Raw genomic sequence first — 576,716 nt, forward strand, 5'->3', positions numbered from 1 at the left:
TATAAAACATATTAACCTTCCTAATTTGCCCCAGTCTAGTAACATTTGCGAAGGTTGGCCACAATCTGAGTAGCATTCCCCGTATTTATACTGTTACATTTGCTGACAGTGATCTGTTACCATTCTTAACCACTTGCCCACCGGGTTAATTCTGGCACTTCTCTCCTTCATGTAAACATCACAATTTTTTTGCTAGAAAATTAATCAGAACCCTCAAACATTATATATTTTTTTTTTAGCAGACACCCTAGGGAATAAAATTGCGGTCATTGCAACTTTTTTTCTCGCACGGTATTTGCGCAATAATTTTTCAAACGCCCTTTTTTGGGAAAAAAAACGGTTTCATGAATTAAAAAATAACAAAACAGTAAAGTTAGCCCAATTTTTTTGTATAATGTGAAAGATTATGTTACGCCGAGTAAATAGATACCTAACATGTCACGCTTTAAAATTGTGCACATTCATGGAATGGCGCCAAACTTTGGCACTTAAAAATCTCCATAGGTGACGCTTTAACATTATTTAAAGGTTACTATTTTCGAGTTTCAGAGTAGGTCTAGTGCTAGAATTGTTGCACACGCTCTAACGCACGCAACGATACCTCACATGTGGGGTTTGAACGGTGTTTACATATGTGGGCGGGACCTGCATGCGTGTTCGCTTCTGCGCGCGAGATATCGAGGACAGGGGCGTTTTGAATTTTTATTTTTTAATTTTTTTTTTATTTTACTTAATTCTTTTTATTTTTACACTTTTAAAAAAAATTAAATAATTGGATCCTTTTTATTCCTATTACAAGGAATGTAAACATCCCTTGTAATAGGAATCAGTGTGACAGGTCCTCTTTATGGAGAGATATGGGGTCAATAAGACCCCACATCTCTCCTCCAGGCTTACAAGCATGACATCGGTGAAAAAAGAATCACCGATCACATGCCGACAGCCGCGATTGCGGCTTTGTTTACTTCCGGGTACTGGGCGTGATGTCATAACGTCGCGCCCGGTCCTCCGACGGTAATAGAGATGACTGTGACCATCTGGTCACCAGTCATCTCTATGGTTCTGCAGCGGACGCCGACCGATTCGCTCTCCGGGCCCCCGATGGCACGGGAGAGCCCGGAGAAGCACCGGATGGCGGCGGGAGGGGGGGGCGTCCCCTCCCGCTGCCTATAAGAACGATCAAGCGGTGGAACCGCCACTTTGATCATTCTTATGGTGCAGAGAATCGGCGGCTGAAGACGGGGATATCTGAATGATGCCTGTAGCTGCAGGCATCATTGAGATATCACCGCTCAAAGTGGAGGACGTCCTTGGTGGGAAAGAGGTTAATTGTTCAATTACTGCACTATAATTTTACAATTTAAGCAATATTTTTCATTTGCATACGCCCCAAGCAGTGAAAATAGAAGATATAGCTTATATGAGTCCTGGCATGCTATGATGCCTAGAGAAGTTCGAGTTACATTAATATTTCTATATGAATCACATGGGATTAAAAGCAGAATTATATTTTTTGCATAATTACGTTGGTCCAGCTTGGCTAAACGTAAGGATTGTGAATCCCCAAATTTGGAAGAGTGTTTATCTCTCCCAAATTGTCTCTTTTTTCTTTTTATTGTAAGTATTGTGAAATTCATGGGGTTTTGCCCAATTGCAGTGCTCTTCTAGTGAGTTCACTTCGGCCTGGAAATACTCTTGTTGGCCCACGATTATTTAAAAAAAGTAAAAGTTACAACAGATCATTTGCACTTACAGGGGTTTTCACCATCACTACAACAAACACAAAGGTAAATGGCCTCTTGGCTCACGCTGGCAGTGCCACTGCTCAGACCTCAATCTTAGGCCATTTGGCTGGCCTCTCAGAATGTTACACAACACCGCAATGCTCATGTGCAGCTCTGCACCTTTCTCTCTTGGCTCTCCCTGCTGCTCTGTCCCACTCCCTGGCCTCTGGGCAGTGGACCTCCTGTCTCCAGGTGGAGCCCTGAACTGCAGACAGCTCCTTGATTATAAAGGGTGTGCATCCCTTCAAACCCAGCCTTTAACCCTGGACACAGGGTTAAAGGCTGCTTCATCCCTCCCAAGGCTCCTTGAAGTCTCCAAACTCCAGAATCCAGTACCCAGAAAACTGGAAGACCAATTTTAGAGCAGCCATTCTGGATCCCCTTTAATCTGTACTTGTGAGAACCTTGTGTACCTTCTACCCCTTTTACCACAGTGGCAGGGTCTGAGGTGGTCTCAGTATCCATATCTGACATCTAGTGGGGATGCTGCAAATCACTGTGGCGGTCCACACTTCATGCAAAGAGATCAATAATCTTCCGGGTGCTGCTATGGCAGCTTCCCTTCTGCACATTGCTCATGGGGGTTACTTTCTCAGCACCTCTGCCTTTCAAAGAAAGCCTTGTATATTTTTTGATGCATACTAAAGGCTGGATGCACACTGCCGCACGGAGCGTCTCAAAGCTGGGGTCCGGTGCATCCCTGTTTACCATTTCAGGTCCAATTTCAGCCTGAATTTTTGGCTGAATAAGGACCTGAAACAGATCTGAAGACGCAAAGGACTCCTGTGCAATTCGCACCGTAGCCGCTCCGGAGATGTGTAAACTGGCTCCATTAAGAGATGATCAAAATCTCCTAACATGCGAATTGGATGCAGAGAAATCCACATCCAATTGACAATAGTGTGAACCCAAGAGGAGGGACAGTCATGATATTGACCTTATTCAAACAGAAAATGCTTTGAGTTCATGCATAAAAAATACAAGACGTTCTATGAGTGGCAGAGGTGCTAAACTAGTAACCCCCTTATGTTCAATGTGCAGAGGGGAAATCGCTTACACAGAACTCAGAAGATCTTGGCTCTCATTGAATGTAACGCTGCTTACTACAGTGAATTATGGTATCTCCAATGGCCCTCCTGATATTAGATCTGCATACTTACACATACATTATTAGTATGCAAAAAATATAATTCATGGAGTTCAGCTTTTACATCACACTGACGACAGCAAACGACACTTACTGCTGTGAACTGCCATACTGTAACACTGTACTGTCTCTTAGCAGATATAGGTAACATGAGTAAATATACAAGTCCCAGAAGACCCCCTAATTTCTCCCCTGCCCTCTACTGCAGCTAATTAAGCACAGATTTTATTTGATTAGCTGCTTCCCGGTAGCTGAGAAATGCAGCTCTGAAACCACAATTGACAAATGCTCAATGCTTCTGGGTTCATTATTCAGAGGGGTGTATCGGGGAACGAATGTTCCTTGATGTCCTCCTTCTTCCACTGCCTGGCCAGTTTACTGCGGACCCAAGTTCTCTGAAGGATTGGGACAGCCTGGGAACCACTGCGAGCAACAATGAGATGGGAAGGGGTCTAGCTTTGGAGATGGTGCTCCTCACTCTTGTACAGGTATTTGGGCTGTAGAGTGACCCAAACACCTTTATTAGTTGTAGGGGAGATTAGAGAACAGATGTTCCTTGATGTCCTCCTTCTTCTCCCACTATTTGGCCCATTAACTGCGGTCCCGAGCTGAAGGTCGGAAGAGGCTGGGAACCATTGCACACAACAGCAGGGAGGGTGGAGGAGGTCAGGGTTGCCGTTTCTTACTACTGTAAATGTGATTGGGCTGTAAAGCCACCTGGATCACTTTTACTGGACAGCCGATCACCGGCTAAAAGAAATGACACCAAGCTCATGAGCTTGTGTTAACCACATGAAGTTCACAACATTTTAAGACGGCCCAATGACATGAAGTGGTTAAAGCATATCTAACTCAAAAACAAAAATGCAGCAACAATGCAACAGTATTGCAGCTTACCAGTCCTAAATGTGGTAATATATCACACAGAACTAGCAGGTAGTGTGTGAGTCAGCGACCATCTGGCAGCTATAAGGTGGATCATAAGGGATCAATAACAAGGAGGGGGGCAAACAAAAAGATATACCCAAAATGAATTAATAAGAATTAGTCCATACAGTCCATAGTAGTAAGTCATATCAAGAAGTCCACATGATGGATCCACAGGTGGATGGGGATTGCACACACCGTCACCGGCAGCTCCTCAGCAGGAAATTCTTTATGCTGTTTTTGTTTGTGTCCCATTTCCTGCTGAAAAACGTTCTGCTGTTTTTGTTTAGTCCTAAATGTGGTGGATATATTAGTTTCCTTTATTCAGCCTTTTCTTTAGCTTTATTTTCACCTAATGAGCCCATGTGCCAGTAACACGCTTCCTGTCTTACGGTGACAAAGCTCTCCCAGAGTACTATATCTATGGAGAAGGAATGTTTTTGCCTTTTCTATGGCACTCATGTATAGGCTGTCAGTGCTGTTCAGTAAAATAATGCTAAAGCCTGGGCTGTGTGATGACATCCCCCGGGGGTATGTCCATGACAGCCTTGACTCACAAGAAGGCTATGAATGATGTTGGCCATCAATCAACCTGGAAATGGAGGGCAACGAGTGGTGAAGGAGGATGCAGAAGGCAGCACTGGAACGTTAAGAGGGTGGGTATTTAATTTATTTATGGCCTCTTTTATCTTTAGGTACAGGGATCTGAGTTAAAAACTGTAACATTCTATGTTTGAGTGCTGCTGCAGCTAAGAGTCAGGCTCAAATGCAATATAGTGAGTGTACACAACCTGATAATACGTCAATGACTAAAGTTCTCCTTTCAGCCTCTAAACAGATAGATGCCTGTATTAAAAATTTACGTAAACATATAACCTTAGCATGGAAAAGCATTGAAGGTTACATCGCTAATTTCTAAGCCTTCATAATCCAGATCGAGCATCACAAAAGGAACGCATGTTATTCCAAGTACAGTTTGTGCTCCGATTCCGGATGTTGGCTACAAGTGTTCTCATCACATTGAAAGGCCTTTGTTTTTCTGCATTAGGACGGCCGTCCTCTTCTGTCTATTGTGTGGCAGACAGCTTAGTGAGCCGCATGCCGCGGAAAGACGCACTAAGTCTAATGAATAGCAAGGAGAGCGGTGATAACAGCACAGTTACCTCCTGAGGCCTGCAATCCTCAATTCTATTTAGCTGAGAAGAGCGGCTTTCTGTCAAGGCTGGAAATGTTACTTTGTATCAGGAAAACTGTTGGTCTATTGCTTTGTTTTTCATCCCGCCGCCTTGTAAGCAATACAGATTTGTATGGCTTTGATGCCTTGGATTTGGAATGTAATGAGTAGGCGGGAGGTCTAACGACTTGATTACCTTGCGTAACCTTTTCTTCTGTCTCCCAGAATAGCACCGAATCTTAGCCTACTGCAGGAAGATAAGTAATCCATTATATAACTTTTATAACAACACTGTGTGAATTCAGACACTTTTTTTCCAACAAATATTTACTTTTAAGGGACAATGTCGCTAATAGATGACTGGCTCATTGAACAAGGCTGTGATATGTAAAACACTCAGTATTGGTTGGCTGGTAAAAACACCGGTCTACTCTTTAATCCTGTAAAGTTGCATTCTGTTCTGTAGCCAGTAGTTGTTAGACACATAGGGGCCTGGATTCAGAAAGTTTATACGCTGGCGTATCTATTGATACGCCGCGTAAGTTTTAAGATGCGCCGTCGTATCTCTGCGCGGTATTCTTGAAGCTAGATACGGCTGAAATCTGGCTTCAGCCGACCGACGTAAGTCTTAGTACGCCGTCGTATCTTGGGTGCATATTTACGCTGGCCGCTAGGGGCGCTTCCATTGATTTACGCGTCGAATATGCAAATGACCTAGATACGTCGATTCACAAACGTAGTTCTGTCCGGCGCATCTATATACGCTGTTTACGTAAGGCGTCGGTCCAGCGTAACTTTACCCCTCATAAATCAGGGGTAAGTCATGTTAGGTATGGACGTCGGAAACGTACGAACAGCGTCGTATTTTACGTCGTTTGCGTAAGTCGTACGTGAATGGGGCTGGGCATAGGTTACGTTCACGTCGACAAAGCATTGCGCCGATGTATCTTGGGGAGTATTTGCGACGTGACTCTGAGCATGTGCGCGTATGCGCCGCTCGATTGCCTATTCATTTGCATGGGGTTACGGCTCATTTCAATACAACACGCCCATTGCCTGGATCATTTGAATTACGCAGGCTTACGTCGGCCCATATACGCTACGCCGCCGTAACTTCGGGCACAAGTTCTTTCTGAATACACTACTCGCCTGACTAAGTTACGGCGGCGTAGCGCATATGAGATGTGCTACGCCCGCCTAAAGATACGCGCATCTTTCTGAATCTGGCCCCTGATGTCTATGGGCAATCTGTAAGGGCCCATTCTGACCAGTCCATTTTTGTGTGCTGCATTATTGCACATGCGTTACCATGTCTTATGTGGTGTTAATGCATATAACAATACTGCATCAAAAAATTGGGCACTACAATCTGTCAGACCCACATATGTATTTTCAATTTATCAATATTTTTGTCAACCTGAAACATGAGCTCCTTTCGTTTGCCCTTGAGCTGCCTATCAGGTCTCCTAGAAAGTTCCCTCTAAAGCCAACTGAAGTCTTTTGATAGTTAAAGAGTTCTTCAGACAGTAAAACAAAAAAAAACTCAGCATGTGGGGAGGTGCGGCGGCAGTAAACACTCCAGAGTCCAGATGCAGTAACAGAATTGTATTGTAATGAACGTTCAACAAGCACAACTACCCGTCGGGAATGCAACCCAACCGAGAGCACTCACAGGATGTTGTAGCAAACAATGTAGCAACAGATCTCGGATTCTCAAACAGAGTCTGTCTTGAGGAATAAGGATGTGGCACAGCTGGTCTGTGCCCAAACAGGGAAGCTTTTAGGAAGGATGGCGTGTCTCTGTTCTTTCCCTACTTATGGAATCTCTCCCTACTGCGAATACTGTTCTAGTCAAATGGGTGACTGGTGTTCATACACTACCCACATGCCAATTGTGCACCAAGCCTGGGAGCCAGGGTCTTAAATAAGATCTGCCTGACCCAAGATGACCACCAGAGTCACATGGGGCGGCAGCATGCAACCAGATAGCTCCCCCAGTGACCCAGGAAACCATAGGGGAACCATGTTCCTCTTGACTCCAACTGCAATCTAGCTATGGTTGAGTGCCACCTGCAGTGGAGAAATAGACTGCACTTGCCTACAAGCAGCTACAAATACTGAAGCTGCTGACTTTATTAAAAAGACACTTATGCCCTGTACACACGATCGGTTCGTCTGATAAAAACAGACCGATGGACCACTTTCAGCGGACGAACCGATCGTGTGTGGGCCCCATCAGTTGTTTTCCCATCGGTGAAAAAAAATAGAACCTGTTTTAAAATTTTCGTATGGTTAAAAAAACGATAGAAAAAAACGATTGTCTGTGTGGAGGTCCATCAGTCAAAAATCCATGCATGCTCAGAATCAAGTCGACGCATGCTCGGAAGCATTGAACCTAATTTTTCTCTGCAAGTCATTGTGTTTTACGTCACCGCGTTGGACACGATCGGATTTTTAACCGATGGTGTGTAGGCAAGACTGACGAAAGTCAGTTTCATCAGATATCTGATGAAAAAATCCATCGGTTCGTTTTCATCAGACGAACCGATCGTGTGTACAGGGCATTACTGTACCAGTTCAGGGATCCATTTCTGACCTCACCCGAGCCCTTGGGTTCCTGCCATCTAGGATGTGGGAAGCCGGTTTAGACTCCCTGCAGCTTCACAACCAACTTCCCATTGCTCTGTGCTTTGTGAATAGATCTTTAGCATCCTTGGACCTGTAACGTGTCCCAGGGAGGGAGGGGAGGAGCCAAACTTCTGCTCTTACCACCTCAGTGGTCTAAGCAGAAGTGGGGAATTTTCAGAAATAGGTGCCTGCCCCCCCCCCCCCCTTAAAGTATGAATAGTATTATGCCGCGTACAGACGGTCGTTTTTTGCGATGAAAAAAAACGACGTTTTGAAAAACGTCATTTCAAATGACCGTGTGTGGGGAAAACGTCGTTTTATGTCTTGAGAAAAACGACCAAAAAAAAATTCGAACATGCTCGAATTTTTTGTGTCGTTTTTCAAAACGTTGTTTTCTGTGTCAATTAAAATGATAGTGTGTGGGCAAAACGACGTTGAAAACGACGTTTTAAACCCGCGCCTGCTCAGAAGCAATTTCTGAGACGGGAGCGCTTGTTGTGGTAAATCTACTGTCCAGAATGGCTTCAGCACATTCGTTCGTTTTAATAGTAATGAAGAAAAGACTGCGCAGCATTTGACACAATGCATTTAAATGCTACACTAAAACCCTAGTTTGTTGTGGCTCATCTTGTTACATAGTTCTGACAACCTTTTTTGTTTTTGAATTATTTTTGTTAATTTTCTTTTTTTTTGTTTATGCACATCTCCATGTCCCTTTTTTATTTTGGGTTGTTTAATGTATTTGAGCAAATGAATACCATGTTTAATGTTTGTTATTTTGGAGTGTGTGAAGTCACCACAACAACATAATATCTTATTATGCAAATTACCCACAAGGAGGTTGTTGTCCCTTGTTAATTTTTTTTTTTTTTTGGTGAAATGTGTTTGCCTCCTCACTAATGATCTCTATATATGTTTAAAAAAAACACATGTGAACTTTTTTCAGAAACAAACAAATACATTTATTCATGTATAAAATAAATAAAATAAACTTAAACACATCTGTCAAACCAAAACATATCAAAAAAAAAAAAAAAAAGCCCGGAATAAAGTAAAGGAGACCCTGCTTGGATTTTGCAAGGCAAGGGTCCAGCAAGCAAATAATCCAGGCTGGCAATGCCAATGTTTTGGGATTAGGGGCACCATCTCCTCACTTCTTCCTCTTTGGTTGAGGCTTCCCTGCAGGCTTCCCTGCAGGCTTCCCTGCAGGCTTCCCTGCAGCCTTCCCTGCAGCCTTCCCTGCAGCCTTCCCTGCAGCCTTCCCTGCAGTCTGCCTCCTCGGGGGCTGGGTTTCATGAGCCAAGTTTGTGGCAGGAACCAGAGCAGGCTCAGGAAGAGGAGGAGAAGGATCAGGAGCAGGAGAAGGAGCAGGAGTAGGAGAAGGAGCAGGAGTAGGAGAAGGATCAGGAGCAGGAGAAGGAGCAGGAAGAGCAGAAAGCACAGGAGTGGGAATCAGCCCAAGATCTATATTTTCATGTAGGTTGCCCAGTGAGGCCATGCTTATGGCCTTGAATATGATGTATTCGCAGCGCACACGCTGGGCCCGCTCTAGATTTTGTAGCTTGGCTGCGATGAGCGCTGCGAATCCCTCTTCCTCAGATGGTTGTTCTCTGATGGCCGCAGCTGCTTGACGGAGAATGGCCTGGGTCTCCTCCTCCATTTGCATCAGTCTCCTTGTTCTTTTTCCTGGAGCGCGAAAAGGAGGGATCTGGGAGATGCAATCCCGCCTGCGTGACTCCTGTATCCCACTGGGGCCTGCCACCTCCTGGCTCCGAGTGGCCTCTGCCTCACCCTGTCTCCTTGTTGGGCCTGCCACCTCCTGGCTCCGAGTGGCCTCTGCCTCACCCTGGCTCCCTGTGGGGCCTGCCTCCTCCTGGCTTTGCTCTGTGTGTGTCTACAAAAAAAAGGATCTTATTTAATTTTTTGGCTTCATAATCACACACATTTTACAAATCATGACATATGCGAAGTGAATGCGGAAATAGATTTAAATGAGGCCCGCCATCCCTAATTATGTTGCCCCTTACCCAGCTTCAGATATTTGCCCCCTGGAGTTGTGTGGGGGGGGGGGGGTTTGATGCTGACTGAACCTGCTAAGTAGGGTGCGTTTCTCAAAGCTAGGAATGTCTGTTTAGTTAAAAAAAAGTAGAAAAAATGTTAATGAACACAAAGTTTGTTAGATATCTGGTGACCCCTTCCAGGTGTCTAGCGTTTACCCCCCTAATGGCGTAACATAAAATTACCCACAATCATTATGACCTCTGCATTTATGTATCTTGTCCCCATTCTGTTTTGGGCCGTATTGGCTATTGCTATTTAACCAATGTTTTGACAACTCAGCTAAATTTTACAAACCACTTGTAACCTACATTTCTAATCATTATTATACTTTGCATTTCATTAATTAGTATTAAAATGCAATACCTGGCTCGATGGGTCACAATCTTGTCCTCCATGAAGTCTAGATCTTCATCAGATGTAGCCTGCACTTGGCTGCCGGAAGACTGACTGATTCCTTGGGGGAAGGGGTAGACACGGATGCCCGTGTTTCGAGCTGGTCATCAATGAACTGCATCTGACCATAGTACCACAGGTTGGGTTTGTAGATGCTGTCAGCTGCAGCTCCAGATCTCATAGAGGCCAGGACTTGTGACCGTTGGGGTCCTGTAGGTGCCCCTAATCGAATTAATTTGTTTTTGACCGTGTCAGTAGTTGCGTGTGGAGCCTTGGGCTAACAAATGCAAGCAGGGTCTCCGTGCTTGCTTCCTGGCATCTTTGTTTTTGTTTTTTTGCTTTTTGTTTGCCAGAGCACAGGAAGTTCTTTCCAGCGTTGTATAAACTCCGTGAAAAATTCTGGCTCCTTGAAGGGGTCCATAATTTCTGTATGTAAAAATTAATAAAAAACAAGTGTCAGTAAAGCCACTACTACTACAACAAGCTTTTACCCCAGGATCTGCAATTAGTGGACCTACAGCTGTTGCAAAACTACAAGTCCCATCATGCCTCTGCCTCTGGGGTGTCATGCTTGTGGCTGTCAGAGTTTCACTATGCATCATGGGACTTGTAGTTCCGCACCAGCTGGAGGTCCGAGAATTGCATTTCCCTGTTTTACACCATATCATCTAGCCCACAAACTGATCCACTCTTCAGTAATAGAAATGTCAAAAATAGAGTTACGTACCGTCGTATTTCACGATCGTTTACTTCCGCCTTTTTCTTCAGACTGTTTACGTCGCTTTCAATGACGTCGATCCCTTTAAACACTGCGCACGTGTGACGCAACGCACGATAACCCCGCCCTGACGTTCCGTCTCGTCTTTACACGCCCCCTTTCTCGTTCTTTTTTTGTGGGTGTGATTTATGGTGTTGGAAGACAAGCAGCAAAAAATGTCAGCTCAAGACATGAGGTAGGCCAGGCCCAGGCAACAGGAAGATCCAGGCGGAGGTACAAGGCCAAAAACATGGCATTCAGGAGATGGTAGAGATGGTCACCATCTTCACTAATGAAGATTATGATGGGAAGCACGGGCCTTACCTGCACCCCAATAAGGTTTAAGGCGGACATTACTGATAAAGTAATCAGAAGGCTCCGGCAGAAATTTGGTGAACGCAGGTCAAAAGAACAAATAAGAAGAGGTGGTCAGACCTGAAAAAAAGAGAGCCAGAGCAACTTCGGGCAATAAAAAGATTGATTCGAGCAAAAAGTAAGTGAATTTTATGTTCCCTAATTTTAGGTGTTTGTTCTTTGTGCCATGTGCTTTTCCATTCAGGTTGAAATGTATTTGTGTGGGCACTAAAAATTGTCGTATGTGTTGTCGTTCATTCGTTAATTTAACTAATATAAAACGACGAGATTCCCGATAATTTGCAACATGCCTATTTCACATGGACAAATTGTAGTGCAATCACTGTATCAGCCACAAATAAAAACGTATTTGTCTGATTTATGTTATAACGAACGACGACTCATACGACCATTTCCTGTGTTCCCAAATATTCCAGTTTCAAAAAATTTATTGGGTTTAATGTGACATCAATTTGTAAACATTTATGTACATTGTTTACCTAATTAGATCTTAATAATTTCGATATAAAATATGCACAAAAAGGACAGTATACTCAGCAGAGGATTTAGTACACATAGGGATTTATTTGTTTGAAAATTGTGAGCTAAAGTTTCATCTAAAATTTTTTCCATTGTGTTTTCCCTTTCTTCAATCTCGTAGGGCGAAAGGAAGCATCAAGGCAGGACGCAAGTTCACAAGCCACACCCCCGAGGGATCTTGATGAATGTGAAGCTGCCACCACATCTGGTAAAGTATCATATTCAAAAGATACCCAGGTAATGTAGATGTAGGAGAAACATATTTGTAATACATGGTTTGCTTGCACATTTCAGGAGCAACTCGTGCTGGCTCCTCAATTGACAGGGACACTGCCCAGCTCCTCATTGCCGAAATTTGGTCCTGCCGGGAAAAGAATGAAGACCTACAGATAGCAGCCCGGAAAATAATAAAAAATGCAAAAAGTGTTGAGGTCCAGTTGAAAAATTTACTGGATGTTTTGGGTAGGGTGTGAAAAAAACCAAAAAAAAAATTAAAAAATGATTTCATCTCATTCTTGAATTTAAAAAAAAAAAAAAAAAAAAAAAAAAAATTTTATATGTTTACTGATCAAAAAAATACAAAAAAATGAAAAAATAAGATTTTATATGTTGATTGATCAAAAAAATACAAAAAAATGAAAAAAGATGATTTTATATGTTTACTGATCAAAAAAATACAAAAAAATGAAAAAATAAGATTTTATATGTTACTGATCAAAAAATACAAAAAAATGAAAAAATAAGATTTTATATGTTTACTGATCAAAAAAATACAAAAAAAATGAAAAAATAAGATTTTATATGTTTACTGATCAAAAAAATACAAAAAAATGAAAAAATAAGATTTTATATGTTTACTGATCAAAAAAAATACAAAAAAATGAAAAAATAAGATTTTATATGTTGATTGATCAAAAAAATTACAAAAAAATGAAAAAATATGATTTTATATGTTGATTGTTAAATAAAAAAAAACTAAAAAAAAAAAAATATGTGATTTACTTGTTCGACCACCAAAAAAACCACATGTGAGACTGAAAAATTGGTTTCACAAAATATGTAAAATAAAAATTATGCAGATCAATATATTTGTGGCTTGTTATTTTAGATCAATGATGACATTAAACCTAAAAAAAAGTGAAATTTAGGCTGGGAACATAGAACGAGGAAGGATATTTTAGTCCATCCAAAACACATGCAACTATGATAACCTAGGAGACAAAGAAAATACACAAACATCAAAACAATAAGAACAAAAAATACAATGTTTCTTGCATAAAATATTTATTATGTTCATGTCACCAAAGATCAGGCATTGGAATGGCCCCCTACCCATAAAATAGTCAACATATGCCTGGCGCACTGCACGTGCGTTTCGGGGGGCCAAGCCTGGATGGCCTGCCTCATGGGCCGCCTCTGGGACATCAACTCCTCATCAGGCAATAATGTCAAATAATTTGAAGAATGTCTTCGTAGAAAGTTATGTAATATACAACAACATAAAATAATATTGTTCCACTTATATTCTGCCATGTTTATGGGCGGTTAAAAACAAGCGAAATCGACTGACCATAATGCCAAAACGCATTTTCAACCACTCTTCTGGCTCTTGGCCAGCCTATAATTAAAGACCCTCCTCTCATGGGTGAGGGCACGTTGGGGAAATGGCCTCATGAGGGTGGGGACCCAAGGCAAATGCCTCATCACCAATAAAAACGAAGGGCAGCCCCTCTTCATTATCCTCCGCACGTGGCAATGCAAGGTCCTCCGCCTGAAGCCGTTGGGCAAACTCGGTCTCGGCAAAAGACCCCGCCGTCTGACATCCGCCCATTTTTCCCCACATCAACATAGAGAAAGTCATAATTGGCAGACACCACCGCCATCAGTACGACACTGTGGAACCCTTTGTAGTTGAAATAATGGGATCCAGAATGGGGTGGTGGCACGATGCGGACGGTGCTTGCCATCAATAGCTCCTCCACAGTTTGGAAAATTCCATCGCTGAGAGAAGTCCGCTGCCACAGTCTGCCATTCCTGTGTGTTGTGGGGAACTGTAAATAAAGCAGAAATTTTTTTTAAGATAGTACATTACTAACAGAATATCAGCAAAGATTATTGGATCCTAAAAATAAAAAATATTAGTTCAGGTATTATTGTAAAAACAACAATATTAAGGGATCACTAAGCAGATTAATCACACCCCTCTCGGGTAAGAAAAATTAAACATAAAGAGTGTGATGGGGGCCCCCCCCAAGATCAGTTTGTGACCTCCAAAAAATGATGGTTTAACATCAAATTAATACAAATAGACAGTTACAAAAAATAACATTGGGGGGGGGGGGGGGGGGGGGGGGGGGGGGGGTTGGTCGTGCACTACAATGGATGAAAAAAATCAAGGGGGATAGAGGGACTAAGCGAGGTGGGTTTGGCCACTATACAAAATACCCAAATGGACACTGTGGGGCTAGATAAAAAATGCGAGGATGTGTGAGGAGCCCAAATAAAAATACAATAATACATGCATGGAGCACGAAAGGGTAACATGACACCAGGCATATTATTAAAAAAAGGTGTAATTAGGGACTGTTTAAAAAACAAATAGAAGAAACATAAGTCTATTGCATTTAAAGAGACTGAACTTACCATTAAATATAGTCGCGCCTGCAAAACCTGGAGTTATGGGCAGAGACACGTCTCCGGGGATTATGACGACCCAGAGGACTGGGGGGAGATGCCCGTCGAGAACGTCAAGTCCGCTGTCAGACTTCTCCCTGTTGCAAGGTATCGCAACGTGAGCAACTAGCGCTGGCTCAGCAGTTATGGCTTCCCGCATATTGGTGTCCTGCCTGGTGATATATGGCGACACCGAAGCCAAAAGCTGGCTGGAATTACGGGGTCAGACATCCGAAGAAAATTCCTGAAATCATCAGGGTTATTTTCTTGATCTCCCCGCAGCAGAGGCATATGAGAGAACTGGTCCCTGCAAAAGAAACCAGTTCTCTTGGCCCACAAAGTCCTTCTCTCCTCCTCCTCAAGGACCGGAGCCGGGATGCAGCACACATCATAACAACATGCACAGCACGATCTCGGCGACGAGAACGTACCCGCAACATGGCTAGAAAACGGTCGTCAAATCAGATCGGACTAAAAATTCTGCCTGAAGTACAGAAAGGCCCTCTGAAGAACGACCTGCAAAACAGCAACGTGCACACAAGAACGCACTTGCAAAACAAATACGTCCTAAATACAAGCACTGTATCACAGATCCGACTACAAATACACAAACTGTACCGACAGAAAACGAAATTTTAAGCACAATACACTGAAAACACGAATCGTCTCTCACCAAACTTTTACTAACACGCAGCAAACACTATATCAGCAAAAGAGGGGCGTCTTCTGCATGCAAATTACCCTTTATAGTCCCGTCGTACGTGATGGACGTCAGCGCGGCATTGCTAGAGGTTTTTCAAAAAACGATGGTCTGTATGCTACGTCGTTTTTGAAAATGAAGTTTCAAAAAACGTCGTTTTTTTCATCACATCAAACGTCGTTTTTTTTTTTCATCGCAAAAAACGACCGTCTGTACGCGCCTTAGAGGTGGGGAGTAGGATTGCCCTTTTAGGGAGGGTTTCTGCTTTAAGTTTCTTTTATTTCTTTTAAGTTAATAGCTGTCGGCTCCTTATTTCTAAGTAAAATTACCATTTGGTCTTCAACTACATAGACATCGCAGTCCTGCCAGACTGACAATCAGAAGCCCCCCCCCCCCCCGTTTAGTGATGGGAAACAATAAAAAATGTGAAATAAAGTACACTGAGTTTCAGACTTTAGAAGTTCACTAAATGACACATCAGGACTATATACATGATGTACAGACAAATTGCAAAGGATCCATAGGCCTGTTAACCTTAACAACAAGTAATTTACTTTCTGACCTGTTCAGACATACTATTTGCTCTGCCTCCTCCTATTGCAGGCAACTTGTTAGGAGGCCCCATACACACGAGAGAATTTTATCCGCGAATATACGGTCCAGCGGACCGTTTCCGCGGATAAATCCTCTCGAGGGATTTGTGCGGATTTTCATGCGATGGAGTGTACACACACCATCGCATTGAAGATCCGCGCCGAAATCCTCTGGCGATGACGTGTCGCGCCGTTGCCGTTACGACGCATGCGGGGGATCCCTTTAGACGGATGGATCCGGTGAGTCTATACAGACCAGCGGATCAATCCGTTGGGATGGATTCCAGCAGATGGATTTGTTTAGCATGTCAGCAAATATTCGATCTGCTGGAATCCATCCCAGGGGGAGAAATATCCGCGGAAACAGATCCGCTGGAGTGTACACACCATAGGATCTATCCGCTGAAACCCATTGCTGGGATTTTTCAGCGATGGATTCTATCGTGTGTACGGGGCCCTTAGTCCATCCGCTGAAAAATCCCAGCGTATGGGTTTCAGGCGTATAGATTCATGGTTGTACAATCCAGCGGATCTGTTTCCGCAGACTTTCTCTCCCCATGCGATGGATTTCCAGCAGATAAATATTTGAAGACATGTCTTCAAATCTATCCGCTGGAAGATCCATTCCCAACGGATTGATCCGCTGGTCTGTACAGACTCACCAGATCAATCCGTCCAAAGGATCCCCCGCATGCGTCGTAATGATTCGACGCATGCGTGGAATTCCTTATATGAGCTGCGTCGCGCACGTCGCCGCGTCATCATCGCGCGCGACGGCGCGACACGTCATCCGCCAGAGGATTTCGGCGCGGATTTCGATTCGTATGTGAGTACACTCCATTGCATCAAAATCCGCGCAAATCCTTGAGAGGATTTATCCGTGGAAACGGTCCGCTGGACCGTATCCGCGGATAAATCCTCCCGTGTGTACGGGGGGGCCTAAGGGTCTGCACCAATGGGCATTTGTTTGCTGAAAGCATGTTTTGCATTGCTACCTGCATTTTGAATGCAGATTAAATGCACATTTTGGGCCAGATTCACGTAGATCTGCGGCTGCGTAACGTATCTCATTTAGGTTACGCCGCCGCAAGTTTTACGGGCAAGTGCTTGATTCACAAAACACTTGCCTGTAAAGTTGCGGCGGCGTAGTGTAAATCCCCCGGCGCAAGCCCGCGTAATTCAAATCAGACGGGTAGGGGGCGTAGAGCATTTAAATTAGGCGCGTTCCCGCGCCGAACCTAATGCGCATGCGCCGTCCCTAAAATTTCCCGACGTGCATTGCGCTAAATGACGTCGCAAGGACGTCATTGGTTTCGACCTGAACGTAATTGACGTCCAGCCCTATTCAAACGCATAACGCAAACGACGTTAAATTTAAAAATTTTGACGCGGGAACGTCGGCCATACTTAACATAGGATACACCACCTAGGGGGCATGTTTATCTTTACGCCGGGTATCACTTATGGAAACGGCGTATCTTTTCTGCGACGGCAAGCGTAACGTTCGTGAAATCGGCGTAACTACTCATTAGCATATTCTATTACGCCGACCTCAAATGGACGCGCCACCTAGCGGCCAGCGTAAATATTGCACCCCAAGATACGCCCGGCGCAGGCCGTCGTATCTTTAGGCCATGTTTAAGTGTATCTCAGTTTGAGAGATACATTTAGACATACGACAGGCTTAGATTCTGAGTTACGTCGGCGTATCTACTGATACGCCGGCCGTAACCTCTTTGTGAATCTGGGCCCAGTGAGTCTGTAATTTATTTGAATGATCTTAACCTTCAGGTTGATAACACTGACACAAGCCCAAAACCCATCGACATAGACCCTAAGGCCCCATACACACGAGAGGATTTATCCGTGGATACGGTCCAGCGGACCGTATCCGCGGATAAATCCTCTCGAGGATTTGCGCGGATTTCCATCCGATGGAGTGTACTCACCATCGAATCGAAATCCGCGCCGAAAATCCTCTGGCGATGACGTGTCTCGCCGTCGCCGCGATGATGACGCGGCGACGTGCGCGACGCAGTCATATAAGGAATTCCACGCATGCGTCAAATCATTAGGACGCATGCGGGGGATCCCCTCGGACGGATCGATCCGGTGAGTCTGTACAGACCAGCGGATCGATCCGTGGGATCCGATTCCAGCGGATAGATTTGTTGGCATGTCAACAAATTTTTATCTGCTGGAATTCGGAAATATCCGCGGATAAATATCCGCTGGAATGTACACACCATAGAATCTATCCGCTGAAACAGATCCGCTGAGATTTTTCAGCGGATGGATTCTATCGTGTGTACGGGGCCTAAGGCTTCATTCACAATGCATACTACAGTGTACACCTGTGCAAGGGCCATGTTTACCCACATGGGGATGACAGCTGGTCTGTGCATCCCCGTACAGGCAGTCTCATTCATATCAGTTGCTGCACAGACGCAATAACTGCTCCCAATTTGACATCTGTGCGGGTGCATTGCCCTGATACAATGTGAGTTGGTGGCGCTGCACCCATATGGATTTCAAATTGGGAGCAGCGTTTATGTCTGTGCAGAAAACTAACATGAATGGTCCTACCTGCATGAGAATGTATGCAACACCTGTCATCCTAGTGTGGGTAAAAATAACCCTTGCATGGGTATACACTGTAGTATGCTGTGCTAATGAGACATTATTATTATTGCATTATTATTATTTTATTATTAACCCCCCTGACGGTAAACCCCGAGCGTGACTCGGGGTTGGTTTTACATGTTAGGGATCGGTAAACCCGAGTCACGCTCGGGCTGGACTGGGCTTACCTTCGCTGGATCCACAGGCTTGGTTTACTCACCTTCTCCTGATCCAGCGATGCCACCCGCTGTGTGAGCGAGCGGGACCTCCCTCGCTCGATTCACAGTCCCCGTGTGACGCCCGATCTCCGTTCCCTGCGACGTTTACTACGCACGGGGACGGAGAACGGCGCCAAATTCAAAAAAGTAAACAAACACATTACATACAGTATACTGTAATCTTATAGATTACAGTACTGTATGTAAAAAAAATACACACTCCCCCTTGTCCCTAGGTGTCTGGCCCAGTGTCCTGCATGTACTTTTATATAATAAAAAATGTATTTTCTGCCTAAAAACTGTAGATTGTCCAAAAGTGTCCCTTTATGTCAAAAATGGGTTTTAGATCAGCTAGAAAAACAGCGATAATAAATTATAATCACTGCAGAATGTGCGATAAGCGATTTGCGGGGAAATTCGTCATAAAAAAAATAAAATAATGACAGCGACAATTCTGCAACTGCAAATTTCAGTGATTTTGAGTTTGATTACATTATTGAATAAGTTTTTATTATAATTAAATTATTATTTGTTATAATTAATTTATAATTATTTATTATATTATAATTTATAATTTTGTTTTAAAAAAAAAAAATCATACCCGGGATGCCTACAAGACTCTTGCTTGGTCAGATTTAAGTGAGTTATTTCTAAAAATTACAGGCCTACAGTAAAAAAACGCCAAATTTCCCTTGCAAAATAAATGTACTGCTTTTGGTACGTAATTCCAGACAGAATCATACCGCCAGGGAGGTTAAATACTATTACAATCAATAGTCATACCTGCTGAGCAGCCAGTCACCACCCTACCTCTACACCCCACCCAATCAGAGAACACTTTCCATTAATTTGGAAAATGCAAAGCATTCTATGAATGGTGCCTTCCGGTACCTGGAAGCAAGTGGAGGTGACTGGAGTAAAAGTGTTTCCTACAGTGATTTCCAGCTTCCAGGGGCATCCGCCAGGTCTGCTATACGCACAGTTACATTGATCCAAGCTGGATAAACGTAGCTATGTATAAAATAATATCCATACAGTGGCCGCGATTCAGATACATTGTCGTATCTTTGAGCGGGCGTAGCACATCTCATATGCGCTACGCCAACGTAACATAGAGAGGCAAGTGGCAGTATTCAGAAAGCACTTGCTCCCTAAGTTACGACTGGCGTAGCGTAAAATGGGCCGGCGTACGCCTGCCTAATTCAAATGAGCAAGGCAGTGGGCGTGTTGTATTAAAATGACCCATGACCCCATGCTAATGAGGGGCCGAACGAACGGATGCATGCGCCGTCCGTGGACGGTATCCCAGTGCGCATGCTCCGAATCACGTCGGATAGAATGCTTAGGATAACTTACGCACAGCCCGACGTAAAATTTGACGCTTGTTCCGACGTCCATACCTTAACATTAGCTGCGCCTCATATAGCAGGGGCAACATTACGCCGGACGTAAGCCTTACGTAAACGGCGTAGCTAAATCTGACGGGCGCAAGTACGTTCGTGAATCGGCGTATCTAGGTCATTTGCATATTCGACGCGTAAATCTACGGAATCGCCCCTTGCGGCCAGCGTAAATATGCACCTAAGATACGACGGCGTAAGGAGACTTACGTCGGTCGTATGTTGCAAAATTCAGGCGTATCTCAGTTTCTGAATAAGCGCATAGATACGACGGCGCGCATTTGGACTTACGACGGCGTATCTGGAGATACGCCGTCGTAAGTCCTTTCTGAATCTGGGCCCTTGACTTCATCTTTAAGAACCATTCTCAGAGTTCTATGACCCGGACGTGCAGCTTTTGCACATTTATACGGTTGGTGTTCTCCTTGGTGAATCTGAACGTCCCTGTTATTTACAATGGGTCGTACATTATCCTATTTTTTTTATTGGTTGAACTAAATAAACTTGTGTCTTTGTTCTACCAGACTAACAATATAACTATACACAGTACATAGTCACTGGTTATCTCCATCCCTTCTTTTCGAGACTGATATCGATTTTTATGAGCCATATCACCTACCTTGTCCTCCAGATTTTTCACTCTTTAGACTCTCGACCTTTCTATGTGTTCCTCTCCTGGAACACATCATTAGATCTCATTTTGTTTTTAATTTTTATTAGGCTGCTCCTTTACACGCTTAACGCTACATCTTCCTACTTAAACAGGCATAAGCCCGTTTTTAATCTTCCAAAACCCCTGATGATTAAGCTTTTACCAGCCATTCTTAACTGAACCTCAGCTTTACCTTCAGGCGTCCTGTGAATGCTAATAGAAGTTCTATACCTTCCATGTAATAATGGGTTTAGATTTATGAATAATTGCTATTATTTAAAGCTGAAATGTAATCTGCTTATAAGTTGCCTTTATTGGTACACCCCCCCCCCCCTTTTATAAAAATGATAATGATATGCTTAAATAAAACACATTTCTATGACCGCATTATAGACCTTATGATGTCATAATTTGGTCTCTGTGCTTCTTAATGCAATGCAGGGAGATAATGGCTTGTGGGAGGGGCCGACAGGATGTTGTGCTTTCTGAAAACATCACAGCACTCTGCCTTAGTACTTCTCCTAAGAGTCCTCAGCCCTGATGCAAGCAGTGATGTGGCACTTGGCCACAGTTGTACAAAATTATAAACGCCTTGACAGGTGGGTGTCTGGCATTGGAAAAAACAATAAAAAAAAACAATATATACCGTATTTATCGGCGTATACCGCGCACTTTTTCCCCTTAAAATAAGGGGAAAATCGCGGGTGCGCGATATACGCCGATACCCGCTTCCCGCGCTCACTTTGAATGCCTGCGCCGACATATACCGAGTGCAGTACACTCGGCTACATTCGGCCGGGCTCGGCTTCGCTCATGCTCACGCATAAACATCACAGAGCGTGAGCACGAGCGAAGCCGAGCCTGGCTGAATGTAGCCGAGTGTACTGCACTCGGTATATGTCGGCGCAGGCATTCAAACTGAGCGCGGGAAGCGGCGATTCGATGGGGAGACAGCGCGGGAGAAGCTGGGAGGACACCACCGAAGCCGCAGACGGATGCCGAATCCGACGAGGCCGCCGCGAAAGACACCAAAACTGTAAGTACTGTAAGTACTAAAATGTTTTTTTTACAGGAATTGCGGGTCCACATTAGGGGTGCGCGCTATATGCCAGAGCGCGGAATACCCCGATAAATATGGTAGTTGCGCTAAATGAACTGAAGTGATGGTAACTATATTACAGGTATTGTTGAATCAAACACCAATATATAACCATATATGAATGATCATAGTAGAAAACCTCTACAAAAAGAAAAAGTGAAAAATAACCCCCCGTGACAGACATCTCTGTCAAAAAGGTAAAAAACACTAAATATATGTCAGGATAAATGAGTGAATCAGAATAGTGCTGAAAAATGTAAAAAATACAAAATTAAATGTAAATAAAATCAGTGTCCAGTGAGGACAAACCGTGAAAAAGTCCAAGAAAATATATTTTGGAAATATAAATAAAATAAAAACAAACAAAAATTATTGTGTACACAGGTTGATAAACAGAAAAAATCCTAGTTCAAAGAAAATATAGGCCAAATTCCACACGAAGGCAGGTAAGTGAAAAGGATAGAGAGCAAGGCTGTCGTACACCTCCACCACACCGAGACTTTATCCGGTGTTACACAGAATAATAAGGGGGTACCCTTACCAGATGGATGGGACCTCGGATGTCAAGGTCAAATGCGCTTCTGCAGAAACAAACCTCTGCAACAGTTGTAGGGCAAATTGGATCGTCCAAACCCCTCAGGATCTCCTCCTCTGAAGACAGCAGTGGGGATATGATCTCCTCCTCCAATACGGGTAAGCCCGTGGACCATGGATATGGTAAAAAATAATAAGGGCAACAATGTGCATTACCTCTAAAAAGTGATGGTTTATTCGTAAGGCTCGCAAAGCATTACAGACAAAAAACATGAACATTTTAAAAAAGCCGGCATAAGCTTAAAAAGTACGAACGCCTGTGCATTCGGGTCACGTGAGAGCGTGGTGACGTCAGGGCGGTGCTACGCATAAACCTTTAAAGCATGTTAAACAGCACAGTGCGTGTGCTGTGTCATTTGGCCCTCCGTATCATCTGAAATACCTGGGTGATCCTGTCTGGTTCTGCCCTCTCCTCTGTAAACTGACCATGGTTTATCATGGTTGCTGAGCCCTGACACCGTGGTCAGTTTATGTGCATCCGTCATCCGCAGCTATTCCCCTCTCCATCCCTGCCTGTCAGCTTGTGACAGTGCCCACCCCTTCCCCTCCTGCTGCTGAAATACATTTTAATGTGTCATATAATCCTGTGTGTCCGTCTCTGTGTTTAAAAAAAAATAAAAATGGTGTCTATACCTGATTTAAGAGCACCGCTTGGCGCTCACATGGCCGGCCGCCTCTCTTCTCCTCTCCTGACTTAAGCAGGGTATTTTCAGCCCCACCCGCACTAGCGGCCGGTCATGTGAGCGCCGAACGGTGCTATAAAATCAGGTATAGACAATTTTTTATGAATAAAACACAAAGATTGGGGCATACAGGATTAGGAAACAGAGAGGATTATATAAAGATATGACAGTGGTTAACAACCACTTTAAGGCATACATGACAAGGTCTTTATGGCCAGATATAATAAAGGTGCAAAATAACTCATTCACCAATTAATCCCACAGAAAATTGAGCCTTTATCAAACAGAGGTTTATATTAAAGCGGAGGTTCACCCGCAATTTTGACTTTGGCTCAAGTAAACTAGCAGGCAGAGACAATAACTAATCCATTGTTTTTTTTTTTTTTTTTATGTATTGTTAGAATTTTTTTTAGGGTGAACCCCCGCTTTAAAGACTGTAGATACCAATCATAATGTAGCATGGCCAGGAAAGGGAAGACAAAAATCTTTGGTTATTGGGTGAATGTACTATTTGTAAGTGCAGAAAGGTATGTGGACACCAGGAGTCCCCTTAGAATACAAAATCAATATAAAAGGGAACATAAAAAAGTCAATATTAGATTAAGAGCTCATCCAACTGGCATATGCTTATTTTCTGTATGGAATGCCGGTTCCTGCTGGCAGAGCCAACAGAAGGTCCTGCGTGAAGTATGCACCTAAAGTACTCACATTTAGACACAGTTAGACACATACAATTTTTCATTCATTCCAATGCATGTAAATGCAGCTGTGTGTATAAGTTCATCAATTACTATAGTGCTGCATTTAGATGTGCAGAAAACTATGCACAGTGCGCCTCTAAACCCATCACTTTTTCTGCCCGTGTGAATGAGCTCTAAGGATGAACTTTGGTCACCCATTAAATATAAGCATTTTGTAGCCCCTCTTCCTGGATAATAGGGGTTAAATGCTCATTTTGTCAGGGGAGGTTAACGTAGAGGAATACTTACCTTATTCCTTTATTCCCCAACTCTACTCTCTACGGTGCTCTACTCTGTGGGTGGGCCCTGGATGTTCTCATAATGCAGGACTGCTGCCACGTGACTGGCGAAGTGGTGTGGCTTCATGGACTTGGTCGCCTGGCAGTAAAGAAGTCTATAGCAGTGTGGAGTAAGGTAAGTGCGCCTCAGCTTTACACCCTCCCTAGACTAAATCAGCATTTAACCACTACCATCCAGAGGGTAAGCCATAAAATGCATATATTTAAAGTGTCCCTAAACCTACATCATAAAAAATTATCAATAAATGCTGTATCACGTGCTGTTCATACTCAATCAGTCATTATGATATTCGTTTTCTGTATTCTGTAACAACCCCTTCTGTCCATGTCCCCAATTCAGCTAGGGATTTTACAGCTGTGGTGGCAACTCTGCACATGCTCAGTTTTCAGTGAGTTTCTATGCTGAGCATTTACTCACTATCACATCTGAGCAGCCCATGTGACTATAGAGTCACACATGTGGGTGTATACACAGTGGTAACTGACTGCCCACTCCTCCCCTCCTCCTCCATGCCCACTAACCAGCTAAACACAATGGGGGTGGAATATTACAAGTACCATATTTATCGCGGTATAACGCGCTCCCGCGTATACCGCACACCCCTAAAGTGGCCCCCAATCCTGTGGAAAAAAAGTTTTTTAGTTTTTTTGTACTTACAGTTTTGGTGTCTTGCGCGGCGTCCATCGGCGGCCTCGTCGGGTCCGGCGTCCTTCTGCGGCTTCGGGTGTCCTCTTCGGCGGGTCCGGCGTCCGTCTTCGGCGGGTCGGGTGTCCTCTTCGGCGGGTTGGGGGTCCTCTTCGGCGGGTCGGGGGTCCTCTTCGGCGGCGTCCTCCCCGCTCGTTTCCCGCCACGAGTTTGAATACTGCGCCGGCATATACCGAGCGCAGTACACTCGTGAATCTTCGGGCAGGCTCTGCAACTGTCGCGCTGACGTCCTGTACGCTCAGGACGTCAGTGCGAGAGGCGCCGAGACTGCCAGAAGATTCACGACTGTACTGCGCTTGGTATATGCCGGTGCAGTATTCAAACTCGTGGCGGGAAAGCGGGTATCGGCGTATATCGCGCACCCACGATTTTGCCCTGATTTTCAGGGCAAAATAGTGCGCGGTATACGCCGATAAATACGGTGGATTAATGGCGGCTTCATCTCCTTCATCTCTTAATATGAGCCATATTATCAGCAGTGGGTTTTCTTTCTGGGTTCACACCGTCCCCGCATGCGGCTCACAGCAGGGGTTTGGTGCTGGCTGGTTCACCGAATTTTGGGCTGAAATAGAACCTGAAAGGCACCAAAAAAGTAAGCGTTTTTTCCAGCACACCGCACCAGACCCGCTTCAGAGATATGTGAACCAGCTCCAAAGAGAGCCAGTCACATTCTGCTGCTATGCGAATTGAATGCGGGGAAATGCATTCAACGCATAGGTGTGAACCCAGCCTAAAAGAATGTACAGCATTATAGAAGGCACTATAACTGCAACAAACCTTTCTGTGATGGAAAAGCAAGAACTTGTCCCCATATTATAATCATACTCCTAAGAGGCTATGTACTGGGGACTGATCAGGTATTAGTGAATTGTACAAGGCTGCAATACAATACTTACTGTGGTGATACCCATTCAATGAATTACAAAACTGGCTGAACATGTCAGGGCTGGGCTCAGCCCTTCCTTCTCTGGGCTGGCCGCTCAGCTGTCAGTCAATTGCAAGCTCCAATCTCTCCACAGTGACTTGCCTATTGATGATTTCCTGCCTACTTAAGCTGCCCAGACCAGATGATCTCTGCCTTTGCCTGGTTAACATCACAGAGACTTTCTCCTGCGTTCCTGTTAAAGACTTGCTTGGCTGACATTCCTTCTGGCTCCAGATCCTGCTTGCTGTTCCACTACACTGATTCCTGGCTTCCTGACTTTCTGGCTTGTCTGATTATCCGTTCCGGTTACTGAACTTTGGCTATGTTTTGACTACGTTTGTTCTACTTACTATTATTATTAAACAAGTGTGATTTAACTGTACTTCTGTCTCGGTCTGATTCATGGTTTCGGACAGAACTGAACTACAATTTTTTTGGTAATTAATTATATAGTATTCACTTATACTATAGCAGATTTCCTGGAGTTCTGCTTTACCCAGCACACTTTTTATTTATAGTACTCAGTTAATGCATCTACTTTGTGTCTATGAAAGGCCTCAAAAGGCAGATATCACACGAAAGGGAATTAAGTGCATTAGGCCATGAAATTGCATTCTTCAGGGCAGGACTAATGCAGAGAAACGTATGACGAAAATGCCATGCAAAGAACTGGTATTTACACCGGCTGGATTAAAAAAAAAAAAAAAAAAAATCGAAACATTAGACCACTCAACATATGAGAGCACATGTAAAGTTAGAGTGAAAGTAAAGGCGCTATTTTTTTTTACCCAAAATGAAAAAAAGAGGCTTATACTTACCTGCTCTGTGCAATGATACCTCTTCTTCCAGGGTCACCCCCCATCGCTTTCGGCTCTTTGTTCCTTGTGTGTGTGCCCCCATAGCAAGCATTGGGCCATGTCACACTAGCCATCCTGATGAGTCACCAAAATGCAACTATTACATTTACTAATAAAAGCTACTTCCTTGCTGCCAAGATGCTGCAGAATCCTGATTGATATCAACAAAGTGACATCTCTCCCTTTCATAAACTCCATACAAAACAGAAAGGTTGGACTAAAGCTGGACATACATTAGCAGATTATCAAACGATCATTTGATTATTACTGCACACAGTGACACAGCTCATCTCTAAGGCTGGATTCACACTTATGCGTTTTTAGTGCTTTTTGCATTTTCCAGATTTGCACTACAGTCCATTTAACATGATTTGCTATGGAACACGTTCTGTAGTGCAAAAAGCACTAAAAATGCATATGTGTGAATCCAGTCTTAGTCAGGGAATTGCTTTAACTACTTCAGCTCTGGAAGCTTAACCCCCTTCATGACCAGGTATTTTTTTGCGATGCGGCACTGCTTAACCACTTAAGGACCCCTTCACGCCAATATACGTCGGCAGAATGGCACGGCTGGGCACAATCACGTACCTGTACGTGTCTCTTTAAGCCCAGCCGTGGGGTCGCGAGCGCGCCGCCGGAGGCGTGCTCGCGACACGGTCCGAAGCTCCGTGACTGCGCCCACGGACCCGATCGCTGCCAGTGACCCGCGATCGGTCACCGTAGCTGAAGAACAGGGAGAGGTGTGTGTAAACACACCTTCCCTGTTCTTCGTTGTGGCAGTGTCATTGATCGTCTGTTCCCTGATATAGGGAAAGACAATCAATGATGTCACACGTCCAGCCCCGCCCCCTACAGTTAGAAACACATATGAGGTCACACTTAACCCCTACAGCGCCCCCTAGTGGTTAACTCCTAAACTGCAATTGTCATTTTCACAATAAACAGTGCATTTTTATAGCTGTGAAAATGACAATGGTTCCAAAAAATGTGTCAAAAGTGTCCGATGTGTCCGCCACAATGTCTCAGTCAGAAAAAAAAAACGCTGATCTCCGCCATTAGTAATAAAAAAAAAATATTAATAAAAATGCAATAAAACTATCCCCTATTTTGTAAACGCGATACATTTTGCGCAAACCAATCGATAAACGCTTATTACGATTTTTTTACCAAAAATATGTAGAAAGATACGTATCGACCTAAACTGAGGGAAAATGTATTTATTTATTTATTATAGCAAAAAGTAAAAAATATAGAATTTTTTTCAAAATTGGCGCTCTATTTTTGTTTATAGCGCAAAAAATAAAAACCGCAGAGGTGATCAAATACCACCAAAATAAAGCTCTATTTGTGGGAAAAAAAGGACGCCAATTTTGTTTGGGAGCCACGTCGCACGACCGCGAAATTGTCAGTTAAAGCGACACAGTGTCGAATCGCAAAAAGGGGCAAGATCCTTAACCTGCATAATGGTCCGGGTCTTAAGTAGTTAATTTAACTGACAATTGTGTGGTCATGCTACGCTGCACCCAAAATAAAATGTATGTCGTTTTTTTCCCCCACAAATAGAGATTTATTTTGGTGGTGTTTGATTACCTCTGGGGTTTTTATTATTTGCGCTATAAACAAAAATATAGCAACCATTTTGAAAAAAAACAACAATATTTTTTACTTTTTGCTATAATAAATATCCCAAAAAATAACAGTTTAGGCCAATATGTATTCTTCTACAAAAGGGACATAAATTTTGTTTGGCTACAGCGTCGCACGCAATTGCCAGTTAAAGCGACGCAGTGCCGTATCGCAAAAGGGGGGCAAATCCTTCCGGTCCTTAAGTGGTTAAACATTGGGAAATGTGTTTCTATTGTGAAAATATAGTATATATTGTTTTTTTTTTTATATTTTCTAAGCACATTTTTTATTTTGTTATACAAATGTAGATGTCTTAGGCAGTCGTATTGGTACAACACGATCATATTGTCATATTGTTTGTAATATGATTGTCTCTATCTAGTGGCCATAATTTCCCTGAAATACCTCCTTCAAAAAAAGTTTAGCAATATGGCCACTAGATAGAGCTGATGACTATAGGAGATAATCGTAGTGCAAACAAAAGGGTGATCCTTCCTTGCGCCTGTGCAAAATCTTAAAGCGCTTTTAACCTCAGGTATGAAAAATTAACAAAGCATATACCTCTATAGTGTGTACTTGTCTAAATCCAGAACACTAATGCCGCGTACACACGATCGGACATTCCGACAACAAAACCGTGGATTTTTTTTCCAACGGAAACTTGTCTTGCAGACACACGTCCACACAAATGTTGTCGGAAATTCCGTACGTCAAGAACGCGGTGACGTACGACGAGCCGAGAAAAATTAAGTTCAATAGGAAGTGCGGCTCTTCTGCTTAATTCCGAGCATGCGTAGGATTTTTGTGCGTCGGAATTGTCTACAGACGATCGGAATTTCCGACAAGAACTTTTGATGTCGGAAAAATTGAGAACCAGCTCTCAAACATTTGTTGTCGGAAATTCCGACAGCAAATGTCCGATGGAGCATACACACGGTTGGATTTTCTGACAACATTTTCTGAAATTCCGACCATGTGTGCGCGGCATAAGGCTGCATTCACACCTGAGCGTTTTGTAGCCTGAAGCTATAAAACGGGGAAAAAATACATTATTCTCTATGGAGATGGTTCACATCTCCACTCCAAAACGCCTGACGCCGAACGCCTGAAGCTCAAACAAGTTCAGGACCCTTTTTTGTCGCGCGAATTTGGGCGTTTTTGAACGTTTGTATTCCCATAGAAACTAATGGAAACGCTCGATTCAATCGTCTAGTGTGACAACAAGCGTTTCTACAGGCGTTTTGTCGCTTTAATCTGTTCTGTGAAATAGAACATTCACCCAGGAAGAAGATCAAAACAATCTACAAACATAGCAACAAGTGATGAAAGAGATGATCATTTTTCCTATTGGCTAAAATAAAAAAATGATGAAGTTCAAAAAACGTCGGACAACGCTGTATGCAAACGCGCGAATATGTGTGAATACGTGCGACAAAATGCGCAACAAAAACGTGCGACCGAAAACGCTACGCTCAGGTGTGAACCATCTGATTGACAGCCTCAGCTCTGGTGCTGTGGGAAGAGAGAGTGGGGGGGAGTCCTTTCCCTCCAATCAGCTCTCAGAGCTCTCCTCAATGAACTTTGCAAGGTGTAAGCTCTCTGGCCCCTTGAAGACACTGGGCCAGATTCATGTAGATCAGCGGATCTTTAGATCCGCTCGATCTACATATTTTACGATCCGCCGGTGCAATTTAGCGAGGCTAGTGCAGTATTCATCAAGCACTTACCTCGAAAATTGCATCCTCGGATCGTAACTCCCCCGGCGGAATGCAAATTCCGCGGCTAGGGGGAGTGTACAATTCAAATCAGGCGTGTTCCCGCGCCGATTTAACTGCGCATGCGCCGCCGGCGAAATTTCCCAGTGCGCATGCTCCAAATGACGTCGCTAGGATGTCATTGTTTGCGGCGGGTACGTCAATTGCGGCCATCCGTATTCCCGATCGACTTACGCAAACGACGTAAAAATTTGAATCTTGGCGCAGGAACGACGGCCATACTTAACATTAGCTACCCCTCATATAGCAGGGGTAGCTATCCGCCGGAAAAAGCCGAACGCAAACGACGTAAAAAAAAAGCGACGGGCGGGCGAACGGACTTGAATCGGCGGTTCTCCTCATTTGCATATGCGACGCGTAAAAAAAAGCGACAACACCTATCGGCCGGCGGTAGATTGCAGCCTAATATTCGACTGGTGTAAGTCACTTACACCAGTCGCATCTAAGGGAGATCTATGAGGAATCTGATTCTATGAATCAGCCTCATAGATCCGACCGGCTGGACTCAGAGGTACGACGGCGGATCAGGAGATCCGCCGTCGTATCTCTTTGATGAATCTGCCCCAAGCATTATAAATTCTGCACTTTGTACTGATGTAGAGAAGAGCAGATAAACGGGTGCAACCGATGAAGGAGGATTTGTTTCAGCTCTGTGTATCACCTGAGAATAGCCACTCACTTTACTGGGTTTACAACCACTTAAGTTATCTGCATGACATTTTTTTTTTATATGTAGACTACTTTAAACCTCTTATAAAATATTTTTTTTAGCATATGAATATATATACTTTGCTAATAAAAGATTATCGGGCCACTGTAAACTCCAGGCATCCTTCAATTATAATAACAAATAGAGTGGATAACAATGAAGGATTGACTGATGTCTTCTTTATAAAGCAAAGACCTTTAGCCATGCAGAGAGGCAATAAAGACTGTTATGTATATTAAAGCTACAACATGCAATTTCCACCCGCTCAGCGCTGCGATGGAACCCCCAAGGGTACCGAGCAAATTAAAAAGTTGGATCATTCTCATTCAGAATACAGGCACATTCCATCTGCCTTTCATGATGCTCAGACATTGTCCCCCGATACATATAGAACTTAACAAGGTTTCTGATTTTCCACTGTATGCATTTTCAATGTTCTTTGCAGAACACGAGTAACAAGTGGTAAGAATGGAACACATTACACCAATTATTGTCTCTCCAGACTACAGAGGGCTCTGAACCCAAACATCAACAGAAGTGTTGTGTAGCAATAAAATGTATAATTCATGAATACAGACTTTCCTCCAACTCAAGATGCATGGTCACAGGGCCAAGAAAAAATATTTATATTGAAGATATTTTTTTTAAACTTTTCCACTAATAAAGTGTACCTCCTTTCAATGTTTTCTCACTTTAGATTTGTATAGCATGCCCCCCCCCCCCCATGTTGTGGATATTCCTTCTCCCTTCCTGTCCTTGGGACACAACAGGAAGTGAAAGGGAAATTTCCCTGACAATGTAAAAGATGGCAAATGCTTGACAGAGGTTCTAACATTTTACTAATTTCTATGCAAAGCTAAAAAAATAAGGGCCAGATTCACAGAAGAGATACGACGGCGTATCTCCTGATACTTCGTCGTATCTCTGAGAGTATCTATGCGGCTGATTCATAGAATCAGTTATGCATAGATAGCCCTAAGATCCGACAGGTGTAATTGACTTACACCGTTGGATCTTAGGATGCAATACTTCGGCCGCCGCTGGGTGGAGTTTGCGTCGTTTTCCAGCGTCGGGTATGCAAATGAGCTTTTACGGCGATCCACAACGGTTTTCGCGTTCGTTACGTCGTCGCTAGTAATTTTTTCCCGTCGCAAAAGTTAAGCCTGCTTTAACATGGCTTAACTTTAGATGAGCCATGTTAAAGTATGGCCGTCGTTCCCGGGTCGAATTTCAATTTTTTTTTTGTTTTGCGTAAGACGTCCGGGAATACGAAAGTACGTTACGCACGTCGCCGTTCAAAAAAATTACGTCACTTCGCGCAAAGCACGGCGGGAATTTCAAAACGGAGCATGCGCAGTACGTCCGGCGCGGGAGTGCGCCTAATTTAAATGGTACACGCCCCATTTGAATTGGGCGGGCTTGCGCCGAACGCCTTTACGTTACACCGCCGTAAGTTTACACGCAAGTGCTTGCATGAATCAGGCACTTGCGCTGAAAACTTGCGGCGGTGTAACGTATAGATGATATGTTACGCCGCCGCAAGTATATGTGAATCTGGCCCTAAGGGTTTAGCTGAAATTGTTGTTTTAAGCCTGATTTGTTGTAAATTGAGCCCAGCTGAGCAGGTGAATGACAGGTCCATGTCCGCTCCGCTTAGGCTGGGTTCACACTACTACACTACTTTCATCCTACTTTGCGCTGCTACATCGGTCCTACATTTATCCTACATTGGTCCTACATCCATCCTACTTTCATGAACAGGATACTACTTTGGTCCGACTTCAATGATATTCAATGGGCCTGAAGTAGGATCAATGTAGGACCAAAAGTAGTACAGGGAGCATTTTCAAAGTCGGACTGACTTGTGTAGGACACTACAAGACGCTCTCATAGGGAAACATTGAACACAGAGCAAAGTAGGATGAAAGTAGTGTAGTAATGTGAACCCAGCCTCAGGCTGGATTCACACCTATGCAGTTTTAATGCTTTTTGCATTTTGGAGATTTGCACTACAGTCCATTTAACATGGTTTCCAATGGAACACGTTCTGTAGTGCAAATCTGCAAAATGCAAAAAGCACTAAAACTGCATAGGTGTGAATCCAGCCTTATGAAGAGTGGACATGGGCATAGTCCGCTTTCCTCTATGGGCGGTTAGATGGAAAAGGATCCCCTTTCCATTTACATCTGAATGTCATCCAATCGGATTCCCCATCCATCTGCTTTTAGCGGACAGGATTGGACCAGATGTCGGCAGGTGTAAACGAACACATGTCTGTTTACATCCACTGCTCTATAGAGGGCAATGAATGGTCTGATCAGGTCCAACTAAAACAACTGACAGGCAGACTTTATCAGTGTGAAAAAAGCCTAAGGGCTCTTTCACATGGGTGGACCGTTTAGGTCCACCTGCCAGTTTTTTAGGCAGACCTGAACGGGCGTTCCGTGCTCCTCTATGGAGCCACGGATGTCAGCGGTGACAGGCCCGCTGACATCCGACCCGCTCCGATCCGCCAAAGTGTGATGGAGGAAAAACCTACTTTTCCATCCATCTGGCGGATCGGATCGGGTGAACACAGACAGACGGTCCGTGTTCATCCGATACCCCCATAGGGGAGAGCGGGGAAAAGACAGGGATCAACGGAGCGATGCCCGCTGAGCAACTGGAGGTTCACGGGGCGGATCATTACTGATCCGCCCCGTGTGAAAGGGGCCTAACTGAATGACATTGTACCAAGTATCAAACAATATCCATTTCTTTTATTTTTATTAACCACTTCCCGCCCATAGTCAAATGACGTCCACAGATGGGATCTACCATCCTGGGTGGACGTCATATGACGTCCTGGGCTTCCCGGTCGTCTAGGGAGCGTGTGCCTGTGGCATCACTTGGAACCCGGTGCCCGTGTCCTCTGGGCACCCGCGATTGCCCGTGATTACAGCAGGACTGTGGATCTGTGTGTGTAAACACACAGATTCACGTCCTGTCAGAAGTGAGGATGTGTGTGTTCCCAGTACAGAGGAACACGGATCGGTCTCCTCCCCTTGTGAGTCCCCTCCCCCTACAGTTATAATCACTCCCTAGGAAACATATTTAACCCCTTCAGCGCCCCCTAGTGTTAACCCCTTCCCTGCCAGTCACATTTACATAGTAATCAGTGCAGTTTTATAGCACTAATCGCTGTATAAATGTGAATGGTCCCAAAAATGTGTCAAAAGTGTCCGATATGTCCGTCGCAAGAAAACATATCGGCCTAAACTGAGGATATTATTATTTTTTTTTATATATTTTTGGGGGATATTTTGTGTTTATAGCGCAGAAAATAAAAAGGACATACATTTTGTTTGAGTGCAATGTCGCACAACTGCGCAATTGTCAGTTAAAGTAACAAAGTGCAGAATCGCAAAAAATGGCCCGATCATTGGGCAGTCAATTCTTCCGGGGCTGAAGTGGTTAAATGATCCTTGGGGCACCAACATGCATAGTATACGAGCAAAGAAGAACATCAAACCAATCTGCATCTGCAAAACTCTGCATGGGTCCCATTATGACACCAGTTAATGTGGTTATACTTCCTCAAATGAGTCTATATAGTGTACTACAGTAGAACAATTACATTTTTATTATAAACTTAAATCACAGAATATTGCTATTGGAGGCTCCAAGAAATTGAAAATCAACAGGTTCTTCAACCCACCTATGCCCAGCTGGAGCACAGACTGGATTCACACATTTGAAATAGACTGACGTGGATTATTTTTTTGGAAATCCATTCAATGCTTCTCAATGTTAAATCTAATCACTACTCAAATCTTGTGCGTAACACGGGTTATCCAAATGTTCTGTTTCCTCGGATCCCCTGAATGTTTCCCGGCTTTCCACAATCAGTTGTAAACATCTGCAAGTGTTTCAGAAGAGCTCATATGACAAATACGGTCTCCCAATCGCTCTCAGGGTTGATAAATGTTACTATCACTACCATTTAGCTCTAGAAAAGATCTATCAGTTTTAATGCTGTTCTTCACGGCTGCCAAATCACACTATAGTTCTGTCATTAATTCTGCATCTGGCTTTATTTCAGATAAGACGTCGGTCTATGTTTTCTATATAGCCGTGTCTCAGATTTTCTGGCTGTTTGTTTGGAGTGCTTTTCTGGCTATTTCAAACATACGGGACCAGCTGCTGTTTTGAAAGTGTGTTTTCTTAATTGATTTAATACAGCAAGAAACTATCTTGGAAAAATTCCACCCAAAACGTATTTAAGCCTTCGCTGTGTCTTTATGGTTCTCCAGGCCCCTGGGGGTGGTAATATCTTCCTGAAATCCTGGCATTGTTGATATACACCATTATTCTTCCATTGTTACCGTTGCATTTGAGTCTTAAAGCACACCTGTCACATATAAAGTAACAGGGCTGCCAATGGTGGCTTTGTTTAAAAATGCAAATTACCTTCCATGTGTCTGACTGCAAAGAACCAAAACAAGCATGTCCTCGTTTACTGTTTAAGGTCCAATTTTAGCCCTGATTGTTGGTTGGATTCGGACCCGAAACGGTCCAAAAAAACGCACAGGGCTCCTGTGCAAATCACACCCGAGCCGCTGCGGAGATGTGTGAACCAGCTCCATAGAGAGCCGGTCACAATCTCCTGCTGTGTTAATTGGATGTGGGGAAGCCTTACGCTGTGGTGAAGATGGCTGTAATATGCTTGAAGCCCCGTACACACGACCAAGTTTCTTGGCAGAATTCAGCCAGAAACTCGATCGGAGCCACAATCTGACGAGAAACCCGGTGGTGTGTACACTTTTGGCCGAGGAAGCCGACGAGGATCTCGTCGGGCCAAATAGAGAACATGTTCTCTATTTCCTCATTAGTCAATGAGGAAACTCGGGTCGCCGAGATCCTCGGCGGCTTCACAAGGAACTCGACGAGCAAAACGATGTGTTTTGCCCGTCGAGTTTCTCGGACGTGTGTACGAGGCCTAAAAATTGTGCGGAAACTTTTTGAAGAACCCTCATATAGAGCTGTTTAGGGTCAGTAACTTAGGAAAACCTTAAAGCAAAAGAAAAAGCATGAGCTCAGGAACCAACATTTTCAAAAACAGAGGTCAACTATGGCAGCCTGCATAATTCTCGCAGCACAGGGACACCATATTCCTATAGACAGAAGTTGCAAGTTCCAGTCTCTTGTAAATCTTGCATAGTTGATAACCTAGCAGGATCTGTCATTTTATGCCTTAAACCAGTGGTCTCAAACTGGCGGCCCTCCAACTGTTGCGAAACTACAAGTCCCATTATGCCTCTGCCTCTAAGAGTCATGCTTGTATGCTTGTATCTGTCAGCCTTTCAATGCCTCATGGGACTTGTAGTTTTACAACAGCTGAAGGGCCCTAATCTAAAAAAAAAAATGCTTTTCTGGAGGTGTCTTATGCCGCGTACACACGATCGGTTTGTCTGATGAGAACGGTCTGATGGACCCTTTTTATCAGACCAAACCGATCGTGTGTGGGCCCCATCGGTTATTTATCCATCAGTTAAAAAAAAATGGAACTTGTTTTAAAATTATCTGATGGATACCTAACCGATAGAAAAAACGATCGTCTGTAGGCACGGTTAAAAATCCACGCATGCTCAGACTAAATTAGGGAACGGGAGCGCTCGTTCTGGTAAAACTAGCGTTCGTTATGGAGACATTCATCACGCTATAACAGACAGAAAAGCGCGAATCGTCTTTTACAAACACAAAATCAGCTAAAGCAGCCCCAAGGGTGGCGCCATTGGATTTGAACTTAGTGCCGTCGTATGTGGTTTACGCGACCGCGTTCTGACACAATCGTTTTTTTTTAACCAATGGTGTGTAGGCACGACTGACCATCAGTCAGCTTCATCGGATAACTGATGGAAAAATCCATCAGACCGTTTTCATCGGATTGATAACAGGATGCTGTAAGAGCGGATACGCATGTGTGCTGTGTTTTTGACATGGCGCATTGTTATATGAGCTTTACAGGAATTTTATGTACGCTGCCATTGAACTCTATTGGAATGTGCATTTTCATGAAAGTAAATTCAAGTCCTGCATGCTGCATCTTTAATTCTCTTTCATAAAACCTGCATTCTAATAGACTTCAGCACGCATAAAAATGTAAAACACAAATAAAAATGCGCCGCACCAAAATCACGGAACACACAAAGGAGTTTTACACTCCTCTGCAGGCAAGATGATACGTTCTTCCATAGCGCTCCATTGCATCTTTTAGCGGTCACTAAAAAGTGTTTGCAGAGAAGATAGTCAACTAGGATAGCTACCTTGGCTGTTAATATGGGGTTAAGTATTGTTTGAGTTCGACAAATGTACCTGAGAAGAAATTGTAATGCTCCATACAGACCGGCTGGGCCTTAGCTAATATATATGGAGGGTTGGAATGGTGAGTTGCTTCCAGTTAGGCATACTACAGTTAACATACTGAACCTACATAGCTCTTCAACAGCAGAATGGCAGTTAGGTGTCTAATACTGCGATCGAACAATGCCAAAGTTTGGGGTGTAATTCCCACCACTTAAACCCTCTGCATGGAGCTTGAATGATCTCCATGTGCTTCTATGAATTTATTGGTGATTTGGTTTCCTCACAAAACCCCCAAAAAATCTAAAATGACATCTTCCCAAACTGGGCGTGTTATTTCTTGGTGCAGGACAGACTGTTGTACCTAAAACATGTGGATGTTATTAGCCTATATCCTGAACATTAGACTCTAAGGCCCCGTACACACGACCAAACATGTATGCTGAAACTGGTCCGCGGGCCAGTTTCAGCATACATGTTCGGTCGTGTGTAGGCGCGAGCGGGCCGAATTCCAGCAAACATTTGCCCGCCGGGCCTTTTCCCAGCGGGCAAATATTCCTGGACGTGTTTTAAAACCGTCCGCTGGAATCCTGCCCGCTCGGACATGTACGGTCGTCAGTACAGACCTACCGTACATGTCCGAGCGCCCGCCGTCCCTCGCATGCGTCGAATGACTTCGACGCATGCGTGGAAGCCTTTAAATGGCAGGCCCGCCCACGTCGCCGCGGCGACGACGCGGACACGCCCCGCGTAGTGTTTACGCGCGGACTTCTGTACGATGGTTAGTACAACCATCGTACAGAAGCCCTCTGGCAGGCATGTACGGTGAAAACGGTCCAACGGACCGGTTTCACCGTACATGTTTGCTCGTGAGTACCCGGCCTTAGGGCCAGATTCACGTAGGGCAGCGGCGGCGTAACGTATCGTAGATACGTTACGCCGCCGCAATTTTTCATCGCAAGTGCCTAATTCACCAAGCACTTGCGATAAAAACCTACGCCGGCGGCCTCCGGCGCAAGGCGGGCCAATTCAAATGGGCGTGTACCATTTAAATTAGGCGCGCTCCCGCGCCGGACCTACTGCGCATGCTCAGTTTCGCAATTCCCTGTCGTGCTTTGCACGCCGTGACGTAAATTTTTCGAACGGCGACACGCGTAGCGTAATTCCGTATTCCCGGACGGCTTACGCAAACGACGTTCATTTTTAAATTTCGACGCGGGAACAACGGCCATACTTTATACAGCAATACGATTGCTGTGTAAACTTAAGGCATCAAAAACGACGACTAACTTTGCGACGGAAAAATAGACTAGCGGCGACGTAGCGAACGCGAAAATCCGTCGTGGATCGCTGTAACTCCTAATTTGCATACCCGACGCTGGTTTACGACGCAAACTCCCCCCAGCGGCGGCCGCGGTACTGCATCCTAAGATCCGACAGTGTAAAACAATTACACCTGTCGGATCTTAGGGATATCTATGCGTAACTGATTCTATGGATCAGTCGCATAGATAGAAACAGGGATACGACGGCGTATCAGGAGATACGACGGCGTATCTCTTTTGTGAATCTGGCCCTAAGCTCCTTCAGAGACAGAGAGTGATGTGAATGATTCTATAAAACACTGATAAATGTGTGTTAGATATAAGAAAGATGTTTGAGGTTTTTGTCCACATGGAATGTAAGAACCTTATTGATTCTTCTAATGAGCAAACCAGTTTCCTGGGCACTTGATAGAAATCTCCCTTAGTAAATTTAAGTGTCTTGATTACTAAATGCAATTACATACATGAATAATTATTTCTAATGGGATTTACTAGTTAATGTACTTGGAAAGTCCCAAAGAAGCACACCCAAGCCCAGAGAAATCATATAAAATGTTTCCAGATACCGATTTAATAACTATCACATTCAACATAAAGACCCCATACACGTGTAAAGAAAATGCATTTAGAATGATAATTTCTGTTGGGGATGACTTGTCTCTAAAGAAATTAACCAAATCGTTCAGCTAAATTATTCATAAAGCAAGAAATTACTATTACCAATGAGTACGACTATTGGGAGCGAAATAGCATCTCAAAGAATAGATGTTTAGATCATGAGGAACATCCATCCCTGGTTTCTATTTTTTATTGACCAAATATATGGTGGACAGGAGCTAATGATCTGAACATGTAATGATATTTTGGTCTCTAAACACATAACTTTTTTTCAAATAATGTTTTTAGAAAAATAAAACAGCAGAACATAGGTACAAATGTAGCAAATGCACATAAGCAGGAATGAAGTTATATACATGCCTAGTGAACAAACATTAAAGTTGTGGAGGAGAGACCCTCCTCCGATCTTTGGCATCACACAGTCCAACAGAAATAACAGTGCCTCAAGTAGAGTATATAGTGTACAGTACATTGAGACTGATGCCTTATTTAACTTTCCATAATTATGAGCCAAATAAACAAAGAGAAGGAAAAAAGGAAAAAGAAGAAAAATAAAAGAAAGCAGAGAAAAGAGGGGGAGGGGGGAAGAAAAACAGGGAAGACCAGATAAAAAAAAGGGAAGAACTACTGAGATACCTCTGTATTTCGACTGCCGTATCAGAACGGGTCCTCCTGAGAATGCCATCGCTCCCAGACACTGTTGTGGTTGTCCAGTCTGTCCTGCAATCTGCCCGTAATTTTCTCTATTAGTTCCATGTCTTTGACCCTAGCATAGAGGGCCTCCTGAGATGGGGGCACGGTTTTCTTCCAGAGGAGGACTATTAAGCACTTTGCCGCCGTGAGAACTGTCCATAGAGGGCTGACAAATAGCAGAACACCTTATGTGTCAAACCTCATAGTTCGTTATTTGCTGTGTGATATTATCTAAGGCTGGATTCACACCTATGCATTTTTTGTACTTTTTGCATTTTGCAGATTTGCAACTCAAGGTCCATTTTACATGGTTTCCTATGGAACACGTTCTATAGTGCAAATCTGCAAAATGCAAAAAGCACAACAAATGCATAGGTGTGAATCCAGCCTTAGGCAGTGGTTCTCAACCTTAATCCTCAAATACCCCCAACAGGCCATGTTTGCAGGCTTCCTTTATCTTGCACAGGTGCTTTAAATTAAGAGTCTATGGCTTGGTATCTTGGACAGCTTTTTTACCTAAGAGAAATTCCCAAAACATGGCCTGTTGGGGGTACTTGAGGACTGAAAAATTGGTTGTTGGAGAGGAACAAGAATGGACTTTATAGGCACCAATTGTGATATTAAAATACGTATTTTAATGTCACAATTGGTGCCTATAAAGTCCATTCTTGTTCCTCTCCAACAACAAATTTTCCAATATATGTAGGACGTGGCACTGCACTACTATAGGACACCCACAGTTCCATCCTGTGTGTGGTGTACTTTCTTTTTTTTTTGTATACTTGAGGACTGAGGTTGAGAACCACTGATCTAAGGCACTATGCCTCTGAATGTTAGTCTTACAAGATATGAAGTGAGGTTTGGTGAGGTCACTACTGTACTGCTCACTGTTCTTGCTGGAGTGGAAGTTGTACCTTACCTGGGGATCTGCAGTGCAATGGATCTCCCTACATCTGCTTCATTCATACTTGTACTTTCCAAACCTGTCTTGATGCTTCTTAACCAACACGCTATCTGTCTTGAGTTCACCAGTCATCAGGGGGACAGCTCTGACATGAGGAAGCAAATCCCTATATTTTCCAAAATGGACGTTCCCACAAAGGGAGACGGTGCAAATGATCAGAAGTCAGTAAATGAGAAAGATCAGCTGCAGGGAACCCACAGGCAAATACAGTTGACTAGTCCTATACCCTCTGCTTAGCTTGTTTGGACACAGCAGCCATAATACAGGTCAAGACCTGGTTCACACCTATGCATTTTTTAGTGCGTTTTCAGTTTTGCAGAAACACACTACAGTCCATTTAAAGCGGGGGTTCACCCGTACATAACGCTTTTTCCCCTTAGATGGATGCTCGTTTTGTCTAGGGGAATCGGCTAGTTGTTTTAAAATATGAGCTGTACTTACCGTTTACGAGATGCATCTTCTCCGCCGCTTCCGGGTATGGGCTGCGGGACTGGGCGTTCCTATTTTGATTGACAGTCTTCCGAGATGCTTCCGACGGTCGCATCCATCGCGTCACAATTTTCCGAAAGAAGCCGAACGTCGGTGCGCAGGCGCAGTATAGAGCCGCACTGACGTTCGGCTTCTTTCGGCTACTAGTGACGCGATGGATGCGACCGTCGGAAGCCTCTCGGAAGACTGTCAACCAAGAAGGAACGCCCGCTCCCGAAGACCCATACCCGGAAGCGACGGAGAAGATGCATCTCGAAAACGGTAAGTACAGCTCATATTTTAAAACAACTAGCCGATTCCCCTAGACAAAACGAGCATCCATCTAGCATCCATCTAAGGGGAAAAATTGTTTTATGGGTGAACTCCCGCTTTAACATGGTTTTCTATGGGTCACATTTACATCTATGCATTTTACGGAAAGGGCCAGGGACCAGCAGGTTGTGTTTTTGATCCCATAGATTTCAATGGATCAAAAACGTGTATTGAAAAACCCAAAATGCACATGGAATATACATCAACTGCAACCTGCATAGGTGTGAACCAGGCTTAACTCAACTCTCGTTCAAATGTTGCGTAAGAGCCGATGAGTAACCATTTCTTAGTCAGAACATTTTGATATACAGCCTCTTAATGTTTACAGTATACAGTATGTATAAGGGGGACAGAGAAACATCAGCTAATAAATACTTTTTAAATAAAATTAACCAAGAATAACCATAGGCTAGTAGATACAGTACCTACCCCAAAATAATAGTTAAGGAGATATTCTTGGAGGGAATCATTTAAGAGCAGGGATACTTACCTGATGGTAACAGTTGGACTCATGCAGTCATTCTTTTATTAATGCTTCTACATAGAAGAGTGAAGCACCAGGCACACTTGCAAGTGGATTTTCTATCAAGTTGGAAAACTTCCCAGTGTGATAACAAGAGCCTCTATCCACCATTATCACGTCCTTCAGCTCACTTCACTAAGCTATAGTGATCATTATTCAACATACTGTAATTATTTTATAGGAATGAGTGCCGGCGAGGGCTGCAATATAATGATCTTATTGTTTAAAGTGAACTTGTACTTTGCCTATGCCGGGAAAAGCAACAGGTCTCCTAACTGCTGCCCTGCCCAGCTGCACATCCCTTTTCTTTGTTGCCCAGACCTCCATTTTGCCACCAGAAGTGAAGAAAAATACTTGACATCTTAGGTATGGGAGCATGTGGCTCTGTTTTCTTCTATTTAAGGGCTAAGCTCACTTAAGAGATAATAATAAATTCTTAGGAGCCTGCAGAGTATTACACCCGCAATCAGTCAATAGCAGGTGCACTGTCAGGCTCCTGCAGACCCTCAGTCCAGCTTTCTGTCTGCATCTCTCATAAGGGCTGACACTTACTGAAGTGTCAATGAACTAGGAAACCACTCATCAGCACCCTTGCAGTTCACCGAGTCATTACTGAATAAGATTCCTAATTTTTAACTATTCTGATGAAATAGCTGTTTGTTTCACCGTGTCCTTTCCAGAACAATTCTGAATGGGAGTGTCTGATTCATTATAATCAGCTGGTGCACTTTTAGAGTACTAATGAGAAAACCTGCAGTGTCTGCATTCCTAGAAGTATTTCACCAAAACGTAAGCGTTTGTTACCCCAACATTTTATATTCCTGATCTGTGCCTGCTGTACCATGTACTTGTATGAGAAAGTCTCCTGGTCTCTTTGTTTTGCTTCCTTTATGTGAAATCCTTGATGTTTCTACTAGTCCCCTTTTAAAAACTGACCACATTAAGCAGGAGAGCACATTGTGGTCAGTTCTCTACCTATGCTGGGAACTCATTGTACTTTCCTCCAATGATCAGACTTGTCCTAACATGCGCCCTGCTGCACAGCCATTCATTGAGAATATTAGTGTGCTGCTGCTGCTTCTCCCCCAGCTCTTCTGCAGCTGAGAACAGAGGGGATGTGATCACTTATAAAAAGGAGAATTGTTTTTTATTTATAATGTGTTTTTACATTTATACAAAAATGTTTGTCATTTCTATTTTAAACTGAATGGGTTGTTTAACAAAGTGATTGTTTACAAATCACTTAACATTTCTATGGCAATGTGACCTCTGGGAAAATCAGTGAGCCAATCACACAAGCAGAAAATGCAAATTTTGGGTGTCATACTGCATTGAATTTTACAGAAAATTACAGCAGCTGCAGATTGTATAGACTATATTCATCTTTTTTTTTATTTACTATATTTTTTTAATAAAAGTGCAGTTACCTATTCAAAGTTTGAGCGTTTTTGTGTTTGGATTTTTTGCTTTATGTGAATCTAAAACTAGACACACAGGGCCAGATCCAGAGAGAGAGTACGCCAGAGTATCTACTGATACGCCGGCGTACTTTCAAATTTCCCGCGTCGTATCTTTAATTTGAATCCTCAAACCAAGATACGACGGCATCTGGGTTTTATCCGACAGGCGTACGGCTTGACGCCTTCGGATCGTAGATGCAATACTTCGGCGTCCGCTGGGTGGAGTTTGCGTCGTTTTCCGCCTCGGGTATGCTAATTAGCTTTTTCCGACGATCCACGAACGTACGCGCGGCCGTCGCATTCTCTTACGTCGTCTCTAGTCGGCTTTTTCCGGCATATAGTTAAAGCTGCTATTTTGCGGCGTATAGATAGACTTGCCATGTTAAGTATGGCCGTCGTTCCCGCGTCGAAATTTGTAATTTTTATTTTTTTTGCGGAAGTTGTCCGTGAATAGGGATGGACGTAATTCACGTCTAAGTTAAAAAAATGACGTTGTTGCAACGTCATTTCGCGCAATGCACGGCGGGAAATTTCGAAACGGAGCATGCGCAGTTCATTCGCCCCGGGGACGCGCTTCATTTAAATGAATCACGCCCCCTACCCGCCGATTTGAATTACGCGCCGAGAGATGCACTACGCCGCCGTAACTTACGGCGCAAATTCTTTGTGGATTCAAAGAATTCAAAAGTAAGTTACAGCGGCGTAGCGTATCTCTGATACGCTGCGCCTATCTAAATGTACGTGGATCTGCCCCACAGTGAACTATCACCCCTAGCCATAGGATGTAAATACCGGCAATACAAAGGATCATGTCATATGAATACAATACACATCTAAGGACATGATCCTTTGTGAGTATGATGAATTCCCATGTCCCACGAATCGATGTTTTTCTGCTTACCTGCTTTATTCATATACATCCATATTTATTTTCTAGCATTTTATATGTATTTTTGCGTTTTTCTCTATGTACATCTTTTTGAATAGAACAAACAACCTGTAAAAAAACCCTGAAGAAGGAATTGAATACCTACATCTTCGAAACATGTTGTGATCATCTGTGACCACACATTTACTGTAACTTCCAATTTTGAGGCTAGTGTGTTCCAGCATTCAGTTACTGTTCAATTTGATCGTGTTAAAATGCATTGCTTTTAGGTGTACCTACTTGTGCATTTTCAATATATATGTATATTCAATACATTTTTACTTTTTTACGAAATTACTCCCTTTCATTCTGGCTCATTTTCCTTGCCCATAATATCCCTGGGGCACCTCATTTCCAAAAGTTTTCTATATGACTGGACTACATACTGCCATTACTACTGGTTGCAATGACAAATGTGCCTTGTGTTGTTTCCTATGTTCTGTACTTCTTGCATTGGGACATGATAAAACCTAAAAAGTAAAGAACACCTAAAAAGTCTGAAATATTTGAAACCCTTGAGATTCAAAATACTTTTTTGGGGGTATGTGCTTCTATCGGTCATCTTCTTTAGGTGACTATACAATTTTTTTCTGTGTGTGCCGCTGTCACTCCAGGTTGATAAAATAGGAAGAACTTATCTTACATGCAACAGATAGCAAAGTCTCATTCCTTGCTTCTGATTGGCTGACTGTGTGGCGAGTTTCCATCCTGTACTGACAGTGACTCAAGGTTTACAGTTAAAGAGGGGGTTCACCCTAAAAACGATTTTCTAACATTACTTCCAGCTCACTCTCTACATTGACAGTATGCCGTTAGTTTGCTTTGTTTGCTGTACATACATCCAGCAGGTGATTGACGTGATGATAAAAACGACCTCCACCCGTCGCATAAGGAGCATCACGGGTTGCCGAAAGAAGCCAAACGTCGGTGCGCAGGCGCCGAATAGAGCCGACTCCCAGTTCGGCTTCTTTCGGCAACTCGTGACGCTCCTTATGCGACGGGTGGAGGTCGTTTTTGTCATCACGTCAATCACCTGCTGGATAGGAACGCCCACTCCCGCGGGAGGCCCTACCCGGAAGCCCGGGGAAGAAAATGGCTGTACGAGGTATGTACAGCAACAAAAAAAAAGTAACGGCATACTGTCAATGTAGAGAGTGAGCTGGATGTAATGTTAGAAAATCGTTTTTAGGGTGAACCCCCGCTTTAATAACATTCTACAATGGAAGGGTATATGCTGGTAGGCATGGCATCCTGAAGACCTTAGTATATTACTCAAAAGGCAAATAAACGTATTTGTTCAATTTTTACTTAACTTTAACATGGAATCTTCCTATAAATATATGGCATGCTGCATGCTTTCCAAAGCATTCTGGTGTTGCTGGAAAAAAACAACTTAAAATGTCAGTAGCACTAAGTGAAAGTATAATAAAAAGCCGTTATTATGACAAGTACCTTACATACTGCTGGAGTACAGCTATCTTGTAAGCTGTTAAATTGTTGGCATTTAACAATCCTTTCATAAGTATTTTATTTCTTGGGCATTATCAGCTAATTGCAAGGCCACCGTTTTTAGTGACTGCGCCGTTATCAAATTTATAGTTATTGTGACAAGCAGGCGTAAGTGTTTTTAAATGTCACAAATGTAGTTGTGATATAATCATCTGTTTTGTTTATCATAGACGAGTCTCAAATGTTTTTCTTACATCTAACTGGAAATTGAATTTTTCTAGAAATTATTAAAAGAACAGACTGCCTTAAAAAGAACATGTTTTACAGGCCGGCAGAGGTCATTATACCTATTTGAAGACAGGCGTTTGTATTTTGTTTTATAATGGAGTGCCTCTATAAAGTTACAATAAACCCAGGTTTAAAGAAATCTATTCTATTCAAATTATTATTATTGTTATACAGGATTTATATAGCGCCAACAGTTTACGCAGCGCTTTACAATATAAAAGGGAGACAATCAGGGCTCAAGTCCTGCGGGAACGGAGTTCCTGCACTTTTTTCACAGCAGGAACTCAGTTCTCTTTGCAGGACTAGAGCAGCCGAGCCGCCAGAGCCAATCCTTTCACTAAGCGGCAATGCCCAGCTCGTCACTGTCAGGGGCAAGCGAACCTTAGTAATCCTTTATGTTACTGGCCGCTTCCTGTATATGGAACTTGCTTCTTTCTAAATCCCGTAATAACTCGCGGCAGACCTCCGCAATGTCTCCTGGGAACAATGACAAAAGCTCCCAGGAGACATTGCGGCATCGAGGAAGTGACAGAATACCCGCACACTACCCGATGAATCCATATACAGGAAGCGGCCAGTAACATAAAGGATTACTAAGGTACAGTGGATCGGAAAAAAAAAAACATGCGGTTTAGTAATTATGCATATGAGCATATTTTTTTTTTTTTTTGGTGGGGTAGTGGATCTTGGGTGGGAGTTCCCACACTTTTTTCCCCAGGACTTGACCCCTGGAGACAATACAGTTATATTGCAATAAAATACAAGAGCATTAAAAGGGCCCTGCTCAGAAGAACTTACAATCTAATAGGATGGGGCAGGTGGTACAAAAGCTTGTAACTGTGGGGAATGAGCTGATGGAAGTGGTAAACGATTAGTTGGAGACGTGATAGGCTTCCCTGAAAATATGAGTTTTCACGGATCACCTGAAGGTAGCAAGAGTAGGGGATATCCGACAGGTTGAGGTAGCGAGTTCCAGAGGATGGGAAAGGCTCTGGACAAATCCTGGGGATGAGCATGGGAGGAGAAGACGAGAGAGCTTGAGAGTAGGAGGTCTTGATAAGAACAGAGAGGACAGGTTGGGTGATATTTGGAGACAAGATTGGTGATGTAGCTCAAGGCAGAGTTGTGAATGGCTTTGTATGTTGTGGTTAGTATTTTGAATTTAATTTGCTGGGTGATCAAAAGCCAGTGTAGGGATTGGAGGAGAGGGTTGGCAGACGCTGAGCGGTTGGTAAGGTGTATATGTCTGGTAGCAGCATTCATGATAGGCTGAGGAGAGGATAGCCTATGGCAGGCATGTCCAAAGTCCGTGCCGCGTTCCGGTTTTGAACGGCCCGCCGGGTTATTTAGACATATATATCTTTTATGGCCCCTGACGATCTCCCAGCGCCGGGGCCACAAAGGAGTTGCAATAGTCAAGGCGAGAGATAACTAGGGAGTGAATGAGGAGCTTGGTGGTTTCATTTGTTAAAAAAGGGTGAATTTTAGAGATGTTACGGAGGTGAATTCTACAAACTTTTGACAACCATTGGACTTGAGGCTAAAATTACAAGTCAGAGTCTAGGATTACACCTAGTACCCTGCCGTGAGAGGAGGGACTGGGTGTTGCATTGTTGATTTTGATGGAAAAGTCACGGAGGAGGCACGGGTAGGGGGGTGGGGGGATATTAATAGCTCGATTTTATAGGGATTTAGTTTAAGGAAGTAGTGTGACATCCATGCTGATATGTCAGTTAGTAAGTTAGTAATCCGAGAGGAGACTGAAGGCAAAGACAAATATGTATTATTAACCCAAAATAGTACTTTCTATTGCTGTCATCCTCCTCCAAATCTCTAAATTATATCTATTTTTTGCAGCAGTGACTTCCTGATCAAGCGATTTTTGTGACAGTCAATCACAGGAAGCTCAGGAAACACCCATGATTCAAGTGTTACAATTTATTTTAAATTCCATATAAAGGTTAACAAACAAGATTCAGGCTGGTTTGATTGAAGCCTTGAAATAAATCTAAAGCCCAAACTTGACCTGAACAGGCACTCCGTGCTCCTCTATGGAGCCGCGGATGTCAGCGGTGACATGCCCGCTGACATCAGACCTGCTCCGATCCGCCAAAGTGTGACGGAGGAAAAACCTACTTTTCCATCCGTCTGGCGGATCGGATCGGGTGAATACGGACAGACGGTCCGTGTTCACCTGATCCCCCCATAGGGGAGAGCGGAGAAACGACAGGGCGGTCCCTGCACAGTGTGCGGGGACCGCCCTGTTATCCGCCGGCTCAGCGGGGATCAACGGAGCGATCCCCGCTGAGCAAGCGGAGGTTCACAGGGCTGATCATTACTGATCCGCCCCGTGTGAAAGGGGCCTAAGGCAGGCCAAAAACTGTTCGAGTCTTAGCCAGTTCAGCAGGAACTAGCCTGCTGGATCTTAAAAGCGATTATCGCTAGTGGCTGGTATAGATACTAGCAATAATCACTGTCTTCTCCCAGCAGGGAGAACACAAAGACTCTACAGGAGGAATTTCCCCTGCCAACACTGTCTGTGTTGATGGGGGTATTGAGCAAATTTCTTTCCTGCAACCTGTCATTGCAGGAAAGAAATTTGCACCGTGTATGGCCAGCTTAAGTTTTAGAGATGGTTAAAACCACTGGTAGGCTTTTTGTTGTTACATAGTTACATGGTTGGTAAGGTTAAAAAAAAAGACACCAGTTCATCCAGTTTAACCTGTGGTGTGTGTGTGTTTATGTCAATAGTACATCGTATATGCCTGTATGTTGTGATGGTTAAGGTGCCAATCAAATAGTTTTTGAAACCATCAACGCTCCTTGTTGATACAACTGCTTGTGGAAGAGAATTCCACATCCTTACCGCTCTGACGGTAAAAATCCCTCTATGCAGTATAAGGTTGAACCGCTTCTCTTCTAATTTGCATGTCTTTTTAAACTCCCTTTCACAAAAAAAAAAAATTCCCTGCTAGGGTCACCAGTATGGTCGGTAATGGTACATCTTTATTATATCCCCTCTCAAGCGTCTCTTCTCCAGAGAGAATAAGTTCAATGCTTGTAGTTTTCTGTGTTCAATTGAGGAGATTTTTTATTACTTCCAGTTCCAGAGAGTCAACAGGTAATGTTTCAAAACAAGTAGAAATCCCCCCTCTTAGTTTTCAGAGAAACTGGTGTTCCCATTGGAGGATCGCCCCTCTGATCCTGTTCTGGTGACAGTTAAAAGTTTGGATTTCCCATAACTTTTTGTCCTGGTCACCATTCTCATTAATGGGGTGGATTTACCCAATGGGGGCACTGACAGCAATAAAAAGCTGAAAGTACAAGGGGCCAGATCCACAGAGCGAGTACGCCGGTGTATCAACTGATACGCCGGCGTACTTTCAAATTTCCCGCGTCGTATCGTTGTTTTGAATCCTCAAAACAAGATACAACGGCTTCTTGGTTAGATCCGACAGGTGTACGTCTTCGTACGCCTTCGGATCTAAGATGCAATACTTCGGCGTCCGCTGGGTGGCGTTCACGTCGTTTATGCAAATTAGCTATTTCCGACGATCCACGAACGTACGAGTGGCCGGCGCATTTTTTTACGGCGTCTGTAGTCGGCTTTTTTCGGCATATAGTTAAAGCTGCTATTTCGTCGCGTATAGTTAGACTTGCCATGTTAAGTATGGCCGTCGTTCCCGGGTTTAACTTGAATTTTTTATTTTTTTTTGCGTAAGTCGTCCGTGAATCGGAATGTACGGAAGTCACGTCCATGTTAAAAAAAATTACGTCCATTTAGCGCAATGCACGGCGTGAAATTTTGGGACGGCACATGCGCAGTTCATTCGGCACGGGGACGCGCTTCATTTAAATGAAACACGCCTCCTAATCGCCGATTTGAATTCCGCGCCCTTACGCCGCTTGAGATACACTACGCCACCGTAACTTACGGCGCAAATTTTGGGGATTCGAACCGGCCTAATGTAAGTTACAGCGGCGTAGCGTATCTCACATACACTGCGCCGATCTATTTGTATGTGAATCTACCCCATGGTGTTTTTTCAACAAGAAGGTTTACAGCAGAAAGTTCATGTACTTGAACTGTGTAAAATAGCTTTTTACTTATGTTCATCTTAGTTGAATTCTTACATCAAAATTATAAAAGCTGTGGCTCCTCACCATTATCCAGCATTCAAGTTTCGTTATGGACTGCCAGCAAATGTAAAGTAACTGTCCCAACACAATGCCATAATTAGTTGTTCAGCAACATTCATTATAACTGAAAGCAGAAAAGCAGGAAACGCTGAAAAAGTTTTATTGTGAAAAAATCTGCAGAAGTATAAAAACTGGAAATAGAATACTGATGTCCATCTGAGATCCTCCTCAATATTCAGAGATGTTTTTTTTTAGCTCTGTTTCTTCTTCTTAAAAAAAAAAAATTCTCTTCATCTTTCTGACTTCCCCCGTGCACAAAGTGGAAATTTGTACTTGTATTTGGGAAATATGTACAGGCTCCATTCAATTCCAACTTGGGCAAAGCAGTAGAGACAGCTAAGAACTACAAGAGGAACCCACGGCCAGCCTAAAGACAAAATAGAGAAGAGATTACAGTAATGCCAATGTTAAACATTTCTGTGATAAAACAGCTGCGCACACAGGCCTATTTAGTAAGCAAAGCAAGAACTGACAAGCAATACACAAATTCACCAGCACAGTGTCCAGTTACTCAACGCTGTGGGATTTTTGTTTGTTCTATGTATTGCCCTACCCATGTGCATCATTCCCTGGTAGCTGTAAAATGATCTGAGCATACGTCAAGGACCAATAACCAGCATCAAATATGTCTCTGAAGGTTTTTGCTTATCCAGTTCATGGTACAGATATTAGAAGTTAGGCTGCCATAAGGGGTTCGAATCTTGGCCGGTTCAGCAGGAATCGGCCAAGATTCAAACTGTTAATGGGCAGGCTGAATGTACCAAGTTGGTCAATTGATTAACTTGAGCACAACCAACCCGATGGATTCTCTTGCAATTATTGCTAATGGATGCAATAGTCCCTAGTGAGACGACTTCCACCTCCCTTCCCTGGGTATTCTGACTTCGATTGTTGTGAAGCGATCTATCCCTTGTGAGACCTCTATGCCTGGCATGTATAAGCAGATATCATTACTGAGGACAATCCTCATCAGTTAGCTTGAACTCACCAATACCATTTCCATCCACAGAGGTGTTTAATCCGAAACATCAAGTTACAGCGGATGACAGGATACAACAGATGAATATATTGTGGTATTATGCGGTCAAAAGATGATATTGTCTGTAGCTTACTATGCAGAATACATGTGCCCTGTTACATGAGACCTGTTAGCAGTCTCCATTACACAGGAAGTACAAAACTCAGGAAGAAGGGTGGAGCATTACATAGAAAGGAAGTGTGTCATAAATCAAAGAAACATAGAAATACAAATGCATTAACACAAAATGTCACTAGATGGCAGCATGTGAACTATATACATAACTTCCATAGAAAATGGTTCAGAGAAACAATCTATATAACAATTCTATGCCCCATTGGGGCGGCACAAGACAAGAAGAGAAGAAGACAATGGCTCAGCAGGAGGAATTTCCGCATCAAACACGGTCTGTGTTGATCAGGGAATCAACTTAATTCCTTACCTGCAACCCATGGTTGCAATAAATAAATTTGCTCCATCTATGGCTGGCCTTAGCTTTGTTTATAATGTTCAAGGCACTTCACACTCATCTACATGGCAGTCCCAGTTTGAATGAGTGTTTGGAACATACCTCAGGATGCGAAAAGTTCCGTAATTCATTGCAATCAGGTTGTCTTCAATTTGTTGAATGATTTCTGATGATCTCTTAAGATCATAGGAGTAGTGCATTTATGCTTCTCTAGACCCTCTTCCCCATCTTCATTTGCACTGCACAATCCTTACCCAAGAGCTTTCAGAGATATCCACACATGCAATAACTTCAAAGGGAAGCTTGTCTGTCATCCAATTAATGCACTTATCCTTTAAATGCTCATTGTACATTGCCGATTACATACTGAATAAGGTTAGTTAGTGTTATTAAACTGCTGTAAGGTTCAAGTACAATTCAGATTCACTTTAAACAGGAAGTACACCAAAAACCTATTCTGTTTTTGAGAGTGTGGGGATGAGGCCATAACCCATGAGGGCTTCTCTGCTGTTTGGGATCCCAATGTGGTTCACCCATCCAGGCATAGAGATGGAGGAGACCTGGTTTGACAACATGTAGCTCAGCGGAAAACCCAAACTGTCACTCTGTCTTGTTCAGGAAGGGAGAGGCAGCAAATTATACTTTGGCATCCAGACATTGAGGAAACCCCACTAAGATTACCCCTTGCCCCACTTCAACCAACACAGAAAAATGCTTTATTTAGGCCTGCTGTTGCAATAAAAAAATTACACATTTTCTTTACAGGTGGAGGTTAATGACTGTTCTCAAACGTCGGCTTGGCACAAATTAAATTATTTAAAAAGCTGGTTAAGCTCATTACTTAGTCATCTCTGAGCATATGAAAGTAAAAAGATATTCCAGCATCCCAAGGTGACTTTCATGACGACAGTTGCTGAGTGGTGTAACGCTCGGTATAAATTACTTTCTTCTACAAGATTAGAATTGATGCCGTAATATATAATTATGGGAGTCTCAGCTTGTGTATAGATCATTTTACCAATGTCACATGTAATACTCTTATTCTGATACAAGCATCATTCAGACATCAGCCCTCAATGTACAATAGTGGCTCTAGTGCAAGGCTTTACAATTACAGACCCCCAATGGATTACCCTTAATGTCCCCAAACTCTGTTCACCAGACTGTAGAAATCAAATGATGTCCATAGTCTGGTTTTAATTTATATATTGATAGCAAAAAATATAATCTCTAAACATTATTAGTATTATATCTCATTTATTCAAATGAAAACTGCACATTAATAATACATACACTAGCTACAGTTAAAGCTAACTGCTGTTGTGTATGAGCAATAAAACATTTGTCAGTCCTGCTCCTGACAATGTTATAGGCATATCATCTGACACATCAAATCGCTGTGTCTACTATCATTTTTATGTTCAGAGAATCTTGTTTTATTTTTTTAAATCTGAGATCCTGAGGCCCCATACACACCATAGAATCTATCCGCAGATAAATCCCATCAAATGGGTTTCTGCGGATAGATCCTATGGTGTGTACACGCCAACGGATATTTATCCGCAGATAAATCTCCCCTGGAATGGATTTCCAGCAGATAAATATTTGTCGACATGCACAGAATATCTATCTGCTGGAATCCATTCCAACGGATGGATCCGCTCGTCTGTACAGACTTACCGGATCCATCCGTCCAAAGGGATTCCCCGCACGCGCCGTAATGAATAGACGCATGCGTGGAATTCCTTATATGACAGCGTCGCGCCCGTCGCCGCGTCATAATAGCGGCGACGGCGCGACACGTCATCGGCAGAGGATTTCAGCGCGGATTTCAATGCGATGGTGTGTACACGCCATCGCATTGAAATCCTCTGAAATCTTAGAGAGGATTTATCCGTGGATACGGTCCGCTGAACCGTATCTGCGGATAAATTCTATCGTGTGTATGGGGCCTGAGTCTCACAGATCCTATAATATGGTATGCATACCCCGATTGGGTATGGATTCATTCAGTTCAGAACCCACGCTCCAGGAGATCTTTTGCCCTATTTATTCCATGCCGTGTAGATGCCAATTCTCCATTGGCAATATGAAAAAGCCTCCGACTATTTGCCATGTGCAATAAACATCTGAATGTGTTACTCTATAGCAGTAATGGTGAACCTTGGCACCCCAGATGTTTTGGAACTACATTTCCCATGATGCTCATGCACTCTGCGGTGTAGTTGAGCATCGTGGGAAATGTAGTTCCAAAACATCTGGTGTGCCAAGGTTCGCCTTTACTGCTCTTTAGCAACCAATCCGATTCAAAACTTTAATAAAAGACAACATTTGAAACATTAGCTATGGGATCTAATGGACTGCAGTAAAAGCAACACTAACATTTGTAATTTCACGCAATTCTTTCGATAGAACAGACTTTACATTACTTTTGAATGTACACAATGCTCTGATAAACTGTGAAATCAGGAACCATAGGCTAAATAGTCTTCATAGTCCCAGGCTTTATACCCTAAAAGGGAAGGTCCACCCCTCCAACCTCTATGATGGATTTGAAAGTGGAAACTACATGATCTCGGCTCAATGCACAGTTGAACTATATATATATATATATTTATATATATATATATATATATATATATATATATAAAAATATATCTATATGTTTAATTTTCTAGTACTGTAGTTGAAAGAAAAGAAAGGTGATTATGCTTATTCACTGTCCAATGATCAGGTTGGAGGACAACATAGGAAGCCTGAAACCAAAAGGAAAGCTCAATTTTAATAACATTTAATTACAATATGACTTGTGTCGCAATTGTATATGCTATAGTATTTTTTTTTTTTTGCGATTTTCTTTCCAGGAAAGGGAAGTTACCCTTTGCGTGGTGAAACAATAATGAACTTGTATATGGTTTGGTTAATTCTGCGCTTACCCAGATAACTAAATAATTCGTACCATGCAAACTAGGAAATTATAAATTATATTAAAAGGTAAAGGTATATTAGTGCTGCAATCTCTAGCAATTAAATACGTAATTCATAAACAATATATATATATATATATATATATATATATATATATATATATATATATATATATATATATATATATATATATATATATATATATATATATTGTGAGGGGTTAGCTCGGTAGCGGGGTGTGTGACCCCTTGGATGGGTTCACCACACACTGAATTTATACAGACTGGCAGTCGAAGACGGTTGAAAACAAAGTTTTTGGTTTATTTTTCCATCTTGCTGGAAAACAATTGCAAGCATCCAAACAGCATAAACAAAATCAAACATAAAATAAACCCTAGCCACTCTGGGCGTCTACCTTCCACACAGGAACCTATCTATGGAGTCTGACTCAGCCTAGCGCTGGGCAGACAGTGCTGGTCGTACAGCACAAAACAATAGTCTTTTGATTTTTATCACACAGAAAAATCACTCCTCTCCTCCTCAGAAGACTTTCAGTACGCTGCTCTCCTACTCACAAAGCCTTAGGAATGATGCAGCAATTAGTGGTAACCCTCTGGACTTCTTACAGAGGCCTTAATTGCCTCACTCTGAACAGCTGGAGTCTTCCAACGGCCCTTAGCCTTCCTGGCTACATTTTCCAGCCGATGCCTAATAACAATTGGTGTATTGTCTAAACAAGGCAGAAATGTTCCGTCTGTGACAACACCCACAGATTTACCTGACTTCCTGTCACAATATACACACACACAAAAAAAAAGATACGCAAAAAAAAAGAAATTTAATTTTTGATCAAAACCAACAAGTGAATAGGATGATCAAAATAAATGAATAATTAAAGTGAAAAAAAAAAAACACTGGTTACTAAGAATTAAAGTGCAAAACCTTCACCCTTTTGACAACGTGTACTTACACGAAACCCGTCAGGGAAGACTCCAATGTTGCCATCATTTTATTGAAGTGCGCTATATTCTCATATGACATGTAAGTGCAACTTTTAATTAAACCTAAAACTGATTTTTTGACGGTATTACACTATGGCGTCCCCTCTTTTCTTTTTCTACGTTTCTATGTGAATTTTAAACACGGATGACCATCTCCTGCATTCCCTGAGTGAGAGACCTTCCAGTTCTCCCTAGGTTATCGCTTTAAGATCATTCGCTGACCCCTGCCTGAAGCAACTCCACACCGTGGTTTCCAGTTATACCAAACCTGATTGGCTCTGGAAATATACATTTCACAGAGTCCATACGTTCCGGTAAGCCTGCATTCACACTGGTGATGGGATATTTCTTCTTTTGGAGATTCACATTTATTCACTCATCTTTGGAAGATCTCATCTCTCTCTTCAATTTTGAACATTGCTTCATTTAATTTTTTATTTTGTTTATTTTTGGACATTTTTTATTGATAATTGTGTCCTCATATATATGTGCAGTTCACACTATTGCATACTAGCTACACATGGTTTGGATTTTCACTTTCACACCTGTTTTTGTATCAGAGCGCTACACTTTTGTGTCCACATAAAGTGCAAAACCACTTTGTACCAAAAATTGGTTAATTCATTAATTTTAAGTGATCAAATAGAGAATTTTTTTTTTTTTATAATGACAAGATAAAAAAATTATCAAGTGCATAAAAAACTCATATAAATGCTAAATTGAAGTTCAGAAGTGCAGTAATACACTCTACTCAAAAATTCAATTGACCGATTGAATTTTTAATGACGTCCCAATAAAGTTTTAAACCATATAATATAGGTGATAAAGCAAAAAAAAATGATATGGGCATAAAAAATAAATAATGAACTATAAGGAAATAAGGAAACATTTAGACAACCTACCAGCATCTGTCTATAACTGAAATAATAACTGCGTTAGTGTCCACAATTTTTGCAAATAACAGCATTCTAAGCAAGCTTAATATTCATGTAGCCAGCTGTTTAAGAGGCTGTGTAAGCAATGTCTCCATCAAACTGCACTAATTGCAGGCGATCAGAGCCTCCCGCTGCTACAATCAGTATCCCTGCAATGTGCTTTAAGCATTTGGCTGTTTAGCCCAGCACAGTGCAAAGCTTTTGAACAGGAGATGTTCCTTCAGAGTTGCTTTTGCATCCAAGCGGATGTGGATTCTGAAGGACCACTGTCTATAAGGTTTAATAAACCCAATAAGCAGCAGGTGGAGGATCCTTTCCAGAAGCGCAGAGCATACCCTGATGTAAAGCGTCTTAAACATCCGTCAACATGAACCCTTACTGTTGATGAAGTCAATTCTCCCCACATCTCAGCGGGAAAGAGCAGACTAACTACTACATTGTCAATCATTGAGCAAAGACTGAGTCAATCTGCACCGTGTTTGTGTGATGGGAATGACGTTTATAAAGGGATAAAATCTACTTCTTGTGAGACGAGATTAATTCCCCAGATCTCTGCAGTACACCTGAAACGCGCCAGGTAATGTTTACTCATTGACATTACATAACTGCCAGCTTGTTACTGGATGGAGTTAGGTTTGAAGATCTTGCATCTGTGACAAGATCTTTTCGCTGACTGCAGAGGAGCAATCCTGGGAAAAGAGACATTTCAAGTACCAGGAAATTACAACGCCGATAAATGAGATACGTTGTGTCAAACAGAATTTCACTTGATTTCGTTTAATGAGAGTTGAACAAGAAAGGGCAGCAGGAGCATGACACGTTGCTCTGAAGCACGGATTGAAGTGATAGAGAATCTCTCTAGCAATGGGTCAGACAATTTAACAAAAAACTATAAAAGCCACTTATAATACAAGAGCCAAAATTTCAGTTCAGGTTTCCAACTGATAGATTCAACCTGGTCTTTAAAGTGATTTTAAAGGCTCGTAAAATAAAAATAACAAACATGTAATGGGCCGTACAGACGACCGAACATGTCTGCTGAAACTGGTCCGCGGACCAGTTTCAGCAGACATGTTTGGTCGTGTGTAGGCCTGAGCGTGCAGGATTCCAGCAAACATTTGCCCGCCGGGCCTTTTCCCAGCGGGCAAATATTTCTGGACTTGTTTTAAAACAGTCCACTGGAATCCTGCCCGCTCGGACATGTTCGGTCGTCTGTACAGACCTACCGTACATGTCCGAGCGCCCGCCATCCCTCGCATGCGTCGAATGACTTTGATGCATGCGTGGAAGCATTTAACTGGCAGGCCCGCCCACGTCGCCGCGGCGACGGCGCGGACACGCCCCGCGTATTGTTTACGCGCGGATTTCTGTACGATGGTTAGTACAGCCATCGTACAGAAATCCCCGGGCAGACATGTACGGTGAAAACGGTCCGTGGGACCGGTTTCATCGTACATGTTTGCCCGTGTGTACGCGGCCTTATACTTAAAGGGTCGCTAAAGGATTTTTTTTTTTAGCTAAATAGCTTCCTTTACTTTACTGCAGTCCTGGGTTCATGTCCTCATTGTTTGTTTTTGCTTTGATGTTGCTGTAATTCCTCTCTGTTCTGAACACTTCCTGGTTGTCTGTTTCCTGATCACCACAGTACTGGGAGATTTCTCACTGTGGTGACTAATCAAGGAGGTGTGATTACTGTGTGTCTATAACCCCTCAGCACCAATCCAGTTTCGTTTTGCAAAACCTTCAGTGCCCTCTATTGGCTCTCTGGCTCTGTACATCAGAGAACCAGGAAACAACAGCAAAAACGAAACTAAACTGTAGGTACATTATATTATTGTTTTTTATCTATTTTTAATCATTTTAAAAGGAATCAGTTAACTATTATGTCTCTATACCCTGTAAACAGTCATTTCAGCAAAACATTTTTTTTCCTTTAGTGACCCTTTAACTCCTCTCTGCAGTTGGTTTTGCACAAAACAGCCCTGATCCTCCTCTTCTCAGGTCCCTCTTTGCTGCTCCTGTCCCCTCCCTCCTTTGAGAGCCCCTCAGCCAGCAGCTTGCTACAGGTGGCACACAAGTTGAGTCAGAGCTCCGTGTATCCATTCGGACACGGAGCCCCGACCTGATTGGCTGACTAACTTTGATGCATACCATCAGAGTCCCCAGAGAGCCCCTGCCTTGCATCAGGATCCCCAGAGAGCCCTTGCCTAGCATCAGGGTCCCCAGAGAGCCCCCGCCTTGCATTAGTGTCCCCAGAGAGCCCCCCACCTTGCATCAGGGTCCCCAGAGAGCCCCCCGCCTTGCATTAGGGCCCCCAGAGAGCCCCCACCTTGCATCAGGGTCCCCAGAGAGCCCCCGCCTTGCATCAGGGTCCCCAGAGAGCCCCCGCCTTGCCTCAGGATCCCCAGAGAGCCCCTGCCTAACACTTTGATGCATCAAGATAAAAAACCTTCTGCCTTTACAACTCCTTTAATACTGTCTGGGGCTCCAGAAAGAAAATCATCCCTACTCGGGCATGTACTGGCTATTGGGACTCCCGGGACTTTCGCAGTGGGCCGGTTTCAGCGACATCGCTGGGCCCATAGCCCCGAGTCCCATGGGTCCACAACCACAGGGCTGTGGCCCACTACCGGGCCATGGCCTCTCTGCAGCCATGTGGCGGGCATCATGGGAGAGCCAGAGAGCGGGGTGGGCAAGAGAGCAGAGAGATGAGATCATCTCTCATCGCCCACCCTGCATCACCGCTGTTCCGCCCTCACTGTGCAGCCACGGGCAACAGAGAGATTACATCATCTATCACTGCCCCTCCTCTCTCGGGTGACCCTGATGTAAGGAGCAGCACTCTGGAGACCCTGAAGCAAGTGGAGGGGCTCTCTTTAGGGCCATGATGTAAGTGGGGGGGCTCTCTGGAGACCCTGATGTAAGTGGGGGGCTCTCTAGGGACCCTGGTGTAAGTGGGGGCTCTCTGGGGACCATGATGGAAGGCTGAGGCTCTCTGGGGACTCTAATGTTAGGTGGGGCTCTTTGGGGACCCTGATGCAAAGTGGGGGCTCTCTGGGGACCCTGATGCAAGGCGGGGCTCTCTGGGGACACTGATGCAAGGCGGGGGGATCTCTGGGGACCCTGATGCACGGCAGGGGCTCTCTGGGGACTCTGATGCAAGGCAGGGGCTCTCTGGGACCCTAATCTAAGGAGGAGGCTTTTTTTGCGCAATTGCGTATAGTTTATATATGGTTTTTGTGCGTGTTTGCAAAATTAAAGTGGGCCGGTCTGGATGATGTCCAGGGCCACATTTTTGTCCCAGTCCTGCCCTGTCTCACCCCTCCATAGCTGTGATGTGTCAAGCTTGGATATACACCCGAACTATATTTGTCACAGATTAAAATTAAGTGAGCATGCACAGCGCTCTACCCACAATTTATAAACTCCAGTACTACTATAATGTGATTCTAATAAAAAAACATAACACAAAAAATAATGTTAAGTATTGGTGTAAATCTAATAAATGTCCAAATAAAGTGTCCAAATATTGTATACGTAGTATTTTGTTATCGACAAAGGATCTGTGATCTCCCTTAGCTGCATGCTGTAATGATGTTCTTCAAACCAACAACTCCACCAATGCGATCAATTCCCCAGATGGAACTGACCCCTAAATCAACAGAAGGTCAGTAGCATCTTAGGCAGGAAAATCTCCATCATCAATCCTCTTCTTTATTCAAACACAATTGCAGATCTCTCAATTGGCAGGTGCAGACTGACATGGACCTCTCATATTTCTTCTTAAAAACAAAAACGCCCATAACGTGATATTGCAAAAATGGTTTATTAACCATTTCAGTCCCATGTGGCATTTTAAGAAGGCACCTGGACTCCAGCATTGGAACCATGGGATGTCAATGACAGCTAGACTCCAGCACTAAGTCTAGGAGCTGAAACTATCAATTTATACAGCTTAATTCATAGATGTATGCTGTAGAAGGGTATGTAAGCACCATGCTTCCACGCTGGGATTTCATATAAGTGAATATGATACAATCCTAATAATTTTCAGCGATTCTGTTTCTAGCTATCAATTTATTTAAAAAAAAGGCAGACTATTGACATCATTGATGTGGGACCAGTGGAGGGCAGACATTCGGACCCTGGATAGGGAGTCCTTGGAGGAAAGTTTTGAGGATAACTCAAACTAAATTTTACACCTCAGAGGCTGCAAATAATCTACCTGTAGAGGTCCCCTGTTTGTACTCATCACTCTTCTATTGTTACATTTATTCTGTGACATTAAATTGTCTTCCACAACCTCACCTTAGTAGCAGTTTTTACTGTTCCACACCCAGTTTTACACCTAAAAACACAGCTTGTTTCTGTTCCAGTTAATGTCTGTGTTTCAACCTACATTTGAAATATGATGATCATTAGCACCTGTTTTGTATAATTTGTTATGCCCTGTACACACGATAGGTTATCCGATGAAGCTGACTGATGATCAGTCGTGCCTACACACCATCAGTTAAAAAAACGATCGTGTCAGAATGCGGTGTTCAATGCTTCCAAGCATGAGTCGACTTGTTTCTGAGCATGCATTTTTTTTAACCGATGGACGTACCCACAGACGATCAATTTTTTTTTAGCAGGGGTGTGTGACCTCCTGAGTGAGTTCACTACACACTGAATTATACAGAGAGGCAGCCGTGGGTGGTTGAAAAAACAAGGGTTATGGTTTATTCTTCCATATTGCTGGAAACAAGTGCATGCATCCAAACAGCATAAACAAAACAAAACATAAAATAAACCCTGGCCACTTGGGCCGTCTACCTTCACAACACAGGAACCTACCTATGGAGTCTGGCACAGTCTACTGCTGGGCAGACACTGTTGGTCTTCCAGCAGAAAACAATAGTATTTTTGATTTTTCTTATCACACAGCAAAAATATCAACAACCACTTCACCTTCAGACGTCTTCCTCAGCTCACTGCTCTCCTTAACTCAACAAGCCTCAGGATGCAGCATTAAGTAGTCATCCTCTGGACAACTTATAGAGGCCTTAATTTTCTCATTCTGAACAGCTGAAGCTATCCAACGTCCTTAAACCTTTCTGGCTACCTCTGCAGCCGACACCTGATAGTAGTTGGTGAATTTTCTAAACAAAGCAGAAATGTATCTCCCGTCTGTGACAACACCCCCAGATTTACCTGACTTCCTGTCACAATATGTATATATATATATATATATATATATATATATATATATATATACACACACAGCACTGAGCAAAAGTGAGTACACCCCTCATGTTTTTATAAATATTTTTTCATGTGACAACACTGAAGAAGTTACACTTTGCTACAATGTAAAGTAGTGAGTGTACAGCTTGTATAACAGTGTAAATTTGCTGTCCTCTCAAAATAAATCTAACACACAGCCATTAATGTCTAAACTGCTGGCAACAAAAGAGTACACCCCCAAGTGAAAATGTCCAAATTGGGCCCAATTACCCATTTTCCCTGCTCAGTATCATGTGACTCGTTGGTGTTACGAGGTCTCAGGTGTGAATTGGGAGCAGGTGTGTTAAATTTGGTGTTATCGCTCACACTCTTTCATACTGGTCACTGGAAGTTCAACATGGCACCTCATGGTAAGGAGCTCTGAGGATCTGGAAAAAAAAATGTTGCTCTACATAAGGATGGCCTAAGCTATAAGACTATACAACTGAGCTGCAGCATGGTGGCCAAGACTATACAGCGGTTTAACAGGACAGGTTCCACTCAGAACAGGCCTCGTCATGGTCGACCATAGTGGTTGAGTGCACGTGCTCAGCGTCATATCCAGAGGTTGTCTTTGGGGAAATAGACGTATGAGTGCTGCCAGCATTGCTGCAGAGGTTGAAGGGGTGGGAGGTCAGCTTGTCAATGCTCAGACCATACACCACACACTGCATAAAATTGGTCCCAGAAGGAAGCCTCTTCTAAAGATGATGCACAAGAAACCATGCAAACAGTTAGACTAAGGACATGAATTAGTGGAACCATGTCCTGTGGTCCGATGAGACCAAGATAAACTTATTTGGTTCAGATGCTGTCATGCTTGTGTGATGGCAACCAGGTGAGGAGGACAAATACAATTTTGTCTTGCCTACAGGCAAGCATGGTGGTGGGAGTGTCATGGTCTGGGGCTGCATAAGTGCATCGGCACTGGGGAGCTACAGTTCATTGAGGGAACCATGAATGCCAACATGTACATACTGAAGCAGAGCATGATCCCCTCCCTTCAGAGACTGGGCCACAGGGCAGTATGCCAACATGAAAACGATCCCAAACACAGCTCCAAGACGACCACTGCCTTGCTAAAGAAGCTGAGGGTAAAGGTCTCTAACATCCACCAACTCCGTGATGTCATCATGGAGGAGTGGAAAAGGACTCCAGTGACAACCTGTGAAGCTCTGGTGAACTCCATGCCCAAGATGGTTAAGTGAGTGCTGGAAAATAATGGTGGTCACACAAAATATTGACACTTTGGGCCCAATTTGGACCTTTTCACTTAGGGGTGTACTCACTTTTGTTGCCAGCTGTTTAGACATTAATGGCTGTGTTGAGTTATTATGAGGGAACAGTAAATTTACACTGTTATACAAACTGTATACTCACTACTTTACATTGTAGCAAAGTGCCAATTCTTTAGTGTTTTCACAAGAAAAGTTAGAATAATATATTTACAAAAATGTGAGGGTGCACTCACTTTTGTGAGATACTGTTTTTTTTTTAAATGTATTCCCAGAATTAACATTGGCTCAGGCTCAAAATTTCTTCTAGCTTACAGAAATCAAAACCTAATTTATATAAAAAAAAAAACAAGTAAATAAAGTCTAGCCATAACTAAGCAATGCAGTTTACAGACATTGATAAATGTACTGTATGGAAATGCTAAGTCCGGACGGTGCCAAACGGATGTCTACCAAAATGCATAACGTGCTTTTCAAATGTCAATACTACAAATTTAAACCTGTCATAGTTCCCTCTCATCACTCATAACAGCATTAATGAAGACAATTAAGCACTGCATGTCTTAATTAAAAATATGCTTAAGCACTGGCAACTCATTAGCTTTTAATTGAAATAAAGCCGTTTGCCAACCTCCCCATCTGCAAGTCAGACAAGCAACAGACTACCTAAATTTTTGATAAGAAGTCTTCATCAAAGTGAAGCAATAATGAACTTCTTTCAAACATTAAAAATATTTCCGTATTCATCTCTGAGGAGTTCTTATGCTAAACAAGTCAGCGCACCGCCTGTTGGAAGTTTGGAGTTACTCACATGCAGGCCAGTCATTGGACCTGCATGTGAGTAACATAAGACTTGTCGTTCTTATTGTTTAAATTACACCTGTTACTTAATTATTCTAAATTGGCTACAGCAGTGATGGTGAACCCATGGCACGCGTGCCAAAGCTGGCACGCAGAGCCCTCTCTATTGGCACACGAAGATGAAGAGTCGGCCATCCTGTACAAGGTGCATCTCGTCCACAGCTGCCCCATAGAACTACATTTCCCACAGGGCTCTAGGGCCAGGGGCGATGTGTCGGGGTTGTGGACAAGACGAAGCGGTGCTGCCGGGTCGGATGCTGCATCTCTTGCAGGCTGTCTCGCACAGCAGAGGGGCTGGGGACTGAAGACATCTCCCCCTCCTCGGCTGTGTATATCTACACAGCCCGCAGTAAGAATACCCATGCCGCTTCGAGGTCTGTACTACGTTTATTTTATTGTAGATGGATACAGGAGGGGGACAGAGTGACCAGGAGGGGGGTCTGTACCAAGTGGGGAGGGAGGTCTGTAGTGACTTATACATCAACTGTGTTTCTAGATATACAGCGGCTGTGTCTCCAGCATAAGAAAAATGGTCTCCAGAATAGCAGACTTTGGTCACACGGGGAGGTTTTGTGTTGCAGTTTGGGCACTCGGGTTCAAAAAGTTTTGCCATCAGTGGGCTACAGCAATAAATTGTTCTCAGAAGCCCCATATTCCAAGGTATTTTAACATTTAAATTCCAAAACCTGCCTGCTGACCAGCCATGTATAGCTAAGCTTCCTTTCCTATTGACTATTCAAGTGTTACTAAACCCATGACCCTGCATTCACTATATCTCGTCTCCCACAGTACACAGAACATGGAAATGCAATTATTTTTGTAAATATAAATGGCTAAATACCCTTTCTCATTAGCAGTATATAGCAGTCATGACTTATGATCAGTGTCTGGTTAAAGCTTGTTGGAGGAGTTTCAATTCTCCTTTGACGGTCCTATTAGGCTGCATGACTCCTGACCCTCTGTCTCTCTATTTTTGTTTATAGCGCAAGACATAAAAACTGCAGAGGTGATCAAATACCACCAAAAGAAATCTCTATTTGTGGGAAAAAAAGGACGCCAATTTTGTTTGGGAGCCACGTCGCACGACCGCGCGACTGTCAGTTAAAGCGACGCAGTGCCGAATCTCAAAAAGGGGCCTGGTCCTTTACCTGCATTTTGGTCCGTGTCTTAAGTGGTTAATGAATAATACACAAAATGTTATTTAACGAATAATGCAAAAAAAATATGAACAAAAGAAGTACAATAAGCACAGACTCTAATAGCAGCAGACATTAATTAGTAGTTATACCACAAAGTTGAAAAAATAAATCCAACTAAGTATCCATATACAGTGTTAGAATTAAATAGAGCAGAATTGAATTAGATTGTATGAACATTCACACTGAGCCCAATTGTGGCCAAACCAGTCAAAAATAAGAATAAGTCAAAAAGATAAAGGACAAAAGAAAAAAAATAAGAATAGGTAAAGTTTCAGTAGGGTACCATTATCACATAAGACGTTAACAAAAGAACAAAAGAACAAAGGAACTCCTTACAAGAAAAGTCACCAACATTTCAAACTGAGAGGACTGAACAACAACAAAAAAACATGCTGCAAAAATTATTTAAGACCATAGGATGTATTAACCAAGCCCTCCATTTGTTGGCTTTGTCATGGGTTTATTCCTTAGAAGCTAAAAAATGTTCATAATAACATTGGTTATTTAACCATCATACCATTTCACAGAGATTAGGGGTATCTGAACTTTTCTATTTGCTAGTATTGGCATGAAAAAAAACGACGTTTTTAAAAACGTCATTTAAAATCACCGTGTGTGGGCTTCACATCGTTTTTCGGCTTCTGAAAAACGACAAAAAAAAAAATTCGAACATGCTGCATTTTTTAATGTCGTTATTTAAAATGTCGTTTTTCGGGTTGTAAAAAATTATCGTGTGTGGGCTAAAACAAGGTTTTAAACCCGCGCATGCTCAGAAGCGAGTTATGAGACGGGAGCCAATAGGTGTGCCAAGCTTGTAGCATCATACTCAAAAAGACTTGAGGCTGTAGTTGGTGCCAAAGGTGCTTCAACAAAGTATTGAGCAAAGGCTGTGAACACTTATGTATATGGGATGTTTTTAATTTTTTTTTCTTAATTTGCAAAGATTTCAAACAAACTTCTTTCATGTTGTCATTATGGGGTATTTTTTGTAGCATTTTGAGAAAAATAATGAATTTAATCCATGACAAGACCTTCACATAGAAGACCTATATCATTTTACTAATATATGCATTACATACTCAAGCACATGTTTTAATACTGACCCAGAACAAGTATGCAGATCAGGACTGAACTTTTTTTAAACTTTTTTCTGATCTGTATATTTGTTCTATTTCAGTAACTTAGAATGTAGACATTGAAGCCGATATCATGACCACCAGAAAATTAACATTTTTAGGAGGAGGTCAGAAATGACAGCCACCATATCAATTATTGGTGGTCATCGGCACTTTAGGACCTTCCAAAACAATACCACAATCATTGGTTGTCAGTGGCAATTTAGACCTGACCCCCCGCCTTCACCTTCAATATGTCGTGATCCTCCTTCCTAACCGTGTTTACACTTGCAATGGCTATGATTGGTTTACAGCAATCACAAGGTACAGTGCAACTCTAAATTTGCTCTGTACATTGTGTTCCGAGTTGTCCAATGATAGCTTAATCACAGTCATTAACCAGTTGGTAACCGCCCTATAGCCAAAATACGGCTACAGAGCGGTTCCTGTACTCTAGGAGGGCGTCAATGTACGTCCTCCCAGAGACTGCGTTGTGCGCGCCCGAGCGGGCGCGCACACGCGTTTGCCGGTGCTCGCCGGGTCTACGGGACCCGCAGCAACAGCACTCGCGGTAAGGAGCCAATGGAAGCGGCTCCTTACCACGTGATCGCGCCGTCCAATGACGGCGCGATCACTTGTAAACAAACCGGCGTCATGTAATGACGCCGGTTCCTCCCTCTCCTCTCTGTACCGTTCGGTACAGTGTGAGAGGAGAGGGAGGGGGGGGGGATCGGGCGGCAGCAGCAGCCGCCGCACTGTGGGCTGGATCTGTGACAATTGCAGTCACAGATCCAGCCATCCCTGCGCAATACTCTGCAAAATAAAAATAATGATGAGTGCAATACTCTGCAATACCCCACCCCATACTCTGCAATACCCCACCCCATACTCTGCAATACCCACCCTGGGGGGGTGGGTATTGCAGAGTATGGGGTGGGGTATTGCAGAGTATGGGGTGGGGTATTGCAGAGTATGGGGTGGGGTATTGCAGAGTATTGCACTCATCATTTTTTTTATTTTACTCTGCAATACCCACCCCCCCATACTCTGCAATACCCACCCACCCATACTCTGCAATACCCACCCCCCCATACTCTGCAATACCCACCCATACTCTGCAATACCCCCCCCCATACTCTGCAATACCCCCCCCATACTCTGCAATACCCCCCCCCATACTCTGCAATACCCCCCCCCATACTCTGCAATACCCCCCCCATACTCTGCAATACCCCCCCATACTCTGCAATACCCCCCCCCATACTCTGCAATACCCCCCCCCATACTCTGCAATACCCCCCCATACTCTGCAATACCCTCAATACTCCAATACCTTGCAATACGTCGCCTATGGGGATTTTTAAGTAGCAACGTTTGGCGCAATTTCACGAGCGTGTGCAATTTTGAAGGGTGACATGTTGGGTATCTATTTACTCGGCGTAACTTCATCTTTCATATTATGCAAAAACATTGGGCTAACTTTACTGTTTTTTTTTTTTTTTAAGCACAAAACTGTTTTTTTTTTAAAAACACGCGTTCAAAAAATTGCTGCGAAAATACCGTGCAAGATAAAAAGTTGCAACAACCGCCATTGTATTCTCTAGGGTCTTTGAAAAAAAAGCATATATAATGTTTTGGGTTTCTATGTAATTTTTTTAGCAAATAAATGATGATTTTTACATGTAGGAGAGAAATGTCAGAATTGGCCTGGGTGCTCCAGAACGCCTGATGGTGCTCCCTGCATGTTGGGCCTCTCTATGTGGCCACGCTGTGTAAAAGTCTCACACATGTGGTATCGCCATACTCGGGAGGAATAGCAGAATGTGTTTTGGGGTGTAATTTGTAGTATGCATATGCTGTGTGTGAGAAATAACCTGCTAATATGACAGAAACTAGATTTTTTTTTTTTTTTTTACAGAATTTTCAGTCTTTTTTCTTTTATAGCGCAAAAAATAAAAACCGCAGAGGTGATCAAATACCACCAAAAGAAAGCTCTATTTGTGGGAAAAAAAGGACAAAAATTTCAGATGGGTACAATGTTGTATGACTGAGTAATTGTCATTCAAATTGTGAGAGCACCGAAAGCTGAAAATTGGTCTGGTGATTAAGGGGGTTTTCGTGCCCAGTGGTCAAGTGGTTAATGAGCACACTGGTAACCTACTTGTGTTTAACTGCAGTGTCACCCATCTCCCTGCCATTTATTTTACAAAACAGCGCTATTGAGGTGGTTAGCACCCCATTGTTAGTCATGTGCCCGCACATGTTATGATTTATGACAACATTTTCTTAAAAATTCCTTCAAATTGTTATTTTTTTCACTAAAAGGCTGCATTCTGTCTTCTCTCTCCTGTGTTTTGTGCTAGAAAAACTGAGTAACATCGGTATCCTTTACCATAAGTGTCCTCACACAGACTTGTATTGCAGGGAAGGGGAAGGAGTGTGTCTGAACAGGATCTTATGCTGTAGCCCACAGGTGTCAAACTGGCGGCCATCCAGCTGTCGCAGAACTACAAGTCCCATGATGCATTGCAAGGATGACATGTACAAGCACAACTCCCACAGGGAGAGGCATGATGGGATTTGTAGTTCTGCAACAGCTGGAGGGCCGCCAGTTTGACACCCCTGCCTGTAGCCCATTGGACTGCAATCTCATATAACAAATCCTACACAACTGCTTTATCAGGAAAGTGGAGTTAAAGGATTAGTTGACCTTTCAGAAAGAAATGAAAAGGTGACCACCATGCACCCTCCCCACCCCCATTCCCCACTTACGTACTTCTGTGGGTGATGAGCTGCCAGTGTCCACGCAGCCAGTGCAGCAGTTCAATGATTTTAAATCCCTGCTCTTCCCCCTTATACAACACCTTTGGGAAGGATCAGGGAGTTGCTTTGTGCTGGTGCTGATCAATCAGGATTGCTCTGATCCATCTAAGAAGTGCTGAACAGAAGAGAGGGTGAAGAACAAGGATTTAAAATCCCCGGCCTGCTGCACCAGCTACATGGGCACTGCCAGCTCATCACCCATGAAGGTAAGTATGTACAGTGGGAACCAGGGGGTGGGGAGGGTGTAGGGTGTTAGTTCACCTTTCATTTTTTCTGTAAAGTTAAAGTTGGAACTTCCACTTTTTGGAATCCCCCCCCCCCTCCAGTGTCACATTTGGCACCTATCAGGGGGGAGGAGAGAGCAGATACCTGTGTAATACAGGTAATTGCTCCCACTTCCTGGCATAGATCACTGTTGTGATCGCGGTGACCTACGCCACTTCCTGCGCCTACACTGTCCTCCCCCGCTGTCTTCTGGGAGACACACAGGTCCCAAAAGACAGCATGCGCAGTAGGGAACCAGGAAGTGTAGCCGCAAGGCTCCTGATTCCCTCACCGAGGATGGCAGCGGGGGCAGCCGAGAGCTTCGGCTGCTGACATCGCGGGTGCCCTGGACAGGTAAGTGTCCATATATTTAAAGTCAGCAGCTGCAGTATTTGTATCCGCTGGCTTTTAATTTTTTTTTTTTAGGTGGACCTCCGCTTTAAAGTAACACTTTAAAGCTATGGAAATGGATGTTGATGGCACAGTCTATGTGACTGGATACCACGTGACTTCTCCTGGGCCCTCAAGTTGGGTTTAAAGTGGAGTTTCATCCAAAAAAAATGTTTTCATTATTGTGCTCAGACCTAAAAAAGAGAAAAAAAAATGTTTTACTCATCTGGAAATGCCTGTTGCTATGCAGTCCCACGAAATCTGACTTTGGATCGACCTAGAATTCTGACATCATCTCCCTCTAATGCTCCTGGGAAATGTGCGTCATCATTTCCCAGGATGCAGTGCGCTGTCCAATTATCACTCCCCATCCAAGACTTCCAGGAAGTAAGTGCTTGTGAGCTTCACAATGCCCACAAGCAAAATGACAACAGTGTGGACATAGTTTTATAAACTATCTTTTTTGAATAACTATGCGGAGCGGCAGCGGATTGTAAAATAGTAAGTGACCGGATTTATATTATAAAAACGCATGATAAAAGGACATACATTTAAAAAATGCTAATTGTGATTGGAACCCCCGCTTTAAGTTCTCTAATAAATCAGTAGGAAGAAAAAAACAAAAAACATTGTTCTTTGTAGCTTCCAGAACATCTGCGGGGGCTTCTTTTCTAGTGGCGGTACATATAGCGACATCTGTGTGGTCTACTTTAAAAATAAGAACATTGGGCCAAATCCTCAAAAGAGATACGCCGGCGTAACTGCTGTTACTCCGTCGTATCCCTGGTCCTAACTAGGGAACTGATCCACAGAATCAGTTTCCCATAGTTAGGACGAAGATCCGACATGTGTAATTGAATTACACTGTCGGATCTTAGTACCGCATCCGCCGCTGGACGCATTTTGAGTCGAAATGCCGCCTCGGGTATGCAAATTAGGACTTACGGAGATCCACAAAGCTTTTCAGCTTCGTTTTTTCTCCGTAAGTTTTATTTTGCCAACGCAAAATTAGGGCTGCTTTTACAAGGTGTAAACTGTTTACACCTTGTAAAAACAGACCTTTCTTGCTCGCGACGCGATTTTTTTTAAATTTCAAATTTTTTTTTTGGCGCCGTATCTTTTTTTTTTACCCGACGCAACTTTATTGTCCCGTCGCAATCCACAAAGCCCGACGTAACGTAATTTCACGCTATGCACGTCGGGAAAATGACGTCACGAGCATGCGCAGTACGGCCGGCGCGGGAGCGCGCCTCATTTCAATGGTAATCGCCCCCTGGAGAAGAGGAACGCCTTGCGCCGGCCAGATTTAAGTTACACCGCTCAAAATTTCTAGGTAAGTGCTTTGTGGATCGGGCACTTAGTTAGAGATTTTGCGGCGGTGTAACTTAAATGGAAAAAGTTAGGTTGCGCCAGGTTTTTGAGGATTAGGCCCATTGTTCTGAAAAAAATGAATATATTTAAAAACCTTGAAGAGCAGAAATATCAAACACAGGAGAGTTGGACACATTTATTAACTGATCTGGAAATTAGAAAAATAATGTCAGGTATTTATTTCCAGTATAGAAGAAAGGAAGAAGTAAAATCTGCAAAGTAAGATGACATGTATTAAACATTTTCAAGGAGTAGCAGATGTTTTCCAGGAGATAAGGATATTTGCAAAACATATTCTGTTTATCAAGCTCTTGATTTGCATGAAAGTGTTTACTAGGTTTAATGAATATATCCAATTTTAGTGTATGAAGGAGGAGACATGTTGAGGCAAAATGTTATTCTAGAAACTGTGTAATAAAGAGGGTGAAACAGCAAATGAATACAACCATCGCAAATCACACATCAGGACATCCATGTCCGCTCATTCAGATTTCTGCAGGTTTTCCACTTTTACTGAAAAAAAATCCATAAATCTATACGTAGTTTGTATAACTTTTGCGCAAACCAATTAATATACGCTTATTGGGATTTTTTTTTACCAAAAATATACAGAAGAATACATATTGGCCTACATTGATGAAGATTTTTTTATATATATATATATATATATATATATATATATATATATATATATATATATATTTTTTTTTTTAATTTGCATTATCGTATAAAGTGAAAAATATTTATATTTTTTATATTTTCAAAATGTTAGTTGCACGCCCCTGAGCAATGGTCAATTAAAGAAATTAGCAAAAATTGGCCTGGTCATTAAGGGGATAAAACCTTCTCGGGCTGAAGTGGTTAAAGTGATATTAAAGGCATTTAAAAAGAAAAAAAAAAACAACATACATGTTATACTTACCAGACCTGTGCAGTGGCTTTGCACAGAGCAGCCACAATTCTCTTCATAGGTCCCCCGCCAGTGCTTCTGACCCCTCCTTCCTGCCGAGTGCCCCCAGAGCAAGCAGCTTGCAATGGGGGCACCCAAACAGGCTTGCTCCTGAACCATGCTCTGTATGTCCATTCACACACAAGGCTGTGGCTGGGCCCTGCCCCTTCTCATTGGCTCACTGGCTGTGATTGACAACAGCAGGAGCCAATGGCTCTTGCTATTGTCTCAGCTAATTACGAGGGAGAGAGCTCTCGTGCACATCACTGGATGGGAATTGGGCTCAGGTATGTATTAGTGGAGCTGCTGCACAGCAAAGGATTTTTAACTTCATGCATATAATCAGGCCAGGACTGGCCATAGGGCATACCGGGCATATGCCCGGTGGGCCGCTACACTACAGTAAAACCAAATGTCAGCAGTCCTTTTCCTCTCATCCTGAATGATCAAAAGCTTTGTGGCTTGCTACCGTGTTTCCCCGAAAATAAGCCCGGGTCTTATATTAATTTTGGCAACAAAAGACACAGTAGGGCTTATTTTTCGGGTAGGTCTTACCATGTAATGTGCTGTCTTCTCTTCCCCTATCTCGACCTGCCTGTTAGGAATCCCCAGTGTGAACTTAGTTAAAATGCTTGTAAAATCTTGTAATCCACTCTATTACTGTAGTATACAATGTACAATGTGTGTATTTCTGTAATATAATTGTGCCAAATACCTTCATTATAGCACTGCTCTGCGCTTTTGTGACCTGCCGGAGCTCTCTTCCCTGCATTTATGTTACAGAAACACACACATTGTACATTGTGTACTACTGTAATAGAGTGGGTTATAGCATTTTAAACTAGGGCTTATTTTCGGGGTAGGGCTTATATTGCAGTCCTCCTGGAAAATTATGTTAGGTCTTATTTTAGGGGTAGGTTTTATTTTCAGGGAAACAGGGTACATTGGTTAGACACAACCATGATCAATGTCAGCATGGTGATCATGCAAAGCTCGGGTTCTTGCAGGCCACTGTCACCAGGATAGTAGGGCACATTCATTTGACTATGAAGCTCATAATCAGCTGTGGGACAAAAGCAACCTTTAAATCACTTGTTGGAATGATAAAGAATGATCTGGATCATATAGCCCAAAAACAATCCTTTCTGGCTATATGACTATCCGAGAATGAAGATGCAACCATTTGCATTCTCTTCCCTTGTCCTTGGAAGGACTGATTAATAGAGGACTTAATGTCTACCATTGTCAACACAGAGATCAGGCCGGATGGGCTATTACTATCTCAATAACAATACAAGCTCATAAAAGAATAATTAACCTGAAAACTGGAAGGGACAATTAATTAACCTTCTACTTAAACAATTACTGGCAAATAAGTCAATGTAGATAACAGCTATGGGTGAAGGGGGGGGCAGTCTTTATGTCACATCACTTAGTGCACAGACTACAAGAAATACTTAGTAGAATAAATTGAACATGTTCATTTGGGTGTACATAATAACATAATGGAAAATGGAAATGAATGCAATAACCACTGCAAAGAGATTAGTAGGATGACTATGACTGTCCTGTGATTGGTTGCTTTGGGTGTATGCATATCATTGCTTTCTGCACTGTAGTATTAATGCTGAAAGTATAACTAAACGCAAAAAAAAAAATAGTTTTCGTTTTGCAGAGTAGAAAGGGATTGGAACGCCTATTGGGCTTTTGCCGCCTGTGCCCCTATAGGGAGATCCCCCCTCTCTATTTGTCCTGATTACCATTATCATTGAAAGTGGAAGTATAAGAAAATCCCAAATTTTGGATTGTCCCCAGAAAAGTAAAGAGGAAAAATGTTCCAATAGGGACACAAGTTATGGTGATGAGGGGGTCCCCAAGATTTCCGCTAATTTGCAGGGACTTCATATCACTTCATGTTTGGCTATGAGACTTACAGGGGTTATAACCCTCTCTTACGCTATCCAAAATGAAAAAAAGTTTTGCCTATAGTTCTACTTTAAAGAGGAACTGCAGTCTGCTCACATAGTTTGTAATAAAAACATCTTTGCCATTCTAAAGCTTCCCTCCAACCACTTTGCATATTATTTTATATATACTGTGATTCTGTACTTGCCAAATATGCTGCAAAAAATCTCCCTCCACTAAGTCTGGCTGCATCCATTTTAATTGTGGGCAGCTGAAGCTGCTGTCTGTTCACTTTCTGGATTTACACAGACACACAGAGGCACACCTCCAGCTCTGCAGCTCTTATTGGCCCTCTTATGACTTATCTCCCCTCCCTTCCTGGAAAAAGAGTGAGAGAGAGAGAGAGAGAGAGAGAGAGAGAGAGAGGGAGAGAGCTGTGCATGATGTCATAAGCCTAGACTTTTTTCCAGAAAAGAAACAGGAAGTGGGCTGTATAAGGTATTTACTGTCAGAAAAAAACAATGAAATCCATGCGTCCGACGCCCTGCATGTAGATTAGGGGTCGGGCGCATTGGATTAGGGGGGCGGTGCTCCTGCACCCCTAATGGATAGGCTGCCACTGCATCTAAACACCAGCAAACAGGAAACACAGCAGATGTGAAGATACAAGTAAACTACAACCATATAACTAAAGTGCCTAATATCCTAACTAAGAAACAGGAAGCCTAACTAACTATATAAAATATGTACAAGAATGGGGAACGTGGATAAACAGGGAAAACTGGAGATGCAGAGAACAGATGGAAAGAGGGAACCAGGACCGGAATTAGGTACAAGGGGAACGGAAAAGAGGCAGCAGGGTTCAGGGTGCAGAGCATGAGCAAGATCAGGATCTAGGCTCAGGATAAGTGGCAAGCAATATTTGACAGCAAAGCAAAACCCTGAAGTGAAGTGTAATAGTAGAAGAGGGACTAAATACCCTCCCAGCATCAGGTGGAAACTAATTACTGGAATCTGCTGGCTGCTGGGAGACACCTTCCAGCCGGACAGCAGAACTACAACCTCCCACTCTGGAAAGCACAGGTGATCCAGGTCATGACAACTTGTTATTTAAAGCGGAGATCCACCTAAAAGGGGAAGCTCTGCTTGATTGCTTCCTCCCCTCTTCCGATGCCACATTTGGCACCTTTTCGGGGGGGGGGGGGGGCGGGTACCTGTATTTGACAGGTACCCATCCCCACTTCTGGGAAACCTTGCAGGAGACTTTGCCACAGAAAGATGGGCCCCCCCCCTTTCCTCTGCCACCGGGCAAGTTAGAAAGTGCAGTGTGCTTCGTGCATAAGCAGTAGGGAATCGACTGTGAATCCTAAAGACTTCACTGTTTCCCTTACCACAAATGGCAGCGACAGCATCTGCGAGCCGATATGAAAATAGGCTGGGGTGCCGTCATTGTGGGATCCCTGGACAGGTAAGTGTCCACATATTAAAAGTCAGCAGCTACAGTATTTGTTGGACCTCCTCTTTAAGGTTGTTACTGACACAAGCTCTACCATCTATGGGCGGACTGAGGGATGTCATATACTGTCCAATACTACCAAGTAATTTTTTCAAACAGTGCAATTTTTTTAAATTAAATAGCTATATACAGGAAACAGTACCTGTATCAGGTTACACATGCATTGTTGTTTGTGTGCCTTTTAATTATTTTGTCAGAGCTAGGACAATTAGTCCCACATCCTTCAGTGTGTCTATAGTTTCCATTAGGAGCACATGTAATTCCTGGAGCTAGACATATTATGATTTACCTATCTGATTTGCACAAGTTTTTGATTTAAGCTTTCTGTTATCTGCAAGACAGCATTGGATCAAGTCACTGTCTGCTTACACTAGTTAGTTATAGCTCTCATTTATAGAGATCACACTGTCAGTGCTTATATTGGGGAAGCAGAACAACCTGGTAAGTGTGGATTATTGCAGATGATTTTTGCCATGGTTGAAGAGCATCAAAGGAGTTGCAACCTGCCATTCCCATGGACAAAAAGAAAACAGGTGGAAATGCCCAAGTTGAATGACAAGCTCATGTCTTTGGACTTCACCCATTACTGTTGATAAAACGCTCTCAGAAGATACAATTGATTGATCAGGGTCAATCTGGCCATCAACTTTTTCAAGTAACATATAATCAAGTTAAACTTCTGGTCTAGAAGTGTGCTACCTAATCCTGGTTTCGGAGGGTGGTAAAATCGCACACGTTGAGCTATTTAATCTCATCCCAATTTATGAAGGACTCATTATATTGGGTCCAGCTTGTCTGACTGCCCTCCAATGTCTACTGGCAGCTTAGACTCATACGGGGTAAGGACAAACGCTGTCTGTCACTGACATGTGGACAATGTTTGTTACTGGATGCAATTACATTTGGTTTGTCATGCCCATTTAGACTGCATAGATAACGAGTGCAATTAGCTAATTCTTTCTTTGCGTTAGACAGACGCTGCTTATCAGAGATGTGAAAAGAATGACAAGCCACTGTCTGCATTGAAGGTTACATTGTGCCGTTGTCAGGAAGCTCCAATGAATATGTACAATGGTTTTCATGCAGAATTTGATTGCCATCTTGATCACATCAGTATTTAGGACACACAAAATTACTCTGTGTGCAGCTTTATTCATACAGTGATTAACTGCAATAATGCCGAAAAGGTTGACAAAGACATAACTAATCCAAAAGACAGGGACTCCGGCTGTAGGAGTAAAGATTGCAGGTAATGTTAACTCTCTATTGTATTAAATAATTTTAATATTTATTTTGCATAACTAACGCTTGTTAAATATTTAAAGCGTTATATATGGTACTTGTTTCTATGATAATGCAGAAACATGCATTTTTACTACGTGGCATTGTCCATCACCATCCCAGAAGTGGAAGGACCCATGATGCCATATCTTCATCCATAAGACTGCTGGATTAAAGGTATGTATAAAACTAGGTGCAGAGAGCAGGGGGGTGGGGTTGGATGGAGATAGGGCCTTGGGAGGGAAATCCCAAAAGTTGTCCTTCAACCATTTCAAGGCCGGGCCAATTCTGACATTCGTCTCCTACATGTTTTGCTAGAAGACAACTTAGAACCCCATAACACGTATTTTTAAAATGTCTGTCTTATGACGAAACGCGTCTGGGAGGACGTGTAGTGATGTCACCACACCGAGGAGCAATGGCTCCGTTCGCTTGCCAGCCGGCAGATTTTTACATGACTGATTTTAACTGTTTTTGTAAGTACAACTTACATCTTTTAATAAAATATGTTATGCAGAGTTACGCTATGTTGCATCCTCTCTGTTTACACATGACCATTTGGTGGAGCTTGTGGAAGTGAAAGAAGCCAGTTCCAGGAATCTGTAACCTGTGGGTTCATTACAACGTTAAAGGCCACGGCTGGGCTAGCCGACTGCAAACTGAGCTTGCCCTGTCTGGTAAGCGGCTTTGATACCTGGTGGCGGGTTCTCACGAGAGTGTGCATATTTATGATAGTCACGTGGTGATTAGGAGCATATCGTACAGGACTCACAGTGAAAGTGTACCCCGAGGACTGTACACATATGTTTAACAACTTTTAGTTTCAGTGGACTTTTAAAAAAGTTTTTGGTGCATTGGCGCAGCTTTAACCCCTTGTTGTCTTTGTATTTTTAAATCAGAGACCCTAGAGCAGGAGTGTCAAACGCAATCTCATCGTGGGCTGCATCAGCATTATGATTGTTCTCAAAAGGGCCAGTTGTATCTGTAAGATTAGATGTCCAGCGCATCCCCTCCCCTTATATTAGATGTCAAGAGACACCCCACCATCAGAAGTTGAGTCCCCCACTCTCCCTTACATTACAGTGCATCCCCCTCCATTATGCTGCTGTTGGGAAGAAGCTGGATGCGTTGCTTGAAAGCAGAAAGTAAGGGTCTGCAGGAGGACCAGAGAAGGGCTGGAGCTCCCCTGCAGCTGCAGGAGAGGTGCGAGGGCCACATTAAATGGCCTGGAGGGCCGGATTCGGCCCACAGGCCTTGTGTTTGATAACCTGTGCCCTAGAGAATAAAATGGTGGGAGTTGCATATTTTTGTGTTACACAGTATTTGCGCAGCGGTTTTCCAAACGCACATTTTGGGGGAAAATATATATTTGAATGTATTTTGATACATAAAAACACAATACCATACCGAATTTTTTGGTAAAACATGAAAGATGATTTTTTTTTTAATACTCTTGTTTTTACACTGTTTCTTTAATTTTTATTTTTCTGCTTGATCACTTATATTGCTGTCATAATAAATGTAAACATCTCTTGTGATGACATCAAGCAGTGATGGGTCCTCTTTACTGAGACCTCTGGGGTCTAATAGACCCCAGATGTCTCCTCTGCCCTTGAAAGCTTTGGATCAAACTTGGATCAGTTCAATCAGAAGCTCTCCTAAGCTGGCAATGGGCGGTAAATGACAGACAGAAACGAAAGTAACAAAATTCTCCTTGCGTCCGATTTCTGACGTCACACAGGGAGGAATGACATCCAGATGCCAGCGGATGCATCCTTACCTTACCAGGTTCCTCGATTGCGTGTGAGAATCTGGTAAAGGCGGCGGCAGGAGGCATTCTTTAGCTGCTCAGATTTCTTTCAAAATTGCCAGCTGGAGACACTGATAACCGTGGTCATTTCTGCAGCGATGGCTGAGATATCACCCTTGCTACCCAGCGACGTACCGATTTGTCGCTGAAAAGGAAGCGATAAAAGGACCAAGTTCCTTTGGTTAAAGTTTCCCTTTAAAGCGGGGGTTCACCTGGAATTTTTTTTTATAAAAGCCAGCAGCTACAAATACAGCAGCTGCTGACATTTAAAAATTAAAACTTACCTGTCCAAGTCGCCCGCAACGTCGGCAGCCGAAGTCGAGTGGTAGCTCGGCTCTCGGCTTCCCCCGCCGCCATCCTCGGTAAGGGAATCGGGAAGTGAAGCGCTGGGGCTTCACTGCCCAGTTCCCTACTGCGCATGTGCGGGTTGCGCTGTGCAGTTCCCACTGTTTCCCGTTGTGTTCTGGGAGCCGAGTGTTTCCCAGAACACAACGGGAGGGGGTGACACGGAGGGGCCGGACTCCCGCGGGAGTCTATACCCAGAAGTGGTGAAAATACCTGTTTTATGTTTTATCTGCACCCCCTCCCCCCTGAAAGGTGTCAAATGTGACACCGGAGGGGGGGAGGGTTCCGAAAAGCAGAGGTTCACTTTTGGGAGAACCTCCGCTTTAAGTCGTGGCTCTAACCTCTTGAGCGCAGTCCACCTGGTATACTTATTCGGTCCCAATTCCATTAATCTTCACTGTTCATTACTGTTGGGAGCCACTGCATGCACAAGGTTAAGAGGACCAAGTGAGGACACTTTCCCAGAAAAGGATGTGCAACTCTGAGCAGGACCACATACTAAAGATCGCTGGAAGGGGGACAGAGGTAAGACCAAGTAGACTGCACTCAGGGGGATGGGGCCATGGCTTAAAGCAGGGGTCTCCAAACTTTCTAAAGAAAGAGCCAGTTTACTGTCCTTCCGACTCTAGGGGGACCAGATTGTGTCCAGTAGCAGTCAACAATGCCCAATCTTTGGTATTAGGAGAAATAGTGCCCCTTTTTGTTGTCAGTGAAAGGAATATGCCCCATCGTTGGGGTCTGTGGAAGGAATAGTGCCTCGTTGTTGGTGTCAGTGGCAGGGATTATGCCCCATTGTTGGTATCAGTGGTGGAAATAATGCCTCAAAAGCTGGGTAAAGGAAAGAAAAAGGCCTCATCCGGCCCCAGGGCCACAGTTTGGAGACCACTGGCTTAAAGGACAACTTTTGCCAGAGACACAAATGTCCATGTAAAGAAATATGATCTATAAGAAAGAAGGCGGCCTATTGCTGCCGACCTCTACCGCTGAAAAACACTAGCTGTCCGACTATCATGGTATTCTCGTAATGTAATATACTACAATATATCTTAAGGTCCTGACCTGGGCCAGGTATGAAAATCAGTAGTTCTGACTTTACTTGCTGCGTTCCAGATCTGTAATGCCGCGTACACACGATCATTTTTCGGCATGAAAAAAAAAAGAAGTTTTTCGGCATGTAGAAAAAACAAAGTTTTTCCAACTTCATCATTAAAACGATGTTGCCCACACACCATTGTTTTAAAAAAATGCTCTAGCAAAGCGCAGTGAAGTACAACACGTACGATGGCACTTTAAAGGGGAGGTTCCATGCGGATGACGCCACCCTTGGGGCTGCTTTAGCTGATTCCGTGTTAGTAAAAGACGATTCGCGCTTTTCTGTCTGTTACAGCGTGATGAATGTGCTTACTCCATTATGAACGGTAGTTTTACCAGAACGAGCGCTCCCGTCTCATAACTTGCTTCTGAGCATGCGCTGGGTTTTTAACGTCGTTTTAGCCCACACACGATCATTTTTTACAAACCGAAAAACGACATAGTTTAAAACGTCGTTAAAAAATGCAGCATGCTCGAAAAAAAAAATTGTAATTTTTCAGAAGCCGAAAAATTATGTGAAGCCTACACACGATCATTTTAAATGAAATTATTTTAAAACAAGGTTTTTTTCATGCCGAAAAATTATCGTGTGTACGCGGCATTAGAAGTTCTCTTTTTCAGCACAAGGTTAGCACGAGCTGTCTACATATGCAACCTTGGACTGCGAGCAGAATTCGTTCCGGAAACATGCTTGTAATCCAAAGCACTCTTACATCAAAGCAAATTTCCCCATAAAAAATAATGGAATCTCCGCACCGCCGGCTACCACCGCTGTCAGTCTGCAATCATGACCGGGAAGACTATTCTGCAGTAGAGCGATCTGAAAGCGAGGCTTGAAGCACTTGTAGAGCGCATTGTGGAAGGGATGACATAGATGGCAGTGCAGAGGCTGGTCTATGTGGACATCTTTACCCCGGATCCCTGCATACTTAGATGTGCCTGTTTGGATCATCAACCATGTGAGTTGCTAAATGGTGTAACCATATTGCTACACTTAGAGGCACCTCTCTTCTCTTTTATACTCAGCTGTGACATGACGCTACTTGTATATCAAGACATTGCTTCAAGTCAAAATCTATTAAAAAATGTTGCTTGTCTTGCAAAACACTCTCAAACCAATGTTTTAGGCCCCTTTCACACTGGGGCTGGAGGCGCGGTGGCGGTATAGCGCCGCTAAAAATAGCGGCGCTATACCGTCGGATTTGCCGCGGGATTCGGCTGCTAGCAGTGCAGTATTAACCCCCCGCTAGCGGCCGATAAAGGGTTAAAGTGGAGGTTCACCCAAAATATTAATTTTTAACATTAGATTGAGGCTAATTTTAGTAAGCAGAATCGGGTGTTTTTTTTTTTTAATTAATGTAGTACTTACCGTTTTAGAGCTCGATGTTCTCCCGCCGCTTCCGGGTATGGGCTGCGGGACTGGGCGTTCCTATTTGATTGACAGCCTTCCGACGGTCGCATACAGCGCGTCACAAAATCCCGAAAGTAGGCGAACGTCGGTGCGCAGGCGCCATATAGAGCCGCATCGACGTTCAGCTTCTTTCGGCAACTGGTGACGCGCTGTATGCGACCTTCGGAAAGGCTGCTGTCAATCAAATAGGAACACCCAGTCCCGAAGATCATACCCGGAAGCGGCGGGAGAACATCGATCTCTAAAACGGTAAGTACTGCATTCATTTTAAAAAGAACACCCGATTCTGCTTACTAAAATTAGCCTCAATCTAATGTTAAAAAAAAAAATTTGGGTGAACTCCCGCTTTAATACCGCCCGCAATGCGCCTCTGCAGAGGCGCATTGCGGGCGGTATTGCCGCGGTTTCCCATTGTTTGAAATGGGAAGGAGCGGTATACACGCCGCTCCTCTCACCGCTACAAAGATGCTGTTGGCAGGAGATTTTTTTCTCTCCCGCCAGCGCATCACCTCAGTGTGAAAGCCCGAGGGCTTTCACATTGAGTATGCAGTGCAGGAGTTTTTCAGGCGGTATAGCAGCGCTATTTTTAGCGCTGTACCGCCTAAAAAACTCCTCAGTGTGAAAGGGGTCTAACTCTATCTCTCACGACATGGTGCCAAAGTCCATGAGCTAGATTGATTGATAGATCGCACACATACATGTAAACTGCAAAAAAAAGAAAAATGTGCTGTCAAGGCTGATCTCTTTAACTGTGCAGCGACAAATGCGATGTGACAGCAGCTGGCTGTCTGAGGTACATTATATATAGAACAGTCGCATTACGGTCGGGGAGTTTTAAATGGGTGTAAACGGAGGGAAATAGATCAATTTGAGAAAGTGTATTTTCATGATTCAGGCCTCCGAGCAGCCAGTAGTGATTTGCATTCATTTCCTGATCAATGTAGCAGCAATAGGTCTCTATTTGGAGAGTAAATTTAGCATACGACACTGCAGGCGATTTGGTATTCTTAGATAACGCTACAGGCTGTTCTGAATTTCTTACAGGCTGCAATGATCAGTGTTCAACATTTAGCCATGAGGGAATTTAAATTTCCTGCTTTTGATTTGACGCACGCAGAAGCATGCAAAACAAACAAAAAAGTGGGGGCAGGTGTATAAAACATGGAAGGATAACCAAATTGTTTATTAGAGGATCCTTAAAGAGGAGTTCCAACGTCAATTCAAATTTTTTTTTTAAACAATTCGTAACTTTATGTAATTTAAATGTAACACTCACTTCTTTTTTCCAATATATCCCCCGATGTCCAGTTTCTTATAAAAAACAAAGTTATGTAATTACTTCCCGGCCATTTTCATCATGTGAAGCCCAAAAGCAGACAGTTCTGGGATACGGTGATGATGAGCTACCAGCATGCACCGCCCGTATGGCGTGCAGGGCCGTAAACATCCGACGTTGCCATCACAATGGGCGGTGTCGCGAGAACGAGCGACGGCCATCCGCACTGACTCCTGGGAATAAGGACACATAGTTTCCAGGAGACAGTGCGCCACCGGATATGACGCCCATACTCGCGGGTGGCAGAGACCGGAAAGGCCACTGAAAAGCCTCCTAACAAGGTAACCCTTAGGAGAAAAAAATAAATATATTTTGGGGGCACTCGGCAGGAGCCAGGAGCGCCGGAAAGGCATCCGAGAAGTGGAGGATCTTGGCTGCTCTGTGCAAAACCACTGCACAAAGCAGGTAGGTATAACATGTTTGTTATTAAAAAAAAAAACAAGACTTTAGTATCACTTTAGCTGAGACAAGCACACACTACAGATGGATATGCTTTGTTAATATTTTTAATGTCTGAGGTTTACAACCATTTTAAAGTGGTTGTAAAACCCCCCTTTTTTTGCTACATGTAATGCCTATATTAAGGCTTACCTGTAGCTAGCCTGGATATCTCCTAAACCTGCATGATTTAGGAGATATCCCCCTGTGTCTGCATGTGCCAAAGTGATTGGCAGATGCGCATTGAAGCAATGACACGTTGTGCCGTTGCTTCAGTTAGCTGTGCCGTAACCGGCGGATAACGCGTGCATGCGCGGGAGTGACGTCATCTCGGCTCCGGCCAATCACACCGCCGGAGTCTCGATACCCAGAAGCAAGCTCCGCGGCCGGAGGGGGGTCGAGGATGGCTTCGGGGGCTTCGATCTAAGGAAAATTATACATAATGAGCTAGTACGGGTTTACAACCGCTTTAATACTGACACCCACTGCAGTTCGCAAGTGCAGTGTGTTTTGAATGCGGGAGTGGGAAACATGCTTGGAATGCGGGTTTCCCCCAGTGCATTCTGGTGTGAACTGGCCCTAAGAACAGAGCAAAAGTCTCCTATCCACAGCACCAAGTTAGCCTCTATTTAGATCTGCAGTTGCCAAGATACTGCACACATTAGCAGCTGTTAAAAGTCATTTAGTCGCGCTAAAATCGGTTTAAAACTAACATAAGCACACAGGCCTGCTATGACAGTTATCACCAGAAGCATTCCTTGTAGGTAGTGTACACTGTGCGTGTGCTAGTAGGCAGAATGCAAATGAAAACATTGCAGAAAACAAAACTGGCATGTTAGGGATTTAATATGTATTGAACATTTTTAACTTGAGCTCTCTTTTGGGAAACTGGCAAATCGATTGGTTTAGTTCCACTTTAAACCTGAACTCCAGACAGATAAAAAAAAAAATAACAAATTCATGCAGATATGCATCAAAAGGGTGCAGTAGATCCGACAGTGTAGTAATCCCTACGACGCAGCAGATCCTAAGGGGCAGATCCACAAAGCGAGTACGCCGGCGTATCTACTGATACGCCGGCGTACTTTCAAATTTCCTGCGTCGTATCTTTGTTTTGAATCCTCAAAACAAGATACAATGGCATCTGGGTTAGATCCGACAGGCGTACGTCTTCGTACACCTTTCGGCCTCCGCTGGGTGGCGTTCCCGTCGTAATCATCCACGTTGAGTATGCAAATTAGCTATTTCCGACGATCCACGAACGTACGAGCTACCGTCGCATTCTTTTACGTCGTCTCTAGTCGGCTTTTTCCGGCGTATAGTTAAACCTGCTATTTGGTGGCGTATAGTTAAACCTGCTATGTTAAGTATGGCCGTCGTTCCCGCGTTTAATTTGAAAAAAAATAAATTGTTTGCGCAAGTCGTCCCTGAATCGGGATGGACGTAATTTACGTCCACGTCAAAACAATGACATCCTTGCAACGTCATTTAGCGCAATGCACGGCGGGAAATTTAAGGACGGTGCATGCGCAGTTCGTTCAGCGCGGGGACGCGCTTCACTTAAATGAAACACGCCCCCTACCTGCCCAATTTAAATTCCGCGCCCTTACGCCGTAAGGCGCGAATTCTTTCAGGATTCAAACCAAAAAATGTAAGTTGCGGTAGCGTATCTCAGATACGCTGCCCCTAAGTCTCCAATTTCTATTGATAAACATATGTGCTTATCTATGGCCATCCTTTACCCGTACCACATAATCAACGCAACGCATTTCCAAGCGGTGGCAAAAAATAAAAAAATACAAATCTTACGTTAAAGATTTTCTCTCTGTGAGGTTTCTACGGAATGAAGAAAAGGTTTTAAATGTTTAAGCCTGATTACTGCTCTGGGGAATGACACCTATGAGCCACTTTAAATAAAGCTCCTTTTATTTAACAAAGCATACTTATTCTGTATTTAGATACTGGCTTACACTAATCTTCTTTGCCTCCTTGCTAATTTTAATTAAGATAACACAACAGATAACTTCTAAATAAACTGTTTACAAGATTGTTTTTTTTCTTCGTGTGCTGAATTAGCGGCGTGTTTCTGTAATAAAGCTTGGAGCTCACAGGAGAGAAAGCACTTCAAAGGGATGCACTAATCAGAAGACTGTATAAAAAGTACGCCATCGCTTCATACTGGACTCTCTAATCCCTCCATGACTAAGAACTGTGTACGTTGGTGACCAAAAAAAGGATTCCAATGACGTGCAGAAATAAAATATTCAAGTGATAACCAGGAGAAGATCCAATCCAGCTGAAGGTATAAAATGTGCCTCTTCTGAACCGGCTATTTTATGGATAACCACAATAGCTGCAGGAAGCCCCAACCAGTTCTGCAGAGAATGATTACACAGGTTTTATAAATATTGTCCAATACACTACTATTCTCCTGCAGATAAGCCAGCCTCAGAACTCGTTGTCCTCTACTCCCTCTTCTTCAGCCTTCTATATAAACTTGCATGTTTGGTGCACATACTGTATCTATGAAGCATTCTGAAGAGAGCTTTGCCAAAGAGAAATGGGATAGTGCCGAAACAACTGTCTTCTACATTCATGGGTGCTCACAGATTGGGACCCCTATGCAAAGGATCTGGTTAGGCACCCATTGGAGTTTATCATTGTTTCTTCTCATATATGTGCAAAAGTCTCATCAGTCTGTCTGCATCGAAAATTCAATGAGCACCTACAGTGTGTTTTGGCTGCAAAATTATTCAAACTCAAAGAAAATGTGCTGCACATCGGTGACATCTTGAAAAGAGCATTAGCTTTAATGAGTAAGCAAGCAACATACAGCACACTCTGCTGACTTATCGCCTAAGGCCATCCATCAAGTTTCAACCAGCGTTGTTTGCAATAAAGCCCTACTTGGGGCGAAACTCGTTAGAGGGTGGCCTCAGGCAGAAAGTTAACAGTGTGGACTATTAGCCGGATTCAGGTAGGGGCGCGTATCTTTAAGGCGGCGCAGCGTATCGTATTTACGAATGAATAGGGTAAAACTCCTGCGCTGTCTGTGAATGGGAAAGGGAGGGGGAAGGGAAGTGAAGGGAGCACTGCTGCAAACACTAGGAAGGTCTACCTTAATAGACAAAATATGAAATAATAAACAAGTGAAAAGTGTTAGCGCTGTGAAAAAAATATTTGTTAATACTAAAAATATAAGTATGTGAAGGAAAAGGGCACAAGTGACTAAAACTAGTGAAGTATTACAACATGGTAGCAATAAAGTGAACAGTCTCTGAATATACAATGGTGGTACACATATGATCTTAGGCAAGGAAGTCCAAAAACAGAAGACCACACAGTCACTATTAGTTCTGATTCAACTGATAGGTGGAGGAAGAAAAAACACTCAGATGGAAGAAGACCCCGCAACCGAATCTTGTGAGAAAGGCAAGCCGCACACCTTGAAGTATCACACACACCTCTAGTGGTCCCAGCAGCTCACCTCACAGCTGACATATATAGCCTGATCGGAAAACACTTTGCATATGGAAATCTGGTCTTATAATGGATGTTTGTTCTTAGGTCCCAGTACAAGGCAGTACATGCAAGAAAGGAACATACAGCAAGATAGTGTAATACTGGTATACCAGGGAGCTTTGCACGCAACCAGCACTAATTGCACTTACTAAAGTGAAAAAATGTAGAGCTTATCTCCACGAGCAGCGAGCTCGTCAGTGTCCTGCTTCTCCTCTTGCTTAGAATCTCCCCTGTGTCCCGCTGGGGATGCTAAGTGACTCGAGTGGCGATGTCACAAGAAATAGAGGGAAGGAGGGCACATCGCATAATCCAGTATACCAAGTAAAATATTTATTAAAACAGCATATAAAAACTCACATTTGGGCAGGTATATGGTGCATAGTATCCACGAGTAGCGAACTCGTTTGCCGTCCGTCAGGTGCTAGAGTGTGTCCAGCGCTCCAATCCCAACGCGTATCGTCACACCACGTGACTTCATCAGGGGAAGTCACGTGGTGACGATACGCGTCGGGATTGGAGCGCTGGACACACTCTAGCATCTATCGTATCGTATTTACGCTACACCGCCTTAAGTAAGAGAGGCAAGTACTGTATCCACAAAGTACTTGCCTCCTAACTTACGGCGGCGTAGCGTAAATGGGGCAGGTGTAAGCGCGCCTAATTCAAATGAGGATGAGGGGGCGTGTTTTATGTTAATGGGGGTGACCCGACGTGAATGACGTTTTTACGAACAGGGCATGCGCCGTCCGTGTACATATCCCAGTGTGCATTGCTCCAAAGTACGCCGCAAGGACGTATTGGTTTCAACGTGAACGTAAATTACGGACCATTCACGGACAACTTACGCAAACAACGTAAAATTTAAAAATTTCGACACGGGAACGACGGCCATACTTAACATTGACTATGCCTCCTAGGGGGCAGCTTTATCTTTACACGGCGTATCTCTTACGGAAACGGCGTATCTTTACTGCGATGGGCGCACGTACGTTCGTGAATCGGCGTATCTAGTAATTTACATATTCTACGCCGAACTCAACGGAAGCGCCACCTAGCGGCCAGCTTAAAAATTACACTTCAAGATACGACAGCGTAGGAGACTTACGCCGCTCGTATCTTAGCCTAATTTAAGCGTATCTGGTTTCCAGAATACGCTTAAATTAACGCCGGCGTAGATTCAGAGTTACGCCGGCGTATCTACTGATACGCCGGCGTAACTCTCTATGAATCTGGCTATTTATGTTGCTTGCCTGCTCAAAAAGGCAAACTGGATTTTTAAGACATCATTGGTATTTGATGCTGAATTTCATAGCTTCCTTCCTGACCTATTTCAGCTACTCTCAGTGACATCACCAATATCTTTACTATTTTATATGGGAAGCAGAACCCATGAACCAGATCTTATTACAACTATAAAATTGACACTAAACCCAATAAAAAAAATGAAAAACGTCATACCCTTTCAATGATATCTGCAGATAGTCCATTAGAAAATTATATTTGAATTCTCCCCTGCTGCAGTGTCCTTTTAGAAGGTGGCTATGGTGAGTTTACATGGCCCCAATCTTGCTTCCATAATCTATCTTGCTTCCAAGATGGTCTACATTAATGTGATCATACTGTACACACATCCCTGACATCATTGTGTTGGGTCCTCCCACAAGTTGATCAATGGGCTGTTTATTGTGCCAATGCTCTGGCTTCAATAAGTAAAAGCACAGTAAACTGCCCACTAATAAACTTGTAAGAGGAACTGGCATGAGTGATGTCAGGGAAGCCTCTGCAGTAAGATCACCAGTGCAATGATTCATGGGTTTAGTTTGTATAGAGCAGATCATGTGACCTTGTGAGTAAATGGAAGTTAGAGTAAAATACCCACAGTTGGGAGCAAGTGGAGGACTCAAACAACTGAGTTAAAAAACTGTACAGATACAGCTTGTTTAATGACCACTCGAACTTACGACCAGCTCTCTCCACCCCAACGACACACTATACATCATTGTATTGTACAATATAGTACAGAATTTTCATTTGTGTTCTGTACTTATGCAAATTAAAACAACGTTATTGTGTTGAAGTTGTGTGTTTAGACTTTTTTCACAGTACAGTAATTAAGAATGCCTAAAATATTGATTATCTGTGACTCTTCGTTTAACAACCTGGTCATTGGAACGGAATCTGGTCATTAAATGAGGAGTACCTGTATTTTATCATCTTTGCACATTTTTCATAAAGTCCTGTACTAAAGAACACTGTGCAGAATTCAGAGGTTTCTTTTAATTGAATTGCTTGGTGTCACTTTAAACTTAACTCAAACAGTAAAGTTCATGGTTGAAGTGTATTTATGGGAGCTGTCTTACCTGGCAAAAAATCTGTAATTCTTTTCAGTCAGTCAGATCCAGGAAACCCTAAAGCCTCGTACACACGATCAGTCCATCCGATGAGATTGGTCTGAAGGACCGTTGTCATTGGTTAACCGATGAAGCTGACTGATGGTCCGTCGCGCCCCCACACACCATCGGTTAAATAACCGATCGTGTCAGAACGCAGTGACGTAAAACACAACGACGTGCTGAAAAAAATGAAGTTCAATGCTTCCAAGCATGTGTCGACTTGATTCTGAGCATGCATGGATTTTAAACCGATGGTTGTGAATACTAACGATCGGTTTTGACCTATCGGTTAGGAATCCATTGGTTAAATTTAAAGCAAGTTGGCTTGTTTTTAACCGATGGTTAAATAACCTATGGGGCCCATACATGATTGGTTTTGATCGATGAAAACGGTCCATCAGACCGTTGTCCTCTGGTTAACCTATCGTGTGTACGAGGCCTAAAGCTAAGCCAGCTCCTGTAGGTCATTTGCATTGCAGCTAATAGGTCTAGGACCCATCCCAGTCTGTGACTGAACAAAGAAGAAACATCAAAAAAGATTGACAAAGTTATCATTTGTCGCTATCTAAAGCCCCATACACACAGGCTGAATGTCGGGAGACATTGACCGATTAAAAAAAAGAAAACAACCGGCCAACATTCGGCCCATGTGTATGGCACCGGCAGAGGCCAGCCATTGGGCTGACTTCTCTTGGACAAGCATGCTGGAAAACCAGCAGCTCACCAATTCCTGATCAGCGCTCTCTACCAATGGCGGAGAGCGCTGATCGGAGTGCTCTGACAGGGGAGATCGCTATACTAATTTTGCATAGTTAGTACAGCGCCTCTGACTGGAGCGGACAGTTTTTTTTCTGTTCAACCCGGTGGGTGTACCAGGCATAAATCACCCAATTAGCTGCCACCTCTCTCAGCACCCTCTGAGTCCTTCTGTGTGGGAATTTACAGGATAGAAGTATCTAGAGATTTGGGTACTTTTGGCAGATGTACGTTTTTATTTTTATATGAATACACAGCTAGAGCTAATGGTACAGATTAATAGCTGCCTAGAGTTCTGCTTTACAGTTAAGTTTTGTTCAGAAAAAAATAACCTTCAAGAAACTTAAACTGCACAGTAAATTTTACCTTCCAATCTCCATTCCCAAACAGAATACTAACTGGAAGAGTCTGCCTTCATTACAATCACCTGATCTGTCCTAGTGTGGTGATAAGAAAAGTAACAGCATCCCATTAGCAATGATAACTCTTTCCAAACAATCTCTCTAAAAATCAAATTTCTTTCACTGGGGATGCCTATTGGTGCAAATTTCTGGGAAGAATAATGACCCAATCAAAAGGGGATGTCATTCGATTTCTGGGGGTGATCTTTGCACAAGCAATGTACACCACCAAAAGGTCATATTTGCATAATAGAGACAAAGTCATTTGTTTGTAGTGTTAATAGTTGCTGCAGAATGAAATAGAAAGGCAGCTTTTCATATCAATAAATTATAAAATGGTGTCTAATGTTATATATATTGTGGGAGAAGCATCAAATGGCAGGGATCTTACTGTAACAGACCAAGCACAAGTAAAGACAGCAAGAGACAGTCCACGGGCAATGTCAGTTCAAGAGTATCTTACCCACTTTTATTTCTCTAAATGTTAAAAGAAAACTTTCCCTTGTGGGGTATATCAAAAGGCAAACATAAAAGTTCTAGCATACAAGCATTCTGGAGGTGTGATGCCTTCAGCAGCAATGTCAAGTTCTATGTGTACTCCTTGGTTCCAGCAGACTCTCTATGACGTCGGGGAGAGCCTATTTCCAGGGTAGCTTGGGTAAATTAGCTACATAGCATAGATACAGTACTGTATCTATGCTATGCAGCCAATAAGGCTGCTTTCACACTGAAAGTGCTGGTCATTAGTGGTAAAGAGCCGCTTTACTGCTGTTCAAGGGGCTCTTTTGCTTTTTGGCCGCTAGCGGGGTGCTTTTAACTCCAAAAAAGGGGTTAACAACTCCTGTGTTGTGGTGGATCCGAGGCGCTTTTCAGGCGCTTCGGAAGCGCTGTCCATTCATTGCAATGGGCAGGGGAGTTTTGAGAGCACAGTATGTTATTTGCATAGATATACAGTATAATCCTGGATATAGCAGATATACATACAGTACTGTACAAATGTTTTAGGCAGGTGTGAAGAAATGCTGTAAAAATATATATTTTAATTGTTTATTTTTTTGTTATCAATTTACAAAATGCAAAGTGAGCAAACTGAACCATATCAATATTTGGTGTAACTACCATTTGGCTTCAAACCGGCATCAATTCTTACACTTGCACACTTTGTACACATGGACAAAGTCAGGGATTTTGTAGGATTAAAGTCAAGTGTATGATTAGACAATTATACTAAGAAGGTCCTAATCATCATCAATTAAATAGGTAGGTTGAGCCCATTCATCTTGGATGGCTTATTTCGCACCTTTATTTTTACTTGCACTGGAAACGGATCACAAAGGTGATCCGGGTCTGGCAAATGCACTGTGTTTTGGGGTGTCTTTAATGTTCCACTGACACCCGCAGCACAAAACACAGATTGCAATGCGTTGCGGGAAATGCACAGGAATCGCTGCGTTTCCCGCACCAGTGTGAACCGGGGGCTTAGCTTACATATTCAATTGATAATGATTAGCACTTTCTTTGTGAAATTGATTAATCACACACCTGACTTTAAGCCTACTAAATCCCTGACTTTGTGCATGTGTACAAAGTGTGCAAGTGTAAGAATTGATGCTGATTTTAAAACCAAAATGGGTAGTCACACCAAATATTGATTTGATTTAAATTTCTCTCACTTTGCACTTCTATTTCTCAAAGCATTCTTAATTTACAGCATTTTTTTTTTTCAAACCTGACTAAACCTTTTGCACAGTAGTGTATATAATCAATTATTTTTAAAAAGCTGAACTCTGGCCAGATATAAAAGACACACATTAATGTAACTGTGTTATTATTAATACATCTGATAAATTTATTTTAAAATCCACTTGAACAGCACTCACCGGAGTATGCTGAGCAGGGTGTGGTATCAGGCTTCATATGGCCAATTAAAATCTGAAAGTAAGGCTGCATTCAGACCTGTGAATTGGTCCAAAATCAGGGGTTCCTGGCAAATAGCTGTGTGAGGTAGCCCCATTAAAAGCAATCACAATCGAGTGGCTGCCATTAGCTACAGGAGCCACAGCCTCCTATTACTTTTATTGCCAAGAGCCCCCACTACTCGCTGCTTACCACTATTGGACCCATTTGCAGGTCTTAATGCAATCCTAAAGCTGGCCATACAGCATAAGAATTTTATTTGAACAGCGTACTGGAAATTCCAAAAAGTTAGTGGCAATGTATACTGGTGATGGTGGGCAAGGGACAAGGAGCGGGATACAGCAATCCTTTGCTAGCTGGCCAAAAGCACATAGGATGGGCAGACGCATATGGTTCAGTTGATACTTCAACAGTTCAGAGTTTGGATTTACCTCCAATTATTTTGCCAATTATTAGGGTAAAACTAGCCACAGTTTTAGCATGCCAGCAATCCATGGCCCCCAATCAGACTAATGCCGCGTACACACGGTAAAAAAGACACAAAAGACAAACTAGGGGTCTAACCACTTAAAAGCACAAATGATTGTTCCTATACATATTGTCAGAACCATAGCAACCACCCCTGAAGGTAGCGTTTACTTCCCGCATTTAATATCATATACATATAGCGAATAATCGTAATGGACTATATATTCGATAAATGTTACAGCAGGGAAAAATAACTCCTCCCGTACTGACGCATTTCGTCTGTATTGGGTTTTTCATGGGGTTCATGGGATATGTGTCGTTTGGAACAACTGAAAACACACAAAAAAATATACATAATATACGATCCATATACAATGAACATTTAACAACTCATTTACTTTATTGATTGTCCACTAACTTACATTTTAAATGAGAGCAGGACATTTGGCGATGTCAGGAGAGATGCATATAGCCCCCCCACTCTGACGTCGGTCAGAGATGCTGAATGTTGCGCAGAAACAGGCAAAAGTGGGCCAGCCCAGAAAAACGGCTCTACCTCCAGGCCGCAGGCAACAAATGCCAGGAAGTGTGGACTGGTATGATCAAAAGTCCAAAGTTGGTGCTGATCTTCCTATATGCAGGTTTGTTTGGCGACTATTGTTTTCCCCCCTGGTCTAGTTGGCTATTTATTTTTGCGGGGTGATTGCATTAAAGATCATTGACTGTGTATTTATGTTCTTTGTAGTGTTTCCCTGGATCTTTGGGGCTACCTATACACATAAGGGGGATTTACAGTCTATGGTGTTGCATCCAAATTTTGCAGACACATTTAGGAGATAGACTGCCATGTGTGTTATGGTCAATGCATATATTTTCAGATTTTTTCCTTATTGAAATGCTCAGTTTAGGCCAAGTAAAAATGAGGAGATTGACATTTATGTTTTGTACCTTTTTGTATTATTAGCACCAACCTAAGGCCCCATACACACGAGAGGATTTATCCGCGAATACGGTCCAGCGGACCGTTTCCGCGGATAAATCCTCTCGAGGATTTCAGCGGATTTCTCTGCGATGGAGTGTACTCACCATCGCATTGAAATCCGCGCCGAAATCCTCTGGCGATGACGTGTCGCGCCGTCGCCGTGATTATGACGCGGCGACGTGCGCGACGCTGTCATATAAGGAATTCCACGCATGCGTCGAATCATTACGACGCATGCGGGGGATCCCTTCGGACGGATGGATCCGGTGAGTCTATACAGACCAGCGGATCCATCCGTTGGGATGGATTCCAGCAGATGGATTTGTTTGGCATGTCAGCAAATATTCGATCTGCTGGAATCCATCCCAGGGGAGAAATATCCGCGGAAACAGATCCGCTGGAGTGTACACACCATAGGATCTATCCGCTGAAACCCATTTGCTGGGATTTTTCAGCGGATGGATTCTATCGTGTGTATGGGGCCTTAGACTTTTCACTATACCAGTCCGCGCTTCCTGGCGTTTGCTCCCTGACTTTTGAGGTTGTTGCCTGTAGCCTGGAGGTAGGGCTGTTTTTCTGAGCTGGTTAAATTTTGACAGTTTCTGCACACCTTTCAGTATCTCTGACCAGCTTCAGAGATGCTGCTCTCATTTAAATTGTAAGTTAGTGGACAATCAAAGTAAATTAAATAATAAATGTTCATTGCGACAAGATAGAACCTCACAACTCGAATCGCGTTCTGCGATCCACCGACCAAAATCTGGTCAAGGTACCAAAAACCAAATACAAGTCTAAAGGAGAAAGAAAGTTTGCCTTTCAAGGTCCTAGACTATGGAACGCTTTACCAACCAGCATTGAGTTGGAGGAAAACCACCTGACTTTCAGAAGACAGATCAAGACTCTGCTCTTTTGATGGCATGAGACACGAACAACTAGCGCCCAGAAGCGATTCAGTTTGCATGTGCCGCGCTTTATACATTTTTCATTCATTCATTCATTGTATATGGATCTTATATTATGTATATTTTTTCGTGTTTTTAGTTGTTCCAAACCACACCTATCCCCTGAAGAAGCCAATACAGGTGAAACGTTTTAGAACGTTGCCTGCTGTAACAGTTATCGGATTTATAGTCCATTAATATTATTTGCTATATGTATATGATATTACACGCGGGAAGTAAACTCTACCTTTAGAGGTGGTTGCAATATGTGTAAAAACAATCATAGTGCTTCTAAGGGGTTAGACCCCTAGTATGTCTTTTGTCTCTTTTTTACTATTTGTATAATAAATACTTTTTGTATCCTCAATTATGTATTGATTTTTCATTCTGAGAGGGCTGGGGAAGGGGGGGGGGGTTCTAGCACCTCTAAAGTCCCAATCTATATGGTATGTTGTTTTCTAGTCACTAAGTGATGTGGTTCTGTCGTTTTCAGCCATACTCATATTTTACCGGTGGATGATTCACCTACAACATCTGCCAAAACCAAAATACAGGTTCCATGTGAACTGATCCTCTAAAAGAGCTGAAGGCTTAGCAAAGACACAGCAGATGATCTCCGCTCCCCACCATCTGTGATAGAACAGAAAAGTTTCCCCAACCACCAATTTGGCAAGTCTCGATTATCTAAGTCCTTGGAAACAATGGAAACAATGCATAATGTAAAAGGCTTGGAGAGCTGACACATTTGAAGAATTGCACGCCTGCCTCACCTTGATAAATGACATACAAGTTTTATGTATTTAAGTAGGCTAAATCAAACACATGCCCTTGCCTCTCTGATCCAGAACAACTTAAAAAGCAGAGCTGCGGATGAAATGGTTTCAGTTGTTGGACTCTTAAAAAAAAACAAAAAAACAAGCTGAATAATTAAATACATTTTTGCCGAGTGACTGAAGACAAAGAGAACAGCTAAAAGTCATTCAGCTTTTCCCCTGAAGTAAGCAAATGTTAAGCTATGAGTCCTTAAGTGGCTTTAACTAAAGAGTATACCACATTTAACTTATCTGCAGGTCATTTTAACAAAGAACAAAAATGTTTGTGCTACATTTAGGACAGAAATATGGGGACAGCCATTAATGCTGAACTTTGAGCAAACCTCTAAATCCACATATGAATCACCCTCTTTTGGCCCTATATTTGTGGGTCAGCTGACAGCGGGCTAAAGCCTAGAGGTGGCCATCTTGCTAGATCAGGGCTTTTGCTTCCTTTTACGATGGAGCTGCTCCCCTGATGACTGGTGATCTGTTGTCTGCTGAGGAAATATTCAAGAAGTAGCAGGTTTAGAAAGCAAAGATTCATAAATTCAATGAATGAAGCCGACGTAGGGAGATCTGTGCACTGCAGCTTACTCTCTAGCAAGAACAGTGATCAGTACAGTGTTGGCATCACAAAATCTTACTCAAAATCTGGTAAGACTAGCAGTCAGAGGCAGCAGTGCCTTAGATCAGGGGTCCTCAACCACCAGACTAGTGTCGGTCTATGGCCTGTTGGGGGCCGGACCACGTGGCAGGAGAGCAAGCACAGTGGTGTAGTGAGTAGCACTTTCGCCTAGCAGCAAAAAGGGTCGCTGGTTCGAATCCCGACCACGACACCATCTGCCTGGAGTTTGCATGTTCTCCCTGTGTCTGTGTGGGTTTCCTCCGGGTACTCCGGTTTCCTCCCACACTCCAAAGACATGTTGGTAGGTAAATTGTATCTTGTCCAAAATTGGCCCAGTATATATATGTATATCTGTGTGTATGACTGTGTGTCCCTAGCGTGTTGTGATCCTACGGGGTAATATGACCGCACCAGCCAAGCAGACACTGGCTGGAATAGCGCCCAGAGGTGATTCAGTTCGCATGTGTAGCGCTATACAAGTAATTCATTCATTCATTCATTCAAGCAAGGCTTGATTTGTATTTGCGGCAACTTGCATTGCTGCCTGGGATCTACCACTTGATTGGTTGGAACATCCCCTTTCCCTCCTCCTACTGTCATTCCACCTTATTGTACCTCTACTCTCTGTGCCAAGGCCAGGCCTCACTTCCTGCCCCTGGCTCTATTTTGCCTCTTTGCTACTTTGACTTATGATATGCAAGTTCTGCCCAATCCCACTTTGTTTTCCACCCATGCTCTTTCTTTCTGTCAGTAAAGGTTTCTGAGCATTTTCCTTGGGCAGGCTTGAGAAAGTTGGCATCCTCCGACACCCAAAGTCACGCTGAGTTCTTCAACTCCTGTGTGATGGTTTCAGCTTTCCCTGCTTTCCGCTGCACACAGTCAGACTGTTTGAACCTCAACAGATCAGCTTACAATGCTGGCTACCTCCACTTGCTAGCTATGCTGGGCTCTGTAACTGGGTGAGCATCAGGTTCTGATATTTTGACATGCGTTGTACTGCTACAACAGGCGAGAATTGGACTGCACTCTCCCAACTCAACCCCACCCAAAACCTGCCTCCCCCTCCTGGCGATCTGTGGAGGGGTTGTCTTTGGTGAGGCCGGTCCATGGTGCTGGAGAAGTTTGGGACTGCTTAGATGATCTCATGCTGCAGAAATACAGTCAGGAGGCTCAAGTAACAGGAAGTACGCTGCTATTTAAAAAAAAAAATTAAGACAAAAGATAAATGTTTTATGGTACTGCTTATGCAAAATTTAAGGGATACTACAAGGTCAAAATAAAAAAATATATACATATACCAATAAGCCATAACTTTATGACCACCAACTTAATAGTCAGAAGGTCCCCATTTTGCTGCCAAAATAGCCTTGACCCATAGGGGCATGGACTCCACTAGTCATCTGAAGGTATGCTGTGGTCTCTGGCACCGAGCCATCAGTAGCAGATCCTTTACGCCCTGTAAGTTGCGGGGTGGGGCCTCCATGGACTGGTCTAGTTTTTCCAGCATATCCCACAGATTGAATTGAGATCTGGAGAATTGAGAACAAGTCAATAGCTCAGCGCTGCCCCCCCCCTCAAAAAAAAAAAAAACAGCAGCCACCACTAATAAAGAGTTGTACTTGGTCACCAACAATGTTTAGATACCTCCCAACTTTTCGAGATGGGAACGAGGGACACCTATTAGCAAAAGGGGGCCAAATTTGATGTCTAAATATCGTTTACTTAAGGTAAAAAAATGTAGGCTTTAAAACCACTTTAAGTTCCTGTCCACTTTAGGCAAAGTATATACAGCTAAGGTGATGCCAGGAATGCCTTATTTCATCAAACACCAAAATACGTATCCTGCCTTTCTCCTCTACTCTACCTGCCTATTTCCTTTTGTACACTTGTCTGGACACTCAGGTTCACTTACCCTTTAGAAAAGCAATCATGTGCACTAATGCAATTTTATTTTACAGTTGTTCAGAATAATTAGTTTACTGGGAGATTGGTTGTTTGTGATTGGTCGTTACGGGTGGCTGCATTTTAGACATCTCTCCTGGCCTAATTAAACCATAAAGGGCTTACGTTTTCCTCTAGGACACAGGTCTTCCTCTTTTGGCAAAGCAAATAAAGCCCTGGGTTTTGTAAGATTTTACATATAAGTGGTTGCCATGGTAACACACCAAGAGTTTTCTGCTAATTCCACTTATGATGTCAAATGCAAAAGAATCATCTAAGTTAAAAAGGAGCTAAACTGTACTGCATATAAACTAAGTGGACTAATCACATATAAATCTTTCATTAATACCATAGTCTGATCAAGAAAACATACACATGGAAGTCTTCCTGTGCTGTTACAATTTGTTGTATCTGCAAGTGGAAACTATTATGTCGCGTACAGACGGTCGTTTTTTGTGATGAAAAAAAATGACGTTTTAAAAAACTTCATTTAAAATGATTGTGTGTGGGCAAAACGTCGTTTTATGTCTTCAAAAATACGACAAAAAAAATTCGAACATGCTTGAATTGTTTGTGTCATTTTTCAAAACATTGTTTTTTGTTTCACAGAAATTGACCGTGTGTAGCAAAAAACGACGTTTAAAACAACGTTTTTAAACCCGCGCATGCCCAGAAGCTAGTTATGAAGCGAGCTTCAATGGAAAAAAGTGGTGAACGTAACCTCGCTTTGCTAGAGCATTGTGAAAAAACGATGGTGTGTAGGCAACGTCGTTTTTGAAAATTAAGTTTCAAAAACGTTGTTTTATTTCATGATTTAAAACGTCGTTTTTTTTCATCACAAAAAACGACCGTCTGTACGCGGCATTAGTAAGGTTAAAAAAAAGACAAAGGTCCATCTAGTTCAACCAACAGAAAAAGAAAAAAGAATATAGTAAAACTCCACAAAACGAAATTTTCTGTGAAGTAAAAAACGACGTTGCCTACACACCATCGTTTTTTCACAATGCTCTAGCAAAGCGAGGTTACGTTCACCACTTTTTTCTATTGAAGCTCGCTTCATAACTAGCTTCTGGGCATGCGCGGGTTTAAAAACGTTGTTTTAAACGTCGTTTTTTGCTACACACGGTCAATTTCTGTGAAACAAAAAACAACATTTTGAAAAACGACACATAAAATTAAAGCATGCTTCAATTTTTTTTTGTCGTTTTTCACAAGACATAAAACAACATTTTCCCCCACACACGGTCATTTAAATTGATGTTTTTAAAAATGTCGTTTTTTTTCATCACATAAAGTGATGGTGTGTACGCGGCATTATACCCACAGTTGATACAGAGGAAGGCAAAAAAAAAACCCTATGCAAAGAATGACCCAATTTTCTCCAGCAGGGAAACAAATCCTTCCTGATACCCTGAAGGCAATCAGATATTCCCTGGATCAGCAGGGTCTGGTGTTATTACTGATAAATGGTAAAATCCAGTTATATTTTGTGCATTTAAAGCGGAGTTCCACCAAAAATGGAACTTCCGCTTTTCAGATTCCTCCCCCCTCCAGTGTCACATTTGGCACCGTTCATGGGGGAGGAGGGAGCAGATACCCGTGTAATCCAGGTATTTACTCCCACTTCCATGCATAGATCGCTGCAGTATACATAGCAACCTACGGCCCCTCTTACGCCCCCCCCCGCTGTCTTCTGTGAAATACACAGGTCCCAGAAGACAGCAGGGACCAGAGGGATCGTGCAGAGCGACTCACGTATGCGCAGTAGGGAACCAGGAATCCCAGCCTGATTCCCTTATGGAAGATGGCGGTGCCTCCACCCGAGAACCGAGGGACAGATCAGCTTCGGGTGCTGACATCGCGGGTGCCCAGGACAGGTAAGTGTCCATATATTAAAAAGTCAGCAGCTGCAGTATTTGTAGCTGCTGACTTTTAATTTTATTAATTTTTTTGGGCGAAACTCCACTTTAAGAATGCATCCAGCCAGAACAGATTCTTAGGGAAGTCTATTCCACATGTTTACAGCTCTTACTGTGAAGAAGCCTTTCTGTGAGTAATTTAAAGGTTAAAGTGGGTGTAAACTCCCAAAAAACTAAAACAAAAAAACAACCTGAAAAACAAAGGCATAATGAGTATTGCATACTAGCTCATTATGAAATACTCACCTTAGATTGAAGCCCCCCCGCAGCGGTCCACGCACACTGCTCTGCGACATGTCTCCTTGAGTTATTTCTGGGTATCACGGGCTCCGGCGCTGTGATTGGCCAGAGCTGCGCATGTGCCGATGTCAGGTTTAGGAGATATCCATGGTAGCTGCAGGTAAGTCTTATTATAGGCTTACCTGTAGTGAAAAGTGGTTGTAAAAGGTTTACAACCATTTTAGGTTCACCTTTTGGCTCATGTAACACGTGACCCCCCCCCCCCCCATGTAGGGTGTCACATGTAACATGCTCCAGCAGCCCTGCCCTCCCCGATGTGACAGCTCCCCACACCCACTTTCATATTTCAAAACCGTCACGGCTGTGTGGGGCTCTGTCCGCACAGCCTTGTCATTCATTCACAGCAAATGCGCTTGTAGTTCATTCATGGTCTGAAAGCTGCAAGGCTTGTCTTCAGCCTGACTTTGCAGTAGATCAGGGGTGCAAAGCTCTACGGGCAAAATTATGCAGAATGTAATGTTATATACATGTTTTTAGGGTGAACTTCCGCTTTAAGTGATTTTAAACCTAACTTTTTTTTTTTTAAAACAAACATTATACTTACCTGCTCTGTGCAATGTTCCCCCTCTTCTAGGGTTCGCCACTGGCGCTCCTGGCTCCTCTTCTCAGTGTGTCACCATTTTACTCTCATTGTTATGGTGGCATACCTGCAGGCTTGATCCTGAGCCACGATGTCTCCTTCTGTTGATACAGGCAGTGCGGCTCGGCCCAGTTTTGCCCCCCCCCCGCTCCCTTATCATAGGTGTTTCATTGACAGCTGAAAAAGCCAATGGCTCCCGCTGCTATCAGTCTGCCTTGTAAGGAGGGATTAAGTGCAGAGAGTTGGCACTCTTGGCCACTGGGGTTAGCACCCAGGGTAACCCCATCAGGACCAAAGTCCCTGTAAGCAGGGGTTGGAAGTCGCCCCCCCCCCCCCCCTAAAACTCTTAAAACTGCAGAAATTCCAGGCACCTAATGAGGACTTACTAATCCAGAGAGTACTGAAAATCAGCCCTCTCCAACTGGTGTACCCCAGAACCCCTCATCCTGCATGGGTAAAAACCCCTGAGTACTCAGCAATATCTTCAAACCATCCCCCTTAAAGAGACCACAACCCAAATAGTGGGGAGTATACCTGCCGTACAAGTCCCATCCCTGGCATGCTGTACATGGGGTTAAAAATGCTAAAGTGAAATTCCTGCCGAACACTATCTATTCTTAAAATGTTCCCTCTCCCTTTCTGCTTCCTATTCTGCTTTTTTAGTCCACTCCGGTCTCATGATCCCGCAGCTCTGGATCCCCTATTTCAGGGGCTCAACAATTTCGGGAGCCATGATGCCACCCATGGGCTCCCAAATCCCAGCCATTGTCGGCAATCTCTTCTCCCATATCCGGTCGCCGCTCACCAACACAGGGAAGCTGGCGCTGCAGGATCACGTGACCAGACCGAAGCAAACAAAAAGAAGATAAGTATGCAGATCTTTTTTTACACGGGTTAGACAGTATGGGTAGCAGGAAGGGGGAGGAAACAATTTTAAGCAAAGTTAATGTTAGGCACTTTAACTGCTTAAAGGCCGGCACAATGGCTCTCCTGCACAAATCACCGTAGGTGTACGGCGGCTCGCGCAGGCTCCCGCCAGCGGCACTCGCTTGCGCAGGCACCCAGCGGCGGCGCTCGATCGCGCAACACGCTGTGGGAGCGTGCTCGCAGGTCAAGAGGACTCACTGTTTTCCGGCGGCCCGTGATTGCCTTGTACACAGGCAGAATGCCTATGTAGATAATGTAGATAAGGCATTTCCTTGTTCTGACAGGAGACATGACAGGGATCTACTGTTCCCAGTGTAATCCTCTGCACAGCACACTCAGACTGGGGCAGAGGTGTAGGCAGCAATCAGGCTCTACAGTTTTGCATAGTACATATAACAATGGGAGCTGTCTGGTAGAAGTAGGCAGCACAATACAGTTATCATAAGTGTTCTTATGCTCCATGATTGACCAATCGTAGGCTAGGATGTGTCTCAGTATGTACAGGGGAGGAGCAGGACCCTACAATGCTGTCTGGCAGGGCTGCCTGGATCAAAAGATTGGGTAAACTAGGCAGGTACAACAATTCCCAGATTTATATTTAAAGGAGTAAAATGCATGCTTACCTGTTCTGTGCAATCGTTTTGCACAGAGCAGCCCTGATCCTCTTCTTCTGGGGTGCCCCTCCGGCGCTCCTGGCCCCTCCTCTTCATTGACTGCCCCACGGAAATCCGCTTTCCCTGGGGGCACCCACGTGGGCTTGTTCCCGAGCCCCGCATCTGCGTCCATTGACATAAACAGCAGGACTCAGCTCACCCTGATCCTGTGTCACTGGGTTTGAATGAAAGCAGCTGGAGCCAATGGCTCCTTCTGCCATCAATCTGTCCAATGAGGGGAGAGACAGTAACTGGCTGTGCTCGTGCACATCCCTGGATTGGATTGGGTGCCTAGCCGGTGCTCCTGGCCCCTCCTTTTTATCAGGTGCCCCCAGGGAAAACGGCTTTCCCTGAGGGCACCTGATAAAGAGGAGGGGCCAGGCTCGCTTCTAAGTCCCGCTGGTACATCCATTTACAGAGACAGTGGGACCCAGCCCCATCCCCCCGCTCCTGTGTCACTGAATTTGATTGACAGTAGAGGGAGCCAATGGCTCCTGCTGCTATCAATCTGTCCAATAAGGAAAGAGACAGCGGCTGGAGCTGCTGTGCTCGTGCACATCCCTGGATCAGATTGGGCTCTGGTAAGAAAAAAGGGGGGTCTGGGGGGCTGCTGCAGCACAGAAGGTTTTTCACCTTAATGCATAGATCAGTATATAAGACTGCATTAAAGTGAAAAACCTTGAGGCTTTACAACCACTTTAACCCTGTATTTAGCTGCATGCCAAATGCTTAGGCTTTAAAAGAATACAATACATTTTAACTTTCACAGTACAAATTTTGAATGGTATAAGGGAATAGGTTTTTTATTTCGTTTTTTTCAGAAACTTGAAAAAAACTGCTTTGACTTCTTTAAACAGACATACAGCTAATCCAAAAGAGATTCAGTGATGCTAATGCAGGTGACAAATTCCATCCGCATATATTGTGTGGGGGCTGCAATTTCTCCTACGCTGTACATTATCTAATTGACCTTTCCACTCAATCTGCCATATAACCACAAGTTCTCTGCACAGAGCTCTGTCTCCAAAACATTGGAAAGTCACCGCAGACTGTGCAGAGGAGGAGGTCATTTACAAAGAAACAAGGCAGGCATGGGGAGCGTGCTCATTGGCCAGACACTTTACATTTGGCCAAGCTAAAAAATTCTGGCACCTCGTTCTGACCGACATGTCCTTGATTTCAACAAAAGAGTCCAAAGTGGCAAACGACAAAATAAGATAATTGCAACAGCGTTACAAGGACCTGCCGCGATTCGCAGAACATTCTCTCCAGCAATGGAAAACATCACCTACGCAGATTGTGGTTTTACAGTGTGAAGCAACTTTCAATTTGTTTTCTGATCAACTGAAAATGTTCCAAATAACCAAGTTTTTTTTGACAACTGTCAGAAAGGAGAAAACAAAAATAAGTTTTGAAAACCTGATTTAAAGTAGAACTTCATGTATAGAACATTTCTTTCTCAACTTTGTGTGGCTGTCTGTGACCCCCATTAGAGAGATTCATCCTTCACCCTTTAATGCCTAAGCCAGGGGTCTCAAACTCAAATTACCTGAGGGCCACATGACAAGTTTTCATATGCCATGGGGGGCCGCATGCAAACTTTCAAACTTCAAAAACAACAGTACTGGTGTCAGCGAGCGCATTATTACCACCAGCACTGGTGTCAGCGAGCGCATTATTACCACCAGCACTGGTGTAAGTCAGGGTTTGACAAATTTGCTTGGAATCTAGGAGCCAGCTAAAAAAGTTAGGAGCCAGAAAACGCACCCCGTCCCGACGAGCTTGCGCGCAGAAGCGAACACATACGTGAGCAGCGCCCGCATATGTAAACGGTGTTCAAACCACACATGTGAGGTATCGCCGCGATTGGTAGAGTGAGAGCAATAATTCTAGCTCCTCTGTAACTTAAAACATGCAACATGTAGATTTTTTTAAACATCGCCTATGAAGATTTTAAAGGGTAAAAAAGTTTGTCGGCATTCCACAAGCGGACACAATTTTGAAGCGTGACATGTTGGGTATGAATTTACTCGGCGTAACATTATCTTTCATAATATTAAAAAAAATGGGGATAACTTTACTGTTGTCTTAGTTTTTAATTAAAAAAAGTGTAATTTTTTCCCAAAAAAGTGCGCTTGTAAGACCACTGCGCAAATACGGCGTAACAGAAAGTATTGCAATGATCGCTATTTTATTCTCTAGGGTGTTAGGATAAAAAATATATATAATGTTTGGGGGTTCTAATTAGAGGGAAGAAGATGGCAGTGAAAATAGTGTAAAATGACATTAGAATTGCTGTTTAACTTGTAATGCTTAACTTGTAATACCAACGGCCACCACCAGATGGCGCCAGCTCACATCTGGTGGTAATAACTTGTAATACCAACGGCTCACCACCAGATGGCACCATCTAAAAAAAAAAAAAAAAAAAAATTTTTTTTTTTTTTTGCTCCCCTCACTTCCACCCTGCCTGAGGGCCATTTATAACTGGTCCGCGGGCCGCAAATGGCCCGCGGGCCGGTACTTTGAGACCACTGGCCTAAGCCTTTCTGACATTTGGTGCTTACAAGTGTAGCGCCCCCTTACTTTCAGTGTGGGCACTACGCTAAAGTTAGTGGGGAATGGGAGAGTTACCTTGCTCCCATTCACTATTTGGTTAAATTTTGGGACTTCTGTCATTCCAGAAATGTCCACCGGGTCAGTCTGTGGTCCAGGGATGCAATATTATCCCTGGCCAGTAGTTTGCGCCAGAGGGGTTCTGGCAGAGTAAGTTTCTCCAGCAGCCAATCAGAGGAGTTTTTACCTCGCGGGGCGTGCTGGAGAGGAGTATATCTGTGACAGGTGTCATGTGTTCTAAAAATCTTCGCGGGGTCCCGGTTCCAGATGTGGCATCCACCTTCAGGGTGCGCACATCCATGGACCCCGCCGGCGTGGCCCACCTGGCCATAATTGCAGACTACTTGGGACCTCACCCGGAGGTACCAGGGGACCCCAGCGACTTGCTGGGTTCCGATTCTAGTGAAAGGATCCCAGGCTGGGTGCCGTTCGATTGGGGAGTCGGTTTGAGGGGGACCCGGAGGCAGGTCGTCCAACAGAGCCTGAACAAACCAAATGGGGATCCGGTGACCAGAGTACTGACAGGTATGTTTGCTGTCATCTGGTGACCGATGCAGAAATCTACTGGGAGGATTCGCTCCATCTATCTATCTAGCTCAGTTACTGTAATTGGCCTGTGGCAGAGGCCCGAGCCGGGCCTGTGAGAGTGGCCTGTTCCTCCCAGAAATCCTAAGTGGCATCTCGGCTGCCAGGCCTGTAAAGAGAGGTCTGTCCGGGGGCACTTTACCCACTCAGTTGGAGTGGCGACGAGTTAAATTGGTACTACTCAGAGCAGTACTGACTGCTCTATTTAATATCCAGGCCTGATACTGCAAGGTTCTTCCTCTCTCTCTATTCATCAACTTTGTCCTTCCCAATTGATGTTGATGTTGGCCGTGTTGGCCTGGAAAATAAAGCATTGGAAAAAACCTTTGTTCGCTGTCTGGACCTTCGCTCACTGTTTGTTTCTACAATTACACCCCTAGACAACGCCAGGGTAACTTAAATAGGCCGATCCCAAATCAATCAGCGGCTCCTTCGGGGGTAGCGCTACACAAGTTAAAATCTATTTTTTGCTCGAAAAATTACTTAGAACCCCCAAACATTATATATATATTCTTGCCCACACACATGAAATTAACGACTAATGCCGCGTAGACACCATCACTTTATCTGATGAAAAAAAACACGACGTTTTAAATCATGAAATAAAACAACATTTTTGAAACTTCATTGTCAAAAACGACGTTGCCTACACACCATCGTTTTTTCAAAATGCTCTAGCAAAGCACGGTTACTTTCAGCACTCTTTTCCATTGAAGCTAGCTTCATAACTTGCTTCTGAGCATGCGCGGGTTTTAAACGTCGTTTTGCCCACACACTATCATTTTAATTGACACAAAAAACGACGTTTTGAAAAAAAACACAAAAAATGTAAGCATGCTTCAATTTTTTTTTGTCATTTTTCACAAGACATAAAACAAAGTTTCCCCCCACACACGGTCATTTTAATTGACGTTTTTCATCACATAAAGTGATGGTGTGTACGCGGCATAATACTTGGATCACTGTTGATGTTAAGGCGTTATATTCTTGTATACCACATTGTTTAGCCCATGAGGCTATCAAATACCACCTTACACCATACAGTTGCTAGTCAGGATTTGTGCGAATTTTTACTCTTGGCTATTGAGTTTCTATTAAAACATAACTAATTCATGTTTGATTCATCCTTTTATATACAATGCCAAGGTGCCTCGATGGTGGCTAAATTTTCTCCCTCACTGGCAAATTTGTATATGGGTTGGTGGGAGGAGGTCTTTCTTTTCACATAATATAATATTCCTTTCAGAGTGCCTATTGACTGGTACTGTTTCTACATAGATGACCTGGTTCTGGCGTGGACTGGTCCGGTCTCTAAGGTAGATTTTTTCATTCAGTATCTAAATAACAACCATTTTAATTTAGAGTTTAGTCACAATTTCCACTCTGAAAGTATTGATTATTTGGATATAAGACACATTGATGCCACGTACACACCGTTGAAATTTCCGACAACAAATGTTCGATGTGAGCATTTGGTCGGATACTCCAACCGTGCGTATGCTCCATCGGACATTTGCTGTCGGAATTTCCGACAACAAATGTTTGAGAGCTGGTTCTCAATTTTTACGACAATAAAACTTCTTGTCGGAAATCCCAATCGTCTGTATGCAACTTCGACACACAAAAATCCTACGCATGCTCAGAATCAATTAGATGCATGCACGGAATCATTGACCTTCATTTGTCTCAGCTCGTTGTAGTGTTGTATGTGACCGCGTTCTTGACGTTCAGAATTTTGGACAACATTTGTGTGACCGTGTGTATGCAAGACAAGTTTGAGCCAACATTCTGTCGGAAAACAATCCATGGTTTTGTTGTCGGAATGTCCGATAGTGTGTACGTGGCATTATAGTGGCAGAATGACTACCAAAACCTTTAGAAAACAATGCACTGGCAATTCACTTTTGCTCGCTACGAGTTGTCACCCTTCTCATACCAGCCTCCCTAATACTTACCTGAGCCCCATTTCCCCATTTACAGTGATGTCCAAGAGTCCTTTGGCCAGCAGCGGCGCCACTGGCGCCTGCTGCTATCAAAGTCAGTTAGCCAATCAGGAGAGAGAGTGGGTGGGGCTGAACCACAGCTCCATGTCTGAATGGACACACTGAGCTGCAGCTCGGCACAGGTGCCCCCATAGCAAACAGATTACTTATAGGATAAAGATTTGAAACTAATAAAATACAGTATATGTACAGTACTTCAAAGAAAAAAATATTACATATCATTATAATTGTGGTAACATCAGAGTCAATGAGACACAACTGGAAACAGTTACACAAAAGGAAGCCATGTCAATTGAACTTTATGTAATTTAGGAGGTAAAAGCAAAACGTTAGCGGTTTCCACTGATAAGATTTATTACCGTCCGTATTAAACAACCATCTCACTAAGTAGGACTGTGACTTTAAGGGCGAATTGATTTGTGGGTGGAAAAAAGGCAACTTGATTTGTGGGTCTATAATAAAGAGCGACAAATTATACACCAGCTTTGAAAAAAAGACATACGTTCGAAGCAAATGCAATCAGCGGTATTTGTTATTGAAAAATCAAGCAATACTACAATGAATCTGACAGCCAGTCACACAAATTAAATTGGATCAGCAGGCGTGTTTCAATTATATGTGAGAAAGTGAGTGCTAAATTTTTATACGCTATTGAGTTTGTTTTATTTATATAGTGTTGGCATTTTCCACAAGGTTTGACAGAGAACACTGACCTTCAGCCCTTCCACCATAGATGCTTACAGGCCAAAGTTCCTATTATAATCACACATATCCTATGGGCAGATGCCGATTAGCCTATCTTATGGGTAGATGCCGATTAGCCTATCTTATGGGCAGATTCCGATTAGCCTACCAGTATGCTTTTGGTAAGCAACAAGAGGAAAATTGCAGTGCAGCCCCTCTGCTGCTTCTCACATTATGACCTTCCAGTAAAAAAAACTCTATCATGGTTCCGTACAGTTCTGACCCTTGCTGGCTCTCAACCTACAACCAGAGTACAAATCTATAACACTCTTATAAATCAGTCTCTTTGCTGGCCAGTGTAAAAATTATTTACACCCTTTCAAAAAGTTTTGGAAGATAGAATCAAGGCACTTCACCAAAGAACAAAACATACTTTTAAGACAAATAGGTGGATTCAGAGAGAGTTAGGCCAGCGTATCAGTAGATACGCCGACCTAACTCGGAATCTGCGCTGTCCTAAGTTTAAGTGTATTCTCAAACTGAGATACACTTAAACCTAGCTAAGATACGACAGCTTGCGCCGTTGTATCTTAGGGTGCAATATTTAGGCTGGCCGCTAGGTGACGCTTCCATTGAGTTTGGCGTAGAATATGTAAATGACTAGATACGCCTATTCACGAACGTACGTGTGCCCGTCGCAGTAAAGATACGCCGTTTCCGTAAGAGATACGCCGCCTAAAGATAAAGATGCCCCCTAGGTGGCGTAGCCAATGTTAAGTATGGCCTTTGTTACCGTGTCGACATTTGAGAATTTTAAGTCGTTTGCGTAAGTCGTCCGTGAATAGGGCTGGATGTAATTTACGTCCATGTCGAAACCAATATGTCCTTGCGGCGTACTTTGCCGCAATGCACACTGGGATATGTACACGGACGGCGCATGCGCCGTTCGTAAAAAATCATCAATCACGGGTCACAGTTAATATGCATAAAACACGCCCCCCACATCCTCATTTGAATTAGGCGCGCTTGCGCCGGCCTATTCACGCTACACCGCCGTAACATAGGAGGCAAGTACTTTGTGAATACAGTACTTGCCTCTCTGACTTACGTCGGCGTAGTGTAAATACGCTACGCCGCCGCAAAGATGCATGCCCCTACCTGAATCCAGCTAAAAATCTATATAGTAAAAAAAAATTCTATTGTCATCATGGATCTAAATGGAATATTCCATTAAAAAATATTCTATGGATGGTACATCTGACTATCTTTGACTTCCCTTCATTTGAGATACATTCTGGTCAGAATTTGGTAAGATGCAGAGCGTGTATCCCCGGCGCTCTGGAAGCAGAAGTTTTCCTCCACACTTTCGCAACGGTTCTCAAGAGTGCCTAAAAATTCACTCCATTGAAAACTTGTCTGCATCTTTGCATGGTCAGGAAGAAAAATGTAGATGGAAGTGATTTCAATGGACATTCTTTACGTGCACCTGTGAATATGGCAAGGTTCTCGCTGAGCAGGAATGAGAACTCCCTTTTTACTTTTCCCTTCAAACATTTTTTCTTCTCTTTTTTCTTCTTCTATTCTTCTTTCCCCTTTTTTTCTTACAGCTTGCGGCCCCAGCTAAGAGTGGGCCGTGAATTTTCCTCCTTGCTCGTGTTATGAAAAATGGTTTGAACAAGGTGTCGTCTGGCTACCATGTAAAGGTCTCTATGGCTGATGTATTACGGTGTATAATAAATTTCTATGGCCGATACTTGGAAGGGAGCTCTATACTAGTTATCTGATCTTGTTTGCGGTTTGAACTACTGTGGAGACACCTAAACATACTTTTTGACCCTTAAAAAAAAAAAAAAAAAAAAAAAGAATTTGGTATGCTGCAATACCAATACTTAATGAGCTTTAGCTAAGGTGAGCCTGACATCTAGCATTATGTACATGACTAATGAGGATAGAATGAGACAGTTCCAACGTGTATGCCCTATTTTCTTTCCTTGTAGCATTATTTGGAAATCATGGAGAACGTTGTAGCGAGGATAGTTACAAAAAGGTCCCTTTTCTGGCGTAATATATATATATATATATATATATATATATATATATATATATATATATATATATATATAGATCCACTCATCTTTAGAGCCATCATAGTGGGTGAGTTGATTAAAGCAGAGTTTCACCCTACAAAAAGTGTAGCTGCTGACTTTTAATAATCAGACACTCACCTGTCCCATGGTCCAGTGATGCGGGTGAACGAAGCCTCACTCCTCTCCCCAGCACTGGCATTGTAACTGTGGGCGCCTGGCTGTGGCTTCACAGCCGGGCAAGCTGCGCTGCGCACTGTGAATGGCTGGGCTTGAATCTTCTGGGACCTACGATGTGTCCCAGAAGATTGCAGGGAAGGAGGGGGGAAAGGTGAACTTCCTTCTTGCGCCACGGTGCCAGGGGAGGAAGTGGGAGCTGGGTGCCTATAAAAACTGGGTACCCGCTCCTTCCCCAAAAAATGACATGCCAAATGTGGCATGTCAGGGGGTCACCAGCACTTAAAGCGGAAGTTCAATTTGTTGGTGGAACTCCACTTTAACTATCCCGTTTGCATTTCCTTTCTAGACATCCAGCTGCGGCTGTTGCTTTGGATCATTGTTCCCTTTTCCCCCTCTCTCCAATTTCTCCTCTCCTTTTTTTTTGCTTTCTGTGTGGCATTGGTGAGAGCTCCCTTAATTTCCTATTGAGTAGACAAAACAAGAAGTCAGAGAAAATCTCTCCAAAATGATAGAAACAAGTCTGACTTATGGAAGACTGAGGCCGCATACACACGGTCGTTTCAAACAGATTAGAATGGACCGAAGTTCAGTTTCATCGGTCCAAACCGACCGTGTGTATGGCCCATCGGTCTGTTGTCCTTCGGTCCAAAATTTTAAAACATGCTTTAAAATCGAACCGATGGACCGCTGACCGATCGGTCCAAACCGATGGTTAGTACAGAAAAGCATCGGTTCAAAACTTGCGCATGCTCAGAATTAAGTCGACGCATGCTTGGAAGCATTGAACTTCGTTTTTTTAGCACGTCGTGTGTTTTACATCACTGCGTTCTGACCCAAACGTTTTTTGGAACGATGGTGTGTACGCACATCAGACCGTCAGGCCACTTCAGCGGTGAACCGATGGAAACGGCCCGTCGGACCATTCTCATCGGTTTGGATCGACCGTGTGTACGCGGCCTCACCCTCTCTGCCTGTTGCAGTGACAATTACAAATTTTGGACTTTCCCATCCATTTAAATGAAGCGATAATTAGGAGAGACAGGGTGGCAATAAAAACTTAACAGCAGTTCTAAACTTTTCCTACTTTATTAAAAAATAAAATAAAATTGGCCTTAGCTATATTTCAAAGCTGAACTCCAGAAAGAATGAAATGCCAGTTGCAGCTACATACTCATTAGAGGGGAAGACGCAGCGCTCTGAGCCAACATGCTTACAAGAGAGGACAGCAGAGGGATGACCTCACCAGCGTGTATCATCTTTTTATTATTATTCAATAGGCAGGATTGGATAGACTGGTGACCAAACAGTATTGCTTCATACTGATCTCCAGACAGACATAAAATACACAAATTATTGCAGCTCCGAATTCATTAATACATCATTAAACATTTTTTAAATGTAAGCAATGCAAGTATCTGTACAAACGATTAAACTGCAGTGTGCATGTGCTAACAAGGAGGAGAAAGCAGAGCGACAGAGAGATAAACATGATAAATCAGTCTGCTGCTTCCCCATTGCTGTCTAGTTACAGGCTAGGGTTAGACACGTGTGGGCACACACAGGATACATTCAGCTGCCATTTCTGCCCTTGCTGGGTGTCCCTATACCTTTAAGGAGGAATGGGCTCCCTTCAGGAAAACCTACCCTTAATCTACTCACTGCTATATACGATCTCCAATTTGGGAGATTCAAAATTCTAGAGTTAGGACCACTGTAAACTGGGGAGCCTGGATATGGCCACTGCGGCTTACACATGTTTTCAAATGTGTGCGACTAAACCCCTTTTTTTTTCAAATCAGAAAAATCAAGTGCAGTTGTACAATAAGCAAAGATCACATTCAGGAGGAAACAATCAGCATATGACAGTGAAGTCATTACAGTGTACAAAGGACGTACAAGGCTCAGAAAGCTAAGGTGAAACAGTTCTATATATCACGGAGGACAGTAGTAATATCCGTATCCTGAATATAAATGTTATTATCCTGCATACACATGGTGAGCGGACCCTTGAATGACTGACATAAAAATAGTCATATATATACACATATATATATATATATATATATACACAAACGATATATGTAAACTAGGGTTGTCCCGATACCGAGCATTTGCCCAAGTACTTGTAATGCTCCGAAGCTTCACCTGATACCTGGGCAATCAGGGTGATCAGTGCGTTGGGAGAGTTACAAGCACTGATCACCCTGTATAGGTTTCAAAGTCTGTAAGTCATTCCCCCCAGATCAGCGGTGACCGATGCTTGTAACTCTCCCACACACGATCACCGCTGACTTTCCCCCGCATCCTCCTCCAGTTCCCCTCCGTTCTGCTGCTCTGCTGCTGTCCCCCTCCATGCTGATCCGTGTCCCCCTCCGTACTGCTCCGTGTCCCCCCTCTCTTCTGCTCCATGTCCCCCTCAATGCTGATCCGCGTCCCCCTCAGTGCTGCTCCCTGTCTCCCTTCCTGCTGCTGTTCCCCTCTCTTCTCCTCTGTATCCCCCTCTCTTCTCCTCCGTGCTGCTGTCCCCCTCTCTTCTCCCCCTCCGTGCTGCTGCCCCCCTCTCCTCTCCTCCGTGCTTCTGTCCCCCTTGATCTGTCAGGATGAAGAGCGGAGGTAGGAGCCGGTAAATATAGCTCCTACCTTTTCCAAATGTACAGAGTCGGTGATCACTGAGTCTGTCCATTCACATAACTGAAACATCGTAAACTGTGTTTACATTGTTTCAGTTTATGAATGGAGAGGAGCCACTATCTTCTCTCCATTAATTTTCAGCACAACTGAGGCTGCTGAGAAAGGGACTGGGGAATTTGTGTCCCTAGTCCCTTTCCCTGTCTCAAAGGGGAGATGTCAGAGGTCTGTAAAGACCCCTGATATCTCACCAAAGTCCCCAACAGGGCTGATAAAAAACAAAAAATTGCAATAAATAATAAAAAAAATATTGTAAAAAAATTAAAAAACAAAAAAACACACTTACACTGTCCAACCCCTCTTAAAAAAAACATTGTAAAAAAAACAAAAAAAATAAAACAAATTGTGACATTTTTTTTAAAAATACTGACACATGTGACACATGAGATTAAAAAAAAGTATCGGTAATAGGTATTGGCGAGTACTTATATATATAAATATTGGTACGGTACGTGTACTCGGTCTTAAAAAAGTTGTATCGGGACAACCCTAATGTAAACAAACTACCTTCCAACGGGAAGACAAACAAACCGACAAGAAATAGAAAAGTGTGTATTACCATACATACTGCCATGACCAAGCCAGAAGACCCTTAGTTGCAGACTGTGAGAATGACTGCCACTATAGATCTAGAGGCACAGAGAGATTACATCTGGAGCAGGTGTCCCAGTACCAGTTGGGATGGCACTAGACCCGGAGTGTCATGCCATGGCTGCCATATTTTATAGAATTTGTTAGGAGCTTTTCTATGCTGATATGTTAACATTTTCCTTAATGAGAATGGTATCTATTGTATATAATATCAGTCACATTTTTCCAATATCTAAAAAGTTCGGGCAGCGCCACAGCAAATGCACTAGGTCTCCATTAGCTCCCTCCCATTTGGGGCACAGAGGTGAATCCCTCCAACCCCATCTGTGAAGCAGCACCTGAGTGCGGTAAGTTCTATGCAAGATAAACAACTGAGTCGGTGTGACGGGAGAATGAGATGATGGACATAGATTGTAGGCAAAGTTCCCAACCCTCTCCCCTATGTCTCCCAAGTCTTGTTCCCATCTCTGTCTACATGGAAATCAAACCCCTTGTTTTTAACGTAAACTGTTAGACAAGGTCAATTTGTTTTTTTTGCAGGCTAGCTGGTAAGTGAGCTGTGAATTTTTGTTTGTTTTTGATTAGGGTAGACAAGACCTGCAAATGTTTCTGAACCATAGCAGAGAACAATTAGTTTTTCTGTTCTACCAGGCAGAACTGTGCTTTGTGGCAGAGCAGTCGAATCTCAGGACTGAGTTGACAGAAATACAACTTTGGCAGGTAAAACATATCCCACATATATGTAAAAATAGACCAGCTAAACAGATTTACAATTTTTTGGGCAGATTACACAGTTATGTATTTCCACTTTTGTTTCAGCTTTTTCCAAGGAGTTCAACTTTAAACCTTTTTATAAGCTGACTAGGGCAGTGTTTCTCAACCGGGGTGCCGTGGCACACTGATGTGCCATTCTGATTATCACGGGTGTGGTTTGTCTCGATCAGAGATTGATGAGTAATAAAGGGGTGGGGGGGTTCTAGTGTAATAGGGAGACCTCTGATGGGAAGGGGAGCTTTTGATGTGAAGTTAATTTCAATGAAGTGGTTATAGGCATTGTCCCAGGCTCAGGTTTCCCATTGATATGTAACATTTACATAACATTTTTTTCAATTTTAAACTGTGGTGCCTCAAGTTTTTGCACACTGGGTGCAGTGACTAAAAATAGGCTGGAAAATGCTGGTCTTGTTCAACAAGGTCAGAATGGAGAAATACTAATACACTATTACACTACAGATCTACTTTAAAGAGATATCTTCAAATAGCAATCAATGAAAAACCTAAAAGAAAATATTTGATTGAATTTACAAGACGTACAAAGAGCCATGCTTCAGTTCTCATTGTACCAGAATGTATCACTGATAAAACCAGCATTTTTCAGAACGCCATTTGAATGCGATTCACCAATCAAATTAATCTAATCATTGTAGATTTCCAGATGTGCTCACAGCATGCTGTTTATCGTAATGTGTCCTCACTCATTCTGTGTGATAAACCAGTAGAGAATAAGGAAAAAGTGGGAAGCTGGCAGCTTGTCCCAGGAAAAACTGCTGGTCTTCAAAGACCCATAAAAGTGTTGCCGTGTGTGTCTGAAATAAAAGCAGCTCACTAAAGATGATAAATAATAGTCCATAAAAAAACCCAGATAACTTTTGTCTGCTAGACCGTAGACCACATGTTGCCTTTTTAAATGACCAAATGTTATGCAACACCTTCTACGTGTTGAAAAATTACACATTAAAGCGGAAGTAAACCGCCAGACTAACTTCAAAATGTTTCCATAATTTGCAACTATGCACATTTTGGATGCCCTACCTAGCAAAGTGATTACCTCCAGTGCTGTAATGTCAATACTACCCTCCATCACCAGTGCTTCCATCTTATCCTAGTTTCCTTCTGAGTTTTGGATCTTTGGTCTACGGATTGGCTGAGGCAGTATGACATTACTCCTGTACGTGTGCACAGGAGTTATGTCATCCCGGTACAGAACCATGCCGTGACTGCACATACAGGGCCAGATTCTCATAGAAGAGCGTATCTTTGTTCCGGCGTAGCGTATCCTATTTACGCTACGCCTCCACAACTTAGACGGGCAAGTGCAGTATTCTCAAAGCACTTGCTCCGTAAGTTGAGGCGGCGTAGCGTAAATAGGCCTGCGTAAGCCCGCCTAATTCAATGTGGAACAGGGGGGCGTGTTTTATGTAAATAATTTGTGACCCGACGTGTTTGAAGTTTTTCACGAACGGTGCATGCCGGTCGGATCTAATAGAAATCTATGCGTAACTGATTCTATGAATCAGGCGCATAGATACGACCGCTCAGACTCAGGGATACACCGTCGTATCTCCTTTGAGAATCTGGGCCACAGTATGTGGCTCAGTGTACAAAATAATGCTGACAGGCAGATAGAAGCGTCTATGAAACAAGAGACACATACAAAAGCCACCCTACCAGGGCCTCTCCTCCAAAAATATATTGTCACATTAGTTTATAATAAAGTTATGCAGGCCATACATTGGTCAAATTCCAAATTCATTTTCTTTTGAAAATCAGAAATGTCATGCATTTTGTGATCCATTTCGAAATTCGACCAACCCAAGCCTTCAATTTCATCTCATGTTGCTACAGAAAATAATTTTCGTGGCTGGGAATCTTCTTTTCTTTCCAGGAATTCCTTTTCTTGTGCACATTTATTTTATTTTATTTTTACATTTCTCACATAATTCTCCCATGATTAATTCAAAAATCGTTTGTTTTTAAAAAAAAATTCCAACATGCCCGATCTCTCAAATTTGATGGCCGCACGAAAAATTGTCTGTTGCTGTGGTCCACAAATGGTGCGAAATTCAAACAAACATTCTTAAATTCTACAAAGGTTGGCCATGTATGGCCAGCCTGAGTAAATATATTTCATTTACCCCTGGCTTGCACCCCTGGTGCCTAGGCCAGGAATCTTGTGTGATGACACTCTGGCACAGATGCAGGATGGACATTGTCTTTGTCTTCAAGTGAGATTAGGGCTACTAAGCATTCACCAGGATCTCACCAGGAGAATAGTGCTGTCACTCTTGCCTAGGGACCAGAGATGGAAGTCAGGGGAGAGGTAAGTATATTAACTAACTTTCTTCCCCTCCCCCCTACAGATTTTTTTCCTGCAGTGCATGTAGCATTTTAGCAAGGGGTGGGGTGGGGGGAGCTCAATAAATAAGAAAATTGCCTAGGGACCAGAGATGGAAGTCAGGGGAGAGGTAAGTATATTAACTAACTTTCTTCCCCTCCCCCCTACAGATTTTTTTCCTGCAGTGCATGTAGCATTTTAGCAAGGGGTTGGGTGGGGGGAGCTCAATAAATAAGAAAATGTGCAAGTTCTGCTTTATGGACTAGAAAAACACTTGATTAAACCAGTGCAGGCAGAAGAACAATTATAATTAATAAAATAAATAATTGTTAAACATTATCACATTTTCCAAGCACAAACAAATGAAACAAAGACAGTCACCTCATAAGATTTTATAATTATGTATTGGTCAAAATAGAATCAGAGAGGCGTGAACACATCATTTTGTTCAAATGCATGGCTAGGAAATCCTCCCCGGAGTCCAGGCGCATTAAAATTTCTTAGATGGTTCCCTGCTGTCATGGAAATGTAAGAGTGCCAGAGTACAAGACGGGTCTGAGAATTGCTGCATGCCGCGCCTCTCCTGCAGTGCCACATCAAAGAACATGAAATAGAAAGCAGCAGAGATGGCAAATACAGAAAGCACAAGAGGAAAAGGACATAAGATGGGAAAAAGAGAGATAGGCAGGAATGGTAGATCACCATCTGTCATATATCAACAATCTATCTTGACATACGGTAGTAATTTAATTTGAAGGTGCACATGCACTTTGATCAAACATACACAAACATGTATCCACTCTGTTATTTTGAGATACCTGAAGAGAGTCTTCAAAGTGTGCTCCTAATGCAACTTAACGCAATTGTGTGGCTTAAAGAAAAAAAAAAAACTTCTGTAATATATTCAGGCATTTGCAACGCCATCCAAAACAGTCCATTTCTGGGCCATCCAGTAGGGCAGAGCTTAGTTTTTCCTGGTATTGTTGATGATTGTTGTCCAAAAGGCAGCCTATCATAGTAATGGACCAACCAATAAGGTTGTGATGGAGGCATAAAGGCAAGATTTGATGCTACCAAAGATCGTGTCAGCTTTGCCAATCAGAATGACCTGTAATTTGGCTGTATTAGGCTGCTGTGGGTATACCCATGCATCCCTAGGTGCCTTTACTTTTTTTTTATATTTTTCACAAAAAACATACAGTGGACAAGACCTGCATTATGCCCTGAGGTTCAACAGAGGATGGTGTCCACCAAGGCAGCTGTTTCGGTTTGCACTAAGATAAACTCAGACTTGTCCAAATTTTGTTTTAGCTAGATCTGGTGATGATTTTAACTGCCAATCTCATCCAGCGTAAGGATGGAATTGAACATGTCGATTAGCAGGATTTTTTCTTTTGGTAAGTTGGCAGGGGTTCATCATGAGTGTTGAGGATTTACATAGTGGGACATTTAAAAAAAATATATTATTATTAATAATAAAGAACGTGTCATAAAGTGTGGTGTCTTTACTATCAAAATTTTGTGTGCCCCTTAATCACGTAGGGTGTTGGGCCAGTATCACATAGGGGGCTTCCAGACTCTGATAAGACCCCCACCCTGCAGACCCCACCACCACCACTTAGCCAGGGTTGTGGAGAAGTGTCCCTTATCCTCATAAACATAGGAACAAGGTGCTAGGCCAGGAACGAAATATCACCCTAGCAACCTGGTTTAGTGGGAAGTGAGGAAGGGGCGAAAGCTCACCCTCTTTCCTGGCCTACCAGGCAGCATGCTTGGATGAGATTCTAGGACCCAACATTTTTTTCTTTGTTAATGGTTCCCCCTTTAAATTCATACCAGACTAGAAGGGTCAGGTGTGGGCCCCCCCAGGATGGGGATCTGGTATAGATGAAGGCAATCCATGGCTGCTTTGTTTACAAAGTAAAGCAGCTGGGAGCTGTCATGTTCAGTCAATTTAAACATTTATTTTTCTTTGTAAATATGAGTTTTGGTGTAATAGTTTGTGTACAGCGTACAGATATGCCACTTTACAGGCAGGTTAAGGGAATCCCCCAAGCATGTTACCTAAAGAAATTTTGCAATTTTAATATTATCCTTTAAAGTGATACTAAACACATACGGTTTAATTTACATTTTCTCTTCTCTTTCTGTATGTGGATGACACTAATTATAAAACAAGAAAAACATCTAAGTACCTTTTTTCTTAATTGACATACAGCTGTCACATGGCCCAGAACTTTCCCAGCCTGTCTGCAGGGAAACATAAGCAGGAGGAGCTTCTAGTCCTCTGCTGCTGGTCACATGTTCAAAAAAACTGCCTTTGGAATAGAGAGTACAAATAAAACATTGATAAATAATATCAATAAACTTTTTTAAATTAACATACAAATATATATTTAAAATTAAATATTTATTATTTGTGGAAATAACATGGTATAGGCAGATTTCTGGCAGTCACAGACTGTGTCATGCCCCTCCAGCCTATGTCTTAGAATAAGAAGGAGGTGAAGCTTCCATTAATATTCCGTCTCCATTGTGATTAGCGGGGAGGGAGAAGGGAGGGAGTGGGACTCTATAGTCACATGGGCTGCTCAGATGTTATATAGAGGAAATGCTTATAGAAACTCACTGCAAACTGAGAATGTGCAAAGTTGCCACCACAGCTACAAAATCTCTAGCTGAATTAGGGACATGAACAGATATACAAAGAAAAAGAGCCGCTGCTCCAGGTGTATGATGATAACCTGAGGTGGAATATCTCGTAGAGTGCCAGCCCCGGCCCACCTCCGTGGGAAACTTGTAAGAAAATAAATGGCTGCACATCCAGAAATTCCGATTGCCTTTTATTGTTCAAAGTGATAACATCAAAGACACCAACACAAGGTCACGTAGACGCATTTCACACAAACATCTTGTGCTTAATCATTACCACAAAAAATGATTAAGCACAGGATGTTTGTGTGAAACGCGTCTACCTGACCTCGTGTTGGTGTCTTTGGTGTTATCACTTTGAACAATAAAAGGCAACCGGAATTCCTGGATGTGCAGCCGTTTCTTTTCTTACAAGGGACATGAAGAGAAGGTGGAGAAAGAGAGCAGCAGGATCAACCAGTTTTTTTCAGCATTGTATAATATTAATATTTAAATTAGGGGCAAAAAAGTTTTCCAATTTCTTATTATTAGTTTGCTGTAGATTATGGAGGGTCAGTTAGAGGAGTGTGACCCCACCAATTGACTGTATAAAATGACGTAGGTGTTGGGTAGATCTGAAATGTGTTGGAGTCATCTCTCTACTGGAAACAGACATACAAACCCACTAAATGGTTCACCTTGCCACCACACCAATCTATAATATTAACTTTGGGTGGTGATGGCCTTTATGTACACTTGAATCCTTACTCTGCATACCAAGCATTCAAAAAGAGAAAAACATATATATCTGTAATAAATCTTGACATGTCCCATTTCAATGTTTTAATATATTTTGAATTATCAATCATATGCAGTAACTTTCTTTTGCCTCTAGTTGATCAAACTGGAACGCAAATTAGAATATTTTTTTCCCTTTGTCACTAAAAGACCAGGAAATGTCTATTTCATTCCGTCTCCTGTATTCTAATGAATGCTATTGATAAAAGAAGCTTAACTTGAAATATAATACAAACCTATTTTTAAAAGCAGGTTATTTGAAAGAAAAAAAATTATGTGATTAAGTTTCTAGTGAATGAAAGTAATTTTTTTTTGCGTTTGAAGACTTGCTTCCTAAATTGCTCTTATTCACTGAAGTACAAAAAAGCTGTTTGTTCCAACAAAATAATAGGTTGTTTTCAGTTCCCAAAGGTAACGATTTCACTTGAGGCTGCAGCTAGATATTTTCAACATGTAAAAACAATCAGCTACTAAAATATTGTTGCTTTAAAGGGGTTTTCCACCAATTTTTTAAGTTTATTAAAAGTCAGCAGCTACAAAAAGTGTAGCTGCTGGCTTTTAATAAACAGACACTTACCTACTCCACGGCTCCAGCGACGCGCCGGCCGGGGCTCCGCTCCTCGCCCCCCCTCGCCGGCCGGCGTCTTCATTTCTAGTGTGGGCACCCGGCAGTGACAGCTTTCGGCTTCACGGCCGGGCACCCACTGCGCATGCGCGAGCGGCACTGCGCATGCGCGAGCGGCACCGTCCGATTGGACAGGCGCTTGCCTACAGGGAGGGGCTGTGAAAAGGCGATTAAGCTAATCGGCTTTCCAGCCCCTCGGCGGAAGGAGGAAGTGGGACAGGAAGTCTTCACCCCCCAAAAAATTACATGCCAAATGTGGCATGTAAGAGGGCGAGGAGTGGGTTAAGAGGAAGTTCCATTTTTAGGTGGAACTCCTCTTTAACAAGCAACTGCTTAGCATAGCTTTTCTGTTTTTTTTTTTTTTTGTATTTTAACTGCATGGAATAAATGTCACAAAATACTGCAACGGTGTAAATAAAAATTGAAAATATTATTTCATAGACAAGCAGTCACTGAGCTTCAATCATGTGACTTTTCCTAGGCTGGGACGATGTTTTCGGCCTGCTGCATGCAGGAGTGTGGTGCCATTTCATCCAACACCAGATTCCACTGGACCTTCTAGCTCTGAAGAAAGTGAAGATTTGTTCACTGGTGGCTGGACTGGTGAGCATTCCAATTGTACTTTTAAGGGCTGCCATCATTTTTTTTATTTAATACAAACTTTTTATTGAAGAAAGGATTTGAAGCAACATTGGTAGAACATACAAATGTACAATAGTGTATACTAAAAATATGTATACATACAGTGATTTGGCATATCAAATAGGTATACGTTGTTTCATATAACTAATATCATGGAAAAAACAGGTAAAAGGAAGAAAAATAAAATAAAACAACATTAGGGTACAACCATAGAGAAACATCTACTTGTATTCTACGCATTAAATGTGGTTTTGTAAATAAACCAGGGCTCCCATTTAAGGTCAAAGACTTTCCTGGTGTTATTAATTGTATGGAAAATATTCTCCATAATCTTAATCACTTCTGTTTTTGCCAATGTTTGTGCAAAAGGTACAAACATAGATTTCCATTGGAGGGCGATTGTCCAATGTGTGGATTAACTATAAGGCCTAGTACACACGAGAGGATTTATCCGCGGATACGGTCCACCGGACCGTATCCGCGGATAAATCCTCTCGAGGATTTCCACGGATTTGGATCCGATGGAGTGTACTCACCATCGGATCGAAATCCGCGCCGAAATCCCCTCGCGATGACGTGTCGCGCCGTCGCCGCGATGATGACGCGGCGACGTGCGCGACGCTGTCATAAAAGGAATTCCACGCATGCGTCGAATCATTACGACGCATGCGGGGGATCCCTTCGGACGGATCGAACCGGTGAGTCTGTACAGACCACCGGATCGATCCGCGGGAGCCAATTCAAGCGGATAGATTTGTAGACAAATAAATATAAATAAATATCCGCAGGAATGTACACACCATAGAATCTATCCGCTGAAACCGATCCGCTGAGATTTTTCAGCGGATGGTGTGTACGGGGCCTTACAAAGGTATGTATATCTGGGACATTTTTAAACAGTTAAGATGAGTTAGCTCAATGTTTTTACCTGCAGGTCTATTGATAAGGGAAAATACTTCTCCAAAATATGCGGAGGAACGTCCCAGGAAAAGAACATCCTCTATAGCAGTTTGGAGAAAGGGTAGATTACGTTTAGGTGAGAAGGTGTGTATTACCACCTGGTGAAAAGTTTCATTGCTGTTTCTCTTATTGTCAATGATTTTGTACATTTATGTAGATTGATCCACATAGAAGACCATTTTGGGAGGGTCAAATGCAATGGCGGCTGGTGCTCAAAATTTTTGGGGGGGCGCAAACAAACGGAAAAAAAACAATTGCAGCCTTACTGCGCCCATCAAATGCAGCCACTGAGCCCATCAAATGCAGCCACTGTGCCATCAATTGTCACCACTGTGCCATGCCATCAAACGCAGCCACTGTGCCATCAATTGTCACCACTGTGCCATGCCATCAAACGCAGCCACTGTGCCCTTTAATTGTCGCTACTGTGCCCTTTAATTGTCGCCACTGTGCCAATTGTCACCACTGTGCCCTTTAATTGTCGCCACTGTGCCCTGTAATTGTCGCCACTGTGCCCTGTAATTGTCGCCACTGTGCCAATTGTCGCCACTGTGCCCTGTAATTGTCGCCACTGTGCCCTGTAAAATGCTGCCCCCCGCCCAGCACTTACCTTTCTGGGGTCGGCCATCCTCCTTCCACGGTCCCTCGATGTCTTCTCCCACCCTCGATAACGCTTCAGCCAATCAGGTTACCGGTAACCAGAACCAGTGAACCTGATTGGCTGAGACGCCTGTCAGTCTTATCCAAGGAACGCACCCCCCGTGCGTCCCTGGATAAGTATTTGAAAGCCTATTACAGCCTGAGGGCTGTAATCGGAAAGCTGGCTCTGATAGGCACTTCCACAGCCAACCAGCTGCCGTTATTCAGATGGTCGGCGCTCACCAGGGGGTCGGCCATCTGAATAGTCGGCGGAAGCGGCAATACATAGATTCATGCAATGCATGAATCTATTTATTGTATTCAGTGGCGGTGCGGGAGCGAGAGGGGGTGTCGCTCCGGCGCCCTCTATGGACGCACCGCCACTGGTCAAATGTGTATATATTTCAGTTTCCCATTTCAGCATATAGGGTAACTTATCTGTAGGGACATGGGCATTGATATATTTATATAGAATTGATACGAGACCCTTCCCTCTTGGCTTCTTAAAACATATGTGTTCATAAGTAGTCAAAGACGAGCATGGCAGTTTGAGGTAGTGGGTTTCGTAGAAAGTTCATATTTGAGAATAATTATGCAGCTCTGAAAGAGTGGGCTCCTTTCGATGCCTGAAATGTGTTAAAAGAAATAAATGTATCGCCGTTATAGAAGTCAGATAACTTAGTAAATTTGTTATTCATCAACCATTGGAAAATTGTCTGAGGAAAGATAGGCTGATTTAGGTCTAGGATCTCCCAGAAATGGTGTCCCAGGTGAAGGAATAGACATTAAAGTCAAATCTTTTTTACATTTGCTCCAAAGTTTTAGAGAGTGATAAACGATAGCATTGTGAGATGAAATGGAAAGCATTCGACCAGAGTAGACCTGGGAGATAGTATGGAGAGACAAATAAAATCCAAGGTATTGTAGAATTGGGTATATTCCATTGTGCCATTCTAGGGGGCTTGCTATTCCAAATACATTTGTTAATAATGGATTGGATTTTAGGAATATATGCTTTAGTTAGTGTGATTGGGACTGATGAAGAAAGTAATTTTGATATATGCGTTAGTTAGCGTGTATAAAAGTGATCTAAAAAGATAAAGTAATTTTTCTTTAAAAAAAAAATCTAATGCAATAAGCCATCTCTCTATCCGTAAAGCAAACCGTACACAGCTGCATTCCATCAACCTGTATCACTTCCAAAACTTTATGACAAGTGGATAAAAACCCTCTTCTTGGACACTTGGACATCAGTAAAAGATATCTTCTGGAGGGTGTCTGTTCACTTGTTCACAATAAGGTTATTGAAGGATCATGTTTTGATGAAGTGCAGGTTAGTGCTGTTTGCTTTTCCTGGTCTATAGGAGTTGAAGGGCCCCAGAACAAGTGACACACCTGTGGCTGGGCTTGTGGGGCTGCCTTTGTGGGACAGTGGAATGGTATCAGAAGGGGATTATCCAATTGTCCTATCTAGGTTAAGTCCCCTTTCACGCTGATCAGTTTTTCTTCGGCTTTTGCCTTACCAAAAGCAGAAGAAAATGCATGACCATTAAATCCTCTTTAAACTGGTCAGCTGCATTTTTAATAGTTCTGCATGCTGTATTTTTGGTGCATGTTTGGTGCAATGAAAACACTGCACCAAAAGCGCACCTTCCTATTGATATGAATGGGAAACGCATCAAAAACATGGCAAAAACGAATTTAAAAAATGCACCTCAGGTTGGTTTTTTGGAGTCACATGTCCTTTTTTCACAACAGTATGAAAGCAGCCTGAGATAAGCTGAACTGTGTAACCTGTGCACAAATAAGGTGAGCAGAGGACTAAGGACTAATCACCGGTATTGACTGTGGTCCCTCTAAGGCCGATCTTTTGCTCTTTACTGACCTACCATGCCTTGTTTTGCATTGTGTCTCTATATGAAGGCAGCTATCTTGGTAAAGGCATAGCTTTGCTTCCTCATGTAAGAGTTGTCTCCCAATTGCTGGTGATCTAATGACTGTTGTGGGAATATTCCAGAAACAGCAGGAGAGGTGTAGGAAATTGATCAACAGAATGGATGAAGCAGATGCAAGGAGAGCCTTGCACTGCAGGTCTTCAGGTACAGTTTCCTCTCCAGCAAGATCAGTGAACAGTACAGTAGTGACATCATCAAATTTCACAAGACAAGCAGCTGAAGGCTGCAGTTTCTTAAAGTACAACTAACGGCAAAGTTGCTGTTTTTTTGGACAGACTGGAGATGGATTAGAACATCTGTCAGTTTTTATTACTGTCTGTGCCCCCATCAGGGAGATTTGTGAAAGTAAAAGAAATTCCCAAATTTTGGGTTGTCCCCAGAAAATGAATAGAGGGCAAATCTTCCAATGGGGACACTAGTTCTGGTGACCTGGGTGTCCCCAAGGGATTCCCTCAAATTGCAGGGATTTCCTCCCATTTGCTGTTTAGGCTATAGGACAGGAACTGAGGGGAAATCTTCCCAATGGTCCACAGATGGCAAAAAATAAACCGACATGGGTTATGACCCTCCTTTAATGTATCCAAAATGAAAAAAAAAAGGTTTTGCCTATAGTTTTACTTCAAATCAATGGTTTTCAACCACCAGGCAGTGACCTCCCTCCTCCCTGGGACTCTAGCCAGATCCCTGAACCTCCCCATAGAGCCTCCTAGCTTTCATAATGCCACCCAACCTCCCACAGGGGCCCCTCAACCCCACATATTGCCCCCAAGCCCCTTGAAAGCCCTTAGCCGCACAAAATACCACTGCCTTGGAACCACTATATTAGATGATCTCATTCTACAGATATCCAGGTGCAAAGCTTTAGGTACAGGAGTACTTAGGCACAGGAAGGGCACTATTCATTTTTAGGAAAAATTTCAAAGAGAAGTGCAGGATTCCAAAATAGCAAAACATACATACTCACAGGAGCGCTGGACCTAGGAGGGGGCAAGAGCGGCTAGCTCAAGCTCTCAGCGGGGAGCTGAGAGACTGAGCCAGTTGCCAGTCAGGCATCTGGGTGGATCCCAGCATTATTGTCGGGATTACTATAGAGCCTGGACCGGCTTTGTGGCATTAGCGTTAGCCTGCTGTTGGCTGATTCTGGGTTACTAGAGTGCAGAACTAAGTGCACTCCTGTGACCCACAGGAGAAGTATGGCCAAAAGAGCTTTGGCCATACTTCGAACCTAAAGGCAAAAGGTAAGAGTATTGTTTAGGCACAATCCAAATGTTGCCTGTAAGGTCTCTTACATACGAACGTGATCATTTACTTTGCTCCATTACAGATCTTTACATATCTGTGTGCACTGCCCCATTGACCTATTCAGATCTGTTAAAAACAATTAATAAAAAAAAAACTACATGGCTAGAAATGCAGTTCTTTTTTCACCCATGTGCAAGAGGCCTAAGAGAACAAGGTTTCACTTTTTAGTTTGGGTCCATGGTTATCTACATAGGGTTCTCTGCATAATAGGGTACCTCAAGATTTTAAGCATTATCATGAGATTACAGCATTTCCTGAGTGGGTTGGTTCGATCATTCAGAGTAGACAGCTTTTAAGATAAAAAACGGCTCTTAAAATTCAAATAATGTAATGTACTATGAACCTGGCCTGGCTTGCACTTGAATTTATTTCTCTTTATTAGGTTAACAGCCACTTTACTTTTATAAGTCATGTCTCTGAATCATTTCCTGTCTTCTATCAAGGTCGGAATTTTCCTTGCAAATCAACTTCTTTTATGTGGTTCTCTGTTAAAATATAATGTACTAAATTTCTCTATATTTGAGGTTTAATTCAATAGCCATCAGTCTTTTTTCAACCTTATTAAGCATGTAATTCTTTGTATTGTTGTTTTATTAGCACAAAGAAAGTGCCTGGAGGTCTCAAACGTACAGAGATCTTAGGAGAACCTATACCCGTGACCTGTAACTCTCTGTGAAGTGACACTCTTGACATATCACACTGCTTTCAGATTTTTCCTGGTTACACTATTGAATGTAGTTTTTATCAGTCATGTTCTGGTTTATCTACACTCAAAAACAAAAAAAATTCTCTAATGGGTTGGTTGCATTTGATTTTCTTTTTTTCAAGGCAAGTACAATATCTGCAAGTAAAGAAAAATACATGAAATGCAGTGTAATTGTAACATGCCGTGCACTGAACTACTTCTACAAAACATGTCATCAGCTTTCCAAGCTATCTTCTGTAAACTACAAAGCAAACCCCCCCCCCCCCACCTGTGTAAAGAAAATGAGGTGAGGGGGGAGGTATTTTTTTGTCCAAATCAGGAAAGCAACCTATATTGACAACACAGTTCCCTCAATATAATAAAAAAGTGTTACTAAACCCAGGACCCCGCATTCACTATATCTGGTCTCCCACAGTACAAGGAACATGCAAAAGCAAGTTTAGTAAATATAAACTGCTAAATACCTTTTTTCATCAGCAGTATATAGCAGTCTTATGACTTCTATCAGTGTCTGGTTAAAGCTTGTAGGAGAAGTTATAATTTTCCTCTGTCCTTTAAGGCTGCATGAAATGGAAATGGATTGATCCGTTGAAATCGATGATCATGGATGATCATCCATTTACATCCGTTTTTCCATAGAGATGCATTGATGTCCATTTTTCATCTGTCAACGGATGGAGGAAAAATGAACAGGTGGAAAACATGTGTGAAAGGGGCCTTAGAGAGGGAAACTAGTTCCGCTGACCTGAAGGACAGACCCCAAGGAATTCCCTTAATTTGCAGGGTTATAACCCTCCCTTACTCAATCCAAAATTAAGTTTTGCCTATAGGTCTACTTTAATTCTCTCTGCACAGTTGATCCTGTTTGATTTTTTTTCCTCTAGTATGTACAGTATATTGTTAACTGATAAATAAAATCTCTGTATTCACTGTATTATTTTTAACACAGTCTCAATGAACAGCATTCTTTCACAAGTGCCTTAACATTTTGGACGGAATTTTTTGTTGTTATTGGTACTTCAGCTAATGCTTGCTATCTTGTTGATTTGCGTTAACACCAATTTATTCAGATGTTAATTAATGCTGACTGCTTTTCCTTCACTTAATATTTAATGATCGTTTATGTTCTGTTGCAAGTTTTTACAAATACCATTTTGCATCAAATAAGGCAGTTTAATTCATTTCTATAGCTACTGTTCCTGTTATCTCCTAGTTAATTGGTGTGGTAGTGCCATGAATGATGTTTTAAATGATACTAATCAACAACCTATTTCTTATTATGTTGCAAAAACAAAAAGGCTGAAAGGCAGAGTGTTTATAGCAAAAAATAAACATGATTTTGAAGACAAAAAGACAAAAACACAGCTTTTAAACATACCTGCTTGAATTCCTCAGGAGCTCCTGTCACCATTTCCTTGCTATACTCCTCCCTCAGCTCCAACTGTATGCCAACCTCACTATCTTATGTATCTAAATGGAAACAAGATCTTTCCGCCATTGATTTGGCAGATTGGAGTAAAGCCTGGTCCAGTTAAGTGCTCCTTCAATACGAATACTCTGGAGGCTGCCTATAAGGTACTCTTTCGCTGGTATTGGGTCGTAGCCTGCATTGGCAAATCTAACCCATCCTATAAGGACCGATGCTTCAAAGGATGGGGCCAACAAGGAGACAAATTTTGCATCTGGTGGTCCCGCCCCTGCCTGGTGAGATTTTGGTCAAGGGTCTTTAGACTGTTCTTTACCTATTTGCAAATTAGTACGGCTCCACTGCCCGATTCTGGGCCTCTTTTCTTACCAACAGAAGTTGGCCACTTATCTATTTATTGCCGCTAAACGCACAATAGCCAGGGCCTGGAAAAAAATGTCTGTCTCGTTTGCGGAGGTGAAGAGCATTATGAAGACTCTCATGATTAATGAAAAGAAGTGTCCTCCACGACTCCCACGCCAAGTTTCTCAAGGTGTGGGCCCCATGGTGGTCTTACGCTCTCCCTACTCTGCATCTGATCAGCTTGGGCCTGTTTAATTGACCCCACCCATCTCTCAGCCTGGGGGAACTTTCTTCTCCTGCTTCTTTCACTTCTCTCCTTCTATTGCCTCTATTTCCATCTCTCTCTTCCCCCTTACTCCTTGCCCCCCCTTTTTTTCTTTTGTTTATCTCATTAAGCCTGGTCTTCATAAATTCATGTGGATTGTTCCACACCCAGCCCCTGTGCCTTAGGTTCAAGCACCCTGTGTTGACCCCTGGCCTTGCCTGGAGGTTCCCTGTTGATTGACAGTTCACTCTTAAAGAAAAAAAAGAGACAGCACACCTCATAAGTTTAGTTAAACATGTTGGTTTTGTCTTGAGCCTACTGCTGGTATCTGTAAAGAGAAAGGGCCTATTTTAACGTGCATATAACGCAAGGTGATATTGCGAATGCACCTATTAGTGATGTGCCATCGCCCCGATATTGCAGGAATTTAAATAGAAAACTAATAAGTTGGGCTTTGAAGGCACACAGTACACTTTGTATAGAAAACTAGAAATTTAATATGAAATATCATAAAATCAAACGAACATAAAATCAATTATAGAAATTAGGTCAGTGACTGGTACTACAAGGATAATATCAACAACTATACAATCTTGTTATACACAAGCTTCATTTAGAAAGCACAATTATAAATACGATGTTGAGTATATCCCGTGTAGTAATCTGGAGGTTAATGGAGGGCTTGCTCTACATGTTACGCGCTTTGCGCTTCCTCAGGAGCATAAGATATTGCATAAATAGGCCGCATTGGGGGTAAACAAGCGACAAGCGTGCAGTTATCCCCACAGTGGCTGGGTATACGGTTCGTATTAATCCAGCACAATGTAGGTGTATTATCATAAAACACGAGTTAGTAAAAATACTGGTGTTAAGGCGATCAATTGCTGGTAAGCAAAGAGGATTCAGATCCAGGGGTAGTATAAGCGCGGTGATTCAGTGCTAGATCTATTGGGCTGGGCACAATAGGTAGATAGGTATAATTATTAAAGCAGTCCAGAGATCCTCAGTCAGTAAGGCAGAGGATATTGTATAGGACTAGCAAGGCGAAAAATCCTGGAGCCCAAATAAGCACTCGAATCCGCGCTTGTCCCCAATGGAGAGAATGACGCCAATACGGCGTCATTCTCTCCATTGGGGACAAGCGCGGATTCGAGTGCTTATTTGGGCTCCAGGATTTTTCGCCTTGCTTGTCCTATACAATATCCTCTGCCTTACTGACTGAGGATCTCTGAGCTCCTCCATGCCTCTTATCAGTTTGGTTGCCCATCTCTGCACTTTCTCCAGCTCCCCGATATCCTTTTTGAGAACTGGAGACCAAAACTGAACTGCATATTCCAGATGAGGTCTTACTAATGATTTGTACAGGGGCAAAATGATATCTGTCTCTCTGGAGTCCATACCTCTCTTAATACAAGAAAGGACTTTGCTCGCTTTGGAAACCGCAGCTTGGCATTGCATGCCATTATTGAGCTTATGATCTACCAAAACCCCCAGATCCTTCTCCACTACGGATCCCCCCAGTTGTACTAGTACTAGTATTAGGCATGTGCATTTCGTTTCGTTCCAAATCGAAATTCGTACGAATTTTTCATTATTCGGACATTCGGATGCATACGAATTCCCGAATTGCAATATTAATGAATTTACCGAATCCGAACATTTTCGATTCCGAATCGAAAACCCGCGGACGAAATTCGATTTTTTTTTTTTTTCGAATTGCGATCAAATTTCGTCCGCGGGTTTTCGATTTGGAATTCGAAAAAATTATTATTTTTTTTTTTTTTTTAAATTCCGATCGAATTTCGTCCGCGGGTTTTCGATTTGGAATTCGAATTTTTTTTTTTTTTTTCGAATTCCGATCGAATTTCGAAATTATATTCGAAAAGAGACTTTGTTGTCGAATCCGGTCGAAATACTTTCGAATTCGACCGGATTTTTCGAAATTCGGTCGAAAATGAACGAGTTCCGAAAACGAATTTAACACATGTAACGAACCTAACTTAACGAAATTAATTAAAGAACGAATTAAAACGAAACTAAACGAAACAAAATTTTCCCTTTTGCACATGCCTAACTAGTATGTATGATGCATGCATATTCTTAGCCCCCAAGTGCATAACTTTACATTTATCAACATTAAACCTCATCTGCCACATAGTCGCCCAATTAGACAGAGCATCGAGGTCGGCTTGTAAATTGGAGACATCCTGTAAGGACGTTATTCCACTGCATAGCTTGGTGTCATGTGCAAAGACAGAAATGTTACTTTTGATCTCAGACCCAATATCATTTATAAAGATATTAAAAAGTAAGAGTCCCAACACTGAACCTTGGGGTACACCACTGAGAACCTTAGACGATTCAGAGTGAGAACCTTAGACGATTCAGAGTAAGAATCATTAACAACTACTCTCTGAATTCTGTCTTTCAGCCAGTTTTCTATCCATTTACAAACTGATATTTCCAATCCTGTAGACTTTATCTTACACATGAGCCGTGTGTGCGGAACTGTATCAAAAGCTTTTTCAAAATCCAGGTATACCATGTCCACTGCCACGCCTCTGTCCAAGGTTTTACTTGCCTCTTCATAAAAATAAATCAGGTTTGTCTGACAGCTTTTGTCTTTCATGAATCCATGCTGTCTGTTGCTTAAATAGTTTTTTTTCCAGCAAGAACTCATCTATGTGGTCTTTTATTAATCTCTCCAGTATCTTCCCAACTATAGAAGTTAAACTAACAGGTCTATAGTTACTTGGTAAAGACTTTGTGCCCTTTTTAAATATTGGCACCACATTGGCCCTGCGCCAATCCAGTGGTACCATTCCCATCATTAATGAGACCCTAAAAATTAAATACAATGGCTTTGAAATTACAGAGCTCAATTCTTTTAGGATCCGTGGGTGTATGCCATCTGGTACAGGTGCTTTATCCACCTTTATTCTGTCTAAATATTTCTGGACCATATCACTTTTGAGCCATTGTGTATTTGGGGCTTTGTCACTACAACCCCCATTATGGACATGAGTTCCCCCATGCTCCATTGTATACAGAGCTGAAGAAAGCATTTAATAAATTAGCCCTCTCTTTGTCCCCAGTCACCCACTCTATATTATTTTGTAAGGGGCCTATATGCTCAGACCTGACCTTTTTACTATTAATATATTTGAAGAATTTTTTGGGGGTTTGTCCTACTATCTTTTGCAATCTGTCATTTGTTTTGAATTTTTGCATCCTTGATTTCCTTTTTACATATACTGTTATATTCTTTGTAACATTTAAAAGACACTCCTGTTCCTTCATTTTTATATTTTCTAAAAGCTCTTTTCTTATTGTTTATAGTTTTTTTAACTTTGACCGTGAGCCACATAGGTTTTATTTTTAGCCTTTTAAACGTATTGCCCATGGGAATATACTTTGCAGTGAGGTTCCAAACAGTCTTTTTGAAGAATTCCCATTTCTGTTCTGTGTTTATCGATGCCAATATTCCCTCCCAGTCTAAATCCTGGAGAGCAGCCCTCATCCTTGGAAAATTTGCTCTCTTGAAATTTAGTGTTTTTATCTTTCCTGTATGTATTTCTTGCTTACAGCTAACAAATGAAATCATGTTATGATCACTGCTACCCAGGTGTTCCTTTATCTGAACATTAGTAATAAGCTCTGCATGGTTTGAGATTACCAGGTCCAACAGAGCATCATTCCTAGTTGGGGCTTCAACAAACTGGACCATAACATTGTCCTGCAATAGGTTTTTAAATTGTTGCCCTTTAACTGTCCCAGTTAAGAAGAGAAGTATGAAAAATAAGGTTTCTTAGTAGATACCAAAATATTTGGGCATTCAATTTATTTTCTTGCATGTGTTTATAAATCTGTTTCGTAATCCAGATACCTATGCCATAAATAGTACCTGTAGGTTGCGTGGTGAACTTTTCAGTACCTTAAAACAATGAGGCTTGGTCATCACAATACTTATTGGACAATGAGAGACAGCAGAATACTCATGAGGGCATAGAAATAAAGCCTGGCTCTAAATTAAGTCAGGCCTTTTCCATTCTGAGACCTGCTGTGCACTAGATCACAGAAGGATGATAGCCAAGAAAGACTCAGGTACTTGTGGTAATCATATGCAAATATAAATTTAATGACCTATAAAGAACAAGCATAACTTGATTAATGGAGAGCCCGGAGTGTAGCTTCAGATTAGTATTCAGTTGCATTTTGCACTACTCATTCTTTCTATCCTCTGGTGTTACCCTCCACATGTTTTGAATAGAATGACAGGCAGTATCATTCAACCCCTTTCTGTCAACTCAGGCTGTGATAGAAACATGCTTATCAAAGGTACATCATCACATTGGCCTGGGCTCACAGTATTTGATTGTTATTCATTATTGCCAGGAAGAGCATGTCAGCAGGCAAGATGGCTCTTCTATATGGATTTTTGCGGACAGTCGAAAGGCCAGCATACAGTGTTACACTCCACTTAGAGATGGTGCACATGCTCATCTGTGTTCCCAATCACGTGCATCTGTCACTAATGTTTGCAACAGGTGGGCTATTTAACCACTTGCCTACCTATATGTTATCATTTTTTTTCACACAAAAGGAGCTTTCTTTTGGTGGTATTTAATCACCACTGGGGTTTTTTTTTTTTTGCTAAACAAAAATAGACTGACATTTTTATAAAAAATAAACAAACATTTTTCATAGTTTGTTATACAATTTTGCAAACAGATTATTTTTTACCATCGCTGATGTGCGTTGATGAGGCTGCACTGATGGGCATTGAAAGGTGGCACTGATGGGAACTAATAGGTGGCACTGAAGGGCCCTGAGAGGTGGCACTGATAGGCAGCACCGATAGGCTACACCAATGATGAGGTACTTATTGGCAGCATTAGTGGGCACTGATAGGTGGCACTGATTAGTAGCTCCGGTGGGCACTGATTGGCAGCACTGGTGGGCACTGTTGGGACCGATGTCCCTTTAACAGAAGCTGGTTATTGGCTTTCTTCTTCTCTCCGATAACTGGCTTGTGTTTACATCCTGTGATCAGCTGTCATTGGCTGACAGGTGATTACTTGGTAAAGGGCTGCTGTGGTTGGCCCTTCACCCCGATCTGTGATCAGCCAAGTTCAAAGGACTCTGCGATCACACAGCATGCCACCTAAGAACCACAGGTGGTGCATGGGCAGAACGATCATGAGAGGATGTCAATTAATGCCCTCCTGGCAAACTAAGCCTGTGCTGTAGCCGTCTTTCAGCTATAGCGTGGGTGGGAAGTGGTTAAACTGAGCCAGTGCTTAGCTCCAGTGCTGTCTCGTTTACAGCTTTTCCTGTGTGATATGCGACCCGTTACCTGCATTTGATACCAGGTACTGACTCGGCTCATCCTGACCATCCCTTGAACTCTGCCTGCATTGACTTTGGCTTGTTTACTGACCTCTGCTTCTGCCTGCTCATGTTGCTACTATACTGCTGATCCAATACCGACGGTTTGCACCCAGACGATGCTCTTGTTTATGTACTTGTACCTGATCCAATTACTAGTCTCTGACATGTCTGACTCCACTGTTCCTCTACCTGTAAATCTGCTCCAAGAACCTACCTCCAACCAGCCAAAACCTGCTTGCTAACTAGCCAGAGCCTGCAGGTCACCTGCCTACTACCAGTCAGTGCCTGTTCACCACCTGTTTGCTGCCAGCCAGTACCTGCCTGTTTTGGGCTGCTACTTACATCACCCAACAATCCATTCCGCTGTGATCCACTGTTGGTTTCCTTCTACTCCAACTTGAACACCCTGCTTGGTTCTGCTGCTATCAAGATCAACAGGCACTCATGACACTCTGCACTCTTGTGCCACCTGTCCACTCTATCAGAAGCCCCAAGCAGAGGTATAAGAAAGGCCTTCCTCATCACGTCAGGCTCCTCTACAGGTACATAACCATTATATGTTGTTCAATAAAGCAGTAAGGACTGTCCACTGCAAGAAGAGGAGGGGCTTGTGACATCACTGTATAGAAAACTGCAACAATTAAGGTTTGGTATCTTGGTAATATAAAAAGTGAGGGAAGGGTTCAGAGAGGAGGTAAGACATAAGTAATGGGGGCAGAAGATGGGCTTTAAAGTACAACTAAAGGCAACAATATTTTTTGTTTTGGACAGAGTAGAAGAGGATAAGAACACCTGTATTGCTACCTCCGCCCCCTCAAAGGGAGATTCACCTTCTCTATTTGTCCTATATTACACTATACAATATAATATTACACTATATTTACACTATATTATTAATAGTAAAAGTAAAATTAAATCCCAAATTTTGGGTTGTCCCCAGAACTGTAATAGAAGGGAAATCTTCCAATGGGGACAGTTCTGGTGACCTGGAGGATCCCCAAAGTATTCCCTTAATTGCAGGGATTTCCTCTCACTTGCTGTTTTGGCTATGGGATAGGACATGCAGGTAAAAATCTCTCTAATGGGACACAGATAGCAAAAAAAAAACTGACTGGATTATAACCCTCCCTTACCCAACATGAAAAAATAAATAAAGTTTTGCCTATAGTTCTACTTTATTCACTTCCATACCGCAGTATGTCATATGACATTCTGGGCTTTCAGTGGAGATATCTGAATAATTCAGGTAGCTTCAGGCAACATTCAGATATCACATTTTCAGCTAGTGATTCCCTGCACCATAAAAACAATCATAGCAGCAGTTCAGCCGCTTGATTGTTTTTACAGGAGGCGGGAGGGGACGTCCCTCCCCCTCCCGCTGGTGCTTCTACCAGCTCGCCCATGCGATCGGTGAGCCTGGGAAGGAATCCGATGGCGGCGGAAGTTTACCATAGACCTGACTGAGGACCAGATGATCCCATGTTATCTCTATAACTGTCGGAGGCCGGGTGCGATGTTATGATGTCATGTATGGCCCCGGCAGTTGTAAACACTGCCATGTATTAGGCTGGGAAGCCGAGATATTTTTTTTTCTCAGGCTTTCAAGGCTAGAGGAGAGATGTGGGGTCATGCCCTATTTCTATTACAAGGGATCTTTACATTTCAAATAAAAGTGATATAAAAAAAGAGAAAGAAAAATAATAATTTAAGTGTCCTGTCCCCGCGTGCTATCACACAGAAGCAAACGCTAAGTTGCATCCGCAAACAACGTTCAAAGCACACATGTGAGGTATTGGCATGAACGCTAGACCTCCTCTGTGACTCTAAACTGTCAACTTGTAAAAAAAAAAAGAAATTTAAAGAGTAGCCTATGGAGATTTTTAAGTACCGAAGCTGGGTGCCATTCCATGAGTGTGCGCAAGTTTAAAGCGTGTTAGGTATCAATTTACTTGGCGTAACAGCATCTTTCACATACAAGAGAAATTAGGTTAAATTTCGTTTTTTTTCATGAGTTTTAAAAAAAAAAAATACATTTGAAAAATACAGTGTGACTTAAAAATATTGCAATGGCTGACATTTTATTCCCTAGGGTCACTGCTAAAAAAAATCTAATGTTTGGGGGTTCTGAGTAATTTTCTAGCAAAAAAAGGATGATTTTTACATGTAGGAGAGGAATGGCGGAAATCGGTATGAAAGCGGTTAATTTCAGAATCTTTATTCCTCCTTTAATAGATCTATAAACATCATGGGACCTTAGCACAGTACCCACAGTGGTCAGATGAAACATCCAGCCCTGTGTGTGGTCTAGCATTAGACTAAAACTGCCAAGGTGTTTGCTGGCCCAATACTGTAAGCACAAGACAAGCTTGAGTTCATAGTATGACGGGTTCCGATGATTACAAAAGCTTACGTTTATGTGATCATCCATAACGCAGATAAAAAATACAAATTCCTCAGCTTGTCTCATACGTGAATCCCCAATTTACATCACAACACGTTGCAGAGTATAATTAGCTAATTTTGTTGCCAATTTTAAAGACGTGAGCAAAACGGTGAGACGCACACACGCCAGATCCTTTTTTTTTTATCTGCAGCAGACAATGCACAGTAAACATGATTTTAACTTCCAACCAAATGCAAATAAGCGCTACAATGTGTGTAGGAAACCAAGCGTCTAATCCCGTCAGCTATCACATAATGGGCTTTCTGTCTGAAAATAAACATTAGAGAAACACATAAACCGCAAGATGCGCTTCCTAAGATGCATATAAAAGCCAACATTGGGAGATGAAGCACAAAGGCTGCTATCATACATTTGCCGATCTACTGCATATGAGTTTAATGGTAAATAAAAGCAAGCTGAAACCCATATCAGAGAAACAGCTTTATAACTCCCTTTGTCATATTAATAAGTCTGATGAGGCATGCAAAGGGATTTATATCTGTGCTAAGCTAGACAAAATATCTTTAATGAGTTTAATTAGTTTTCTAGAGAAAAAAAAAGGGACAAACAATATTTGAAAAGGATGAACGGAGAAGGTGGTTGGATATTTAAATATTCCCACATTACGTGATCAAGCTTGAATGGCCATTTGGTACGAAAGGAGGCCGGGTTGAAAGATAAGCCCACCCAAAACTGATACAACAACCTCCCACCAATGTCGTTTCATGCCCCAAGCATGATTTTAGCTCAACTGCTTTAATACTTAAATATAGAAATCTAGAAAACAGGGTGGGACAGTTGTCATAATGGAAGTCAAATATACAGGTGCATCTCAAAAAATGTGAATATCATAAAAAATTGTATTTATTTCAGTAATTCAATTCAAAAAGTTAAACTCATATAATATATAGATTCTCTACGCTTCCTCCAGACTCCGGGACCTTGGATTTCCAAAGGAAATGCAAATTTTGGACTTTGGACCACCGAGCAACAGTCCAATCCTTTTTCTCCTTAGTCCAGGTAAGATGCTTCTGACGTTGTCTCTGGTTCAGGAGTGGCTTGACACAAGGAATATGACAGCTGTAGCCCATGTCCTGGATACATCTATGTGTGGTGGCTCTTGAAGCACTGACACCAACCGTAGTACACGCCTTGTGAATCTTCTCCAAATTCTTGAATGGCCTTTGCTTCAGAATCCTCTCAAGGCTGCAGTTATACCTGCTGCTACCACACTTTTTCCTTCCACTCAACTTTTCCATTAATATGCTTGGATACAGCACTCTGTGAACAGCCAGCTTCTTTAGCAATAACCTTTTGTGACTTACCCTCCTTGTGGAGGGTGACAATGACTGTCTTCTGGACAACGGTCAAGTCAGCGGTCTTCCCTATGATTGTGTAACCTACTGAACCAGACTGAGAGACCGTTTAAAGGCTCAGGAAACTTTTACAGGTGTTTTGAGTTAATTAGCTGATTGAGTGACACCAAGAGTTTTCAATATTGAACCTTTTCACAATATTCTAAGTTTCTGAGATACTGAATTTTGGGTTTTCACTACCTGTAAGCCATAATCATCAAAATTAAAAGAAAGAAATGCTTTAAATATATCACTAGGTGTGTAATAAATCAATATAATATGTAAGTTCCACTTTTTGAATTGAATTATTGAAATAAACTTTTTGAAGATATTCAAATTTTGAAATGTATGATGCACCTGTAGCCATCATAGAAGCTTACAGTAATTTAGAACTGGTTTGGAATTAAATATGTTTAGCTGTATTATAAACATAAGCTATGCATTCCTTGGTAACCCACGTAGAGTTTGATCATTTAATTTACAGTATATTACCACAATTTGTGGACACCTGACCATCACATCTACTGTATATGAACTTGCTGGACATCCTATTCTAAAACTATGGATATTAATATTAGGTGAAGCACAACATGGCTATAACACTTCCACTCTTCTGTGGAGGCTTTCCATGGGATTTTGGAGTGTGTCTGTGAAATTGTGTGCCCATTTAGCCAATAGACCATTTGGGTAAGGTCTGGTATTGATATTGGATTTAACCACTTAAGGACCGCCTCCTGCACATATACATCGGCAGAATGGCACGGCTGGGCACATCCACGTACAGGTACGTCCTGTACTAGTACCCGGTCGTGGGCGCGCGCCCGTGGCACGCTCCCGCGACCCGGTCCGAAGCTCCGGGACCACGGGTCCCGCGGACCCGATCGCCGCTGGAGTGCGGCGATCGGTCCCTGGAGCTGAAGAACGGGGAGAGCCGTGTGTAAACACGGCTTCCCCGTTCTTCACTGTGGCGGCTGCATCGATCGTGTGATCCCTTTTATAGGGAGACACGATCGATGACGTCAGACCTACAGCCACACCCCCCTACAGTTGTAAACACACACTAGGTGAAACAAAACTCCTTCAGCGCCCCCTGTGGTTAACTCCCAAACTGAAACTGTCATTTTCACAATAAACAATGCAATTTAAATGCATTTTTTGCTGTGAAAATGACAATGGTCCCAAAAATGTGTCAAAATTGTCCAAAGTGTCCACCATAATGTCGCAGTCACGAAAAAAAACACTGATCGCCGCCATAAGTAGTAAAAAAAAAAAAAATTATAAAAATGCAATAAAACTATACCCTATTTTGTAAACGCTATAAATTTTGCGCAAACCAACCGCTTATTGCGATTTTTTTTTACCAAAATAATACGTATCGGCCTAAACTGAGGAAAAAAAATGTTTTTTTTATATATTTTGGGGGATATTTATTATAGCAAAAAGTAAAAAATATTGAATTTTTTTCAAAATTGTCACCCTATTTTTGATTATAGCGCAAAAAATAAAAACCGCAGAGGTGATCAAATACCACCAAAAGAAAGCTCTATTTGTGGGAAAAAAAGGACGCCAATTTTGTTTGGGAGTCACGTCGCACGACCGCGCAATTGTCTGTTAAAACGACGTAGTGCCGAATTGTAAAAACCCCTTGGGTCATTTAGCAGCATATTGGTCCGTCCTTAAGTGGTTAAAGACCTAGATTGCAATTGACATTCCAATATATCCCTAAGGTGTTCAGTGGTGTTGAAGTGAGGGCTCTGTGCAGGCCAATTGATTTTCTCCACATAAAACGTATTATAACATGTCTTTATGAAAGCTGGTTTTGTGCATAGAAGCAGTCATGCTGGAACAGAGAAGGGTGTTCCACAAGCTGTTGGACCGGAGAGAGACGCTAAAAATTGGATTCTTCTAACTGTGTTGGTGGTTTTTGACCCCCTTTCCCCACACTGGAGGACAGTGGCAATGTTATTTTACCACTTTCTCGCTGTATTGGTGGACAGTTGCAATGTAGTTTAACCCCTTTCCCCCCGCATTGGTGGTCAGTGGCAACTTTTTAATTATCCCCTTCCCACACTGTTCGACAGTACCAGTGTTATTCAACTTCTTTTCCACCTACATTGGTGGTCAGGGGCAGTGTTAGTTAACCGCCAACAACAATGAACAGTGGCATATCGAAACAAGTATTTACAATGTTATCCCCAGCAACTATGCCTCTAATATGTTAAAAGCAGAAAAATAAAAACAGCCCGCACAGAGCATGTAAATAGTCCTGCAGCAGCGCTGCAAACCCCTGGTTTGGAAAAAGATAAAAGCTGTGTAGGATGACTCGATCAGATGTAGCTTAGGTATGTGCTCCAATCACCAAAAAGCATTCACCACGTGGGGGGATATAGGGTCCCCTTCGGGGGAAACACTCACCAGATGGTTTCTTTACACTCGCATTTCCATATAAATCACCTCACGTATCACTTTCAGATGTTTGGAAACTGCATACCCCTCTCCTATCTTGATCACCGTTATTGTATTCACTTCCCGGCAAGTGAATACAATAACGGTGATCAAGATAGGAGAGGGGTATGCAGTTTCCAAACATCTGAAAGTGATACGTGAGGTGATTTATATGGAAATGCGAGTGTAAAGAAACCATCTGGTGAGTGTTTCCCCCGAAGGGGACCCTATATCCCCCCACGTGGTGAATGCTTTTTGGTGATTGGAGCACATACCTAAGCTACATCTGATCGAGTCATCCTACACAGCTTTTATCTTTTTCCAAACCAGGGGTTTGCAGCGCTGCTGCAGGACTATTTACATGCTCTGTGCGGGCTGTTTTTATTTTTCTGCTTTTAACAAGTGACATTTATTTTTAAGCAGCTGCTTTTACTATTATTTTATTTATTGTGTTTAATCGTGTTAGAATTTTTATTGCCTGGACTTTGTTGTTTACTCCTAAAGCGCAGGGTTGTACTATCAATAGAGGGCCACCAATCAGTACTATTTTTTATATGCCTCTAATATGTCTTGCAAAGACAGAGATTTGGGAGCTACCGCAAGTGGCAAGGAGACACTTACACACCTCAAATTATTGGATGCTGAAGATTACTGCAGCGGCTGCAGCTCTTCAGAAGAATGAACATCTGGGGCAACAGGCAATATGCAATACCAATAGACTGTCTTTACAATTTTCTATGTAGCAACAGTTTCACTTTAAAGCCTTTATATAGGTTTGCGCTGTCAAGACCTCTCATCAGTGCCATAAAGTATGGAAGCTGACAATGGACAGGGGCTGGTGTTGCTGGAAAGAAAAATAACTTAATAGCATGCACATTTGTCTGTGGATTGGCGCTATTCCTATGGTATATCCCACTGATGGCTCCCAGCATGACAGAGACAGCTGCATGTCAATCCACACGTTAACATATTCCATATGCAAAAGAAAACTATGCATGAATAATAAATAATTTTTACAACGTTACGGATTTTACTGTGCTCCCTTACTGTGCTTATGGTGATTTTGGACTAATGGATAATTCTAGACAGCAATAAGAAATTACCACTATGTTTGCTTCAAGTTCAACTCTAATAAACTTGAAATGTTAAAAAATAAATTACCACTAACCACGCATAATAGCATGTTACATGCACTGGGTGACTTTACTTTTTAGAAATGCAAAAAGTGGAGACACAACAGAACCAACAAAAGGACTAGGGCAGCCTCGTATAGTACGACAATGGATTAAAACGAATGTACTAAGCAGGTGGTCTATGCTCCATGTATGCATTTTCTTTATTATTCTGACTGGTGTATGCCTATGTTCTCATGGGAAAGGCTGGGGAGTGGTGCTGTGTTGGATAGACTTATTTTGTGTACTAACAAAACACCATATGGAACAAGCAAAAGAAGGGTGGTGCATAGGATATAGGTATGATTTCCTGCTCCAAACATAATGGAATATGACTTTTCTTTTTCTTCACTCTACACCAACTCACACACACCACCATACACACACTATAGGCTATGACCCTTTTGTTTCAAATAGGGTGACTACAAATATTATAGGTTAAAAAGAGGTGCTTCCCTCTTCGAAAAACACTTTGAAATGTAATCTAAAATAGAATTGGACCATAATTATTGTGACTCAATTGTAGGCGCCTGACCCTTTCACCCCCGACATCATTGCTTGCTATTTTGTAGTGTGACTCCTTGTAAGGCACACCAGGAGCGAAGGTGTCCTTTCTTAGAATGCGAATGGCATGAACACACGGGATCATCTGTTTGATTTTAGAGGAACCCTGTCCAGGAGATCTTGTCATCTATTTACCCTTCTTTGGTAAATATATTCCATGAAAATCTTACTGCTTTTAGAATAAGGTAAAAATTGTCTATTGTTCATTTTGTGAAATGATAATAAGAAATGAAAATATTATTTATATATATTTCTTGACAGCAAATTAATCCCCTGAGGAGGCTTTTGACCACGCAGGTCGAAACGCATAGGAAATTTGCACATCATATTGTTTAATATCATACTGCATATTTTTGTATGTGTATAAACTTTTGTGAGATTTAGAATGATGATACATTCCCTGACCAGAGATCATATTTTAAAATGCCTATGTGTCCAGCTTACATTGTGAGTTTGTTCAATAAAGAAATTTTTCTTAATCATTTTCCTGAATCTGTGAAATTTGCTGCGACAATACCCCACTGGGGGACATTTCCCATATTGTAATTCAATTGGGGTGGCAGCACAAGTATCACTTACGTTATGAGTCTTCCCCATGCTATTACTTTTCTCTACCTGAAAGTGCCTCCAAAAACAAAGCAGACATGGACTAAAAAGTGTTATTTATTTTATTTATTGCACTGTATTTTATCTATCATAAATCTGCACAAATATAACATAACATGATAAAAATGTGCATTTATAACTATAGATTTTATTTGTCTTAATTTTGGATAGTAATGAATAATTAAAAAAAAGCATTGTGTGCCACTCAGGCTCTCTAAGCAGGGTGCAAGTCCTGGATATCTACCATTGGGAGTTCTGGCAAAGGAGGGAGCTTGCCTCGTCTCCTGTGAAGAATTGAGGTAGAGAATGATGACTAATGCCGCGTACACACGATCAGTCAATCTGATGAGAACGGACCGATGGACCGTTTTCATCGGTTAACCAATGAAGCGGACTGATGGTCCGTCTCGCCTACACACCATCGGTTAAAAAAACGATTGTGTCAGAACGCGGTGACGTAAAACACAACGACGTGCTGAAAGAAACGAAGCTCAATGCTTCCAAGCATGCGTCGACTTGATTCTGAGCATGCGTGGATTTTTAACCGATGGTTGTGCCTACTAACGATCGGTTTTGTCCTATCGGTTAGGAATCCATCGGTTAATTTTAAAACAAGTTGCCTTTTTTTTAACCGATGGTTAACTAACCGATGGTGCCCGCACACGATCGGTTTTGACCGATGAAAACGGTCCATCAGACCATTCTCATCAGTTTAACCGATCGTGTGTACCCATTATAAGCGCCCAAGGGGTGGAGCAAAACACATTGGTTGCGTGGCCTGGTCTGAGTCCCGACTGAGGTTGCCACTCGCCACATTGATGAAATGTAGAGACCTTCTCTACAAGGAAGAATTAAAACCTATGTCTGCTTTTTTTTCTACAATGAAAAATATTGCGCTTGTTTTGCAAAAATATGTGAAGCTGCGATCAAAAGTGTTATACTACACAAAGACAAATTGTAAAGGGAAGGAGATCGCGCTAAAATTATAATGGCAGTGAATGGTGAAAAAAGTTCAAATCAATGTAGATAGTCCCGCCACACAGGCAAATTCATAAAAATAATCTCCCAGGTGCACCAACGAAATCCACAAGAAGAGTGCTTTAAAGGAAAGATCCTCCACCAAGGTTAAAAAGGGCCTCTTACCGGATGGAATTGATCTCCAGATTATAAGAGATCTCACACAGCATGATAAGAGGTACTCGAATGATATCACATAGGCAGCCACAGCATTGGAATCCTTATCAGAGTAAGTCCTCATTAAGCCAGACGCTCCTCTGCTGCCTCTTCCAGTGATATCTCCTTTGTTCTTCATATGAAGAACAAAGGAGATATCACTGGAAGAGGCAGCAGAGGAGCTTCTGGCTTAATGAGGACTTACTCTGATAAGGATTCCAATGCTGCTTTTTTTTCTGTCTGTGTCCAGTTGGGGAGATTTTTTACTTTACTTCCAGCCCCCTGTCCCGCTCTTAAAAAAGGAAATCTTTCCAACTGGAACAGGTGTCTACATTGGAGATTTACCCTCATCTCCCATACTGGTGACAACTGCAACATTTTGGATTCCCATAACTTTCTGTCCCAATGACAATAGTCACCTAGACACTGGGGCAAATACAGGGAGCAATATAAACCTGACAGAGGTTCTTAAAATTCTGTGTTATCTAAAATAAGAATTAAAGGTTTGGCTAGAGATACGCCTTAGGTTATATGCACATTCTAAACTTTTTTTTGTAAAACCTAAATATTGCCTGGCCCATCTTGAAGAGCTCCGACAAATTAAAGGGTGACCCAGGAATCAGAATGGGTTGGGTTTTACAGGAAAAAGCCGGGATTTGCATGTAACTGTGTATATTTCTAAATATCATTATCTAACTTTTAATGCTGAGCTCCCCGAAGAACACTTGTCAATTTTTTCATAATATGCTCAGTTTCAATTGCAGGAGTTTGTATTGGGTTTACTTTAGCTGCATAAAGTTTTGGAGGACTTTGTGCCTTTAACATCCTTTTTCCCCCCTATGTATTTCCTGGGTATGAAGCATATCCTGCTGTTTCATCAGCAAAGATATTTCACAATACAGACAATGGGCTATATCATTTCCATTTTCTTAAAGGTAATGGAGCATGGTCTGCTACTAGACAGAACGGCCTTCAGCAAAACATAAACCATCCACTTCTAACCTGTCCTTCTCACCCAAAAGCCACAGAACCATAACACAATAAATACATATGGGCCGTCAAAAATTGGAAAACTCAAATCTTTTAAGTGTTCAAACGTTTGCTTGATGCTGACTGCCATTCTAAAGCACTTTTAGTTAGTCAGATGTGCTTTGTCTTAAGGCAGTTATGTAGCATTAAACCTGAAATAACTGAACAGGGAATTATAAGAACTGTGTGTACAGTGTTTAATCTAGATTTAAAGTCTTTGTTCACCAAAATCTAGAAAAGTAAAGTGACCGTATATACAATGGTCATTTGCACATATTTAAATCACAATTTTACAATGTTTTAATCTAGGTCCTGATTAAAAAAAGAGAAAAAACTTAACTTTTGGACTTTTTAGCGCAGAACAGAATTAATAAATGCATAAAATACAATAAAAGCCACTATAGATTTCCTTTAAATAAGTTGTGAATAGGCAAATATAATACTTTAAATGTCCTCTCTTATTCTGTTATAATAGTGCAGCCTTTTTCTCTACATTTATTTGTCCCATTTTTTAAATGTATGATCTCTCTCCGAGGGCTAAAATGTCTGGGGTATTATCTGTAAGCCCCCACAGAGGCTGCCTTCAGTTTCTTTTTAATTGAAAAATGACTGCTTGATTTATCCCCAGGGCTCCTCAAAAGCAGCACGGCCTGCAGGATATGAGTCTTTATTTTGCAATGCACGTGACTGGAGGCATTCCTGAAGTCCTGCGTTCTCCCCAAAGATGGAATAATCTGCATATCCCCCCACCCCACATAAGTTCAGGGGCTTCAAAAGCATGATATATTGTCACATATCAGTAATATCCAACCACCATCTCACAGGGCCAACTTGGAATGTCTAAGCTTATTCCTCTTAGGCTCCATTCACATCTAGGCGAACAAAATCGCGGCGTTTTGTCGCCGCAAATCGCGGTACAAATAGCAGCGTTTTGTACCGCGATTTGCGGCGACAAAACTCCGGTTTTGTCCGCCTAGATGTGCCCCAGATTGACCCCCTCTATGGAGATGCTTCCCATCTCCTAGCCGAACGCCGAAAGACGCCTGAAAAAAAGGTCCGGGACCTTTTTTCAGGCGGCAGGCGTTCGGCGTGGAGATGTGAACCATCTCCATAGAGGGACATGTGTTTCCAGCCCTCTGGCGGCAGCTGCGTAGCGCTACAGGCGTAAAAACGCCTAGATGTGAATGGGGGCTTATTGTCCACTTAAAGCATTTCCAAACCCAAAAGTCTAATTTTAGTAATAAATGTAGGCTTTTTATTGATGTCGGTGTCCTCACTAGGAAGAATATTTATTTTTCTTATTTGTCCTTTTGACTACTGTTGCTGGGACAGAAAACAAGAAGAAAAAAGATTCAGATTTGTTACTAGAATGGGAAGTGCGGGGAAATGTACCAGGGGACAGCTGTCGGAGAGGGAACTTCTATTACTTTATCTTGTACTGTATCTACAACACCTTTTTTGTGACTGCTTCTCTTTAAGATGTATGTGGCATATAGAGAGTTAAAATGTATTTATACCTTGAACAATAGTCCCTAAGCAGTAGTAGGTTATGGAATAATGAACTTCCTTTCTTCATAAATAATTACCTAGGAAAACTGTCAGTCTTAGGACTTTGAAGAATGTTTGTAAGTCAGTGCTCTGGATTGTTGGTCATGCATGACCTAGCAGGCTTTGGTGTACCGATGTGGAAAATGTACAGCTTTTTGTTTTTCTAGGCAAGTAAATGCAGCTATTAATATCAAACGACTTTAACAAGAAAAGTGCCCACGTCTGGGAACGTTAGACAATTCATAGTCTTTTTACAAGATAAGCCCTGAAACAGCTACTTTCACACTTCCCAGTGTCTTCAATAGCAAAATCAGCTTTAAGCAAACTTTAAACTGTGTTTGCGCCTAGCAGACCACTTAGACATCTTTCTGACTCCACTTAAGCCTACTGTCTGTTACAGACAAAACTTCTTAAAAAACAGTGCTAAATAACACTGCTGTCTCTGAGTTCAGAAGCCCATAAAGAAGAGATGAACAAATGCCGAATCTGACCATGGTCTGCTCAAATGATAATATCATGTCTCTGGGCGACACCGTGTCTCCCTACTGCTTTCATGAAAATAGTTAAGTAGAAGACTTAGATAACTGTCCAGATCACTACTGTTCTCCCTCAATAAGTCAATGCAGGCCTCTTCCTCTTTTCAAGTTGTCTTCACATAATCTTGTAAGGCTTGCAAAGTCCACCTTAAAAGTTTATGAAGTACAGTAGAATGCTAAAACACTCCATAGACAGCTTCTGCTGGCATAAACCTCTGCCCTCTAAACTTAGCAGGCTGCTTTACTCTTCAATCCTACTTTTTTTTTACTTCACCCTTACCTGGTTACTGTTGGGTATTATATGCTACTGCCTGCAAAAAAATAGGATTGTAAAGCAAAGATTCATCCAACACTTTAGTTTTCAGTGCAGTAAAAAAGGAGCTTAGATACTTGCATGTTTACTGACCCCTTTCAAGTCTTTCCTTGACTGCTGAAATTTTTGATCCCTTTCATTAAAGCCTATTTTAACCCTTAATACTGGAATGCAGTCAACTTGCATATACAGTAATAAAAATGCTTGTGTGTTTTATATATATATATATATATATATATATATATATATATATATATATATATATATATGCATGCACACACAGTATATACTGTATATACTACAGTATGTGCTGTGGAAAATAGTTATAATACTGTATGATTGCAGCATGCACACTACAAATTCAGTGCCCCAGGTCTCCTATGGTCCAACATGCCCTCCTCCAAAGTGTCCCAATCAACAGCACTGTCCAGGGAGTGTTGGCTGGAGTAGTGTGCTTTAGCAAAGAAAAGCGATACTGACAGTGGGTTAGTGTGCTTTAAAGCCATAGTCAATGTGTTTGGGTTCATTGTGTTTACCTGTATTTAGATTTAAACAGTATATACAAAGAAGAAGAACAATGTAGCATGGAGCCTGTAAACTGCATTGAAACTTAGATATAACACATTTTGGCTCTGTGCCTTTTAGTAGATCACCAGCTAGGTTTGCAGTGAATAAAAGAGAAGCAAATTGAGTAGTAGAACATTTCTTTTTATATATATATACATACATACATATGTATCGGGAAACCGGTCCATATGGACCCCAATTACAGAGTAATCACCATAACATTGGTACAAATAAAAGGAACATGTGTACAGATTACTGAACATCATTAGCAGTGATGAGAAATGTACCCTCTTTCCGGGTAGACGTGTACTGGGAGACAGAACAGCCATAACAGGGTTCTGGTTTTGACCTCCCCATGGGGCAAAACCCCAATGAGAACTATTGGAGGTCTACCTATCAACCTGGTTATCTTGTGTTACTGAAGAAGGTAAATCAGGATGTCATAGCCCAGCGGGCCCGGTTCCCTGTTTGTTTTTTTGTTTTCAAAAAAGAAAACATTACCAGAGAATAGAAAAAGTAAAAAAAAAAAGGGTGGTGCGCTAAAACACATAAAAAATAGATAGAGAAAAGGGGGGGAGGGGTGATATAGGGAATAATCTTGGTAGTAAGGGGGGGGGGGGATTGTTGTCAAAACACTCAAACGTGGGGGGGAAGATTCACGAACACGGTTCCTTGCTGTCGTCCCTAAGCTGTTGTTTACTGTTGTTTGTCGTATAACCTGGCATGAGGGGGTCTATATGGCCGAGCGGGGAGTTGTCAGGTTATCGGGTCTTCTCCTCTGAGGGCCTGACCTTTTGCTGAATATTTAAAAATATACCATAAGTACCATGTTTTGGAGTAGGACTCTCGCCTATCTTGCTTGAGAGGATTAGGTCTTCCGTCTGATTAATGTCATCAACCTTTTTAAGCCATAGGGCAATGGTCGGTGGATGTGAAGATTTCCAATGGAGTGGAATACAGGCCTTGGCTGCATCAAGTAGTACTAGAACATTTTAAGAGGCTGGATTAGGTCTACTGAACGTCACTACCACCCAACTGAAAAAACTGCCAAAGTTCTCTGATGACTTACATATTACAAACAATAATAGTTTCAGTTACAATATTTACTACTGATAATCTATGAGCAATACATTTGTCAGAATAATTTTTTTAAGTTCACAGCTGGAAAATATTGAAAGGAAGTGAAAGTTTTATGAGCTATAGAACATTGTTCAGAGACCGCCAGTTTGACATGCTTTTTGCCAAATGTCACTGAAAGTTGTACTGAAATTAACAAGCAAGAAGCATGCCTCCCCATGCCTATATACATTACTACTGAGGAGCAGAGCCACCAATCACACTGATGTGCTAATAGTAAATCACGTTTGAGTGTTTTGACAACAATCTTCACCAGGCCTCGACAAAATCTGGGCGCCAGGTCGCAATTGCGACAAGAAATTGTGACCTGGTGCCTGGGGAAGCTTAGGGCTGCAGAAGGCCGCAAAGCCGCGGCCTCAATTACCGGGCGGCGTGGGTCACGATTGCGGCGGGCCCGCACCCACCGGTAATTAAGGCCGCGGCTTTGCGGCCTTCACAGAAAGAAGCTGAGGCCTGCAGAAGGCCGCAAAGCCGTGGCCTCAAGATGATCTGGCTTGCAGTGCGACTTGTGTGCTGAGACTCTTGAAGGGGAACCATACCAGACCCTTATCTAAGTATGCAGCCTGGCAGGTCAGGAAAGGGTTGGGGACAAGCAACCATACCAGGCCACATGCCCTCAACATGGGGGGTGGGTGCTTTAATTATGCAATTTGGAGGCCACACCCCTTGTGACGTCATCACTCCACCGTGCCCGATCACAAGGAGCGTGGCCTCCAAATGACATCATCGGGTGGCCCAGTCCCATGCCAATATAAGTCATTGCACACGGCGGACCCAGCATTACACCGGGAGATCGCATTTAGTGAACAGAAGAAGAGCAGTGGGAGAAGACCCAGCAAAAGAGCGAGAAGACAGGGCATGTGGCCTGGTATGGTCCAGGAGGGCGGGGGGCGCTCGTAACCTACTGGGCTGCATGCTCGAATAAAGTTCTGGTATGGATCTTGGGGGGGGGCCACCCACACCGCTTTTTTGAGATCCATACCAGACCAAAGGGTCTGGTATCATTTTGGGGGGAACCTCGCGCAAATTTTTGTTTACGTTTTGACGAGGTTCCCCTTCAAGATTCTCAGCACACAAGTGCTGAGAGGCAGAGAAACACAGCTGAAAGCTAGTGTGGCTAAAAGCGCATTGACGCCAATGCAGAAGGCGGATAAAATCGTGTTTTTAACACCGGTATTTTTCTGGCGTCGGTACTAGCTTTTACAGCCCATTTTTTTAAAACGTCTGTGTGTATGAGGACTTAATAAAGAGATCAATATTCTCCAACTGGCTGGAGTTTCTATTATTTTCCTTTTCCCCCACCTCAAGAGTGTTGACATCCTATAAAACACTCATGCATGAGAAAATACCAGGAATAATGGCCGTCATTTTAGGGGACACAACCCGGCTCTGGGCAGGCTATAGCATTTAGGTATGGATTTGAGGTCTGTATGGCTATTGGGTGGTGCAACTGAAGGTGAGAGTGGGGGAGTAAAAGTGAAATTATGCTTTTTGTGCATTAAATTTCCATCTAACATAACTGCATGCCACTTCAATCTAAATGTTACATAACCTAATTTACATTTAAAATAAGAAACTTTCTTGGCTGCCTACCATCAACATGTAAGGCCCAAAAGCCCTTTGACAAAAAGAGTATTTCATGTTTGAATTACTGTTGCTTAACCAGCACTGATACCCTTTCATTTATTTCTGTGTTTGTTCCGAATAATGATAGAAAATGTGTGGCATGATAGGAAACGTATTTTCCTTTCTTTTACAAACACTAGCGCATCTAAGATCCTCAAACAATCCAGCTGTCTGTATCTTATGAGAATTACATAAAACAAGGGATTGCAAGCAGCAAGGTCTGTGTTCAGGTGATAAGTTCTCATCTGTCTTGTGTTGAGTAATGTTCCCTCTCGCTGAACATTTGAACTATAGCCTACATTTTTCTTCTGTGTTTATCAGTGTTAACTTGTCCTGTGCTGCCAGAAAGGGTGGCAAAGAGGAGAGGGGTACACTCAAATCAACATATTAACCATTTTATATTTTAAGCAAGTTACAAAGTCTTCAGACTTGTAAAAAAAACTAAAAAAACAAAGTGGATGTAAACCCTTACATATCCCAAGTGAAGTGAGCAGCCTCAGATGATACACAGAGATCAAACAAATCCTTTTACATACCTTTTACATGTATATTTGCTGTCTTCATCTTTAAATATTGTTTAGAAAGCACACGTTCTGTTAGAATTTTCTCTTCCCGATTCACCTGTGGGTGTGGATTCTTGCCATACATTGAGGCAGCTGACTGGAGGAAAGGCACACACCCCCCTCCACATAGGCAAAGACTTGTAGAGCTGTGCTATGAACAGACCAGCTCTCTGCTAATCGATTTATAGCTCCCACCCTGACACAAAATGCAGGCTGGTTTTTATCACAGTTGTCGGAGAACTCGCCAGAAGTTATTAGGCTGATAACAGAAGAACCGGGCAGGAGAAAGCCATAGGACTTAGGGCGTGATGAGCGATAAGAAAACACTGCAGATACAGTATCTCACAAAAGTGAGTACACCCCTCACATTTTTGTAAATATTTTATTATATCTTTTCATGTGACAACACTGAAGAAATTACACTTTTCTACAATGTAAATTAGTGAGTGTACAGCTTGTATAACAGTGTAAATTTGCCGTTCCCTCAAAATAACTCAACACACAGCTATTAATGTCTAAACCGCTGGCTAAAAAAGTGAAATACAGAAAGAGAGCAGCACTATTAAGGCTATATGTAAGTATGCCCCAAAGTGAAAATGTCCAAATTGGGCCCAAAAAGTCAACATTTTTCATGGCCACCATTATTTTCCAGCACTGCCTTAACCCTCTTGGACAACAGAGCTTCACATATTGCCACTGGTGTCCTCTTCCACTCCTCCATGATGACATCATGTTAGAGACCTTGCACTCCTCCACCTTCCTTTGAGGATGCCCCAAAGTTGCTCAATAGGGTTTACATCTATCACCTTTACCCCCAGCTTCTTTAGCAGTGGTTGTCTTGGAGGAGTGTTTGGGGTCGTTATGTTGGAATACTGCCCTGAGGCCCAGTCTCTGAAGGAAGGGGATCATGCTCTGCTTCAGCATGTCACATTACATGTTGCCATTCATTGTTCCCTCAATGAACTGCAGCTCCCCAGTGCCGGCAGCACTCATGCAGCCTCAGACCATGACACTCCCTCCACCATGCTGTAGGCAAGACACACTTGTCTTTGTACCCTTCACCTGGCTGCGACACACGCTTGACACAATTTGAACCAAATAGGTTTATCTTGGTCTCATCAGACCACATGACATGGTTCCAGTAACCCATGTCCTTAGTCTGCTTGTCTTTAGCAAACTTGCAGGCTTTCTTGTGCATTTATTTACTAAAGCTAGAGAGGACTGGTGCACCGAAATTTTGGTCGCTAAAAAATATCGGCTGAAAACAGGGTCTTCAGCCTTGTGCCGAAAGAAAAAAAAGGCGGCATTTTAAATTCATGATAATAATTAAAGTGGTAGTAAACTCTGCACTACCACTTTCACCTACAGGTAAGCCTATAATAAGGCGTAGGCCGAGTACTCACGATCAAACATGTCCGATGAAACCGGTCCGCGGACCGTTTTCATCGGACATGTCTGCCCGGGGACTTCTGTTCGATGGCTGTACACACCATCGAACAGAGGTCCGCGCGTAAACAATACGCGGGGCGTGTCCGCGGAGTCGCCGCGTCGATGACGCGGTGTCGCCACGACAATGACACGGCGACATGGGCGGCCTGCCTTTAAAAGGCTTCCACGCATGCGTCGAAGTCATTCGACGCATGCGAGGGATGGCGGGCGGCAGGACATGTACGGTAGGTCTGTACAGACGACCGTACATGTCCGGGCAGACAGGTTTCCAGCGGACTGTTTTAAAGCAAGTCCAGGAAACAGTTGTCCGCTGGAAACCTGTCCGATCCGCCCGAAAATGGTCCGCTCGGGCCTACACACGGCCAAACATGTCTGCTGAAACTGGTCCGCGGACCAGTTTCAGCAGACATGTTTGGTCGTGAGTACGGGGCCGTACCTGTAGGTATAAGGAATATCTCCTAAACCTGTAAGGTTTTGGGGATATTCCCCTCACAATGTGCCGCTGACTTAAGAGGCGCATGCGCAGCGGGAATCCTCGGCTAAAGGCCCGGCAGCGGACGGACCTTGCCAGAAAGAAGTATCCCGCGCGCATGTACGGGAGTGAAGACATCACTGCTCCAGCCAATCACAGCGCTGGAGCGGCGATACCCGGAAGACACGCTGAGGCAAGATGACATCTCCCTTGGCGTGGACCAGGTAAGTTCCCCACACCTCGTTCCAAGGTAAGTATTTCATAATGAGCTAGTATGCGGTGCATACTAGCTCATTATGGCTTTTGCTTTTCAGGTATGAAAAGAAAAAAGAAAAAACAGCAGAGCGTTTACCGCTTTAAAAAGTTGAATATAATAAAATCATATTTTTAAAAAAACAAAAATTTTAGTTTCGGTTTTGACCAAGAGCATCCTGAATTTTCGGTTTCAGTTACATTATTTTTATTTTGGTGCACCACTATTCATGACAAAAAAAGATTAAAATTTCCAAAGGCGGTGAATACTTTAGGCATTTTACATATAGATAAACAGTGTGAGAGACAGATTAGTGCCACATGGCAAAAAAAAAAAAGCGCAGAGACCACACAAAACCCAAAATCATCAATTGTTGCGACCCACACATTAGGGGACTGATATCACGCCTATATATCAACACCTCAATGCAATCCCAAACAACGCACCACCATCTTACACCACTAAATGGGCACAGAACATGGGGCGCACATTCGAGATCGCAGACTGGTCCAATATATGGCAGGCCACTAAATCCTCCTCTCCCAAATGCTTGGCACTTGAAACCAACTATAACGTCCTAGCAAGATGGTCTCTTGTTTCAGCAAGAATTTTAAAATATGTCCCATAATATCCAGGGAATTGCTTTTGGGGCTGCTTTGGAAACCAATATTCTTCCAGACCCAGCCACAGCCCTTTTAAAGCCGAAACCGGTTGAGCTCACCTATACTCAATTCCGATTACTTATCCACCGTACCACTGTAGCCAAACAAACCATAGCCAAGGCATGGAAGTCTCAAACTTTGGTTGTGGCTGAAGCCCAACACAGGATGAGTAGAGCCCCTATCTTCGCTAAAATGACAGCCATTGAAAATGATAAAATAAAGAAATTTGAAAAAATATGGCAACCATAGTTTAAGCACTGCTTACCCCCTGACTTCGACAAGTCTTTGCTTTTGCTCTGGCAATAGAACTGCCCTACTACATACTTGGAAAATTTCCTGATCGGGAGCCACACTACCATCATGGGAGACCCCCCCCCTTCTCTGCTCCCCCATTTCTCTTTCTGTCTGATCTCTAAGGCCCCGTACACACGAGAGGATCTATCCGCTGGAAATTATCCGCGGATCGGTTTCAGCGGATAGATCCGCTGGTGTGTACGACCCAGCGGATATTTATCCGCGGATATTTTTCGGGCCGATGGATTTCCAGCGGATAAAAATTTCTTAGCATGCTAAGAAATCTATCCGCTGGAATCCAGTCCAGCGGATTGATCCGGTGGTCTGTACAGACTCACCGGATCAATCCGTCCGATTCCCTCCCTCGCATGTGTCGTAATGATTCGACGCATGCGTGGAAGTCCTTATATTTCAGCGTCGCGCACGTCGCTGTGTCATCATCGTGTGGCATTATACAGAGGCACTTGTTTGCGCACAAACTTTTAGAGGAACCCTAACCTGGCACATGCCCCCACCTTCGTCTTTCACCCCCTTACTTTCCTACTCTATCCTCGACCATATGGTCCATCTATATGAGATATTCTTTCATCTTTCAAGCTGTAACTTGTTAATGAGGTTGAACACGTACCAATTTACCCCAAGTTATCGATCAATACTTTAACAGTCTAGTATATTACATAGTGTGTGGTGGTATACATTGCACACCCCCATGAACCCTTTCCCTTGAGATAGCGAGATAGCTCATATGATTGCTCCCTGAGGCAATCGATTTCCGGGGGTTCTTATTCCTTTCTGTACCTGCATACCTCTAGCACCACACCTTAATTTTTGGACAAGGCCATGGAGATAATTGACATATGTGCCCCCACCCGTTCCCAGCTTGGTCCCATTAGGGTGTTCGGGTGTACTGAAGGCACATTTATCATCGCCCAGAGGCTAACAGAGCGCCCCTGTTCCAGTCTTTTTGGAGGTCCAGTTGTATTGGTTCTGTATTGATTACACTGTTTGAGCTAGATTCACGTAGCTCGGCGTAAAATAGGGCACCCAGACCATTATTCACAAAGGTCTGGCGCCATACGTTGCGCTGGCGTAGTGTAACTAGGCAAGCGTAAGCCTGCCTAATTCAAATGTGGAAGGTGGTGGGCGTGTTGTATTCAAAGTAGCCGTGACCCCATGTAAATTTTTGCACAACGATCCGTGCATGCGCGCGCATGCTTAGAGTCACGTCGCATATACTCCCTAAGTTACGTTGGCTCAATGCTTTCGACGTGAACGTAACCTACGCACAGCCCCATTCACGTACCACATTTACGTAAACGACGTAAAATTCGACAGCTGTTCCGACGTCCATACTTTAACATTGGCTGCGCCTCATATAGCAGGGGTAACATTACGCCGGACGTAAGCCTTACGTAAACGGCGTAGCGGGCGCAAGTACGTTCGTGAATAGGCGTATCTAGGTCATTAACATATTCTACGCGTAAATCTACGGAAGCGCCCCTAGCGGCCAGCGTAAATAGACAGCTAAGATACGACGGCATAGGAAACTTACGCCGCTCGTATCTTAGCAACATTTAAGCGTATCTCAGTTTGAGCATACGCTTAAATATACGACGGCGCGGAAAATGCATCACAGTGTGCATTGACACCTTGGAATGCACTGCCGTGTTATAGATTTAATTAATAGATGTTGAAAAAAAAAAAAAAGGAAAGCAAAACACATGTACTCCAATGTTTTTTAACAATGCAATGTAGCACACATGTGTTATGTGCACAGGCTGTACTTTGTGAATGAGCCCCAAAAAAAAGACTAAATCTTGTGTGCGAGTCTCTACCATGACCACTCTATTCCATTGGCTGATGGGAAAACTGTTGTAGCTGGATACAGAAATAGATTTCATTTTCAATTAGGACAGGGATTTGACAGCTTTCTAAATTTGTAAACGCCTGGCCTCTCCACCCACAGTCCTCGTACAGAAGGTTCCTTCTGAATAGTTCCATCTTTTGTCATAGTAACAAACAAGGGTGTCAGTGCCTGAAAATATTATGTTTTTGATGGTGTCACAAGTATCATTATACTGATTCTTGCATTGAAATTCTAAATATACCTTTAGCAAAGTATCAGTGAGGTATGGAAGCAGCTTGGCTTCTTAGATAATCACAATTTAAATTCCTTCCAGTTCTGAACTATTTTCTTCTGGTTTTAAGGCAGAAATGAATTTAGGTTTTGGCCAGGGATTACCTTTTACAAAGAACTGTATTAGGTTTTAAAAATCAGAGACTCAAGTTGGAAAGGAGAACGCAGAATGTGGTATTAATCTGAGGCATATGTAGCCAATCTATACACAGATATATGAAATATAAAATCAGTGCGATCCAGTGTTCACAATATAATATACGCATATTAAAAAAGCAACCAGTACATACAGTGCTTTCGGAAAGTATTCAAAGCATTTCACTTTTTCCACATTTTGTTATGTTACAGCCTTATTCCAAAATGAATTAAATTCATTATTTTCCTCAAAATTCTACAAACGATACCCCATAATGACAACGTGAAAGAAGTTTGTTTGAAATCTTTGCAAAATTATTAAAAACAGAAAAAAATCACATATACATAAGTATTCACAGCCTTCACTCAATACTTTGTTGAAGCATCTTTGGCACCAATTACAGCCTCAAGTCTTTTTGAGTATGATGCTACAAGCTTGGCACGCCAATTTTTGGGCAGTTTCTCCCATTCTTCTTTGCAGGACCTCTCAAGCTTCGTCGGGTTGGATGGGGAGCGCCGGTGCACAGTCATTTTCAGATCTCTCCAGAGATGTTTAATTGGGTTCAAGTCGGGGCTACTCTTTATTTTAGCGTTGTCCAGTTGGAAGATAAACCTTCACCCCAGAGCGCTCTGGAGCTAGTTTTAATCAAGGTTATCTCTGTACATTGCTGCATTCATCTTTCCCTCGATCATGACTAGTCTCCCAGTTCCCGCTGCTAAAAAACATCCCTACAACATGATGCTGCCACCACCATGCTTTACTGTAGGGATGGTATTGGCCAGGTGATGAGCGGTGCCTGGTTTCCTCCAGGCATGACGCTTGCCACTCAGGCCAAAGAGTTCAATCTTGGTTTCATCAGACCAGAGAAAGTAGAGTTACCCTTTAAAGGTTGCTGTCGGAGTGGCATACAAAGCAGTAATCCATTTGCAGAGCACGAAAAATATACAGTATATGGCTCTGAAAGCGTATCAAAGGCTTTACGGCCATCAATATTGAGTAACATTGTCTCAAGGGACCTGGATTTGGCCAGACGAACTAACTGCATTACTCGCCCGCACATTCTCACCATTATCTGTATGTATGAAAACTACTTGGTCTTTGTAAATGGGTTTGCCCAGAACCACATTGATTCTGAAGGTAACATTTTTGCCAAATGTCAGTATTCAATGAGATATGCCTATAGCTGAAGCAAGAATGTGGGTTTTGATTTGGTTTGGGAATCATATTGACAGAAGTCTTCTGTCAATTATCTGGTGGATAAACGTTGCACTTTCCAAAGACTGTAACTAAGTGTGGGGCAGTAATATCAGAGAATTTCTTTTTTTATATATAGAATTGAGAATAATCAAAGGGGCCCGCTCTTTTATTCGATTTGAGAGTTTTGATGGCTGTTTTATGATGACCTGAGATGATGATGATGATGATGAAGCTATTGGAAGAATTCCTCCACTATCAGTGGGAAATGGGGGTGGGGGAGCATAAAGTTGAGATAGCTGCCTCTTGGGGCTCGTTTACACCTGCTTCAAAATGTGGCACTGGGCACATTTTTCAAGCATTCTGAATGCCAATCAAAAAGCTAGTCCCTAAATGAAATGGTAAGCTTACAGTCCTGTTCATGTGTTTGCTTTGCTCTAAAGATTATACCCCATGTCGCTTTAATGGTGATTCAAAGCATCTTCAAAGCCTCAATAGAAGTGACAAAATTCCCTTACAGCACCTGCAGCTTTTGAGAGGCTTTTATTCAGCTTTTTTTTTTATCCAGAATAAAGTTTATTGAAGCACTCATATAAAATTACATACATCGAGATTACTTTCAGGTATAAGGCAATAGACTACAATCCATTACAATTTTCAATGATGGTACACCATATCACTAAGCTTTTATTCAGCTTTAGTTTCTCTTCTTTTTGTAGGTATTGCAGGTATGAGATATCCCAGGATGCACTGGTAAACCAACAAGCGAACCAGAAAGATGTCATTAGCAGTCACTTCCAGTTTATGCGTTTATATTGTGGGAGTATTTGGTGCAGACTTTACATCTGGTATGCAGCGTGGAACAGCAGGAAGGTGAGCTGGGTAGGGCCTGGAGTGGAGCAACTATTAGACGGCACACGTGGTGTGCATAACAGGAACACTATAGCAGAAGGTGAACAGTAATCGGAGAGAGAAGAGTGAGCAACAGTCAGAAGACTGAGAACAGATGATCGGCAGAGCTGGGGGACTGGAGCAGGAGAAACTAGAAATGTCACATGTGATGTGCAACATGGGAGCAATATAGCAGGAGATGAGCAGGGATCAGAGCGAAAGAAGGATCAGCAAACCAGAGGATCAGCAGAGCTCGGGGTTACTAATGAGTGGGGCATCAGATGAGCTGGGAGCTACTACTGAGCAAGGGATCAGCAGAGCTGTGGGTTACTACTAAGTAAAGAATCTGCTGAAAGAGGGTACTAATAAGATAGGGATCTGCTGAACGAGGGTACTAATGAGCTGGAGCTATGCTTAACAGGGGTACTAATGACCTGGGGATCTGATGAGTGGGGGTACTACTGGGCCCCTTTAAAACAAATCGAAAATCAACACACACACACACACACAGGGCATTTGCCAAGCTTTGTTAAAGCTTAAAAAATCACCACTGAAGCATCATGATCGCACCACCAACCACCGAAGCATCATCAAAGCACCACTGAAGCATCAAAAAAGCATGTTGAAGTGGTAATAATTTCCACTGGGTTGCTGGTTAGCTCGTTCTGGATGGTGTGGAGAGTAATAAGGTTGTGCTTTCACACTTTGCTAGCATAATGTCAAGTTTGCTGCTCTGTGCCTAAAATTTTTGTTTTGTCCAGCAAAGTTTTTTTTTACAGTGTCTGGTTTAATTCTGTCCCTGTCCAATTGGGTGTGGTTATATAGGTTGGGGTTAACATTGTGCAGTTGTGAGATGTGTTCCAATTCAGATTCAAGATCCAGTCTATACTTATCTCTTTATTTTTTGCATTGGGAAGCTAACTGAATTAAATGTTCCCTAAGAACCGCCTTGTATGCTTCACCCATCACTGCTGGCGAAAAAACAGAATCCTTATTAGTAAAGAAGTATTCCTTAGTAATAAATTTAAGTTTCTCTAGGATAGCCTTTTTCAACCAAGGTGCCTTCAGCTGTCTTCAAGGGTGTCTTGGCAAAACACCTAGAAAGGTGGATCAAGCCCACCTATTAGTTACACAAAATCACAGGTTTCCATTGTGCACCTTACAACCTTCTAGCTGCCAGTGTCCTAACAACCAATGATGTCATTGTTTCATAAGAAGGATGCCGGGCATCTGCACTGCATCCTTGTTTGCCCCTCCCCTGCCCATCTCCTTCAGCACCAGGTTCACGTTAGCTGAGTAAAAGAGAGAAACTGAGGTAGAAGAGAAACATTGAAATGCTAAACTAGTACCAGTGTGCAAACGTGTATTTGCTAAGGAAGAATAAATCACCTCTAATGTTGGGTGCCCTATGCATGTGGATGTTGCTACATTATGCAAAACTAATATGCCCTGTACACACGATCGGAATTTCCGATGGGATAAAATCAGATGGAATTTTCCATCAGAATTTCGTTCAAACCATTTTGCATACACACTGTCAGACCGAATTCCGACTGTCCAAAACGCGGTAACGTAAAACACTACGACGAGTCGAGAAAAATTAAGTTCAATGCTTCCGAGCATGCGTCGACTTGATTCTGACCATGCGTGTTTTTTTTCTGTCAGAGTTCCACACAGACGATCGGAATTATCATCGGAAAAAAAATCAAACATGTTCTAGTTCTAAACTCCGACGGAAAAAAGTCTGATGGGGCCCACACATGGTCGGAATATCTATCGTGTGTACAAGGCATGAGTTTTGTTTTTCACATTTTAGAATAAGGGGTGCCTCGGGATTTTGTGGAATTTTAAAGGGTGCCTTTACTGAAGAAAGGTTGAGAAACTCTGCTCTAGGATCTTGAGATGTGCCAAAAGGGAAATGTTGAGGGACCTTGAAGTCAAATGGGGCCTCAGAAGAAGGGAGTGACAATGTATTATAGCGGGGTCATGGTCTGACCATGGCAAGGATATCATTTTTGCTTTAGAAAGGATGGGGAGAAAAGTACACTTGACCCAGATGTGATATATGCAGGTGTAGAGGTCATGTTGGGAAGAGTAATACATGTGTAGGAGAGGGTTCAGCTTGTGCCAGGCATTAACAAGATCTTATTTAGTAAACGCATTGAGGAAGCGAGTGTGAGTTCAGTTACGTTTCCAAAATGAAAGCTAGAAATTGGTTACCATACAAAGTTGCTTCAGATTCTGTCTGTTCCAGTCTTAGTAAATTCCCCTAATTAATTTTCCCATAACCCACACTTTTTCTGAGAAATTCTGCGGTCAAAACACATGCAAAGCTCTAGTTAGTCAGCGACTAAATACTGCAGTTCCGCATCCACTTCAGTGCTGCCAACTTCAAAAACACTAACACATCTATTCTATGATGATAAATGCCATCAGCGTGATTCAAATGTATGCTTGATTCAATAAAATATTGATCTAAACACACCAATAAACAGTAAAATGCAATGAGTATGCAAGAAATCCGGCTGTCTAACCACAAAACTTGTGTTCTGAAAGTGGTAATTATGATGTTGTAGTCACATTAAGGTGAAAAAAGTGTTAACAATTGCTAAATTACAGCTTGGTTTGCACTGGCAGCTGTCCACCAGGGAAAAGGACCACATAGAGTCTCCAAATAAACAAAAATAGTTGAGCTGGCACAATGTTCTGGAACGACGGCTAGCACTTGCTGAGCTCTGATTTTGCAAAGTGGCTCAGATGTTTGCCAAGAGCGCACCTGCCAGGAGCTGGCGGCTGCCTCCACAAGAATCAGCCACGCTGGAGACCGGCAGCAACAAAGAGAGGAAGCTGATGCGTGCCGAGCCATAAAGGGCTGCAAAGCCCAAACAAAGTATAAAAGAATAATATTGTTTACCAAGGCTGCTCTTAGAATAAATCAACTTTTTAAATGTCAATGTAGACCTATACTCAAAATTAAATGTAACCATACTTAAAGTGGAGTTCCAGCCTTTTAACCACTTCAGCCCCGGACCAAAGACCAGAGCACTTTAACTGACAATTGCGCGGTCGTGCGACGTGGCTCCCAAACAAAATTGGCGTCCTTTTTTCCCCACAAATAGAGCTTTCTTTTAGTGGTATTTTATCACAATTTTGAAAAAAAATTATATTTTTTACTTTTTGCTATAATAAATATCCCCCATAAATACATAAAAAAAATTTTTTTCCTCAGTTTAGGCTGATACGTATTCTTCTACATATTTTTTGTAAAAAAAAAATCGCAATCAGCGTTTGATTGGTTTGTGCAAAAGTTACAGCGTTTACAAAATAGGGGGTAGTTTTATGGCATTTATATTAATATTTTTATTTTACTAGTAATGGCGACGATCAGCGATTTTTTTTTCGGTACTGAGACATTATGGCGGACACTTCGAACACTTTTGACACATTTTTGGGACCATTGTCATTTTTATAGCGATCAGTGCTATAAAAATGCATTGGATTACTATAAAAATGCCACTGGCAGGGAAGGGGTTAACACTAGGGGCGGAGAAGGGGTTAAGTATGTTCCCTGGGTGTGTTCTAACTGTAGGGGGGGGTGGACTCACTAGGGGAAATGACTAATCGCTGTTCATACATTGTATGAATAGACAGTCAGGCATTTCTCCCCTGACAGGACCGGGAGCTGTGTGTTTACACACACAGCTCCCGGTCCTCACTCTATAACGAGCGATAGCGGTTGCCCGGCGGCGATCGCGCCCCCCGGGCGCGCGCGAGAGTCGGGGGCGAGCGCCTATTGGCTGCTTGGCGAGATGACGTATAGCTACGTGATCTCGCCCAGCAGAGCCGACCTGCCGCCGTATAACTGCGGCGGCTGGTCGGCAAGCAGTTAATGTTTATTAAAAGTCAGCAGCTCCACGGCTCACCGTGCCAGGGTTATTAACATGATTATTTGAGGGATCAGTTCTTTATTGCATTATTTTTTCTTTTTATTATTTTTCTGTTCCCCTCGTAGTCACACTACGTTGGCCTATGGCCCAATCCCTCCTGATCCCACGTATTGTGGGAATAGTTTGCATACTTCTTGGCACGTTATTGTGTTTGTACGGACCTCTTGATGCATATGTGGTACATATACTTGTAAAATGTTGTATACAAATAAAAAAAAGTCAGCAGCTACAAAAAGTATAGCTGCTGACTTTTAATAAACAGACACTTACCTGTTCCACGGTCCAGCGATGCGGCCGCACGGAGCGTCGCTCCTCGCCGCTCTTCTCTCCTCGGCGCCTCTATTCACACTCTGGGCACCCAACCATGACAGCTTCCGGCTTCACGGCCGGGCACGCACTGCGCATGTGCAAGTAAAGGAAGCTATTTAGGGAATTTTTTTTTTACCTTTACAACCCCTATAAAGCGGAAGTTCCACTTTTGAGTGGAACTCCGCTTTAAAGTGAATCAGTGCCCACTGACTATTAAAGCTGAGGTTTAATCTGCTTATATTTTGCTTTCCCTGCTTCATATTTTCCCCCTCTTCATCAACATATTAAATTAAACATTTATATAAAACATCTGCACGTTCATTACATATTCTTTTATACCAAGTGGCATTACTGTGAAATAGAAGCCTCTGAAATGGAAATATAGATATTACAATAAAAGGTACTGTAGCGCCCCCTTACTTTCAGTATGGGCACTACGCTAAAGTTAGTGGGGAATGGGAGATTTACCTTGCCCCCATTCACTATTTGTTTACATTTTGTGACTTCTTTCATTCCAGAAATGTCCACTGGGTCAGTCTGTGGTCCAGGGATGCAATGTCATCCCTGGCCAGCAGTTGGCGCCAGAGGGGTTCTGGCAGAGTACGTTTCTCCAGCAGCCAATCACAGGAGCTTTTTCCCTCGCGGGGCGTGATGGAGAGGAGTATATCTGTGACAGGTGTCATGTGTTCTAAAATCTTCTTCACGGGGTCCCCATTCCAGGTGCGGCATCCACCTTCAGGGTGCGCGCATCCATGGACCCCGCCGGCGTGGCCCACCTGGCCATAATTGCAGACTACTTGAGACCTCATCCCAGTGACTGGCTGGGTTCACGGTTCCATTGAAAGGATCCCAGGCTGGGTGACGTTCGATTGGGGAGTCGGTTTGAGGGGGAGGCAGGTCATCCAACAGAGCCTGAACAAACGAATTGGGGATCCGGTGACCAGAGTACTGACAGGTATGTTTGTTGTCATCTGGTGACTGATGCAGAAATCTACTGGGAGGATTCGCTCCATCTATCTATCTAGCTCAGTTATTGTAATTGGCCTGTGGCAGAGGCCCGAGCCGAGTCTGTGAGAGCGGCCCGTTCCTCCTAGAAATCCTAAGTGACATCTTGGCTGCCAGGCCTGTAAAAAAGGGTCTGTCCGGGGGCACTTTATCCACTCAGTTTGAGTGGCGACGAGTTACAAATTGGTACTACGCAGAGCAGTACTGACTGCTCTATTCAATATCCAGGCCTGATACTGCAAGGTTCTTCCTCTCTCTCTACTCATCAACTTTGTCCTTCCCAATTGATGTTGATGTTGGCCTGGAAAATAAAGCATTGGAAAAAAACCTTTATTCACTGTCTGGACCTTCGCTCACTGTTTGTTTCTACAATTACACCCCTAGACAACGCCAGGGTAACTTAATAGGCCAATCCCCAAATTCAACCAGTGGCTCCTTCGGGGGAAGCGCTACAGTACCATCATCCTTAAAGTTTAGATATGGAATAATTTGGTCTAAGGTCCCCAAACCAAAGAACCAAAAGAGAAAAAAGGGGGGCCAATAGGACTATTGCGGTACAGATACAAAATTGGGAATAGAAGTATAAATTTAAAGCAAGAAATACATTTTTTATTGAAACATAAAACAGGACAAAAATACACAATTAAAATGGTGATAACCATTTGCAACACCACTATCGAGGTCCCCAAAAAGGGGAATGACGCAATGGGTTGGAGGTTATCATGGTCTCGACTAGTTTTGCGGACTACACCGCTTCATCAGGAGCACATCTAAAAGAAATCCCGCAAGGTGAGATCAGCGGGCGCGACCAGACAGAATCCCGTGCGGTAGCTATGGGAGATGCATGTGTGGAAGAACCTACTTGTCTGAATGGTGAAACAAGTGGTGATAGGTCTGGGGGTCCTGGAAACAGGAGCCCAATGGTGGCACATGTTAGGATGCATATGAACTCAGTAAAAGATGAGTAAATGTGAAAATGAAGGGGACCACTTAGGGTCCCAGGGCAGCATCAGGGTAATGGTGCTAGCCAGTAGTGCTGTTGGCTAGATGGAGCCGCGGCGGTCCCCGGAACCAGCTACGAGTAAGCATCACATAATGTGAAACATGTCAGCCACCTTTTTCCTGTTGTTCACTTCATTTTGACTGCATCGCTTTGGTTGTTTTTTGGATTTTATTTATACAATAAAGACATTGTTTTAAGGAGTGCGGCAGTCCAGGATTTTCTTCTATCCAATGCACCTGTGCATAGCCAGTATCTTTGTGGTTTAGTGGGATGGAAGCAAAGCCAAGAGATCAGCAGTTTTTAGAGCGGTATCATTTCTCACCTTTAGAAATATATTTACCTAGAAAAATGGTGACTGGTTCAATACAGTACTTATTTTACCTGCTGCATAACAAAAAAAGATGTAACCAATCGTCAGCTTTAGGCCCCTTTCACACATATTTTTTTTCTGATTCTGCTTGCTCAGCGTTGGATTGCTCCGCTGATACCTGCCGAGCTGGCGGATGATGGGTCCGTGTCTGCACACTGTGCAAAGCGAACACAGACACAGTCCTGCTCTCCTCTATGGGGACATCGGATGGAAATAGACTGCATGTCCATTTTTATCCGATCCTATCCAATCCACCAGGCAGGTGAAAAATATGTTTTTTGCAGGCAGGAGCGGTATGGATGGCAACGGGTGTCAAAGGACATGTGGCCGCTAATATGCGCTGCTCGAAAGTGGAGACTGCAAGGTTCGATTAGATCCGCCTGAAAAACTGATAGGCTAGTATGTGTATGTATGAATATGAGTTAGAGACCTTAGATTGTAAGCTCCTTGAGCGCAGGGACTGATGTGAATGTACAATGTATATGTAAAAGTGCTGCGTAAAATTTACAGCGCTATACAAGTACCTGAAAGAAATAAAATAAATAGGCGGATCTGATTGGAAAGCCCTGTGTGAAAGGACACTTAGGCCTAAATACATTGTAGGAGATACTGGTAGTTTGACCTCAAGTATTGTTCAGATGTATGGGGACAACAACGAGCCAATTACAGGAGCAAGATGAGGATCCTGGGATATGCTATAAACAAAATTAGTACTGTTGCAAGGGTTTTAAGGAAAGAAAAATCTGATTTTTATAACTTTTTAATACAAAACTGGCATTTTCTTTTGTTAATTAATATGGAGGAAAATAATAGTGTTCCCGACTAGGGGACCATGTGACACATTGGCAGATGTTTTCCTATCATTGTTCATTTGGAAATAGACATAGTTAATGTATCTGGCATAAATTTGTGAGATGACAAATGAGAACACTGAAATTAATCTGATTTGCGAGTCATCCCTCACGTTCTCATAAAGAATCATCTACGTTATGTAATATCTTGACATACATTTTGTTTTGCCAATATAGAATTTTTTGTGACTTCCGATGTGGTTTTCACATGATTTGTGAGTATATTGTACGTAGCAAAGAATCAACCTATGTGTATTATTAAAATCGGCATTCTTGCATATATGTCCTAGAAGGTATATTGTATTTCAGGTTATGTAATCTTAGCTGGAGAGTTTTGTTCAGTTACACTCCCATTGTTTTTACTGGATTTCTAAATTCTAAAACTGGCCATGCACTGGTAGAATTTTGATTGAAATTTTAAATTTTAAGAACATCTGTTTGATTTTCTAATTGTTAGTGGGGTCAAATTGCCTTTAGTTTTCTACTGCAGTAATGAGAAAAGTTGATGGACCAGGATGGAAATGGTTTCTTGAACAAAAAAAATTCTAATGCCCTGTACACACGATCGGTTCATCCGATGAGAATGGTCTGATGGATTTTTTCATCAGATATCCGATGAAGCTGACTTTCAATCAGTCGTGCCTACACTCCATCGGTTAAAAAAACAATCGTGTCAGAACGCGGTAACGTAAAACACAACGACGTGCTGAGAAAAACGAAGTTCAATGTTTCCAAGCATGCGTCGACTTGATTCTGAGCATGCGTGGATTTTTAACCGATGGACGTGCCCCCACAGACGATCGTTTTTTTCTATCGTTTTTTTAACCATCAGATAATTTTAAAACGAGTTCCTAGTTTTTTAACCGATGGATGGATAAAAAACTGATGGGGCCCACACACGATCGGTTTGTCTGATGAAAACGGTCCATCAGACCGTTTTCATCAGACAAACAGATCGTGTGTACGCGGCATAACTTTTTTTTTGAGAAATTACATTCCTTCCAAATTCGAATGTTAAAAACAAACTACATTTTCAGGGACTTTTGACTGACATTCATCAAGTCATCGACTGCACTGTTTGAAGTTTACTAATGTATGGTGAGCTTAATGTATAACTAAAGGGAAATGTTTTTTGTTTTATATATATTTAGTTTTGAATAGAGTAGAAGAGGATTTGATTACCTGTCAGGTTGTTGCTGTCTTTGCCTTAGTTTGCAAAATTAACACACATTCTCACACACAACAGAACAGGAATAAAAGGGAAAGCATCCAATGGGAACACTAGTTTTGATGACACCCCAGGATTCCCTCACTTTGGAGGAATGTCCTCTCACTTTATGTTTTTGGCTATGGGACAGGAAGTGAAGGGAAATCTTCCCAATTGGACACAGATGGCAATAAAGAAACTGACAGGGGTTATAACCCTGCCTTACTCTATCCACAATGAAAAAAAGCCTTAAAGTGGTTGTGAGGGCTCATGCATTTTATGCATGAAGGTAAAAAAACCTGTGTACAGCAGCAGCCCCCCCCCCTAATATATTAAGCCGCATCTCAAACCAGCGATGTGCACATGAACAGCGTCTCTCCCGGGTCTAAAGGGAGTGACCACTCCAGGTGGGTGTGTTGAGAAGATCAGCAACAGTTCAGGAAATAAAGAGTGCTATGACTAAGCACTAATTGGAGTGTGAAACGCGTAGGCTGTTTTCCTTGAGTTCTGCTTGTTTTGTAGTGCATTTTTTATCCTTTTACAATAAAGACAACCTTAGTTTTTTTTTTGGAGTGCGGCTGTCTATTCCCGTCTTTCCTCATATCAGTCTCTCCCGGGTCTCTTCCCCCTCATTGGCTGAGACAGCAGCGGGAGCCATCGGCCTCTGCTACTGTCAATCACAGCAAATGAGAAAGTGGGGGCGGTGCTGAGCCGCGTTTTGAGTTTAAAAGAATGCACAGAGCAGCAGTTTGGGAGCGAGCCTGCTCAGGTGCCCCAATAGAAAGCTGCTTGCTGTGGCAACACAGAGCAGGAAGGGGCCAGGAGCGCTAGCGAGGGACCAGAGAAGAGGAGGATCAGGGCTGCTCTATGCAAAACCACTGCACAGAGCAGGTAAGATATCTTTGTTATTAAAAAAAATGTAAATCTTACTTTTTTTCCTACCTATGACCATTCTTTCTTTCACCTTCTTCACCTCATCTACTACCCCCCCCCCCCAATCTCTCTATCCTTTTTCAATTTACTCTTTATATAGTTCTGGTTGCATATGTAGCACTACCCCCAGAGGAGCTGCTGGTTTGTTTTGTGTGGCACATTTACCTTGTGGCTCTTACGAATTCCTAGGGGTGAATGGTGCATATAGCAATGGTAAAGGAATGTTCGCAACAAGTGTCTTTTCTGTGCTCTTTATTACCCAGCCGGATAAAAACAAATAAACTTGTGGTGAGGAAAGTAGAGTTGAAGAAAGAAAGGAGAATACCAAATTCATGCGCAGCAATAGGGAAACAGTCCTGCTCCCAAGTGTAACACTTCTCTGTGCCACTACTGCTTGAGTGGGAATAGCGTACCTGGACAGGCCTCTCTCACTGACCTGGCAGCCAGAGTATCACTCGAACCTTTGAGGAAAAGTCTCTGCCACAGACCCTCCTTGAAATGAACGTCAGGGAGACACCTCTGCCACAGGCCTTCTCTGATTGCAGTTACGGAGGCAATCCTCCTTAGGTAAATTACGCCTGGGTCTCCTTCTCAACGTTGTCCAGGTACCGACTGACAGGTGATCAATCCTTCAGTGTCCCGCTATCTTGATCCCCGGTGGTTTGTCGAAATCCTTTTGGACCGCCGGCCTCTCATTGGTGCTCCTCAGACGGACTCCCCGAACAGCTATAATGCTTGGGATCCTCAGAGGTGGGAACCCAGTCGATCACTGGGTCCCCGTCGCTGCTCAAATGTTCCGGACCAACATGGTCCCGGAACCAGGAACACTGCGTAGCACGCACGCTCCAGCCAGGTAGGCCATAACGCCGTAATGTGATAACGCCCGCCACCATTGGAGGCTTACCGGATGTGATGGACCCAAATGAGCTTATGCCCAAAGGATCAATAGAGCTTGAAATCAGTTGAATCATGGAGATAAACCGAACCACATCAGAACGTTCAACCAGCAAACAACGATGAAGTTTTTCACTTAGTAACAGGTGGACAAGGTAACTCTAGTTGGAAGATGGTTCATGGAAGTGGAAAAGCTGATCTCCATGTGCTCATTAGAGGCCCGACCCTGCTTCTCAGGCGATCTGGGGCGATTTACAACACAACTTGAAGTCGTCTCCAGGACAGGAGACTTTCCAGTGGCCAATCAAACAACAATCAGCTCTGGGAGAGGGGGGGGGGGCAGGAGAGGTTTGCCTGAGAAATGTATGTTATCTTCCTGGAAAGTCGCTTCAGTTAAGACGGTGATCAGACTTGGAGGCGACTTCCATTGAAATCAATGGGTACAAATCGCCTACAAGTCGGATTGAAGTAGTACAGGAACGTTTTCTGAAGTCGGATCGCCTTGAGTCGTGTGTATGAACACCGCTCCCATTCACTTCCATTGTTTTTCTCTACAGCGCGACTTGGGACGACTTGAGGCGACATGAAGTCGGATCGCAAGTCGCCCCAGTGTGAACCGGCTCTAAATGTACTTATGTATACTAATTGTTGAAATTCAATAAACAAATTGGACAAGGAAAAAAAAAATCTGCCTTTAATATCACTACTTTAGGCTTACCCCAGTCTCTTACCCGAGGTTTCTCGGTTGTTACATTTGTGTTCTGCTGCTAAAACGGAAAACTAGCAAGCTTATAAAGAGCAAATAAAACCAACCTCATTATATACCTAATCAATGAGCTATAACTAAGAACACTGATCCTTATTACCAACATCGCCCACAGCATTCAGTCTTTGCCTTTTTTATGCTAAAGCACACTAATGACATAAAAGAGGATCTGGCTGCTCAGGGCAGCAAGAAGAGTTCTATCATTTCTGATAATGAAACCCAATACTTTCAATAAAACAAACACTTGCTGGAAATTATATTTTAACATATGGCTTAAAATAAATAAAACCATTATAAATTCTCTTTAGGACGTCACTGCTTGAGAAGCAAGAGTCAATGAATAATTCATATTCCCGTCAATGAATTTTGTGTGTTTGGATCTCCTAAACAGATTAAAAACAAAAAAAATCTAAATCTACAACTTCCAGACCATCCAATAAGCACAAAAAAAGCACATAAATAGTTGAAAGAGCTTAGATACATTATATTTCAATAGGCGCAACATGTCTTTTTTTTTTTTCGAGAAGCCTCTGTAATCAAGTTGTGCCTAACTACACAATGGATGCTGATTTTATGCATTGAAAGTGGCAAGTGAAGTATAGAAAATGTTATTAATGAACCTAGTAAAACATTGCAGGGAAGAGATGGTATCACTGCGACTGGAAATACTCACCTGTGTTATTAGGATGTGGTTCGCTAATCACTTGCTAAGTCTGTTTGATTGCTTGCTTGACTAACGGACTACATACATTCAATGTGAGCATAAATCACAAATATTTACAGGCATAAATGTAGGGCTTTTACAAGGGAAGGGCCATTCATAGAGAGTATGGGACCTGCTTCAGACAGCTGCGCAATGCACTGTGATACGCTGCAGGTGCTGGTTTCCCATCCTCATGCGCCACCGGGGGGGGTCGTCCATAAGTGTGACGCTTTATAAGCCGCATACGGGCCAGTGACCCTGTCCTGGAATGTCGGGTGGCCGAGGTGCTTGTTGAATCTCTTGAAGGCTTTTAGAGGAACTCTGGTTATGAGACTTCTTCCAATACATCATTGATTGGTAACTATGTGCCCTGTTTTCTAAATTGTTTTTAGTAAAGAATTTGAATTGTTAAATACAATCTCTTTACAGAAAACCAATCCCCGTTTGTACAGATCGAAAACGCATCAGTAATGGTATACAGACATTTGTTGCCATGTACCAATTTGTGTTTGCATTTTTGTATTGGAGTATATACCCTTTGTACCAGAGCTCATATTTGAACTGTCACTAATATAACCTATGTTCATTGTCAATAAAGAATCTATTTTTAATCATTACATTTTGATAATTATTCAATCTTTGCTGCCAAGAAAACCCCTTCTGGGGAAAATCTCCCATAATGTACTATTCGGGGTGTGCAGCACCAATCTTCCTCCTATATTTGTCTTTTCCATTCTGCTTCAGACAGCTAACCTTGTTCGCTACATGCTTGTTCTGGGCCAGTGACTTACAGAGGACTGATGGCACTGAAGCTGACAACACTCATTACAATATAGATTGTATTTACATCAATGCTTAAGTTCTTTGTGTCGTTAAAGTAGAATGTATCCACAGCTTTGCAGTCTTCTCTTTCAGATGGGGAATCATTATGCAAGCATTAGAAGGTATCATAAATACAAATGACAGGTACTCACAGGTGATCTTGATAGCAATACTTGTCACCTAACAATAATCCAGAACAGGCTCAAATGTTAGTAAATGCCCCCATTATCTGTTCCCAATGTGTATCCTAGTTGACACATTTCAAGGACAAACCCTCTTCTTCAAGGGTCTAAAGAAGAGAGTACACCCTTAAAAACATGTTAACTAAAATGTACACTGGTGACATCACAAAAAATGGCCCCTGCCTCCACCTATAACTGGCCTTTGCAGCAAGGAGCAGATGGAAGGGTGACGCATGTCAAACAAAACCATAGAGAATTCCCAGCTCAATTTACCGACCAGCCTGCAATCAATCAAATTATGCTGTCAAACAGTATGCACTAAAAACAGGGGTTTAGTTTGCACACATTTGCAAATACATGTGTAAGCTGCATAGCCTCTTCACGGCACCCCAGTATTATCTGCAGTTCTAACTCTAAATTTTGAGAGCCTCCATAGTAGAAGCACATGCAATGTACAGTCAGAGGGAAAGTGAGCCTGGAGGGAGCCCACCCCTCTGTAAAGGCACAGGGGTGCAGTGTGTTCCCTCACCAGTATTCCAACAATACAAACAAAAGCACGGCAGGGGACCTGATGCGTGTGGCTGGTGGGCGCGATTGCCGTTGGCTACCCTGTGATCGCCAGGTAGATCACGATTGACGGGTTGCTGACCCCAGCTCTAGATGGGCAACAAAAAGCTGCTGCTATTGGAATCAGTAGTTCTTTTTAACATCATAGCTGCTAAAGATACTGGAAAAGTAATTTATGAGAAAACCTATAATTCTATAAAAACATACAGTTTTGCTATGCAGAAGATGACCATCCCTTCACCCTACCCTCCTGTTCTACCAGTTGATTAACAAAGATTCAAATTTCAACTCTGTGCTGTTGGTTTTTAGACACACACACACACACACATATAAGATGTGCTCAAAGAAATTTATCAAAAGAACATGTTGCTATACTTTTTACATTTGTAATATTTTGTATTATATTATTTATCCAGTAATTATTTGCCATCTTACTATTAAAGTGTATGTTACCTCAAATGTAAAATATCCATATATATATATTTGGTTATTCACAAAGTAGTTGGTAAATGTGACCTTTAGCTTTTTTTTATATTGGAGATTGCTGCTAAACACCTTGGGATCCTGCCAGTTTCCCATGGTTTGCGTACAAAACTGACCACACCAAGGTGTCCGTTTAATAAACTGTGAAGTTTTTTCTCCGTTCAGTTCACAGCAGTTCACGGCAGTTCTCATGAGGAGAATTATCTCCTCTGCAGCCGGTTTAATAAACTGAGAACTTCAGTTCTCAGATGGTGAACAGAGGTGAAGTTTTTTCTCTGAAAACAGCCGAGATCTGTGTAAAAGTGGGTGGACTGCCTGTAATCTTGTGAGATATTGTGAGATTATGGTGCAGCCGAATTCAAACAGTGAAACTAACGTTTAAAAGAACATGTAATTAATGTTTTCAGACATGTGATAACATATATATATATATATATATATATATATATATATATATATAAATAAAATTACATATATATATAAATACTGTATGTATGTGTGTGTGTATATGTGTGTGTGTGTATATATATATATATATATATATATATATATATATATATATATATATATATATATATACACATATACACATATATATATATATACCGTATTTATCAGCCTATTGTGCGCACCCGCGTATAGCGCGCACCCCTACTCTGGACGTGAAATTCCTGAATTTTATTTATTTTTTATTACTTACAGTTTTGGTGTCTTGCCTGGCGTCCATCGGCGGCCTTGTCCGGTCTGGCGTCCGTTTACGACCTTCGTGGTGTCCTCCCCGCTGCTCCTGCGCTGTCTCTGAGCCGATCCCTGCTTCCCGCGCTGTGTTTGAACGCCGCCGCCGCCGCCGACATATACCGAGCGCAGTACACTCGGGCACGCTCGGCTCCTCTCGCATAACCTAGAAGGGAGCCGAGCCTGGCCGACTGTACCCGAGTATACTGCGCTCGGTATATGTCTGCGGCAGCGTTCAAACACAGCGCAGGAAGCAGGGATCGGCGGCAAAGTTCAAACACAGTGCGGGAAGCAAGTATCGGCGTATATCGCGCACCCACAATTTTGCCCTGATTTTAAGGGAAAAAAGTGTGCGTATACGCCGATAAATACGGTATATATGTGTGTGTGTGTGTGTGTGTATGTGTATATATGTGTGTATATATGTGTATATATATATATATATATATATATATATATATATATATATATACACACACACACACACACGTATATTGTTGTTAATATTCATTTTTAACCCACTGATGTTGAAATTAACAAGAAATAAGCCTTCTTCCTCTTATTACACCAGTTTCTCTCCCAGATTCTCCACCTCTGAGCTGGTGAATCTGGAAGGGAGATATTTCAGGTGAAGAGCTGTGAAATCTTCAGATCACGGTTTATTAAACTGGCCGTTTGTGACAAAACATCCATGTGCTGTGATGTGAAGTGAAGAATGTGTTCTCTGCTCCTTATCACAGTTTATTAAACCGGCAATGCTCTGTGATAAGCAGTGATCAGCCGTGATCATCATGATCTCCGCTTATCACGGTTTATTAAACGTACACCCAAGTGTGGAAGCAGATCCATGATGACGTGGTCAGTTTACATCCCTGAGATTACTGCTAGGTGATCCAAAATGCCGTGCCAACATACAGCCGGTTTTGTGCCATGCCCCCCGCCAAATCCCACTGTTACTAGATATTGGATGCTGTGCATTGCCCTGTATCCTGTAAATTACACGCCCGCCGGGTCAGCAAGGAGAGATCATAGTCTACCCATCACCTGCCTGTGATCGATGGGTAGATTGCGATCGATGGGTTGCCGGCCCCGGTCTAAATGATACATTTATTCTCCTTTTATCTTCAAATTTTTAATTCGGGAATTTGTTTCTGCCTTGCGGCCTAACCAAGGTCACAAAAATATATATATGTATTTAGATACCTTTGTGCTAACCACCGCCATTGTTATAGTCTTACCTCCACCCAACTGTTACAGCATCTGTGAAGGGAGTCTAAATATGACTGTGTTTTTCAATAGGCACCAGAGCAACCAGAGTAAGACCCAATCCCCTGTTCAGACACACCCCCTCTCCTTCCCTGCAAGTCTATATCAGGATACTTGTGCTGATGGGTGTGGCTGTTACTCAGCTCTGCCAGCACAGAGCACTATTAGGTAAAAAGCAGGAGGAGTATTTTAAGGTCATTCACAAATTATAAGATTTGGGGTATAGGACGATACAAAGACAAAAAAGTTGAGATTTAAAGTGACACTAAAGCTAAAAACATTTCGAATTCCTTGCATTTAAGTAAAAAAATATATATATATATTTCTCTGCCCCCTTCCTGTGTGAAAGAAAAGAGGATAGAGGATTTACCAAAAATTTACAACTTACCTAATAATGGACAATCCTGCTTTCTTCCTGCTGCACCTTTCACAAATACCATTACAGACATATAAACACTCAGTCTTATGTCACCTAGTTAACGAGGCCAAGGCGTGTTTTGCTCGATGTTGGAAAGACCCTAGGTCACCAACGATTGCAGTGTGGCTTAATAGGGTCAGAAATGTGGGGGCCATAGAGGACTTGGTGCTCTCGGCTCAGGATAGAAAAGAGCAATATATCAATACTTGGACAATATGGAACTTATTCATATACTCAGAAAAAGGGAAGAGATTGTTGGAGAATACAGTAGGGAATTGAGTCCGCCCTGTTCTTGGAGTCTATAATAACATGGAGGTTCCCGACCCTCCACTGGGAGAGGGGATTAGGGAGGAGTGGGAAGGGGCCCTCTTCTCCATTTTTTTTTTGTTTTGTTTGAGGGGTTTGTTCTGGGGCTGGGAATTTTTTATTTATTTTTTAAGATAAAATTAACCTGTCGTCTAGGGTATGAAAATAAGGACAACAAAAGGTAGAGAGGATTTGGAAGCAAATATATTTGAGCGTATAAAGTTTAACATGTATACATTGAAAGGCATAAGTAGAGAAATGTGAATACCCTATTAACATTGAGAGCTGATAAGTAATGAACTATGGGCCAGATTCAGGTAGATACGTTACACCGCCGCAAGTTTTCATCGCAAGTGCCTGATTCACAAAGCACTTGCGATGAAAACTACGCCGGCGGCCTCCGGCATAAGCCCGCGTAATTCAAAGGGGCGTGTGCCATTTAAATTAGGCGCGCTCCCGCGCCGGACCTACTGCGCATGCTCCCTTTTGAATTACGCGCCGTGCTTTGCGCGACGTGACGTCATTTTTTCAAACGGCGACGCGCGTAGCGTAATTCCGTATTCCCGGACGGCTTACGCAAACAACGTTAATTTTAAAATTTTGACGCGGGAACGACGGCCATACTTTATACAGCACATACGTGTGCTGTGTAAAGTTAAGGCACCCAAAACGACTACTAACTTTGCGACGGGAAACTAGACTAGCGGCGACGTAGCGAACGCGAAAATCCGTCGTGGATCGCCGTAACTCCTAATTTGCATACCCGATGCTGGTTTACGACGCAAACTCCCCCCAGCGGCGGCCACGGTACTGCAACCTAAGATCCGACAGTGTAAAACAATTACACCTGTCGGATCTTAGGGATATCTATGCGTAACTGATTCTATGAATCAGTCGCATAGATACTCTGAGAGAATCGACAGAGTATCTGAGATACTCCGTCGTATCTCCTTTGTGAATCTGGGCCTATGTACGTATGCAATGGACGGTATGTAATGTATCACTTGTTCCTCCTTTGGGTACAAATAAAGAATATTTAAAAAGAAAGGAAAGAGGATAGAATAGACCCAGCGCTGTGCATGGCTACATCTATTCTCCTCTCTCTTCCTCTTCACACAGCACTCAAGCAGTAGCAGGAGCCATTGGCTACTGTCAATCAAATGCAGTGAGGAGGAAGTAGGGGCAGGATTAAACTATGGACCTTGGGAGCGCGTAGACACTGTATGCTTTCATAGCAAGCAGCTTGCTATATGGACACACAGAGAAGACGTGGAGCAAGGATCGCTGCTGGGGTACCCCAGAAGAGGAGGATCGGGGCCACTCTATGCAATACTACTGCACAGAAGAGGCGAGTATAACATGTTTGTTATTTTATTTAGAATTTTTTTTTGTACTTCAGTAACACTTTAATTTGTTCACCAATTTTTCCAGTATTAATTTTATTAGAGTTTAATTTCCATCAACCAGAGCATTCTAAATTCAGTTACAATCATATATAATCTCCTTTTAATGATCTGTATTTAAAAAAAAAGGAACACTTACAATCACTCAGAAAAGAGCAAGAACATAGAAAAAACCCTACAGCGCTGACATATGTCAACCTCAGCATTTTACCATCATTATCCAAGCAAAGTATCTGAACATTTAATGGGTTAGAAAGAAAAATTAAGTGTGCTCAGTCACCAATGAAAAGTGCTTATGCCTTTCATTCTTTGTTTTAAATGATATTTTAATTTCCTGGAGGCAGGTGAATAGCAGGAAGGTGAGCATGAAAGTATTGAACACTTCGCCGCTTTGGTAAAAATCTATCATTTACAAGGTACTCACCGTGTACAAACAGTCTGTCCCAGTAGATCTTTCCAACGTGTTCTCCACCCAGGAACACGAGGTTGGTGAGGATAAGCAGAGCCGTGGAAACAGATGCCAGAGCAGCGTGAAGCAGCCGAAACGTCCTTGGTGACAAACAGCGATCCTGTGTGTACACATAGGGGAGGGTGATCAATTCATCTTTAACTACAGTGCAGTCCTAAAGGAGATAATAACACAGAAGAGGTACTAGCAAGAACATTAAGATAAGATTAACCCTATGGTGTCTGTGGAATTCTGACCAGAATGATTTTGGATATGGGGCTTAGCTTTTTTTCTGATTTTCATTTTTTTAATGGGCTATGAAGTTACAAAAACTGTTTTGCAGTCCATCCCCTTTTGTTTGTTTCACAAACAAAAGGGGGCCCTTCCCTCCTGGCAATCTTCTGGGACACGTGACAGGTTCCCGAAAGATTACGGCCCGGATACGCCGCGTAAGTGCAAATATGCGCCGTCGTATCTGTATGCCGGACCCAGATACGCCTAAAAACAGGTTTCATCCCACCGACGTAACTTGCCTACGCCGGCATAAAGTGGGCGCATATTTATGCTGGACGCATTTGGCGCTCCCATTGATTTTCCATTCAAATATGCAAATGAGGGAGATACGGCGATTCACGAATGTGCGTGCGCCCGACGCAAGTGCGCGTAAGTTATACGTACGTCGTAAAGTTAAGCCCCATAAAGGAGGTGTAACTCAGCAGCATCCATGCAAAGGGCTGCACCAGGGAACAAAAGCCGGCGTATTTTACGTAGTTTACGTTGGACGTCAATATGGCTGAGCGTAGGTTACGTTCACGCCGTAGGCAGTGATCCGACGTATCTTAGGGAGTAGTGCCGACGTGATTCTGAGTATGCGCACTGGGATGCGTCCATGGGACGGCGCATGCGCCGTTCGTTATACGTATCTGTCTGGCGCTCTGCCCATCATTTACATGGGGTCACGCCTCATTTGCATGGCTCACGCCCACTTCAACCTAGGAAACCCAGCGCAGTTTTGGGAGCACTGGCTTTGTGAATTCAGTGCTTGCCTCTCTGCGCTGCGCTGGCGTAGCGTACAGAAGATACGCTACGGCGACATAAATGTGCGCTGCTGTCTGTGAATCCGGGCCTACCTGTCCACTGGGAGAGCGCAGCGCGACTGACTCATGCGCAGTGCATGCCTGGCCGCAAACCTGCAAGCTGTCACGGCCGGGTGCCCACAATTCCAATGGAGGCGCTGAGGAGAGGTGCGGGGCTCTGCGCGGCCGCATTGCTGGAGCGTGGGACAGGTGAGTGTCTGTTTATTAAAAGTCAGCAGCTAAACGTTTTGAAGTTGCTGACTTTTAATAAACAAAGAAAGCCTGGAACTCCGGTTTAATGACAAAGACGACTTTAGGCAACACTATTCAGTTATCTGATCTGTTTAATGAGACACCAGCTAGAACCTTAGATCTCTTTATCAGGGAATTTCTGTGAGACGTCTGGCTAATAGAAAAGCATATCTGCGCAGCAATCTCCACAGAATGGCAATCAGGTGCACGCGTGCATGCAGGAATGCGCACACGGTGCATGTTGTTGCCAGATGGACTATTTAAAGTGATACTAAAGTCTCATGTTTTTTTTTCTTGGTTAAATATAACAAACATGTTATACTTACCTGCTCGGTGCAGTTGGTTTTGCACAGAGCAGCACAGATCCTCCTCTTCTTGGGTCCCTCTTCGGTGCTCCTGGTCCCTCTCTCCTGTTGAGTGCCCCCACAGCAAACAGCTGACTATGGGGGGATTCGAGCCCAGCCACAGCTCTGTGTGTCCGTACAGACACAGAGCCGCCCTTTTTCTCTCTCAATTGGCTGACTGACTTTGATTGACAGCAGCATGAGCCAATGGTGCCGTTCTGCTGTCTCAGCCAATAAGGAGGGGAGTTCTGGAAAGTCGAGACACTCTTGCAACATCGTGGATCTAGATGGGGCTATGGTAAATATTAGAGGGGCTGAGGGGGGCTGCTGCATACAGAAGGTTTCTGCTTCTGCCTTCACAACCACTTTAAGGATGCTTCTGCCTGTGCTCAACTGCTGACTGGTCTTCAGCTGTTCCCGGTGTCCTGCGTTTTTCCAGTGTGTTCTCTTAGTTGCTGACCCGGCTTACTCCTGACCTGATCTCGGATCCTGCTTTTGTCTTGTCACTTGTTCCTGACCCAGTTTGTTCCTGACTTCGACTCTGCTCATGATTTAGTACCTCGCTGCCCACCTGTTGGTTACCCTGGTTAATCCAGTGACCATGCTTCTGTCTCTAAACCTGGCTTCTTGATCTGTTTGAGTGTCCACCTGGCTGTCTTTTGCTGCAGTTCTGCACCCCACTGAGTGGTCCTGCTGCAAGTCTGCTGAGAGCTCTGACCAGCCACACGTTGTGGGCCTGCAGAGCAAATGGATCGCTTCTTTAACCTTGTCTGGGCTACTGTGCAAGGCTACTGTTCCTGACCTGAAGGTTCTCCTCTTGCTTTGGAACCGCATCTCCTGCTGCATGTCCCTCTATCTACATCTGCAGTCACTCATGTACCTGTCCCTCAGTGCCCTCTGTTTCACTTCCAATGGGGCCATAGCTGGAGATACAAGAGAGGCCGACCTCGTAATTTCAGTCTCCTCTCAGGTATGTGACACTCTGCAGTTTTTCCAAGCGTCACACGTGTGCTCACCGATGTATCTATATCTATGAATAGATCTTCATTGATCATTAGAGGAAGTCTCTATGCAGTAATGCAGTTAAATATTCTTTAAGACATGCACTATTTGGGCAAAAGCTGATGGACACCTGCCTATCACACCTATATTGGCTCGTTGGACATATAATTCCAAACAATTTGCAGTAATACATCCCTCTGCCCTTCTGGGAAGCTTTTCCACAAGACTTTGGATTGTGTTATTGGGCAATTGTGCCGATTCAGCCAAATGAATATTTGTGAGGTCAGGTACTGATGTTGGATGAGAAGACCTTGCTTGAATTCAGTGTCCCAATTCATGATCTATGCAGGTCATTCAAGTTCTTCTACACCAGCTTATTATACCATTGGTCATTATACCACCATCTTTTGGCCATATAACGTGCTATCCTGTTTGTCCTGATTACAAGCACATCAAACATATTGTCAGAAAGGTCATGCCACTATGTAGAATAGTGATCCTGTGCGAATATTTATGCTCAGATGCAGGTTTGGCTTATAGCCACACATATGCATATGCAACTTGTCACTAATGCTGGCACAAAATTGGCTATTTAAACGTATTAGCAAAAAATTGTATATATGGCGCTCTGGGCAAACTGGCTCTCTGATCCACGGTGAAATGCAAATAAAAGTCATTGGTGGGCAGAAATTTCACAGACAGGCAACCTGAGATGCACTTCAGCAGCACTCAACATGAGAGAAGCAAACTCTGATAAAAATATAAAAACAAAAGAAAGGCGCTTCTAAGTGCAGTAGATCAGAATTGAATGTGTCAAAGAACGGTTAAAAACGCCAGTGAAAGAGCTCATCAGTTTACAAAAGACGTCTAGCAGGGGGGTGTTCCTGGTTTGACCCTGTGTCCCAAACACAGGAAAGCAGTGTGCAGTGTAATTTCAGGAATGCGGAAGGTGCCGCTGTGTTGCAGGAACCATATTTCGGTGCATGCGCAATAGCTCCTTCACAACCATCCATTATGCTGGTCAGTGTTTGGGACACAGGATCGTCCTGGTAAGACCCCCTTGCTGGACGTCTTTTGGAAATTGATGAGCTCTTTCACAGTTGAGTCTTGTAAGTGTTTTTAACCTTTTTTGACACATTAAATTCTGATGTACTGCACGTAGAAGCGTCTTTATGTGTTTATATTTAAACTTATTAGCTGAACATAACCTGTGCCCTCTTGTTTACAGCATTACAGTACCTGTGAATCTGTGACTTTGCCTATCGGTTTCCGACCAACCTTGCCTTGACCTGCTCTTTATATTCACCTGTACCAAGCCCTGCTTGCACTTGAACTATGCTTCGGCCTGCAACCTCTGTTCCTGACCTGTTTGTTACTGACTCCCACCTGAACTCCGACTTTGCTTCCTCATCTCATCCAACAAGTACAGGAAGCATACAATCTATGCTATTCCCACTTTGTGTTTATGGTTTAGCCTCAAAATTAGCCTTAAATTAAAATGTTTGTTACCCTAAATTTTTTTTAAATAAAACGACCCTGTTCCTTTAAAGCATAATGAACTACATAATGCTTGTGCTGTGTCATTTATCCTTTTCTAAACTGTAAAAAAAAACTGTCTGATCTTGCCTGTTCCTGTGTCCCCCTGTGTGTCCTGACCACGGTATTCAAGGCTGCGGAGCCCTGACACCATGGTAATTTTACGTGCCTTTGTCATCTGCAGTTCTCCTCTCCCCCTTCCTCTCTCCCTGTCAGCTTCTGTGTGTGACCCGCCCCTCCCCTCCACTTCTAGCACTGTTCCAAGCAGTAGAAAAAGTTCTGCACACAATCACTTCTCTTCTAGGCTAATCGGTGAGGGGAAATAAGGGATTTAGAAGAATTTAAAAAAACGACATACACTGTATAGTGCATGTTATCCTAGCATACGGGCTGGCAGTGATTGTGAGCACTGCCTTTACAACATATGTGGAAAAGCTATATAGTGCAAAGCTGACATGCATTCTGCTAAAAGCTTTCTTTACAAAAGAGAACTCCCAAGTGCGTTAATAACTACATTATTAAACTTTATGTACTTTTTTAATGTCATTTTAAAAATGGTAATTTTTCCACAACTTCTGACTTTGAGTTTTTTTTTTAAAGTTGTTCAATTCAGAAAATTGACCCTAGAATATAATATGATGCTTCTTCTGTATGCAACTTGGCCCTATGTGTGTGTTATTCATTGCCAGTATATTTTATGAGTCCCAAAAGTAAGATGCTGCATTTTGTAGTTCTCCCACAAATGGAGTTCTAGCTCTATTCTAGGTCTTGAGAGGCCATGTAGCATCTAAACACTATTAAAAGGGTAGAGCAAAATAATTTGCAGATATTACCTAGAATCAAGACATTCAAAAAGTAGGGTGGACTGGTAGAGTAGAGCTATACCAGGACGAAAAGCGGAAGCCCTTAATTGGCAGTCTCTGTGATCTTAACACTCTACTCAAGGGTTGGGCAACTCCCAAGTCCTTTAATCTCCTCCTTACAGTCCCCCTGATTTTTTTCCAGTGTTTAGTATACACAACTTCTTTACCTGTCTGCCTGCTGGTCATGAGACAAGTGTAGTTTTCTTTGTCTTGTAGCATTCTTTGGTGGTGGGCAATCCTAAATGTTGCAGCGTTTTCTGTGAGTCAAGAAGGATCAATGACACATTCTTTGGGAGTAGTTTCTCGACACCCTGGAATCGCAAGTATTGAGTTGAATGTCGCTGGGCGTCATTCAACCGCAAGAAAGAGTTGGCTGCAGGACAGAGCTATGAGTCGGTGGGGGACAGCACTCAGCTAGCCAGAGCAGATGTTTTATTTTAACCAAAGCATGCAATTACATTTTTAAATCTAAAGCTGCGGTGGGGCTTTAAGGATCAATTTTGGCTAAAGTGCATCTTCAACTTTTTTTCCCTATAAGGTAGTATAAAGACACTTTTACAAGTAACAGCAGATTGTGGGCCATGTCAGTTTATATGGAACAAATTAAATGTTAATTTCAAATTTCTTTTCACTATAAACTTAAAGGTTAAGTTTACCTTTACAGTAAAAGTTCTCATGCATTCAAGCTTCCCCAATAGATAAAAAAAATCACTGTGCAACTTTTAAAGAAAAGGAACGTCTTTTAAATGTCATACCTGCAGGTTGAGATGCGGCTTCTCCCAACCCTTTCAGAAAAACTCCTAACATGAGCGACCCTTCCCTTCCTGCCAAGATGCCAGGACATGCTGTATGTTGAAAACGCACCCCAGGACCACAGGAATGAGCATCCTGTTGGGTCCAAAATCCATGTATGTGAAGTGCTCTCGCTGTCGGTCGCACTATGCTGAGCTCAGCCGCCGCACGAAGGGTGGCTGGATGTTGTGTCTAAAATTGGTCATGCATGGATTGAAATTCTGGCGATCTCTCCTGAACCGGGTAAATTTCGATCCACGTATGGCCACTGTGGTTGAACAGCAGATGATCGAACAATCCACTTCTGTTCAAATGTCTTGTTAGATTTTTGCCACTCAATCAGCGGGCAGTGATGATCACTGCATTCTGATGGCGGTAAAGTCTCCCTGTTGTCAGAATGCAACAGCTCAGCAGGGAGGATTCCCTCATCCACTTTAAATGTGTGGATTGGGGGAATTGAGTCCGTTTTTTTATTTATTCAACCCGCTGGTTAAATGAAAAAATAACTAACTAATGTATGTAGCACATCATTACCTGGCCATCCACTCCAAGCAAGACAATACCATCAGAATTACAGAGTAACATTTTTGGTTTTGGGCAGAATGATTAAAGCAGAACTCTAAAGCAGAAAATTTCCCCCATGCAGTTGGGCTGTCCCCACACTGCATGGGTTAACTGCTTATTTTGTCTAGGGGTGAACACAGAGCTTATATTCACCCGATCCTTCGATCCTCTGGAAAAATACACTCCCCCATGTCCAGCGGTGGACTGTTCCTGCCGTCTATGGGCGTGATGACATTAGGAACAGTCAACTGTTCAAGACCGCTAGGGCAGGTGCAGCAGGGACCAGTCTTGCGCTGGGGGGATTAGGTGAGTATATCTTGGCTCCCCTCTCTCCTAGGCAAAAATTAGCAGGTCTGCGTTAAGGATTAGAACTTTAGGGTTACATGCTTTTTCCTTGGTAGGATTTTTACTAATTTCCTGTTCCTAACACAAGTGTTACCAATACAAGAAGGGGACATTTCCATAAAAAGGGACAAGGACAGCAATAAAAACATATTTGGTTTAGAAGGATGGTGTCACCAGGTTAGGAAGAGAAGGGAAATCTCCAAAATTAAGACACAGCAATGCAAAATCTGACAGCAGTTTTAACCCTTGCCCACTTATTACAAAATGACTTAAGTTTAATTTAGGATAAGCAGTGTGCAGATAAAGCGGAGCTAAAGGCAAACATACTTACCGTGTTTCCCAGAAAATAAGACCTACTCCAAAAATAAGACCTAGCATTATATTCCAAGTGGGCTGCAATATAAGCCCTACCCTGAAATAAGCCCCATTTTAAAATGCTTGTAAAATCCTATAATCCACTCTATTACAGTAGTATATAATGTACAATGTGCGTGTTTCTGTAATATAATTGCGGGGGAAGAGAGCTCCGGAGGGTCACAGAAGCGCAGAGCGGCGCTATAACGAAGGTATTTGGCACAATTATTTTACAGAAACACACACATTGTACATTATATAATACTGTAATAGAATGGATTATAGGATTTTACAAGCATTTTAACTCAGTTCACACTGGGGATTCCTGTCAGACAGGGAGAGAAAGGGGGAGAGAAGACGGCACATTACATGGTAAAAACTACCAGAAAATTAGCCCTACTATGTCTTTTGATACCAAAATTAATATAAGGCATATTTTCAGGGAAACATGATTCCTTAGCTCCATTGGTCCAATGCCCGCAAGGTCCCTTGCCAGTGCTGGCATCTTCTCCCAGGGATTTTCAGGGTGTTGATCCTTGGCTGTTTTGATTAGAACTATGCCAGAATGTAAACTGAGCTCTGTGTGCACTGAGCTCTGTGTACATTTTGGACGAATCGGGAAAAGGCAGGTAAGTGTACTTTATTGCAGAATAGATATTGTCCGTCTCTTCTGCAATAAAGACCCTGCCTGTTTGCAATTTGTTAGTTTTTAACTTTAGTTCCACTTTAAATGCAGGTTTTTATTTTTACAAAAAGACCACCACAATTGATTGGTTATGGTTAAAATGTAATTATTCAGTTGCTGGGGGGTTTTATGGATTATTATCTGTAACAAAACAAACAAGATTTATACAGACTTTACTCCAAGTATTTCCTTTCTGGCTTTTTTAAATCTTTTAACCAATACTTACAATTCTTTCTTGAATGAAGGGCATAGCCAGGAGCTTCTTCACTCCATGTTCTGTGATTATTCCGATCCAGTTGAGTGCTGTCCAGTACCAGAGGTATTCATGGCTTCCATGCCAGTAACACACAAATATAAAAGTTAAGGCGGTAGAGAGCAGCATTCTTTCTATCCCACTTTGTGACCCGCCCATCGGAATGTAAATATATCTGCAGGATAGACAAAACATTTTTCACTGTATATTATTCAGGAATTGGGTACCAGATCATTTTTTACAAATAAAGCCCAATATACATTTTAAGCAAATAATTGTTTCTTTAGAATATTCAGCCAATTCAACATGTTTGCCTTCATTTGTATCTTGTTTCTGCGGTCCCTGTGAGCTGTCTTGAAATCTCCAATGTTTGTACCAATTCAGATCTTTTTCAATGATGGTTGACAAAGCCATATTAACACAGAATATCTTGGCCTGAAAGCTTCCCCTATTATACTATACTAATATGTCCATATTATGATAAAAACATTTGTACATAAGTTCTTAATTTAAATGTATTTAAATGTTATATTTAGAAACAAATTTAAAATGCCCTGTTAACCACTTAAGGACCGGACCAATATGCTGCTAAATGACCCAAGGGGTTTTTACAATTCGGCACTGCGTCGCTTTAACAGACAATTGCGCTGTCGTGCGACGTGGCTCCCAAACAAAATTGGCGCCCTTTTTTCCCCACAAATAGAGCTTTATTTTGGTGGTATTTGATCACCTCTGCGGTTTTTATTTTTTGCGCTATAAACAAAAATAGAGCGACAATTTTGAAAAAAATTCAATATTTTTTACTTTTTGCTATAATAAATATCCCCCAAAAACATATATAAATTTTTTTTTTCCTCAGTTTAGGCCGATACGTATTCTTCTACCTATTTTTGGTAAAAAAAATCGCAATAAGCGTTTATCGATTGGTTTGCGCAAAATTTATAGCGTTTACAAAATAGGGGATAGTTTTATTATTATTATTTTTTTTACTACTAATGGCGGCGATCAGCGATTTTTTTCGTGACTGCGACATTATGGCGGACACTTCAGACAATTTTGACACATTTTTGGGACCATTGTCATTTTCACAGCAAAAAATGCATTTAAATTGCATTGTTTATTGTGAAAATGACAGTTGCAGTTTGGGAGTTAACCACAGGGGGCGCTGTAGGAGTTAGGGCTCACCTAGTGTGTGTTTACAACTGTAGGGGGGTGTGGCTGTAGGTCTGACATCATCGATCGAGTCTCCCTATAAAAGGGATCACTCGATCGATGCAGCCGCCACAGTGAAGCACGGGGAAGCCGTGTTTACATACGGCTCTCCCAGTTCTTCAGCTCCGGGGAGCGATCGCGAGGGGGCGGCTAGAAACGAATAGCCGTGCCCTCGTCCCAGATCAATCCTGAAGCCACGGGAACCGCCGCATGTACGGGGGGGGGGGGGGTCCCGATCGGACCCACGTCTAGGCAGGCACGTACAGGTACGTTGATGTGCCTGTCCGTGCCATTCTGCCGACGTAAATGTACATACGGCGGTCCGGAAGTGGTTAAAATGACTATAAGAAAAAAATGGTTCAACTCTAATGGGGTGTAGGATAATCTTGGAAATGTGGTAATACTGCGCTGTCTATTTGCCTTACATGTGAACAAATGATCAATGATGCTGCAACTTAAAATGTGAGACACACACAAAATAAACATATATAGAAAAACAAGCTGCGCAATGTGAAAATATAAAAAAACAAACAATGTGCGTTAAAATAAGTGAATACATATGCTATCAGTATGTATGAAATCACAACAAATAGGTTCCCCTATTTGCAATGCATTCTAATGAGTCCCAATAGAAAATGAGCAAATAAATGTTCTATTTTTCCAAAAAACATATCAGATGGTGGTCAAAAAAGCTGAAGAAATACTGTCCTCCTATAGGTAAGTTGGTGACATCAAACCAGAGCAAACCAAAGAAAAGTGATATATTAGGAAAGAAATCCTCCACCTTCTTAAATAACTGCCTCTTACCGAAGATGAAGATCCCAACTAGAGATCTTCTATTGGCGTATGGATTATAACCCAGCCTAGGGGTCTATGCAACTGGATGTTGTTTCTCCGGTGCCAGATCGATCCCCCACCACTCACAAGCAGTCTGGTGACACTGATGACAATGCCCGGGGTGTCTCCTGTTTGGGATGGACAGCCAATGTACTCTGCGGACACAGGACCAGGAACTTGGGACTCAGCACAGCATGACGTCACGGACACCGCACTGCTGCCGACTCCATACCCCGCTGCTGAGGGGTATGGAGTCGGCAGCAGTGCGGTGTCCGTGACGTCATGCTGTGCCGAGTCCCAAGTTCCCGGGACTTATATTTTTATTATACCCAATTGTCTTATGCTCAATTGGATTTTGTGCCCCAAAAAGTCCCATTTGAGGGTCTCTGTTTGTTCTATGCTAAAATAACTGAATAGTTACATCCTAAAAGCCATCTGTAGGCCAAAAAATTTTTTTTATGCTTTTGGAAAAAGCGATTAGGACCCTGAGTCAAGTAGAAAATGTTATCTGTGTTCCTATCGTGGGGAGATACCCCTCAATTTGTACTGGGGATCGTCATCACCAGAAAAGAATATAAGGGGAAATTCCTAATTTTAGAAATGCCCCAGAAAACGAGGTTAAGGGTAATCATCCAGTGGGAGGATTTTGCATATGTTTTATTGATAATATAATTAATATTATTATTCAATAGTAAAGCAATAGTAATTACATCTTTATTAATGTGCACTGTTATTCTAAAAATATAGCGAATGTCTTCATTTTGAAGTGCTGAACTTTAGATGACCTCTCTGCTTCATGCTGGTATTTTTTTATGACAGTCACAAGTTTACACAGGTGTTCTTAAAAGTGTATTAGGATAAAACTTCTTGTAACAGGTGGTTTAAAATAGTTATGTGGAATATGGGACAGTACATTAATTAAATTGACAAGGTCAAACAAAGGTCTGCTTGCGCCCTCATTAATTTTTTTTAAACATAACATATAAGGTGGGGTCATTGCAAGTTCATTCTCCCAAAGTCATAAATCTGTTATCCTTGAAGTTGGTAGAGTCTTATCGGGATGAGGAGGATTTGATCTAACACAGCTGGGTGCCATACTGTCTCTACACAGGTGTTTTTAATTGGACAAAACCAGTTATAAATCACTTTAAAGAACATATAGGAATTCTGGGAATAATTAAGTTTGTCTGGTTGTAGGACAGGTCTTACATTGATGTAGATCTTAGCAGCCAATCATATCTAGGAGAGATAGCGAAGATAAGGCTTGTAAAGGTATATAAATGCAAGTTTTACAATTGTTAGGCAGACAAGTCAGATAGGAACCCATAAGGCAGAACTCTATGTATGCTACCCTATTGCACGGGTCAAAGAGATTAGAACCAATGGGCAATTATCTGTTCAGATAGGCTGACCGTCTCTGCAGCCCTATTGCACGGGTGGCAGGCAGTCAGAACCAATAGGCAAATATCTGTCCTTTTGTTGTAACTTGTCTCCTCGTATGAGTCAAATAGAGAAAACTTCTTAACTTGTTCCAGAGTGTGGTCTCAGCTGAATTTCCCTCACAAACTTGGTCGAGCCGGAACCCAAAACCCTGTAAAGGGACAAGACCACCGGTGAGCGTTACCGTACGAGGGAATCTCAGAACCCACGGGATTCCTTATTCCAAAGTCCTCCCTCTGTTAACGGAGGCCGGTCGACCGACTGGTCCCTACCAGGTCACAGGTAACCAAGAATTGGCAGAAAAGACCCATTCTGGCTTAAGGTGAGAACAATTCACAATTGTTTCAATTTGGTTTAGAGGATAAGAATACCTATTTCTAATATGCTTGCATTGTAAGAAACTGTATAAATTAGACCCGTATCTTGTAATACTTAGAACATAAACCTGTATGTTCCCAGCTGTTAATAAACCTGCATTTCTGAAGTCCTGCCTGGTTCGATACTTTATTATTCTACTTCAAAATGCGCATTTGCGCATACGTGTGAGCATGTGCGCACGCATCCACAGATTCTGGCTCCTAGCAGCCTATTTAAACCAAGAGTCTTCCTGCCTAGAGTGCTGGATTGTCTTCAGCTTTGGTTCCTTTGTTCCTGAGTCTAATCCATGTTTGCTAACATTGTTCCTGACCCAGCTACGTCTAACACCTCTCTAGGATCACCCCTGCCTGGTATATATGCTTCTTGCTTATGTTACCGACTCCGGGTTTGATTTATGACCACATCTCCACCTCCTGATTTGGTACTCCACCACCAATACATTACCAACTTCCGCCTGTTCCCAACCTTGAAACTGATCCCGATTCGGCACCTGTCTGCCTGGCTCCCGCTGAACAAGGCCTGTGACCAGACTCCACACCACCACTGGTAGGACTTTTCAAGCTTCAGCTCACTCCTACAGCTGCTAGGCACCTGTACCCTTCTACTACCCAAGCAGTCCCTGTCTCCACTACCAGGGGTGCTTGGATGTTCCAGGGAGAGATGTAGAGGGGATTTCCACAAATTTTGGGACATTGCCCTTTACTTCCTGTTGCATCTCTGGGACAAGAAGTAAAATTTACCCAGACGGCATAAAAATAACCTGTCAGGAGGTTTTACCCTTTCCCTACTCTATCCAAAACCAAAAAGAAAAAAGTTTGGGCTATACATATACTCGAATGCAACATAAAACAGCATATTTGTGATGAAGAATATTAGCAGCCCAAACAGGGATATTTTCAGCAATATCCAAGGACATGGATTTTCATTACAGATTGGGATATCCTTTTTGCCTTCTGGGAAGGAAAACCATTATGTACATTTAAATAGATGCTAAATATGTTAACCAGTCTACGCCCATCACCAGGGTTCTCTTAAGCTTAACTGATCAGTGCCCTGCCACTGTTGTCCTCAAGGGAAGTCCTAAACTGCTGAGATTTTAGTGCTAAAAGATGCCGAGTGGATTTCAGCCCTAATATAATTTTTTTATACCATATATATTAACTAATTATTAAACAAAATCTAAAACAGGCGAACAAGACTGTATGAAAAATGAGAAAACTGCAAATTGCTTGATTAAGTTTCCCATGAAACAGGCCTGGTAATGAGCGTCAGAGCAGATTAGTGTGATTACATTCTGATAACACATTACACTACCAAGAGTACAGAATGAAATGTTTGGGGAAATTAAATATTCAGCAATTGTTCATTATTAGTTGTTCTCTGCTGCTGCTGATACCCTTCAGTCAATGAAGTTTGTTTGCAAAGGGAGAAAAAAAAACAGACAGACAAAGAATATAATCTTCAGAGCAGCAGCTGTGGTTAGAATGTAAACTGTTGAAACAATTCTCGATCACAGAAAATATTGTATATTTCTTTTAAAATTCCGTTTATTGCGGAAAAGAAACAATGACAGAATATTCAATTCATATTGTGACATACAGATTATAGTATAATTCAGTGTCTCAATAAACTATGCTCAGTGATGTCCCAATAAACATAAATACAAACTGAGCATCAAACAATTGTTTCCTGAATTCAAGGTAGCATCATAAGGCTCCAGTTCTATATATAACAACCATAGGGCAGACCCGTACATTATATAGAAAATAGCATGAGAAAACAGTTGTAGTTCCCAGCTTGTTAGAGTGAAGGTAGAATCACACCAGACATCCCAGATTCTGTTGTGTATATGAGGGAAATCCTCTATTTTCGTAAATTACCTTTGCATATGAAATAACTTGATTAACAGTGTGTAATCATTGATGTACACAGGGAGGACTGCAACCATTTACGGGCAATTCATTTATGGCTGTCCCAGTAGACAGACCTCAGGGGTAAATGGGACAGAGGTGGAGATTACAGAGGAAAGTATGTCCACTACATTTCTCCAATATTGGGTTATTGTTGGACAAGCCCAAATTAACCACAAATTAAGCCCAAATTAAGCCCTGGAGGATTTGGCTGCCAAATGACCAGGCCACTTTTTGCGATTCGGCACTGCGTCGCTTTAACTGACAATTGCACTGTCATGCGACGTGGCTCCCAAACAAAATTTACGTCCTTTTTTTCCCCACAAATAGAGCTTTCTTTTGGCGATATTTGATAACCTCTGCAGTTTTTATTTTTTGCGCTATAAACAAAAATAGAGCGACAATTTAAAAAAAAAGCAATATTTTTTACTTTTTGCTAAATATATCCAAAAAATATATATAAAAAATTGAAAAAATGGGTGCATGGGCATGGGCCCGTGAGCCTGCATGGCATGAAATTCAAACAACGTATATATATACATTACTTTGCGCAGCCGTGCCATTCTGCCGATGTAAAAGTGCTTGAGCCGGTCGGCAAGTAGTTACACATACAAAATCAGCCCGTGGTTGGTTGCATCTTATACTGTTTTAGAAGTGGCAAGTTGTTGCATGGCAAACAGTCTAGTATGGGTGGTGTAAGTTTTGTGGAGAATATATAGCCGAGTTCATTTAATATGAACTGCAGAACAGACCACTAGGTTTGAGGAGCAAGCTTCCTTCCAGCTCTCATCTGTGAGAGTAGGGATTAAGGACTGCCACCTAGACTGTACCTGGAGCAGGGCATTGCTAAATTTAATGAGGAGTAAGAGTATATAGTGGAGATTAGTCCTTTAGGTCCCTATGATCTTAATATACCAATTAAGGAAGAAAAAGGACCCCCTTGTTTGGGGGGGCAACAACCACATAAAGGTAAAGTAGAAAATATATTTATTGTTATACATAAAATTTGATCATCCAAACATGTAATAATCGTTAAAAACATGTCATATCAAAAGACAATAAGATAGACAAATAACATGACAAAATTAAATAGCAAGCATGGAATAGTATTATGAATAATCTCTGATTATTGAATAATATTTCTGGCACCCAACGCGTTTCTGGTTCAAGCCCTTCCTCAGGGGTATTGGATAGGAGAATGTGTAGTCATAATTTGTCAAAATGTATGTTCTACTATGCAAACAGAAAGAAATTGATGGAGCACTGCCGAAAGTGGCATCAATGGGAGCCTACCGACACTGCCCCACGGAGTCAAGGATTTCACAAATGGGAAACCTCCATATGCTGGGTGGTCACAAAATAAAGTAATAAGCAAAGTGCAGCGAGGAAGTTGTAGAATACAGTTTATTCAAAGGTTGTAGAGTGATGTTATCCAAAGCTTCAATATAGCCTCTTATTATCCATATATAGCTCACTCAGGGTCACTTGAAAAAAATACCTTCACTTTGATCGGTTCTTCAGCGTTCGGCGTCCATCTATCTCTGCATTGCTCTGAGTAAATCAAAGGTTTCCCTGATATGGTCAAATGAGTGTAAAACATTATTACAATGAGCATCTGAAAGAACAGTCAAACCATGGTGCTGCCAGAAGGAGGCGTCTGGAAAAGCACCCAAGAGAGAACACACATTGGGGATTTCTTAGGTAGGCACACCCTCCTGCCTGCATGCCTGATACCGGGAAGTAAATGCTACATCAATCAATTGCTAGGAGATGCTTTTCAAGGTGATTTCTCAGCAACATAAAGCATGGAGACATGGATGGATGGGCGAGTTTGCTTTGAATATTAAAAATGAATTAACAGAGTTTTTGGTTTGTGGTGCTCAGATACAGTGTAGTTCCGCTTTAAGCAACTTAGAAGACCACTTGGATATTCCTAACATTGTACTACAGGTAAACAATTTCAATACATATTTGAGAGCTGTTCTACATGCCAAATGATTTGCATTTTTATCCAACCAGTTCTGAGATTTACGCAGCTCTTCCTCACAGCACAGCCATGTTGCAGTTTCACTTTCATTTAAGTCCCCCCCCCCCCCCCCCAGAATCTGACTGCACAATAAATGGAGAAGCACCACACTGATTAGCATATCTCTCTGTCACTCTGCTTTCTCCGACTATAAGCATGCTTCTTGCACTCCAGCATTGCCTGTCCTTTGTGCTGCATCCCCCCTCCCCCCCAATTTGAGCTCTACTGTATAGATTGTACACTAGTCTGCAAGAGACCAAGTAAATTTTAGGTACTCACACTGCTTATACTTAACAAATATTCAATGATATATTAATGAATACAGCACCAAATTAAATGTGTGCCTTTTTAGATCTGTTAGCTTTAGGAACGTTGACAATAGCTCAGTAGTCAAATACTGCGGCACAGGGCTGGCACTACACCGTAACTTGTGATGCGCATTTTCCCAGCTGTCCCCAAGGAGCTGTATAGAAATGTTATGCAGTTTAGGACTTTAAACCTCCAACAATACTGGCATGCCAGTTAAAACGAACAAATTAGCATTTATTTGTTTTTAAGTCCCCTGCGGTTTTTCTAGTATGGAAATCCTCTCTGCGCTCACTGTGATGTAAAAAGGATAATCCTATCAAAATGCTTGCAGGAGCTTCTAGAGTCATAATAAAAATAATTAAGAAGGAAAAATTCAAATCAATACTAATCAGGCTCAGCTGCTCTGCGTTCCTTGACTGTGCATCAATAACACGTTTCAGCCTATTGTACGGCGGTCGGGTGTCTGCGCAGACGCAAACAGGCAAGCTACCTAATGAAGCAGACAACACAAGTAATTAGTTTTGTCACAGCTCCAAACAGAATTCGCATTGCCGCAATTTCTATTTCTTAGACAATTATGGTACGTTAAATCTGCGTCCAGATATGATAAACAAAGCAATGCAGGGCATAATAAAGAGCCAGAATAAAAGCATGAACAGAAAGCAAAACTGTATACTGTGCTGTCAGAGTCCTAGAAATCTTGTAGTTTATATATTTATACACTGCATTTAAAGAACACATTTGTGACGAACTGCCTGGCACCCAACCTGGGTGCCTCTGCCAATATGCTACTTCCTCCACTCTGGAACCAGGACCAGGTATTAAGGCTAAGAATTGCACCCAAAAACTAGACGACACTAGCTTAGGTGCAAACTGGAACTTTATTGTAGGACTTCTCGTCATAGCCCCTGGCAAATGACATCCCTCCACACCAGTGTGTCCCCTAGAGAACCAGGTCCACCAAACTGGGTGAGTTTCCGCTGTGCCCACCGCCGCAACTCTGCTTTAATCGCTGTGGGGAATAGCCCCACTCTGCAGTGGTCTCTCAAAGATGTGTCCCAATGGTAGTTTGGAACTGCTCCATAGGGAGGAAGCAAATCCCACCACCTGCCACCAAATGTGACAGATTACCTTTTTCCTTTCATTTTGAAGTGGGGGTTCCCCTCATTTGGGGTGCTCGCCTTTTTTTTTGGGGGGGGGGGTTCCCCTTAAAATCCATACCAGACCTGAAGGGATCCAATTTCAAAACATGAAAGGGTCTGGTACAGATTGGGGTGGGCCTCCGTGATAGGTGTCCGTGATAGGCGAAACACTGAACACAGTGTCTGCTGGGAAACTGAGTGTTCCACCTATCACGGAACAGGACATGGAGGAGCACGACTTTTTTTTTTCGATTATAATTCTTTTTTTTATTTTAAAACAAATCAGTACAACACATATATATAAAAAAAAAAAATTACATAACAGAACATTATTACAAAACAACAGTCACAGTCCATCTTATTATTATACATCCCTTTTACCTTGTTGTCAAAATCAAACATATATCTCCTTCTTACGTATCTCTCCCCTTCCCAAACATCCCTGAGAGAGAAAGAAGAAGAAAGGGAGAGGAAAAAAAAAAAACACAACAACCCACCCTACTTCCCTCTCCTCCGACCCTTCTCCATATTCCTGTGGTTTCTCATTAAATCCCACATATACCCAATCCAAGTTCCCGGGCTCCTTCTATACCATTCAGCCTTATCCCCCTTAACCTTCCCCCCTGTGGTCCATATAGGACTTCCAGGGAATCCAAGTTCTTAAATATTTTTCCTTTTTATATTGTGTTGTCAGGACTAACTCTTCTAATTTGCTTATTGCCCTAACTTTACATATCCACATCTCCGCTGTTGGTGGAACTGGTGACTTCCACCTCTTCGTTATACAGGCCTTAGCGGCATCTAATAGATGGCATATAATCATTTCCCTATAGGCTTTTTCTGGTATTTGGTTTAAATGCAGATCTTCCGGAATCTCATAATCTGAGCAAAACTGTAAAGCACTTTTAATCTCTGCCCAAAAACTCCATAGCATTGGGCACTCCCAGAATATATGTAGCATCGTTCCTTTGCTTCCCTGGCACCTCCAGCATTTATCTGATACCTCTGCAAACATTTTGCTTAACTTTTCTGGTGTCCTATACCATCTTGTGAAGATCTTATAGTTCGTCTCTTGTATTCTCACACATATTGATGTTTCGTGTGTTCGCCTGTATATGCATTGTCGCTGTTCCGAACTGAAGGACTTCTCCAATTCCCTTTCCCATTCCTGAACGCACCTCAGAGGGCAACCTCCTGATCGTACTTATAACTCATAGCTTATTGAAAGACTATGTAGTAATGTTCCTTGTTCGTTACATATTTTCTCGAATTTCATGAGTGGTCTTTCAAAGCTCTCTGGATTTGGCAAAGTGTTCAGGAAGTGAACTATCTGAAGTGCATTCCAGAATTTCAAACGGAATACATTTCCTATTTCCATCAGTTCCGCTATGGAGCACGACTTTTTAACACTGCCCGGCTGCCATCTGAATCTGCATGTCACGGACTCAGGTACACGGCAAAGTTATTCTGCAATAGGCACAGTGAAGTCTGGCTGCAATGGGCACGGTGAGGCCTGGCTGCAATGGGCACGGTGAGGTCTGGCTGCAATGGGCACGGTGAGGTCTGGCTGCAATGGGCACGGTGAGGTCTGGCTGCAATGGGCACGGTGAGGTCTGGCTGCAATGGGCACGGTGAGGTCTGGCTGCAATGGGCACGGTGAGGTCTGGCTGCAATGGGCACAGTAAGGTCTGGCTGCAATGGGCACAGTGAGGTCTGGCTGCAATGGGCACAGTGAGGTCTGGCTGCAATGGGCACTGTTGACCTTCTTTTCCACTTACAGTATCTGCTGCATTCTCACCCTAGGCTTATACTCGAGTCAATACATTTTCCCAGGTTTTTGTGGTAAAAGTAGGTACCTCGGCTTATACTCGGGTCGGCATTTACTTGAGTATATACGGTATTAAAGGCGTCAACTCAGAAAATGTGCATCTGAACCGTATGTAGATTTGCAGCTGAACAGCTTCTTTGGAAATTTGCATTGAAAACAGGGAGAAAATTTGCACTAGACATGTGTGAACAAAGCCTTAGGGAAGCCTGACATTTGAACTCCAGGTCTGTGAACACTTAGGCCACATGCACATGGGGCATTAGAAAAAACAAGCTGCAAAGCCACTACCAATGCCAGGAAAAAGGCTGTAAAAACATGCTTTTAGTAGCTTTTTGCATTGGCGTTAATGCACTTTAAGCCACGCTAGCTTTTAGCAGTGTTTCTCTGCCTCTATTCAAAAGCAATGGTTCCCTATGACAGCCCATTGATTTGAATAGAAGTTCTAACGGCTACCCACTGGTGTGAGGGTCTCAGCCGTTGGAGACGTCCTTTTCCCTGGCAAGCTGCGATATGCAGGTACCGCCAGTATATCCCATCGAACGCCCTTCCAAGAAACGAGACGGGCTACGTTTGAAGGGTCAAGCAGACAGAGTTTATTTTCCACATTTTTCTTCCTTATATCTGGTTACAACTGTACAGAAACAAATGACACTCCCCCCCTCATCACACACTAAGGCTAATTACTAAACATTCTTTAATTAATAACAACAAAACCTTCACCCACTCCGTCTCCTAGGCAGACGTTTCGTCTCCGCATACAGAGACAGTGTTATCACACATAAACAGTTTTTAGCATGCATAATTATAGTTCTGAGAGCAGACCTGGGATTAAGACCTGTCCATTACAACACCTTTATACAAGGACAATGGACTGTCTCCCAGGCCCTGACGCAATTAGCATGTCACTAGACTGAGTCATAGAATATTGACTGGTTGGGGTCACAATTAACCAACATCTTGTAGTCTCTCAAGATCCTGCAATTATTATCAATGTCCAGGCAGAATAGTCCATAATCCGTTACAGAAGTCACACCACAAGTCGGACGCCCAGATCCCAGCCCCCCACCCTATATGAATGAGTATGGGGTACATTGTACTGTCTTCATCCTCTGGTCCTTCTCCTCTCTCGGCTGAGGTCTTCTTCCGCTGCCGGTTCTCCTATATCCGCTGTCTTCTCCCTCTGCCGATTCTCCTGTCTCTGCTGTCTTCTCCCTCTTCGTCCGATGTTCTCCTGATGCTTTCTCCCGCTGTAATGCTTGGTCTGCCATGTGCCATCACTTATATAGCCATGGGGCAGGGTCATCCGGTGAGTTCATCTGGAAGCCCCACCCCTTGTGACATTACAGCCCCGGGTCATGATGGCCAGGCTCGCACCCCCCCTTTTTTACCTGCTAGCCTGTGTGCTCAGATAAGGGTCTGGTATTCCTTCATTTTCACAAGGGTCCCCCTTTAAGATCCTCAGCGCACAAGCTGGATCATCATGATCCGACTTGTGGTGCATCTTCTATTCAAATCAATGGCCTCTCATAGGGAGCCATTGCTTTTGACATGTAAAAAAAAAAACGCTTGACGAGGCTTAAAGCGGCTGTATCCAGCGCTAAGACGGGTTTAGCAACTTTTAGCAGCGTCAGACGTTTTCACAGCTGTAACGTCAGTCCTCAGAACAGCTTGTAGCTTGAAAACGCCTATACCACTTACAGCTCCTAAAAGCCTGTGTGTGTGTGTATGGACACATAGAATAACATGAAGAGACATTTTTAAGCTGCAAAAAAAAAAAAAAAGTCTGACACTGCTAAAAGCAGCTGTAAAAATGCCCTGTGTGCATAAGGCCTTCTGGTGATACCTTTCAGCTAATTGTCTGAGCAAGGAGAGATCATTTTTTTGAAGCTTTTGAAATGATGCATGCCTTTCCTCTGGTTATCCCATCTAATGCGCCGTACACATGATTGGAAATTCCGACAGCAAAAAAGTCTGATTTGAGCTTTTGAATGGAAATTCTGACCGTGTGTATGCTCCATCGGACTTTTGCTGTCGGAACCTCCGCCAACAAAAGATTGAGAGCTGGTTCTCAAACTTTCAGAAAAATTCCCGTCTGTAGCAATTCCGACACACAAAATTCCGACACATGCTCGGAAACAATTCGACGCATGCTCAAAAGCATTGATTGTCATTTTCTCGGCTCGTCGTAGTGTTGTACGTCACCGCGTTCTTGACGGACGAAAGTTCAGAGAACTTTTGTGTGACCATGTGTATGCAAGCCAAGCTTGAGCGGAATTCCGTCGGAGAAACCATCCAAGGTTTTTCCGACGGAAAATCCGATCGTGTGTACGCCGCATAACAGTATGTGTGCATAGACCCCCTTTGTCCTTTTACAACCCACAATTTCAAAACTGCAAAAAAAAACTGTCCTGTGAAGGAATGACAGTTTTAACAGAAAGGTTTTTATTAACAAATCAGCATTACAATATAGTTCACAATCGACATTCAGGTTCTGTAATTACAGTGTCAGTCTGAGATCTGCATTTCCAGCTTGCAATATTTCACAAATCCATAAAGCCTTATTCCTAACATTTCTCAGTCAGTGTATTTCAAGCATCTTCCTGTCTAATGTCCACCCTCAAGTTCGGAAGAGTATACAAATCGCTATCTTCATGGGGAACCCCAAGGTACACAAAAATATTGCGCAAGTAAACTCAGTCCTCATCTGGCAGGATCGGGCGACTCTCAGCGCAGAGTGAGGGGGCCACTGACCCCCGGGACAAACAAGGGGGGAATACATCACTCGGTCCCCCACACCCCGGCCCCTCACCCGCTTGCATCCATCCAAGCCGACCAGACCCTGTCGAATTTAGCAGGGCATTGCCTACTCTCGAATGTAAGTTTGTAAAGGGGTAGCACCGAATTCACTGCCTTTTTCCAGGAGTTAAGGGTGGGGGGATCAACCAATTTCCACAATGCAGCATTATCTCCCTCCTAGCATAAAACTGACATCCACAGACATGACTAGGCACAATGGCAATTCTAGTTTCTGAACAACTGGAGGGCCATAGTTTGGAGACCCCTGTGATAGATGACTAAACCTAATATCCCTGTCCAGGGAGTATGGAGACTTGTTCCACTTGAAGAGAACTTCCCTTTAAAGTACTTTAGTATGGTATTGCACATAGGGGTTGCCTTGGCCATGCAAATTCTAGACCACGAGAACCGCAACTTACATGCAACAGTGAATCAACTCCCATCTATGTGAGCCAACGAAATTAGAGGTCGACCGATATATCGGCTGGCCGATATATCGGTCGATATTTGGCGGTTTTTAATTAATCGGCATCGGCCGATTTGTGCTTTAAAAAAGCCAATTTAAACTTCAGCACCGCGACTTGCAAAAAGCTTCTGTAATAGAAGTCAATGCAAGTTGCCTGAAGTTTACCTTAGAAGACTTCTCTTTCCTGGGCAGCCTGCCAAGTTTTGAGAAAAGATATACAATGTTGCTACTTATCAATGAACTGAACTATGTGTGTAGGAGAGTTCTCAGTTTAACTATTTAAAGGCTAAATCTTTTTTGACACTTGTAGCTTACAAGTAAAAATCCTGTATTTTCTGCTAGAAAATTACTTGGAACCCCCAAACTTTTTTTAGCAGAGACCCTAGGAAATAAAATAGCGATTGCTGCAATATTTAATGTTACACAGTATTTGCACAGCGGTCTTTCAAACACGTTTTTTTGGGAAAAAATATACTTTAACAAATAAAATAAAAAATAACTAAACAGTAAAGTTAGCCCATATTTTTTTTTTCGTCCCAAATTTTTCATTACCTGTTTTTGTGTATTACATTTTATATATATATATGTAATACACAAAAACAGGTCATGAAAATTTTTGAACGAAAAACAAAATATGGGCTAACTTTACTGTATAGCCCAAAAGCGCCTGAAAAATCGGCCTAACATATCGGCCCAAAAAAATCGGCATCATAAATCGGCTATCGGCCGCCGCGATGTCTAAATATCGGCATCGGCCAGAGAAAAACCCATATCGGTCGACCTCTAAACGAAATAACTCCAGAGTTTAGGTACATAGCAAGAGCTTGGATTTCCGGGCCGAAACAGACTCAGGCCACAGCAGCAAGTTGTCCAGTACCTGACTATTGTGATCCCTCTTCATCTCAATAAAGGTAAAGAACGGGCGCTGTTATGCTGCGTACACACAATCGTAAATTCCAACAAGAAAAGTTTGATGTGAGCTTTTGGTCGGAAATTCCGACCGTGTATAAGCTGCATCCGACTTTTTTTGTCGGAATTTCCGACAGCAAAAATTTGAGAGCTGGTTCTTAAATTTTCCAACGTTCTTGTCGGAAATTCCAATCGTCTGTATGCAATTCCAATGCACAAAAATCCACGCATTCTCTGAATCAAGCAGAAGAGCCTCACTAGCTATTGAACTTAATTTTTCTCGGCTCATCAAATTTGTTGTACATCACCGCGTCCTTGACGGTCGGAATTTCAGACAAGATTTGTATAACCGTGTGTATGCATTACAAGTTTCAGCCAAAATTTTGTCTGAAAAAAATCCACGTTTCTCTTGTCGGAATTTCCGATCATGCGTACGCGGCATTTGCTTGGTGAATACCTGGGAAACAAACTAAAGCATCACCTCCTGTACTGCTTTAATCACAAGCACGGAGCAGTATGGCAAACTGGGGAAGTCAAGAAGAGCTTTTCTGCCCCCCATGTCCACCCTGAATGTTCTATCAGTCTTCAGCTGGCAACCTGGCCCAGCACTGAAGAGGGATTGGAAAGTGCGGTTTACACTGAATTTCGGCATTTAAAAAAAGGAAGCTAGCAATGGCATCCACCATATTATTTTCAGTGAACATTTCCCCTAACCGTAGTTAAAAGTTTCGAAAATTTCCTAATAAAAAATAAAAAAAGGAGTGCATCACAAAAAATAAATAAAAAAAAATGGTAAAAAACAATCTCAGCCAGCAATAGTGAAAGGTAGAGCAGGATGTGTCTACAATTTATGAACTAGAGCTCTGTGGATAATCTATCCTTTGACAAACATCCAGTTACAGTATAAAAAATGACAGTGTGCTTAAAATCTGTGAAAAATGATTGGTATAAAACCATAAACTCTGGGAGAACTTTGTTTTTCTTCTTTATAACAAAGAAAATCTTTTGCAGGTGTGTCGGCTTTGTAGTTTTAGAAAGCTTCTCGGAAAAAATATGAATATTAGTAGAATAATGTGCCGAAGAAAGAGACAGACTGTACAAGGAGATGTCATGCGTTGAGTCTGATCACAGAGCAGTCACACACAGAAGAATGTCACGCTAATTAGAACCTCTCATTTTATCTTGTTTATCAGCACCCCAGTCTGCGCAGTTCAGAAATGAACAGGAACTAATGGAAACTGACAATACAACTGACAGCCAAAGCTGTGAGAGATGGAGAGTCAGGCTGCCCACAAAAAGCTTGATAAAAGCAACAGATAAAAATTTGAGTACGTCTTTTAATTATTATTTTTTCTTTGTGCCCTAGGGGGCAATAGTGAGCACCTTAAAGTGTATGTTAACCCTAAAAAAAGTACCTATTGTATTTGTTTTTGGTCTGTTAATTAACCACTTGCCCCCCCCCCCCCCTAATGATCAGGCCATTTTTTGTGATACGGCACTGCGTTATTTTAACTGACAATTGCGCGGTCATTACGCAATGTTGCAATACAATTTATGTCCTTTTTTCACACAAATAGAGCTTTCTTGTGATGGTATTTGATCACCTCATTGGGCCAGATCCACATACAATTACACTTGAGGCGCGTATCAGAGATTCGCTACGCCGCCGTACCTTACCTGGCGTACTTTCAAATCCACAAAGATTTTGCGCCGTAAGTTACGGCGGAGTAGTGTATTTCTGGCGGCGGAATTCAAATCGGCGGGTAGGGGGCAGGTTTCATTTAAATGAAGCGTGTCCCCGTGCCGAATGAACTGCGCATGCGTTGTCCAGAAATTACCCGCCGTGCTTTGCGCGAAATGACGTTGCAACGACGTCATTTTTTTAACTTAGACGTGAGTTACGTCCATCCCTATTCACGGACGACTTACGCAAGCCGTACGCCTGTCGGATCGAACCCAGAAGCCGTCGTATCTTGGTTTGAGGATTCAAACTAAAGATACGACGCAGGAAATTTGAAAGTACGCCGGCGTATCAGTAGATACGCCAGCGTACTTTGTCTGTGGATCTGCCCCTGTGTTTTTTTTTTTTTTGTGCACTATAAATAAAAAAAGACAATTTTGAAAAAAAAAAATAAAAATTTACTTCCTGCTGAAAACATATCCATTAACATGTTAAAAAAAATCGAATTTCTTCATAAATTTAGGCCAATATGTATTCTGTTACATGTTTTTGGTAAAAAAATAAAATAAATTCCAATAAGCGTATATTGATTAGTTTGCACAGAAGTTATAGGGTCTACAAACTACGGGATAGATACTGGAATACTTTTTTTATGCTAGTAATGGCGGCAATCAGCGACTTATATCGGGACTGCGATAGTGGGGCGGACAATCAGACCCTGACTGACACTTTTGACACTTTGTGGGAACCAGTGACACTAATACAGTGATCAGTGCTAAAAATATGCACTGTACTAATGACACTGGCTGGGAAGGGGTTAAACATCAAGGGCGATCAAAGGGTTAAAGTGGACGTAAAGTTGATCTTTAAACAGATGGCTGACAGGCAGGGTATTTATGACAGAAGAAACCCTAAATGCATCCTTCTGTCTGTCAGCTGTCATGTTCATTGAGCGACACATGCACAGCTTAGCGAACATTTATGACCCCCGATCCGTGCCGCGGTGATGTGAATCCCATGCGCAGAAGTGGCGTCATCGCGGTCTAGTCTATTAAAAGGCTAAAAAGCACAGGACGCAGAAGGAAGGCTGGGCGAAGATAGAAGCGCCGGGTGCTCGTCGGATTGGTCCCAGCGCTACGCTGGAGGACACCATATGACAGGTAAGTCTGCCATAATGTACTAATATGCTGTGCATATTAGTACATTATGGCATAGCCCACCTGGGGGGGCTCAATTTTTTTTTTTATAGCAGACTTTACGTCTGCTTTAAATGTGTACTTAGCCAGTGTTTTTGTGTACTGTGTGTGATGCTTTTATTCTCTGCTTTGCGGGGAAAGTAGATCCTTGACATCCCTGCTCTCAGGCTGCATTCACACCTTGGCGTACCTAATCGCAGCGTTTTGTCCCACGAATTGCGGCGACAAATTGCGGCGTTTTGTACCGTGATTTGCGGCGCCAAAACGCCGCGATTGTGAATGAAGCTTACCCCCAGATCCACATCTCCTATGCCGAACGGCGAAAGCCGCCTGAAAAAAAGGTCCGGGACTTGTTTTCAGGCGGCAGGCGTACGGCGTGGAGATGTGAACCATCTCCATAGAGGGCAACGTAAAATCATCCCTCCAGCGTCTTAGGGGCTGCTGCGGCGTCGCTTCAGGCGTATATACGCCTAGGTGTGAACAGAGCCTTAGGACAGAGTTCTGCCTTGTTTACATTCTCCCAAAACAAAACAAAAACTCTCTAGCAATATACATCAAACTGAGAATGTGCAGTTTGCCTCTAAGGCCTCGTACACACGGACGGACTGTCCGATGAAAACGGTCCGCCGGACCGTTTTCATCGGACATGTCCGCTGCCGGATTTTGGTCTGATGGTTGTACACACCATCAAACCAAAATCCCAGCGTACAGGATACGTGGTGACGTGGCCGCGCCGTCGCGGCGACGTGCGTGACCCTGGAAGGTCAATGCTTCCACACATGCGTCAAATCACTTAGACGCATGCGAGGGCTTTCGGCCGAGCGGACATGTCCGGTAAGTCGTACAGACGACCGAACATGTCCGACGAACAGGCTTCCAGCGGACATGTTTCTTAGCATGCTAAGAAACATTTGTCCGCTGGAAACCTGTCTGATCCGCCGGAAAATTGTCTAGTCGGACGTACAGACGTCCGAACATGTCTGCTGAAACTGGTCTGCGGACCATTTTCAGCAGACATGTTCGGTCGTGTGTACGAGGCCTTAGGCTCTGTTCCATCAGAAGATGGGTTGGGGACAGTGGAAGAAGGGGAGGATCAAAGAAGACAGGATCAAACAGCCTTTTTACACAATGCAGAGAATTAACCCCTTAGATTCCACAGTGAGTATAACAAGCATGCTTTACTGCATATACAGACTGATTTTAGAGTTGTGGGTTTAGTAACACTTTTATGTTTTTTGTCCCCCTTTAGCCAAATGTTGCTTCTTTGTTGCTTTAAAATGTATATCATTTTCTTGTGTTCATCTACACTATTGCCTAATTATTTCCTAGTAATACTCGGGCCATTACCATCTTCCACTTACAGCATGGTAATTACAGTAATTTGTAAAGGAAATTGAATTAGTTTAGACTAGATATATGAGGGTTCTATTTTAGGATGTTAAACTGCAGAGAAATAGTTCTGTAAAAATATCAAATAAGTGTCGGAGAAATATCCCTACAGCCAAGCTCTGCGGCTCCTCATGAATAATAATAATTTATCCGGATGATTTATCCACAGAAACCAGGAAGTTACTACCTTTCATTCTGCCGTAGTACAGAGGAATCAAACAAGAATCCTATCCAATACATTCAGAAATAGATAACACAGTTACAATTTTTCAATGGCAAAGGACACAAAGGTGACCTCATCAGTCAGTCTCTGATCATTCACTATCCAATCACAGCCTTGACCAAAATGTTTAGCTTTAAATGAAGTGAAGAAAATAATGGTCAGGATCTTGTATAGTGTCTGGGAGGGGAGTTTAAAAAAAGTCTAACTATTTACAAGTTGTTTGACAGGTAAGACAATTCCCATGTATGTGCAATGTTTATTATTTGCCTACACTTGACAACAGAAGTAATAGTATAAGAACGTATTCTCTCTGGAGAAGAGACGCTTTAGAGGGGATATGATTTAAATTTACAAATACCGTACTGGGGTCACCAATAGGGATACAACTTTTCCGTGGAAGGGAGTTTAACCACTTCAGCCCCAGATGGATTTACCCCCTTCATGAACAGGCCCTTTTTTGCGATACGGCACTGTGTTGCTTTAACTGACAATTGCGCGGTTGTGCGACGTTGTACCCAAACAAAATTGACGTCCTTTTTTTCCCACAAATAGAGCTTTCTTTTGGTGGTATTTGATCATCTCTGCAGTTTTTATTTTTTGCGCTATAAACAAAAAAAGTGTGACAATTTTCAAAAAAAAGCTACATTTTTTACGTTTTGCTATAAAAATAAACCCCAAAAATATATTAAAAAAAACAAATCTCTTCCTCAGTTTAGCCAATTGGTATTCTTCTACATATTTGTGGTAAAAAATAAATCGCAATAAGCTTATATTGATTAGTTTGCACAAAAGTTATATAGGTAGATTCACGTACGGCGGCTTAACTTTGTGCGGGCATAATGTATGTTATTTACATTACGCCGCCGCAAGTTAGAGAGGCAAGTGCAGTATTCACAAAGCACTTGCTCCTTAAGTTGCGGCGGCGTAGCGTAAATTGGCCATCGTAAGCCCGCCTAATTCAAATGTGGAAGAGGTGGGCGTGTTTCGAACGAACGGCGCATGTGCCTTCCGTGGATGTATCCCAGTGCGCATGCTCCAAATCACGTTGCAAAAAGTCAATGCTTTCGACGTGAACGTAACTTACGCCCAGCCCCATTCAGTCAGTCAGTCAGTCAGTCAGTCAGCCAGTCAGTGTCAGAGGTGGAGTAGGGTGCTTCGGACCTTCCGTTACGAGCCTGCTCCCACCCAGACCTGACAGTCAGCTACTAGGCAGACTACCATTACCTGTCCTGCACAGGGAACAGCTACTAGGAACTACTAGGAACCAGGAATCCAGGAATCCAGCTCTCTTCTCTCCTCGTGGACTCCTTCATTCGCCGCAGGTAAGACCCTGCCTCTCAGGGCCTACCATCCAGGGGAACCACTGACGGCCGTCCTTCTCAGGGCAGCCGTCCCTCAGACCCCTCACTGCGGCTCTCTATTCCCCTCTTGGGCTCGGCATCCCCACTCGCACGGCCACCCACGATTGTGGTGGCCCCTAGACACCCCACCTGGGTGTATTTTCGGCGCTTCTCGGCGTTTTTTACACGCCCGCGCCAGCCTGCTACTTTCCGCGGCCGCCGCGCCTCAGGAAAGTCCGCGGCTTCAGCCGCGGCCTACCGGCGCTCCGTCCGTTTTCTCCCTGCGCCTGCCACCAATAGTGCGGGTCTTTCTGATTATCGCCCCTGCACCCCCAGAGGTCCCCTCCACCCCCCTGCTAAGCAACCAGATCGGTGGAATCATTTTCTTACCAACCTGGTTGCCCCCCCCAGCCTGGGTCCTGTGTCTTTGCCTGGCGGCCATCTTGGTGCACCCCAGCAACAGTGACACCCAGCATCCCCCCCCCCCCCCTCTTTTTCCCCTCATTAAGTTCAGCTGTCTTTGATCCAGGGCTTGAGCCGATCGCCTTTGGGATCAGGAAGGAATTTTTTTCCCTGCCGCAGCACATTGGCCAGCTTGCCCAGGGTTTTTTTGCCTTCCTCTGGACCAAGGATTGCTGAGAGCGAGGATTCTGCGAATCCTCTCTCACCGATCACCCCCACCCCCGCCCACGGTGACTGGCAACAATGGTTAAATTGCGATACTCTGCGGAAACCATTTGGGGTCTGAGACAATTCGCAACAATATTACCTGCCGTCACCAAAAAAGCCTTAAAATCAGATCAACTTTTGAGAATCGATCGACGATCGATCATCAAAAATTTCAACCATTCAACACAGCTCAAGCACATATCATGTGCGTTGCTTAACACTAGATCAGCAGTTAAACACCGATCAGAAATCCATGATTTCTTACTACAAAACGATCTAGACTGCCTCTTCATTACAGAAAGTTGGCTGTCAGACGATTGCAACACCATTCTTGGAGAACTGGTACCAGCAAATTATCATATCCTAACGGAAAATAGAATAGGGCAAAGAGGAGGAGGCCTGGCGGTGATTCATAAGTCTCATATTGCAATCACTAAACCGGTCCTTCAAAATCCTCTACCTTTTATGGAAACCCTCACGCTTCAACTTCAAGCTCACTCTCAGGAGACCGTTCACATTCTCCTCTGCTATAGGCCCCCTGGGCCAAAATCGCATTTGATTTCAGCATTAACGGAGTTCATATCCACTTACTCCCTTAACAGCAATCATCTTTTGCTGCTCGGGGATTTCAATTTGTGGGCCAACTCCTCACAGGATCCCATCGCGGATGCCTGTATCGACCACCTGGAAGGGTTAGGTCTTCAGCAACTTATATGCGGACCCACGCATGCTTCAGGTCACACTCTCGACCTAATTTTCAGACAAAATCTGAAAATAAACATTCTGGGTATTGAACCTTTGCCATGGACAGACCACCATGCAATTAGCTTCATAATTCCCAGAATTCCACTAGTCATGAAAGTACCCATGCCGGTGACAATACACTGGGCTAGATCTCAGAGGAAGCTCCACTCGGAACTCTTCAGATCTACCCTGGGAAACCGAATTGGGGCTATTCCTCCTCAGCTAGCAGCCTCAGATACATTGGATGCCATAAATGCAGCTCTGTTACAGTCAGCCGACTTAGCAGCACCAAAGCGCAAAGTCCGCAGCCGGGCAAAAAAGTCCAGCTGGTTCAATAACCAGCTGTCGCTATTGAAGCAAGAGCGCAGAAGGGCGGAAGCCGCCTGGATAAGAAGCCCTTCAGAAGACCGCCTCAACTTCTACAAAGCAGTAACTACACGATATCACAAGGAAATTTTCAAAGCCAAGAAACTTCACTTTTCCACGGTGATTAACAGCGCAATGAATCGCCCACGTGAACTCTTCAAGATGGTCACCCAGACCATGAATCCGGGATGTCTTGAAGTCCCCACTTCAGACACCCAAGAGTTCTGCAATGAACTATCGGATTTCTTCATCAACAAAATTGAAAAAATTCGGGTAAGTATTCGGCAAAACAATACTCCACTCAGCCCCCTCTTCAATCAAAACACCGACGGAACGCCTCTACAATCAACTAAGTTCACTTTGGAACCCATCTCCATTGATACCACAAAAAAATTCATTGGTGCGCTGCGCAACAGCACAGCACCCAATGACATCATTCCCACCAAGCTACTGAAGGAATGTGCCGACATCCTGGCGCCTCCGATCACACAGCTTATAAATCAGTCATTTAAGGAAGGCATAGTGCCTTCCCTGCTGAAAGAGGGCACAATCCTGCCGATCTTGAAAAAACCTAATTTGGATCCTATGGACCCAACTCACCGCCGTCCCATAACAGGTCTAAATGCTCTGTCCAAGATAATGGAGAAAGTGGTGGTAAATCAGCTGCAACAGCATCTGGATACCCACAACCTACTCGATCCATTTCAATCCGGGTTCCGTCCCGGACACGGGACAGAAACGGCCTTACTGAAAATATGGGATGATGCGCTCGAGGCCGCAGACGAAGGAGAATCGTGTCTCCTGGTTCTGCTGGACCTAAGCGCAGCCTTTGACACAGTAGACCATAAATTGCTACTGAGACGACTAACAGAAGTCGCCGGAGTCTCAGAAGATGCCTTACCATGGTTCTCCTCTTTTCTCGGAAACCGTTCACAAACAGTGAAACTGGGATCTTTCACGTCAGAAAAACGCGCGGTGCCATGTGGGGTCCCCCAAGGATCCCCCCTATCACCGGTGCTGTTCAATATCTATCTTCGTCCTCTCTTTGATATTATCAGTAGCCAAGAACTACTCTATCACTCTTATGCAGACGACACGCAGTTGTACTTTCGCATCTGCCAAAAAAAGGATCATCATCTCAGATTAGAGAAATGTCTCTCTTCAATAGAAAACTGGATGACTAAGAGTTATCTCAAACTCAATAGCGCTAAAACAGAACTCTTTATGTTCAATGCCAGTCGGAAGAGTCAACCGACAACAAACTGGACACCTTCGCCCATCCTGGGTCAGACCATCTCCCCTAGCTCCAAAGTCAGAAGTCTAGGAGTCACGTTTGACACCTTCATGACAATGGACGCACAAATAGGGTCAGTAGTCAGCGGGACGCACCATTTGATGCGCCTTCTACGCAGACTTATTCCATTTATTCCCAAAGAAGACATAGCAGTCGTGGTGGGAACAATCGTGAATTCCAGACTGGACTATGCAAATGCCCTTTACCTCGGGCTCCCCAAGTACCAAATCGCTCGTCTTCAAGTCGTACAGAATACGGCCGCTAGACTTGTGACTGGGAAAAAATCTTGGGAATCAATCTCACCTTCGCTGAGATCCCTTCACTGGTTGCCAGTGAAAGACAGAATTGCATTCAAAGCACTCTGCCTGACACATAAGTGCATCCATGGGAAGGCTCCTAGATATCTATGCGACAAGATCAAACCGCACAATTGCAACCGCATTCTGCGATCCACCGACCAAAATCTGGTCAAGGTTCCTAAAACCAAATACAAGTCCAAAGGAGAAAGAAGGTTTGCTTTTCAGGGCCCCAGGCTTTGGAATGCTTTACCAACCAGCATTCGGTTGGAGCAAAACCACCTGTCTTTCAGAAGGCAGATCAAAACCCTGCTTTTCTGATAGGCATGAGACACTAACAACAAGCGCCCAGAGGCGATTCAGTTCGCATGTGCCGCGCTATATAAATTTTTCATTCATTCATTCATTCATTCAAAGAACGAGTTACGCAAACAACGTAAAACGTGAAAAATTTGACGCGGTTCCGACATCCATACTTAACATTAGCGGTTTATCTTTACGCCTGAAAACGCCTTACGTAAATGACGTATCTTTACTGCGAAGGCCGGGCGTACGTTCGTGAATAGCTGATTTACATATTCTAGGTGTAAATCAGCGTACACGCCCCTAGCGGCCAGCGTAAATAGACAGCTAAGATACGACGGCGTAGGAGACTTACGCCGGTCGTATCTTAGCAACATTTAAGCGAATCTCAGTTTGAGAATACGCTTAAAGCGGGGGTTCACCCGAAAAAAATTTTTTACCATAAGATTGAGGCTAATTACGGAAAGCACAAATCGGGTGTTTTTTTTTTTTAAATCAATGCCGTACTTACCATTTTAGAGATAGATGTTCTCCGCCGCTTCCGGGTATGGTCTTCGGGACTGGGCGTTCCTATTTGATTGACAGCCTTCCGACCGTCGCATACAACGCGTCACGAGTTGCCGAAAGAAGCCGAATGTCGGTGCGGCTCTATACGGCGCCTGCACACCGACGTTCGGCTACTTTCGGCAACTTGTGACGTGGTTGTAAAGTGGTTGTATAGGCACATTTTAAACTTTTACCTACAGGTAAGTCTATAAGGCTTACCTGTAGGTAAAAAAACCTTTACGGTTTAGGAGATATTCCCCTTGCAGGGGAGGGCTGGCAGGGTGGAAATCTCCCCCTGGGCTGGTGACACTATGCACAGCCACCGGCCGCCACTACCAAATGCTGTTGCAGAGCAGGAATATGCCTGCTGGAGCTCTGTTAACACAGGTTACGGCTGCTGCTCACCTCCCACTGTGCAACAGTGCCTGTGTCAGCTCCGAGGTAGATGGCTGCAGAGCTGAGCTATGTCTCGTCACACACATAGCTCAGCCTCAGCGCACACCAGCGCTGACATCCCCTTCTCTCTCTGCACAGACACGAAGAGAGATAGAGCTCATCGGCTCCTCCTCCTTCTGAGTCTGCCCTATCCACACTGGACAGGAAGTTTGAACCCAAAAAAGCATCAGACAGCCAGCCTGTGCCTCAGCCTCCATCCTGGTAAGCTCACCCTCTCTAGTCTCTCCTGCCTTCCAGTGTATAAAAAGGGGTGCTCTGTGGACTTTGTTAAAAGGGAAGGGGGACAGGCTTTGGTGAGCAGAGACCCTCTTTACACAATAGTCCACAGCATGCACCCTTAAATCAAGTTTCCCAGAACACCCCTTACATCAGATCTGATGTATATGGGGTCTGTGCGGACTCTGATGTAAGGGGAGGCTCTGTGCGGACTCTGATGTAAGGGGAGGGTCTGTGCGGACTATGATGTAAGGGGAGGCTCTGTGAGGACTCTGATGTAAGGGGGGCCTCTGTGAGGACTCTGATGTAAGGGGGGCCTCTGTGAGGACTCTGATGTAAGGGGGGCCTCTGTGCGGGCTCTGATGTAAGGGCAACACCTGGAAGACACGTCGAGGGAAAATGTCATCACCCTCGGCGTGGACCGGCAGAGATACAGACGCCTCGTTCTAAGGTAAGTATTTCATAATGAGCTAGTATGCTGTGCATACTAGCTCATTATGCCTTTTACCTTACAGGTGGGAAAAAAAATAAAAATGTTATGACTATACAACCGCTTTAAGAACCAGCCCCCACCTGTTAATAGATAGTGAAGGAGAAACAGCAAACTGGCATGGAAGGTGCACTGCTGTCCCCTCCTGTAAGAAAAGTTTTAGACCGACAGCACTGCACAAAGCAATAGAACCCTGATTAGCTCAGAATGCGGTTCCCCCTTTTCCATTCTAAGCTGTACAGAGAATTACAGAAGGTTGATATAAAGGCAGATTCCGGTACTTATAAAAATTGAATGTAAATTTACATTGAATCATATTTGTAATAAATACAAATGGATATAATTGGGTCTCTTTATCTCTGTTTAGAGTCCCTCTATAAAACTAGGAATCAGTATGACATAACTTAATAAAGTAAAATTCTCTTTTTTGTCATACTTCAAATATCTTTCAAGATTATGAAATATAGTAATTAGCAGTTTCCCAGCAAAATGCAGACCTGCCACGCAGGAAAGGCTGTTCTATGGCATCCAGCTGCTGTGGACATTAAATATCAGTCTCATCTTTCAAAGCATTTCACTAATGTTACAAGTACAATGGCGAAGAAAAGAAGATAACGATGGCGGCTGATATGGGAATTTACAAAGAATGTCTTGGGGTACACGGTGATGGTTCTTGTCCAATACTGCATTTGCTATTGGAATGGCAATCACAGCGTTTGACAAGTAAAGGTTGCGTCTGCCTTGCTTTGCCTGAAGTTTATTCCGCACTTCAGTAGGGCATGCTGTGTCCAAAGAAACACGGCACAATGCAAAGCAGGTCCAACTCAGCCTGCGGCATGTATTGTTACACTGAAGTCAGCAGGATTCTGATGACCCGCATCTGACGCGTGTTCCAAACCGTACAACAAACATAGGAAAACAACTCAACATGAGCCCTTACAGTGCGCTTATTACCACCATTCAGTATGAACTGCACTTTTACTGTAACAATTCTTCATATAGTACACCATATGGCTGGCGTAGTGACCAATGCGAGATCCCTGCATGTCTTCAGAGGATTTGAATTTTTTAGACATGCAGCTAGATTCAGGATGGCGAGCGCATACTTGCGGCGGCGTAGCTTAAGGCATTTAAGCTACGCCGCCGTAAGTTAGCGAGGCAAGTACATGATTCACAATGTACTTGCCTGCTAAGTTACGGCGGCGTAGCCTAAAGCGGGCGGGCGTAAGGATGCCTAATTCAAATTTGTCTGAGGGGGCGTGTTTTATGATAATGAGGCTTGACCCGACGTGATTGCCTTTTTTTCTTAACTGCGCATGTGCCGGGCGCCTACATTTCCCAGTGTGCATTGCGGCTAAGTCCGCCGCACGGCCTATTGATTTTGACGTGGACGTAAACGACGTAAATCCCTATTCACGGACGACTTACGCAAACGGCGTACAATTTTCAAATTTCAAACGCGGGAACGGCGGCCATACTTAACATTACTATTCCATCTATTTGATGGAATAACTTTAGGCCGCTAATGCGTTACGTAAACGGCATATCTGTACTGCGTCCGCCAGGCGTACGTTCGTGACTAGGCGTATCTACTGATTTACATATTCTACGCCGACCGCAATGGAAGCGCCTCCTAGCGGTCAGCCTAAAAATTACACTTTAGGATACAAGGGTGTAAGATACTTACGCCGCTTGTATCTGAGCCTAATTTAAGCGTATCTGGTTAACAGAATACGCTTAAATTAGCGCTGACGCAAATTCTGACTTAGGCTGACGTATCTACTGATACACCAGCCTAAGTCTCTCTGAATCTGGCTAATGGAGTCTGCCGCTCTTTAGTGTGCTGGCAATATCCTCTCAATGTGTCAGTGACAGAGCCTCCCTTTGGATGGGTTGGCTGTCCTAAAAAACTGCCCCGGGCCTGTTACATTTTTAATGATCCTCTCTTTTTACACCTGAGAATGTATTTTACCAGTGGCCAGCCACATACTTGCTTTTTGTCTGTTTTAGATGTGTGAGAACCACATTTATATATTTTAAGATATACATATCCTATTTCAGAACTGCCAATTCTTTGGGCATGATGATGTGCTCCTTCCCTATATGTTGTCTCCATGACTTCTAGCTGTGGTTTGTCCGCTCACTTCCCATTTCGATCATCGCCAGTTCTCCCTGCAAGCTCACCCAGGGATTCATCCGTCAGTGTATGGTAGGCTTCCCCCTATGTGGGGATACGTTAATGAATATTTATCGTTAGTGAGTAATCATTTATATCAGGGATAAGAAATTAGCGGACCTCCAGCTGTTGCAGAACTACAAGTCCCATGAGGCATAGCAAGTCTCTGACAGCAACAAGCATGACACCCAGAGGCAGAGGCATGATGGGATTTGTAGTTTTGGAACAGCTGGAGGTCCGCTAATTGCATATCCCTGATTTATATACTCGATACTATGTGGTTGAATATACATGCATGTATGGATATTTGTGTATTCTGTATATATTGTAAGTTGTTTCTTTTATTTCAATGGCAGCACCCTTTATAGAGAAAGAAAACCACCGCTCCAGACAAATGCACTTCAGCTGTGAGTATGGTTCAAAACCTGATGGGTGCAGGCAATGCACAAAGCATAAATAAGAGGGAGGAGATGATGGACAGCCGCACTCCAATAAAGTGTAAAAAATGGTGCCTTTTATTCCAGTAAAACGAAAACTACAGCAGCACCCTTTGAATCCCTAAAGAAGCTCCTTTGCGAAACGCATTGGGACTGAACAACTTCCTTTGTTTTTTTTTCTCTTTGTGATATGGACCACATCAGGTCTCTATCACAAATTGTGGATGTCAGGGATGGGCTCAGCCTTCCTTCTCTGAGCTGGCCGTTCAGCTGTCGGCTAATTGCCAGCTCCAATCTCTCCACAGTGACTCACCTGCTCATGATCCTGCTTGTCAGTCCTGCCTACTTAAGCCGTCCAGCTCAGTTGCTCTTTGCTTTTGCCTTGGTCAACATCACAGAGACTATCTCCTGTGTTCCTGTTGAAGACTTGCTTGGCTGACGTTCCTTCTGGCTCCAGATCCTGCTTGATGTTCTACTACGTTTATCTCTGGCTCTCTGGCATTTGTTTTGACTACGCTTACTCTGTTTATCTTTTTATTATTATTATTAAACAAGTGTGATTTAACTGTACTTCGGTCTGATTCATGGTTTCTGACAGTGAAGAACGGAGCGACGATGCCCTTTCGCTCTTTTTGCACCAAATGCAATGTCTCTCCACAACTCTACTTCCGACATCTGCAGATTGCTCACACCTTCACTGGTCAGTTCTCATCTCAGACAATACACCTTAAGTTTATGTATAATTGTTAAATCCACTCTTAGGAAATATTCCTGGGCTGCTGCCTCCCCTAGAGGTCCCTGACATAAGGGATGTGAATTGTGTAAAGGATGTGTGGTATTGGGGTAAGTGGAGCTGCCCTCCAATTAGATAGTAGTATGGGTAGAGATATGGTTAAATCCTTCCATAGGTTAGATAGTAGTATGGGTAGAGATATGGTTAAATCCTTCCATAGGTTAACTTGTAGTATTGTTATTAAATAAGATCCACTTCCTCTTAAGTGACTATATCCAAACTGATAGTGAACCTTCCAAAGTGGTAGTTATAGTTAATAGTTGTGTCAAAGTGAAGCTTGTTGCTGCACGCCAACTATGAAGAGCGAGTCAATGTTCGGGTCGTTCTTCCTGGGGGCAAATCAACAGGGGATATATATACACACTAAGTGGTTGCTACACGTTCAATCCTCCCTTTAATGCTCTTAAGAAGTGATTGAGCCTCAGAGTTTACAATGTTGTGAAAAATAACCTGAAAAATTATCCAAACTAGTGTCACCTTTTAATAGGTGAGTTTACTGAATTGTGATAAATAACTTGGAAAAGTGAGAATAAGTGTTCTGATCCAGAGGCACTCCTCCACACCCTGGATAAATCAGCTTCAACTCTCTATAGCCATCTTCTCATGTTAGCTCTCTCAGATTTCTCTACTCTGCAACAAAAATGGTTACTTGATATCCCGGATATGGACGATGATGACTAGACGGGAATATGGGATGCGCCTTTCAAACAACTGGTCTCTTTAAGAGATCATAAGATACAATTTAAGATATTACATAGGGCTTACTACACTTCTCACAGGCTCCATCGGTTCAGTCCCACTGTCCCTCCATCCTGCTGGCGATATGATAGAGGGGGGGGGGGGGGTTTCCATATCTTTTGGACTTGTCCTGTTATCCAGGTGTACTGGGCAGCTGTGGTGTCCTTCATTGGTCAAATAACTCCGGTCTCACTCACTCTCTCACCTAAAACCTGTTTACTAGGCCTTGTTGAGGGTCTCTCATCTACAAGAACTCTACAAGGACTTCTGTTATTCTACACCAGGAAGGCTATTGCACCAGAATTCCATAAATAGCCGAGCTGCGAGTCAGCGCTATATGGCGCCTGCGCCCGCCGTGTAGAGCTGACTGCGAAGGCGCTATATAGCGCTGACTCGCAGCTTGGCTATTTACGGAAATCTGGTGACGCGCCTTGTGTGACATGGGAACTGTTTCACCAGACGTCAATCATCTAACCCAGGGATAGGAACGCCCAGTCCCGCGGGAATCAGAACCCGGAAGCCGGGGAGAAAATCACAATATAACGGTATGTACGGCGGAAAAAAAAAAGACCTGCATACTGTAAATGTTGTTAGTATCCTGGATGTAATGTTAGAATTTTTTTTTATGGTGAACATGGTGATACATTTTTCTTGAGCTTTTCTTGCGCTAAAGGTGCCAATAATGGCTGACGATCAATTCATATTCTGTTGAATTGATGATTTGAATTGAAAAGTCAAATATAATACAATTCTATTTAAAAATATAAAAATTTAAAAAAAATGTAATTTTTCGGTTTTCAGCCAAGTGCATTCTGCATTTTCGGTTTCAGTTTCGGTACCAAAATTTCCATTCGGTGCACCTCTACTGTTTACCCTTTCTATTTTTTCTTGAACTTCTCCTCTGCGGTTTACTTCAATTTTTAAGGACTACATATCCCATGCTATCTTGTTTTCTGCAAGCAGTTCCTGCACTGACTGGGTCTCCTGAAAATCCTCCACCTCTGTAGTTCAGAAGGCATGCTCTGTAAAATGTGTGCCACAGCAGTGCCTACTCACAGAGAAATCATTGGTTAAACCTTTTCAACACCAAAGAACATTTGAAATAACTTTACAGTCTCAGGGAACCCCTGCTAAAAGTTTCTATATGTACAACTCGTGATACATTAGACCCCTTTCACACTGAGGCGCTTTACAGGCGCTATAGCGCTAAAAATAGTGCCTGTAAAGCGCTGGCAGGACGCTCAAAATAGTCCAGCAAACAGCATCTTTGAGGTACTGTAAGAGCGGTGTATACACTGCTTCTAAAGTGCTACTGGCCATTGCCAAAGCGCCAGCAAAGCTGCGCTTTTAAACCTTTTTCGGCTGTCAGAGGGGTTAAAATCGACACTAAGGTGCCGCTAAAAATTGTGACGCTTTACCGCCGACGTCCGGGGCGGCTCAATGTGAAAGTGCCCTTAGTGTGATAGTCAGTGGGAAGAATGCTCCTTACACTTGTGGTCATTGGGAAGAATAACCCCCTTACAGACAGCTAAAATCAGTGGCAGAAATTGCTAATTGCTCAAGGAACTCCTAGCATCCTAGAGGAACCCTGGAATTGAGAAACCCTGGATTAAGTCATAGATCATAAATGTGTTTATTGTGCTTTTCTGTAGCCTTTAACTATTCTAACCCACATTCCATATATCAACATCCCTCACTACAATGTCCTGTACTAAGGATATACAAAAAATGTCATCCTTGACAGCTAGCAGTCCACGCTTTGTGCAGTTGCTAACTGTCAAACCCTGCTGTAGGGCATCCCTACAACATAGACACTAATTATTCTGTAGTCCAAAATTTCAAAAGCTAATTATACTCTTTGATATAACACAGAAAGCATGCACAGGAAAGCTCTGAATTTCTGACATGATCAATACGCATAATGTGTGTACATTGAACAGGTATAATAAAACACTAAATCAACTGCTGCTAAACTACTAAAGACCTACATCCTTCCTTCACCCCCAAACATGCTCACGGTTTATCTGCTTTCTCACTAACTCTTTCCACACTAGTTCTGACAACTTAACACACATTCCGGAAGGCAAGTCAGGAATAAGTTGTGGAGAAGTTTAAAGCAGGGTTAGGTTATAAAAAAAATCCCCAGCTTTGAATGTCTCACGGAGCTCTGTTCAATCCATCATCCGAAAATGGAAAGAGCATGGCACAACTGCAAACCTACCAAAACTTGGCTGGCCACCTAAACTGACAGGCCGGGCATAGAGAGTATAAATCAGTGAAGCAGACAAAAGGCCCATGGTAACTGGAGGAGCTTCTGAGATTTACAGCTCAGGTGGGAGAATCTGTCCACAGGACAACTATTAGTCATAGACTCCAAAAATCTGGCCTTTATGGAAGAGTGGCAAGAAGAAAGCCATTGTCTAAAGAAAACCATATGAAGTCCCGTTTGCAGTTTGTGAGAAGCCATGCGGGGGGCACAGCAAACATGTGGAAGAAGGTGCTCTGGTTAGATGAGACCAAAATTGAACCATTTGGCCAAAAAGCAAAATGCCATGAGTGGCGGAAAACTAACTCTGCACGTCACCCGGAACACGCCATCCTTGAAACATGGTGGTGGCAGCATCATGTTGTGGGGATGCTTTTTTTCAGCAGGGACAGGGAAGCTGGTCAGAGTTGATGGAAAGATGGATGGAGCCAAATACAAAGCAATCTTAAAGAAAACCTGTTAGAGTCTGCAAAAGACTTGAGACTGGGGCGAAGGTTCACCTTCCAGCAGGACAATGACTCTAAACACACAGCCAGAGCTACATTGGAATAGTTTAGGTCAAAGCATATTTATGTGCTAGAATGGCCCAGTCAAAGTCCTGATCTAAATCCCAATGAAAATCTGTGGCAAGACTTTAAAATTGCTGTTCACAGATGCTCTCCATCCAATCTGACAGAGCTTGAGCTGTTTTGCAAAGAAGAATGGGCAAAAAAAATCCCTTTCTAGATGTACAAAGCTGGAAGGGACATCCCCAAAAAGACTTGCAGCTGTAATTGCAGCAAAAGGTGGTTTTGGAGATATTGACTACAAATGCCACAAATGCCCGCCACAATTTTCACATATTTATTTGAAAAAAAAATTGAAAATCATTTATCATTTTCCTTACACTTCACAATTATGTGCCACTTTGTGTTGATCTATCACATAAAATCCCAATAAAATACTGATTTTGGTTGTAACATGACACAATTTGGAAAATGTCAAGGGGTGTGAATACTTTTTCAAGGCACTGTATATACAGTACAGACCAAAAGTTTGGACACACCTTCTCATTCAAAGAGTTTTCTTTATTTTCATGACTATGAAAATGGTATATTCACACTGAAGGCATCAGAACTATGAATTAACACATGTGAAATTATACATAACAAAAAAGTGTGAAACAACTAAAAATATATTTCATATTCTAGGTTCTTCAAAGTAGCCACCTTTTGCAGCAGACACATCTCTAGAACTGATAAGAGGAGACTGTGTGAATCAGGCCTTCATGGTAGAATATCTGCTAGGAAACCACTGCTAAAGAAAGGCAACAAGCAGAAGAGACTTGTTTGGGCTAAAGAACACAAGGAATGGACATTAGACCAGTGGAAATCTGTGCTTTGGTCTGATGAGTCCAAACTTGAGATCTTTGGTTCCAACCCCTGTGTCTTTGTGCGACGCAGAAAAGGTGAACGGATGGACTCTACATGCCTGGTTCCCACCGTGAAGCATGGAGGAGGAGGTGTGATAGTGTGGGGGTGCTTTGCTGGTGACACTGTTGGGGATTTAATCAAAATTGAAGCAGCGGCATGCTATTCCATCCGGTTTGGGTTTAGTTGGACCATCATTTATTTTTCAACAGGACAATGACCCCAAACACACCTCCAGGCTGTGTAAGGGCTATTTGACCAAGAAGGAGAGTGATGGGGTGCTGCGCCAGGTGACTACCTCTTGAAGCTCATCAAGAGAATGCCAAGAGTGTGCAAAGCAGTAATCAAAGCAAAAGGTGGCTACGTTGAAGAACCTAGAATATGAAATATATTTTCAGTTGTTTCACACTTTTTTGTTATGTATAATTCCACATGTGTTAATTCATAGTTTTGATGCCTTCAGTGTGAATCTACAATTTTCATAGTCATGAAAATAAAGAAAACTCTTTGAATGAGAAGGTGTGTCCAAACTTTTGGTCTTTACTGTATGTGGGCATATCCATTATGGTATGCAATAATAAGAGAGCACATATACAAGGCTGGTCCTCAGTATATTTTACAACACGTGAAGCTGGATGATTGATATATACCTGTACATATGAAGGGCTTTCACCGGACTGAAAATAGAATTTACAATATAATCCTGAGTATTTTAGTAGTTCTATCTTGCCTCTATTCGTGATAGATGTTTTATTTCTCTCTAGCGAAGTTGTTTTAATCATATGTTAAATATGAGATTTAAATGCATCAATACATTTTTGTAAGATCTTTGTAATTATAATGGTGTCAAAAGCTGTTTGTTTCTTATATAGTTGGCGCACATTGAGTGGTTGTTTGAGTCTGAGCCAGGCTTTTATTCTATTTTGTTTAGCTCAGTGATACTTTTGCATTTAAAGTACTGTTGGTGAACATTGAGGTTTTAAAATTGGAGTTGCAGTCTTATGACTGGCATCCCTGCCAAACAGAATATCTAGGTCAGTGACTTCACTATTTTCCACTTCCATTAAGCAATACAGCTTACTCGCCAGACCACCCCATCCTGCACAATAGACATTAATGTTTGAACGATAAGGTTGCCCGACTTTAGGTTTGCTTTAATAATATTGTCCTGTTGCTGACATAACTAATTTCTAAAACCACCAGCAAACTACAGAGTGGAGAAAAGTCCTGGCAGCTGATTGGAACCCCTCCCCCCCCCCCTACATGTGTGATGGGTAACAGAAATGAGCTCAGTGATGTAAATCCAGCAGGAAAAGAGTCAAAAGACTTATATGTTCATTTGTCACTGAGCTGTGTGATGAGACAAGATCAACTTGTAATACAATCCTCCATAGCAGGCTAAGTTATTAAACACTGATTTATGTTTGAAGGCTGAAGCGATTACAAGGCGATCTATCATACTTTTGTAATTACAAAAAAAAAGAAAGAAAAGATTCAGACAAAAAAGGAACTCAAATTCAAGTGCTATTTTAATGGTGTAACCAAAATATGAAATTACAGCAGACAGCAAAAGAGTAGATTTTTCTTACTAAAATACCGGGGACTCGGATTGGTTGTCAGGCATCAAAAACCCAGATGCTGACGCTACAAGGCAGATCACCCCTTATGACAAAGGAAGTATGCCTTGCTTCACCTCTTCTCACCCGCAATCTGCATATAAACTTATTTCAGCTTGATGATGTCACATGCTAACTATACATCAATATACTGTAAATCACCCCTTTGACAGCTACGTAGCTCCACTAAGGCCCTGTACACACGAGAGGATATCCGATGGAAACGGTCCGCCGGACTGTTTCCAGCGGACATTTCTGCTCCCGATTTTGATCTGATGGGCTGTAGACACCATCAGATCAAAATCCCCGCGGAAAACATACACGGTGACGTGGCCGCGCCGTCGCCACGACGATGACGCGGCGACGTGCGCGACCCTGGAAGGTAAATACTTCCACGCATGCGTCGAATCACTTCGACGCATGCGAGGGATGGGGATCGCTTGGACTTATCCGGTGAGTCTGTACAGACGACCGGATCAGTCCGACGGACAGGTTTCCAGCGGATAGATTTCTTAGCATGCTAAGAAATTTTTATCCGCTTGAAAACCGGTCGGCTGGACAAATGTCCGCCGAAAAATGTCCGCTAGGCCGTACACACGACCGGATTTGTCTGCTGGAACTGATCCGCGGATAAATCCCAACGGACAGATCCGGTCGTGTGTACGGGGCCTAAGAGTCAGGAACCAGTCAGTCAGAGTGGTTCCCAATCATGTTATCACTAGGTCAGCTATGATATAATGATAACATGCAGGCTTGTTCCAAAAAAAAAAAAATGGTTTCAGCTTGCAGAGGCCACCTCAGCATATAAATGCCCTTTTTAATGCTTTAATTGTCTAATACAATTATAGTATTAAAAATGCATTCATTTAACCACTTAAAGACCTTAGGTGTTTTTCAGATTTGGTGTTTGCAAGACTAAAGCATTTTTTTCTGCTAGAAAATTACTTAAAACCCCCAAACATTATATATATATATTTTTTTTCGAACACCTTAGAGAATAAAATAGTGGTTATTGCAATACTTTTTGTCACACCGTATTTGCGCAGCGGGCTTACAAGCGCACTTTTTTGGGGAAAAATTCACTTTTTTGAATTAAAAAATAAGACAACAATAAATAAATGATACCCAACATGTCACGCTTAAAAATTGCGCCCGCTCGTGGCATGGCGTCAAACTTTTACCCTTAAAAGTCTCGATAGGCGACGTTTAAAAAATTCTATAGGTTGCATTTTTTGAGCTACAGAGTAGCTCTAGGGCTAGAATTATTGCTATCGCTCTAACGATCGCGGCGATACCTCACTTGTGTGATTTGAACACCGTTTTCATATGCAGGCTCTACTCGCGTATGCGTTCGCTTCTGCGCACGAGCTCGTCGGGACGGGGCGCTTTAAAAAAAAATTTTTTTGTTTTCTTATTTATTTTTATTTATTTTATTACTTTTTACACTGAAATAAAAATAAAAAATAAAATTGATCACTTTTATTCCTATTATAAGGAATGTAAACATCCCTTGTAATAGAAAAAAGCATGACAGGTCCTCTTAAATATGAGATCTGGGGTCAAAAAGACCTCAGATCTCATATTTAGACTTTTAATGCAAGAAAAAAAAAAGAAAAATTGAAACTGTCATTTTTTCAAATGACAAAAAAAAAAATGTCTCTTTAAGACGCTGGGCGGGACTGACGTTTTGACGTCACTTCCGCCCAGCAAAGCTGAGGACAGGTGGGGGCCATCTTGCCCTCACTCAAGTCCTCACCGCTCAGGCTGCAGCATCCGATCTCCTCCGCCGCTACCGACGGCTCCGGTAAGCGGCGGAGGGCGCGGAGGAGCGGCGGGAGGGGGGGGGCCCTCTCCCGACACCGGCGATCTCGCGGCGAATCCGCCGCGGAGACCGCCGTTATCGTTTACACGGCCGCCCGCTGAAAAGATGGATATCTCAGTTGTGGCAGCAGCTGCTGCCGTTACTGAGATATCCATCTTTAAAAAGAGAACGTACATTTACAATACGCGGGTCGGCAAGTGGTTAAAAAGTGTTTAAAAAAGTAAAACATATACCCTTTGAGTTCCATGTTTGCCTCGCTTACAGCTCAGTTTAATGAAGTATAATGCCGCGTACACACGGTCGTTTTTTGTCTTATAAAAAAAACGTCTTTTTTTATCATGAAAAAAAAATACGTTTTTCAAACTTAATTTTTAAAAACGACGTTGCCCACACACCATCGTTTTCTGAAAATGCTCTAGCAAAACGCGGTTACGTACAACACGTACGACGGCACTCTGTTCCATTCAAGCTCGCGTCATAACTTGCTTCTGAGCATGCGCGGGTTTAAAAACGTTGTTTTAAACGTCGTTTTAGCCCACACGCGATAATTTTGTATGACAAAAAACAACATTTTGAAAAACGACATAAAAAATTGAAGCATGTTCAAAAATTTTTTTAGTCGTTTTTTAGAAGACAAAAAACGATGTGAAGCCCACACATTTTTAAATGACGTTTTTAAAAACGTCGTTTTATTTCATCACAAAAAACGACCGTGTGTACGCGGCATTAAGCTCTCCCACAGTTCCTACATACTCACTATGCAGATTTCTAAAATTATACTGACTTACAAATGCCATGAGCAGTTTGCAGCTCATCTATCTGAAGTTGTCGATAGCAGAGTTGCTACCGACAATGGGTCTTGCTAATACAAGATACAGATTGCTAGCTGTAGAGGTGTTATTAGCAGCTTAACTGGAATAAAGCCAAACTCCACCCAAGAGAAGCAAAAACTGTCTGTACCAAGAGGCATTAAGGCTTTTTTCTGTTTAGACTAACGTGCACAATTTTGTAAATGTTTGTCTTACCTTACAAGAAAACGATGGAGACCAACATCAAAACACCTGAAAAAAATAAATCAAATACAATAAGAAGAACGAAAAATAAAAGGTAATCTATCTTCAATATATAAAAAGGCAAATATGGGACTTTAGATTAAATGAAACATTTTCTAAAATAAGTTTATTGGAAAATGGAATGAAGGTACCTTTAGTATTCCTGTGCCTTTAGCAGATATTTGAAACTCCCACTAATGCTGAACAGTAGCCTGTAAGTCAGATCTAAATTTCTATAAAGTGCATCAAAATCCTCAACAAGCAGGATGCCCTTAAAAAAATAATAATCAGCTCCTGTTGCCAACTTTGCCAGATCCTTTCCTGCCTCTTGTGCCTTTCTAATGGCCCATCATTTTGATGGGTGTCCTCACTATCCAATGGTAAGGTGCAGTAGGGGGACCAGGAAGCCAAATGCATACCAGAGTCTCTGCTTAGGGGTTCCCCAGGGCCCTCTATAGAGAACTGGACCCACTGATAGAAACCAGCACGAGGCAGAGTCCTCCAGTGTCCTCAGTACTCCACAATCTTTCCCAGCAACCATAGAAAATGAACAACAGTATCGCACCACACTTAGTCATGCCTACTCAGTGCATTGCAAAGAGAAAAACGTTTCCGAATATCATGAGACTACATCATGTTACCAATCTGAGCATTTGCAGAAATCCCTCCTATGATGCATCTTTAAAATAGGAAACAGAAAAGGATCAGGTCATCTGATCCTAGAAGACAATTATCTATTTTTTAAATTTACATTGGGCCAGCTTGGTATTTATGTGCCACTGAGGACACTGAGATATACTGTAGTGGTATGCTCTACATACAGTCAGTGATGTACCAGGTGCTGTTGTAGTGACTGTTGTAGTGACTTGCTGTCTGTACAGCGAATACACGGAGTCGCTCGCTCCCAAATCTCTGCCATTGCAGCAAATGTTTTGTATATGTTTTAGTAGTTACAAACTGTTCTCTGATTGGATTAGAAGGTGATTACGACATCATCCACCTCTCCTCTTCACCTTGTCACATCAGAGAAAATCTTGTACTTTGTTAAATGGGGGAGTGAGTGTTCAGTGCGTTGCCTGCAGAAGAAATGTGGCTAATCTTGGAATAGTCAGTCAATTTAGTTCAAATTCAAAATAAAGCCGCGCCACAGAACACTGACAAATATATACTCAGGGTCTGATATGAGTCAAGTCCATAAAAACAATCCATAAGAACAGTGAAAATCTTCATTAGATGTAGTTCATGCAGAGGTAAAAAAATCCTGGAAGTTAACACCACCAAAGTGACATGTATCAACACAATGAGTGATCCCTTCACCGAAGATATGAGGCCGCTTACCAGAGGGCAAGCTTCTATGCGCAGTCGGCTATAGCCCCAGCCGCGGCCTTTGTAAACTCACAAGGACGTAGGGGGAGACAGGTCCCAGAAAGGAACCGCCAGGTACACTCTCAGGCTCATCCGATGATAGGAATAGAAAGAAGATTGCACCATAGCAGAATTCCGTATGTAATGTGGCATTTATTAAAACTTAAATGTACTTACAAACGATTAAAAACAGCATGTAAAAACATACGTCACTGTGACGTCACCACGCTAAGGAGAAAGGGCTCCTCGTATCTGCCGGCCGGCATACGTTTTTACATGCTGTTTTTAATCGTTGAAGGGATCACTCATTGTGTTGATACATGTCACTTTGGTGGTGTTAAGGGCCGGATAATGGTTATTTAAAGGGCCACATCTGGCCCTCGGGCCGCAGTTTGGACACCCCTGCCCTACGTCCTTGTGAGTTTACAAAGGCCACGGCTGGGCTATAGCCGACTGCGCATAGAAGCTTGCCCTCTGGTAAGCGGCCTCATATCTTCGGTGAAGGGATCACTCATTGTGTTGATACATGTCACTTTGGTGGTGTTAACTTCCAGGATTTTTCTTACCTCTGCATGAACTACATCTAATGAAGATTTTCACTGTTCTTATGGATTGTTTTTATGGACTTGACTCATATCAGATCCTGAGTATATATTTGTCAGTGTTCTGTGGCGCGGCTTTATTTTGAATTTGGTCTTTGTCTGTGTATCGCACGCCAGCTGCTGCCTATTTTTAGTTTAACTACCTACACATTAGCGCAGTTTTTTGTTTTTCCTTTTGTATATCCAGTCAATTTAGTTGATTGTTTCTTTGGTATATGAACTTTTAGGCAGCCCATACATGAAATCTTCTTATTTCGTTGAACCAGCAGATTGAACAGAAAAAAAAAACTCTGATTCCTCCATTCACACTTTTAAGATGGATGGAGGAATCGCTCCCGCTTTGCTGCTGAATACCCTGAAAAAAAGCTGGCTATAGCTAGCGGCATGGATTGATCAGAAAAAAGCTGCCAGGCTGGTTGTATAGAAGTTGATCGGTAGATCAACTTCTGTAAAACCTGGATGCCCATACATGGATCAAAATGAATCTGTTCCCTGCTAAGCCAGCTGAATTTCAATCCACGTATGGCTGGCTTTAGACTTTGGATATTTTTCTTAAGCCATTTAGTCATGTGTAACCACCATTGGCCTGCTGTTTGGTTTTTAGCCTGTTAATTGAATTCCAGCAGTTTGTCCTTAGGCATTCAAGCGGCTCTCTATATATGATCATTAAAGTGGAATTCCAGGATATCACCAACTAATCTTAAAACTGCTCACACCCAAGTTCTAACAATTATACTAACTTTCCTGTGGAAGAGAAATGCTAGTACTTACCTATTCTCAGGCCCGTCCAGTCAAGTGATCTCCCGTGTCAGCCAGCGCCAGGTACAGGGAAGAGAAGTGAGAGCTCAGAGAACAGCTGAAATGCCTAAGCAATGACTTCACCCAAAGGATTATTATGTCCCATCCATTGTCAGCGCTATCTCCTGTTCCCTAAAGCTGCTGCTAGTTGACATAGGGGAGCTGATCATGTGACCAGACCAGAGTGGGTTTAAAATAGGTAAATACAGTATATGCATCTTTCTTCCACAGGATAGTTATTATAGGTGTTGGAAGTGGGAGCAGATTTAAGATAGATGTATCCTAGAACTCTATTTTAACTATTTGGGGATAATATCTTTGGTTTAATATGATCTGTTATATTTCTGAGCTTGGCTCTTAAAGTGATAAAGTCTAAAGCCTCTTTTTTTTGCTTAAAAATAACAAACATATTATATTTACTTGCGCTGAGTAATGATTTTGCACAAAGCAGCCCAGATCATCCCCTTCTCAGATCCTTTTTGGAGCTCCTGGCCCCTCCCACCTGACGAGTGCCCCGCACCCTGGCCCCTGCCTCCTGACGAGTGCCCCCACAGCAAGCAGCTTGCTCTGGGGGCACCCGAGCCGAGCCACAGCTCCATGTGTAAATTCAGACATGGAGCCGCAGCTAGGTCCCCGCCACCTATCTTTCCTCATTGGCTCACTGTCAGGACTGGGCTCAGCCCTTCCTTCTCTGAGCTGGCTGCTCAGATGCCGGTTAATTGCCAGCTCCTTTCTCTCCATAGTGACTCACCTGTTGATAATCTGGCTCATCAGTCCTGCCTACTTAGGCCCCTTTCAGACGTCCGCTCCGCCTGTCCGTTATTACAAGTCCGTTAACGGACTTGTAATACATCCCTATGGGATCGCGTCCGTTAGCGGATGGAGCATCCGCTAGCGTCCGCGTCTGTCGGGATCCGGTTTTCGGACGAAAGAAAACCCTATTTTTCTTCCGTCCGGCGGAACGGAACGGATGCAGACGGACAGACGGTCCGTCTGCATCCGATCCCCATAGGGCAGAGCGGAGCTGAGAGAGGGCGGTCCCTGCACTGTGTGCGGGGACCGCCCTATCCGCCGACAGCTCAGCGGGGATCCCCGCTGAGCCGACGGAGACACACGGAGCGGACCCAGAAACGGTCCGCTCCGTGTGAAAGAGCCCTAAAGCCTTCCAGTTCACTTTCTCTCTGCCTTTGCCTTGGTCAATATCACAATAACTGCATTCCTGTTGAAGACTTGCTTGGCTGACACATCCCTTCTGGCTCCTGATCCCGCTTGATGTTCTACTACGTTTTTCTCTGGCTCTATGACATTTGGCTCGGGTGACTATCTGATCTGGTTCCTGTACTCTGGCTATGTTTTGACTACTCTTACTCTGTTTATCTTTTTATTATTAAACAAGTGTGATTTAAAGTGGATGTAAACCCAAAAGATTTCCTACTATCTGTGCCCAGTCTTGCCACAAAGAGTTAATCCAGCTCTGAGCCATTCTCTTTTATTGTTCAGTGATATAAAACAGACTAACAGAGAAAAACCTTGGTCCATTACGCCCCCTTGCTGTGAGTGACAGGTTATTTACGTATATAATGCACTAGCCTGGAGACAGGCATTATTTTTTAATACCCACCGCCACTCCTTTTCTAAAGTCATGTGGTTACTTTTCTGGATTTTGACTGGATGTTAGTGATCATAGCAGAATTCAGTGTAAGTAATACACACGACAAAACGCATGTTGACAAGGGGAGTGTAGAGGTGGGCGGGGATTCTACTGACATCACGACTCCACCCACCGAGCTCCAGACAACAGACCCACCCACAGAATCTGCAGTTTTGCAGTTCTTATAACAGACAGAGGGGAGACATTTGACAGGTAAGGATACATACAGGAGACATCTATATCCTTATAGATCAGCACTATGGCAGTAGTTTAGAAAGGACGAGAGTGGGTTTACATCCACTTTAACTGTACTTTTGTCTCGGGCTGATTCATGGTTTCTGACTTTGATTGACAGCAGCGGGAGCCAATGGCACTCCTCTACTGTCTTAAATATAAGGAGGGAGAGTCCCAAGCAGCCGCGTCTCTCCTGGATAGAGGTAAGTATGGGGGGGGGGGGGGGCTGCATACAGAAGGTTTTTTATCTTAATGCATAGAATAACTTTAAAATCTTTTCTTGCAATATAAGAGAAATTTGCTCTACACCAAAATAAGCTTATACCTGTATTCTTCTGATGTAAATGTTACCCAGGAAACTGCTACATGAACATGAAAAGCTGAGAGTAAAATTAGGAAAACAGGAAAATAGTATGCTATCTAAATAGAGGAAGCTGGACTGTAATGTGATGTTGGGTAGAGAGAGAATTGTCCTCTAGATAAATAAATTAGCATACTGCTGTGTCAAATGTATTTCCTCTAATATGCCCCATCGGCTGTAGATGGACGTCCTCCTCAAACACAAAGGAACTGTGCAGAAGTACAGAGCTGATGAGTCATCTTTTGGAATCCCGCGCAATGATGGAATACGGAGACTCAGCCTTTCATATTAAGATGCTAAAGCAGCCTGCTGGAAGAATTTTGTTTCTGAACATTACCCAGAAGACGGTTTGTATGCACTTTGCAGGAAGCATCACACAAACATATCACCACACTGCAATTTCACCCCTTTTATTTTCTGTCCTATTGAAGATGGTCACCATGACAAATAGTGAGAAGCATCTTCACAGCAAGGACACACACAGCAATAAAAATGTAAATACAGTGGAACCTTGGAATACGAGTAACGCGGTAAACGAGCGTTTCGCAATACGAGCAATTTTTTTTTGTTAAATCCTAACTTGGTTTGCGAGTGTTGTTCTACAAAACAAGCAGGATTCAGGCCTCTGTGGTGCGCAAGTACTGCAGTACCGTTCCGAGCCGGAATCACTCAGAAATACTCAGTTTCCAAGCCTTTTCAAGGGTTTCCGAGTGCATCTGAGTGGTCTCACTCACTGAGTGACATCACGTGACTCCGGCCAGTCACAGAGCCGGAGTTCACACCCCCGGAAGGAAGAGGGGTGAAGATGGACGCTTGCTGCTAGTGGAGACAGCGGTTTCAGGTAAGTGACACATAATGGGCTAATATGTGATGCATAGTAGCCCATTATGCTTTATCTTTGCAGGGAAATAAAGAGGAAGTAAAACCCATCAGGGTTTAATGTTCCCTTTCCCAGGGATGCCATACTCTTTTCCATTCCCAAGATCCCCAAGAACAGGTCAACACCCTCAGGAAGACCTATTGTGTCAGGTATAGGTTTCAATACAGAGAATGCCAGTAGATTTGTAGACTTTTTTCTGATGCCCCATGTGACTGGACTCCTTTCCTATGTTAGAGACACCCTGGATCTCCTTAGATGGGTTGGCCATTCCCCCGATTCGTTGTTCGTTACCTTTGATGTGGAAGCCTTATGGACTAATAGTTATTCCCTTACTACGAACCTGCTGTATGAAAAGTGTGTCACAGCTCAAAATTTTTGATTACTCATGGTACTGTTCAGCTCCTATGATTTACTTTCAAACCCAGATAGCAAAAGTAACAACTGAGGAATTCATTGGTTGCCATGGGCAACATGTTCTACATTCAGAACACTTTGCACACATCAGGTCCTGTGATAAATAAGACCCGCTGTTGTTTCAGTACACGGTGAGCACAGTGAACCTCTACCGTCAGTAAACATTATATTCCTGAGGAATGCAAGTCAATTGATTTACCACAGTTCACACATGATCAAGAGATTTTCCGTTTATTTGCAAAGACCCGCTGAATAAATAATGCAGCCAGGGAAATCAGTAATCTTGTTATCGGTGCCATCCTAACCCAGATACATATCAGGCTTTGGGAGACCATAAAAGTTTATTGAAAATTCAATTCCTTTTCATCGATTCAATAACGTCCTTAAATTCCCACCCGGCCAAGCATTATGTGAGGATAGAAGAGTCCTCTATACAGATTTGTTTTATCACATTATTAATGTCTCAGATCATTGCCAGCCGAAGCGGCCATGTATAAAAATCAGTTTATTGGCTTCTTTAATTCTTGTACTTGATTAGTATGGTCTTAACAACATTCAGGCCTGTTTATGTCAATTGACATATTTTAAATGGAATCTATGGTATGGTAATCTAATCTTCATCACACTTCAACACTGGGCACTTTTACCCCCTTCCTGCTCAGGCCAAAATTCAGCTTTCAGCGCTGTCACATTTTGAATGACAATTGCCCAGTCATGCTACCCTGTACCCATATGAAATTTTTATAATTTTATTCACACAACCAGAGCTTTCTTTTGGATGGTATTTAATCACTGCTGGGATTTTTATTTTTAGTTAAATAAATGAAAAGGCCAAAAAGTTTGTTTTTGTTACAAAATTTTGCAAATAAGTGTTCTTTATAAAATTTAGGACAACGTATATTCTGCTACATTTCTTTGGTGAAAAGAACCCAATTCTGTGCATAATATTTAGTCTGTGTTAAAGTCACAGGGTCCACAAACTATGATACATATCTCAAAATTGATGAATCCTGATGTACTGATGTATTGGAGGTGTGGGGGTGGTGGCGCTGTCTCAACTGGAGGCTAGAAGTACCGGGAAGTTAGTACATGGGTGACTTTTATCTGACCCAATTGAAGCTAATAGCTAGTGAGTCTCAAAGTGAAAAACAATAAAAGTGCCTCAATAGACTGCTCATAAATAAAGCAGTGTGGGATTGGTGTGTACCAGTGATGGTATAAAATAGATGTGACTAGCAGTCACAAGTGGTAAAGTATAATTGCAGATGCATAACATAAGTACCAGTGCAATATATAATATAAAAGACCAAACGTTGAATAGAAATAAACAATAAGTGACGGCTTCCACCTCTCAGCAGCACTGCTATAGGTCAGAGCCGGCAGTGTGGAAGTGACAAATCCAAAAATGAAAAATAAATAAAAATTATATGCAGACAATGCTAGATAAATAGTCCAGTTAGTGTAAATATAGGATCAATAGTCCATGTATATTAAATCAGGAAATGTTCGTGACCAGGTGCATCCAATCAGAGTGAGTAATCACAATATGCAATTATGTGAGTTCACGCAGTGGTTCCGGTGCTCCCCCTCCTGGGTCCCCACTCACCAGAGGCACTCACCCCTGCAGGGGTAAAGCGCATGTAAATGAATAGTATCCAAACGACTCGGCTCCTCGCCTTTCCGGATTCTCCAGGTGAGTTCTCTGGTCCAGGTAATACCGGTCCTCTTAGATATCTGGGTTCCTCCAGGAGGAAAAAAACCTCTAATAGGGTAGTATGTTCAATAACAGGGGTTGATTTTATTATTAGTACCGCCGCAAATGCTGGCGTGTACTCAAAGCAGATATTACAAAAACACGGGGATAAATGTAAAAAATATGTACTAAAAATAAAATATAAAAATGAACTAGGACCAAGTTCCAATAAAATGTTAAAAACAAAAAACAAAAACAGGTGGGCAGCTATCCAGTGGTAGCAAGCCTCCCAGCACAGCACTCGTAGCCGGTATAGGAAGTCAGCGCCAGCCTGGGAACGGCGTGCGTTCCACCGTGTGATCAGCTGGTTAACCCGGAAGTGCGTGCCGGCGTGCGTGTATCCGCTTATGTACTGATGGCCTATCTCATTTCTTGAGGCCCGAAAAGGCCAGGACAGTACAAATACACCCCGAATGTCCCCTTTTAAAAAAAATAGACAGTTCGAGGTATATAGTAAGAGGCATGGCAAGTTTTTTGAAGTTGTACATTTTTGTCATACTTTTTTGTAAAAAAAATTGCACAATTTTTTATTTTATTTTTTACATAGGTCAGCAGTGCAGTACAGCATCGTCATATAACGGGGGTGGCGCTGATCAGGGACACTGACTGGTGACAATGGGGGGAAAAAAACATTAAACATTTCTTGATTTTATATGACATTTTTTTGTTTTTTTTAACACACCACATCATCGTATTTTTTTTACACATTATGATTGCTTATAGCAGTGTATTTTGTTGCTATAAGCAAGCATTTTACTGAATGAAACAGATTCAGTTTGTTTTGATTAGTTGTGATTGGCCAGAACTAATCACCTGGTGCAGATGGGTTGTGATTGGCCCTGTTTGTACCATGTGATCACACTGACCAATCACAGCTAGCAACACAATTGTACACAATGGATGGCATATAAGGAAGCCATCCATTGTTTACGACTGTCATATGACCTGCTGTGGTTGGTCACATGGTACCGGCAGCGAGCCGATACACTGATCAATCAGTCATCGGCTGTATCCAATGGATGCAGCCAGTGACAGATTGTGCCACAGCCCGATCCGGGAGGACGTAATTTTGTTATAGGCTGGGTGAGAACTGGTTAAACACATTATATATTTTTTTAAACCATCTTCGGAACTAGAAAATGTTTAACCCCTTCCCACCCACCACACTGTCCCCTTAAAAGGTTCTGAATGCCTAAGGGGGGGGGGGGGGGGTGTTTCAGGATTGGAAATCATGTGACCCCTGTGATTACATGATTGAGAGCCTGGTCCTGACGGCTACTAATCATTATTGGGGACCGACAGCTCAGTCTCTGTGCCGAGACCTCGCAGTAAGTGCATTCTCAGCACAGAAATGTTGGCTGCCCAGTGATACATATGTGTGGGTGGTGAAGTCAACCCCTTTTCTGCCGCATATGTGGCTGGCAACAGGTTAAAAATCTATTTTATTTTAATCAATGATAAGATACAAATTTATCATTGTTACAATTTTCAGCCAGATCGTGAGCGCCAACCTAGAGCAGCAGATATAGGAAGGCTGTTTGTACAGCTTTTCTGTAAGATTGATCTAAGAAAAGCCATACACCGAGCTAATGTCCGTCTTTCCTGCAACCCGTGGACCTTGCAAGCTTACAAATTCTTTTCTCCTATGTAGTTAGAGAGAATACCTGGCATTTCAAAGTATGGAGGAGCATGTTAGCAAGCAGCAGCAATAAAGTCCATTGCACCTTGCTGCCAGTTTTATAAAATAAAAGTTACCTTAACCGCTTGCCGACCGCCCACTGCAGTTTTACTGCAACAGGTAAACACACAGCTCCCGGTTCTTTCAGGAGGGGGAAATGACTGATCGTATGTTCATACAATGTACTGGGGTAGAAATAAGGTAGAAAGAAGGGGGAATGAAACCTTGAAATACAACTAGGGGGTGAATAAGGTTAAAAAGGGTAGTACTTTTAATATGAAACCAAAATCAAGACCACGGAGACATGACCTCAAACTGATGCCCTGTACACACGATCGGTTTCTCTGATGAAAATGGATCGATTTCATCGGACGAACCGATCGTGTGTGGGCCCCATCGTTTTTTTCCCCATCAGTGAAAAAAAATAGAAACTGTTTTAAATTTTTCTTATGGTTAAAAAACCGATAGAAAAAAATGATCGTCTGTGGGGAAATCCATCGGTCAAAAATCCACGCATGCTAGGAAGCATTGAACTTCGTTTTTTCTCAGCAGGTTGTAGTGTTGTAAGTCACCGCGTTGGACACGATCGGATTTTTAACCGATGGTGTGTAGGTAAGACTGATGAAAGTCAGCTTCATTGGATATCTGATGAAAAAAATCCATCGGTTTAGATTCCATCAGATATCCGATCGTGTGTACAGGGCATAACAGGAGAAAAGTTCAAAACGTATTATTTTACTGAAAGGGTAGTTGATGCTTGGAATAGACTTTGAGGAGTGGTAGCAAGTCAGTCAACAGTAAATGGCTTCAAATATGCTTGGGACAAACATAGATCTATACTCACAAACAAAAGTTAACAAAAACATGTATAAATAATAAAATAAAAAAAAACAGGCAGACTTGATGGACCACTTGGTCTTTTTTCTGACCTCACTTTTCTATGTCCCGGTTTCTATGGATAAGCAAGCTTATGCCACGTACACACGATCAGATTTTCAGTCGGAAAAACCTTGGATGGTTTTCCTGACAGAATTCCGCTCAAGCTTGGCTTGCATACACACGGTCACACAAAAGTTCTCTGAAATTTCGACCGTCAAGAACACGGTGACGTACAACACTACGATGAGCTGAGAAAACTAAGTTCAATGCTTCCGAGCATGCGTTGAATTGTTTCCGAGCATGCGTCGGAATTTTGCGCGTCGGAATTGCTACAGACGATCGGATTTTCCCATAGGAATTTTTTCCGTCTGAAAATTTGAGAACCAGCTCTCAATCTTTTTTTGGCGGAAATTCCGACAGCAAAAGTCCGACGGAGCATACACACGGCCGGAATTTCCGTTCAAAAGCTCACATCTGACTTTTGCTGTCGGAATTTCTGATCGTGTGTACGGAGCATTAGACTACTGAATGTGACAAACAGTAAAGAGCCTCCATGGTCTCTTCTGGAGTTGGTGACGCAGCTAAAAACATGGTACTTTCTTTGTTGCCGAGGACACCCCCTGAGACTTAAGGGCCTTGTAGTTAGAGCAGAAGTGGTCATGAGAACAAGGCATGGATGGAGATCCATCCCAAACTGTTCAGAACATAAGCAGCCAAAAAAAGCCAGGAAAGGAGCTGCCTGGCACTACAGAAAGGTTATTTAGGGTTTTCATTTTTTACAGGATGCCTTACCTTTTAATTATATTTTAGTATAATAGGTCTGCATATTGCTTTTCATCTTCCCGGAGTTCCATCTTATGCAAAAAATAATTTGCTCTCTTATTATTACAGAAATATAAAAAGTTTTAGTACAAAAACCGAGGAAACTTTCTAGTTCGATATTTTCTGAAATGTGCATAAATGGAAGTTAAGCACTGCTCAAACTTATTGCACATTAAAAGAGAAGTATGTCCAAAGCTTTTTTGGCTATACGTCTCTTGCAGGTCACAGGAGCACCGTGAGCTATTGCCCACTATCAGCTGACGCAACAGAGCTGCACAATATTGTCCACCCAGCTGCCTGATTGACAGCTGGTTCTGTCTCAACGTGCAGCTGAGAGTAAAGCCTCGTAGACACGCTCGGTTTACTCGGCAAGAACCAGCAAGAAAACTGCTGGCAGAGCTTTCTTGCCGAGTAAACCGAGCGTGTGTACGAGGCTTTCAGGTTTCTCGTCAAGAAAACTGCCTAAAATCTCAACGAGAAAAATAGAGAACCTGGTCTCAATTTTCTTGTTGTGAATCTCTGCAGTGTTTTCCTGCTGAGAAACCCGAGAGTGTGTATACTTACCTGTCGCTGTGGAAACCCGCGCATGCTCAAAATGACTTTGACTCATGCGCGGTAGCTTCCTAGGCATAGGTAGGGTGCAGCAAGATGGAGGCTACGGCATCGAATGTGACAAAGCATGCTCGTCGTACGCGATGACATCACCGCGTTCTTGCCATTCAAAAAAAACGTGGTTCTTTTGAATGGAGTGTCTGTACACTCGGGCGGCAAGAGATTCTTGCCAAGAATCTTGTCAGGAAAAACAACGTTTTTTTTCTGACGAGATTCTGGCCCGTGTGTACAGGCCTAAAGGAACACTAAAGGCAGATTTTTTTTTGGAAGACGCAATCTAATTGCAAAACGGCGTAGGGCGGAACGGAACGGCGCAGAGACGTCACTCCCCATTTCACCTACTAACAGGAACGAGTTTACCTGCAGGCGACCGGCCGGTACTCTGCAGGTTTAAGGCTGTTTTTCTATTGACTTGATGTCAGTGTGTTTTTACTCCATTTTAAATAAATCCAATACGGTTTTACACTATGGGAGCTTTCTATGTTGTTTTTTTGGCATGATATCTGCTATTGGAATCTATTGAGTCTGTGAGTGTGCTGACCTGAACCATCGTCATTTGGATTTGGCTGGAGAAGACTGAGCTCCTTTAATTCAAGGCTGTCTTTGATCCTCTGTAATGGAGGGTCATTGAGATCTGGTAAGCAGGCATTTCTTTCGGAGGTGGATCTTATCAAACAACTTTTATTGTGAAGGAATCACAGCATATGGAGGAAGGGATTAGAGACTGTTTTCACACGGGTGTTTCAAGCCTCAAGTTTATTTCACAGACTCTTCACAGACTTTATTTTATTGATTTGTGTTTTTCTGGACTTATTTGGTTTATACAATACCAATTTATTTCATGCAAGATTACACTGTTGATTTCACTGGATTATTATATACATTTTTGAGTTTTTACACATTCATGTGCACCAAGTGGGAATAATCATTATTTTTGCTTAAATTTTGCGCAGCCATATTATAGTTAGCGCAACCTATATTTTTATCACAATATGTATTCTTCTACCCCTACCCTAACCCTTAACCCTTACACACACACATCTCCCCGTTCTCGCTCTGTAATTAGCAATCGCGAGTGCCCGGCGGTCATAGCGACTGCCGGGCACTCAAATCAGCTCCGGGGACATGCTTCAGCAACGCATGCCACTGGAGGCGCCCTAAAGAGCCGACATACAGCTACGTCCGCTCGCGCAGGGGTGCCAGCCTGCCGCAGCGGAAGCGGTTAATGACTGATAGGCATATACCATCCAACAAAGGAATGTAATTCAAAAGCCTTGAACACACCAGCTGTCTTCAGTTTGGTCCGGTTATCTCAAAAAGCTCAGCGCCCAGGGTGGTTTAGTCATGTAAAAAAAAGGCTCCACATAGCATGATACCGTTTTAAAGGTTTATACAAGACGACCACCTCCTTAAAATCACATGTACGCAACATAAATTGTAACAGGCATTTGGTTGAATAATCAAACTGTGTGTTATCATCAATCAGTATGACATGCCGCCTACCATCCACTGCGTTGAAAGTATCTGGCTGTTCCTTCCTGGTAGTGACACGCACATGTCACTTCTAGTCGCAGTAAAGCCAATGCTCTCTGATGAAGTTGTGATGATGAAACGCGTCAAAGCATGACCATCATGATTGTGGGCATGTGAAGCTCAATTGATAACTCTTCCTAAATAAGCATGCACAGGAGAGGGAGGAAGTGATGAGGAGCTCCACGGACCAGGAAGTGGCAGATTAGGAGGACTACATAGCAACAAGGCAATTCTGGTAAGTATAAAAAATAAATTTCCTCCAAATGTTTTTTTTTTATAGGTTAATCTGATTCTGAAAAAATAAAATCAGGGTGAAACTCCGTTTTAAGTAGAATCCTTCACCTATCAATTGAACTGTCTCTTAATCAATATAAGGTATACTTAAACATCAATCGCAAAGAAAAGCATGCCGTTTAAAAAATAAATAAATTAAAGGGACACATTTTTTAATGCTGTAGCAACTACAGAAAAAAATATTGTGTTATTACAAGCTGAAACACCGCTGACCCCTCATTGGTTGAATGTGAACTGTCCCTTGACACAATTTTAAAAAGGAGAACTAATCAAAGAAGGACAAAAATATAATCAACGTAAATCACTTTAAAACAGCAGGAGGGTGATAAATGAATCTCCCAGGAAACGTCCACCAGTCAATAACCTGAGATTCACACTACGTGCAGACCTTGTTACAAGGATACACCAGGCAGATAGAGAAGTAAATCAGATTGGTGTTGAGGTTTAAAATATATTGCAAATCAGCAGGTGGTGTTTAACCGCTTGCCGACCAGCTCACGTACATTTACTGCGGCAAAGTGGCAACTCTGCGCGAATCGCCGTATCTGTACGCCGTTTGTGCCCACGGCGATGAGATTAGTTACAGAACCGATCAGTCTACAGGTTCAGGCCAGAAATAATTTTTTGATTTCTGGCCTGGACCTGCTTATTGGTTCTGGCTAATATAGAGCCTCCTCTGCCTGTGCCTTTTCCGTTTGCAGTGAGAGGAGAGGGGACTTCTTTGCTCCCTGTCACTGCGTCAGTTTTCAGATTTTTCACTGATCACTGTAGTGGTGTCACTTGTGATACTAAATAGCATTAGGGCAGTTAGTAGTAGGCCCAGGTAGGTCTAGGGTACCCCCCATTAACCCCCTAATAAAGGTTTAACCCCTTGGTCACCCCCCAGTTAACCCTTTCACCCTCTGTCACCAGTGTCACTCGTACAGTGTACAGATCTATTTTCTGATGCCTGTATTAGTGTCACAGGTGACTCTAGTTAGTTTCACCGTCAGTCTTTTATAGGGCAATGGGTACCCCCATATATTACCCCCTGATCGCCCCCTAGTTAACCCTTTCATCCTGTCACCAGTGATCACTGTATTAGTGTCACAGGTGATGCTAGTATATTTTTTATAGCATCAGGGTACCTGCCGTATATTACCTAATAAAAATGTAGCCCCTTGATCACCTGGCGGGTGACATCAGTTAGGTTTTAGCATAAGTTAGCATAAGCGTCAATCCCAGCAGTGTCAGATTAGTGCCAGTAGCGCTAACGCACACACCATACACTCACTGAGGCCTAGTACACTCGAGAGGATTTATCCGCGGATACGGTCCGGTGGACCGTATCCGCGGATAAATCCTCTCGAGGATTTCCACGGATTTGGATCCGATGGAGTGTACTCACCATCGGATCGAAATCCGCGCCGAAATCCACTCGTGATGACGTGTCGCGCCGTCGCCGCGATGATGACGCGGCGACGTGCGCAACGCTGTCATAAAAGGAATTCCACGCATGCGTCGAATCATTACGACGCATGCGGGGGATCCCTTCGGACGGATTGATCCGGTGAGTCTGTACAGACCAGCGGATCAATCCGTTGGGATGGATTCCAGCGGATAGATTTTAAAGCATGTCTTCAAATTTTTATCCACTGGAAATCCATCCCAGGGGATAAAAATCCGCGGAAACAGATCCGCTGGATTGTACACACCAGGGGATCTATCCGCTGGAGCCGGTCCCCGGATCAATTCCAGCGGATGGATCCTCTCGTGTGTATGGGGCCTTACTAGTATAGTGTCTGAACGGATCAATATCTTTGATCTGATCAAATCTATACTAGCATCCCCAATAGTTTTGTGTTCCCAAAAACGCAGTGATCGGACCAGACAGCTGTTAGCACCTGCCATTAGCCCCTCTGCCCAGCCCACCCAAGTGCAGTATCAGTAGATCACTGTCACTTACAAAACACAGCACACAAAACTGCAGCGTTCACAGAGTCAGGCCTGATCCCTGTGAACGCTAACAGTTTTTTGGTAGCAATTGAAGCAGGCTATGACAACCAGGTTCTCTTTTGCCTGTGAGTCACACTAGCTGTACCTATAAATTTAGAGTCCAAAATGTACAAACAGAGGTACACTATTGAAGAGGCCTACACGTTGCTGCACATGACAGATGAGAGCGAAGGGGAAGACTCGCTGTCAGATTCAGGCTCAGTATATAATCCCTTAGCGGCACCCTGACAGATAGCTCTGACGACGGATTAGTGGTCCCTGCTAAGGTCAGGCATACCTGACCCTGTTCTGTTGTTGAGGTGCCTTTTTTTTTTTTTTGTAAAATCTTTATTTGAGGATGGCATAGCAATACATCACAACAGTTGTCGTAAAAAAGAAAAGCATCTCACATCAAACAAGAAGCCATCAATATACAGTTTTTCAACGTAACATATAAAGAAAGACAAGGCAGTCTTTGGGGGAAGGGAAGGTGGGAGCAACTAATCCCATTGGGGCCCACTACTTATGGGTGCATCACAGGGGGATGGAGGGCCAGGCAGCGGGTCGAAAGCAGAGACCTCCCCCCTATATAATACTCACAAGACATAGGCCTAAGGCACAGGGGCAGCACATCTCAAACATCATATTAGGTAACAAAAAGGGGGGGCATTGAGGTGCCTTTTAAACAGTTTCTCCCCAGCAAGTGTGTCAGATATGGGGTCAAGGTGTATAATAAGCTCTGTGACAAGGCCACGGCTATACATATAGTTTTATGGTTTACGTGGAGCCCCCAACTGCCCCGACTACATAGGGAGCACTGGCAAGATTGTTTGGGACTTGGTATCACACTTATTCGGAAAAGGGTACCACTTGTAAGTGGATAATTATTACACAAGCATTCCGCTTTTTAGTCACCTTTTTGAATGTGGAATAGCTGCATGTGGCACCGTGCGATCTAATCGCCGGGGGCTTCTCAAATGGGCTTGTAAAGACCTGACTTAGACGGGGAGAGAGCCTGCTTGAGATGTAATTATTTGCTCACAGTGAAGTGGAGGGACACATGGAATGTTTTCGATCTGTCCTTCCTTCACGCAGATACGACAGTCCAAATTGCAATGGCAACTGGTGTTGTTGAGAAGCTCTGTGCCCATGATTGCAACCTTAACATGGGAGGGGTGGACTTCAATGACCAGTTAATGGTGTTGTACTTAATTTCCCCTGGAGCCAGACGCTGGTGTAAAAAAAGTGTCTGTATATTTATTTCAATTGGCTCTGCTGAACGCTTATGTGCTATACAAAATGTCCGGACGAACTGGATCCTTCCTTAAATTCCAGGAAGAGATCATGACAACCCTTCTGTTTCCAGATGGTGCTGTGCCTCAACTATTCATTGCAAATGCAGTGAGCTGCATGAGAGGCATTTTCTGGATGTCCTCCCTGGTACCCCTAACCAACGAGCAACCCAAAGAATATTTTGTGTCTGTAGGAAACGAGGATATAGGTGCGACACCCACTATTATTGTCCCTCCTGTCCTGACCAAACTGGTCTCTGAATCAGTAAAAGTTTCCCTCACTGGTCACTACCACACACTAGTGGAATATTAGTGTAGCGTACAGCACTGCACAGCCCTAGGGCACACTAACACAGGGACTCAAAAGATGCCATTACATTTTGAGAGACCTGAACCTGGAACCTTTACAGTTACAAATAAAAGTTGCGTGAGACTTTTTTGGGAGTTTAGCCGCGTACAGGACCCCGAAAACCAATCACCGCCTTCAGGATTTCTAAGGGCGTAAAATGGTGATTTCACTTCTTCACTACCTGTCACAGTTTGTGAGGCCCTAAAGCAGGGGTGGCAAACACAAAGCCCGCAGGTCGAATCCGGCCCGCGAGACCTTGCCATGTGGCCCGTGCAACGGGCCGTCCGTTGCCACTAGTGATGCAACGGATCGTGACCGATCCGTGATCCGCGGAGCACACCGCTGCCTCGGCCTTAGGAAAGGCCGCGGCTTCGGCCTAGCTCCCGAGCGGTCGGCCATCTTGGTACACCCGGCTCCTATGATGGACGTCCTGGAGATCCAATCACAGGACCGCGGGACGTGTGACGTCCACCACAGGCGCCGCAGACTCCAGAAGGCAGCAATTACAAGCCTCCTCGACACCATGCACTAGGGAGCAGAATATGACAACACTAGTGCATGGGCGGGCGGCTCTCCTCTCCTCCCCTCCTTTCTGGCTGGATGCTGTGACACATGATGTCAGGTAGGTCCATGTTACATGTATGTCAGGTAGGTGAAGTCATTGTGTATGTCAGGTAGGTGAGGTCAGTGTATGTCAGGTAGGTCCATGTATGTCAGGTAGGTGAGGTCAGTTTATGTCAGGTAGGTCCATGTATGTCAGGTAGGTCCATGTATGTCAGGTAGGTCCATGTATGTCAGGTAGGTCCATGTATGTCAGGTAGGTCCATGTATGTCAGGAAGGTGAGGCCAGTGTATGTCAGGTAGGTGAGGCCAGTGTATGTCAGGTAGGTGAGGTCAGTGTATGTCAGGTAGGTCCATGTATGTCAGGTAGGTGAGGTCAGTGTATTTCAGGTAGGTGAAGTCATTGTGTATGTCAGGTAGGTCAATGTATGTCAGGTAGCCCATCCCATCCTATCCCACCCCACCATACCCCATCCCATCTCATCCTACCCCATCCCATTCCATCCTACCCCATCCCATCCCACCCCCACCCCATGCCATCCTATACCACCCTATCCCGTCCCCATCCCATCCTACGGCACCCCCCCCCACCCCATCCAACCCCATTCCACCCCACTCCACCCCATCCCATCTCATCCCACTCTATCCCATCTCTTCCTACCCCACCCCATCCTATCCCAGGGTGGATGGAAGGAGAGTGGAGGGTGCAGAGGTCAGATATTGCACACGGTCCATAGCATACTCCTGTATCCTGCATTTCGTACGCAGCAAACTCCTGAATCCTGCGCTCCATAAAACCAGTAATAAACAAATGCAGTGACAATTATTTATGATAATAGTGGACACGTAGTCTTACAGATACAACCGGCCCTTTGAGGGCAACCATACTGCTAATGCGGCTCCCTGATGAATTTGAGTTTGCCACCCCTGCCCTAAAGGGTCAAGATAGCACAAACCCCCCCCCCCCAAAAGTGCCCATTTTGGAAAGTAGACACCCCAATGTATTTTTTTATTTATTTTTTACTTTGTGACAAAAAGAGAGATCTGCAAAATACTCAACGTGCCTCTAAGCAAATAGCTTGGGGTGGCTACTTTCCAAAATTGGGTCATTTGGGGGAGTTTTGTGTTATCTAGGCATTTCTTTGCCTCTGAAACTGTAAAGCCTCGTACACACGATCAGTCCATCCGATAAGAACGGTCTGAAGGACCGTTGTCATCGGTTAACCGTTAAAAAAACGATTGTGTCAGAACCCGGTGACGTAAAACACAACGACGTGCTGAAAAAAAATACGAAGTTTAATGCTTCCAAGCATGGGTCGACTTGATTTTGAGCATGCGTGGATTTTTAACCGATAATTGTGCCTACTAACGATCGGTTTTGACCTATCGGTTAGGAATCCATCGGTTAAATTTAAAGCAGGTTGGCTTTTTTTTAACCAATGGTTAAATAACCTATGGGGCCCACACACGATCGGTTTTAACCGATGAAAACGGTCCATCAGACCGTTGTCCTCTGGTTAACCGATCGTGTGTACACGGCCTGATAGGTAGTGAGGAGTGAAATCAAAAGTTTACTCCCTTAGAAATCCTGATGGCGGTGATTGGTTTTTGGGGTCCTGTACGCAGCTAGGCTCCCAAAAAGTCTCACACATGTGGTATCCCCGTACTCAGGAGAAGCATCATAATGTATTTTGTGGTGTAATTTCACATATACTCATGGCATGTGTGACCCAATATATCATTTAGTGACAACTTTGTATAAAAAGTATTATTATTTTTTTTTTTCAATCACTTTTGACAAACAAATTAAATATTCAATGGGCTCAACATGCCTCTCAGCAATTTCCTTGGGGTGTCTACTTTCCAAAATGGGGTCATTTAGGGGGTTTGGTACTTCCCTTCCATTATAGCACCTCAAGAAATGACATAGACAATCATAAACTAAATGCTGCGCAAATTCCAGAAAATATACCCTAGTTTGTAGATGCTATAACTTTTGCGCAAACAAATAAATATACGCTTATTGAATTATTTTTTTTACCCATAAGACATGTGGCTGAATGCATTTTGGCCTAAATGTATGACTAAAATTAAGTTCTATAACAAAAAATAGAAAATATATATATATATTTTCTAAATTTTCGGGCTTTTTTCGTTAACATCACAAAAAATAAAAATAGCACAGGTGATCAGATACCACCAAAAGAAAGCTCTATTTGTGGGGAAAAAGAGGACGCAAAAAACCTTCCGCATCGCTATAGTGTGAACCCAGGCTTACTCTATGAAAACAAGTTGTGCCTATAGTTCTACCTTAAGAGTAATAATGTGACTTTCTTCTGTACTGGTAAGGTTTTCAAATGCCTACATTTGGTCCTGTGGTCTCAGTTGAATGGGTGGATTGGCCAATCTGAACTTTTAATCAGCAAATGACCACACTCAGAGACTTATGTAATACACGATCATTTTTCGGCATGAAAAAAAAACAACATTTTTAAAAATGTCATTTAAAATGATCGTGTGTGGGCTTCACGTCGTTTTTCGGCTTCTGAAAAATGACAAAAAAAAAATTCGAACATGCTGCATTTTTTCATGTCGTTTTTCAAAATGTCGTTTTTCGTGTTGTAAAAAATGATCGTGTGTGGGCAAAGACGACGTTTTTTACCCGCGCATGCCCAGAAGTTATGAGACGGGAGCGCTCGTTCTGGTAAAACTACCATTCATAATGGAGTTCATCACGCTGTAACAGACAAAAAAGCGTGAATCGTCTTTTACTAACAAGGAATCAGCTAAAAGCAGCCCAAAGGCGAATAGAACTTCCCATTTAGAGTGCCGTCGTACATGTTGTACGTCACCGCGCTTTGTTCATCATTTTTCAAAAACGATGGTGTGTGGGCAATATCGTTTTTAATGATGAAGTTGGAAAAACTTTGTTTTTTGGACATGCTGAAAAATGACTTTTTTTCATGCTGAAAAATGAACGTGTGTACGCGGCATTAGATTCTGAGTTGGAGCAAACTAGGAGCAAATGCATTTATAGTAGTGTTGTTTTATAGGTACAGGCCTGGGCATTGCAGTGCATTATTGTGCATTTACAGGATACCATTTAAATGCATTTCTGTGTGTTTGCAGTGCAGCAAAATGCAGCTTGTACTTTTTTCACTGCACTGTAATAGTGTGAATTGTGGCCATATGATAGCCTGGATTTTGGATGTTCTATTCAGTTGGAGTGCAGTCAAAAATGCATCTCGCTGATTAATCTCATGTGAATGGGCCATAAGGCTGGGTTCACACATTCTGCGGACGTGGTTCAAAGCAAGGGTTCAGGTGTGTCCCTGTTTACCGATTCAGGTGCGAATTAGGTATGAATTTCTGCCTGATTGAGAGCCAAAGACGCACAGGACCCTTTCCAAATACAGACGGTGGCTGCCCCGGAGGTGGGTGAACTGGCTCCATTGAGAGACGGTCACACTCTCCTGTCATGCGAATTGTATGCGGAATAAAACCCACATCCAATTCGCATAAATGTGAACCCGGCCTTAGTTTTACACTGACACATAGGACACCATAGCACTAAACTGGTAATACGCAGGCAGATAGCAACAGTGGGTAGGTGACAACACATGAGCCATAAAAGGGGAAATCATGACAATATGTAGCCAAGACAAGACATGGGCAAATGTGGGAAAGACTGGAGCTTAGTCTGCCTCCCTCCACTCCCATATCAAGCATCACCTGTTCGCCATTTACCCACACATGTCCTCTTAGTAGCCAAAAAGAGATGCTGAAGAAATTGCCTGAGTAGTTGCAGAGACCATGACATCACTTGACATCACATGCCAATCAGCAGATGCGTGGTAGAGTGGTAGGGAATGGTAGCCCAAACCCCCCCCCCCCCCCCCCCCCGCTACCAGAATACAATGACACAGCAGGGATTCGGGACAGTTTTTTTTTTTTTTTTTTTTTACCTGTTAGTCGCACAAAAAAAAAACTGGTCCATCTATGGCCAGCTTTACTCTTTATGTATTTATCCCAGAAAAAATAAATCAAATATATAATCTATATATTACCTATATTTTACAGTTTTAGAGGTAACAGTATGAGACAACATATTGACAGAACTGTGTTATGGAACGCAGATAACAGAGCCTCTAATTTTCAGATATGGCTTTGTTCCCCCGTGTTGTTTTCAACTCAGATCCAAACAGTATTTTTCTTTTTTTTAATTAAACTTTCATCCAAGGTACAGCTCATTAATATTTCACATTTAAATAGAAGAGAAGGGTCTGATGGATTATGATTTCAGCAAAAGAACAAGAATGAACAGTTGTAACGGGGCATCTGTGCTGAGCTGTATGAGAGGTGCTGGTGCCCAGAATGAACAGATGGTGCCGGAGAGTGATTATCCAGGTAGTATTCATAGAAACAAAATCAAATTCAATTATGTTGTCCATTTCACATGAAATGGGTGCATGATCAATGCTATCCTGCGCTGACGTTATGATGTCATCACAGCCCCCTCTAGTTCTGTAGTATAAACCCAGGCCAATGTGGTGGCGCAACCCTAGAGGGTCTGTCAATGACAGGCTGTGCTCCAAGTAAGTGGATTGAATGATGGCCAACGCTGAATCTGAAAGAGAAGCAACAGCTAGCAGGGAGCAGAGTCTCTATAGGGAACAGTGCTGGAGACAAGGTGAACATTGCAGCTACAGCTGCATTTTTTAATTTTTAAAACAGCTGGGCAAATTTTATAAAACAAAAATGAAAAAATAAACAGGATTGATAACACCTGATTCACAACAGCAGCTGTGCTGATCCCGGCGCATTACAGTGTTTTCTTGTTTACTTTTTTTTGTTAGAACTTTATTGAAATGTCATTAAATTCTATTTACATGGTAGCATTAGGATGCAGTGGTTTCTGCTGTAGTCCACTGCGCTGAACAAAAAAACTGCATGCAGTACTTATTCAGTGTACACCACCACATCGCAGTTGTGTGAATTGCTACTGTGGGGCGCAAGGCAAATTGCCTCGTTTTTGTCTGTAGACTGTGCATCCCAATGCAAATAGTGTGAATGGGCCCTTAAAGATGAACTAAAGAGACACCCGAACACTGGCACCCGGAAGAAGTCTGTGAGAGATGCCAGCGCCAAATAGGAACCTAGCAAGACCAATGGAGAAGAAGTAAGTGTTCTTTTAACAGTTCCTTTCAATCTCTCACTACTTATGCCGCGTACACCCGATGGGAAATTCTGACAAGAAAACCTTGGATTTTTTTCAGACGGAATTTTGGCTCAAACTTGTGTTGCATACACACGGCCACACAAAATTCCGACCGACAAGAATGCGGAGACCTACAACACCACAACAAAACAAGAAAAATTCAATGATTCCGAGCATGTGTCGAATTGATTCAGAGCATGCGTGTTTTTTTGCGCATCAGAATTGCATACAGACGATCGGAATTTCCGACAAGAACTTTTCTTGTCGGAAAAATTGAAAAGATTGAGAAGGGCCAGATAAGGGCAATCAAAAGACCACAGTTTTGAAACCAGGGGGCTCTTAGGGCTCATGAACCCATATGCATTTGAGCTAATACCACAAGAATTTTGCGTATTTCCGAGCTCGGGTATTGATGTACAGCAGCCTGTACAAAACAATGACAGACTAAAGGAGACGCCATGGTTGTGCTCATCTGAATGGTTACAGGCATACAGGAACAGAGGAGCGTCTCTAGGCATTAAGGGCCAGATTCACAAAGCACTTGAGCCGACTTATCTCGAGATGCGCGGCTTAATTGAAAGATCCGCCGCGCGTATTTTTGCGCCTGATCCTCAAAACGAGATACGCCTGAAATCCATTTTTTTCCGTCCTACCTAAAAAAATTACGCCGGCGCTTCTTCGAGCGCAAAATACGCTAGACACACCGCTGTTCTGATAGGCAAAGATGCAAATGAGGGAGATAAGGCGATCCACAAAATTAAGTGTGTGCGGCGTAGATTACGCCCTGTGCGCATCTGTTAGTTTCATGGAGTAAAGTTACACTTTATAAAAGCAGCCCTAACTTTGCTCCAGCCGTGTAAATGTCAGCTAAAGCAAAACCATTAAGGAAGAGCTGAGCACACACACTTGCAGGACAACAATCTGTATGCCAACATGCCAGGGGCATCCATGCTCATAGCTATACTTTAGTAACCCAGGGTACCCCCTCTTCTGAGGGAACAGCAGCCAGGAGACGCCTCACAGAATGCATCTTTGCACAGTAAACACACACATTAATAATGTCACAATGAGAATGCATGCCTGCACACCCACTGTGGTCCCTAGCACAGACACATCACATGCACATCTAATTGGATTAGATCCAAGTACCCCCAATGGTACTTGGGAGCAGTAACGCCCCGCCACGGCTCCAATTCTGTTACTGTTCATTCATATACCTTTCACACGGACCTGGGATCACTTCTCCCTGGTCCTGGCATCCCTACTCCACCAAAACTGAGGGTGACACCCTTATTTAATCAGGAATGCCACCCCCACATTCATACATCATTCACACACATAAAACAAATCATAAGTACAGTATAATAAAAAAATAAAAAAAAAGTACCCCAAAAGTTAACGGCCGCGGCGGGAGCTACGCCTGGGCCTGCCACGGGCACGGGCACGGGCAACCAGGGGAGACTCCTGGGGGGGGGTGAAGCAGGGGTAGGAGGAGGCTCCCCTGGTGACTGTCCTCCTGCTGGCCTGCCCTCCAAGGCCACGGCTATTCTGTTCAGACCCAGTGTGAGGGCAGCCGTATTGGCCTGGACAGCCCGGGTGTTGTCCTGGACAGCCTGGGTCAGGGCACTCACCTCCTGGGCCACACCTGTTGTGGCGGTCTGCAGGTCACAACTGCATGTGATGACCGCCAAGGAGTTTGTGGCCACATCACTGAGTGACTCCTTAATTGAACCCAGGCTGTCCTCTATCTGGGTCAGAGTCCGGGTGATCTGACCCAGATGGCGGGTCTGAAGGGCATGGTCCCTCCTCAGATTGGCCGGCAGACACTCGGCCACCCCCCTGGTCTTTTGGGTAGCCTTCCTGCCTGGAGCTGAGGCTTGTGGCCTGGGAGGAGGGGAGAGAGAGACCCTTGTGGGGGAGGCCTGTTGGGGGAGGAGTGGGAGGGGCTACCCCTGATGGAGGCCTGACTGCTGCCAGCCTCAGGGGTAGCCTCATGCAAAGCCAAAAGGATTTCCCTGGCAATCTCCATATCTTCATCCTCATCCTCCCCCCCTCAACCACCTCATGAGGGGAGGTGTGGCCACTCCCCTCCCATGGGGACTCCTGCCATTCTTGGGGCTCTTCTGCAGCCTGTTGTCCTGGGGATGGTGCAGCAGACTGGCCTGATGGCCCAGCAATCTCCTGGCCTGATGGCCCAGTAATCTCCTGGCCATCTGTGGAGGACACAAAACATTCACAGGTTGGAGGATCCACACACTTGGCACATCTTCCCTTCACCCACCCACACATGCTAATCACCAGATAGGAAAACCCAAAAATTACCTGTCCTCACAGGAGAATCAGATTGAAAGCCAGGCAGGCCCACCACATGCTGGCTATGGAAACACCGGGCCACTGCCCATTCCTCCTCAGTCAGCCTGACGGAGCATGGGGGGCCTCCTCCAGTGCCCGTGGCATGATCATTTATTTTGGCCATCTTGTCCCGGACCAGGCTCCTAAGATCGTTGATCTTCCTTTGAATCCCACTGGGGGTCCTCGTCTCCCCCCCCCGCCGCATTAATCTGATCAGTAATTTTTTTTATGATCTCCTTCCTCTTGGCCGGGGTGGTGTTCCGGCTCTCAGAGCCATGTAAATAACGCCCATATTGGGTGATGGCCCTAGCAAGTATCTGCTTCTCTGTGCTAGAAAATTTGGCGCACATTTGGACTTACGACGGCGTATCTGGAGATACGTCGTCGTAAGTCCTTTCTGAATCCGGCCCTATGAGTGCAATAAAATATATGGAATAAAGATATAACCAGAATGTAAAGTTGTAAGCATTTCTGAGTACTGCACACTCAAAGTCCAAAAAGTAATGAAAGAAAGTCAAAATATATATCTCTTGCAATAGAAGTGGCATGCATGTGATCCCCAATCCTTATCTCTCTCTTTCTTAAAAAAATAAGAAACAAAAAAAGAAGAGGAGGGGAGCAAAAATAGGAGAGAAAAAAAGGGGGAAGACCAGAACTGATAAAACCTTATATAAAAGGAGTACACTGCTTCAAACTACTGTGTACTTTAAAGCGGAGTTCCACCCAAAAATGGAACTTCCGCTTATCCCACTCCTCACCCCCTTACATGCCACATTTGGCATGTAATTTTTTTGGGGGGGAGTGGGGGCTTCAGGAGAAGGGGACTTCCCACTTCCTCCTTCCGACGAGGGGCTGCAAAGGCGATTAAGCTTAATCGCCTTTTAGCAGCCCCTCCCTGTAGGCGATCGCCTAGGACACGTCACAGGTCCTAGGCGATCGCCTATCCAATCAAACAGCGCAGCGACGTGCCGCTCGCGCATGCGCAGTGGGTGTCCGGCCGTGAAGCTGAAAGATGTCACGGCCGGGTGCCCACAGTGACAATGAAGACGCCGGCCGGGGAGGGGGGGAGAGGAGCGGAGCCCCGGCCGGCGCGTCGCTGGAACGATGGAGCAGGTAAGTATCTGTTTATTAAAAGCCAGCAGCTACACTTTTTGTAGCTGCTGACTTTTAATAAACATAAATATTGGCTGGAACTCCCCTTTAAGAAAAAATATAAGGAAAACCAGATGAACAACCTCTGCATGTCTAGGTACCAATTTATTAATTCAATGTTTGAGTTCAAATCTATATGACTGTATATGGTGCACTTTGACACTGCATTCCCAAACTCCTACATGCAACAGGTTTAATGCAGTGCAATGAAAGTCCTCTATGACCCCCATGCTATGCTCAAACTGTACTTTGAAAGCTATGGGCTTTTTAGTGTTTTTTTCCCCACGTAGGTGTGAAGGAATTATTTCTGCTCCTTATTCTTAAAAGTCTCTCAGTGTATGAAGACAGAATAATGCATTTGAGTTGCTTATCCTGTTCACTAGACAGTAAGTAGAAACCCTATTACACAGTTTCACATACAGGCTGAAAGAATTAATCAAACGCTGCCCATTAAATTCCCAAGGAGTTACTTGAACGAATTGAGGAGGGGGTTTTCACTTTGTCTGGGCTGGCAAAATACTGCGACTTCGTACATCTATCTTGGCGCTGCCTAAAATAAGTGCAGGTATAGGATTCCCGAACCCGGTGAGATACTATGAAGCTTCCCATTTAACCAGAATAATGGAATGGTGTGTCCAGTCCGAACCCAAACTGTGGGTTGATTTAGAACAAGCGACTATCGCTTCAACCCTCGCAGGTATACCTTGGTCCCCATTAAATGGTTGCCCTGCGACGGTCTCTTTACACCCTACGGTTGGGGCGAAAAACACCTTTTTAGGACCGTTCCTTCTCTCTCTCCAGACCCGAGCCCCCTCACCCCGATATTGTGATCATATGTGTTTTTGCCGGTACTAACAGATTCAAGATTTCAAACACTTCAGAGGCATAATGTTTTACGTTGCATGCATTTCACTAAGAACAATAGGCTTCTGTCCAGTGGTGAAGTCAAGACACGATTTCACAACGATCTTGATGTTCTGCGACGGGCGCAACTAAATGCTCACCTTCAGACGCTCCCAGCGGATCACCAAATCATGCGTCAGCTCACACCACTTTAGCAGATTTGCATGGATGGTGATTGTAACGGAACGTACCACACTCCGCTTGAGTGCTTCCATCATATACGGCTTCCTATCAGTCTGGATATAGATATCAGATATTCCAGCTGCTCACAAGCACACAATGAGACGATACTTGTTTGTCTGCTGAACATAGAGAGTTTAATAGAACCAATAATACAACCTTATATATAGTTTAAAGAGGAGGTAACCAGAACATAAATTAACATGAGCTAATTAACTAATCATTTACCCAGACTAGGCGACTCTTAGGCCCCATACACACGGGAGGATTTATCCGCGGATACGGTCCAGCGGACCGTTTCCACGGATAAATCCTCTCGAGGATTTCCGCGGATTTCTATGCGATGGAGTGTACTCACCATCGCATTGAAATCCGCGCCGAAATCCTCTGGCGATGACGTGTCGCGCCGTCGCCGCGATTATGACGCGGCGACGTGCGCGACGCTGTCATATAAGGAATTCCACGCATGCGTCGAATCATTACGACGCATGCGGGGGATCCCTTCGGACGGATGGATCCGGTGAGTCTATACAGACCAGCGGATCCATCCGTTGGGATGGATTCCAGCAGATAGATTTGTTTGGCATGTCAGCAAATATTCGATCTGCTGGAATCCATCCCAGGGGAGAAATATCCGCGGAAACAGATCCGCTGGAGTGTACACACCATAGGATCTATCCGCTGAAACCCATTTGCTGGGATTTTTCAGCGGATGGATTCTATCGTGTGTATGGGGCCTTAGATATGACTTTTCAGAGTAGACGTCACGTCTCCTGCTATACAATACACATTAACATAAGTGACACAGGACATCTTCACACACTAGCAGGGTCAATACTCTGCCCTGCTGTCAGCACTTCATCTTTGGGGATGGCAATATCCAGATTTTCCACTGCCGATTCTCTGGCATACTGCTGGACAGGCACATTCCTCCATCCAAGATCATCCCATGCGGAAACAGGATCATCAAGGTCAGCCAGCACTTTCTGCATTCGCCATAAGACCTCTGCGTCCATAGCTGCGGGGGCAGGTTGGCAAAGCACACTGTTACTCTGCCACATTGCCGACTCTTCACCTAGGATTTCAGAGTTGTCCATTGGTATTTCCTGATAGTCCCAGGCAAAGGAAGCCCAGCCCTGGCACTGAGCAGAGTCTAGCAGCCGTCAGTAGGCGATCTCCAGCTCCCATTCCTGAACGGCCAGAAACTCTATATCTTCAAGTGCCCAGTGCACTTCCGAGACGTTTAGTAGCCCTTCTTTGAAATCCATGATTTCGTCCAACCGCCACTCCAAATCACTCCCAAAGTTAGCGTCCCCTGTCAGCGTCACATACAACAGTCCCAGGCCACCGAAGTGCTCTGTAGCTCTCATCCAGCCGCATCTCTGCCCAGACCAGCCTGCTTAATTCAGTTGTTTGTTCCTTGTGCGGTTTTTCTCCCAACAACAGCACCCGCAATCCATACTGCGACCAGTACGTTTCCCGGTTGGAGGGGAGAACTTTTCCCTGGTGTCGCTGCTCACTGGCTAGCGCTTCCTTCCAGAGTTCGCAGCGAATAGAATCAAACCATCCCAGCAGGACCTGCACTGATACTGGTCCTCTGTGCTGTATCTGCTTCTCTCGCAACCTCCTTTCCGAATTCCTCTTTCATGGCGGCTTGTATCTGTACCTCTCCTCTCCTGCTATCCGGACCTTGGATCCAGGTGGAGGTTCAATGTCCCCGACTGCAGGAAGTATCCCACTGCTGATCACCAATGTAACGGAATGTCCCACACTCCGCTTGAGTGCTTCCGTCATATACTGCTTCCCATCAGTCTGGATATAGATATCGGATATTCCAGCTGCTCACAAGCACACAACGAGACGATACTTGTTTATCTGCTGAACATGGAGAGTTTAATAGAACCAAGAATACAACCTTATACAACCTTACATACAACCATATATACAGTTTAAAGAGGAGGTAACCAGAACATAAATTAACTTGAGCTAATTAACTAATCATTTACCCAGACTAGGCGACTCTTAAATATGACCTTTCAGAGTAGACGCCACGTCTCCTGCAATACAATACACATTATCATAAGTGTAAACACAGGACATCTTCACACACTAGCAGGGTCAATTAGCACAGAGAACAGACAGATGGCTGGAGGTGAGGACATTAGCATCTAACAGTATGTGTCCCAACGGTATGAATGAGTCACTCTTACAATTAACCCGTTGAGTTCAGAAACAACAAACAGTAACTAGTTCTTTACAGATATCCTGGAATATATTGTGGATAATAATTACATAATAATCACATCTCAGGTAGTCCAAGATATAATTTCTCAGTCATCCTATGCCCCTAGTGGACATAGGATGATTTTAGACATAAGAGGGTCCGGGGATGTCCCGGCTGAATCTGTCACAGTGATCAGCTCCCTCATTCACTTTCAAATTTTTACGCTCTCCTAACAAACTAGGTAGAGACGTTCTAATTAACCTTTCTACATCAATGGGCATTTGACCTCCAAATTACTTTTTATCAACCTCAGAAAGACAGGATAATACTTTTTTCTCACAAGGCCTCCTTGGCCAGCAGATACCAGGAAGGAAGTTATAAACTCCTTACGCGATTATATAGAACTCCAGCCAAATTACATAGAATATACCCGCAGGTCCCGGATACATGTTGAGGAATCTGTGGGGACCCTTCTAAACATTTTCTGGGATTGCCTGAAATTGAATCGTTTTTGGACTGCTGTGAAATCTACTATCAAAACGCTGACTGGGGTCTCACTCTGTAAGAATCTACTAAACGAAATTCATATGTCAAACAAGAAATTTAAGAACTCGTTACTGAGGCATTTGCTTACAGCTGCTAGGGCCTGTATTCCGGCTTTGTGGAAAAGTGCATGTTCCCCCACGATTTCACATCGGAAGACGAGAATCGCAGAGATCCAAATTAAATGAGAGTCTTACTGTGACTTTGAAGGAGCAAGAAGACAAATATTGGAAGATCTGGACCCCTTATTTTTTCTATAGGGACCAGACGCTGTTGGCCTCACAGCCACTAGAATGTTCTGTCGAATGAGCGGGTCAGGGAAGCCCGCTCAGACCGCTCTTCTACTTTGATAGCTTAAAAAGTTTGAAAAAATATTGTTCAGGGAATTCGCCAAAACCTGAGATTGAGCATCTGGAATTACAGGTTGAGGTTTAAAGGGGTTGCAAAGGTTTGTTTTATATTTTCTAAATAGGTTCCTTTAAGCTAGTGCATTGTTGGTTCACTTACCTTTTCCTTCTAAATGTTTTTTTTCTTTGTCTGAATTTCTCACTTCCTATTTCTCCTCAGTAAACTTGCCACCATCATCTGAGCAGTGGTTAGTCAGCCAGAAAAGCTTACTGAGGAGGAACAGGAAGTGAGAAATTCAGACAAAGAAAACAAAGAAAAAAACATTTAGAAGGGAAATCGAAGGAAAAGGTAAAACCAACAGTGCACTAGCTTAAAGGAACCTATTTAGAAAATAAAAAACAAACCTTTACAATCCCTTTAAAGATAACTATTCTTTAGTTCTTTAAATGCTTACCAGTTGATATATTGTGTATTGAACACTAACTATGCCGGAATGTATCTTTTACAGCTCCCTCAATGAGCATACAATCTAGGGTCTATAACGGATCTATTTTTGTACCTTTTTATTCTTTTTGACAATGGTTTGGTATAATTCCTTGACCTTTAAATAAATAATTTAACAAAAAGATAAAATTAAAGTATATCTTTGCCTTTCGTGGCTCATTCTTCCTTTGCTAATACCGTGTTTAATATAAAAAAAAGTGTTTTCTAACACATCTTATTTTAGATCAGGGGTGTCCAGATGTGCACATGTGGCCAACAAAGAAGCACAGACAACAATAAAAATCCGTCAGAGGCTCCGTCCCTTCCCCCATTCTATTCAAAAGTTAAAGTTTTGTTTTCTCATAAACTTTTACTTATAAAGTATAAAATTCAAATTGCCTAAAACAATTTCACAGCATATGTCAATTTGTAAAAAGTCACATCAAAATTGACATGTGCGCTTTACAGTCATTACGTACCCCAAGTTACCCAGCTCTAAAAACTTGCCTATGTTAGTCAAACTATCTTGATAAGAGAACGGTGAGGCTCTTCAATTGTGGCACTCCTTAATCAGACAGTTTCATAGCACCCTATCAAGGAAAAAGTGCAAGTTCATGTTGATGTTGCATGGGCAGCACACCATGCCTCACTTCAGCACTATCCACAGAATATAAATAAAACATCCATTTTAATAATTCAGGATTAAAAAGTATCAGGACAGATATATTTTAATCCTAAATTATTAAGCGCTATTATTTATTCACTACATTTTTGCAGCGAGTGTTTTCTCATTCTAGGCGGACAGCTGCTTTTTAGCCTTCATTTTTGTTACAATAAATGGCGAGAGGCTTTGCATAAAATTAAAAGATGAGTCACATTTTGGTCTAAGAATATTTAAGGACAACTTTAAAGGGATTTTCCACATTACCCTTACATTTCACCAATCCAGTCCAGAGTTAAAAGAAAAGCTTGCCATGTCCCATGGAAATCAGATTTACTTTCTTTTGTTAAAGTCTTGAAGAGACCCACTTCCATTTACATTTCTTCTGCATATTGGAAGGCAGGTAGTTTATTCTAACACATCATAGATAATGGACTGACTCTCTGCCTTTTATTCAGACATGTACAATGTACATGTCTGAGTAATAAAACTTCATTTTTTTGTAATATTTTTTACTATAAAAGTAAAAGAGGACAACATAAAACTAGTGTGATATTGACACTGTTTTTGATAAACTAACACATCAATATCTGGTTGGATGGATGTAGTAGCAATTCTTAATGAATTCTCAAGGTGCTTATCAGATATTTTGGTTCTAATTTTGCCTTTCATGTGCTTCATCCTTGAAAATAATTGCTCACAAATATTAGGTGCTGTCGAAAACTGATACAATGAATAAGGGGTAATTGTGAAGAGTGGAATATTTTTTTCTTTGAGAAGATAACGCTTATAAAAGTGCAGTAAAGAGACACTGTCAAATTGAGAACACACATAAAAAAAAAAAAATCAAAATGTTTATGTACGTTTATGATTTTGTTCAAGAAAGAAAGTCGCACATCTATGGTGTCCTACTGCAATGAATAGAGTGGTAGCGATTTTGTTCTTAGTCGTCTTGGCCCACATAGACACCCCTGTGTTAGTAGTGTTTAATGCAATAAGACTGATGCTACTGGATATAATATCCAGTAACATACTAGCAATGTTCTTCTTATGGTCTACACAGTGGCAAAGTTGTTAGCACTTCTGCCTAGCATCACTAGGGTTGTCAGTTTGAATTCCAACCACTGCACTACCAGCCTGGTGTTTGCATGTTCTCCATGTGCCTGTATGGGTTTCCTCCCACACTCCAAAGACATGCTAGTAATTCAATTGGCTCTTATTTAAATTGGTACTAATATATATATATATGCATGGGAGTTATAGAGCCTAGATTGTATGCTCGTTGAGGGAGCTGCATAAATTGACAATGCTATACAAGTACCTGTAAAAAATAAATAATAAGGGGTAAAGTCCATCTCCAATTTTAATAAAGACCCATTCCCCCTACCATTTCCCTCTTATTTCTTAGTCCAGTGATGTCACAGGTCCTTCTTTTACTTGTCCAATGGCGGCAATTGGTGATCCTTACTTTAGCATTTTAGTATATATATATATATATATATATATATATATATATATATATATATACACACACACACACACACACACACACACACACTATATTACCAAAAGTATTGGGACTCCTGCCTTCAAGTTCCTCCACCCCAAACTTGCTCATCCATGTCTTTATGGACCTTGCTTTTTACACTGGTCCAAATCATTTGGTGGGAGGGGGGATTATGGTGTATGGTTGGGGTTGGCCCCTTTGTTCCAGTGAAGGGAACTCAACACATCAACATACCAAGACATTTTGGACAATTTCATGCTGCCAACTTTGTGGTAACAGTTTGGGGATGGCCCCTTTGTGTTCCAACATGACTGCGCACCAGTGGACAAACAAGGTCCACAAAGACATGGATGAGGAAGTTTGGAGTGGAGGAACTTGACTGGCTTGCACAGAGTCCTGACCTCAACCGACAGAACACCTATGATATGAATTAGAGCAGAGACTGCGAGCCAGACCTTCTCGTTCAACATCAGCACCTCACTTCACAAATGCACTTCTGAAAGAATGGTCAAACATTCCCATAGACACACTCCTAAACCTTGTAGACAGACTTCCCAGAAGAGTTGAAGCTGTTATAGCTGCAAAGTGTGGACCAACTCAATACTGAACCCTACGGACCAAGACTGGGATGCAATTAATATTCATGTGTATGTAAAGGCAGGTGTCCCAATACTTTTGGTAATATAGTGTGTGTGTATATATATATATATATATATATATATATATATATATATATATATATATATATAAAATATGACTAGATTGGGTGACTTATCCCATTGCATGAGAGGCTCCAACACATTAGCATATAATGGTGTCAGGATACAGTAAAGCCCTTGGGTGTCTAGACATTGGCAGCAAATGAGAGCCACAGATGTTAATTTTCTATTTCTGATGTATCTCTGTGGTAAATTTACCATGCCTGATTATAGAAGAAAATACAAATATATGTCAGCTAAGAACATTAACAAAAAAATACAGTTTTCTGTACAACATGCTGACTTTACAGCAGTTTTCAGGGGTTTACAGTGAAAGATTAGCTCACCCTTTCTAAATCGAAGCCGATTTGCAGTTTTATTGGTACCATGGAGACAGACAATACCTGCTGATTTTAATTGAATAAAATGGATAAGCTATGGGAAATGCAGTTTTCATGTGATAATAACAATTCTTCGGGTTATTTCAGTCATCTACCACTTCTTACCATCTCTTAACACTGGGAAGCTGACCTTATAATGATCACATAATCTGAAAGTGGAATCAAATGTAGCAAAAATATAAAGGCATCATGACCATTAATTATGCACTGAAAAAATATTCTGTAGCAAGTGAAGTGAACACGTGGGTTAACAAAATTAATAAAATAAAAGAATCTAAGCTGTTAGCGGATATCTTGTGTTCTAGTATTGTTTCCTCCCAGCACCACTGGCAAGTTAGTTACGCAGAAAGTGAGTCTATGAAAGTTGTGATCCACGTAAGCATAGATACAAATGGTCTTTTAAGGGACTTAGTCACTGCTTAATTTATCTTCAAGTGAAGAAAAGTACTTTGACAAAAGGTATGTGACAAATAATCCTAAGGCTTGGGGGGGGGGGGGGGGGGGGGGGGGTTGTGGTATTTTTTACGACAAGTTTGGTTTAGCCTGAAATTTTACTTTAAATAGACTTAAAACGTTTCTTCTCTTCACATGTGCCATATATCTACTGATTGTAACCAGTTATACATTGAATTACAAAAAACAGGCTTTAGACCTAAGGATAAGTCTGCTAATAAAAAAAACTCTAAGAGTAAGGTCAGACAAGGGAACGTCTCTAGTAGGTTTAAAGTCCAACCTCTGAAGGGCTGAAAAAAACTGGTTAAGTTTCCAATTGGGTCACATAGGAATGTACAGAGGAAGAAATGTGTGTGACACTATGTACAAAGGCCTCAACTAAGGAATCAGGCCAATAGTCTCTGAAACAGAACCGCCAAGGCCAATATTTTCCTTGTGATTGTACTTAAAGCGGAGGTCCATCCGTTTAAAAAAAAAAAAACAGCCAGCAGCTACAAATACTGCAGCTGCTGACTTTTAAAAAATGGACACTTGCCTGTCCAGCGCGCCCGCAATGTCAGCAGACGAGGCTCAGCAATCGCTCGGTCCTCGGCTGCTTCCGCCGCCATCCTCGTTGAGGGAATCAGGAAGTGAAGCCTTGCGGCTTCACTGCCCGATTCCCTACAGCGCATGCGCAAGGATCGCGGCGCACCGTCACTGGTCCCTGCTCTTTCTCCTGAGAACAGTGTTTCCCAGAAGACAGCGAGGGTGTGACGTCACAAGGCTAGACTCCCCGCAGGAGTCAGAACCCAGAAGTGGTGCAAATACCTGTCTCAGGTTTGTGCAATGTTAGAAAGCCTATCCAGGAGACTTTAGGGACTACTCCAAATGTTAAACATGGTTAAACATTAAGGTACCACATCAGTAAATATAGCAGTGGTATCCATAAGTTTTAATGAGAGCCAAAAGATTCTCATGCTGGTCTGGTTTCTCAGAAGTAGAAGTATCTTCCTTATCTACCTCCTCAAGCAGCGAATCAGCTGCACGAGCAAAGCTGGAGATTGACCACGGAAAGACTCTTTTGTGATCCCTGAAATCTATGGCCTCCAATAGGACCGAGCTCCTGCCCATAAAATTAGACACAGTGGCGGAAAAGTCTTCTCTAGATACATGGGAGGAAGGGTGTGTGGTAGAAAAAAAAGTAGCGTTTCTAGAAGAATGCAGAGAATAAAACTGGGGGCAGCTGTCAGAACAGAGGGCACAAGGGTCTTTTTAAGATAGACTAAGGCCCCATACTCACGAGCAAACATGTCTGCTGAAACTGGCCCGCAGGCCAGTTTCAGCAGACATGTTTGGTCGTGTGTGGGCGCGAGCGGGCCGAATTCCAGCAAACATTTGCCCGCCGGGCCTTTTCCCAGCAGACAAATATTCCTGGACTTGTTTTAAAACAGTCCGCTGGAATTCTGCCCGCTCGGACATGTACGGTCGTCAGTACAGACCTACCGTACATGTCCAGGCGCCCGCCGTCCCTCGCATGCGTCGAATGACTTCGACGCATGCGTGGAAGCATTTTAAAGGCGGGCCGCCCACGTCGCCGCGTCATTGTCGCGGCGACACCGCGTCATCGACGCGGCGACACCGCGGACACGCCCCGCGTATTGTTTACGCGCGGACTTCTGTACGATGGTGTGTACAACCATCGTACAGAAGCCCTCTGGCAGACATGTATGGTGAAAACGGTCCGACGGACCGCTTTCACCATACATGTTTGGTCGTGAGTACCCGGCCTAACACTTCCTTGGAGATGTTACTTGCATGTGATCCAACAAAGCCTTCTGTGGCAGGTACTGTAGACTGCTAAAACCCAGGCAGCACCCAAGGATCGCTTTGCTGTACCGGTGAGAACTAAGAGTCCAGGTGCTGACCAAGAGAGCATGCAAAGAGGAATCGAAATGTACGCGCATTGGAGCTCAGCTGACTGCCTGTCGGTCTCCTGTCTCAATCTGATAGCTGCAGAGGGGAGGTGCTGGGAAACCCCCGCTGATGTCAGCAGAGGACAGGAGGGGAGGAGACCGATGGGCAGTCACGTGAGCGCCAAACAGCACTCCGAAGTAAGCTATTATACCACATATTTTTAAAAATGACATCTACCGGGGAGCTTAATATTATATAATAAATGGAACTATAGAAGAAAAACATTGTTTTTTTTTTTAGAGCAGGAGGGGAGGATCGGGGAGCTGACAAGCAGGAAGGGGAGGGGAAGGAGGACAGAGGGAGACACAGAGCAGAGCTGAGGCTGAAGGAGGCACATATTCTGACTACTGATTATCGTGGTCAGTGTACAGAGAGGTATTTCAGGTGATACAGGGGGCCAAATTACACAGCACAAGCACTGTGCTGTATAACATGCTTTAAAGGAACATGATCAATATATATATTTTGGGTTAACAAACACTTTAATCAATCCAAAAAGCTGCCCAAGGTGTGCCACAATGGTTAAGGTGCAGCTAAGAACTGGATAGAAGACTCTTTAGAAAAAAAAACTTCAACATAAAAAGGTAAGTTTCTCTCAATAGAAAAGACATCCATACCTAAGGTTACTATCAAAAAAAACAAAAAGGGAAAAAAGGTTTGCTGGGAGGGGGGGGGTTATATCAGGGGCAGGCAACCTTGGCCCTCCAGCTGTGGTGAAACTACATGTCCCATGAGACATTGCAAGACCCTGGCAATCTCAGGCATGACTCCTAGAGGCAGAGGCATGATGGGATTTGTAGTTTCACCACAGCTGGAGTGCCGAGGTTGCCTACCCCTGGGTTATATAGATGATACCCCTGCAGATTTTTATTTGTCAGTGTCTAATCACCTTACAGTAGCTTTATATAGGCCATAGGTATGACACTGTGTCCTGTACTGTACAATTAAGAAAATAAAATGTGCCCATCCATATCTATGTGTTATTCTACAAAGCCCAAGCCTGTTTTACAGCATACCACTGAAAAAGGTCTCTTTACTCACACGGTTTAAGACATTTCACATACAATTATTTAAGAAGTCCAGTGGGAGTAAAATTTTAATAGTTGTCAGCAATTCCTTCAAGGCTATCAAAGCTAATTTGCCAATTTAGAGTGTGAAGCTGAGTAAATGCAAAACTGCAGCAAACAAGTCAATTAAACAGATTTATTACTCAAAGCCAACGTGTTCCTTTTAAGATTAATCAAAACTTTATTTTTAATTCTTGTTGCACCACCATTAAGACCCGTGAAACATAAAACTGAGCCGTTTATGCTGGATCAAACATAATGAATGGCTCAGTGGATGAAAGCACAGTCTTAAAGATTTAACAGCCTACAACAAACCAAACATGCAGAAAAGTGTGGTGTTACAATGTTCCTAATTGCAACAGATGACCCACTGTTATCCAAAAAATATCATGGGTACAAAAAGTTTGTAAAAATATTACAAGCTAAGAAGAAAGTCCCAAAATTACTTACTATATATTCCACTATATCATATAAGGATGTTAACCAGTTAATGGTATAAAGTCATGCAATATAAGTCCTAAAAACGTTAAACACACAAGAAGTATGCCGAATGCCGTATCCCTCTGCTGCTGTTCCTTTTCTGTTCTAGCCAGCAAATCGCAACTGTCAAAATGACAGCCGAGACTTACTCTGTACCACAGCTGTTGCAATTGCTGTTTAAAATGGAGCTTCTAACAATGAAAGGACTCATTCCTCTGCATATCAAAATAGGGTTCAGATTTAACCCCTATCTAACTCTAATCATCTCTTATAAACCCTGCCTCCTTCTTCTCCCCTTAGCTATTGTTCTGCTTTTTTTTATTATTTCGATTTATTTTTACCAATTATTTTAAACCTTTTTTACTTTTTTTGTAATTCCTTTATTTTGTAATGGGTCAAGTAAAATACAAACATTAACCAGATACATTTAGTCCTAGCCTCAAAATCTTTTTTGCTTTTATATTCAGTTTTTTAGTGCTGCATTAAAAAAATGCACAACATGTTTTAAAAATGTGGCGTTTTAAAAATCTAATTTAATTTGTAAATAACTTTGAAAGCTTTATATATTGTTTGGACCTGTTCACACGGTGGCAATTGAGCTGTGTATTTCCGTACATCACCACACGTGTATGGTGTGAACCGGGCACATAGAAAACAACTGTTATATTGTGCAATTAGCATGCAAGGAGGGACCAATATAGAACTCGAAGGTGATGGGCACTTCATGAAAATGTAGGATAAGAGATACCCTACTCATGAAAAGGTGTTGTCCACACTTGAACAAAACAAGGTAACACAGGGGTGAACATTAATAAAGTGGTACATGCATAAGGTGTAGAGTGCATGGAAGCTATAGCATGTGGTGTTACATCACATGAGGATACACTGTCACTTTATATTTTATATGGTAAAAGCTACAGCCAGATGACCTTTTTAGGCAACACATGTCTAGAGCAACCTTTTTCAACCAGGGTGCCTTCTGGATTCTTCAGGGGTGCCTTGGCAAGATGCCTAAAAATTCCCCCACATTGCTCAACAATGGTCAACAAGCCAGAAGATGGATCAAGCCTGTTTTTTTTTTTTACACAATGTCAAAGGTTTTTATTGTGCAGTGGTGCCCTAGGGCAGTGGTTCTCAACCTCAGTGCTGAAGTACCCCAAACGGGCCATGTTTTCAGGTTTTCCTTTACTTTACAAAGCTGTTTTAAATCAATATCAATGGCATGGTATTGATAAGAGCTATTTTATCTAAAGGAAGTTCTCAAAACATTGACCGTTGGGGGTACTTGAGGACCAAGGTTGAGAACCACTGCCCTAGGGCACCGCGTGGGCCAGCTGAGGACATCCTAACCACTGATGACATCATGGGTTGATCAGGAGGATGTCAGGTGCTTGAAGATATCCTTGTTTGTCTCTCTCCTCAGCACTGGGGTGAGAAGAGAAATGCTAAAATACTAGTACAGTGGAACCTCAGATTACGAGCATAATTCGTTCCAGGAGAATGTTCGTAATCCAAAGTACTCGCATATCAAAGCGAGTTTCCCCATTGAAGTCAACGGAAACTAAAATAATTTGTTCCGCATTGATTGCAATGGGATGCAATACCGCATGCGGGGAGAGGCGGGGAGAGCCTCGGAAATGGCCGAAAAGGCCCAAGGACACTTCGGCTGACCTCAGCAAACCTCGGAAAGACTTCCTACCTGTCCTCTGGCCTTTCCGTGCATATCTGATCGGCGACGTTCGGCTCCGGCACCCCCCACCTCAGGCCACAAGCGGTACTGCACACCGCTTTGGCCTGAATCGTGCTGGTTTTGAGAGACAACACTCGCAAACCGAGTCACAATTTTTAAAAATACAGTGCTCATATTGCGAAACGCTCGTTAACCGCGTTACTCGCAATTCGAGGTTCTACTGTACTAGTGTGTAAAGGTGTATTTGCTTTGTAGGAATAAATCACCTCTAGTGCTGGGTGTCCTACATGTGTAGATGCTGCTGTGTTATGAAAAAAATTATGATTTTTTTTTAATTTTAGAATGTGAAAAATGAGGGGGTGCCTCGAGGTTGTGCAGAATTTCAAAGGGTGCCTTGACTGAAAAAAAAAGGTTGAAAAACACTGGTCTATAGAATAATATTATTCAATGAAAAGGAAGAGGGAGCATGGAGCACTATAACAAAATCTTACATCACAAACATTGTAAAAAAAGATTTGTATCCTGCCCAACTCCCAGTGGCGGACCGCTGATGTATGCATATTTTTATGTTGTTATTGCATGTTTGTTTACTGAGATAATACACAGCAATTGTTCATATATTTTCTCAAAGTAGAACTTTATTCTTTATTTACGGTATTTATTATTCAGCCAGCAAGCCCATATTGGCAAATAATATCAGCTATTGGCAGGAGAGGTGGCTGAAATATCGGTATCGTATCGGCACCGAAAAAACGATATCGGTCAATCCCTAGTCGCTTGATCCCTTCTCTTGGGTGTCCTGCAACACCACCTATAGGAGCATAATTTTTCCCATTTAGTATATAAATCAGCCCTCAAAATTTACACTCGCCTCTCACATTTTGCGAGTAAATTTTGAGGACTGGCGAGTGTCTGGCTGGCTGCTTGGGAGCAGGGGGGGGGGGCGAGCGAGGAGAGGAGAGGAGGAGCCTGCAATGTGGGTGAGGGGACTCTGGCTGCAATGTGGGTGAGGGGACTCTGGCTGCAATGTGGGTGAGGGGACTCTGGCTGGAAAATGGGGACATTTTGCTGCATTGGTAGACATGGGCAGGCTGCATTTTTGGGCACGGATTAAGTTGTTAATATTTATTTCTTAATTCTACATAAAACATTTAAGTGTAATTTCATGAGATTTATGAGGGCGTGTCTAGGGGCGGGTTTAGGGGCGGGCCATGGTAGGGGTTGGGCGGGGCAACTGGTGGCGAGTATGCCTTGAGGCCTGGCTAGTAGCTCAGGACTTGAAATTTGAGCCCTGATATAAATCATCAACAACAATACAACCCACACCAAAATACTACACTTAGGGGATCCCAGGTCTCTGGGACTTTATATCCCCGTTTTACTTACTTTCGTGCACCACTTTTTGGAGTATCTTCCCCATACGAAAGTTAAAACCTGATTGGTTTGTATGGATTAATGCCCATTGCACACCAATAATGAATAGGCCTGTCATGTTAAACACAATAAAATTCAAGATTTACCCAGAAGGTATGCACAAAAGTCATTGGTATATATTTTCTGGAAATAATTATAGATTGAAATCTTGCCTTTAATCCCCCTGTGGAGATTGATGTTGATTTGTGTCAGATTCTTTTGTGGTGATTCAGCACTGCAGCATTAAACTGTCGTGATTTTAATCTAAGCTGTAAATGTTGATGACCTTGACATTAAGAGACACCATAATTAAAAGTACAACACCCCTGCAAAAGTGAGATCTGGAGATATGAATCCCATACTGATAAAATGTTGATGTTTTTCCATCACAGCCAAACTTTTAACTTATAAATGGCCTTTTTTGAATAAATCAAATTTTATCCATATTGAGTGCATTTGGGTTGATAAGTTACACCAGACTAATACAGGAAGACATATCTTGGCCACAATGATTACATCAACATCTTGCAGCAGCAAAACAGGATATCATAGGTCATAAGAAATCTATACAAACTTTATTTTCTGGCTACTCTAACTTAACCACTTCCAGACCAGCGCACGCCGATATACGTCAGCACTTTGAAGAGGGATATCTTTGTTATGGCAGCAGCTAGCTTCCATAACCCAGGTATCCTCTTCTTCAGCGAGCGGTCCGGTTTAAGATAAAAGTGGTCTCTACGGCGGATTCGCTGCAAGATCATTTTATCGGCAGCAGGAGATGGCCCCTCCCGCCGCTCTCTGGTGCCCTCTGCTGCTTATCGGAGCTGCCGGCAGCGGCTGAGGCGATCGGATCCTTTTTCCTCAGTGGCATGGAGAGTATATATTTAATTAATAGTGCTGCAGAAAAAGTGTGAATATGGTGTTTAGAGTAGAAAGGTAAGCTATCCTTAAGATTTCACACAGACATGAGAACATAGTTTTATAAATACAAACGAGAGAGGGAGATCTGCGTGTAAACCTTATGGTCTACACTCAGATGGAGGTACCCTCTCTCATTTATTTTTATATCTGCATTAAGTTTGCTCAAAACCCTCTGAACGGGGATCTGCCACCTTCACTTCAAGTGACTGTTATATTTACTTCATCTTCCACTTAGCACTTTTTCCACATAGTTTTTTTTTAGGTGGGGGGGGGGGGGGGGGCACAGAAGTGCCATAGTTTAAATTCCTTTCTGAGCATGGTTTTATGCTTGGCTAATCTCAGTAAATCAGGTGAAGATCTGTCTACGAGTAGCAGATCACAGTCCTTGACAGCCCCATCCAACCATTATTTTAGGAGTAGGCCTTCATCCGGGGGGGGGGGGGGGGGGGGTGGGGGGGGTTATAACTCTGTACTGTTTGCTTTGAGATTGGAGTCGCGCTGGTCTCCCTTCATACTGCTAGCAAACCCTGAATACATGTTTATAGCAGGATTGTTTAAATAAATAATCTTTTAGGGCGACACAGTGATGTCGTAGTTAGCAGTAAAAAGGTTTGTTGGTTCGAATCCCAACCACAGCACCACCTGCCTGGGAGTTTGCATGTTCTTCCTGTGCCTGCGTGGGCTTCCTCCAGGTACTCTGGTTTCCTCCCACACTCCAAAAGACATGTTGGTAGGTTAATTGGATCCCATCTAACATTGGCCCTAGTATGTAACTGTATTGATGGCGCTATATAAGTACCTGAAATAGTAATAATAATAATAATAATAATATTTTAGAAATCAGATGGCCCTATAGCTGACCATCATCTAATGCAGGGGTCTTCAAACTACGGCCCTCCAGGTGTTCAGGAACTAGAATTCCCATCATGCCTAGTCAAGTCTGTGAATGTCAGAGTTTTACAATGGCCTCATGGGAAGTGTAGTTCCGCAACAGCTGGAGGGCCGTAGTTTGAGGATCCCTGATAAGGGGCCAGATTCACGTAGCGCAGCGGATCTATAGATCCGCTCGTTCTACGTGAATTAGGATCCGCTCCCGCAAGTTTAGGAGGCAAGTGGCTAATTCACAAACAACTTACCTCCAAACTTGCGACGGCGGATCCTAACTTCCCCGGCGGAATTCAAATTCCGCGGCTAGGGGAGTGTACTATTTAAATCAGACGCGTTCCCGCGCCGATTTAAATGCGCAGGCGCCGTCTGGGGAATTTCCTGGCGTGCATTGCTCCCACTGACGTCACTAGGACGTCAGTGGTTGCGACGTGAGCGGGACTTGCGATGCGCGTGTTCGTGAATCGGCGTACGCAAACGACATAGGAAAATTCTAATTCGACGCGGGAACGCCGGCTATACTTGACATTGGCTGCGCCTGATAAAAGAAGGGGTAAGTATACGACGGAAAACCGCTACGGAAACGACGTAAGAACACTGCGACGGGTCCGCGTACGTTCGTGAATTTGCGTATCTCGCTGATTTACATATTATTTATCGTAAATCAGTGGGAACGCCCCCGGCGCCATTTTTAAATTGAAAAAAAGATCCGACAGTGTAACACATTGTAACACTGTCGGATCTAGCCCTATCTATGCGTAAATGATTCTATGAATCAGGCGCATAGATAGGACCAGTGTAAGTCAGAGATACGATGGTGTATCTGTAGATACACCGTCGTATCTCTTTGTGAATCTGGCCCCTAATGTCTAAGGTCAACTTAAAAAAAATCAGATCTGTTAAAAATGTTCAGAAAGGTGGACTTGCTCATGAAAGTTAACTTGTTCTTCACTTTAAAGACTTTAAGCGAAATAAACCTTTTCTTAAAAAAAAAAAAAAACAGCCCTGGGGAGCAGAGGCGTATCTAGTGAAAATAGTGCCTATGGCAAGCACTGAAACTGCGCCCCTGTCGAAACATTTGAAACCCATCTTTCAGATAACCTTAACAAAAAAAACAGCTAACAAAACTAGTGATATTTATCATCCCTTGTGATACCTTGGGTAGTGACATATCCTCTTTATGGAGAAATCTGGGGTTTATTAGACCCCTGATCCCTCCTCTGCCCTCCAAGGCCAGGTAAATGCAGAACCAATACTGGATGTGATGAAATCTTCATCACTTAAGGCCTCCGTTTTCACAGAGGAGAGGGAGAAACTGATGTTCCTCCTTCTTCTTTGTGCGCTGCCAATCCGACCAGATGGAATTGGACAGCCTGGGAGAACAGGGGAGGACTTTGGCTGAGCGCAGCAGGGATAGCGCTGCCGTTGTCTATTAGCAAGGGTGCTAAAAAGGAGATCCTGCCTATGCTTGGGAGGAGGGAAGGAAAGACCCTCAGACCCTGGTAAGTGCCTTGCTGCCCAGCCACTCAACAGCGCCTCCTTCATATGGCGCCCATGGCACTTTCCATGGCTGCCATACCCTAGATATGCCACTGCTGGGGAGTTTAAAGCCATAATGTAGTGGTAGGCACATTCCATTATATTATAATAGACTTACCTGCCAAACGCTCCCCTCCAGTGCTGCATCTTTCCCAGGTGCTTCCATCCTCTCCCGGTCTTCCTTCTGGGTTCAGGCCCTTCAACCTCTTGACTGGCTGGTATGTTATGATGTCACTCCCAGATACGAGCACAGGAATCACATCATCACAGCACAGCAGTGCCATAAATGTACGCTTTGCTGCCAATGCAATGCTGACAGGCAGGGAGAAGCAGTTTTGACAGAGACCAATAGGGTCTCTTCTGTCATAAAGAATTTGAGAGAGTAATTCTTCTATAAAAGAAGATGCCATGACTAAGAAAGGGCATCAGCTATTGTCTAAATTGCCTCTCCATTGGGGAGATTTTCCTATATATCCTGTCCTATAGGCACAAGAGGAGAGAGAATCTCTCTCTAAAATTAGGAAAAAATTCCCTTTAAGACAGCGATCACCAGAATAAAGCTGGCCATACAAGGATTGTTTTTTTTTTTTTTTTATTCAGCCAGCAGGCTAACAGGTTCCACCATCCACACAGACAAGGTAGACGGAGGAATGCCCCCCTATTGGGACATTGTATTCTCACAGCGTAACTTGTTCAATAATTAAAAGGCATTTACTGATTGGGTGAGGTGAAGTTCATGATGTCAACACCCCTCCTCTTCATATATACTGTATGAAAGAAAAAAATTGGGATTTTAAAGGTAACACAAATAAATATATCAAAAATAATTGTATTTATACAAAAATAAAAATTGACAGACTAGCATCTATCAAAAAGAACATACAGTTTCAGAATGTGCAAACGGACAAAACTCGTGACATGTTTCACTACTGACGTAGCTTCTTCAGGAGATTTATATTTGTCGTGCACTAAATACTGAAATATAAGGAAATAGAAAGGAAACAAAATAAAATACACAATCATTACAAAAGGTAATAGATATATATTCACACGTTTGAACTGTATGTTCTTTTTGATAGATGCTAGTCTGTCAATTTTAATTTTTGTATAAATACAATTATTTTTGACGCATCCCGTTGTAAATATATATGAAAGAAGAAAATTGGGATTTTAAAGGTGCGAAATAATCGCACCTTTAAAATCCCAATTTTCTTCTTTCATATATATTTACTCAACGGGATGCGGTGCCAATGATTTTAAGTTGACAAGTTGCTCAAATCACCCTCCTCTTTAGCTTCTCCAATCACAAAAAGCCTTGTATTTAGTGAAAATAAAATAGAAGGTGTTCTGTAATAAGGGTCAGTGCTGAGCAAGCAACCTCCTATGTCCATTGTGCAGAAGTGAAGCTGCTTGGCACAGGATCCAGAATAGTGCAGCTATCACTGCAGTAGTGCCACTTCCCCAGCGGTCTCACGGGTATGAGATATGCATGCTTACATTATGCCAAATTGGACCAATGTGCATGTGCAATAAAGATTATACCTGGAGTTCAGCTTTAAGAACAGAAGTCAGTGTTCCTTATGAGTGCAACATTAAAACTATCTGCAAGTACTTCTTACCTGCCATGTATGCTGCCAGTGTAATAATTTTAATGTAAAAACAGGTTTAGTTTAACTATATCTCTGGGCAGACTCACCCTCTATACAACATAGTGCGCTTTCTGAAAGAAAACATGATTGTGCCTCTAATGCTTCCTATAGAAAAGATTTTCTTTCAATCACATAACGCAAACTTCTCCTGCAGGCAGGTAACTCGAAAGTATAGCGCAGTCACCTCCAACTCCCAGTGATTATCTAACAGGGTGAAAACTCCTATAAAACCTGAGAATGAACTCTATCAATTGTTCTGGCTGGTAAAGGAATACTTAAGTAATCAGCAAGCATTATATTGCTTCCCACATAATTCACAGAACACACAAGTCCCTGCTTCGTTTCAGTATGCAATAACTATACTTTGTTTTCCATGAACTATTTACAGATGAACAACTGCAAAGTTCAACCCAGCTAAGTTTCAGAACTGTTTTATATATTCTTATCTACATTTTAGGCCTTGTTCACATGAGCGTATGGAAACGTACATCCATGGGAAGGGCCACGTTTGGCCACATGGAATGCACAGTTGTTCCATGCGCCTGCGTGCAGGCAGTCCCATTCTAGTCTATGGTGTGGGTGTATGTGGACTCACACAGATGTCAAATTGAGAGTAGTGGTTGTGTCCATGCAGTAGCAGTGTCTCAACAGACATGAATGGGATTGCCGTCATGCAGATGCACGGAACATCGTTTCGCATTGGTTGACAGGTATAACAGTTAAGTTGCTGGCATACTGCTGCAGATTGGCTCCGCTGGGCGAACCGTCGTGGCTGTACATGGGTCGCTTTAAGCGGGCTAGCAGGCGCGCACGTACGCTGCATCGCGGGAGTACCGATGGTCACGATGACCGCCGGCCGCGAGCGTTCTCCGTGCATGAGAGGCAGTACAGGGACGTGTGTGTGTAAACACACGCCAGTTCTGTGAGCTGAGGAAATGCAGATTGTGAGTTCCTAATAGCTAGGAACCAAGATCTGTAATTTCCTCTAGTCAGTCCCATCCCCCCTTCAGTTAGAACACACATTAGGGAACACAAGTAACCCCTTGATTGCCCCCTAGTGTTAACCCCTTCCCTGCCAGTGAAATTTTTACAGTAACAGTGCATTATTATAGCACTGATTGCTGTATAAATGACAATGGTCCCAAAAATGTGTCAAAAGTGTCCGCCATAATGTCACAGTGATGATAAAAAAAATAATAAAAATCTATCCCCTATAACTAACTTTTGCACAAACCAATATACGCTTATTGCGATTTTTATTACCAAAAATATGTAGAAGAATACACATCGGCCTAAACTGAGAAAAAAAAAAACACTTATTTTAAAATAACTTGGGGATACTTATTATAGCAAAAAGTACAAAATATTGTGTTCTTTTCAAAATTGACATTCTTTTTCAGTTTGAAGCGCAAAAAATAAAAATTGCAGAGATGATCAAATACCACCAAAAGAAAGCTCTATTTGTAGGGAAAAAAGGACATCAATTTTGTTTGGGTACAGCGTCGCACGACCGCGCAATGGTCAGTTAAAGCAACGCAGTGCCGAATCGCTCAAAAAAATTGGCCCGGTCATTGGGCAGCCAAATCTTCCGGGGCTGAAGTGGTTAAATCACTAGAGGTGTTTGGAGTTCTGCTTTAAATTTATTTAATCCAAACTTGGATCTAGATAGCTTCATGTACTGTTTGTAAAAGGGAGAAATATTTTGAGACACCATATCGCGTACATCCCGCGTTGAACAGTGGCATTTAGGCACTGAAAGCATCTTGTCTTCGCCATCCCCTGAGAGTGCCAAGACTGACAGTTAAATGTTCCCTCCTGGGACTTTCTGTGCCGCATCTCATGTGTAGCGACTCTGGTGCCCTGGGCTGACCGAGCTGTCCATTGTCCCCTGACGGGGTTGTCAGACAGGTAACATCAAAACAAGAAGCAAGTAAGGAGGAACAAAGTCTAACATTTACATGCAGAAAAATATAGCAAGGCTTTGTAGAATACTTTATAGTGCATAAGATAAGAGAGCAATAAGGTATTTTACAGTAGTGTACATTGAAACAAAGTAAAAATCCAGTTGTGTTGATAAAAATATCCTCTACAAGTCAACTATATATACTGCAAAGATTTTTGGATACCTTACTGCGAATTTGTACCTGCTTCTGTTCTGTACATAGTAATGTATTCCTTGACAGGAACCTTTCTGTAACATTCTGCTAGGTGGATGGGCCTCACTTTACTATACCTACATAATATGTATTAGTGATATGACAAGAAAAGCTGCAGCATCCCATTACACCATGGGTCTTCAAACTACGGCTCTCCAGTTGTTCAGGAACCACATTTCCCATCATGCCCAGTCATGTCTGTGAATGTCAGTGTGTTACAATGCCTCATGGGATGTGTAGTTCTACAACAGCTGGAGGGCCGTAGTTTGAGGATCCCTGCATTACACACACTATATTATATTTATAAAAGATTTGCAGAGCTATTCTTCCCATTAATGCAGAATTTAATCCAAAAGGGGAAGTTCCGTTGTTCCTCCTCTGTCAAAATTTGAATTTTTTGGGGGGAGGGGGGCGGGTACCTGGTTTTGACAGGTACCCGCCCCTCTTCCGCTCCGACTGCCTAACTGAAGTTAAAGCTCTGAGCTTTCAGAAAGCATTTTGACCTGTTCTAATAAACCGGCAGTAATCACATCTCTTGATGCCACATCTGAAAGTGCCTTTGAAATTTAACCATCCATGGTGGCTTTCCCTGCTGGTAAAGAGGCTGGGCGATAAAGATCCTCCCAATGTGGGTGCCCTGCGAGAAACAAGAGCAGTGCGTGACAGACAGCCCAGAAATCTCAAAGAACTGGAAGACTTTTGTAAGGAAGAATGGGCAAAGATACCTCAAACAAGAATTGGGACTCTTGGCTGGCTACAAAAAGCGTTTACAAGCTGTGATAATTGCCAAAGGGGGCAGTACAAGATATTAACTCTGCAGGGTGCCCAAACTTTTGCAGACGCCATTTTTTTTGTTTTCTGTCATTTTGAAAGTGTAAATGATGGAAATAAAATCTAACTTTTTTGACATATTATAAGAATGTCTAATCTGTAATTTGACGCATTTTGGAGATTTTTCCATCTTTCCTTGGCTTCGTTATGCACGTTAATACAAATTTTTACCTGGGGTGCCCAAACTTTCGATCCCCACTGTACTACTGACCCCTGGACTCTCGCCACTTACTACCAACCCCTGGACTCTCGCCACTTATTAATGATCCCTGAACTCTCGGCACTTATTAATGTTCCCTGAACTCTGCATCACTTACTACTGACCCCTGAACTCTCGCCACTTACTACTGACCCCTGAACGCTTGCCACTTATTAATGATCCCTGAACTCTGCATCGCTTACTGCTGACCCCTGAACTTTCGCCACTTACTACTGATCCCTTGACCTCTGTGCCACTTACTACTAACCCCCTGCACACATGCCCACTGCTTTCAGAGAATGCCCCAGTCAGAACTCATTCTTTCCAACACACAAGTCTAAGGAGATGCATAAGCTTGAAGCAAGTCAACTGCAAGTCAGTATGAGGTCAACTGCAGATGAAATGCACCTGGCAATTAATTGTTAATTTAAAATAACATCATAAAAAAGTGCATTTAGCATGTTTCTTGGAGCTATGCTTTAACACTCCAGTACCTTCAGTTTTAGATTGACCCATCAAAATACCCTTCTAGTCTATGTTTCTTTCAATTGTTTATTGAACCACAAGGGAGATTTAGGCCCACTGGGTAGACGCTGATCCATGACTTTAAACTGAAACAACAGAAGAGCATCATAATTTAAGAGTTGCATGAGCTGAAGATGTGCAAGACTCTCATGTAATTGAAATTGACCCATCATTTAATGGCAGCCCAAGGGGATCTCCAACTCCTTCAATGGCTCTTCAACCAAGAAGTCAAAAAAGATCAACATGATATTATTCCAGCAAAGAGAAATATTATCTGCACCTGCTAAAAAATTAATACATGGAACTCTTGGGGGTTTATCAGTTCAAGAATGAATGAGGTTTCAACATGCACAATAAGAAGACTGCAAAACACGCACTTTTATACAGTCAGATAAGGAGATGTGTGTTCCCTTCAAGTATACCAGAACAATAGCAATTATACATAACAATGTAGCTCGGGAAGAGCTGAAGCTATCTGGAAACCTGCAGACGGACACAGTGTTCTTGGACTGATATATAAATTCATGACATGTATTGCCAGGGGAGCACACTAGAAAAACAAAGATAACAGCAGTCTATGCACAAAAATCTCTTTAGAAATAAGTGTTTAGATACATATGGGACTTCTATATGTGCATATTTCAAGGGGATCGGTCTTCGCTCTTCTTACTTGCATCAACAAAGGCTCCTAAATTGTACCTGAAGCCGGCATTATTAAAAATGGTTTTAAACCCAAAAACAAAAATGTTATATACTGCAGCTTACCATGTGGTGTGGTGGCTGCATTTGTTTTCTTTTTTGTTGATCCAGCCAGTAAGTCTGGTTTTTATTAAAGTGGATGTAAACCCAATTTTTTTTTTTTTATGTCACAATGTAGAGTATAAGGCCGGGTACTCACGACCAAACATGTATGGTGAAAGCGGTCCGTCGGACCGTTTTCACCATACATGTCTGCCAGAGGGCTTCTGTACGATGGTTGTACACACCATCGTACAGAAGTCCGCGCGTAAACAATACGCGGGGCGTGTCCGCGGTGTCGCCGCGTCGATGACGCGGTGTCGCCGCGACAATGACGCAGCGACGTGGGCGGCCCGCCTTTAAAATGCTTCCACGCATGCGTCGAAGTCATTCGACGCATGCGAGGGACGGCGGGCGCCTGGACATGTACGGTAGGTCTGTACTGACGACCGTACATGTCCGAGCGGGCAGGATTCCAGCGGACTGTTTTAAAACAAGTCCAGGAATATTTGTCCGCTGGGAAAAGGCCCGGCGGGCAAATGTTTGCTGGAATTCGGCCCGCTCGCGCCCACACACGACCAAACATGTCTGCTGAAACTGGCCTGCGGACCAGTTTCAGCAGACATGTTTGGTCGTGAGTACGGGGCCTAAGATTTCCTATCATCTGTGCCAAGTCTTGCCACACAGAGTTAATCCAGCTCTGAGCAATCCTCTTTTATTGTTCAGTGAAAATTAACAGACTTCCAGATACAAACCTGTCTAAATAAAAAGTTAGTTCCTTTCTCCTTGCTTTGAGTGACAGGTTATTTACATATCTAGCTTGGACATGTTTACCATATGTTATGTTTATCATAATATGAGGTGATCCACACTTCATTGTATATTACCAGGATGTGTTATGTGGGGGAGGGGTGGATTTCTCACTTTTTATACTGTGGATCACCTCACTTTACATACACTCACGAGTAAGGACATACCCCCGAGTGTATGTAAAGTGCCTTACAAGTACTGTACAGACATTTTCCAGCCGCAGTTGAAGGAGCTGAAGCTTCGAGAGCATAGCCCGCCCTGTTCCAGTGTGCCCCTGACACCCCCACTACAGCCCCTGAGACCTCAACTACAGCCCCTGACCCCCTACTACACCCTAGAAGTGAAAAAAGGTATTGTTTCACTTTAAGTACATTTTCGTTTTACATACATGCTCTGGTCCCATTGTGTACTTAAAAGTGGGGTATGCCTGTATTACATAATGAGCTAGTATGCTATGCATACTAGCTCATTATGCCTTTGTCTTGCAGGTGTTTATTTTTTTGTTTTCTTGGCAATGTGGGTTTACAACCACTTTAATGGGCAGGCTGAATGTACCAAGTTGATCGACTGATCAACTTTGGTACAACCAGCCTGCCGATGTTCTGTCGAGAAGTTCAACACAGCAAACCCGCTCTGCAACATAGACAAAACCGGACCAGCAGCATACTGTAAAGCCGCCCCTCAACAGTGAAGCACAATCTGAGCACTACGGTTTCCCACCCGCCGTCTGCATAGGTTTCAATTGTGCCTGGGAAATGGTATCTCCCATCGAGAGATACCTCCTACGATGTGCGCATGCGCCATGGTTACGTTAGCCCAGCTGATCGTAAAATCAACTGTTGTGCTCTGACATACAGTGTATGCCCATCGGGCACTATGCTCGACAGAATACCGGATTCTCTTGTGATTATCACTGTCTTCTCCAGGTGGGGACGGCTTCCCCCACCCTACCCCACCCCCCTGCCGGGAGAAGATAATGTTGACAGTGTTAATGCGAGAATTGAGCAAATTTATTTTAAGAAATGCATGGCCGGCCTAATAGCCTGTACAAACGATCCGAAAATCGTTTGTAAAATACCACCTTCGATGCGATCGTACGATAATCTGATCGTCAGTACAGAGCTTTCGATAGCCGGTCAAGACAGTTCATCCGATACTATCTGATCGATACCAGATCTTACGATGTTTAGTCAGTACAGTTGTCGTCCGAAAATACAATACAAATACACCACAACACAGGACAACACTTCCATTTTTTGTTTTTTTTCTGTCGTACGAGAATTTTCGTGACTTTAGTAACCTATTCGATTACTACTTGCGACTAGTAAACTAAAAAAGTCCGCTTTTCAAATCATGTGTACGGGGCATAAGTTTGGTCACAGAAAGACAGATACAGTATCCCCATATGACAGATGAGTCAAGGATAAATGTCTGCCTGGCCTTGCGCAAGTTGCAATAGTTTTAGGACCCACTGTGAGATGTGCTGAATGGTGACAATGACACACACAGTTCTATGAAGCCCCCCACTCTTTTGGATACAAGAACGAATACCCTTCACAATAACAAGCCTTTCTGATTGCATGAGGTGCTTGTTTGCACCCTGCTGCAGTTCATAAACCGTACAATAATGAGAAGAAGCAATGTTCAACATTGGAAGCATCGATTGATTTTACTGAACAGTCTCTGGCCAACCTAAGAAGTGACATATTCTTTTTTCCCAAATAATTTTATCAACTGATATATTTTTTTTAATTCAGATTTTAGTTAAAGACAATTGTTCTACTTTGACACCACAAAAACAACCCAACAACAAAAAATATCGCTTTTGAAGTGATCGTACGATAATCTGATCCTTGGTGCACAGCTGTCGTACGAAATTTAAAAAAAGGGACAAACATGCAGATTTTTCCGTACGATACTGTTTTCGTTTAATCATTACAGTTTTTGTCCAAAAAATACAATACAAATACACCACAACACATTATATTACTACTACCAAATTTTTATTCTGTCACACGAGAATTTTCGTACTTTAGTAACCTATTGATTTTCGATATGGAGAGAAGCATCCAAAAATGGTCTGATAAGCTCATTGTATGTAATAGGCTTTAGGGTGTTTCCACAGATTTAGGCCCCTTTCACACGGACGGATAGAATAGTGCTTTTAGCTGCGGATTTTACTGCAGCTAGAAGCACACAATTTTTTTTCTATGACATCATTCACACACTGCGGTTACCTGCGGTTTTGTTACCCGCGGTTTTGTGCGGATAGAAGAAATAGAACTGGATGCGTACAGCTGCGAAATCCCGCAGCTATCGGCACATAACCGCAGGTAATCGCAGTGCACTGTGTCAGCTGCTTTGGGTATGAATCTTAAGGGGGAACTCCACGCCAAATTTCAAATAAAAAAACGGCATGGGTTCCCCTACAGAGGCATACCAGGCCCTTGGGTCTGCTATGGATTTTAAGGGGTTCCCCCAAAATCTATACCAGACCCGTATCCGAGAAGCAGCCCGGCCGGTCAGGAAAGGGGGTGGGGATGAGCGAGTGCCCCCCCCTCCTTAACCGTGCCAGGCCGCATGCCCTCAACATGGGGGGGTAGGTGCTTTGGGGCAGGGGGGCGCCCCCTCGTAAAAGAGCTAAAGAAGAGAGCGGGGCCCCAGGCGGAATTGAACCAGACGGCGGTGAAGACCAGGGCCCCCCCGCAGAAGACGTCGAAGAAGCCCGGGAGGGGGCCGCTGTAAAAGAGCTAAAGAAGAAAGCACCCCCCCTGGCGGAAGAGAACCAGATGGCGGTGAAGACCGGTACCCCCGGCAGAAGACATCGAAGAAGCAGGGCCCCCCTCGTAAAAGAGCTAAAGAAGAGAGGGGGTGCCCCGTAGCTGACTAATAAATTACTTTAAAAACCATGTGTAGTGTGTTTTTTTACATTTTTTTTCCGCCAGGTGAATGGGTAGGGGTACGATGTACCCCATACTCGATCATCTAGGGGGCTTATTAAAGGAGGCTCCTGGATTCCGATAAGCTCCCCTCAAGCAAACCCAGACAATCAACGGCCAGGGTTGTCGGGAAGAGGCCCTGTCCTCATCAACATGGGGACAGGTGCTTTGGAAACCTAATGATTGCTGTGGGGGCACTCAACAGGAAGGAGGGGCCAGGAGCAGCGAAGAGGGACAAGAAAAGAGGAGACTCAGGGCTGCTTTGTGCAAAACCAACTGCACAGAGCAGGTAAGTATAACATGTTTGTTATTTAAAAAAAAAACAAGACTTTACAATCACTTTAATACAGTAGGAATCAGGGAGCCCTGCTCCTTAGAGCTTACAATCTAAGAGATAAAAGATTGTGTTTACTACTAATCTGTCTTTTGGCTTTGCTTCCTGCTCGGCAGTGCAGGACTAATTCCTTCTACTCTTACTACATCTATGCATCTTTTCCTCTTTTTAAAGCAAATTTAAAAAAAAAAAATATACATTTCTTTTGTAATGTGGACCACATAGGTATGGTAATAACAAATGTTTTGTTCTTCCCCTAAAAGTGTTGAGTTTAGCCATGAAACCGGAGGGGCTGCGATGCATAGCTTTTTTATAACTATATTAAATCAAATCAATTTATGTGGAAGTGTGTGGGGTGTAATTTATGTCAGTACACTCCACCCCAAGGTAATGTGCATGGTAATGGCCTTTGTTTTCACAAACCTGTAATTCACACATAAGGCCCTCAATATGTTTCATGCTGCCAACCACTGTACTGCACGGCGCAGAAAAAACACACAGTTCCTTAGTATTATTTCTACAAGGACAATGGTCTCTCTCTTTAAAATGAAAATTAACCTTTAGGTGAGAGTAATTTTATTGCCTCCACGTAGACAAATGCCTCACCACTGGGCATCAAATTGCCATATGTACCAGTGGCGGTGCGTCCATAAGGATGAATCTAGCTATGGTCGCCGCTGCCACCCCCTATTACAGCGGCGGAGTACTTTTTTGAAGCACCATGCTGGGCGAATGAATGAATGAATATTGGCTTTCCTAACACTGAACCACCTCTCTGCCAATCAGGTACTCAGGTCTGTTACCTGTCACCTGATTGGCTGAAACGACAGGTGCTGTGATTGGATGCCTATCAGGCGTCCAATCATAGCAGAGGACAGGAAGAGAGGACGGGAGAAGACATTGAGGAGCGCAGAGGAAACCGACGCAGTGACCTGCTGCCCCACCCAGACAGGTAAGTGCTGGGCGGGCAGGGGATGCAAACTGGCAGCAATTGATGGGCACAGTAGCGACAATTGATAGGCACACTGGCAGCAATTGATGGGCACACTGGCAGCAATTGATGGGCACAGTACTGGCAATTGATGGGCACAGTGGCAGGAATTGATGGGCACAGTAGCTGCGTTTGATGGCACAGTGGCGGCAATTTATGGGCACACCGGCTGCGTTTGATGGGCACAGTGGCTGCGTTTGATGGCACAGTGGCTGCGTTTGATGGGCACAGTGGCTGCGTTTGATGGGCACAGTGGCTGCGTTTGATGGGCACAGTGGCTGCGTTTGATGGCACGGTGGCGGCCATTTATGGGCACACCGGCTGCGTTTGATGGGCACAGTGGCTGCGTTTGATGGCACAGTGGCTGCGTTTGATGGGCACAGTGGCTGCGTTTGATGGGCACAGTGGCTGCAATTTATGGTTTTTTTTTTCAGTTTGTCTGCACCCCCCCCAAAAATTATGAGCACCAGCCGCCACGGATATGGACTATGCAGACAATATTGACCTACAAAGGTTCATCAACAAGAGATTGGTGAGACCAGTCAGAGACATTTAAATCTACTGGGTCCATGAATACTAATGCTTTTGACACAAAAAAAAGGCTTACCAACAAATTTTCACTGACAGCATGCTTTATCTCATGGTCAACCAGTTTCTCTGTAACATAATGAAATATCTTCTTGAACTAAGGAAAGCCAAATTACTCAATTGATTCTTCCAGTGGGGTTTTAATATCTGGTCCTGAAGTCAAATTACCCGGATAAATTGCCTGGCCTCTCACCCTGTGTGCAGCAAATCACCAGAGACCCCTTTATTGTAGACCACCAAAAAAAGGTGTTCTACAAGGACAGGCAGCTCTAAACGATGAACACTAAAGATGCCGACCTTCCTCTTTAATTTCCATTATAGAGAGCATTAATCATTTTCACTGTTGGGATTGTTAAGAATGATTTATAGAAATAGAGGGAAATGACATAGCAGACAACCCTTAGTCCTTCAGCATACATAAGCTTTAAAAGGCAAAATAAAAATTCCACTGAAAGGCAGTAATGAACCGGAAATTTTAAGATCATAGCAGTTATGTAATATACTATACATAGATTCAGACAAACATCTTTCTTGTTGTATGTCTATTTAAAGCTTAACTCCAGGCAAACAGTGAAATACTGTTAAAAACATAGGGCCAGATCCACAAAAGAGATACGCCGACTTAACTCGATTTTTCTAAATTTACACGGCGTGTATCTTTGCGCCCGATCCTCAAAACGAGAAGCGCCTGAAATTCGGGCTTTTCCGTCCTACCTAAAAATATTACGCCGGCGCATTCTCGTGCGCAAATTACGCTAGGCACGCCGCTTTATTTGATAGGCAAAGATGCAAATGAGGGAGATAGGGCGATCCACAGAATTAAGTGTGTGCGCCGTAGATTACGCCCTGTGCGCACCTGTTAGTTTTTTGGTGGGATTTTACACATTATAAAAGCAGCCCTAATTTTACACATGCCGTCTGAATGTCTGCTGAAGCAACACCATTCAGGAAGAGCTCAGCACACACACGTTCAGGACTGAAATCTCTCTGCCAAAATGCCAGGACCAGCAATGATACTAGCTGCATTAGTTGATATAGAGACACAAAGAAGGAGGAGGGCACAGAGGAGGAGGATGAGGGCACAGGAGAGGGTCTACCGCCCACGGCAAGATTTGTTTGGCATGCCTGCTTGTGAAGTTTACCGCAACTACAGATTTACCCGTGAGGCCATCCTGGAATTAACAACAATACTTCAGGATGATCTTACCAGCCCAACCCAACGCTCCCATGCCCTGCAGCCACTCACCAAAGTACTGGCCACTTTGCATTTTCTGGCCACTGGCTCATTCCAACGCACAAGTGGAGGCGTGGCTGGGATGGCACAATCCTCCATCAGCAGGTGTGTGCACCAAGTGGTCCCTGCAATCCTGCTGCGCATGGGAAATCAGTTTCAGAAACCCACCCAGGAGGATCAGCGTTTAAAGTCAATGACCGACTTTTACAACATTGCCAGATTTCCACGCACCATCGGGGCCATTGATTGTACCCATGTGGCACTACAACCACCCCATGATACTGAGCACATGTTCCGGAATCGTAAAGGCTGGCATTCCATTAATGTGCAAGTCATCGTCGATGCCCATGGCCTCATCTGGCACGTCTGTGCTAAATTTCCTGGATCCTGCCATGATAGTTACATTTACCGGCAGACACAGATCTCAAGAGATTTTGACCAGAACATGTATGGAGACAGCTGGCTGATTGGTGAGTGACATGTGTGTCAGGTATGTCCCCCCCATGATGCTGACATCACAAGGGGCACATGCATGACTAATATCCTCCTGTCTTTTCCCTTACAGGTGACTCAGGATATGCCTTGGGACCTCATCTAATGACCCCATTCAGGAACCCCCAAACCCCAGGAGAGCAACGCTACAACCAGGCGCACATACGAACCCGGGGAGTGGTTGAACGGACCTTTGGGCTTCTGAAGTCCCGCTTCAGATGCCTGGATAAGTCTGGGGGTACCCTGCTGTATTCCCCTGACTTTGTGTGTCAAATAATTGGGGCATGTTGCATACTCCATAACTTTGCCCTCAGAAGGGGACTGCATATTGACTTATGTAATGACCTGACCCCTGACCCAGGCAATACTATCCCAACCAACTCTACCCGGTCTGCTGAGGGCACAACAGCTAGGAGACGCCTTGCAGAAGGCATTTTTTCCCAGTAAATGTACATGATTAATGTCACAATAAGTATGTATTTTTTCACTGTAAATGCACATGATTAATGTCACAATAAGTATGTATTTTTTCACTGTAAATGCACATCAATAAAGTCACAATGATAATGCATGAATGCACACCACTGTGGTTCCTTGCACAGACACATCACATGCACATCGAATTGGATTAGATCCAAGTCCCCCCCCCCCCTTGGGACTTGGGAGCAGTAACGCCACGCCACGGCTCCAATTATGTCACTGTGCATTCATACACCATTCAGGAACCTGGGATTGCACTTCTCCCTGGTCCTGGGGATCCCTTCTCCACCAAAACTGAGGGTGACAACCTTAATTTCTTAGGAATGCCACCCCCCCACATTCACACACATAAACCAAATCATAAGTACAGAAGACCAAATTTAAAAAAAAAAAAAATGCATAAACAAAAAAAAACAAGTATCCCAGCAAATTTATTAGCGGCGGCGATTGCTACGCCTTGGCTGGGCAGGGGCACGGGCACGGGCAGGGGCACGGCCACGGCCACGGCCACGCCGTCGCGGAGGATGTCCATTGGGGGGGTGTTGAGCTGGGGAAGGAGGAGCCTCCTGGGGGGGTTGAGCTGGGGAAGGAGGAGCCTCCTGGGGGGGTTGAGCTGGGGAAGGAGGAGCCTCCTGGGGGGGTTGAGCTGGGGAAGGAGGAGCCGCCCCTGCTGGCCTGCCCTCCATGGCCCCTGCAATGCGAGTGAGACAGGCAGTGAGGGCAGCCGCATTGGCCTGGCCAGACCTTGTATTGTCCTGCACAGCCTGGGTCAGGGCACTCAGCTCATGGGCCACGCGCGTTGTGGCGGTCTGTATGTCATTCAAACATGTTATGACCGCCGTTGAGTTGGTGGCCACATCACCGAGTGCCTCCATCATTTCACCCTGGCTGTGCTCCATCTGCGTCAGTTTTTCCAGAATTTTTCCAAGAATGCGGGTCTGCCGGGCATTGTCCTTCACCACACTGGCCGACAGACGCTCGCCCACAGCCACGGTCTCCTGGGTTGTCCCCCTGGCTGCCGCTGAGTCTTGCGGGCCTGGAGGAGGGGAGAGAGTGACCCTGGTGACTGGAGGCCTGTTGGGGGAGAAGTGGGAGGGGCTACCCCTGATGGTGGCCTGACTGGTGCCAGCCTCAGGGGTAGTCTCAGGGGAAGACTCAAAGGTCATCATATCAGTGGCCAGGAGGACTTCCCGGCCAATCTGCATATTTTCCTCCTCCTCCCCCTCATCATCCTCCTCCCACTCAACCTCAACCTCCTCCCCCTCAACCTCCTCATGAGTGGAGGTTTGGCCAATCCCCTCCCCTGGGGAATCCTGCCCTTCTTGGGACTCATCATCTGCCTGTCTTGGGGGTGGTGCTGCAGCCTGGCCCGATGGGCCTGCAACCTCCTGGCCTCCAACCTCCTGGCCTCCAACCTCCTGGCGTGTAACCTCCTGGCCATCTGTGGAGGACACAAAACAATCACATGTTTGAGGAACCACACACTTGGCACATCTTCCCTTCCCCCACCCACACATGCTAATCAACAGAGAATAAACCAAAAAACCTACCTGTCCTCCTAGGAACATCTGACGTATAGCCAGGCAGGCCCACCACCTGCTGTGGGTGGAAACACTGGGCCACTGCCCATTCCTCCTCCGTCAGTCTGACTGGGCAGGGTCCCCCTCCTCCAGTGCCCCTGGTATGGGCGTCGATCCTTGCCATCTTAGTCCGGACGACGCTTCTCAGATCGTTTATTTTTTTCTGTATGCCAGCGGGGGTCCTAGTCTCCCCCCCCCCGCCGCATTGATCTGGTCCGTGATCTTTTTAAGAAGCTGCCTCCTCCTGGCCGGGGTGGTGTTCTGGCTCTCAGGGCCATGCAGAAATCGCCCATATTTCACAATGCCCCGAGCAAGAATTTGCTTCTCTCCCAGGGTGAAATTAAGCTTCCTGCGTTTAGGGGGCATCTCATACACCACCCAGCAACAACAAACACACCCGACAAACAATCGACAATACACACCCAAAAACCTGACAAAAATCTATACCACAAAAAAATAAAGAAAATCTAAACACACAAGGACACAGCTAATAGTAATTCAAAAAGAAACACGCACCAACAAACAAACAAAAAACAAACACCAAAAAACAAACACCAAAAAACAAACACCAAAAAACAAACACCAAAAAACAAACACCAAAAAACAATCAGCAAAAACAATAACAAACAAATTAAATAAATACACTTCTCAAACACAAACAACAACTAGACTCTCCAACTCCTCAAACACTTTTCTCACAAACACAACTTACCAACACACAAACAAACAGAGCAGAAGCAAATTGCTCATGGAAGGGGAACAATGGGATATACTTTAGCAAGGGAAGTGTGTGTGTGTGGTGCTTTTTAGACACAGGGCGATCCTCAAACTAAGTACACTTGGCCTTTTACCTATCTCACTGATTGCGCCGAGATCAGTTCTGCACATGCCCAGTGAGGTCCCGATTCGTGCGCGCATGCGCAGTACGGCCGGCGCCTCATTTGCATGGGGTCACGGCTCATTACAATGAAGCACGCCCACTTCCTTCCCACTTGCAAAAACCCCGCCTTACGCCTCTGAATTTAAGTTACGCTGGCGCACATTTAGACGCAAATGCGCTGTGGATACGGCACTTACGACACCAACTTAGGGCAACGTAACTTAAATCACATAAGTTAGGACAAACTAAATTTGCACCGCTGGCTGAGGATCTGGCCCATACATGTTTAAGGCGCCTTTCACTCCAGCAGACCGATCGGGGCAGCGGATGTCAGTGGACATGTGTCCACTGACACCTGCCGGGCATCTTATCCAATGAAATCCACTAAAAATAGACGCACAGCGATACATTCGTCATCCATCCAGCGGATCAGATCAGAATAGGAGTATATATCAAAAATGGTGGTAAATTATAACTGTTTCTTTGTGTGATTTTATTGGTTTTCTACACGCATATTTGACTAGTGCTTGTAGAATATGTTTGTGAAGGCAAAAAGATGTCTGTATCACTGGATTGGACTGTGTTTTTTGTATGCACAATGCACCTTCTTCTTTCTCTCAACCTCCTCCAAATTTCCCCAAAAATTTTTGCTGCTTTCATCCGACTTCCTGTTGGATGGTGGCTACACTGGTTCTCCATGGTCTCACTTTATGTAGGAACGTTGCCACCTTCTCTTGCTTGGCTCTGAGATGGACTAGGTACTATGGGGGCAGATCCACAAAGATCTGCCCCGGCGTAGCGTATCTGAGATACGCTACGCCGCCGTAACTTACTTCTGTTTGGTTCGAATCCAGAAAGAATTTGCGCCGTAAGTTACGGCGGCGTAGTCTATCTCTCGCAGCGTAATGGCGCGTAATTCAAATCGGCGAGTAGGGGGCGTGTTTCATTTAAATGAAGCGCGTCCCCACGCCAAACAAACTGCGCATGCGCCGTCCCTAAAATTTCCCGCCGTGCATTGCGCTAAATGACATCGCAAGGACGTCATTGTTTTGACGTGGACGATTATTACGTCCAGCCCGATTCACGGATGACTTACGCAAACGAAATACAATTTTTAAAATTATACGTGGGAACGACGGCCATACTTAACATTGCGTACGCCACCAAATAGCAGCTTTAACTATACGCCGAAAAAAGCCGACTAGAGACGACGTAAAAGAATGCGACGGCCGCTCGTACGTTCGTGGTTTGTCGGAAATAGCTAATTTGCATACTCGCCGCGGAAAACTACGGGAACGCCACCCAGCGGACGCCGAAGAATTGCATCTAAGATCTGAAGGCGTACGAAGACGTATGCCTGTCGGATCTAACCCAGATGCCGTCGTATCTTGTTTTGAGGATTCAAAACAAAGATACGACGCAGGAAATTTGAAAGTACGCCGGCGTATCAGTAGATACGCCGGCGTACTTTCTTTGTGGATCTGCCCCTATGGGTTTTAAAGAGTGCATAGAGCAGTGCACATTTCTGCAAATAACATGCACTGCTCCTTGTAAACAAACAAAAGTGAGAAGTTCGGTAGTTTATGATAGACATTACAAGGAGGCAGAAAAACAGGGTAAGAAACAATCGTATGAAAAAAAAGATTACAGGGCCAATAAGTAGCAGACGTGTATGGGTTATTTTTGGAGAATATGGATATTGTTTAGTGTCACCTTAAAGGAGAAGAACAGCCACAGCTCATTTGGCTGTACTTCTCCTGTGGATCACAGGAATGAAGTTAATTTTTGTGACCCGTTTTCAGCAGACAGAGGGCTGAAGCCTGCTGTCGGCTGACATCACAGAGCCAGTCCAGGCTTGTGAAAAATCACCACTATATGGTCAGCATAAGCAATAGGAGGAAGGAGATGGACAGCCGCACTCCGAAATAACTTTTCAAAAAAGTTGTCTTTTATTTTCAAGCAGGAACATGCATAATCACCACAACCATAAACCAGGACAGCCGACTAGTTTCGCACTCTTGCTAGTGCTTAATCATGGCTCATATGGTCAGCATACACCTACATGCCTAGACTGGCACCCAGCTCAGCCATTTAGTGAGCCACTGAGAACATGAGCCTGCCGCTCCCGCTCTCTCCACAGCCCAGTGCTCGGCAGTGTTTGATCGCTCGGTTCTCAGTCTTAGAGAAGACTTACCACCTAGGTAAGTATGAGTAAAAGAAAAAAAAAGAAAAAAACATTCCCATAGTTCTCTTTTAGCAAACAAAAGGTATTACAACCCATGGATAAAGGATGCTGCACACCACTGATAATACTTAAAGAAAGAGAAAATTACCCCTAGGTGCTTTGTGTTGCAGCAGTGTGTAAATAATGTACAAAATTTTGTAAAAAAAAGTATACATTTATTAAATATAATAGTCAAAAAAGCCCCATGAATAGGGCTCAGGATATGAGCTTGACAAAAAAATCGATCAAGAAAAAGGAAAATCAATCACAAAATGGTAACAGACAAAAATTTGAACAGTACTGTATACATGTGAGCACTATGGGCAAAAAAGCCCCTACGCGTTTCGACCTTAGTAGTAGCGGTCTTCTTCAGGGAGCAATAATTTTAGCACAGCCATAGGTTCTATAAAAAGAATACATGCAAATAAATGATTTATTTGCATGTATTATTTTTATAGAACCTATAGCTGTGCTAAAATTATTGATTGATTTTCCTTTTTCTTGATTGATTTTTTTGTCAAGCTCATATCCTGAGCCCTATTCATGGGGCTTTTTTGACTATTATATTTAATCTAATAAATGTATACTTTTTTACTAAATTTTGTACATTATTTACACACTTTTGCAACACAAAGCCCCTAGGGGTAATTTTCTCTTTCTTCATACTTCTCCTTTAAGCCTTATCCATACATAGGGATATCTCATCAACCATGGCAGATGCAAAAATGTAAAATGTTACAGCGAGTCTGGTTGCTATAAGCAGCCCAAACTCTACACAGACAGGTTAGTGTATAAAAATTGTACAACAGCAAAGATGAGTTGGTGCTTACTTATGGCAACCAGATATCTTTTTACAGAGAAGACTAAAGCATGAAATTTGGTATCTTGCTGGTTGCTGTGGCCATCTGGTCCTCGGGCTTCCGTATTTATAATTTAGACCCCATTCACACCTGAGTGACAAAACGCCGGACGCCGGACGCTTCTGTCGCTCGAGGGGAGAATTCCCATTGCTGTCTATGGAGATGGTTCACATCTCATAGACGCCGAACGCCTGTCGCCTGAAAAAAAGTCCCGGACCCTTTTTTTCAGGCGACATAGGCATTTTCCCATTGACAGCAATGGGAAGACTTTGAGAAAAAAAAAAAAAAGACTTAGTTAGAACTTACCGGTGACGGTATTTCTAAGAGCCTTTCAGGACAACCTTGGAGAGAGCGCAGCTCCGCCTCTTCATTAGGAAACACATGCTAATCCTTTTAAAACCCTCCTCTTCCACCATGGCTTCAGTTATTGTGGTCCGACTCTCTGGAAGACAAAGCACAGAAAACCACAACACCATGATAGATTTATACTTATTACTTTAACATATGTCAAGGGAGGGAAATAGCGGTTGTCCTGAAAGGCTCTTAGAAATACCGTCACCGGTAAGTTCTAACTAAGTCTTTCTCTAATCGCCTTTCAGGACAACCTTGGAGAGGATAAACAAGTAACTTACCCTAGGGTGGGACTACTGCCTGCAGCACCTTTCTGCCAAAGGCCTGATCTGCGGCAGACAATAGGTCCAACCTGTAGTGTCTTAAGAACGTTGAGTAGTTGGACCAGGTGGCGGCCTTGCAAATTTGCTCAGGTGTAGCACCTGCTCTTTCAGCCCAAGATACTGCAGTTGATCTTGTGGAATGTGGTAGGATGCCTAAGGGAGGCGTTAGTCCTTTGGCTTTGTAGGCTTCCGTAATTGTGAGTTTAAGCCACCTTGCTATCGTACTTTTGGACGCTTTTTCTCCTTTACGAGGTCCTGAAAAAACTATAAACAAAGCATTTGTTTTTCTAAACTCTCTAGTGACTGAGAGGTATTGTTCAAGACACCTTTTCACATCTAACGTATGAAACGCTTCTTCTCCAGCGTTGGAAGGGTTTAAAGAAAAAGTGGGTAAAACAATTTCCTGTGAACGGTGAAATTTTGATGCCACTTTTGGGAGAAAGGCAGGATCTGTCTGTAGGACTACTCGATCCGAAAAGATTCTTAAAAAAGGTTCAGTAATGGCTAGTGCTTGTAGCTCACTAACTCTCCTTGCTGAAGTTATTGCCACCAAAAAGACTGTTTTTAGAACTAAGTTCCTCAAAGAAACACTTACTAACGGTTCAAACGGATCCCCTGTTAGACCTTGTAAGACAACTGATAAGTCCCAACTTGGAAAATTTTTAAGAGTCACTGGTCTGTTTCTTGATAGTGCTCTGAAAAACCTGTAAATTAACAGTTCACTAGACAGTGTTTTTTCAAAATAAACGGAAAGGGCTGCTACCTGCGTTTTAAGCGTACTAGCTGCCAGACCCTTCTCCATTCCCTCATGGAGAAACTCTAGAACCGAGACCACGCTATTGACTTGAAAATCCTTGGCAGAACACCAAGAATTAAAAACTTTCCAGACCTTCTTGTAAATAGATCTGGTTACTTCCTTCCTACTTGATAATAGGGTTTTCACTACCTTGTCAGATAAACCCTTGTCCTTTAGAATGTCCTCTTCAGAAACCAGGCGCACAGATGTAGTCACACTGAGTCTTGCATTAGAAGGTCCCTCCTGGCTGGAAGTCTCCATGGGGGTTTTACAGCTAGATTTAACACTGTTGCAAACCAAGGCCTTTTTGGCCAGAAGGGAGCAATTAGAATTAGACTTGTCTTTTCTTCCCTGAATTTCCTCAACACCAGCGGAATTAGAGGAAATGGGGGAAACGCATAGCACAGAGGGTAATCCCAGGAGTGGGCTAGAGCGTCTATGCCCAACCCTTGATCCCCTCTGTGTAGGGAAAAGAAGTCCTGGACCTTGGAATTCTGATGACTGGCAAAAAGATCCACCTGAGGAAGACCCCACTTTACTGTGATCATATTGAACACTTCTTGATTTAGGCTCCACTCTGCTTCTACAATCCTCCTCCTGCTCAGTAGGTCTGCTAGCAACTTTTGGGTCCCCTTCAAGTGAACTGCCGACAGGGAAGCTAAATTTATTTCCGCCCAAGATAATAGTTGGTTGGCGAGTTCCATCAGACCTTGACTCCTGGTCCCTCCCTGTTTTGTCACATAGGCCACTGCAGTTGTATTGTCCGATAATACTTGGACATGATGTCCTTTTAGTATCTGTTGGAAAGCTAAGAGACCCATCAATATGGCCTTTAGTTCTCGCCAATTTGATGACCTCCTTGCTTCCCCTTTGGACCAAGACCCTTGTGCTGTCTGCCCGTCCAGGTGAGCCCCCCAACATCAGGAACTTGCGTCGGTTGTCAGACGCTTGTCCACAGGAAGGACCCAAGAAAGACCCTTTGATAGATTGGCCTGATCTCTCCACCACCAAAGGGACCTCTTTGCTTTTGAAGTTAGCTTGAAAAGTTTTTCCAGGGGCTCCTGATGGGACCAGACTTGAAGGATATTTTTCTGTAGAGGCCTGGCGTGCAGTCTTGCCCATTGTACAGCAGGGATCGAAGCTGTAATCTGGCCTAGAACTTACTGATACTGCTAGATTTGTCTGGATCTGGCGTATTGAGGAATTGATTTTTTCTATTTTTTCTTGGGGAAGAAAAACTCTCTGGAGGACTGAGTTGATGTTGTAACCCAGGAACCTCGTCTCCTGTGAGGGGTCTAAGCTCGATTTCTCCAGATTCAACAACCAACCCAAACTCTTGAGATGTGATTGTGAAATCTGAAGATCTGTCACCAACTGTTCTCTTGACTCTGCGAAAAACAGAAGGTCGTCCAGGTAGGGAACAACCGAGACCCCCCTCAGTTTCAGGGGCTCCAAGGCTTCCGCCATCACTTTCGTGAATATTCTGGGGGAGGACGACAGACCGAACGGTAGAGCCCTGAACTGAAGGTGCCAAATTGACGTCCCTAAGTTGACTGCTAAACAAAGGAATTTCTGGGACGCCTGGGCTATTGGGATGTGAAGATAGGCATCCCTTAAGTCTAGGGATGCCATGAAGCACCCTGGTGTTAGAAGTTTTGTAATTGTATGGATAGTGTCCATGCGGAAATGTTTGTACCTTATAACCTTGTTCAGAACTTTTAGGTTTAAGATCAAACGGAACTTTCCTGAAGGTTTTTTCACTAAAAAAATGTGGGAGTAGAATCCTTTCCCCTCCTGTTGTTTTGGGACTTGGACAATAACTTCCTGTTCTATCAAATCCTTCAGCAGGATTATCATTGCGGAAGCTTTCTCCTGATCCCTTGGTAGGGCTGTGACATAAAACCTGGAAGGTGGACAATCTGCGAACTCCAAGTTGTACCCCTGTGCAATAATGTTTTTTATGAAGGGGTTTTTGACCCACAGACTCCACTGAGGTAAGAAAGCGGACAATCTCCCCCCCACAGGGGTTAGATTGTCATTTGTCCTTTGAGGGCTGGTCCTGAGGGGACTTAAAGAGAATTCCCCCCCTTCCTCTACCCTTTTGGGGAAACCAACGTTTTTTATTTTCCTCTTTTTTGTAGGTTTGTTGAAAACCACGAAAATTTTTCTTAAAGGGTGGCTTCTTTTTGGCTGGGAAGGCCTTCTTTTTGTCCGCTGTTCTATCTAGAACTTTTTCTAAGTCTGGACCAAATAATAAATCACCTGAAAAGGGAAGACCACACAGCTTGACTTTTGAGGCTGTGTCCCCTGTCCAAGTTTTAAGCCAAACTGCCCGTCTGGCTGAGTTCACCAGGGCGGAAGACCTGGCTGCCATCTTGATTGACTCTGCGGATGCGTCAGCCATATATCTAATTGACTTCAAAATCAAAGGAAAAGATTCTAACAAGTCCTTCCTTGATGTGCCTGCTTGTATATGGCTCATAAGTTTTTCTACCCAGCACTCCAAATTTCTTGCCACCACTGTAGAGGCCATGGCTGGCTTTAGGCTGAGTGAAGTAGAGTCCCATGCTTTTTTGAGTAGGGAATCTGCTCTTTTATCCATGGCATCCTTTAGCACTCCCATATCCTCAAATGCCAAATCTGTGCGGCGAGAAACTTGGGAAAAGGCTGCGTCAACACGAGGTTTTTTATTCCACACTTCTGCATCTTCTTCATTGAAGGGGAATCTCTTTCTTAAATTTTTAGAAAAGAAAGGGCCCCTTTCAGGGTCTTTCCACTCCTTCCTGATAGTATCAGATACCACCTTGTGGACTGGAAATACTCTAGATTTAGACTCATCTAGTCCCTGGTACATTTTGTCATGCAGAGACAATTCAATTTTTTCCTCCTGAATTTCCAGAGTGGTATAAATTGCTGAAAGTAGATCGTCCACTTCGTCTAGGGAGACTTTGTATCTAGAACTTCTACTTTCATCTTCCTCTTCCTCTTCATCTGAGCCAATGCCTGAGCGAAGAGAACTAGTCCCCTCATCCCCTGAATCCGCCCTCTCTGATCTAGAGGAGGAAGCTCTAGGGCTGGGTGGTGATTGCTGAACCTCAGTATGAACCACTGGTTTTGTCACCAGTAAGGTTTTAACTGACCCCAGAGAACTTTTAAGTTCCTGTACAGAAAAAAACAATTCTTTGTATTGTTGAGATGTTTCTTCTTCAACCAGATCCCTGATACAACTTCTGCACATTGGCTTCTGCCAGGAATCCCTAAGGGGGTTCTTGCAAGAAGGGCATTTCCTACTAGGTGGTGGTTTTTTAAATTTTGCTTTTCCCTAAAATAAAACACACAAAAGGAAAGTTTTACTTAAAAAATTGTTTTTTTTTTTTTTTTTTTTAAAAACCGCCACCAATAAGGAAGGGAAAGACAAACACCACCACAAGCAACACTGACAGGGACCGAGAAAGGTTAACTCTGTCCCTGCAGCACAGGCTCCCAGAGGAGGCTAATCAAAAACACATCTAAAGTCCATAAGGTAAAGAATAAAAAGGCCCCACTGTGCCCCTCTTACCTGGACTGGAGCGGCGTCTATGGCGCCTGTATCCGCCATCGCTGCAGATCCCTCTTCCATGCTGAACAGGGAAGCAGCTGGGACTGTGTGGTTTTTAAATTTTCCCGGGTCCTGACGTCATCACAGATGGCCGGAACCCGGAAGACGCCGCTCTATAGGCCTGTCTCCTTGGCTTCTGCGTTCCAGCAGCGTGGACCACGCACCGCCGCACCCCTACAGGAAGATCGCGCTACTGATCATGACGTCACCCGCCCGACAGGACCCGGGACCGACATGCGGCAAAATTCAAACCGCAACCACGGTGAAGGAACGCCACCCGGTCACCTGAACCACAACTCTTGCGGATCCCGGGCACCCAGCGCAGCTTTCCCGCAGAGCCTTCACTCCACTGAGCAGGGAGAAGCTGGAGACTCCGGAGCTCCTTTCCCTCACCAGGAAGGGCTGGGATGGCCTCTGCACACCAAGCAGAAAACAGGTACACTTACCCCTCCCTTGGAGAGAGTGCAGCTCCTCTGGTCCACATGCATGCACTTCCACCATGGCGGAGGAAACACAATAACTGAAGCCATGGTGGAAGAGGAGGGTTTTAAAAGGATTAGCATGTGTTTCCTAATGAAGAGGCGGAGCTGCGCTCTCTCAAAGGCGATTAGAGAAAAAGTGAAAGTTTTGTACTCGCGGCAAAATACGCCGCTACACGCGAACGCGGCTGTCGCTCAGATGTGAATGCAGCCTTAGTATCAGAATTACAACCTACTTATCTGAAGTATACAAGAAGAAATATAATTTTGGCTTGTCACACATAACAATGCCCAAGGCTGGCAGGATTCTTCCTTGTAAAGGCTCATCAGTAATGTTATTTTAATTTGCAATTGTCTATTTTCTGTCTGCTTCTATAAAGACATCACAGGCTGTGCTGCCTGGGTAGAAAAGATAGGATCTCAGAATTAAGCCGCGGCACAGGAAGGTCCTCCCACACACACTGAAAAACTCATACGGAATTTACAAGCACGCCTGTAAAATATTTAACATTTGCATAGCTTTGAACATTGAGCAGGGATGGTATGCTTCTAAATTGCTTGTCAAAGCTCAATGGAGCATCCATTTTGAATCAACTACCTTAAAAATATATTTGCAAATCAATGTAAAAAGGAAAGTATTTGAGGCTTTAAATGAATTCTGCATGGCTAGTTACACAGACCTGAAAACGGTTATAGAAGATAAAAAAGTAGGCCACCAAAGCCTTTTGTTGCGTCAAACAAAACTAACAACTATGGGTGGCAAATTTAAGGAGAACAAAAAGCAGCCCAATCCATGACCCAGCCAGTACTTTTAGGTTCACACCTTTCTGTGCACGCAAAGCAGCTTTTTTCCCAAGCATTGCAGGTCTTTTATAGCCCCTCACTATAAGGCTACTGGGTATTCCCATGGGATAGCTAAGGATCCCACACACCGATTTGAGATACTCAGCTTTCCCAGGATCCAAGCCTGGTGATGTCATGTCTACAAGTGGAGGCCAGAAGCAGGAGGGTAACTTTTACGTTCTTTTCTTCTATTCATTATTTTTTTATTGGAGAAGTGGGTTGGGAGGGGCAGCTACAAAAGGATTAGACCTTGCATCGTTTCACTTTATTGAGCTTCACCGCATGAAAAAATTCACCTGTACACATTTTTGGACAATGCGGCACTGCACATTGTAATATGCTGTAGCACAAATGCATTTGTCTTTACTCCGTTTCAGTGGTCTTCAAACTGCGGCCTGGGGGTTGTATGTGGCTCTTTGCTTACCCTTTTCCAGCCTTTGGGGCACTATTCCTCTCAATTACAACCACAAGGGTACATTATTTCTCTCACTTACACCAACAATGGGGCAATGGAACCAATTGCCTTTAGAAGTCACCTAATTAGTAAATAGGGTCCGCCCAGGGGCAGACTGACCATTGAGGCTCTCGGGCACTGCCCGAGGGCCCCATGTCACTAGGGGGCCCCATCAGGGTTTCCAGGCTCAATAAAACCAGGGACAGTATGTAAAAATCTGTGTTTTTTTTAATCTGTCCCTGATATGTCCGAAACCGACATGCTTTTGATGTGAAAATCCAGAGATTTTAGCTGCCCCACCTCTGAGTGAAAACTTATATAGCGCGGCACATGCAAACTAAATCGCCTCTGGGCGCTTGTTGTTCCTGTCTCTCTTGACATCAAAAGAGATGAGTTTTGATCTTTCTTCTGAAGGCCAGGTGGTTCTCCTCCAACCGAATGCTGGTTGGTAAAGCGTTCCATAGTTTTGGACCCTGGAGCGCAAATTTTCTTTCTCCTTTGGACTTGTATCTGGCTTTGGGTATCTGGAGCCGGTTTTGGTTTGTGGATCGCAGAATGCGATTGGGGTTGTGAGCTTTTATCTTTTATCTTTTCGCATAGATATTGGGGGGCCTTCCCATGGATGCACGTATGTGTCAGACAGAGTTCAGTTTAAAAGCAATTCTGTCTTTTACTGGCAACCAATGAAGGGATCTCAGCGAAGGTGAGATTGATTCCCAGGGTTTTTTCCCAGTCACAAGTCTGGCGGCCATATTCTGAACGACTTGCAGACGAGAGATTTGGTACTTTGGGAGTCCAAGGTAGAGGGCATTTGCATAGTCCAGTCTGGAGTTCACAATTGTTCCCACTACGACTGCTATGTCTTCTTTAGGAATAAATGGAATAAGTCTTCGTAGTAGGCGCAGTAGATGGTGAGATCCGCTGACTACTGACCCTATTTGTGCGTCCATTGTCATGTAGGTGTCGAAGATGACCCCGAGACTTTTGACTTTGGTGCTAGGGGTGATGATTTGGCCCAGAATGGGCGGGGGGTGTCCAAGTTGTTGCAAGTTGCTTCTTGCGACTGGCTTGAAACAGGAGAAGTTCTGTTTTGGAACTGTTGAGTTTAAGATAACTCTTCGTCATCCAGTTTTCTATCAAAGAGAGGCATGTCTCTAGACTGAGATGATGATCCTTTTTGTTGCAGATGCGGAAATACAGTTGCGTGTCATCTGCATAAGAGTGATAAAGTAGTTTTTGGCTACTGATGATTTCAAAGAGAGGGCGCAGATAGATGTTAAACAGCACCGGCGACAGCGGTGATCCTTGAGGGACTCCGCATGACACCGTGCGTTTTTCAGAAGTGAAAGGCCCCAATTTCACTATTTGTGATCGGTTTTCCAGAAAAGAGGAGAACCATGATAAGTCACCTTCTGTGACTCTGGCTACTTCAGTTAGCCGAGTCAGTAATAATTTGTGGTCTACCGTGTCAAAAGCTGTGCTTAGGTCCAACAGTACCAGAACACAAGGTTCTCCTTTGTCTGCGGCCTCGAAAGCGTCATCCCATATTTTGAGTAGTGCTGTTTCTGTCCCGTTTTCGGGCGTGGTGACCATCTGTAAGCCCGGGGGGCCCCATAATCTTCTATTGCCCGGGGGCCCCATGAGTTGTCAGTCCGCCCCTGGGTCCGCCTGTGTTTAATTTAATCTCAGTATAAATACAGCTGTTCTGTAAAGCCTTCATAGGTTTGTTAGAGAATCTTAGTGAACAAACAGCATCATGAAGGCCAAAGAATACACCAGACAGGTCAGGGATAAAGTTGTGGAGAGGTTTAAAGAAGGGTTAGGTTATAAAAAAAACATCTCATGGAGCACTGTTCAATCCATCATCCGAAAATGCAAAGAGAATGGCACAACTGCAAACCTACAAAGACATGGCCGTCCACCCAAACTGACAGTCCCGGCAAGGAGAGCATTAATCAGAGAAGCAGCCAAGAGGCCCATGGTAACTCTGGAGGAGCTGCAGAGATCCACAGCTCAGGTGGGAGAATCTGTCCACAGGACAACTATTGTCATGCTCTCCACAAATCTGGCCTTTATGGAAGAGTGGCAAGAATAAAGCCATTGTTGAAAAAAAGCCATAAGAAGTCCCATTTGCAGTTTGCGAGAAGCCATGTGCGGGACATAGCAAACATGTGGAAGAAGGTGCTCTGGTCAGATGAGACCAAATTTGAACTTTTTGGCCTAAAAGCAAAATGCTTTGTGTGGTGGAAACTAACACTGTACATCACCCTGTAAACAAAATCCCCATGAGAAACATGGTGGTGGCAGCATCATGTTGTGGGGATGCTTTTCTTAAGCAGGGACACTGGTCAGAGTTGATGGGAAGATGGATGGAGCCAAACACAGGCAATCTTAGAAGAAGGCCTGTTAGGCCCCGTACACACGACCGGATCTATCCGCTGGGATTTATCCGCGGATCAGTTCCAGCGGATAGATCCGGTCGTGTGTAGGCCCGAGCGGACATTTTCCAGCGGATAAAAATCCAGCCGACGGATTTCCAGCGGATAAAAATTTCGTAGCATGCTACAAAATCTATCCGCTGGAATCCTGTCCGTCGGACTTATCCGGTTGTCTGTACAGACTCACCGGATAAGTCCGTCCGATCCCCATCCCTCGCATGCGTCGGAATGATTCGACGCATGCGTGAAAGTATTTACCTTCCAGTGTCGTGCACGTCGCCGCGGCGACGCCGCTGATACGTCACCGCGGATGTTTTCCGCACGGATTTTGATCCGATGGTGTGTACAGCCATCGGATCTAAATCCGGAGGACCGTTTCCATCGGATATCCCCTCGTCTGTACGAGGCCTTAGAGTCTGCAAAATCCTTGAGACTGGGGCGGAGGGTCACATTTCAGAAGGACAACAACCCTAAACATAAAGCCAGAGCTGCAATGGAATGGTTTAGATCAAAGCATATTCTTGTGTTAGAATAGCTCAGTCAAAGTTCAGACCTAAATCCAATTGAGAGTCTCTGGTAAAACTTGAAAATTGCTGTTCACAGATGCTCGTCAGCCAATCTGACAGAGCTTGAGCTTATTTTGCGAACTAGAATGAGCAAAATTTTACTCTCTAGACGTGCAAAGCTGGTAGAGACATCCCCAAAAAGACTTGCAGCTGTAATTGCAGTGAAAGGAGGTTCTACAAAGTATTGACTCAGGGGGGCTGAATACAAATGCACACCACACTTTTCACATATGTATTTGTAAAACATTTTGAAAACTATTTATCATTTTCCTTCCAATTCACAATTATATGCAACTTTGTGTTGGTCTATCACATAAAATCCCAATAAAATACATTTACGTTTTTGGTTGTAACATGACAAATGTGAAACATTTCAAGGGGTGTGAATACTTAGCAAGGCACTGTAGCTATGAATCTGATCAGTTATCGTGGGTTGCAGTACTTTGCCTGCAATCACTGAATTTGTGCAGTACAAATCTTTCAAATTTACCATGGAGTAAGATGTAAGCAAATATTTTATTCTCATTAGGTACCTTGTAGATAAAACACCAGCTTACTCATTAAGAGATTTTATTTCCACATTTCTGTGCCGCTGTGTGTGGGAGTTGATGTTCAGTTGAGTCAAGCCTATGTAAGTTTAGAATCCTATCTAACACAGCGGGGAAAAAAACGCTTGCAATTTAGAAGCATTTTGAAAGTGTGTTCCTTCTAAACAAACTCCGCACTTACCTAATGTTTGCCAAGGCATTCATAAGCTCTATTCACAAAGCAGAAGTGTGGGCAGCAAATCAATGCTCACTGAATAGAAAGAACATCCTGGCTTTCACCTAAGGGGAAGAAAGGCCAAAGCAAAAAGTTCTGTTTAATCTAGTCTAAGCTACGGCTTGTACGTGAATTCAATTAATGATGCAGAGGAGGTCTATAGTTGTTCTCCTCTGGATTGTGACCATATATTACTCACATCTGCCATTCTAGTTTCCAGTATTATAAATGTTGTCATTTTTCAGCTAGCGGCCGGAAAAAAAGTTAAAACCGCCTGCATCAATGGCGCTTTGTAGGTAGTTCGGCCCATTCATTTCAATGGGCAGGAGCGGTGTATCTATATATATATATATATATATATATATATATATATATATATATATAGATCTATATCTATGTATATAGCTCCATATCTATCAGGAACATCAAAAAAAAAATTACAGTGGCTTAAAGGATAAGTTCACCTTTCTTAACATGTCATGTGTTCCACCTGTTTTATAGGGTGGAACATGTAACATGTTCCAGCTCCTGCAGCTCTCCCCCGGTCCCCCCACCACTCCCTGTGACAACAGGCAGGGATCTTCTCACCGCAACCGCTGTCACAATTTGAAAAGGGAGTGAAAAGGAGTGTTCTGTAAATGAATCGACTACAAGCACCGCCAGCCCTTCCGACTGGTGGCTTTTAGTTCTCAATTAACTATGAGGGCGCTGGTGAGCATCCTCTTAGTTCATACATTTTTCCTGGTCTGTAACTGAGGGTCCGTATGGGAGATATGGGCAGACAGCTACACTGACAGTTTGCAAGAGCCTGACATTGCACCTGTGATCTTAGGATCGTGGGTGCAATGCTTTATTTACAAGCGCTTTACCTGCAAAAAAATATGCAAACATTATTTTTAAAAAGTGAAGTTATCCTTTAAGCCTTCCCTACTCTTCCCTAATCCAAAATGAATAAAAAACATTTCACCATAGATATACACCCATCCAGCATATACTGTATATCCAATCCATATTATGCACCTAGGTAGCTTCCATGCATGCATCAATGATGTGGACACCCAAAGAAGGACCCCTTTAACCACTTGGTATCGCGGCTATAGGCAAAAGACCGCCACAAGGTGGCTCTCAATTGCCGGGAGGACGTCTATAGACATCCTCCGCTCCTCCGGCTACTGGGGGGGGGGGCGCGCGAGCGCCCGCGGCATTACTGCAGTTCCGATGCACGTGTCTGGCGGCCGCGATGTCCAAAAGGCACCCGCGATCGGCCGTTACACAGACAAGGACGTGGATCTGTGTGTGTAAACACACAGATCCACGTCCTGTCAGGGAAAGGAGACCGATGCTGTGTCCCATAGGGACACAGATCGGTCACTTCCCCCAGTCAGTCCCCTTCCCCCACAGTTAGAAACACTATGCAGGGCACACATTTAACCCCTTCCCTGCCAGTCACATTTATACAGTAATTAGTGCATATTTATAGCACTGATTGCTGTATACATGTGAACGGTCACAAAAATGCGTCAAAAGTGTCCGATGTGTCCGCCATTATGTTGCCAATCGCCGCCATTACTAGTAAAAAAAAAATATAAAAAAAAAATCATAATTCTGTCCCCTATTTTGTAGGCGCTAAAACTTTTGCACAAACCAGTCGCTTATTGCGATTTTTTTTCCACCAAAAATATGTAGGAGAATACGTATCGGCCTAAACTGAGAATTTTTTTTTTTTTTAAATTGGGATATTTATTATAACAAAAAGTTTAAAATATTGTGTTTTTTTTATTTTTTATTGTCGCTCTTTTTTTTGTTTATAGCGCAAAAAAAAAAAAACGCAGAGGTGAGCAAATATCACCAAAAGAAAGCTCTATTTGTGGGGAAAAAAGGACGTCAATTTTGTTTGGTAGCCACATCGCACGACCGCGCAATTGTCAGTTAAATCGACGCAGTGGCGGAAGCTGAAATTTGGCCTGGGCAGGAAGGGGGTATATGTGCCCAGTAAGCAAGTGGTTAAAAAAAACAGCACAAGGGACATTACTTACCTTAAATAAGATGTCTCTCTTGTGTTGCTGTGTCCTCCTTCACTAAAATCTTACCCTCCTCATGAGTGCCTAACTATGTCCGCCCTTTCTGCCCATCCCCCATGAATAAAACATGATCTATGTGATCATCTGTCCATCCTTCATTCATAGATCCTGCTTCATTTATGGAAACTGTAGTAACAGCTTCCATGAATGGAGCACTACAACGGAAAGGGCAGGTATTGTTGGGTACTCTCGATGACAGTCCATCCAAACCCCTTTGTTCTAATCACCCACACTGGTTCGGAAGATTATAGGGGTGAGGTTGGCAACGGAGAAGGAAAATTTTGAAGCGGACACAGCAGCACAAGTGACAGATCTCATTTAGGGTAAGTAATGTCCCTTGTGCTGGTTTTACTTTTTGTTTCAGGTAAACTTAAAGGGTTTGTAAAGTTTCATGTTTTTTCACCTTAATGCATCCTAAAAAACATCTGACGATTACCATCCCCAAGCCCCCCCTTTTACTAATCTTTGCCCAGGCTTCTCGGCTCTTCATTGAATAGATTGATAGCAGCGCAGCCATTGGCTCGCTCTGCTGTCAATCAAATCCAATGACGCGAGCGCCAGGGGGCAAGACCAGGTCATACACTTAGCGACTATGGATGCCGAGTGTATGACATGGGAGCGCGTCCGCAAGGTAACCCCCTCGGGGGGGGGGGGGGGCTTCCCAGAGGGGGTTATCTAATACGGGGAGGAGCTGAGAGAGCCGCCGAGGGACCCCAGAAAAGGACGTTCGGGGACACTCTGTGCAAAACAAGCTGCACAGTGACGGTAAGTATGATATGTTTGTTATTTTTAAATAATAAAATTTGAACCTTTAGTATCACTTTAAGCTTTAAAAGGACAGCTGTTTTTATTGTTTTTTTTTCTTTTACTAGCTCCCTCCATCCCCATGACTTTGCTCATTAGGCATTATACTTACCTTCATCCCCGACCCAGTGATCTTTACTGTGCTATCTGGCACCCAGCCACACAGCCATTTCTCCTAAAATGGCCACCTTTTTACTACAAATGCATGCCGCAGCCCAGTTAATTTCTATATGAAAGCCATACTCTAAGTGACCTTTTGAGGCCAACAGGTGTATGGCATCCCAAAGGAACAAAAGAGGTTGTGGCACACATACGCAATGCGAAGTGGCCATTTTCAGATAAAAAGCTCTGGGGTTCTGCAGGGGGCGGCTTGGTTAAGACCACTGGTTTGGTGATGAAGGTAAGTATAACACAACGAGCAACACTCAGAAGGGTGAAGGGAACTAATTGAAGAAAAAAAATAGGTAGGTTATAACTGAGAAAATTAAAAACAGTAAAAGATGAAAGGGAATAAAAGATCCCCACCTAAGGCGCCTTCCCTAATGCCCCGTACACACGATCGGAATTTCCGTCTGAATAAACTGATGGAATTCCGTTCAAATTGTCTTACATATAAACTGTGTCACAAAATTCCGACCATCCAAAATGCACAACACAATAACGAGTCGGGAAAAATGAAGTTCAGTGCTTTCGAGCATGCGTCAACTTATTTCTGAGCATGCATGTTTTTTTCTCAGTCGGAGTTCCATACAGAAAGAGAACATGTTCTCTTTCATGTTCTTTTTCCGATTGAAAAACTCAGATGGGGCACACACACGGTCAGAATATCTGATGAAAAAATTCCGTCTGACTTTTTCCATCGGAAATTCCGATTGTGTGTACAAGGCATTATCCTTCTTCATCCTTAATCTGAACACCAGCAGAACCATAATGTTATTACGCATCTATATGCTGCTATTTATTGTGTTAGCATAGTGTTCACCCACTGCATATCATGTTAAACAATGAAGATTTGGAATACACGCACAGTATGTTGTCTGTCAATGTCTGTATGAAGCTGGGGTCACGGCCCTCTGACCCACACTTCACCTCTCTCTCCCCTATAGGAAGCACGCCATGTTTTCTCTTGTAATTAATTGGTAGAGTATGATGTGTAGAGCCAATGTCAGCGAAGGTCAGAAGGCTTCAGCACGTTCTGTCTATTACACCAAAGCAGCTGGAGAGATCGGAGACTAATGAGTTATCATAATCAAAGTGACTTTGAATTCTACAAGAGGGAATCTTTTGGTGAACATTGCTGGGCTCTAGGCTCATTGAGATGGTGGAAGTCATGTCCTGGTGCATATTTCAGCTCGTCTTGACAGAAGCACTTTGTAAACCTTTTTACGTATTCCCTCAGATGGAAGTGCAAACTAACAGGAACTGCTGTCTAATTCAAGGTTAACAAACTACCAACATGTTGGCTGCAGCTCCCAATCAATATTTTGCACAAAGCTACCGGCTGCAGCTGCTAAAGGTCAACGTAGATATGTTCAAATCTTGGCATTTGAAACTCTTGGAATTATATAGGTAATAGAATAGAATCATTGTAATAAGTGCAGACAGAACAGTTCCATCATCTATGGGTCCTAAGTAAAGACTGGCATCCTGCATAACAGGAGAAGTGACCTGGCCATCACATTTTGCCGCGTACGCACGATCATTTTTCGGCATGAAAAAAAACTATGGGCCTAATCCACAAAAGGGATACGCCGGCGTATCTACTGATACGCCGTCGTATCCCTGTTTCTATCTATGAACTGATCCACAGAATCAGTTTCACATAGATAGGGAGAAGATCCGACATGTGTAAGGGACTTACACTGTCGGATCTTAGGATGCAGTACCGCAGCCGCCGCTGGGGGCATTTCTCGTCGAAATCCAGCGTCGGGTATGCAAATTAGCACTTACGGAGATCCACAAAGCTTTTACGCTTCGTTTTTTCTCCGTAAGTATTAGTTTGCCGTCGCAAAATTAGGGCTGCTTTTACAAAGTGTAAAGTTAGTACACCATGTAAAAGCAGACCCTTCTTTCCCGCGACACTGTCAAATTTCTTTTTCAATTTTTTTTTTTCCCGCCGCATCTTTTTTTTTTTCCCGACGCAACTTTTTTTACCCGGCGCGATTCACAAAACTCGGCGTAACGTAAAACCGCGCAAAGCACATCGGGAAAATCGCATCGGGAGCATGCGCAGTACGTCCGGCGCGGGAGCGCGCCTAATTTAAATGGGACTCGCCCCATTAGATTAGGAACGCCTTGCGCCGGACGGATTTAAGTTACACCGCTCAAAATTTCTAGGTAAGTGCTTTGTGGATCGGGCACCTAGGTAGAGATTTTGCGGCGGTGTAACTTAAATGGGAAAAATTACGTTGCGCCGGGTTTTTGTGGATTAGGCCCTATGTTTTTCGGCATGTAGAAAAAAACAAAGATTTTCCAACTTCATTATTAAAACGACGTTGCCCACACAACATTGTTTTTTAAAAATGCTCTAGCAAAGCGCGGTGACGTACAACGGCACTATAAAGGGGAAGTTCCATGCGGATGACGCCACCCTTGGGGTTGCTTTAGCGGATTCCGTGTTAGTAAAAGACGATTCACGCTTTTCTGTCTGTTACAGCGTGATGAATGTGCTTACTCCATTATGAACGGTAGTTTTACCAGAACGAGCGCTCCCGTCTCATAACTTGCTTCTGAGCATGCGTGGACTTTTAACGTCGTTTTAGCCCACACACGATAATTTTTTTTAACCCGAAAAACGACATTGTTTAAAATGTCGTTAAAAAATGCAGCATGCTCGAAAAAAAAATGTTGTCGTTTTTCAGAAGCCGAAAAATGATGTGAAGCCCACACACGATCATTTTAAATAAAAAAAATGTAAAACAACGTTTTTTTCATGCCGAAAAATGATCGTGTGTACGCGGCATAAGAATTAGCCTATAGTTCAGAAAAAATACTCTCAATAACAATTTTACACAATGCAAGGATTTGATTGAATGTCATACAGAGTTAGCTGCAATTGTCCTCTGGATACTGAGAGGAGCCAATTCAATAAGGCTCAAGTGAGTGCTAGGTGGAGGGGACTGCACACTACAATCATATGGTCAGTTCAAAAACCATAATAACCCTTATAGTCCCTCTCTAGATGTGCAACGTGAAAAAAAGCCCAATAGGTGTGAAAGTGGTTCTAAAATGTTTTACCTTATAGAATTCACTGCATAAAGGTAAAAAATGGCCCAGTGTTTTTCCTCCCCTCCAGATACTTAGCTGAGTCCTCACTCAATCCATCACTGTGTCCGTCTGTAACAGCTCTCTCCTCTCTCCCTGCATTCACAGGACAGAGAGGCAGAAATGGGAGGCGGTCCGAGCTGCACTGTGTGTTTATGGACAGTCCGGCTCGGAAGCGACAATAAGAAGCGGCTTCCTTTGGTGGTGCACAGAGAAGAGGAGGAGCTAAGAGCGCCTGTGGGGCACCCCAGAAGAGGAGGTTGGGGCTGTAATATCATTGCACAGAGCAGGCAAGTATATCATATAGCGCATCCGCACAGCACTTCACTTTTTCTACATTTTATGTTGCAGCCTTAATTAATTATTTCCCTCAAAATTCTACAAACAATACCCCATAATGACAACATGAATTTTTTTTTAAATCTTTACAAATTTATTACAAATAAATGGAAAAAAAAATCACATGTACATAAATATTCACAGCCTTTGCCATGACACTTAAAATTGAGCGAGCTCTTGATTGGAGTCCACCTGTGGTAGGTAAATTCAGTTGATTGGACATGATTTGGAAAGGCACACACCTGTCTATATAAGGTCCCACAGTTAACAGTGCATGTCAGAGCACAAACCACGCCATGAAGTCCAAGGAAATGCCTGTAGATCTCCGAGACAGGATTGTATCGAGGCACAGATCTGGGGAAGGGTACAGAAACATTTCTGCAGCATTAAAGGTCTCAATGAACACAGTGGCCTCCATCATCCATAAAACAGAAGAATTTTGGAACCATAAGCACTCTTCCTAGAGCGGGCCGCCCGGCCAAACTGAGCGATCAGGGGAGAAGGGCCTTAGTCAAGGAGGTGACCAAGAACCCGATGATCACTCTGACAGAGCTCCAGCGTTTTCTGTGGAGAGAGGAGAACCTTCCAGAAGAACAGCACCATCTCTGCAGCACCAATCAGGCCTGTATGGTAGAGTGGCCAGAGCCCACAGCCAAGATAACAAAGGAGTGGCTATGGGACAAGTCTGTGAATGTCCTTGAGTGGCCCAGGCAATGCCCAGACTTGAACCTGATTGAACATCTCTGGAGAGATCTGAAAATAGCTGTACACCGACGCTCCCCATCCAACCTGATGGAGCTTGAGAGGTCCTGCAAAGAAGATTTGGAGAAACTGCCCAAAAATAGGTGTGCCAAGCTTATAGGATCATACTCAAAAATACTTGAGGTTGTAATTGGTGCAAAAGGTGCTTCAACAAAGTATTGAGCAAAGGCTGTGAATACTTATGTACATGGGATTTTCCTCGTTTTTTATTTTTAATACATTTGCAAAGGTTTCAAAACAAACTTATTTCACGTTGTCATAATGGGGTATTGTTTGTGGAATTTTGAGTAAAATAATGAATTTCATTAACTTTGAAATAAGGCTGTAACAAAATGTGGAAAAAGTGAAGCGCTTTGAATACTTTCTGAATGCACTGAATTTTTTATTTTAAAAAAAAAAAAAAAAAAAAAACAGGCGGTGAAATGGGTTGAGTTTTAGACTGCAGGAGCTGGTGAAAATTTGAATGTCAGAACACAACAGGATTTGGGGATCAAAACTAAACTGAGCAGGTATCTGGAGGGGAAACAGTATATTCTGGAACAGGGATCCCGATGCAGAGCTTACTCGGATGCATACTTTGGCATTGGTCTTCCGCGGTACTTTTTTGGAAACCAGCAGCACAGTGATAAGCTCATCTTTCTTTCACTTTACTCTTTTCTACTATAAGCATGCACCTTGTCAGCATATTAACTTGTTGTACTGCCTCTGCTTCTAACACCCCAGCTCTGCTGTACAGGGACTGCAAGAGGCTGAGACCATGTCTCATTAAAGTGGAGTTACACCCAAAAATGGAACTTCCGCTTTTTGGAACCCTCCCCCCTTCCGGTGTTACATTTGGCACCTTTTAGGGGGGAGGAGGAAACAGATACAGGTATTTGCTTCCACTTCCGGGCATAGATCACCGCAGTGACCTACGCCACGTCCGGCGCCTACTTCGTCCCCCCGCTGTCTTCTGGGAGACACACAGGTCCCAGAAGAAATCAGGGACCAGTGGAAATGCACAGTGCAAGTCGTGCATGCGCAGTAGGGAACCAGCAAGTGAAGCCGCAAGGCTTCACTTCCTGATTCCCTTACCGAAGATGGCGGCGCCTCCACCCGAGAGCCATATCGGCTTAGGGTGCCAACATCGTGGGCTCCCTGGACAGGTAAATGTCCTAATATTAAAAGTCAGCAGCTGCAGTATTTGTAGCTGCTGACTTTTAATATATTTTTTTTCAGCGGACCTCTGCTTTAAGGTACTTATACTGCTTGCATTTTAAAAATATATTTTATTATATAATAAATAATGATTACAGAGTTACATTAATTAGTGTATTTTAATCTGCTTAAAGTAAGATGCTTCTTCTTAGCAGACAGTATGAGTGGAAGTAATTGTGTGAATCATAAAAAAAATGGTAATTAGGAATGACTAACCTCCATATTCCAGTGAAGCTATACATTGAGCTGACACAGCGAGGCAAAGCTGGCGAACTCAAGCCATCCAGTTGTAGAAGAAGTGCCGGAAGTCCATACAGAACTAAATATTTCACATAGAAGAATAGTACCTGTGCCAATGCCAGGCCACCTGAAAGACACAAACATATACCACAATACAGTCAATAACCTAATGCTAGTAAGGAGGACAGGGAAGATCACACCTATGCTTAGGTAAACCAGTGATGAAGGTATCAAGCTTGGATCACACTATGTGCGGCCGTGGTGCATAGCAGGGGGTCTGGAGTGTCCCCGTTCACCATTTCAGGTCCAAATTAGGTCCAATATTTTGGCTAAATTCGGACCTAAAACTGAGCCAAAGACGCACAGGACCCTTCTGCTGTGCGCTTAACGGCGGCCCCGAAGATGTGTGAACCGGCTCCATTGAAAGCCGATCACAGTCTCCTGTCATGCATATTGGATGCGTTATGCGCAATAGTGTGAACCCAGCCTTACTTAGTGTATTTGGAAAATGCACAGTTTCTTGTCCTGTGCCACTTGGCTTTTTGACTATAAAATCAGCTCTGGACACTTAGGCCTGGTTCACACCTATGCATTTTTAGTACATTTTGCAGATTTTCACTACAGAACGTGTTCCATTGGAAACCATGTTAAATGGACTGTAGTGCAAATCTCCAAAATGCAAAAAGCACTAAAAATGCATAGATGTGAACCAGGCCTTAGGTTGTAAGAGTGTAGGGAATGAAAGACAAAGCTGTTGCGGGAAGAATGACACTGCAATGCTAAAGTAGTAATAAAGATCTATTGAGCCCACATGCCCTTCAGTATCCTACAATATTGCTCTCACACTGAAGCCATGCACAGTTGTACCTACTCCAGCCACAGTATAATGCAAGTACAAAACAAGCCAAAAGCAGAACTTGACACAACACAAGATAAAAAAAATGAATAGCCCCATAGCCACTTGCCTGCCGGGACAATTTTTGCATGTTAAAAGCTGCATATTTTGCTAGAAATCACTTTAACCACTTGACCACTGGGCACTTAAACCCCCTTAATAACCAGACCAATTTTCAGCTTTCGGTGCTCTCACAATTTGAATGACAATTACTTAGTCATACAACATTGTACCCAAATGAAATTTTTGTCTTTTTTTTCACACAAATAGAGCTTTCTTTTGGTGGTATTTAATCACCGTTGGGTTTTTTATTTTTTTGCGCTATAAGAGAAAAAAGACTGAAAATTCTGTAAAAAAAAAAATGAATTTTTCTTTGTTTCTGTTATAAAATTTAGCAAATTAGTATTTTTTCTTCATACATTTTGGCCAAAATTTATACTGCTACATATCTTTGGTAAAAATAAGTACAAATCGGTGTATATTATTTGGTCTTTGTGAAAGTTTTAGGGCTCTTTCACACGGAGCGGATCCGTAATTGATCCGCTCAATTAGCCCGTTTGGCCCGTTTGGATTCCTCCGTAAATTCCCGCTGAGCTGTCGGCTGACAGGGCGGTCCCCGCACACAGTGCAGAGACTGCCCTGTCTCTCCTCCGCTCTCCCCTATGGGGAATCGGATGAATACGGACCGTGTGCCGGACGGGAGAAAAATAGGGTTTTCTTCCATCCGCAAAAGCGGATCTTTGCGGACGCGGATGGTTGCTGACGTTAGCGGATGCATCATCCGCTAACGTCTGCAATCCCATAGGGATACATTACAAGTCCGTAAACGGACTTGTAATAAACGGACCGTTTGTCCGTATGTGTGAAAGGGCCCATAGAGTCCACAAGCTATGGTGCCAATATCTGAAAATTTATCACACCTGAAGTACTGAAGTACTAATTTCTTGAGACCCTAACATGCCAGAAAAGTACAAATACCCCCCAAATGACCCCTTTTTGGAAAGAAGATATTCCAAGATATTTAGAAAGAGGCATGGTGAGTTTTTTTTACATTTTTTCCCACAGTTCTTTGCAAAGTCAAGATTTTTTTTAAAAAAAATTATAATTTTTTCTTCACAAAATTTTGATATTAGCAGGTTATTTCTCACACACAGCATATGCATACCACAAATTACACCCCAAAACACATTCTGCTATTCTTCCTGAGTATGGCGATACCACATGTGTGAGAATTTTACTCAGCGTGGCCTCATACAGAGACGCAACATGCAGGGAGCACCTTCAGGCGTTCTGGAGCACCCAGGCCAATTATGACATTTCTCTCCTACATTTAAAAATCATCATTTATTTGCTAGAAAATTACATAGAACCCCAAAACATTATATAAGTTTTTTTAAGCAAAGACCTTAGAGAATACAATGGCGGCCGTTGCAACTTTTTATCTCACACTGTATTTGCGCAGCAATTTTTCTAACGTGTTTTTAAAACAAAAAGCCCAATGTTTTTGCATAATGTGAAAGATGAAGTTACGCCGAGTAAATAGATACCCAACATGTCACCCTTCAAAATTGCACACGCTCTCGGAATGGCGCCAAACTTCGCTACTTAAAAATCCCCATAGGCGACGCTTTAAATATTTTTACTGGTTATATGTTTTTAGTTACAGAGGAGGTTTAGGGTCAAAATTATTGCTCTCGCTCTAACGTTCGCAGCGATACCTCACATGTGTGGCTTGAACACCGTTTTCATATGTGGGCGGAACTTACGCCTGCGTTCGCTTCTGCATGCGAGCACACGGGGACAGGGGCGCTTTAAAAAATATATATATTTTATTGTTCACTTTACTTTACTTCATTTTAGTTTGACACGTTTTTCCGCAAAAAATAAAAAAAATGTGATCACTTTTATTCCTATTACAAGGAATGTAAACATCCCTTGTAATAGGAATATGGCATGACAGGTCCTCTTTAAAGTGAGATATGGGGTCAATAAGACCCCACATCGCACCTCTAGGCTGGGAAGCTTAAAAAAAAAAACAATCCTGGCTTCGATCGTAGGTAGCGTTGAGGTAGAAGCAGGGGGGGCGTATTGCAGGGTATTGCAGAGTATTGTGGGGTATTGCAGAGTATTGCAGGGTATTGCAGAGTATTGCGGGGTATTGCAGAGTATTGTGGGGTATTGCAGAGTATTGTGGGGTATTGCAGAGTATTGTGGGGTATTGCAGAGTATGGGGCAGAGTATTGCAGGGTATTGGGCAGGGATGGCTGAGCAGGGATGGATGGATGGCTGGATCTGTGACTACCGCACATGCGTGCCGTAGACAACAGCGCAGGCGCACTAAGAATACCGGTTTTCTCAATGACTAATGCCGGCTTTGACGGCTCCCGTGTGCATGCGCGGAGTGACGTCATCGCCGCTCCGGCCAATCAAGGTAAGTAATTCATAATGAGCTAGTATGCTAGTCATCAGTAGTAGACAACGTCCCAGGCTTGGTGGTCAGTGGGAGTAAAAACACCTTACAAAACACCTGTGGTCAATTAGGAGGAGGAATAGAACCCCATTGTTGTTGTCAGTGGACGGAATAGTGCCCCATTGTTGGTGTCAGTGGAAGGCATAGTATCAGTGGGAGGAACAGTACCCCATGGGCCAGATAAAGGCAAGCAAAAGGGCCACCTCTGGCCCCTGGTCTAGAGTCATGTTCAGACAGATTAAGTAAAGCTGAAAAATGGGGTAAATATACATTTTTTTAGGGGTAAGGCTATAAATTTATAATAATTTAAGGCTGAATATTCAGAATCACACATAACCCAACTTCTGGCAGATCCACTTTAGATTTTGCTTAGCTGTTGATTAACCAATTTACCATATATTTGATTTGTACATTATTAATTCATTCAGCCTTCCTTGAACAGTGCTGCTGCTGCACTTTTTGCATATGCATACACTCTTTGTTTATTGCGTTATATTAGTACGGATTATCCAAGTTTTGTAAAACAAAACCACAATGATAAATGGTCTATGATGAGCTAAGCAAAATTAAAGGATCCCCAAGCCAAGAACTGGAATATATTGCAGCTTACCAATCCTCAGGCGAGGTTTACATCTGTGCATGAAATGCGTGTAAATCAAACGCGTTTCCACACTCGCATGCAGCCACACACAAAATGCGTTGCTTTAACGAAAATGCGAGGATGCTGGCACCCCCACACACTTAAAAACACGGGAACAAATGGGGCAAAAGAACTATGCGTTTTTCGTACGGCCACACAAAAGGTGCAAGGGCCTCTTTTCTGCAGGAAAAGCCGGAACAGCAGCTCATTCAAATGAATAGGCTGCCGTGTCCGCTCAAACATGGCACACAGAACCGCATACATGCCTTATGCCGCGTACACACGGTCATTTTTTGTGATGAAATAAAACTACGTTTTAAAAAACGTCGTTTTTTGTCTTCTGAAAAACGACCAGAAAAAAATTCGAACATGCTTCAATTTTTTATGTCGTTTTTCAAAATGTAGTTTTTTGTGTCATTTAACCACTTAAGCCCCGGACCAATATGCTGCTAAATGCCCAAAGGCGTTTTTACAATTCAGCACTGCGTCGCTTTAACAGACAATTGCGCCGTCGTGCGACGTGGCTCCCAAACAAAATTGGCGTCCTTTTTTCCCCACAAATAGAGCTTTCTTTTGTAGGTATTTGATCACCTCTGCGGTATTTATTTTTTGCGCTAAAAACAAAAATAGAGCGACAATTTTGAAAAAAATGCTATATTTTTTACTTTTTGCTATAATAAATATCCCCCAAAAATATATATAAAAAAAATTTGTTTTCATAATTTTAAGGCCGATACGTATTCTACCTATTTTTGAAAAAAAAAATCGAAATAAGCGTTTATCGATTGGTTTGCGCAAAATTTATAGCGTTTACAAAATAGGGGATAGTTTTATTGCATTTTTATTAATTATTTTTTTTTACTACTAATGGCGGCGATCAGCGATTTTTTTCGTGACTGCGACATTATGGCGGACACTTCGGACAATTTTGACACATTTTTGGGACCATTGTCATTTTCACAGCAAAAAATGCATTTAAATTGCATTGTTTATTGTGAAAATGACAGTTGCAGTTTGGGCGTTAACCACAGGGGGCGCTGTAGGAGTTAGGGTTCACCTAGTGTGTGTTTACAACTGATGGGGGGTGTGGCTGTAGGACTGACGTCATCGATCGAGTCTCCCTATAAAAGGGATCACTTGATCGATACGCCGCCACAGTGAAGCACGGGGAAGCCGTGTTTACATACGGCTCTCCCCGTTCTTCAGCTCCGGGGAACGATCGCGACGAAGCAGCTATTAACGAAAAGCCGCGCCGTCGTCCCGGATCGCTCCCCGAGGTAAGCCGCCCACCGCACGCAGCGGGGGGGGTCCCGATCCGTGCCATTTTGCGGACGTAAATAGTCGTGTGGCGGTGTGTAGGCATAGTCGTTTTTTAAAATGAAGTTTGAAAAACGTCGTTTTTTTTTCATGAGAAAAAAAACGACGTTTTTTTACAAGACAAAAAACGACCGTGCATTAGATGTGGTGGCTGCATTGTTTTTTTTTTCCCCTTGTAGTGTTTCAGCAAGCCAAATGTTTTTTAGTCTGGATTCATATTTATTTTAATACAAATTCTTGAGCAGATAAAACATTAACTGGCAATTGCCACATGTAGAGCTTTCTTTTGGTGGTATTTGACCACTATTGGATTTTTTTTATTATATAAGCGAAAAAAATATATAAAACATATCCAATAAAAAATGAAAACAATTGAATTTCTTCATATATTTAGGGCAAAATGTATTCTTCTACATGTCATTGGTAAAAGAAAATCCCAATAAGTGTATATTGATTGGCTTGTGTGAAAGTTATAATGTCTACAAATGCTAATATATGTATACTGGAATTTTGATTTATTTGGAGTGAGTGAGTGCCGTCACCTTAGGACAGGAAAGATGTTACTGGTAGAATCACAAGGTGAAACAAAGAATAAAAGGGAAACAAGCCTGAAAAAAAGAAAACAAATGCAGCCACCATGCCTAAGGACTGGTAAGCTGCAAAATATAACATTTTTACATTTCTATACGCTTTAACTTTAAAGTGATTATAAGTAAGTAAATATTTTTATAACTAAAAAAAAAAAAAAAAAAAAAAAACAACAAACATGTCATACTTATCTGCTCTGTGCAATCATTTTGGGTTATTAGGGGGAACTAAGGGGGGAGTTACAAATCAAAGGTTTTTAACCTTCATACATAGGCTCATTCACACCTGGGCGTCTTGAATCGCAGGCAGATTTGTCATAAATCTGCCTGCGATTTCAAAACTCCCAGGTGTGGAAGACAAATCGCACAACGCACATTTTATTCATTTGGATGGCACCTAAAAATGCGGTGCGTTTCTGTCAAGATGTTCACGTCCTGCAATCGCGGCAAACCACATCGCGTGAAGCAAGTCACCCCAAAAGAAGCTCCTGAATTTTTCTTTTGGACAACAAGCTTCACGCGATTTATCATGGGACAATCACAGCAGAACCGCACCGTGGTATTAGGTGGCATTCAAATGAATGTCATCTGAAATGTGCGTAGTGTGATTTGTCATTCACACCTGGGCGCTTTAAAATCATTGGCAGAATCGTGGCAAATCTGCCCATGAATCCAAACACATGTGTGGATGCATCCTCAGGGTCCATTCACACTGCAATGTGCGTGTTGAGTGCACGTAAAAGCACACACACACATTGACATACATTTGCATGCTGTTTTGCATTTTGAAACGTACTGCAATATTTTTTCCTAAACGTCAGTAAACTTTATTTGTGAAGGAAACTTCAATTGACTGTTTTGGCTTCTTTAAGGTGCATTAAAGGAGTTGTAAAGGAAAACATTTTTTTTGCTGAAATTACTGTTTACAGGGTATAGAGACATAATAGTTAACTGATTCCTTTTTAAAATGATTAAAAATAAATACAAATCAATCATATAATGTACCTGTAGTTTCTAGTTTCGTTTTTGCATGTTGTTTCCTGCTTCTGTGATGTACAGAGCCAATACAGGGCAGTGATGGTTTGGAAAACGAAACTGATTGGTGCTGAGGGGTTTTAGACACACAGGGGCAGATTCACGTACAATTGCATGGGCACAGCGTATGCGAGATACGATACGCCGCTGTAACTTACTTTTCAAAGCTTTAAATCCAGAAAGAATTTGCGTCGTAAGTTACGGCGGTGTAGTGTATCTCTCGCGGCGTAACGGCGCGTAATTCAAATCGGCGGGTAGGGGGCGTGTTTCATTTAAATGAAGCGTGTCCCCGCGCCGAACGAACTGCGCATGCGCCGTCCCTAAATTTACCGCCGTGCATTGCGCTAAATGACGTCGCAAGGACGTCATTGTTTTGACGTGGACGTAAATTACGTCCAGCCCCATTCACGGACGACTTACGCAAACCAAAAAAAATATTTTCAAATTCGACGCGGGAACGATGGCCATACTTAACATTGTGTACGCCACCAAATAGCAGCTTTAACTATACGCCGAAAAAAGCCGAATGGAAACGACGTAAAAGAATGCGACGGCCGCTCGTACGTTCGTGGATCGTCGGAAATAGCTAATTTGCATACTCGGCACGGAAGAATTGCATCTACGATCCGAAGGCGTACGCCTGTCAGATCTAACCCAGATGCCGTTGTATCTTGTTTTGAGGATTCAAAACAAAGATACGACGCAGGAAATTTAAAAGTACGCCGGCGTATCAGTAGATACGCCGGCGTACTTTCTTTGTGGATCTGCCCCACAGTAATCACACCTCCTTGATTAGTGACCACAGAGAGAAAGCTCCCAGCACTGTGGTTATCAGGAAACAGACAACCAGGAAGTGTGGAGATCAGAGAAGAATTACAGCAACTTGAGAGCAAAAACTAACAATGAGGACATGAAAACAGCACTGCATTAAGGTAAAGGAAGCTATTAAGATAAAAAAATAATTTCCTTTACAAACCCTTTAAAATAAAAAGTGAGGCACATTCTATTTTTTTTTTCAGAGCAGTGCACATCAGCACAAAGCATTGGTGTGAGCTGCTAATATTGAAATATATTGCTTTTACAATGTATATGCCCTGGCCTGCTTTGATCAACACATGCTAATGAGTCTGGTGTATATGGACCTGTACAGTCGCAGTGCAATGGTAATGTAACCCAATGATACTGAAACTCCAAAACATAATCAATCTCTTCGGCAGGACAGTATATTCGAATGTCCATGCATGAGCCCCAAAGGTACAGCTGAATCCAGGGCCAGCAGACCTGTTTGCCTTTTCAGTGTAAATGCCTGATATAGGAAATGTAGCACCTGTATACAGAGTACAGCTTCTGTTTGACATGAGGAATCCCCCTCAGGGGAAATCCTGCGTTCGTGGCATGCATATGCTGCATTATTGCTCATTTCGCGGAGTAAAAAAAAAAAGAAGAGGTGTGAAGAACAATATTAAACTGTGAGAATGCGACTGTTCGGTAGGCTGCCTGCACAGCATTATGGAAATAATGATCACCCAGAAAAGCTATTATTTGTCTTGTGTAGCTACAATCGGCACAGAGCTGCCCAGGAAAATGCCATTAGGTTGGCTGATTTGTGTTCCTCGCAGCGTATCAGATGCCATACGTTCTATCATTTTCACCTTATCATAATGAGGCAAGGAAGACAGCGTACACAAATACAGAGCTGGGTTTGCATTTCATTACCATTTAGATGGATATTCAGGGCACACCAACATACAGCAACAATAATCGCTTCAAGTCATCTTTCTCATCCTTTCTTCCAGGAGGCGGCTAGACATACATCGGGGAGTTTATAACCAGAGATAATAATATATCTTTATCTTATACTTCTTTTTAAAGAGAATCGGCCACCTAAAACTTCAAAGAAAAAATTTGAACATGCAGAAATTTCCTAATGAGAGAAAGTAACATACTTCCTATTAAATCGATCAGTATCGGGATTAAAAGAGAACCTGTTAGAAGTGTACCGCTTACCCCTGAAAGGGCCCGCTGGTTTTGTCCCAGGTTCTTCTCCTTTTTCATGCTAGTGTAGTAGCAGCCAGGCACGCAGTAACAAATATGGGGGTCCCTTGGCGGGGCTCTGTAGCTTACGCATGTACACTGTGCGCACAATTATTAGGCAAGTGAGTTTTTGGTCGCTGGATCAATCATCCAACTCTATGAGATTAGGTGAGCATGGTTTAATTCTTTTATTACTATACAGTAATATTATCATATGAAAGCATGTTTATGCAATACTGTTATTGGTTAAATTACTATTGGACACTAATGATATTTTCTATTGTCCTGTACAGACCTGATGAAACTAAAGACGAGTGCAAAGCCCTGATGAAGCACAACTGTGTGAAACATGTTGGCTGACTGCACAACATAGTGTTTTGTTTCAACTCTTCGCATGGTCTAAGGCCGCGTACACACGATCGGTCAAAACCGATGAAAATGGACTGAAGGACCGTTTTCATTGGTCCAAACCGATCGTGTGTGGGCCCCATCAGGCAGTTAACCTTCGGTCAAAAAAATTACAACTTGCTTTAAAATTGAACCGATGGACGCCTAACCCATAGGTCAAAACCGATCGTTAGTATGTTAAAAACCCGCGCATGCTCAGAATCAAGTCGACGCATGCTTGGAAGCATTGAACTTCGTTTTTTTCAGCACGTCGTTGTGTTTTACGTCATCGCGTTTTGACACGATCGGTTATTTAACCTATGGTGTGTAGGCACATCAGACCATCAGTCAGCTTCATCGGTTAACCGATGACACCGGTCCTTCGGACCGGTCTCATCGGATGGACTGATCGTGTGTACGCGGCCTAAGTAAACAAATACAAATACTTTTAACAATGCTATTAATAAATTTGTATTTTTCTACATAATCTATTGTTTTTATGTGCTCACCTTTAAACAGAATCGGTGTCTCCCTTCAAAATCCCTTTTTATTGTGAGAGCGTTGTCTCTTTTTATTCTTTTCCTATTGTCTACTTGGGATTGGGAGACCATATTTGTTTCTCTTTCTGGAAATTATCCTATTTCTTTTTATTCTATTAGGCAAGTGAGTATTTTGACCAAATCATCATTTTTATGCACATTGTCCAACTCCAAGCTGCATACACTTGAATGCTCATTGGACTTAAGAATATCAGGTGATGTGTATTTGTGTAACGAGGGAGGGTGTGGCCTAAGAAGATCAACACCCTAGGTGTACATAATAAATTAGGCAGCTTCTTTTCCTTGGGCAAAATGGGCCAAAAAAAAAAAAAGATATAACTGACTCGGAAAAATTCAAAATTGTAAAAAGTCTTTCAGAGGGGTGCAGCACTCTTAAAATTGCTAAGACCTTAAGACCTCCTATTTAACCCCTTCCATACAGGGCATTTTCAACCCCTTCCTGCCCAGACCAATTTTTAGTTTTCAGCGCTGTTGCACTTTGAATGACAATTACGCGGTCATGCAACACTGTACCCAAATTAAATCTTTATGTTTTTTCCCACCACAAATAGAGCTTTCTTTTGGTGGTATTTGATCATCTCTGCGGGGGTTTTTTTTGCGCTATAAACAAAAGAATAGCCACAATTTAAAAAAAAACACAATATTTTTACATTTTTGATTTAATAAATACCATTTTTTTTTTTTTTTTTTTTTTTCCTCAGTTTAGACCGATACGTATTCTTCTACATATTTTTGGTCAAAAAAATGCAATAAAGCGTATATTGATTGGTTTGCGCAAAAGTTATAGCGTCTACAAAATAGGGGATAGATTTCTGGCATTTTTAAATTTATTATTATTTTTTTACAAGAAATGGCGGCAATCCGATTTTTATTGTGACCGTGACATTGCGGCGGACACATCGGACACTTTTGACACGTTTTTGGGACCATTCACATTTATACAGCGATTAGTGCTATAAAACTGCTCTGATTACTGTGTAAATGTGACTGGCAGGGAAGGGGTTAACACTAGGGGGCGAGGAAAGTGTTAATATGTTCCCTAAGGTGTGTTCTAACTGTAGGGGGAGGGGGACTCACAAGGGGAGGAGACCGATGTGTGTTTCTTTGTACTGGGAACACAGCATCGGTCTCCTCACCTCTGATAGGAGGTGCATCTGTGTTTACACACACAGATCCACACTCCTGCCGTGATCACTGGCAACCGCGGGTGCCCGGCGGACATCGCTAGATTGACGGGAAGAAAGGACGTCAAATGACGTCCACCGGGATCGAGGGAGTGTTCCTGCCGGCGTCATTTTATAATGGCCCATTAAGGAAGATTTTAAGGCAAGGTTCACATATGTGTGGTTTGCAGCCCGGGGTTCGTTGCGTTTTTGTATATGGGTTCAGGTGAAAAGGTTTGCCTGAATTCTTACCTGAACCAGACCCAAAAATGCACAGGACCCTCCTATACTTGTGTGAACCGGCTCCGTTGAGGGCCAGTCATATTCACACGTCATGCAAATTGAATGTGGTTTAAAATGCATCCAACTCACATATATGTGAACCCAGCCTGATTGGATGCAACACAAATGGAGAATGCTATTTAATTCATTTTTTAATATTTGAAGAAAAGACACCCATCCATCCACGCTTTAAAACAAACAACCCATTTCTAGCCATTGCCATCTTGAGTAAGGGCAGATAATTCATGTAGCATTTACTTCCTGGAAGCCATCTGCCCTTAGCCCAGGCATGCAGGCAGGAGGGTGTACATAACTGAGAAAGCCCCTCCTTCCCTTCTTCCAGATAAAAAATGCCCATGGAAACTCCTGGGGTGTATAGCCTTGTACACACGATCAGTCCATCCGATGAAAACGGTCTGAAGGACAGTTGTCTTAAGTTAACCAATGAAGCTGACTGATGGTCCGTCGCGCCTACACACCATATGTTAAATAACCGATCGTGTCAGAACGCGGTGACGTAAAACACAATGACGTGCTGAAAAAAACGAAGTTCAATGCTTCCAAGCATGCGTCGACTTGATTCTGAGCATGCGTGGATTTTTAACCGATGCTTTTGCATACTAACGATCGGTTTTGACCTATCGGTTAGGTGTCCATTGGTTAAATTTTAAAGCAAGTTCTAATTTTTTTGACCGAAGGTTAAATAACCTATGGGGCCCACACACGATCGGTTTGGACTGATGAAAACGGTCCTTCAGACCGTTCTCCTCTGGCGATCCTATCGTGTGTACGAGGCCTAAGGCCCCGTACACACCAGCAGATCTGTTCGATGAAAACGGTCCTCGGACCGTTTTCATCGGACATGTCCGCTGCCGGATTTTGGTCTGATGGCTGTACACACCATCAGACCAAAATCCCCGCGGAAAACAAGCGCAGTGACGTGTCGCGACGTGGCCATGCCGTCACGATGACGCGTCGACTTGCGTGACCCTGGAAGGTCAATGCTTCCACGCATGCGTCGAATCACTTCAACGCATGCGAGGGATGCCGGCCGATCGGACGTGACCAGTGAGTCTGTACAGATGACCGAACACGTCCGACGGACAGGCTTCCAGCGGACATGTTTCTTAGCATGCTAAGAAACATTTGTCCGCTGGAAAAAGTCTGCTCGGCCGGGAATCCGCTCCGGTCGGCTGTACACACGACCAAACATGTCTGCTGAAACTGGTCAGCGGACCAGTTTCAGCAGACATGTTCGGTCGTGTGTACAAGGCCTATGACTTCATTTTGACCTAGGCCAGAAACCAGAAAGCAATTGAAAAAAAATAATCTTAAAATGAATAAATATAAAATACCTTTCTATGCATTTACTAGTTCTGCTTTAAATCTGTACCGTGCAAGACTAGTAATTAATATCAGTTTTAACTAATTGCTAAAAATTGTAATGTCCACAAAGGTAGTAATCGTGAAATGGTGAACTTGGACTTTATACTGATGCATATACATAAAAAAAGATATTCCCTTTAGCTGTGTCCTCAGCGGTGACTTTGCTAGTTATGTACAGTCGTAGTAAATGCCCCTCAGTACATACTGTATCGGATATGAGCTCAGAGTACATGACAAGGTCAAGTGTCCCCTCTGAGCAGAGATTGCTGGACAATAGCAAAAGTTGGTCTGATGGAATTATTTCCTTTCTAAAGTGTGCACAGAGCACTTTTACTGAGTCAATTGACAATTAAAATGTAACTTTTAGCAGAGATGATGTATAAAAGGGAGAAGTCAATAAAAGCAATTACAGAGAGATATTGAAATGGTCGAATGATTGCATTTTGATTTGAATTAGACTCTTCCTTGTTTTACACTCTTCATTGGAAGAAACATAAAAGCACAGACCAGGGCGCAAGGTTCAGTATGTTGTCCCGTCTTTTACCACCTCAATACCAGGCTTTAAAACCCACCTCCATACCCGGCCTATTCTGGAACTTCTCTCCTACATGTACAAATCATCATTCTTTTGCTAGAAAATTACTCAGAACCTTCATGCACTCTGTCCCGGGTCACTCCCTTCTGATTCGTTGAGGTGCAGCCAGCATCCCGCTGCCATGAATCACAGCCAGTGAGGCGGGAGCGGGGGGGGCGCAAGCACATACGAGTGCTCCCACAGCAAGCGGCTTGCTATTGGGGGCACTCTGCAAGGAGGAGGGGCCCAGAGAGACGGCAGTGGACCCCAGAAGAGGAGGATTGGAGCTGCTTTGTGAAAAAAAAAACACTGCACAGAGCAGGGAAGTATGACATGGTATTTTTTTTTTTTCTTTACAAATCACTTTCATTTGCAGGGATTTCCTCTCACTTCCTGTGTTGGCTGTGGGACAGAAAGTGAAGGTAAATTTTCCCAATGGTACACAGATGGCAAAAAATAAAATTACAGAGGTTATAACCCTCACTTTATTCAAAATGAAAAAAAGGCTTCTCCTCTACAAGTGTGCAAAGTTTGTTGTCTGGTGGACCTACGACCTGGGGAGCACCGATTTTTCAAAGCCGGGCACCCCTTCGACTCCCATGTTAAACGTCAGTCTAGTCATGGGCACAGTGAGGCATACACATGGACACACTGAGGCATGCAGATTGACACCCTAGGCTTATATTCGAGTCAATACGTTTTTCCATTTTTTTGTGGTAAAATTAGGTGCCTCAGCTTATATTCGGGTCGGCTTATAGTCGAGTATGCAAAAAAATAAAAACTGCACTAGACAACTTAAAATATCAAAAAAATATGTCAATAAAGACCAGAGGCTGCAATTTGATGGGATAAACACAAACAATATACAAGTAAAAACTGCGCCAACAGAAATTCCCCATTGAGAACGTCTGCTTATGACGAAACACGTCTGGGGACAGCGTACACTGACATCACCGCGCTCAACGGAAGGAGGAAGGGCTCCTATAGTGCTGGCCGGAATTTGTTTACATGCTTTTAAACAATCCATGTTTGTAAGTACATTTCTTTTTCGATTTTATGCGGAATTATGCTATGGTCCGTTTCTTCTCTATATCCATGAACCGGGATTACATTACTTACGAGCATTAAAGTTTACCATCGGAAGTATATTCTCTGGGGTCCTTGCAATTCGGTGTTCCAACCCACGGACGGAGTTCTATGCTTAATGCTGTATGTAGCGCTACCCCCGGAGGAGCCGCTGGTTAGATTTGGGATCTACTCTCATTAACTGTTTTACCCCTTTTAACTGGCTCGAACCCTCCCTTGGCACACCAGATGAATACAATGGTATTGTGGCCCCTACTTGGCTGAGGCCGCAATAGCATTACATAAAACATACAATAGTAATGCAATAATTGTATTACCTTTTCTTTTGTGATGTTGGCTCCCAGAGTAAACACACGTCACACAATTAATATATTCAAACCAAAATAACAACTTTACTTTGCTTGTGGTAAGGAAGAAAAAGGTTTGAATAGCATATTAATCACAAGTATTATCACACAATGACTCTGCAAAGGGCCCTTTGCGAGAGTTAGAAAAAAAACAGTAAACTAAATGATTAATCAGAATAAACTCTATAATGAACTTTTAATAGTCTCTGCTAGCGAGCGCCCCTAGTGGACAGTCCTGTAGAACAGCTAATGTTGAACTCTTTGCCAGGCCTGGCTTAAACAGCTCCCAAATATCTCCTAGGAACTAAAGTCTTTACTGCGGCCGTTGGTGCACTTTTAGATTTGTAATCCAAAAGGGTTAATGAGGAAATAAACTCAGTCAATAAGGTGTGGCAAATGCCAATACTAAATTAACTGATCACTCTTCAGCGTCAGTCAGTCCTGCGGGTATATAACTCCTAACTTATTAGGCCTCTCTGGTTCAGTCAGTGTTCAAACATGTGGCCCCGGCTTACAGGGGGAACTCTAGCTATCAACATAGAAGGGGGGTTTCTGAGGTTTTGAGCATGTGCCCTCTCACCCGACAGGCCCGATCCGCCTGGATTCTTCTCAAAGGCACTCTGGTCAATCACTGCTCCGCAGCGCGAGATCTCGGTATCAGGTTCCCACTGTTTCAGTTGTCAGCTGGGCGGCTTCTCCAGTCTCCTGGCATACGAGCTGGGCACTCTTTGTCTTGCTTCCCTCCAGATGGTTAATCTTCCTGAGAAGTCCAGGCCCAGGCTTCAGGCCTAGCAGCACTGCTGTGGAGCTCTACACAGCTCCACAGAGGAGAAGAGGCAGGTCCCGAGAGAGAAATCAGCTCCTCACTAACTTTAAATAACCTCCCCCATAAGTCTGTACGGAGGTGTCACATGTTCCAATAAGGCAGGGCATTGTGGGAAGTGTAGTCTGTTTCTATTAAGAGTCAATGGAGTCCATATCTCCCGATACTTCCGATCCCACAATGCATAACTTCTAAAAGGGTGTGAACATGTATAGGCAAACATAACTAGAGCTCACTGGGGATTCACACTATATAGTCCATGATAGTGTGACCCCGCTACACGTATAAACCTGTTTGTTCCGGTAAGCAGCTTTCCATATGGTGGTGGTTTTCTCACGGAAGTCCAGTTCACAGCGGTGCTGTTCGTCCTGTTTGTGGGCTCTGATGTGATCCATTCTGCACATTTGGGACTCTCTTTCATTTATAATTCAAACTATTCATTTAGATTTTGAAGTTGTTGGGGTAGATTCATAAAGAAGTAACGCTGGCGTATCTATTGATACGCCGCGTAACTTCTAGGATGCTCCGGCGTATCTTTTTTCTGTATTCAGAAAACAAGATACGCCGGAATTTGGCTAAGATCCGACTGGCGTAAGTCTCTTACGCCGTCGTATCTTAGTTGCATATTTACGCTGGCCGCTAGGTGGCGCTTCCGTCGATTTAGGCAAGGAATATGCAAATTAGGTAGATACGCCGATTCAGAAACGTACGTCCGCGGCGTTTTTTTACGTCGTTTACGTTAGGCTTTTTAAAGTTACCCCTGCTATATGAGGCGTATCCTATGTTAAGTATGGACGTCGGGCCAGCGCCAAATTTTCCGTCGATTTTGCGTTTGCGTAAGTCGTTCGCGAATAGGGCTGTGCGTAATTTACGTTCGCGTCGAAAGCATTGGCTTTTTGCGGGTTAATTTGGAGCATGCGCACTGAGTTACGTTCACGGACGTTAGTCAAAAACGTCATTTACGTGGGGTCATGTTTTATTTACGTAAAACACGCCCACCTCTTCACAATTTGAATTAGGCGCGCTTACGCCGAAAGATTTACGATACACCGCCGTAACTTAGGGCGCAGGTTCTTGGTGAATACAGAACCTGCCTCACTAAGTTACGGCGGCGTAGCGTATCTGGGATACGCTACGCCGGCACAAAGTTACGGCGGGCTATCTAAATCTAGCCCATAGACTTTATTCTTTAGCAATTTAGACTAGCACTCGGTTGCACAGTTTTTACTTGTATATTATACTCGAGTATATACGGTATTAAAGACCTTACAACAGCCTCTATGCACAAGTACTGTTAGGTGGGCTAGCCTGAGAAATCACAGGAATCCCTTTAAAAAGGAAATTGCCATAAATCATAATCATTAAATAGATGTGTCTATGCATCCATCTTTATAGTTCTAGGGACAGCATGAGAAGTGTCCCATCAGAAAGACGATATGACTTCTACTTCTCAATGCTAGTGTTCCGGTTCTCAACCTATTAGGTTTATAGGGTAGATGTGCTTTTTATAGCAAGTTCCTAATAAAAGTCTTGAATATTAGAGAAGTAGAGTTATAACAAGGAAGCAGAGATGAAAGAAAACGCAGTATACATCTTCACTTAGTTCCTGCATGTATTAGAGAAAGCAGTCCTAATATTATTTTAGAACATGAGCAGTAAGCTATAGTGATTGACGATGAGCTGCAATGACACATGAAACATCTGATTCTGGTGTTTATGTATTCAAAGCCTAATGCCGCGTACACACCATCACTTTATGTGATGAAAAAAAATGACGTTTTTAAAAACGTCACTTTAATTGACCGTGTGTGGGGGAAAACGTCGTTTTATGTCTTGTAAAAAACGACAGAAAAAAATTGAAGCATGCTTCAATTTTATGTGTCGTTTTTCAAAAGTGCACTTTTTACTTCACAGAAATTGACCGTGTGTAGCAAAAAACGTCGTTTTCTAAGACGTTTTTTCATCCACGCATGCCCAGAAGCAAGCTTCAATGGTAAAACGTGGTGGAACGTAACATCACTTTGCAAGATCATTGTGAGAAAACGATGGTGTGTAGGCAACTTCGTCTTAGAAAATTGAAGTTTCAAAAACGTCATTTTTTACTTCACAGAAAGTGTCGTTTTTTTTCATCACATAAAGTGATGGTGTGTACGGGGCATAAGGCTTATTAACAAAAAAAAAAAAAAAAAACGTACAATTTTGTTCTTACAATCCAATTTTCTTATATCCTGAATGAAAGATTTTTTTTATGCAGCCACACAAAACATTAAAAAAAGTTCTGATCCAAAGGAGACTGTATGTAAACGACTAATGCCGCGTACACACAACCGTTTTTCTAGTTGTAAAAAATTACGTTTTTAAGGGTCTAGAAAAAAACAAAGTTTTTTTCAACCCGATCATTAAAGCGGCCTTGCCTACACATGATTATGAAAAAAAAAAATGCTCTAGCAAAGCGCGGTGACGTACAACAGCACTATAAAGGGGAAGTTCCATGCGGATGGCGCCACCCTTTGGGCTGCTTTCGTGTTAGTAAAAGACGATTCGCACTTTTCAGTCTGTTACAGCGTGATGAATGTGCTTACTCCATTACGAACGCTAGTTTTACCAGAACGAGCGCTCCCATCTCATAACTTGCTTCTGAGCATGCGCGTTTTTTCACGTCGTTAAAGCCCACACACGACCATTTTTAACTGGTTGCCGACCAGCCGACGTCGTTTTACGGCGGCAGGTCGGCTCCCCTGCGCGAGAGCACGTCGTATAACGCCGGCTCTCGCGCAGGCCACAGCTCCCAGACCTGTCAGGGAGAGAAATGCTGATCTTCTGTTCATACAATGTATGAACAGCGATCAGTCATTTCCCCTAGTGAGGCCACCCCCCTACAGTTAGAACACACCCAGGGAACATACTTAACCCCTTCCTCACCCCCTAGTGTTAACCCCTTCACTGCCAGTGGCATTTTTATAGTAATCAATGCATTTTTATAGCACTGATCGCTATAAAAATGCCAATAGTCCCAAAAATGTGTCAAAAGTGTCCGAAGTGTCCGCCATAATGTTGCAGTACCGGAAAAAAAACAATCGCTGATCGCCGCCATTACTAGTAAAAAAAAAAATATTAATAAAAATGCCATAAAAATACCCCCTATTTTGTAAACGCTTTAACTTTTGCGCAAACCAATCAATAAACGCTTATTGCGATTTTTTTTAATGAAAAATATGTAGAAGAATATGTATCGGCCTAAACCGAGGGAAAAAAATAATGTTTTAAATATATTTTTGGGGATATTTATTATAGCAAAAAGTAAAAAATTTGAATTTTTTTCAAAATTGTCACTCTATTTTTGTTTTCTAGCGCAAAAACTAAAAACCGCAGAGGTGATCAAATACCACCAAAAGAAAGCTCTATTTGTGGGAAAAAAAGGACGTCAATTTTGTTTGGGAGCCACATCGCACGACCGCGCAATTGTCAGTTAAAGCGACGCAGTGCCGAATCGCAAAAAGTGCTCTGGTCTTTAACCAGCAATATGGTCCGGGCGTTAAATGGTTAACGACGTAAAAAACAACAACGTTAAAAACGTAGTGAAAAAATAGAGCATGTTCGAAATTTTTAATGCCCATTTTTTACATCGTGAAAAATGCTCTGGAGCCCACACACAATCGTTTTTAATGACATTAAAAAAATACGTCATTTTTTACAACCCGAAAAATGGTCGTGTTTTCGCGGCATAAGACTATCATACACATGTAGAGATTCAAATGTACTGAATTCTAGGCAAGCAACCAAATACACAGATAAAATACAGTAAATTACCAGTTTTACCTGCCAAAGGATTTGCATTTTGTCCATCCAGTCCTGAGATTTACACAGATCCGCCACATAGCACAGCGCGGTCTGGCAAGGCAGACAATCTAATTTTAATCTGCTACAAACTTAAAGGTCCCTCCCTAAGCTTGAGCGGACAGAGAAAGGAGAAGCAACAGACAAAGCTAACCTCAGCACAACAGATTGGCTACTTGTGCTGCTTCTCCCTCCCCCTGTCTAAGCTCTGCTGTACCAAGTCAAATTCAGGTGCAGGATAGAATCGCCCAAAGGTAGTAGAACTGAATGGTAGGTGCTCAGACTTGTCAGCTTGGCTCAGCTGTGTGTGGGGCGTGACACTGCTGGCAGCAATGCTCATGTTATAGATCCCCTTAAAGTGGATGCAAACCCAAGTCATGAAGTTTGAGCTGGGCACATATATCTGCAGTATTTTGTTATCTCTCTTCAAAGACCTAAGTCCCGTAGCTCTCTCCTCAACAGTTCCTCTGTTATTAGCCTGATCTCTCCTGACAAATTCTCTGACACATCAGATAAAAGCAGTCTGAAATTTCTGTCAGGGGAGGTTGCTAAGATAGATTAGCAGGGAGCAGGTCCTATTACAAAACACCTCTGAAAGTCTCTGCCAATTTGAGGGGGGATGTGTGCCTTTCCTCCAATCAGCAATTTTAGCTATCTTGGCTGTATGCCCAGACATCACACTATGTGTTAAACAGGAAGAGAAAATTTCCTAACACGATCTGAATAGTTTCAACACTTTCTAAATAGTATATAAATATGAAGACAGCAGATATACATGAAAAACCTATGTAGGGAGATTTGTTTCATCCCTGTGTATCATCTGAAGCTGTTCATTTCACTGGGTGTATGGAGGGTTTACATCCACCTGGACATTTGTCTACTTGCAGCATTAGGGTACAAAAAGGGATCACTGATGTCCCGCAGAAATGGTAAATAATGGTCAGAGCGATTGTCCGTAGATCGTCTTTAATACACGATAAACCTGCAACTGTTTATGGCACGGGGAAAGCACAGTCAAGGCACCTGCTATTATTTAAAGAACAAAACAACTTAAAGTGGATGTAAACCCCCCATACACCAAGTAAAGTGAACAGCCTCAGATGATACACTGAGATGAACCAAATCTCCCTACATAAGTTTTACATCCATACCTGCTGTCTTCACATTTATATACTGTTTAGAAAAGATTGTGTTAGGAGATTTTCTCTTCCTGGTTAACACAGAGTGTGATGTCTGGGCATACAGCCAAGATAGCTAACATTGCTGATTGGAGATAAGGCACACACCCCCTCTCCTAATAGGCAGAGACTCTCAGAGGTGTTTTGTAATAGGGCCTGCTCCCTGCTAATCTACAGTGCCTTGCGAAAGTATTCGGCCCCCTAGAACTTTGCAACCTTTTGCCACATTTCAGGCTTCAAACATAAAGATATAAAACTGTAATTTTTTTTTGAAGAATCAACAACAAGTGGGACACAATCATGAAGTGGAACGAAATTTATTGGATATTTCAAACTTTTTTAACAAGTAAAAAACTGAAAAATTGGGCGTGCAAAATTATTCAGCCCCTTTACTTTCAGTGCAGCAAACTCTCTCCAGAAGTTCAGTGAGGATCTCTGAATGATCCAATGTTGACCTAAATGACTAATGATGATAAATAGAATCCACCTGTGTGTAATCAAGTCTCCGTATAAATGCACCTGCACTGTGATAGTCTCAGAGGTCCGTTTAAAGCGCAGAGAGCATCATAAAGAACAAGGAACACACCAGGCAGGTCCGAGATACTGTTGTGGAGAAGTTTAAAGCCGGATTTGGATACAAAAAGATTTCCCAAGCTTTAAACATCCCAAGGAGCACTGTGCAAGCGATAATATTGAAATGGAAGGAGTATCAGACCACTGTAAATCTACGAAGACCTGGCCGTCCCTCTAAACTTTCAGCTCATACAAGGAGAAGACTGATCAGAGATGCAGCCAAGAGGCCCATGATCACTCTGGATGAACTGCAGAGATCTACAGCTGAGGTGGGAGACTCTGTCCATAGGACAACAATCAGTCGTATACTGCACAAATCTGGCCTTTATGGAAGAGTGGCAAGAAGAAAGCCATTTCTTAAAGATATCCATAAAAAGTGTTGTTTAAAGTTTGCCACAAGCCACCTGGGAGACACACCAAACATGTGGAAGAAGGTGCTTATGTTTGGCGTAAAAGCAACACAGCTCATCACCCTGAACACACCATCCCCACTGTGAAACATGGTGGTGGCAGCATCATGGTTTGGGCCTGCTTTTCTTCAGCAGGGACAGGGAAGATGGTTAAAATTGATGGGAAGATGGATGGAGCCAAATACAGGACCATTCTGGAAGAAAACCTGATGGAGTCTGCAAAAGACCTGAGACTGGGACGGAGATTTGTCTTCCAACAAGACAATGATCCAAAACATAAAGCAAAATCTACAATGGAATGGTTCACAAATAAACATATCCAGGTGTTAGAATGGCCAAGTCAAAGTCCAGACCTGAATCCAATCGAGAATCTGTGGAAAGAACTGAAAACTGCTGTTCACAAACGCTCTCCATCCAACCTCACTGAGCTCGAGCGGTTTTGCAAGGAGGAATGGGCAAAAATTTCAGCCTCTCGATGTGCAAAACTGATAGAGACATACCCCAAGCGACTTACAGCTGTAATCGCAGCAAAAGGTGGCGCTACAAAGTATTAACTTAAGGGGGCTGAATAATTTTGCACGCCCAATTTTTCAGTTTTTTATTTGTTAAAAAAGTTTGAAATATCCAATAAATTTTGTTCCACTTGTTGATTCTTCAAAACAAATTACAGTTTTATATCTTTATGTTTGAAGCCTGAAATGTGGCAAAAGGTCGCAAAGTTCAAGGGGGCCGAATACTTTCGCAAGGCACTGTATTTATAGCAACCTCCCCTGACAGAAGATTCAGGCTGCTTTTGTCTGAAGTGTCAGAGAATTTGTCAGGAATTATCAGGCCGAAAACAGAGGAAAGGTTCAGAAGAGAGCTATTGAAGAGAGATAACAAAATACTGCAGATATATGTGCCCAGCTCAAATTTCATGAATTGGGTTTACATCCACTTTAAAGCAACCATCAATCACCCTAAAATTGTAAGATTTGGACACAATTACAAAATACTTGTCACTATCATGTCACTGATAGAAAGTTTTACTTGAAATCACCTCAAAGTCCAAGTCAGAAAACTCACTGTTGTGCCCCTTTTGAACAGCTTTATTATCAGTATCTGCCAGCGTCGCTCATCACCCCACCTCTCCATAGAAGCACACATGACGCTCAGCCGAACCAAACTGTCATGTTTCTGCTCTCGCAGGGTGGTGATGGTGCCTGCGGGTGGTCAGAGATTTCTTACACACTCTTGGATGTTCAGGACCAGCCTAACAGAGTGCATTTTGTAGAACTGTATCATTACAATTTGCTGAGATCTAATGAAATGTTTTTTGCAACTCAGCCAACTGCTCTTTCATTCATGTTTTGTATTTATTTTTCATGATTGTATTGGATTTTATGAGACGTGTTGAGATTTCTGTTCACTTCAAATCAAATGCAACCGTTTGTACAATCCAATGCAAAACAGAACAAACCAATTATGCTGTGACCTAGTCAAATTCCCCTTCGCCGTGCGTTGGTGGTATGCGTTTGATCCCTAAAATGGTTATTCAGTCTCTAGAAAATAAATAAGGCCTCATGCACACTGGACGTTTTTACAGCTGCTGTTATTGGCCTCCGATGTTTTTTTCTGTAGCCAATAAACTCCCCAGTATGTTATCCTATGTGTCCATGCACACATAGGCTGTTATCAGCAGTTTTTGGCAGGGGAGTTTTCTGGCTGAAAAAAAAAAAACTGAACTAGTGGGTTTTGATGAGTTTTTTAGCTGTAAAAACGCTCTATCTCGGAAAATAGCTTAAAAACGCAGAAAACCGCACCTATTCAGGGTTTATCAGCTTTTTTGAGCCATATGCTTTCCCGAGATTCAGCGCTGTCCTCACCCGTGCTGGTTCTTTGATTTTATTTTGGGTTACCAGCACTGGCATGTCTAGTGTGGAAAGTCGGCTGTGACTCCTTGTTGGCTTCCAGCTGTGCATTTGCAAGTCCCGCTGTGCTTTGTGAAAAGAGCCATAGCCACTTGGTACCTGTGTGTACCCCAAGAGGTTGTGTGCAGGGAGGGGAGGGGGAGCAACTTCCAGGGGAAACGACTTGGTCAGTGGTTCTCAACCTGGGGGGTCGAATGACTATTTGCCAGGGGTCACCAAAATCCTGTGCTGTTCATTAAGCCCCCGCTGCTCTCCCAGCCGTTTCGCGGCCGCCAAGCAGGGCTGTCTCCCTGGAGCCTGTGGTCACCCAGCTGGGCTGTTCCTAGAACCCAAGGCCACCCACTAGGCCTATTCGCACCTGCCCATTCAGTTCACGGCATTGGCTGGAAGACAGACTAGAGGTCAGCGGACTGGTGAGGAATGTGAAGTGTGAGGGGCTGGAGACCCTATCTCCTGATTTCGGCATAGGTGTCACCTCTACGAGACACCACAAAGTCTGAGACAATGAGTAACGCTACCTGTGATTAAAGTTGCCATTAAAAGTCCCACCAGCACTGCCACTCATCCATATTCCCCCCACCCCACAAACCAAGGAGTAAAAGAAGCAATAAAAATAGAGAATACATGGACGGGAGAGGAAAAGAGGGGGAGGAACAAAGAAAAGGGGAGAGAAAGAATAAAAAAGATGGCTAAAGAGATGGATGGGGAAAAAAAAACGAAACATTTGCATAGAGAGAGATAAAAGAGAAAGAAAAAACAAAGAGAGTGGTACATCCTAAAATGTACCATAAGGGGTTTTAATATTGTACAAGTGAAAGGGACTCAGGGAGCGCTAAATGTCTGTGGGTTAGGGGCGCAAATTACTTGTCTTGCCTTGGGCGCTGACAACCCACGCTACGAATATTTTACTGTTAAGGGTCCCCAAAACTTGGGAAATTTTATCAAGGGGTCATGGCACTAGAAAGGTTGAGAACCACTGGACTAGGTGATTCCATCAGAAGTGGAAGTGAGTAACTGCCAAAACGAGGTACCCACTCACCCCCCAAACAAATAAACCTAATATTGTTAGAGGAAGGGAGGAAGGATTCTTAAAAGTGGAACTTCCCGTTTAGGGTGAAGTCCTGCTTTAAATGAAATATCAAAGAAGATGCCTGAACTAGGGGCAGATGGATTCCTGGAAGCAAATGCTACATGAATTATCTGCCCTTACTCAAGATGGCTGCAGCTAGAAATGCTAAGGGGACGTTTTTAAAAGTCAAATCTCAACAAAATAAAGCATGGAGACAGGGAAAGAGGGTTGAGTTTACTTTGAATACTAATGTAGCACTACCCCCAGAGGAGCTTCTGAATTGTTTTGGGTGGCATGTTGCCTCTATTTCCTCGCCGTCTAGGGTATCAGATGAGGGTTGAGAGTTGTCCACACTTTAGACGTATTTTTCTTTAAATAATTTACGGAACTTGGTAAAAGAATAAAATAAGTAGTTGAAGAGGTGGAAGGGTAACAGGTAATAGGTTCAGGTGTATAACTTCTGTCCAGAAACACTCCTGCTTCCAGCAACACAGCTTTCGTCGCCACTCTAGCCAGAGTGGTTATTGCGCACCCGGATAGGTCTCTCTCACTAACCTAGCAGCTGAAATGGCGCACAGGAATTGGTAAAGTCTCTGCCACAGACCTTCCCACAGATGGAGGTTTGTTTGGTCCAAAATCCTCTCAACACAGGATTCAGCACCCGGATCTCTCTCGATTAGCTTCTTGCAAACTTAGAACTGACAGACGACCATCATTCAGCCTTTCAGTAATGGTGCGTCCTTCGATGAAGTTCAAGGCCTCTCCTGAGATACCAGCCTCGTGCTCGGTGCTCTCCAAGACAGGTGCTTCATCGAGTGGCTTCTTCCCTCAGGACGGACAGCACAGGACCATTCTGCAAACGTAGATCTAGTCTGACTACCAGGCCTACTTAGTAGATCACAACCCCGGACCAACGTGGTCCCGGAGCCAGGAACACTTGAACACGCACCCCCGGCCAGGAGGGCCACACACGGGAGGTGGTGGGACGACAGACCCAGGATCGACGACCCCGGTCCAATGACATCTGTCCCTTAAGTACTCCTCCCCAGCATGCAACAGCGGGACGACCAACCCCCACTGATTGGCTGCCGAAGGGGAACACCCAAAACACCTTGACCTGAATGCTGCCACCCTTGGCCCAGGCGACAATAGTGGTCACTCACAGTACAGCCATGGCTGGAACAGAGGCCCAAATTTGGAAAAATCATACGGTCTGAGTAAACTAACTCTCAGACTACCCTCTAAATTTAAAGCAGGGCCAGCTAAAAAGTAGCAGGTCACTACACTAAAAAATGAATGAAGTAGCATTTTCAGTTTGTAGTGTTCAGATACAGTTGAGTTCTGCTCCAAATACTGCTAGGACTTGAATATGTAATTGCATTAGCTTCCTAAATTCACACATAGTAATGATCTACTGCATTACACATCTAACACAGAGTTTTCTCCTAGGAATAAAATGAGAGAAGAATGGAAACATCATAACTGGGTGTTGAATAGCATGAACACAATCGGCAGGATGGGGGCGGGTTGGTGACCAAGCTGTATTTCTTTTAGCTGAACTACAGAAAACTGAGGTCACCAATCTGCCTACAATGCCTGGATCAAAGGACCAGCTGGACAACATTAAAAATCCATTGGCAGGAAAAACACTTTGCATAATGTATATAGTACACTTCAACTTTGTAGTTCGCTGTCTGCCTTAAGTTCAGCTTTAATAAAAGTGTTTTAAAGAGCAAACGACAATTTTTCTTTTAATAAGCACTAATGAAAAAAAACTGCATTCTAAAGGCTCTGAGAAAATCCGCTGAACGGCGCATTGCTGCCTCTGATCCGCTATGAGGTACAAACATCCCATAACGGTATCGCTCTTTAGGGGCAGCAGATGTAAGAGAAAATAAATTATGCAAGCTCACAGTTTAAATCAATTTCTCAATTTAATAGATTTCAGGGCATACTTATTCCTAGATATGAGCCGCATTACCGCAAGGATTACCTGCTCACAATCGCTTATTTCTGGTTTCTGAAGTTACATTTTATGCAACTTCCGAGTCTCTCTTGCAGCTGAGCGATAAAACTTTAAACACTTTTCCTTTCTTAGCAAAAACTTCCATCTCTAAACATCATATTCCATATTTCATACATCTGACACCAATGGATGTAGAATGACAAGTTCTAATGACGGTTATTAAAGATCGCTTCACAATTTAGAATAGAATTAGGGGCTGGAGCTGTGTTAACCACTTAATGGACCGCCCCACATACATTTACATCGGCAGGGCGGCCCTTAAGCGCTAAATCACATACCTGTACGTAATCGCTGTTGCTGGCCCTGGGGTGCGCATGACACCAGAACCACGCTTTTGCTGTGATTGGACACAGGGAAAACCAATCAGCGGGTCCAGCCGCCACGGCAGAATGGTGGTCTGCCTATGTAAATAAGGCAGACTGCGGTTCTACTACTGAGGAAAATGGAGATATTGTGTTTCCGCTAAGCGGAAACACGAATCTCTGTTTTCATCCAGTGTCAGCATTTACCCCCCCAGTTAGAAAGCACCGCCCTTTGAATGGCCCTGATGTTAACCCTTTCCCTGCCAGTGTCATTAGTACAGTAAGGCCGCGTACACACGATCGTTTAAACCGATGAAAACGGTCTGAAGGACCGTTGTCTCAGGTTAACCGATAAAGCTGACTGATGACGGACACACCATAGGTTAAATAACCGTTTGTGTCAGAACGCGGTGACGTAAAACACAACGACGTGCAGAAAAAAACGAAGTTCAAAGCTTCCAAGCATGCGTCGACTTGATTCTGAGCATGTGCAGGTTTTTAACCGATGGTTTTGCATACTAACGATCGGTTTTGACCTATTGGTTAGCAATCCATCGGTTAAATTTTAAAGCAAGTTTGCTTTATTTTAACCGAAGGTTAAATAACCTATGGCGCCCACACACGATCGGTTTGGACCGATGAAAACTGTCCATCATGTTTTTATTGGTTTAACCGATCGTTTGTACGCGGCCTAACAGTGCATTTTTCTTTTAGTACTGATCACTGTATTGGTGTCACTGGTCCTCCAAAAGTGTCACTAATGCCTTATACACACAATCGGAATTTCCGTCTGGATTTTTCAGACGGAATTCCGTTCAAACTGTGTTGCATACACACTGTCACACCAAATTCCGACCGTCAAGAACGCGGTGACGTACAACACTACGACAACGCGAGAAAAATGAAGTTCAATGCTTCCGAGCATGCGTCGACTTGATTCTGAGTATGCATGTTTTTCCATACAGACGATCGGAATTTGCGATGGAATTTTCTCTAAGTCCGTCAGAATTTCCTAAGGAAAAACTCGGATGGGGCACACACACGGTCGGTATATCCGATCAAAAAATTTGGTCTGACTTTTTTCATCGAAAATTCCGATGTGTGTACAAAGCATTAGTCTGCTTTAACACTGGGGCGGGCGTGGACGGTCAAACACTGCTAAATTCAACGGCGCTTTATCGTTGTTTTAGCTACGATATTGGGCCGCTAGCGGGGGGCTTTTAACCCACCCTAGTGGCCAAATAAAATGTTAAATGCACTTGTGGCTGGTACTCAAGTGGTTAAGGTATACTACTGAAGGATGGATGTACATAATGTATATATTCCCTAGATTACATCAAGGCCGACTGACAGTGCAGGAGACATGGGGCCGCTGGAAAGAAGAGTATAATAGCTTTTCCATTTAAAGGAATTTCCTTCTTTCTTTTTTTTTAAAGACTGACAAGGTCTTTTTAGAGTGCCTTCAGTGTTATACCACAAACCTTTTTACTAAGCCCCAACCTCTTACCTTCAATGTGCCTTGACTAGTGTGGAAAACGGCTCCTTCACTACAAAGAAGTGCCTATAAATGGTTTTTCCAGTCCAGGGAGAGGAACCACAGTTCATGCAAGACAGAAATCGATTTATCTTGGTGACCCCCTTCACCTCCGAAACCAGTGAAAGAATAAAACCTTTACAATTACACAGAGAGAACTGGACTACACTCCACATACTGTTCCCAACATAAATATACAACAAAATATATGATGACACTTGTCAGGGTCCATCATATCTATCCTGACATTCTCTTCCAATGTTGGAGAAGTTGGAGCCGGGGGGCATTACTGCTCATCAGCGGAATTCTATTTATTAATGTAATAACATTTTGACCCCTTGCCTCCATTTGTTGCCCCTGCCCTGGCACCCCTGTAATCTCTTTACTTGGTCTTTTATACTATACCAGTGATTTCCAAACTGTGGTCCGAGGAACTAAATGTGGCCCTTTGGTTGCCTTAATGCAGCTCTTGGGACACTATTCCTCTCATTAATTCAAGACATTATTTCCTTCTACTGATACCAATGGTGAGGCACTATTCTTTCCACCAACAGTAGTGCAAAATTTCTCTAATTGACGTCAACAGTGGGGCCCTATCCTTCCACTGATATAAACATTGGATCACTATTCCTCCCACTGACATCAAAGATGGAGCATTATACCTCACATTAACACCAATGATGGGGTACTATTGCTTCCACTGACGCCATTGATAGGGCACTATTCCCCTACTTATACCAATGATGAGGCACTATTCCTTCCATTGACACCAACGATGGGGCACTATCCCACACATTAATACCAATGATGGGGTACCATTGCTTCCACTGACGCCATTGATAGGGCACTATTCCCCTATTAATACCAATGATGAAGCACTATTCCTTCCACTGACACCAACGATGCGGCACTATTTCTTCCACTGACATCAATGATGGGGCACTATTCATTCCACTGATACCAATGATGAGGCACTATTCATTCCACTGATACCAATGATGGGGCGCTATCCCTCCCACCGACACCAATGATGAAGACACTATTCCTTCCACGGATACCAGCAATGGGGTACTATTCCTCCTCCTACAGACCATAGGTTCTATGTAATTTTTTACTCCCACTGACCACCAAGCCCAAGGCATTTTCTACTCCCATTGGTCATATTGGGCAACTGGGTCCTCCTAAAATCTGAAAGACACTAAACTGCCCCTTTGTTTAAAATGTTTGGAGACTCCTGGGCTACACCATCTGAAAGGTGGGCTATCCCATGTAGACTGCCTGCAGCGTCCCTACCCCTCTCTTTACCTTTTTTTTAACTTTTCTCTGTAGATTGTGTCTTGATGTAACAAAAAACAGACTACCGTATATACTCGAGTATAAGCCGAGTTTTTCAGCACATTTTTTTGTGCTGAAAATGCTTATACTCGAGTCACCTTCTTGCGCCTGATCTCCCAGACTTTGGGGACCTGTTACCGTTACTTGGCACACATGTAGACCCACTCTTCCTCTACAAGTGTGCAAAGTTTGTTGTCCGGAGGACCTACGGCTGGGGAGCGCAGATTTTTCAAAGCCAGGCACCCCTTCCATAGACTCCAATGTTAAACAGTAATTTCTCCGGTGACTTTGGGGACCTGGTACTGGCCGGTCGTAGGACCTCTGTACCCGGAACTTGGCACACATGTAGCCCCATTTCTCCTCTACAAGTGTGCAAAGTTTGTTGTCTGGTCGGGCCTACTGCTGGGGACTCCTTCCATAGAATCCCATGTTAAATGTCAGTCTAGTCATGGGCATAGTGAGGCATGGACACAGTGAGGCATGGACACAGTGAGGCATGGACACAGTGAGGCACAGTGAGCCATGCAGATGGACACCCTAGGCTTATACTCGAGTCAATAATTTTCCATTTTTTTGTGATGAATATAAGCCGAGGCACCTAATTTTGAGTATATGCGGTAACTTTGAATGGAAAAAATATACTATATAAAAAAGAAGCTGCAGTACAATAAATAGCAGTTAATTACATTATGTAGATTGCCAGTACATGTTAGAAAATAGAAAAGTAAGATCAGGTTGCTATGGGTAATCCAGGCAGCTGTATTTTCAGAAGCCTGTGATCAAATCCAGCCCGGAATCTCTCTACAGGATATGAAATACCCAATCAGATGGTCTTGCTGCCATCTAATGGTCTAACACAGTTCAGTAACATTGCAACAGCAATGCATGATTACAACTATAAATTATAATATTCTGCTGAGCAACTCGTTAAATTAAGATACAATTCAATCACATACTGCCTATTTTTTGCCCAGTTTAACCAGACAGCAGTAATTGGGCTGATAGTAGAAATCAGAGGCATATTAGCTGATAGGAAAAAATGGTGACTAGGAAATTATATGCCCTTCTGAAGAGATGAATTTAAAGACCTGAAAGATTGCCTGATGCATGTAGAAGGCAGTTCAAGAAAACTGAAGAAACACATGAGAAGTCCTGGAGGTGTGATAGTGACAAGGCAAAAAGGAGGCATAATATAGCAGAGCTGAGTTTTCTGTTGGGTGAAGCAATGAGAAGAAAGAGGAATTCCACACTCGGCACCATGCCCCCTATCACCTATACCTCACCTTAACACTAATGCCTCGTACACACGACCGTTTTCCCGACGGGAAAACTGTCATGTTTTCTTTTGGTCGGGAAAACCGGCCGTGTGCATGCTCTACAGCAGTGTTTCCCCATAGGAAAACTGCGGGGAAAAAATTAGAACATGTTCTATTTTTTCCCGTCGCGAATCGCTGCGTTTTTTACCCCGCAGTTTTTACACACAGCAGTGTGTATGCTCCACACTGCTGTGGAGCATACACATGGCCAGTTTTCACGACCAAAGCTCTCAGACAGTTTTCCTGTCGGGAAAACCGGCCGTGTGTACACGGGGAAAAGTGACCGAGCTGGTTTTCCCCTCCGGTTTCCAAGAAACCCGATCGTGTGAACAAGGCATTAGAGGTTCATTTACTAAAGGCAAATAGACTGTGCATTTTGCAAAGCCTAGTTGCTCCAGAGCTTAGCATATAAGCAGTAAGGATGAGCTCCGGCGTGTTCGCATAGAACACGTGCGGAGCCCGCCAGGAAGTCGGCACCCGCGCTGCGCTAATCACAGCCAGGCAGACATTTCCCGATCTCTGCAGCCGAGCATCGGGAAATGTCTGCCTGGCTGTGATTAGCGCAGCGCGGGTGCCGACTTCCTGGCGGGCTCCGCACGTGTTCTATGCGAACACGCCGGAGCTCATCCTTAATAAGCAGAAGCTCTGCTGACTTCCATCATCCAATCATGTTCAAGCAAAAATGCTGTTTTTTTTTTATTGCACATGATTGGGTATTTTTTGCAAAGTGAAGCTGTACCTCATTTACTAAGTTCTGGACTTGTAAAGTGTAACTGCATTTTGCGAAGTGCACATTTTATTTGCCTTTAGTAAATCATCCCCCTAAACTGGAGCTTTAACCACTTGCCGCCCACCATAAAGCAAAGTGGTTTAGTTATCCTGATCAGACGTCATATGACGTGATCAGGATAACGAGGCGGCACGCTTCGCGGCGATCGGTGGTGCGGCGTGTCAGTCAGTCACCACAACTCTGATTTAGGTAAAGAGTCTCTGATGAAGACAACATGGAAGGTCAATCATCCGCAGCTCAAGGAACCCCCTAGCAAACCCCTGAGGAATCCTGGTTGAGAATGGCTGGTCTAGGCTGTTTAGTTGAAGACCACAGACAAGGGCATGGTGCAACTAGAGCACCATAGCAGCCAAATAATTGTATTTTTATTTTCTGAACAGTGAAAGATGAATTTTAATTCTGGTTGCTGGTGGTTTGTGTATTTTGCACACTGTTACTGTATACAAAAAAAAAAATTAAAGCGGTTGTATAGTGTTTTTTTTTTACTTTTACCTACAGATAAGCCTATAATAAAGCTTTCCTTCACGGTTTAGGAGATATTCCCCTTGACTGCAGCGGCGCATGCGCATAGGGGATTCTCGGCTTAAGGCCCGTCAGACGCCGGACCTTGCTGGAAAGAAGTCTCCCCTGAGCTTGCGCGGGAGTGACGTCATTGTGGCTCCAGCCAGTCGCAGCGCTGGAGCCGCGATACCCGGAAAACAGGCCAAGGCAACATGTCAGCTACCTCGACGTGGACCAGGTGAGTGTCCGACGACTCGTTCTAAGGTAAGTATTATATAATGAGCTAGTATGCGGTGCATACTAGCTCATTGTGTCTTTGCCTTACAGGGGTAAGCGGGTATACAACTGCTTTAATTATTTTCCTTAGTGTGATTCTAGGTGCAGACTCAGTCTAGTAGAAGGCTATAGACCCTTGTATAGGACAAACAGTTTCAGAATTCACATTAGTGTTCAGTGAAGAAAGGCATAAACAAGTTAAGCTGCTAATTTTAGGCATAGACCACCATTTCAATGTAAAATTGATATCAATATTTTGACAAAATGCGCAAAACGTAACATTTAAAGAAGGTAATGAAAAAGCAATGCAATCAATAACAGCTTTCCCAGGCAGATCACTACTGGTGGCTTAGCCTTTCAATTACAGTCCAACGAGGTGAATATTTAAAACTACGGAATCAGCGAAGCAGGGTCAGACCCGTCTGACTGTGAAATTCTACAACTTGTGGGAGATGGATAAAAGTATCAGGGAGGATGTTGCTAGGCAACAAGCAGTTGGAAACTGTAGAATCATAAGAGGTTATGAGCTAAAAAAGAATATTAGATAATTTCACAAAGTTTTTAAAGAACACTAGCCTAATGGAAAAGTGGGGTGCTGTTCTGATTTGGGAAGCTGCTCAGCTACTAAACATAGCAAGTGAACCCTTATTGGCAAAGAAAGAAAATCTTAAATGTAGCCCAGAACCTAATACCCTGAAAAGTTTATTGTCTGTGCACATCCCGATTAGCACCTCGTAACCACTTGCCGACCAGCCGCCGTTGTTATACGGTGTACATTTTTTTGGTGTTTTTTTGTCCTCTTTTTTATCATCTGGAGACTGTCTAATTCAGACCGATTGCCATCAGTTTAAGGCTTTCACATTGCGGTTTTCTTTCACATGCTTGAGAGTAGTTTTTAATGAATTAATTTTTTTATTACATCATTCTTTTAATAACTCTATCAAAGGATAATGCACAAAGCTGGTGCGCCCTCTTTTTCTTTATTCTGTTTTTGACTGCTAGGATATCCCTATCGTTGAGGGCAGCAAGGCCTTATGCCGCGTACACACGGTCGTTTTTTGTGATGAAAAAAAAACGGCATTTAAAATGACCGTGTGTGGGGAAAACGTAGTTTTATGTCTTCTGAAAAACGACAAAAAAAAATTCGAGCATGCTTCAATTTTTTATGTCGTTTTTCAAAACGTTGTTTTTTGTGTCATAAAAAATGACCGTGTGTAGGCTAAAACGACGTTTTTAAACCCGCGCATGCTCAGAAGCAAGTTATGACGCAAGCTTGAATGGAACAGAGTCCCGCCGTACGTGCTGAACGTAACCGCGCTTTGCTAGAGCATTTTGAAAAAACTATGGTGTGTAGGCAACGTCGTTTTTTAAAATGAAGTTTGAAAAACGTCGTTTTTTTTCCATGAGAAAAAAATGACGTTTTTTTTCCAATCACAAAAAACGACCCTGTGTACGCGGCATTAGACATTATTCATCCTAAACTATAGAGCACTCGTGTGCAAGAGTATATGTTTTCTGTGCAGGAGCATTCAATGACTCAAAGATGTTGGGGTGCACTTCACTGCCATGTGGAATGGATGGATGGCTGGGCTCCTGGATCTCCTGAGGGGTCTTAAAGCGGAGTTCCACCCGCTTAATCCACTCCTCGCCCCCCTTACATGCCACATTTGGCATGTAAATTTTTTAGGGGGGGGGAGTGGGAGCTCCAGAAGGAGTGGGACTTCCTGTCCCACTTCCTCCTTCCGCCGAGGGGCTGCTAAGGCGATACGTCATATCGCCTTTTGGCAGCCTCTCCCTGTAGGCGATCGCCTGGGACACCCAATTGGATGGCGCAGTGCCGCTCGCGCATGCGCAGTGGGTGCCCGGCTGTGAAGCCGAAAGCTGTCATGGCCGGGTGCCCACACTTAGAATGAAGACGTCGGCCTGAGAGGGGGGGAGAGGAGCGGAGCCCCGGACGGCGTGTCGCTGGAACGTGGAGAAGGTGAGTGTATGTTTATTAAAAGCCAGCAGGTACACTTTTTGTAGCTGCTGACTTTTAATAAACATTAAAAATGACTGGAACACCCCTTTAACAAGGGAAAGAGTCAATGACAGCCAGGGAGCCCGGAAAGGAGACACACTCACGAGCCAGAGGAGACACATTTATCTGCTTTGGATTTCATGGATTTATCCTTGTTTCTACTACTTTTGAACAACGATCCCCTTTTGGTGTTTTTGTCCCTTCTCATTGGTCCTACGAATTGGGGAGCAGCGGCCAGTGTTGAGTGCTTCTTACATTACCACTTTGAAAGTCTCTATGCACCTGGCTCTTGGCTGTATAAAATGTCATCCAATCCCTGTTGGACTGGCTGAATTTCGATCAGTGTATGGTCAACTTACAGCAGTATTATACAAATGAAGGTTTTGGGTTTAATGATACTTTAAGGCAGGAGTCTTCAAACTACGGCCCTCCAGTTGTTCAGGAACTACAATTCCCATCATGCCTAGTCATGTCTGTGAATGTCAGATTTTACAATGCCTCATGGGAAGTGTAGTTCCACCACAGCTGGAGGGCCGTAGTTTGAAGATCCCTGCTTTAAGCCATGGGTCTTCAAACTATGGCCCTCCAGTTGTTCAGGAACTACAATTCCCATAATGCCTAGTCATGTCTGTGAATGTCAGTGTGTTACAATGCCTCATGGGATGTGTAGTTCTACAACAGCTGGAGGGCCGTAGTTTCAGGATCCCTGATTTAAGGTGACTTCTTTCCCCCATCCTTATACATCTCATATCTGAAACCTCTCAACCCTCCCTGGTCAAACATCTCAACAATGTTTAACATCAGCAGCAAAATCTCTGATTTCCCCAGCCAGCAATATATATTCACCAAGTGTCACATTTCTATCAGATCTACATTAGGACCTGGTCATTAAGGAGGTTTCATTCGGTTTTGATAGATTTATTCTTGACCTCTGTAGTCTTTGATGGGTTAACTTACCTTTCAGAGTAATCCAAAGCCAATTGGAAATTAATCTTCTTGACTCATCCCTCGTGGGTTTGCTTATGAAGAATAGAGGCTAACTGAACAAAACCCCCCACACATTGTGACCTCATAAACCTTCCAAAGTGTAATCAGGATAGACACTGAGACAACATTTTGTTTGTCTTTCCCTATAATAAGGATCTTTGTAGGGTTTTAGAAAGGTATCTTGTAGCTAATGTGTATTTGTGTGGTCTGATGTTAGGAGAAGGAACGGGTCAGTATTACTGAAGAGTAGAGCTGCCCTTTTCTGGCTAAAATGAGAATCACATTTTTTTTGCTTAGAGGATAGATCACGATTCTCGCTGTGTAATATCATCTCTCACATTAAAACAAAAAAAAAAAAATTGGGCTAAATGGGTTTCGTTTTTTTTTTTTTTTGATTATTCATTGAAGTGTATTTTTTCCCAAAAAATTACATTTGAAACACCGCTGGGCAAATACAGTGTGACATAAAATATTGCATCAATTGCCATTTTATTCCTTAAGGTCTCTGCTAAAATATATATAATGTTTGGGGGTTCCAAGTAATTTTCTAGCAAAAAATATTGATTTTAAGTTAGGCCCCTTTCACACTGGGGTAGTGGCAGTAAAGAGCCACTATTTTTAGCGGCAATTTACCGCTAATTTCGCAGCGGTATTCAGATTTTAACACGAAAAAGGGTTCAAAACCACCACAAATCATTTCTGCAGAGGCGCATTGCCGGCGGTATAGCTGCAGCTTCCCATTGCTTTCAATGGGAAAGAGCGGTGGAGGAGGGGTAAACACACAGCTCCTCTCACTGCTCCAAAGATACGGTTAGCGGGACTTTTTTTTCCGTCCTGCTAGCGCACCGCTCCAGTGTGAAAGCCCTCGGGTTTTCACACTGGAGAAACAGCAGCCGCTGTTTAGGGTCGGTTTTCAGCCGCTATTTTTAGCGCAATAGCGTCTGCAAACCGCCCCCAGTGTAAAAGGGGTCTTAAGAAACAAGTGTCAGAAAAAGATTTGGACTTTACCGTGTTTCCCCCGAAAATAAGACCTACCCCGATAATAAGACCTAGCATGATTCTTGGGGGAGGGCTGCAATATAAGCCCTACCCCGAAAATAAGCCCTAGTAAAATTAGTAATTTTTTTAATCCACTTTGCAGAGTGATTGCAGCGACTCCCCCTCTCCTCCCGCCAGATGGCCACAGCCCCTCCCTCCTCTGCACATGGAGCGGGCAGACGCCAGTGGGACACTGGCTCTCCCCTCCTCCACTCTCCTCCCGCCCGATGTCTGCAGCCCCTACCTCCTCAGCGCACAGAGCAGGCAGACGCCAGCAGGACACCAGCTCCCCCCTCCTCTGCTCTCCTCCTGCCCGACGCCTGCGGCCCCCTCCCCAGTGCACGGAGCAGGCACGGAGCAGGCCGACGCCAGCAGGACACCGGCTCCCCTTCCTCTGCTCTCCTCCCGCCCGACGCCCGCGGCCCCCTCCCCAGTGCAAGGAGCAGGCCGACACCAGCAGGACACTGGCTCCCTCCTCCTCCCGCCCGACGCTCGCGGCCCCCTCCCCAGTGCACGGAGCAGGCCGAAGCCAGCGGGGATCCTGGAGCAGAGAAGAGCCCAGGCAGACCATGCGACAGCCAGGGAAGCTGCAAGAAAGGTACCGTATTTTAAGATGCTTTTTACATCAAAATACTGACTCCTGACCTGACGGGGAGGGGAGAAGACAGGAGATCTATCATGCTTTAAAGGAAAAGGATTTATTTTCTTTAGGACAACAACCACTTCAGGATCATTGTACATACCATAGTTAAATAAGACACCCCCCCCTCCAAATAAGCCCTAGTGTGTTTTAGGTTGCCAAAATTAATATAAGACCCAGGTTTATTTTCGGGGAAACACTGTAAGAAATTTGATCTAAGAAGGAAGCATTAGTTACAATGTTTCATGTTGTTACAAACTTGGCATACTGCCCAGATATTTTCTTTACACACATAAATGTATCCCTTTGATCTAAGAAGGAAGCGGTTAGTTACAATGTTTCCTGTTAAGAACTGGCAGACTGCCCAGATATTTTCTTTTGACAGCTGAGTGAGCAGATAAAGTCTCTCCACTTGTTATATGAAAGAATCGGCAAACTATGCATTGGAGATGGTCAGGGGGGTTGAATCGAGATCATGATTTGTTAATGATTAATTGTGCAGCTCTACTGAAGAGTAATTAGAGCATAATGTAGACAGAACCATGACTTGTGAGAAATGGGGTGGTCATGGTAAGACACCATTAAACCTTTGGAATTAAGAGGAACCAAAGCTGAACTACAGGTAAATACACACATATGAACTGTATATCCGCCAAAGAATTTGTAATGCCTTGTACACCCGATCAGACTTTTGCCCGACCAAATCACATCGGAATTCCGACGGGATTCCATCGGAGAAAAATAGAACATGTTCTATATCTAAACTCCGATGGAATTCATCAGAATTTCCGATGAAAAAACTCAGATGGGGCTACACACGATCGGAATATCCGATGGAAAAAGTCAGTAAGGCATAACTCTATCCATCTACTTAAAGCATCTTATTGTGCGAGTCCCAGCCCCTCACTTTTTGATAACTAGCATGAATTACCGATCCCTCATCCGAAGCCTCTTGGGATGCCAACATCATATATCCCATGAGACTTCAGGTCACTCTTCGCCATACTAAGGCAGGCCATAGACAATGCAAATGTATTTCCTGCAACCACAAGAAAGAAGCTGACAAGCCTTGCCAGCGGACAGGAAGTGAGGATAAATCAGAGCCTTATATGGGGTTCACAGATAATACTGGGGTGCATTGTCACTACTTCTGCAGCTTACAGATGTATTTGCAAATCCCTGTTTTTAATTTAAACTGTTAGACAGGACAATTCGGGTTGTTGCAGGCTGGCTGGTAAGTTTAGCTGGGTATTTTTCTTTGTTTTTGTTGGACATGCTGTATGTAGCTATCTGAAAACATCACAGCACCCTTCCTCAGTACTCCTCTCAAGAGCCCTCAGGCATGATGCAGACAGGAGGCTGGGTTTTGGGAGAAGTTATATAAATATCAAAATACCCTGACGGGTGGATGTCAGTCTAAAGAAGTGGGGATTCCAAGGCAGGTTGGTAAGTGCCCACACATGATGCTGAGCATCCATCATTGAAAAATGTATACTGTATATATAAAAAAAAATCCAATGAATAAAAGGAGCAGCCTAGACCAGGGACAGTCAGGCTGGGGAGGAAAGTGCCAGGGGATGCTAGTTATCCTTCAGTCAGCAAATGAGGTGGGCTCTATATGACTTGCTGCAGTTTCTATTGCACACTGTGAGAAAGCTCATAGTATACAGTGAAATCAGGGGAAGCAATTTCAGTACAGGAGAGGAGCCTGTACAACCGTGCAAGACTGAAGGCGATTCGGGAGTTCAGCTATAATGGGCAGAGCTACACAAATATTAAAGTGGTAGTAAACTCAGATAATGTTACCCCAAATCAGCAATATGCAATTTCATGTTGCTGTTTAGTAGCTATGCGCCACATATATTATGCAAATAGACCGTTCTTACTTGAAAAGATTTTCTTTTTATGATCGCCTCTGCATGTACTCAGCCTCTGCCATTATAACTCCTGTCTTCCGAGTCTCCGTTGTATTTTATTCCCGCCCTCACTCTTCTTCTGTGGCCATTATACCGCACATGCCCATTAGTTTCTGAAGCCAAGCCTCATTTTTGTTTCAGACAGACAGGCTCTGTCCTCGGCTCTGCGCTCCAACCCCTGTGACGTAGCGAGTCACATGGGGTTAGGATCAGCTTCTCAGCGTGGGAGTGTCGCGGGATCTCTGGGCTGATGTCAGCCAAAGGAAATGATACAGGCCCGGCATGTACACAGCAATTTTCCGGCAAGAAGAGCCTGCCGGAAAAACGGGACTAACTGCGTATGTGCCGATTACGTTATTGTTTAGGAAAGGACAGATTACACAAAAAGGGATATGGTAGGAAGCGTTTTACACAGAGCAACTCGTTCATGAGGTAGAAAAGCTTGATATGGTGGAAATAGCACAGGATGGGTTTACTACCGCTTTAAGCTATCCAAAAGTATAAGGCTCCATGTACACGGGACGTTTTTACAACTGCTCCTAAATTATTAAAATTGACAGATAGTAACCCATGTTTAAAACGTCAGTTTTGCCGCATTTGCGTTTAAAAGCGTTTTTTTAAATGGCGAAAAACGCCTATAAACGAAACGTTGCTAAACGCGGGTTATCGTGTTTAGTTGCGTTTGGCATCTGAAAACTTGGAAATCTTCTGCGCCTGAACCCATTTTTTTGCTTTAAAAAAAAAACACTGTTAAAACGCAACTGCCTAAAAACGGCAATAAATGAGACTGTGTACATGGTCACATAGGATAACATTGAATGAGTTCAGGAGCAGTTGAAAAAAGCAGCCAATTGCCTCTGAACGTACGTTTAGCAGGGGCCTAAAATGAAGGTGCCCGGAGTTGAGCTTTAATATACTGGACTGGATCCCAGCCTCAAATGCAGTTGTACTTGCTAGGCAAAAATGATCACAACAACATGGAATGCCAGTGATTTATCTCTTTCCAGCTCTTTTGTTGAGTAATTACAGCTTTAATCAGTGCTGCATATTTTAAGTTGAGATGTCAGCACGGCTGCCACTGTTTAAAAGTCACCGTCTGTTGATTGAGTGGTCCTGTAAGTGAACTGTACGGCCACATTACTTCTACAGACACCATAATCAGTCGCTTTTTCCTTATTAATCCTAGAAAAAGCCAGATTTCGGCTTCCATTTCACTCCTCTCCAAATTAAATTCTGGCGTGCACTATCATTGCTGCATTGCATATTAAATACGGCGATTTAGCTTTTAAAGTTGCCCTGTCACCTTGTACACAACAGCACATTAAAGAAGAACTCCATTGCAACCAAAGAACAGATTAGACATGTGCGATTCATTTAGTTACACATTGAACAAATCCAAAATAAGCTCTAACAAAAACATCAAATTCATAAATTTCATTTGGACGGCATGATGCGATAGTTTGGGCCTTTTGCTAATGTTTGAAACATCAAAAAAAACATAGCAACTTAAAGGGGTTGTAAACCTTTGTGTTTTTTTACCATGCATTAAGGTGAAAACACACCTTGCAGTCCCCGCCCAACCCCACCCAGCCCCCGTTTTACTTACCTGAGCCCTGAATTTCCGAGGGCGTGATCCTGCATCGTTCTCCCCTTGCCTGATCGGCTCTTCATTGGATAGATTGATAGCAGCGCAGCCATTGGCTTCCGCTGCTGTCAATCAAATCCAATGAAGCGGCTGCCGGGGGTGGGGCCGAGTTATACAATTAGGCGGCTATGGACGCCGATTGTATGGCACGGGAGCGTGCCCGCAAGCTAACCCCCTCGGGATAGAGCTTCCCAGAGGGGGTTAGCTCTTGCGGGTAGGAGCCGCGAGAGACCCGCCGTGGGACCCCAGAAAAGGACGATCGGGGGCCACTCTGTGCAAAACTAACTACACAGTGGAGGCAAGTATGATATGTTTGTTATTTAATTTTTTTGTGTGTCACTTTAACAAATGATCTGAATTGATTTTTATTTATTCTAGTGAGCGTTCCCCTATGGTTTAGAGACTGTTGCGTATAGGATATTTGGCCTACGGACGAGTGGCTCCTTAAGTGATCTTTTATTCTAATGCTTGTGAGTAGTTCTTATGATTTCATTCTAATAAATGTATGTGGGATAATGCCCTAGGCTGGTGCGCCCTCTTTTGTTCATTTTTTATAAAGGCCAAACACACCCTCATGCCTAGAGGGCAGCAAGGCTCCAAGTGAGATCCCTTGAGATGTGAAGTACCATTTTTATTGTTGCCGAGCTATCACTTGCGGAGCAAGAGATGTTTGTTGTTTTTTTTTTTTTTTTGGTCTATGGGAATGCAAAACTTATTTGAAGCTGGTCAAATGTAGTTCAGAAAAAAAAATAAGCTGCAGGTCAAATCGACGCATTAAAAAATTCTGAATGATCTCAGAAGCATCTCAAACTGATGCCATTTCACACAAGCCCAAAGTCCATCAGCACAGCCCCCTAAACGAGTTAACTAAAGACAATGGCAGAGAACATTCCCAGCTCAACTCACCAACCAGTCTGCTTACCAACCGAATTAACCTGTCCAACCGTATGCGTTAAAAACAGGGGTTTAGTTAACATTTGCAAATGCATGCGTAAGCTGCAAGGCCTCTTCACAGCACCCTGTATCACTTGCAGTCCTAAGCTTTTAAATTCATGAGGGTCTCCACAATGAAAGCACATGCATTCTAATGGATAGATAAGGGGCAGGTGGGTGTACATTGGTCAGTGGACACACTGGGTACCTTTGCTGCCATTGTGCTATGTGCTGGGTGTCTAATGAGCTCCTTGTGCCTTAAGGCCCCTTTCACACTGGGGCGGTGGGGGCATCAGCGGTAAAGCGCTGCTATTTTTAGCGGCACTTTACCGACGCTTTAGCGGCACTATTTGGCCGCTAGCCAGGCTCTTTTAACCCCTGCTAGCGGCAGTAAAGGGATTAAAACCAGCTGCAAAGCACCGCTGCAGCAGGTCTTTGCCAGCGGTTCTGTGGCGCTGCCCATTGATTTCAATAGGCAGGGGCACTTTAGGAGCGGTGCATTCACCGCTCCTACAGCACCTCAAAGATGCGGCTAGCAGGACTTTTTTTTACCGTCCTGCTAGCGCACCGCTCCAGTGTGAAAGCCCTCGGGTTTTTACACTGAAGTGAAAGAAGCAGCTTTTTTCAGGGCGCTTTGCAGATGCTATTTTCAGCGCTATAGCGCCTGCAAAGTGCCTCAGTGTGAAAGGGGTCTTGAGGTGGATTGGGCTACCCTCAGGCCCATCTGCCCCTTATCTATCCATCAGAATGCATACTGGGTGCCACGAAGAGGCCTTGCAGCTTATGCATGCGTTTGCAAATGTGTGCCAACTAAACCCCTGTTTTAAAACTCATACTGCTGGACAGGTTATTTTGGTTGGTAGGCAGACGGCTGGTGAGTTGAGCTGGGAATTTTCTCTGGTTTTGTCTTTCATATGTTTTGCCCTTCCACAAGCTCCTTGCTGTGAAGTCCAGTTATGGGTGGGGGCAGGGGCCATCTCTTTGCCCCTAAACGAATTATCCTTTGAAGGCAGAGAAGTGGAAAAGAACTAATCTACTCACCAAGGGTCCAGTATGAGGCTTCTTCAAGAACAGGGTAGTGGCTATACATTGCATGCATATACATCAAATGGATCATCAGCTCTGCCAGGCACCACCACAGAAATAAACGCAACACATCTATGAACAATCCACGATATCGAATGTTCGTCCATTCTGTATCTTGTTTCTGCATCTGAAATTTTCAATAAAATGTAAAACGGTCAAATGAGCATGTAAATACACACAGAGAACGCAACCCACTTGTCTTTGGTTTTTAATTCTGGAATTGCTGACACCACACCCAGAAACTCTCGGTCCCCAAAGTTCTCAACTTCTCCTAGTGAGGTCTCTAGCAGTCGAATTATGTACACCAATGCCTATTCATCAGGAAATTTGTATGGTAGAGTTTCTCCTCCTGTCCAAAGGAAGCAATACGCAATACAGATGAACATCTGAGGTGGGGACATTGATCCACGCACAAATAAAAGACCACTGTTCCACAGGTATTCTGTATTACCCCCCACTCCCCTACACACACCCCGATTAAAATATCCACTGTCAATATGAAAGAAGTTCGATTTATATTTGCCCCCCCCCATCTTCTGTATTGCTGGGCAAGAAATCGCCATCCAACTAGGAAGATTACCGGACATTGCACAGCAGGCTAAATCTCGCAAAGAGGACACTCTAGTACAGGGGTCTCCAAACTTTCTAAACAGTTTACTGTTGTTCAGACTTTAGGGGGGCTAGACTGAGCCCAGTGGGAGTAAACAATGACCCATCTTTGGTATTAATGAAAAAAATACTGCCCCATCATTGGGGTCAATGGGAGGAATAGTGCCACATTGTTGGTGTAGGTGGCAGGAACAGTGCCTTAAGGGCCAGACAAAGGAAAGCAAAGGGCTGACTCTGGCCCCCAGACCACAGTTTGTAGATCACTGCTCTAATCCATTGCACAATCCTTTAGGCTATTTAGTTCGCATTTGTAGCGCTTTACAAGTTATTCACTCACAAGCATCTTCTTGTGAGATATTGCTGCACTGTATACTACAGGATGTAGCTTGATGGAGTGTGATGTCACCTTCTCTATGGGCAGGTAAGTATGAATCTAACTTTTTTAGAGGTAACTCTACGAACAGACGTAAGCACTGCATTTTACTCCAAGATCTGCTTTGAGTTCTGATTTGACACTCTGTGATTCCTTGCACTCCCTGTGGAGTCTTAAAGTGATTGTAAAGGCTTGTTTATTTAAAAAAAAAAAATAACAAACATGTTATACTTACCTCCTCTGTGCAGGTGGTTTTGCACAGAGCAGCCTGGATCCTCCTCTTCTCAGGTCCCTCTTTGCTGCTCCTGGCCCCTCCCTCCTTTGAGTGCCCCTCAGCCAGCAGCTCGCTACAGGGGGCAGCCAAGCTGAGTCAGAGCTCCATGCATCAATTCAGACACAGAGCCCTGACCTACCCCCGCCCCCTCTATCCCCTGATTGGCTGACTGACAGCCAATGGCGCCGCTGCCAATCAGAAGGAGTGTACTAGATGGCTGAGGGGATGGTGGACATCGTTGAAGAGAGAAGGAGCTTAGGGAGGTAATAAGGGGGGTGCTTCTACACACAGAATAAGATAAAAAACCTTCTGCAACTCCTTTAAGCTAGCCAAATAGTAGATTTTAGAAATAACATTCTCTTTTCCTTTTCACAGCTTTACCTTTGTCATTTCTTTGCCCTGGTTCACACTAAATTTTGCGCAAACCAATCGATAAACGCGTATTGTGATTTTTTTTACCAAAAATAGGTAGAAGAATACGTATAGGCCTAAACTGAGGAAAACATTTTTTTTTATATATATTTTTGGGGGATATTTATTATAGCAACAAGTAAAAAATATTGCATTTTTTTCAAAATTGTCGCTCTATTTTTGTTTATAGCGCAAAAAATAAAAACCGCAGAGGTGATCAAATACCACCAAAAGAAAGCTCTATTTGTGGGAAAAAAAAGGACGCCAATTTTGTTTGGGAGCCACGTCGCACGACCGCGCAATTGTCAGTTAAAGCGCCGCAGTGCCGAATCGCAAAAAGGGGCCTGGTCCTTTACCTGCATTTTGGTCCGGGTCTTAAGTGGTTAAAGGAACCTATTTAGAAAATAAAAGATGAACCTTTACAACCCCTTTAAGTAACATTGGACCAAACTAGAGGGTCACCTGTGGATTAAAGTTTCTGAGAATGCAAGGTGTTCTTTTTTGTGCCACCGTTATTTTTTTTTCATTTATAAAGACACAAGACATTAGCCCAGTTGTTTTTGCAAAAATTTCCCTCCAGACCAAAACCTGAGCTCTTCCTCTAACTTAACATATTAGAATTCATTAGAGGAATGTTGATCTTTAATGTGACTTTTCACCTTAAAGTTCAGACAGCGCAAGTCAAATCCCCTAATAAACTGCGTACATGCAAATTCTAATTATTGGATGCGGTGTGAGAGAACATCCATCTGAAGCTCGGAAACAACAGAATTAACATTTCTAACTATAATATATGAACAAAGACAGCGGCGGGCAAACAGCGAGCACAGAGAGAGCCGCTTTAAGCAGATGCGGCACAGACAAGTTATAACCTTCATTAACAGCGCCAATGACATTTTAATTCTTTTTATGTAAACACTTGTTCAGGGATCAAAACATATAACATCATTAATATGCAAGCCTCTCTGACTGGTAAAGGATGCACATCGGCAAAAGGCCGCACAGCATATGTGATCGGAATATGATGACACGGGATCGCTGTCTGGGCCCAATTAACCCCAATTATCTCTGGCTCCGGGCCATTTTACGCAAACCTGAACTTTATACCCCAGAAATTGGAACTACATTGAATTAAAAAAAAAACGATTCCCCCTGTACACAACAATTAGAGATTTACCTTGTTAATCAATTACGGTACATGAGATTTGAATTTTTTGTAGCGTGTTTTATGATTCCCTATCCACGTGAAAAAGGACACTTTTCGATCTTTTTTGAGTCAGACAGGCTCACTTCATGAGCCAGCACCTGGCAGCGAGTACTAACTCTGTGGGTGGCAGGTACCGGGATTTCGAGCAATGCTCCTGTTTGTTAGTATACATCCTATCCCATATCTGTAAGATGTTGAGAATAGAGCCTGATGTAACCACAGTGTGCATGTGCAAGGTTTACATCATCAGTAGCCACCCATGGCAGAAGAAAGAACACGCTGGTCAGGGAGAAGTGCAGGAGGAGATGGTGGCAAGGGATCTGTCAGTGCTGGAGAAGAGCAGACTAGGAGGGTAGTCTATTATAACTTGCACGTATGCAGGGCATGCGCTTGTTACCTTAACTTCTTGCCACCCACATAACGCATATATGCAGCAGCAAAGAGTGTGGGCTTTAACACCCACATGTATATATCCATGGACGGTTGAGATTTCTGTGCTCCGAGCACAATGATTGAGCCGTCATAGACATCTTTGGGCCTCTATTCCCGCTGGCTCCCAATCACATGACTGCTGTGACAGACAATCACAGTGGTCATGTGATCAGGAGGTCTCTCCTGCCACCTGGACATAGAGGACCTCTTAAAGTGCAGAAGGTTTTTTACCTTAAAGTGTTACTAAACCCAGGACCCTGTATTCACGATATCTGGTCTCCCACAGTACACAGAATACGGAAATGCAATCGTTTTAGTAAATATAAACTGCTAAATACCTTTTCTCATTGGCAGTATATAGCAGTCTTGTGACTTCTATCAGTGTCTGGTCGAGCACTGGTTAGGCCCCTTTCACACATCAAGCCTGCGAGCGGGCTACCTATTGTCTTCTATTGGCAGGGAGGTGTCAGTGGAGATGTGTTCGCTGACACCCGCCTGCCATCCAATCAAGACAGACATATGGCGATACGTTCAGCCATCCGTCTGGCGGATCGGATGAGATCTGATGAAAACAAACATGCTGTCCGTTTTCGTCTGATCTTCCCATAGAAATCAGCGGGGCTCTGACAGGTCCCTCCCCGCTCAGTGAGCAGAGACGGACCTGTTATCCGCTCGCTGAGCGGAGATCAACAGAGCGATCCCCCGGTAAGCTGGTGGACTCCGCTGAGCGGATGCGTCCCTAAGTAAAAGCGGCCTTAAAGCTTGTAGGAGAAGTTCATTCTACTCTGACTCTCCTATGAGCCTGCAGGTCCCCTTACCCTCTGTTTGGACATTCCTGACTGGCCCTGTACCGTTCACATGCACCCTCCCAAAAAAAAAAAAACGCTCTAGCAATACACACCAAACATGTGCAGAATGCCTCCAAGGCTCAGTTCTATCAGCACATGAATTGGGGACTGTGGAAGAAGGGGAGGATCAGAGAAGACAGGATCAAACTGCCCTTTTACACAATGCAGAGGATTAACCCCTTAGGATCCACAGTGAGTATAAAGAGCATGCTTTACTGCATATACAGACTGATTTTACTGTTGTAACTCTTTAATGTATTCTCTGCATTTAAGTAAAAAAAACTTCTACAAGCAGCCCCTCCCCCCAGTTCCCCCTTATACTTGCCTGATCTCGATCTAGCAATGTGAACAAGAGCAGCAGCTCTCTCTCTCCTCATTGTCTCAGAGACAGCAGAGGGAGCCATTGGCTCAGAGACAGCAGTGGGAGCCATTGGTTCTTGCTGCTGTCAATCACAGCCAGTGTCTTATGGACACACAGAGCGGGGCTTGGGAGCGAGCATGCACGAGTGGAAACTGCTTGCTCTGGGGCACTCAGCAGGGGGATGTTTAGAGTGCCGGTGTCCTGTTGAGAATTGTACCCTGGCGGATTTTGCCCGCTCTGTCATGCGCAGGCACAGCTAACCTCCTGCGCAGGCGCAGCGGACCTCCGAAAATTGCAGAAGATGAACACAGCTCTGAATCGCCTGGACACGGCGCATGCGCAATGAGCACAATATTGTACCACACGCTGACTCACGCTCCCAAAGCTCGCTCCACTCTGCAAGGGGGGGCGGGTGTATTACAATTATATTGTGTAAGGGGCGGATGCCACAAACTCCCAGTGCAAAACTCGCCCTTTTCATACACTGCCCCCCTTGCAGACGATATAATAGTAATACACACGCCATGCCCCCCGTGGCGTGTGTATTACTATTATATCGTCTGCAAGGGTGGCAGGTGTATGAAAAGAAGGGAAAGTTTTGCACTGTTGATGGGGGAGTTTGTAGCATCCGCCCCTTACACAATATAATTGTAATACACCCGCCCCCCTTCGGAGCGAGCATCGTGAGTGTGCGGCAACGACTGTCACAATGCCCTGTTCATTGCGCCAGGGGCAGTCTACAGCTCATGCACAGCTCTTCATGTTCTGTAATTTTCGGAGCTAGAGCGCTGCGCCTGCACAGTCCAGGGCGGGCATTATCCGCCAGGGGGACACATCTCGGCAGAACACCGGCAAGGAATACAAGAGGAGGAGGAGTATCGTGCAAAACTATTGCGCAGAACAGGTAAATATACCATGTTTGTTATTTTCATTTGAACAAAATTGAGCATTTACAATCACTTTAAGGGACACTGGGGCTGACAAGGAAAAAGATAAACAGATCTGTAGGCAGAAACATTACGTGATATACTGTAACTATGTTAGAGAAGAGACTCCAGATAGACAACTAGAATTTTCAGATTTTACACATTTGTTTCCTTACAGTTCTCCTTTAAGAGATTTCCGTATGCGCACAGCCAGCCCACCCCAGCTGCATCTATATATTATAATATGACATCACAAAGTTGTCTCTCACCACGGATCAAAACACCCACACTCATTTACAGCACATCTAAAAACGTATATAAAATTATTTGTCATAGCAACACACTTGGAAAAAGTACATCATTTATAATTTAGGTGTAGAGCTGCGTCAGCTTGCAAGGTACGAAGTATTGAAAAGACAGCATTAGAGGAAGCTGAAGGATCATCTATAGATCAGTGTTCAGAATCATAAATGATGCACCCGCATTTTACCAACACAAAGATGTGAAATGGCCCTTAAAGTGATTGTGAGGTCTAGATATTTTTCCTTAAAAATAACAAACATGTTATACTTACCTGCTCTGTTGCAGTGGATTTGCACAGAGCAGCCCCAGTTCTCATCTTTTCGGGTCCCTCTTCGGCACTCCTGGCCCCTCCCTCCTGTTGAGTGCCCCCACAGCAAGCAGCTTACTATGGGGGCACTCGAGCCGAGCCACAGCTGTGTGTCCATTCAGACACAGAGTCGCAGTCTTGCCCCCTCTCTCTTTTGATTGGCTGACTTTGATTGATGAGCAGCGGGAGCCAATGGCGCCGATGTGTCTCAGCAAATCAGAAGGGAGAGTCCCAGATGGCCGAGGCACTTGTGCACATCGGTGGATAGAGATGGGGCTAAGATAAAGTATTAGGGGGGCTGCTGCACACAGAAGTTTTTTTATCTAATTGCATAGAATGCATTAAGATAAAAAAACCTTCTACCTTTACGACCACTTTTCTAACAGGGCAATTTATTACATTTTTCCCACACGTGTCCTGTAAAAGAGACTGGGCAGCTCTAGAATAGCTCGGATCACTTCTACTTGAAAGCCAATCGCTGACTGAAAAAATATCAATACCAAGCGTTTGGCTGTAGCCCCTTAAATTGGTTGTAAACCTTAGACATGTGCTTTAAAGGACTTTAATAGCCTGACAGTCAGACAGGCTATTAAAGGGGGGAATCTGAGGAGTGGACTTAAAATACCGGCAACCACTGTCCCTTATTATGAATATTACCACAGTCTGAGTCAGCTACCTATATTATCAATATTACCACAGTCAGCTACCCCAGACTCTCGGTAGCTGACTGTGCTAATATTCATAATAAGGGACAGTGGTTGCCCAAAATTTAAAGTCCACTCCTCGGCTCACAGGCTCACATGCCCCCCTTTAATAGAATGACTGTCATCTGCAAGGTCTGGGCCTGGCTGGGGTAGCTGACTCACTGTGGTCACTGGTGTTCATGATATATTATGTACACACTCACTGTAGTAGTAACTTAACGCAAGGAAGCTCACTCAACTCGCTGTGTTTTGGAGACGGGAGTGGAGTCATGATCGGATCATGCTGCCTGGCCTGCTGGTGCACACTCTCACACACACACAGTGCGCACTCACTGCTGTGCTTTTCGTAAAGTTTTCGCGCCGGACGAGAAGCGTGGTGGTACCGCCCACGCCCAGGCATCACGCTCTCTGATAACTGATGTCAGTTCCGGTTGCTGACGTCAGTTCCTATATCCGCCATTTGCATTCCACGCTGGTTCCGTGGAGATCGCGCGGGGGGTGGGGAGGTGAATCGAGGTTGCGATCTCTAAACGATTAATCGTGCAACTCTAGTATATACCACACATCCAGAAACCTCACGTTAGTGAGGGACATCGTTTGTTTGGGCGAAGCTGGCCCAAACAAAGTATGTAAAGTGTACCAAAACCTGGAGTTCAGATTTAAAGGGGTTGTAAAGGAGAGAAAAAAAATTCTCCCTAAATAGCTTCCTTTACCTTAGTGCAGTCCTCCTTCACTTACCTCATCCTTCCATTTTGCTTTTAAATGTCCTTATTTCTTCTGAGAAATCCTCACTTCCTGTTCTTCTGTCTGTAACTCCACACAGTAATGCAAGGCTTTCTCCCTGGTGTGAAGAAAGCCTCTTGAGGGGGAGAGGGCGAGCAGGCAAGTCAGGACACTCTCTACTTTGCAGATAGAGAAAGGAGCTGTGTGTTAGTGGGCATCCTGGCACTCCTGCTCGCCCTCTCCCCCCTCAAGAGGCTTTCTCCACACTGGCATGTTATGCTGGCATTGTACTATTTTGTTCACAAAGTTTTGTATATTATTGCTTTCTTCATATATCCTCTTTTTTTATGAATAAATATATCTATAGATTTTCTACTATATTTACTTGTACCGTCCAAAGTCCATTTCATTTAGTCCAGATTAGGTTCCAGTTACAAAAAATAAAACTGTCACCTAGCAGCAGTTTAAAACCTAAAAGTTGCTTTAGCCGCAATACTACCCTACTACTCCTGCACTGTTCCCTGCAGTAATTCTATTATACAACAAGGTGTCCTCAGTATTTCAGGTTAGATCCTGCAAACGTGAAGACTTTGAGGATCGATTGTGAGTGCAGCACACCATAGATCTGCTGTGTGAGAGGGCATTACCAGAGCCCTACACTCTATGGTGCATAACAACCCTACTCTCCAGCACTGTGCCAGGCAAAAATGTTATAATGCCACTAGGTCTTTCAGGTAAAATGGCACTAAGCAGTATTTACCCTGGAAGACTGAGGATATGTTGTGAGTGCAGCACATCATAGATCTGCTGTTTGAGGGGGCATCACCATAACCCTACACTTACATAAAAATGATGGATCAAGAACCATCCACTGCTAGAGAAGATCAGAAAAGAAAGAAGATGTCATGTGAGCAGCCTGAAGACATCTAGGATAGGTAAGCTTAAAATAAGAATAAATAAATAAGTACCGTATTTATCGCCCTTATAACGCGCTCCCGCGTATACCGCGCACCCCTAAAGATCCCCCGAATCCTGTGGAAAAAAAGTTTGTTTTGTACTTACAGTTTTGGTGTCTTGCGCGGCATCCATCGGCGGCCTTGTCGGGTCCGGCGTCCTTCTGCGGCTTCAGGTGTCCTCTTCGGCGGGTCCGGCGTCCTTCTGCGGCTTCGGGTGTCCTTCTGCGGCTTCGGGTGTCCTTCTGCGGCGGGTCCGGTGTCCTCTTCGGCGGGTCCGGCATCCTCCCCGCTCGTTTCCCGCGCCGAGTTTGAATACTGCGCCAACATATAAAGAGCGCAGTACACTCGTGTATTGTCGGCAATGCTCGGCTACCCGCGCTGACGTCCTGTATGTCCAGGACGTGAGCGCGGAAGGAGCCGAGACTGCCCGACTATACCCGAGTGTACTGCGCTCGGTATATGTCGGCGCAGTATTCAAAACTCGGCGCGGGAAAGCGGGTATCGGCGTATACCGCGCACCTACGATTTTGCCCTGATTTTCAGGGCAAAAAAGTGCGCGGTATATGCTGATAAATACGGTAAATACAGGAGGGTCCATGGCAAAGCACTTGTGTGTGATAAGAAGAAGCCCAGAGTTGAGCTTTAAAATAAATGCACAAAACAAATTGTGAGATATTCAGATATTGTGTGTGTGTGTGAGTTCACAAGGGCAAGATATACTATATTACAGTACAGTATAGATCAGTGAAAGAATACATAAGACGCATCGCTATGGGCTATAAGATTGTCTAAAACACAAAGACAAAATGGAAACAAAGATAACATGGTGGATAAGGGGCAGTAATTTCACACATACTAAACCATACTATAGAAAGATACATACCTGTTCAGAAAACTCATTAAAAGGCATGATAGGACCGTTGTGAAATAAAGGGTAATAAAAGACATAGGCCAGCATTGATGGAAAGGTGAAGGATTTGCTGTCATCTCCCGGATGTCCGCTGTATTCTAGGCAGAAGCTGGTGTAAAAAAGGCAGCGTACAGTGAGCGTGAACTGCAGGAGGTAATACTCATTCTCCGTTCCATACCAACCGTGCTGAAAAACAAAACAGGACGCTATTAATTTCAGGTGATATCGGCTTCACCGTTAACATAAAACTCCATTTAAAATGTTTTTGTACACAGAGGGCAAGGGTTTCAACCTCATTCAGAATGTTTTCCCTTCATTTACTATCACAGTGATGCAACAGATAAGATGGGAAATCCCATTTTGGACAACTGGGTTTAGTTTATTGAAGTTTTGAAAGAATAGGGAGTGATATATCAGTGTGTATAGACCTTTTTTTTTTTTTTTCAAATAACAGTTTTTTTTATTTTTGTAAAAGATCAGTGTATAGACCTTTTTAAAGATTTAAATTTTGTAACTTCCAACATGTTTCAGGGGCTCAGCACTCTTCCCTTCTTTGGGGCTAAAAAACAGATAATATTGGTTTTCCAAATCCATGCGCCTAAATTATCTGTTTTTTAGCCCTGTTGAAGGGAAAGTGCGGAGCCCCCAAAACACGTAGGTTGTTGCTTAACCACATGACCCCTGGAATATTTATCCCCCTTCATGACCAGGCAATTTTTTTGCTTCTTGGCACTGTGTTACTTTAACCACTTAAGACCCGGACCTTTAGGCAGGTAAAGGACCTAGACAGTTTTTGCGATTCGGCACTGCGTCGCTTTAACTGACAATTGCGCGGTCGTGCAAAGTGGTTCCCAAACAAAATTGGCGTCCTTTTTTCCCACAAATAGAGCTTTCTTTTGGTGGTATTTGATCACCTCTGCGGTTTTTATTTTTTGCGCTATAAACAAAAATAGAGCGACAGTTTTGAAAAAAAATCAATATTTTTTACTTTTTGCTATAATAAATATCCCCCAAAAATATCTAAAAAAAAAAGAGATTTTTAATACAGCTTACCTGTAAAATCTTTTTCTTGGAGTACATCACGGGACACAGAGCGGCATTCATTACTATATGGGTTATATGGAGTACCTTCAGGTGTAGACACTGGCAATCTCAAACAGGAAATGCCCCTCCCTATATAACCCCCTCCCATAGGAGGAGTACCTCAGTTTTGTAGCAAGCAGTATGCCTCCCAAAATGGTCCTCAAAAAAGAGGGGTGGGAGCTCTGTGTCCCGTGATGTACTCCAAGAAAAAGATTTTACAGGTAAGCTGTATTAAAAATCTCTTTTTCTTTATCGTACATCACGGGACACAGAGCGGCATTCATTACTATATGGGATGTCCCAAAGCAATGCTTACAATGAGGGGAGGGAGAACATCTCCAAGACAAAAGGATTTAATTTAGAGATATACTCAAATCATAATAAATCCAACTTAGTTGAGAAAAATAATCTTACATTTTTAAATTTAACTTAAACAAGAGGAGCCCCCGGAATCCGAGGGTCTCAAACTGCAGCCTGCAGCACTGCCTGCCCGAAGGCAGTATCAGTATTCCTTCTTACGTCCAACTTGTAGAATTTTGTAAACGTGTGGACAGAAGACCAGGTTGCCGCCTTGCAAACTTGAGCCATAGAGATCTGGTGGTGTGCTGCCCAGGAGGCGCCCATGGCTCTAGTAGAATGAGCCTTTAATGATACTGGAGGAGGCAACCCTTTCAAGCCGTAGGCCTGAGTGATTAATTGCTTAATCCACCTAGAAATGGTGGACTTTGCAGCTGCCTGCCCCTTCTTGGGCCCATCCGGTAGAATGAACAGCACATCTGTTTTCCGGATCTTCTTTGTAGCTTTAAGATAGGCCTTCATGGCCCTGACAATATCCAAGGTATGCAGCAACCCTTCCTTTCTGGAACTAGGTTTAGGGAAGAAGGATGGTAATACCAAATCCTGGTTCAAATGAAAACTGGATATGACCTTCGGTAGGAAGGAAGGATGAGGGCGGAGAACGACCCTGTCCTTATAAAAAACAAGATATGGTTCCTTACAGGATAAGGCTGCCAGCTCCGAAACTCTTCTTGCGGAAACTATGGCAACCAAAAATACTAACTTCCTTGTCAGTAGAACCAAAGGAATATCAGCCAACGGCTCAAACGGTTGTTTCTGTAAACTTGACAGAACAACATTTAAATCCCACGGACAAAGCGGGGATTTAACTGGAGGTCTAATACGTAAGACCCCTTGAAGGAAGGTCTTAACCAGCGAGTGGGTGGCCAGCGGCCGCTGAAACCACACTGACAGAGCAGAAATCTGTCCTTTGATTGTGCTTAATGCCAATCCTTTATCCACTCCTAGCTGGAGAAAACGTAATACTCTATCGATGGTAAATTTGCGAGAAAGCCATCGCTTGGACTCACACCAGCCTACATAGGCCTTCCAGACCCTGTAATAAATCAGCCTAGAGACCGGTTTCCTGGCTCTGATTAGGGTAGAGATTACTTTCTGAGACAGACCTCTACCCCTGAGAATCAGGGATTCAGCTTCCGGCCGTCAAATTTAGATGCCGTAAGGCAGGGTGGAGGATCGGACCTTGCGATAGCAGGTCTGGCCGTAGAGGAAGAGTCCACGGGTCTCCCACTACCATCCTTAAGATTAGTGAGTACCATGCCCTTCTGGGCCATGCTGGAGCTACCAGGATGACTGGTATGTGCTCCACCCGGATCCTGCGCAGCAGGCGGGGTAGTAACTGGAGCGGGGAAAACGCATAAAGAAGTTTGAACTGATGCCAAGGGCAAACCAACGCATCGGTTCCGCAGGCCATCGGATCCCTTGAGCAGGATATGAACCTGTCTAGTTTCTTGTTGAGTCTCGATGCCATGATATCCACGTCCGGCACTCCCCATCTTTGGCAGAGTGCTTGAAAGACTTGTGGATGCAGAGACCATTCCCCCGGCCATAGAGTCTGGCGGCTTAAGAAGTCCGCCTGAAAGTTGTCCACTCCTGGAATGAATATTGCCGATATGCAGGGCACATGAGCCTTTGCCCATAGGAGAATCAAGCTCACCTCTCTCTGAGCGGCTTGACTGCTGGTTCCCCCTTGGTGATTTATGTATGCCACGGCCGTGGCATTGTCTGATTGAATTCTCACCGGGAACCCCTGCAATTTTGACGTCCAAGCCCTGAGGGCTAGTCGAGCAGCTCTGAGCTCCAAGATGTTGATGGGCAACTGCTTCTCTGGCTTTGCCCAAGTACCTTGGCGAGTGCAACCATCCAAAATTGCTCCCCAGCCCGTCAGGCTGGCGTCTGTGGTCACTATCTTCCAAGCCACTGGGCTGAAAGACTTCCCCTTCAGTAGATTCTGAGGGTCTAACCACCAACACAGACTTTGTCGGACTCTTGATAAGAGCGGCAACGGGATATCCAAGGCCTGTGGCCTTCTGCTCCATGCTGACAGGATGGCTGCCTGTAGGATGCGAGTGTGGCTCTGGGCGTATGGTACCGCCTCGAATGTGGCCACCATCTTGCCTAGTAACCTCATACATAGGCGAATAGTCGGTTCTTTCTTGCTTAGAACCAGTAGGATTAATTCCTTGATGGCTTTTACCTTCCTCAGAGGTAGGAACACTCCTTGTTGTTCTGTGTCTAATCTCATGCCGAGATAACTGCCTTGTGGGCTGGAAAGCTGACTTTTCTCGATTTAGGACCCAGCCGAACCTCTCGAGGTATTGGACCGTGAGGGCCACTGCTCGCTCCAAGCCGGGAGACGAGTGGTCTATGACTAGGAGGTCGTCCAGGTATGCTAGGATCGTGACCCCTTGGATCCTTAGCTTGGCTAGGATCGGAGCTAGGACCTTCGTGAACACCCGGGGGGCCGTAGCCAACCCGAAGGGAAGCGCCACGAATTGGAAGTGACGCGAAGCCACCATGAAGCGTAGATATCTTTGATGTGGCTGATAAATTGGAACATGAAGGTAGGCATCCTTTATGTCTATGGACGCCATGAAGTCGTCCTTCTGGAGTGTGGCAGCTGCTGACCGCACGGATTCCATCCGAAATGAGCGGATCTTTAGATATGCATTTACCATCTTTAGGTCCAAAATTGGCCTGACATCTCCCTTGGATTTTGGGATGATGAATAGGTTGGAGTAGAAACCCAGCCCCTGTTTTTCCAGGACTGGTACCTCTACTATTACTTCCTGGGAAAGTAGATGATCTAATGCCGATCTTAATGCGGCTCCCTTTTCCGGATCGTTTGGAATCCTCGACTTCTGGAAATGAGGAGGAGGAAACCTTAGGAAATCTAATTTGTAGCCTGTGGCCACGGAAGACCGTACCCACTCGTCGGGAATGCTGGCTTCCCAAATCTCTGAAAAGAGTCGCAGCCTTCCCCCCACCTTCGTGGGTGGGGGCGCCCCTTCATAAGGTTGGCTTGGGGGCTGGTTTTGCTGGTTTGCGAAACCACTGCCTTTTGCCTCTAACAGCCTGTCCTTGTGATTTGCTGTTGAAGCCGAAGTTTGCTTTTGCAGGAGGCCGTCGATACTGCTTGGCATTAGAGGGCCCCTGCCCAGGGGAATACTGTCGTTTAAACGCAGGTCCCTGAACCTTCTTCTTAGTTGGCAAGAGAGTACTCTTGCCGTTTGAAATGGTCTGAATGTATTTATCTAGGTCTTCTCCGAAGAGTCGTCCTCCATGGAAGGGGAACCCTACCAGGAGCTTCTTGCATGGGGGCTCAGCCTCCCAGCTTTTTAACCATAAGAGTCTTCTCATATGGATAAGGGATAACGATAAACGTGACGCTTGCTGGATAGAATCCTTGATTGCGTCTACCGTAAAACATATGGCCTTAGGGACATCCGAAAATTTTTCTGCCTGCTGGGCCGGAATAAGTTTAAGCATCTGCTTAAATTGATCCGATAATGCTTGAGCGACCCCAATCGCAGCCACAGCTGGCTGTACTACTGCCCCTGCAGTAGTGAAGGAGTTCTTAAGTAGTGCTTCCAAGCGCTTATCAACTGGATCCTTGAACACCTGTATGTTTTCTACAGGGCATGTTAACGATCTGTTAACACGTGAGATGGCTGCGTCCACTGCAGGAGTAGCCCATCTTTTGGAAAAATTTTCTTCCATAGGATATAGGACAGAGAACCTTTTAGGTGGTAAGAAGATCTTATCTGGCTTGTTCCAATCTTGGAACAAAATTCCCTCTAATAGAGGATGGATCGGAAACACAGCATTGCTTTGAGGCGCCCTCAGTGAGCCCAAAGCTGAAACCGTCGATACCTGGAGATCTGGTACTGGCAAGTTGAACTGCCCCAGACTCCTCTGTATCCGGATCTTCGATCCCTGAACCTACTTGGTCCTTGTCCAAGAGGTCGTCCAATTCCCCTGAGGAAAGGACCTCCTCTTCTGAGGGTCCGCGCTCGGGCGACGGAGATCTATTCCGCTTACTGCCCCGCATAGCTGCGGCTACCCATGCTTTTCTGCATCTCTTTTAAAGAGGTGAGTAATACCTCCTCCGTGACCATCTTAGGGTTGGACTGACCCGCGTCAGCTCCAGCCCCAGATCCCGATGGCCCCAAGGCTCCCTGTGGGGAAAGCAGCGGCATAGCTTTGTCCGAGACCTCAGACTCTCTGGGGGAATCCCCACCTCTTGTACCCTCTGACCCGGATGCCATGGTACAATACCGAGGTACACCTGCTACCTATTGGTATTTGGAACTATAAAAGTTAATTGCCCAAACACCTGTTTGGGGGATAAAAAATGCTTCCTCTCCCCTAGATGACTTTTTTTTTTTTTTTTCAAATCCAGGAAAGAAAAAACATTCTGTCCCCCTGAGTAGTATTGCAAAGAAAAACTATGAGATGGAAAGAAACAGCCTATTTCTAGGCTTGAAAAACAGTCCTCTGAAGACTGCAATATCCTTTCTGGCCACTGTGTGTCCTCGGCGCCCCCGTGCTGCCGCTCTGGTCTTTCTCCTCAGTTCCAAAGTATTGAATGGAACAAACAAGGAAGGGCCGCCCCTTCCTTTAAGCCACTGACCCGCCCTTCCCCCCCAGCAATCTCAAACAGGAAATGCCCCTCCCGACAGGGGGGGGGGGGGGTTTGGGAGGAAGGGACCTCTCTGTTCCAGCAAACTGCAGCCTGCAGCCTGGAACCATGAGGAGGTCAGCGTTTTGCCTGCTTTGGGGCCTTGAGGAGGAAGACTGAATGGAGCATCGCCTGGAGGCTTGCAGGTAAGCACAGCTCTCTGACACACACATATATTTTTATATAACACAGGCCCCACTCAATGCTTTTCCAACACTACAAGGGAGGTCACATCTTATGGGGAATAATACATAGAGAGCCATCCTATCTTTATGATATGTGACTAGTTTGCCAGATGCAGTGCATAACTTTAGGCATGTCCCCTGTGACCCCCCAGAAAAAACCTGCTAAGAACCAAGTTCCACAAGTTTTCCCCTCACTTACCTGCTCCATGCCGCAGGACTTTGCCAAGCAAGAGGCCCAATCTTCCCCCATCTCCGTGGGGATGTCTAGACCTTCAGGCCCTGGGTTCCTATGAAGGATCCACTGTCCTGGGCCCATATAGCACCCTGGCAACAGAAAACATTAGGCACCCAAAGGTTTCTAAGTTCTGGGCCCAGGGTCCAGCTCTCTAAAAAGAAAAGCATTATGGGCTATACCCCAAGGGTTTGGGGTCCGGTTACTGACCACTTTAGCGCTGAGGCTTTTTTGGATAGAACCGGTAGCTCACCTAATCCCAAGGATGCGGAGGCAAGCTAAACCATGACTAACACCTAAGACACTGGCGTAAAAACTGAGGTACTCCTCCTATGGGAGGGGGTTATATAGGGAGGGGCATTTCCTGTTTGAGATTGCCAGTGTCTACACCTGAAGGTACTCCATATAACCCATATAGTAATGAATGCCGCTCTGTGTCCCGTGATGTACGATAAAGAAATATTTTTTCCTCAGTTTAGGCCGATACGTAATCTTATACCTATTTTTGGTAAAAAAAATATCGCAATAAGCGTTTATCGATTGGTTTGCGCAAAATTTATAGTGTTTACAAAATAGGGGATAGTTTTATTGCATTTTTATAAAAAAAAAATTTTTACTACTAATGGCGGCGATCAGTGATTTTTTTCCTGACTCCGACATGGTGGACACATCGGACAATTTTGACACATTTTTGAGACCATTGTCATTTTCACAGCAAAAAATGCATTAAAAATGCATTGTTTACTGTGAAAATGACAATTGCAGTTTGAGAGTTAACCACTAGGGGCCGCTGAAGGGGTTAAGTGTGACCTCGTCTGTGTTTCGAACTGTAGGGGGCGGGGATGGACGTGTGACGTCATTGATCATGTTTCCCTATATCAGGGAACACACGATCGATGACAGCGCCACAGTGAAGAACGGGGAAGCTATGTTTACACACAGATCTCCTTGTTCTTCAGCTCCAAGGACCAATCGCGGGACTCCAGAGGCGATCAGGTCCGCAGGTCCCGCGGTCACGGAGCTTCGGACCAGGTTGTGGGCGCGCGCTCGCGCCCCACGACTGGGCACTTAAAGAGGACGTACAGGTACGTGCTTGTGCCCAGCCGTGCCATTCTGCCGACGTATATATCTGCAGGAGGCGGTCCTTAAATGGTTAACTGACAATTGTGTGAACGTGCAAGGCTGTACACAAATAAGATTTTTTTCCCACAAACAGAGCTTTCTCTTGGTAGTATTTGATCAGCCCTGCGTTTTTTTTTTTTTTTTGTGCTATAAATGAAAAAATAAACAAACATTTTTTACTTTGTACTCTAAAACCTATGCAATAAAAACATTTTTTTTTTAAATCAAATTTCTTCATAAATGTAGACACATATTTAATCTGCTACATCTCAATAAAAGTATTTTGATTGATTTGTGTGAAAGTTATTGCGTCTACAAGCTATGGTATATGTACTGGAATTTTTTTTTTATGCAATAGTACTGACGGCGATCAGCGACTTCTAGCATGACTGTGTATGGCGGACAATCGGACACTTTTGACAATTTCTGAGAACCAGTGACACGAATACAGTGATCAGTGCTAAAAATATACACGGTCACTGTACTAATGACACTGGCTGGAAAGGGGTTAACATCAGGGGTGATCAAATGGTTAAATGTGTGCCTAACAGTGCTTGTTGTATTCACTGTGTGCGGTTTTTACAAAAAATACAAAAACCAACATATCCCCACTGACAGGACAGAGGTCTGCATTGCTTACATTCACAGAGCTCTGTCCTCTTCACCAATCAGCTGGTGCCATCAGTCAATTATTGGCTGGCACCTGCTGATTGGCTTGTTCTGTGACTAATCACAGCACAGCCGGTGTGCACGCCCCCCGACCGGGGACTAGATACGTGATCAAGCACAGGAGAGCCGCTCTGCCACTGCACTCCTACATGAGGCGGTCAGCAAGTAGATAATAAAAATCTTTTAAAAGGTCTATGCCAAACTGAAGTGATCGGGAGATGAGATGATCAGTCTACAAACATAAAACTAAGCTATTATTTTCCTCCTCCCCGATCCTCTCCGCATGCCTTTACCATTGAGATCAAAGGCACACCCATTGGTCTCTCCCTGCACACCAAGGGGCTGGGTCTGATCCTGGACTCTGACCTCTCCTTCAGCCTCACATTCAATCACTGGCTAAATCCTGCCGCCTTCACCTCAGCAACAGCTCCAGAATTCGCCCCTTCCTCACTAATGACACCACAAAAAACAACTTATTTACTCCTTCGCTATTTCTATATCACGAATACTGCTGCTAGACTAATACACCTTACTAACCGATCCGTGACTGCTGCTCCTCTCTGCCAATCCCTTCACTGGCTTCCCCTATCCCATTGTATAGAACTCAAAATACTAACCACAACATACAAGGGAATCCACAACATCAACAACCTTATCTGCAGATATCGCCCAAATCGTCCCCTCCGCTCCTCCCAAGACCTCCCACTCTCTAAATCCCTTGTTACCTCCTCCCATGCTTGCCTTCAGGACTTCTCTAGAGCCTCTCCTATCCTCTGGAACTCCCTGCCCCAGTATTTCCGGTCAGCCCCTACCCTGTCCACCATTAGGTGATCCCTGAAAACTCACTTATTCAGGGAAGCCTACCCCACGTCCACCTAAGAACTTTACCTCTAGCTCCCTTGTCACCTCCAGATCAGATCATCCCTGCAGCTATTACCTTTTGTACCACCCCGCCCCCCCTACCTTTAGATTGTAAACCCCAATTCCTACTGTATTGAATTGTATTGTATTGTAATTGCACGGTCCCCCTTCTACATTATAAAGTGATGTGCAAACTCTTGGCCCTATATAAATCCTGTATCATATAATAATAATAGTAATCTAATGCATGTATGTAAGCAGTCTAAACCATAAGCTTTATATGCAAACTTCAGTTGTGCCACCTACACAGGTGAAAATTGGCAACAAAATGTATTCCTCAATAAGAAGTGAGTGAATTTTACCAAATACGGCAAGATTTGAAGACAGAGGGCCAGATTCTCAAAGAGATACGACAGTGTATCTCCTGATACACCATCGTATCTCTGACTTAGGCTAGTCGTATCTATGCGACTGATTCATAGAATCAGTTACGCATAGATATGCCTAAGATCCGACAGGTGTAACTGTGTTACACCGTCGGATCTTAACTGCAATTTAAAAATGGCCGCTGGGGGCGTTCTCGCTGATTTACGCTGAGATAATGTAAATCAGCGAGATACGCCAATTCACGAACGTACGCGGGCCTGACGCAGTCACTTTACGCCGTTTACGTAAGGGTTTTCCCGGCGTATAGTTACCCCTGCTTCTATGAGGCGCAGCCAATGTTAAGTATGGCCGTCGTTCCCGCGTCGAATTTAAAATGTTTACGTCGTTTGCGTACGTCGATTCACAAACGCGCTGGATGCAAGTTACGCTCACACCGAAACCAATGACGTCCTAGCGACGTCATTGGGAGCAATGCACGCCAGGAAAATTCGCGGACGGCGCATGCGCTATTCGATCGGCGCAGGGACGCGCCTGATTTGAATAGTACACTCCCCCTAGCCGCGGAATTTGAATTCCGCCGGGGGATTTACGATCCGACGCCGCAAGTTTTGAGGTAAGTGTTTTGAGAATTACCCACTTGCCTCAAAAACTTGCGACGGCGGATCTTAAATCACATAGGTTACGCGGATCTAAAGATCCGCTAACCTATATGAATCTGGCCCAGAATGTCTTATGCATCCAATTTACCAGTTTGGTCTGTTGAAATAAATATATGATGTTATCCAATATGATGAATATAGCTATATGTTGTATCTTGTTGCATGCATTCCTCATACCAACATTTAAAGCGGGGGTTCACCCTTAGAGGGCACTTTTCCCCCTTAGCTTCCTGCTCGTTTTTACTAGGGGAATCGGCTGTTTATTTTAAAATATGTGCAGTACTTACCCGTTTACGAGATGCATCCTCTCCGTCGCTTCCGGGTATGGGCTTCGGGAATGGGCGTTCCTTCTTGATTGACAGTCTTCCGAGAGGCTTCCGACGGTCGCATCCATCGCGTCACGATTTTCCGAAAGAAGCCGAACGTCGGTGCGCAGGCGCAGTATAGAGCCGCACCGACGTTCGGCTTCTTTCGGCTACGAGTGACGCGATGGATGCGACCGTCGGAAGCCTTTCGGAAGACTGTCAATCAAGAAGGAACGCCCGCTCCCGAAGACCCATACCCGGAAGCGACGGAAGAAGATGCAGCTCGAAAACGGGTAAGTACAGCTCATATTTTACTACAAATAGCCGATTCCCCTAGACCGAACGAGCAGGAAGCTAAGGGGAGATTTTTTTTTTTTTTACAAATGGGTGAACTCCCGCTTTAAATTGTTTGTAAACAAAAGAAATTAGTGAATTTTTATTTAGGTAGTTGCCAAGCGAGAAATTTTTATTTTGGTAAGCATACACAACATTATGTTTAAAGGAAAAAAAAAACATTGTAAACCAACAATAAAGCCTCAGCCCAACTGTGAAGCATGCTGGAAGGAGTTTAATGGTGTGGAGCTACTTTGCTGCATCACTGCCTCAAACTCTTGCAGTTATTAGAGAGAGTTATGAATTCTAAGATTTATCAGCAAATTTGGCTCATCCAACATGGAAATTATTCAAAGCAAAGGAGTAAGTAAACTAGGACATATCCACAATAAATTCTGTATTTTAGAGCAGCCATGACAAAATGTTGACCTCAGTCCTACTATTGAAATGCTGTAGTTTAGGTTGAATTAGGCAGTTAAACAATATGTAAACCCAAGGACAAAATATAAATATATTTTAACATATTGGTCCTTCGATATAGGGGCTGCAATATTTTTCATTTTCCAGGTTTTATATATTTTTTCAACTAGTGATTCTGCCAGTAACAAAATACATGTCTTTGCTCGGTCATTGGACTGTGTTTATAGAGGAGCAATGTCGTCATCCTTGGACAGGGCTACAAAACACCCCTCCTCTTTTACATATCAATGGTCGGAAGATGTTCTGTTGTTCACAGAAAAAAAGATATACCTGTGCTCAAATCCCAACAGCTTGTACATGTATTTGAACTATCAGGTGCTAAATGGGTGTGACCACATATTAACACTACAAATTCTGGATGTGCAGAGGGTCCAGCCAGAATTAGCATTGCTATTGGGATTTGAGCATAGGTATATTTTTCTCTGTTGCAACGCAGATCAGTGACCAGATCCGAATCTGGTCACTCTCCCCCACCTTGGGTCCTTATGCCCTGTGACAGACTTGAACCCTCTTATGTCTAAAATCACTGTCCACTAGGGGCATAGGATGACTGAGAAATGATATCTTGGACTACCTGAGATGGGATTATTATGTAATCATTATCCACAATATATTCCAGGATATCTGTAAAGAACCACTTACTGGTTGTTGATTCTGAACTCAACGGGTTAATTGTAAGAGTGACTCATTCATACTGTTAGATGCTAATGCCGTCACCTCCAGCCATCTATTTTCTCTGTGCTAATTGACCTTGCTATTGTGTGAAGATGTCCTGTGTTTACACTTATTATAATGTGTATTGTATAGCAGGTGAGCGAGGAGACGTGACGTCTACTCTAACAGGTCATATCTCGGAGTCACCTCGTCTGGGTAAATGATTAGTTAATTAGCTCATGTTAATTTATGTTCTGGTTATCTCCTCTTTAAACTGTATACAAGGTTGCATTCTTGGTTCTATTAAACACTCCATGTTTAGCACACAAACAAGTCTTGTCTCGTTGTGTGTTGAGGGCAGCTGGAATATCTAATATCTATATCCAGACTGATAGGAAGCGGTATATGACGGAAGCACTCAAGCGGAGTGTGGGACGCTCCGTTACATGCCCCATGATGGCATGGTGTTCACCTTAGCATTTGCAGTGGCAAGGCAGTGTAGGACTGGCCAGAAGAGGGATTACTTTGACAAAGTTGGTCAGCTTAAACATGTATTGCAATACATGTGAACTAAATATCCCTGTTTTTCTTTGCATAGTTTGCTTTGGAAGGATGTAGCAGTTTGCAGACGGTCAATCCAGAATGTGTACTGTTGTCCACAGAGACATCCGGCAACAATGCTAACTTATAAGGGTGCAGCACAGGAAGCCACAAGCTCATTTGGATTTCTGGCAGGATCAACAGGTATTTCTGCACTTCTTAAACACATATAACAAAAAACTTATATTGTTCCAATAATGTAATCCAGATTATGCCAATCTTTCATTGGCTAGCTTACTGCAGTTTTTTATTTCATGCTTTGTGGGTTAGAACACAACAGGCACTGTATAAAAGCACTGCTGTGCAGCCTGATTTCGGCTTCTCTGATCTCTACTAAGCCATTCTCACTCTGTTGCTAGAACAGAATTATAGAAAAACACAATTCCCCATCTCTTCTATAAAAGCTGCACTGTACATCCAGGAGATAGGACATCTTTGTAACATTCCCAAGTACATACAGAAGTGTCCGGAGGAAGCTCAATTAAATGATACAGAAGGCAGACAATTGGGAATAAGGTTTGCTGTACAAAGACAAAATACTTACATAAAGAATAGTATATAAAGCTTAAAGGACAAATAGGGGTTGATCTGCTAAAGGCAAATAGACTGTGAAATTTGCAAAATGCAATTGCACTCTACAAGTGCAGTTTCTCCAGAGCTTAGTAAATGAGGTAAAGCTTAACTTTGCAAAGTATACCCAATCATGTCTAAGTGGGGGGAAAAAAGACAGCATTTTTGCTTGCACATGATTGGATCATGGAAGTCAGCAGAGCTTCTGCTCATTTACTAAGCTCTGGAGCAACTGCACTTTGCAAAGTCCACAGTCTATGTGCCTTTAGTAAACCACCATGTGTTAAAAAAAAATGTGGCTTATACAGGCTTTTGGCATTTTTTTCCTTCAGCCTGTATAAGCAGCTCTAGGTTAGTCTGTTTCTCCATGCACATTATGGAGTTTACAGGCATATTTGCAGAGAAAGGGCTTTCAGGCTAAAGATAGAACAACAAAAATAAAAACATCAGGATCGCGTTTTTGAGAAGAGCTTTCAGGCAGAAAAAATGTCCCAGTGTCCCTGGTGGGACAGGAGACACCAGAACTGAAGCTGGTGGTTCCGCCAGCTTACCATATAAAGATACGTGAGGACTGGAACTTCCCTGATCATCTCTATGGTCTAAGGAACTAGACTGGACAAGTACTTTGTTACCGGCCTGTGAAAGCAACAGATCAAACCAATCTTGGTTTTATCAGAAACTTTTAAGGGCATAGGTGGGCTGCATCTGTCCTGTGCCAACTCTAAGAGCAAGAACTGAGCAATCAAATGACACTGATCATTCAGCTCTCGGCCTGTTCCAAGCATAGAGCAGTGACTATCAGTCACTTGTCTCCTCTCTGGCTCTTTTGCTGCCCCAGGGGAAGAGGTGGGCGAGGCTGGCTTGGCTCTCCCCTTGCACTGAAAGATGGAGCCATCAGTCAATCAGACAGCTGAGTGGATCCCGACAATTGGATGGGCTCTGACAAAAGCAGACAATATGCAGTAGCTACTAATTTCCACCCACTGATAATAGCAATATCACAATAAGCCTGGCCATAATTTAATTTACATTTTATTTTTTTAGTTCAACCAGAGGGTTTGGATTTTTTTTTTATCCAATTTCACCATCCACATATTCACAGATAATTCCTGCTGTGCTATTCTGTTCTGCCAGTGGGAAACCTTCCCTAACAAGCAGAATACAATGATTGTTTGGGAAACTTCTGACAGGCTGGTCGGACACAAATTGATCAACAGATCGACTTGTGTGCAACTAGCTAGCCCATACATAGATCGAAATTCGTCCGGTCCCTGCAGAGCCAGCCGAATATCAATCCATGTATTGCCAGTTTAAGGCCATTAAGAGTCTTGTGGTCATGGCAAAAAGACAAAAAGGATATATAGGTTTAAATAATTTTCAATACTATAACAGCAGTTCTGCTAGATGAGCTGAGGGGGAGAGGCTCGGTGCTTACACTATAGATCAGTGGTCTTCAAAACCACGGCCCTTTGCTTGCTTTTATCTGATACTTGGGACATTATTCCCACCAATGTCTGCAACAGTGGGGCATAGTTCCTGCCACTGACGCCGACAATGGGACACTAGTCCTCTCAGTGACACCAACCATGGCACACTATTCCATTGATACCAATGATGGGGCACTGAATGGGCTCCATAGAGGGGAAACCCACATCCAATTTGCAATAGTGTGAACCCAGCCTGAAAGGTAGACAGATGGGTGGGCAAACAGATGGAACCCAATTGACTTACCTGGGTGTTTTCAACAGTCTCATTATGTAACATCAGGAGCATAAGTGCAGAGCTCAGCCAGGTGATAAGTGCAATCTTCATCTGTGCGATCATATAAAATATAAAGGTGTTTAGGAAAATGGTTGCCAGGCCTCTTGTTCCCAGTACACACCAGCAGGCCACCATGCCATAGGACATCAGAAACCACAAGCGATGCTGCAAACAAAAGCATTTTATTATCAGCGAGAAACAGAAAAAAACCTTCATGCAAATGTATCCATTTAGGTCAAAGTGCCAATGTCTATGTAAAGCCCCCCTGACTCACTAATAGTCACCTCTCCAGCAATCCCTCCCCTCCCCCACTGCTTCTGCCTTTTCATCTATACATTGATCAGTGCATTTGTTTAGCACTGATCACTGTATTGGTGTCACTGGTCCCCAAAAAGTGTCACTTAGGCCCCGTACTCACGACCAAACATGTCTGCTGAAACTGGTCCGCAGGCCAGTTTCAGCAGACATGTTTGGTCGTGTGTGGGCGCGAGCGGGCCGAATTCCAGCAAACATTTGCCCGCCGGGCCTTTTCCCAGCGGACAAATATTCCTGGACTTGTTTTAAAACAGTCCGCTGGAATCCTGCCCGCTCGGACATGTACGGTCGTCAGTACAGACCTACCGTACATGTCCAGGCGCCCGCCGTCCCTCGCATGCGTCGAATGACTTCGACGCATGCGTGGAAGCATTTTAAAGGCGGGCCGCCCACGTCGCTGCGTCATTGTCGCGGCGACACCGCGTCATCGACGCGGCGACACCGCGGACACGCCCCGCGTATTGTTTACGCGCGGACTTCTGTACGATGGTGTGTACAACCATCGTACAGAAGCCCTCTGGCAGACATGTATGGTGAAAACGGTCCGACGGACCGCTTTCACCATACATGTTTGGTCGTGAGTACCCGGCCTTAGTGTCCAATTTGTCTGCCGCAATGTCACAGTCCCGCTAAAAACTGCTGATCACTGCCATTACTAGTAAAAATATATATATATATATATATATATTTTTTTTAAAAGCCTCTAGATCTATCCCATAGTTTTTGGACGCTATAACTTTTGTGCAAATCAATCTATATACGCATGTTGGGATATTTTTTTACCAAAAATTGATGAAGAAATTTGACTTTTTAAAAAAAAAATATATTGGGAATGTTTTATAACAGAAAGTAAAAATATTGGGCTAGATTCAGCAAAGAATTACGCCGGCGTATCCATAGATACGCCGCGTAAATTCAAAGCTGCGCCGGCGTATCTACTTTCTGTATTCAGAAAGCTAGATACGCCGACATTAGCCTAAGATCCGACTTGTGTAATTCTATTACGCCGTCGTATCTTAGGGTGCATTCTCACGCCGGCGTAGAATATGCAAATTACCAAGTTACGTCGAGTCACAAATGTACGTGCGCCTGGCGTTAGTTTTTTACGTCGTTTGCGTAAGGCTTATTCGGCGTAACGTTGTGCCTGCTTCTATAAGGCGCACTCAATGTTAAGTATGGACGTCGTTCCCGCTTCGATTTTTGAATTTTTTACGTTGTTTGCATAAGTCGTTTGCGAATAGGGCTGGACGTAATTTACGTTCAAGTCGAAACCAATGACGTCCTTGCGACGTCATTTGGAGCAATGCACACTGGGATATGTACACGGACGGCGCATGCGCCGTTCGTACAAAACGTCAATCACATCTGGTCAACAGACATTAACATAAAACACACCCCCCCCCCCTTACACATTTGAATTTTGCGCGCTTACGCCGGCCCCATTTACGCTACGCCGCCGCAACTTACGGAGCAAGTACTTTGTGAATACTGCACTTGCTCCTGTAAGTTGCGGCGGCGTAGCGTAAATACGATACGCTGCCCCGCTGTAAGATCAGGCGCATATACCTGAATCTAGCCCAGTGTTTTTTATTCAAAATTGTCTGTGTTTATAGCGCAAAAAATAAAGACAGTAGAAATGATCAAATACCACCAAAAGAAAGCTCTATTTAGGTTTGGGCACACGACCGCGCAATTGTCAGTTAAAGTAGCGCAGTGCCATATCACAAAAAATGGCCTGGTCAGGAAGGGGGTAAAACCTTCCGGAGCTGAAGTGGTTAAATAACCTTTGTCATAAACATTGAGGATAAATTGTTCCACAGTGCCTACAGCTACAGTGAGAGTTTGTTTATAATCTCACTTACTGCTTGTTAAGAATATGTAAACACTTGAAGGTCCATAGCCTGGCCACAGGTTCAGTGTTAGTTTTTTTTCTCTTCGGATTTTAAAGTCCAAAATATGATCCCACAATTAGAGGCAAACTGACAATAATGAAAAACAAAATACAGAGACAGATAAATAGATCGATAGCGAACGCTTAGCGGTTTCACTACCTGGAACAAAAGGTTCTGAAAACGTAGAACATTCCAGCTGTACCCAATAAAACTGAGCCAGGGAACATTATATGAGGCAATATCTGCTGACAGAGGCCTTTAGGCAGTGAAGTGCCCTGCTGTCTCCTGCGGCAATAACAGCAATTAATGTGGCGCTCCAAATTACACGCCACACTTTATTATAAAAGACACTTTTACAAAAGGCAAGAATTCTAATGCAATGCAATGCTGGAAACAAAACAAGTAAAGACGACACGGACTTGATTTGCTTTCTCTCTCTCCCTTTGGGATCACTAAGGTCTGGAATAGACAAGCACCAACTGGGGTGTTTGGTGGCGTTTCTGATGAACCCCTATCCATTTTTAGGGCCAGATACAGTGTACTGCGACACATGGCTTATAACAAACGGGCACAAAGCTTTTGTATTGCAAAGCACCTTGCTAAACAATGCTGGCATTGTCGGATGCTGATATACGCCAAAAGCCCTGTGCACCGAGAACAGTTCTGCATCCAGAAAGTGTGTGTGTATGAAGTCTATGAGGATGTCCTCCTTAGGGCCCTTTCCCACGTACGGATCCTTTGAGGATCCGTACATTTCTTATGCGCTTGCTCAGCGGGGATCGCTCCGTTGATCCCTGCAAAGCTGGCAGATGACAGGGCGGTCCCCGCACACTGTGCAGGGACCACCCTGTCAGATCTCCGCTCCCCCTTATGGGGGATCGGATGAACACGGACCGTCTGTCCATGTTCACTCGATTCCATCCGCCAGATGGATGGAAAAATAGGATTTTCCTCCGTCTGATGAGCAGGGCTGTCTTAATAGCATCATGGGCCCCTGGGCAAAGTAATGTTCTGGGGCCCCTAGCATGGACAGTTTAGGTAAACGGACATCAAGTAGGTAGGAGGCAGACAAGCGGAGCTTCCACTTTTGGGTGGAGCTTCACATTAACTACATCAACAATCATTCTGTACAGCAAAGGAACAGTGGGGGGAAATACTACATGCATAAAGTCATACCTCCCAACTGTCCCTGATTTTGAGGGACTGTCCCTGATTTGGAGCAATGTCCCTCTGTCCCTAATTCTCCTCATTTGTCCCTCATTTTGGTCTGATCAATATAGTTGTAAATAAAATGCACTTTTTATCTATCAAAAAGTGTTTCCTGGTGCTAAACCTTTCATCTGATTTCTAAATTGCTGCATTTGTAAATTCCAAAAGCCAATATAAAGAAATAGTAGTGTTAAAAAAGCACTTGTGGGTTTAACCAATCTTATTTTTTTTTGTACAATTCTCCTTTAAGGGGGTGTGGCAAGGGGTGTGTCCTATGCCTGCATACTTTTGGTGATAGGTGTCCCTCATTCCCATCTCAGAAAGTTGGGAGGTATGATAAAGTAACATAGCTGTCCTGTGTATATAATATACCTGCTAGATTGATGCCTCCCCCTCCCCCAGCACTATGGCCCGTCTACACCCCAAATATCCCCCCAGCACTGTGACCCCTCTACACCCCAGACCCCCCCCCCCCAGCGCTGACACCATATACCATAAAGATACCTCTTGTATTGAGACCCCCACTACATCCCTGATACCCCAAGCATTGCTGCCCCCTATACACCCCAGATCCCCCATGCATTCTTGATATCAGCTGCTTTGGGGAAAGTGAAGGGGCCCCCAATGCAGCTGGGGCCCCTGGGCAGTGCCCAGGTGTGCCCACTCATTAAGACAGCCCTGCCGATGAGATTACCAAAGCATCACCAAAGCATCAAAAACACATCAAAAATGCACGTTGAAGCGGCAGGCGTGTAGGTAGGTGTGTTAAAGTCTAAATAAGTGTAAATGAGACCTTGGAAGGTCACAGTCCTATCTGAATAATGTCTGGTTTTCAAGCTGACTGAATACCAGACACACAATTCAAAACCTGGACCACCCGGGCACAATTGCTTGTCTGGCTTGAATAGATGAAACCAACCATTTTTTTTTTATCACACAATTTTTCAAACCATCATTATGATCCATTAATCTACTCATTCCATTTCTTGAAGAATATACGAATACAAGAAAACAAGAGATACCTACACAGATGATTAGTCCAGAAATTACACATGCAGCGATAACTCCGGGGTGTACTAACCTGCTTTCTTTTCCCTGTAATACAGCCTTGTAATAATTACTTTATCTTCCACTTGTTCGGATTTTGAAATTGGTTTTCTTGTTTTCAATTAACCTTTCCTTTCCGTTTCGCATTTGGTTTTTGTCTTTTATGCGATTTCAGCTGCAAGGTATGAAGCGCAGCCCCAATAGATACAACTGCAATCACTTCCTGCTTTTTAACACAATTGCAGCAGGAGCATTCAGACTATGATAGGCTTGGGGCTAGCATTTCAATAAGTCAGTGTTACTGTAATGACTGGTGGGAGTGTGGCCCTGTTTCCTGGACAATAGGAATTACTAGACTAAGGACACTATACACATTTGGTTAAAGGGTCACTAAAGGAAAAAAATGTTTTTGCTGAAATGACTGTTTATTGGGTATAGAGACATAAAAGTTAACTTATTCCTTTTAAAAATGATTAAAAATTGAACTTAATCTATCATATAATGTGCCTCTAGTTTCACTTTCGGTTTTAAAGGTACATACATGAAGTTCCGGGTGAGAGGTGAGTCGGGAAGACTCACAGAACAAAAACAAACAAATCCAGGGCAGTGTTTTGTTTTTAAAATGAATCTGATTGGTTCTGAGGAGTTTTAGACACACAGTAATGACAGCTTAGACCACCGTGAAAATCTCCCAGTACCATGGTTATAAGGAAACGGACAACCAGGAAGTGTGGAGATCACAGCAGAATTACAGCCTACTAAACAGCCAAGCGACTCCGGGCCAACGTGGCCCCGAAGTCGGGCTCACACACGCACACCTCGTGCCAGGAGGGCCACGAGGCAAAGGACCCCAGAAAATGGCATCTGTCCCTTAAGTATCCCTCCCCAGCATGCACAGCGGTGTCACCACTCCCTCTGTACCGCTGCCGAGAAAGGACACCCAATACACAATGGTACACCTGTGTGCCAACATAAGGCCAGGATGGCAACACCACCTGCAGGCAACAAGGAAAACTACCAAGCAGTACCATAGCCAGAACAGAGGCAAATGTGTGTTAATCAAATAGATCTGGGCCCAAGTACTGGCCCAGACTTCCCTTAAATTTGAAATAGCGCCCCCTAGATTTGGGGTGGGCGCACAGTTTTTTTTGTTCAGCCAGCAGGGTTGAATGGGGGAAAAAAAATGGGGAAAAACAAACAGGTCCTTCCATCCACACAAACAAGGATACATAGTCTGGCTGAAAAAAGACACAAGTCCAATTGGTTCAACCAATAAAAGGGAAAAAAATAAAAAATTTGGTTGGATGGCGGAATCCTGGGACATTGTATATTATGATAGTGGCACCCGTCTCTGTCAGAATACACTGATCAGTGGCTGTAGCTAATTGGCTGCAGCTGCTGATGAAGGGAAATGTTCTGACCAAATTTTGATCAGTGTAAGGCCCCTTTCACACGGGGCGGATAAGTAATGATCCGCTCCGTGAACCTCCGCTCTCCCCTATGGGGGGGATCGGATGAACACGGACCGTCTGTCCATGTTAACCCGATCCCATCCGCCAGACGGATGAAAAAGTAGGTTTTTCCTCCGTCACACTTTGGTGGATCGGAGCGGGCCGGATGTCAGCGGGCATGTCACCGCTGACATCTACGGCTCCATAGAGAAGCACGGAGCGCCCGTTCAGGTCCGCCAAAAAAACTGGCAGGCGGACCTGAACTGCTCATGTGAAAGAGCCCTAAGGCCAGCTTTAGAGAACAGAGGATGATGGGTGGGACTGAGATGGAGCACCGAAAAGGCTTTTTCTGGACAAGGCAGATGATAGAGGGAACTTCATAGGTACCTGCTCTTTAAGCGGAATTTCACCTAAAAATGGAACTTCCGCTTGATCCACTCCTTCCCCCCTTACATGCCACATTTGGCATGTAATTTTTTGGGGGGGGATAGTGGGGGGGTCAGGAGGAGTGGGACTTCCTGTCCCACTTCCTCCTTCCACCGGGGGGCTGGTAAGGCGATTAGCTTAATCGGCTCATTGCAGCCCCTCCCTGTAGGCGAGCGCCTGTCCAATTGGACGCCGCTCGCGCATGCGCAGTGGGTGCCCGTCCGTGAAGCCGAAAGCTGTCACTGCCGGGTGCCCACACTAGGAATGAAGACGCCTGCCGGCATGGAGCGGAGCCCCTGCCGGCGCATCGCTGGAACCGTGGAGCAGGTAAATGTATGTTTATTAAAAGCCAGCAGCTACACTTTTTGTAGCTGCTGACTTTTAATAAACTGAAAAAAAGCCTGGAACACCCCTTTAAGGCCGATAGACATGGGCCGAAAATCATCAGGTTCATCAGGGACGGGGCAACATTTGTCCCCTGTCCAATTACTGTCTTTTATCGAACAGACATGCTGGTAAACCAGCATCTGATCAGTGCTTGCAGGCAATGGCTGCGAGGGCTGATCAGTGTGTCCTGGCGGGGGACACAATAGTTTAGCAGGGGAAATTTCTGCACTAACATCTCTTAGTTTGGCGACCTCTCAGTCGCTGGGTTGACCAAAAAAAAAAAAAAAAGGGATTAGGCAGCACTTTTAATTTTACATATTCAAAGCAGATAACAAGGTCACTTTATACAAGCAAAAAAAAACAAAACAAGAAGTCACAGACAGTCAGACTGGTGCTCAAGGCTGCAAGCAAAGGTTATAAACACAAGTATGTTTTTTGAAAGGCTTCTCTGCTGCAGTAAAAATGTGCGCTATAAAAATGCTTTTACTGTATGCACTCTGTCATCGAGAAGACACCACTTAAGCGCTCCTCCATTATACAGCTAATGTGGCAATGAGAAAAACTGAAAAGGAAGTGTGTGACCTTTGTTATGTACAAAAGTATGTTAAATTGAGCGAATGCATCAACTATCAGTATGATAAACAGCTTGGAAAAAGCCCATTCTCCTGATACACAACAAACACAAAACAAAAAAAAAATTCAAACATACCTTATTGTCGCCTATTTTTTATACAATATGATGACAATCAAGTGTATATGATGGTAACTTTTCTGTCTTGAGAAGAAGATTTAGGGCTAGTTTACATTTGCTTCAAAACATGGCTACGGACCTGCTTTGTTAAAGCTCTCTGAAAGCTCTTGTCACTAAATAAAACGGTTAGCTTACAGTCCTGTTTATCCTTTGCTTTTGCTTGGTGCTTCGATGAGGATTCGGTGGGGCTATGATAAGGGCTTTGGTGGAGCTTTGATGAGCCCTTGGTGGGACTTCGATGAGCCCTTGGTGGGACTTCGATGAGCCCTTGGTGGGACTTCGATGAGCCCTTGGTGGGACTTCGATGAGCCCTTGGTGGGACTTCGATGAGCCCTTGGTGGGACTTCGATGAGCCCTTGGTGGGACTTCAGTGATGCTTTGAAGAGGCTTCGGTGGGGCTTCAAGCGAGCTTTGCCATAGACTTCTATGGAGGCTTTGAAGACGCTTTAAAGCATCACTAATGCTACATGGGGTATCATTTTTGAAGCAAAGCAAGGTGTAAACAGGACTGTAAGCTAACCATTTTATTTGTGACAGAAGCTTTGACTGGCATTCAGAGAGCTTTAACAAAGCCTGTCCGAAGCCTTGTTTTGAAGTGTAAACTAGCCGTTAATGTATGTTGAAGCCGTACACACAGTATTTTTTACTTTTTGCTATAATAATATCCCAATTTTTTGTTAAAAAAAAATATTTTTTTCCTCTGTTTAGGCCGATACGTATTATTTTACATATTTTTGTTAAAAAAAAAAATGCAATAAGCGTATATTGATTGGTTTGCGCAAAAGTTATAGCGCCTACAAAATAGGGGATAGATTTATGAATTTTGTTAATTTTTTACTAGTAATGGCTGCGATCTGTGATTTTTTTTTTGTCAGGCCTGCGATATTGCGGCGGACATATCGGACACTTTTGACACATTTTTGGGACCATTAACACTAGGGGGTGAGGAAGGGGTTAAATGTATTCCCTGGGTGTGATCCTTACTGTGTGTGGAGGGGACTGACTGGGGGAGGTGACCGATGCTGTGGACGTGGAGCTCTGTGTTTACACACAGAGCTCCACGTCCTTGCTGTCACTGCCGATCGCGGGCACCTGGCGGACATCGCGGCCGCCACGCACGCGCATCGGCATCTCAGCGATGCGCGGGGCACAGTTTTTTCCTGCTGCGCGCCCCCAGCGGCGCGCGCGGGAATGCAAATAAAAGGACGTCCACCCAGCAGATGAGAGCCGCACTGTGGACGTCTTTTGTCTCCAGCGCGGGTCTCAAGTGGTTAAAGCAAACCTATCAGCATAGGAAAGTGCATGGGGTGTGCATGGGCACACCATAATCACCCCCTATGCATAGCTACAGCAGGAGGGGCCAAGAACTCCTGCTGGCGTCAGCTGGGTGGAGGGGAGAAGGAGAGAGCCGAGGAGTCATGTGAGCGGCGCTCTGATATAAGGTAGAAATCAGCATATTTTTATAGAGTACAGACACTGGGGCACATGTTGTTATCTAACAGAGGCTATTGTATTAACATCACGTCCTTTTGAAGCAGCGGGGAGGGGAGCAGAGCAGCATTAGCAAGAGCTGATAAGTAGGGAGGGGAGGACACAGGAGAGCTGCAGATCATGGAGGCACGTAAACTGACTACGGTGTCTGGGCTCAGCAGCCATAATGAACCGTGGTCAGTTTACGGTGGGGGGGGGGGGCAGAACCAGGCAGGATCAGCTAGGTGTTTCAGGTGATACAGGAGGTCAAATTACACAGCACAAGTACTGTGCTGTATAACATGCTTTAGGGGAGTGGTTCTCAACTCTGTCCTCATTTTAAGTATTACCTTGGAGATGCAGACTAGAATACTGCAATCACTAAGCAGCAAATGATATCACCTGTGATGTATTTCAGTTATCTTGCAAACTTGGCCTGTTAGTGGGTCCTGAGGACAGGAGTTGAGAACCACTGCTTTAGGGGAACAGGATCCATTTTTTTTTAAGGGTAACAAACACTTTAATTGATGCATAAAAATCACATACCTTTCCCCAAAAAATTCTGGAAAACTGTGATATCACCAAGTGTCCCAGCATAAGCCATAAGAGTCGAGAATGAGCCCATTCCATCCAGAAACTCCACTCAAAGTCTGCCACATCCTACATAGGAAGCAAAATATTAATAACAACATTTTTTTTTTATTATTTAACATTTTATTTCATTTTTTCCAAATGAGTCCATCAGTTATCATTAAGGAGCAACTTCAATCCTAAGCCACACACAAAAAATCCTAACATGGAGAATGAATGTAGCCACCCTTACAGGAATTCTGATCACAGCAGAAAAAAAGGGGGGGGGGGGATTTGAAGCTTTGGAGGAGGCTGACAGCACTAGAAGGGACTTTGAGTTAGGAATATTAACTTGATTAGTATTTTTTTTTTTTTTTTTTGTAAAACAAGACTTTAGTGTCACTTTAACCACCTCCCGCCCGCCACATAGACTAATTATGGCAGCGGGGTGGCTCTCTTGTTCTAGGACGACATCATATGACGTCGCCCAAGATTTACCTCACTGGCACGCCCACGGGGGCGGGCAGAGTGACGATCACGTGTGAGCTGTGTCCCTAGTAATGATGCGACCCCGATCTCAGTAAAAAGCAGATGTGCGCAGCTCTTTACCTATGTGATCAGCTGTGTCCAATAACAGCTAATCACATGAAAACAAGGCAATGCCGGTTATCACCTCTCCTCGCCTCACACTGACAGACTGAGGTGAGAACAACCGATCAGTGGCATTTCCTCACAGCGGAGATCTGCACAGATAATCAGTGCCCTAATTATCAGTGCAGCCCCAACAGTGCCCAGTAGTGCTGCCTTTCAGCGTCCATCAGTGCCTGCTCATCAGTGTCGCCTATCATTGCCCATAAGAGCCGCCTACAAGTGCTCATCAGTGCCACCTATCGGTGCTGCACATCAGTGCTCATCAGTGCTGCATATTAGTGCATCCTCATTAATGCCCTTCAGCGCTGTCTCATCAGTGCAGCACATCAGTGCATATTAGTGAAGGAAAAAAAATACTTATTTACAAAATTTTCTGATAGAAAACCTTTTATTTTTCTCAAAAATTTTTGGGGGGAAAAAAACAGTGGTAATTAAATACCACCAAAAGAAAGCTCTATTTGTGTGAAAAAAATTATGAACATTTTATTTGGGTACAGCGTTGCATGATCACATTATTGTCATTCAAAGTCTGACAGCGCTAAAGGCTGAAAATTGGCCTGGGCAGCAAGGGGTTAAAAGTGCTTTTAAGTTGTTTAGGCACTATATTATTGTTATAACCCCTGTCAGATTTTTTTTTTGTCATTTGTGTCCCATTGCAGAGATTTACCTTCACTTCATGTCCCATAGCCAAACAGGAAGTTAAGGTAACTTCTAGCCAATCAACTAGTGTCCCCATTGGAAGATTTTCCCTCTATAATGCCGCGTACACACGATCGGTCCATTCGATGAGAACGGACCGATGGACCGTTTTCATCGGTTAACCGATGAAGCTGACTGATGGTCAGTCGTGCCTACACACCATCGGTTAAAAAAACGATCGTGTCAGAACGCGGTGATGTAAAACCCAACGACATGCTGAAAAAAACGAAGTTCAATGCTTCCAAGCATGCGTCGACTTGATTCTGAGCATGCGTGGATTATTAACCGATGGTCGTGTCTACTAACGATCGGTTTTGTCCTATCGGTTAGGAATCCATCGGTTAAATTTTAAAACAAGTTGCCTTTTTTTTAACCGATGGTTAAATAACCTATGGCGCCCACACACGATCGGTTTTGACCAATGAAAACGGTCCATCAGACCATTCTCATCGGTTTAACCGATCGTGTGTACACGGCTTTACTTTTCTGGGGACAACCCAAAATGTGAGTTGTCTTTTCACTTTCAATGATAATGGTAAACAGGACAAATAGAGAAGGTGGATCTCCTTAACTGGGACACAGACAGCAATAAAAACTGACAGGGGTTCTAATCCCTCTCCACTCTATCCAAAACTAAAACAAGTTTTCCCTTTAGTTGTACTTAGAAGAGGAGCTCCAGCCTCTTTCAGAAATACAAATACTGTAGCTTCTGACTTTTAATATTAGGACACTTACCTGTCCAGCGATGTCTGCACACTAACCGATTTTTCCATCGGCTCTCGGTTGCTGCCGCTGCCATTGCTTCTAAGGGAAACCGGCAGTGAAGCCTTTCAGCTTCCCAGCTGGTTCCCTACTGCACATGCGCAAAAAGTGCTGCGCTTTCTGAATGGCCCGACAGCGGGGGAAAGAGGAGAGGGACCGTACCTCCGGGTGATCTCACCACGGCGCCATCATTGAGAAGTGGGGGAAGGTACCCGTCAGAAACAGGTACCCACTCCCCCCTTCCACACCGAAAGGTGCCAAATGTGGCACTGGAGGGGGAAAAGACAGATAGGCGGTGCTTCGACTTTGAAGTGGAACTGTGCTTTAGGCTTACGTCCGTGCAAAGGCCCCATTTGCCAGCACGGGGGTACACAGCTGTGCCAGGCATCCATGTGCAGGCAGTCCCGTCCATGACAACTCAGACACATCAGCTGCACAGACACAGCTGTTGCTCCCAATTTGAGATCTGTGTGGGTGCGGATGCACGCGGTTCCCCAAATGTACACTGTCTGCGTTTGGGGATCTGTACCCATACAGATGACAAACAGTGGCGGCTGGTGCTCAAAATTTTTTGGGGGGCGCAAACGAAAAAAAAAAAAAAAAAAAAAATTGCAGCCTCACTGTGCCCATCAAATGCAGCCACTGTGCCATCAATTGTCACCACTGTGCCATGCCATCAAACGCAGCCACTCTGCCATGCCATCAAACGCAGCCACTGTGCCATCAATTGTCACCACTGTGCCATGCCATCAAACGCAGCTACTGTGCCATCAATTGTTACCACTGTGCCATGCCATCAAATGCAGTCACTATGCCATCAATTCACACCTCTGTGCCATGCCATAAAACGCAGTCACTGTGCCATGCCATCAAACGCAGTCACTGTGCCATGCCATCAAATGCAGTCACTGTGCCATGCCATCAAACGCAGCCACTGTGCCATCAATTGTCACCACTGTGCCATGCCAAACGCAGCCACCGTGCCCTTCAATTGTCGCCACTGTGCCAATTGTCACCACTGTGCCCTTTAATTGTCACCACTGTGCCCATTGTTGCCAATGTGCATGTCACTGTGCCCTTTAATTGTTGCCACTGTGCCTATTGTCACCACTGTGCCCATTGATGCCACTGTGCCCATTGATGCCACTGTGCCCTTTGTCGCCACTGTGCCCATTTTCACTGCTGTACCCTGTAAAATGCATTTACCTTACTCCTTCCACGTCCCTCGATGTCTTCTCCCGCCTTGGTGACGCCTCAGCCAATCAGGTTACCGATAACCAGAATCGGGGAACCTGATTGGCTGAGGCAGCCGTCAGTCTTATCCAAGGGACGCAGCCACCGTATGTTCCGAGGATAAGACATCCGGGAGCCGAGGGCTGTACTCGGAAAGCCTATCAAAGCCGATGGCTCCGATAGGCACTTCCGCACAGCCAACCAGCTGCCGTTATTCAGGTGGCCAGCGCTCAAGTTCCGGCCATCTCTGAATAGACCAGCGGCAGCTGGCAACAATAACATACATTTATACAATGCATGAATGTATGTTATTAGACTCAGTGGCGGGCGAGAGCCAGAGGGGGCGGCGCTCCAGCGCCCTCTATGGACGAACCACCACTGGTGACAAATTGGGAGCAGCATCTTTGTCTGTGCAGCCACTGCATCCCAACTGACATCAATAGGACTGCCTGCATGTGGATGCACAGAACACTTGCACATCCCTGTGCAGGCAAACATGGACCTCACAAGTTAAATACTCCCTGTGAAGACCTTCAAAGAAATCGATTCATTTTGAAAATGCATTGTAGTTGTTATTTGGTCAGTTTAGGCACAAATAATTCTATGTAGTGTTCTTCTTTATACAAGCCTGTTAATTAGTTATTACTCTTTTTATTTGCTAAGGGTGCAGAAAGCTGCTTTTCCATTCGTGTTCTATTAGTCAGAACAGCAACTGTGACATTTAACCCATTTAATGAGGTTCCTAAAGACTGTTCAGGCGGGTAAATTTCATTACAGAAAGCAGTGAAACTCAGTAACATGGAAGCGGCGAGGGAGAGGCAAGCCATGTGTGACATTCGCTCTACACTGTGTACAGTACAGGAAGGTTACGCTCTCTGCGCTAATTCACTTACAGGAGATAAATCAAGAGCAATTAGGGAAACTGCCAATAAAATATAAACACCAGAAATGGGAATACACTACAGACCCAGGCCAGTAACTAATGAGCCAGCTTGTTATATAATTTACATTATCCAAGTAATGGAAATATGTGTATATTATTATATTTGCTGAAGAGTGAAGTAGTAGTTTGGAAATTTGTCCAGTTACATCTGTAAAAATACTGTATGTACTATGTTGGGTATAATTCTGAGCACTTGTTCTGATCCCGTATGTATGGCTGATGCACAGAATTACTTCTTCACTGCTGGGTTTGATTCTCTTCTTAACCACTTAAGCCCCGGACCATTATGCAGGTAAAGGACCTGGTCCCTTATTGCGATTCGGCACTGCGCCACTTTAACTGACAATTGCGCGGTTGTGCGACGTGGCTCCCAAACAAAATTGGCGTCTTTTTTTCCCCACAAATAGAGCTTTCTTTTGGTGGTATTTGATCACCTTATTTTTATTTGTTGCGCTATAAACAAAAATAGAGCGACAATTTTGAAAAAAAAACAATATTTTTAACTTTTTGCTATATTAACCACTTGCCGCCCGCCAATGACAAATTGACGTCGGCAAAGTGGTTTCAATATCCTGAGTGGACATCATATGACGTCCTCAGGATATTGAGCCGCTGCGCATCCCCGGGGGCGCGCGTCGCGGCGATCGTTGTTGCAGGGTGTCAGTCTGATCTGGGTAAAGAGTCTCTTACGGAGACTCTTTACCACGTGATCAGCCGTGTCCAATCACGGCTGATCACGATGTAAACAGGAAAAGCCGATAATCGGCTTTTCCTCACTCGCGTCTGTCAGACGCGAGTAGAGGAGAGCCGATCGACTGCTCCTGTGACAGGGGGGGTTTGTGCTGATCGATTATCAACACAGCCCCTCCCAAGGATGCTTACTGGACCACCATGGATGCCAAAAAAAAAAAAACACCGGTATGACACCCTAGACCACCAGGGATGACAATGACACAAAAAATGGATGCCAATCAGTGCCCGCAATGGATGCCAATTAGTGCCCACAATGGGCATCACTGATTGGCAGGCATTGTTTGGCACTGATTGGCATCCATTAGTACAACACATACGATAGTGCCACCTATCAGTGCCCATCCGTGCCACCTATCAGAGCCCATCCATGCTGCCTATCAGTGCCCATCCATGCCGCCTATCAGTGCCCATCCATGCTGCCTATCCATGCCGCCTATCCATGCCCATCTGTGCTGCCTATCCGTGCCGCCTATCAGTGCCGCATATTAGTGCCCATCAATGCCACCACATCAGTGCTACCTCATTGGTGCCCATCAGTGCCGCGTTATCAGTGCCCGTCAGTGCAGTACCATCAGTGCCCATCAGTGAAGGAGAAAATTTACTTACTTACAATGTTTTATAACAGAAACAAAAAAAAAATTCAAAATTTTCGGTCTTTTTTTTTGCAGAAAATAAAAATCCCAGAGGTGACCAAATACCACCAAAAGAAAGCTCTATTTGTGGGTACAAAATGATAAAAATGTTGTTTGGGTACAGTGTAGCACGACCGCACAATTGTCATTCAGATCCTTTTAAATGAAGTTTTTTAAAAACGTTTTTTTCATGCTGAAAAATGATCGTGTGTACGCGGCATAAGGATGTTGCACAGTAACACTTCTTTTATTTAGTAAGTAAAGGTGCTGCACGGTACCACTTCCCTTATTGTGTATGTAAAGATGCCACACGGGACTACTTCAATTACTGTGTATGTAAGAATGTTGCAGAGTACCTCTTCTCTTTATCTGTATGTAAAGCTGTACAGTACCTTTTCTCCTATTCTGTATGTAAAGATGCTGCACAGTACTACTTCTCTTAATCATGTTTGTAAAGTTGCAGCACAGTACTACTTCTAATACTGTGTATGCAAGGATGTTGCACAGTACCTCTTCTTTTATTCATTATGTAAAGCTGCACAGTACCTCTTCTCCTATTCGGTAAGTAAAGATGCTGCACAGTACTACTTATTGTGTATGTAAATTTGTTACACAGTACCTCTTCTATTATTCAGTATGTAAAAAAGTACCACTTGTCTTATAGGGTATGCAGAGCACCACTTCTATTACTTTGTATGTATGGATGTTGCACAGTACCACTTCCTTTATTGTGTATGTAAAGAGGCCGCACAGTACTGCTTCAATTACTGTGTATGTAAGAATGTTGCAGAGTACCTCTTTTTATCTGTATGTAAAGCTGCTGTACCTTTTATCCTATTCTGTATGTAAAGATGCTGCACAGTACTACTTCCAGGGCTTTTTTTCAGCGGGAACGTGGGGGAACGCAGTTCTGGCACCTCTAGCACTAAATATATGTAATGGCAATGGGTACTGGGGTATTCTGGCAGGAATCTATTTTTGTGTGGGGGGTCTATTGTTGTTGATTGGGCAATTGTTGAGGGAGAGGTCTATTAATGCTGGCTGCTGGGAAAACTGTTGTCGCTGGGGGTCTATTGTTTCAGGGGTGGATCTATTGTTGCTGGGGTGGTAGTTTGTAACAGGTGGTCTATTGTTGCTGGGGGAGGTATAATGTTGCATTGGGGCTCTATTGTTGCTGGGGATCTATTGTTGCTTTGGTGGGTCTATTATTGCTGGGGGTATCTATAAGGCCTCGTACACACGACCGAACATGTCCGCTGAAACTGGTCAGTCGGACCAGTTTCAGCAGACATGTTCGGTCGTGTGTAGGGCCGACCGGACAATTTTCCGGCCGACCGGACAGGTTTCCAGCGGACAACTGTATCTTTTTTTTTTTTTTTTTCACTTCAGACTTCAACCTCATAGAGTATGCGTTTATACGCTCATGTTCCGTTTGCCAGCCCTTTGCGTCTCTACTCAGGTTTCACATCATTAGTGTAGTTATTTTTCTTACATTGCTTTTATCTTTTCGAGATGTGTAAATGTATATATATATGTTTCCTTTTTTTTTTTTTGTTATATTTTAAGGTATTTACTCCTTCATTTTTTTACTTAATTAAAGTCTCACAAAAAGAAGACAATTTTTCCGTTCCTTTGCCTTATCCCAATTCCTCCTTTCCCCCCCTCTCCCACCCCACCCTCCCCCCATCTCACCATAAACAATCCGAAGTGCGTCCTGATGCCTTCATCTCTGTTGTTAATTTATCTTTAGGTCTCAGCCCTAAGTTTTTCTGCATAACTCCAGGATCTCTTAAAACCCCTCCAGTTGTCCCACTTCTTATCTTGAACTATACTATTTCCTTCCACTTCTTCTCTCAGTTCTTCCATTCTATAAGTCTCTTCCACGGAGTCTATCCATTCCCAGATATGGGGGCAGTCTATCTCCTGCCATCTTCTCGGTATTATCCTTTTGGCGGCATTTAATAGGTGTGGGACTAATGTTTTCTTATATTTTTTGATTTTTTCCTCTCCCCCATGGAACAATACCACCCAAGGATCCAACTTAATTTTTTCTTTTGTAATCTCTTCTATACATCCCAGTATTTTTTTCCAGAACTCCTCGACCTTAGGGCATTTCCACCACAGATGAGCCATGGTACCTGGGGACCCACATCCCCTCCAGCACTCTCCCGTTTGTCCTTCGTTAAATTTAGATAGTTTGTCCGGGGTCATGTACCATCCAGTCAAACATTTGTAGCTCATCTCAGCTGTACGGCTATCTATTGCCGAGGAATGGGCCAGTGTCAGTATTTTTTCGATTGTGGCCCTGTCTCGCTTTGATCCAAGTTCCCTCTCCCATTTTTTGATGAAAGGAGGAACCATCTGCTCGTCCACCTTTAGCAAAATCTTATATAATTTTGAGATAGTTCCCTTGACCTTTTCCGATATGCATATTTTTTCCAATTCGGATAGCTGCTCCCCTGATCTCAGCGGGTGCGGTAGTCTTTGTATAAAGTGGGCCAGCTGATGGTATCTCCATTCATCAATTTCCAAAAAACAATCTTTTTTTTCTTTTAATTCTTGTAGTGTTGCAATGTGCCCATCTTTTTGCTGTATCGGTTAGTGCAAGATTGATCTCTTTTTCTGATATTGGTCTGTCCATGACTAATGCCTCGCTCCTATTTATTTTAGGAAGCCCAGCTTCCCTTAGGAATTTTACAGTTTTATTTATTTTTTCTCCCTCCTGCCCATTCTTTTGTTCTACTGAGTAAAGTCTCTCGTAGTATAGCCTAAAAGTCTCCGCAATTTCCTTTGTTGTTTGCATCATCTCTCCTTTTTCATTTTTGATTTTATCTATATAATTTTTTGATTTCTTTTTCTGCACCATTCTTGCTAGGTGTTTATTCGTTTTATTCCCCCACGTGTATCTTTCCCTAGCGATTAATTTAAATTCCTTTCGGGTTTCTTGATCCATGATATCTTTTAATTCATTTTGTTTGTTGACCAGTTTCGAGTATAAATCTCGTTGCTTCCCTATTTTTTTATGTTCCTGTTCTAAGAGGAAGATTTCTTCTATTAACTCTTCCTTTTTCCTATTTTTTTCTTTTTTTTTCCTTGCTCCTTCCGAAATCAAAGTTCCTCTTATCACAGCCTTGTGGGCATCCCACAGTGTTGCCACCGAAACTTCCTCCATCTCGTTTAACCTAAAATACTCTTCCGGCTCTTTTTTTACCCTTGTTAGACTGGTCTCCTCTATCAATAAATGTTCGTCTAACCTCCAATTTTGTTTAGGCCTTATATTACCTGAGATATCTATTATAATACTAACTGGTGCATGGTCAGAAATCGTCATAGTTTCTATTTTTGTCTCGACCACAATATCTAAGGTCCTGTGATCGACCAGTATATGGTCGATCCTTGAGTAAGTCCCATGGACCGGGGAGTAAAATGTGTAGTCTCGTTGGTCCGGGTTAAAGACTCTCCAGGCGTCGATCAGTTGACTCCTAAATAAGGCGTCCCTGAGTTTTCTCAACTGTACGTCCCGGACGTTCGATGTCTGAGATGTTTTATCTATTTTTGGGTTTATGCATAGGTTAAGGTCTCCTCCTATGATTACTCTTCCCCTCCTGAAATCTGTCAGTTTCCCTAGTATTCCCAGGAGAAATTTTATCGGTAATACATTTGGGGCATAGACATTTACCAGAGTGCATTCTAATCCTTCCAATTTTCCTCTCAAAAAGAGGAATCTCCCCTCTGGGTCTGTCAGTCTGTCGGCTAGCTCAAATCGTACCCTTTTTGAGATTCCAATTGCTATTCCTCTAGCTCTTTTGGAGATAGTATCTCCATAGTACCACGTGGGGAGATCTGGGGCGTATAATCTAATATTCGATCCTTGGGTGATATGAGTTTCCTGTAGAAAGGAGATGTCTGCTTTATATCCCTTCAATTCCTTGAGTACCTTATGTCTCTTGGTTGGGCTATTGAGACCTTTCACATTATAAGATATACATTTGATTTGTGGCATCTTTGATCTTCCCTTTTTTTCTGATTATCTTGGTGAGATAGGTCCTTTCCTTTTCCCTCCCTCCCTCCCCCCTCCCTTCCCCTGTTCCCTCCCCCCTCCTCCCCACTCCCCCCCCCTCCCCCCTCCCTCCCCCTTTGGCCAATTTTTGGCCTCTGAACCATCCTCAATGTCAGGTCCAGCATCCTCTAGGTGGGGTCCTGGGGTTGCCTCTCCTCCGCTCTACTCATAGAGCGGGGGGGAGGGGGGATGGGCTGATCCCCCAACTCACCGGTCACCACATGGAACCTGACAAGAAGAAGAAAAAGAAAGAAAAAGGGGAGAGAAAAAGATAAAAAAGAGAAGTCCCAAAGACAACTTTTCTGGGGAGTAGGTCATTATAGATTAACTCTTCCTTCTCCTCTCCCATCTCCCGTTCCTCTATTCCCATCCTGGTAGGTCGGGCATCTGGATATCCAATTTTTTACAGAATTCTTCTAGTTCCTCTGGAAATCTAAGTGTTGCCGATCTTCCGTCTTTTGTGCCAATTAGACATGCCGGGTGTCCCCAAGTATATCTAATATTTAGATCTATCATCTGCTTTAAAAGTGGTTTCAGTGCTCGTCGCCTTGCCAGGGTCTCAGCCGAAAGATCCGAGAATATCTGTAGCTCTATCCCATCCAGGACTATCGGGGGTTTGCCCCTCAATTTCTTCCACACTATTTCCTTGTCCTCATAGAGTCGGAACCTAATTATGACATCTCTTGTTCGCTCTGAGCTAGCTCTTTGTGGGTTCCCCACTCTATGGACCCTTTCGATCCTGATGGGATCTTCTATGGATTTTTCCAGGAGGGGATTAAATATCTTCCGCATTATTTTCCTGAGATCTTCTCCCCTTTCCTCTGGGATTGACCTTATCCTCAGGTTTTGTCTGCGGTTTCTATTTTCTTGGTCCTCTATTTTATAGAGGATAAGTCTCTGTTGTCGTTGTATCTGGTCAATTTGGTCCTTTGTTACTCTTACTTCTTGTTCTACCGCCTCTGCTCGTTCTTCTATTGTTTCAATTCTGGACATAAAGTGTCCTAGGTCTGTGCGTAAGTTCTGTATTTCCCCTTTAATTTCCTCCTTAATCGCTGTTTCCATCCTTCGCAGCATATCTGCGATTTCTTCGTTTAAGAGGGGCTGCATGTCTGATCGGTGTCCCTTGATCCCATTGCCTTCGGGCCCATGCTCTGCGTTAATATCTTCTCTTGACTCTATTGATGTTTCGCTGGTGTTGCCTCCCTGGGGTTTCTTTTTGACAGACTTTTGGTCTTTGTTAGGTTGTTGTTGTTTTGTTCCTCCCTGAGCTCCTTGTGTTTGTGGGCTTACACCTTTGGTCATAAAAGGTCTAATGGAGCTTGAGATATTACTCGGAGTTGTCGGGGGTCCCCCCCTTGTAGACCTACTCGTCATTCTACTCATATTATTCTCCCTCTTCCTGATTCTCTTCCCCAGTTTGACCTTCTACTACCTCCTCTCTTCTCTCGATTCTCCGCCAAGTCCCCCCTTCCTTCCCAATGGCGAGGGGGGGTATACTAGGTGGAGTTCCTGTTCCCTTCTAATAGACTTCCTAATTTTCAATATTTTCCAGACGCTCCGCAGCAGCTATGGGGATAAAAAAGACTAGAAGAGGAACAATAAGGAAAAAAAAATATATATATTCTAAGTACTCTAGGTACTGATATGAAAGGGGTCACGCCCAATAAGAGAGCCCTTCTATTCCAGGGGGTGCAGTCCCAGACGTTGTTGTATCTATGTTTGTCTACCTCAGCTCTGGGAAGTTAGGGGGGTCCTCTGGCTATTTGGGCTCTTGTCCTATAATTGACCGATTTCTGCAGATTCCTATGTGTACCCTGTGGAGGGGGGTCGTTATATCACATAGGGGATCTCCTCGTTCAGGGTTATAAGGCTGGTTGTACACGAGAAGAGGAGAGATATCACAAAAGACGGGGATACCACAGGAAAAAGGGGAGCAGACAAGTCTTTTACATCCGTATCGCTTTCCCCTTCGTGTCGTGCCACTTTCAGACCTAGGGCAATACCTCCAGCTACGGTTTTACCGTGGCCCTCTTGGGGTTTCTTCTACCCAACTTCCACAAGTTCCTCTTCCCAAAAAATGCTTCTGTGGGAGTAAGGAACTGCGCAGCAAGGTCCAACCCTATTGCCTAATAGGATAGCTTTAGATATATGCGGAAATATGCGGTAATATGCCGTCTCTTCCTATAGTCCGGTCAGGTTTGAAACTTCCTGCCGCGCAGTCCACTTTCCCCCTTCCCTTTCAATTTACGGCTCTTCAGTTGCTATGGGGCCCGGTCAGGTCAAGCATAATATGTAACCGCCAGAACTGGGGGGATGTCTGAGGTGTTCCTGTATTTGGCCAGCTTCTTTTGAGTCTCCTTCTCTATGTCATAGGGGGTACTTCCATATGCATTTGGGGGGTTTCCCTCTGAAACCAACAGTGTAGTCCCCTTAGTCCGATTTTTGTAGTGTCCCTTAGCTAATACAGTCTCTCTTGATTGAATGACAGATTATTTAATTGAAGCTTACCATGTACACCAGAGACTTTATATGAAAATATTACTTCTCTTAGTATATTACATAGCAGCTATGGAACATTGTTTTTTTACCGCATTGACCATATAGACATTTAATCCTTACTCCCTTAAGTGTCCCTTTCTTTACCTCCTCATCCAGTGTTTGTTAGGGCAGGGATAGATATAAACCACAAATAACAGTGAAAGATCCGACCTTGATTCTGGTGGTGGTGGGTCAGCTTGTTTCTACCACTTTTCCTGGGGATATTTAGCCTCCAACAGTATTCTCCTCTTTTCCTTTTCCCCCTCCGTCCGTCTCCACCGCTCGCCGCTCACCTGCTGCGTCCTTCTAACGCCGTCATTCGTCCTGACGTGGCATCCGCTATACGAACGGGTAGACTGCGGCTGCCCCCACGCTGATCCAGCCGATCCCCGGACGCGATGCACGGCGCGCGGCGGGCAAACAGGTGCCGATCCAGCTGATCTACAGGCGCGTGCAGCGTGCGGCGGGCAGACGGGGGCTGTCAGCTCCTCTCCCTCGCTAAGCGCAGTCCAGCCTCATCCCCCCACAGGCTCCAAGCTCTTCGCCCCCCCCACCTACGAGCGCGCGTCCTCACGTGTACGTGCACGTGAGCGCCATCCCCGCTTCCCGGACAACTTAGCATGCTAAGAAACATGTCCGCTGGAAGCCTGTCTGCCGGACATGTCCGATGGTCAGTACGACGCATCGGACATGTCCGCTGGCCCGAGAACCCGCGCATCGCGTCGAAGTGATTCGACGCATGTGTGGAAGCATTGAACTTTCGGGTTCGCGCACGTCGCCGTCGTCACCGCGTATTCTGTCCGCGCGGAATTTGGTCTGATGGTGTGTACAGCCATCAGACCAAATGATCCCAGCGGACATGTCCGATGAAAACGGTCCGCGGACCGTTTTCATCGGACATGTTGGGTCGTCTGTACGAGGCCTTATTGTTGCTGGGGGGAATTATTGTTGCTGGGGTGGGTACAATGTTGCTGGGGTGCGTCTAAGGTTGCTGGGGGTATCTATTATTGCTGGGGGGATTTATATTGCTGGGGTGGGGTCTTATTTTTGCTGGCTGTAGAGGATTTATTTTATTGCTTTTCTTGTTACCATTAACAAATACTATACAAAAGCACCAAAAAATAAAATTTGGTTCTGTATTCTCTAAAAGGGCCCGGTACTGGGAGGTGGGTAGGGGGTGGAACCAAGGGACAATGATTGGGGGTGTGTAGGGGGCGGAGGCAAGGGGTTCCTGCACCTATTCTCTGAGAAAAAAAGCCCTGACTACTTCTATTACTGTGTATGTAGGGATGCGCTTATTCTGTATGTGAAGCCACCAGTAAGCATCAATAGAGGGCAGTACGTATCCAGAATCATACATACTAATTGTAGCAGAGTTTCCAGCACAGGGCAAAACAGAGCGATCATTATACTTATCAGGAGCCAAAGATATACACCTCACTTATTCATGGAAATGTTTCATTCCAGAAATACCAATGCTGTGCTTTCTGTATTTACCATGTGTGATCTTTAAATTGGAGGTTCACCCTATAAAAAAATTCTAACACTACATCCAGCATCGTGCTGCATATAAAATGACACTGACCTTTATTTTTTTTTTGCTGTAGATATCGTTTACCCGTGGGATTCACAGCGGCTTCCGGGTAGGGAATCCCGCGGGAGTGGGCGTTCCTATTGTCATGCCAATTGATTGACATGCTAAACGACGGCGCACACAGCGCGTCACGACTTCCCGAAGGAAGCTCGGGTCGGCTCGGCTCGGCTCTATTCGGCGCCTGCGCACCGGCGCCGAATAGAGCCGAGCCGACCCGAGCTTCTTTCGGGAAGTCGTGACGCGCTGTGTGCGCCGTCGTTTAGCATGTCAATCAATTGGCATGACAATAGGAACGCCCACTCCCGCGGGATTCCCTACCCGGAAGCCGCGGTGAATTCCACGGGTAAACGATATCTACGGCAAAAAATAAATAAAGGTCAGTGTCATTTTATATGCAGCACGGTGCTGGATGTAGTGTTAGAAATGTTTTATAGGGTGAACCTCCACTTTAAATAACGTATTGGAAAAAAATTAATAATACTACTATACACCTCCTTGGCAAGTTGTCTTATGAAGAAAATTACCTTTTTTAGGCCCCAAAAATAAGTCTCTAAGCCAACTTCCTGTTCAAGTTCATCGTCATGTTCTGTAACCAAAACAAATTATTACTTAATACTTTTAATAAATAACAGGAACTACGCTAAAAAGCAGCACACATTTAGTATAATCAATATGAAAATTGTCATCTGTGTCCCACTGGGGAGATAACTCTCTCATTCCTATCCTGTAGTCACAACAGGACGTGTGATGAAATCTCTCCAAAAGTGAGGAAAATGTCACCAGGAAGTTTTCCAATGTGTTGCAGTTCTGATGACAATGCAGTTTTGGATTTGTCCTTGCTTACATTCTGAAAGCAATCACCAAGATAAATAGAGGGTGAATCTCCCTAATAGGGGTACAGACAGCAATACAAATCTGACAGGCACTCTAATCCATTTTCATCAAAAACAGAAAAAAAAAAAAAAGCAGTTATACACTACAACCAAACAGAAAAAAAATAGGTTGGGGGCTCCAATAAATATCCCTATAATAAATGTGTGCATATACTGTGGGGGAGATTTACTAAACCTTGTGCACTCAGAATCTGGTGTAACCAATCAGCTTCCAGGTTTTAGCCCCCCGCTCACTTCGGGCCAATTTGACATGTCAAATCGCATGCCAAATCGAAACCTATTGCAGGTAACGGCACCGTCCTAATCAGTGCAACGCCGACTTTGCGGCCCCGCACCGATTCCTAAAAGTAGTTCCTGCACTACTTTTGGCGACTACGGGGGCGATTTCAATAGACATCTGTGCATGAACCCGCACAGATGTCTCCCATATCGCCCCAGAAGTCGGACTGAAATGCCGGTTTGAAATTTCAAACCCGCATTCAGGCCGGGTTTACACTGGTACAACAAACGTTCCCGACATTGGGAGCAGATGTCGCATGATGTGTACAAATCAATGGTTCCCTATGACAGCCGTCTTAACTGGTCCGACACAAGTCGGTATGACTTTGAAAAAAGTTCCTGCACTACTTTGGTCCGACTTTCATCCTACTTCAAGCCATTGAATATCACTGAAGTCGGATCAAAATCAGATCATCGTCTTAACTGATACGTCTTTGGCATGCGACTTGTGCTCCGAGGATCTTAGTGGGGAGCCCGATGCCAAGTAAAAAAAAATAATTTAAAAACGGCGTAGGGTTCCCCCTCCAAGACCATATCAGACCCTTTGGTCTGGTAGGGATTTTAAGGGGAACCCCCACATCAAAAAAACAGGGTGGTGACGTCTATCATTCAGAGACCCCGCCCCCTCGTGACGTCACTGCCCGGGGCATGATGGGGTGGAGATGTCACAAGGGGGTAGGGCCTCTGAATGACGTCCCCGGGTGGCTATGCTCCATGACTATATAAGTAATGGCACACGGTCACCTTAGCATTACTGCGAGAGCGAGTATTGGGTGAAGATCGGAGGGAGAACAGAGGGAGAAGACAGTGGAGAGAGGTGACCCGGCAGCAGAAGACGACATCAGCGGAGGGAGAAGAACCGGAGGATAAAGATATTCACCTGAGGGGGAAGAAATCGGAAAGCAGAAGAGACACCGAAGCCGCTTTAATAAATTAATTTGTCAAAAACCTGTTTGCGCTTTTTATTTCTGACATTTTTTTTTTAGGTGAATAGGTAGGGGTACAATAGTACTACAATTGTCTTGCAGGTTTTTTTTTTATATGGGTTTACAACCACTTGCTGACTGCCCTATGCCAGTTTTACTGCTAAATGGCAGCAGCTCTGCGCCGCATCACATAATTAATATATATATATATATATATATATATATATATATATATATATATATATATATATATATATACACTTGATCCTGCAGGGAGGAAGATAATCGTGTGCCGGGCACTCGATGTCTGCTGCCACCTGACGATTGAGACAGAGATCAAGAACGGAGTTCCGTTCTGACGGGGGACGGGGGGGGGGTGGATATTGTGTTCCCTCTCTTTTCTTAGTAAAAGCAGCGCATACAGTTAACCCTTTGATTGCTCTAGATGTTTAGCCCCTTTCTATCCAGTCTCAATAGTACTGTGCATTTAGCACTGATCGCTGTTTTAGTGTCACTGGTTCCCGCACAGTGTCAGTTAGGTGTCCGATAGTCACGTGCAATATCGCAGTCCCACTATAAGTCGATTGCCGCCATTACTAGTGTAGCGCCTGGTTGCTTTTAAGTACCGGTGCTATTTAAAATTAGAAGGGAGCTCAGAGTGTTAGTTAAACTCTGATCTGGTTAATGTGTTTAAATTGGGTCTCTGTCTCAGCTTGCCTGTGCTGTGGGCTCATTCTGTTGTGCTGGGGTGTTCTTCCCACCCCAGTGCAGTAGATGGCAGCAGTGGAGTCAAGGTTTGGGTGCTCTTCCCCAGCAGCCAATCAGGAGGGTTGAGCCTCGCTTTGCATGCTGGGGGAGGGTATTTATGGGGCAGATGCCATTGGTTCTTCTTCGTCCATTGTGGCACCCACCTTTAGGGTGACCACATAACGGCGCCCCGGCGTTATGGCCTACCTGGCCCGGGCGTGCGTGCCACGCGGTGTTCCTGGACCATGTTGGTCCGGAACATTTGAGCAGCAATGGGGACCCAGTGATCGACTGGGTTCCCACCTCTGAGGATCCCAAGCAGTATAGCTGTTCGGTGGGGAGTCTGAGGAGCGACAATGAGAGGCTGGCGGTCCAAAAGGATTTCGGCAAACCACCGGAGATAGATCAAGGTAGCCGGACACTGAAGGATTGATCACCTGTCAATCGGTACCTGGGCGACGTTAAGAAGGAGATCCAGGTGTTATTCACCTAAGGAGGATTGCCTTTGTAATTGTAATTAGAGAGGGTCTGTGGAAGAGACTTTATCCTGCAAAGGTTTGAGCGATACTCTGGCTGCCAGGTCAGTGAGACAGGCCTGTCCAGGTACGCTATTCCCACTCAAGCAGTAGTGGCGCAGAGAAGTGTTACGCTTGGGAGCAGGACTGTTTCCCTATTGATACGCCTGAATTTGCTATTCTCCTTTCTTCTTCAACTCTACTTTCCTCACCACAAGTTTATTTGTTTTTACCCGGCTGGGTCATAAAGAGCACAGCAAAGAGCACCTGTTGCGGACATTCCTTTACTTTTGCTATATGCACCATTCACCCCTAAGAATTCGGAAGAGCCACAAGGTAAATGTGCCACCCAAAACAAACCAGCAGCTCCTCCGGGGGTAGTGCTACACTAGTATAAGAAAAAAAAAATTCCATAACTACATCCCATAGTTTTTAGAGGCTATAACGTTCGCGCAAACCAATCAATATATACTTATTGGGATTTGTTTTACCAAAAATATGTAGAAGAATACATATTGGCCTAAACTTTTGAAGAAATTTTATTTTTTACATTTTCTTATTGGAAATGTTTTATAGCAGGAAATAAAAAATAGCACAAAAAAAAAAAAAAACGCAGAGGTAATCAAAAACCACGAAAAAAAAAGCTCTATTTGTGGAAAAAAAAATTAAACCAATTTGGGTACAACGTCGTACGACCGCGCAATTGTCAGTTAAAGTAACGTAGTGCTGTATCGCAAAAAATGGCCTGGTCATTAAGAGTGAAAATGTTCCGGAAAATAGTGGTTAAAATATTCAGATCCATTATTATCGTATGTTAGGTCTGCATTTCTCAGGCGTATGACAGGTTTACTGGAAGCCTCCTTTTACTTTGTTTTTTTGTTTTTAAGATGCCATCCAGACAGGGCTGGTGGAAGGATTTTTGACACCCTAGGCGAAACCTAATTTTGCTGCCCCCCTCCCCCCACATTGGCTCCACCCCTATGCCCTGCCCATATATACCCCACCTTTTTAAAGAGGTGCCCATCAATGCAGCCTCACCCGTGCCCATCAATGCAGCCTACCAGCGTCCATCAATGCAGCCTCACCAGCGCCCATCAAATGCAGCCTCACCAGCGCCCATCAAATGCAGCCTCACCAGCGCCCATCAAATGCAGCCTCACCAGCGCCCATCAAATGCAGCCTCACCAGCGCCCATCAAATGCAGCCTCACCAGCGCCCATCAATGCAGCCTCACCAGCGCCCATCAAATGCAGCCACACCAGCGCCCATCAAATGCAGCCACACCAGCGCCCATCAAATGCAGCCACACCAGCGCCCATCAAATGCAGCCACACCAGCGCCCATCAAATGCAGCCACACCAGCGCCCATCAAATGCAGCCACACCAGCGCCCATCAAATGCAGCCTAACCAGCGCCCATCAATGAATGAATGTTTGCTTGCTTCCATTTATTCAGGAGTCAGGTTTCAGACACAGTCCTCCGCCGCCGCTGCGCATCTGACACTATGGGGTTGATTTACTAAAGGTAAATCCACTCTGCACTGCAAGTGCACTTGGAAGTGTAGTCGCTGTAGATCTGAGGGGAAGCTCTGAAATGAGGGGAAGCTCTGAAATGAGGGGAAGCTCTGGTGATTTTATTATCCAATCATGTGCAAGCTAAAATGCTGTTTTTTATTTTCCTTGCATGTCCCCCTCAGATGTACAGCGACTGCACTTCCAAGTTCACTTGCAGTGCAAAGTGGATTTGCCTTTAGTAAGTAACTCCCTATGTGCAAACGGAGCGGCGGCTGCCTGCACCAGTGGCCGGGCACCCTAGGCAGCTGCCTAGTTTGCCTAGTGGTAGCATCGGCCCTGCATCCAGAATAGTAGAAAAGGTTTAAAAGTTAGGCCAAAATTCTAATAATTTTGTATCGTGAGATTCAAAGTAGTCATCATTTATCACAGAATGATATGAAGAAAGGTGAAGTTACTATAAAACAAATATTGCGTTACCTCTGGAAGACAAGTAGACCTCATAGAATAAATAGAAATGAATCCCCAGTGAGAGGAGGAGGTATATGTTGTACTCCCATGCAGACAGCCGCTCCTGTTTCATAGTGTTAGGGATGGACCTGGAAAAAATAGATTTATATATTAGATGACATAATCTCCCAATAGCGCTCCTTCATTGTCACCCAATCACACAGAATTCCCCACAAAGACAACAATTAGCTTATTCAATGCATATTGTGCAGGCATGGCTTACTGTTGTCGCCATCAGGAAACCCGCCCTGAGAGTTACCAGGCAGTCATTGATGGAATAAAATCTGTTAGCACAAAGATGCAACAAAGAATAAGGGCCCCTTCACACGGGGCGGATCAGTAATGATCCGCCTCCGTGTGTCCGTCAAGCTCAGCGGGGATCCTCCGTAAAATCCCGGCTGAGCCGTCGGCTGACAAGGCGGTCCCCGCACACTGTGCAGGGACCGCCCTGTCTTTTCTCCGCTCTCCACTATGGGGGGATCGGATGAACACGGACCGTATAACCGTGTTCACCCGATCCGATTCGCCAGACGGAAGAAAAATAGGATTTTCTTCCGTCCGATTTTGCGGAGCTTTGTGGAGGCGGGTGATTACGGGTGTCAGCGGATGGTCATCCGCTGACACCCGCAATCACATAGGGACCAATGTATGTCCTGTTTTCATCCGCAACGGATGGATGAAAATAAGGACATAGGGTCCACACGTCTGAAAGGGGTCTTAAAAATAAACCAATTGTTTTTTTTAACACACAGAAGTCACACTTTCATATGTTTATTATGTGTTCTGTTTTCCAGGGGATAAGGTACGTGCAGGGCCGATTCTAGGCAGAGTGCGCAGGGTGCTCCACACCCAGGCGCCGCAGCTCCAAAGTGCTCCCCTCCCTCCTCCTTGTCTGTGTCCAGAGGCGGAGCGCATGTAGCAGGTCCTGGGGTTCCCCATCCAGCTTGCTCTCTCCACTGGCAACTGACAAGAGCACATACCTTCCGCTGTCCCCGGAATCTGGGTTGGGTACCGCAGCGGAACCTAGTACCGGAACACGCTCCGGTACTAGGCTCCACTAATTAATTCTGTCCGGTGTGCGTGGAGCAGTCTCCTGTCTGCCCCGCCCCCTCTGCGTGTGTCGCTTCTTCTCCCATAGACAGTGTGATGAGAGGCTTCTGGGTGGCCGGAGCTGCTGCCAATCATCCCGTGCACTCACAGAAATGCTCTCCGGGTGCCACCCTCCTAGTAACCAAAGATGCCACGTATGCCCCGCCCCCTGTAATGTGCTTCTGCTCCCAACGCGCCTGAGTTACAGGGATCTATTGGACAGGTACTGATCTATGGGGACACCTGATGTGGGGGGCTCTGATGGGGTACAACTTCTGGGGGGGGCTCTGATGGGGGCCACCTGCTGGGGGGGGCTCTGATGGGGGGCACTAATGAAGACTTCTTAGGGGAGCATCTCTGTGTTTGAGTCATAGCTATAGAAACATTTGTAAAGGGGAGGGGTTAGTAAGATGATCACGCCCATGTGGGGGCGCCAGCAATATTTCTGCACCCAGGTGCCTGTGACCCTAGGATCGGCCCTGGGTACGCGTAGAATTTGTAGCATCTTCCTATGTGCGGTCTAAAGCTAGCTGTGAGGTTGGAAAGGGCACCCCTCATCCCTCCACCCAACAACGCAGCTAGCAAGGAGACGGCTGCCTTGACACACACCACTTTTCTTCATCTCTAAGCAATTGCCAGACACAAGCATCTCATGAGGAATGCAGGGGGAGAGGGACTAAAATGTTCCAGGCAGGAGGGCCATTTCATGGAGAAAATCACCATCTTTCAAAACAGCCATCTAGCTGCATAGTCGGAATACAATAGAAGGAGAAGGGGTGCCTCGTTTCTTCTCACAGCTAGCCTATTGCATTGGGGTGCCATTTGAAAATGAATGCACCGTGGTTTATGCGGTTAAACACTCATTATCAATATGTACAGTGTTAATGACAGGGCTCGACAAACCCCAGGAACCAGATCGCCAATGGCGACTTGAAATTGCATCCTGGCACCTGGGCCCATTCACTGTTGCAGGGATGCACAATTTCTATCGCCCAATGCTCAGGACATTGCATTACATTCATTAGATTACAGGGGAGACATTGGGGGTCTTTTAAAGCGGGGGTTCACCCTAAAAAAAAAAAAATTCTACTATGCCATCCAGCATACTAGCGCGAGCTACAGTATGCCTTTATTTTATTTTTTTGCACCGTACTCACAGTTTAATCCCGTAGTTAAGTTTCTATGCAGAGGGGAACATGATTGACGGCCGGCTATGGCACGTCACGTTTCCCGAAAATAGCCGAAATAGGACTTGGCTCTTCACGGCGCCTGCGCAGTCAGCTCCTAGTCTGTGCGCAGGCGCCGTATAGCGCTGTGAAGAGCCGAGTCCTACTCCGGCTATTTTCGGGAAGCGTGACGCACCATAGCCGGCCGTCAATCATGTTCCCCTCTGCATAGGAACGCCCATTCCCAGCGGGGAGTCTGAAACTTAACTACGGGATTAAACTGTGAGTACGGCGCACAAAAAATAAAATAAAAAGGCATACTGTAGCTCACGCTAGTATGCTGGATTTCATGGTAGAAACTTGTTTTTTAGGGTGAACCACCACTTTAAATCAATAAAAATAAGCGTATATTGATTGGTTTGCGCAAAAGTTATAGCGTCTACAAAATAAGGGATTTATTTATGGCATTTTTATTATTAACTTTTCTTTTACTAGTAATAGCGGTGATCAGCGATTTTTACTGCGACATTGCGGCGGACAGATCGCAAACTTTATTTGGAACATTGACATTTATACAGCGATCAGTGCTATAAAAAAAGCCACTGATTTTAGTATAAATGTCACTGTCAGGGAAAGAGTTAACACTAGGGGGCCCTAGGGAGGTGTTTCTAACTGTGGGGGGGGAGGGGTGTAGTGACTGGAGGAGGAGACAGTTCGCTGTTCCTGATAACTAAAAACAGCAGATCTGTCTCTCCTCCCCTGACAGAATGGGGATCTGTCGGTTTACACTGACAGATCCCCCGTTCTGTCTCTCTCAGGAGTGATCACGGGTGGCCGGCGTACAATGACAGCGATTCATCCAGGAGAGCCAACCTACCACGGTACAACTGCGGCCGCTGGTCTTTAAGTTGTTAAAGTGTTACTAAACTCAGGACCCTGCATTCACAATATCTGGTCTCCCACAGAACATGGAAATGCAATTATTTTAGTAAATATAAATTGCTAAATACCTTTTCTCATCAGCAGTATATAGCAGTCTTGTGACTTCTGTCAGTGTCTGGTTAAAGCTTGTAGGGGGTGTTTTCCTTCTCCTCTGAGTTCGCTAAAAGCCATGTGGGGGACACAGAAAACACGTGCTCTGGTCAGTTGAGACCAAAATGTTACTTTTTGGCCTAAAAGTAAAACACTATGTGTGGCGGAAAACTAACACTGCACATCACCCTGAACACACCATCCCCACCGTGAAACATGGTGGTGGAAGCATTATGTTGTGGGGATGCTTTTCCTTAGCAGGGGTAGGGAAGCTGGTCAGAGTTGATGGTGAAGTTGAATGGAGCCAAGTACAGGGCAATCTAAGAAGAAAACCTGTTAGAGTCTGCAAAAGACTTGAGACTGGGGCGGAGGTTCACCTTTCAGCAGGACAACGACCCTAAACATACAGCCAGAGCTACAATGGAAGGTTAAGGGGGGCACACCTCCATGGGAATGTGGCTGCTATCCCACTCTATTAATTTGCAGTGGGTGCAATTCCCTTTAAGAATTTCAGTGGTATCCCAGGTGGGCTATTAAAGCCAATGGGAACACATGGGATGCTGGTCCAAAGGTTTTTAAGGCAACTGGATCCAGTTCTGGTCCTTTTTGGACCTTCAAGCAAAAGGAGGTCCCTCCTGCCCACTCGTCACGGTACTTTATGTGGTTTTAGCCACCCTGGATCCAGAGGGGGCGTTGTTTATATACACAGTGGAACCTTGGTTTACGAGCGTTTTGAAAGACGATCAACTTTTTTTTTTAAATCCTGACTCGGTTTGCAAATGTGGTCTTGCAAAACTAGCAGAATTCAAGCCAATGGTGTGTGAAGTTCCATATTAGGCCAGAGGTGCGGGGGCACCAGTGACACTCGGAACGGTTCGAAAATACTTGGAATCACTCGCAAATATTCGGAAACTCTCCGTCCCCGAGTCTTTCCAGGGGTTTACGAGTTAATTCGAGCTGTCCCTGAGTATTTCCGAGGCTATCTGGCGCCCCCCCCACCTCTGGCTACATGCGGTATTGCATGCCATAGAAGTCAAAGCGGAACAAATTATCTTCGTTTCCATTGACTTCTATGGGGAAACTCGCTTTGATATGCGAGTGCTTTGGATTACAAGCATTCTCGAATGGATTATGCTTGTAATCCAAGGTTCCATTGTATATATTCATGTTCGAGTTCTGATAACTGGGCAATGAAGTGGAATCTGTATTGTATTTGATTTGAATTGAAATCTGCTTAAAATAAAATAAATTTGTTTTATTTTGGTAAACCAATAAATATACTGCGGCCTTTTCATACCAATTTCTTGTGTTCGGTGTTTTCCTTTATTATTAGCAATGTTGGTGGGGGGGGGGGGGGAGTGCAGGCCGACAATCGCATGGTTTAGATCAGGGGTCTCAAAGTACCGGCCCGGTTTTAAATGGCCCGCAGGCAGGGCGGGTGCCGCGGAAGTGTAGATCGAGGTGCATGAAGAGTAGCGCAGGAAGCGTCTGTCATAAGTTCACTTGTCTCTCGTGTCACACTGCTACTCCCCGGCGGCCCCTCCTCTCTTTTCGTCCATCCCCATTTGCTTGTGACATCATCTGAGATGGACGAGAAGAGAGGGGGGGGCTGCCGAGGAGTAGCAGTGTGACATGAGAGACAAGTGAACTTATGGCAGACGCTTCCTGCGCTACTCTGCCTTTGAAGAAAACAACAAGTAAATGCTGACCTGTGCCCTGGTGTGCTCTCATGTGCCCTGATTGTGCCCTAATGTGCTCTCATGTGCCCTGATGTACTTTCATGTGCCCTGATTGTGCTCTCATGTGCCCTGATTGTGCTCTCATGTGCCCTGATGTGCTCTCATGTGCCCTGATGTGCTCCCCATGTGCCCTGATGTGCTCCCCATGTGCCCTGATGTGCTCCCCATGTGCCCTGATTGTGCCCTCATGTGCCCTGATTGTGCCCTCATGTGCTCCCATGTGCCCTGATTGTGCCCTGGTTGTGCCCCATGTACCCTCATGTGCTCCATGTACCCTCATGTGCCTCATGTACTCTGATGTGATGGGCTCTGTACATCAGGGTACCCTGTGCCCTGTACCCTGATGTGCCATGTGCCCTGTCCTGATGTGCTCTCATGTGCCCCATGTTCCCTGATGTGCCCTGATTGTGCCCTGGTGTGCTTGTATGTGCCCTGATATGCCCCATATGCTCTGATTGTGCCCTGATGTGGCCCATGTACCCTGATGTGCCATGGGGCACATCAGGGCACAATCAGGGAACATGGGGCACACCAGGGAACATGAGAGCACATGGGGCACAGCACATCAGGACAGGGCACATGGCACATCAGGGTACAGGGCACATGAAACAGCACATCAGGGTACAAAGCCCAGCACATCAGGGCACATGGCACATCAGGGTACAGGGCACATCAGGGTACAGGGCACATGAAACAGCACATCAGGGTACAAAACCCAGCACATCAGGGTACATGGGGTACCCTGATGTGCTGGGCTTTGTACCCTGATGTGCTGTTTCATGTGCCCTGTACCCTGATGTGCCCTGTACCCTGATGTGCTGTGCCCTGATGTGCCATGTCCTGTACCCTGATGTGCCATGTGCCCTGTCCTGATGTGCTGTGCCCTGATGTGCTCTCGTGTGCCCCATGTTCCCTGATTGTGCCCTGATATGCTCTCATGTGCCACATGTGCCCTGGTGTGCTCGTATGTGCCCCATGTGCCCTGATATGCCCCATGTGCCCTGATTGTGCCCCATGTACCCTGATGTGGCCCATGTACCCTGATGTGCCATGTGCCCCATGTACCCTGATGTGCCCCATGTACCCTGATGTGCTGTTTCATGTGCCCTGTACCCTGATGTGCCATGTGCCCTGTGCTGATGTGCTGTGCCCTGATGTGCCATGTCCTGCTTAGTGCCATGTGCCCTGTCCTGATATGCCCTGCCCTAATGTGCCGTGCACCCTGATGTGGCCTGTTGTGCTGTACCCCTATGTGCTCTGATGTGCCCTGTACCCTGATGTGCTGGGCTTTGTACCCTGATGTGCTGGGCCCTGATGTGCTCTTGTGTGCCCCATGTTCCCTGATTGTGCCCTGATATGCTCTCATGTGCCCCATGTGCCCTGGTGTGCTCGTATGTGCCCTGATATGCCCCATGTGCCCTGATTGTGCCCCATGTACCCTGATGTGGCCCATGTACCCTGATGTGCCATGTGCCCCATGTACCCTGATGTGCCCCATGTACCCTGATGTGCCCCATGTACCCTGATGTGCTGTTTCATGTGCCCTGTACCCTGATGTGCCATGTGCCCTGTCCTGATGTGCTGTGCCCTGATGTGCCATGTCCTGCTTAGTGCCATGTGCCCTGTCCTGATATGCCCTGCCCTAATGTGCCGTGCACCCTGATGTGGCCTGTTGTGCTGTACCCCTATGTGCTCTGATGTGCCATGTACCCTGATGTGCTGGGCTTTGTACCCTAATGTGCTGGGCTTTGTACCCTGATGTGCGCTGTGCACTCATGTGTGCTGTGCCCTGTGCCCTGATGTGCTGTACCCTGATGGTGAGTGGTAAGTGTGTAGTGTAGTGGTCAGTGTGCAGTGTAGTGGTCAGGGTTAATAATGCGTTCGCTGACACCAGTACTGTTTTTGAAGTTTGAAAGTTTGCATGCGGCCCCCCATGGGATATGGAAACTTGTCTTGTGGCCCTCAGGTAATTTGAGTTTGAGACCCCTGGTTTAGATGAATATGCTTTTATGTGTTAGAATGGCCCAGTCAAAGTCCAGACCTAAATCCAATAGAGAATCTGTGGCAAGACTTTCCATCCAACCTGACAGAGCTTGAGATATTTTTCAAAGATGAATGGTAAAAAATATCACTCTCTAGATGTGCAAAGCTGGTAGAGACATCCCCAAAAAGACTTGCAGCTGTAATTGCAGTGAAAGGAGGTTCTACAAAGAATAGACTGGGGGGGGGGGTGATTACAAATGTACCCCACACTTTTCACATATTTGTAAAAAAAAATTAAACCCATTTATAATTTTCTGTCTAATTTACAATTATGTGCCACTTTGTGTTGGTCTATCTCATAAAATGCATTTACGTTTTTGGTTGTAACATGACAAAATGTGGAAAATTTCAAGGGGTATGAATACTTTTTCCAAGGCACTGTATATAGCAGTACAGGCATATCATGAGATGCAACAGCAACTGAATAATATTAAACCCGGGCTGAAAGAAGGGGAAGTGAAGAGGCTGGAATAAGGAACAGACTCGGCTCTCTACAAAGCCAGTATGCAGTGTGTAGGAGTGGGAGAGAATGGAACAGTGGGGGGACGTGAGTGGGACGGAGCCGCGGGAAGGCTGATGGGTAGGTAACACAATGCAGCGGGTGATACTGGAAATAAACAGCACTATTGACTACAGAATAAACTGGCCAGGGATGTCATCCAGGACGGCTGAGCCACATAATCTCTCCTGAAGCTCCTACTGTGTCATTCTGGGAGGAAAGAGTCACAGAAAGACAGATAATGGAAGACCGCGAATGCGGATAGTGAGCGCATTGCAGAGCGAGTTCTACAGGAAAGGTGTAATGTCAGAGCACCGAGTCCACACCGTACTGCAACCTGACTCAGAGAACACAACCGCCCCACAAAGTGCCTCTAATTTCTATGGTGGAGTACATGATCTGCAGCAGGCAGCTTATTAAAGTGAACTCTATAAAAATCAAGTCACAAAGTTTTGATGCTCTGTAATCATTAAAGTGATTGTACAACACTTGTACCTACAGGAAAGCCTATAATAAGTAGATACTGTACTGAAAATATCTCCTAAACCTGCACGGTTTAGGAGATATTTACCATATACGTCATCGGCGCATGCTCACTGAAGAAACAGCTCAATCGTGCCATTTCTAACGGGCTTGTGCCGTAACCGGTGGCTCCCGTTTGCATGCGCGGGAGTGACGTCATCGCGGCTCAGGCCAATCACAGCGCCGGACACCACGAACCTGGAAATAACCCCGGGAGACATGTCGCCGGTCACAGCGGTGTACGGGGACCACTGCAGCAGCTTTGATCTAAGGTAAGTATTTCATTATGTGGTAGTATGCGATGCATACTAGCTCATTATGCCTTTGTCTTGCAGGTTTCATTTATTTTTTAAATGTGTTTACAACCACTTTAAAGTGGATGTAAACCCTCACATATACCCAGTGAAGTTAACAGCCTCAGAAGATACACAGAGCTGAACAAAATCTCCTTACATAAGTTTTACATGTATATCTGCTGTCTTCAGCTTTATATATTCTTTAGAAAGTTCAGATTCTGTTAGGAGATTTTCTCTTCCTGTTCAGCACTGCAGTGAAGCCTGGGCATACAGCAAAAACAGCTGATTGGAGAAAAGGCAAACCCCCCTCTCCTCATAGGTAGAGACTTTCAGAGCTGTTCATTGAATAGTTTAGCACTCTTCTAATTTGGCTGTTTTTATCTCAGATGTCGGAAAACTTATCAGGAGTTATCAGGCTGATAACAGAAGAACCGAGCAGGAGAAAGCCACTGGACTTAGTGATTTGAAGAGAGATAAGAAAACACTACAGATATATGTGCCCAGCTCAAATTTCATGAATCGGGTTTACATCCACTTTAAGGGCTCATTCACAGCATGTCCATTGCATATTTCAAGGGAGGCTCAATGCAAGGGCACATAGAAAACAATTGTGTCCTGTGTCCTCTATAACAGGGGTCTCCAACCCCCGGACCGCAAAGTCTGCGCTATCTGAGGTACGGCGGCAGCGGGCGAGCAGAGAGTTCGCCGCACTTCCGCCCACACAGCCCCGCCGCACTTCAGCCCCGCCACACTTCCGCCCACACAGCTCCGCCGCTACACTGTTAGGGGTGAAGCAGGCGAGCAGAGAGATGACATCATCTCCCACTGCCCGCCCTGCATGTGGCAAGTAACTGTGGCAATCTACATCTGGTGGCATGTGGCAAGTGACTGTGGCAATCTGCATCTGGCGGCAATCTGCATCTGGTGGCATGTGGAAAGTGACTGTGGTAATCTGCATCTGGTGGCATGTGGCAAGTGACTGTGGCAATCTGCATCTGGTGGCATGTGGAAAGTGACTGTGGTAATCTGCATCTGGTGGCATGTGGCAAGTGACTGTGGCAATCTGCATCTGGTGGAAAGTGACTGTGGTAATCTGCATCTGGTGGCATGTGGTAAGTGACTGTGGCAATCTACATCTGGTGGCATGTGGCAAGTAACTGTGGCAATCTGCATCTGGTGGCATGTGGCAAGTGACTGTGGCAATCTGCATCTGGTGGCATGTGGCAAGTGACTGTGGCAATCTGCATCTGGCGGCAATCTGCATCTGGTGGCATGTGGAAAGTGACTGTGGTAATCTGCATCTGGTGGCATGTGGCAAGTGACTGTGGCAATCTGCATCTGGTGGCATGTGGAAAGTGACTGTGGTAATCTGCATCTGGTGGCATGTGGCAAGTGACTGTGGCAATCTGCATCTGGTGGAAAGTGACTGTGGTAATCTGCATCTGGTGGCATGTGGTAAGTGACTGTGGCAATCTACATCTGGTGGCATGTGGCAAGTAACTGTGGCAATCTGCATCTGGTGGCATGTGGCAAGTGACTGTGGCAATCTGCATCTGGTGGCATGTGGCAAGTGACTGTGGCAATCTGCATCTGGTGGCATGTGGCAAGTGACTGTGGCAATCTGCATCTGGTGGCATGTGGAAAGTGACTGTGGCAATCTGCATCTGGTGGCATGTGGAAAGTGACTCTGGCAATCTGCATCTGGTGGCATGTGGAAAGTGACTGTGGTAATCTGCATCTGGTGGCATGTGGAAAGTGACTGTGGTAATCTGCATCTGGTGGCATGTGGCAAGTGACTGTGGCAATCTGCATCTGGTGGAAAGTGACTGTGGTAATCTGCATCTGGTGGCATGTGGTAAGTGACTGTGGCAATCTACATCTGGTGGCACGTGGCAAGTAACTGTGGCAATCTGCATCTGGTGGCAATCTGCATCTGGTGGCATGTGGCAAGTGACTGTGGCAATCTGCATCTGGTGGCAAGTGACTGTGGCAATCTGCATCTGGTGGCATGTGGCAAGTGACTGTGGCAATCTGCATCTGGTGGCATGTGGAAAGTGACTGTGGCAATCTGCATCTGGTGGCATGTGGAAAGTGACTCTGGCAATCTGCATCTGGTGGCATGTGGCAAGTGACTGTGGCAATCTGCATCTGGTGGCATGTGACATGTGACTGTGGCAATCTGCATCTGCTGGCAATCTGCATCTGGTGGCATGTGGAAAGTGACTGTGGTAATCTGCATCTGGTGGCATGTGGAAAGTGACTGTGGTAATCTGCATCTGGTGGCATGTGGAAAGTGACTCTGGCAATCTGCATCTGGTGGCATGTGGCAAGTGACTGTGGCAATCTGCATCTGGTGGCATGTGACATGTGACTGTGGCAATCTGCATCTGCTGGCAATCTGCATCTGGTGGCATGTGGAAAGTGACTGTGGTAATCTGCATCTGGTGGCATGTGGCAATCTGCATCTGGTGACAGGTTCTGCATTATGGTGAGTTTAACTATTTAATTTTATATTACAATACAATAATAAAAATAATGTGCTTCAATCCTCCATATTAACCACTTCATTACTGGGCACTTAAACCCCCTTCGTGCCCAGACCAATTTTCAGCGCTGATGCATTTTGAATGACAATTGCGCGGTCACACAACACTGAACCCAAATTATATTTTTATCATTTTTTTCCCCACAAATAAAGCTTTCTTTTGGTGGTATTTGATCATCTCTGCGATTTTTATTTTTTTGCGCTATAAAAACAAAAAAAGACAGAACATTTTGAAAAAAACCACAATATTTGTTGTTATAATAATATCCCAATTTAAAAAAAAAATGTACTCAGTTTAGGCCGATACGTATTCTTCTACATATTTTTGTTAAAAAAAAAAAATGGCAATAAGCGTATATTGATTGGTTTGCGCAAAAGTTATAGCGCCTACAAAATAGGGGAAAGATTTATGTTTTTTTTTTTTTACTAGTAATGGCGGCGATCTGCGATTTTTTTGTCAGGCCTGCGATATTGCGGCGGACACTTTTGACACAATTTTGGGACCATTCACATTTATACAGCGATCAGTGCTATAAAAATGCACTAATTACTGTATAAATGTGACTGGCAGGGAAGGGGTTAACACTAGGGGGTGAGGAAGGGGTTAAATGTGTACCCTGGGTGTGTTCTAACTGTGTGGGGGGAGGGGACTGACTGGGGGAGGTGACCAAAGCTGTGTCCCTATGTACAAGGGACACAGCATTGGTCTCTTCTCTCCCTGACAGGACGTGGAGCTCTGTGTTTACACACACAGAGCTCCAAGTCCCTGCTGTCACCGTCGATCGTGGGTACCTGGCGGACATCGTGGCCACCAGGCACGCGCATCGGCTTCCCAGTGTTTCCCCACTGCGCGCCCCCAGTGGCACGTGCAGGGAATGTAAATAGCAGGACGTCCAGGGACGTCCACCCGGCACTTGAGAGCCGCGCTATGGACGTCTTTGGTCTATAGCGCGGCCCTCTAGTGGTTAACCATGGTGTTGTGATGATTGAAGTGCTAACACCAACCATTTCCTGACAAATTGGCCGCGAAAAACCGCATCGTCACCCATATTCACAAAATTTGTACAATCAGAAAAAATTATTTTAGTTTCCCTGCAACCCATATTTTATTTTTCATGAGAGATAAAAAAAGATTCCTCTGATCTTTAATCCACTGTGAATCGATGGTTGGCAGACATTTGGGAGCCTCCAGGTCAGGGGTAGGCAACCTTAAAGTGGTTGTGCACCGCTTTAAAAACCTCCAGAAGGATTTGCGGAAATTGCGTAGATCGCCGGACAAGATTGCGGTGATCTGTCCCCGGAAGTGGGAGCCGATACCTGGTTTTGACAGGTATGTGCTCCCCTCGAAAGGTGCCCAATGTGGCACTGGAGGGGGGGAGAAATCAGATCCGTGGAAGTTCCATTTTTGGGTGGAACTCCGCTTTAAGCGAAAGAAGGTGCATGACATCTCCGACACTTATCTCTATTATTTATATCTAACAAGTTTATGGCTCTGCCAGAACATACACTTGCTGTGAGATAGGCACAGGGGACAGCTATGCCCTCCCTTCCCTATTCAGAGACAATGTTGTATTTTGTAAAGGAGGTCACATAATCCAAAGACTCCTGTGAATGAGCAGGAGGAGGGGAGAGGCGGAGATGCACCAACTCTAATGTTGAACATGCTTAGGCATGAAGCTTCAGCGTGGGGCTCCCAGAAATACAATGAGAGCATAAGACTATCAGATGAAAATAATAGAGACAAGCCCAGGAGATGTCATGCACCTCCTTGGACTTGACTCATAGTGTGCCTCCATTTTTATTATTTTTTTTACAAAAGGAGCTAAATTCCTGAGTTCAGCTTTAACAAGCATTTTGGTACAAATCTCAGCAAGAACAGTTTTATTTTTTGCTACACAAAGGGCAAATACTTTGCTGCTGTTTGTGCTCCAACAATATAAATTCAAAAAACAACACACAACTCATGAGGAAACATTACAGTGGGAGGGAGATGCTAAAAGGTACAGGGAGATCCCTCAAAGAGAACAAACAAACCTGAACCTCTTTTAATCGATCCGTATTACAGTAAAAGATACCAGGCTGATCGGTACCTAGCTGAGCAACACAAAGTAGCAGCAATCGGCTTGCTGGAGAATTTTAGAAAACAATTTACTTGTATACATTTGTTGCCCTCTAGTGTTTGTTTTATTATCCTTTCACTACTGGAGCTTTTTTCATTTTTCCACACACACATTAAAATGTGCATTTTTCACCTTAACCACTTCAATACCAGGTACCCCGGAAAGGCACAATTTAGGACAGGAGCTCGGGACCATGGGGCCTCTTATGTACTTTCAACTATAGGTCCATAAGGATAATACGTTGATTTTTAGATAGGGTAGGGAATGATATGTATGTATTTGAAGGGGTATAATATATGTATGTTAGAAGACTGTTTTGTAATGAATTTAAATGAAAACTAATAAAGAGATTTAAAAAAAAATACCAGGTACCACCCCCCCCCTCCCCCTTTTCCTGCCCAGGACAATTTTCAGCTTTCAGCGCCGTCACACTTTGAATGACAATTGCGCAGTCATGCTACACTATATCCAAATTATAATTTTTATAATTTTCTTCCCAAAAATAGAGCTTTTATTTGGTGGCATTTGATCACCTCTGGAGTTTTTATTTTTTGCTAAACAGAGCTGCACGATTCTGGTTAAAATGAGAATCACGCTTTTTTGGCTTAGAAGATAGATCACGATTCTCGTGGGGTAACATCATTTTTCACATTAACCACTTAAGACCCGGACCAAAATGCAGGTAAAGGACCCGGACAGTTTTTGCAATTCGGCACTGCGTTGCTTTAACTGACAATTGTGTGGTCGTGCGACGTGGCTTCCAAACAAAATTGGCGTTCTTTTTTTCCCACAAATAGAGGTTTCTTTTGGTGGTATTTGATCACCTCTGCGATTATTTTTTTTGCGCTATAAACAAAAATAGAGCGACAATTTTGAAAAAAATGCAATATTTTTTCCTTTTTGCTATAATAAATATCCCCCAAAAATATATATAAAAAAAAATGTTTTCGTCAGTTTAGGCCGATACGTATTCTTCTACCTATTTTTGGTAGAAAAAAATTGCAATAAGCGTTTATCTATTGGTTTGCGCAAAATTTATGGTGTTTACAAAATAGGGGATAGTTTTATTGCATTTTTATCAATAATTTTTTTTTTTACTACTAATGGCGGCGATCAGCGATTTTTTTCGTGACTGCGACATTATGGTGGACACATCGGACAATTTTGACACATTTTTGGGACAACTGTCATTTTCACAGCAAAAAATGCTATAAAAATGCATTGTTTACTGTGAAAATGACAACTGCAGTTTGGGAGTTAACCACTAGGGGGCGCTGTAGGGGTTAAGTGTGACCTCATATGTGTTTCTAACTGTAGGGGGCGGGGCTGGACGTGTGACATCAGTGATCGTGTTTCCCTATATTAGGGAACACACGATCAATGACAGCGCCACAGTGAAGAACGGGGAAGCTGTGTTTACACACAGCTCTCCTCGTTCTTCAGCTCCGGGGGACCGATCGCGGGACTCCAGCGGCGATCGGGGCCGCGGTCACAGAGCTTCGGACCGGGTCGCGTGCGCGCGCGACCCCATGGCTGGGCTTAAAGGGCCACGTACAGGTACGTGGATGTGCCCAGCCGTGCCATTCTGCCGACGTATATCGGCGTGAAGAGGTCCTTTTTTTTTTGGTTTTGTATACGTTGAAGTGTATTTTTTCCCAAAAATTGCATTTGAAAGACCGCTGGGAAAATACAGTGTGACATAAAATATTGCAACAATTGCCGTTTTATTCCCTAGGGTCTCCGCTAAAAAAAAAAAAAAAAAAGTACAGTAAAACCTTGGTTTGCAAGCATAATCCATTCCAGAAACATGCTTGTAATCCAAAGCACTTGTATATCAAAGCATTTTTTTTACAGGGTATAAAAGAGAAGAGAGGCAGCTCCAAGTGTAGCAAGAAGTTACTAAATGGTGTACCTCCATTAAATGTAACCATATTGCTACACTTAGGGGCTACTCTCTTCTTTTTTATACTCAGTTGTGACATGACGCTACTTTTATATCAAGACATCGCTTGTATATCAAGGCAACATTTATTAAAACATTTTGCTTGTCTTGCAAAACGCTCTCAAACCAAGTTACTCTCAAACCAAGGTTTTACTGTATATATAATGTTTGGGGGTTCCAAGTAATTTTCTAGCAAACAATACTGATTTTAACTCAAGAAACTAGTATCAGAAAAAGATTTAGGCCCAGATTCTCGTAGGAGTTACGCCGGCGTATCTCCAGATACGCCGTCGTAACTCTGAGTTTGAGGCGTCGTATCTATGCGCCTGATTCTTAGAATCAGTTACGCTTAGATTTGTCTTCGATCCAACCGGCGTAAGTCTCTTACGCCGTCGTATCCAAGTTGCATATTTACGCTGGCCGCTAGGTGGCGCTTCCGTCGATTTACTCGTCGAATATGGTAATGAGCAAGATACGCCGATTCTCAAATGTACGTGCGCCCGGCGCATTTTTTTACGTCATTTACGTAAGGTTTTTTTGGGCGTAAAGTTACCCCTGCTCTATGAGGCGTACCAATGTTAGGTATGGACGTCGGAACAGCGTCAAATTTTTCACATTTTACCTTGTTTGCGTAAGTCGTCCGTGAATGGGGCTGGACGCAAGTTACGTGAAGTCGTCCGTGAATGGGGCTGGACGTAAGTTACGTTCACGTCGACTAGGCGCAATTTAATTTGAAAATTCAACGTGATACTGAGCATGCGCCGTTCGATAAAAGCGTAATTTACGTGGGGTCACAAAACATTTACATACAACACGCCCCCTACCAGCCTAGTTTGAAATAGGTGGGCTTACGCCGTATCAGATACACTACGCCGCCATAACTTAGAGCGGAAGTTGTTTCTGAATACGGGACCTGCCGCTCTAAGTTACGGCGGGGTAGTGTATCTGAGATACGCCACACCAGCCTAAAGATAGGCGTTTTTTTGAGAATCTGGGCTTTAGACTTTAAGTGGTTAAACTTCCTTGCATTTACCCAGAAGTGTATCCCTTTGATCTAAGAAGGAAGCTGTTACAATGTTTCATGTTGTTAAAAACTTGGCAGACTGCCCAGATTTTGTCTTTAGAGAGCTGAGTGAGCAGAGAAGTCTCTCCACTCGTTATATGAAACAATCGGCAAACTCTGCAATAGAGATCGTTGGGGTCGTTGAATCGAGATCACAATTTTTTAACGATTAATTGTGAAGCTCAACTAAACATACTTAAAAGGCTGACATTTTTGAAAAAAAAAAAGTTTTTATTAGTTTCGGTCATAAAAGTTTTCTCCTTCACTGGTGGGTACTGACGAGGTGGCACGGATATGTAGAATTGATGGGCACTGATGGACACCAATAGATGGCACCGATGATGAGGTACTGACACCAATTGGCACTGTGGTGGGCTCTGATGTGGGCACTGACAGACTTCATTGATGGGGCACTGCTGGCAGCTGTTGGACACCAATCGGCTCTCCCTGTCAGTACGAACCAAGGAATGCCATTTACCAGCACTTTCTGGTTCACCCGATCACACCTGATAACGTGGTAAGACGCCTCAGTCAGAGGCTCCTTACCGCGATGGGAGATGCGGTGTGTCAGACTGACACACCACACTAGCGATTGCCGCCCACGGGCACACGCCGGCATGTTATCCTGCTGGATGTCATATGACGCCTAGTCAGGATAACAGAACCACCGCCCAGACATCAATCTGCTATAGGCCGGGCAGGAAGTGGTTAAGGGCTCTTTCACACGGGTATTCCACCCGACGGACTCCGCTTTCCTTAGCGGGGATCGATCCGTTGACACTGTGCTGAGATGGACCTGTCAGAATCCCTCTCTCCTCTATGGGGAGATTGGATGAAAATGGACCGCCTGTCTGTTTTCATCCTCCAGACGGAAGGAAAATAGGGTCACCATCCATGTGGATTTGGCGGACAGGATCGGATAGCAGCAGGTGTCAGAGGATATGTCACTGCTGACATGCGCCGCTCCATAGAGGTGAATGGAGGGGGTCCGATCAGGTCCGCCTAAAAAAATTACAGATGGACCTGATCTGAATATATGTTATGAAAGGACAGGGCCTGGAGAATAAAAAGCTAACAATATTTGCACAACTGCTTAAGGGCCCCTTTCACACGGGGCGGATCCATTTTGACGGACTCCCCTTGCTCAGCAGGTATCACTCCCGTTGATCCCCGATGAGCAAGCAGATGACAGGTCCATATCCACTCACTGTGCAGAGACAGACCTGTCATAGTCCCGCTATCCTCTATGGATATTATTGTGTTCACTGACACCAATGATGGAGGTCAGCCCTCAAATTTTCCACTCGCTTACTCGCATTTTGCATGATTGAGGGTGAGCGTGGGCTACCTCGGCGAGCTCCGCCGGTAGGCGGGGTTGAATGGGAGCCGTTCTCCCAGCGATAAGCCCAGGGGAAAAGAGAGTGGAGGAAGAGAGAGGGCCACCGGATCATCACAGAGCAGGGATTGCCGTCCGCTCGCGGTCAATCTCCGCTCTGTGATGATCCGATCGTTCTCTCTTCCTCTCCACAGGTCACGCTGCAATGATGGGTGCTGGTGAGGCTGCTTTGGTGGGCACTGGTGAGGCTGCTTTGGTGGGCACAGGTGAAACTGCATTGATGGACACTGGTGAGGCTGCACTGGTGAGGCAGTTTTGGTGGGCACAGGTGAGGCTGCATTGATGGACACTGGTGAAGGTGCACTGGTGAGGCAGCTTTGGTGGGCACAGGTGAGGCTGCATTGATGGACACTGGTGAGGCTGCATTGGTAGGCACTGGTGGGCACTGGTGAGGCTGCACTGGTGGGCACAGGTGAGGCTGCACTGGTGGGCACAGGTGAGGCTGCATTGATAAAAGTTGTTGTTAATATTTATTTTTGTAACTTAATTCTGCATAAAACATTTAAGTGTCATTTCATGAGATAATTTATGAAGGTGTGTTTAGGGGCGGGGCAGGGTAGAGGTAGGTGCCGAGTAACCCTTTAGGCCTGATGGAGGTTATTCTTGAGTCCACTGACACCAATGCTGGGAGTTATTTTACTCCAACTTCTTCAGTATACTTTGTGATATGCTACAAAAATGTAGAAACACCAAAATAATTTGGCATTGAGGTGTGAAAACGCGTCGCTTTTGAATGTCCCTCTCCTGGGGTTGAGGGCGGCAATTGAGGCCTAATATTCAAGTTGAGAATCGCTTTTATTTTTAAGCTCTGCAGTGCCCACACCAGAAACCGACACCAAGTGCAAAAAAAAAGTGCCCCCTGGACTTGATCCCTCGGGGCACAAGACTCCTGATGGGGACCGGGTACTCGCGCTCCACCCAGCCACAACCACCCAGAACCCCATTTTTCACGGGACCTGCCAAAGTGAGGTGCACCCAAGTACTTGGTGTGGCTCTCCCACAGTGAGACCTCATGAGGGGGGGGGGGGGAATCTGACCATAAGGCCCCTCCAAGACTTTCAGGATAAGTCAGAGGACCTGCACCCTACTTATGGGAAGTAAAGAGCTCAATTCTAACATTACAATGAGCTGACCTGTGACACGGACATTATGCTGGTCTTTTTTTTTTTTCGTACATACCGTTTTATCTGCATTTTCTCTCCGAATTTCCCGCGGGAGTGGGTGTTCCTATTCACAGGGTAAGTTATTGACGTTCTTCCGACCGCCGCATACAGCGCGTCATGAGTTGCCGAAAGAAACCGAACGTCGGGTCAGCGCTATACGACACCTGCGCACCGACGTTTGGCTTCTTTCGGCAACTCGTGACGCGCTGTATGCGCCGGTCGGAAGAACGTCAATCACTTACCCTGTGAATAGGAACGCCCACTCCCGCGGGAAATCCGTGGAGAACATACAGATAAAACGGTATGTACGTAAAAAAAAAAAAAAGACCAGCATAATGTCCGTGTCACAGGTCAGCATATTGTAATATTAGAATTTTTTTTTTTTTTAGGGTGAACCCCCACTTTAAGGACCGCCTAACACCGATATACGTCGGCAGAATGGCACGGCTGTACGTGATTGTTTTTTTGCCCAGCCGTGGGTCGCAGGCGGGCGCCCCGGTCCGAAGCTCCGTGACCACGGATCGCCGCCGGAGTCCCGCGATCGGTCCCCGGAGCTGAAGAACGGGGAGAGGTGTGTGCAAACACACCTTCCCCGTTCTTCACTGTGGCGCTGTCATTGATCGTCTGTTCCCTGATATAGAGAAAGGCGATCACTGATGTCACATGTCCAGCCCCCCTACAGTTAGAAACACATGAGGTCACACTTAACCCCTTCAGCACCCCCTAGTGGTTAAAGCGGGAGTTCACCCAAAAATCAACTTTCTGCAGTTAGATCCAGCATACTGCTGACATCTGCAGTATGCTGGTCTTTTTTTTGGTACTTATCGTTTTAGCCGTATTTCTTCTATGGCTCCGAGCGGGGATTACTTCCTGGTATAGGCGTTCCCTGAAGACAAGCAAGTTGATTGACAGCCTTCGATAGCGCGTCACGGCTTCCGAAAATCCACACGAGTGACACTCTGCAATTTACGGCGCCTGCGCAGTCAGCTCTACACGGCAGGCGCAGGCACCGTAAACAGCCACTGTTTTCGGAAGCCGTGACACGCTATCGAAGGCCGTCAATCAACTTGCTTGCCTTCGGGAACGCCCATTCCCCGCAGGATTCCCCGCTCGGAGCCATAGAACAAATATTGCTAAAACGATAAGTACCAAAATAAAAAAAAAAAAGACCAGCATACTGCAGATGTCAGCAGTATGCTGGATCTAACTGCAGAAAGTTGATTTTTGGGTGAACCCCCGCTTTAACTCCCAAACTGCAATTGTCATTTTCACAGTAAACAATGCATTTTTATAGCATTTTTTGCTGTGAAAATGACAATGTTTCCAAAAATTTGTCAAAATTGTCCGAAGTGTCCACCATAATGTCACAGTCACGAAAAAAAAAAAAAAAAAAAAAAAAAAAAAAAAAAAAAAAAAAAAAAAAAATCGCTGATCGCCGCCATTAGTAGTAAAAAAAAAAAAAAAAAAATAATAAAAATGCAATAAAACTATCCCCTATTTTGTAAACGCTATAAATTTTGCGCAAACCAATCGATAAACGCTTATTGCGATTTTTTTTACCAAAAATAGGTAGAAGAATACGTATCGGACTAAACTGAGGTAAAAAATTGATTTTTTTATATATTTTTGGGAGATATTTATTATAGCAAAAAGTAAAAAATATTGAATTTTTTCAAAATTGTCTCTCTATTTTTGTTTATAGCGCAAAAAATAAAAACCGCAGAGGTGATCAAATACCACCAAAAGAAAGCTCTATTTGTGGGGAAAAAAGGACGTCAATTTTGTTTGGGAGCTACGTCGCACGACCGCGCAATTGTCAGTTAAAGCGACGCAGTGCCGAATTGCAAAAAGGGGCCTGGTCCTTTATCTGCATATTGGTCCGGGTCTTAAGTGGTTAATGGGGAGTAAAAAGTGAGCCAAGGTGCCATAAGTGACCCCACCATGAACTTTTCTGTCCCCCCAGGCTGCCTCAGGGGCACGAGGAGCACCACAGGCTTTTTGAATCCTGGGCTAGATGACGCTGGACGTCTGCTGGCTATTTAATGAGGCATGCGCTATCAGACTTCCTGCAGCAGCTTCTAATGCACACTATGAGAAGATCGCAGTGTGCAGTGACATCAGAGGAAGGAGAAGATCGCAGTGCGCAGTGACATCAGAGAACGGAGAAGATCGCAGTGCGCAGGGACATCAGAGAACGGAGAAGATCGCAGTGCGCAGGGACGTCAGAGGAAGGAGAAGATCGCAGTGCGCAGGGACATCAGAGAACGGAGAAGATCGCAGTGCGCAGGGACATCAGAGGAAGGAGAAGATCGCAGTGCGCAGTGACATCAGAGAACGGAGAAGATCGCAGTGCGCAGGGACGTCAGAGGAAGGAGAAGATCGCAGTGCGCAGGGACGTCAGAGGAAGGAGAAGATCGCAGTGCGCAGGGACATCAGAGAACGGAGAAGATCGCAGTGCGCAGGGACATCAGAGGAAGGAGAAGATCGCAGTGCGCAGTGACATCAGAGAACGGAGAAGATCGCAGTGCGCAGGGACATCAGAGGAAGGAGAAGATCGCAGTGACATCAGAAGAGGGAGAAGATCGCAGTGCGCAGGGACATCAAAGGATGGAGAAGATCGCAGTGCGCAGGGACATCAGAGGAAGGAGAAGATCGCAGTGACACCAGAAGAGGGAGAAGATCGCAGTGCGCAGGGACATCAAAGGATGGAGAAGATCGCAGTGCGCAGGGACATCAAAGGATGGAGAAGATCGCAGTGCGCAGGGACATCAAAGGATGGAGAAGATCGCAGTGCGCAGGGACATCAAAGGAAGCCATCCCAGTCCAGAATTGGTAGATCTGTATAAGAGAGAAAACTAGAAGCCAGGGGATGAGTACACCAGCCAGGCAATCAGCATTGTATGAAGGATGTAATATTGGTCATTATCACTCCAATCACAGCTCAGTATACAGACAATGACCACAGCGCCACCTGGCGTGTAGAAATAGAAGTGGCAGACAACGGACAGTCTCCAGTCCATGAACACGGGAGCGGAATCTCTTTCCCCGTTCCTCCTCACCTGACCCCCGCCCGCCTCTCACCTGAAGCAGCACCCGCACGCCTCACACCGGCCAACACATGCGCGCTACGCTCCCTGGCCAACAAACTAAGAGTCGGACCGCTGCGGACTTCCAGCGGGAGTGTACTGCGCATGCGCCCGGTGCTGGGCTGATTCTCTGCGCCTGCGTAAATCCGCTCGCGCGGTGTATAAAGTGTTCTGATTTCTGACGTCATGTGTGTGACTGGAAGCTCTGTCCTCCTCCACTGAGTGTCAGGAAGTACGTTCAGTCACTAATGATAATGATAAGTCCAATCAGAAAATGTATTCACTCCAGATACATTGGAAAAGCCTGATAGAGCAGCCTGATCATGTAGTCACGGTGTTGCTGTGCTGCATAATAAAGAGAAAGAACGTTTTTCAGTGCAGAACACAACACCGCCATGGTGCATAGAATTGTATTGCAATGACACAAGTGACGTTCCAATAAAGCAATGTGACAAACAAAACAATGGTACGATGTTCTGGGATTGGTGCTACGCTACGTGTCACAGCACACACCATTAGCCAATCCGCATAACTCCTGACCTCTGCACTCCACATTACCCCCTAACCTCTGCACTCTGTATTACGCATTACTCCTGACCTCTGCACTCCGCATTACCCCTGGACATGTGCTGTCTCTCATAGCCAGTCTGGGAGTCGGGACTTGTGTGATGGCGGCCTGACACCCCCATGTGTGGCACCCGGGGTGGACCGCCCCCTCTGCCTCAGCACCCGCCCAGGATCTGTGTGATGATCAGCTCTCCTCTCCTCTCTGATCCCCTGCACAACTGAGGCTGCACTGCTAGGCACAACCAATGGCGACTCTAGGGGGGCCCTGACCCCCCCAACATTATGCTGTGCCCCACCATGTGCCCCCCAAAAAAAACATTTTTTTTTTGCATTTTTGTATTTTGCTCAGGCCGCCGCTGGAATAATAGTCTCTCCTGAGAGGGAGAGCGTCCCCAGTCAGCTCTGCAGGGCATTCCTCCCCCCTCCCTCTGCTCGCTGACACTGCATAATGCGAGCGTTCACACAACCACAGCCGCCCTGCCCCTGACCGAGTGAGAGTCTGCCCGGACTTCCCCCCTGCGCGCGCTCATAGTAACTCGGTAACGCCGCCAATGTAATGGCAACGGCGTTGCCGATGGGGTAATAGTAGTCAGGTAGATTACTAGTTACCCCTTGAAGGCCAATCGCTACGTAACAGCGTTTATACACCGTTACTTACAACACTGGTGACTGCAAGCTGAGCCGAGTGTCAGTCTATGACACTCTTTTACAGCCCAGCGAGTCCCGCCCCCCCCCCCCCCCCCCCCACTCTCCTCACATACGAGCAGGGAGGAATACAGCTTCTCCTCCTCCTTTCAGTCCCGCCCACACTATCCCGGTGTGCTGTATCTGAAGAGAGGGGATGTGTGGGCGGGAAATATGAAAATCAGCAGCATGTGTGTGAATGATGCCTGAGATTCTAGCCTGGACCGTGGGTAAGTGTGTGCACTTCTGTCAATGGTGCTGCATACAGTGTAACATCAATTTGAGGTTTAAATTGGGTGGATGCATTATCTTTTTTCAGGCTTTGTAAAAATTATTTTTAGTCTTTATTTTCACCTGCTGGTTCTATCATTACCACATTTCATTGTCTAGGGCAGGCATGTCTAAAGTCCGGCCCGCGGGCAAATCGCGGCCCGCGTTCCAGTTTTGAACAGCCCGCCGGGTTATTTAGACATATATATCTTTTGTGGCCCCCGACATTCTCCCAGCGCCGGGGCCACAAAAGATGTATATGCCTTGGAACGGGACAGGGAGGAGGCAGGACGAGCGCCGCCGCCGTACACACACACAGGAGTATTTCCTCTGTAATAGGAAGTCCCGCGCTGCCATTGGACGACTGTTCTGTCCATCAAAGAAGGCGGGACTTTCTATCAAAGAGGCCGCTGTGTAAACAGGATATTCTCCTGTAATTAATTTTTGGCGCTTGTGAGTGCAAATATGGTGCTGTATTCCTGGCAAATATAGTGCTGCATTCCTGGCAAATCATGCTGCATTCCTGGCAAATTGTGCTGCATTCCTGACAATGGTGCTGCATTCCTGGCAAATCGTGCTGCATTCCTGGAAATGGTGAGTGCATTCCTGGCAATTGGTAGTGCATTCCTGGCAATGGCGGGTGCATTCCTGGCAATGGTGGGTGCATTCCTGGCAATGTGGGTGCATTCCTGGCAATGGCGGGTGCATTCCTGGCAATGGTGGGTGCATTCCTGGCAATGGTGAGTGCATTCCTGGCAATGGTGGGTGCATTTCTGCCAATGGGTGAATTCCTGGCAATGGTGGGTGCATTCCTGGCAATGGTGGGTGCATTCCTGGCAATGGTGGGTGCATTCCTGACAATGGCGGGTGCATTCCTAGAAATGGTGAGGCTACATTCATGGCAATGGTGGGTCTGCAGATGGGCACTTGTGAGGCTGCAGGTGGGCACTGACCCTTATTTTGCTTCACAGTTATGTATTACATTTAAAAAAAAATCCTGAAACTTCGCTCTTAAAGTGAAGGCGTGTGTTATACGCAAATAAATACGGTATATGCAAATAATACGCCAAAGCTCATCTCTTCACCACACACAGCCACAAAGGCAAGAGAATTATTGTTGGGCAGTGTATTAGTTGCTCGGAGGAACACACTTAGACCGAATTTTAATGGTTCAAAGAATGTCGGGCAAAATGGTCGGCCCTCACGCATGTTCACTTCATCAAATCTGGCCCTCTTTGAAAAAAGTTTGGACACCCCTGGTCTAGGGTGACAACACTTACTAACTGTACTGTGTCTTTGGGGGAACCAGCATTGTCACCCATGGCTGATTTCCTGATCTGGACTACAAACAGCACAATGGCTTAGTTGTTAGCAGCACTGGGGTCCTTGGTATGCTCTCCCTGTGCTTGTGTAGGTTTCCTCCCACACTCCAAAGACATGCTGGTAGGTTACCTGGCTACTGTCTAAATTAGCCCTAATGGGCCAGATTCTGGTAGAATCTGCGGCGGCATAGCGTAAGCCATTTACACTACGCCGACGCAAATTACTGGAGCAAGTGCCGTATTCTCCAAGCACTTGCTCCGTAATTTGCGGTGGCGTAGTGTAAATGGCCCGGCGTAAGGCCGCGTAATTCAAAGGGGGCGGCTTGTATTTAAATTAAGCGCGCCCCCGCGACGATCGAACTGCGCATGCGCCGGGCATAAAAATAGCCCAGTACGCATGCTCCAGCTCACGACGGAAAACGTTAATGACGCCGACGTGAGCGCCATTGACGTAAAGTCGTATTCGTGAACGACTTACGAAAACGACGTAAACAACGGAAAAAGACGACGCTGACCCGACGCCATACTTAACATGGCTTAGGATGGACCTTCGTAAACTTGCCCCTCATATAGCAGGGGCAAGTTTACGCTTACAGGAACATCGTAAATTCATTGCGTCGTCCGCGCGTACGTTCGGGAATCGCCGTAAATAGCTAATTTGCATAGACGACGGGGAAAACGACGAGGCGACACCTAGCGGCGGGAAAAAAATTAGCATCTAAGATCTGACAGCGTAAGAGCCTTACGCCTGTCAGATCTAAGGGATATCTATGCGTAACTGATTCTAAGAATCAGTCGCATAGATACGCCGGGCCAGATTAGGACTTACGACGGCGCAAATGGCGTTGCGCCGTCATAAGCCTTTTAAGAATCTGGCCCAATATGTTTATGTACGTGAGATGGGACATTAGATTGTAAACTCCTTGTGGGCAAGGACTGAGGTGAATGTACACCATGTAAAGTGTTGTGTACATCGTTGATTGTATATGAATACCTGTAAAAAAAGAAATATGATTGAATATGTTGCTTCATGCAAAAAGTTATGGTACTGGTACTACAACTACTTTTATGTATTTAAAAAGAGCCCACTAGAGGGCAGTACAGACTGCTATTTATTTGTTTCTGTGTTTTCTATATAAAGAAACAGCCCAGAACACATTACATTGACATGCTGGTTTATTTTTTATATACTAGTCATCTCCACTTTTATTTTATTTCTCCTAGTTAGTAAATATAACAAACATTAGATTGCTTACTACAGGCACAAGGACTCCATTGACTTCTGAAGCAGTTTTTATGGCTGAATTAGGATACCAAAACACCTGCTACCCACGTATATTTGTTCAGTTCACTAATAAAGGTATATGGACTCCATTTGTTACTGTTTATATTTAAAGCAGAGTTCCAGGCTTATGTTTATTAAGGCCCCTTTCACACTGGGGCAGGATGTGCGGTTGCAGTAAAGCGTCAATATTTTTTGCAGCGCTATACCGTCGAAATTTAAGGCGGAACTGCGTCAGTATTCGGCCGCTAGCGGTGCCGTATTAACCCCCGCTAGCGGCTGAAAAAGGGTTAATTACAGCCGGCAATGCAGCGGTTTCCTATTGTTTTTAATGGGAAGGGGCGGTATACACACTGACACTGCTCCTCTCACCGCTCCAAAGATGCTGCTTGCAGGAGTTATTTCCTCTCGCTAGCGCATCGCCTCAGTGTGAAAGCCCTCGGGCTTTACATTGAGAATGCTGGAGCAGGAATATTTCAGCCGTTACTTATGCGCTATTTTTAGCGCTAAAACATCTGAAATACGCCTCACTGTGAAAGGGGCCTTAACCACTTGTCCACCGTGCCTATTCTGGCACTTCTCTCCTTCGTGTAACTATCCAATTTTTTTGCTAGAAAATTAATCAGAACCCCCAAACATTATGGGGTAGATCCACAAAGAAATTACGCCGGCGTATCTACTGATACGCCGGCGTAATTTCAAAATTCCTGCGTCGTATCTTTCTTTTGAATCCTCAAAACAAGATACGACAGCATCTGGGTTAGATCCGACAGGCGTACGTCTTCGTACGCCGTCGGATCTAAGATGCAATTTTTCGGCGTCCGCTGGGTGGCGTTCCCGTCGTAATCCGCGTTGAGTATGCAAATTAGCTATTTCCGACGATCCACGAACGTACGACCGGCCGTCGCATTTTTTTACGTCGTTTCCGTTCGGCTTTTTCCGGCGTATAGTGAAAGCTGCTATCTGGTGGCGTACTCAATGTTAAGTATGGCCGTCGTTCCCGCGTATAATTTTGAAAATTTTCTGTCGTTTGCGTAAGTCGTCCGTGAATGGGGCTGGACGCCATTTGCGTTCACGTCGAAACCAATGACGTCCTTGCGACGTCATTTGGAGCAATGCACCCTGGGAGTTTTTACGGACGGCGCATGCGCAGTTCGTTCGGCGCGGGGATGCGCTTCATTTAAATGAAACACGCCCCCTACCCACCGGATTTGAATTCCGTGCCCTTACGCCGCCATAGATACGCTACGCCACCGTAACTTACGGCGCAAATTCGTTGAGGATTCAAAGAAAAGCAAAGTAAGTTACAGCGGCATAGCGTATCTTACATACGCTGTGTCCTGCGCCGATGTATGTGGATCTGCCCCTATATATTTTTAGCAGACACCTAGGGAATAAAATGGCGCTCATTGCAACTTTTTTTCTCGCACGGTATTAGCGCAATAATTTTTCAATTGCCTTTTTTGAATTTAAAAGTAACAAAACAGTAAAGTTAGCCCAATTATTTTGTATAATGTGAAAGATGATGTTACGCCGAGTAAATAGATATCTAACATGTCACGCCTTAAAATTGCGTGCACTCATGGCTAGAATCGTTGCGCACAATCGTTGAACGGCGTTTACATATGGGCGGGACTTACATGCGTGTTCACTTCTGAGCACGAGCCTAGGGGACAGGGACGTTTTAAAAAAAAAATAACACCCGGCTGTGACAGCTTTCGGCTTCACGGACAGAGACGCATTGCGCAGGCGCGAGTCACGCTGCACCATCAGAGTAGACAGGCGATCTTCTCGGATCTGCCACGTGTCCCAGGAGATCGCCTAGAGGGAGGGGCGGCCTAGGGCAAGAGGAGGAGTCGCCTAGGCAGCCAGTAGGCGGAAGGAGGAAGTGGAACAGGAAGTCCCATTCCTAACGAAGCCCCTACTCCCCCCCAAAAAATTACATACCAAATGTGGCATGTAAGGGGGTGAGAAGTGCTTAAAGAGGTAGTTCCACTTTTGAGTGGAACTCCACTTTAACAGTGGAAAATCAGCATACATGCAGATATTGTTTTTGCATTGATGACACCCGTTTCCTATAAACCGCCATTTCACAGATCACATTGCAGGTTTGGGCTGAGGAAATCATCTTGACTTGGGAATTCCTGTGATTTAACCCACTCTAATTGATTTATTAATAAAAAAAATAGCAGTTATTCAGCCAGTTAAAGTGCATGTATAATAATTTTGTCCATATGGAACAAACAAGAAAGTTGTTAGGCAATTTCCTGTGCTGGTTTTTCATTAATTTAAAACACAAATACTGCATTTAGCCACTAGATGTCATTAAATATTCTAAAAAAAATTGCTATGATACTTAGTGCCATCTAGGGGCCAAATGCTGTTTTTCCATTTTAAATCAATGAAAAACATTAGACCAGCACACAAGGTAGCCGAATAGGTTTTGGAGTTAAAATTGTATGTACAACCTAACAATGAACGTTTCTTATTTGCTTCCTTTTAGTCAATAAATATACCATTTTATTACGTCTGTTCAATAGGTGGAAAATAATCATTAATCCTGCCAAAAATTTGAAGAGCTGATAACTTACTCTGCCTGTGCTGCACTGTTATCAGCATTGCTTACAGCACTCTGTATGGAATACAGAACACCTCTTTTCTATGTTATGGAAGAGAGGATGGGGGAGTTGTTCTGCCGTTTAACACACTTTGGGAAATAATTATGAAATAAATTGTAGAGCAATTTGCCCAATGAAAGTGCATGACAATTCATTCTGTGTGAGAGAGGCAAAACATGATTGTTATTAGGCTTTACCCTGTGCTGGTCAAATGTATTTTATTGATTTCAAATGGAAAATACCACATTTGGCCACTAGATGACACTTAGGCCCCATACTCACGACCAAACATGTCTGCTGAAACTGGCCCGCAGGCCAGTTTCAGCAGACATGTTTGGTCGTGTGTGGGCGCGAGCGGGCCGAATTCCAGCAAACATTTGCCCGCCGGGCCTTTTCCCAGCAGACAAATATTCCTGGACTTGTTTTAAAACAGTCCGCTGGAATTCTGCCCGCTCGGACATGTACGGTCGTCAGTACAGACCTACCGTACATGTCCGAGCGTCCGCCATCCCTCGCATGCGTCGAATGACTTCGACGCATGCGTGGAAGCATTTTAAAGGCGGGCCGCCCACGTCGCCGCGTCATTGTCGCGGCGACACCGCGTCATCGACGCGGCGACACCGCGGACACGCCCCGCGTATTGTTTACGCGCGGACTTCTGTACGATGGTGTGTACAACCATCGTACAGAAGCCCTCTGGCAGACATGTATGGTGAAAACGGTCCGACGGACCGCTTTCACCATACATGTTTGTCCGTGTGTACGCGGCCTAAGTGTCATAGCTTTTCTTTTCTTTTTTTTTTACTGTTGTTTAACCACTTGCCGACCGCGCTATAGCAAAAATACTGCTACAGCGCGGTCGAGTTACTGTGACAGGACGTCCCTGGGACGTCCTCGTGCACTTCCGCGTTTGCGCGTCCCCTGGGGCGCGCTCGCGGAAGTGTCCGTGCTCGCCGGGTCTAGAAGACCCGGCGCATCACGGATCACGGTAAATTGCAGCGAATCGCGGCTGTTTACCACGTGATCGCTCCGTCAAATGACGGAGCGATCACTTGTAAACAAACCGGCGTCATTTGATGACGCCGGTTCCTCCCTCTCCTCTCTGTACCGTTCGGTACAGTGCGAGAGGAGAGGAGGGGGAGGGGGGGGGCGCGGGGTGTCAGCAGTGCTGTGGCTGGATCTGTGACAACTGCAGTCACAGATCCAGCCATCCCTCCCAGCTCAGCAATACTCTGCAATACCCCATACTCTGCAATACTCTGCATACTCTGCCATACCCCATACTCTGCCATACTCTGCCATACCCCATACTCTGCATACTCTGCCATACTCTGCATACTCTGCCATACCCCATACTCTGCCATACTCTGCCATACCCCATACTCTGCCATACTCTGCATACTCTGCCATACTCTGCATACTCTGCCATACCCCATACTCTGCCATACTCTGCATACTCTGCCATACCCCATACTCTGCCATACTCTGCATACTCTGCCATACCCCATACTCTGCCATACTCTGCATACTCTGCAATACCCCGATACTCTGCCATACCCCGATACTCTGCCATACCCCGATACTCTGCCATACCCCGATACTCTGCCATACTCTGCATACTCTGCCATACCCCGATACTCTGCCATACCCCGATACTCTGCCATACCCCGATACTCTGCCATACCCCGATACTCTGCAATACCCCATACTCTGCAATACCCCGATACTCTGCAATACCCCGATACTCTGCAATACCCTGCGCAATACTCTGCAATACCCTGCGTGATACTCTGCAATACCCAAATACTCTGCAATACCCCCAATACTCCGCAATACCCCCAATACTCCGCAATACCCCCATACTCTGCCATACCCCATACTCTGCCATACCCCGTTACTCTGTCATACCCCGATACTCTGCCATACCCCGATACTCTGCCATACCCCGATACTCTGCCATACCCCGATACTCTGCCATACCCCGATACTCTGCCATACCCCGATACTCTGCAATACCCCATACTCTGCAATACCCCGATACTCTGCAATACCCCGATACTCTGCAATACCCTGCGCAATACTCTGCAATACCCTGCGTGATACTCTGCAATACCCAAATACTCTGCAATACCCCCAATACTCCGCAATACCCCCAATACTCCGCAATACCCCAATACTCTGCAATACCCCAATACTCTGCAATACCCCAATACTCTGCAATACCCAAATACTCCGCAATACCCCAATACTCTGCAATACCCCCAATACCCCAATACTCTGCAATACCCAAATACTCCGCAATACCCCAATACTCCGCATATATAATGTTTTGGGGTTCTATGTAGTTTTCTAGCAAATAAATTGTGATTTTTCCATGTAGGAGAGAAATGTCAGAATTGGCCTGGGTGTTCCAGAACGCCTGATGGCGCTCCCTGCATGTTGGGCCTCTGTATGTGGCCACGCCGTGTAAAAGTTGCACACATGGGGTATCGCCATACTCGGGAGGAATAGCAGAATGTGTTTTGGGGTGTCATTCGTGGTATGCATATGCTGTGTGTGAGAAATAACCTGCGAATATGACAGAAACAAGTTTTTTTTTTTTTTTTTTTACAGAATTTTCGGTCGTTTTTCTTTTATGTCGGCCGCAGGAGCAGTGTACAAGGACAGCTGCAGGGGCTTCGATCTCGGGTAAGTAATTTATAATAAGCTAGTATGCTATGCATACTAGCTCATTATGCCTTTGTCTTTGTCATCTTAAAGATGGTGCAGATATAAGACCATACAAACAGAGGAATGTAGGCACACAGGGACGTGCTCATCAAAATGTACGGGCATGTCTACTGGTGCCATGGGGGGTATTTAAACCTGAGCTTTGCACAGGATCATTGCTGAATGGTCTTTCAGTCTTTTCTCCTGTGTTCCTGACCCTGAAACTTATACTGACCCGCCTTCTACCTAACCAGCTTTTGGATTACCCTTGTCTTCCTATGTTTGCTGCCTGTCTTCTTACGGACCTTAAACTGGACTTTTGCCCAATGACTGTGTACCTCACTGCCTGATGTTGCTGACCTCTTCTTAGCCCTGACTCTCTGATCCTGCCTATGATTTGGGACCTTCTTGCTCAGCCTTTACTGGACCCAGCTTGTGCCTTGATTCCATTCATAAATGGACTTGAAGTATCCATGGTGCACCACATACCTCCCAACCCACACGGATTCTGCGGCACTTTCCCGCAGTCCCGCGATAGTGGTAATTCTCCCGCACAGTAAGAGGAGCCAGTGGTGGCAGCATGGGAGGAGGAGGTAGGAGAGCTCCCCTCCCCTACCCAGGGCCATCTTAATATCCTCATGGGCCCCTGGGCAAAGTAATGCTCTGGGGCCCCTACAATGATGACAGTGCAGGTAAACAGACATCAAGTAGGTAGGAGGCAGCCTGCCTCCCCTGTGTATCTATCACTCTCAGTGCCATCATGGGGCCCCCAATTACTGGGCAGCGTAGGCTCAAGGACCAGCTGCTTTGGGGAAAGTGCAGGGGCCCCCATGCAGCTAGGGCCCCTGGGCAGTGCCCAGGTGTGCCCTCTCATTAAGATAGCCCTGCCACTACCAAGTGTGGTGTCGGCCAATCGGTGGCAATTTCCAATTTTTGCCGTACTATTGCGGGAGCAATAGTAGTTGGGAGGTATAGTGTACCACCAGCGGTACCCCTGCTCATCTGATACCAGTGACCCCAAGTTCCAGTCTTCACTATCTGCACCCTGGCACTTGTGTCCATCACTCCTGCAGATGCCTAAAATATGACTAAAATTAAAATGGCATTTTAATCAACAAGACTATGATTAACATTAAATCGAAGTTTGACCTACAAATTAACAGTGGCTACAGTCCTTCCTATAATACCTGGTACACACAATGGGATTATCGGACGAATGATCATCCATTTTTTTTTTTGCATGCTAGTCTCATATAGAACATGAAGAGGTTACTGAAGTTACCAAAATTCTTGTATGACAGAATAAAAATTCGGAAGTGATGTCATGTGTTGTATTTTATTTTGAACGACGTACGTTCTGGTAGCGTACGAGAAGAATTTTCTGTGCTTGTCCCATCAGATAATTTTGCATGAATTGTAGTGATAAGCTCTCGAAAAGCTGTGAACTAACGATCAGATTATCGTACGGTCGATTTGAAAGCAGTATTTTCCTACAATTTTATGATGGTGTGTACTGGCCTCTCTATCCAAAAGGGGGAAACAATGATGCCTTTAGGTTTACTGTACAATTACAGTACTTTATATGACCATTAGGTGGCAGAGTGCTCCTTTCAATCAGTCTGTGATGATGCGGTGTGCGATGTCTTGCTCAGTCTGTACACTATAAGGCCTCATGCACACTTGAGTTTAAAAAAACAGGCATTTGAGCTTTTATTTCTCTGCCTAAGACTGCATTTACACCTCAGTGTTTTGAATTGTAAGCAGATTTGCCACGATTCTGCCCACGATTTTAAAGTGCCAATGTGTGAATGTCAAATCGCAGAATGCACATTTGAGATGCCATTCATTTGAATGATACCTAAAATCGTGGTGCAGTTCTGCCGCGCGCTGCAATTCCGGCAACCCACATTGCGTGAAGCTTGTCGCCCCAAAAAAGTTCAGAAACCACTTTTGGCGACATGCTTCACGCAATGCAGGTTGCCGCCATTGCATCGCAATTTATGGCGGCAGAACCACACTGCATTTTTAGGTGGCATTCAAATGAATAGCATCTCAAATGTGCGTTTTGCGATTTGTCATTCAAACCCCTGCGCTTTTAAATCGCGGGCAGAATTACGGCAAATCTGCTCACGATTCAAAACACGGCCAGGTTTTCTGATGGGAAAACTGCGAGGAGAGCTTTTGGCTGAGAATCCCGGCCGTGTGTATGCTCCCTCGCAGGTTTTCCGACAGGAAAACTGCCAAACCCGCCGGAATTCCCGACTGACTTTTTCCTGTCAGAAAACCCGTGTGTAGCAGAAACCCGCCATTTTTGGCAGTTTTCCTGTGGGGAAAAACTCAGATGGAGCATAAACACGGCCGGGATTCCAGAGGAGAAGCTCTCATCTGAGTTTTCCCGACGGGAAAACCGATCGTCTGTACGGGGGAAAAGTAAAGGGCAGGTTCTCGGTTTTAGGTGTGAATGCAACCTAAAAGCTTGAAGAAGCTTGGGCATTATTGTGCTCTTTTGCATGTTTTTTTGGAGCTTTTTTGACCATAAATGTTTTTTTGTCACAAACCTTCCCCATAGCTAATTTTTCCTTTTTTTTTTTTTTGTGCATTTTTATGCTTTTTGTGCCTCTTTACACTTTTTCGTCAAAGGAGCTTATCACTCCAATTCATGCAAAATTATCTGATGGGACAAGCAAGGAAAATTCTTCTTGTACGCTACCAGATTGTACGATTTTTGTTTAATCCGTACAGATGTCGTTCAAAATAAAATACAACACATGACATCCCATCCAAATTTTTATTCTGTCGTACAAGAATTTTGGTAACTTCAGTAACCTCTTCATGTTCGATATGAGACTAGCATGCAAAAAAAAAACTGGATGATCATTCGTCCGATAATCCCATTGTGTGTACCAGGAAGGACTTTTGTTTGGGAGCCACGTCGCACGACCGCGCAATTGTCAGTTAAAGCGACGCAGTGCCGAATCACAAAAAGTGCTCTGGTCTTTGACCAGCAATATGGTCCGGGGCTTAAGTGGTTAAGCTTTTTTAAACTTTTTTTTAGCTTTTTGGGGCACTAGCTTAAAGTAGTTCAATAAAAATGTGCACAAGAGCACAGAAAAGCACAAGCTTCTTCAAGCTGAAATAAAAGCTCAAATGCCTTAAAGCGTTTTTTTTTAGTTGCAGTGTGTATGAGTCCTAACAGGTGTTTAAGATTTATTTATTTTTTCTGTCTCTAAACGCTCCTCCATGTTAGTCTGTAAGTGTCCACACAGACTATATGGATATATCCTGGATTTTTTTGACCGGGCGCTTATAGGCAGATAAAAACCCCATCAAAGTTGCATTCAAGAGGAATAATATTGAGTATAAAAAATGCTCAAAAGCACCTAAACGTGCATAAATGCGTTTATGTGTGTTCACACTAATACAGTCTAATGGGCAATATATAATAATTTCCTGGCCAATAGAATGCATTAACGCCAGACGCATGAACATGCATTAACACACGTGAACGCACATGCAAATGCGCAGCTCTTTTGCAGCATTTTTCTGTAGGAGAAAAGGTGTCATAGAGAATACAATATTCATGTGGCCTGAGTATTCATGTGGCCCGAGTATTCACATACCTCCCAACTGTCCCTGATTTCGAGGGACTGTCCCTGATTTGGAGCAATGTCCCTCTGTCTCTCATTCTCCTCATTTGTCCCTCATTTTGGTCTGATCGCTATAGATGTATATAAAATGCACTTTTTATCTATCAAAAAGTGTTTCCCAGTGCTAAACCTTTCATCTGATTTCTAAATTGCTGCATTTGTAAATTCCAAAAGCCAATATAAAGAAATAGTAGTGGTAAAAAAAGCACTTGTGGGTTTAACCAATCTTATTTTTTTGTACAATTCTCCTTTAAGGGGGCGTGGCAAGGGGTGTGTTCTATGCCTGCATACTTTTGCTGATAGGTGTCCCTCATTCCCATCTCAGAAAGTTGGGAGGTATGTATTCATGTGGCGTGAGTATTCATGTGGCGTGAGTATTCATGTGGCGTGAGTATTCATGTGGCGTGAGTATTCATGCGGCCTGAGTATTCATGCGGCCTGAGTATTCATGCGGCCTGAGTATTCATGCGGCCTGAGTATTCATGTGGCCTGAGTATTCATGTGGCCTGAGTATTCATGTGGCCTGAGTATTCATGTGGCCTGAGTATTCATGCGGCCTGAGCACTGGACTCCGGTCCAAAAGATAATCTGTAGATAAGCTGCAGTGAAGAAGCTCTTACAATCTCCAAACATAATTGCGATAATGCGATAATTCTTTTCGCTTTCCTGCCTCTGGGAGTGATGATAATATGTAAATTAGCAGCTCTCCGACTTCCGACCCCCTGAGAGGTTTAATGTCTGTGCCAACGTACCCATGTGCCAGAGTACCTGGCACCAGCTCAGCGAATACAACAGCGCGGGAAATTCTTCGGGGATTTTTGAAACTTGGCAACCTTTGAAGTTTAGAACCTTTTAGAATCATTTACCTGAAAGATTTACACATCTACAATTGTAGATACATTAAGAGAACACAACAAACTGTATTCACTAACGAGTCACAACGCGGCAAACCGGATGCGGAGTCAATCCTGCATCCCAGGAACAGTAGTGATATGTCCAGTCTTCCTGCAGGAGTCTGCAGCTCTCATCATTTGCATTGTATGAAACATACTTTTGTTGCGAAGAAAAGCATTGCAACCCTGGCACGGGTACAGCTTTGAGCGATTATGTCATTTTGTTTATAAAGGCAGTCAGGGGGCGGCTCAACTGCCTGTTTTTACCCCCCACCCAGCTACCTTTGTGAAGGAGCCCTAAAATCCGTGTTTTTCTGCCTGTGTGCATGAGGCCTTAGGTTCCCGTTCACATCTAGCAATTTGGGATCAGGGGCGTAATCGCTGCGATTCTGCCCGCGATTCCAAATTGCATTGCAATGCTAGCAAAACGCAGCGTGCATGTTCGGGTTCCATTCATTTTTAGAGGCAGTTTTGCCGCGATTGCTGCCTGATAAATTGTGCTGCGTTCATGGAAAAAAAAAATATTTTAGGCGACAAGCTTTACGTAATGCATTTTGCCGCGATTCGTTGCGTAACAAAACTGCACGTGCTGCATTTTGCCAGCATTGCAGTGCGATTTGGAATATCGGGCAGAATTGTGGCGATCCCCCCCCCCCCCCCCCCGATTCCAAAATGCTAGATGTAAACAGGGCCGAAAAGGATAAATTCACATTTCATTACATGTTACACCCATATTCAGGTTGTGGCATGTTACTGTAGCACTGACCCCCCGCACCCCCACCCGCCTTATCCCCCATTGTGACAGCGAGTGGGGGATCTCCCCTGCTCGCTGTCACAATTTAAAAAAAACGCGCAAGGTTCCACTCCCGCACCCCCGTTTTAATGGTTAATATTTATTTGTAATATAATTATTTGCTAATGTTTATTTACGTTATTTGTCAATAATATGTTTGTATATCTTTGCCGTATATGTACACATTTCAGCTCCAATCTAAGGCCCTGATGAAGCGGGACCCCCTGCGAAAGGCGTAGGCCAGTATTCTTGATTCTTCAGCCAGGACCAGCACAACTTGGATAGACTGAGGCTTTGTCCACACGATAGGTTAAACAGAGGACAACGGTCTGATGGACCGTTTTCATCGGTCAAAACCGATCGTGTGTGGGCCCCATAGGTTATTTAACCATTGGTTAAAAAAAAGCCAACTTGTTTTAAATTTAACCGATGGATTCCTAACCGATAGGTCAAAAACGATCGTTAGTAGGCACAACCATCGGTTAAAAATCCACGCATGCTCAGAATCAAGTCGACGCATGCTTGGAAGCATTGAACTTCGTTTTTTTCAGCACGTCGTTGTGTTTTACGTCACCGCGTTCTGACACGATAATTTTTTTAACTGATGGTGTGTAGGCGCGACGGACCATCAGTCAGCTTCATCGGTTAACCTATGAAAACGGTCCATCAGACCGTTCTCATCGGATGGACTGATCGTGTGTACGCGGCATTACAGTAGCTGTGGTTTTAACCAGTTGTAGTCAACTTTTTTAAAGCTAACCACTTGTGTATGGAAATTAAAGATTTGTTTATTTTTTAAGCCTATTTGTTATGTGTATTTATTAGACCCTGCAAGGTACAAGTAAAGTCCCACTCCATTTTTGTTCTCATTTAGTAATCATTTCACCCACTGACACCTACAATGGGGCATAATTCCTGTCACAGACACCAACAATGGGGTATAATTTCTGTCACTGCCACCAACAATGGGGTATAATTTCTGTCACTGCCACCGACAATGGGGTATAATTTCTGTCACTGCCACCAACGATGGGGTATAATTCCTCTCACTGCCACCAACGATGGGGTATAATTCTTCTCACTGACACCAACAATGGGGTATAATTCCTCTCACTGACACAAATGATGGGGCACTATTCTTCCCACTGCCACCAATGATGGGGCACTATTCCACCCACTGACACCAATGATGGGGCACCATTTTTCCCACTGACACCAATGATGGTCAAACAATTCCCTTTCAAAAATGGGGCATAATTCCTGTCAAAGACACCAACAATGGGGCAAAAAATCCTGTCACTGAGACCATCAAAAGGGCACAATTTCTCCCACTGACACCAACAATAGGGCACTTTTCCTCCCACTGACACCAATGATGGTCACACAATTCTTTCCATTGACACCAACCATGGGGCATAATTCCTTCCATTGATGCCAACGATGGGGCAGAATTCTTTCTATTGACATCAACGATGAGACACTAGTCCTCCCACTGACACCAAAGATAGGGCATTTTCTACTCCCACTGGCCACAGTCGGCCCCCCTAAAGTCTGAAGGACAGAAAACTGGCCCTTCGTTTAGAAAGTTTGGAGACCACAGGATCTCTACCATCGACACATTGAGGAGTTCCTCTGTGGGCCTGGCAGTTTTTATGTTTACGGCATCCCCATCACAGACCGCAGTAAGAACAGGATTATTCATTATGGCCGTCCATGGACATTGAGACTCTTGCCGCGTACACACGATCAGTCCATCCGATGAGAACAGTCTGATGGACCATTTTCATCGGTTAACCGATGAAGCTGACTGATGGTCCGTCGCGCCTACACACCATTGGTTAAAAAAACGATCGTGTCAGAACGCGGTGGCGTAAAACACAACGACGTGCTGAAAAAAACGAAGTTCAATGCTTCCAAGCATGCGTCGACTTGATTCTGAGCATGCGTGGATTTTTAACCGATGGTCGTGCGTACTAACGATCGTTTTTTTCCCATCGGTTAGGAATCCATCGGTTACATTTAAAACAAGATTGCTTTTTTTTAACCGATGGTTAAATAACCGATGGCGCCCACACACGATCGGTTTTGACCGATGAAAACAGTCCATCAGACCATTCTCATCGGTTTAACCGATCGTGTGTACGCGGCATCTCTCCGGCAATGAAGACTGAATATTATCTGTACATTGTAGTGAGGGGGATGGCTAAGCTAATTAGTGGCATAATGAGAACAAGCTTGCGTAGTGTTATCACCGGGGAATTAGCACTTTCCAGGTGATAATATAGTGTGATCACACAGCGACAGATGAGCACAATCACTTGGCATGTCACTCTTACCTTTGTTACTTGGCAGGAATCTGTCTGTGAATTCTTCATATATTGAGCGCCTATTCTATAGTAACATTCTGCACCCTGGGGGATTGGAGGAGGCCGGATATAGATCTAGGACACTAATGCCTCGTTCACACAAACACATTGGGGTAGATTCAGGTAGCAATTACGCCTGCGTATCCATAGATACGCAGCGTAATTGCTAATTTGCGCCGGCGTATCGACTTTTCTGTATTCAGAAAGCTCGATACGCCGACTGTAGCCTAAGATATGACTGGCATAAGGCTCTTATGCCGTCGTATCGTAGGCTGAATTCTTACGCTGGCCGCTAGGTGGCGTTCCCGTAGTGGTCAGCGTAGAGTATGCAAATTGCATACTCACGCCGATTCACAACCGTACGCGCGCCCGGCCTTCGCATTTTACGTTGTTTGCGTTCGTCGGTTTCTGCGTAAGGCTGTTCCTGCTATTAGCAGGAGCAGCCAATGCTAAGTATACCCGTCGTTCCCGCGTCGCGATTTTTGAAAATTACGTTGTTTGCGTAAGTGAAGCGTGAATGGCACTGGACGCCATTTACGTTCACGTTGAAGCAAATGACGTCCTTGCGACGTCATTTACCGCAATGCACGTCGGGAAAGTTTCCCGACGGAGCATGCGCACTACGTTCGGCGCGGGAACGCGCCTAATTTAAATGATCCACGCCCCCTACGTGATCATTTAAATTACGCGCGCTTACGCCGGCCAGTTTTACGGAGCGCACGTGCAAATTACGGAGCTACTGCTTCGTGAATGAAGCGTAGCGCAAGTAATTTACGGAGGCGTAGCGTTAAAACGGTACGCTGCGCCTCCGTAAGAGTGCGCAGCCCTACCTGAATCTACCCCATTGTAAGAGCGCGCACCTTCCCGTGTAAATTACCGCAACGGGCAGCGCCACATGCTATTTGTGATGGTGTGATGCAGTGGCAGTAATTCTGAATGGCACCCCAATGTACCTTGCCGACAAAGATGTCCTGCACTGCGAGGGGACATACTATCAGAGGAATTCAATAGAGCCCTAATGGTACTTTTCTGGATGGTCGTTCCTTAACTACTTGTCTACTGGGCACTTTTACCTCCTTCCTGCCCAGGCCAATTTTCAGTACTGTCGCACTTTGAATGACAATTGCGTGGTCATGCGAGCTTTATTTAATCACCACTGTTTTTTTTTGCTAAACAAAAAAAGACCAACAATTTTGAGAGTTTCAGTTTGCAAACAGGTCATTTTTCTCTTTCACTGATGAGCGCTAATTAGGCTGCACTGATGGACACTGATAGGCTGCTCTATTAGACATCCTCAAGGATTAACCATTCTAGTGTCCAAGTGGGGGGGGGGGGGAGCTTAATTGGGTCATATTTTTAAACATATCTTGTGTTACATGTTGTTTATGTGACAATTTCAACCTTTACAATAAAGACTTTGCTTTGTCTGTGAATGAAAATGGTCGCACATTTCAGTTCAAAGCTCTGTCTATCCCCCACCCACACACTGGGACACTAGAATGGTTTACCCTAGAGGGTGTCTAATAGACTGGTTTACCAATAGAATTCATCAAGCCCATATCCACCCTGTTGTCAGAGTATTTGTGGTGTCTTAATCAGTGGAGGGCTCCCCCACTAGAAAATGGTCAAACCTTGTAGGACCTAACTCTGTGATTTTGTCTGCACTGATGGACACTGATGAGGTGGTACTGGTGGGCACTGATAGGTGGAACTGATTGACGGCAGTGATAGGAACTGATAGGTGGTATTGATAGGCAGAACTGATAGATGGCACTTGTAGGCACTGATAGGTGGCACTGATGGGCGGGACTGATGAGTGACACTGATAAGGAGGCACTGATGGGCACTGATTTGAAGCACTGGTAGGCACTGATAGGCAGCACTGATAGGCGGCACTGATAGGTGGCACTGATTGGTGGAACTGATAGATGGCGCCGATAGGCAGAACTGATAGACGGCACTGGTGGGCACTGATAGGTGGCACTGATGAGGAGGCACTGATTGGCAGCACTGGTAGGCACTGATTGGCAGCACTGGTGGGCAAAGATTGGCAGCACTGGTGGGACTGCACTGATAATCAGGACACAGTGTAGATGTCCCATTTAGAGAAGCTGGTTATTGTCTCCCTTCTCTTCCACTTGTGCTTTCAGGAAAGGAGTGCCAATAACCAGCATCTGTTTACCTCCGTAATCAGTTGTGATTGGACACAGCTGATAATGTGGTGAAGAACCACTGATTGGTGCCTTTACCTCAGTCTGTGATCAGCAGTGTTTTGAAGACACTAAGATCACAGAGTGTGCCGCCCGTGCCCCGCCGCAGAAGCCTGACAGGCGACGTCAGATGACGGTGTCCCATATGTAGACAAATGTACTGTAGTCGTCTTTCAGCTATAGCGTGATCGGCAAGTGGTTATTAAAGCAGAAGGCTCAATACTCACCTGTCCAATGGTCCCTTGTCAGTGTCGGCATCTTCTTCTGAGCGGCGGGCTTCGAGCCTCTTCACTGACTGGTGGGGGGTGATATCACTACTGCGCTAAGAGACAGGCCCGGCGCTGTCAGCTGAGCTGCACATGAGCCGTATACTCAGCACTTTCAGCTGTCAGCCGGGGGATTCCCCAACGAAGGTTAAATGTAAACAGGGATACGGGTGATATCATTACCCAAATATGGGCAATGCTTATATTTGGGAAATGACTTGTCACTGGGTGAGTAGAGTCTGTTGGGGAACTGAGAGACTTAGGGCCAGATTCACAAAAGGGATACGACGGCGTATCTCCTGATACGCCATTGTATCTCTGTTTCTATCTATGCGACTGATTCATAGAATCAGTTACGCATAGATATCCCTAAGATCCGACAGGTGTAATTGTTTTACACTGTCGGATCTTAGGATGCAGTACCGCGGCCGCCACTGGGGGGAGTTTGCGTCGTAAACCAGCGTCGGGTATGCAAATTAGGAGTTACTGTGGATCCCCGACGGATTTTCGCGTTCGCTACATCGCCGCTAGTCTAGTTTCCCGTCGCAAAGTTAGTCGTCGTTTTAGGTGCCCTAACTTTAGTCAGCAAACGTATTGCTGTCTAAAGTATGGCCGTCGTTCCCGCGTCAAAATTTAAAAATGAACGTCGTTTGCGTAAGCCGTCCGGGAATACGGAAGTACGCTACGCGCGTCGCCGTTTGAAAAAATGCCGTCACGGCGCGCAAAGCACAACGGGAATTGCACAACTGAGCATGCGCAGTAGGTCCGGCGCGGGAGCGCGCCTAATTTCAATGGCACACGCCCATTTGAATTGGCCCGCCTTGCGCCGGAGGCCGCCGGCGTAGTTTTCATCGCAAGTGCTCTGTGAATCAGGCACTTGCGATGAAAACTTGCGGCGGTGTAACGTATCTACTATACGTTACGCCGCCGCGATTCTATGTGAATCTGGCCCCAATCTCCTGATTGATGACGCATGGCAGTGGGTGGATTAGAATGTTGTTATTGGACTGAATGGTGGCTATAGATCGCCTACAGCCATGAGCTGCCAATCAAAAGGAAAGCATACCTGATGGAGAACTAGCCTCTCAGTTCCTCATTAGGCTCCACCCACTCCCGTAAATAACTACTAAGTGTGATGGGTGTAGCGACTGGGGATGAATGGTGGAAGTGAGTATACTGAGGAGGCAGTGTCCAGTGTAGATGGACAGATCCATGTACCTGTCCCTGACTGATACATGAATCGGGTGCAAGCAGCGACAATATCAGTGCTGTATTTTTGGCTGGAATAATACAATAATGATTTTTTGAATGAATGAGCATTCCATAAACACTAGTTTTGTTTTCCACTTCAAATTATACCTGGAGAAAATACACACACAATGGAACCCGATAATATCAAACTGATTCTCTAGGCACGGGAAATACATGTGTGAATTGTACTCAATCATTCAATCATTTTAAAATAAACCAATTACAGACCTGGAAGATTTAAACTGTTGTATCCAGTATTGACTAATGTACTCCGTATCTAGCTGACTATATTTTATTACATTGCTGTAGGGATTTGCTGATCTGACTTCTCCACCCTCTTTCCATTTATTTTAGATTTTTACTGTTTTTTTTTACATTTTTCTCTATATTTTTCAATGGTTAAAGCATTGGTATTACCTTTTTGAGATGATAAAGAACGTACAGTGCCTTAAAAAAGTATTCATACCCCTTGAAATTTTCCACATTTTGTCATGTTACAACCACAAACGTAAATGTATTTTATTGGAATTGTATGTGATGGACCAACACAAAGTGGCACATAATTGTGAAGTGGAAGAAAAATGATAAATGGTTTTAGATTTTTTTACAAATAAATACCTGAAAAGTATGACATGCATTTACAGTATATTCAGGCCTCCTGAGTCAATACTTTGTAGAACCCCCTTTCACTGCAATTAAAGGGCCAGATTCTCGTAGATCGGCATATCTTTGTTCCGGCGTAGCGTATCCTATTTACGCTATGCCTCCGCAACTTAGATGGGCAAGTGCTGTATTCTCAAAGCACTTGCTCCGTAAGTTGCGGCGGCGTAGCGTAAATAGGCCGACGTAAGCCCGCCTAATTCAAATGTGGAACAGGGGGTGTGTTTTATGTAAATAACTTGTGACCCGACGTGATTGACGTTTTCACGAACGGCGCATGCGCCGTCCGTGGAATATCCCAGTGTGCATTGCTCCAAAGTACGCCGCAAGGACGTATTGGTTTCGACGTGAACGTAAATTACGTCCAGCCCCATTCACGGACGACTTACGCAAACAATGTAAAATATTAAAAATTCAACGCAGGAACGACGTCCATACTTAACATTGGTACGCCGCATGTACGCCTCATATAGCAGGGGTAACTTTACGCCGGGAAAAGCCTAACGCAAACAGCGTATCTGTACTGCGTCGGCCGGGTGTACGTTCGTGAATTTGCGTATCTTGCTGATTTACATATTTCTATGCGTAAATCAGCGTACACGCCCCTAGCGGGCCAGCATACATATGCAGTTAAGATCCAACGGCGTAAGAGACTTACGCCGGTCGGATCTAATAGAAATCTATGCGTAACTGATTCTATGAATCAGGCGCATAGATACGACGGCTCAGACTCAGATAAGCCATCGTATCTCCTTTGAGAATCTGGGCCAAAGTCTTTTTAGGGGAAGTCTCTACCAGCTTTGTACATCTAGAGAGTGACATTTTTGCCCATTCTTCTTTCCAAAATAGCCCAAGCTCTGTCAGATTGGATGGAGAGTGTCTGTGAACAGCAATTTTCACGTCTTGCTACAGATTCTCAATTGGATTTAGGTCTGGACTTTGACTGGGTCATTATAAAACCTCGTACACACGATCGGACTTCCATCAGACTTTTGCGGTGGATTTTTGTCTGAAGGGCGTTGTCCATGAACTTGGTATGCATACACACAGCAGAACATTTTTAGCCAACAAACACGAGCGTAGTGACGTAATAGACGTACTACGTATTTTTTCAGCTCTTTAGCGCCACCCTTATTATAAATGCGTTCAGTTCCATTTGTTTAGATAGAGCATTCGTTATTTTGGATAATTCGTAACTTTGGATAAATTCGTATTCGTTACGTTCACTAACAGCCAAAGGAAATTCCAATACCTATAATTTAATAGTTAGTTATTATTAGTTAGTTATTCTTTCAAATTTTCTTTCTTATTTTCGAATTGTAATCATAACGAATGACCCGAAAAATAAAAAAAGAAATGAATGAAACAAAAACCAACACATTTTTCAGCAGTGCACATGTGTACCGAGCGGCTGCTCTGCTGCATTGTGGATACAGGAGGTCACACTCTCAGCACAGGCTCCATTCAGAGAACACTTTGCATTTTGTCAATGAACGAAAAATGTTCTTTGATTGGATAAAGTGTAGATCATGATCCACCCCACCTCTGCACCTCGTCCAATCAGACACACAATTTGGCCACAATTTGTGTTTTGTATTATTTATGCTTCTTTTTGGGCAATTTCTAGTTGGGCAGATTAAAAACTGCAAAACGCAAATCGCTGCAAAATCACCGTACAATTGCGGCAAAAACACACTGCATGCTTTTCTGCAGCTTCTCCATTGAAGTCTATTGAAACAAAGAAGCAAAAAAAAAAAAAAGCACATTTTTGCATTTAAAAAAATAAAAAGTCCTTGGGCCGGATTCAGATACCTGAGCGTATCTATCCGGCCGGCGTAACGTATCTTAGATACGTTACGCCGCTGTAACTTTGGGCGCAAGTTCCATATTCAGAAAGAACTTGCGCCCTAAGTTACAGCGGCGTAACGTATGTGGGCCGGCGTAAGCCCGCCTAATTCAAATGGGGATGTTGGGGGCGTGTTTTATCTAAATTTGGCTTGACCCCGCGTATTTTAAGTTTTTTTTGAACGGCGCATGCGCCGTTCGTGAAAACTTCCCAGTGCGCATGCTTGAAAATCCGCCGAAAAACGTCATTGCTTTCGACGTGAACGTAAATGACATCCAGTCGTATTCGCGAACGACTTACGCAATGACGTAAAAATTTCAAAACTCGGCGCGGGAACGACGGCCATACTTAACATAGGATACGCCGCACATACCCCTCATATAGCAGGGTAACTTTACGCCGGAAAAAGCCAAACGCAAACGACGTAAAAAAAAAGCACCGGGCGGTCGTTCGTTTCTGAATCGACGTAAATAGTAATTAGCATATTCCTTGCGTAAACAAACGGAAGCGCCACCTAGCGGCCAGCCTGAAAATGCAGCCTAATATACGACGGTGTAAGACACTTACACCTGTCGGATCTTAGGGATATCTATGTGTAACCTGATTCTCTGAATCAGTCGCATAGATATGACCGAGCGCACTCAGAGATACGACGGCGTATCAGGAGATACGGCGTCGTATCTCTTTCTGAATCTGGCCCCTTGACCCTTTCCAAAATCGCAGTGTCTAAAAAAAAAAGCATAGATGTAAATGTGTCCCATAGGAAACTATGTAAAGGCCCATACACACGATCGGATATTCCGTCAACAATTGCCCGATGGACGTGTTGTGTCGGATAATCCGACCGTCTGTATTCTCCATCGGACAATTGTTGTCGGAATTTCTGACAACAAATGTTGGCTGTGCATGCTCTCAAATTGTCCGACAACAAACGTGTTCCGATCCTGTGTACACAAATCCTTCAGAAAAAAATCCAAAGAACAAACATGCATGCTCCGAACCAATGCTAACCATCAGACAACAATGGCAGAAGTTGCCCAAAGGGTGGCGGCAAAGAGCTGAAAAAACACGTAGTTTGGTGAATGTTGGCTGAAAATGTTCTGCCGTCTGTATGCAGAACAAGTTCACGGCCAACGCCCTTCAGACAAAAATCCACGGATTTGTCCGATGGAAGTCCGATCGTGTGTATGAGGCTTTAAATGAACTGAAGTACGTTTTTGCAAACTGCACCAAAAAACGCATAGGTGTGAACCAGTGTTAATTTTAGCAGCAAATTTCGATTTAGTTTTAGTCTTATGTCGCGTACACACAACCGTTTTTAATGTCATGAAAAAAACGATGTTTTTCTCAACATGATTCTTGTCAAGCCTGCCTTGCATGCACACGATCGTGAAAAAAAAAAAACGCTCGAGCAAAGCGCGGTGACGTACAACACGTACGACGGCACTATAAAGGGGAAGTTCCATGCGGATGGCGCCACCCTTTGGGCTGCTTTTGCTGATTTCGTGTTAGTAAAAGACGATTCGCGCTTTTCCATCTGTTACAGCGTGATGAATGTGCTTACTCCATTACGAAGGCTAGTTTTACCAGAGTGCTCATGTCTCATAACTTGCTTCTGAGCATGCACATTTTTTTCAGGTCGTTAAAGCCCACACATGACCGTTTTAGACGACGTGAAAAGCGACACAAAAAATTAAAGCATGTTCTAAATTTTTAATGCCCATTTTTCACGTCGAGAAAAATGCTCTGGAGCCCACACACAATCGTTTTTAATGACCAATTTAAAAAATTGCATTTTTCTCGTCATGAAAAACGGTCGTGTGTATGCGGCATTAGTCTTAGGACTAAAATGGCATTTTAGTTTTAGTCCCATTTTAGTCTTCTGCAATTGTTTTAGTTTTAGTCGTATTTAGTCGACTAAATCTCCAGTACATTTTAGTCAACTAAAACAAATTTTAGTCGTCTAAAATCGATTGAGCGTAATTAAATTGTAATGCATTAGTTAAAGTGGAGTTCCACCCATAAATATAACATTACATCAGTAGTTTAAAAAAAATGTCATTAGTCCTTTAAGAATTTTTTTTTTTTTTTAGATGCCTTCAAAGTGTTGTTGCTAGGCAGAATAGTTAATCTTCCCTCTTCCTGCACCTAGGTGCTTAAGCTTCCTAACCTACACCGCACAGACTCCTGGGAATGTAGTGGGTGTAACTTTCCAGGAGTCTGTGCACTCCCCAGTCTCGAAGAATCATGTGACTTAGGTTTCAGATCAGGTTTCAGCACCTGTACTGTCCATTACACTGCTTGTGCAGCACTGAGCATGTGCGAGATCTGCAAGGCTGAAATCCAGGAAGTCATACAGTCTGGCTTCATGATGCCCACACTTAAGATGGCCCCAGTCAATTTCTATTTTATAAAGTGTCTAAATGCTGTAACAACCTAACAAAACGGACCTTAGTTTACAGACTAACTTTACTAGAATATATTAAGCTTGTGTATTACAGGGGTATTTATATTTAAAAAGTGAAATTGTGGCCGGCACTCCGCTTTAACCTTTCTCTACAATTTTCAAACTCATTATATACTGCTGGAGTGAAAACTCTGATATGTTAGGCCCCTTTCACACTGGGGCAGGAGGTGCGGTGGCGGTAAAGGGCCGCTGTTTTTAGCGGCGCTTTACCGCTGGAATTGCGGCGGTATTCGGCCACTAGCGGTGTGGTTTCACCCCCGCTAGCGGCCAAAAAAGGGTTAATACCGCCGGCACTGCGCTTCTGTAGAGGCGCATTGCCGGCGGTATAGCTGCGGTTTCCCATTGCTGGGAAGGAGTGGAGGAGGAGCGGTAAACACACCGCTCGCTCCTCTCACCGCTTCAAAGATGCGACTAGCAGTACTTTTGGAGCAGTCCTGCTAGCGCACCGCTCCAGTGTGAAAGCCCTCGGGGCTTTCACACTGGAGAAACAGCAGCCGCTGTTTCAGGTCGGTTTGCAGGCGCTATTTTTATAGTGCCTGCAAACCGCGCCAGTGTGAAAGGGGCCTTATTATTTATGATATTGAGGTATGAACATGCACTACAGACCAGTGTTCATTTTGAAGTAAAATTTCAATTCAGTTTTAGTCTTATGCCCCGTACACACGATCGGAATTGCCGATGGCCTAAAATCCGATGGAATTTTTCGTCAGAATTTCCATTCAAGCTGTCTTGCATACACACTGTCAGACCAAATTCCGACCGTCCAAAACGCAGTGACGTACAACACTACGTAAACACCGACGGAAAAAAGTCTGGTGGGGCCCACACACGATCGGAATTTCCGATGAAAGAAGTCCATCTGACTTTTTTGTGTATGCGGCATTAGTCTTTTGACTAAAATGGCATTTTAGTTTTAGTCCTATTTTAGTCATCTCAATTGTTTTAGTTTTAGGCTCCATTCACACCTCCGCGACAACGGCGTACGGCGTACGCAGCGTATTTTGCCGCGAGTGTGAAACTTTTTTTTTTTTTTTTCAAATTCTTCCCATTGCTGTCAATGGGAGAACGCCAATGTCGCCTGAAAAAAAGGGTCCGGGACTATTCATGCTTATTTGCGCGTTTGCATACAGCGTTGTCCGACGTTTTTGTACTTTGACGTTTTTTATTTTAGCCAATAGGAAAAACTATCATCTTTTCATCACTTGTTGCTATGTTGGTAGATTTTTTTAATCTTCTGCATCGGCGACAAGTTCTATTGATTAAAGCGACGAAACGCCCGTAGCAAACGCCCGTTGTCGCGCAAGTCGCTTGATTCGAGCATTTCCATTACTTTCTATGGGAAATGGAAACGCTCAAATACGCCCAAACCGCCCGATACGCGCGACAAAAAAGGGTTCGGAACTTTTTTTGGCTACAGGCGATGGGCGTCAGGCGCATCAGCGTTCAGATGTGAACCATCCCCATAGACTTTCATGTATTTTGGTCCCTCTGGCGTTTGTGAGCGTTGCGCTACAGGCGACAAAACGCCTAGGTGTGAATGGGCTCTTAGTCGTATTTTAGTTGACAAAAATAGTATTCATTTAGTTTACTAAAATGTTTTAGTCAACAAAATTAACACTGGTGTGAACCAAGCTTGATACTCTCCAGTTCTTCTGAAGCCTGCTGTGATTTGTAGTTCCTTAGAACGTGGCCGGTCTCCTTAGAGGCTAGATAGGGGTGCCCCTGCCTGCAGCTTACTCCACAATACAGCTGCATATGTTTCTTATTGAATGTACAGTATAAGGATTTTGGTATTTATTCAAAACCACAAGTCTCAAGGACAACAAAACCTAATAGATGTGGTTCCGTCATACGTAATGTAAACTCGAGATTCCGTTACACAACGCTCCAATCACATGTTTACACTGATATCATTGTGTCTTTACAAGAGAATAATCTACTGTCCCATAAGTTTCATTGGGAACGAGCTGTGACATGTTTATTGAAATCAGAGGATCAAAGGGTGTATCTTAAAGGAAACCCACACCGAAAAATATGTGTGCTGAAATCAATAGAGGGCACGTGCATTGGTCAGAACGGAAGGGACATGCTGCTAGACTTTTGCAAAACGACAACATACAAAAAAATAAATGGAAATTGTACAAGTTACCAGATCCTAGTTTATAGTGCAGTATCTTTCTGGTTTTAGTTTTTGCACTAAAATCTGCTATGAACATAGGGTTGCCACCCGTCCAGGATTCACCCGGACAGTTTAGGTTTGGAATCATGTGTCCGGGTTTAAGACTGTCTGAAACCCGGTCACAATATTTAGACTGGACTATGGCTTCCCAGCAGGGTTGCTGGCTGCAGTTGTCTAAGCTGAGAGTGTCTGTTAGGCCTCATACAGACAAGCGGATATCCGATGAAAAAACGGTCCGCCGGACCGTTTCCATCGGATATGTCCACTGGCGGATTTTGATCTGATGGCTGTACACACCATCAGATCAAAATCCCCGTGGAAAACATCCACGGTGACGTGGCCACGCCGTCGCGGCGACGATGACGCGGCGACGTGCTCGACCCTGGAAGGTAAATACTTTCACGCATGCGTCGAATAACTTCGACGCATGCGAGGGATGGGGATCAGCGGACTGATCCGGTGAGTCTGTACAGACGACCGTATAAGTCCGAAGGACAGGATTCCAGCGGATAGATTTCTTAGCATGCTAAGAAATTTTTATCCGCTGGAAATCCGTCAGCTGGATTTTTATCCGCTGGAAAATGTCCGCTCGGGCCTACACACGACCGGATCTGTCCGCTGGAACTGATCCGCGGATAAATCCTTTTTATTCAGAATATTTTTAGGGTATGCAAATCTAACATTTGTAAATAGTAGACATGGGCAATTTGTTTAGTTCCGAATGTGTTTAACGAGTTTTGACAAATTTGGAAATAACCAAATGAACGATCACCCGAATATTCGTAAATTCAAATATTCGAAAATTCCGAATTTATGAATTTCGAATTTACAAAACCCCAAAAGTTGGAATATCGAAATTCCAAAATTGAAAAATCCAAAATAAAAAAGCAAAAATTCAAAAGAAGAACAAAAATCCGATAGATATATAGATATAGATAGCCGCAGTATCCGCGGATATCTACGCCACGTCCGGCCCCTCCTCCGTCCCCCCCCGCTGTCTTCTGGGAGACACACAGGTTCCAGAAGACAGCAGGGACCAGTGAGGACGCGCAGAGCGACTCACGCATGCGCAGTAGGGAACCAGGCTAGGAAGCCACTAGGCTTCACTTCTTGATTCCTTTACCGAAGAATGCAGCGCCTCCACCTGAGAGCCGAGGGACAGATCGGCTTCGGATGCTGACATTGCGGACGCCCTGGACAGGTAAGTGTCCTTATTTTAAAAGTCAGCAGCTACAGTATTTGTAGCTGCTGACTTTAAATAAAAAATTTCGGCAGAGTTTCAATTTGTATGCAATCAGGCAGGCCCTTGCACTACATGGTTTTGGTAACTGAGAACAAAAATCTGCAGAAAATCTAATACAGTGAAAGCTCGGATTGCGAGTAACGTGGTAAACGAGTGTTTTGCAATATGAGCATTGTATTTTGGAAAATGCTGACTCAGTTTGCGAGTGTTGTCTCGCAAAATGAACAGGATTCAAGCCACAGCAGTGTACAGTACCGCATTTGGCCTGAGGTGCGGGGGCGCCGGAGCCGAGCCTATCGGAAATACTTGGAAAAACTTGAAAATACTCTACAAGGTTTTTCGAGTTCAGCCGAGCTGTCCCAGAGCCTTTCCAAGTATAACCGAGGCTCTCCGGCGCCCCGCCCACCTCTGGTCACATGCGGTATTGCATGCCATAGAAGTCAATGCGGAACAATTTTTTTTCATTTCCATTGACTTCTATGGGGAAACTCGCTTTGATATGCACGTGCTTTGGATTACGAGCATTCTCCTGGATCGGATTATACTCGTAATCCAAGGTTCCACTGTAGGGTGTATGGGGTCTAAATCTCAGGACTGGCTGAACAGAATTACAACCACTTGGCTGGTAAAGCAGTTTCCAGAAATGGATGTTAGCTCAGTATTTAGCTGCTTGCGTGGAGTTTAACTGGAATGTACTCACCTAATAAATGTACCACTTCAGGTCTTGTTTTAGGTAAAGATTTTCAGTACATTAAACTTAAATACTTTTGCAAATTTAATAACATAACCTACATGGGTTGGAAACAGATGACATTAGCACCTGCAATGTATTTTTTTCAAAATTTCTTGGCTTGAAATCAGCCGGTAACTCTCATCTTTGGAGTCCTGCTGGCAGCTAAATCAGGAACTACTTTAGTACAGTGGCTGAGCTGTTCTAGTCCCTTTCTTCCATCGTTATGGATATGATTAGGTGCAGAAAATCACCCTGGAAATAATTAATGCTTTGCAATCAGTGCGAAAATGACACACATGCTGCCCCTAACAAGAGCGCTCCAAATAACAGAGAATTTCAGGATAGTGTTAAATGGATCCAGCCTAGTGATAGAAACCTTACATTCACAAAAGATGTAAGATTTCAGAATTTTTCTATTTATTCAGAGAAGACATTGGTACAAAAATCAATAAAATTTGACAATAATATACACAAATGGGCAGATCCACAAAGCACTTACGCCGGCGTATCTCGAGATACGCCGGCACATATTTACACTTACGCCGGCGTATCTCGAGATACGCCGGCACATATTTACACTTACGCCGCGCATCTATGCGCCGTATCCCCAAAACGAGATACGTCTGAAAACTAGGTTTTTCCGACCGAAGTAATTTTTATACACCGGCGCATCGTGGGCGCAAAAATAAGCTGGATGCACCATTGTTTTGCTATGCAAATATGCAAATGAGGGAGATACCGCAATCCACGGAAGTACGTTTGACCGGCGCAGGCTACGCGCTGTGCGCATAAGCTGTATGTCCGGTCTAAAGTTACCCCTATAAAAGCAGCTTTAACTTTGCACCAGACGTGTGCAGGTCAGCTTCAGCAACACCGTTAGGGACGAGCTGAGCAGCCACACTTGCAGGACAACAATCTGTATGCCAACATGCCAGGGGCATCCATGGTCATAGCTTTACCACTGGCTTTAGATGCGCGTAGAAGGAAAAGGGCACGGAGGAGGAGGAGGGCACGGGAGATGATCTACCGACCGCGCATAAACGTCTTTGGCATGTGTGATTCTGAGGTGTATCGCATCTTCAGATTCACCCCTACTGCCATCATGGAATTAACCACAACCCTGCAGAATAACATCACCAGCCCAACACACCGCTCACATGCAGTGGAGCCACTGGTCAAGGTACTGGCAACACTCCATTTCCTTGCCAGTGGCTCTTTTCAGCGTACAAGTGGAGTATTGGCTGGGATGGCACGATCCTCCATTAGCAGATGTGTGCACCAGGTTATCCCCGCAATCCTCAGACGCATGGCCAACCAAATCATCAGACCCACCCAGGAGGACCTGCGGGTGAAGGCAATGCGTGATTTCTACAGAATTGCCAGATTCCCACGCACTGTGGGGGCCATTGATTGCACACATGTGGCACTACGGCCCCCCCCCCCCCCGTGAGACAGAGCACATGTACCGCAATCGGAAGCACTGGCATTCCATCAATGTACAGGTGATAGTCGATGCCCAATGCCTCATATGGCACGTCCGTGCCAAACACCCAGGATCCAGCCATGACAGCTACATATTCCGTCAAAGTCCCATCCCAATGGAATTCGAACAGAACATGTATGGGGACAGCTGGCTGGTTGGTGAGTGACATGGGTGTCAGGCATGACTGTCCCCCCCCCATGAGGCAGACATCACGAGGGGCACATGCACGACTAACATCCTCCTGTCTTTTCCCTTCCAGGTGACTCTGCATATGCACTTGGGCCCCATCTCATGATTCCATTCCGGAATCCTGAAACCCCAGGAGAGCAAAGATACAATGAAGCACACGCACGTACCCGTGGAGTGGTGGAAGGTACCTTTGGCCTCCTGAAGTCCTGTTTCCGATGCCTGGATAAGTCTGGGGGGACCCTGTTGTATTCCCCAAACTTTGAGTGCCAGATCATCGCTGCATGTTGCATGCTACACAACTTCGCCGTGAGAAAGGGCCTGGAGATTGACATACGTGATGACCTGACCCCCGAACCAGACAATCCCCCCCTAACCGAGGGTCCCCCGTCTGCTGAGGGATGAGCAGTCAGGAGATGCCTCGCAGTAGGCATCTTTGCACATTAAACCCACACATTAATCATGGCACAAGGAGAATGCACGCATACACACCACTGTGGTCCCTAGCACACACACCCCACATCCTTATCAAATTGGATTAGCACAAGTCCACCATGCAGGACTTGTGAGCAGCAACGCCACGCCAAGGCCCCAATTATGTCACTGTACATTCATACACCATTCACACAGACCTGGGGATCACTTCTCCCTGGTCCTGGGGATCCCTTCTCCACCACAACCGAGGGTGACACCCCTTTTCCGGCAAGAATGTCACCCCCACATTCAAACATCATTCACACTGTAGCCTTCCTGGGCTACAAAAAAATAAAACAAATCATAATCACAGTAAAATAACAAACAAACATAAAACACTCATCACCTGAGTCACAAAAGCAACCAAAAAGAAACCTAGCGGCGCTGGCGTGACCTGGGGTGGCCACGGCCCCGGCTCCTCAGGGGAGACTCATGGGGGGGGGGAAATCAGGGAAAGGAGGAGCATCCCCTGGTCTCTGCCCACCTGGCGGCCTGCCCTCCAACGCCACGGCGATGCGGGTGAGGCCCACATTGAGGGCTGCCGTGTTGGCCTGGACAGCCTGGGTCAGGGCGCGCACCTCCTGACCCACGCCTGCTGTGGCAGTCTGCAGGTCATTGAAGCAGGTAATCACAGCCAGGGAGTTGCAACTCATGTCCTGTACAGACTCCATTATGGAGGCCAGGCTGTCCTCCATGCGGCCCAAAGTCTCGGTAACCTGACCCAGATGGCGGGTCTGACGGGCCTGGTCCCTCCTAAGATTTGCGGGCAGAGCCTCTGCCACCCCCCTGGTCTTCCGGGTTGCCTTCCTGCCTCCTGATGAGGCTCGGGGCCTAGAAGAAAGGGGAGACCCTTGGGGGGAAGCCCTGTTGGGGGAGGAGTGGGAGGGGCTAGCCCTGATGGAGGCCTGACTGCTGCCAGCACCAGGGCTAGACTCCTCCAAATGGAGCGTGATATCATTCCCAGACAGCACCTCCTCCTCCTCAACCTCCTCATGAGGAGAGCTGTGGGCACTCCCCTCCTCAGAGGACTCCTGGCTTGCCTGGGGGTCGGCATCAGACTGATGTCCGGGGGATGGTGCGGACTGGCCAGATGGCCCAGCACCCTCCTGCATATCTGTGGATGACACAAAACATTCACATGTTGGAGGATCCACACACTTGTCACATATTCCCTTCCCCCCCACACATGCTACACACCAGATAGAAAAAAAACACTTACCTGTCCTCAAGGCCTCCTCAGTGGAGTCAAATCCAGGCACTTCCTCCACTTGATGCCTGTGGAGGCACTGGGCAACCACCCGCTCCTCATCAGTGAGCCTGATGGCAGTTGCTGGTCCCCCTCCAATGCCCCTGGCATGAGCTGAAATCTTTGCCAGCTTACCTCTAACCACGCGGCGGATATCATTAATCTTTTTCAAGATCTCATTGGGGGTCCTGGTCTCACCCCCAATGCATTGATATCATCTGCAATAATCTGCAGGATCTCCCTCCTCCTGGTCGGGGTGGTGTCCCGACTCTCAGGGCCATGGAGATAACGATCAAATTGGGTCATGGCCCTGGTAATAATGATCTTCTCCCGCAGGGAGTAGTTCAGCTTCCTCTTCCTCTCTGACATCTCTCAAAATCACTCTCCAAAAAACACTCTCCAAAAAACACACGCTCCAAAAAACACTCCGACACAAACCAACAAACACCAACAAACAACGGAACAAAAGCACCTTGCTTCAGGGGGGGAAACAAATGGATGTACTTTTGCAATGGAAGGGCGTATGTCTGGGCCTATTTATGCCCTGGGCGTATCTCACTAAGTACGCTGGGCCTAGTTCCTATCTCACTGATTGCGCCGGGCCGAGTTCTGAGCATGCGCAGAGAGGCTCTGACCATAGTCAGCGTCATGCGCATGCGCAGTCCGGCCGGCCCTTTATTTGCATGGGGTCACGGCTCATTTCAATGGAACACGCCCACTTCCTTCCCACTTTCAATTACGGCGGCTTACGCCTCGAAATTTACGTTGCGCCGGCGCAACGTTGTGCGGAAATACTCTGTGGATACGGTACTTGCCTCTCTAAGTTGAGCCGGCGTAACGTAAAAGAGATGCGCTACGCCGGTCTATATATGCGCCGATATACGTGGATCTGCCCCAAAAGGTCTATGATGTGAATGTACAATATAGATGTAAAGCGCTGTAAAAATGATTAGCGCTATATATAAATACCTATAATAAAAAATATATATATATTTTTTTATATTTACATAGCCATTCATCCTGCAAGTTTGCATGTACATTAATTCTGTGCAAAATGGACAACAAAAAGAATGTTCCTTAGCAGGGGCGGACTGACCATTCTGGGGCACTCGGGCACTGCCCGAGGGCCCCATGCCACTAGGGGGCCCCATCAGGGTTGCCAACCTCAGTAAAACTAGGGACAGTATGTAAAAATCTGTGTTTTTTTTTAAATCCCCAGTACCTTTTCAGTGTGTGTATGTATACTGTGTGTGTATGTATACTGTGTGTGTATACTGTGAGTGTATATTGTGTGTCTGTGTATTTTGTGTGTATGTATACTGTGTGTGTATACTGTGAGTGTATATCGTGTGTCTGTGTATTTTGTGTGTATGTATACTGTGTGTGTATACTGTGTGTGTGTGTGTATACTGTGTGGCCCCATAATATATTGCCTGGAGGCCCCATAATCTCCCATTGCCTGGGGGCCCCATAATCTCCTATTGCCCAGGGGGCCCCATTAGTTGTCAGTCCGCCCCTGTTCTTTAGATTTTTGAATGCAATGAATGGGCAGCGCTTCCGAAGCGCCACAACACCAGAGTTTTTATCCCCTTCTTTGAGGTTAAAAGTGCCCTGATAGCAGCCGAAAAGAGGTGCAAAAGCCCCACTTAAACAGCAGAAAAATGCTGCTAAAACAAAAAGTTTGCGGCCCCAGTATATAGAGTGGAAAAAGCCCAAGCAGAAAGCCTATGCATAAAATCGTTGCTTGCGCTACGCATGTTACACATCGCCATGCACGCCAAAGTGACAGCCATAATTCTAGGGTGAATATCCACAGTAAACTTTAAAGTGATGAAGTATAGGGGGCTTTTAAAATGTCAACTACAATGTCAGTTTGAAGTCTTTTGTGGTGTTTGTGGATGAGGCTCGTTATCTTCTCAGATGGTAAAGCTGCCCATTCCCCTTGGCAAAAAGCCTCCAGTTCCTGTAAATTCTTGGGCTGTCTTGCATAAACGGCACGTTTGAGGCCTCGTACACACGGCCGAGGAACTCGACGTGCCAAACACGTCGAGTTCCTCGGCGTGTTCAGCCCTGAAGCCGCCGAGGAGCTCGGCGGGCCGAGTTCTCCCATAGAACAACGAGAAAATAGAGAACATGTTCTCTATTTTCTCGACGAGTTCCTCGGCGGCTCCATCGGGCCGAAAGTGTACACACGACAGAGTTTCTCGGCAGAATCCGGCTCTGACCGAGTTTCTCGCTGAATTCTGCCGAGAAACTCTGTCGTGTGTACGAGGCCTGAGATCTCCCCAGAGTGGCTCAATGATATTGAGGTCAGGAGACTGAGATGACCACTCCAGAACCTTTACTTTATTCTGCTGTAGCCAATGACAGGTCGACTTGGCCTTGTGTTTTGGATCATTGTCATGTTGGAATGTCCAAGTCCCATGCTCAGCTTCCTGGCTGGTGAATGCAAATGTTCCTCCAGTATTTTTTGATAACATACTGCATTCATCTTGCCATCAATTTTGACCAAATTTCTTGTGCCTTTGTAGCTCACACATCCCCAAAACATCAGCGATCCACCACCGTGTTTCACAGTAGGAATGGTGTACCTTTCATCATAGGCCTTGTTGATTCGTCTCCAAATGTAGCGTTTATGGTTGTGGCCAAAAAGCTAAATTTTGGTCTCATCACTCCAAATAACTTGAGTGTCAGAAGGTTTGAGGCTTGTCTCTGTGCCGTTTGGTGTATTGTAAGCAGGATAATTTATGGCATTTGCATAGTAATGTCTTTCTTCTGGCGACTCGACCATACAGCCCATCTTTCTTCAAGTACCTCCTTATTGTGCATCTTGAAACAGCCACATCACATGTTTTCAGAGAGTCCTGTATTTCACCTGAAGTTATTTGTGGGTTTTTCTTTGCATCTCAAATAATTTTCCTGGCAGTTGTGGCTGAAATTTTAGTTGGTCTATCTGACCGTGGTTTGGTTTCAACAGAACCCCTCATTTTCCACTTAAATAAAGTTTGAACACTGCTGATTGGTATTCTCAATTCCTTGGATATCTTTTTATATGCCTTTCCTGTTTTATACAGTTCAACTACCTTTTCCCACAGACTAACACTAACCAGTGAAAAAAATGTTTTGTGTTATCATTCATATTCTTTGAAAAATGGCCAAGAAATCATAAATTCTGCCAGGGTATGTAAACTTATGAGCACAACTGTATATAGCACCATCAATATACTGTACATTCACATCAGTCCCTGTCCTCAAGGAGCTTACAATCTAAAGTCTCTAAAGCCGGCCATACATGGGTCAAATTTCCAACATGCCCGGTCACTCAAATTCGATGGTGGCACGAAAATGTTGGAATTTTTATTCAGAATTTAAACCATGTTCCTCATTCATATATAAGGGCCAATTTACCTTCCAGCATGTCTTTGGAGCGTGGCAGGAAACCCACACAGGCACAGGGAGAACATGCAAATTCCAGGCAGGTAGGTCCATGGTTGGGATTTGAACCAACGACAACGTAGGCAGAAGACAGTAGATATGTGCACTGCCCAAAAACATTTTTTTCGTTCCATTCGTTTTTTTCGGAAATTCTAAAATTCTAAAAAATTGTAAATTCTAAAACTCTAAATTTGAAAATTGGTAAATTCGAGATATGGTTAATTCTAAAAATCGGAATTCTAAAATGTAACAATTTGACAATTCGAAATTCTAAAATTACACAATTTGGAAATTAGAAATTTCAAAAATAAGAAATAAAAATCCGAAACTTAGAAAGAACGAAAATCCAAAAATCCTAAATAATTAACTAACTAACTAATAATAACTAGCTATTAAATTATAGGTATTGGAATTTCCTTTCAAATTTGGTTGTTAGTGAACATAACGAATACGAATTTATCTAAACAAATGGAACAAAACTAAATAGTAATAAATAATAATAATGCATTATTATTATTATTATCGTTATTTCTTATTATTAATTTGTTATGTTCCATTCGTTTAGATATGGCATTAATTTTTACAGAAAAATTTGTAGCTTCGGATAAATTCGTATTCATTGCGTTTACTAACAGCCAAATTTGAAAGGAAATTCCAATATCTATAATTTATTAGTTAGTAATAGTTAAGTTATTATTAGTTAGTTAATATTTCAGATTTTCAATTTTGGGGGGTTTTTGAATTTTCAGATTTTCAACCTTATTTTTGCATTTCCGAATTTTCTAAATTTCTGAATTTCTGAAATTTAGAATTTTCGGATTTTTGAATTTCCAAGTTTTCGAATTTCCAAATTTTTGAACTTCGACTTTCGGAATATTCGAAAAAATTCAGAAATTCAGATATTTCTGAATTAACGGATTTGTCTACATTCATTAAAAAAATAATTTGGAACTAAACGAATTGCACATGTCTAGAAGTACTAACCAATTAGCCAACGACTTTAGAACGTTGTCTGCGAAATTTGGGTCACAGGGGTGCAGAACTAAGGGCACGCCTGTGACCCCCCAAGAGAAGTAGGGCCCAAAGAGTTTTGGCTCTACTTCGCCTTTCAGATTGGTCACACAAGCATTTACAAAAAATAAAATAAAACGTTCCCTTTAATGAGAACACCTCTTAAACCTTCTAACTAGAACTAAAAAAATCCAATCCTTGAAAGAATAATTATTTGTGAAGTAAATCATTCAAATAATTGGGTAATTGTTTAGCACATAAGGATCCGTTAAGAATTGCTCTGCTTTTCATCAATCTATGGAAAAGCAATAGCGCAAAACTGTTTATATTTGTAGCTGACATGAGTGTTATTGTGGTAAAAAGTACTTTCAGTCAGATTTCCTATTTGCGCTGAGGTACCGTATTGTTTAATCATCGCGTATTGTGATGTGCCAAAGATCTGTATGCAGTTTAGCTCCGTTAAAAATAAATGGCTGTTCCAAAAATGATGATCAGCGAGATATATGTGTAATATTACAATCTGCTCATTTGTCTCAACTATTCTTTGCAGAGTTTACCCCTTGCATGCACTGGGGGGGAAGGAGTTGTTTTATGTGATATACACTCAGAGCTTTTTTTTCTCAGAAAATTGGTGCAGGAACTCAACCATAACCCGTTCAGATTTCACAAACAGTAGAAGGGTCTTAAAGAGGCATTAAATACCAGAATTGCATTACATACAGAGTGCATAGTTCAGGGGGTTAAAAAGCTGTCACTTGTAAACACAGAAACCAGACTTCTGTGTTTACAAGTGATTGTGGTGAGCAGGCACCAAAGGGTCTGAGCCAGATGTGGTGAAACTGAGTTCCCCCAAGTTCCCCCTGAAAAAAAGCCCTGTATACACTACATTACCAAAAGTATTGGGACACCTGCCTTTACACGCACATGAACTTTAATGGCATCCCAGTCCTAGTCCATAGGGTACAATATTGAGTTTGCCCACCCTTTGCAGCTATAACAGCTTCAACTCTTCAGACCTGGCTCCAGTGGTGGCTGGTGCTCAACATTTTTTTGGGGGGGGGGGGGCGCAAACAAACTGAAAAAAAACCCCCATCAATTGCAGCCACTGTGCCCATCAAACGCAGCTACTGTGCCTGTCAATTGCCACCACTGTGCCTTAAAACGCAGCCACTGTGCCATCAAACGCAGCCACTGTGCCATCAAACGCAGCCACTGTGCCATCAAACGCAGCCACTGTGACATCAATTGCACCCACTGTGCCATCAATTGCAGCCATTGTGCCATCAATTGCAACCACTGTGCCATCAATTGCTGCCACTGTGCCATCAAATGCAGCCACTGTACCCATCAATCGCTGCCACTGTACCCATCAATCGCTGCCACTGTGCCATCAAATGCAGCCACTGTGCCCATCAAACGCAGACACTGTACCCATCAATCGCTGCCACTGTGCCATCAAGCGCAGCTACTGTACCCATCAATTGCTGCCGGTGAGCTCATCAATTACTGCTACTGTGCCCATCAATTGTTGCCAGTGTGCCAAGAGTTCCCTTCACTGGAACTAAGAGGGGGTGCGTGTTCCTGAATCCTGACTCCGGGACCACGTTGGTCCGGGGTTGCGGCTTTGCATGGTAGGCCCAGTAGTCAGACTGGGTCTGCATTTGCAAGGTGATCTTGTGCTGTCTGTCCTGCAGGAGGAAGCCACTTGATGAAGGAAGCCAGGAGAGGACCTATCCTGGAGAGGACCATGCAAGAGGCTGGTATCTTGGGAGATGTCCTGGAAACTTAATCGAAGGATGCACCATATACTGAGCGGCTCGACGGGTGGTCGCCTGTCAGATTTATCTTCCACAAAAGTTAATCTGGAGAGATCCAGGTTCTGAATCCTGTGGCAGAGGATTCTGGACCAAAAGGAAGGTCTGTGGCAGAGACTGTACTTTATTCTGTGTGTCATTCCGGCTGCTAGGCCAGTAAGAGGGACCTATCCGGGTGAGCAATACCCACTCTGGCTCGCGTGGCGACGAGAACTGTTCGCTGGAAGCAGGAGTGTTTCCTATTTGTGACTATACACCTGAACCTATTTATCTACCCTTCCACCCCTCCAACTTCTTTTCTACTACGTTCTGCAAATAATCCTAGAAAAAGAAGCGGACATTGTCGTGTGGACATTGGAATTCTTCAGACTCTCTTTTACACCCTGGATAGCGAAGATAGAGGTAACGTGCCACCCAAAAATACTCAGCAGCTCCTTCGGGGGTTAGTGCTATATTGTGGATAATAATTACATAATAATACCATCTCAGGTAGTCCAAGATATAATTCCTCAGTGGACATAGTATGATTTTTTTTTTTTAAGTGTAATTTGTGCGTGTACTCGAGAGAGGAGCCGGACTGCAGGAGTTGGAGTAGGCAGGCCTCCCCCAGAGGCAATCTGCCACCTTTCTCCATGCCCCGGGTGGCAATGGAGGGGGTCCTCCCACATAGCCCGCCCTACCTGCTCCGCTTTGAAGCCCAACGGGGCAGAGGGACTACAGCAATAAGGGAGTGAGAGGATCTAGCCCGCTCAACCAGCCCCGTTAGTCCTTCGCCTCTCTTTTTTAGAGACCGCGTGGTCAAAGTGCGTGCATGTTAACCCAATTTCGAGTGCGTGTAAGTGTGGTGGTTTTTGTGGGAGGGGGATGGGCGTACTAAGCTCAGGCTTACCTCGCATAGCACACCCACCGGGAGCCGGGCTGAGACCACCAAACTCAATTCACATGTAGCCGAGACCGGGATCCGAACCCCTAGCTGCAGAGGTGAATGGCTTGTTAGCGCAGTGCCAATCGCGTTGAGCCACCGCAGCTCCCCTACACATAGGATGATTTTAGACATAAGAGGGTCCGGTGATGTCCCTGGTGAGTCTGTCACAAATTTAAAAAAAATCATGGAAGTTTTTAATAAACAGACTTGTAGCAAATAAAATATTGTCCAGTTTGGTTCACTTTTGATAGATACTGTAAGCCCCTAAGTATTCCGTGCCATCTAATAAACTGATTGGCTGCAGTCTCTGAAATATTGCTCCATACGCATTCCTGTGAACAATTAAGGAAAACGACAATGAAAGTAAACATATGAGAGCAGTGGAAAATCCTCCCGCGGTTTTTACATTTTCAAGATGTGGAGGTTATGTAAGTGCGTTTACAAAGCTGAATGTAACTCCTATTCCCATTATATCCCTGTGGTCTGGCTTGTATCCTTTCTCTGTGGGGACAGGGGAAGCAGCTTTCACTTGGCACGCTACCAGAAGGCTGGCCGTAGGTCTGATGTCAGTGATATGCCCCCAGCTGCAGACAGCCACCTCCCAGGGTGGTGCCTGAATTCTTCAGACTCACTGTAAATCCGTTCTCTTGTTATTTCTCCATTTTTTTTTTTATATTTTTTATTTAAAGCTGAACACCAAGAAAACAGCTACACATTACATATATATAGGAGAGAAAAGGTTTAAGCTACCCTATTTGGGATGATTTTTACAACTAGCCAATCTCATAGGATGGATCATCAGACTGGATCCCCAGAGGATGGATCACCAGATGGGATCATCAGAGGATGGATCATCAGACTGGATCCCCAGAGGGTGGATCACCAGACTGGAAAGATAAGCCCTTAAAGGGGTTGTAAAAGTTTATTTTTTTATTTTCTAAATAGGTTCCTTTAAGCTAGTGCATTGTTGGATCACTTACCTTTTCCTTCCATTTCCCTTCTAAATGTTTTTTTTCTTTTTCTGAATGTCTCACTTCCTGTTCCTCAGTAAGCTTGCCTCCATCATCCGAGCCGTTCTGGCTGGGGGGTTAGTGAGCGTGCTCGCCCCCTCCCTTGGGGGACTACATCCCTGCGGGAAGAAGCTGTGAACATAGGAAGGAAACGGTAAGTGAACCAACAATGCACTGGCTTAAAGGAACCTATTTAGAAAATAAAAAACAAACCTTTACAACCCCTTTAAGTATTCCGTGCCATCTAATAAACTGATTGGCTGCAGTCTCTGAAATATTGCTTCATACGCGTTCCTGTGAACAATTAGGGTGGCAGGGCCTCACAAGGTAGATCAGCCCAAACCACATACTTTAACATGCATGAATGTCAATCTTAGACCGCTTCTCCCGATCCCCCTGGTCACTTCACACTTTGTCCCTTTCTGCCAGGAGTACTTAAACATTCGTGTGACACATGGTCCAGACAGAAGCTCCAGTAGCCCAACCAATCACCTTGAACCCAGGTGACATGGGGGGCTAAGACCAGCTGATGCATGAAAGTCTGATCGTGTGTATGGGCCTTAAAACCTCCTCAGGTCTTACAGCATAGTGTAGCAGCCGCCCATCCCCTGATGGGAAAGAGAAAGTGGAAACCCCAAAAACACTCTGCCTTAGCAGGTCACAGTTTCAGCATCCCGAGCCCTGAGAGCCAGCTCCACCCAGCTTATATAGGACACATCACGCCATAACTCCACCAGTCCAGCCTCCTGCCTATACTGCTCCAAAAGAAGACAAGTGGTGACCATACCATTAAAACATCATGCTAGTACCTGGTACCTAGGGATTGGCTGACCAGATGGTAATAATTTGTCCGATAGGTGCATGAAATTTCTTTTACATACGTCTATGAAGTAAAATTGTGCAAATTTTGCTCCATTAACTGGAATGCTGATGTAATGAGATGCAAAATTGGACGAATGATCACACAGGAAGTAACTGTAACTTGCAGTTTACTAAACAGCTGAAAAAGTAGCTTCAGTAATGTAAAATAGGTTCACAATGGCAAAGGGCATGAAGACACTGCAGAATAATACGAAACAGATCATGAAAGCTGCACAAATATGGAATCTTCACAGCAATGTCTCTGTGACTTAATTAGGGTCTCATGTGTCTGCATAGCATAGCCTCTATTAGACGCTACGAGAGACAACAGAGAGTCTAGCTGAGCATCAATTTTCTCAGTTAAAAAAAGTTCAGAACACAACTACTTGTGATTATCCTCATAAATAGCGTCCCTCACAAAGAAGTCTGGAAATACAGGTGAACAGCTGAAGGGATGCCAGGGCCCACTAGCACTAAGGCCACCCCACTGGAACAGCAGTACTCTGGCAGGAATTGGGGAAGGTCTCACCACAGTAGTTAGGTCTTCCGGAGAAGCTGCATGCTATTAGACTCCAGCCCAGCTGGCAGCATGCTGGTTCTGACAGTGGAGGGCCTTTCACCTGGCTGCAGATCACTTGTCCATCTACTTCTTCCTCATCAGGCGTGGTCTTTCTGAGCTTTGGAATATGGGAAGTGGAGAAATAATTTTTCCCTGGGTGAGTCCAGGAACCCAGGGAAATGTGGGAAGGCATAAGGGAAAATTTATTAAGCCGAAAAGATTATTTTCTTCTATATGATTGGAAGATCAGTGAACACCCACCCAATTATTTTAGTAATCCATTCCCCTCTGTATTGTGTCATGGTCTTTACATGTACAGTACATTACTGATATGTCTTAAAGTGGTTGTAAAGGCTCAAGGTTTTTTACCTTGATGCAGTGTGCAGCAGCCCCCCAAATGCTTACCTGAGCCCTATCTCAATCCAGCGATGTGTATGAGAGCAGCAGATCACCCAGGTCTCTTCCTCCTCATTGGCTGAGACAGCAGCGGGAGTCAATAACAACCAGTGAGGCAATGGGGAGAAAGTGAGGGCGGGGCTAAGCCATGCTGCGTGTATGAATGGACACACAGAGCAGCGACTCAGGAGTGAACTTGTGAATTCTTATCTGAATCTTGGCATGCTTTGTGTATTTCTTCCAGATCTGTGCAGTAATCCAGTGTTAAAATTTCCCTCTGTGCAGGAGCTTCCTGTAATACACACCGATCACTGCTGCTCTCTTTCCTTGTACAGGGGGACTGGTCTTGTCTCCGCCCCCTCCTACAAAAACATTTGGTGCACACCGAAGGGTCTATATATAAAATCTTTGCTGCATGAATGTGACACACATCCACACAACCCCAACAAAACTGTATGTATCTTGTGTGATATGAAAATCTATATGATTTTAGTCGCTATCTGGTGGCAATATTGTGGTATTAAAAAAAAAAAATATTTATCTAAAAAAGTAAAAAAAAATACAATATGGTTACTAGATGGTGCTTATAAGAGATATAGAGATAGGAGGCAGTGCCACCTGTCAACTCAACAAATTACATTTGCCGTGGGCACAATGCATTGTGAACAACCTGCTCCGGCTGTATTGTAGGCTTCAGATATGCCGTTGGGGAGCTGCAAAACTGCAGCTCAACTGTCTGTTTTTAGCGCCCAGCCAGCATTCGTCCATGCCCCAGAAAGCAGTGAAAAAAAATTATTTGGTTTTAACCCTTCCCAACTCTGTCCAAGAACCATTAAAAAAAAATTGGCCGGACTTACACTTGAACCCCTCTTACGTAATCTTTTTTCCGTGGTACGCCCAGTCGCTGAGAAGCTGCTTTTTATTATTAGCTGAAGTTACTGTCTCCAGACTCTTCCCAAACATGGTGTTTATCTCGGTGTTAGTAAACTGTGAATAGATAGTTTTTCCAGTAAAACGCATAAAGAGGAGAATTACCATTAAGCATCTGGAAAATCATTCTGGGTTTGTAATGTCTTGGCTACGAATTGCTCCGATAATGGTTTTATATAGAAAAAGAAAATCACTTAGTGAGAGACAGAGGCTGCATCCTGGGTCCTGAGTAAATGGGAATGTGCAGCTAAAATACAAACTAGACTCTGCCTTGGAAAAGAAGTTTATAGAATCTGCAGACATTGCCATGAATTCAAAGGTAGAAATACAGTACATCTACAGTATTTTACTCTCTGTGAATTATACTGGCCTATGTAAAGTGTTACTAAACCCGCAACAGTAAAATCAGTTTGTATATGCAGTAAAGCATGCTTGTTATACTCACTGTGGAACCTAAGGGGTTAATCATCTGCATTGTGTATAAAGGCTGTTTGATCCTGTATTCACAGATCCTCCTCTTCATCCACTGACTCCAGAACAGGTCCGGATAAGACAGAGCTGCTGGAGTCAGGCTGCACATGCTCAGTTTGGTGTGTATTGCTAGAGAGTTTCTTTTTTCTTGGGAGAGTGCATGTGATCAGCACAGGGCCAATTAGCACTGTCCAGACATTTCTGATAGGACAGCTCAATGCAGTATGAAAACTCCTCCTACAAGCTTTAAGCAGAAACTGATAGAAGTCACAAGACTGCTATATACTGCTGATGAGAAAGGGTATATAGCATTCCAATGTTCTGTGTACTGTGGGATACTGTGTATCTCCATTGCAATACATTTAGTGGAGCCCAGAGGAGACATACAAGGTATTTTAGACCTTTTAGAACCTGTCACCTAAAAATCATCACAGGGGACGTTTCCATGTGTTAAAAAAAAAAGTTAAGCAAAAAAGTTACACCCAAGCACATAAAAATGTTGATTGCAATAAACATGTTATATATCACCGCTCACACCAGAGTGAGAGCAATAATTCTAGCACAAGACCTCCTCTGTAGCACTAACCTGATGACCTATATGGGGGCTTTTGAACCATCACCTATAGAAAATATAGGGCACTGAAACACACAAATTTAAAGTTTGACATGTTGGATATCTATTTACTCAGTGCAACCGCAATTTGTGCAACCGTATTGCGTTTGTTTGTTCTAAAAGTCACTTTAGTGTGTTTTTACTGAACATAAAAAGTTGGAACTACCATTATTTTATTCTCTAGTGTGTCTGCTTTCAAAAATGGCTCTGGCAGTGAAAAGGGGCAAGGGGAAAAAAATCTCAGTCAAAAGTCTCCTGTAAAGTAGGAGTATAAAGTAGGAGTAAACAGTACTTACTGTATCTTGACCAATGCCTTTGTCAAATCCTCTCCCTGCCACTCAGCAATGCCACCCTGAAGAATTTTAACATCTTCCAATGGCCCATTGTATACGCAAGTCCACTTTAGACTCAGTGCTATACATAAGATAAGGAGCATAGAGCCAATACAATACTTTATTTTAGAACATTAGTAGTGCTAAACACCTTAGGTATCAGCACATGACTTTATCCATCAGAGAAGATCTGCCTTAACTTCCTTGTATAAAGTGACATCATAAGACCTGCCCATTCAATACATTTTGTCCAACAGATTTCTTTAGGACTTCCTCAGGAGCGACAATTGGACGAAACATGTACATATAATTTTGTATGTGGCACCCCACTGACTCCCAACAACATGTGGGACCTTTAGAGACAAAGTGAGTTAGCATTTACCCCAAGGATGAGTCCATGACTGAAAATGGGGGATGTAAGCAATTAGCAAACATTCTCTTTAATGCCTCAAGATTCTATTCATAAAGCAACTCATACAGAGAGAGGGGAAGGGAATTTAAACACAAACTTATATCCCCTGGGTGTATTCAGAAGCCTAGAGGCTTGCGGAAACCCAAGGGATTATGGGTAAGCTAGTTAAGAGCCCACACCTGCAACTGAGCATGGTGAGTCAAAGGGCACTCTGCTACATGCATAGAAAAGGTTCTAAAGCAGGGTGTCAAACTTGTGGCCCTCCAGATGTTGCTGAACTACAAATCCCATCATGCCTCTACCTGTGGGAGCCATGCTTGTAACTGAAGACCACCAGTTTGACACTTGTGTTCTAAAGTGACAATGAAAATTAAGGTGAGTAGAGGGAAACCATGAATAGCCCCATATGTAGAAAGCCTGAGGGTAACCCATTTACTCATACACCCTCCATGGAGTTGGATCAGGGGCGGCCCATCCATCGTGGGCGCACGGCCCCGTCTACCCTATCCACTGTCACTGCCCTCCATATCCATGCGCCAGCATGAAATCCCATGGCGGGGGTGGGTGGGGTGTGTTTTTTGGAGCACCTGATTAGAGCCAGAGGCTCTAATAGGTTTTGAAATAGGATGGGCATGGGGTGCAGAGCATTACATCTGGAGCCCACCCAGTTGTGTTGCAACAGCGAATGAATATTTGCAACACTGATCCTCCTCCCCGCCAATCCGGAAGCGGGTCTGATACCCGAAAGGACAGGCGATCCTTTTGGACACCTATGAGGAGGGGAGGAGATGCACGGCGGAATGAGGAGAAGACACAGGAGCCACTGCCCTATGCCTGCCGCAGCCTGATGTCCACCGACTTCCCATCCCTGCCACTGCCCGATGTGCCTGCCGGTGCCCGATCTCCGCCTCTGCCCTATGTGCCCACCGATGTCTAAACCCTGCCGCTGCCGGAGGTGCCCGCCACCTAGAGGGGGTAAGAACTCGCAGACAGCGAGTGGGGGGGCTGGGGGGGTTGCGGCGCCTGGGGGGGTTGTTGTTTGCCTTTCCTCACAAACATAAAACTACCAGCCTCCACCGAGTTGGAGTAGATTATATTAAAAATCCAACTTAACGTTTTGTTTAAATGAGCTAAATACATTGCAGGAACATCACAAAAAAAACTGTGTAAAGATTGTTTCTTTAAAAATCAGCCATAGCTTGAGGAGAAATGTCTGTGCCCTGCCAGCATGCTGCAGAGCTTTACTGATTACAGAGCTATAGGTCTGAGTAAGTAGGGGACATCTGCAGAGAGATCACTGAGGGCAAGGGTCCCACTCTGCAGCTGCTGGCAGAGGTCAGGCTTTTCTATTCAGGCTGTGGCTATTTTAGAAAGAAAACCAACAGCTAGTCATGGATTACTTTTTTTTTGTTTTGATGTACCTGGATTGTATTTAGCTGATTTAAACTGAAAGTTCAGTTGGGCTTTAAAGCTGAACAAAACCCTCCTAGCGTCTTATCCTCCGAGGGCAGTGCCATCTTAGCCTCTATTTAGATCTGCAGTTGCCATGGTGCTGAACACTTGATGAATACAATATCTAATGATTCATATACAAGAGTTTATTTATAGGCCAGTAGCACTTTCTGGCTTTACAATAATCATTTTAGATTGTTTGACAGAAGGTTTAATGCCTGAGGCATGGGTGCTTAGTGTAGCCCAATACCCCCACCATGTACTCCGGTTTCTGTAAATAATTTCATACAGGTTCCTTAATTCCCTTCTTACCTCAACTAGCTGAGTCTGGTAGTCCGACCACCCACATTAAACTGCTGCTGTCTGAATAGACCCTTTAACCGTGCAGACCTGATGCCTTGCACGGGGCCCCAACATTCCTGGCTATTATAGTATAATGCCACCTTCCTGTAGGAAAACAAAAGACTTGTTCTGGCGCAGCACGCATCTGGTAATAGGTGAGCCGTACAGAGGCGCAGGCCCAGGCAACCTTCGAAGAATTACTCTGCTTCCAGATCAGCGCTTAGTAACCTTTTCCCTGATCATTTTGCTTTGCTTGCTTGACAATTTCCCCATTTGAAAAGGTTAACAAACTAGAAACATGAAGCATATCAGAGTAATCATTGTTAAAGCATCTGAAAATGATGTTGTTTAGCAGAGGGGCTGTCAGCCAGTAGGGCATCGTCTATGAGTCTGTTGAACTACAGTTGCCAGCATGTCTTGCATAACTGAAGCCACATGGAACTTACTGAGCAAGCAAACTGAGGTTACCATCTTAACTATTAAAATAGATTGTTGAACAGTAACACCAGCTTAGCCAAATGATCTTTATTTGTTAAAGCGGGGCTTCACCCGATTAATAATTTTTTTTTTTTCCCTCTAGCATAAAATGAGGCATAGTAGCGCGGCATACAGTATGCCTGTCTTTATTTTTTTAGCCCCGTACTCACTGTGCAATCGTAGAGAGAAGATTCCGACTCCCCGCGGGGAATGGGCGTTCCTATGGAGAGGGAAGGTGATTGACGGCCGGCTCTGGCACATCACGCTTCTCTGGAAATAGCCGAAATAGGACTTGGCGCTTCACGGCGCCTGCGCATAGTCTGTGCGCAGGCGCCGTATAGCGCCGTGAAGAGCCAAGACCTGTTCCAGCTGTCTTCGGGGAGAGTGACGTGCCAGAGCCGGCCGTCAATCACCTTCCCTCTCCATAGGAACGCCCATTCCCCGCGGGGAGTCGGAATCTTCTCTCTACGATTGCACAGTGAGTACGGGGCTAAAAAAATAAAGACAGGCATACTGTAGCTCGCGCTACTATGCCTCATTTTATGGTAAAATGTTGTTATGGAGGGTGAACCACCACTTTAAGTCAATGTACAATGTCCCTTTTCTTTCCTTTTCCCTTTCCTTCCTTTACCTTTGTATTCCTTTCTCTTTCTCTTTCCCTTGTCCCTTTCCTCCCTTTTCCCTTTCCCTTGTCCCTTTCCTCCCTTTTTCCTTTGCCCATTTCCCTTTCACTTTTTCCTTTCCCTTTTTCTTTTCTCTTTTTCTTTTCCCTTTCCTTTCCCTTTCTCCCTTTTCCCCTTTCCTTTCCCGATTTGCCTTTTTCTTTTCCCTTTCCCTTTTGCTTTTCCCTTTCCTCCCTTTTCCCTTTCCCCATTTTCCTTTCCCTTTTCCCTTTTCCCTTTTCCCTTTTCCCTTTTCCCTTTTCCCTTTTCCTTTCCCTTTCCCTTGTTCCTTTTTTCTTTTCCCTTTTCCGTTTCCTTTCCCTTTTTTCTTTCCTCTCCTTTCCCGTTCACTTTCGCTTTCCCTTTCCGTTCACTTTCCTTTCCTTCATTTTCCCTTTCCCCCCTTTCCCTTTCCCCTTTACTTTGCCTCCTCTCCTCCTCATTTCTCCTTTTCCCTTTCTTTTTCTTTGCCATTTTCCCCTTTTCTTTTCTTTTCTCGTATCTCTTTCCTTTTCTTCTTTCCCTCTTCTTAACCTGGTTTTCTATTTTTTTTCTTCACAATTATCATCATTAACATTCCCATTAGGTACCAGTTAGATGTCATTAAATTGGTTTTACTTTACATATAAATAGCTTGGAACAGCTGAAAGAAAATCATTATTATCGTATCATATTAATTTACATAAAAATAAGAAATCACAAATACACACGTTAGCTACAATTAGGAAAATTGTCGCTGTTGTTTATTTTGCACTCAAAACATGGCATTGAGGTCCATTTACTGGATTCCACTGGAATCCTGTGTCAATTTCATTTTCAACTATTCAGTGATCCACTCCTGTTCCCCCAACATTTGGTTCCCATGCCCCTGGTTAAAAATCCCAGTTTTAAAGGGAAATTCGTTTTTTTTTTTGTATATATTTTTTATTTATTATACTGTATTAAGGGTGATTAAGTAAATAAGAAATATTGCATATAGTGTGTTAATGTTATGCATACTCAGCTTTAGACACAATTTCCTCTGTCTCCCTTTAAAAAGAAAAGCTTGCTTACAGAGCTCAATAGTAAAAATGAATTTTACACACCAAAGTTGTGGAATGATGTTAAAATGCCATTATATGTGAAAGGTGGGACTGAAGCTAGGAGCAGTTGTTCCTGTGACTCTGTGCCTATCACCCACATTTAGGGCTCATTGAGACAGGCAAAAAGGGCCCCAAACCCCAAAGAATCAGCATATTGTTGTGGTAGCTTGCACATACTGTATGATGGCGATCAGCCTCGGACAGCAGGCTGTACAAATCTATGACAGGTTGACCGATGCCACAAGAGTTTTCATGTAACCACAGTTTGCATGTAATTAAGTGCTTACATGGGTCTAGGGACAAATGAACATGCAGGATGCAGACAGTTTGTGTCTAGTGGGTCCTTACTGGCAATCTGAACCCTCAATGCCATTTGAACATCTTTACCCTGACTATTTGACATTCACACCTTTGTCCATCTAGCTCATACAGCTAACACCTGTCCCAGACTTAATTGGATTATGTACAGTGCCTTGAAAAAGTATTCATACCCCTTGACGTTTTCCACATTTTGTCATGTAAAAACCAAATAACCAATATAAATATATTTTATTGGGAGTTTGTGTAATAGACCAACACAAAGTGGCACATAATTGTGAAGTGGAAGGAAAATGATAAATGGTTTTCATTTTTTTTTTTCTTCAAATAAATATGTGAAACGTGTGGCGTGCATTTGTATTCAGCCCTCTTTACTCTGATACCCCTAACTAAAATCTAGTGGAACCAATTTCCTCAGAAGTCACCTAATTAGTAAATAGAGTCCACCTGTGTGTAATTCAATCTCAGTATAAATACAACTGTTCTGTGAAGCCCTTAAAGTTTTTTTTGAGAACCTTAGTGAACAAACAGAATAATGAAGGCCAAGGAACACACCAGACAGGTCAGGGATAAAGTTGTGGAGAGGTTTAAAGCAGGGTTAGGTTATACACAAATATGCCAAGCTTTACTATCCCAAGAGTCAATACTTTGTAGAACCACCTTTTGTTGCAATTACAGCTGAAAGTCTTTTTGGGGATGTCTACCAGCTTTGCACATCTAGAGAGTGACGTTTTTGCCCATTCTTCTTTGCAAAATAGCTCAAGCTCTGTCAAATTGGATGGAGAATGTCTGAGAACAGCAATTTTCAAGTCTTGCCACAGATTCTCAATTGGACTTAGTTCTGGACTTTGACTGGGCCATTCTAACACATACAAATGCTTTGATCTAAACCATTCCATTGTAGCTCTGGCTGTATGTTTAGGGTTGTTGTCCTGCTAGAAGGTGAACCGCCACCCCAGTCTCAAGAATTTTGCAGGTTTTCTTCTAAGATTACCCTGTATTTGGCTCCATCGATCTTCCCATCAACTCTGACCAGCTTCCCTGCCCCTGCTGAAGAAAACCCCTCAACATGATGCTGCCACCACCGTTTTTCACGATGGGAATGGTATGTTCAGCATGTTTGTTTTCCGTCACATATAGCGTTTTACTTTTAGGCCAAAAAGTTCAATTTTGGCCTCCTCCAACCAGAGCACCTTCTTCCATACAAGACTCTACTTCCTCCTAAACAATCCAGGCCATTATGGTTATGTAGCACCCTGGTCTTAAACAGGACTGCTAATAAATCTAGTCGTGCTAGGTGGTAACTAACCTGGCTAATTAGTAGTCTTTGATCCACTGATTTCTGTCCTAAGTCTGAGTTCAATTTGTAGTATCTCTCTTCTGTCAATAGGTGGCACTGTTGCCTTTGGGCACTGGAATGATGGATTATAGTGAATTCGGGTGATGAGTAAATAAGTTGTCTCAGCCAATCAGCAGTAGTTTCTTTGGCCATTGTGCATACTGGGATAGGCTATTTATTTGGGAGGGGTCAGGTGATCAGGGTTCTTCCTGCCCGGGGCAGAGGCCTGGGAGGATGTGTATCAAACAGCTCCTGGCAGTTAGGCCTGAAGCCTGAGGCCTATCCAGGAGTCCTACTGTGTGTTAGGTCTACATGAGGCCTATCAAGTAATTCAATGGTCTGAAGGAGGAGCAGCAGAGGTTAAGCCTGAAGCTTGGGGCAGAAGCATGTGTGTTAAAGGATCAGCCCGAGGGTAGCCTGCTCATTGCCGGAGGTAAAGGAGAAGCAGTTGCTGGAGGGATGACCACTCCTGTTACCAGTGGCAAGTTTGGAAGGGATGAAGTTCTAAAGGAGTACCAGAGCAGATGCTTCACTAGCCGGGGATGGTAAAGTAAGTGGGAAAGCTTCAGTGGAAACTCATCCAGGAACACAGCTGTTTGCTGTGAGTAAAGCTTGAAGGAGTACGGCGGGTAGCTGTAAGTAAAGCTTGAAGATAAGTACAGCGGTTAGCTGTGGGTGAAGCTTGAGGGATCCAGCAGGTAGCTGAGAGTCCAAGAAGTTTAATGAGATATGGCAAGCTGAGCTTGAGGATCTACAGTGGGATACTGTGAGTTAAACTTGAAGACCTACAGTGGGATTACTGTGAGAGAAGTTTGTAGTGCTCACCCCCGAAGGAGCCGCTGTTTAGTTTGGGATCGGCATACTGGGTTACCTTCTTGACTTGGTCTAGGGGTGATTTCTGTAAGTTTGAATAAAGAACAAGTGTCCAGACTTCAGATGAGTTTTAAATGCTTTATTCCAAGGCCCAACACGGCCAACATCAACATGGCACACGACAGAAAAAGGTTGATGAGCGCAGAGGAACTTTAGTATCAGGCCTTGGATGTGAAAGAGAGCAAGCCTGCTCTCAGCAATAGTGTAACTCATATCGCCGCCACCCCCGTCAGGGTGGGTAAAGTGCCCCCGGACATGTGTCTATCACAGGCCTGGCAGACGGAGCGCCACTTAAGGATCACTGGGAGGAACAGACCTCTGCCTGACTCAGGGCCTCTGCCACAGGCTGGATAATTTGGGATTTGTGAGATAAATTTGAGCAAATACTCCCAGTTAGTTCAATCAATGTCACCCACTGACAGCTCAAGCATACCTGTCATACAGTGTGGTGACCTGATCCCCGATGGTTCGTCTGGGCCTCCTGGACAACCTCTTGTTCTAGGTTCTCCTGAGCCAATCCCCCATTGTACAGCTCCCAGCTTAGGATCCTCTCAGCAGAAGGTTGGGACCCAGCCAGTCGCTGGGGCCCCTCTCAATGTCAGGATGAGGCTCCGCATGGTGCACAACCTCGGTAGAGCGAGCCACGGTGGCGGGGCCCATGGATGCGCGTACCCTGAAGGTGGGTACCGCACCTGGAACGCGGTCCCCGCACAGAACAGCCCGCCAAAAGTGGCTGCCACAGATACATCCCCCTCCCAGCATGCCCAACGAGGGAGGAACTCCTCTGATTGGCTGCTGGGGGAAGGTGGATCTGTCAGAACCCCTCTAGCGCCAACTGCCGCCCAGGGGTGATAACGTACCCCTGGAGCGCAGACTGACCTACAGGATAAGTTCTGAAATTGGCAACAGCCTAAATTTCCATAAATTGTGAATGGGAGTAAAACCAACCCTCCCATTCCCCACTAACTTTAGTGTAGCGCCCGTACTGAAAGTAAGGGGGCGCTACAAGTTGTTGCTATAGAAGACAGTAGTTGCTACAAGATATCGATTGCTGCATTCAGCTTAAAGGTCCTCTTTCTGTATTGCTGTCTGTCTAGTGCTGATTCTGTCTGTGGCGTTTGCCTAATTGCTATTGCATTTGCCTAAGGGCGTCCTGTGCCCTAACCCTCTCTCCCACGTTCCTCTTAGGAAAAATTAATTCTCATTGTTCATTTTTACAAAAAGTGCCCGGAGCCCAATCTTTCCACCTTGCTCCACACCCACAATGCCTAGTAACCTGCACCCTGAGGAGGAATGTCAGTTCTCCCTGGCTCTGGGGTCACTATCAGGCCATTGGAAGTCGGGGAGACTGCTACAGTTAGATACCATTTTCCCCAGTTCCAACCTCCAGTCCCTTAAAATCTATTGACTACCTCTTTAAAATTCTAGGCCATTTTGTTCAGATACCATTTCCCCTAGTTCCAACCTCCAGTCTCTTACAGTCTAATCACCTCCTCTTACAAAGTTTAGGCCATTTTGTTCAGATACCGCTTTCCCTAGTTCCAACCTCTAGTTTCTTAATGTCTAATGACCTTCTCTTACAAAGTTTTAGGCCATTTTGACCAAATACCATTCATCCTACTACCTGGAGAGACCCTAAGGTGCTTCAAACCCATAGTAAGGCAAGATGAAGGTGCTAACTGCTGAGCCATGACACTGTCCCATACCAGACAGTGTTGGTAAAAAACTGGTTGCAATGGTCAGCTGAAGGTTTTTTCCTCCCTCTCTTCATGGGGTTTATCTTTTTCCCCCAAAAATCTTTCTGTCAAAAGGCTTTTTCTCTTTTCCATATGAGAATGTTGGGTGTTTAATCTGGAGTCCTTTGGGTTGTGCTCAAGCACCGTGCTTAATTTACCTTCTGCTATCCATGCCATTAAAGGGTTTACTGGGCTTTTGGCTGCATCTTGATCTCATTTATTCCTTCAGATTACAAGATGAAATCCCTGTGTATGGTTTTGGTAAGCACTGTAGTCTGCCTGCATTTAAACACATGTTTTGTATTAGTTGTGTAGAGTGGTGACAGGAAATGGTATGCAAGGCCTTGGAAGAGCATGAAAGCTAATTCTATTACCTCTTTCCATGGTGGCTTGTTACACTCACATAGGTAAACTGTTTCCAACTGCAATGAAATTTAAAGCACCACAAAGATCATTTTTAAATTGTGCTTTATATGTAGACAGCAGTGTGATCAGAGCTTGTATAAAAGAGGAGTTTAAAGTCTCTTGTCTTAAAGGAACACTAAAGTTAAAAAAAAAAATTGGGGGAAAAATAACAAACATGTTATACTTACCTCCACAGTGCAGTTCGTTTTGCACAGAGTGTCCCCGATCCTCGTCTTCTGGGGTCCCTCGGTGACTGTCTCGGCTCCTCCTCGCATGAGCTTTCCACCTTCATGCGAGCGAACGCGCATGGTGGAAAGCTTTTGTGGGCACGCTCCCGTGATACAGCGGCGGGCGTAGCCACCGACTGTATCACTCGGCCCCGCCCCCGGTGCCCTGCGTCTTTAGATGCGATTGACAGCAGCGCCAGCCAATGGCTGCGCTGCTATAAATCCGTCCAGCCTAGCCAATCAACGGCCAGGCTGGGAACCGAAGAGGATCACGGGGACGTGCGCGGGACTTTCGTACCGTTGGATGTTTTTTCACCTTAATGCATAGGATTTACCTTTGCAACCCCTTTACCAAGTAAAAAGGAGGGCACCAAAAAATGATAATTTGTAGATGTTGGACAAACTAATTTTCTGAAAGGATAGGAAATCACTTTCATCAGGCAATCAAAATCGACAGATGTTATCAGTGGAAATAACCAGCGAGAAGGGGGTATTAATTCCGTGTTACAGCTTCCTGAATCGTCTAGTTCAAATGATTGGAGACACAAGGTCAAATCTTCATAGATGTTGGTGAAATATCATCCTGTTTACTTCCAGCCTTAGGCCTTGTACAGACGAGCAGACATGTCCGATGAAAACAGTCCGCGGACCGTTTTCATCGGACATGTCTGCTGGGATCTTTTGGTCTGATGTGTATACACACCATCAGACCAAAATCCCTGCGGACAGAGAACGCGGTGACGTAGACGACACCAACGTTCTCTGACACAGAAGGTCAATGCTTCTACGCATGTGTCGAATCAATTCGACGCATGCACGGGATTTCGGGCCAGCGGACATGTCTGATGAGTCGTACTAACCACCGGACATGTCCGACGGACAGGCTTCCAGCGGACAAGTTTGTTAGCATGCTAAGAAAAGTTTGTGGAGTAACATTCAGAAATTAGGAAGCCTTAGGCCTCGTACAGACGAGAGGACCGCTTCCAGCGGACATTTCTGCTCCCGATTTTGATCTTATGGGCTGTACACACCATCAGATCAAAATCCCTGCCGAAAACATACGCGGTGACGTGCCGCGCCGTCGCGGCAACGATGACGTGGCGATGTGTGCGACCCTGGAAGGTAAATACTTCCACGCATTCGTCGAATCACTTTGACGCATGCGAGGGATGGGGATCGGGCGGATTTATCCGGTGGGTCTGTACAGACGACCGGATAAGTCCGAGGGACTGGATTCCAGCGGATAGATTTCTTAGCATGCTAAAAAAAATTTATCCGCTGGAAATCCGTTGGCTGGATTTTTATCCGCTGGGAAATGTCCGCTCGGCCTACACACGACCGGATCTGTCCGGTGGAACTGATCCGCGGATAAATCCCAGCGGACAGATCCGGTCGTGTGTACGGGGCCTAAAAGGGGTTGTAAAGGTTTGTTTTTTATTTTCTAAATAGGTTCCTTTAAAGGGGTTGTAAAGGAATTTTTTTCCCCCTAAATAGTTTCCTTTACCTTAGTGCAGTCCTCCACTTACCTCATCCTTCGATTTTGCTTTTAAATGTCCTTATTTCTTCTGAGAAATCCTCACTTCCTGTTCTTCTGTCTATAACTCCACACAGTAATGCGAGGCTTTCTCCCTGGTGTGGAGAAAGCCTCTTGAGGGGGGAGGGGGCGAGCAGGCAAGTCAGGACACTCTCTACTTTGCAGATAGATAAAGGAGCTGTGTGTTAGTGGGCATCCTGACACTCCTGCTCGCCCCCTCCCCCCTCAAGAGGCTTTCTCCACACCAGGGAGAAAGCCTCGCATTACGGTTTATAGTTACAGACAGAAGAACTGGCCCGGATTCAGAAACAAGATACGACGGCGTATCTCCTGATACGCCGTTGTATCTCTGAGTGCGGGCCGTCGTATCTATGCGCCTGATTCAGAGAATCAGTTACGCATAGATATCCCTAAGATCCGACTGGTGTAAGTGTCGTATCTTAGGCTGCATATTCTCACTGGCCGCTAGGTGGCGCTTCCGTATAGTTACGCAATGAATATGCAAATTAGTATTTACGCCGAATCAGAAACGAACGACCGCCCGGTGCTTTTTTTTTACGTCGTTTGCGTTAGGCTTTTTCCGGCGTAAAGTTACCCCTGCTATATGAGGGGTATGTGCGGCGTATCCTATGTTAAGTATGGGCGTCGTTCCCGCGTCGAATTTTAAAAATTTTACGTTGTTTGCGTAAGTCGTTCGCGAATAGGGCTGGACGTCATTTACGTTCACGTCAAATCCAATACGTCCTTGCGGCGTACTTTGGCGCAATGCACACTGGGATATTTTACGGACGGCGCATGCGCCGTTCAAAAAAACTTCAAAAACGCGGGGTCAAGCAAAATTTAAATACAACACGCCCCCAACATCCCCATTTGAATTAGGCGGCCTAACACTAAGGGCGCAAGTTCTTTCTGAATACAGAACTTGCCCCCAAAGTTACAGCGGCGTAACATATCAGAGATACGTTACGCCGGAAGAAAGATGCGCTCAGGTATCTGAATCTAGCCCTCTGGGCCAGATTCACATACATTTGCGGCCGTGTAACGTAACCCGTTTACGATACACCGCCGCAAGTTTCCAGTTTTAGTGCCCGATCCACAAAGCACTTACCTGGAAACTTGCGGCGGTGTATCGTAAATACGTCCGGCGCAAGGCGGGCCAATTCAAATGGGCGTGTGCCATTTAAATTAGGCGCGCTCCCGCGCCGGACCTACTGCGCTTGCTCCGTTTCGCAATTCCCGTCGTGCTTTGCGCGCAGTGATGTCATTTTTTTGAACGGCGACGCGCGTAGCGTAATTCCGTATTCCCGGACGGCTTATGCAAACGACGTTTCTTTTTTAAATTTCGACGTGGGAACGACGGCCATACTTTAGACAGCAATACGTTTGCTGACTAAAGTTAGGGCACCAAAAACGACGACTAACTTTGCGACGGGAAACTAGACTAGCGGCGATGTAGCGAACGAGAAAATCCGTCGTGGATCGCCGTAACTCCTAATTTGCATAACCGACGCTGGTTTACGACGCAAACTCCCCCCAGCGGCGGCCGCGGTACTGCATCCCAAGATCCGACAGTGTAAAACAATTACACCTGTCGGATCTTATGGATATCTATGCGTAACTGATTCTATGAATCAGTCGCATAGATAGAAACAGAGATACGATGGCGTATCAGGAGATACGCCATCGTATCTCTTTTGTGAATCTGGCCCTAAGTCTTTAAACTATATTTTACTCTATATGCAATCCTCATTTTACAAATAAACATTAGGTACATAAAAAGGATCCCCAGAGCACACCGGTAAGTTACAAATGCAGCATAGCAGAAGCAGCCTGCTTTGAGACACAGTATACAGTATCTAAATGACTGCGCCATCTGATAAGGAATAAGTCACTTCTGATGAGTTATTGCACTGTACAAACAAGTAATGTGAAAAGAAGCCTAAAGCCCCACCTGCTGGTTCAAATGGAAAAAGCAAATATATCAATTTGTAAAATATCATGTTTACCAAACAAAAAAAAGAAGAAAAAAATATTCTGACCATGGAGGTTTAATATGTTGTCTAATGCCTTGTACACACGATCATAATTTCCGATGGGTTAAAATCCGATGGAAATTTCCGTCGAAATTCCGTTCAAGCTGTCTTGCATACACACTGTCAGACCAAATTCCGACCGTCCAAAACACGGTGACGTAAAACACTACGACGAGTGAAGAAGATGAAGAAAATGAAGTTCAATGCTTCCGAGCATGCGTCGACTTGATTCTGAACATGCGTGTTTTTTCTCTGTCGGAGTTCCACACAGACGATTGGAATTTCCATTGTAAACAATTAAAACTTGTTCTAGTTCTAAACTCCGATGGAAAAAAGTCCGATGGGGCCCACACACGGTCTGAATATGCGATGAAAAAATTACGTCTGACTTTTTTTATTGGAAATTCCGATCGTATGTACAAGGCATAACATGTCATAACTGTTAATCTGGGCCTGCTTAGCCCCCAAGTAACCTTATAATTTATCATCAGTAGAGAAAGTGTTTTTACAGTATCAGCAGCAGTGGAATGTCCAAGGAATGAAAATAGTGAAATCAATAAAGGAATTTAAAAAGGTTTGGATGATTTTTTTTTAAATAATGGATTCCAACATTTACATTACTAGGGAAGGGATTGTAACAAAACGTCCCACAATCCGCTTGAGTGCTTTCGTCATATACCACTTCCTCCCAGTCTGAATATAGATATCAGATATTCCAACCGCTGACAAGCACAAAACAAGACAATACTCGTTTGATTGCTGAACATGGACTGTTTATTAGAACAAGAATACAAGTCTTATTGAGGGGTTCCCCCCTCCTGCTCATATTACTTTAACAATACACCTGTAACCAGAAACATAAATTAACATGAGCTAATTAACTAACCTCTTAAAGCAGCCAATGTGACTCCCTAACTACAATACACATTACCATACATATCAACACAGAACTCCTTCATACAATTGCAGGGTCAATTAGCACAACCAACAATGGGTGGAAGACTCTTTGAAGCCATACTAGACTCATTTACATTATAGCAGACAACAGACAGACTGGTGGCTGGAGTTGACATCAGCATCTTCTAACAGTCTGTGACCCAACATTATGAATCAGTCACTATTTCTAATATGGCATATACAGGGTTCCCAGAGTCTGTGTGTCTTGGGGGGACATGGACCTGAATCCAAAGTAACACCACCTCAGGCATACAGCTCACAAAGAACACAGTTCCCTCAAATGCCAGGGTCCATAATCGGTCGGCTAGCATTCAGTCCCCTCCTAAAGCCTCTGTCCCGGCTAGGTCTTTCACAGGCAGTGCTGGGACAAGGTCTTCTAGAGCCCAGGGCGAACATGTCAAACTGTGCCCACCCAAGATCTATGAGCATTATATTATGTGTCAGCCAACTTCTCCTGCCCCCCAAATAAAAAAAAATTGGTCACTAAGCTGCATGCTTATCCTCTAAGCATAAATGCTCCCTACTGCCAGAATTAATACGCTTCCCCTGATGAAATCCCCCCCCAACACAAATGCCCCCCCCCCCCCGGAAAAAAATCACCACTTCTTGCACAAATCCCCCTAATCTTCCCTCCTAGCACAAAACTTCTTCCCCACCCCCCCAGCACAAATCCCCCTAAATCACCTCTCCTACCACACACACACACATTTACCCTCCTAGAACAATTCTTACCCCTGCTGTCCCCCAAAATCCTTCTTCCAACACATATCCCCCACCCAATCTCCTCATGGTGCCCCCCCCCACTCACATAATACCACAGTGCCAAGGGCAGCCTTCCCTCCTGCCCACCCCTTGTCCCAGCCCTGGTCACAGGGATACTATTGTATTTTCCTAAATCTAAACAAGTCTGACTGCCCTGTTGGGTCAGAAAATATATTTTCATCCATTTGAGAGATGTAACTGGCTACAGTTGTTCAAGGGATTTTGTCTTGTCCTTCCCTTAGAGCAACTTGGAATTCAAGAAGGAACTTCACTTCTCTTTCCCCCTTACCTTGACACATGAATTTTCCTGAAAAAACATACTAACCACCAGTAAATCAGGTGTTGTCTGGGGTAAGCCACTGCCTGTGCCACCATCTTCTCCTCTGACATTATAAGGCTCCATGTACATGGGACACCCTTTTACAACTGCTCCTAAATTATTAAACTTGACAGATAGCAAGCCACATTTAAAACGTCCGTTTTGCCGCGTTTACTAGCCGCGTTTAGCCGTGTTTGTGTTTAGAAGCTTTTTAAAAAAATTATTATTATAGATTTTTTTTAAATGGCCAAAAACAAAAAAACGCCTATAAACGAAACGCTGCTAAATGCGGGTTACTGCGCTTAGCCGCGTTTAGTCGCGTTTGGTATCTGAAACGGGGAAATCTTCTGCGTCTGGACCTTATTTTTTGCTTTCAAAGAAAGGCTGTTAAACACAACTTCCTAAAAATGGCAATAAAATTGAATTAGTTCAGGGGCAGTTGAAAAAAGCATCCAACTTCCTCTGAATGTACGTTTAGCAGTGTCCCGTGTACATGGGGCCTTATTATTGGCAGGGGGATGTCATTCTTGTCTAGACAAGAAACATGGAAGCCTGGGATTTGCTGAAAAGGAACCTAACATAGCGTTTTTGGTGCCAATTTGCAAGAGTCCCTAAAGACAAATGTCTTCACTTGTATGTCTTTATTGACCATTCCGCATACAGTATAAACACGGCTATGTAACTTTATCAGACCCACTGTATGTGATAGCAACTAATCAGTACAACAATAATTCTGCCAGGAAAGGGACTTCCTGCGGTGTAAACTGTACCAGACATCATTATCTGAGATTATTTGTTTTCTCCTTTAGGATTGCCCGAGGGTTGTACAGGACTGAAATGAACTTGAATGCTAAGTGGCCCTATATTGTCAGAAAGTGAGCAAACAGGCACAACCGAATAGAGAAGATCCTTATTGTAACTGGACAGTTACTATTCTTAGACCCTGAAAAAGAAAGACTTAGCAAGCTGGGCATAGTTGTCAACATTGATGGTCTGTTCAGTCCTTTACAAGTCCTTCTCTGTTTAACTTCTAGGAAGAAGCCAACATCAGTGTACGGACTGATTCTGTAGATGAAATGAGCTGTGCACAGGTGGACTTGATGCCTGAGAAAATGATACCAGGGATACTAAAGGAGCGAAATATGTATATGTCAGCCAAGGTTTCAAACTTCAGCTGCCATTGGCCTTTCTGTAAAAGTTAAGGAGTAGAGAGTTGTAAATCACTAAAAATTAAAATGTATTGAAATAAAACTCAACATAAATCCCTCCAGCACAACTTTATCGAGTTCATGGATTTTATCCTTACCTGCTCCTGCACTGTAAGTTCTATTAACTGGTTTGTGGTTGATGATGAGGTTTTAGTGTGGCGCGGTAAGGAAAAAGTTGTAACATTGCACTGGTTTCATTGGGCTAACCCAGGCTCAAAGATCCATGGGTTCAGCACAGGCTCTGTATGTGCTCGCTCCTTCTTCCCCCCCTCAACTTCGGTCTGCATTAGTAGCGATACACAGAGGAGGATGGATGATGCAGCTGAAATGGAACCTGGAGTGCTGCACAATGTAAGAGGATGTGCAGTGGTGTCACAAACTATGATGAACGAGAGTGAACCACAACTGCGGTTTAGGGAAAGGTTTCAATGCACTTCTCTATGTAATGTGATTTTCAGTATTGGACCCCAGGCGTCACTCTAATCAGAGAAAAAGAGTTTGGGGGTTCACTACGTCATATCTCTCACATATAGGAATGCATTGAGCTACTAGAGAGCAGGTATTACAACATACCTTCAACCCTTAGCCTTAAAAAGGTATAGAGAACATGTTCAGTATTTCAGGCCGGGAGGCCTGTATACTATTAACAACAAATGTCAAGCACGTAGCATATGAGAATACTGTATGCAGATAGCATATACTTGAGAGAGGCAACTGAAGATTAAATGGTTTAAGAGTGTATGTCCCTTTAAGATATGCCACAACTGTTATATGAAACCATAGTAACTAATCCTGAGCACAGCAGTAGTATAAACTTGAGCCAGGTTCAAATACAGTACTTAGTAAATACAAAATAGGGTAATTCTAGATGAATATCTTAGGGTGTCCCCAGAGCAATGGCAGCATGGATCCAGGTAGAGGTTATTTAGTAGGATTAAGCTGTGGCTTAATGGTGGCATGGATCCGACATGGGATGGTTTCCAGCTGAGGGGATCTAATGCCAGTAGTCTGGTTGTAGCGTGGTCCGGCTACGGCCGACAATAATAGAACAGCTTGTAGTAAGCACGCTGTGCTGTTTATAGCAGCGAGGCATGTGTGGCCAATGGAACGTTGATTCCGCCAGGCACTTCTGCGTTCCACGCTGGAACGCACGCGGCGACGCGCGATGACGTCAGTGTGCGGTCACCGTATGAGTTCCAGCGTGGAGCGCAATACGGCGATGAAAGCGCCGTTTACAAGTGGATTACAAAGGACACAATTCCTTGCACACAGAGGAGGAGAGCATAGGACTTTTCCTAGACAAATCTGCTGCATCTGGTTGTCTAGTACAGGGAGCCAGAGAGCACACACCTGCTGCTGGGGTCTGTGCCCTGCACCAAAGAGGACAGAGCCTATGCAGAGGCTGGGGCGTCATATTGGGGTTCTGTGTGACCAGAGAGCATGTTGACCAGAGCCAAAGACTGAGACACTGAGGGTCCATGCTAGGACGCAGAACTGGAGTGACCCATGTGTGCCTATACCAGAGCTGAGAGACTGAGCCTTGTGAGAACCTGTTCATGAATACCTGATTGTGAAGACAGAGCCTTCTGGGGCAACTGACCGCCAAGCATGTTGACCGAGATCCGCTATGTGCCAGGAGGGATGAGCTGAACCATCTGTGCTTATCTTAACACAGATCCAGTTAATGCAGTAGAGACTTCCCCTTGTTTATCAGTCCATCAGCCATCCACTGCACACTCTTACAGGGGCATATACACATGCTCCACCTTACAGAAGGGCTCCAACGATAGCCGGCTAATACTGACAAAAACATATACATCTCACTATTGTGGCTGTATGCGCAATGTACACACGAGGATCTTTATTTTTGGGTTAATTAATGCCGATACTTAAAACCCTGTTTGCATCAGTTAAAATTGGCTTATGCCTCTTACACACGCTTGGGATTTCCAACGGGAAAAAGTCAGTCGGAAATCCCGACGGGAAAAAAGAGAGCTGGTTCTCTTTTTTTGCTGGGGAGTATACACACGGCCGGGATTCCCAGCCAAAAGCTCCCCTCGCAGTTTTCCCATCAGAAAACCCATTCGTGTGTACGAAGCATTAGAGTTACTACAGTTCAGTTGATTGCCATCCTTTGGGTCAGGGTTAACCCTACTGAGTTCAGCATTTTTAAATGTGTTCAGTTGCCTACCTATTGGTTTATGAATTGTGTTGACCTACCTTTTTACCATATACTTATTTTATCTACCATCCAATTGCTTGCAGTCTACCTTATAGAGTAGTAGCATACTAATGCTTACATTGGAGTGAGTAGCCTTCAACCTATAACCTGGTGTGTCAGTGGGCACCAAGCACCTTAAAAAGTTGTGGCAGGTCAGAGAACCCATCATCTCATGCAGCTCCTGCAGGGGCAAGTGCTACAAGTGCAGATGTAATGAATCATTTGTATTGGAATTAGCACAATTATTATGGCATACTTTATGTTGGTGCCAACATTTTCATTGCTCATATATTATATAACAGATTTATGTAAGTTCAATAAGATTATTGCAACAGTAATCAGCTGAATATTTACAATAATTAATTTCAATTATAAAATTATGAAGAAGAAATGAGTTGGAGGTGCTGGATCTAAAGTGTGATTGGTGCTGCTAGTTGAACCCTCCAGTAAACGAGTGACAAGGGCTTGTTTACACTTGTTTCAAAACATGACTTCAAACAGGATTTTTTAGCTCTCTGAACACCAGCCAAAGCTCCTGTCACTAAATTAAAATGGTTAGCTTACAGTCCTGTTCATACCTTGCTTTTGGTTTGTTTTGCTTCGGCTTCACTTCAAAAATTATACCCCATGTTGCTTTGGTGGTGCTTCAAAGCCTCCATAGATGTCTATGACAAAGCTTGATTGAAGCACCTGCAGCTTTTGAGAGGCTTTAATTTAGCTTTAGCTTTGCTTTGCGTTGGAGGTATTTCAGGTATAACATATCCACTCAAGGGGAATCTGCCAAGCTTCAGTAAAGCTTCAAAAAAGCGGGGCGTGGCCAGGCAGCGGATGTAGCCGGACGCACCTTTTGCTTCTCTCCGCCGAATCTCCTGCAATCCATCCTGATACTTACCTGACAGACCCGCTCTTCACGCCAGCTCGCTGCAGGAAGGCTCCCTGATTGCTCCGGTACCTCTTGTTCCCCGATCCAGACACGATGGCGGCGGCTAGGAGACAAAATGCGGCCCGGTCCCCGGACAGCGTGGGGATCCAAGATGGCGCTCAGGCCCAGCGCACGGCCAAGGAAAAATACAGGGATGGGGCGGAGAAGTTATTCTCCAGAGTGCTGGCCGCCGATCCCAATGCTCGCCCGGGAGGCCAGAACGAGATGCAGGGTGCAGTATCGGACGCGGATGATACGGTCCCCCTGGAGGATGGTGGAGGCCCGGACTTTCCATGGAGTGCAGTGAGTACCCCTAACAGCAATACCACTAGGCCGCAGGCCCTCACCAGCCCAGCCACTAGTCCTGCTACTGACGGGGAGCCCTCATTAAGAGATATATTTGCAGCTATAACTACATGCAATACCTCCCTAACTGCCCTGACTGCTGATATTAAGGGGGTGAAAGCAGAAATGTCATTCATGAGGCAAGATGCACAGAAACTAAGGGAGAGGACATCTGCTGTGGAGGGGAGGGTGAGCTCCATAGAGGATGATATGGCCCCCATGCAAAGAGATCTTTCCTACAATAATCATCTCCTTACACAACACTCCTCTCGTTTAGAGGAATTGGAGAACAGAATGAGACGAAATAACGTGAGGCTGGTGGGTCTACCTGAAAGAGCTGAAGGGAAGAATCCTGTAGAATTTATTGAAAACTGGCTGGTGACTGCTTTTGGCAAAGAAGCTTTCACTCCATTATTCTCGGTGGAAAGAGCTCATAGGGTGCCCTCCCGTCCCCCTCAGCCAGGAGCACCTCCGAGACCCTTTTTATTTAAACTTCTGCATTACAAAGACAGGGATGCCATACTGCGCAATGCCAGGATTAAACCCGAGGCCATGAAGGTTGATAATGCTAAAATCTCCTGCTTCCCTGATTTTTCTGCTGAGCTGCAAAAGCAACGTGCAAAGTTTCTGGATGTTAAACGTCGCCTCAGAGTACTAGATGTGAAATATGCTATGCTGTACCCCTCCAAGCTTAGGGTGGAAGCATTGGGATCTGTACACTTCTTTGATCTTCCGTCATCAGCTGCACAATGGCTAGACAGAGAGGAACATTCAATCCGAGAAGGTCGCAATCGTCACCGTGCTCAACAAGATGGGTAATACCTAGATAGACTTATCCTGCCATTTACCTACTATTCCCCTTTATTAAGGCGGAGAAGTTGCTGAGATTTCGCTCATACTAGATACACTGGGCTATCTGTTCTTGCTGTTGAGAAGTTTAGACACTTGGTGCACTTCCACTGTTGCCCCCATACGGGCCTGGTTCAGGCCTCGCACTGCCTGTAGGCAAACAAAGTTGGCCATGTTGGCCTGTTATTTTTTGAATATATCTTTTTTTCTTTTTCACTTAACATCCCTTTTTTCATCTGCCAATGTAACTGTGGGTTCGTCGTCCTCTACATACCACCTGCTTTGGGGGTTCATCACCCCACCAGTGACTACCTATGTTGTGCACTTTGTGATACTCCCCGGCCTGACCTCACCTACTACGTTGGGCTGTCTGGCCCTGCTAAGTGTGCCTCTGCACTCGACTGAGGGCATACTAATGAATCCTCCCCCAAGGGGGACTGACTGTCCTGTTTTTTTCTGCTGTGTGTTTGCCATTGACTCCTATGTTTTACTTATTACTAATATGCAATGTCTAAGATAACCAGATTTGTGTCCTGGAATGTGCGGGGATTGAACAATCCTGTTAAACGCTTGGCTGTGCTCCGCACAATCAAGCGTATAACCGCTGATATTGTCTGCCTGCAGGAGACTCATCTCCCCCCGACCTCCACACCCCAATTTGCGATAAGGCAATTTAGCCACCAGTATCATTCTACTTTCTCAGTGTACTCGAGGGGGGTGAGCATCCTAGTCAAACAGGGCACGCAATTTACGGCTCTGGAGACACTAATTGACCCTGAGGGGCGCTATGTCATTATTCTATGCTGTATATGCGGTACTAAATGTTTACTTGCAGGTATTTATATTCCCCCTCCCTTTTCTACTAGCGTACTGAAAGTATTGTCAGATTTTGTTGCCCGTTTTCCGGGTGTCCCTGTGTTGGTTGTAGGGGATTTTAATAACTGTCTGGACCATACTAGGGATAGGTTGTCTGCCCAAGGGGTGGTTGGAGTACAAAGGGGAAGTGGGCCGACCCCGTTCGCTCGATTACTACTGGAAATGGGCCTAACAGATGTCTGGAGGGTCCGCAATCCGGATGCCAGAGTCTATTCGTGTCAATCTGCTTCGGTAGGGGGCCTCTCTAGAATAGACCTAGGGCTGGGAAATGCATTGCTCCTGTCATTGTTGGAAACCTCTCAATACCACCCTAGGCAAATTTCTGATCATGCTCCTCTCTCGATTGACATCAGGTGTGGGGCTCGCAGGGGCAATACCCTCTGGAAGCTTAACCCCTTTTGGCTATCACTTTTTCCGGACCCTGATCCTATCCCAGAGCTCCTCAAAATTTTTTTCAATCAAAACCTAGATACTGCGGCATTAGATATAGTCTGGGACACAGCCAAAGCCTTCCTCAGAGGGCAATTTATTAGAGTAATTTCCAAGATAAAAACCTCCACTAAGGAATGGGAAATGTCGGTCCTAGAGGAAGTACGATCCTCGGAGGCCAGATATATTGCTGACCCCACAGACGATACGAAACGCTCGTGGCTGGCATCCCAAACCTTACTTAAAGATCTAACTATGCAACTAGCTGAAAATAAGCGCTTTTTCCTACAACAAAGTCATTTTGAGGAGGGAGAGAATACGGGGCATATGTTAGCGCTACTGGCCAAGTCACAACAGCCGTCCTCGCATATCGCATCTATAACAAACTCCGAGGGGAAGCCCTGCCACTCTACTAGAGAAGTTACTAGGGTATTTAGTCTTTTTTTTCAGGATGTTTATTCCTCCAAGGTTAACCCCACTCGAGAGGACATACACTAGTTTCTAGACAAGTATCCTGTGCCATCCTTGTCTGCTTCGGATGTGGCCCTTCTTAATGCTCCTCTGACTGAGGATGAATTACTTGAGGCGCTAGCCCACTCGAAAAATAGCCGGGCACCCGGGGCTGATGGGTTACCCTCTGAGGTATACAAAAGGTACTCAACTCAACTCCTCCCCATTCTTCTTAAAATGTATAATCATGCATTCGAAACAGGGTCTCTCCCCCCTTCTATGAATGAGGCGCTTATTGTGGTCCTGTTGAAGCCCGGAAAGGACCCATCGTCTCCGGACTCTTACAGACCGATCTCACTTTTAACCTATGATGTCAAGCTGCTGGCCAGGATTTTGGCTAGCAGGTTGGCTAGCTGTATACAAAAAGTGATACATAGAGATCAGTCTGGGTTCATTCCTACGAGATCCACATCTCAGAATTTGCGCAGACTTTTCCTGAACTTACAACCCCCCCCGGACAATGTAGGTAACAGGGCAATCCTATCGTTGGACGCCGCTAAGGCGTTCGACAGCGTGGAGTGGCCATACCTTTGGGAAGTCCTAACTCGATTTGGGGTGGGTCCCTCATTTTTGAAATGGGTGCAGTTATTGTATAGCTCCCCGTCGGCGAGAATGCGTATTAATGGAGAGGTGTCGGAACCCTTCTGTCTGGCTAGGGGCACTCAGCAGGGGTGCCCTTTGTCGCCCCTGTTGTTTGCCCTGGCTCTTGAGCCACTGGCCATTCATATTAGAAACAGGCAGGATATAGTGGGGTTTCAGAGAGGTCCCAGAAAAGATGTGGTTTCACTTTACGCGGATGATACATTGATATATCTGGGGGACACAGCAAGCTCCCTGCAAAACGTAATGAGCCTGATCGCTGACTTTGGTCGGCTCTCGGGGTTCAGTATTAACTGGAACAAATCAGTTATTATGCCTCTAGACCCGTTGCCAAACCCTCTGCCGGACTGTGCGAAGGACATTGCAATAGTAGATGAATTCCGTTACCTGGGCATACAGGTCACACCTAGTCCATCCCAGTACCTTGACAAAAACTTATCTCCACTAATGCAGAAACTACGGCTGAAATGCTCAGCCTGGAGAAAGTTACCTCTATCCGTGACCGGAAGAGTTAACCTAATTAAGATGATATGGGCACCTCAACTTTTATATATTTTTCACAACTCCCCGATCTGGATCACTCATAAATGGTTTACCCGTATAGACTCTCAATTTAGAGAGTTGATATGGAAGGGGGGGTCGGCCCGCATTGGTTTGCATTCTCTGCAATTACCAAAAGATCAGGGAGGCATGGCAGTTCCGCATTCTCGGTTTTACTTCATAGCGTCACAGCTCCAGCAACTGGCTAATTGGGGAATAGTAGATGAATCTGACCCAATAAGATCACTGATAGTCCCAGTGGACTCAACCCTCCCAGCGCTGGTGTATCTGGATGCAGGCCTTACCCAATTTCCTACTGCACTGCCCACGATTGGCCTATTAACTAAGTTATGGGACTATGTAAGGACCATTTTTAAGATCAAGACAATGTGCCAGTTTACCCCAATATGAAGGAATAGACATTATTGTGAACTTCTTAAGTTGAAAGGATTTGGCTCATGGGAAGGGTTGGGCATACATTATATCGCCCAGCTGTTCTCTGGACCTATACTTAAATCCTTTGCGACTCTAAAAGAGGAATATGGTTTATGTAACTCCCAATTTTACCAATACCTGCAACTGAGACACGCTGTACAATGCGAAAGCAGACTTACTCGACCAGCTGTAGTGGTACACCCTCTGATGAGAGATGTGCTCATTACTGATGACCGGGCGGGCATGATATCTAGGGTCTATGCAAGACTGATCCAATCTACACATGATGCAAGTAAGCTCCCCTGCAGACGAGGATGGGAACGGGATTTGGGACCTATAGATGGTGAAACATGGGAACTGTGTCTGACATCCGCCCCACTAGTGTCTGTATCGGCGTCACAGAGGCTCTCTCACTTATATCTGTTACATAGGGTATACAGAACACCGGCTAGGCTACATAAATGGGGTTTTAGAGAGACGCCTTTGTGCCCAAAATGTAATGCGCATACTGGGGATCTCTTGCACATGTTCTGGAAATGCCCGAAACTCTTTAGGTACTGGAAATATGTCCTTGATACTATAGCCCAGGTATTTCAGATACCAGTTCTCACCGACCCAGTGGTCTGCCTCCTTGGCGCGCTGGAGTTACCTGATCTGTCACCAAACGGTCACACGGCGGTGCTACGGTTGCTCTACCTAGCTCGCAAGGAGATTGCGAAGATGTGGATTACGCCTAGGGTACCAACGGGCACAATATGGGTGAAACAGGCCAATAACTTACTGATCCGTGAAAAATTAACATACCAACACAGGGGTGCTTCGAAAAAGTTTTATTCACTATGGCAGCCCTGGTTAGATGTCCCAGGATTGGGACCTCTTCAGCTAGTGAGGGACAGATTGTTACAGGGATGATCCCTCAAAACAAATGATGATAAATCAATATTGAATGGTGTAACTGTATTAATGGTGGGGTATGAGGAGTGAGAATGCAACACTACCCTTTGCTCATTAGGTGGAGATTGGAAACATGTTGAGGACCACAGTCCGAGAGATAAAGATCTTCTCTCTCTTTTTCCTCTTTCCTTTTTCTTTCTTTCTTTCCCCCCCCCCTTTTTTTTTTTTTTCTTCTCTTTCTGTCCCTATTTGGTTTTATTTTTCTACCTCTGGAGTTAAAGAGTTACTATTGAAATACACAGTCAGACTGAGCTAATGTGGTGATGCCTTGTGTGATGAAGTAAGTTATACTATCATACCCATCCTTCTATGCATCTGAAGTGTAGATATTGATTCGTTCATTTAATATATGTCTTGGCATTACTTAAAGATTTGGATGTTTGCCACTGTGGGAGTACACTTGGTATATTCCCTTTACCATTCTGATGCACTTTCTATTGATCTGCCTGTGTATACATATATGTTTGTTTTGATACAATAAACTTATTTTTGATTTAAAAAAAAAAGCTTCAAAAAAGCACCACCGAAACGTCATTGAAGCATCAATGAAGCACCACCGACGCATCATCAAAGCACCACTGAAGCATCAAAAACACATCAAAAAAGCATGTTGAAGCGGTAGTTTCTTTAATGTGTGTTGAAGCAAGTGTAAAAGATTTGGGAAGTTTACATGGCAGCCAACTGGTGTTCATCCTGCAAACATGGCCAAATCATAGGAGTCTGCTTTTTTGGATTAGTTTTTTCGAGTTGAAATTGTCTGAAATTGTCTTGTTCTGATGCCAATTGTGAAAAGGCACACAAGATCTGCCTCACTCATTATTGGAAGACCTTGAGCTTAATCAGGTTTGAGCAGAGTCCATGTTGGCATGAAGGATTGGCAGGATCAATGTTCAGAAGAGGACAGTTTTGGTCTTGGTGGAAATAACAGCCTTCTTAAAGAAGCACCATCTATATGAGGCAACTGCTACTGTTGCCTGCCCAATCCTACAGTGAACTTCATTCGTATGAATTTTCATGGCACCCATCACACCCCAACATGATGTAAATTACATACGGAGACTCTGCAAGTGCTTATTGCCAGCCTAAAGTGGAATATGATATTTCAGTTTTCTGTTCATCTAAGGCCCCTTTTACACATTTGGACCGTGTGTCCGCTTTTTCATCCATCTGTTCACGGATGAAAAAGGGACATACATTAATCCCTATGAGATAGCGGGTGTCAGCGGATGTACATCCACTGACACCTGATCTCATCGGTGTCCGCTATGCTCAGATTCTGCAGACGGAAAACTCTATTTTTCCCCCATCCGTCTGCGGATCGGATCAACACTCACAGACGGTCCGTGTTCATACGATCCCCCTTAGGGGAGAGCGGAGATCTGACAGGGCGGTCCCTGCACAGTGTGCAGGAACCGCCCTGTCATCTGCCGGCTCAGCGGGGATCAACGGAACGATTCCGGCTAAGCAAGCAGAAGAGACATGTACGGATCCTCACGGGATCCGTACATGTGAAAGGGGCCTAAATCTGTGAAATCCACAGTGCACCTATTATATTTCAAATGTGACTGTTGTATGCCAAAAGTCCAGACTGAATATTTACATATAAAACCTACCGGTAATTAGAAAACAGCTAATTACATTACCACAGGGTGGCACGGTGGGTGCAAGATTGGTAGAGATGTGCTACGTCCTATTAACTTGGAATACTAAGTAGAGCAGAAAACACTGGACTTTATAGGCACCAAAGTACACATTATTTAAAAGTTAATATCTTTATTACAAAAAAAATATTGTTACACCAGAACCATACAGCGCAGGCTTGTTCTGGTTGTCTCTAATACATGGTTACCTGTTGCAGAGCCTCTACTACCATAGGCAATAAGGAAGCCTTATGTCTGCATCACCAAGGCTCTAGTCATTCTATAGGAATCATCCCTCTACAGTGGTTATTCTCTTAGAGAACCCTCCCCTCTTGTCTACCTTATGGCGAGGTCTAACTATTATTGATGAGTTAATCTAATATAACTTTCATATGACCATGGAGACTTCTAATGCCCCGTACACACCATCACTTTATGTGATGAAAAAAAACTACGTTTTTAAAAACGTCACTTTAATTGACTGTGTGTGGGGGAAAACGTAATTTTATGTCTTGTAAAAAACTACCAAAAAAAATTGAAGCATGCTTCAATTTTATGTGTCGTTTTTCAAAACGTCATTTTTTACTTCACAGAAATTGACCGTGTGTAGTAAAAAACGTTGTTTATAACAACGTTTTTTCACCCGCGCATGCCCAGAAGCTACTTATGAAGCAAGCTTCAATGGAAAAAGTGGTGGAACGTAACCTCGCTTTGCTAGAGCATTGTGAAAAAACGATGGTGTGTAGGCAACTTTGTCTTTGAAAATTGAAGTTTCAAAAACGTCATTTTTTACTTCACAGAAAATTATGTTTTTTTTCATCACATAAAGTGATGGTGTGTACGGGGCATTATACTTGGTGACATACCGTCGCTGCCGCAGCCTTCGTTGTTGTTCTGGATATCTGTCCACGTTTCTACCAAGTCAAATAATTTATCAACATTCTAAGTTATGCTTAAGCTCCTGAAAAAGCGCCTCGGCGTGAAACTTGTAGAGCCTATCTGTAGTGTGCCTTAACCAGCCTACACCCAGTCTGATGGATTTTTGACATGCGTCAGATTCAAGACTAGTCTTTACTATTCAGGAAACACTTACCTGGTGTAACTGGTGGCATGTTCTATACTTGTTTTTAAAAATGTCTGTCCAAAATGTTGTGTAATAAAGATATTAACTTTTAAATCGCGTGTACTTTGGTGCCTATAATGTCCTGTGTTTTCTGCTCCTCTAAGGCCCCATACTCACGAGCAAACATGTCTGCTGAAACTGGCCCGCAGGCCAGTTTCAGCAGACATGTTTGGTCGTGTGTGGGCGCGAGCGGGCCGAATTCCAGCAAACATTTGCCCGCCGGGCCTTTTCCCAGCAGACAAATATTCCTGGACTTGTTTTAAAACAGCCCGCTGGAATTCAGCCCGCTCGGACATGTACGGTCGTCAGTACAGACCTACCGTACATGTCCAGGCGCCCGCCGTCCCTCGCATGCGTCGAATGACTTCGACGCATGCGTGGAAGCATTTTAAAGGCGGGCCGCGCACGTCGCCGCGTCATTGTCGCGGCGACACCGCGTCATCGACGCGGCGACACCGCGGACACGCCCCGCGTATTGTTTACGCGCGGACTTCTGTACGATGGTGTGTACAACCATCGTACAGAAGCCCTCTGGCAGACATGTATGGTGAAAACGGTCCGACGGACCGCTTTCACCATACATGTTTGTCCGTGTGTACCCGGCCTTAGTATTACATATAAAACCTGTCAGTCAGGTGGTGTGGCCATCTCACAGCTGCAGTAGCTGGCTCAACATGCACAATAATCAGATTAATAAAGAATCCACATTGTCATTGTTGAATGTGATGCAGTTGTTAGTTTAATCCAGGAGACTGAACAACGTGAAACACAACTTCTGTTTTAAAAAAATCTCTTTCTTTTTGGTCACGATCATATTTCAGGGGGTCTTGAAGACTCAGTAGCTGCATTGCAAATCGATCATTTGCACGGTCTGCCTGACCGTAAAACATTCATCTTCAAGTTTGCTTCGTCCATATGTTGGATTCTTTGGTATCCTGAGGCAAATTAATTTCTCCACTAAGTCTCTGTATAAAGGGGCCCCCTAGTAGTAATATCTGACTTTTGCAATCCTCCTTAGCTGCCCAGTTCAACGATAAGCACTGGGCCTAAGGTCTCAGCTGGAACTTCTGCACTCATAGGGCCAGATTCACAAAGAGTTATGTCGGCGTATCAGTAGATACGCCGTCGTAAGTCAGAATCTGCGCCGTCGTATATTTAAGTGTATTCTGGAAACCAGATACGCTTAAATTAGGCTAAGATACGAGCGGCGTAAGTCTCCTACGCTGTCGTATCTTAGGGTGCATATTTACGCTGGCCGCTAGGTGGCGCTTCCGTTGTTTTCCACGTCGAATATGCAAATGAGCAAGATACGTACGCCCGTCGCAATTAGTTACGCCGTTTACGTAAGACATATGCCGGTGTAAAGATAAAGCATGTCTCTAGGTGGCGCAGCCCATGCAAAGTATGGATGTCGGAACAAGCGAATAGGGGTGTGCGTAAGTTACGTTCACGTCGTAGGCAGTGTTGGACGTATCTTAGGCATTCTATCCGACGCATGCGCACTGGTATACGTCCACGGACAGCGCATGCGCCGTACGTTCAATACGTCAATTACGTGGGGTCATGCTTTATTAACATAAAACACGCCCACCTCTTCCCAATTTGAATTAGGCGCGCTTACAACGGCACATTTACGCTACGCCGCCGCCGACTCTATGGCCTAGATTCAGGTAGGGCGGCGTATGTTTGAGCCGGCGTAGCGTATCGTATTTACGCTACGGCGCCGCAAGTTAGAGAGGCAAGTGCTGTATTCACAAAGCACTTGCGTCCTAATTTACGGTGGCGTAGTGTAAATGTGCCGGCGTAAGCGCGCCTAATTCAAATTGGGAAGAAGTGGGCGTCTTTTATGTTAATAAAGCATGACCCCACGTAATTGACGTTTTGAATGTACGGCGCTCTATGGCATAGAGCTTTGGGACATTTTCTACTGCATCGAAACTGCTTCACTTTCATAGGGAGAGGGTTCTGAGCACAGGCAAGGGGTGCTGGATTAACCTGAACTTGAGGCCTTAAAAGTAGAACTTGAAGAACAGCTCAGTACAGAATTACAATATACCCTATATTGTCAAAAGTATTGGGACACCTGCCTTTACATGCACATGAACTTTAATGGCATTCCAGTCTTAGTCCGTAGGGTTCAATATTGAGTTGGCCCACCCTTTGCAGCTATATCAACTTCAACTCTTCTGGGAAGGTTGTCCACAACGTTTAGGAGGGTGTCTATGGGAATGTTTGACCATTCATCTAGAAGCTCATTTGTGAGGTGAGGCACTGATGTTGGATGAGAAGGCCTTACTCGCAGTCTCTGCTCTAATTCATCCCAAAGGTCTTCTATCGGATGAAGTCAAATTCCTCCACCCCAAACTCTTCCATCCATGTTTTTAAGGCATATATAGTCCGGACTCTAATAATTTAATAATTACAATATGTACAAAACCACCATATATGTTTTTCAAGTGAACATGTACACATGATTTTTTTGAGATTTATGCAACTTGGCCAACTTACGCACAGCACTGTTGGGCAGGGCAGGAGATATTTTGCTGATGCAGTTAAGTTATGCCCTATCCATTTCGACAAGTTGTGCGATAATGTCCATTTTCTTACGGCTGCTGGCCGGTCTGCCCCGGTTCTCCAGTAAGTCCATGAGGGAAGAGAGCTTCAGCCGTTCATACTGTGTCACCATTGTCCTGTGTCCTTGTAGCTGTTCTTCTGGTGATGGAACCATCCCACACTGCTGCCACCACTTGTAACGGTCACCACCGTTTACGATTTCCCATTCCGTCGCCCCACGACAGCTTATCCGACAGTCCAACAGACATCAGACACGATCCATCTCATTTCCCAGAATAAACGAGACATACGCTCTGTTCTCTGGTTTCAAAATGTATGAATGAATACTTTTAATGGTATCTTAGCTTTCTCATATACAGTACATGCATGTTACAGTTAAACACAGGGACAAAGACACACTCCACCCACATATCACACAATGGGGGGGGCTTCAATACACCTTCTCTTAGACATTCAGTTGAGTTAATTATTAGTCATTATCCAGACAGTCTGTCTCCGCATACAGCTTGACAAGTCACATTCCACACACAAAACAGTGTTATTAGCATACATAATGAAAGGTCTTAGGAGCAGACCTAATTAGCACAATGGACACAAAACAGTATTAGCATCACACAATGGAATGTCTAGGAGCAGACGCAATTAACACCTCAAAAGCATGTGTCCCCCCATTGAATGAAAACACTCCATTTGGAGTCAGATTTTAACAACTTGTAATATTCCAAGATATCCTGCAAAACATGAATTATCATTTATCAGTCACCCTATGCCCAAAAGGGGCACAGGATGACCCTAGACCCAAGAGTCATTAGCGACGCTGGCACAGGAGTACCCCCCATCCTTCAAAGGTCTCTGGGTGTCACGGGCCATTCCGTTACACTGCCTAGTAACAGCCATTTGCAAGCAAGTAATGTTTTATTTTTTACATTAAAGGAAACCTAGTGATAAGAAGTCTGTTTTAAGGATGGACCTCCGCTTTAACACGGATCTGGAGGAATCCCTTGATATTTCAAAATGGGACAAAAGCAGGTAGGCAGCAGCAAAGTGCTCCACCACAATTTATGATAGTGCCCCAAGATCCAAAAATGATGGATACAGACAGTTATACAATTTAATCAGAACCATCCTTAATAGAAACCTGGTTTGCAACCCATGGAAGGCTTTATTTTATTAGACCAGTTTCTGAGCTCACCAGAAGTGATACTAATAACCTTTATCTTACACTAAAGCTTGGAGACAACCTACTTTGAACTTTATGGAGGTAAAGCAGAGGGTGGTGGGCAAAATGATCCATGAAAAACTCACTTTAATGCTGAACGATACTCACTGCCTCCTGACAGCTTTATTTAAAGGCACCCCTCTCTGCATTCCCCACATTTTCTATGCTGTCTACCGTTGCCTTCTCCCCTGCCCCCACCCAAGCAACTAATGCACATACTCTTGTGCTCTCCCTGCCGCCACATGTTTCTCGCACTTTAGGTTGGATTTGTTTACAGTAGTACCTTGGATTACGAGCATAATTCGTTCCAGAAGAATGCTTGTAATCCAAAGCACTCGTATATCAAAGCGAGTTTCCCCATAGGAGTCAATGGAAACTCAGATAATTAGTTCCACAGTGCTTGCTATTGTATGCAGTACTGCATGTCGCCATAGGTGTGGGGGGGGGGCACCGTAAACACTCAGAGACAGCTCTGATCCGCTCGGATGCACTCAGTGAGGCTTGGAGACACTCAGGAACGGAGTGTTCCCGAGTGGCTCTGAGTGTCACCGAACCTCCGCACCTCTGGCCAAATGCTGTACTGCACACCCCAGAGGCTTGAATCCTGCTCATCTTGTGAGACAACGCTCTCAAACCGAGTCAGGATTTTAAAAAAAACGCTCGTAAACAGTGTTACTCGCAACCCAAGGTATTACTATTTTCTCCAGCTCTACCTTTTCCGAGTATACTTGACATTTTATAAGTCATATGATGTGTATGCTCTGAGCGGCTTCTTTTCATTGTACCTGTACACAGAGCTTTTTTTCACAGAAAATAGGTGCAGGAACTCAACCACATCCCCGTTCAGATTTCACAAACAGTAGAAGGGTCTTAAAAGGGAAATTAAATACCAGGATTGCATTACATACAGAGTGCAGAGTTCAGGGGTTTACACACAGAGTGCAGAGCTGTCACTTGTAAACACAGAAACCAGACTTCTGTGTTTACAAGTGATTGTTGTGAGCAGGCACCAAAGGGTCTGAGCCAGAGGTGGTGGAACTGAGCTCTCCCAAGTTTCCCCTGAAAAAAAGCCCTGTCTGTACACACCTGAAGCACCGGTCACCACAAGTAAATACAGCTGAAAAAGAGGGAAATATAAACCTTCGATAAGCCCGCACAGTTGTAATGGTTAAAGTTTGAATATTCAAATTCCTGCAATAACCCAATCTTGACAACAACCTAATCTAACCATTAACTGTGAATTACCCTTGTAACAGCATACTTACTTTAACTAGCGCCTAAAATACTAGCACCTTAGGCCACTGGCCCCCTACTAAAAATCACACACAGACAGTGTTGACATTCCCAGCACTTAAGCCACTGATCCTAGCTGAAGGGTGTTTCTACATGTCTGCCTTTAGTAGTTTTTTGAAAAGCTGCGTCTTTTTTTGGGGATTAGTCATGGCGGGCAAGCAAGCAGATCTGGAGCTGATGCACCTTAAAAGAAACATGTACTGGATATAGGTGTAGAGACACAGGTGCCGGAACTGCTATTAAAAATGCTATTTGCGGGGGGCGTGGCCAGCACGGCATGTGAACAGACGCAGGTTCACAGAGCTCCGCACTGATCCTGCTATTATCCGGTTTCCGGCACCTATTACACCCGGATTTTTTCGCCCAGGAGGGCAGGGGAACGTTCTCCCATCACCCTGCGCTGATCGGTTCACTCCTGGAGGGCATGATGACCCGGGGACAGAGACAAGAAGGCCCGAGGATGGAAATCCAAGATGGCGCCGCCCCGCCATCAGCACAGAAGGCGCGCGGAGGGGACAGAGCAAAGGAGACAGTGAGTAAACCCCTGAAAAGGGCCAAGGAGAGCTCCGGGGACCCCCCCCCCAAAGATATGAGGTACTATGCCCAGAAAATGGCAGGGAAACCCCCGGGAGTGAACGCGCAGCCCATAGACGATTGTGCCCCCCACAGTGACACTGAGATGGAGGAGGGGGAGAATGTCCAGGGAGCAGGGGCCATCTTGGAACATGCTGAGAGCAGCTCCAGCCTGCAGTGGGATACTGAGGAGCCTGAAACAGAGGAGGGAGATCAGCCCACGCTTGCTGTTATACTAAAGGCTGTGAATAAATGTACAGCTTCTGTCAATGGCCTACGTATCAGATTTGGAAGTTTGGAGGAGGAGGTGGGCCTGATCAGACATGACATACAGAAAATGAGGGAGAGGACCACGGCAGCGGAGGGGAGGATTAGTGACCTGGAAGATAAGTTGCCCCCCCTGATTAGAGAAACCCAGAGCACCTCAAGGCTTGCCAGAGCGGTTGATATGCGTGCAGAGGATTTTGAGAACCGCCTTAGACGCAATAATGTCCGCATTGTTGGATTGCCAGAAAAGGTGGAGGGCCGTGACCCCACACAGTTTGTGGAGCAGTGGATGACTGAGGTGTTCGGCAAGGACGCTTTTACACACTTATACGCGGTCGAGAGGGCCCACAGAGTGCCAACTAGGCCTCTCCCGCCGGGCAATCCCCCCCGCCCGATCCTGGCCCGACTCCTGAATTACAGGGACAGAGAAATAATACTGCGGCTGGCCAGGGAAAAGAGGAATGTCCAGTTCAATGGTACCCGGGTCTCATTCTATCCAGATTTCTCTGCTGCAAGTACAGAAGAGCCGTGCCCGGTTTACAGAAATTAAGAAACGCCTGCAGAAGGTGCAGGCCCCGTATGCCATGCTATACCCTGCAAGACTTCGAGTAATTTTGAATGGTCAGGCCCACTTTTTTGAACACCCTGCTGACGCCTCAGACTGGCTGGACGCTAATGAGGGGGCACTACGCCAGGTGAGGAGGCCTCCTGCGGAAGATGACTGACTCTATGGCCCATTAGCTCATGCACTGCCTATGTTGTCCCTCGGATGAGGGCCCTGCCGGAAACACTCAATATCCTTTTTCTTTGTTGCTCTGAAATGCGAGTTAGGAAATGCTGTTATTGTTGCACCCAGCAATGAGGGGAGCAGTGGCCGTAGCCACTGGTGCTACTTACCTGGAAGAATGCAGGGACCTGTTGTCCCAAGGTTTTCGGGGTTGCCAGTTGGCACCCCGCAGTTTGAGTTTACAAAGGTCCTGTGGGCAGATGGGCACACACCCCTCACGGGCGGTTGGCCTGCGACGGAAGAAACTGGCGAAATGCCCTGATACACGGCTGTGTATTTATGTCCATCACATTGGTTCAATTTTCTCCAGAGCTTTTTTTGACTTGTTTCTGCTTTTTTATATTTTTTCTCATGGGAGATCGTGCTCTTCCCTCTACACTTGGTTGACCAACCCGCATCTATTACGAGTCCTGAGGTCGGCCACTGCTTTTTCTACTAAGGGTGTGGCGGGTGGAGGGAGTCGAGGAGTCTTTTCCCAGTCTGGTGACATGCAACAACCCCCCTGATGGCGACGGTAACTGTATTATCGTGGAATGTTAGGGGTCTGCAAGACCCGTTGAAGAGGACTATGGTCTCGTCCCTGATGAGAAAACAGCTCCCTGCCATTTGTGCCCTTCAGGAGACTCATTTGACCCCTGACTCTGTTTCCTGTATGGGATATCGGTGGGTGGGTAAGGCGTATCACTCCACTCACACCTCGTATTCCAGGGGTGTGAGTGTACTGGTACATAGCTCACTGGATTATGAGGAATTGCATGCTGATATAGATGATGATGGGCGATATGTTTTTCTTTTATGCAAGCTGTTTGCCTTTAAATGTATTCTTGCTTTTGTATATGTGCCTCCCCCTTACAATAACCAGGTACTGAGGGCTCTGGTTCAGTTCCAGGTGGGGTTCCCGGAGGTGCCATTGTTTGCCTTCGGGGACTTTAACTGCTACATGGACCCCCTGGTGGATAAGCATCCGCCGGGAGGGGATGGGAGTGGGACGAGACGGACGGCTCTTAGAAAGCTGGCGGAGGAGGTGGGCTGGAGAGACCCTTGGAGGGCTAGACACCCGGGGGACAAACAATTCTCATGTTTTTCTAAAAGTTATTCGTCCCTGTCTAGGATTGATTTGTGCCTGTGCTCACATGCTGCAGAAAAATACATCTCAGAGATGACTTATGGGGTACGAAGTGTTTCTGATCATTCCCCGCTGATAGTGTCCTTGGAGGTGCGTCCCCCTTCTGCGGTGGCCAAGGCCCCGTGGAAGATGAACGCCTTCTGGCTGAGCCTTTTCCCATCACACGACCACATTGAGGCCAGCATTGAGGAGTACTGGCGTCTGCATACTGACACGGACAATATAGCGGTCACTTGGGAGGCCTTCAAGGCTGTCCTGAGGGGCTTGTTTATTAAGGAGATCCAGGCTATTAAGGGGAGGACGAATGCACACAGGGAGGGGATAGAACGGATGGCGGAGAACTTAGAGGCCACATTCATTGCAGATCCTTCGGACTCAAATAGGGAGGCGTGGCTCTCGGCGCAGGACGCTCTGTACCGGGTCACGACTTCGGGGGCAGAGAGGAAACGATTTTTTCAAAAGGCGGCTTTTTATGAGGAGGGTGAACACACTGGTCGCATGTTGGCCACCATTGCCCACGCCCAGCAGTTGTCTCCCTCCATAGGTGCGCTACGTGCCTCTGGGGGGGGGGGGTGGTGAACTCCCCTGACCAGGTTCTTGCTGAACTGGTCGGGTTCTACTCGTCCCTTTATGGATCCAGGAGCACGTATTCCCTGGATTCGCTGAGGGAATATTTAGACCCAGTCCAATTGCCACAACTATCTGTCTCCAATAGGGAGATGTTGGAGGCACCCCTGACCCTGGGGGAATTACAGATGGCGACCAGCCTGTTCCCAAATTCGAAGGCCCCTGGAGACGATGGTCTCCCTGTGGAGATATACAAACAGTACGGGGAACTGATGCTTCCACATCTCTTGAAGGTGTTCAATGCCGCAAGGGAGGTGGGCACTCTCCCCACGTCCATGACCAGAGCAAACATTGTCCTGATCCTAAAGCCCAACAAGGACCCGCTTGACCCAGGATCCTACAGACCAATTTCCCTGTTGCAGAATGATGTAAAGATTCTCGCCAAGGTCCTGGCGGTCAGGTTGAATGGTGCCATATCCACTATTATTCACTCTGACCAGTCAGGGTTTATGCCGCAGAAATCGACGGCTATAAACTTGAGGAGACTTTTTCTCAATATGCAATCCCAGGCGGATAATATGGGGGACAGAGCTTTGTTGTCTCTCGACGCACACAAGGCGTTTGATAGCATCGAATGGGAATATCTTTGGGCGGTGCTGCGAAATTTTGGGTTTGGAGAGGGATTCATTTCTTGGGTCCAACTCCTATACTCATCCCCGGTGGCGGCGATAAGGGAGGGTGGTAGGGTGTCGCGCACTTTCGACCTGCACAGGGGCACGAGACAGGGGTGCCCGTTGTCGCCCCTCCTCTTTGCCCTAGCCATTGAGCCTCTCGCGGTCATGATACGGACGGATCCATTAATTCATGGATTCCATTTTGGGGACCTACACGAGAAAATTATGTTATACGCCGACGATACCATGCTGCTTCTTGGGGACACGACCGGGTCATTGACGGAGGCCATGGAGGTGGTCCGGAGGTTTGGCGTATATTCGGGCCTGACCATTAATTGGACTAAGTCCTCTTTGCTGCTGCTTGATCGACGGCCTCTCCTACCCATACATACTATTCAAGACATCCCGGTCTCCGAATCTTTTCGGTACCTCGGTGTCCAGGTTACCGCATGCCCGCTAGACTATGTCAGACTCAACCTCACCCCCTTGCTTAATCGCTGTAGGGACAGGGTCAAGGTGTGGAGCAAACTTAAATTGTCACCGGTGGGAAGGGTGAACTTGATAAAGATGATCCTTATGCCACAATTACTATATATATTGCACAATTCCCCGATGGTCATCCCTCTCAAAAAGTTCAGAATCGTTAATTCTATTTTCCGCTCTTTAATCTGGCTAGCAAAACCCCCCAGGGTTAAACTTGAACAACTGCAATGTCCAAAAGAGGCCGGTGGATTGGCATTGCCCAATCCCTGGCTTTACTATTTGGCCTCCCAGGCGCAGCATGTTGCGAGGGTGGTTGGCCCTCAACAGGACCTCCAGCTGAATCTGAGGGACTCATCGGTTCCACTGCTCAGATTCACGACCGGGGGGGAAGTGATAGAAGTACTAGAGGCCCTGAGATACGCGAAATCCAACAAACGGTTTCCCACATATGCACTCATGCAGAAAGTCTGGAACAAGGTCAGGATGATGCAGGGTGTGACTGGGTACACTAAATACAGCCCCGTATGGGACAACTTACACTACCGTGAGATAGCGAAAATACCGTATGGTTCAAGGTGGAAACAACATGGCATATCCCTCATGACACACATTGTAAGGGCAGGACGACTGAGACCTTTTGCTGAGCTCAGGGCTGACTTTCAACTCCCGACTTCCATGTATTTTTACTACCTACAACTCAAACATGCATATGAAGCCTGTCATGGATCTTAAGATATTAAAGTGTTTCTACTTGACATCTGTTACACAGGAGAGGGACATTCAATGCAAGGACACCGGCTATTGAAATGCTAAGTGGAACCAGCTAGAGAAATACCTTTTATTGTGCTCTGCAGGCTAAGAGCGGGTGTCGGAGACACTCCGTCTGGCTAAAAAAACTATGGATTGAAGGTTAATTGAATCTAGAATGTATGTGTGAAGATGTATGTGTTTATTGTTCTAAAGGTCAGAAGCCTCCTGTCAGCTGTATTGAATTAGCATTCTATTGTCTAAAGCAATGTAACCTCTCAGAGGTAGTAATTAAGTAGACCGGGTTATTGTGTACATTGATTACCCCCTGGGGCTTCTGTCTCAATACACAAGTCTTTCTATCCAAGCTATTGGACCAATCCCTGTTGACAATTTCAAGTCTTCATTTGCATGGTCAAGGAGGACTTGAGTGAAGACTGGATATACTTTACAATTGACCAATAGGAAAGCGGTTGTTGGGAGTGGGATGTTCCAAAATTCTGTATAAAAGTGTGCTGTGTACTTGAAATAAAGAGTCCTGTTTGAACTTGCATACAGCCTGCCTGGTGCTTGTTCTTAATGGGTCCGAATGGCACATAGCTGTAATTCGGATCCCGGAACCTTGGATGACTGGACCATCAGACGTTGCAATCTGCAAGCTGATCCAATAGAAGCAGAGGAGTGTCGGGAGAGCAGGACCTAGGCGAGAAGGGGTCTCGTCACATTGGTTGGCAGCGGTGGGATTTGCTCTCCAGTTACTGGGACAACTCCAAACCACCACCATAAATGACCAGCTATGCAGCATGCAGGAGAGCCACGCTAAAAGACTTGCTTGAGAGCCGTGGAGGGACCGGTGGGACAAAGAACAAGGCCACCCTGATCAGTGAGCTAGCCGAGATGGACCAGAGGGATGGTGATGCAGGACCCCGGTCAGTTGAAGACTTGTTTCAGCAACGAGTTCGAGAGCGGTTGGCATTATATGGTGCTAACCCATCAGAGACCGCCATACAGAATGCCATTGGAGACATCAAGCTGCAGGATGAGCGACAAGAGAGAGAACGAGAGCGGCAACATGAGCAGAGAATGGCAGAAATACGGCAATCGGAGAAAACGCCTAAAGATGCAGCGACTTTTCGTAAGTTGCCCTTTCGGGCGTTCAAACTATTTAAGGAAGGAGAGGAGGAAATTGAAGCATTCCTGCAGGACTTTGAGAGACTATGCCAGATACATGAAGTACTGTCCCAAGATTGGGTCGTCTTACTGGCGAGTAATTTAACTGGCAGGGCGGCGGATGCATATCGGGCCCTGGAGGACGAGGACGCTAAAGACTATGACCGGGTAAAAGAAGCTTTGCTAGCCCGATTTGCCATTACACCCGAAGCCAGCCGGATTAAGTTTCGAGAATCCCGGAAACAAACCGACACAACATACGTGGAGTGGGCACATCGTCTGCAGCGGAACCTTAAGAGCTGGTTCCAGGGAAGCCACGCTAATACCATAGAGGACATCACCCAGCTAGTACTATTAGAACAGTTTTTTAATCACACCCCTCCGGTAGTACAGGATTGGGTGCGAGACAAGCAACCCCAGACGGTACAGCAAGCGGCTACTTTGGCCGATGAATATCTGGACTCTCGAAGGTCAGGCGAAAATGAGCGCTATCCACTATCTCGGCCCAGTTTACCAGCCTCTAAGCCAACTTCAGTACCTCAGTGGTCCGCCTCTAGACCCCCAGCCCGACCCAACCCTCCTACCGGACCTAAGTGCTATACCTGCAACCGAATCGGTCATCTACAACGATTTTGTCCTACCCAATCCACGAGGTATCGAGAGACTAATCATCCATCCAGACCAGCGGCTCATTGCTTCCAGAATGAGCCCAACCATCGAGATGTTCAGGAAGAGTGCGGCAAACTTTTCGAAGCGGATCCTGTCCAAGCTGCTGCCGGAGATAACCGACAGCACCATCGCCAGGCAGTATGGGTCAATGGGCAGCCAGCCCAGGGACTCCGCGATTCCGGGGCTACGATTACCCTCATTCAGCCTCACATGATTCCCCAGTCAGCCCGGACCGGCCAGACTGTTGCAGTCAGGGTAGCAGGGGGCAAGGTGCTACGTTTATCCACCGCCCAAGTCCTCTTGGATTGGGGCTCAGGGGAGCGACATGTGCGAGTGGGATTACTACGCGAGTTACCTGCAGAAGTACTTTTGGGGAACGATTTGGGCCATTTAACTTCCTCATATGCCCCAGAGGCCGCCATGGCCGTCACCACCAGACGTCAGAGCCAACTTCAAGGCAACTCCACTTCTATGGGGACCCAGGTAAGATCAAATCCTCCTACGTTACCCCAACCTGACAACACCATGTCCTGGGATTCGACCTCTGACGTTAGGCAAGAGACTCAGAGTGACCCAACTTTAGCTGGTTATCGGGACAGGGCGGGCAAGGATCCAGGTGGGTTGGGGGAAGACAGAATAGAGTGGGAGGGGGGGTTTCTTTACCGTTACACTGAGGGAATGGGCACTGGGAAGCGACAGGGCCCCCACAAACAGCTAGTTGTACCCCAGAAATACAGACGGGAGCTATTGCGACTGGCTCACGACATCCCCTTGGCCGGACATTTAGGGATAGCCAAGACCCGGAGTCGGTTGTCTCATGCTTTCTTCTGGCCCCGATTACATGCTGAGGTGCGAGAATACTGCCGGACCTGTGAGACTTGTCAGAAAGTAGGGAAGACAGGGGATCACCCAAAAGCCTCGCTGCAACCCCTTCCGATTATTAGAGAACCCTTTAGCCGCATAGCAGTAGATATTATAGGCCCACTGGCCCGCCCCAGTGCCACCGGGAAGAAGTATATTCTTACGGTGGTGGATTACGCCACCCGCTACCCGGAGGCCATTCCCTTATCCAATATCCAGGCAGATACAGTAGCAGATGCCTTACTGCGGGTATTCACTAGGGTAGGGTTTCCCCAGGAGATATTGTCCGATCAGGGTACTCAGTTCACAGCTGAGCTGACGCAACAGCTTTGGCGTCTCTGTGGGATTAAACCCCTTCAAAGTGCCCCCTACCACCCTCAGACTAATGGGCTGTGTGAGAGATTTAACGGGACCCTGAAGCAGCTGCTTCGGTCCTTCGTGGAGAGTAGGAAGGATTGGGAGAAATACCTTCCCCATCTACTGTTTGCATATAGAGAGGTACCCCAAGAGTCCACTGGGTTTTCCCCATTTGAGCTGTTATACGGGCGAAGGGTTAGGGGGCCCTTAGACTTAGTGAGGGCCCAGTGGGAGGGGGTAGAGGATCCGGAAGGCCTCCCCATCCTTAGTTATGTCTTGGAACTCAGGGAGCGACTGCGGGACCTTACTGATCTAGTCCATGAGAATATGCAATCGGCCCAGAGTCAGCAGAAGGTTTGGTATGATCGGGCTGCGCGGAATCGCACCTTTTATATCGGACAGAAAGTCCTGGTACTAAAACCCCTGAAGCAAAATAAATTACAGGCCTCCTGGCAGGGTCCCTATCAGGTGGTAAAACAGCTGTGCGATACCACCTACGTGGTTGCCAGCTGTGCCGACACAAAAATCAAGAGGACGTTCCACATTAATATGATGAAGGCCTTTAATGAAAGGGCTGAGGCAGTAGCCGCCATATGCGCTCCGGCCACCGGGGACTCTGAATATCTACCGATGCTGGAGCTTCCCGAAATCAGTAACTGTTCCGGGGGGGTGGAGGATATACGGCTAGGAGACGGATTAGGATCCCAAAAACGAGAACAGGCCAGAGAATTACTCCAGGACCGACAGGAGATGTTCTCGGCACTCCCTGGGTACACTCACATAGCTGTGCACAAGGTAGAGACTCCGGGGCAGAAGCCCCTGAGACAGCCAGCCTATAGGATTCCCGGAGCAGTGCAAGAAGGGATGAGAGCGGAGATTAGGGAAATGCTTGAGTTAGGGGTGATCGAACCCTCAGCAAGCCCCTGGGCGTCCCCTGTAGTATTAGTCCCAAAACGGGATGGCACGACCCGATTTTGTGTGGACTATAGGCGACTGAATGACTGTACTGTGACAGATGCCTACCCTATGCCCCGAGTGGACGAATTGCTGGACAAAATAGCTCAGGGACAGTATCTGACGACTATTGACTTGTGTAAGGGCTACTGGCAGATTCCCTTGGATGCGGAAGCAATTCCGAAGTCGGCCTTCATCACCCCGTTTGGCCTTTACCAGTTTCTGGTGATGCCATTTGGGATGAAGAATGCTCCGGCTACCTTCCAGCGGATGATAGATGAACTCCTCGATGGTCTGCAAGATTTTGCATGTGCCTATCTTGACGACATCGCAATCTATAGCCAGACCTGGGAGGAACATCTTAGACACCTGGGAATAGTGCTGGATAGGATCCGAGACGCAAACCTGACCCACAAGCCAGACAAATGTAATATCGGGATGTCTGAGGTGCAATATCTGGGACATAGAGTGGGATGTGGGAAGCAGAGGCCAGAACCTGCAAAAATAGAGGCCGTCCTAAATTGGCCGGTTCCCAGAACCAAGACCCAGGTACTTGCATTTTTAGGGACAGCAGGGTACTACAGGAAGTTTGTACCCCACTATAGTGACATAGCCAAACCCCTAACGGACCTGACCAAAAAGACTCTCCCTAAACAGGTCCTGTGGTCCCCGGAGTGCGAGACAGCATTTCATCAGTTAAAAACCGCCCTAACGCAAGCTCCCATACTGGCGGCACCCGATGCTAACAAACGCTTTGTCGTTCATACAGATGCCTCCATGTTCGGACTGGGAGCTGTACTAAGCCAAGTTGGTGATGACGGGAAAGAGCACCCTGTGGCGTATCTCAGCCGCAAGTTGTTACCCCGTGAAGTTGGATATGCTGCTGTGGAAAAGGAGTGTTTGGCCTTAGTCTGGGCGTTAAAGAAATTGCAGCCCTACGTGTATGGACGCTCTTTTACCGTCATGACGGACCACAATCCTTTGATATGGCTTAACCGGGTGGCGGGAGAGAACGGGCGATTACTACGATGGAGCCTGGCTTTGCAACCGTACAATTTCACCATACAATATCGGCCAGGGCCTCAAAATGGGAATGCGGATGGTTTATCCCGGCAGACAGTCCTGGAACCTTAAGACTACTTTTCCAACATCCTCGAGTTGACCCGTTTGGGTCCCACTGCGGCTGTTGGACTGTTTCCCAGGGGAAGTAATGTCATGGATCTTAAGATATTAAAGTGTTTCTACTTGACATCTGTTACACAGGAGAGGGACATTCAATGCAAGGACACCGGCTATTGAAATGCTAAGTGGAACCAGCTAGAGAAATACCTTTTATTGTGCTCTGCAGGCTAAGAGCGGGTGTCGGAGACACTCCGTCTGGCTAAAAAAACTATGGATTGAAGGTTAATTGAATCTAGAATGTATGTGTGAAGATGTATGTGTTTATTGTTCTAAAGGTCAGAAGCCTCCTGTCAGCTGTATTGAATTAGCATTCTATTGTCTAAAGCAATGTAACCTCTCAGAGGTAGTAATTAAGTAGACCGGGTTATTGTGTACATTGATTACCCCCTGGGGCTTCTGTCTCAATACACAAGTCTTTCTATCCAAGCTATTGGACCAATCCCTGTTGACAATTTCAAGTCTTCATTTGCATGGTCAAGGAGGACTTGAGTGAAGACTGGATATACTTTACAATTGACCAATAGGAAAGCGGTTGTTGGGAGTGGGATGTTCCAAAATTCTGTATAAAAGTGTGCTGTGTACTTGAAATAAAGAGTCCTGTTTGAACTTGCATACAGCCTGCCTGGTGCTTGTTCTTAATGGGTCCGAATGGCACATAGCTGTAATTCGGATCCCGGAACCTTGGATGACTGGACCATCAGACGTTGCAATCTGCAAGCTGATCCAATAGAAGCAGAGGAGTGTCGGGAGAGCAGGACCTAGGCGAGAAGGGGTCTCGTCACAAAGCCCAAAGGGAGGATGACATATGGGTCATGAATGTGGCACCGGTCTTTAATTACCTATCGGATGTGTCCTCCTACAAGGGTTTTATATCCAGCTGCTATGCTATGCTGCTCAACCTTTTTTTACCAGGTGCCCCTCACAAGGCGGTGGCGAGGTGGGAACAGGATGTAGGAGCGTTTGAGGATGAGCAGTGGGAAGAGGCCTTGCAGGCGGTTCCCGCTTGCTCCCTAAACGTGGCACAGAGACTTTCACAGCTGTACATACTCCTACGGGTTCATTACACACCGGCCAGGCTGGCGAGGATGGGACTGGGGGTAGACCCCTGCTGTACTAGATGCTGTAGAGACCATGGAGATCTCATTCACCTCCTGTGGCGGTGCCCGAAGCTCCATCTGTATTGGGCAGGGGTGGTGGAAACGATTAACAGGGCCTTCCAGGCTCAGGTTCCTTTGGAGCCCAAGGTGTGTCTCCTGGGGATTACGGAGGGTCTCCTGGAAGAGGATATACCCAGGCAGGCTATAGGTAGAGCTCTGTTTCAGGCCCGCTTGTTAATACTGAGACACTGGAAAGACACTGAACCACCGACAGTGCAGGAATGGGTTAAACAAATGGGAGTTACTCTGAGGTTGGAGAAGGTGGTGTATCAGAGACGGGGGACTAGCGGCAAATATGAGAAGTTATGGGCCCAGTGGCTTGACACTCCTGGACTTGCCCCAATAGATTTGGTATACGACAGGTTATTTTAGAACCCTTTTCAGCCGGGTTGGGAGCAACCTTATAAGCCCCGCAGGGGGAGGAGACGGGATTTGTTCCAGGGAATTTTACCATGATGCAGAGTTTTGAATGTAGTACAAAGTTTTGTTTTATGTGTACTCTCCCATGTGATTTTCAATGTGAATATGCTCTGGAGACTGTAAACTGTTTTTTTTTATATATATATGCTCAATAAAAACATTTGTTTGAGAAAAAAAAATGCTATTTGCATGTCTGCTTTTACCCTTAATACTTTCTGATTTACTGACCTGGAACAAGCATAAAGATAATGAAGTCAAAACAAAATCGGGGCTCCGGATCAGAGTAGCGCTACCCCCACAGGAGCTGCTTGATAGATTAGGTTCCCTGTTCTTTTGCCTGAACTCTTTGAATGACATTGGGCGCTCTTGCACGCTAGGTTAACAAATATAGATATACTGTACCAAACTAAGGTCCAGTATCGAAAAAGCAAACACCAGACTGGTTAATGGTAAATGAACCCAATATATTTTTACGGGTTGCAGTAAATAGCAGTATGCACATAAATAAGTCAATCACAGTTCTCCAGACAATATGTTCACTAGGCTAACTCAGCATAGAATGGAGTTCTATGAAGCTGAATAAGAGTAAACCTGGTAATCTACAAAATCGACAATAATTATTATTTATGGCATTAGAAAACAGTAACAGCAATGGTAATCAACACTGCAATAACTCCTCTGTAAACAGTGGGCTATATCTACTCTATATGAATGGTAGTGATGAAATTTAGGACTCCCTAATAAAGTAACTCTGAGTGAGCAGTGTCCAGCCCTTGTTCTTCAGCCGGCTAGAGTTGGGGCCCAGTCTTTATGGTGGTGGACATGAATGCAGTCCCAGTAAAGTCTGCATGCAATAAACAATGCTGCTGGAGCAACTTTGGTCCTCAGCACACAACATCAGGCTTGTAGCAGGTTGATGTGCAAACAGGAGCAGCAATGTGCACTCTTCGGTCACCTCGCAGCAAAGAGGAAAGCCCTTGGTAATCACCCTGTAAACATACAGCTCTCTTTTCTTTATACTCAGCTCTCACAGGGAATTATAGTCCAAACGTCCATTAACTGCCATAGTAAGGTTTCTGTCCCGAACCTCATCTCCCGAGATAGTTCAAGGGTCAATGCCACTTGACAAAGCCTGCAGCATAACACTAATTATCTTTTTAGCTGTATGCAAGGTTGGCATTCTGACTTGTAAGTGTTCCATTGTTCCTACTGGCCACCAATGTAAGGGGCATTTTTTATCATTGACCCCCTAGTGAATTCACTTTAGTAAGGGTTCCCAAAGAACTGAAAATTATTTTAAGGGTTCCTCTGGGGTAGAAAGGTTGAGAAATGTACAATGCAATATGGCAACATACATTTTCAGAAGGAATGTTCAGCAATTGCAGCCTCTGTATCTTTTCAGTACAGGTTTTAAAATTGATTATACACATTTTAGGGCGGAAAAAACACATGGGCCATCGATGCTAACCACTTTGTGAAAAACTTTGCTGGTTCTCTCTGACTTTCTGACCTGTTATAAGCAAGTAGCAAGCAATAGTTGAAACCCCTGTTCTGCACAGCTGTTCTAGGGTAGAAACTCAGAGGGATTGATTTACTAAAACCAATTAGACTGTGCACGCTGTAAGTGCAGTTGCTCCATAGCTTAGTAAATGAGGTAAAACTTCACTTTGCAAAGAATACACAATCATATGCAAGGAATTAAAAGAAAAATGAATTTTTCCATGCACATGATTGGATGATGGAAGTCAGCAGAGCTCCTGCTCATTTATACCCCTTTCACACTGGGTCGCTTTGCAGGGCCTATAACGCTAAAAATAGCGCCTGCAAAGCGACCTGAAACAGCCGCTGCTGTCTCTCCAGTGTGAAAGCCCAGAGGGTCGGTTTCAGGTTGATTTGCAGGTGCTATATTTAGCGTTATAGCGCCTGCTGAGGGCTTTCACACTGGAGCGGTGCGCTAGCAGGACGGTAAAAAAAAGTCCTGCTAGCAGCATCTTTGGAGCGGTGTGTATACTGCTCCTCCACCGCTCCTGCCCATTGAAATCAATGGGGCACCGCGGCTATACTGCCGGGAAGCGCCTCTTCTGAGGCGCTTTTAGGTGGTTTTTAACCCTTTCTCGGCTGCTAGCGGGGTGTAAAACCATCCTGCTAGCGGCCAAATAGCCCCACGAAATTGATGGTAAAGCACCGCTAAAAATAGCGGTGCTTTACCGCCACCCCTGCCCCAGTGTGAAAGGGGCCTTACTAAGCTCTGGAGCAATTGTTCTTACAGTGTGCACCTGCACTTTGCAAAGTGCACAGTCTATTTGCCTTTAGTAAATCAACTCCAAAAAGTCCAATCAGGCCAAAAATACTTGAACAAGAGGGACAGCAGTCCTTTCAAATGCTCTCCCTAAGGCTTTTGCCTAGTTTGCCTCTACGGCAAATGAAGTCCCCTGAGTTCATTACAAAGTGTGTTTCAAGTTATATAACTCAGAGCTAAATTCTAAGAATACATTTTTCATAATCCAGGAGGACAGAGTGAGTTGCTCGCAGACCGCAGGAATGTTCCACCACACCCTACAGCGTTGGGGCCAGATGGAACAGGCTCAGCATGGGTCTCCGAGCATCAGGTCCAGCTTTGGATTCTGTGTCTGAAACATTTGGCTTTTCAATGTTACCAGGCCTTAAAGGGAAAGGACACTGCCTTTTTACAGAGCACCTATTCTGAGTTACAACTTCACTGTTTGCCTTAAGGGAAAACTGAACTAAGGGCCAGATCCACAGCCAGCCGCCGTAACTTAAATATTCCCATTTAAGTTACACTGCCGGAAAATCTCTACCTAAGTGCCCGATCCACAAAGCACTTACCTAGAAATTTTCGGCTGTGTAATTAAAATCCGGCCGGCGCAAGGCGTTCCTATTCAAATGAGGCGAGTCCCATTTAAATTAGGCGCACTCCCGCTCCGGCCGTACTGCGCATGCTCACGACGTCATTTTCCCGACGTGCTTTGCACGGTTTTACATTGCGCCGGGTTTTGAGAATCGCGACGGGCGTAAAAAAAAAATACGAGTTGCGGCGGGAAAAAAAAAAATTTGAAAAAAAAAAGACGGCGACGTGGGATAGAAGGGTCTACTTTTACAAGGCCTAAACAGTTTAGGCCTTGTAAAAGCAGCCCTAATTTTACGATTGCAAACTAATACTTACGGAGAAAAAACGAAGCTGAAAAGCTTTGTGGATCTCCGTAAGTGCTAATTTGCATACCCAAAGCGGCATTTCGACGAGAAATGCCCCCAGCGGCGGATGCGGTACTGCATCCTAAGATCCGACAGTGTAAGTCCCTTACACATGTCGGATCTTCTGCCTATCTATTGGAAACTGATTCTGTGGATCAGTTCCAAAGATAGAAACAGGGATACGACGGCGTATGAGTAGATACGCCGTCGTATCCCTTTTGTGGATCTGGCCCAAAGTTATCATAAAGCCAGCCATACAGTAGTTGTCTTGATAATCCAATGGCATCAGTTTATTATAGGGCACCTACCTGAATTTGAGATATGTAGTTTAGGAGATCTAACTTCACTTTGACTTTTCTAACCTGCATGGCAACCAGGCAATGAGCATTTTTAAAAGGAGGACAGCAATATAACCCTACTTATCTCTTAGTTTAGGTTTCTTTTAAAACCAAACTCCAGGTGGGAGTTTTGCTTTCGATACATTTTTTTATGGAGTTTGGGTCTGCAGTAAGAATATTTTTACAGTCTTGTTTTTTCCATATTTTTCTCATAAATATTGATAATTGTAAATGAAACACCAGAGGGGGAGATCTCTTTTTCATTGCAGTACCACAGCCCCCTTCTCTGCATAGGGACTGCAGTGTTTCAGTGGGCCGGCTGACTCATATGCAGCGTACACACGCTCGGAATTTCTGACAACAAATGTCCGATAGTTGTCGGAAATTCCGACTGTGTGGACATTTTCTGTCGGAGTTTCCGACAACAAAATTTTGAGAGCTGGTTCTCAAATTTTCCGACAACAAATTCAGTTCTCGTAAATTCCGATCGCGTGTAGACAATTCCACAAAATTCCACGCATGCTCTGAATCAAGTATGAGACAGAAGCGCTCGGTCTGGTAAAACTAGCGTTCGTAATAGAGATAGCACTTTCGTCACGCTGTAACGGACTAAAAAGCACAAGACTGAAAAGTGCGAATCGTCTCTCACCAAACTTCTACTAACATGACTAGTATTGAACTTCCCTTTAATAGTGCCGTCTTCAACGTGGTCATGTACAACGCGGTCGTGTTGTACATGACCGCGTTCTTGGCGTTCGGAATTTTCGACAACATTTGTGCGACCATTGGTATACAAGACAAGTGTGAGCCAACATCCGTCAGAAAAAAAAACATGGTTTTGTTGTTGGAATGTCCGACCGCCTGTACGCGGCAATAGACTTGCATGGTGCAGTAAAGCACAGACAGAGTGTATCACTGGAAAGCAGGCACATATGACTGCCAAATATGCACATTTCAGCCTTGTTTACATGGGGCATTCTTAAGAATACACTAATGCAAGGGCCGTGTTTGCCCTCATGGGGATGCACAGGTGTACACTGCATTTGCATGCACGCAGCCCCATTCATGTCATTCGGGACACAACGGCTGTAGTGACACAGACATTGCTCCCAATTTGACATGATTGGGTACGGAAGTGTGTCCCCAAAAGCAGACAGTGTGGGTCTACCTGTACACGGATGCACCCATGCTTCCCCAAACATGACTCTTACATAGGTGTACACTAAGGCCTCGTACACACGACCGGACATGTCCGCTGAAACTGGTCCGCGGACCAGTGTCAGCGGACAGATCCGATCGTGTGTACAGGCTAGCGGACAGATTTCCAGCGGACAAATGTTTCTTAGCATGCTGGAAAGCTGTCTGGCTAGTTCACCTAACCAGCGGACAGATATCTCCCGCATGCGTCGAATGGATTCGACGAATGCGTGGAAGTATTTTACTTCCTGGTTTGGTGACGTGGCGGCGTCAACGTCACCGCCACGTCACCGCGCTGTCTGTCCACGGGGATTTCGGTTTGATGGTTTGTACAGCCATCAGACCGAAATCTCCGAGCGGACATGTCCGATGAAAACGGTCCGCGGACCGTTTTCATCCGACATGTCCGATGGTGTGTACGAGGCCTTAAAAGGTAAAAATTTTAAAAAATAACAAACATGTCTATACTTACCTGCTCTGTGCAATGGAATATTGGCTGAGAAACTCATCTTCTCTGGTCCCCCGCAGGTGCTTCTGGCCCCTCCTGTCTGTCCAGAAGCCACATCCCATGGGGGCAATTGTACGTGCTGACTTTCAAACTCTGCTGCTGCATCCATTGACACAGACAGCGGTACTTGTCACTGGCTTTGATTGACAACACTGGGAGCCAATGGCTCCTGGTGCCCCTGCAAAGCCAGCGAGACCAGGAAGTGAGGGGTGAAAAGAGCTGAAGATGTGCACAGCGCTGGATCGAATGAGGGTTCAGATAAGTAAAAGGAGGGGGGGAGGTGAGGGGGGATGCTGATGCCAAACCTTTTTTACCCTAATTAACTAACTACTTCTAATAATGGGCTATCTAAAGTATATCTAAACCCCAAAACAAAAATGTAATACAGTAAAATCTTCGATTGCGAGTATTGCAGTTTACGAGCGTTTTGCAATACGATTTTATTTTTTTTTTTTAATTCTGACTCGATTTGCCCGGAGACATTTGGAGCATAACTGAGATGCTCGGAGACACTCTAAAAAACACTTGGAAACACTCCGTTCCTGAGTGTCTCAGAGCATTCCCCCCCCCCCCCACCTCTTGCCACATGCGGTACTGCATAAACTAGCAGTGATGCTGAAACAAATTATCTGAGTTTCCATTGATTCCTATGGGGTAACTCCCTTTGATAGACGAGTGCTTTGGATTACAAGCATTCTTCTGGAACGGATTATGCTCATAATCCAAGGTACTACTGTATATTGTAGCTTACTTGTCCTTGGATAAAGTCTAGGTCAGGAGAGCAGCCTGGGGTTACAACACTGCCCTTCTATAGATACAGGACATGACTGGTGTATAGCTGATGTCCCGACTAAACATAGTACCCATACCAAAACTTAACACCTAAAGTAAAGACAAAATGGCTTTTTGGTTAAGAAGCCAACCGGCCACTTTATTTTACAAATAACAAAACAGTAAAAAATATTAAAGCGGGGGTTCACCCTTAGAGGGCACTTTTCCCCCTTAGATTCCTGCTCGTTTTTACTAGGGGAATCGGCTATTTATTTTAAAATATGTGCAGTACTTACCCGTTTACGAGATGCATCTTCTCCGCCGCTTCCGGGTATGGGCTGCGGGAATGGGCGTTCCTTCTTGATTGACAGTCTTCCGAGAGGCTTCCGACGGTCGCATCCATCGCGTCACGATTTTCCGAAAGAAGCCGAACGTCGGTGCGCAGGCGCAGTATAGAGCCGCACCGACGTTCGGCTTCTTTCGGCTACGAGTGACGCGATGGATGCGACCGTCGGAAGCCTCTCGGAAGACTGTCAATCAAGAAGGAACGCCCGCTCCCGAAGACCCATACCCGGAAGCGACGGAAGAAGATGCAGCTCGAAAACGGGTAAGTACTGCTCATATTTTAATACAAATAGCTGATTCCCCTAGACCGAACGAGCAGGAAGCTAAGGGGAGAAAAAATTTTTTTTTATAAATGGGTGAACTCCCGCTTTAAATATATAAATATATATATATATATATATAAAACAAAACATATATATATATATATATATATATATATATATATATATATACACACAATAACAAACCCACAACTTTTTGACTGCTGTCTGATTAAGGTAAGCAAAGGAATATAAAAACTACCCCATCGGCTGCACTATCACCACCCTGGCCCCTAGCCATGGTCCCACAAGCTCAGGGACGAGCTGTTGCTTCGTGCCACTGCAGCCCAATGTTATTTTGTAGCCCACTAATAACGACTAGGGAGGGTACCCATACCTAGATAGGTCCAACCCATCCCATATCATAAACAGTTTTCCTTCACTCTACCACCAAGACCCATGCCAAACAACCACCCAGACCTCCTCAACCTAAAAACCACAACAAAATGGGCGGGCGGGCGGGAAAATTCTCCCTGCTGATGCCCACTATCCTGCCCTGCTGCCCGGGAATGAGCTGGGCCCACCCACTACCCGGGATAACTATTACACTACCCCCTCCCCCTTTCCTAATTCACTCCCCATCACCAGACTTTTCTAACCCCTCCCTATACTGCCCACTGGTGTTCTCCCCCCAGCTTCCCCAGTCATGCCGGCCCTCCACCTAGGTTCCCTTCTTGTTCCAGGCCTGTCCTGGAAAAGCAGGATCACCATGTTAAAATAAAGGAAAAAAGTCTGAGAAAAAGGAAACTAATGCAGCCACTGAATCTAAGGACTGGTAAGCTGCAATCTATTTAATTTGTTGTTTGGGGTTTGGAAATACTTTAAAAATTCAGCTACAGAATCCTTAAAGCATTTATATTTTTGTACCAATCTATTTGAATGAGCACCATTATAATATTGCCCAAGACAGTGTTTTATGTTATTTATTTACCATTTTGTTTATTGCACAAGATGGCTGCCGCTTAAAGGTAGACATTGAGGTACTTATGTATACAATGGTCGATTCATGTTTTCCTTTGTAACACTTTCCCTTATAATTTACATTGCGTTTTGTGTTTCCCATGGCTGACAGGCCGGCACAATTCTGAGAATTCTGTGAATTGCTGAGGATATTAAACACGCCGTATAAAATTACTCTGGAACAATGGGAGCCATTTTGAGCCATACTTTCCCACAGAGCAAACTTCTATGAGGTCCAGCTGCTTGTTTTGCTTTCAGACAGTGACTCAGAGGTCGGAAAGTTGGACCGCGGAGTGGGCAGGCATGAAATTTGGCAGCAAAAAAATATATAGAAACCTAATTTAACCTTTGCAGACACTTAAAGGACCATCTGGCTGCTCATTGTTCCGCCAGTGGAATAACACAGCTTTCTAAAACCAGTTCACATTTTGGTAACCCTTCCTTCAGCTTCTTTGTGAGGAGGCATTATAGAATTTGATGGCAGCTGAGTGTATATTTTGAGGGGGGCTCCAAAGACAAAGTGCACCTGTAATGTAAAAATCAAGGGGATAAATAAATTCAAGGCTTGGTGAACGTAAAGCAATGAGCTGTAGTTCTGTACCTTCATTCCTAAATTGTAGACCTTATGACAAAGACGTATGAAAATGGGACTTGTAATTTTGTGTGAAGGGCGTTGGCCGTGAACTTGGTATGCATACAGACGGCAGAACTTTTTCAGACAACATTCACCAAACAACGTGGTTTTTCAGCTCTTTAGCGGGTGCGCTGCGTTTAAAAAAGTTCTGCATGCTGCATATTTGGTGCAGTGTTTCAAAAGTACACCAAAAGGGCACCTTCTATTGTAAGTCAATGGGAACGCATCAAAAGCGTAACGAGTCTGTATTTTTCTTGCACTTTTTTAGTCACGTGTACACGTTTTACCGGTGTTTGCTGTGAGTCAGGAAACCTGAAAGCGCAAAAACAAGTGCTATAAAAGCGTATTAAAATTCAATATGCGTTTTTGAAGTGATACTAAAGTCTTGGCTTTTTTTTGTTTAAAAATAACCAACATACTGGGCTAGATTCACATAGATCAGCGGATCTTTAGATCCGCGTGATCTATGTGATTTAAGATCCGCTGCCGCAAGTTTGAGAGGCTAGTGGGTAATTCACAAACCACTTACCTACAAACTTGCGGCGGCGGATCGTTAAACCCCCGGCGGAATTCAAATTCCGCGGCTAGGGGGAGTGTACTATTTAAATCAGGAGCGTCCCCGCACCGATTTAAATGAGCATGCGCCGTCCGCGAAATTTCCCGGCGTGCATTGCTACCACTGACGTCACTAGGACGTCAGTGGTTTCGGCGTGAGCGTAACTTGCGGCGCGCTGGTTTCTGAATCGGCGTACGCAAACGACGTAAAAAAAACAAAAATTGACGCGGGAACGACGGCTATACTTAACATTGGCTGCGCCTCATAGAAGCAGGGGTAAGTATACGCCGGGAAAACCGCTACGGAAACGTCGTAACAACACTGCGTCGGGTCCGCGTACGTTCGTGAATTGGCGTATCTCGCTGATTTACATATTTCTCACTGTAAATCAGCGAGAACGCCCCCCGCGGCCATTTTTATAATGCAGTTAAGATCCGACGGTGTAACACAGTTACACCTGTCGGATCTTAGCCATATCTATGCGTAACTGATTCTGTGAATCAGTCGCATAGATACGACCGGCCTAAGTCGCCGTCGTATCTCTCTCTGAATCTGGCCGTTATACTTACATCCTTTGTGTAGTGGTTTCGCACAGAGCAACCCAGATCCTCCTCTTCTTGTGTCCCTCTGAGGCACTCCTGGCCACCCTCCTGCGCCCACATCAAGCAGCTTTCTATAGGGGCACCCGAGCTGAGCCGCTGCTCTGTGCATCCATTCAAACATGGAGCCGTGGCTCGGACCCATCCCCTCTTGCTCCTTATTGACTCTGTGACTTTGATTGACAGCAGCAGGTGCCAATGGCACATGTTGCATACCTCCCAACATTTTGAGATGGGAATGAGGGACACCTATTTTCCAACATATGTAGGCATAGGACACCCCCGACACACCCCCTTAACCGCTTCCATACCGGGCACTTTTGCACCTTCCTGCCCAAGCCAATTTTCAGCTTTCAGCACTGTCGTACTTTGAATGACAATTGCGCGGTCGTGCTACACTGTACCCAAACATTTTTTTTATCATTTTGTTCCAACAAATAGAGCTTTCTTTTGGTGGTATTTGATCACCTCTGCGGTTTTTATTTTTTGCGCTATAAACAAAAGAAGAGCGACAATTTTAAAAAAAACACAATATTTTTTACTTTTTTATTTAAAAAATATCACAATTTTTTTAAAAAAAACTTTTTTTTTCCCTCAGTTTAGGCCGATACGTATTCTTCTACATATTTTTGGTAAAAAAAAATCGCAATAATCATATATTGATTGGTTTGCGCAAAAGTTATAGCGTCTACAAAATAGGTGATAGATTTATGGCATTTTTATTTTATTAATTTTTTTACTAGTATTGGCAGCGATTTGCGTTTTTTTTTACTGTCACCGTGACATTGCGGCGAACACATCGGACACTTTTGACACGTTTTTGGGACCATTCACATTTATACAGCGATTAATGCTATAAATATGGATTGATTACTGTGTAAATGTGACTGGCAGGGAAGGGGTTAACCACTAGGGGGCGTTGAAGGGGTTAATATGTGTCCCTAAGGTGTGTTATAACTGTAGGGGGGAGGGGACTCTCAAGGGGAGGAGACCGATGTGTGTTCCTCTGTACTGGGAACACACATTGGTCTCCTCACCGCTGACAGGAGTGTGGATCTGTGTGTTTACACACACAGATCCACACTCCTGCCATGATTACCGACAATCCCGGGCACCCGGCAGCAATCCCGGCCGCCGGGCACCCGCGCCGGGTCACGAGCGTCCCAGCCGGCGGCGTGCGCACGCGCCCTAGATCGCCGGGAACGCTGGACGTCATATGACGTCCACCCAGATCGAGGAGGGGTTCCTGCCGCCGTCATTTCACAATGAGGCGGTAGGGAAGTGGTTAAAGGAGAATTAACTAAAAAAGGGTAATTAAATCCACAAGGACTTTTTTTTTTACCACTACTATTCCTTTTTTTTGGCTTTTTAAAATGTACAAATGCAGCAATTTAAAAATTGGATGAAAGGTTTAGCACTGGGAAACACTTTTTGAAAGATAAAAAGTGCATTTTATATACAACTATATCGATCAGACCAAAATGAGGGGGAAAGAGGAACAGAGGGACATTGTTCAGAATCAGGGAGAGTCCCTCGAAATCAGGGACAGTTGGGAGCTATGCATGTTGTGTGTCTCAGCCAATCAGGAGGGAGAGTCCAGGACAGCCGAGTCTCTCATGCAACATTGCTGGATCGAGATGGGGCTCAGGTAAGTATTAGCGGGGGCTGCTATACACAGAGGCTTTTTTTTCTCCTAATGCATAGAATACAGTACATTAAGATAAGAAACCTTCTGACTTTAGAAGCACTTTAAGGGCACCAGTGCAGAAGGCCCCTATAGTGTGTATGTCTCTTATGGTAAGTACAGCCCTTGTCCATTATAGAAAATCCTGTAGAGCCGAAGGCCAGTTGTCATCTATACAGAAGGGATAGAAAGGTGTTTATCTGTCTAGACACATTTCTTCACTCCTTTTCCCGATTTTGTTACCCTACTGAGCTTTTCATTTGCAAGCAAAATGCCAGAGAAGATTGCACATGAACACAATCCCCTTTCTAGATCACAAACATTGAATAGGCTTTTTAAATTGCATAGTAATTTACTACAATAAGCTTTTTCCTGGTGATTTAAAGGCCTTTACATAGAGGATTATTCACACATGCTGAATATGTATAGAAGGACATAGGGAACGTTTATGGATACACTTGTGCTTTGAAAGGCATAGGGTATATTGTATCCCTTGTTGAAAATTGTAAGGCTATTAGGTGTCACTTTGGCTGTGTGATCAAGGGACTAGAGGACAAGTGCACTTATAGTTATGTGAGTAGCTAAAGAACATCAGATTTCTGTTTCTTTTGTTTGTTTTTTACGTTAAAAAAGATTAATAAAAAATCTCAGTGCCTTGAGTTTTGCCTAAAGCAGGCATGTCCAAAGTCCGGCCCGCGGGCCAAATGCGGCCCCCCTGTTGATTTAATACGGCCCCCCTGGGGATTTGGATATATATTGTTTGTGGCTCCCAGGGCCACAAAAGGTTTATACCGTATTTTTCGGTGCAGCCCTGGAGGGGGCAGGACGAGCGCCGTCAGATTACATTAAGAGAATCTCCTGTTTACTCAGCAGCGTCTGTATTGGAAGTCCCGTCTCCTGGGATGCCATTGGACGACTGTTCTGTCTATCATAGGAAGCGGGACTTTGTATTGAAGAGGCCACAGAGTAAACAAGAGATTCTCCTGTTTGCAATCTGTCGGCACTTGTCCCGCCCCCTCCCTCTGACCTCCGAGGCTGCAGATGTGCATCGATCAGGCTGCACCGATGACAATGGTAAGGCTGCATTCATGGCACATGTGAGGCTGCATTTATGGCACATGTGAGGCTGCATTTATGGCACATGTGAGGCTGCATTGGTTACAATGGTAAGGCTGCATTCATGGCAATGGTAAGGCTGCATTCGTGGCAATGGTGAGGCTGCATTCATGGCAATGGTGAGGCTGCATTCATGGCAATGGTGAGCCCGTGCGTGTTATCCGCCGATAAATACGGTATATCCAATTAACACGCCCAAGCTCATCCTTAGTCCTGAGCAGCCCTCTGGGATTCGTTGGGGCCACAAAAGAAATGTATAAAGTATATCCAAATAACACGCCCAAGCTCATCTATTCACCACACACAACCATGTTCACTTAATCAAATCTGGCCCTCTTTGAAAAAAGTTTGGACACCCCTGGCCTAAAGTATTCTTTAAAGTGAATCTAAACCATAAGTGGATGATGTGATGATTTCACTCTAATGCCCCGTACAGACGGTCGTTTTATGCGATGTAAAAAAACTACGTTTTTAAAAACGTAAATTTCATTGACCGTGTGTGGGGGAAAACGTTGTTTTATGTCTTGTGAAAAACGACAAAAAAAATTGAAGCATGCTTTAATTTTATGTGTCGTTTTTGAAAACGTCGTTTTTTGTTTCACAGAAATTGACCGTGTGTAGCAAAAAACGACGTTTAAAACGACGTTTTTAAACCCGCGCATGCCCAGAAGCTAGTTATGAAGCGAGCTTCAATGGAAAAACGTGGTGAACGTAACCTCGCTTTGCTAGAGCATTGTGAAAAAACGATGGTGTGTAGGCAACTTGGTCTTTGAAAATTGGAAGTTTAAAAAACGTCGTTTTTTACTTCACAGAAAACGTCGTTTTTTTCCATTGCATAAAACGACCGTCTGTACGCGGCATTAGCATCATCCTGTGTAGAAATTTTCCAACTTGCAAGACAATTTAAGCTTCCACAAAATGAATGTGATTGTCACTGGAGAATATTATCTTTACAGTTACCTCCTTAAAGTGGAGTTCCACCCAAAAGGGCAAGTTCTGCTTTAACCACCTCCACAACACAAATAGAGATTTCTTTTGTTGATATTTAAACACTGCAGTTTTTTTATTTCTTGCAAAAAAATGAAAATTTTGAAAAAAAAAAATGTTTTTCTTAAGCCGAGCTTAACAGACTGTTTTCATCGGACAAACCGATTGTGTGTGGGCCCCATCGTTTTTTTGTTTTTTTTTCATCTGTGTTAAAAAATAGAACATGTTTAAAAATGTTCCTATGGATAAAAAAACGATAGAAAAATTTGATCATCAGTGTGGAACTCCATCGGAGAAAAATCCATGCATTTTTTCGGCTCGTTGTAGTGTTTTACGTCACCACATTTGGCGCGGTCAGATTTTTGACTCATGGTTTGTAGGCAAGACTGATGAAAGTCAGCTTCATCGGATATCCAACGAAAAAATCCATCAGATTAGATTCCATCAGATATCCGATCGTGTGTACAGGGCTTTAGTTTCTGTCAGTACATTTTTTAAATAAGTAATTTTTCTCCTTCACTGATGTGCGCAGATAATGCTGCACTGATAGGCTGCACTGATGGGCACTGATAGGCAGGACTGATGGGCACTGATGAGGTGGCACTTATGGGCACTGATGAGGAGGCACTAATATGCCGCACTTATGGGCACTGATTGTGGTATTGCTATGTGGCACTGATAGTTGGCACTGTTAGGCACTGATGGGTGGCACTAGTGGGCACTGATAGGTGGCACAGATAGGCAGAACTGATGGGCATTGATGAGTGGCACTGATGGGCATTGATGGGCAGCACTGATGGGCATTGATGAGCAGCACTGGTAGGCACTGAAAGCCAGCACTGCCTGGCATCACTAATGAGCTCTGATTGCTGGCACTGATAGGCTGCACTGATGGGCACTGATGAGGTTTCACTTATGGGCACTGATGAGGAGGCACTAATATGCCGCACTTATGGGCACTGATTGTGGTATTGCTATGTGACACTGATGAGCACTGATAGGCGGCACTGATGGATGGCACTGGTGGGCACTGATAGGTGTCACTGATGGGTGGCACTGATGGGCATTGATGGGTAGGTACTGAAGGTGTTGTGTATGTGTTGCAATGTAGTTGTAACCTCCAATATGTTGGGAGGACAAAAAGGGCCCTCAAGGTACGGATTGGCGAACATATAGACAATATTATTAATGGCTACCCTAAACATAGTGTCTCTAGACACTTTGACCAGGTCCATAATAGAGACACTACCCAACTCCAATTTTGGGGGGTTGAGAAATACAACCCCTCATGGAGAGGGAGCCATAAGATTCGCACAATCAGCCAAAAAGAATCCAAATGGATACATCGTATGCGAACATTAGTACCAGGAGGAATGAATGTTGAATTTGACCTCAACTGCTTCTTAAGCAATTTCTGATTTCATATATTGCACAGTATTTTGAAGTTTTTTATTTTTAATACTTTTATTCATATTTACTACTGTGATTATTCATATTGATGTTATATAACGCATAGATGTTGACTATCATGCGACAAACTAGGTGTGCGACCTCCCTATATTATATTATATATACTTCTTTTATTACATTTTATATTAATCTTTTAACTATATATTTTATATATTTTTTAAAATTATTAATTTTATTTATATATGTATAGAACACTGTGCTGTGTATATATATATATATCTATTTTACCATGTAGAGACGTCTATAAGGGTATGTATTCTCTACCAGTTCCCGGCCTGTATATACATAATTTTTTAATTATTTAAGTGTATGGCATATGTATGTTTTTTGATATACATTTATGCAAGAAGCTTATTTGTATTATTGGTGTAATTATAGACACTTAAATGAAAAGCGCCATCATGGTGTGACCAGCTGGATGACGTTCCTGCTGGCCTTAACCTGAGGTTAGTATAAAATATCGCCAGCGGACCGATATTTATATTGCTATTTCTGCACACCATATAATGTGTATTTATGGTCGTTACCCTCTGACCGAGAGAGATGTGGATCACATAAACACGCAACAAGACTTACAACATAAATAGACCTGAAGTGTGCCTTGGTGGTCTGGTCAGTATGCCAAGAAAAGGGGGCATACCCAAGGTAAGTAATGGGTAGTTAATTGAAGAAGGACATGCTGAGAAGTGCCCTGAAAAAGGGAAGGGCGGGAGGGTGTCGAATGCGATTGAATGTGAGACTCACGGACATGAGGTGAGCTGGAAAGAGTCGGCCCAGTGACGTGTAGTACCGCACACTGAACCGACAAAGAGCATGTGTGAGTGGGCTGCTTAAATACCCTCCGGGCTCCTCCCATAAACTCAGGCCACCATACTGGCCTTCTTATTTATGGTCGTTACCCTCTGACCGAGAGAGATGTGGATCACATAAACACGCAACAAGACTTACAACATAAATAGACCTGAAGTGTGCCTTGGTGGTCTGGTCAGTATGCCAAGAAAAGGGGGCAAAAGACTCAGATAGGGAAATAGTTTATATTGATTTCTTGTATTTATTGAGCCAGCTTGGTAAAGGCTTGTGCCATTCCTTCATGAGGATTTGGGATGTATGTGGCAAAACAAGGAGACTTCCATCAGCCTGGTATCTTGATTACGTAGTCTGGTACTCCCTGTTGGGAGGCAACTGAGACTGCTCCAATTTGGAAAGAATGTCTAGAGAACTGACTGGGGTTTGAAGCCCAAGTTACTTAGGAGGATTCTGACATGCTTGACACACTGGCTGACACTCAGGGAGCTGGTTTAGAAAGGGTAGCAACGAGCTACCATCAGAGTGGCTGGGTAGGTGGAGAAGTAGTGGGTCGAACACCGTCACTGGGCGTCAGGCGTTGTCAGTCTGAAACAGGTTGATGTCAACCCCAGGGGCTGGTTTGTTGCGTTTGCAGACTGTGAGAGTGTAGTGGTTCGAAAGCGAGTCGGGTGGCGTCGGAGCAGTGTGTGACTGCCGGAGCCGCTGACTAAATTCACTAGGTTGTAGGGAACCGTAGAAGGCCTGGTAGATGGCTGTTGGGTGACTAGACTGGGCAAAGCGCTAAACAGGGAACGAGTAAGGATTTTAGACATGTCCCTAAAGAGGGGACTCTTGAAAGGTAGGTGCTTGCCACTGACTACAGGTTGGTGCTTCTGTATGCCCTGTAGGAGGGACTTGACTGCATGGGCTCGAGAATACTGACGGTTTACTGGGGTCCTGCAGGGACAGGAAATGCTGGATGCCATCTAGATATGGCGTGATAGTATTGAGAAATGGTCAGCTGCATGTGGCAATACGATATGAAGGCTAGGATGTGTCCAACTGCTGCTTCGGGGCAAGGGGCCAAAAATTTGCGATTAGTGTTCCAAGCAGTGCGATAGGCCTTCAGTGTGTTGCGTGCCAAGGAGTGGTTAATAAGTTGGATTGCGTTGGCGAGATGCGACTTCAGTCCATCGTCAGCAATGTCCATGGTGGGACAGGGATAGTTGTTGGGTCGGCTCCAGGCTCTTGCTGGAAAAAACATACATTCCAAGGTTGGAATAGGAAAGCGCATCAGCTGCTGCATTTGCCTGGAAAAGGTCTACATAAGATATTAACTGGTGACGGAGTGACAGCTGCGCGAGCCTGCGCAGGAAGTGATGGGGAGTGACTTAGATCTATCTTAATTGATGATGTCGGCTGTGGCCTGATTGTCTGTGGTGAAGAACAGTGTCTGTCCTGTTCAAGTGTGGTCCCAGACCTGGGCAGCTGCCACGATGGGGTGCAGCACGAGGCGTGATGAAGACTGGGTGAAGCAAAAATTTAAGAGAATTTCTGGGGGCCAAGGTTTGGAGAACCAGTGGCGGCCTAAAAAATGGCTGCAAAAGCCTTTGGTGGCTCGGCTGACACTGCCGGGATGAAGATTGAAATGATGTTCTATCAGGTGGGGAAGTTGTCCCACATAGCTAAGTCTGCTACTGATGCTTGGTCTAGTTTGAGAACTTGGACTGGATCTTGCATTGGTGTGAGAAAATCAAGACAATACACAGGTGCTCAACAAGACGATATACATGCACTCGCAGGCCAACGTGCACTCGCTGGTGCTGGATGAAAACCTGAACTAACCGCAGGGAAAAAACTGAGAAGAGATGAGTGGCCCGCGTGCCACTGAAGATGAATGGCCAACTGGGTGCCACTGTGTGTTTGTGTGGCTGATTGTTTGTCACTGAGGTGTGTTTGCAAGTTTAGTTTGTATTCGGGTTTGCACGTAGGTGCGTGCCGCTAAGTGTTTTATACTACTGCAGACAATATTGTGCGGTTGCAAGGGTGTCAGTGAGTGTCAGGTTGCTGGGACGATATTGTGTGGTAGGAAGGGGGCTTGAGTATGAAGGTTTGATGGTATTGGTGGTTGCAAGGGTCTCAGTCGTTTGCTGAGACGATATTGCGTGGTTGCAAAGGTCTCGATGATTATGAGGTTTGTTTTGAGATGGCATGGTGTGGTTGCACAGGTCTCAACAAGTGAGGGGTTGCTGAGACGATGTTGCGTTTTGCAATGGTCTCAAATGAGTGTCGGCCGCTGAGACAACTTTGTATGGCTGCAAGGGTCTAAATGAGTGTCAGGTTGCTGAGACGATATTGCATTTGCAATGGTCTCAAATGAGTGTCAGGTTGCTAAGATGACTTTGTATGGCTGCAAAGGTCTGAACGGGTGTCAGGCTGCTGAGATGAGATTGTGTAGGTGCAAAGGTCTAGAAGGGTGTGAGGTAGCTGAGATGATATTACATTTAGCAAGGGTCTCAAATGAGTGTCAAGTTGCTGAGACAATATTCCCCTTTATTTTAATTTGAATTTAATTGAAAACGACTGTGAATGAAACGCTGGTAAACATGAGTTACCGCATCTGGCAGTGTTTACAAGCTGTTACAGGCATTGGCGTTTCGAATGCGTTTCGAATGCCTCTGAACATCCGTCTGAACCCATTTTTTTTTTTTTTTTTTTTTTTTTTTTTACCAACAGCAGTGTACATGAGGCCAAAGATGATTTGTCTGGCTGCAAGGGTCTCAATGAATGCCAGGTTGCTGGGGCGAGACTGTATGGTCACAAAGGTCTTTGACGAGTGGGAGGTTGCTCAAGACAGTATTGCGTGGTTGCAAGGGTCTCGATGAGTGTGGGGCTGCTGAGACGGTATTGTGTTTGCAAGGGACTCAACAATGGTGTGAGGCTGCTGAGACGGTATTGCGTGGTTGCAAGAGTCTTGAAGAGTGTGGGGCTGCTGAGACGGTATTGTGTTTGCAAGGGTCTGAACTATGGTGTGAGGCTGCTGAGACGGTATTGCGTGGTTGCAAGAGTCTTGAAGAGTGTGGGGCTGCTGAGACGGTATTGTGTTTGCAAGGGTCTGAACTATGGTGTGAGGCTGCTGAGACGGTATTCCGTGGTTGCAAGGGCCTTGATGAGTGTGGGGCTGCTGAGACGGTATTGCGTTTGCAAGGGTCTGGATGAGTGTGGGGCTGCTGAGACGGTATTGCGTTTGCGAGGGTCTCAACAATGGTGTGAGGCTGCTGAGACGGTATTGCGTGGTTGCAAGGGACTTGATGAGTGTAGGGCTGCTGAGATGGTATTGCGTTTGCATGGGTCTCAACAATGGTGTGAGGCTGCTGAGACGGTATTGTGTGGTTGCAAGAGTCTTGATGAGTGTAGGGCTGCTGAGACGGTATTGCGTTTGCAAGGATCTCAACAATGGTGTGAGGCTGCTGAGACGATTTTGCATGGTTGCAATGGTCTCAAGAGGTGTCAGGTTGCTGGGCCGAGATTGTGTGGTGACAATTTTTTTTTTTTGCATATTTTTTTTTTTTTTTTTTTTTTTTTTTTTGCGTTTTGTAAGTGTCATGTGTTGCAAGGGTCTTAACAAGGGTATCAGGCTGCTGAGACAATTTTGTGTGCTTGCAAGAGTCTCCATGAGTGTGGGGCTGCTGAGACGGTATTGCGTTTGCAAGGGTCTCAACAAGGGTGTCAGGCTGCGGAGACAAATTTTGCGGGCATGCAAGAGTCTCCATGAGTGTGGGGCTGCTGAGACGGTATTGCGTTTGCAAGGGTGTCAGGCTGCTGAGACAATTTTCTGTGCTTGCCAGAGTCTCCATGAGTGGGGGGCTGCTGAGACGGTATTGCGTTTGCAAGGGTCTCAACAAGGGTGTCAGGCTGCGAAGACGAATTTTGCGCCGTTGCAACGGTCTTAACAGGTGTCAGGTTGCGGGGCTGAGATTGTGTGGTGGCAATTATTTTTTTTTTCTGCACTTTTATATTTATTTTTTCTTTTTGCGTTTTTTTTTATTTTTTTGCGTTTTTTTTATTTTATTTTATTTTTTTGCGTTTTTTTTGTTTTGTTTTGTAAGGGTCATGTGTTGCAAGGGTCTTAACAAGGGTGTCAGACTGCTGAGACGATTTAGTGTGGTTGCAAGACTCGATGAGTGTGGGGCTGCTAAGACGGTATTGCGTTTGCAAGGGTCTTAACAAGGGTGTCAGGCTGTGGAGACGAATTTTGCATCGTTGCAACGGTCTCAACAGGTGTCAGGTTGCTGGGCTGAGATTACGTGGTGGCAATAGTTTTTTTTTTATTTTTATTTTTTTGCGTTTTATATATTTTTTAACTTTTTGCGTTTTTTTTTTTTTTTGCATTTTGTAAGGGTCATGTGTTGCAAGGGTCTCAGACTGCCGAGATGATTTGCATGGTTGCAAGGTCTCAATCAATAAGAATTGGGTTACTGAGAAAGGATAGAAACACCTGGTTTGTTTGTACCTTAAGCAAGCAGTATAAGGTAGAAGGACAATGCCTGTTTGAATCGTAGGTTCCGCAGGGGCCACTAATGAACGATATGGGAGACAACGAATGGTAGCAAATTGATAAGACATAAAGCATGTGTAATCTTACTTGCGACAGTGGGCCATGCGAGTGAGTTTGCGGCGGACTGTGGCTGGAGTGAAACATGTCGGGAACGTGTAGCGTGATGCCGTGCATGGGGCAAAACAAGGAGGTTTGGTGTAGAAAATAGAACACGAGAAGTGCGTATCAATGCTTTGTAAGCTCCACTGCGGGAACCAAACATATGGTACAGGTGACACCATGAGTGGCCACGAATTTGACATGACAAACAAGCTAACGAATCCTACCTGGGATAGTGAACGTGCGACTGGGTTTGCTTTGGACTGGAGTGGATGTGCAACACATCCCAAGAGTGTGGTGTGGCGCCATGCATGACGCACAGGCAATAACTTTAGTAAATAAATGAGAGAGAAGAGCCGTGTACAAGCAATTCGTAAGTTCCGCTGTGGGAACTAAAACACACGACATGGGGGAAACAATGAATGGCAACGGTAGAAAGTATGCAATGTATCTGATACAAAACGGTTGTAAAATGCATGAAATGAATCCGATACGAATTGATAGTAAGGAGTATTGAACGAATCTGATACGAATTGGTTGTAGAGTGTATGCTACCCCTTGCTTTGAAACCGAACACCTACCAACCACCCATCCCCCCAGGCTAATCAAGTGCAGAGAAGGCACCATGTGAGTCCAATTACCACCTCAATCTGCCAAAGAACCCATACAAACACATGTCAATCTCCAAATGGATTTACAAATGAATCGTATGTTTGGCAGAAGGAAGTTGCAAATGTATTATGCCTGAGCCGAATGATGTTGGAACATAAGCAAAAGTAACTCAGGCAGATTTTTTCCCAAAAGGGATGCAGGATAGGAAGCATAACGAATTGTAAGATTGCACAAGATTCGAAAAGGTTTGAATCCTACCTGCGACAGTAAGCGGGAACCGCCGGCGAAGACCATGAAGGGAGAAGCCGCAAAGCGCTTGCGATATTGAATGTGATACTCACGGACATGAGGTGAGCTGGAAAGAGTCGGCCCAGTGACGTGTAGTACCGCACACTGAACCGACAAAGAGCATGTGTGAGTGGGCTGCTTAAATACCCTCCGGGCTCCTCCCATAAACTCAGGCCACCATACTGGCCTTCTTATTTATAATTTCTATATGTACGTGCTTTCCATTCCCTCCCTTTTGGGATGAATATGATCCACCATTTTAGCATTGCTAGCAGACGAGATCCCACAATTTAGCGATTGTAAATCGCAGCGTCATATCTAGTGACGCTCTCTGCTATGCATTGTAATGAATGGACAATCTATGTGTTAGATTTTGGACTCCGATAAAATGGCCACGCCAGTACTTCCGGTCGCTCGGATACATAAACAATACCACAACCGCCAATCAGATTCCCCAGATGAAGACACGTGACACGTGTCGTAACGCGTAGGGATTGGACGGGAGGACGTACACCTGGAGTGACGTATACAGGCGCCTGAAACGCCGCTCGTTTTTAAAAGTTCCTTGCTGTATATTTTTAGATCACATGTAAGCGCAGCTTGTTCCCTCTTTAATAAATACTTAGCTTGTGCTTACTACTTCACGATTGGAGTCCCCTCCTTTGTTTTTGTGTTTCCCCTGTTTCCTCTCCTGGGCACACTAACTGTTTGGATGGATAAGAGGACCCTGTCATGGAGATCTAAGGAGGATTAGTGGAGCATACACACGGAGGTCTGGTCGAGATACTTATAGTGGATGCACTTGATTATCTGTGCGGAGGTAAGAGTCCCGGGAGCTCGGGGAGGGATTATTACACCCATCTATCAACACTATTTATTGGATTACCTTGTGATCACATCAGCCACATCTATTCTGGCAGCCTATGCTTATTTGAAGCATCAATATTAGCACGGGATCACCAGATTGATTTATTTATTTATTTATTTCTCATCCTATGAATGGACACTCTCTCACGGCTATAGACTTCACTATATACATTCAGATATTGATTTTTATATGTATATATTCCCTTTTTTTTTTTTATATATTCACTGCATATTATATTTTATGTACATTGTATATATAGAATTATTATTTTGATGTTTGGATATTTACACTCCTTCACTGGATTGGATTGAGCTGTTATTTGCTCGAGTTTGTGGTAACACTGATCAGTATTTATATTTATTTATTTATTTATTTATACTTAGCACTTTCACCATGTCCGCGTGCTAGGTTGCGCGGAACCCCTCACCTTTCTCATTTATATATTTGTGTATTGTAAACACTTTAGGTTTTGCAGCAACTTATTGATACACTTTGTTTAGGGTTTATTCATTGAGTGTCTATAGTAGCACATAAGCACTGTCACTTTATTCATTGATGGGTAGCACTGATGGGCAGCACTTATATGCGGCACTGATGGGCACTGAAAGCCAGCAATGACTGGCATCACTAATGGGCCTTGATTGCTGGCACTGCCAGTGCTTTAATGTAATCAGGACACTGATGATACTCGTCGACATCGCTGGAGAGAGATGGGGCTCAGGGAAATATTAGTGGTTGCTGGGGCAAGGGCTGCACACAGAATGATTTTTATCTTATTGCATAGAATGCATTAAGATAAAAAAAACCTTCTGCCCTTACAACCCCTTTGGAAGTCTTAAAAAAAATATATTTTACACCAGCGGACACTACCTTTATGGCAACTATTTTAACTATAACTTGATTTCCAGATGACAAAATGTCACAATCCAATAACCAACAGCATATTGAATGACATTTTGATTTGTTAGGTGCTCCTAACGACAACTCGTTGTGTGTATAAAAGACACCTGTCCACAGAATCTCTTTCTTCCATTCAAACCCACCATCATGGGCAAGGCCAAAGAGCTGTCAAAGGACATCAGAGACAAGTTTGTAGACCTGCAAAAGGCTGGAGTGGGCCACAAGACCATCAACAAGAATCTTGGTGAAGAGGAGACAACTGTTAAGCCTCGTACACACGACCGAGAAACTCGACGGGTGAAACACATCGTTTTCCTCGTCGAGTTCCTTGTTAGGCTGTCGAGGAACTCGAAAAGGCAAGTTTCTCCATTCCCGTCGAGGAAAAAGAAGACATGCTCTCTTTTTAGCTCGACGGGATGTTCGACAGTTTCCTCGTCTAAAAATGTACACACGACCGGTTTACTCGGCAAAAGTTTCTTGCTGGTTTTTGCCGAGAAACTCGGTCGTGTGTACGAGGCCTTAGAGCGATTCTTCGCAAATGGAAGAAATACAAAATAACCATCAATCGCCTTCGGTCTGGAGCTCCATGCAAGATTTCACCTCATGGGGTACGGATGATCATGAGAAAAGTGAGGGATCAGCTCAGAACTACATGGGAGAAGCTTGTGAATGATCTCAAGGCAGTTGGGACCACAGTCACCAAACAAACCATTGGTAACACAATACGCCACAATGGATTGAAATCCTGCAGCGCCTGCAAGGTCTCCCTCCTCAAAAAAGCACATCTACAGGCCCTTCTAAAGTTTACCAATAAACATCTAAATGATTTAGAGAAGGATTGGGAGAAAGTGCTGTCAACGTAAATCACCGTGTTTGGAGGAAGAAAAATGCTGACTATGACCCTAAGAACACCATCCCTACAGTCAAGCATGGAGGTGGAAACATGCTTTGGGGCTGTTTCTCTGCTAAAGGTACAGGGTGACTGCCTGACTTTGGGCCAATGGACGGGGCCATGTATTGTAAAATCTTGGATGAGAATCTTCTTCCCTAAGAAGATGGGTCGTCCAGGATTGACCCAACAATGACCCAAAACATACCACCAAGGCAACAAAGAAGTAATTTAAGAAGAAGCACATTAAGGCCAGAGAGTGGCCTAGCCACTCCATATACCTTAAAGCAGTGGTCTCAAAGTACCGGCCCGCGGGCCATTTGCGGCCCGCGGACCAGTTATAAATGGCCCCCAGGCAGGGTGGAAGTGAGGGGAGCCCCATCTGGTGGTGAGCCGTTGGTATTACAAGTTATTACCACCAGATGTGAGCTGGCGCCATCTGGTGGTGGCCGTTGGTATTACAAGTTAAGCATTACAAGTTAAACAGCAATTCTAATGTCATTTTACACTATTTTCACTGCCATCTTCTTCCCTCTAATTAGAACCCCCAAACATTATATATATTTTTTATCCTAACACCCTAGAGAATAAAATAGCGATCGTTGCAATACTTTCTGTTTCGCCGTATTTGCGCAGCGGTCTTACAAGCGCACTTTTTTGGGAAAAAATTACACTTTTTTTAATTAAAAAATAAGACAACAGTAAAGTTATCCCCATTTTTTTTAATATTATGAAAGATTATGTTACGCCGAGTAAATTCATACCCAACATGTCACGCTTCAAAATTGTGTCCGCTTGTGGAATGCCGACAAACTTTTTTTACCCTTTAAAATCTTCATAGGCGACGTTTAAAAAAATCTACAGGTTGCATGTTTTAAGTTACAGAGGAGCTAGAATTATTGCTCTCACTCTACCAATCGCGGCGATACCTCACATGTGTGGTTTGAACACCGTTTACATATGCGGGCGCTGCTCACGTATGTGTTCGCTTCTGCGCGCAAGCTCGTCGGGATGGGGCGCGTTTTCTGGCTCCTAACTTTTTTAGCTGGCTCCGAGATTCCAAGCAAATTTGTCAAACCCTGACTTACACCAGTGCTGGTGGTAATAATGCGCTCGCTGACACCAGTGCTGGGGGTTAATAATGTGTTCGCTGACACCAGTACTGTTGTTTTTGAAGTTTGAAAGTTTGCATGCGGCCCCTCATGGCATATGAAAACTTGTCTTGTGGCCCTCAGGTAATTTGAGTTTGAGACCCCTGCCTTAAAGGGTCACTAAAGGAAGAAATTTTTTTGCCTAAAATTAATGTCTGCAAGGTAGACCGACAGAATAGTGTAATGATTCTGTTAAAAAACGAGTAAATACCTATTAAATTCCTTCATCTATATCACCTCCGGCATTCTAGTTTCTGTTCTCTCATTCACTTCCTGGTTTGCATTGCTCGTTCATGTAAGAACTACATTTCCCAGTATGAATTGCGGCACACCCGGTAATTCACACCTCCTTGAAGTCTCTAACACGTAGAGAGCATCCTGCCGCACAGATGTAGTTCCCAGGAGGGGGTGAGCACGTCACTGACCACCGCAGTAAAGCCTCCCATCGCGGTGGTGAGTAACAATCAGACAAGCAGGAAGTGAACAGAACAGAGAAGAAATAGAGCAACCTCTGAGCAAAAAAAAACAATGAGGAAGTGAAAAGTGGAATGTCTGCAGGTAAAGGATGCTTATTATGAAAAAAAATAAAAATCCTTTACAACCCCTTTAATCCTATAGAAAATCTATAGAGAGAGCTGAAACTTTGAGTTGCCCAGTGACAGCCAAGAACCCTTAAGGATTTAGAGAAGATCTGTAAAGAAGAGAGGACCAAAATCCCTCCTGAGATGTGTGCAAACCTGGTAACCAACTAAAAGAAACGTCTTACCTCTGTGCTTGCCAACAAGGGTTTCTCCACCAAGTGCCAAGTCATGTTTTGCTTGGGGATCAAATACTTATTTTATTTATTGAACTGCAACTCAATTTATAACATTTGTGTAGCACCCTGCACCTGTTGGATAGGCGCTATTTGTAAATTTAAGTTATCCGAGCTGTAGTTTAGCTCAAATTATTGGTTTCTGTTCCAGTTTAGCTGCGTTGCACATTTTCCACTTGACTGTAGGTGTCGCTGTCACCACGGGACAAGGTTGGAATTTTCCCAGAAGCAGCCCAGTAGGCGTGGTCTCTGCTGCTGAGCATTCTGGGAGAGGGTACTTAAGGGACAGACACTCTTCTGGTGGGGTCTTCCGATCCTGACCTGATGGCCCTCCTGTCCTCAGGGATGTGTTAGCAGTTCTTCAGCCTCGGGGGCTGCTGGCCCGAGGCTCTGTTTACTGAGAGTAGGCTCAGGAATTTTCTGGGGCCTACTGGTCCAGGGGTGGTCCTGTGCTGTCTTGCCTGCGGGAAGGAGCCAAACAATTGGTCACTCAATTAGAGGACGCATCCTGGCCAGTCTACCACACAGTGCTTCCGGCTGGCTTAAAGATCTTGGTACTGTGTAGCTGTGTCTTTGGAACTTTGCAAAGTGTGTGTGTGGTTACACGGTCCTGTGGCAGAGAACTGTGCAACAACTCGACTGCACTCATCAAGTCTGTGGCAGAGACTTTTGAACAAGCTTCACACCGGCTGCTAGGTCAGTGAGAGAGGCCTATCCGGTGGTTGCTGAATCAAGTGTGAAAACGGTTTGTCCTCTGAAACCAAGAACGTATCTGTGATCCGCAAAGCAAGGTACCTGAATCTACCCTAACCCTCCATCCCTCTGTCTGAGTTTGTTTAATAAAACCTTTGAAGAAAAGAGGCTAAGTGTTGGTGCAGACCTTTGTGAATAACTCTTCAAGGAGGACCCCTAAGACAAACGTGGTGAGGTAACAGCAGGCCCAAATTTAAACCAGCGCCCCCTTCGGGGGTATTGCTAAATTTGTATCATGTGTTTTTTCTGGATTTTTGGTTGATATTTTTAGCCAGATTCAGGTAGAGTGGCGTATATTTAAGCGGGCGTAGCGCAGCTCATATGCGCTACGCCGACGTAAAATAGAGAGGCAAGGCCAGTATTCACAAAGCACTTGCTCCCTAAGTTACGTCGGCGTAGCGTAAATGGGCCGGCGTAAGCCCGCCTAATTCAAATTAGAAAGGTAGTGGGCGTGTTGTATTAAAATTAGCCGTGACCCCATGAAAAATTAGACTTCCCGAACGAACGGCGCATGCGTGCGCATGCTCAGAATCACGTCGAATTTACGCCCTAAGATACGATGGCTCAATGGCAACGACGTGAACGTAACCTACGCCCAGCCCCATTCACGTACGACTTACGCAAACGACGTAAAATCCGAGGGCAGTTCCGACGTCCATACCCTACACGACTTAGACCAGCTATTTGGTGGTTTATCTTTACGCAGGACGTACGCCTTACGTAAACGGTGTAGCTTACTGCGACGGGTGCAAGTACATTCGTGAATCGGCGTATCTAGGTAATTTATTAATTCATAAGCGTAAGTCAATGGAAGCGCCCCTAGTGGCCAGCGTAAATATGCACCCAAGATACGACGGCGTAGGAGACTTATGTCGGTCGTAGGAAGCCAAAATTCAGGCGTATCTTGTACTGTGAATACAGCACATAGATATGACGGCGCATCCGTGGACTTACGCGGCGTATCTGTAGATACGCCAGCGTAAGTCTACCTGAATCTGGCTATTTGTCTCTATCATTTACAATACACCTATGATAAAAATTATAGACCCTTCATTTCTTTGTAAGTGGGAAAACTTACACAATCTGCAGGGGATCAAATAATTATTTCCCCCACTGTACATATCTATTATCATTTTAGAATTGCCATTTAAACTCTTTTAGAGGCCCAATCATGACTGGTTCCCTTTAAGATAGTCAAACAAAGGGTCAGCGGCCACCTTCTCAAAATTTGCCACCCTAGGCCCAAGGGCCCATGAGACCTCTCCACTAAGCCAGGCCTTCTGCCCAGCATGTCATTAAAACCACTAAACACTCAACCAGATTTGTTTTCATCCTCTTAGATTTCCAATTTACAAGCTAAAAATCCTTTTCAGCTGGATCAGCATCCCTGCATCGCCCCGGCCGTCCAGACCATTAATGTCCTAACCAGTACACAGAAAGCAAGCAGGGAACCGCTCCAACTATAACATTAGAAAGGTCTCGCCTTAAAACTGTGGATTTCCTTTCTGGAGTTTTCAAAGAATGATTCCACAGTTCAGCCTTGCAGCTCGTCCAGCGGTGCTGGGATGTGTCTGCGGTTTTTGCCTCCACAGTAACCCTATTGTTCGTAGACTGCAGCCAATTTATGGAAAGAGAAAAAAATGTTTATGTAACATGTAACTTGCTTCACTTTAGACATTTTTTTTTTCTTTCTTAAAGGAAAAAAAAAATTGGGTATGGAAGAAGGCCAGTCCAAACATAGGTTTTCCTCCCCTCTGGACGCAGATGTTGCGAGAGGAAAAAAAAAATCTTTGTCTAGATACTTAAACTAACAGCATTTCCATTTATAGAAGTTGTTTTGCAATTATGTAGGTCAGTCGTGTAAGCTGAAGCAGCATATGATTACTTTTTATTAGCATGGATAGAACTTATTTTCAACACTCTCCGCGGCCTGCGGGGCCTTTAACACCCCAGAGACAATTGGCAGGCCTCGCAACTCTGGGAAAAAGACAAATTAAAATTTGCATTTGTGTTATTATGCTTGGTGAAGAAAAGAGACTTTAACCTGGTGGAATCCACATTTCCTTTTTATTTTAGGCTGATCTGGAGGAGAATTTAAAAGACCACCTTTTAATTTTGTTATGTATTCATTGTGGGAGTTGTATGAAAATGTTTCTATGCGTATTTACAGCATACTTTATATCAGAGGTTGACAAATTTGCTTGGAATCTAGGAGCCAGCTAAAAAAGTTAGGAGCCAGAAAACGCACCCCGTCCCGACGAGCTTGCGCGCAGAAGCGAATACATACGTGAGCAGCGCCCGCATATGTAAACGGTGTTCAAACCACACATGTGAGGTATCGCCGCGATTAGTAGAGCGAGAGCAATAATTCTAGCCCTAGACCTCCTCTGTAACTCAAAACATGCAACCTGTAGATATTTTAAACGTCGCCTATGAAGATAGGCTGCATTCACACCTAGGCGTAGGCAATAGCGGCGTTTTCCAGCGGTTTTTTTCGGCGTTTTTTTCGCGCGTATTCATGCTAATATGCGCGTTTGCATACATCGTTGTCCGACGTTTTTGTACTTAGACGTTTTTTTTTTAGCCAATAGGAAAAACTATCATCTTTTCATCACTTGTTGCTATGTTGGTAGATTTTTTTAATCTTCTGCATGGGCGACAAGTTCTATTGACAAAACGCCTGTAGCAAACGCTTGTTGTCGCGCAATACGCGCGTATCTGGCGTTTTACATTGATTTCAATGGAAAACCAAAAACGCTCAAATACGCGCATATCGCGCGTATTGCGCGACAAAAAAGGGTCCGGAACTTCTTTTGACTACAGGCGATGCGCGTCAGGCGCATCAGCGTGCAGATGTGAACCATCCCCATTGACTTTCATTGCTTTTCGTCCCTCTGGCGTTTGTTCGCGTTGCGCTACATGCGACAAAACGCGAAGGTGTGAATGGGGTCTTAGGGTAAAAGTTTGTCGGCATTCTACGAGCAGATGCAATTTTGAGGCGTGACATGTTGGATATGAATTTACTCGGCGTAACATTATCTTTCATAATATTAAAAAAAAATGGGGATAACTTTACTGTTGTCTTATTTTTTTATTTAAAAAAGTGTAATTTTTTCCCAAAAAAGTGCGCAAATACGGTGTGACAGAAAGTATTGCAACGATCGCCATTTTATTCTCTAGGGTGTTAGGATAAAAAATATATATAATGTTTGGGGGTTCTAATTAGAGGGAAGAAGATGGCAGTGAAAATAGTGAAAAATTACATTAGAATTGCTGTTTAACTTGTAATGCTTCACTTGTAATACCAACGGCCACCACCAGATGGCGCCAGCTCACACAAGGAAGAGCTGGGGACTTCTCAAGGCCGCAAAGCCGCGGCCTCAATTACCGGACATCACGGGCCCGCCGCGATCCTGGGGAAAAGGCGCTCCGCGGACTAGGCCGAAGCAGCGGCCTTACCTAAAACATCCTGCCCGCAGCGATCTTGGGAAAAGGCCGCGAGCGGCAGATGCCCACCTTCCAAGCCAATTTGCCAGGACGCTATTTCTAGTCGCCATGGCGACCTGGCGACCGGGATTTGTGGAGCCCTGCTTTATATCAAATTTGGCACGCTAGATCAAAGTATTGTCAATTAGACTGAAACCATTCAGAAAGTACTCTTGTCTTCAATCAGCATTAGCATGTTTTTTTACTACTTGCCCTCTGGAACATTTACCCCTTCCTGACCAGGCCATTTTTTGCGATACAGCACTGCGTTACATTAACTGACAATTGCGCGGTTGTGCGAACCTGTACCCAAATAAAATTGATGTCCTTTTTTCCCCACAAATAGAGCTTTCTTATGGCAATGCATTGACACCTTTGCTGCCATTGTGCAAAGTGCTGGGTGTCTAGTGTGTTCTTGCGCCTTTAAGGAGGGTTGGGATTCCCTTCAGTCATCTGCCCTTCATCTATCCATCAGAATACATGTTCTCCAACTGTGGAGACTCCTACAATTTTGAGTAATGCTGCGTACACACGGTTGAAATTTCCGACAACAAATGTTCAATGTGAGCTTGTTGTCAGAAAATCCGACCGTGCGTATGCTCCATCGGACTTTTGCTATCAGAATTTCCGACAACAAATGTTTGAGAGCTGGTTCTCAAATTTTTCCGACTACAAAACTTGTTATCGGAAATTCCGATCGTGTGTACACAATTCCAACGCACAAAATTCCACGCATGCTCGGAATCAAGCAGAACAGCCACACTGGCGATTGAACTTCATTTTTCTCGGCTCTTCGTATGTCCTGTACGTCACCGCGTTCTTGATGTTCAGAATTTCCGACAACATTTGTGTGACCCTGTGTATGCAAGACAAGTTTGAGGCAACAACTGTCGGAAAATAATCCACGGTTTTGTTGTCGGAATGTCCGATCGTCTGTAGGGTCTGCAGGATATGGTGTGCCTTGGTGGGGCCTGCAGCTTACACATGTATTTGCAAATGTGTGCAACTAACCCCTGTTTTTAACGCATACTGTTAGACAGGTTAATTTGGTTGGTTGCAGGCTGGTTGGTAAGTTGAGCTTGGAAATTCTTTGGTTTTATTTGACTACCATATTATGAATGCAGTGTACATTACCTCCATTGCTGAAGACTGTTCCTGTTTCCCCCTAGTGCTGCACTCAGTCTGCTTGCATGACATCTCTGAGCCAAGAAGAAAGAATTGTGAGACTTGTAGTCCCGTGTTCAGCTATAACTGGACCCCTGGGTCTCTCTTATACTACATCTCCCAGCAAGCTTCTAATTAGGAAGGGGTTTATAGGAGATGCTATTTAAAGAGATGTTTTTAGCGGGCCCGCTCTATTTTCCCCAGGATCCATTAGTGAGCATCAGAGCTGCCATCTGGCTCCTAGGACCAGTGCCTACCAGGAGCCTGGGAGCCATCACTGTCCCTGTCAGGGAGGGTCTGCGTCACTCACTGTGAGAATTTAAAGGATCCTCTGTCCCTTCTTCTGACGATCGTCGGACCGCCCTGCAGGTACCAACCTAGACCGCTGAGTTCACATCCATGCTGCATCCATCCTTGCACTGGCTGTGGTACAGACCCTGGATCGCTTCCTGTGTGAGCTTCAGGTTCTGGTGAACAGGCTTATGCCCAAACCCCCTTTTTTTCAGAAACATACAGCACATGGACACTGTATACAGACATCATAACCCAGATTACAGAGGAACTTGCCATTGCTGCTATAACCATTATTTCCTTTTCTCTCCCTGGGAATTTTCTTTTCAACATCTTTGAGCTCCAATGTACCGGCAAAGCCTGTGTTCAGGCCTGACACTTGGACTACCCTTATCCCATCATCTGCAGACTGCAGGGTGTGAGTTGGCCCAAATACTGCCTAACCTTTTTTCCCCTTCATAGGAGTAGAGTTCCCTGCAGGCCAGCCTTTCTCTAGTCATAGTTTCCCGCTACCACCATTGAGCCCTTTAAGCACATTCAATTATTCATTGTCCACCATTTTTGCTTATTCAAGCGTTATTATCCATTACTGTCTATTTTTGTTATTCTGAACATATTTAACTGCCGTGTGTCAAACTCGACCAGTCTTGGGTGCTGTTGTAGAGCTTGGCTGACTGACACCTTTTTGCACCCACTGTTTGTCTTGGTCAATACAGAAGTCTGTTTAATTCAGTGTACATTGTGTCTGTGTTTCATTTAAAGGGGTATACATCATGTCAGGACCTAGAGTGTCAGAAGGGCTGGGAAGTTACCAGGATCAGAGGCTGTACCCAGCAGCCCTTACAGTGGTAGCACTACACTAGCATAATAAAGTAGCAACCAAAAAGCTTGTGTAGCCCTAGTAATCTCAATGTCATCAAATACACTCAATAGGCACCATTTAGGGTTACTTTGGTTGGGGAGGTCAAAATTAGCTGAAATAAATTCAGAACATCAGACCAAACAGGTCTGACCTTAGTACAGGACCAAACGATGTGTAGGAAATCCCCTTGTTCAGATTTGCACTTATGGCATGTGTTGCATTAGGAAAAGTCGCTTAAGTGTATAGTACATTTTATGTAAATATTTCAATTGGATGAGTTTATCCCTAGTGGATATAACCGTATCAGAATAGGAATTAAACACCTCCTGCCAGTTGTCAGGAGAGAGGTCAGGAATGTCAACTAGTCATCGAGCTTGTAGTTTAGAAAGTTGGGCTAAAGATCTATCCATGAGTAATGCAAAGAATTTAGGAATAAGCTGTGTGGGATTCGGGGGGAGAGTAGTGTCCATTCTAGTATAGAATTACATTTAAACCCATCAATAAGCCCCAATTGTGCTTCTGCTGCATGTCTGAGTTGGAGATACCTAAAGTCCCATCAAGGGGGGGGGGGTCTCAAATCTTGTTGTAATTGTAAAAGGTCTTAAAAATACCTTCTTGATTTAATTGGTGCATATACCTTAGGCATCTCTGGGCCCACTGCAAACCATTCGTCAGGTTAGGAAAGTGGGGTAATTGGGAGTTGTGCCATAAAGGCTGGTTTCAATGTTGAGATCTTCCTTAGGTTTCCTGCAGCAGCCAAAGTAAATTGTTGTTCACATTTGTACCTGCTATAATGCACAATAAAGTGGCCAATAGGAATTACAATCCATAAAAATTCATTATTTGTACATATCATTGCATGTCAATTGTGATTCTGCCCCACCCTGAAAAAAGGGCTCGTAGGGCTTACATTCCATAAATATGCGGTTTATGCACATATTTTTGTATATCAATTGTATTTCTGTAACTTATTAATATTATCATTATTATCATGCAGGATCTATCTGGTGCCAAAAGTTTAAACAATGCTTTACAATGTTTCATCATTACAAATGAGGTCATCAGAAACTTTCGCTTCTCATGATGTCATTTGGAATGACGAAACATGTTAAGTTAGGACTCATGGTGTGTTGTGCCTGCTGTAATGCACAATAAAGTGGCCATTAGGAATAACAATCCAAAAAAATGCATTATTTGTACATATCATTGCATGTCAATTGTGATCCTGTCTGTAACGGTCACCACCGTTTACGATATTCCATTCCATCACCCCACGACAGCTTATCCGACACTCCACAATCCGACAGGCACGACCCATTCCATTTCTCAGAATAACTGAGACACAAGCTCTAGTTACTGGTTCCAAAATCAATGAATGACTCTTTTAATGGTAAAACTCAGGTTGTTATACAGTTCACAATCAAAAAGCATGTTACAGGGACAATGAAACTCTCCACCCCAAAAACATCACACAATGGGGCTTCATACACATTCTTTTAGATAATGACATTCAGATGAGTTAATTATTCCCAAGACCTCCTGACTCCGACAATAAGCGATTCACCTGCATAATACACATTCCTATGTCAGACGTTCTGTCTCCGACAATAAGCTATTCACACCTGATCATCAATAGGCTTTTCACACCATACAGTGTCATTAGCATCCACAATGAAAGGTCTTTCAGAAGCCAGACTCAATTAACACCTCAAAGTTAGACATCTGACCTTTACAGACTTAATTAGTACAATAGACACAAAGCAGTATTAGCATCACACAATGGAGTATCTAGGAGCAGACTCAATTAACACCTCAAAAGCATGTGTCCCCACATTGTGTCCCCACACTCCATTGACCTGTTGGAGTCAGACTTTAACAAGATATCCTGCAAAACATGAATTATCAGTAATGTCCCATCTCATGTAATTTATAATTATCATTTCTCAGTCACCCTATGCCCAAAAGGGGCACAGGATGACCCTAGACCCAAGAGTCATTAGTGACACTGGCACAGGAGTACCCCACATCCTTCAAAGGTCTCTGGGTGTCACGGGCCATTTCGTTACACTGTCCCACCCTGTAAAGGGGCTGTTAGGGCTTACATTCCATAAATATGCGGTTATCATTATTATCATGCAAGATCTATATAGTGCCAACAGTTTCAACAATGCTTTACAATGTTTCGTCATTACAAATGACATTATCAGGAACTTTAGCTTCTGATGATGTAAATTGTAATGATGAAACATGTCAAGCTAGGACACATTGTATGTTGGATCAAGTTATAGATGGTATGCAACAAGCACAGCTGTTGATGTACAAAGTGTCTACAGCAAGCTGTTTTCTTTACCTACTCACTTGAGAACTGTATCTTCAATTTTATTCAAGCTTTATTAAAGAGTCAAACTGGTTTATGCTATGAGGAGCCCGTCTTTCTTTTCTTTTTGAATATACTACTTGGTTGTCCTTCTGGAGTACGGATAGCAGCAGGGAGCTGTTGGTCGGAGCTCGTGAGTGGAGCCGTTGATCGTTGAGACTGCATCGTGGTCTGGATTTCGCTTAGTGTGGGAGATCGAGGGCTGATCCCCCTGGGCTGTTCATCGGGATCACGGATCATCGGGCAGTGACGGGAGTCGGTTCCCGCAATCCTCTGGTCAATGAGACCGTACAGCGCATTTGACCTCTCTTATTATAAGGTAATGAGGGTCTACTCAATTCGGTGAGTAGGAACCTTCACTTTTTACATGGACCGTTTGTGAGCACTATCAACATTGGTTCACTATTGTGTGACACTTCCACAAAGAGCATGTTATTCATGTAATTAATCATATGGTCACTGACAGTTTTTATTTACTGTGGGAATTTGCTAGGGCTATTTGCCTTATGCCTCGTACACACGTACGGGTTTCCTGTCAGGAAAACTACCATGAGAGCTTTTGGCCGGAAATCCCGGTCGTTTGTATGCTCCATCGCAGTTTTCCCGACAGGAAAACTGCCGGGGAAAAAAGAGAACCAGCTCTCTTTTTTCCCGCCGGGATTCCTGGAGGTTTTTAAGCCGGCAGTTTTCCTATTGGAAAAGACTGCGGTGGAGCATAAACACAGCCGGGTTTCCTGACCAAAGCTCTCATGGCAGTTTTCCTGTCGGGGAAACCCTGCCGTGTGTAGGGGGACAAAGTAACCAAGCAGGTTTTTGATTTTCCCCTCTGGTGTCACGGGCCATTTCGTTACACTGTCCCACCCTGTAAAGGGGCTGTTAGGGCTTACATTCCATAAATATGCGGTTATCATTATTATCATGCAAGATCTATATAGTGCCAACAGTTTCAACAATGCTTTACAATGTTTCGTCAATATAAATGACATCATCAGGAACTGTGCTTCTGATGATGTAAATTGTAATGATGAAACATGTCAAGCTAGGACGCACGGTGTGTTGGATCAAGCTATAGATGGTATGCAACAAGCACAGCTGTTGATGTACAAAGTGTCTACAGCAAGCTGTTTTCTTTACCTACTCACTTCAGAACTGTATCTTCAATTTTATTCAAGCTTTATTAAAGAGTCAAACTGGTTTATGCTTTGAATATACTACGTGGTTGTCCTTCTGGAGTACGGATAGCAGCAGGGAGCTGTTGGTCGAAGCATGTGAGTGGAGCCGTTGATCGTTGAGACTGCGTCGTGGTCTGGATCTCGCCTAGTGTGGGAGCGAGGGTCGATCCCTCTGGGCTGTTCACCGAGATCACGGATCATTGGGCAGTGACGGGAGCCGGTTCCCGCAATCCTCTGGTCAATGAGACCGTACAGCGCATTTGACCTCTCTTATTATAAGGTAATGAGGGTCTACTCCATTCGGTGAGTAGGGACCCTCACTTTTTACATGGACCGTTTGGGAGCACTATCAACATTGGTTCACTATTGTGTGACACTTCCACAAAGAGCATGTTTTATTTGAATGAAAGATTCATCTAATTCAATATTATTGGTCTATATTTGCACTTTTTTATTCATGTAATTAATCATATGGTCACTGACAGTTTTTATTTACTGTGGGAATTTGCTAGGGCTATTTGCCTTATGCCTCGTACACACGTACGGGTTTCCTGTCGGGAAAACTACCATGAGAGCTTTTGGCCGGAAATCCCGGCCGTTTGTATGCTCCATCGCAGTTTTCCCGACAGGAAAACTGCCGGGAAAAAAAAGAGAACCAGCTCTCTTTTTGCCCGCTGGGATTCCTGGCTGGTTTTTAAGCCGGCAGTTTTCCTATTGGAAAAGACTGCAGTGGAGCATACACACAGCCGGGTTTCCTGACCAAAGCTCTCATGGCAGTTTTCCTGTTGGGAAACCCTGCCGTGTGTAGGGGGACAAAGTAACCAAGCAGGTTTTTGATTTTCCCCTCTGGTTTCCCGGCGGTAAAAAGTCAGCTGGGAAACCCTACGTGTGTATTAGGCATTAGGATTAGTTCCTGTGGCATCACTTTTTCACATATATCACACGATTGAAACAGCTGCTGCATTGATACATTGTATTTAAATTTTACAATTTGCTGCAGGTTTTTTTTTTCACTTTTACTTTTAGCAAAGGGCTTGATGTGGCCTTAGGGCCGCCATTTGCCAAGGTCAGAATTAGGAGATTTTCGGACAGATTGGGGTAGGGAATCCCAGAGGATGGGAGAGATACTTAAAAGTCCTGCCAACATTCCACTCAATGCATGAATGCATGTTGACTCTCAAAAGAAGACGCTTCAACATGAATTTAAACCATGCGTTAATGCGCACAACCTGACATGAAAACACACGCAATAATGTGCATCATACAGGCCCCTTACTGCTTGTGAATGAGCGCTTAAAACTTTGAAAGTAATCACACAAGCCAGGTTAAACTGGTTTTAATAGGCGCTTATTGAGAATTGTAGGGTTCCAGACAAGCGACTGGACTCGGGTTACCCCCATCCCTAATTAGATGCAGTTGAATTAACAATTCTGCATTCACAAAAAAAGCCTCTTTAATGTTGTGCACTTCTATCATCGGTGTAAGTCTTCCGCTGCACAAGCCAGATTCAACAAACAGCCCATGAAAGCAGCTTTAAAACTGTCAATGAGGCATAACAGGACTCAAAGACACTCTGTTACACAGCCAGACATTGTCCTGTTCTGGAGAGGTGTGTTAATGATGGGAATGACATGCAGAGGAAGCAACTAGCGGTTGGAAGCCAAATATCAAAAGGGCAGTTGTTTGACGCAAGGAAAAATTTCGGGGCTCAGGTTTTTTTTTAAATAATAAAAAATAAATCAATAAAATACTTTCTTTAGACACGTCATCACGTGGGAAAGTGTTTTTGTATAGTCTGCATTTACAACCATTTTGTTTACATCAAATAATACATTAATCATAGATGCCAACTGTCATGGATTTGGAGAGATAGTCTTGCATCTTGGCCCTCTGTTATGCTGATGTTGTGTCCCAGGCCATGTTCTGGCATCACAGCATCACAGCATCACAGCATCAACCTTACTTGAGTTACTGCACATATGCAGAATAGGAAAGAAATCCCACGATTGGCAACAATTTGATCTGCTGACTTTCATCACTGCTTAGGGATGAAATTAAAAAATTAAAGGAGAAGTAGGGCCAAAGCTCTTTGAAAGCTCTGCAGAATGAAGGGCACTCCTGTGACCCGTTTTTAGCTGGCAGTGGGCTAAAGCCTGCTGTCGGTTGACGTCACAGAGCCATTCCAGACTCTGGAGAGATCCCAACTTAAATGTTGGGATCCACCTAGATGTCTGGGAGACTGAGCCAGCCACTCCCACCCCCTCCACAACCCTCTAGTGAGCGCTGGTGGGGCAGAGCAGAGATCCAATGACTGACAATTTTTGGTCTTGAATGCAGCAGAGGACAGATGCAGCATCAGACCGATGCTGCATCCACCTAGGTAGGTATGATTGTTTGTTTTTTCAATTCTCACACTTCTCTTTTAAAGTATAACTTAGGGCGAAACTTGTTTTAGTTTTGAATAGAGTGAAGAGGGATTAGAACACCTGTCAGGTTTATTGCTGTCTATGCCCCTGTTAGAGAGATTCACCTTCTCTATTTGTCTTGTTTACCTTTATCATCCAAAGGGAACATAAAAGAAAATTCCAAATTTTGAGTTGACACCAAAACAGAAATATGCAAGGTAATTAAATCACAGTTTAACCAACCCACAGGCCTATGTGCTCAGGTATGAAAGGGAGAAAGAATGACTTCTCGTATGTCAATCTACTTCCTTAAAATCCTGAGACCAGGGGCCAGAACATAAATGTATAAAGCTATAGACAACAATATGCAACTTTAAACTTTTTAAGTGAGCGGTCCCCCTTAATGTGTGCCAATACTTTACACTGGAGTCCTTAGGCCTCGTACACACGATCAGTCCAAACTGATGAAAACGGACTTAAGTTCAGTTTCATCGGTCCAAACCGTCCGTGTGTACGCCCCATCGGTCTGTTGTGCTTCTGTCCCAAAACAGAGAACTTGCTTTAAAATCGAACCGATGGACGCCTGACCGATAGGTCAAAACTGATGGTTAGTACGCAAAAGCATCGGTTCCAAACCCAGGCATGCTCAGAATCAAGTCGACGCATGCTTGGAAGCATTGAACTTCATTTTTTTCAGCACGTCGTTGTGTTTTACGTCACTGCGTTGGACTCAGTGGCGTAACCAGAGTTATGGGCGCCCGGGGCAGAAATTATTTTTCCGCCCCCCCCCGCTTAGGCTGATCATTGTGCACGTTCATGAGAGGCCGGCTATAGTGCGGAGAGCGGCGGGTACAAGGTGTGAATAGCTGGGTTGTGTGGAGGGCTCTGATGTAAGGGGGACCTCTGATGTGATAGTGGGACAACTGATGTGACGGGGACGGGACTTTGATGCGTTGTATGCATGTTCCTGGGGCCCCGCCTCCTCTGTATGTTACATATCCCCCTGGGGTTCCCCCATAACATGTACACATATGAAGGGTCGGGTGTCCGAAGATATTACTGCAGGAAATCCATGTGAAGCCTCAGTGCACCCAGACAACCGCCACCAATCATTTTCAGGAAGTCCTGTGATCTCAGGGCCCCGGGGCCCCTCACCCTGCCACTTCCTGCCCTCCAGATCAGTACACAGTGCTGTGTTATCAGTGCGGAGTCACCTGCCTGAGTGTGCAGCTCACCTTGAGCCCAGCCCTCAGCTGCCTGATACTGATGGGGTGTGCTCAGTGCAGGGATTGCAGGGAGGGGGGTCACCTCGGTACTTTCCGGTACTTTCAGGGCCCCTGGGGGCCAGCTGCTTGCTCAGGCTTAGGATCTTCTCCCACTGACACTCTGCCCTGCAGCGCTCTATCCCTGCCTCCAGCTTCAGGTGGGACTGGGACAGCCTGGAAGCCATGACCTGTCACAGGGGCCCCTGGATTGCACACAGAAGGGGCCCTGGACTCTATAGCTGCCGCTCTGCCTGCACTCCGTCTGCAGATCGCTCAACTCTCAGCCTGCAGCTGCTTCCTCCGCCCCAATTTCCGGGGGCCGCACGCTGATTGGCCGCTGATGGCAGACAGTTTGTATTTGCGCGCTGTTTGCTCTTGCCTGACGTCACTCCAACGTTGCCCAATGGGCGTCGGCCGCTGGTCAGGACAATGGAGGCGAGCCGGCCAATGGCGCAGGGGGACTAGTTGGCGGCGGCCAATTGGCAGCCATCTGAGCTGAGAGATTGGGAGAAGTGAAGAGGCTGCGTATCGATCCCGCTCGCTCTCACAGCCATTGCAGGGCCGACGGCCATCGGGCGACGTTTACGGCTGTGAGGGCTTACATTGACTGGCTATGGATAGGCGACTGGAACGAGCCGGGTAACGCCGGTGCCCCCCCCCCCCTTAGCTCAGCGCCCGGGGCAGACGCACCTGCTGCCCCCCCGGTTGTTACGCCAGTGGTTGGACTCGATAGTTTTTTGAACTGATGGTGTGTAGGCACATCAGACCATCAGTCAGCTTCATCGGTGAACCGATGAAACTGAACTTCAGTCCGTTTTCATCGGTTTGGACTGATCGTGTGTATGAGGCCTTAGAGTTGCAAAAGAAGGAAATGTGGGAGCCTTTGCAGTGTAGTTTTCCGGCGTCTTCAGCTAGCTCAGCAAGGGCCCAAAGAGAGCGCTGTACAGCAATGACCAGTAGGAAGTTGTAACTTATGCAAAGTTTCTCCTGCCAAGGCTTTAGTGCAAGGAGATGAGGTAAAGATGTCTGTATGCAGTGTCTCTTTCACAAGGTGGGCTTCCCCCCGCTCACCAAACCCCCGCAGCTGCTGTCTCTCTCCCTCTGGCAGCGCTGACTGCTGGCTAGCTGGAGAATTGGCATGAAATTGAATAATAGAATAAAAATAATTGAATGATAAACAGAAATTGAATAATGGACTTGACAAAGTGCTGTACATTTTATGTTTAAAAAAATGATTTAAAAAAGAAAGACAAGGCAGGCTGTATGTTTTGTAGCTATTACCCCCTGAGAGACTGTTGTAAATAACCCAGGTCTCACTTACCTGTCTAGAGGCTGCCAGACCAGGTACCAGAGCACACAAAAAAGTTCAGGCTCAGTCTAGGAGCGTCGTTTGAAGATTTACTGCAGTACTTAAGCACTGGTGAGTACAGGTATGAGGGTGCAGAATAGTCAAAAACACATGCAGGAATCATAAAACAAATCCTCAAGCAACGTTTCTCAACAGCAGTCTTAAGTATTGCTGGAGGTAGCACCAGCTAATCTTAGATTCTGTAAGAGCAGTCACAGTCCTTGCAGCAACCTCAGGCGTCTAACCCTCAAAGCACAGGCAATGTCCAGAGACAGCTCCCAACTAGCTTACCTGTATCACTCTTGAAAGGACTACTTCGCTAGCCCAGCTTCCTAAGGTACAGTAGCAGGGATGGACTGGCCATTGAGACTACAGGGAGTTTCCCAGTGGGCCGATGGCTCAGTGGGCCGGCTTCAGTGACAGCGGACCGCTGCCACCCTCCGCTCCTCTGTCTCTCCCTTCCCGCATCGCTCACCTTCTCTCCCTCCCCGCAGTGCTCACCTGGGGGGAAAAAAGAAGCAGGGGGAGGACCAGAGGAGCAGGGTGGACGACAGAGGAGCATGGGGGGGACCAGAGGAGCAGGGGGGACGACAGACAGCTGACTCAACAGCTATGGCCTGGGGATTTCTCACTTCTGCTTAATCTTGTCCCATAAGGGGGGGCACCAAACTGATTCTTTGCCCTGGGTGAAATAATGTCTAGCTTCCTCACTGGTACTGCCTATAAGAGTACCAGTACCAGCCGTTCTACTCTAATAAAGTAAAACAGCTAGTGGCTAGTGAAGGAGAAGGGGGGGCTTTGGTGGCCGGGGGGGGGGTGCATGAGTTGTCCGGCCGCTGTGGGAGAGACCTGTCAAAGTGGGCCAGTCTGGATGAAGTCCAGGGCCAAATTTTTATCCCAGTCCAGCCCTGTACAGTAGTGCTTTTCAGAAAATTCTCTGTAATTTATGTTACTACAGACCCTCAGCCAAGCACATACTGAGGCCTGATAACAACAAATGTTTAGTAACACAGGCTTCCTTCAAGGGGCAGAGGCCTTAGGAGAGAGAGAGCACTAATCAAAACCCCCTAATCATTTATCCCCCCTACACACATTCTGGGCTAGCCTCCCAGGGATTGGCTGAGGCCAGATAATCCAGCAGTTAACCCTCGTACTCTATTTCTGGAAACTTCTTCCAGAGGCAGACATGAGCAATCAACCACCAGGCTTAAGGAAATACCTGACCTGAAAAATAAATTGCTGCTCAGCTGAGTACAGCAGAGAAAAAAAGTAAATTTAGCCAGCCTAAGGAAGGGAGCTACATCTTTGTAGGGACCCTTCCACTTCAGACGGCATGAAGGCCTTGTTTACATGGGCGCACCTATGCTTACATCTATGCAAAGGGCCGTCCACCTGCAGGGACACGAACTTGTACCTACAGTGGCTGCGTCTATGTAGTCAATGCAGTACAATAGACATGAATGGAACTGCCATGTGGATGCACATAACACCTCTACACCCCTTCGTACAGGTGTACATATAGATATGTCCGTGTGAACGAGGCCTAATAGTTCTAAGTTCAGGTTAAGGTTTCATTATGGCTGCTGTTGTGGAGAGTACCTGGAAAAAGCGTGAGAAGACCAGTAGTCTAGATTAATAAATATTTATATCTACCTGGCTAGGAGGCTTATTGCCAGTAGTGCATGCTGGAGAAGGGTATTAGTATTTGGGGGGAACCTTCTGGAAACTCTCCTATTTCCCAGGCTCTGCCTGAGGAGGACATGTGCTCTACGTATTCTGATGTCCCAGGCCTGGACACATGTTCCTGAGAAAGGTAGGTCCATGTCTGGGCCCCTAAAAATACTAAAGGCCTGAAGCTAGATGCTGGATAGGAGCACAAGGGGTTACCTGCTGCAAAAGGAATGTCCAGAGAAGCTGGGTACACATTTGGAACTCACAGGAAGTCTGAGGGCTCACGCAATAAGTTTAGTGCTGCTTCTGCTTTGTGTATCTGGCTTATGCCCGGTACACACAATCAGGCTTTTGGCAAGCCAAACTCACATCGGAATTCCATCGGACTAAAATAGAACATGTTCTCTATCTAAACTCTGATGGAATTCATCTAAATTTCCAATGGAATTACTCCGATGGGGCATACACACGGTCAGTATTTCCGATGGAAAAAATCAGTCTGAGGTGTATTTTCTGTAGGTTTTTCAAGTCCGTGTATTGTTCTTTCAAGTGTCCTGTGCCTCAACCCTCTCTCCCTGGAGTTTGTGGGCTTGAATAAGTGTCCAAATTACCTGGAATCCATCTGTTTACATGATTACTACAAGTCAACAACTAATCCATGAAGTGAAATATCAGCCCACCTCACCCCTGGCAGTCCCTATTAGCCTCTAGAGGGTGAGGGGTGCAACACTTGCATGAAAAATGTACGTGTATTATCTGAGTGAAAAAAGCAACAAATATTATTGAGTGAATACAAAGTATGTATGCAGCTTGGTTAGGTTGCAATATAGGAGGTAGAGAGGAGGCAGGTTTATTCTTGAAATAAACATGAGTTACTTATTTGAAAGAGCTGTGGTCCAGCTGCAGGAAAATTATATGGCACCTTTACAGTGCCGAAGCACTGGAGTACGCCACAAAGCTGAAAACACATTAGTAATTTGGCAGCTGAGCTCTAGCCTTCATAAGCTGTGGCCCAGTGTGGCTCCTGTCCCCTAGGCATTTCAGCTGCTCAACAGCATGACAGCATTAAAAAAAAAAAAAAGACTGCAAGGGGGGCAACAGCTAAACAGAAACTACACACTGTGGATGCAAGGAGGTACACAAAAATGTGTAGCACACCATACTGCAATTAGCACATTTTAGCACAGTATAACTCTGTACCTCAAAAAGAACTCCTCCTGCACACTGTCATCTCTTTCTAAACTATCCAACACACACTGACATATGGCTGCTGGGAACTCATACTTTTATATAAGGAGACTAGCTTACACAAACTTCCACTTATTGGTCCTTCTAAGCCATCTGTTCTGAGTTCAAAGGCGAGGAAGTGCATTATGGCTAGTTGGTTGCTATGATGGGCAATTTGAGCATCCATTTGTCAGATCCATGAACCATGAATGGGTAGGGTTATCCTCAAACCCTTGGTAGACCCAAACCAGAACCTCATACATAGCTGTGAGGTGGAGAACTGTTTTTTTTTATAGCAGGCAAGAGTTTTTTTCTTTTTTTTTAAACTCAAAGTAATATTCAGATTTTGTATGGTCACATGTGTCCCTATCTCAAAAGAATATGATAGGACCACTATAGGGGGGAATTAAAGGGATCCTTACTTACCTTTACTCCAACAGCCCCGTCCCTCTCTAGCGCTGCCATCTTTTTCTGTGTACCAGTCTTCGGCCATCATCATTGGAAAGTGCTGGATTACATCTCTCCTGCACATGTGCAGTAGCCATTAAACCTGGTACACACAGATCAACCTGGAGCTATAAGCTGAGCAGTTCAGTTTACATGCCAGAGATTTTTTTTCACAGTTGCTAGGTGTCATGCTCTTGCTTCTTTATGGCTGCTCTACCTTCGAGGAAAAAACAGCATCCAGTGGTCTGTCTATACAACTGCCATTTTTAAAATTTTGAACATTTTGAACATGGAGAAACCCTTGTATTAATTTTCCAGGCTCCCTGATAATAATTACTATATCTACAACTCCTAGTACATTAGTGTGATGGTCACTGGGAAGAATTTGCCCCTTACAAAGAATTGTTGGCAACAGCTACTCATCTGAGAGGCAGAGGTTGCTCACCACTCAAAACCCCCCTACAACCTCTGGAGGAACCCTATTTGGGAAAGGCTTCTCTACAACCAACATGATCAAGCAACTTGGTAGGACATACAAAAATAATTTTATCCCCTGCAGATTTTGTAAGTTTGCCCACTTACAAAGAAATGAAGGGTCTATCATTTTTATCATACGTGTATTTTAAATGAGAGGGACAGGATATCAACCAAAAATCCAGAAAAATAACATGATACAAATTTTTTTAATTAAGTTGCAGTTCAGTGAGTAAAATACGTATTTAATCCCCAAGCAAAACATGACTTAGTACTTGGTGAAGAAACCCTTGTTGGCAAGCACAGAGGTAGGATGTTTCTTGTAGTTGGTTACCAGGTTTGCAGGAGGGATTTTGGTCCAATCTTCTTTACAGATCTTCTCTAAATCCTTTTAGGTTTCTTGACTGTTGCTTGGTAACTCGAAGTTTCAACTCCCTCCATAAATTTTCTATAGAATTAAGGTCTGGAGACTAGCTAGGCCACTACATGACCTCAATTCTTCTTGAGCCACTCCTTTGTTGCCTTGGCGGTATGTTTTGGGTCATTGTCATGCTGGAAGACATCCACAACCCATTTTTAATGTTCTTGCTGAGAGAAGAAGGTTCTAATCCAAGTGTCATGGACCTTGGAATGCGGAAGTGTTCCTCCTTGAAATCAGTTAAACAGTGGGGGGTCTTCTGGCTTTAAGGCTCCAGACGGCTCCATTGTTCTGTGTCTGGCTATTGTGTACATTGATTGCCCCCTGGGGCTTCTGTCTCATTACACATAGTAGTCCTTCTATCCAAGCTATCGGACCAATCCCTGCTGACTCATTTTCAAGTCCTCATTTGCATGGCTACGAGGACCTGAAGGAGAACTACATGTACTTTACAATTGACCAATAGGAAAGCGGTTGTTGGGGGCGGGATGTTCCAAATTCTGTATAAAAGTGTGTTGTGTGCTTCCAATAAAGGTCTTCCTGTTTGAACTTACATACAGCCTGCCTGGTGTTTTGTTCTAATGGATTCCCAACGGCACATAGCTGTAGTTCGGATCCTGGAGCCTTGGATGACCGAACCATCAGACGTTGCAATCTGCAAGCTGACTCAATAGTAGCAGAGGAGTGTCGGGAGAGCGGAACTGAGCGAGCAAGGGTCTCGATACACCAAGATTTTACAATACATGGCCCCATCCTTTGGTCCCTCAATGCAGCAAAGTCAGCCTATACCTTGAGAGAAACAACCTCAAAGCGTAATGTTTCCACCTCCGTGCTTGACTGTAGGGATGATGTTCTTATGCTGCTGTAGGGATGATGCTCTTATGCTGCGTACACACGATAGGTTAGTCTGATGAAAATGGTCTGATGGACCGTTTTCATCAGACCAAACCGATCGTGTGTGGGCCCCATCGGTTATTTATCCATAGGTTAAAAAAATAGAAACTTGTTTTAAAATTATCTGATGGATAAAAAACCTATAGAAAAAAAAACGATCGTCTGTGGGTACGTCCATCGGTTAAAAATCCACGCTTGCTCAGAATCAAGTCGACGTATGCTTGGAAGCATTGAACTTTATTTTTTTCAGCACGTCGTTGTGTTTTACGTCACCGCGTTCTGACACGATCGTTTTTTTAACTGATGGTGTGTAGGCACGACTGATCATCAGTCAGCTTCATCGGATAACTGATGGAAAAATCCATCATACCATTTTCATCAGACTAACCTATCGTGTGTACAGGGCATTAGTGACATCGGTGAGTCGAGTTAATGCCAACAAGTTACATTTTGGCCTCATCTGACCACAGCGCTTTCTCCCAATCCTTCTCTGAATCATTTAATTCAGACGGGCCTGAATTTGCGGGCACTGCAGGTTTTCAACCGGTTTATTGTGTTACCAATGGTTTGTTTGCTGACTGGGGTCCCAACTGCCTTGAGATCATTCATAAGCTCCTCCCGTGAATTTTTGGTTTTCTGTTTCTATAATTTAAAATACACCTATGATAAAAATGATAGATCCTTCATTCCTTTGTAATTGGGCAAACTTACACAACATGCAGAGGATTAAATAATTATTTTTACCACGGTATAAAAACACCCAGCCAATAGCAAGGGGTGGGCAGATCAAAAACCTAAAGGGTGGAGTGACACCAAAAGTGCTATTTGGTCTTTCATTTTTCCCCTTGTGCCACCTGGAAGTGGTCCTTTAGAACCATGATATGGATGTTTAGCAATTGGAAAAAAAAGTCCTTTGAAGTTTTATATCCATGGTGTTCATTCTCTGAAATATGATTGTGCTGTCCTTAGCTCTTTGTCACAGGTGCTCCAATGCCATGTGCTTGTTTCATTACACTTGCTATTTTGCTTTTATATTTTGATGACCATAAGAAACACTTAAGCTTAGAAAAAAGGGGAAAAAGGTATATTCACGTACCAGAATTACAATAGTAAAGTCCCATTGGAGATCGTTTACTAAAGTGCTTGAGCACATCTGGTAAAAGCATGCATATTGTGTATGAAAATGCTGTAGTGGGAGAATGTGGGGACTTAGTGGAGAGTTAAATAAAGGGTTTATTATAAAAGGGATCTTTCCCACGCAGGCTTATTGTTGCATGCCTATTTTCCTCAGAAGCGCAATAAATGGAAGCAGTCGGGAAAGGCACAATGAAATGCCGGACCTCATCTGACTCTTCTACAACCTAAATGAAGGTCGATACATCTTTATTATAAAATGTTCTACCATGCTACAAAGTCCTATTATGGCTGATTGTCTTTTATGGTTATTTAAAGTGGACCTGTCACCTATAAAGGACAATACATTATATAAAAATGTCAGTCTACTGCAATTACAGCAATGTTTTTTTTAAATCAAACACTCATCATATTTATTTGTATTTTTTGTTTATTTTGTTTTTGGAGAATCTGATATAAAACTATCAAATCAAAACTGGGATTTTTTTTTCTTGGATTTGCTATATATGAAGTTGATTTACTAAAGGAAAATAGGCTGTGTAATTTGGAAGTTGCACGCTTTGAAAAGATAAATAAATAAATATTATAAAGCTTCACTTTGTATAGCCAATCATGTGCAAGAAAAATAAAAAATATAATTTTTTGCTTGCAGATGATTGAATGATAGAAAACAGCAGAGCTTCTCCACATTGACTAAGCTCTGGGGAAAATTAGTGCAACTGCACTTGCAAAGTCTATTTGCCTTTAGTAATTCAACCCCTATGGTCATTGTGTATTTTTTATGTTAAATGGAGATTAAGGGCCAGATTCTTAGAGGAGATACGACGGCGTATCTCCAGATACGCCGTCGTATCTCTGCGTCCGGCCGGTCGTATCTATGCGCCTGATTCTTAGAATCAGTTACGCATAGATATCTATTAGATCCGACAGGCGTAAGTCTCTTACGCCGTCGGATCGTAACTGCATATTTACGCTGGCCGCTAGGGGCGTGTGTACGCTGATTTATGTGTCGAAATATGTAAATCAGCTAGATACGCGAATTCACAAACGTACGCCCGACCGACGCAGTACAGTTACGCCATTTACGTTAGGCGTTTCCCAGCGTATAGTTACCCCTGCTATATGGTGGCGTAAGTGCGGCGTTCCAATGTTAAGTATGGCCATAGTTCCCGCGTCGAAATTTGAAAAAGTTACGTCGTTTGTGTAAGTCGTCCATGAATGGGGCTGGATGTCATTTACGTTCACGTCGAAACCAATGACGTCCTTGCAGCGTACTTTAGAGCAATGCACACTGGGAAATTCCACGGACGGCGCATGCGCCATTCGGGAAAAACGTCAATCACGTCGGGTCAAGCCTGTTTTACATTACACACGCCCACCTCTTCACAATTTTAATTAGGCGGGCTTACGCCGGCCTATTTACGCTACGCCGCCGCAACTTTTTTTGAGAATACGCCACTTGCCTGTAAAAGTTGCGGAAGGCGTAACGTAAATAGGATACGTTACGCCCGCACAAAGTTACGCGATTCTACGTGAATCTAGCCCTAACTGTGTTAAATATGTGACTTTATTTCCAGCTAAATGGCAATATATTTGTTCAAAAATGACAAGGACTTGGATCAAACTGAAAATCATTTGATAGTCACATACATCAAAGCTCTTTCATAAATGATGGCAACGTTTTTAGAGATGGACTGGGCACTTTGCAAGTGCCGTTGCTCCAGAGCTTAGTAAATGAGGGAAGCTCTGCTGACTTCCATCATTTAAATCACATGTAAGCAAAAATTCTGTTTTTTTATTTTCCTTGCACCTGATTGAGAATTCTTTGCAATGTGAAGCTTCGTCTCATTTACTAAGCTCTGGAGCAACTTCAAAAGTGCACAGTCTATTTCTTTAGTAAATTCACCACATCTTGTGATCATATGATTATACAAGACAGACTTCCCACTTGGTTTGAAGAATTGATTGGAGTGGCTGATCTTGCTATTCACAGAGCAAAATCAAGAATAATTTGCCATAAGATTTGATAAAATCCTTGCAATGTGTTTAAAGTAATACTCTGATAAATGTGGAGTTTTAGTTTTGGCCAGGATACAAGTATTGAAATATTTGCATATTCTTAATAAGCAGCAAATGATCTTTAAACAAGTCCTTTCTTACCTCTGCAGCTTCAAGTATTTTGGATCAATTATTCTTTAAAATTCATATCAGAAGCACTAAAGCCACTCAGGCTATTAACTCTGCAGAATGGTTTCCCCTGCTTCACCCTTCCAGCAGTAACTCAGCAGCTCAGCTCACCCTGCAACCCCTCCCAGCAGTGATTTAGTAGCTCAATTTACCCTGCCCCCTCCCACCCCTTGAACAGTAATTCAGCAGCTCAGATCACCTTAAACTCCTAGGGAGGGGATTGTAGGGTAGCTGAACTGCTAAGTCATTATGGGGAGCAATATGAGTTAAGATGCTGAGAGAACCATATGAATGACTTAGGTGCTTCTGCTGTAAAATTTCAGAATCAATAGCTCCACCAGTGGCGGTGCATCCATAAAGGGTGCAGGAGAGCCGCCCCTCTCTCCTGCACCTGTCTATCAACATACATAGATTCATGCATTGCAAGAATCTACCTATGGTTGCCGCTGCCACCCCCTATTCAGATGTCTGGCCCCTTGTCGGGCACCGGGCATCTGAATTACAGCGGCAGGGGTGTTTTGGAAGCGCCTACTTAGAGCTGTGGGCTTTAAAGGGGAGTTCCAGCCATTTGTATGTTTATTAAAAGTCAGCAGCAACAAAAAGTGTAGCTGCTGGCTTTTAATAAACAGGCACTTACCTGCTCCAGCGCTCCAGCGACGCGCCGGCCGGGGCTCCGCTCCTCTCCCCCCCTCTCCGGCCGGCGTCTTCATTTTCAGTGTGGGCACCCGGCCGTGACAGCTTTCGGCTTCACGGCCGGGCACCCACTGCGCATGCGCGAGCGGCGCGGCACTGCGCATGCCCGAGCGGCGCGGCCCGGCGCCGCGCCGTGTAATTGGCCAGGAGATCGCCTAGGACCTGTGACGTGTCCTAGGCGATCGCCTACAGCAGCCACTTCCTGAAGGCGATTAAGCTTAGTCGCCTACAGGAAGGAGGAAGTGGGACAGGAAGTCCCACTCGTGCTGAAGCCCCCACTCCCCCCCCCAAAAAAATTACATGCCAAATGTGGCATGTAAGGGGGAGAGGAGTGGGTTAAGAGGAAGTTCCAAATTTGGGTGGAACTCCTCTTTAACCACTTGCTTACTGGGCACATATACCCCCCTTCTGCCCAGGTTAAATTTCAGCTTCCGGCACTGCTTCGCTTTAACTGACAATTGCGCGGTCGTGCAACGTGGCTCCCAAACAAAATTGACGTCCTTTTTTCCCCACAAGTAGAGCTTTCTTTTGGTGGTATTTGATCACCTCTGCGGTTTTTATTTTTTGCGCTATAAACAAAAAAGAGTGAAAATTTTTAAATAAAAATACAATATTTTTTACTTGTTGCTATAATAAATAGCAATAGCTATAGTGCGGGCCTCAAGCGGTTAATAGGCATCCTGATTAGAGCCATAGGCTCTAATAGGCTTCCAAATTGGTAAACAGCGGGCGCAATGCTGTGCATTCACTGTTTACTCATCATTGTGTTAGAGAAGCGGAAACATCGCTTTCCTAACACTGACCCGCCTGAAGTGACAGGCGCTGTGATTGAATGCCTATCAGGTGTCCAATCATAGCAGAAGACAGGAAGAGGATGGGAGAAGACATCAAGTACTCAGAGTGTGGAGGCCAGCACCGTGACCCAAGACAGGTAAGTGCTAGGCGGGGGCACACTGGCAGCATTTGATGGGGCACAGTAGCGGAAACTGATGGGCACACTGGCAGCAATTGATGGGGCACAGTAGCGGCAATTGATGGGGCACAGTAGCGGCAGTTGATGGGCACACTGGCAGCAATTGATGGGGCACAGTGGCAGCAATTGATGGGGCACAGTAGCGCCAATTGATGGGCACACTGGCAGCAAATGATGGGTACAGTAGCTGCATTTGATTGCACAGTGGCGGCAATTTATGGGCACAGTGGTTGCGCTTGATGGGCACAGTGGCTGCGCTTTATGGGCACAGTGGTTGCAATTGATGTGTTTTTTTTTCAGTTTGTTTGCCCCCCCCCCCAAAAAAAATTTGAGCACCAGCCGCCACTGAGCTCCACAGTGCCTATAACTACAGTGCAAAGGCCAACAATGGCTTGTATTAAAGCTTATTTACTGCTTGCTAAGTATATGTAAAGTATCTTAACCCAGACTAAACTAGTGCAAGATTTAATGCCCCATTAGTTGCTCACTTTTGTTTTCCCCCACCCATAGCAGAGCTTGGACAGGTAGGCTTTTCGGCTGAGCTAACTAGATGATTCTTCCAAACTAAATGGAATCCAGCAGTCATTAGCCGTCCATAGCTACACCAGATGCGGGGAAAGGTCTTCCTGCCAGGCTATAAAAGCTTGGTTAGCTCCATCAAAAATCGAGATATCTGTCAGATGGAGTTTGAATGTTTTGCTGTAAACATCCAGTAAACTACATGGTACTGTTTTTTATATTTAAATTATAAATTAATCAGTTGAGGATGAATAACTGAAAATGAAACACTTTTAAATTAAGCACCTGCTGAGCAAAAAAGGAAAAAAAAAGAAAATACAGTAGAAAAAATTATTCTAGCTGAGTAGTTTTTTTCCAGTTTGCAGAATGCCTAATTGCTTTGTTAATGCTTATTTAATGTACTGTAGATCAGTTAAATGGAGTGAAAAATTACAAAAGAGGATTAATGAGTGCAATTAATCTTTTGAAATCAAATACATTTGATAAGGTACATTTTGTGTGTCTACCGCCTTCACAGCTTTGTGTCACTGGGAGTAAAGCTACATACTCACAAAGTGTGAGCGGCGGTACTCAGATCATTATAACTAGGTCCCAGTGCCAACTGCGCCCAATGAAATGCGATCTTGCCAAGTTTCCCCAAAAGAAATGTATAGGTACAATTACTGTGAATATATGATTATCTGAAATGGCTTAGTTAGCACTATTTCTTTTAATATAACCACAGGTAGGTACTGATGGAGGTTGTATATAACACTGCACACCTAGCTAAAATTTATATAAACCCAAAATCTATATTTCTCAGCATGTTAGGATTCATGCCTTTTATACTGTTTTCTTTAGAATGTTGTTTTTGTGAATATATTGCCCATTCTTTTCTTATTTATTATTTATTTATTACTATTTATTTGGGAAGCGCGCATATACCACCGGTCGGTGGTGCCAAAGCGCTTTGTGACAAAATAGCCCGGATGTTCTGGCGTGGGGAGCATAATTAAGAGAGAAGGGAGAAGAAAAAAAAAAGAAATCAGCGAAGAAAAATTGGCCTAGGATTGAAATGCTTGGCAGAATAGCCAGGTCTTCAGCTTCTTCCTGAACGCATATAGGCTTCGGGAGATGCGAATGTTAAAGCGGGGGTTCACCCTTAGAGGGCACTTTTCCCCCTTAGATTCCTGCTCGTTATTACTAGGGGAATCGGCTATTTATTTTAAAATATGTGCAGTACTTACCCGTTTACGAGACGCATCCTCTCCGTCGCTTCCGGGTATGGGCTTCGGGAATGGGCGTTCCTTCTTGATTGACAGGCTTCCGAGAGGCTTCCGACGGTCGCATCCATCGCGTCACGATTTTCCGAAAGAAGCCGAACGTCGGTGCGCAGGCGCAGTATAGAGCCGCACCGACGTTCGGCTTCTTTCGGCTACGAGTGACGCGATGGATGCGACCGTCGGAAGCCTCTCGGAAGAATGTCAATCAAGAAGGAACGCCCGCTCCCGAAGACCCATACCCGGAAGCGACGGAAGAAGATGCAGCTCGAAAACGGGTAAGTACTGCTCATATTTTAATATAAATAGCCGATTCCCCTAGACCGAACGAGCAGGAAGCTAAGGGGAGATTTTTTTTTTTTTTTAAAAATGGGTGAACTCCCGCTTTAAGCGGGATTTGGTTCCAGAGAGTCGCCCCCGCGGAGCCAATCCGTTTTCCTCCTATAGAAATTAGCCTGTCAGTATTGCCAATGAGTAGAGCTTTGTCGGCTGAGCGAAGACAGCGTCTAGGTATGTAGTGTGGAGTCAGATCTGATAGGAACTGTGGGCCCAGCTGGTGGTAGCCCCTGTAGATCAGACAGAGGATTTTAAAATTGACCCGTTTTGTAACAGGGAGCCAGTGAAGTTCTTTGAGCACAGGGCTGATATGGTCTTGCTTTTGGAGATTGTAGATAAGCCTGGCTGCTTGATTCTGCACCAGCTGCAGTTTCTTAGACCATTTCATTGGAATGCCTAGTAGGACTCCATTTGAAAAGTCAAGGCGAGAAATAATTAGTGCCTGGACTAAGTCTTTCCTCTGGTCTTGAGTCAGGAGATGTTTTGCCTTGCGGATAAGTCGTAGAAAATGGGAGGCTCTCGAAACCGATTGTCTAACCTGGGGAATCATACTTAGTTTTTCGTCCAGGATAACCCCCAGGACCGTCACCTTATCTTTCGGATTAGGTGTCAAGCCCAACTCAGTGGGCCAATTTTGAAGAAAGTCAGTCTTGCCTTTTCCAACTATCATGACCTCCATTTTGTTACCATTGAGGCACAGTTTGTTGATGGTCATCCAGTGGTAAATGTCGCGCAGACAATTGGCCAATCTTAAGGGCATGTCAGGGTAAGTTAGATCATCGGCTACCAACTGGACGTCGTCCGCGTACAAATGGAACCAGAGACCATGTTTAGCAATAATGTCGGGTAAAGGCCTAAGATAAATGTTGAAGAGAATGGGGGACAGGGCTGATCCCTGAGGGACCCCATTCTCCACTGTGGTAATCGAGGATAGAAAAGAGCCCATCTTAACTTGGTGGGTGCGAGCTGTTAAAAAAATCACGGAACCAAGCAAGGGCGGTATCTCCCAGCCCGAAAGAGGACTCGAGTCTGGAAAGCAGGATGGAGTGATCCACGGTGTCAAAGGCTGCAGACAGCCTTACCTGGAGATTCTGCCAGAAACAACACTTCCTGTTTCAGGCTGACAATGCTAAGCCACTGCCCCACCATTAGCAGCAGCATTGTCTGTCTTAAATTGTCTTTTGGGCTGCCTGACAGTTCTAATGCCGCGTACACACGGTCGTTTTTTGTGATGAAAAAAAACAACATTTTTAAAAACATCATTTAAAATGACCGTATGTGGGGAAAACGTCTATTATGTCTTCTGAAAAACGACAAAAAAAAAAATTCGAACATGCTTCAATTTTTTATGTCGTTTTTCAAAACGCCGTTTTTTGTGTCATAAAAAATGATCGTGTGTAGGCTAAAACAACGTTTAAAGCGACGTTTTTAAACCCGCGCATGCTCAGAAGCAAGTTATGACGCGAGCTTGAATGGAACAGAGTGCCGCCGTACGTGCTGAACGTAATCGCGCTTTGCTAGAGCATTTTGAAAAAAACGATGGTGTGTAGGCAACGTCGTTTTTTAAAATGAAGTTTTACAAGACAAAAAACGACCGTGTGTACACGTTGGCAGTCCGACTGAAAAAAAAAAAAAAAAACACTTGATAGGCTGACAATGTTCCTGCTAATTGCTAGGGATAGGGTTAGCACTGTTAGTCTGGAACAGGAAGTTATGTCACTAGCAGGATCTCCAGGTAAGAAACTTTGTAACAGATGTTCTAGAAACAATTTGCTCAAAAAATAAAACTTTATACATACATTAAAACTTGTTCGAAAAAATATTGAAAAATAATAGTGATTATGGTGGTAACCAAAAATACATACATATATATATATATATATATATATATATATATATATATATATATATATATGTATATATATATATATGTATATATATGTATATATATATATATATATATATATATATGTATATATATATATATATATATATATATATATATATATATATATATATATATATATATATATATATATATATATATATATATATATAAACATTCTCCCCCACAAAAAAATCTTTGGTCCCCAAAGAACAAAATTGTGAACACAAATTTAGCTAAACAAGACATAACTTTCCCATAGAACAAAGTAACAGTTTCACAAATGAATGTGATATTTAACACAAAAACATGTAATATATTGCAGCTTAACATTTCTTATTAAAAATATAACATATAAAATGTCACACAAAAGTAGAGTAAAGGTTATTGTACAGATCTAGTGGTTAAGATCATAAGGCCTCGTACACACGACCGTTTTCCTCGACAGAATCCATCAAGAAACTTGGTGGGAGAGTTTTTTTGCAGAGGAAAACGGTCGTGTGTATGCTTTTCATCGAGAAAACTGTCGAGGAAATCGACGAGGAAAAAAGAGAACAAGTTCTCTTTTTCCTCGACGGGAGTCTCAATTTCCTCGTCGTGTTCCTCGTCGGGCTGGTTTTCGATGAGAAACACGATCGTGTGTAGGCTTAGAAACCTACGCATGCTCAGAATAAAGTATGAGATGGGAGCGTGCCTTTGGTAAAAGTAGCGTTTGTAATGGATATAGCACATTTGTCACGCTGTAACAGACTGAAAAGTGCAAATCGTCTCTTACCAAACTTTTACTAACACGCAGTAACATGAGATTAGCAAAAGCAGCCCCAAGGGTTGTGCCAGTGGAATCAAACTTCCCCTGCCATTGTATGTGTTGTAAGTCACCGCGTTTGAGAACGAGGAGATTTTGTCTTGACTGTGTGTACGCAAAGAAAGCTTGTCGAGTTTCTCGACAAGCCTAACAAGGAACTCGTCGAGGAAAACGGTGTGTCTTTTCCGACGAGTTCCTCGGTCGTGTGTACGAGGCCTAAGGCTTCATGCACACAGGATGTTTAAAAAAAAAGGCCAGCGCTGCTGCCCAGAAAAAGACTTCCTCTCCACGTCAGGGTCCATCACCAGGTACATGACAGCAACCTTCTCTTTCCCTTTCCTGTGTAGGTCTCCATTCCCTTTCCCTGGCATAGAACACACAGCAGGAGCCCCAAGTCCCTTTCACAGGCTCCCGGCCACTCCACTACACAGAACCTTTTAGTTTTTTCCCTGGGATCATGAGCTAGGCATGATGACAGGAACCTCCTGCCCTGTCTTCCCCCTAGGCTGCAGCAGCAGCCAATCAATATCCTCTTCTGCTCACCTCCATCTCATGCAAGAAGGGAACAACTGGCTGCTGTAGGTAGAAACATTGTGACAGGTGGCTTAAAGGGGGTACCAGCAGGTGCTGAAAAAGTAAAAGGAAGCAGTGCTGTGTCTGTCCTCATCCATTCTATCACATCTCCAGTGCCAGTTTTAGACCCTGGAGGCCGGGCGCACTTCAAGTTTGGTGGCCCCTCAACATAGAAATTAAATTATATGACAAATAAATATAGCAAACTGAAATTAATTATTCACCACATTATGTAAAATAAAGAGACCTAATTAATTAAGACACCATTGGCTGCTTGAGACCGAATGTTTGTCACCAATTAGGTCAAGGGAAAGGGGAAAAGGGATTTTGGGGGGGACTATTCACGGCACTGGTTGGACACGGTATAGTAAAAAATAACAAGTGTTTATTGAACATAAAACAGGTATCATAAAACAACATTTAAAGACAATCCCCACATTGCACATCAGTAAGTTATGCACAAACTATGTCTGCATGTAAGGAGTCGATCGCCTCAATTATTCACCACATTAGTTCTAAACAAATACGTTAGGTTCCAAAGAAGACACATGTCTGATTGTTTTCCTCAATTTTATTGATTGTAAGAATACACATTACGCAGGTAATTGGAACTGGCAAGTCATACATCACAGTTATGCATTACACTACAATATTTACAAAAGTCTTTCTTCCTGCACTTAGCATCTGCAATCTTTAACAAATTCATCAAACTGTATCATCCTGAGGACACTGCTCTCGACAGCCAGTAGGCACAGAGCACTTAGTCTTTTATGGGTCATCATAGTTCTCAGATATTTCTTTATCAGTGCCAATTTGTTGAACAACCTTTCTCCTGAACAACTAGTGACCATCATGTTCAAATATATTCTAATGGCTACATTAACACCTGGAAAGGTATCAGCAAACACTTCATTATGTAATAAAACTGCCTGTTGAGATGGCGTGAGACATGACTGGAGCTTGGCAAAGGCTGCAAACTGGACAATTTCCTCAACTAACACATCACTGAAGTCATGAGGGGAAATAAGTTTCATTTTTTTTTTTTAATATAAAAGAAGTCTGGGGCCCCCTCTGGCAGGGAGGCCCAGGACAATTGCCCCCTTTTGAATCTGGCATTGGACGTCACAATGACTGGCATATCAATTGTTGCAAAGATCTGCTCTACAATTTTTTTCAGTGGTTGCTTAGCTGACTGTCACAGTCAGTTATATATTATATAACTATAGCCTTGACAGAAACATGGAGATCTGGCATTGCTGACCTGAAAATGCTAGAGAAAAATAGACTAAAACTCCCTAACAGAGAGTAAGGCCCTGTACACACGACTGAGTTTCTCGGCAGAATTCAGCCAGAAACTCGATCGGAGCCGTATTCTGCCGAGAAACCCGGCCGTGTGTACACTTTCGGCCGAGGAAACCGACGAGGATCTCGTCGGGCCAAATAGAGAACATGTTCTCTATTTCCTCGTCAGTCAATGAGGAAACTTGGCTCGCCGAGATCCTCGGCAGCTTCACAAGGAACTTGACGAGCAAAACTATGTGTTTTTTCCCTGTTAAAAAAAACGATGTGTTTTGCCCGTCGAGTTCCTCGGACGTGTGTACGGGGCCTAAGAAAAAAACATCCAATATAAAAGGGGGAATCCAAGAGGCGCTGGGACTTTGATATTAACTTACACAAGGCAGTGAAAGGGCAAAAAACATTTGAAGAGCCCACTGGCTCAGGTTAGGTTGGTCACAACAGACAAGGCTACCCTCCAGTGAGTACTCCAGCTAATACTGCTAGCCAGGAATCGTTTTAATCCAGCAAACAACTTCCCTGTACAGGTTCAAACAGAAAAGCCTTACTTTGAGTCCATTCAACGTTCTAATATTTACCTGAAGCCCTGATGAAAGGGGAATTCCTTTGACCCTCAATGTGTTGGCTGTCTTTTAGCACAGTACCAAAACATTATTTTGGACTCTTATCTTTTGGTATGGCGCTCCTTCCATATATGCACATCTTTTTCTAGGAAGAAAAACCCAATTAGGGATTTTAACTTAAAAAATGGGTGTATGCAGCGCTAGTAGAATAAAATTAAAGGTAAGTGTCCATAGTGTTTAAAATAAAGTCCTTTCTCAGAAAAAGAAGGTGGAATCACCCACGGTGTAAACAAAGACACAATCAGATGAGCATTAAATTATCCTCCACCGAACATCAACACTCCGGGCCTCTTACCAAAGAAACTGGACCACTGGATTACAGATGGTCAAACAAGCATGATATGTCCACAGCGCCACAAAACCACTTCAATTGGATCATAGATGGCTGTGTCTTGTAGTCTCACCAAATGGAAGAACATAGGTGCATACAAAAAACACAAGAAAGGCAACTAACTCCTCATGGTGTAGTATTAAAACCAGGCAGAATGTATTTCTAAAAAACAGCCATGGTACTCACAATCTGACAGATAAAAAACAGGCATATCAAAGGCTGTAGTCTGTCATGAATAGCATTTGTTTCCAACCACAAAGATGGCCACAGTCGACACGTGACAGTGTCATGATGTCAGAGCTCTGAGCTCAGAGCAGAGTATTTTAACCCCCTTAACATTCTATTCAAATCTAAAAGAAAAAACGTTTTGGGAATAAATATACTTTTAAGGGAAACTATATTGGTTTTGTGTCATTTGTGTTTTTTAAGATAATACTGTACATACAGTAGATTGCCTTTGATGTAGAAATATGATCAAACTATAAAATCACATTGTGATGTAGGCTTGTAGGCAGATGCCGTTTACCCCCCTCTGTAGATGGCACTGTGCAATGGAGGAGAAGAGGTACACTGTTTCTCTTCAGCCTCTATAGGTGTTATCAGGGGAGCAGTGGCCCGATTGGACACTGGATGACCTCAGCGGCCATCTTTAGTGAGGGCAATGCTAATAAACAGCAGAGCTCCACTGCTGTTAAGCCAAGAGCTCTGCACTTATTATTTCTTACCTTCACTCAAATGAATAATAACTGTGCCTTCTTGGTGTGCCATTTTTCCTTAATGGGTACTAACTAACTGGCCCTACCCAAAGTCTGCCCATACCAGTAGGATCAGGTTGTCTCAGTTTTTCTAAGTAATCAGAAATAATCTCTGCACCCACCTGTGGCCTGACTGCCTACTATGGGCTATTGCATTTTAAGCACATTACTTAAGCCCTCATATGTGTATTTTGAAAGCTACTATAATGATCTTCTGATGTGCCTTTTGTATTTGTTCTTCACTAATCAGATCCATTCTTACCATTCCCTTGTCCAGAAAAAGCAAACGCAGACACATAAAATGATTCTGTCTTTCCGGGCAGCAATCTGAAATCCAATTTTTTTCTGGCAAGCAAAGACTTTTCAACAGAACCTTTCAGCACTCTTTAAAATGGACGCAGTAGAAAACTACCAATTGCATAAGCATGGGCTGCAGACATGAGTGATATCATTAGAAGTTTGCTGCTGGAATAGACAGATATGGCCACACACAAATCAATTTCGCAATTTTATTTTCAACTGACTTCCAAGCAGAGCAGTGCTTTACTAGAGTAATGTAGTAGAGAAGAAAACCTCTGTAAAGTCATCTGAAATTTAACAGCAAGGCTGAGATATTCATTTTCTCATGACCAATTGTTGCTGCCTGCTCTCTTTAAGCAGGAATCTGGTCATGTAACACAGGGCTCGACAAATCCCGCACGCCAGATCGCCATGGCGACTAGAAATAGGGTCCTGGCGACTTGGCTTTTTTGTGAGCTGGCGCCATCTGGTGGTGAGCCGTTGGTATTACAAGTTATTACCACCAGATGTGTAAGCTGGCGCCATCTGGTGGTGGCCGTTGGTATTACAAGTTAA

General features: G+C 44.1%; 1 protein-coding gene across 1 annotated transcript; it reads right to left on the minus strand.

The window, feature by feature from the left end:
• Nucleotides 1–50,310: 50,310 nt before the first annotated feature.
• HHAT (hedgehog acyltransferase) lies at nt 50,311–426,272 on the minus strand. Its single transcript, XM_040351495.1, has 12 exons — nt 426,157–426,272; nt 404,431–404,549; nt 399,604–399,665; nt 385,191–385,304; nt 375,667–375,861; nt 360,731–360,943; nt 351,369–351,540; nt 308,482–308,632; nt 224,549–224,584; nt 185,778–185,979; nt 177,715–177,859; nt 50,311–50,594 (listed from the first exon to the last, which is right to left on the minus strand). The coding sequence occupies exons 2-12, from the start codon at nt 404,531–404,533 to the stop codon at nt 50,458–50,460; spliced, it is 1,530 nt and encodes a 509-aa protein (XP_040207429.1). The 5' UTR covers nt 404,534–404,549; nt 426,157–426,272; the 3' UTR covers nt 50,311–50,457.
• Nucleotides 426,273–576,716: the final 150,444 nt, after the last annotated feature.

The sequence above is a fragment of the Rana temporaria genome, chromosome 4 (assembly GCF_905171775.1).
Source record: "Rana temporaria chromosome 4, aRanTem1.1, whole genome shotgun sequence".
Classification (NCBI taxonomy): Eukaryota; Metazoa; Chordata; class Amphibia; order Anura; family Ranidae; genus Rana; species Rana temporaria.

Coding starts and splice junctions, on each gene's coding strand:
- HHAT (XM_040351495.1), bottom strand. CDS start 404,533: ATGAAACAGGAGCGGCTGTCTGCATGGGAGTACAACATATACCTCCTC. Junction 177,860..185,777: donor CCTTCATTCAAGAAAGAATT/GTAAGTATTGGT, acceptor GTGTACACACAG/GATCGCTGTTTGTCACCAAG. Junction 50,595..177,714: donor GGACAGACTGTTTGTACACG/GTGAGTACCTTG, acceptor TTTTGTCTTTAG/GCTGGCCGTGGGTTCCTCTT.